General features: G+C 43.1%; 3 protein-coding genes and 5 long non-coding RNA genes across 26 annotated transcripts; 6 read left to right on the top strand and 2 right to left on the bottom strand.

The window, feature by feature from the left end:
• Window positions 1-11,765: 11,765 nt before the first annotated feature.
• On the bottom strand, window positions 11,766-27,886 carry LOC134157931 (uncharacterized). Its single transcript, XR_009962538.1, has 2 exons — window positions 27,669-27,886; window positions 11,766-13,020 (listed from the first exon to the last, which is right to left on the bottom strand). It is a non-coding gene; the product is annotated as an uncharacterized LOC134157931 (long non-coding RNA).
• LOC134157930 (uncharacterized) lies at window positions 27,114-46,302 on the top strand. 2 transcript variants are annotated; one of them, XR_009962537.1, is made up of 4 exons: window positions 27,114-27,548; window positions 44,881-44,998; window positions 45,378-45,448; window positions 46,124-46,302. It is a non-coding gene; the product is annotated as an uncharacterized LOC134157930 (long non-coding RNA). The 2 variants fall into 2 exon arrangements; XR_009962536.1 differs by lacking the exon at window positions 46,124-46,302 and having other exon boundaries at window positions 45,378-45,671.
• Window positions 46,303-108,414: 62,112 nt separating this feature from the next.
• Window positions 108,415-204,382, top strand: TSC22D1 (TSC22 domain family member 1). 13 transcript variants are annotated; one of them, XR_009962529.1, is made up of 5 exons: window positions 109,548-112,414; window positions 144,057-144,118; window positions 146,732-146,957; window positions 147,926-148,117; window positions 149,102-151,224. XR_009962529.1 is itself a non-coding variant. In XM_062607387.1 (4 exons), exons 2-4 carry the CDS (start codon window positions 109,581-109,583, stop codon window positions 203,151-203,153), a joined length of 3,144 nt encoding a protein of 1,047 aa, XP_062463371.1. In that variant the 5' UTR covers window positions 108,415-108,911; window positions 109,548-109,580; the 3' UTR covers window positions 203,154-204,382. The 13 variants fall into 13 exon arrangements, 8 of the variants coding, with proteins under 8 accessions (XP_062463371.1, XP_062463370.1, XP_062463372.1 ...); XR_009962528.1 differs by lacking the exon at window positions 149,102-151,224 and adding an exon at window positions 144,722-144,848 and having other exon boundaries at window positions 147,858-147,950; XM_062607387.1 differs by lacking the exons at window positions 144,057-144,118; window positions 146,732-146,957; window positions 147,926-148,117; window positions 149,102-151,224 and adding exons at window positions 108,415-108,911; window positions 201,780-201,831; window positions 202,896-204,382.
• On the bottom strand, window positions 180,711-440,131 carry LACC1 (laccase domain containing 1). Of its 5 annotated transcripts, none has more exons than XR_009962534.1 (7): window positions 438,795-440,131; window positions 437,365-437,546; window positions 436,731-436,896; window positions 434,638-434,863; window positions 434,023-434,201; window positions 430,068-430,200; window positions 180,782-180,799 (listed from the first exon to the last, which is right to left on the bottom strand). XR_009962534.1 is itself a non-coding variant. In XM_062607396.1 (6 exons), exons 1-5 carry the CDS (start codon window positions 439,360-439,362, stop codon window positions 434,027-434,029), a joined length of 1,317 nt encoding a protein of 438 aa, XP_062463380.1. In that variant the 5' UTR covers window positions 439,363-440,131; the 3' UTR covers window positions 180,711-180,799; window positions 434,023-434,026. The 5 variants fall into 5 exon arrangements, 3 of the variants coding, with proteins under 3 accessions (XP_062463380.1, XP_062463381.1, XP_062463379.1); XR_009962533.1 differs by lacking the exons at window positions 180,782-180,799; window positions 430,068-430,200 and adding exons at window positions 416,962-418,488; window positions 420,950-421,014; XM_062607396.1 differs by lacking the exon at window positions 430,068-430,200 and having other exon boundaries at window positions 180,711-180,799.
• On the top strand, window positions 254,716-257,718 carry LOC134157881 (uncharacterized). Its single transcript, XR_009962507.1, has 3 exons — window positions 254,716-254,779; window positions 256,327-256,409; window positions 257,092-257,718. It is a non-coding gene; the product is annotated as an uncharacterized LOC134157881 (long non-coding RNA).
• On the top strand, window positions 266,306-276,025 carry LOC134157921 (uncharacterized). 2 transcript variants are annotated; one of them, XR_009962525.1, is made up of 5 exons: window positions 266,306-267,516; window positions 267,861-269,064; window positions 270,075-270,179; window positions 272,839-273,021; window positions 273,742-276,025. It is a non-coding gene; the product is annotated as an uncharacterized LOC134157921 (long non-coding RNA). The 2 variants fall into 2 exon arrangements; XR_009962526.1 differs by lacking the exons at window positions 266,306-267,516; window positions 267,861-269,064; window positions 270,075-270,179 and adding an exon at window positions 271,651-272,061.
• LOC134157922 (uncharacterized) lies at window positions 293,997-318,911 on the top strand. The gene is made up of 3 exons (XR_009962527.1): window positions 293,997-295,034; window positions 303,592-303,699; window positions 318,139-318,911. It is a non-coding gene; the product is annotated as an uncharacterized LOC134157922 (long non-coding RNA).
• A 4,854-nt stretch (window positions 440,132-444,985) lies between the features above and the next one.
• On the top strand, window positions 444,986-452,430 carry CCDC122 (coiled-coil domain containing 122). The gene is made up of 4 exons (XM_062607307.1): window positions 444,986-445,541; window positions 447,906-448,304; window positions 449,512-449,628; window positions 452,252-452,430. Exons 1-4 carry the CDS (start codon window positions 445,428-445,430, stop codon window positions 452,423-452,425), a joined length of 804 nt encoding a protein of 267 aa, XP_062463291.1. The 5' UTR covers window positions 444,986-445,427; the 3' UTR covers window positions 452,426-452,430.
• The last annotated feature ends 7,628 nt before the right edge of the window (window positions 452,431-460,058 follow it).

Genomic DNA, 460,058 nt, shown 5'->3' on the forward strand with positions numbered 1-460,058 from the left:
TGTGCATTTGTTTGTGAGAATGCTTCTTGTCAAGGGCAGGTGTTAGTTTGTCACATTGACAGTGAAAACATCCCACGAGAATAATCTGTTACCAAAACCTTCACTTCAGAATCTGTTATTTGTCTTTTAGTCATGGTTAAATCTGGGACATGGTTAAATCTCAGGGACTGCTTTTATTTTATCTTATTTTTGTTCTTTGATGGAAGTCCAGCTTTCTGTTTCACCATCTAAAATGGGGAGACTCACATGGTTTGTCTTTTTTTTTTTGCCTAATAACTGTAATTTCTTTCCTCTACTTCCTTAACTTGTGCCATGCATCTCATTTGTGGTGCACAGAAAACAAGAAATAGTTGAGAAGTCTGTCCCACTGCTTTGCTATTTGTAGCTGTGACTGCATATTGTGTTTGTAATTCGCTATCTAAATTTATGGTATTATATAAATATCAACACCCATGTAGAAGTTGTGTCTCAAGAATACATATGCAGAATAGAAGCAGTAATCATAAACATTTATATTTTCAAGGCAGATGATTCATTCTTCCCATAATGATCCCACGAGCCATCTCAATCTCACTGGCTTGCTTATGGCTCTTAAAGTTTTACCCTGATGAAAATACCAGCAAAGGACTCTAAGCCACAGAGATCTGGCACTTGGGCAGAACCTGATTTCAGAGTGGAGTGGTACTGGTGCTGTTGAAAGCATGGGTAACAGCTGCAGGAAAAGAAATTGTTGTCTTAGGACTGCTACTAAATTGCACTTTTAAACACCCCTTAACATGCTTCTGTCCTTATCAAGTTGATGGCAGAGCTTTTTTTGACTGTACACTCTGACCTTTTGTTTAAAAAAAAAGAAAATAGCCCAAATGCCCTTTAATCTGAATTCTTTATTCTGTTGTCATTATGATGTAAGAATATTAAACTTTCACAAAAAAAAAAAAACAAAAGCTTTGTCCAAAGAAAATCTGTTCTGTTTCATGTAGATAGGAAGAAGTAGGTTTCCTTTGAAGGAGAGCTGTACATGGCATAAATTGGGAGTTTTAACCTAGGACTTGTATACATGCAGAATTGCTATTGCTGTTCTTATGGTGAGTTCTGCCAACTCATCGCAGACATGTAGAGACGTGCTGCAGTGATGTTAAACCCTGAATTGCTGTCTGGTCAACAAGTGGTCTTTCCCTTCTTTTTCTTTTCCTGTTCTTCCAGACCATGGTCAGACCTCACCTTACCCCCTCCTGCTCTTCAAGAATGTGCTTTCTTTGTACTTTGGATTCAGCCTTTGGAAAGGAAAGCTGCCAGAGTGACTCTGGTATGGTCAAATCTGTACAGGCTTCTCTGGTCCCTGTGGCTTTCCTGTTCTGGGTTGAGAGGGGTGGGTTTTGTTGACTCCTTTCTAATAAGATGCCTCCCTGTGTAAGGGAAGCCTGTTTCTGACATGCTGCAGGAGCCAGTGTCTCGATTAAACCTTGTGTAGCTTTTAACTTTCTCATTGTTTTGGTGTGGGGTGGTAGTTTTGTGTTGATTTTTTTTTTTTTTTTTTTTTAAGTTTGTGGTTTTTTTTTTTCTCTAGTGTTATTAGGGAAAAAAATCCTACTTTAGGCTTTGTGACTCACTTCAGATAAAAATATTCCCATAACAACCTTCACACTCCCTAAATCTTATTTTTATCTTTCTTCTTTTCTAACTTAACTACTGAAAATGTAATTGTGGGTGTCTAGTTTCAATTTGGTACCCTTGGGCTTTGGTGGTGTTTTTGTTTTAAATCCATCTCACCTACTGAGCTAGAACAGTTGGGAGAAATCAGGCTTTACTCAGTTGTGGTGGTGCAGCTCAGGCAGTCTAGACTTTGCTGTGAGCAAAGTCACAACTGCTCCTCACATGAGGGTGAGGGAAGCAGGTGTGCATTTCTGATCGGTATGGTATCTTGGTCAGTGAGGAGTTTTGCAGCTGATTTTACATGTTGATGTTTTGATCCTTGCATTGAGAGCACAGGAGAGGTGGTTTGATAGAGATGCTGTCCCTGCTATCTGCTCTGATCCTTTGTGTCAGCTCCTTATGGCTGGGTGTCCCTCTCCTTCCCTTTGTTCCTGTGACCACTAGCCCAAGTCATGTGGTGCAGTCACTATTCAGGAATAACATTCTGCAGTCCTAGCAGATCTTAGATATTTAACTAGGATTGAGCAACAAATAAAAACGCTTCGGGCCAGTTGTTCTGTCAAAAGCAAAAGTCTGTCTGGGCTGCAAGACTGCATTCCCCAAGCTCTCTAGAAGTGGCACTCTAGCATACTGTGGACCTATGTCGTCAAGAAGGGGTACTCTTGAATATCTTTAAAAGCAGCAGGCAACTGGAGAAAGTTCCTGAGGACTGGAAGAAAAGGAAGTATCAGTTCAGGAGGGTCTGGGGACCTGCAGGCTCATCAGCTTCCCCTTGGCCCCAGGGAACGTGGTGGAGCAGATAAGTGTGGAAACTATCTCCAGACATAGTAAGGACAAGAGGGTGATGGGGTTTAGTCTACATGAATTTAGGAAGGAGAAACGCTTGATCAGCTGGACAGGTCTTCTGTAGTGAGATTACTTGTTTGGTGGCTAACAGGAGGGCAGGGGATGTTGCTTATTGTAGCTTTAGCAAGGCTTTTGACACTGTCTCCCATAAAATCCTCCTTGGTGAAGTACGGGCTAGGTAGGTGGATGATGAGGTAGGCTGATCACTAGCTGAAGTGCCAGGCTCCAAGGGTTGTGATCAGTCACCAGCAGGTTGAGGGAGGTGGTCCTTTCCTCTGATCAGCATTAGTGAGGTTCATCTGTAGTGCTGGGTCCAGGCTGGGCTGCCCAGTGCAGGAGAGACATGGACATACTGGAGGGAACCCAGTGCAAGGCCGCAAAGATGCTGAAGGGACTGGAGCACCTTTGAAATGAGGGGAAGAGAAGGCTTAAGGGGATCTTACCCATGTGGATAGATACATGATGGGGGAAGTAAAGAAGGTGGAGCCAGGCTTTTCTCAGTGATGCCCAGGGACAGGAACACAAATCAAAATACAGGAAATTTATTTGAAATATAGGAAGAAACGCTTTAACTGTGAGGTGTCAAACACTGGCACAGGTTGCCCCGAGAGGCAGTGGCATCTCCATCCTTGGGGATATTCAAAACCCAGCAGGACACAGCCCTGAGTAGCCTACTCATGAGCAACAGTTCGGGTGGGTGATCCCCAGAGGTGCCCGCCAGCCTCAGCAGCACTGGGACACTGTGAGCTGAACAGGATCTGTGCTGCTTGAAATCATTTCTTGGTGTAAGGCACCTGCTTTGGAAGCTCTGCTCCTCCTGAAATGACAGAGGGGGCCAGCCCCACAGGCTGCCCGGGCCACACAAGGCTGACAGGCTGCTTCCAGAGCTGAAGAGAAGGTCCAGACTCGGCATCCATAACAACAGATACAACTCCATGGCCTACATTTGTCCATAGCATTTGCCTTTGCGCAACCTTGGACTTAGCTCTGTGTATCAGTTTACAGGGAGGGATGCTAAATCCAGTGCTTTAACTGTCACTGAGATACAGTTTGAGATGCATGAATGAAAAATGCTGTGCAAGTGCTGGGTTTTGCTGTTACTTGGCGAGGTGAAAAAGAGTTGTGGTGTTCTGGGTACTCACTGATGCAGTCTGTGAGTGCTCAATACCTGAAAGAAACTCTCACTCTCCCCCTACTTTTCATCACTCTCTGGCTTATGTTGTGTGACTCCCTTCTGAAAATGTCCTCTAATTTATAAATATATCCTTCAGGCGGCGGCTTTCGTTTGGTAAGACAACTTTCTTGGCATGGTATAGTTCATATACAATCTCCATTGTATATGTAAAGGAAGCTGTGTGTGCTCATGTTTAAAAGCAATACCAGCTCAGTAAAACAAAGCTTGCACACACACTTCACACAGTCCCTAACTGGTCACAGGAGCAGTTGTTGTTTTGGGTGAGGGGAAATCCAGCACGGATTTCAGCTGAACATTTTTTCTTTCAGGTTAACTAATATCATCATCACCAAGATGATATGGACAAGCAATTGGAACAAATGCAGTATATAATCGGAGGAGCACAGGCTGCTTTGCTCAGGGGCTGCATCTTTCACCTGGGAGGCTGGACCTCTGGAAAACTGAATTAAAGAAAGCAAGCCCAAGGATGCTGGAGAGATGCATTGTGATGCTTGGAGCATTCTTGGGCAGGGAGATGTGGGGGTCCAGGTCCTTGGGATGATACCTTCCTAAGCAAGTGCTTTGGCTGACGTGCCTGCTAATTAAAGCTGTCTGCTTCCTCCTCCTCCTCTGCCTGGGCTGGGGAGTCTGGTCCCTGCTCTCTCGTTTGCTGGAGCTGTTAAGTAAATTCAACCTGAATTTGAAAATAGCAATGGGATTACTTAAGCCACATCTCTGGGCAAGTTTGCTGTTGCTAAAACTCCATCCTGCTGTACTTAAATCTAACCCCTCTTCATTTTCATTTGGTTTCTCGGCAGAGAGATTTTTTGATTTGCGAGGGCAAGATGTCAGTGTTGTACCAGGCAACACTGAAGGGAAGGTGACTGCATCACATAGGGATAAAATGTTATTGCAGCTTCCCAAAAGTGGAGGCTGCTTCACAACCTTTCTATTAAAGCTGATTGATTCTGAATTTCAGTGCCTGTCTTATCTTTGGTGCTATTAGGTGATACTGTTGATAGAGGATTTTCTCACAAGAGATAATGAAATTTGCCTGCCCTTGCACCATGGAGAGAAAATATCAACACAGAAAAAAGATTCTTCTTTTGTCCTTTGGTTTCATGGCCAGGAGCACATTTTCCACCTCATTTTCAGATGACCCTTTCCAAGAACCTGCTGTCTGTTTGCCTGTGGGAGGGCTCCCCAGCTTCTGACATTTAAAGTATCTGGGGAATCCCTGGCATAATCAAACAGCTCATGGTTTCGGGGTGAGTGTGAACAATGATGCTCCATCCTGTGAAGCGGAGGAGGTGAAGACATCAGCCCACTGACACTTCTGGGTTGCAAGGCCAAGGCGACATCCCTGTGACCCACTTTGAATTTACCACTTAATTCATCTTCACCAGCACTATAAATAATTCAGCCTGAGGCCGGTCAATGATGATAAATAGGACAATAAACCTCGTACTGCAGTGAAGGCTACAAAGAGAGCAGTGCTTTTTAATTGAGTGTTGCACAGCGACTAGGAAAAGCAGAGAAAACTCACTCAAAGCACTGCACACAAATGTCATTGAGCACAAGTTCATTTCCTGGCTTTAAAGTTTTTGTGAAGTAATTCAGCCCTTAAAAGGACTGTGCTTCACATAATGTTGGAGGCTTGAACCAGAAGCTTACTTGTGATCCCAAAGTCTTTGCACAAACTAATTTAACCTCATGGGACCAGTGTGAAGATCCTGGTTTATAGCTGGTAAGGTCTCTCCTCCATCTACTTCATTCAATCTGTCTGGTAAAACCTGAAGGCTATAGGTGGGAAGGTCGTAGGTTTCTCCATTAAGCCTTGTGTTTAGACCACTGTGCAACACCCGTCTCTCAATTAAAAGACATTTTCTTTGCCCTTGACACCCAGCTAACAGTGCTGGGTGTCCTTACAGCCCAGGTGTGAGGCAAAAGCACAGGAACAATATCAGTGGCTTTGCAGGGGTTGGACCGGGAGCTTGTGCCTGGTTGCTGATCCTGTTCAAGGCTGATTGCCACCAACACCCCTGGTCTCAAGGCAAATACAACCTCCACTGTCCTCTAGGATATCAAGTGAACCTTGAAAACAGGAGTGAGCTGCAGGATAGTAGAAACGGTAGCACATCCCTGGGTTGCCATGAGAGCTCGCTCATGTCTGGGCATGGAAAATAACTAGGTGTGCAGGAGGCTGGGTTTTCTGGCAGTGGAGCAGAGGCACAGCAATTGTCCCTGTGATCCTGGAGATCTGGTTAAAGCTTTCTGGCTCACTAGAGCTGCAGTTGCATCGTCTGAAGAACATCCCACGTGTTACAATTTTCCGCTCCCTGGTGGATTAGGCTCAGAGCCTTAGAGGTTTTATTATATGTGCCTATATTTAGCTTAATTTTTAATGGTCTGCTAGACTGCTCAGTAGTTAGCTAATGAGATCTGGTTCAATAGGTTACTGTGCTACATCCGTGTCCAGTTTGACTTGCAGCTATGAAAAAAAACACTGTGGTACTCCAGCAGCAGACGTGCCTCCGCTCCTTCCCCTGATCCCATCTAAGCCTGGATGGCTTGTGGTCCCAGGGTGGCTCATGGGAATGGCCTGTTTAATTTTATAAGCCTGGGATTTCTGCTTAGGGTCATGGGTGGTGGGGATGTAACCGGAGAAGAGCTGAGATCTGGCACAGATCACTTCTTGACTGTTAATGACTCCAGGGAATATTGATAGAAAAGGCTTCTCCAGCCTGAGTGTTGTGCTCCCCTGAGAGCTGGGATTGCTGAGTAGCCTGAAACCTGATCTGCTTCAGCAGGATCGCGGCCACTGCTAGTGGAGGCATAATGGATCAGGAAGTGGGAGAGAAGGGAAGAGAGGAGGAGATGGTTCAGTCTCCCTAGCCAGCCAGCCCAGCTCTGATAGATGGCTTTGGGAATGCATTGCTCCATTAAGGGTAAGCCAATAAGAGGGTGCTAGCTTATAAATACCCACAATTTCCTGGGAGAAAAGACCCAAGAGACAGATGGGCAACCAGTCATCAGTTTCTGGTCAGGAAGATGCTGTTTAAACCAGCAGGCAATGACAGTATCTAAATATGTGTCTATATCCAGCAGTAAGCACCAAAAGGGTTAACCATAATAAAAACCTAGCTTGTCTTTTTGCCTTTTCATTGGGAATCACTGAAGTAGAGATTATCACTCTGACCAGTGTAGTTGGGCTCCAATCACTTGAAGGTCTCTTTAAATTCAGGCCAGCATCCCCTTGAGACAGCACTGATGTTTTCTTATAGCTCTTTCAAATTTGTATTAAAAGTGCTATACCTGAAGCCATTGTGATCAACTGATGTTTACCATGTTCCAGCTGAGGGAGCTAGGTTGCACCCCACCTGATCTTGGTAAAGTGAGACAGTTCTGCGCATGGGCTTTTTTTTACCTTCATGGTTTTAACTGCACCACCAGAAAAACTTCATTATTGCCTTCAGCTTCATGTAGCAGTAGATCAGAGGAGCATAAATTCAGCAGGCTAACAGGGACAAAGGGTCATGGGAGTGGACCTTGGCAGATAAGATGATGCACAGAGCCTGGTCAGTACCTGGGTAGGTAATATATCACTGCTGCTGCAGAGAGAGAGGCCACCCTCTGCTGCAGCTGAAATGGAAACCCCTGCAGTAACGGAGGTGGGGTTTCTCAGATGAATGGTGGTGGGGTGAGGTAGATACAGGAGGGGGAGTTGTAGGCACTTGCAAGTGCATGGATGGGGAGGCAGTGCCTCTATTTTTTCCACTCAGGTGAGTCTAATCCCGAAAATTGACTCCTGATCTCAACTAGAGATGCTATAAATTCAGTGTTAATCATCAAACAATTTCGTGTCCTCAATGGATAAGCTTTGATCTCCAGCAGTGTAGGACCTGCTCCTCTTTGGGACAGAAAGGCCAAGTATAAGAAGCCAAACCCCTGAAAGAAACCATTACCCTGGTCTTTCTCCTGGACAAAGCAAACACCTTGCACTTTGTCTTTTCTGTGGGACGTGTGCTCACCCTTCATAAATCTTCAGGGGACAATGTGTGACCCTTTTAGTACCCTAACCTGGAATTCCTAATAAACCCACTTTGGCTTTCAAAACACGGATCCTTTTTTTTCCCTGTGAAGGTGATGACCTTACAGTTCCTGCATTTATGGGTTCTCAGAAATAAAGCTGCTGGGTGCTCTGTCAGCACCACTGTAGGCAAGAAGCTCTGATAGGGTGGTGTTGACATAATCTGTAATCAATCACATCATTTGCGAGTGGCTGCATAGCATTTAGGTCATGGCACCAAAACACTGCCTGAAAAATTTAGCCTTGGGTCTCTCTTGTGTTCCCTCTGCAGCAGTGTCTGCCTGTCTGGCAACCCTGCACCCATTCTCCACAGATCTTCAAGCGAGTGCTGGGTCTGTTTTGCAGGTAGGACTCCAGCAGCTCAGGAGATTGTCTTGGAAGCCTTGAGCAATGATGGTGGGGCTTTTTATCTCATTGAGATATCCATTGGCGTAGAGGCAGGAGCACAGAGGTTGGAGAGCAAAACAAATGCTAGCAGGCAGCCAGGAGGGGAAGGGGTTTCAGGGCAGGGTAAGACACTCCTGAGATAAAATGCACTGAACCTGCAAAGCAATCCTTTAGCTCCAGTGGGACCACAGCACGATGTACTCTGCACCAATACCTTTCTCTAGCAGGTCCTGAGAGCAGAGCTGATTCGAGCTATTGCTGAAAGCTCTGAAAAACTCACCCGAGTGCTGAACTAGAAAATTACCCCTCACAGCCCAAATCAAAAATAGTTTTGTATGTGGGAAAGAGTCTTTAGCAGACCCCAGAGGGGCTGTGGATTTTTCCTTTCCCTCTGTTAACATTGCCCAGTGTGGCAAGTGTTCATGCAAGAGCTGCCCGCATGCATCTTCCTCCCTCCTACTCCCATCAGCACTGCAACTGTGTCCAGCATCGTAGCTTCCCACAATAGCAGCTATAACCAACTTTGTAAATCAGGCTCTGTAATTATGGGACCCAATATGGAATAACAGGATGAATATATTGGTCAGCTGCCACTTTGTGGAAAACACGCAAACACACCAAGGGGCCCCAGTAGGTGCTGAAAATAGTTCATACCAAAATCCTGACCATCCTAACAGGCTGCCTTAGTGGTGATTTGTGCTTCTGCTGCCTCCAAATGTAACTGACAATCGGCTCACTCCTCACTCTCTTCTGTTACCTTCTTGAAGTGCAGTGGCAACTGCAACCACACATCTCTTTGCAAACGAGTTTGGAAGTTAAAACAGCAGGCAAGGCTTCGATTTCCCTCACTATCCTCTACAATGGACCTTGCAAAAGTGTCCTTGTAAAAGGCCCTGGTATCCTGCAGAGCACTGGTGCTGGCGCCTGAGAGCTCAAACTTCGTGCTTTCAGGCTTTTAGTCATTGATAGAGAGAGAGATTACACTGTTTCTGGATGTGCTCTATCTTCTGCAGAGAAGTTATTTGTTGCCATGGATATTGCTTTGTCTTGAGAAACACATAACCAAACTGGATTTAAACAGACCCTTGTGGGTCAATATTTCCATAGGAGTAAATGCACATCTTGAGGCTTCCTAGAGTCATTTTATTTGTCCCTGGTGCAGGAAGCATGAAGCACACAGAGCTTCAGCTGGAGAGGTAATGGATGCCCCTTAACTGTAAGAGAAGATGGAATAAATTTTGTAAGCTATTTTGCCCAAACCCAGAAAGGTGAAGGAACCCCTCTGATCTCAGCAGCCACAAAGCTCAGGTAGAAGTTTCTCTATTGTTTATTCTTGACAATTTGAAACGTCTTTTTCTCGCCAGTCCTAACTTCTTTTTTTTTTTAATAAAAAAAGAAGTGCCTTTCAGTCTGGGGTTTCCAAGACGTGTCGTATTGCAGCTCATAAATGGACTTGTGTGCTGGGCGAACAATAGTCGTTACTGTTTAATGCAGAGATTTGATAAAATTTGCTAATGACTGCTGCAGAAAATGGGCAGATCAAGTGGAGAGAAGTTTTCAGTTTCTACCCAGGAGCAAAACTCCCACTCCCTGGCTTATGAATTTCATTAGGTGGAACTAATTAAAGGGATGTTTCTTATTACCAAGATGAGAAGCAATCCAAGAGGAGTCCAGGGAGGTTTGTATGCTGCAGCACAATTGCTCTGCTTTTAAATGCTGTGAAAGCATTGCGTCCTATTTAATCTGACATTCCCTGTGTTTGTTTCTCTTCGTGACTCATAGCACAACACTGGCAGCAGGCCTAGGAAGTAGGTTATGGGATCTGGCGTGGGGACACTGGTGGATTGTATTCCAAGTGTTGTGCTTACATTGCACCACCAGCCATGAGAGCATCCAGCAAACTGTGTTCATACTGCCTAGCAAGCTGGTGGCTTCAAAAGTCAGATGAACAGCTGCAGCAGTGGAACAAGGCAGGCTTGACTTAGCACTTAATTTGCCACGTCTATTAGACCAGCTTGTTTAATATGAAACAATTTTAGCATGTGAATAAAAAAAGGCTCCGCAAAACATGAGCTGCTTCTCCTCGGTGTCGCATTCTGGTTTTAAGCAGTAGGTTGATCCCTCCCAGCCTCTCACAGCTCCCCGGACAGAATCCAAGTCATCAGGCCTGCACAGAAATGGGGTGATCAAGTAATTGTTGACAGAAATTGCATGAGGGCTCTGATTTCACCCACTGATGGGGAGTAAACATATTAATTTTCATACTGATGAGGACTTGATGGCAGGGGGGAAGGTTATGGCAGCTCTGCCTCAGCTCTTCAGCTCTCGGTCTCTCCAGTATAACTCAAGAGCTCAGATCTTTGCTCCCTCTGGCTTAAGCTAATTAAAAGCTAAGGGCATCATGCTGCTCTTGTGGACTCTGAAGCCAAAAACACTAGCAGTATGTCTTGAGGAAGACTGAATTGCTTATCTAGTGCTCTTAATTTGGTCTTCTGCAGCGTAAAGAACCTGCAGCAAAGCAAATGAAGTGTTTAGGAGGGTCCTTTGGCTTTGCATGTAGATTTCATGACCAATAAGGCCAGCAGGGCATAAATGCAGCTGGATGGTAGGTTGTGTCAAACCTTGCTTCTTTAACCTGACCAACCCCTCTCTGTAGAAGGACCAGGGTCAGGATTTAGGTTGTCTGTTTTCACTGATTTTCTCTGAAAGAAGACAGGTGGTTTCTTGCACTCAGTGACAGAAAATGAGTAATATTTGAGAAAAACACCAGGAGAAGTGATCATTTGCAAGCAGAAGAAATAAAAGCATCATTAAAAGATATGTCTGTAGTGCCTACCATAATCACGTTAGTGGTATATTGTGGCACTTTAAATGGTGTGGGCATTTTGCGACACAGATGCCAAAAAGCTGTGTGCATGCTTGTATGTGTTCTGCTGGATACAGAACTAAGACCTCAACTAAGTTAAATTTCATGTGGTTTTGTAAGTTTATGCGGAATTTGTAGAGTGGTAGGTCAAAGGCAAGACGATACAACATTTGTGCTGGCTTACAAATATCTGAATAACAGCATTGATTTTGAATGATTCAGGAGTGATTTTTTAAAATATTAACCTGAATTCAGCTAAGCAATGAAGCAAAAGAAAAACTGTTCCCTATTGTCTGTTCTTGGACTTGTTTTCTCAAGAAAAGAGTTTCTAAAAAGCATGCTTGGCCTTCAGGATGACCATCCTGAGGCCAGTAGGAGCAGTACAAATCCAGATCTTCTGCTGCTGTGCCGCATTCAGTGCCATGAAGGAACAGGAGTTTCCCTGGGAATCCAAGGCATCATTTATCCATCTTCCCAACTCTGCATCTTGTCATGCTCTGACGTGCTCATGGAAAATGTCAGAGAGCACTTAATTCTCCCTGAACTGAAACGTCTCCTTCTTCACTGCTTTCAAACTGTAGGTATGAAACAGCAGTTATTTACTGTTGGTGAACTCACACCAGCTCTTCTGCCCTCTTCCACAGTTAGAGTCTCCTTTGTTTGCAGTTACAGAGTGGAAGATCTCTGGGGCTACATGAATACAGTGCTGGAATACGCAGGAAAAGTGAAATTAAGCAAGCCATCAACAGATTACTTAGGTTTTCAGTTTTATGGTTATTTTGCAGCTTGGAAACAAAGAAGAAAGCCAGGGCCATGCCATCAGCCAGCTGGAGACACACACGGACACTCGCACACTGTCTCCTTTTGACAAGATTTTTTCCAAAGCTCCTCAACAGCTGTCTGGCTTCCCTTTTGCAGAAGAGGATATGGAAGATGGGAGCCATGGCCGAGGCCGTCGGAAGTGCTTGCTGTTGCAGTAGGCTTTCTGCCCAGGCAATGCTAGAAAACAGGTCTCAGGAATGGCTTCATCTGGTGTCAGGGCAGCTGATCCTTCTTTTCCAGGGGGAAAATGATGGAAAACCCATGTTCTTTGGAGACTTCCTCCAAGTTTGTGTTTTTAAATGTATTACATATTTTGATGGTAAGTGTAGTAAAAGGTCAATCTTCTTGCAACTCCTTGGGTCGTAGAGCAGATTAAGCCCCATAGATGTTGTTACTTTGGTTGTCATATGGTCCAAATCAGTTTAGCACTGGTAAAACACTGCATTATCAGTGAAAAGCAACCTCTGCCTCCAGCCAGGGCTGTCAGCTCTTCAGTGTTCACTCTGACTTTCTCTGCAGTAATACTTTCTTCTCCAAGGCTGTAATTTTCTATGAAGAGAAACATTAGATAAAGGTCTGAATTATCAATTATCCTGATAGAAATCGTGTGGCTTCCCATGGTAGGTTGATGTTATTTTTAGAATAACATTTTACCACACACTGAAATAATAAACACCATACACCGATGACTTCCTGTTCTTCTGCAACTTGTGCACATGAAATCCATGAGTTTATCCAAGTCATTGGAGGAGTAATTCCTCATGAGAGGAATTACTTAACTTCTTTCTTACTCTTCCCTCCTCAAACACTGCTTCTCCCACAGGGAAAGGTGGTGTGTCAGCAGGATGCACATTAAAAATGTAAGTGCACTTTCTCCTTGAAGTTTTAGCACAAGGTCAGAAATATCCAAGTGGAATAACCTTATTGCGGGGTTGACAACTGCAGCCTGTCAAAACATCAACCCAAATCCAGCACGGGGCACTTGACTACAAGTAAGACATCTTGATAATGCTTTTTACTCCCCTGCTGGATAGTGTGTTTTAAAAGTATATCTGAATTATCAGGTAATGCCACATATTTCATCCTCTCCACCTCAGTATTGGGCGGCTACACAGGAGGAGCAAAAATCAGTACTCCTGCTTTCCTGAGCTAGAAGCTCTAGCCATCTGCAGTCCCACTGCTCTGTATTAAATAATGCACATATCCGTATGTGTATGTAATTTCTGCATGAGAACAGGATCTCTAGTAGCTAAGCAGTAAGCTCATAAGAAGCTCTGCCTCACCTGAAGGTATAATCCTTTATTTGTGACATCCCAACTAGTTACCACTGGAAAGCATTATGTTCTCATAACAGGACCAGTGGAACCTAAGGGGCTAGGAGGTGGGGTTTTTTTTCCCACAAGTTAAAATGTCTCCAAGACCATTCATTAAAAAAGAAGGAGGCACTTGGGTAAAGCTTTGCCCACAGGAATTCTCCTGAGTAAGTTTGCTCCTGGTACATCTTGATAATGTTTACCTCTGTCTGACTTGGACCTTATTGCAAAGACAAATGGATCAGCTATATAAATTTTAATGTAAGGAAACATCTGAAATAGCAAAAGGCACCCATGGTTTAATCCTGTAGAAGTAATAGTGATGAATGTTATCTGACATACTTTTACTGGTATAATAAAATGAGTGTCTTTTCGCTAAAACTCAAACCAGCTGAAACAGCAGAGACTGAATTTAGCACTGAAACAGCAGAGACTGAATTTAGCCCATCCCCTGCTGAGCCCTGCCACAAGGCACTGGTTTGCCCAGGGAAGGGGTGAGGTACATCTGGTGGCAGCGAGGTGGTGTGTCTCACATTCAGCTCTTCTGTGTGGTGCTGATCTGCAGACCCAACCCTGCAGGACTCCACTGGTAATTCCTGGTCATCCCGGGGACCCTTGGAGTACCTTTTAGTTGAGGAAAGTGCAGTCTCCTCCAGTGACCTGGCCCACTCAGGTCTTGTATTATAAATACAGGCTTGACCTCATGGCCTGACTCTATCCTCAGATGTCTGTGCCTGCAGTGTTGGAATGTAACGCTATACCTCCCCATAGAAGTAGGATAGGGGGAGACTTCTTGGAAACTTCTAGGACAGGCACCAAAAATAAAAGGCATCTGAGTAACAAGTGGAACCACAAGGACACAGAGCTCCTCTGCTTGCTTTTCTGGTTGGTGCTTTTGTGTTATCTTTTCCTCTTCAGGACTTTTGTGGGATGCTATAAATACATAGGGTATGTGCAATTGTTACTGTGGAAATGAGGGTTCCCATGTCCCTGTTCTTGGGACTGAGCACCAAGGTACTGGTGCTGTGATGGGGGGGCTCTGCTGCTGGGCTGCTCTGGGGTACCTCTTCCAGAGGCTCAGGAAAGGGAAAAGAGAAGGTTGGTGTTTTGAGGTTGGTACTGCACGTGGCACAACTGAAGGCACTATAGAAGGGCTGAGAACATTTCTCCTAATTCAGGGTTATAACATATAGCTATTCTGTCTGTCTTCATCCCTCCCCCACCACGGCTTGCATGGAAATCCCAGCGTGCCCACAGCAGTGAATTGCTGGGACAGAGACTCGGCTTGTTCTAAAACATGCAGTGAAACATCATAATGAATTACCCCAAAATACTCCAGCCTGGGAAGTCTTCTGCCCAGAGACCCTCCTACGCGGCCGCATGAAGAGCACACAGGAATTCTCCTGTGCCTGTTTTACTGGGAATGCTACCTGTAGCTGTGAGCAAAACCACAAGATTAGTGATGAAATGCAACCTCTGCTGCTTTTCATGGCAGGGCGCTGCAGCGTTAGATGGTTTCAATTACAGCGCTGGGACCTGGATGGCCTGTGAGGGCATGCCAGGGATGTGCTTCCCTGCGAACGCCATGGGGCAGCTGGTAAAGCTGATCAGGCCCTTTCTCTCCAAATGCTGAGGCACCAATTCTGTCTGGGGCTGGTGCATGCTTCTGACATGAATTTTGCCACTCCAAGCTGGCTCCAGAGTATTCTCTCTGCTTAGATTCTGGTTACTGAGTCCAGGGAAAAGCAAACCAAGCCAGAAACATGACTCAGCCTTCTGCTTGCAAACTGAACCTGGAAGCTGGTACTACCAAGTGGTGGCTATCCATGGGGTGTTGTGACCTTGTGCAACACTTGTAAAGACCTCTTTCAGCTTGGGAGCAAGGACAGGGAGGTTCTGCTCCATGAATAACTCCTCAGCTCAGTGGAACAGGCCAGCCAGTAAAATAAGGCTAAATGAAAAATTATAGGGTGAATTTGGCCTCATAATCACACACAGATAATTTGTTGCTTGAACAGAGTCAGCTGAACATAAACAAGTCTACAATGCGCCTCATTATTGGAGTTATTTTTCTAGCAAGCCCCATGGAGATATGAAGTGGCTTTGCTCTGCAATTCATGATCTAGTTTGCTATTAAATGCATTCAGTTTAATTGTGGCAATGTGTCTCATTTTGGAAGCTTTCTCAGCCACCATGTAAAAATAGCAGAAGACTGCAGAAACCAATTCCCCGGCACAGATGTTCTCCTCCATTTGCTGCGTGCTGCTGGAGCAGACAGGTGTGCTGGGCGAGCCAAGGCTGCAAAGCAGAGTAACGCTGATGGCACTGAGAGGCAGTCTGGGACAAATGGATTTCCTCTATGGCAGCACCACATGGGGTAGGATGTCACAGGTTTTGACTGCCCGGACAGTCACAATGCCCCGTTTGACCTTCATCTGGCTTTGGCTCTCCATCTGTAGTCACAGCAACATACCCGTCCATCTCTGCACTGTTACAGTGCCTAACGTTAATTGCATCTGACTGTTTTATGCACTAATCCTGTGACCTCCCAAAAATGAAATCATGCTGGGCTGCCATATATCAAACTCACATCAGCCTCTTGTTGACTTTGGCCATATGGTGTCAGAGTGATGAAAAAAGAACATTTCTAACCTCAACATGCTGGGTCTTATGGCAGTAACTTAAATCGTTTTTCCATAATTGGGGGTACAAAGCCTTCTCTTTAAATATACCTTTTATTTTAATCTGCATGCTTTAGATTGGGCAGAATCCTAAGAGTAGGTATAGGCCAAAGCTGATTAGGAGCCTTCTGAGCTTGCCTAGCCCAGCGATGTTTGTTTTCATGATAGAATATGGCCACTGTATCCCCAGCCATAAAAGTCTGTACTTGGTACAGCCAAAATAGACCTGCACAGTATTCGAGTGATTTGGTTTGTCACTCACACTGCATGGACCTGAGCTTTCAGCAATTTGAATAGGAGTAAAAAGAGATCATCCAACATTTTCAAGAAGCTATGGTCTTGGTGCTGGCAGATGGCACGTAGCCAAAAGGGGTTAACAGGAATGTGGGTCTGGGAGAATGCAAATGGCAGTGAAATATTTATCCAGCATCTCTCTTTTACCCTTATGGCGATTGCTAGTGGTGCAAGATTGCTGTGCTGCGAGGAATGTACCTGAAACAGCTTCTGGATGTTAAGAAACCTGTGACAGATGATGAAGTTGTGGCTTTAATCACTGCCTTGAGGAGGACAGGTCTCATTCATGAAAGTGCAGAGATATCTGTGGGAGAAGGTGCCCAGAGGTCTTATCTGTACAAGCCAAACGCACATGTGGTTCAGTGGTGACATGTGAACATGGTGACATTTGGCAGTGGAGAGCTTGGGCATGGTGGGACAGATGAGCAGTCTCTTGACCAAAACCTTCTGATTGTGTTCTCTGTGCACGTGAGCAGCTCATCCTGGAGAGCATCCATGCAATTTCACAGCATATATTTCTCAAGGACATGTCCTGTGATGACACATGTCAGCCAGTGTCATCTGTGCCTGAAAAAACACGTCTTTCAAGAGTAAACACTTGGCAGAAACAACAGCACAAGCTCAAATTTAGACAGGAATAATTGATGCTGTGCAGACCCCAACTTGCTGGAAGGGGGCACGCTCTCTGGAAGGCAGGGGGGGAAACATGTTGTTAATTTTACTAGACAACTTCTGCCTTCCCCTCCTTTTCATTTTGTAGTTGCCAGCCTCCCTGGTTGCTCCTAAAATAGAAACATCTGACGCCTTGTTTAACTTCCTCTGGGGGCCTGCGGGGAGCAGGATGGGATAAATCCCCTCTCTGCAGCGTGTCAGTCAGCCTCTTCCAGCCAGCTCTGCTGGGAATTGCATCTCAGTTTGCCACCTGCCCCCAGTTTCACAACGCCCTCCCCATTCTCCTTTTCCTGCCACAACTCTGTGCCAGGTTGGGAACTTCCCTGCCATGGTACCACTGTCACACATCACTCCGACACCTCTCAGGCACACTGCTGTTGAAGGTGCAGAGCTGGTGACAACAGCCACAAAAAGGGGGTACTTGCCACACAGGCAAGGCACTTACACCAGGCAGCAGCGAGAGAAACTTGAAATGGAGAAGGGGTATTTCAGTGTGGTCAAAGCAGAGCTCTCCTTGCATATCAATGAGCCTGTTATTGTTGCCTGCTTGCTCAGAGTTAATCTCCTGTGATATTAGCTTCAAGGAGGATGGCTCAGTGACGTTGCCATGCTACTGAACACGCTGAGCTATCTGCGCTTCTGAAGAGTTCGAACCATTCCCAGCGCTCATGCAGCCATTACAATGATGTAACGATTGGGCTTGTTATTCCTCCTTCCCATGGGGGACCTCCTTTCCCCTTATTACAGATGAGAAACCTGGCTTTATCTTTGTTTTTCTGAAGGAAATACATACAGAAACCTTGCAGGAGGCTCCATGAGACATCCTCATGGAGTGGGAGTTTTGGCTTCTTCCTCTGGGGAAGATGACCCTCAGAGGCATGGAGCCTTCAGTGAAGTGCTTGAGTGCTCTTTATGAGCCCAAAGCAGTAGTACATCATCCCTGGAGGAGACATGCATACAGCTGAGCATAGTGGAGGAGCTCCAGCCCATGGGACTGTAGGTAGGTACGTGCCCACCTCCCCTGTAGTCATGTTGCATTTGCCTCTGCCGCATCCCGTTTGTCCCAGGGACAACCATGGGACAGTTCTGCAAGGAGGATGCTCTGTAGGCGGTCTGGGGGCTGCTTTTCTTTGGAAGAGGTTGTAATGCAGCCATGAAGTCATTGGGCTAAATTCCATCCAAGCCACGTCCTATGTAATTTTCTTGTTCTTGTTAGCCTGCCACCTCAAAAGTTGTCCTGTCTTCTAAAATCCCTAATTACAAAGCAATGGGAAATGTAGTGGAGCATAGAAAATGCCAGTGAGAAACACATGGGGGGGGGGGAATGGGGGTGGTGATGGAAATAAGAAAACTTTCCTGGCAAGAAATCCCCTGAAGTCCAGAGGTACATAAATTTCTCTCCTTGATTTCTCTCTTTTTATTGTTTAACAAGGTTCTCCCAACCTCGTGTTTGGTCTCAATCTGAAAAGTCTGGTCAGGGCTTGGGAATGTAGGCTCCTTGTGCCCATCACTTCTCTGTTTTTTCATGGCTTTGCCACAAGGGCAGAGGAACAGGAGACAAGGATTAAGGTCCAGCCCCAGTTGTATTCCCACCACTTGACTAAGGACCACCCCAGTTTTGCAAGAATTAAGCAGGATCGCTACAGTCTTGGGAGTGCTCGTGCATCATGACAGAGGTCCGTAAAGCACATAGACATACTAGAGCTCAAATGGTTAACAGGCTTCCAACTGCTTAAAAAACAAAGCCACATTAGAAATTTCTATTTTGAAGGGTGTGACAATGGCAGAAGCATGTGACAAGCCCATCCTAGCTCTGCTCCAGGACTGCAAACATAGTGTGGCCATCTGGCACCTGAGAGTAAGAAGTTTAAATTGGATTTTAATAATACATTGCACCATCTGATAACATAAGGACTCAAAGGAAACCCTCTCTGCTTACATCTTGAAGACTGCAGATGCTTTTTGAATCCCAAAGCGTGGAGGAAATCTGTGGTTTCTGTTCAAAAGGGTGACAAGCACTTTGCTCTTGAGAAAAGGAAAAAAAAAAGAGACAATAAAAGTCTTGGGTTTGTCATTTCTGTTTTACAAAGGAAGCGGCAATTAGGTGACAGGTGTGTAAATTCTCCAGCAATACTGCTGAACACAAAATGCACCCTGACTTGAGTCTGTTCTTGGAAATCCTTTACCATCCCATCTCCTAAAAGGAAATGATCACACTAAAGCCATTATTTCCTTCTGAGCTCTGAAAAGGTGGTGTTTTTTTTCCTCATTTGTTTCTCCAGAGAAGCTGGAAGGTTTAGAGATTGAAAACATAATGATGGCTCTTAAAAGAAGCTGACTTTTAAAATTAGAGACTAACATAAGAGACAGGAAAGATGAATGATGGAAGCTATCAAGGTTTGCCACTCCCTCCAAGCTTACTGATATTCTGCATTGAAACTGCCGTAAAAGATTTCCACCTCTGACGTACGCAAATCATCATCTGTAGGTCCCAGTGCAGCATGCATGGCTTGCACAGCTCCCTTCCACTCCTTCCTGGTATTACCTGGGTAAAGGCTTCAAGTCCTAAATACCTGGGGTAAATTATTAATCACATGTGCTGTTTAACTAGCTACCACATAGTTTTCACTTGCCAGCTGAAAACAGCTTTATTTCTTTTCTTCAGGATGAAAAAAACTCTGGGTGCAGCCATGTGGGCTTCTCTGCAGGTTTTACTATGTTTGTTAAAGAAGGCCAAAAAGATTCTCTTCATCTCTGTCCTCTGTACCAGTTGCAAATTGAATTGCTGGGGATGGGGGTGCATGAGCTGTGGAACAAAGTCCATGCTGTCTGAGTGCAGGAGGAGCTTCAGGTGACCCCTGTCCAGACATATGTCCAATGCCATCTTCACTGGTCAGCAGACCTTGGCACTGGATGTGTGCTGAGCAGTTGTGAAATACAGCGATTAGGTTCAGGGTTAAATCCTTCTTATGTTGAGAACCATTGCCCAAAATTTCTGTAGCTGGGCTGGAGAGACATTACCCCTTGCTCCCGCTCTGTCCAGACACTCCAACTCTGCTCTGCACTGTCAGATTTGGCATCACAAAACTCTTCATGCATTTGGTCTGTAAAGTAACCAGCCAGCATCTGAGCTGTCAGGCTGGTGCTCTTCCTGAGCAGTGAAATTCAAAAGGAAACAAAGTTGGAGGTATTGCTTAATGTTCTGGGTCTGGTTGTGCATTATTGGAGTTGGCGTAAGACCCTGAGCCATAATGTAGGTAGCACACACAAATAGATAGAGGAGAGTGAAAACACACCTATTCTTGCTACCATTCATGTCACCTCTCAAAGTCCTTGACAGTCGATCCTGGGAACACGAGGCAGTGGAGAATAGAGGACACCCAAAATATGACTTGCTCGTGGCTTGTTTCTGGCCTCGGTGGGTTGTTTTTTGGTTGCTTTAGTGTTTTCTTTTCAGGAGGTGGGTGGGTTTCTTGTGTTTTTTTTTTCAGGGGAAGATGAATATTTTTCTTCTTTTGGACACTTCCTGTTGTTTTGGTTCCCCTTCTCCCCACCTTGAGCTCTTAACCTTCAGAGTGATTGATATATGTGTGTTTTAAGTGCATCAATCAGAATTTCAATCAGCTGAGCGGGAAGCCTGAGATGACAGCTCCCTCTGCTATGGCTGGTACGTGCAATTGGAGTCTGCTTTGGCTTTCATATTTGTCTGACAATGAAGAGGTGAAAAAAACTCCCTATATATTCAACTTTATGAGGGTTTACAGGCTACATCCCTGTGGCATGATGACTTGGCTGCACTGTGCCCTTACAGATGTTTATAGAAAGGATTCAAAGGGAGTACTAAATTTAAGAACAAACAGGTTGGTAAAGACAGTATCATTATGATTTTGCAAACAAACAAACAAACAAACTGGTATTAGCTAGATTATCCTCTGGGGGTTGTCCATCTGCTATGTACCTAGCACATTGCTGCAGCAACCTACACGCCAACTGAAGTACGGGATGGAGCACCTCTGCCACAATTTTAAGGCTAGCATTCTGGGCCCCTCAAACCAGGAGTTTAGCTTCATCTCCTGATCCCTTTGAAATGCTGCCTGTCCCAGGGCATGCACTCACTCCACAGGGTCTCAGGTCCATCTTCTCCACATGGGCGACATCATTCCTGACAGATGTATGCCCACCTGTCAATGGTGGAGACCTTCAGTGATCAAGAAGCCACAGCTTTCTCACATAATCTTCTCCAGGGCTTCCTTATCTTCAGTTCTAGGAAGCCTTCCAGGCCCTAATGTCCAACTTGACTCCTAATGTGGAGTGCCATCAGAATTGGGACAGAGCACACAGACTGCTGCCCAAACGTCCTCTCAGTCTGACTGTTGAGGTAACACTATGACACTGAGAACTACTCTCCAGCAATGATTTTCTAGCCACTCTTGCAACTACCTCAAATAATTTAATCTAGACCATACTTTTCCAGCTTTGGAAGTCAAGATATGTGACATTTACTGATTCTTCCACTATCTTGTTGTGAAAACAAATTTAGACTAGCCTGACATAACTCGATACAATTAGATGAGCTTGATGTGTGCTAGCTGCTACTAATATCCTTGTTTTCTCCTAGGCACTTACAAAATTGTGTGTGATTTGTTGCAGTGCAGGAGGGTTCATGGAGGTGAAATTGAGCAATGTGAGCTACTGGAGTTAACCCTGAAGTCCTAAATTCCATGGATCCAAACCACTCTCTGCCAGGAGTACCACTGGCAAAGACAGGCTTTAGGTTCTGGGTATTTTGAATTTTCTCTATGATGTTGCAAAATAATGGGATCTTTGATATTTAATTAAAACAGTTATCTTTCTTACCCATGCAGAAATGTGCCATAAGTATTTTGCAGGTAGAATAGGAATGTTTGATAGGAAATGCTCAAGCAGCTCTGAAAGCCGGTGGCAAAGCTAAACTCATGTCCCCTTCAGGCAAAATTAACCCCTTGTAAATGTAGGATCCACGCATGGTTTTGAGGGAGTGGGCAAGAAGGAATCCCATGGCTGCCTCCAGCACAGCTGTGATCCACTGCTGGGGCTTTTAACCCTAAAGGCTTGGTCTGGAAAAAAAATAGGCACTGCTTTCACTGCTTCCCTTATTACTGATCTAAGAATGTGTTTCAGGTCCTGAAGTGTGATAGGAAATACTTTGGATGAGTAAATTGCCCCTCAGCTCTAATGAACAGGTTGCTCCTTTTGCAGCACTTGCAAGCACACAGCATGTTTTGGCTTTTCATTTCTGATGTTTCCCCACGCCAAGCCCAAGCACTCTTACTTTATTTTTAAGTTTTATTCTACAACCTGGTGTGTTTATTCCTATGTAATCTGGAGATCACTGCAACAATACCACGAAAGGGTCTGTGCAACCCCAGCCCAATGACAGGTGCATTCAGCTGCTGCTGAAGCTACATAAGGCATTTAAAAATAAGTAAAACTGCCAAGTTCCAGGGTGAGTCTATTTCCTCAGGATCTAGTGCAACCATAAAGTAGAAAGAAGCTGAACACCCCCCATAGACCCCTACCTCGTGTCAGGGTGTGCTGAACTTTGCCCTTTCTCACATGTGTGCAAGGGGAGCTGCTTTGTGCAGTGGGAAACCTGTGGCTGGTGTTTTCAGAGGAAGGACTGGTTTCTGCTGTGCCAGACACTGGCTTTTGACAAGCCAGGCACTGTCCTCCTGGTATGCCTGCCTCTGCATAAGCCTTCTGGTTTATACTCTGGAGGATGTGTAATGATCACGCCTTAACTATGAAAACAGTTCTGTTCTCACGTCAGAGGCTCCAGCGCCCCAGCACATAGGAGTGCTTGTCCCCTTTGAGCAGCACTGGTTTGTATCAATACAAAAAGGGAAAAACAATTAAAAAGGGCAAGCAAGCCACAGTTTTGCTCCTGTTGTTGCCTAAGCCACTCGATCTGATGCCAAGGAGTGGGGTGTGGAATTTCCATATACACTTTCTGGGTAATTTCTCTTCCTCTTCTCACATCCTCAAGGATTGTTCCTGATTTTTCATAACCACTGTATTAGGGGTTTTTCTTACTCTACTTTTTTCTTGTTGTTGTTTTAATTGTATCAAATAAGATTAAAGAATATAACTGTATGCAATCAAAAGTGATTATTCTTGCAGGTTAATCTGACTAATAAGAGTTTAATTGTATTTCAGGAAACCGTATGCCATTGTGGTGCATTATTTTTGTACCTCTTGGCTTGTGCTATTAAAAGATTGCAGCTGATACAAAATGATATGGGAGGATGCCAACTGGATTCACAGTATTTAATCAGATTGCTTTGGCTTTGAAGTCTCTTCATTGGTTAGTTACAAAACTTCGTATTAATTTTAGGGCATTTCTGCTCACTTCTGAGGGTTCTAATAGCATTAGCTTGAAAGCTCAGAAATTCTTTGGGAAGGAAGAGATATTTCATGTCTGTGTTCTTATTCTGTTTTCCTCTAGTTATTTTTTCCTGAAGTTTCAGCTTGTGTAACTTCTGGATGGATATTGAATACCTTTCGAAAGCATGCAGGAGCAGATCATTTTAAAGGCTGTTGTTCACATATCTGAAATCATCTGAAATTCACAGATTTGAAAGGCTTGACTCCATTTTCATTTGCCGCCCTTTGTACAGCTTTTAAATTTTGAAGATTCTTGTTTGAATAAAAAGCACGCAAGTGGAATAAGCTGTAAAATACTAGTTACGTATTCAGTCCTTCTCCCCCACCGATACACTGGGGTGGAAGAAGCTACTGGGTGGATAACACTTGGGTGGAAGAAAAAAGGCAATTACAAATGCTGGGTACCCCAAGCAGAAGGAGGAATAAATGAGTGATGCTTAACAGAAGCCCAATTGAGTTCATGTTGCTGGAAAAAAACATCTATCAGGAGCGGCATCAGATAACAGAGTACTTTGCCTAGCAAGGTAATTATGGTTCAAACAGTAAATGCATTCAAGGCAAGATGAGATAAACTCTCCCGAAGTATGGTGTAGGCAGCACGGCAGTGTGTGGGGAAGGCGAGGGGCTGGGAGCCCCCACCCTGGTGCCATTGACCTGCTCCCCTTCCCCACCATATCTCCATCACCCTCAGCCTCTCCTGTTCATGGGGCAATGCAGGCAGGAGGCTGGTGGGGCAGAGGCAGTGGATCCCGCTGCATTTCACAGGAAGGTGCCAGGGCCAAGATAATCTCCTAATAAAAATAAAACCAGTGATGTTTTGGACACGGGACAGATGGATGCACCAAATAGGGATGGCCTGGGCCAGATTCCCAAGGGTTTGAGCTTTATCTGAGCCTGTTTGCTCACTTCTTATCGAGTAGGGGTGTATCTGGTGCGTGTGCCAGCGCCAGTCCTGGTTGATTTTGTTTTCAGCTTCTCACTACAGAGAAAAAGGAACTTCTGCTATGTTTAAAGAGCAGGGGTGGGAAGAAAACCCCACTGGCAGCATATGCCTTATGACAGCACTAGCACATTCATTGTGAAAGTGATGGGCAGCTAATGGTGTCAGTGCAGGAGAAAACCCAAACTGTGTGTGTTTGTTTGTTTGTTTCTCTCAAAAGCTCTGGCCTGAGAAGGGGCTGCAAAAACAATCACAGCCTGTGAAATCAGGACAGTATTTAAAACAGAAGAGGTGGGGGGAAAAGAGGTTTTATAAGTAGTGCCAGCTGGATGTGAAATCAATCCAGCTTTTCAAAATAATGAAAATATCTCTTTCCCATTCATTCCGCCTGGCATGTAACACCAGTGCTGCTGCCACATCATCGTTCCGAGTTAGCACGCCAGAAAGCAGGCACCAGCAGAGACCCAGTTGCCACTCAGTCCCCAGAACAGGACACTGTTGTGGGATGGTGTCGCAGATACGGCACCACTGGGAAGGATGCTCCCAGCAGCAACTCCCAGCAGCAGCTACCCAAGCAGGAGAACTCCCTGGATCCAGGGCAGCAGAAGGAGGGGAGTACTCATTAAAAAAAAACACTTAAATTTTGCAATTTGCAGGTCCAGCCACTGAAAACAGAGGGGTGGCTGCAGTGGAGAGGAAAGGGGGCTGATGGCAGTGGCACAACCTTTCCTGTTTAAAATCTTTCATTATTTAAGTCAAGCCTCATTCAATCTAACCTCTCCTTAAAGGCAGGCATTTTAAGTCTGATACACACAAGATGAAAAAAAAATTTTTCCAAAATGTACAGCACAGCACTGAGTCAGGCTCTGTTGGATGGTCTGAACATACTGATTTGCCACAGGAAGAATGCACTTCTTTAGCCTGACCCTTGTTTCCAACCACCTCTCTGTTTGGGATTTACATTACCAGAAGTAAATGCTGCCACAACAATGCGAAAAAGCAACTTTCATTTCTCTGTGCTTTAGACATACACACCTGCCCCCTTTTCTTCACCTAAAGCTAGGAGCTGTGAGGATAAAGAGCTATTTTAATGGATGAGGCACCTTGTTGAGCAAGCAAACCCCAGACCTGGAAGTGTTGAACAGGGAGATATGTTTCACGCTGTGTTTTAGTGCCTACTCAGGGGCTGCTCTGTGATTAAGATGAGCCAGAGGTGCTGGCGAGCCAGAAAAGCACATCTAGGGGAGCACAGCAGCACTGAGGTGCAGGTAGATCACTTCAGTGAACTGGATGGACTTTGCAAGGGAAGGTTCCAGACCTACTTGGACAAGTGACAGAGGGACACTGAAGAGAAAGAGGGACCAAAAACAAATTGGGAAAAGCAGAGAAAGAGGTCTCCATGGGTTGATATAAAGAGGAAGTTGCTGTAAATCAAGCTGAGTTGCTGTAAATCAAGCTGCTGCTCCTGCAAGGGCAACCAGCTCTAAGCATTTTCCGAGGCATAAACAGAAAGCAGACAAGAGGTGCATAAGAAGGCAGTAAGGGAAGAAGCAAGTACAAAAGATGGTCATATAGAACATCAAGTTAAAAAATTCACATAATTCAGTTTTCTATAAGGAGTTGTTAAATACCTGGGGTAAAACCAGGGAAGCTGTTAGGAACTGGGGCATGAAAATTTCAGAGGCTGCACTATGGGTAAAAAAAAGCAGTATGGTCAATGCACCTTATCACATAGACAAGATCATCTCCATCCCAGGACCCTTAAAGGTTCATTCATCAGATTGCATGAAATCATTAATCCGACAGTAACTACTTTTTCTGTAAACCTACTCAGTGAGAGATGCTGACCCAGATTTACAAAATAGGAAATGGTTCCTAGCCAGTTGACCATTGTGGTCTTGATGTTAGGAGAGGCCTGGAATGAAATTTGAAGGACAAATAAAAATTAAAAGGGTGTTCAGGATAAAAAAAATACAATACAACCAACCTGTGTCATTCAGACTAGGTTTATCAGGAGTAGCTCAAGCCAGCCTAGTCTGATAGAGAACCGATAGATGGACAGATAACCAACAGGAAATTGATTTTCTAGGCACCAGGATGATTTTGATGCAGAGATACCTGGAAAATTATCAGGGAAGCTAATGAAGATGGGTAATACTGTAAGAAGTGTAAGACAGGTAAAGATTTGGATCACAGTGAGAAACAGCTTTTATACTTTAGGGAAGCATCAAGCCAGAGGGAACCTCTCAGTGGTGTTATTTACAGATGGGTCTTGGGTTTGCTTTTCTTAAACACTTACATGACTGGTCTTGGCACAGACAAACGGGAGCATCGTGATGAACTTTCTCACTACAGCATAGGATTGGGGCAGTTGTTGGGAAGAACCACTCAACTTTGAAGAGTGTGAGATAAGATGGGTAACAGAACTGCAAAGTGAGGCACAAAAGAAATTTTGTGCTATGCTCTAGGAAATTTGTCCATTGAAAATCATCTGTCCTGGAGTGATCTGAGCACTGGACTTCACTATGGGTAACATGGAGAACAAATGTGAGGTGCCTGTGAAATATACAAAGCAGCCCACATAGGTGTGAAAGCTAGTACGGAGGAAGGATATACTGAACCCTAATGAAGGTGCTGGCAAGCCCTGCCTTATACAACTCCAATTACTCACTTTCAAAAGAGACAAATTTTACCAAAATTAAGTGCAGATAAGGATATAAAACTGGGCTAAGGGTAAAAAAATTACCTGAATGATAGAAGGTGAATCCAAAGCTTTGGCTAGCTTTCCTGAGCAAAACTGTGGCTGAGAGGACCCACGGTTGCTGTCTATCAGAATAATGTCAGTAACCCCAAAGGAGGAATACAAACTATTTAGGCTGGGGAGATGGCTGACACAAAAACAAGTGGGTCCATACTCTCTGCAATTGGCTAAGCCTGGAAACTAGAGGATGTGTCCAGCCTGAGAGCAGTGAGTCTCGGGGACAGCCTTCAGATAGAGGCAAATGCCCAGTGAGCATAAAGATGGAGTCTGAGGAGGGTGAAAAAGGGCTGTAAGCAACAGGGCAAGGCTTGAGGTTATACAGATTAAATTCCCACCCTATCTTTTTCTATTTGAGTAGCCAGTAATCCCTGGATGAGCCTCACAGCAGACTCTGTTTGCTCTGTGCTCTATCAATGTTTATCTCATTTGCAGCAGAAAAAGCAATCCCGGGAAACAGGAAATTCACTCGGAGGAGAAACGCTGCAGTGCCCTCACTCATGAGCTTTGGAGGGCAAATCTGCCTCCGGGTTTCAGCAGACTATTCTTCAGCCACCTTCCATTCATCGTTAGGAACAACAGCTAAATAACTCCTAGCCTGTTTCATAACAGGGATACTAGCCTAAGAGGTAAGACACTTCCTTTCTTTGCTTGAAACATCATGAACTTTCAAACTTGGCAAGGCTCTTTTGAGTTCGATCTAATAATAAACCCAAACCTTCCATTACACAAAAGCAATGAGGCTGAACTTGCCTGAACTTGCTTCAGGGAGCTGAGATCCAAAGCTCTGTCATTCCCTCAAAAGCCATTCTTCTCTTTGCAAGGACAGGATGTTGTTGTAACAAGGCATCCTTGCGATTCGCTCAGCCTCCCTTCCTCGTGATGTAATCCCTCTATAGCGACTCTGGAGGTCCTCCTTCAGCTCCAGTTTTGGGCATACAATGGCTGCCCAAGTAATCCCTGCTCTTTTCTATGAGTGATTTATGGAGACTAGAAGAACATTGAGACACAGCACATTCTCTGTTTTCCAAATGTTGGTGCAGCGAGAGTGGTAATTTTCCTGCCAGTGGGAACCTAAAAGACCTGGTGGGCTTTTCTGGCAGGACTGGATGCCAGTGAAAAGGACGCCAAGCTGCCTGTGGAGCAAGAGGAAGTATAAATGTGTGTTTGCTTTGACTTCCACTGGGAATCACGGAAAAAATATTTTGACTTGATTTTACAGTTCAGTTTTTCATTAGCACAATGGGAGCTCTCAGCCAGTGATCAGAAATGCCCTTGCTTAATTTGCATCGGTTCCTGGTCACTTATTAGGCACAATTGACATTGGGAGAACAAAACCACACTGACTGCATTGAAGACAGAGTGAAATACTTCTTTTCTCATCAATTCTTTCTTGCAGTACTGGCTTTCTTACGGAAGAGAATGGTCTTATGTCATCATGAAGTATTTGTTCTGTGAGTCTGTGCTGTTTGTTCTAGGTATCTAAATTTAAATGACTAACTTAATCACATAATCTCCCTAGGCTGCCTATAAAAACCACTGGAGAGCGAAGGGCTCCTCTAGTGAGCAGTTCAAAGGCTCTTGCTTAAGTGAGCAATCTTTTATTACCATGCCATGCAACATAACAGGTGTTTAGGGTTATACTTTATGCACCCTGCTTGCATGCTCCTGGTCTCCAGGATGATGTGAAAAGCACAAGAAGTTCTCTGTATATCTGGATTTGTTACCCACCATTTTCCAATCACAAAATTACTCCAGTACGAGGGAATGAAATAGTGACTTCCTTCACCTTGTATAAAAACAAACAGGCCACTCAAGTCGGTGTTGAGTTTGAAGCTCAGTAATTTTTACCTATGCAGGAATGGAGATTTATAGTGGAAACCTATCCCTTATATTTGGAGTAGGAAAGTGAATTTGGACTTATACAGATCCAAATCTCATAGAAGTTTGGAAACCCATGATTTAGGAACTGTTACACGAAATTATTCCCAAACCCATTTTGCTCATCATCCTACTTGCACTGGGGACCACTAGCAGAGGTTTTAGTGAGTGCTGAAATGGGTTTGCAAGAGGCAGGCTGTGACATTTGGTCACATCATAATCCTCTACAAGCAGATGCTGGCTGAAGTCAGATCTGACACATGGAAGTTAGTTTCCCTTCTACACATTATCTTAGCATTAAATAATAAAAATACAGGTTTTCTTGCTGCCCACATTATAGTGAGAAGCTGTAGATAGAATATCTGGCCTTTAGAGAAGTATTGTTCAAGGGGAAAAGGTCCAGATGAAATTACTGGGGGTACTCAGAGAGCAGTTACCAGTTGAACACTGTCAAACTAGAAAGATTTCTTGAGCTCGATCCTTAGGGATATGGTCTGGGTTCAGGAATATTCAGTGTTTTCATTAGTAATTTGGATGGAGAAGTAGAGAATCCCTTTGTTAGAGTTTCAGCTAAGAGCAAGAGACACTAGGGAGGAGAGGATTAGCACTCAGGAGATGTCAGTAATTAGAGGAATGGTCTGGAAATAAACAGGATGCAATTCAGTGAAGAGAAGTGCAAATCTGCACCTACACTGAAATAATCAGCTCCACAGGCACACGGTGGGAGAGAGCAGCTCTGCCGAGAGGGAGCTGGGGTTTATGATGATGAAACAATGACTCAGCTGTGGAAGGAAGAAACACCAGACTGGGATGGACAGACAGGGATATCGCATGTTAGGCACACGGGGATAAGCCTTTCAGCTGGATCACTGTGACTAGTTTCTATCATTACACCTCAGAAAGGATGCAGCTGCAGTCCCAAGGAGAGCAAGGCTGCAGAGAGCCTACAGAATGGCACCTATGAGGAGAGAGGCAAGGCTGAAAGACGAAACAATAACAATCTTCAAGTGCAGTTAATCTGCCAAAAAGAGGAAGGTGGTGAACTAGTCTGTGTCCAGAAATTATCCTCTGTGGTTTAACCACGATTTTCTGTGGTTAGAATAAAAGAGAGAGGGAGAGAGAAATTGAGATGGGAGATAAGTTGACTTTACTGCTTTGCTTATGAAGTGCCTTGGGGCATAAAGCACATGATCAAACATAGTCGAGTTACTGCAGCTTAATGAGTTATTGCCTGTTGGCTGAACCATACTAATTAACCATGTGTGTGCTCTTAGCCTGCCTCAATTGCAGATGAAATGGGCTCACTTAAATACTTGTGCTTTGCTTTGCAGGCAAGGTAGGCTGAACATCATTACAGCTTAGCTGATGGAGAGTGACTTCTAAGGGATAGGAACTCGTCCTTAGTGCTCAGTGGTAACCCTGGCACTGTTGTATCTGGGAAGGGATTTGGCAAGGGAGGATGAGAAGAAAACAGACCTAAATATATAAAGTATGTTAATTTGGAGGCTTATGTCAATAGGAAAGTGTTTCCATACAAGTGTAGAGGAAATGTATTAACACCGAGTTTTATAAAAGATCTCAGTAGTTTTTGTTTGGGAAGGCCTGTATTATGGTAATTTTAAAAATACATCATTAAGAATGCTACAGAGTACTGCACACACTTCTCACAACAGTGCACAGCTTTAAATCTCTCCTGTTTTTTTTAGTGTTTTCCAGTAAATTATTCTTTTTGACTCATATCCTCATGCTCCCCTTCAATTGTAGCTCTTAACTATTGGTAATGGCTGGTGTAGTTTCTCCTTTTGATGAGCTATCTTCTTTCTTTTACTGTGAAGAGTAGTAGCTGTTGGAGCTTTACTGGTGCTGGTAAGAATAGAGCATACAGTGCTCCAGGTTTCTTCTGATGTCCCTTCCTGCTTTCCTGCCTCCTTTCCTTCCTGCTTGCCTGCCTGCCTCCCTCTTTCCCTCCCTCCCACGTTTTTCCTTCTTCGTGGTTGTTTTCCACCATTGTTCTTTTGAGAAGTGCTTCCATGTGAAATGGAAGCAGACACTGCTACTTTATTAGTGTGCTGATGTTTTATAGAATCAGATAAATTAACCTGGTGAGGACCTCAGGAAGTTATCTCATTATTTTCTGTGCTCAGGGCAGGATCAAATACAACACCTCCCATTCTGAGTGATGTTTGTCTAACCTGCTTTTGAAACCCTGCAGTGGTGCAAACTCCAGTCCCTCTAGACAACCTTTCCCTGTACTTTCCTATCTTCAACCACTCCATATGATCCAAAATACAGAGCTGACGACAAGTTACACACAGTCTAGCGTAAACCCGCCAAACTACATCCATTTACTGCCATGATCCTTCCAATTTTCTGTAAGAAAGAGAAATGCTAGAAATCTTCATAGAGATTATTTGATAGCATAAATGTTTTGTAATCTAATTGAGTCTAAAGAGGATTGTTTTCCCTTCAGGACATAGATTTTTGCACTGGCAGAGAAACTACAACATACCAGGAGCTATAATGCTACAGCAGTAATTTATGCACTACATTTCTCAAGTGCCTGCAATACGGAAATGGGTTTTCATAGATGTGTTTTATGTATGTGGAAGGAGGTGCTATTATGTACTTATTCAGTGTTAGGCTTCCTTGTTATCCCAGATGCACACTCTAGTCTGAGAATATGTGATTTAGTTGGAGTCGAAATTCAGCCTGGGTCAGGCGAGTCTGTCTACTGCAGCACAGAAATAATTAGCGTCTGTATGAAGTTCCTATCCAGATGTGGATCTGCAATGGGGAAAACGTCTGTGGCTGATTTGAGCTGAGGTTTGTCTTATCTCTAGTTTCACTGCAAAGAAATTTTATCTTAAAACAGTACTCTTGCAGAGTCTTTCCAGCACCGTTAATCCCCCTCTGGTATTACTAAGGAAATATCAGACAATAATGACTCCTTGGAGATCTGAAATGAAACCATCGTACAAGAGGAATGTGAGAACTGCTGAGCAGACTGTATTTCTAGTTATCTGAGAACAACCGTACATCTACAAGTAGCTGAAAATTGTGATGCTACTATGATTCTGTCACATCCTTCAGCAGACCCGTGTGAGGACAGATAGGTTAAAGAACAGACAAACTGTTTCCTCCCCCTGCATGCAGAGGGAACTGAACTTGGCTTGACAGTGAGGGGCAATGCTGGAAAAATGATGATTGGGCTAGGAGGTCATCTTAAAACAGGTGAAAGAAAACCTATTTCATACACAGTGAGTAACAAACTTCTGGGATTTATTCCTGCAGAAGGCTACAGGTACCAGCTAGTTTAAGAAGTGCTTAGATGATAGACAAATTCATGGGCAATGTGGGCTGCCCTTAAAGAGACACTAAAGAGAATAAGCAGGCTGCACTTACTAAACTCCCTACTCAATAAGTCCTACCACTATCAACAGAGGCAGGATATGGGGTGAGATGGGGCGTCAGTCTCACCCCAGTAGCACAAGTCTGATGTTCTTATGAACTGCATCTCCTCCCTATCCTATCTGTCCTTCCCGTGACTCCAGAGCCAAACCTACCTATCACAAGGGTAAAAAGGTTTTTTGCTGGGCTTGCAGTAGTCTAACAGAACTGGAGCTGACTGGTGGGGAAATGGCTACTTGGGGTCATTGGCATGAGGGATAACAGATCCAGACCTATTGACATCATTGTCCAACGACAGTTATAGAGAAAAGCTGGTGGTAACAAAACACAGCCTGGTAATGCCTAGCTATTCCTCAAAATGGGCTGGAATTTTTATCTGGATTCCTCATTCGCTGCTCCAGGAGAAGGGAGAAGGGACAGGCTATCAGACACAAAGCTTGCCTATTTTTGCTTTCAGTGCATTTGGTGGGGACTGGAAATGTGATGTGTTTTCCAAAGCTCACAGCGTCAAACAATTCTCAGTAGTGTCACAAATAACATTGTTTCAGGTCTGGGAGGGATTTATGGACAAGAGAAAAGACCCTTGAAATTGATAACAATAATTCTGCTGCTCAAGCTGAAGGCAACTCTCCAACAGCTGTCAGGGGCTGAGATTTTTTATACCCCCTCTAGCCAAAAGGAGGCAAGACCATCATAATTAGCTACTAATTGAGAAGCCTGCATCTGAAAGGCACAATTTCAGAGAACAAAGAGCCAGAGGGACCCATTTCTAGAGCTAATTAGAATTAATTCATAGCTATAAGTAGAAGGGCTCCCACAGTCCTGGGAGTCTCTCTTGCCCTCTCCTGAAACACTAGTCTAAACATATGCATACCAATCAAAGAAGGCTCAGTGTGACTTGTGTGGCTCTTGCGTAATACAGAAACAGCACCGCTTGTTAAAAATCAGTCTGATTTTCATCTTTTTGCAGCCCTGGGCTATGTCTCCTTTCTGCAGCCTCTGGTACCTGCACTTGGGTATCAATCCTTTGGGGGTACCATAGTGTTTGTCCGTGTGGGGACTCCAGTATGGCAGTGCTCACCCAGGCTTGTGGCAAGCACCCAAGTGGCTTCCCTACCTGCCCTTCCTTCCTTTTGTGCATCTGTTTGCTAACGAACAAAGCGACAACCTCAGCACTTTTTCTACTACTGCAGGAACAGAGCTTTTAGAGACAAAAAGGTCTTCAAAACCTGGCCACGCTTCCCGTGCACCCTCCTGAAGATGGCTCAGGCAGGGCTAACTTCAGTCACCTCCCTGAGCTGCTGCAGTTCATTTGGTTTTCTCTCAACAGGTCCACAGCAGCTGTTCCAACATGAAATGGGGGGGCTCCACCAGAGTCCTCAGTAGCCCTTCAGCTGCTAAGGGTGTGGGCTGCAGCTTCCAGTCTTCATGTGGTCTCATAAAAGCCGTCAAGATCTGATTTTATTCTTTAAGACCTGAAGTTAAAGCCCCCCCCAAACTCTGTAAACATCTCAGTACCAGGTCTACTCACAATATTTGTGTTTTATTTGCAATCACCATATCTCTCTTATTTGTGTTTAGTCAACCTCTCACCAGTCCCAGCACTTCTCATTACTTGAGGACTGAGTCAATGCAAGGGCACTCCAGTGAGAAGATGAACCAGACCATTCGCTTATGCAGCCAATATTTTCAAAATGCCTCCATCTTCAGTTGGCCAACATAAGGTGTTTTTAAAACGAGCTTGATTCTTTTCAGAACATCTTTCTTTGGAAGACTGCAATTAGTTGCAGTTGCTTCAAGCTAAGGATCCAAAAAAGAGCAAGACAGTAATTGATTTGGATAACACATTCTCATTAGTGATGATCTTGTTATGGAGGAGGGGGCCTGCTGAATTCTGCTGTGCTGGCATCCATGTGTAAGGAGTCTAACAAGTCTTAGAATCTTCACAGTTTAATTGTGGGTGTCAGAAGCTGATGCTCCTAAAGCAGACAAATGGCTTAATTTGCAGGAGAGAGGAGTCAGTACTTGTGAGGTGCCTCATTTATGGCTCCAAATATAGCTGCACTTCTATATCTTTAGTTACCCACAACTGAAAATCTGGTGTGTTATACCTCTGGGAACATGTACTGGGGCACATGTGAATGCCATGTTACTGAAGTGGAGACACTCTGAGCTTCCCGAGCACCTTCAGATTTCCTGTTGAAGGAAACTGATTCTCTATAAAAAGATTCTCCCAAGGATTTTCTGCTCACAGATACTCACCCGGACCATTAAACTGCAAGAGTAGACTTTTGGGTTTTTTTCCTATCTGTCTTAGAAACGTACTCCTTTCTGTGAGGTGTATGTTGTATGTTATTATATAGTTCCCATATGAGGGAAGGAGAGTGTCTACCGCTGTCACAAGTGAGGCCAACTCTCTTGCCCTGACTTCATAGCCCACTGCTGAGAGGGGATCCAGGAGCTGTAGTCTGTGCCTGCATTAAGGCTTCAACTGGAACCAAACCTAACTGTAATCCCTCTGCTCCCCTTCCCCTGCTTCCAGGGCCCTTCTGCATAGCAGCTTCAGCTTGAGAGCTGGAACGTCACATTTCCATCTGACCCAGAGGACCAGACCTGCCTCCTCAAACTTCCCAGGAGCCCACTAAAGGTTTATGGATAGCTTGAGCCTCCAGGTGCTGCATGCTAGGTAAAAGCAATTTGGTAGGCAGAGATCTGGTTTGTTACCGGGTTGCCAAACACAGTGATGAGGCAAAATAAGACCCTTAGGTTCCCCTTCGCAGAGCCATCACTTCTGCCTTCCCACCCCATGCCAGTGCAGGCAGTCTGCAACTTATCGCTTCAACGGGGCTTGTGCTGCTACATCCCCAGGTGCTCCTTGTGACAGGAGCCTCCCATCGCTTTAAAGGAGACTTCCACCGATTTCCTTTCCCAAACATCTGGATTCCCTGTGCAGTCTTCAGTAATTTCACACTGCTCCAGTCCTGTGGGCAAATGGGGATAAGGTAGCTTGAGGAGGGCCCAGGTAGCTCACACAGGCCAAACTCCAGAATTTCCTTCTCCTTTACGCATGTGATTCCTGCTGCACTGCCTGCAGTGTTACCTTCAGCTGCTGCTTGAAACACTGAGAAGCAGTCACAGTGGACTCGTGCTTTTCTGTTTGGTCCTGCTGGCTCACGCTTGCTGGATTTATCTGTATCTTCAGTGGCTTGCATTTCTTACATTAGCAAAGCTGAGTGAGGTTGGATAAAAGTCCAGTTTTAAAGACTTCAAAGCTATTTTTATTTAACATCTCACTGACCTAGCCTGTAGCAGAGCAATCAGATGACTACAGAGCCAACTTCTTGTCGGGCATTGTTCTGCTGACCTTAGGCCTCTTCCTCTTGAAGGCATGAAGCATGTTATCAAATGAAAACTCTTCCCATGGGTTGTAAAAGTTTCTTTAACACTTCTCCCCCCCCCCCCCCCCTTATTTTATGCACAAATGAACTGACTCATCACAAATGAATTGACTGATTGGGGTTAGAAGTGGAACCAGAGATACTGAAATACCATTACAATGGTGTTGGGACTGCTCTGTACCTAAGTGATACCATATGTTGGCCTGGTTCTAGCAGTGTTTACAGTGTGACTACATCTGCTCAGTAGGGATCTGTCTGGAAAAACTGTCAGGGTGGAAAAGAATAGCTTAAGAGAGTCTCCCTGAGCAAATGCTGAAAGAACTGCTAAGGGGCAATGCCAGAACCGTCATCTTTGATGGCTTTGTTTCCTAACCAGCCAACCTGCAGAACTGGTTATGACCAGTAAAGGAAGAAGACTGTTCCAAAATGCACTCAGATGTCTTTGCTTCTCGTTACTCGGTCTGTATGCAGTGATGATCATCAGTCCTGGGAATGGCACCCAGCCAGAATGCCAAATACCACTTTGGCAAGGATTGTATGGCAGGGGCTGCGATCTGCAACAGGAGAGAAACTGGAAGTTGACAAGTGGCTCCGAGGTTTGTATCTAAACCCCACCTGTCATATTAGGAAGTGCCTGTAGATTTTAATGCTTACATGGTCCTGCTTTCTGTAGGACAGTCAGAAAAAGTCCTTACACCCAGTCTGAAACCAAAGATGGCAATGACAAAACTCCAATTGCTAGCTTTGGATGTTGGCTTAGCCATCAGCTGGCCACACTTTGGTCTGTTGTGAAGAGAGATAAATCCCGTGAAGTCCTTATAGTCACACACACGAGGAGCATGGCTGATAACTCATTTATATCTCATAATTACTGCAATTATGAAATTCCTACCTTTAAACAGAACTTCTTTTGCACTGTTTCCTAAATATTTCCTTTTGAAGTCCATCATTTACTCCTATTATGAAGCTCAAAATCTCCCAGAATCTGAAAGATATTTGATCCAATCCCGCAACTGCCATTCCACAAGCATGTAAATAAAACAAAGATTCTGTGAATGGGGATCTCAAGCAGTTGTGGGGAGAATAAGGGATTAGTGAAAGATGACTCTGCCATTGTTCTCCTAATTGATAAAAGACAGACCACTGTTATTTTGCATAATGCTGTTACCACAGAAGCCTCAAGCAACTTAACAGAAGATCCTGTGTAATCGAGAACTATTTATGGGTGCTGAAAACGTTCCTGTGAAGTTACTCCACTCCAAGTGCTTAAAAAAAACCAAGGAGCAAAGTGAGTGAGGCAGTATCTCTGCTTCCTCTTTTTAATTGAAAAAAAAATGGCTTTCAGATGAATTCACCTCATCTTTCCTCTGCAAATTGCTTTTCCTGAGCTGCATTTCTTCTCTGAGCTCCTTCCCAGTCATGCCACAGCTTTACAGTGTGCTTTGATGCTCCATCACTCCTGCCTGGTAGGCTGCTCCTCTCCTCCTAAGCCCAGAAGAGCTGGAGAAAATATGAAAGCAGCTCTATGTGATCCCATTCCCACAGCAGTCTTCCACCCAGTGCTTGTTCATCACCTGAACTTGGCATCAGGCAGGTTCATGTTTGTAACAGTGAAAGCAGCCAAGCAAATTGGGTGAGATTACAAAGAACTCAGGGTAGTTTTACAAGGGATACTGATAAATGTACACCTACATTTATTATTATTATTAGCTCTTCTGTTGAATATTGCTGCATATTTAGAAGAAATTCAAAGGAAAACATGCAAAAGGGAGCAGTACGCTTGTATAGTGTATGAGTGTCATCCTAATGCAGAGGTTGTATCTTAGAGGACGAAAAGAAGGTCCTGGCAACCCAAAGGAACCACCTGTAAATTCAAAGGGGCTTAAAACATGGGATTTCAAAGCTCATCTCTGGAGGGTGTCCAACAAATCTTAACAGAGACCTTACTAACTTGGCCTTTCAGGAGCTCCCAAGAAAAACCAACTGCTGAGCCGTAAAGCCTCTCATGGGATTGTGGTGGGATCATGTATGCAACACACTCTGAACAGGGCTGGTCCTATACGAGCTTTGATCAAATGCCACCGTGCAAGCCTCAGGGGGAAATGTGCAGGTTGAGGACCAGTCTGTCCCTTTGAAGTTAAAGTGGTGAATGCTGGTTTAGAGCCATAGCAGCATCTGTCTCAAGTAGGGGAGAAGGAGAAACCATCTACTCAGTGAAACTGGAGCAATGAAGGGCAAGAGCCACCAAAGTGCTTAGGTTATACCACTCTGTATATGATACCAAAGCAAGTTAGACACTGCACTGAATGAGCTCATATGAATGAAGCATGCCTTATTTCCTTCCCAGCTCTACTACATAACTATTTATGTCCTCCCAGGGCTGCTCTAGACACCAAATTTGCCTTTTGTGTGCAACCAAGATGCAGTTTAGGTTGTGTTTTGGGGAAAAGCTCCAGGGAAGTTTTAGGTCCATTCACATCAGATGAAAAATGGCCATTTTTGTACATAAATTATTATCCTTTTCTCCCTTTCAAAAAGCAAGTGTGTAAGCAAACCAACCAGAGGCAAAGGCTGTGGATTTCCTTGCATTCTTTTAGCTGAGACCTCCTGTCCTTTCCCTCTGCCATTGAGGAAAAGAGTGCTGTGCTTCTGGTTGTTTGGCAGCTGCTCACAGGCCTGCATGAGAAGTGATGTGCTGGGGAAATCTGACTTCCAGTGCAACAAGGACCTTCAAGCAAAGGAAAAACTGCCAAATGTGTACAGAGGTGCTAAACAGTCACCAGTGCTCCCCTAAAACTCCAAGGAAAGCATTTGGTATCCTTTAAGTGGACAGCATGAGTAGTTGGGTGACATTAAGAAAAGGAAGCTATAGCTCTTGGAACCAGGGAGCTCTTACTGAGATACACTTTCTAACAGCATCCCACGAGAAAAGCAAAAGCTGTGTGATTTCAGAAGCTTCAAGCTGGACAAGACAAAGACCTAGTGGATGAAACAGAGTCCATCAATTAAAAAAAGTCAATAATCTTGCTCGGGGATGGGGTGAACTGCTGGCCTCATGTCATGTGTCTTTTCCATTCCCCACTCTTGTGATACTTTAAAAAAAGACTGACCCAATCCAGGGATTACACAAAGAATGCACTTCAACAAAGGGAAACGCATGGCCTTTCTGCTCACCCTCCAGTGGCATTCAGGGCCAGAAGAGGGGATGGTCTGAATAGTCAGGATTACATTCCTGGCTGTGTCTAGCAAATGCTATGTGTCATGAGAGGAAAAATAAATGCACCCTTTCATTAGAATATTTTCTCTGTGTTCTCCTGTAAGCCATGTGTCAAATGGAGGCAGTGATAGCCATTGAAGCCATTCCTGCTTAACAGCATATCTGAGATGTTAGTTATTCCTGTGTCTGTGCGAGAACTGGCTAGTCCCAAGTGCAGCTCAGCAATTAGGATATTAATAGTCCTATTATTCTGCACCATCTAGTTCACTTTAAAATTCATGGTGCAGTTAGCTGAGGCTTTTTCAAAGCAGGAAAAGTACAGAGATGCAGGAAGACTGAGTCAGAACAGTGTTTTGAAATGCATCGAGCAACCATTTAATTAAAGAAGGGAGCTCTAATATTGTGTTCCAAACGATTACTTATTTATATGCTCCTCAAATAGTGCTATTTTTAAACCAGATTTTGAAGAGAACACAATTTATATTTTTACATGCAGACAGTCCGGAAGTTAAATGAGCTTCCAGCACAGTGCTGCCCTAGAGCAGTAGGAGAAGAAAAATCTCCGTGCCAGTCCTTCTGGGTCTTCTGCTGCCTCATGGCATCACAAGTGCTAGAGATCAAGACAGGCAGCTCAACTTAGGCAAGCTTGCCAGCTTTTCCCCACTGTCTTTCTGCAGCAGTTCATGGCCTGATGTTGTTAGGACATGGGTTTGGAGGTGCCCAAAAGCCTGGGGAGATTAACAGGAAGAAATGTAGATGTCTGGGGAAGGTGAGGTGGCATTGTGCCTCCTGGTGAGAAAGAGGGTTTTGAACTTCTGAACTGTGGGCCTCTGTGGGTTGAGGTGCAGGCAGGGTTTTTGTCTTACAGTGCTGAAGTGAAATTGAAGGCAAACCCTGCGCCCAAGCAATGAGCTTCATCCTTCACTCCTCTGATGTTTGCTGAATGCACCGGTGTGGAGTGTGAAGTTTTATGCCTGTTTTTCGCTGGTCTGAATAACCACACAAGTTGCAGGGAAACAAAATGTTGGCTCCAACAGATGTTTGAAAACTTCAGTTTTTCTTAAGAGCGGAGCTGAGGAGGGCCTGTGTGGGGAGGAATTAATGTTTGCTGAGTTCCTAAATAAATTTGAGCCCAGCTTCAGAGACTGAAAGCCTGGTGGCTTCTCCCAGTTCCCTCCCTAACAAAGGGCTGGACCCAAGTGCACTGAAGTCAAAGAGAGAGACTGTCATTGACATCAAAGGGTGTTGCATCAGACTCAATGAAGGACAGTCTCAGCCAGGGACCAGCAGAAATAATAGCATGTGATGTACGTGACCAACTGCCACTAACCAACCGCTTAGATTCCAGGCATTAAGTGCTGCAAAGAGCAAACTTGCAAACAATTCATGAAAATGTGCCAAAAAAAATCAAAGAAAAATGTGTAAGGAAACTGCAATGTGTTTGTGGGTATTCTGTGAGCAGAAAAATATGTTGTATTTGTGGAATAAATTAGGCCCTGAGAAGTGTTCTCTCAGCTCGGAGTTGTGGGCAGTCAAGTCAGCTAATCGAGCTAAAGTTTCTTTCCTCTTGCCAAAGGAAGCAGGTAGGTACAGAGACATGGATGAAATGAGTTTGATTTTATTTTTAAAGTGTGAGTTGCCAATTGTATCTCATTTCAATAGTTCTCATCCTTTGGATGATCGCTTTTGCTGCCATCTAGATGCTTTGGTTTATTCTCTCATGAATGCTGACAAGCTTTGGTCTGGTGTTTATCCATATCAGACACTGCAAAGCTCATCCAGCCTCTTATCTCCTTCTGATGAGATTATCGTAATGCCCTGCCATGAGGTTTGCCAGGCTGCTTCTTCTGTCAGGGAATGCCACCACTGTGAGAGCATCACGCACAGGACAAAATCCAGTGCATTTTATTCTGACCATATCATGCCTTTCACTGGCTATAAACAAAAAGGATTAATTAAAAATGGGAATATCTGCAGCTGGGACCCAGATCAATTAGGAAATGAGGTAACACCAAGAGCAGGTATCATCTCTCTAATATGATGAGCAATAGCTGTGTAAACGCAGCATGGTAAAGGTAGGAGGGTCAGGCTCAAAGCCTTGACTCACATTTGGTCCTCTCTAGACAAACATGTTAGGGCTGCCTGGGGACTGCTCTGTGCCTCATTTATGGGCTCTCTCAGGAAATCAAAAGCACCCATTTAACTCTTTCCTGAGAGGATTTGCACTTGGTGACAAGGAACAGGGAGGAGGTGGGACTGTCCATGCCTACAACATAGGATGGTGCTTCTGATGGTGGTTAAAAAGAGTCTGTCAGGAGCCTGTGAGGTACCTATGGTTATTCACACACAGGCAGCCCACACCTCCAATAAGCAATGCAGGATCAGAGACAAAGGAACAAAGCAGTTTTGAGGCATAAACAAGCCATTTCTGGAGAAAGCCACAGAGGATTTTCAGGTAAGGGATCAGACCCTTAGAGACAGGGAGCATTGAGAAAGACAGGACTCTAGGATAAACTTCTTGTTTGCATGTGCATGCTGACAGCCACCGCAGCTGCTTAGTTGCAGGCTTGGGTATGAAGGTTACAGATGTATTCATTAAAAACTGGGGTTTAGTTTGGCTTCTAAGGTAGGATAGCAACAAGAGCCACACAGCTCCAGGGACTGTCCCACTGCTGACCGAGCTGCTGAAAGCTCCAGCTCTCCTTACAGACAGTGGTTATAAATCAGATGGTTATAAATCAGGTGGTCATAAATGCTCTCAGATGCCAACCAATTCTCAATCCCAACAAGCAAGTGCTGCTTTCTATCCAAACATCGCAAAGCACTCTACAAACCTTCACAGACACACTCTCGTAAAGACTATTTTATGTCCAGACACTGAAACAGGCTGGATGACTTCTTCAAGGTCACACAGGAAACCAGCATGGCAGAGGCTGCAGGTTGCTTCAATCCCCAAAGGTAGCACATCTCCTTGCTTCCCCAGACAGTCTCTGTCATTGAGCATCAGTCTTTGTCTTTCAGCTGTTTAATGGACTGCTGCTGCTCTCTGCATGATCAAAATCCTGTTTGATATGGTTCTCTTGCTACTGCTCTTACCTTTGACCAGACCGGTGGGTTCTTTTAAAGTGTGTTCAGCCCTTGGTTTTGCTTTAAGTTCTGTGGGTGTCTTTTGTGCAGCAGATGCTGCTCAAAATTAATTGTTTGCTTTGAAAACACACTCTCATCTAGTGATTTTCAGGTACATCAGTTGTTCCATTAGGGCTCTCACTTCCTACATGCTTCTTGTGAGCACCACATTTTACTTCTCTCACAGCCAATGTTTCTTCACTCTGGTCCCCATCACACAAACTCTTTTCTCATTGCCAAACCAATACCTCACCCTTTTTGTCTGTCACAGACAAAAGGCTACTGAGTGTGGCTCTGAGGCTCATTAAAGTTCACAGCATCACTTGTTTAAATGTGTTTTTTTTTTAATTTACCGCATCAAATGTGCTTAGTGTGCAGTGTTGGCTTGTTGCAATGGTGGGTGTCTGCAAGCTCTGCCATGCTTCTGCTGGTGGCAGGCAGGAAAGTGCTTGGAGAGCCCTTTGGAAGAAAATGGCTTGGCCTGGTGGCAGTGATGGGGATTTTCACATCTCTGCCAAGCCTGGGGATGGTCTCTGCACTGCAAGGCAAGCACCCCTTCTCCACCTCTCTGGAGATGCAGCAGAGAAATGGGAAGAGAGCAGGCCAGTCTGGACTGTGACCCCACTGAGGACCTTTCTACCCAAGGCAGAACTGCTGCAATAAGCACTTGGTCTGAGTACTTGGCTTGGCACCATTACAGGAGTGGATTTACTGCTAGGGATTAAGTGGGCCTTTGCCATTCCTCTCCATTAACACCATCCAGCACATGGGTGGTGTCACAAGATGACACAGGAAGCTCTGCAACTGCCCCCTTTGCAGCAGTATCCAGCTTTGGCATCCTGCTTGTGTACATCTCCAGAGCCACACTGGCCACTCAGTAGTGGATTTAAGCTCTTTGGTCCAGTCTGAAAATGGTGTAAACAGATAGAAAAAATACATACCTACAGAATCAGTGTCATAGAATGGTTTGTGTTGGAAACGACCTTAAAGCTCATCCCATTCCAACCCCCCTGCCATGGGCAGGGACAGCTTCCACTAGACCAGGTTGCTCGAAGCCACATCCAACCTGGCCTTGAACACTGCCAGGAATATTGTCTCAGAGCATCTCTATACATGACAGAGGTTGGGCGAGTCTGCCCTGCAAGGACTGTATTGTGAATCATGGTCTCCCACTTTTCAGCTAATGCACTGTATGATGTCGTCTCAACTTCCCTCCCTCATACCCTGAACTTTCAGTGCAGCAGAAAATGCTTTTGGTCTTGCACTGGCAACAAATCTGCCTTGTACTCTTGCTTCCAGCTCCTGGGAGCTATCCAAGTTATTCTTCAAAAAAGCATGTCATAATACATTTGGTGGTCTCCAAGTCTTGGCTTTGCTTTGCTCTGTGGTTTGCACTACAAGGAAGCCAAAAGCAGAGGGGAAAGGTGGGATATTTCTAGTAATTATGCAACTTAAAATCAGACCTAAAAGGTAAAGAATAACACACATAAGAATGGCATAAACTAGTGTCTCTATCCCTTTATTTCCTTGCACTGTTCCAGAGCAATTTGGCTTCTTGTGTCCTGAGCTTATGCATGTACCTAACATTGCCTGACTGAATTCTCCCTTGGCTTCTGTGTTCTTGTAGCATATCAGCATGCTGGTTCCTTCTGAGTCCTTTTGCCTCTATTTACAGAGAAATACAAAACAACAGTTTTTCCCTTGTGCCTTCATGGTGCAAAGGAAATGCTGCTTCCCACTTCTCCTTGGAATCCATCAAAGTGACTTCCAATGATGAGCAGACCTTTTACTGATGATAATTTGTACTCAGGTAGCTCTTAGCATTTGTGTCCTCAAAGCCTGAGAAAGAGTCCATCTCCCAGGACACCAAACCAGTGCACCTGGAACAGGATGGTGGGAGTTAGCTCTGGAGGTGAGCAGGACTTGTCTGGGGTTTCTCATTCCATTTTTCAGGCATTTGGTTGGGTTTTGTTTAGGTGTTTGTTTACTATTCACCTGCTCTTTCTGATCCACTTTTCACCTTTAAAAGCTCTGCTGTACTTCTCATGGTCATTACTCTGAGAGTTGTTTCTACCTTGTTAGCTTCTGTCCCTGGCTGAGGTGTCTTCCAGGTATATCCCTGAGGCTTTCTTTTGCCTTTATCAAGGTTAAAGATGGGCAGAAAGCTCTGTGTTTAATGGTTTCAAGGAGCTGACACGCAATTACCTAGTTGAAAATGAAGTGTTCTTGATTTTCCTTTTCTGAGAGAGGGTATCTGCCATCTTCAGTCACTGCCCACTGCCAAAGGTAGATTACCTAGTTCTTCGGTGCCTTTGCCATTTTCTTCCTGCCTTTGCTTTGCTCTGCTTTGCTTTACCTGAGGGAAAAGGGCCGTTAGCTTTGTAAGATCTCAAACAAGACAGGTCTCACTTGCTGGGAGCAAGCTATTAAAAGCTATTTGGTGAGCAAAGTTCCAGGCCTTTGCTTAAATGCAGCTCATGCAGGTGGGCTCCCTCAACAGTGCTGGCATCTTTGACTTATCGTGGAATCATGAAAAAAGGAGAAGTCATTCAGTTCCAGTCACAAAGAGCAGCAAATATTGCAAGTCAGAGCCCCCTAATGCTGTTGTGGAGTGCAGATAGCTCCTCCGCCCCAACCAACTCTTCTCAAGCTGTCATCTGTGCAGGTGAGCTTGCAACTGAGGGGTCTGTGACCCTACTCAGCAGCAGCAACTTTAGATGGCTGTAACTGTGATGACTAGGAATGACTTCCTGGTTTCTAGCTCTGCAAATGGAGAATCTGGTCTACAGAATGTGTGGGAGCTGCTGCCCCCCCCCCCCCCTTTTTTTTGACAGAAACCTCCCTCAGAATAAATTGGTTTGGGTTCTGGGAAGGGTTTTTGTAGGCTTTTATTAAATCCAGAGGCTTTTGGAATTTTTTTTGTCATTACAGGCCACAAAGTTGCATTTTCTTCACATTACTGCATCAAGTAAGAAATCTAAAGGCAGCAACTACTATGCAAACACTGCAGCTAATGGCACACATGCAAACAAGCTCTTTCTGGTGAAAGGTGACCACTGGGAAAAGAGAGGAAGAAAAAAACTAAAATGAATGAAATAATGCCAGCAAAAAATCAAAATCTGAGAAGAAGAGCTCCTTCCTTTTTGTTAGGTTTTGGTGCTAAGTTTCTCCTTGTTATGTGCTAAGGTAACCACACCATATAAAGCATATTCATTGTACACATAGTATGTATGTATATAAAGTATGTATCATTGAATTTTGCATGCATTTATTCTAGTAACATTCCTATTTCATGGTTTAACAGTGTTGTGGTAGGAAGCTGGGTTTAATGAGGCTAAGGCTCAAACTTACTCAGGTGACATGAGAAGTCAGAGAGGATGGGTTTCCTGTGCCCTAGGCTAGTTTAATTTCCCTGCTCTCTGTTGCAGATCTGGGAGATCTCGAGCCCTGTGCAAGCACCTAGTGCCTTTGGAGGAGAGGCCAGATGGACAAATAGCAAGTAGGCACTTGCAAGTGTCAGGTGCAGTCTCAGGCTCTGCCACAGGCTTGCCTTGAGTCTTTGGACAAACCTCTTCACTTTCTAGTTTAGTATTTTTCATCTGCTGAAACACGTAAAGCAGCTTACCTGTTTTATTGGAGTGGGGAAACTTGATCAGCTCCTATTTTAAGGGGAACTTGGAACAGTTGATGCTTAACTTTGTTAAAAAGCTATCAAAGACGAACAATTGCTGTAGCCAGCTGCTTGTATTATTATTGATTTGATTTTGCATTTCTAGAGTAATTTATTCTAGAAGGTCTTGGAATTGAAACAACAAACCTTTATGTGGCTCTGTCCCAGGAGATGATAGGCCAGAGATCCTGTATCTGGCTGCACAATACATTTATGTGTATAGATCGCACAGTATTACCTCTCCTTGTACCCTTGCCTGGCTCACATCTCTAGATCATCAGTGTTACAACTGAATAGCTGATGTTATTGCCATTGTGTAGAGCCGATTGCCTGCCATCATCCTGTCAGGCACTTATACCTAGTTCTCCTAATGTAATTTATATTAAGCCAATTTATATTACACAGTGAGTGCCTGGTGGAGAAGGTACCCACAGGAGGCTTGTGTGCTGTTTTCCCTCACTGGTATTTAGATGATCTTCTGACAGGTATTACTTCTCCCCATAGGCGTTGCCTCATTTACATCCCTAGACCATCAAACCTGCAAGAACACAGTTGCTTCAAGAACACCCCCTGTTTTTCAAGAATTACTTTGCTGCCCTCTCTGTGGGATATAGGATAAGCATCTATCACCCAGCCCTCCAGAAGCCCCAAGCAGTGCATTTTAATTTTATTTGGTCTCAGAGCAGTCCTGTCCAGGTATGTTTGCATTTTGGTTCTGGCTGTGTTTGCTTCTCTTTCTCTGTTTAGGTTTTCTCCAGGAAACACGCAATTTGCTCACCTTCTGGAGGTGCCATTCTTTTCACCATCTTCCAGTAACAGACCCAATTCTAATTGGGATTTTTGCCTATGTGAGTTAGTTGACCTTTACATCAGAGGAGTTACACTGGTGGAAAACTAAGCTGACAACAGCTCTTCCAAATCCTGTTAAATTTCTGTTGCTGGAATTCAGCTTTTTCACTTATTTTTGATATATATTTTCATCTTTTAGATCCATATAGTGCTGTGCTAGCTGGGTGCTTTGGGAGCATTAGGAAATGGTCTAGCACACAACCCAAAAATAGATATAAGCCATTTCCAGTCATCTGAAGGGGTTGGGAAGAAATAGGTATCACGGCCATTACATTTACCTGAGAGAGAAACAAGGGTAGATGTTAATATCTGGTGCCTAATATGGAAAGGCAAAGGAAGTATTAATCCCCTCTTTCTCCTTTGTCCCCCATTAAATCTATGCCAGGCTATGATATAAACTTGCATTCACAGACACATTTCTGCCAGGTGAACCTACAAAATCCTTTATAGAGCAAATGTGATGAATCACTGTTCCCTCGTTGCTGTTGTTCCTCGTGCTGAACACGTTCCTCTTCTTCTGCTTTGTCCCTCTGCAGAGGGGTCAGTTAAGGTGCCTACTGAAAGGCACTGCCCATCAAACTGGGTGTAGAGTTTGATGGCCAAAGACATCTGGACGTGACATCCTCATGTGCTGCAGGCTGCAGCGTGGGTCAGCCAGCCCAGGGAGAGGGTTCAGCCATTTATTTTTCTTTTGACCTATTTTCTGAGTGACATTTTATGCTTCCCCTTATTGTTCTTTACCAAGTCAGCACCATGACAGCCTCGGGGCAATGTGCTTTCAATATCCCAAGGGCCAGCACAAGCCCACCGGTGCTGGACACCCTGCCAGATCCCACTGCACTTCACTGATTTCAATAGCCATCAGATTAAATCCTCCTGTTTGCAAATCCTCTTTCCAGAAGGCAGCCTGCACTGCACAGCAGGGGTAAAGAATACCCTGCAAAGTCCAGGCCAGCGCTTAAGCTGAAAATGTACCCTTCATTTTTTTCAGTGGCTTTGATTTTTAGCTCTGTAGAATTTTCCAGGCTTTGGCTCCCAACCTTTCCTAAAGCAATTATGTGACTTTGAAAAAAAAGACAATTCATTTTTTTGCCACTTCTCCAGCTCTGCCAGCTGTTCATGACTTTATAGAGAATCTTGCACTATTTGGTGTCTTGCCTAAAGTTCCATGCGATTAATCAAAGCAGCTCAGCCTTCACTGAAAAATAAATCCCCAGCTCCATCCCTGAGCCCAAAGCTTCAAGCTGGCCACAACATGCACAGGATGCCCTGTCTGCACCTCTCACCAGCTCCAGCCCTGCAAAGTGTAGCCCACCAACATGACCCAAGCCATGGACATGGCCTGACCGGTAGTACTAAGCAACAATTTTCATTGCAGCTGTCTGCAGGGCTCCTGTGAATTAACACAATGCAACATTTACCAGCACAATGTGACATTTACTGGAGGGGCAGTGGGGTGCTAGTCGTCCCCCCTCCACGCATGTTAGCTCCAGCTGGCATGGCACGTGCTCCCGTATCACAAAACATGGTCTTGTAGCTGTGCATCCCCCCATTCAGATCAGGGCCATCGCTGGAATAACAAATAAATAAATAAATGAAAAGTTCAGGAAAGGAAAGATTAAGCTTTTCAAAAGGAAGTAAATTATTGAATGGAAGTATTTCAAGGAAATGATTTTATCGCTCTGAAATTTTATCCGTCCTTTATAAAACAAACAACCTGGGTAACTACTTTTTCAGGCTACGTTTTGCTGGCAGTTTTTATCTGCAGAAAGGATTAGCTTATCCGTGGATGGAACGTGCTGCACACACCCTGTTCCCATGCAGATTCATGCAGCCGGGAGCTGTGTTTCCAGCTCAGCTCTAGGCCATTTTTCTGTAGCTAACTCGGATGACTGCAAAGACCATTAGAACATTTTATAGTTGGAATTTGCAGGAACATACTGTACCCAGAAGGAAAATGATCATTGATAGGGGAAGTGCAAGATCTGTGATCCCTGTAATTATGCAGATGATCCTCTCCAGAGGTCTGTGGTATGTGAGCGGGTCACAATGATGGCTTTCGGCTGCAGCGCTTTAATAGTCCACTGAAATCCAGCTGTTCCTGCTCTCAAATCTACTTGGCTGCAGCCCTGACTGGCACATCAGCATGAGTAGTTTTGTTTCTCACAGTGGACATGCACAACATCCAAAAGACACTGAAGTGATGCTTTCTTAGGGCATTTGTTGTTGCCCTGTTGAGACCCAGCAGAAGTTTGTACCTTGCGGCTCACTGGTGGTAGAGACATCAGGCACGTGGAGATGACTGATTTTTGGAGGGAGATGCCACCATCACCAGCACAGATTGGCAGCATGCAAGGCAGTCGCTTCCTCCAAAAATCTCCAGTCAAAACCTGGCCTAAGGAAGGACCCCTTGACATAGATACCTAGGTATAAAGAAAACCGTCTCTTCTCATAGTAATGTTTCTGCTCAACATGCAACCTGGTGCAAGAGTTGCACATTTCCCAGCATGAAACCAAACTCATTCATGCACTAAGACCTTGGAAGGCTCCACACAAGAAAATCACCCGGTGGTATTTACGTTACAATCTCCTGAAGGGCACTGCAGAAATCAAAAGAATTGGGAACAGAAAGAGGTTCTCCTCAAGGGTTTGAGAGCTGCAGCACTGATTGGCAAAACAGATGGTGCAAAAATGTCTAAGCTTTACTGCTGGTTCTCTGCCTTGCCAGGTGACATCCATCCTCCTCCTATAAATACTCTATGCCCATAAAACCGTGTCCTCACAGGAGAAGCCAAACCATCCTAAGGTTAGAGGGCTGCAAACTTCTAGTGACACCAGGGTGGCTTTCTGTGGGGAATATGATCCCTGTTGATCTTGTGGAAACTATAGCTGTTCCTAACTCTGGTGGTTTATCACAGAGCTGAAAGAAACATCCAGCTGGGTGATGCTTCTGCGTTCAGTAAATGATCCTGCCATTCCCCACGCCTCCCAGATCAGGACCTGGCTGTGCTGTACCCATCTGCAGCAAGATACAGCTCCTTCCCTGTAAAACTTACTCCTCTGGTAGGCAGGACAGGTTGGGAATAAGGAAATGTTGTTCCAGTGTTCCTGATAAGGACCCAGAGGAAGCGTAGAAAAAAGTGCTTTTTGCACAAAGCTGTAAAGGACAACTGTTTCAAATCTGGGAAACCAGCCTGAATCTCTTGACTCTTAGTGCTCTCTCCCTTTTGGCAGTAACCTAACGCAATTCTCTGGTGTCAGGGAGCTGGGACCGCCTATCTCCAGGGCAGAAGATGCAGCCAGGCTGACGCAGAAGGAAACTTTGGTGGCTCCTTCTTGGAATTGCTCATCAGGCTTTTTTCATATGACTTAATGCAGCTGGCTGCAGCATGGAAGTGCCAATGACCACAGGCCTGCGGTTTTGTTAGGGAAAATAGCCTGGACTTTAGCCTTTGATAATATTTTTACCCCAAAAGCTGTGCACCCAAAACCTGCATTATTCCCAGTGCAGGTTGTCTGGGCCTGGTGTGAATTCATGTGTGCAGCTCACTCCACAAGAAAGGCTGTAGGAGGTGAAAATGAGAATTTCAACAGCCAGGCACAGAGAAGGGGTGGCACATCAAGTACTATTTGCTTACTGTCAGGTAGCATTAACAGGAGACAGAAAGTAGAGGACAGAGTCCTTCTGCAGTGCCTAGTCCCAGAATAAAAACTAGATAGATCCTTTCCCAGATGCCGTTATAAAATTGCAACAGGCAGCTTCAAGTCAGGAATGGAGGCTGTTGTGCAAAAGCATGGTTGGAAGACAAATTGCTAAAGGGCTAGGTGAATGTGCGGGCCAGAAACCAGGATTTATAGGCAGGACACAGCCTCTGTGTGTGTTTTATCTTCCCACAGTCCATTTATTCAGGGAAAGGCTTAGCTGAGCTAAACCTGGTGTTGGAAGCCTACGGGATAAAGAGCTGCCCATTCAGGAGTGCCCCAGAGAGATGTAATCCTATGGAAATGCATTTAGTGGGGATGAAACCTTTTCTGGTATCTGGGGGAGGGTGGGGTGGGTCTGGAAAGAAACCACAGGCAAACCACAAAGCAGAGGAAGCTGCAATGGCACAAGGAAGCCTGAGTGAATCGGTGGCACCAAGTTTCACTGCTCAACAGCAAAAGTGTGGGGCTGGGAAGAGGAATGGGGTAGTGCCTGAGGGAGCTGGAAAGCAGTGTGGGAGGGGGGTCCCCTCATATGAGGAGAGGAGGGTTGTCAGTGGTTACCACTGTGCTTTCGGGAAGGAGGAGCAGGTCAGAAAAAGCAGCTTCACTCCCCTTGCCTGCTTGCCAGCTTTAACAGGAAAAGTGTGCTGGCTGCTAATAAATGTTTCACGTTTATGAATCAGCTTTTCTGGCTGCTGTAAACTTCCCTCTAAGCCCAGTGATGGTTGGTGATCCGCCCTTCAAGCTGTCTTGGTTGGGGGTCAGGGTATTTGGAATATCCCAGGGGAAGCATCGCTCCTGCCAGGGAGACGTTGAGGCGCTGACGGAGCATCTGCTTGCACCCCTGGGGATCCTGGCCCAGCAAGACTTTAGCCTCAGGACCTGGGCTCACTCACAAGAACACTGCCCTGATGGATCAGTAGCTCCTCGCCAACACGGGGCTCTCCTTCTGTTGCGCTGCAGATCACAGCGCTCGAAACATTGAAATATATATATGTATATGTATGCATGTATATATGCATGAACATGTAAGAAGTCAAACAAAGCATTACAAATGTGCAGTGAAAAAATAACAGTCTGGCTTCTTTGATTAAACATTTTGATTTACTGGAATAAACAATAGGTTTATTACTCTGTGCTGTGTAACTGTTATTGGAGAACACATCTGGTCTCTGAGTGGAAATGCGCTTTTTGTAACGTCAAAGCATTCTAAAATGTGAGGGAGAAACAACTGTCAAACTGGATCTATATATTAAAAAGAGAAAAAAACAATCAGAAAGGTCAAATAAATTTTGAGTTATAGATACTTAAAGAGGCTGTGGAAGGGCATGGCTCTTGAATATTATTGTGGCCAATCTATGACATTTATAGCTCTTTTCCTGCCTGGCGACTGGAGGCTTCTTCATTTCTGTTGAGCAGCAGCAGCCGCTGTGACACAATACCAAAAGGATTTACTCTTTTTTCCTAAGTTCAGATATGGAGCTGCAGCCATTCGAGATTCAGGCCATGCTGGAGATCACATGGAAAAGTAATGAATTCTGCTAAGTACATGGATAAATGCAGGGAGCAGAGTGTTTGTCTCCAGCTTGGTGCACCTGGAGGGAGGCACAGCTCCTGCTCCTCAGCCCTTACTGCTGGATGTCAAGCCAAGGATTCAGAAATGTTGTCTAAGAAATGTTGTCTCATGGCTGTCAGGACTTATCACCCTCACAAAATGGGGAGAAAACCCAAACAAACTCACAACAAAGTTAAGGAAATTAAAGGGACTGAACAGTGAGACCTCACTTGGGTCTCGTTCAGTTCTTTAAAGACGCATAAAAGGGTCTTCAATATTGGGGGGGGGGGGGGGGGAGTTATCTGCTGCTTGTTTTGCTGCATTAGAAATTCAGATTGCCCTTGTTTTCCCAGGAAGACTCAACTGATGAAGGACCTCCAGCAGCACAGGAGCACTGCAACTACCAGCAATCTTCTTCCTCTGGCCACCAATGGCCATGGTCCTCAGCTCACTGCTCTCCCAGACATCCTTACACATGGACAACACTGAAAAGCCATGTTTTCAATGCTGACCAGCACTTTGCACCACTCAGCCTGCAACATCCTAAAAGGAGGTGAGAAAGGCCGGGCTGGGCAGGGCCTTGAGCTACCTGGTCTAGTGGAAGGTGTCCCTGCCCATGGCAGGGGATTGGAACTGTATGAGCTTTAAGGTCCCTCCCAACCCAAACTGTTATGTGATTCTGTGATTTCTGAAAGCAGTGAGGACACACACTGTGAAATGTCTGGAGACCTCCAATGTAGCAGCCATGAATGAAGGCTTTCCACACAAACAACCTAAATAAAGCTCAGACTGGGTGCAGAATTCACCTTTCTCCTTATAAAAATTTATTTATAAAGCCCTGTTAGCCTGGGAGAAACACGGGACCTCCTAGAGCTGTAGGGCTATGTATGTGCAAGCTGCATTTAAGGGAAGAGATTGATTAATGCTCAAGGCCAGGTAGGACAGAGCCTTGGTGATATGGTTTAGTGTGAGGTGTCCCTGCCCATGGCAGGGGTGTTGGAACTAGATGACCTTAAGGTCCTTTCCAACCCAAACCATTCTATGATTCTATGAATGAACACTGGGAGAAGAGGTTTGTGTCATCTTTAAAAATACACACTCACTTGTTCAGGTACCTCACACAGCAGACAACCACATCATAGAGGAAGAAAGCATCTGTTAAAACTGGTTTTCTCTTACATGAACTGGGCTTTTCAAGCTGCTACACTCATGGCTGTGTGCTACCAAGCAGTATTGTCACATCCAAGTGTGCAAGAAAGCATGAGTCACGTCCCTTTGAAATCAGGAAATGAGCTTTAAAAAGTACCCATTTTCTACAGAAAAGACCCAGAACACCCTGTTGATATATTTTATTTTTCTCTCTGTATATATGGGGGGGGGGGGGTGTGTGTCATGGCTCTGGAAAGAAAGTGAAAATTTTTACAAAAGAATCTAATGTAGTAGTTTAATGTAATCCTCTGACTCCCAATGACAATGCCTTATGGGATCCATTAAGTGACACTTGCACTTAATTTGTGAGTCTTGGTGCCTGGAAACTGGATCCATGATTGTCTTGCAAAAATGCAAACAAATCACAAAGGTCCACAGCAACAAAAGAACTTAATAAAGAAAAGATGTTAATGATACAACTGCTGTATTCTTGTCTTGCCCTGCTTCTTAAACCAGCCTCCATCACCTTCTAGTTTCTTCTAATGAAACTAAAAAGCTAAGGGGCACTTTTTTCCCCTCTTCCTGAAGTCTCCTTTTCTATGTAAAGAAAGTTAACAAAACAACAACATCAACAACATTCATAGCAGAAGAAAACCTTCTTTCCTTGGTGCACAAGGCCTGTTTTTGGGTTCTGCCTACCAGATCTCTTGGTGGTGCGGTAGAGGTGGCATCTCATGTGGAAGGTGCTGTCACCCTGACTTCTCCAGCTCAGCTGCTTCCCTTAAGGGCTCTGGGGACACCGGCTCCTGGAGGGTGTCCAGCGATGCTCTGGGGGGCAATGCCCAGAGCAGAGCTGGGAGGTTGTCATGGGACCCTTCATTCTTCATTCTCACAGAGGTGTCAAACACAGGCAATGAAGTTTTTATCTCTAGGTGAGCAAGTGGGCCTTTCTGGGCATTTCTTGTACAGGTGCATCAGTTCAAGAAAACTGACACGTGCCTGCCTGTCCACTGTTTCTAGATGATTGACGTTAAGAAGCATGATTGACTGTTTTAGTTTCAGTGTGTTAGGGCTTATCACCCCTTATCTTTGGAATGCTAAATGTATATTTTCAGCTATGACAAAAGTTTGGATGGAGAAACACGTTGACATACTTTAAAATATGTGAAATAAAGGAAAAATCAATGCTGAACACTTTCTGAGCCTAACAGAACTGTGTTCTCCCTGGTACTGCATTCAACATGGTCAAACTGCTCCCCAAAACCTGAAAAAAAACCAAATGAAATCAGAATATGTGGAAACTTCTGAATGGAAAAGTAAGGACTGATCCTGAAAATCTCATGGACAAGATTGCTTAACTTGGACAATGAGAAAAGCCCACAGGAGCTGAAGGCATGCCATAGGAGTCTCACATGAAGCCCAGGGTGCAGCTTGATGGCACCTTGCTCCCCACTTTGTCAGCAGCACAGGGGTCGGACGAGCCACTGAGCCAGACCAGCAGAAGACAACTATCCATTACTTGAAGGGTTGTTTCTTGCTGGTGGAAGGGCCAAAAGTGCGTGCTGTGGGGCCAGGAATGCATGGATGCTTGCCCATGGACGAGATGGGAGCATGGGGATGGAGGGTGTAGCAAGACAGTGGCACCCCTGGCTCAAACTGATGAAAGTTGCACCCATGGAGAGCAAAAAGCATGATGCTGGAGCTGTATCCCCACCTCATGTAATGGGTTGCCCTTGGCACTGCACTAAATACATTAAGTGATGATGAATATATGTACTTAAGATTAAATCTATTTCCTAATGGAACTTTTCACTGACAGCCTTTTCTTCTCGTGCTTTTGAACTCCATGTAGCTGAACAACTGCCTCTGGGTGGAACAGCTTCCCAAGTCAAAGTAGCATCATCAGAAGACTGAAGAAAACTCGCATTGTTCAGAAAACAGGTTTTGTGGATAAACCAATGAAACCAGTTTCCATAAAGCTCCCTCAGATTTAGGTCTTGATCTGGGAATTTGGTTTAAAACAGTCGAATTTTCTCCCTGGGAATCCTGTTACAGGTGGTGCAGGGGAAAATACCCACAGTACAAGACTATCCCTTTTTCTTGATGTTACAAAGGCTTCTAAAATCTGTTCCCATGCTAGATGAAGACTTCAGAAGAGTTGAGCTCTCTCTGAAGGTGCCCAATCCAGTACTTTTTTCCAAGCTCACTTTGTCTCAAAGGTAGAATAAATGCTGTTGCAATCTTTAGGCAAGAATCAGCAGCTTCATGATGGGACATTACAGGGATATTTCCCCACACAAAAATCTGAAAGCATGTTGAGGCATCCGAAGCATCTGAAGACATCTTTCCAATGTGAACTTACGGTGCACTATCACCAAATCAAGCCTGGTCATACAGACTGCCGCCCTCTCATCCCCTCCACTTCTCTCTAACCGCAGGTATGTCCAAGAGCTAGTGGTGGCTTCTTGGAGAAACCATGGTGGCAGCCTGGGTCTCCTTTCCAGGAGAGGGCACTGACTGATGGAGGTATGGTGAAAGGTTGTGAGGACAACCCCAGCATGGTCCCAATGACACAGGGTGGCTGCACCAACCTCCTGTCCAGGACATGATATAAAGCAGAAGGAACTGCATCAGGGCTAAGACAGAATGTGAAAAGGCTGGAAAACCAGCTCCCCACTCTGCAGCCCCACTGTGCATCCATGACGCTGGGCACATCTATGCCAGCTGGTCCATCTCTGCATGCAGGGGAGGATGTATTGCCACAATCACCTCTAAGGATTCGCTACGAAGTTTGGGGAAACCATCAAACCAAGCAACCCCTTTCCCAGCTCTCTCATCCATCTGGCCTTCAGCTTCCCCTCTGGAGCAGAGCCAGCTGAAGGGGACAGTCCCACAGCTTTTCTGAGGCCATTCTGGGGAGCACCAGCTGCATCCAGCTGGACCTGCTGACTGAGGATGAATCCTATAGGCTTACTGCAGTGCTTCCTTGGGCACAAATTCTAGTGAAGACAGTGGCAGCTTTGCTGCAGAAAGCTGGAAGCAAGGACAACAGAACAGGATTTTCTCAGAGGCAGTAAGACCTAAAAAAAGGTGATAAAAAGGAGAATGGTAGGGGTTTAACAGCAGGAAGATGAGTGGCTGAGTCAGGCAGGGTTGATGACCACACCTCTGCCTGCAAACTGGGAAACACAAAGAAAATCATTCCTGTGCTACAGAAATACCCAATTATTATCTGCCATCTCGTGTGCCTTCAAGGAGAAACTCCTGTAGAGACCTTTGAAGCTCTTCTAATACAGAAAGTAGGAAGACACTCTGTCAGACTGAACCAAGATGCAGAATGTGATCATATAAATCCCAGGTACTGGAGCACAGCCCAGGCGTTTCTGACTTTGTTGTTTTTCTCCCAGTTCAGCAATTCAGCAGAATCACGTCTGCAGTCCTAGATCTACTGGTTTTGGCAGTGATGGTCCTTGAGCTAATCACTTGTGTAAATACACATTTAAAAACCTAGAGGGGGACTAAGGCGGCTGTAAAAAAATAATTACAATTAACTTCCAGCAATGTATTTCAGGTTTACGAGTTATCATTATTTTTTGGATTCACATAGGCTTTATTGTTAGAGAGGGTAAAACCCGCTAAGCCCTCAGTTCCTGACGCATCTCTTTGGAGCAAGAAGAGAGCAACAGCAATTAACGGGGAGGTCTTCAGCAGTGCCGATGGGCAGGGGCTTGTCTGTGCATTTTAATCTTTTAGCCCCTGAGAGGAATTGGTGAAGAAGGCAGTGCACAGCCCTGCAGGGGTAATTATTGGTAATAGAAACAGGACAGCACCATCACCGCTTCAGCAAAACTATCCCATCCAACACAAGTGGCTCTGGGCTCGTTATCGACCTTCCAGAAACCCTTGATGGTGTTCTCTGGAAGCGGGTTGATGTCATTCCCACAGGACTGCTGCTGTCATTGGCACTGGGAAGAGTTGCAACGGGGATGTAGGTGCAGATGAACTGCGCCAAAAATACCTTTAGTGGTCCAGACCTTTATTTTTCCCCCTTGGAATATCTTTTACATGAAGCATCTCCAGCGAAGAGAAGAGGTCGAGCAAACATTTAGAACTGTTTATTGAATAAAACGAGATTTTAAAAGCCGTATTATTGTTCCAGGACACAATGGTCGTTACTGTTTTTGTTAGTAAGTACCCGTGTGATTTAAAGCTGCTGACAGCACCAGACGCTCACAATGAAATCATCTCTCCCTCCCCTCCCTGCAGTTCAGGCAGACACTCATTTATATGTATGGGTTCAGCCTGTCTGCTGCTGCCGGCCAAAGAGACAGATACTAATGGCATATGTTAATTACAACCCAACAACTTCCTTTCATTCGGGTGTTTATTAACATTCTCACTTCTGCCCATGGAGGAGGCAGCTGGCGAGAGATGCCAAGGCTGTCAGGGGGGTCACATGCGATCTTCAATCTGGGACCACGATGTGCACCAGATTACACCTCTCAGTTGGCCGGTCAAGCTAGCATCCCAGCAGAGACTATTCACTCTCTCTGCTTATAAGGCTGCAGAGAGGCTGGAAAGGAGATGGGAGCTCAGGAGTAAATTCCCAGCTGGGGATGCTAGTCTCTTGACTGCTCCAGGTGTAGCTCTGCTCTGAACCTGGGACTTCCCTGGGAACACTGTTGTGTAACAGGCCCAAGCAGCTGGAAAACAGCTCAATAATTTGGAATTTAGGGGGATCGTAAAGCATCTGGTGCAACTGGTGAATGCGGCCAAACAGGTTTTGCTGGGAATAAGAGGATTTGTCATCTCACATAGAGCCAGGATCTACCTACCTTCCTCTCCAATTCCTGAGCGTAGTCAGAGACAAATATCTCAAAGGCAAATGCAAGAAACATTTAAAGGGACAATTAGGGAGGAATATTTCAGGTGACTTTCCCTTATCTTTTCCTTCACAACTGGTTTGTGACACTGGAAAAAGTAGATTAAAAGTTATTTTTAAGAAAGAAAGGAACCCTGGTTCTCATTTCTAAAGCTCATTGATATTGAGGGCCATCTCTCTCAATGATTTCTTATGGCATGGTGGTCCAAGGCAGTCAGTTAATTCTACATTATAGTTTTTAAAGAACTCTTAATCTCTTTTCTGTTGTGCTTCAATTTCATGCAACTTTATTCATATCACTGTGCTGCCCAGGAGTCATGGCCAGTGCAGCAGGACTGCAGGCAGCTGGGTTTTGCAGATACAAAGAGCAAACCCACCAAGCTCAAGGTATTAAACAAACAAAGTCAGACACAGGACCACAAAGGAGAGCAGGACAAGCAGAGTGTTCTCTGCTGCCTTTGAAAAACCTGTATTAATCAAAAGGCATTTTTAAGAGCAGTTTGTAAGTGGCAGCTGTGTGGCTGGTGGGAAGCTTTGAGGCAGCGTGAAAGAAAACTAGGAGAGTCCCTCTGCTTTTGTTCTCAGGCTGGTTTTGATGTGTGTCAAACCCTGTGCGAGGTACGTCTGAGGACTGGTGGCATTCCTCTCTGCAAGCATCGGGCTGCATTTGGCATATGGGGACATTGCATTGTGCTGCTCTGGTGACTATGAGTTGTTAAGTCCCTGCATATTTCCCCACAGGCTTCACTCATCTGGAAGTAAAGCATAATTAGCAATTTATGTTACTTCACTCTTTAATCCTTCTACGGCTTTTTGTGTGTGTGCTGTTCATTCACAAACATCCAAGCCAAAGTAGTACATCTGCTTTTATTTGTTGAGATGTGCAAAGAATTATAATAGATTAGTAAAACACAACTGTCTTTTACAGTTGGGTGTTTTTTTCTTCTGCATCCTGTTTACCTTCTTGAGGTTTATTATTTTAGCTACTGGTTTGATCTATTTAGTTGCACAACATTCATAAAATGAAACACTAAAAAATAAAGTAGAATAGAATAGAATGCTTTATACCATGTAGGTCCTAACAAAACGGCCAGTCAAGGAAGAGTATTTATTTTTGTGCATAGTTCATTATCAGATTTCAAAGTCTTCCATTTGACCATGAAAGCTCTCATTGAATAATTCAATGCTGCCCAGGAAAGGACCAACAGGGTGAAGGCAGGCCAGGGGATGCTTTGCCATGGCCTACTGCACCTTTTTCCCTAAAGGAGGGGGAGAATGACTCCTCTCCTTCTCTTGCAGGACACAGGAAAAGAGCGTATCCCTGCCTACACAGAGCTGCCCGTGCATTGTTTCTTCTTTGTGCTGACCAGGGCAGAGCTGAACAGGGTTATCCATGGTCTCTAAGGCTCTCCACAGGACTAGAAAAGCCATATCTGGGATGAACACGCCAGAAAAGCAGAATAAACAAGTTTTTTTCCCAGTGTTTGCACCCAGCAAAATCCCCACACAATCACTTGTCACAGAATACCAAACAGCCCTGAAAGCATGTCAGATGAGCAAGGGCACTTGGTTTAGCAGCCTCTATTGAAATAGACTTTGGTTTTTTGTTCAAAGACAAGACATTTAATTTTCTGGTCATACATTGTTCTCACTCCCCATGCTACTGGACTGATGGAACATTTTAGTTATTTATTGAGATGTGGTAAAGCCAAAACCTTTAAATGCTACAGCAACAAGCAGTTCACATGCATTGTACCAGTCCTCTGTATCTATCACATAGAAAGAGACTGTCCACAGGACAGAGGAAAATAATTTCTTTCTTATTAGAGGAAATTTAATCTTCTACTACAAAATGCATGTATCCAGGAGGTATACATGTGGTTAGGTTTTAACAAGAACTTTTAACAGAAAAAGCCTAAATCCTCTGTAATTACTGCAGCACAAGGGCAATAAACCCATCTACAATAAACCCATGGGCAATTGCACATGCAGGGATTGTTTCAATGCTCTGTGTCTTTGACTTTACTTTTATATTAATAGAAATGATACAGTTAGAGTGGGAATGTCTTGGATGGCTCCTGCTGTGTTCTGTAGGAATGTGCCCTATCCTAATGTGTTTCACAGGACACATGGTTGGTAAACCTCAGCCATCACACAGATGTTCTTGCTCGTGTCCCTTGTCTTTAGGTACCTAAATACAAACCACACTAAAGAGTCCCTGTGTGTGTGCATCCACTGAGAAACTATGATGCAGGCTTTTTCCAACCATGTGCTCCCCACCGTTGCAGGTTGTCCTGGGTTCAGCAGTAGCAGTCATGTTTCTCCTTCTTGGTAGCTGGTGCAGTGCAGTGTTTTGACTTTCGGCCTGGGAACAGAGCTGACAGCGATGTTTTGGTTTGGCCAAGGACTTTGTGAGCCTCATGCTCTGCCAGGGAGGAGGGAAGCCAGGAGGAAGCAGAGACAGGACACCTGACCCAAACTGACCAAAGAGGTATTCCATACCACAGCACGTCATGCCCAGGATGTAACTGGGAGTTAGCCAGAATGGCTGGGAGACTGCAGGGTTGGAGGAGGTATGGGTTGGTGCTTGGTCGGGCTGGGGAGCGAGTTATCGGTTGGTTGGTGGTGAGGTGTTGTATTCTCTTCCCTTGCTATTTCCTTTGTGATTGTTATTACTGGTGGTAGCAGCAGTGATTTGTGTTATACCTTAGTTACTAAACTGTTCTTATCTCAACCCGTGGGAGTTGCATTCTTTTCGATTCTCCTCTTCATCCCTCCGGGAGTAGGGGGAGGGCAAGAAAGGGGGGAGTGAGTGAACAAGTTACCAGACTGGGTTTAAACCACGACACAGGTATATCCCCTAACCAGCTCAATATGTGTAAATTCATCAGGAAAAACACATCAAACTGGTAGGCTGAAAGAAGAAATACAAGAGGAATTAGTGAGAGTTTGTTGTTGACCACTGCAGAAGGAAAACACTTGCTGAGGCAAATGTGGCCCATCTTTCCAGCAGAGCCTGGTGACACTCACCAGTCCTCTTCCCAACACTGTGCTGGCCAATGTCCTTGCTGGTCCTAGGGGGAGCCAAGGGCTCCAATCACCAGGAGGTGCTGCTTCTGCAGAAGCCCTCAGGGCAGCTGCCGCACTCTCCATCATGACCCTGAGCTCTCTGACCTTTGAGGCAGGACCTCAGATATTGTCTCCTAACCTCAAAGCCCTAGCACTTTGAAGGCTCATTACTCTTTTCTTTCCTCCTTCCTGCACTGTGTATCAAACAGCCAAAGACTGGAACTGATACAAGGCTGAGTTGTCAGTAAAAACACCTCCCCGAGTCCTAAAGGCATTTGGGATATTTTTCTCCAGGCTGCTAAGCCCCTCCAAAGCACAGTGATTGTACCAGTCTTGAAAATAAAAGCTGTGGACCGGGAAGTCTTGAATCAGGAACAGGAAGCACTGGCTGAACTGATAACTGAAACACTACTTCAAAACTATCTGATGAATATGGCAGGAGAGCATCATGGCTTCTGCAAGGACAGGCTCTCCCATCATCTCTTGTATCACCTCCAACACACAGGAGAACTAATTCAAAACCAGGCTTATTTTCTCAGTAGCATTTTAAAAATGCTCCTCAGAAAACTGGAAAGGCAAGTGGGTAAAACTCATTCATGGATAAAAGTCACTGACAAAAGTGTGAAGCAAGAGTTCACATGCAATATGGCAAAGGCAGCACATGGCTACAGGTGTCTTGGTGGGCAGAGCAGGAGGAGGGGAAGGGAAGAGGAAATATGCTGAAGACACCAATTTTCCCAGGTTAATTGAAACTAGAAAAACCTGTGAGGCACTTCAGAGATAAGGTCAGAATAGTCTGAAAGAGTATAGAGAGAGTAATAAAAAGATTTGAAGAGCGCAAGAGACTGAAAGATGAAATGGCTCTGGCAAGAGTGATGGCAAATATGAAGGAACTTGACAGAATGACTTGAGATAATATAAAACATGTCAGCTGAAGTAAGACAGAGAATTTGAGCTTAATACATGATTTCTTTTTACTTAACACAAGACCAAAGTGACATCAGACAAAAATGAAAGACAATGGATATAAACATCCCCAAAGAAATGCTGCTTTTTCAGAATAACATGCACCTCAATTACCATTTTCATTCTGTCTGTGTACAGGGCCATGTCCATATGTGTGTGACTTCTTGTTTCTCTCATGACACTAACAGCAAATTCTTCACACATAGGAACGATTTTCATAAGGTCGTGTTAGAAGTGATAATTCAGCTGGATTCTGGGAACAAAATCTCATTCAGTTCCAACCCCCTGCCATGAGCAAGGACACCTTTCACTAGACCACGTTGCTTAAAGCCCCATTCAGCCTGGCCTTGAAAACTGCCAGGGATGGGGCAGCCACAGCTTCTCTGGGCAACCTGTGCCAGTGCCTCACCACCCTCACAGGGAAGAACATCCTTAGCAAATGTCTGCAGTCAGGTGGAGATGCAGCACGCATGCTACAAGAAGCAAAATAAATTCCCCTTTTAAAAGGCTCCTCTTTAGACAGTGAAGATACCTGCAAACCTGATGGATGAGACTCCAGCCAAAGCACTGCCCCTGTGCATCACCCTTGAGCCCCAGGAATTCCCACAGGTTAAAGAATCCAAACCCAGGGGGACTGTAGGGTGTTTGAAGGAATGGCTGGCAGCAAGGGGCACAGGGCAGAGCATGTGTGACTCACAGCTGCCAAGTCCTTGCTATCCTGCAAGACTAATTCAAAACCCTCAGTGAAGGTTACAAGGAGTGGAAAAGCTGCCAAGCAGTTAGATCCCAAAGGAAGAGGAAGTGAAAGTGTTACCATTTAGGCTTTCACTATTATGGACAGGGTGCTGGGACATACAGTCTAGATGGAAGAAAGCAAGAAGGACTGCACCAGGTGATCCTTGATGTTCCTTCCAAGCTGGTATGCTGTGATTCTATGATTCTGTGATATTATGATGTTGTTTACCTAACTCATTCAAACTTCCTTTCTTCCCTTTAATAAGTGTATTTCTTGTTACCTGTTTCAGATATTCTTGTTTCAGAATGTTTTGAGATGACTGCCGACTCTCAAACAGAGAGTTTATCATAGAATCATAGAATAGTTAGGGTTGGAAAGGACCTTAAGATCAAGTTCCAACCCCCCTGCCATGGGCGGGGACGCTTTCCACTAAACCATATCACCCAAGGCTCTGTCCAGCCTGGCCTTGAACACTGTGAGGGGTGGAGCATTTTCCACCTCTTTGGGCAACCCATTCCAGTGCCTCACCACCCTCACAGTAAAGAATTTCTTCCTTATATCTAACCTGAACTTCCTCTGTTTAAGTTTTAACCCATTACCCCTTATCCTATCGCTGCAGTCCCTAATGAAGAGTCCCTCCCCAGCATCCCTATAGGCCCCCTTCAGATACTGGAAGGTTGCTATGAGGTCTCCACGCAGCCTTCTCTTCTCCAGGCTCAACAGCCCCAACTTTCCCAGCCTATCTTCATACGGGAGGTGCTCCAGTCCCCTGATCATCCTTGTGGCCCTTCTCTGGACTTGTTCCAACACTTCCATGTCCTTCTTATGTTGAGGACACCAGAACTGCACACAATACTCCAGGTGAGGTATCAGGAGAGCAGAGTAGAGGGGCAGGATCACCTCCTTCGACCTGCTGGTCACGCTCCTTTTGATGCAGCCCAGGATACGGCTGGCTTTCTGGGCTGCGAGTGCACACTGAAGCTGGCTCATGTTCATTTTCTCATGAACCAGCACCCCCAAGTCCTTCTCCGCAGGGCTGCTCTGAATCTCTTCCCTGCCCAACCTGTATCTGTGCCTGGGATTGCTCCGACCCAGGTGTAGGACCTTGCACTTGGCATGGTTAAACTTCATGAAGCTGGCATCAGCCCACCTCACAAGCGTGTCAAGGTCCCTCTGGATGGCATTCCTTCCCTCCAGCGTATCAACTGAACCACACAGCTTGGTGTCATCGGCAAACTTGCTGAGGGCGCACTCAATCCCACTGTCCATGTCAGTGACAAAGATGTTGAACAAGACCGGTCCCAACACCAATCCCTGAGGGACACCACTCGTTACTGGTCTCCAGCCGGACACTGAGCCATTGACCACAACTCTTTGTGTGGGGCCATCCAGCCAGTTCTTTATCCACCGAGTGGTCCATACTGGTTCTCAAGCTGGCTCTTGCTGAGCTCAACCTAGAGTGTTTGTAGAGATGCCCTTACGCTTGAACCCAGCCCTCACTACTGCCCATCAAGTTACATAACTTTTATTTATTCCTTTGGAAATGTTGGACAGACATCCAAGGACAGGCTTTGACTCCATGAGCAGTCACAGTATCTCATTGTGGTCTTGAAGGATCATTCTCAGTCATTCAGCGCTGGGATGACAAATCCATAAACTCCTTGGGGATCTGTTTTTGTAAATATGCAGACATTACTCAGATTATACTAATGTAGTTATGTGTGAAAATTCAGGGGAAAAATATAACCCCACACCACCTTCGTAAGAAAATAAGCTGCAAAGCCAGACATTGCTGCATGTTTTTTTTGCCTGGCTATCAGCACTTTCAAGTTTTCTCTTGTTGGCCCTTGGGAAACAACACATCCTGAGACTATGAGCACCAAGCAGTTCAAAGCAACACCAGTGTTCTCCAGCGTGATGGAAAAAGCAACCTTGCAAAACTTCATTGATATTCTCAATTGACTTAGATGGTCCGTCACATCCTCCCTCTACATCATGCTGCCTTATCCTTGCAGGCGTAAGTATTCATTCCCGGGGACGCCTATATCTCTTGAGCTTGGTGAAGGGTCCCAGATCTCATCCTGCTCACCAGCAAGCCTTTGGAGGATTTTATGTTGCAAGTCCTCTGCTGATGGGCTGTGCACTGGTGCTCATGACCACAGAGCACTGACCACAGGGAGGATGGGTCACTTGCTATTTTCTTAATTAATTCAGGAAACGATACGGTAGCATGCTCCAGAAGTCAGCCCATCTAATGACTGAGGTAAGAAGTCAGCCCAGATCTGTCCCCTCTGCATTCACCTCTGGGTATTTTTACCTGCCCCTTGTAACTCATTTGAGCAAAAGACAGTAAAAAGTCTTGTTGAACCAGCTACTTGTGTTCTCTCTCATGGCAGCTCATCCTGTACATTAGCTCCTTCTGCTATTTTAAATCATCTGACATTCCTTTTGGTCCCACCCATCCTGCATATGCGGAGCTTAAATTCTTGACCTCTACTGGCAGATGACACTTCACTGCCTCTCCCCTCTTACTCAAAGCTTATCTAAACCCACACTTGCTCATTTCTCCGTTGTTTTTTTTCTCTTGGTCATAACACTGTAATTAGAGCTTTGAAGCATACAGAGATGTGATTTCCATGAAAGGCACTATTCAAAATTAAACTGGATCCCAACTCAGGCAGCTTAGCAGCAACATCTGAAGGCAGTAAGCTATTTAGACCCCTCACTTCTTGTCATTATGTTCTAAAACACTCGAAGTCCCCTTCATCTGCTTTTTTCTAAAGGATGAGAGCCAGTTTCTCTAGTTTTTCTGGGTAGGTAGTAACCTCATAGCTCTGTATCATGTTAAATAGACCCTGGAAGAGTTTCCACATTCCTCTTCAGTGTGTATATATTTACTTAAAAGGGTATCATCTGTTACCCAGCCCACACAGTGGATGTATATCTCATATGTTAAAGGACACAATATAAGGCCACAGGGATAAACATGTGTGCTCACCACTTTCTTACTCCTCCAAAGCTGCTTACTGGAAAAGAAAAGACAGGAAAAATTTGTCCTATCGGAGTAGTAGATATCTTTAAATTGGAATACTAATAGAAAAGAAGAAAACATCTTCATAACAGTAACATAGTTAATGACCGTTATTAAATATCAACTGTAACATTAGATATGGGAAGTTTGTAAATACCTTATTTGCATACCAAAGTGGTTGTCTTACAGTCAAAATCTCTCCTCAGAGGAAAAGCAGCTGCTGGTGCCATTTGGCACAATGTAGACCTAAGTTACAGAAGACCTGACATGAGGAATTTGTGCTGTGGCTATTCATGGTTCTGATGTTTTCCATGTAACTATCCATTCGTGGCCTGCCTGGGGAATGGGATGTGTCCCAAACACTGGAGAAAAGCCAGAAAAGGGCCATTTCTTGGTAGCATATTCAAAACAATATTTGCAAAACAAATTCAACACGCATGCAACATATTGGTTCACTCTACCCCTCGCAATACTGACAAACCAGGCACTGTGGCTGTGCTTTGTGAAAGTCCCACTGCCTCTAAGGATGCTCTCCCCGTCCTAAAAGCTCCCAGCATACTGAATGCATGGCTAATCCCATGGGAAGCTTTCTGTATTGTGCTGTTTCAGCAGCCAGCTAGGCAACTGCAAATCAGTTGTGCGGACCCAAGCATTTCCCCGTCCCCCTGGCCTTTGAACAGGGAAGGATGGAAAACAAACGTACAATGAATGAACTTCAGTGCCTTGAATGAGCCCCTGGCTGGACTGGTATAGCTCCGCTGGCCTTGGGGAGAAATGATGCAGAGGAACAACATAAGGAGTTCTCACATTTCAGAGCTGAATTTGGCCCTGTAATTTTGATCTGAGGCAGCACCAGGTTAAGCTATGCAGAACTACATGCAAAATTGAATGCTGTTACCGCAAGGATCAGGGACAAAAAACAGGCCAAGGCTGAAGAAAGTAGCCTGTGTCACAGCAAGGGTTAAAAAAACGATAGGAAGGAGTCTGAATGGAGAGCTGAGATTGCTACATCTGCCCATAGGATAGGAGAGCTGAGTAGAACAACTCATGCTGCTGGCAGAGGCTGTGCCCCTGTTCATCACTACACCCCAGCCTCTCCTTCAGCAGCATCAGTAGCAATCCCTCTGGTTTCCAGGGCTCTGGCACAGGCAAAGTGAAGAGCAGGGTCACAGACCTTGAGCTAGCCCCTTCCGTCCTCCCTCCTTCTGGGCAGCCCTCTCTCTTGGGTTGTGGGTGTGACTGTGCCCGTGCCTAGAGCTGGTGCTGCACTTACTGTTTTACATAAAAGATATTGCCAAGAAGAGCAAGTAAGAGAAGATGTCTGAAGGGGGGAAGAAATGACTTTGTAACTCCAAAGAAGTGCATGCAAATGGAGACAATTGCCAGTGATTACTCGCAGAGCTGTGTCTCCAAGAGCCACCACATTCCTATCCCATGCTGTTTGCTCTTCTCTCCAGGATGACTGCAACCATTATCCAGCAGATATTGTGGAATTTCACTGCCAGCTAGTAAAATTAGCAATAGAAATGAGCTTCCTCTGTAATTACTTCAGAATCCTCAGAGGAGCAGATGTTGAGGCATGTGGGACATACCACAGTATCACAGGATGGCTGTGGGTGGAAGGGACCTCTGGAGATCATCTAGTCCAAGCCTCCTGCTCAGACAGGGTTGGTTGCCCAGGTCCACGTCCAGACTGCAGTCCCAAGCTCCAGCAGCAGGAATAGTTCCTGGGAAGAGCTGGCTTCTCAGAGGGAAGGGGAGAAGACTTCTCAGAAGATGCATCAGCCAGATGGTAAAAAAAATGCCTTCGTGGTTTCTGTATAATGAAGAAGAAAGGGGAGGGAGACTGGGGTTAAAGTGGAAATGAGTTTTGGCAACAAAGAAGTAGGTCCCACAGATGTGAGGCTCCCCCAGGGTAGAACAATAATAGTCTTAACTCCTGTTGGTGCAATTTCATCCATACCCATGCAGCTGTGTTAAGGGTCATGCTTTACAAGGAAAGAGACCAGTGCAGGGAAGCCAGTCCAGTTGCTGTGGCTGGATGGGGACCCAGCACCCATCAGAGCGTGGGGGAGACCCATGTTCATGTTTCTGCACTGTGTCAGGCTTCCTGTAACGTCTTGGGCAAATCTCTCAGCCCGACAGTGCCACAATTCCCCACAGAAACAAGGAGGCAAGAGCTTTTCTCGGGCCCATAGCGCCACACATGATGGGATAAACCTTAAATACCAGGGTGTGGGTGCCAGGCAAGTGGTGGGTATTTAGGTAGACAAGCAAAACCATAAGCAGGTGCTGCAGGGTCACCCTTAATGAAGACACCTCTAGTACCCTCAGAGAAGACCTCCCTGAAGTGTTTCGGCAAATAAATCCTGATTATTTGGGCTTTGTGCAGACAAAGTTATTGTTACCCTAACTTCTTAAGGCACATAAGCATTTAAGCTGCCTTAAATCTTTAAGGTAGCACAATGTAAGCATTAAAGCCAACTTAAATCCTTATTAAGTCTTCTAGGTGCTTAAGGCATTTAAGCCATTTTTAAGTCTTTTGAGAATGACTGCTGATTTCCATGGGAAAGGATGTAATGTTGAAAGACACTTTGCACCCAAGGTCCCCTTACAGTTCACCCTCTCAGACAAGCCAGTGTCTCGTACGTAGCCTTACCAGGGAAGTTCAGAAAAACGTCTAGATTTTCATTTCCTTGTCATTTAGATTTGGTTATGGATTCATAGCAATGCTTGTAAACATGACAGGGATTTGAGAACACATCAACTCATCAGGGTGGTTCATATTGTCCCATACTGTGGCTTTACCACATTGGTCTGTGATATGCACTTCAGAAGACGGTAGAGGAAGTTGAAAATGAGTGAATTCCTTGCACATACAGGGAAAATCACAGCTCACAACTAACTGAAAGCCTTTTGCTCTGACTTTTCAGCAGTGAACTTTGGATTCCAATCAACTTTGGAATGCCCCATCTAAAAACGCAACATTTTTGGCATGCCGTGAAAGCAAGGCTTTATAGTAAAAACTACTTTTGCAATTTTTACTGTATGATTTGCACTCAAGAGGATGTCATAACAAACTGCTGAACATAGTGAATCTTTCTAGGAATAGGGATCCAATCCAGCAATCCCTGTCCTATGTGTACAGTTGAAGAAACCACTTAAACCCTTCAATAAGGGCTATATGTGTGGCACATGCCCTAGATACTGGGTTGTTGGTTGACAGAGTGCTTTTCCATTTACTCCTGCTATAATTCTGACCTTTCATGGTTGCTAACTTCCCTTGCTGGATCATATCCCTTATGCAGGTTAAGAGTGGCTGATGAAGTTCTCCCGTCTGCTTCATTCTGGACTCCCTCCTCCAGGCCCTTAGCTTGTGTTGATATTGCAGGCACCCACTGAAACTGCCCTCCAAAACCAACACAGGGAGGAGACCCCCAGCAAGGGCAAGTGGGATAGACATCTCACTTAAGTGTAGACCACTGTGCTGGGACATAAGCTCCTCTGCTGGAATCCTTTAAGGGCTGAAACACTACAGGGCTCTCAGGGACTAGGGTAAGAGTCCTCCTTCTGTCTCCTAGTGGATCTATTTTTACTAGGTGGATCATCTGGCCAGACCTAGTCACCCTTCATAGTCAAGACGTTTTTAGGAAGCCATTCTCCTGACCTGTTTCACACATCTCTATTAGTAAAAAGGCAGCTGCACCTTGAAACTAGTTCATTGCTCTTCTCTATGAATCCAGACAACTAGTCATATGTAGACATCTACAGTGCATGTGAGCAGGTGAAACCATGCACAGGGGGATTGGACTAGATGATCTTTCGAGGTCCCTTCCAATCTCTAGCATACTGTGATACTGTGATACTTTACACCTAGGTACAGGCCAAGTGCTTTAATTGGCCAAGCTGTACCTTCAGTGTACCTAGAGAAGGGAATGACTTCCTCACCCACATCTTGACATCAGATTGAAGTTTCCTTGTCCTCTATAAAATGTTATTGAGTCATTGGGTTAGAGGAGTTTTTCCTCCTTTCACTTATTCACAAACTGTTAGTGTGTACCATAAAAAGTTTCTGCATGCGTACCTAAGTGGTTTTGAACACTTTCTACATCCCTGCATTTGCACGTGAGAAGTTGCTAACTCCCATTTGCAGATTCTCAGCAGATCTGGGGTTTAGGACTGAATGCCTCCAAGCTGGGGTTTGCAAATGGATGGCAGTGTTTGGAGTCACTGACCGCACTCTCGCCCATGATAATCATCAGCATGTACAAGCTACAGGGAATTGTTAAAATGAAGACTAATTTGACTATAACAAAAGTCTCAACTGTATTTTGTTATAAAGTACCTCATTAGTCTGACATTTTTTGTGACATCCCATTGGTGGTAGACATGAATAGAAAGTTTTTTCCCATCTCACACATGAGCAATAGGCATAAATTCCCATGTCAGCTGAAAACAGGCCTGCTCTCCACACCAGAGCTGTGTATCTGAAGGACCTGAGCCTGTGAAATGCTGAACATCCCCCACTGATGAGAAGAGCCAGGTAATTATTTGCCTCAGCCTCTGGGATAATCTAGCCCAAAAAGGGAATGGAAAGTTCAAGAGCTTATTTAAGAGCTCTGTGCCCAAACTTAGCTCGTGCAAAAGGAATCTGCAGGCTGAGCAAGTGCAGTCTGCTGCACGGCTTGCTCTCATCCTTACCTACCAGCAAGAGTTCAGAAGTATCCCACCCCCAGAAGAGACCACCCCTGACTAAAGGAAATTGCCACACATGGAGTAGCATCAGATGGATGGTGTAAACATGTACTATGCATGCTTGGGTAGGGCAGGCCAGCTCACGGACAGTGGGGCTGGAAATCCATCAGGGAGCACAGGCAGCAAAGGGAAGAGGGGTGGCTGCGCTCCTGCTCATGCAGACCAAGGTGATGCTGATCTCTGCTGCCATGAGGTTTTGCTGGTTCATGGTCACCTTTTGGCCATCAGAACCACCGGGTTCTTCTTTGCAGAGCTGCTTTGCAGCTGGCTGCCCCCAGGATTTGCTGGTGCACAGGGCTATTCCTTCCCAGGGGCAGGGCTTTGCCTTTCCTGTGCTCAACTTCATAATGTTCCTGTTGGACCACCTCTCCAGCCTCCCGAGGTCCCTGTTCTAGAGTTTACTCACTGCTCCCCCTGACTCAGTGCCACCGGTGACCTCACTGATGAGGCAATCTGACCTGTTGTCAAGTCATGCTCCTGAATCAAAACCTGACAAACTCCTCCAGCTGGGCTCTGAACCACTGCCCACCATACTTTGACTCTAATCCAGCCAATTTTCCAACCACCTTATATACCAATCACAATAATTAAAGCAGGCCCTACCAAGCATTAACTGTACAGATGAAGCCACCATGGTCAGGAATTTAAAATCTATCTTCATTTCGTTTTGAACACAGTTATCCTTGTTTCTCCCCCACTATCTGAACCAGCAAAATGATTCAAATTGCTGATCCCATGAGAAACAGTAAATGTCATCAAAGACATCACAGAAACTATTAATTTTGCTCTGTAACAATAATTCCCACTAGTGAGGAGCTATAAATTATATTTAATGGATTACAGATCAAAGGCCCTCAGTATCACCTCGTTTATTACTTGGCCGGAGGAAAGACAATATTCCTGGTACAGCACCACATCTCTGTTTATCTGAATGACCTGAAAGAGAGATTTGTAGTTGTTCCAATGAGTTTCATGAAGAATATACTGTTCCAATGAATTTCATAAAAAATATACTGCTTCACTATTGCAGAGATGGCAACCATGTGCAGTGCACCACTGTTAAATTGCTTATCACCTGCAGAGACAATGACCTCCATTCTGTAGCACCATCTTAATAGCTAAGGCTAGTGATCCTCTGCGATTGCAGTCGGGAGCTCATTCTGTTTGCTAAGCCATTACGGTCATTATTCTAATTACCTATAGAGGCCTATTCTTGTGTGGTGCTGCACAAAGACAAAGGGAATACTGTTTTTTGTCTCCCAAAGTTTGCTCTCTCAATCAAAGAAGGAAAGCATTCAGGCACCCAACAAATTGCGTAAGTTCGGGAGGGTAGAGATTACCCTGTGAATTAGCTGGGGAGCATTCATGAGAAAAATGTCTGGGTGAAAAACTGATGTGTTCCTGTCAATCCCAGCCCCTATATCCTTGAAAAGCAGAGTGTGGGAAGACTGAGCATCTAATAGCCTGGTTCACAGGCAGTAATTCCTTTGGAAGATGGCGACTGATTTGTTTGACATTTAGTCTGGTGTGGACACTATTAGAAGAACCATCAGGTAATTTCTGGGAAGCTAATTTGTTCCTTTCTACTATATGCTGATAATGAACAAAGAGATGCTAAGTGCTCAAATCTCTCAAAAATCCCATATGATCTGGATGCAAATCTCAGGAATCTTTTCTACAGTGTAATGTAAGAATTCATATTCATATAATTCCCTTTTCTATTTCATTAGCAAAGTTTCCTTCTGGCAGCATCCAAAATAAATCTGAGGTCTGGCATAACATATAGAGATGACTCTACAGAGTATTATTTTTTAATTTAATCAATAATATGCCCTTATATGGAAATCTTGTCAGAATATAATTCTATATCCAAGCAAATACATTGCTTCATGCTTCTTTATAAGACTATAGCAGAGCAAAGCTGGGAATGAAAAGGAACTGGGAGGCTTCAGTCCCTATGCAGATGAAGCTCCCAGTGCTAGTTTGGCAGGGCCAGGGAGTCACTGCAACTCTCTTGTTTAGCATAAGCAGCTATTTGGGAATTCTTTTTTTACTCTTTTTTGGGTTGTGGCTGAGATCATGCCAGTCCCCACCAACAGATCAGGTTCACTAGACAGCAGTCTCCTGGCTTGGGTTCAGATAAGGCTGTACTGAATTAGATGGCTTGGCCCAAGAGACTGACCTGTTTACTTCTGTCTGTATGCCTTTCTGTTCCTATAAAGCACTTCAGGCACAGTACTTCTCCCATGTTTATGGTGGCTACCCAGCAATACTCAGCTTTTTTCAGTGCTTCTGCTGCACCCATAGTGAGTACTGACAACAACACATTTGAGAACCCACAGCTGTCTGTCCACGGCAGGACAGCCTTTATCCTGATCTGTTGGAATCAGCACAAAAGCTGAGATGGGTGCTTACTGTGCATAATTATGTGGTGGTTTATATCTATGTCCCTTCCCTTTTTTCTTGTTCCACCCTCTGTTGCTACCCCCCACACATCTAGGTCTTGGGCACAGAGTTAATATTTCCTGTTGCTTTACCCAAGGTGCGTGTTAGACACATAGAGGCACAAGCTCCTTCCTATGTGCAGGAGCCACTTGGGCTAATTAGCTTATGAGAAAATGAGCTAAATGGCTTTCAAGGTCACCTCTATCTGAGAATTGCTTTTGAGCTACACAGAGCTCAAACCTCCCAGCAGACTTCTCCTGCTCTATCCCCTTTCTGCATTTTCCATTGTTTGGTGAGCCCAACGCCCTTGTTATCCTGGATCACAGGCGGTTGACTTCGCTCGTTCTTCAAGCTCAATGGAACGAAAGATTTGGGTCTGGAGTCCCAAGGCATCACTGAAATGCATGTAACAGGGGTGACGAGCACACTGCCTGCTTTGCTGTCTGCTGCAGGTTCATGATCAGTGCTCACTGTGTGTGAAATCAGTTCCTTCTGGAAGTCCAGGCAAGAATTTGGATTTTTCATCTTTTAAAAGCCACTTGTTATTTACCAGTACAAGCATGTCGCAGCATTTCACCTAAAACACAGTATTTTTTTTTTCTCTTCAATAATTTAAGGAGAGGAAATATGCTTATAAGAATAAATTAGTGAGAAAAGAATAAGCCCCAGGTGTAACTTGAACTCAGACTCAGACTATGAGTAGATTTACAGCAGCGCAGGCTGCTTCACTCAAAGCACAGGAGTGTGCTGGCACAACTTGGAGGATGTTTAAAGGCATGCACTGAATGATAAGAAAATCGGCAGTTTACTGACGATGGTTCTGCCAATACATTTATGCAAAACTTGTCCTTTGATTCTCCCAAGGCATGAGCAAATGCATGCAAGCAATGTTGATGATTAGCTACAGGATGTATTGATGACTGTGAGCTCTTATTTTACCAGCAGCATTGCATGCATAGGCAGGCATAAAGTTTAACTATCTTATTAGGGAAGGCCAAAGGGCTGGGATCCACATAGGTGTTTAGGCACTTGCACTGCAGGTAGGTGGCTCTCCCCACCTAACACCAGTCATGTTACCGAGGTGCTTATGCTTGGTGCTTAGTCACTCAGGTCAGTGAGAAAACATAGGTTTTTTTGGGGGGTGCTTCAGGCCTGAGACAACCCTTAGAGCCACACATCTCTGTCAAGTGAGCCTACTTGCTACACCGCATTGGGTGCCTGAAAGCAGCAAGAGCAGGTTTGGTGCTTTGCAAATGAAGATAACCGCTCTCCTGGAGAGTGTGGTCCATAAAGAAGCCCAGAGAGAAACTTTGTGTGAGAGACTGCTTCTGTCAGCAGAGAAACCGTGAAAAACAAAAGATGGTGCTTCACTCTGCAGGAGCGGGGGATAGAGACATCAGTGTAAACCAAACCTGGGAGCTGGACGGCTGTTGAACCTTCATTTCTGCCTTTCAGACTATTTCCATTCCAGTGTTTGAGTGTCTTCCTGAGAATGCTCGAGTGTTTTCTTATGCTGTGAAGAAGCTTCAAGCTATGCCCATTTCTTAGAAAAGCACTGACTCCTGTGCATTGCTTGTGCAGTTTTTCTTTCTGTGAACCACCTGGCTCGGAGAGGAGGAAAAAGGCACATTACCTGTAGGCAGTGCAAAAGAATACTCAGAAGATTTAGCCCTTGATAGAGTGTGTCTGTCCAGTACCTGCAGTTTAATTAGCTTGTTTCTAGAGCTGTGCTAGCCTGTTTTAGAGCACACCAATGCAAATGTTTATTTGCAGCCGCCTGCAATGAGGTTACAAAGCAACTAATGATATAATGTTTTCTCTTGGAATTTATTCTATGAAGATGATTCATGCTGGACAGCTAAATGCCATCAGTGTTGTCTCAGCTTTTACTGACTAAAGTATTTTTCCATATGTGATAGTGGACTGTTCTCATTAATGGCTGAGCTGTAAAATCTTGGTTTCCCTCTTATTTATGATACTGGAAAAGATCCAATGCAGCACAGTACATGTGTAAGTCATTACCCTCCCTCTAAGCTCCCCCCTAAGTATGGAATGTTACTGTATTTTAATATATTACAGAAATAAACAAATGTTATACATGTGGGGGATAAGTATAAATCAGACATGACTCAAAGGGCAAAAGGACTAAACAGAGTTTGCTGGGCCTGAAAATCTCTGGAGCACAAGGGCTATCATTGTGGGGATGCTGTACCACTGCGCAGTGCCCTCCCCTCACTGGTTTAGCCATGTCCAATCCTAGATATTGCCAGGTTTCCAGTTCATGCAAGTTTTTGGGGCTGGTCTTTAAAGGTCTCAGGATGTCTGATGTGGTTTGAGCCCTGTGGTCTGTGCTACAGGCAATGATGCTCCAGTGATGCTGCCCGGTGTGCAGAGCCTTTCCTTCCCATCAGCTGCCCACATCTCCTTAAAGGGCACCACAGCTTCTGTCCTTGAAGCCTCCTGAGAGCCAGATCCAGACTGTGAGCACTCCCATTCCTGCGTCAGTGGCAGCCATTGCCATGGTGTCTGTGTTTCTTCTCACCAGGATACATAAGGTTTGTTGGAGGTTAAATGTACAAACACCCCTGAGACCAGGCACCTCCAGAGTGCCTATAAATTTTAGCTTTCTTCCCTTCTAGCCCTTCAAATCTTACATTTTCACTTGCATTAGTGTCCCAGTTTGCAGAGTAGAGCCATGGTGATGTCCTTTCTGGAGGAGTTGTGGCTTAAATGCCCTTACCCCAGGGAGTGACTGTCCCTTGGCCGTTGGCACTCACCATTGACAGTGCCACCACTGAAAGGGCAGGAGTCTTCTGTAGAGGTCTCAGAGCCCCACAGGACTGTAGTCTGTATATCAGCAGGTGCCATCTGTACTGTCAGGGAAAAGGAGACACTGAAATCTGATGGCACACACAGCTTCCATCCTTCTGCCTGAACTCTTTGACCTCTCACCAAAATAGGGTTGCCTCATCCACCCTACCTGTGGACAATCCCAAGTGTGGCCTGGGCTCACCAGCCTAGCTGTAGGCACCAAATCCACCCCTAAAAATGCTTTGTAGGTAACCTAGCTGCCTAACTGGGGCCATCTGCGATAGCTGGTAGGTGACCATCCAACTGCTGGCTATCACAACTCCTATCCTGCAGGTGCCCAGGATCCCGTTAGGATCAGGCTTCAACTTTGCTGTGGCAATCTCTCCAGCCCAAGCATTTATGCTTTGATCAATTCTCTGTCACACAGGGAGCAAGGAAAAAAACTATTCCTCCTGCAAGAGCATTTTCTTCCCTCTGGATCAATGTGTACAACTTCATCTGACATCAGCGTGAGCTCTGTCACAGATCAAGAGCAGTAAATGGCCTAATGGAAAGAATAATAATGTTATCATGCGTGTGTATGGCTTCTCATCCTTCTTGTGGTTTTAAAGATCTTCCTCTTACTGCACCTGCTGGTCATAATGCTCACCTTCAGCTAATTCACATCTTTTAATTATCTTTTCAAAGGTGCTATCAAAAATCAGGGGAAAAAATGAAAAAGCCCAGAATACACAGATTGCAAGCTGAAATGAGATGCTCTCAAAGTTGAGGCTTTCATTCTTTGAAATATAATAGGTAATATAATAGGCAATATAAGTTAAAAAAAAACAACTGTAACCTTCATTAGAATAATTTAAAAACTGTGAGCCTGAGATTTAATTTCATCCATAAGCTGCAGTGTACTGCTTTACTGACCTCAAGTTGTTTTACACTGTATTTGTCTTTGACCTCTTAGTGCTAAGAGGTACATCTTTATAAGCCACAGGATTATTTGCTAATGCAATGCCTTGTATTTCAAGTGGGAAGAAAGTCTATTTATTGTGGAATTTTATTTTTCAAAGTGCTTCTTACATGGATGTTGCATATTTGTGGGTACGTTTCATCTAATACAATATTAGCATTCATGATGGGGCTGACTGCTTCCTTGATATTCACTTGAAGCTGGATAACAAAGCAGGAAAAAATAAGGGAAAGACAGTATAAACAGAAAAGTCTTGCAACTACGTGATGGTTACTTGTGTAGCAGCAGCACCATTATATCCCAAGAAATTGTTTCTGAGATTTTAATCTAGTTTTGATGTTTAGTGACTTAATGGACACTTAAAATAATTACTGTGATTTTTTCCCGTTGCTTGCATAGCAAAAATGTGCTGGCATTCTCACAGATTTACTGGTCTTGTTCACTTATAGTTCCAGAAGTGGAATTACCAGAAAATAATGTTTAGGATATTGTGCAGTGACCCAAATAGCACACATAGAAGGGATGTGAGTAGAGCTAAATTATTTTTCTATACTTATCTTGGCATCCAGAAAAATATAAATCATTATCTTGTTACTGTAAGTGGTCATTAGGAAGAAATGGAGAGTTTCTTGATAGCATAATTAATAAATTCTTTAAAATGAGGACACCGAAAGACGGTTAACAAATTGTAATGAATTGATTTTCAAGAATATTCTATGTCAGGTATCACTGTATATTTGCATTATGGAAGACTTCCTAAGCAATGAATAAATAATAATAGCCTGTGCACTAGGAACTGCAATAGAAGCATTTGTCTTTAGTTTCAAAATGTACTAGAGAGCTAGGCTGCTCCCCTTCCCTCAGCCGATTCATCTTAGTCTTCAACAGGGAAGCAGAAGTACATCTGTATGTGACACAATAAAATGCAGAAATTGAGCCCATTGACAGAAAATTATTTTAGGGTAATTGCTGTTTGCATTTAGTCTGCTCCTTGGAGATGTGTGGCTCTGACAGGCTCTTTGTTAAGGGCTGGAAAACAAGCATGAAAGGTAGCCGGGCACCACTTCTTGGCAGGCTGGCACAACTCAGATAACAAGAAGGGTTATGGAGACCATACACTGTTTCCTCCTCCATTTTGACTCCTTTAAGCTCCCATTAACAAGCAAACCCAGCTCGTTTCCAGCTTCCAGAGCACTTCTTGTGTCAGGCCCTGAAACAATTTCTTCTGCAGAGGTCAGGACTGAGATTTAGAGAGGTTAAGTGCCTTTCCCAGGACTGGAGGGCAACAGCAATCAGGGCTATGGGGAGTGATGACGAAGATAGGTCACGCAGGAAAACAATTGCAGGTCAGGAAAGGAATCTGGGCCATGGGATGCTCAGACCCCCGCACAGCCAGACGTACACTGACCATGGTAGGAGTGAGAAAGAGGACATTGTTTCTTAAAACTGCTGAGGCCTGAATGTTTATCAACATGGAGCCATCTTCAGATTCCTTCACAACGTGGTTGAGACCAGGGCTTTCCTGGACGTCAGGGGACTGCTTTGAAGGAATTCATAAGAGCAATAAAGACTAATGAGTCTTTGGTAGGCTTTATGGGATAGATGTCAGCAAATCAAAATAATATGAGAAAACCACAGGTACTGCCTTTATCCACAAAACAGAATCATGCAACAAAAAAAAAAGAAAAATCACAGAAAACATGAGAAACGTGAAAAATCACAGAAAATGTGAAACAGAAATACACCATTATCCATATTCCTCTAGAAAATCATGAAAAAATACAAGATCAAAGGTAAAATCAAAAGATTTAAGGCTAGCTGCCTTAAACCATGTTTATACATAATATTTTACATGCATTCTGCTTTCAAAAGTAAATTAGGATTGGAAATTATTCAAAAATTTCCTTGAAATGAGCAAGAACCCTTTGAACAAGGATATAGGTTTAGGAATACCAACACCAGGATGCGGAAATGCACAGAAAACAGTTTCAATGCAGATGAAGAGCTGTAAGGGAAGCTGTTGTAAAGCCCTTCCTTGCAAGTTAGAGTTACGTTGGAAGATACACAGACATCTGGACACTGGGAGTTGCTTTTGTCACACAAGAACCTCAGCCATGAATAGGGGCAACCAGCAAGGGCAGACCAAGGATAAGGAGACTTATGCTGAGCTCCTGGCAAAGAGAAATGAAAAGAATCTCACTGTAAAATCTCTTATTCCTTTTCTATTACATTTTGGTTGCAAGAGAAAGAGTATACATTTAATATATCTTTTAGTATGGCTTTTCCTTTTTTCTCCTAGCATGTCACAAGAATGCTCTTATTTAATGAGCTAAGGTAAGCCTGGGAAATGAGAGTGGAGCCAAGCGCATGGAAGGAAACAAAGGGAACCTGCCAGTAGCTCCTTGAGGCTAGGATTCAATGGAGTTTTCTAACTTATACAGAGTCACAGAGGTTCATCAGTGGCCTGGTTTCACTAGAAGAGTCAGGTGTGTTATATTACCCACAGGGAGTGTACAAGAGCTTCTCTGCAGACACCATGCACATAGTTTGGGGAGAAAGAGGCAACAGAGGAAGATGTCTGCTTACACGAGGATGATGCTTCCCTGACCATCTTTAACCAGTGCACGACTTGAGAAGGATGAAGTGCCCCAGCACAGAAGAGATCCTAAGGAATGGTAAGTGTATTTGCATCTAAGATACACGTGAAATACCACATCCCAGACCTGCTGTTCAAAGAAGCATTGCAGGTCCTGCCTCAGCCCACCTCCTGAGCATGTTTTGCTTTGAGTCTCACGGAAATCAGTTCCCCTTTGATGTGTACTTTCCTACATTTCCAAGAAGCACAAGAACAATACTGAAAGGTTAACCTAAGGTAATGGCACTATAAGCTATAAATTTTAAACTTTGATCTGTAGTCTTTCCATCAGCGTCCGTATAGATGGCTAAATTCCTTTTGATGACTTCAACTGTGTTGCAGCACACCAACGTTTAGAAACTGCGCTCTGATTTATTGCTTGAATTTCTCTGGTTGCAACATAGGGCACAAAGGAGTTTCTACAGCCCTGGCCGGTTCAAGGACTGGTCTGGTCGAAGCAGTCCTGCTACTACCTGTGTCAGGAGAGAACTTTGTCACTGTGTGGCACAGCAGTGATGGGTGGGTGGGAAGGCACGTAGGTGCAGAGAGGATTACTTGGACTGCTGGAGTGTCAGTGTGTAATGCTGAAAACCTTCAGGGGAAAGTAAATGGCAGCAGTGGGGATGCCCCATCACGCTGTGCCTTCACCTTTGTGGTCTGACATCATTCATGAGCAGGTGGGCAGTGGACTGCAGCACATACCACTGACATCACCCAGTCTGCCCATGGGGTCACGTAACATCAAGTCAAAATCACCATGAGCGTTTCCTTTTGCATTGCCTGGCAAAGCACACCCCTTGCTTTCTGTCACTGCAGAGCTCTGACTTTCTAGGTTTGTTGTCTCCTTGAACATCTGCCTTTCAGCTGTTTTTTCCCTAGCTGTATTGTGTTTCATTTTCTGAGTGAATGTCACTGTGCTATATTTCAGCTGGTATGTGCAGGCTTTTTCTATCCCCACTGGTGTTTGTCACACTATTGTCTGTGAATCTTAATAAACCTGAGTGCAGGCTATCAAAGACAAGCACTTGGGCTTTTAGGAAACGCTGAGGTGATGAAAGGGAAGGCGAACACCCTGCCTGCAGCCCTGGAGGTGGGTTCAGACTCCAGTGGCACATGGAGCATTTGAGCTTAAGCCTCATCTGCAAGGATAAAGTTTTCATCTGTTTGAAAAGAACACAGCAGTGACAGTAAGCCCCCCAACCCTGACGGTTTGTATAAATGCACGGCAGTAAAGATGAAAAGCAATACAGATGGAAGAGGAAAAGCCATACCTCTTAAAGCGCCATTGGCATTTGAGAGGCTGCTTTTGCTTTTAATTTGTGAGTTTTGGAAATGAATGCATGCTGGTTGACATTACAAAAGATGACTTGTGCTGAGTGGGCAAGTTTGGTGGTGTGCAGAGGAGCTGAGTGAAGGACAGGTGCTGCCTGAAGGAGGTAGATGCTCAGCCTGGCATTGCTCAAGGCACCCAGTGCTGACCTTTAAACCAGATGTGAGCCCAGGGCGCTGCCTGAGGGTACTGAGATTTTCCTGGCATGCGCTAGGATCTGGGGGGATATTCGGAGGCTGGTTTGGGCATATTCATAGCGGTAGGTTCAGACTGCCCCATAATTACCATGTCTATACATACTTCAGGTTGTTGCCTGTTGAGACAGCCTGGGTCTGGCATCTCCTCCACATGGGAATCCTCTTTTCCCCTTGGAGAGGACTGTTTTACTCAATCCCATTTCAGTGTGCATCTGCATGTCCTGACTGTCCCTTACCCATTATAAACAGTGGGTAAAGGGTGATTTTTAAACCAGCACTGGTGTATCTCTTTTAGAAATACCCCTCCTTCCCTTCTCTCTTCACCTTTCCCATCTCTTTCTTTGCTGGCTTCAGGGTGAATGGTCAAGGGCAAACTTGATTTCACAGACTCAGTATTATTTATGGTAGGCTGGAGAGCAACAGCTTTCTGAAGCAAATATATATGGAAAGTCTCATGGGAAAAGAAAGGAGAGCACACATAGAAAAAAGGAAAGCAAGGGTGAATGAAAAATAAAACACTGGGGGTGATTTCCTTGTGGCTGGTGAGTACTTGTTTAGTTTAGGACAAAAAGTATTGTAAAATGCACTAGCTAGCATGTTCTAACTGCTACCTCTTAACATTCATATTAAGAATATTTTTAATTTCAATATATTATCCTATATTTAAAGGTCTGGCTCAGACGGAAGAGATGGCTAATGAGGAGCGAACATTGCTCTAGCTGGCTAATCTGTGCTAAAATAGTTTTCCTTGTCTGGATTAAGGACATAGGTCCATGACTGCAAGCAGTGCTAGTAGCTGATCAGGTTGCCCCACATCAGCTGATCTGCAGTACTAGTTGAGTGCCTACTCTTAGCTCCTGAAGACATGGAACTCATGTGATTTTCCCAAAGTGAACCTTCACGGAAAATCTGAGCCACAGTTTATGTTAAGGTGTATAAGACAAGCAGTTGCTGTAGCTCTGGTAGGCACTTTTAGCAGAGGATCTGCCTAAGTTTTGCGCCAGAAGTGCGTCTCTTGATTCCGTGAGGCCTTGGATCGCTCATCAGACCTTTGATCCCTTGAGTCACATCACCTACTTGAGGCAGTGCTGATAGGCAGTCTGAATAAAGCCCCTTTCTCTACCTAATCTGACCAGACTGATGTAATGCACGATACGAGCCAGCATCTTCTCAAGATAGGAATCTAGGAGCTGCTTATGTGGCTAAGCCTTATACCAGACACTGCCTGGTAATGTTGACTGGATGGAAGAATTAACTAGAGGAACAGTCAAGGCTCTTTGATTAAGGGATTGCATCAATTGTCATAAGATATGTTTGCAGTAAAGATCTGTGATTCCTGCTAGTAGGTCGGTATCAGTTGTGGCTAAGAACACTATCTTGCCATCTGTTCTTGGCAGGAATTGTACAATTCTTTCTTTCAAGTCACAGATATTATTACACTTACTCAGCCTTTGTCAGCTCAGGACTTGACCATTATAATGCTCCCTGCAGGATGCTGCTTGCTGTGACCATCTGGAAAAAGAAGCTAGATGAGTATGTAGCTGCTTGCTTATTCAGTAGCATTTCATACCGCAAACATCTTACACATCTGCCTTATCAACTGCCCCAACTATTCATTTGTGGGTGTGGTAGGAGGTGTTGCTTTGAATATACACAATGCTGTGCATACACACACAAAACTATGCTAAAGGAACATCAGGCTGCAAAGCGGGGTACACCTGGGAAACATTGGCATGAAAGTGGACAGGGAAATGACTAGTTTAGAGGCTTTGCAATAAGCTTGTGTGTGGGGTTATTAATCAGTTTATCCTCATAGCCTTATTTATGGGAGACAGTGGTTTCATCTTCATTTTGGCTGAATATGATTGCTGAATTCTCCTAAGGCCTCACCCACTTTAAGCGTGTTTCACCCTTTCATAAGCCGTCACACTTCAAACACACTGCAGAGCCATCATCCCTGCAGTCTGGATCCAGCTGAGGGCCAAAGGTCTTTCCTCACTGCCACCATATCTTGATGCTGGTGTCCAGGGTGGCTGTCAGTGCATGAATGGAGGACATGGTGTCTGTCTCTCCAGGCCTTTTGACATTCCTCTGTCTGGTGTCCAGGCTGCACGGAGAAGGAGGTGCTCACGTCAAAGGCAGAGGAGACAAGCACAAAGATGGGAGTTGGTGGGGAAAGTATCTGAGAACCAGGAGCCTTGCAAGTAGAGGAAGGGAGAGAGGAACAGAGACTGTGATTGAAGTGAGGCTTTTTGGGCTCGGGTGCTGCAGACTGCACCAAGGACTGGGAGGAGATTCTGGGTGAAGGATAAGTAGCTCACAGACTGGAAGATAGGAAAGGCTGGAAAAGTTAGGACACCAGGAAAAGAAGCCAAGGGATGAGGAAAGAAAGACTGGGAGAGGCTGGACCATATCCTCCATCATGGTCTTGGACAAAAGCCATCCCGGCACTTCTGTGTTGGTAAGAAACAGCCATGAAACTCACCCACAAACTGTGCTATCATCCTCATCTTCTCGCTGGTCCAAGGATTGGATGGCAACCTATTGCTGCTATCAATTACTCCCTCAGATCAAGTGTCTGAGTCACTTCAAGTCTTGGAGGATCAACCTACCACAGACCACATCTAACCTACTGGCTTTTCAAGGCAGATCTTTCCTGTGGAGACAAGGTAGAAGCTAAAATTAAATTCAGAGTGGAAAATCTTTGAAGCTACTGCCATACTAAGTGTCACATTTTCCTGGGTAGCATTCATGTAAGTTGTAGCAGCAATAAACATGTAGCTCTTCTGTACGCAGCTACAACTGTGTGAGGAAATCACACACTCTATTTGCACAGCCTGTTAGCTGCATAACTGGTCTTTTGTACACAAAATCTGTGATTCAGCAAGTTCTTTAATCACGTGTCCCACTTTAAGTACGTCTCTGAAATTCCGGCCTTATGTCACGTACCTCTGAAAAATTGATTTTTTATAGCAAACGGAGGCTTTTCCTGTCATTTTAGCTCTCTTGTTTGATTTGTCTGAAATTCTGTGCCTGAAGCAAAACATCAAGCAAACATGAAAGTTCATATAAATGATTATGTTTGTCAAACACAATCATTTATATGAACTTTCTTTTCATGGACATTTATCTTTTTATGGTTTAAAGTGACACTACCATTGTTTTCCATTTTCCTGCCTTATTAGCCCACAAGAAAGGACTACCACTGTACTACTCATGGTTTGGGCAGGGTTTTTTACCTCTTTTTGTTTAATGGGAATAAAACTAGACACCAGAAAAAGCCACATTTTATGGGATCTGTCCACCTCTCCGTCTTCCCTTAAGCTCTATAAACTGTATGGGCATACCATACAGCTTCACAAGTTTGTTTGCACTTCTCAAACATGCTACATTGGCATGATCCCACACAGTCTATCATGCACTACATCCAACCACATAGTAAGAATCTGCCCAACTAACAGTTTCATATGTAGTCCATGTGCACACTACATGGCTCGTGATTCAATGCCATCTGCTGAGAAATGGGAAAAGTTATCTGTGTTATTAAAACCTAGCAGTTTTCCTCAGTGTCTAGTGATGATATTTTTGACTAAAGTTATCTGAATTCCATCATGCTTTCTTACTCCTTGTTGTGTAGGAGACAGCTTCATTGATGGATTCCACAGAGATGACTGATTGTACTTGGGTATCAGAGAGCACATTCCCAGGTCTCAGGAAGTTTTTGAAGGCAGGCAGTGCTTGGCTCCCCTGGTGACTCTCAGAGGATGTATATGCCAGTCATGATGGAAAGAAATTATGACCTCTCTTTTTGTCTTCAGAAACTTTAGAGATCTGTCCATGGAAAGCCAATTTGGGAATCAAATAACCTTTGCGTTTTCTAGGCTGCAGCCTGAATAGGCAGCAAAGGAAGAAACCACTGTCAATAAATGCAAAGCTAAAAATAGGCAGACCAAAAGCCTCAGTAGAGCTCTGGAAAAATTCTGAAGGTGGAAGTAAGAGTTATTTATAAGGTTGGGAGTTGAGAGGGGAGAAACAGGTCAGCAGAAGACTATTTACATAGCTTGGGTTCCAGAAATTACTTTCTAGTGCACACAGCACCATTAGGAAGTGTTTCTGTTCAAGTCATGAGTCCTAGCTACATTTGTGCCTGGCCTGCCTGTGCTGTGCCAGGAAGCACGTTTCTGAACATTCCCGGGATGCAAGAGGGACAGGACTTGGGACAGGACTTAGGACAGGACTTTCACAGCAGAGCTTCTTACTTGCAGATATATGCTTTGCAAAAGCAGTTGTTGGGAGTCCAAAAGCAGGTCAAGCTGCCTTCATAGGCACAGTCCTAATTGGTATGTAGGTAGATACAATTATAGATAGATGCATGCAGGGTGGAATCATATTCTTCAACCTGAACTGCAAATAACTGAGTGTTCTAAGTCAGCTAGGGTGCATCCAGACATCTCCATGATAGCAGGTGAGCTTTGAGGATTAGCATTGACTCAGGCCATGTACATTTAAGCAAGTAGTACAGTGCAATAGGAGCAGATTGAAATGCTGCTGAAAACTCAACATATACACTATGCACACTGGTCTTGCTCTAGTCTCATCCCATGAGCACACCAGATATGTCCCTAGGGCACAGCCTTTGGTTTAGTTTCAGCAGCAAGGAATCCTGCTGGTGCCTCTGAGACCACTCTATGGTGCAAACCACAGCATGGAAAGGGAGGATGCCTGGGGGATGCCTTTCAGAAGCACTCTCCCAGTGCAAACAAAGACTCTGATGGAGACACATCCTTAGATTAATAATTTTTATACATCTAAAATAGCTATCATAATACCTATCCTTAGCGTGAGTAGTCCAGTGCAAATGTAAGGTCTGTGAAGAAAACAAGAAGATTGATCTCACACTTTTAAATTCAAAAAATGCATAAGTTTTCACCTCCCATTTCCAAAGGAAAGAGAGGGAAAGTTTATTTCACAAGAGATCATAGTTTTTTTTCTGTTTTTATTCTTACAGGTAACTAAAATATTTGGTTATTTTGCTTGAGGCAAATAACAAGCAAGAACAAATTCTGCATTATGACAACTGTTACAGTTTTATTTAATGAGAAGTCTTGGGCAAGCTTAATAACAGATGGATGGTCCAGCCTAATGTAACATAATAGAATACAAATGACCAGTAAGTGTCTATTTAAATATCTCCTCTTGGGTGTATTTGAAATTGGCTATTTACATTAATTATGAATTTAGTTGCTGGTGAATTTCACAGGGCATTTAATCTAGTTTGCCCTAGAGAATGAAGGACAACAGTTATGCAGGTGCAGTGCCCTGCCTGGTGGTTTGAGTGGACCTCTTGGCAGTGGAAGAACACCTCTGAGAAGCTGCCTGTGCAGAGAAACTTCACAAGGAAATGCTGGGACAACCAGCTTCTTGCCCAGCTCTGGAATGAATTCATCCACAGCATCCCATGGAGGATAACATTTTGGGGCCCTGATTTATGTCTTGTCCTCACAAAATGGGGCTACTGGTACAAGCATGGGACAGTCAGCTGCAGTGTGGCGGTGGGAAGGAGCAGCCAGGGCAGAAGCCACTTAAATCAGCTTTGTTGCTTGAGGAAATGAGTGAGATGAGGTGTGATGAGGTGGGAATGTCTCTTGCTGAGGGTGGAGCTTAAAAAGGAGGGCTAGTCCTTTGGCAGCTAATTTAACAGTCATCTTGCATATCAAAAGGACCCACTGACTTTTGGAGTACCTAGAATAAATAATTGATACCTCATGAAGACAACTATCAAGTCTCAGCTGTCAAGCTGATGGGAATTAGCCTCATTGGAGGGGATGTTTGCAAGGCCAGACCATATGTGGTAGTGATGCTAAGTGATTTGGCTGTGACACAATGCAGAAGTTAACAACATGTCAACATTTTGTTATACCATTTTACTCCCTGCTCTTCATTAAACCCTTTCACTGCCTGAAACGCCATTTCTTCCCAGTCACCACTGCAGCCTGGTTACAAGGCTTGCTGACTGAGAGGGTCTCCCGGTTTTCCTGCTGGAACAAAACAGCTCTCTGGAAAGCATGCAGGCAAGAGGGACCCAGCAAAGGCCATTTCCACTGTGAAGCTCCTTGGATGTTACAGCATTAGGGAGTGAAAAGGCTGGAATTCACTTTTAAGTTAAAGGCTCAGGCTTTTAAGGGGTAGGATCCTGCAAATAGCACCTCAGAAACAGGACGCCTTCCGTGGCACCGACTGGTTTGTGGGTAAGGTCATGTTTTTGGAGGGGAGGACAGGCTGTACAGCCGTTGCACAGGAAAGCCTGTATCACAGAGGCTTTGTTAGCCTGGGACAAATGCTTCACCAAAAGAAAATCCCATTGTGGACTGTTTGGTCAGTCAGTGCCTTGCTGCTCAGGAAATAGGATGTGAGTACAACATAAACCGCAGGGAACTGCTGTGAAACCAGTAAGATGGTGAGGGAGGTTCATCTATGAAATGGCTATGGATCTTGAGCAGAGTCTTCAGTCCCATGCTCTGGATGTACCTGCACGCACCTAAAATTTAGATATGAGATTTTGCCAGACACCTGAGCCAGAAGGAAAACACAGTCCAGTGGCACTACATCCACAGCCCCTTATTTTTATCAGCCAGCTCTGCATCAGAAAAAGGAGAAAAAGTTTTAATTTGTCAGGGAAATTATTACGTTATTAGACCTGGGAACTCCTGAGCATCACAGTGGTGACTGCTGAGACCAAATCTTTTAGGGATACAGGGCAAAAGTACCCCCCACCACCAGGTCAGGGGCTGAAAGCTCGTAGCACCTCCTGCTCACACTTGCAGTGCCTTCCGAACATAACACATTGCTGCAGCACCCAATTCCCAGCTCCAGCCTGCAGCTGGTCCTGAAAAATCCAGCCCAGGTCATGGGCTTCACCTGGGACCAGCTGCGAGCATGCCCCAAAGCCTGGCCCTGCATGCCTTGCATACCTCAAGCCCCCTGCAATCAATGGAGGAGGCGGCTGTGGGGAAACTAGGGTCAAGCCTGTCCCATTAACTACTAATGAACAAGCTGGCAAGGGAGAGGGTGGTTTTTGGCTTCCTCCTGAGCGGAGCTTAGCATAACTAGATAAGGAGCAAAGGTGACAAGGTCACTCCTGCTTTTGGCAGCCCCCTCTTTTCACTGATGCTGGGTCACAGCCTGTGCCAACTGGGGAGCCGGGTGGAGCTGCAGCACTTGCTGGGTGTCAATCAGGGGCAGGGCAGGGAAAGGCCACATACTTGCTCACTCTGTCCCCTGAAGACAGGCTGTGCTGCCCATCACCTTCAAGTACCACTTGGGTAGTGCCTGAAGCTTGGGGAAGAGTTTGAAGAGGCTGATGTTTTGGAAATAGGGAGGTCTGCTTAAAAAATGGTGAACCCAGATGTGCTCTGCAATAGTTAACCCTGTGGAAATCCCCACCTTGCAGTCTGCACTGCTTTTAAATTGCTGGAGCTGATGTTGGAGGGGTGTTAGCAGTGATCTAGATTAATTGATGTTTGGTTGAGATAAGCAAATGTTTGGGAAATTGCCACCTTGTTAGCAAGCAAGACCATTGAAGTTTCTGGGAACCTAAATGCCATCAGTGAGTATACCCTCCCAAAACATGCCTGTATTATTCTCTTAAAAAACCCAAACACTGGGAGATAAAGTGACTCACTGAAAGTCACACAACAGACCCAGGGCCTTGCTTTTGGCATTTAAGCTAGGTGCATACACTGACAGCAGTCTCACTCCACATTCCATTGAACACCCCAAAGGCTGAGCTCTCTGAAGGTGCTTGTCTCTCCCCTTTTATTGCAGAGGGAGCCTTATCTGGGAACAAGGGAGGAATTGAGCCTCTCCTGAGACACTGTCCAATACCCTTATAATGATATTAATCGTCATTCCCAACTGTGCTATTCTGTCTGGGATCAGGATTTAGCCTGTGATGGAGCATGTTTGCATTTCATAATCTGCCTCTGAATTCTAACAATAATCCACCATAACCACTGTAATAGACTCTTCAAATTAAAATGCTGTTTAACAGGAAAATGAAGTTCTAGAAATACATTGCAAAATTAGAATTACCCACAAAATAAAATAATTTTGACATGACATATCTGGCTGTAAATTTGCCTTGCAACAGAAATATTCATAATTACAGTAATTTGCAGCTCAGCCTCTTGCTGTAGTTATATGATCCCGTAATTGCTGAGTTGTCTGCAAAGCGCTAGTTGTGCTAGCTAAACCAGTTTGCTGCTTTAAAGGAGCAGCCTGTGAGCCAGCTCCAGTGCATCCTGAAGCCATGGAAAACTTCCCAGAGACTTCCCAGAAAACTTTCAAGCAACGGGCTGGACCCTGAGCTGCAAGGAAGGGTATTCAGCCTCCTGTTTCTCTAACATCTGTTCAGAAGTGTGTAATACTGGGATGGAGACAGATACTGGTTAAAACTGTAAATCAAACTCTGCTATAAATCTGTGTCTTAACTGAGTATTTCTGGGTTTATACCCAGCTTAAATGAGCATACACCCCCCAGCCCCCAAAACTAAACCCACATATTGACTATTCGCACTCTATTGTAATTAATGACCTTGAGACAATTGGCTGTTTCGGCTGATCACGTATAAAATGGCACAATCCACGGAGGTTTGCTCTTAATAACGCCAGTGAGCAAAGAACTTGCATAGGAAAGGAGAGCCCGAGATTCAGGTACTTGATCCTACAGCAGTATCTGCATTTAATGCTGGGTAAACCACAAAACGAGTCCTAAGATCCTCTGTTCCTAAATCCCGAGACTTTGAAGCCATCCTCAGCCCTTCCTACCATCTTGCTTCCATGCACCTGTGTTGCAGTGGTTTATATTCAGCAAGAACAGAGACTGTACTACCTGTAAAGCTATGGTTTTCTCCTGGGATATGGACAGTGTGGGTTTGAACTCCTCTAGATTGAGGTGCAAAGAGATTTTCCACCTCCTAAGAAAGTCCTCTTACTACCAAGCTGCCAGAGACAAGCTGTGCTGAATAGTCAGTACATGATGCTGGTGGAACCATAAATAACAGTTTGGGGTGTTCTTTATAAAGAATGAGAAACAGGGTGTTTTGGGTTTGTTTGGGTCTTTTTGTTTTGTTTTTTAATAATGAATACTACTATTTCAGCCATTTTTCTTCTGGTATGTAAAATGAATGTTACACTCCATCTGATATTTTATGATACTTGATAGAAAAAGAGAAACTTGCAACAGATAGGTTTTTATATCTATGCCAATGTTACAGCCATACTTGTTCAGCTATCTTTATTGATTGCAGTGTTTGAACGGTAACTCCTCTATTATCTAATGTATGTTAGTAACGATCACCCACTTATGAAGCACTTACTGCAGCCAACAGAATGAGATTTCTTCAATAAAATTCTATGACCAAGGTTGGCCAAGTACCAACTTAATTCAGCTAAGAGACATATGTAGTGAGAACTTTCTGCTGTGCCTGGGAAAGAAGCAGTAACACTATTTTATCTAGGAGCTTAGGAGAGCAAAAAGGCCCAGTGTCATAATGCCTGTTAGCAGCCTGAATCATGCTGCTGAGGGGATGACTGCTTTGAAATGCCCCATCCATCCAGGCTCACATGTTACAGCATTTCATTATGTTCACTGTAACTTAATACCCCCTACAGCGAACAGGCTTCTAGCACATAAAAATGTGAGCAGCTTGCATGGACTTATTGCTATGATGAATCCTGAGTAGCATACCACAGTATTTTATACTACAAGTTTTATGGCAGTTAGTTACAAATGCTAGCATTATTAGAGAAATATATGGCTATTCAGCTTGTGTAAATGGTTTCAAAAGCCTATTTCAGTACATGACCTCTGGAAGGAGAGCTCAGATGCTCGCATTTTGCCTTGCAGCAGGCCAAGCAGGGTAGCTGCCAGTCAGGCTTTGCCCAGTATGTTTTAGAAGTTAGTTCCTCCTTCTGACCTCATCCCACCAGGCTTCTCTCATCACCTGTGTTTAACTAGGTTTCTGTCACCGTAGCATGAATAATGCTGTACATCACTGACCAGGAAGGAGTCCAACTTCAGAGGCCAACACAGCTGGATGTGGGATTTGGGGTTGCTCACCCCCACTCTGCAATGTACCTTCTTATTCCCTGAAGCTGCTTGTCTTCCTCCCCTCTCATCCCTAGCAAGCCCTCACCTCCTCCTTGCCAGCCCCAAGGGTCAGGATTAGGATGCTGCGGGTGGGGAGGAAAAAGAGGAGGTGATATTGTGGTTGCTGCCACACAAGCAGAAATGCAAGCTATGTGGACAACTGCTGCTATTGGGAAGGCCAGCTCCATCCCAGCCAGTCTGTCCCCTGCAACCCAGTGGCCGCTGCACTAGTCCAGTACATGCAGTTCAGCTACAGCAAGCACTGTGCCACTTTCCTTTTAAGAAACAGGCCAGGGGGAAGGGATCTGCAAGCTCTCTTCAACCTGGAAACCACCTTCAACCTGCAAGCCCATGGACAAAATCCTGTGAATAAGCCCAGTGTTTCTTCTGAAAGTAAGGGATTGCACTACAGGTTCCTCTGCCCCATTTCTTTCTTATGATTAACACCCACCATGCCTGCAGTTTTTAACTGCACATATCTTTGTCCTACCTGAAGAGCTGCCAGTACTGATTCCTGGTGTCTAACACAGTGGTTCCTATATAAGGAGATGTTGGTGTCTGCAGAGATGGAGCCAGACCCCACAGACAGGCTCTGCAATGGGTCCCACAGTGAACTGCAGCACATGATACCAAGGATCTGCCTTCTCAGAAGTACTTTTAGCTGTATTCCAAGTGCTGGCTTAAGCTTATGCTTCTCCATGGACAACCAGAAATCACTACATTAAGTTATCTTATCATCTTGTATCATATACTTTATCCCTCTCAAAAAAAAAAAAAAAAGAAAAGAAGAAAATCTACGTGACAAGAGGGTTGTTACATCAGAAAGAACAGCAATAAAAACACCGACTTTGTGGAGTTCCCTGCCCTAGGCTATATGTTTTGTAAAACACTTTTTCAGTCAGTGCCAGGTTGGGATTACTAAATGCGATAACCAGATGCAGATAACCAGCATGTACAACAAGCTGAATAACTGGACAGTGCAAATGACATTGATTATTGTCATACTTTACGCAAGTGATTATTCTGACCTTAACGCTTCCTTAACTTTCAAAGCAGTGCATGGTGGCTTAGCTCAATGTCTTCCTGGCCCCATATTGCTCCCATATTATGGAAGACAATAGGAATTTTATCATTGATTTCAAAGGGAACAAGCTCAGACCAATGGTGTCAACAGCAACTGCACCATAAGGCTATTCTCTGGGAAAAATGAGCTGCCTTATCAGGTTACTTCTGACCACAAAGTACCACAGCACATGTGATGGCACCAAATATTTGCTGTGTGACATCATATGGCTCTGCATGCTTCCTCAGAATTTTCTCAGGAGTATGGCAGTGAGTAGACGCACAGCTGGGCTTGTTTTCAGGTGACTGTTTCCTCTAGATTGAAGCCAAAGTCCAGATTTGTTGGCAGTGACTGTAAAATGTCGGTAGAGCTTATGCTTCTGTGGCCAAAGGTAGATTGAGTCATTCTTTTTAATGAAATGTTCCTTAATTGCCTTTATTCCTTTGAATAGCACAAGTAAATAGAGTATACATAAAGAGATTATAGAAAAGGAGAGTTGCCAGTATAATTATATAATCTTGCAAATCCTAAACCTGAAATCGCCTTTTGTTTGCTGTTTTACAGCCCATCTTTCCTCCCTTCCCTCAATAGCTGACAGAATAGCGTTTGTTTAAAAAGATATGTGACAGAAAACACCATGGGAAAAAATGTATTGTTACATCTCAGCCAACCCGCAGGAAGGCTCAAGCTGGGACTGTCAACACAAACAATCCCAATTCAATGTCTGCTCTTTGCAGCAAAAGAAGGCAGTGCAGAACTACGCAGAAATTAATTAGAGGACTGAAAGGAAAGAACAGGGCAAATTTTCTTTCTTTCTGACCCCAACCCAAACCCAGCTGGCAAATACCTGTCTACTGTACAGGCATACAGTTTCATTTTCTAGTCCCTACCTTGTGAGAGCTATAAACTAGTTTACAGTGAAATATCTACATATTTTAATCCCAAACAAAACTCCTACTGATTTCAGTGGAACTAAGCTTTCATTTGATAAGCTTGTCTTGTTCTATTTCAGCGCTTCAAGAACCAATTTTAGTATTCTTTTTCCAAATCATGCATTTCTTGGTCTGTGTATTTCAAGGCATCATAAACACTGTGAAGATACAGCATGATGATATATATTTCTCAGAGCTGTGGGATGTCATTTTGCTGCTTCCCCCTCACCAGAGACACTCTAGATAAACCAGGAAAAAGACTTCTGCGTACCTCTTCTGGCGTAAAGCAAGACCATTTCTTCCACGGACCTTTCTGATAGGAGATGCACGTTGGGATTGTGGCGCTTCTGAGCTCCTGAAGGTACCCACATGCCTGCCTGCAAATACCTCTTTGTTTGGCTTGGTTCCACCAGAGAATACAAAATTGAGCCTCACCCCATCAGATTAATTCAAATTCATTTTGGATGCTTTGGACACTCTCCAGATAAAAAGCAGCTACTTTTGCTATGGCTAAGCAAAGGCTTACACCTTTGATTACACATTGGAAACATTGCTATGGAAGCAAAGCATTAAAAAAAAAACAACACCCAGGAACTTAAACCATGTTTGATAGCTTCATACACTCATGCTGCCACTTAAACTTTCTTTGAAGCATGACGTAAACCACAGGAGTCTAAACCAGAACTGATGAGCAGCTGCTTTCTGAGGTGTTGTTCTGTTTGGTACCTCAGTCTTCCCACATTGCCATTCCACCCAAGAGCATCAGGGTTTCACTGTGTGCCAGTGAACTTCAGAGTTCACAGAATCCTTTCTTCTAGTAAGCTGCTAAGGAACTCTGCACTAGTTTTGCATGCCTTTAAAAATGGTCAGACATGGGATGTACAGCCAATGCTTCCTGCTCCAGAATGAGACTGCCCTTCCCAGGTGGCATGACCTGCATGGAGAACTGCTGATAGTGTCATAGCAAGGTACACATTGCTTATCACACAGAGAATTACATACAGAGCGTTTTGATAGCCTCCAGATTTGTGGGATTAGCAGGGGCTTTCCATACAGATGTGATGATGTTATGGTAGGTGTGGGGCTTTGGTGTGTCACCTCCCCACCTACCTTATGTCAGTGGTATAAAGTCATCATCACATATGCTATTGTGTTAGTAATGGCTATACAACCACCCTGCACAGCTACTGCAGTGCCTGCTTCCCTGCGGCTGTGTGTCTGTGCAATCTGCCAGACCTATGACTGCAGAGTTTCTATGCAATGCCCTTAGCTCTTCTCTCTTCCTGTTACACTTTTCTCTCCATCCTCATGTCACATCAGGACTGAAAGTTGCACTGTAACCTTTACCCAAACTTGTATAAAGGTGTTTGTGAACTGTATCTTTTTGTCAAATATACTAAAAATCCCATATTGGTCAGCAATAAGTGGAATTGCTGGGGTTTGGAGGAAAAAAAAAAGGTAAAATATGCACTCACAGGTGTTTCAAATCTTCTGGAAACTGGGTTAAAAAAGTAATATATTACACGTAGGGCTTTCACTTTCTACCATGCTGCTGAACAAAAGGAGTAAAATGGTTGCAGTATTTTATTTATAGACGCAGTGCTAGGACAGTGCTGCTGGGCACCTTGCTGGCAAGGTAACTTCTCCATCGTTTCCCTACAGAGATGTTTCTAGCTACTGGACACACTGGAAACAAGAGGCACAGGACTAAATGCTGTCTGTGGCATGTTGCCACCAAACTCTGGATATAGTTATAGCCACCTTATTAATTCACTGAAGGTATTCAAGTGCCTTTCTGAAAGATGGGGTTTTGCATAAGACAGAACGGAGTACTGCTAGGACATGATTTCCTTAGGTCATGGGTTGAGGCAGAAGCTCTAAGATGCCTGGTATTCCCACAAAACTGAATATCCTTGGATTTGTTGCCCACACTCTTCATTTATGCTGTCTTTTCTGCTTCTCAGGTTAGCAGGTAGTCAGCATAAAGTCTGTTGCTTTTGAGCAAGCAGAATCCCTCTCATAGCGCAGAATAGGGTCTGGTTTTGGGTTTGCTTTTTTTTTGCTAAATATGTACTTCTCTTTGCCCACCAGCAATTTAACAACTGATTCTGTGGCTTTCTAAGAAATCACTATCTTAAAGAATAAAATAACAGAGCAGAGAGATTCAAGTCCTGTAAGACTCTTGCAGAGATCTCTGCCAAAGTAGGTCAGTGCGTTTGCACATCAGTTTTAGCAAAACTGCTGGAAGATTCCTGAGAGAGGGAAAAATCTGAAATTGCTTTATTTGTTGCTGGCTTTGCAATCTGCTTGGGCTTATTTAAAGAAGTGGTTAAAAATACACTAAAACAATTCTTATGCAACTGAGACAATAGCAGTCATGGTAAGAAGAGAAGCAACACATAATGATTATATAATTATGCAAAGCTCTAAATGATTCCTTCAGTAGGCTGCAAATGTCTCTGAATTAATTCCAGATGTTTTTCATACCTATCATAATTTTTAGCCTTAAGAATTAACAAATTATGAGAACTTTCAGAAGCCCACATCAACATTCATCATAGTAGAAAAGAAATTAGTTTACCTGGGATTTCCTGAAACAGCAGGAGAATAAACAGGAACTTTCTGGGAAGTTTAGTGAAAGATGTGACAATCACATCCTGATCTGTTATCTTGGAACCACAACGTTTTCAGCATCCTAAATATACATATGACTGGATGTACAGGTTTGGATAAAATATTATTATACTTACACTAACATATTGTGCAAATTCTTTGTGTCCTAATATCCTTTCCTCAAACCAGTATGTTTTCGACAAAGATTCACAAATTTCCTTCTCTTTTCCCAGTCTCCTGGAGCTAAATTTAATTCCTGGGCTTTTTCAGCTTTGCTAAACAGCTATATCTGATAGCCAATTCTAATTTTTGAGCTGTGTTTTCAGCCAAAGAGCTGGATTTAGGGCTCTGGAATGTAAAAACTCAACTATGGCATTTGTATCACATGTGATTGCAAGCCTTTCCTATAAATAGCTGGGGCAGGAGAGCACCTGTGCTTTTTCCTCCCAGCATTTTGATGGGTAGCTTTGTTAGCATCTCTGCAATAGACACTACACTAAATTCAAAAAAGAGGCTGAGTCAGTCCTAAGTAATGGAAAGCATCCAAATTTTCCTTGGCTTTGATTCTAACAGAGAAAGACATCATTTTCTTGTCTCCTTCCAGATTAAACTCCATTCCATTTTCTGCTGCCCTCAATGCACACTCCTGAAAATCCCACAGATGCATTAACATTTAGTCAATGAGATATTTCTAGCAGCTAGACTACTATAATGTTTAGATTCTACAGTAGTTGCAAGGTCTTGATTTTAGCCTGCCTTTGCAGTGCATAAACTGTCTTTGACAGCCAGAACAATACCATCTTGACAGCCTGTAATGTCTTGTACCCTTGCTAGCTGCAGCCTCCTATCTTTAAGCCTGCCACTTTGATCTTTTGTTGTTTCCTGAGACAAAAAAACGAAAATAATCATAATCGCCACCCAAATCATAAAGAACCTGGATTTTCATGAGTCCTCGTAGAAATTCATGATGAATTTTTCCTATTTCAGTGCAGATTGTTTGGAAATACCTCGGAATGTGGGTGAAAACCCAATGTTCACATGTTCTTTCTTCTCCTGGTGCAGGATAAATAAACCACCTGCAGCTCGTAGCATATCCACAATTCAATGTTCAGACACTGGGGGAGCAGGATGAATGGATGGATGGTGTTTCAAGGAAAGCATGAGAAGCAGGTTCAGGCTGTGAAAACATAAACTATATCTATTGAAAAGACCAGATGTGAAACAGATAATGTTGTCAACCTCTTAAACCCTCCTGTTGAAGATTTCATGCTACAGAAAGTACAAGCTATTTTCTTGCCACTTGCAACGTTTGGTTCAGTTGCCTGCAGACTCAGGAAGATTTGCTGCCCAAGTTTACAGCACATCGTATTTTCAAGGTTTCCTTTGCAACTTCAAAACGCAGGAGGATACTTCAGGCTGGAAATGGACTGCAAGAACAGCACAAGCTTTAGACTCTGAAGAGTTCTGGCACTGTTCAGGTCATCCTGACCATTCACTGTGCAGCTCATTCTGACATACTACAATATCTTTAAACCATGTAGGAGCCACCTTGCATATGCTAACATATGCATTAGCTCAGGACAAACTCACCAACCAAGAATTTACCCCATCACTCAAGTGGCTTCTACTAGCTGTGTCAAACTTGAGATTATTCACTGCTGAGTGCCAGAGGTGGTTTAATGGTAGCTGGTAGCTCTTGTACATCCCCGCACCCCCACGTTACTACGCAATGTAGTCAAATGTGTTTGAAAAGCCTGTGTTAGCTTTCAGTGGCCATTCTTTTCATCTTAAAATTCAGTTCAATTGAAGTAATTCAAGGGGGCTGAGCAAATGCAGAGCTTCAGTGGGCCACGTTCCCCACGAAATTACAGGTCACCTTATTTAAACCCCATCAAAACAGCCAAGACTGGTTACAGAGCACACTTCACCAGATTTAACCAGTTTTTGTTTGTTCGCCACATTTCCAGCCTGATTTCCTTAGGAAAGGTTTGTGATTGCAGCCTTTATGCAAGCACATGTACATGCACAAGTGCGGGTGTACATTTGCGTATCTATGAATTCCCCTTCCCATCACTGTCCATCACCTACTAATAACTTCGAAGCTCTCAGCCACTTCTAGCCAAATCTGAGAGCAGAGCAGAGATTTCTAACACGTTTATTTCCTATGGGTCCATATAAATAAGCAGTTAGTTAATGGATAAAAGCTCTATTAGTGTACTGGTAGTCTTGAGGAAAAGGTGCAATTCCTATTAGATACCAAAGTCTGTGTTCACATTCCTATATTAAATTTTCCAGCACCATCTTCTTCCATTAAGGGCAGTAGACAGTGAACAGCCTATGTCGATTACTACTAAATTCTTTTGCCCTCCAAAACAGGGTGGCCGAATGTGAACTACCTGCTGGCAATGGCCTTGGCCAAAGCTCACTCCCAAACTGTATTCAGGAGCCATTTGGGCCACCACTTTGCCAAGCACCATTTGGAAAATTTGATAGTACAGAGGATCAAATTCAAGCAGCCAGAAATGTTCCCTGGGACTATTTAATTTAGTACAGCCACTGGCAATGAAACTCCATAGGAAAGGGGTTAGGAGTGCTCTACCCACACAAGAAAAACTTGAACCAAGGTTGCTACCATATTAAACAATGGAGAATCCAAATATGAAGTGCAAACCCCCAGGAAATAGACTTCATTAAATCTGTTGCTGACAGAATGTCTTGTTTAGCTGATGGCACCTTATTTAGAATTCACTCCCACCAGCAACTCATTTCAGATATGATATAGCAACTCTCAGCCATGGATGCCAGATGCATGAGTTGTTTTTTTTAGCATTCATTTAGCTGTTCATATTTTGTTCTCTGTATTAGCTCCCACTGTGATTGTGGGTTTGTGTTTTTGTTGTTTTTTTTTTTTGAGACACTGTAATTATGTGCACCTTTATCACTTAACTTGTGAATGAGAAGATTTACCTTACTCGCTATTAGTGGTCACGACTGAGAATTCAGATGATGATCTCCAATGCTAAATTACGATGACATTAAAATCTTAGAGTATGAAGTCTGTTACAAAGCAGCTGCAAAGTCTCATCTTCCATATCAAAAAGAGAGATAGAGGACAAATACTAAATATCTGGATGCTGGCTATCTGGAGGACAGCTTTCTGCAAGAATAAACATCTGAAAATTGTAGCAATGCTGAAAAGAAGATTAAGACTCTGATGAGCTGGAAACTTGAATGCCCAGGAGGACTCTGAAAATTGTAAGCTGTAGGCTCCATCTCTTGGGTACCAAAAGATGAAGTCTAACATTCCTGTTGCGGTATTATTTTATCTCCTGTTTGTATTTCAGTGGCATCTAGTGACCCAAATCTAAGACTGAGCCACCCAGCTGAAAAATGAACACACAGGCATTGTGAGTCTGTGATGTGCATACACACTATCCAAGAAGAGAAAGACTCCTGTGAAGGAAACTTGCACATTTTCTTCATCATAAATACACTTGTTCCACAAACAGCAGCAATAATGAAACTTGGCTGCCTACACACTTTCATCACCCATACAGAGCAGGCCTCCTTCCTTCTCATTTCATCAACACTTTTCTTCTCAACAGAACATCCCCCCTCTTCAAGCTCTTTGTCCCCAGGAAGGGACATGGTGCACCTGGCCAGAGCTCACAGGCTGCACTGTGATGCTATAGCCACTGCTGCTGTGGATATGGCCGTGGGGATGCTTCTTGTCCCATGAGAGCAGTGCATTAGGACTTTGTCCTCTCCCAAGCTGTAGAAATGCCTGAACATTAGGGCCAGCGTACATTTGTGAACTCTATCCCAGGCTGAAATAAAAAAACAGGTTCAAAGTTATTGGAGAGAGCCTGACAGACATGCAGATGGAAAGCCATGCAGAATAGTTGTGTAAGCTTTGTTTCCTTAGGAAAGCAGGCTAAAAAAAGAAACAAAATGAAGTATTCACTCATCATTGTCTACAAAAACACTGAAATCAGCTATTTAACACTTTGTAACAAGTGTAATGGCTCAGCAGAGTTACTTATTCTGCTTGAAAAACCTGTTTCTAGGCCTCAGAGGATTAGCTGAGAAGCAGCATAACCTCTCTGTGACCCTACCAGAGAAGGAGCCGGTCTAACTGGAAGTCTGAAAGCAGTGTTTTGAAATTAGTGGCAGCTACACATAGATTTGCTAGAGCTAAGCTTAGCAGAAGTTTTACAGAGAAAGAAAATAATCAAAGCATCAGAAAGGAGAAAGAGTGAGAGAAAAAGAGAAGTGAAAAGCAGGCTAGAAGAAAAATTAAGACAAAAATTCCAAAATCAGCAGAGCAATAAATGCATTTCAGTGTGCTGACGAACATGGTATATAATTTAAATGACAGGCTAAAGGTACACTAGGACAGTCGACAGAAGCTGAACCAATGAAGAAATTTGTAGAATACAGATTTGGTCTTCTTAAACACTTTTTAAATCCATATCAAGTGTCACCGCCTCCAAATGCAGCAGACACCAGAGCAAAGAGGAGCAGGCAGTGTCTGAAACATAAAGCCAGGGCTGAACCCAAAAATCTCTTCTCCTCTACCTGCCAGCATCTGGTTAAGCGAGGTCACGTTTACATAGGCTGCAGCAAGCTGTCCAGTTTTGTGAGAATGAAGACTAAGAACACGGAAAGGAGCTCTTGGCTGCCCAGGCCAGGCTGAACCTGTCTCAGAGCATCCTCGGCTAATGGTACCTGACAGCAGGGAATGCAGAAGTGTCAATTATCAGACACTGAAAGCACCACCAAGCTTCAGTTAGGGGAAAAGAAAAACAACCAAAACTTAAGTCATACAATATATATATTCATATATAAACCCACGTATGTAAATATTTACACATACATGTATATGTTTCTATACATATATTTACCAATACAAATAGTGTAATTTTATTCCCAAGCATAACATTGAGGAATAAAATCACATTCTTTCCTGCACTGGATAATCACGTGTCACTTTAATCCTGGTATCAGGTAAGAGCCTTAAATTATTGATTATTGTCCTCTAACAGAGTATTGTATATATTAATGGTAGGAATAATCTTACAGATGATATAAACCCTTTCTTGATCAGCATAGGATTACTCTCTAAAGGCAATTCTTCAGTATTTTATCCTGGTTAAATTTGAGTGTCCCTATAATTGATTTTACATCCCTTGCTTCAGGCTGCATTTCACTGCCAGTGTTCAATGTATCTTCAAAACTATTTGTTCTGATGTTCAATATAAATATCCTTTTCTTATGCCACTGGCTCACATACCTCATTGTCGGTCCTTACTGGAGAGGCACAAGCTAGATATCTAATTACCCAGGACTCTCCTAGCAGTCAATGGAGAGAAATAAGTAGCTCCAGAGGATGCACAGGTTGTATGTGAAGGTTCCTGTTTTCAACGAGAAATGAGCTGAATCTGGGTCTGAAATTTCATCCCGCTCCTTTAAACAGTAAGAGATTATTATGTTGTGATTTAATGCCTCAACCTGCAGACATTTGCAAAACAAACACATATTATGACGGAAATTCCAGATTTTTTCCAACATCACTTCTATTGCATTTCTCTAGAGTATTTCCAGTTCTCTAATATACTTTTAGTACCACAGCAAGCTTAAATTATTACAATTCTTAGGGCATACCAGCAAAAGCATCTTTACAAATGTCACCAAAGGTGAAAAATGTTACTTTGCATCCATTTTACATTCCAAAATCATATCTAGCTTTGCTTTTTACAAAGTGTGTGAGCTAAGCAAATGTACTTTTTTGGGGAAATATGAAGTCCCCATGTTATTTCCTGGACCTGTCTGGTTTTCACACCACCTCTCTTCTTCATGTCTGTGAACTTCATTTGTATCCCATTAACTTCTTCCTCTATAAACAAAGTAAAACAGCACCGTCTCCCGCAACCTATGCCAACACGGAGCTGTTGGAAGTCCTCTCACTGAGGATTCTTCTTTGACCACCCTCATTAGCTGCTGAGAAGACACCTGTCAATTCAAGAGCAAGTGCTCTGGATGTTTCTGAGCTACATTTCGCATGCATGTTGACCCCGATTTGTCTTTTGTTTCCTACAGATGGTTTAAAAGATGACTGAGTCACTCAGGAGACACCAGGCAAGGGGTGTTAGCTGTGGGAAGCAACTCCTTTGCTGTATTTTGACTCATGGGACATGCACATTAACACACTGCCCCTTATTCAAGTAGGGCTAGTTGATCAGCATAGTCTGAGGTGTGTTTTGACACTATTTCTGCCTTTACTCATTTATTATCTAAGAATTCACTCGGCAGCAAAATGTGGCCAGTAACACAAATGGGTTTTAAACTCGCATCAGTGCTTCCATGCCAAACTACAAATAAAGGTATTAAGACTGAGCAGATTAGAAATAAAGCACTTTCTAATCAACAGAAATGTGCTTTTTATTTACTGTCCTATTTTAAATAGCCAACTTTTTAGTCTCTTACTAGCAATGGATAAAATGCTTTAATGAGTGGTAAAACTGGAAAGGAGGCAGTGTGGCTTGATCCTAAAGCAGTGAACTATTGCAGGCCTGGCTTTTAAGCTAAGACACAAAGCTCTTATTAGGCAAAAAATCATAATCTTTCAAAAAAACAGTGGAGAATACCTGGTCTGGCAGCACAACTTTCTTCTTGATAAGGACTCAACACTATTACTAACTAAAGGTCAACATAACCTGAAGGGTCCATACGACCACACCTTAGCACATACCTCATCTGCCTTCAGAGCCTACAAATATTTACACATTTAATGTTAAGTTTTTAGGGGTTTAGTGACCACAAGTTAATAGTCAAAGGGACTGCTCACATGACTGAAGTTAAGCCTCTGATTATGTGTTTGAACTGTCAGGACTTTGCACACCTTTTGTTCTACTGAAATTGATAAAGGCAGTCTTTTCTGGTGCTTAAGTTAGAAATCCTAAACCTGTTCTCCACTGAATTTTGTCACAAGGACATTTGACTTTTCAAGGCTAGTCAGTGTAAGTGTGCAGAAGCAGAAGTGTCACATACAGTAATTTAAAATGCTGAGATAATCAAAGTGAAGATGACTGAAAAATTATAAAGTAGGGAAGTACACCAAAGACCTCATAGAAGTGAAGGAATTAAATTTACTATTACTGTGAATAAGTCTGTATGACCTTCAGTGAGAAATAATATAATATAGGTGATTTTTATTATTGACGAAAAACATACCAAGTGACTACTCATAAAAATTGCATTTATTTTGGTGCTCATGACCTGTCTATGCTTGCTTTCAGTAAGCAGTTCAATTACACTACAACTAATGCACATAAACCCCATAGTTTCAAGTTTGCTCAAGTACTGTCCAATAGAAAATTCTGGATTTGTGCAGAGAAATATTTACTTCCACAGCGTATATTTTAGATGAGAAGAAACACTGTTGACACAGCTGAAAGAGTGATGAAAATTAGATACACAAGAGTCAGATAATTAAATGAGTTCAAGAAGGATTTCTCTGTACCCTTCATAACTATGGCAGCCTACCTGCCTCCAGTTGCTATGTGATAATATAATAAGAAAAAATATGTGGCTGTGCTAAATACTAATTACCCACAAATTCTGCTCTTCCACAGAATTCTTCATTGAACAAACCCGGTGCTTCAGGGGAGAAAAAAATACTCAAAAATCTCTTTTTACTTATCCCTAGCCTGAGATTTTAAAGATTTTTGCCTCATCACAATAGACACATCAATCCATGATCACTGAAGGAAATTACACATAAATTGCAGAACTTTCACACATAACAGAACTGCCAATGCAGTGTCAGGGGACACAAAATGCATTCTTCAAACATTTTCCTAAGTGTTTTTCTCTAGTGTGGGTAAGTCAAAAGAAAACAACTCAACACAATCTTTGTGACTGAGAACTATAAGGTAAGAGCTCACATTTCCAGTGCTATTAAACAGTCCCGTGCAAATGTTTATTATTAATTCATAAAAACTAAAAGTAGTGTAAAAAACCTGGCTGACCTGCTACTTTGCTCATTGATTTTCCAGAGGTAAAAAAAGGGAGGGTCTTTAACAACTGGACCATTTTTCAATGATTTGATCATCTGGTTTATTTGATCTTCAGCTTGGTTATATATACCATTTGGCTGATTAATCAAAGATCAAACAGTTAACAATCGAAGACCTGTACTATATAAACAATTAAATGAATGATCTCAGATTACAATGGAACTGCATCCAATACTTTCCAGAACTGGGTGCTTCTTTAAGATGCAATTTCATCAGTTGACCACAAACACAAGTGAAAACGGAGAAGTAAAGGAGAGCAAGATGGTAAGTGATAAATTCATGGTGGTCTTTTAGCTGGAAATGCATCAGTCATGCTGGTGGATGATCCACTTTTAACCCTCGATTCAGCAATACAGTGCACATAAGCCTTTTCACGTATAGTTATACAGTTTAAAGTGATGATAAAGCTTCTGTAAGACTTCCATAAAATCTGAACTTAAATGAAATCCCCAATAAAAGAAAAAAAGATTGTCTACTTGGCCACATACCCCAAATGCAGGTATAATGAATACTTTAAAACAACTTTTTCCAGATGATGTAGAAAGATATGATTTCAAGTATATTGGCATTGGAATAGACCTGACTAGTCTAAAAGAAGCTGATTTTGGTTTTTAAAGCTTGCTAGAACTGTCTATTTCTGCAAGCACTTATTTAATAAAAAGTTGTGAGAAAAATTCCCTTTCCAAAAAGTTCAACATAAAAATTAAAATAAGGACTAAAAAATGTCTCAGTAGGTGTTTTGGAATCAGTCAGTAAACCTAATCAACCAACTAACCAGCCAACTAAAAACAAAACAAGAAAGGAAGCTCAAGACTTGACTTGAACTTTCTAAGAAAATGCAGAAGCAGAATTACAACATTTTCAGAGCTGAAAGGTGAGAATTTTCTAATGATTACTTCTCTTAAGAAGGAAGAAAAAAAATCATACACATCTTTGCAAATCAATGTAGAGACTACAGTCAGCAATATTAATGAACACAGAAAAGCTTCCTGTCTAACAATGGCAGCTTCGTATCATAAAAAATTTCTTTTCATTAAAGCTTTCAAAAAATTATTTATGAAGCAGTCACTCAGGGTTTAAAATACATCAGTGTTTTGCCATGATTCTGTCTTGAGTAAAAACCCCACAGTATTCCTGTTTGTTTGCTTTTTAATTACTCTGCACAAAGACATAAACTACTGCATACGCCAGGATGAACACATACAACTGTGTCAGATAGAAAAGGAGCCAAAGAAAGAAAACATTAAAGTACTGTTTCTTCTGGTATCCTTGGAGAAGCTGTGGTGGCAACAATGCTTGTTGTTTCCTGTCTGAAGAAATATTACATATATGGGAGCCAGATCTCTAAATATTTACACTGCAAAGACCTTGTTCTTTTGTGTTAACATGAGTGGTAAGATTTTAAAGTTGATTTTAAATGGTAAGAGTTTAAAGATTTTGAAGAGTTCTTCCAGACACTTACTCTCCCTACCTGGCAGCAAGGGCTGCATCAAGTTCATCTGTGTTTGCTCATTCGGGAGCGATGCATATAGGATATGAAATCCAAGGGGATGCCTCCATACTGGCAACCCTCCAGTAATCTTCAGTCTCCAGCTGAGGTAATAACGGGACTGCAGGACCGCCTGCCCTGTAGTCATGAGCAAGGGCATGAGCAAGTCATCATAACCAAGGTGCTGGATCCACGCAGTGATGACACAAGCACCTCTGGTTCCAGTTGTTGATGGATACAGTTCATTAAAAAACAGCTGGTGGACTTGTGTGGACTATTGGGCAATTCCACTTACTGTCCAAACCTGAAAGTGGTCAATTGTTTTGTGGCTGTATTTTTGAAATATTTAGTGTTTTGTAAATGAGCTATATGATGAAATTTCTTTTCCCACTTTGAACAAAAAATGAATAACACAATTCATAACAATTAAATTATCAATTTCAATGCTTTATGTTTAATTTCATAAACCTTAATGGATGTGAAAAGGAATGAAAGTCTTTGAGAATCCCATTTTCACGCTTAGACTAAGGCTTACAAAAAAATGAAGAAAAGTGCAAGGATATACCTGATGAAAATGACTAAGCAAAGAAAAACAGGTGTAGTGGAAATGTCGGTATTTAAAAACAGCATTAAAAAAATATTTTCAAACATGGCACTTCAGATGTGCTTTTAGTTGAGACCATCACTTGGATCATTAACTAAACAGTGACCACACTATGCAGGTAAGTTAAAACTCATTTACATTTCCTTTCTTTTTTCAGTATCTCCTGTCTAAGAAGAGAACTATATGGGCCCAATTTAAAGAACTGCTTCACATGCTGTAGTGAGAAGTTTATAGCCCAAAAGACTAGTAACTACTCAAAATTAATATAAGTTAGCGTGGGCAAAAGCAAACATTCAACCAATGACAATACTACTGCTTTCTTTTTCAGGCTTGTTGATGTCTATTATGTGCATGCAACGTTTATAGCTCAACCCTGAGTTACTTTTCCACAGATTTTTAAGGTCAGAAACAGATTCATCTGTAGCACACTGCTTTAAAAGTAGCTGGACTTTGTTCAAACATTCAAAAAATCATCTCTGAGCTGCAACTAATCATAGAAGACTTAATTCCTCAAGGAAATTGTTCTGGGAAAGTTATAAGCAGACGTAACAGGAATTTATAATGGAAGTTGGCCTGCAACCTCAGGCTCATCTCAAAAATATTTACACATCTGAGTATCTCATTAAAGACACATATAAAGCCTCAGTGCTGCACCAAGCATCGGGACAGATTGTGGGTAGCTTTGTGATGCTTTCCTGAAATTTGTGAGAGTTACACAAAGGCACCTTCCCACAGGGAGCTCATGTTCATGTAGCATGGTTTTCAAGCTGTTCTGATTATCAGTTTTAAAAATATAGTCTAGCTCTCAGAAAAGGCAGAATCTTATTTAATTACATGTCAATCTTTTCATAGTGTCTGTATACAGGCAGTGTCCTGGAGCCATGGAAGGAGCAAGAGTTGCAAGTCTATCTTTCAGGTACCTGGAGATCTGAGCTGAATGTCTGTGTTCCAGACATAAAAGGAATTAGGCTGCAAAAGCCGTGATTTTCTCAAACCCACCCTGTGCCCACAACAAGTGAGAACTAGGTAAGCTAGGTTAACAGGGAGAGGCAAAATGGGAAAGTGAAATTCAGGTATAGGCACCAAATGCTCCCACTGTGTGTGACCTTGAACCATCACCCTTTTTACAAAATAGAGCTAGAAAAACAGTTTTTATTACCTCAGTGATTAAACACCACACACCAAACATGGGAGACTCAAATCTCTTCTCTGCCTGAAGGAACTAACATTTACATCTCCCATAAGAACTCTCTAATGACTCAGCTAAATGATATAATGCCTTGGACTCTCACAACTCTTCTCCCGTTATAGCTCTAATACTCTTCATGATGTGCTTAAATATGCACTGCAGTAAACACCAAACCCTGATCTTTTTCTCCTGTACCTTGCTGACTGTTCTAACCAGTGAGCTTCACAGTTCACAGAATCAGCCTGAGCCAGTCAAGTTCTGTGAGCATTTTATCGTTCTATGGAAACCAGACAGTTCAAAGCAGTGATTTGAGACCTCCACTCAAGGATGTGTGTTTGGAGACAAGGGCGTGCTGCCAGGCGGTGAGAACATGAGCAGCTTTCTGGCCACTGGTGCACACCAGGATGCTGGAGAAAAAGGGGGAGAGAGCATAAACCTGTACCCCTCTTTGTAAGAATGTGAGATATCCAATTAATTTTGCTCTGAAAGAGCCCCTGGAGAGGGTCTTGTTGATGGGACAGGTGACATAACACTGATGGTGAGAATGTTGGGTTTGTGCAGCCATGAGATACCTGCCTACCTGCTGGGCAGCTGCGTGTGTGCGCCAACAGCTGCAAGGACATGAAGGAAAATCTGGCAGACATGCACCCATCGAGCATCTTCAGAGATCTCATGGTCATTGCTCTGCAATGAGAGGCAGCTCAGTTTGTGACCAGGGAGACCTGGAACAGCCCTGACATGGTGGGTGCATCAAGCTTTGCCATTTGGCTCTGGAGAGGCCCACGCAGTCTCTTGACCTGTGGGATGCTGACACGGAAACAGTGTGGGAAGGTCGATAGGTTTCACCTCAATTCTATTTAGCAACTTGAAAATACCGTTGAACAGCACCATTTTCAGAGCAGCTCTCAGGTGGTTTTCCTCTCATCTGAAGCTGCTTGTCACTCATACGTCTCCCTTGTGAATGCAGATGAACGATTTCACCTGACCCGCCGGGCGTCGTTGCCCCCGCCACCGGAACCACACCTCATGCCCTGCCAGCGGCTGGGGATCGGTGATGCGCAGCGGCCATGTCGGGGCGTGAGGAGTCACCCGCCGCGACCCCCGTCGGCGGACGGGGAAACACAAAGGGGAAGGCAGCTTCCGAGCGAGGCACCCCCGCTTTCCCCGTGCGCGGGGGGAAGGAACGGGCAGGAATATTCTGGACCGAGGGAGGGGAGGAAGAAGAAGGTGATGAACAACTTGAATAAATCTGCAACGGAGCTGAAGCGAGGGGGAGGGAGGCGGCAGCAGGAGGTCATGTGAGGCACAGTCATGCTGCGGGCCCGAAGGAGAGGCAGGGACGGCCGAGGGAAAGGAAGGAAGGAAGGAAGGACGGAAGTAGAGAGGGAGGAAGCCCTGCGCCCGCCCGGCGCCCCCTAACCATCCCGGAGTGCCGCCACACGGGGATAAAACCTCCTTCCCCCTCCACGGGCTCGGCGCCGCTCGGTAATTTCCGCCACGCAAACCGAACCCATTTCCGCCGGCCTCGGCCAGACGGGCTTTATGTCTGCCAGCGGGGCGCGCATGCGCGGCGGCTGCCGCCATCTTACGTTGTCTCTCGCCCGCCCTCCCCTTTAGCGAGCATTCCCCTCCCCCCGCAGCCCGCGCAGCGCCCTCCTCCAGCGCTCCGTGAGGAGACGGGGCCGGGCGGGGGACAGACCCGGCGGCAGGGCGGCCGCCACCGACCCGTGGGGAAGAAAGGACGGGGCAGGCGCACACGCGGGAGGAGGACTGTTCCCAGGCGCGGTGCTGCAGAGGAAGAGCGGGTGCCGCCTGTTATAAAGGGGGAGGAGACGGAGGGGGAAGGAAGAGCGTGCGGAGGGGAGCCTTCTCCAGAGACAGCCAGACACAGAGGGAGGAGAGAGAGGCTGCCTGGCTGGCTCGCCCTTCCTCCCTCCTTTTGATGGACTCTCTTGTTGGGCTGCTGCTGCTGCTGCTTTTCTTTTCTCCTTATTCCGCCTTTCTAATACCCAAAATGATTCAGCTCCATGGCTGCCACTGACGGGGATGTCCCTGCCCGGCTCAGCCTACCGCTGCCGCCCTCCTGTGCGCCAGTCCTGTACGTATCTGCGCTCTTCTACTACTACTACTACAGCAGTGATGGCGAGGGGCGCCGTCTGCCCCGCTGGGCTGCCCTGAGGGTCTGCCGGCTGCCCTCGCCCCGCCGAGGAGAAAGAGGCGGCGGCCCGGTGGCGCCAGCCGCGGCGAGGGCGGTTCTGCCGGCTGCCGGCGAGCCGCGGGGAGGAAGGGGCTCGCCCCCAGGGCCACCGGCATTTCCTCCGGCCCCTGCCCACCCCCGGGAGAGGCGCAGTCGGTGGGCGGGGGCGGTGGCGGCTGAGGAAGGGGGTGGTGGTGGCAATCAAAAGGGGGTGGGGGGGCGAGAGGGAGAAAGAAAGTGAATGGCGGAGGATTGAAAGTGTCACATTCAGAGGCGCTAATCTATAGGCGGCGGAGGACCGGTCCTCGCCCCCTCTCTGTCTCTGAGGGGAGGTGGAGGGGAGGGGGGTGGTTAGCGGCGGTGCCGAGGCGCCTCAGCCCATGCTCTGCGGGAGCCGGGGGGGTTGTGCGTGGTTTCTCTCTGCCCTGCCGTGAGCGCAAAGCTAACTGTGTGTGTGTGTGTGTGTGTGTGTGTGTGTCTGTCTCTCTCCATACCGGGGGATTGCACTCTTAAAATACACCCGATACAATGCACCAGCCTGACTCAGCCGCAGACATTAGTGCTAGGAAGATGGCGCACCCGGCAATGTTTCCTAGAAGGGGTAGCAGCAGTAGCAGCGGCAGCAGCTGCGTTACTGCTCCCACTGCACCAGGTACCGGCGTTGGGAGCGCTGCCCTCTCTGCCGAGGATTATCAGCCACCTTTGCTGGTCCAGCCGCCGCCTCTGTCTCCTGCAGCATCTTCATCAGCGGGTCCACAGCCGACACCCCCTCCTCCACAAAGCCTGAACCTCCTCTCGCAGTCTCAGCTCCAGCCACAGCCTCTTGCACAGACCGGAGCTCAAATGAAAAAGAAAAGTGGCTTCCAAATCACCAGTGTGACCCCTGCTCAAATATCAGCTAGTATGAGCTCTAATAACAGCATAGCTGAGGATACAGAGAGCTACGATGACCTGGATGAGTCCCACACTGAAGATCTGTCATCTTCGGAAATCTTGGATGTTTCTTTATCCAGGGCCACTGACTTGGGAGAACCTGAGAGGAGCTCTTCTGAAGAGACTTTAAATAACTTCCAAGAGGCAGAGACTCCTGGGGCTGTTTCTCCAAACCAGCCTCATCTTCCTCAGCAGCATGCTCCTCTGCCTCATCACCCACAGCAGAGTGTTGTGATCAATGGAAGTGTTCACCCCCATCATGTTCATCATCACCACCATCTTCACCACCACCATCATGGACACCACCATCCGTCACATCCTGGGGTGGGCAGTGCCCCAGTTTCCGGAGGACCACCGCCCAGTCCATCATTTAGAAAACTGTCAACAACTGGAAGCTCTGACAATGTTATATCAACTGCACCAGTTTCTGCTGCATCATCCACTGGTTCTCCGGCATCTGTTGTGTCTAATATCCGCACTACAAGTACTCCTGGCAATTTAGGTGTAAGTCCTGCTACTGGAACTAGTACCTTAAATAATATGGGTAGTGGTAGTTCTAGTGTGGCAGGTGGTGTGATTGGTACTATAAACTTGAGCAACATCACGAGTACTGCTAATGTAAATGCTTTGTCTGGAACTGGCAGCAATGTTAATGTGAATATCTTGAGTGGTGTTGGCAATGGTACGAGTGCTTCCTCTAGTGTCATTAACAATGTTACTAATCCAACTGCAGGAATGGCAGTTGGATCAAGCCAGCAGCAGCCTGCATCTGGCACGTCAAGGTTTAGGGTTGTAAAATTAGATTCTAGTTCTGAACCTTTCAAAAAAGGTAGATGGACATGCACTGAATTCTATGATAAAGAAAACACCGTTGCAGTTTCCGAAGGAGTAGCAGTAAACAAAGCAGTAGAGACAATAAAACAAAACCCGCTTGAAGTGACTTCTGAAAGGGAGAGCACCAGTGGGAGTTCTGTTAGCAGCAATGTAAGCACACTGAGTCACTATACAGAAAGTGTGGGAAGTGGAGAAATGGGAGCACCTCCTGTGGTACAGCAGCAAGCATTTCAAGGTGTGGGTCCACAGCAGATGGATTTTAGCAGTGCTGCTCCTCCGGCAATTCCAGCATCAAGTATACCACAGAGTGTTTCTCAATCACAGCTTGCACAAGTCCAGCTGCATTCTCAAGAAGTAAACTATCCACAGCAGAAGCCAGGGGTCCAGCCTCCTGCACAGGCCAGTCTAACCACTGTTACTGGGGTTCAGCCAGCCCCAGTTAATATACTAGGTGTATCCCCATCTATGGGCCACCAGCAGCCTGGCATTCAAAGTATGGCTCAACAGCAGCTACCATATTCTCAGCCAGCGGCGCCTGTGCAGACTTTGCCGGTTGTGCAGCAGCAGCAGTTGCAGTATGGACAACAGCAGCAGCAGCAGCAGCAACAGACAGTTCCTACACAGATGGCCACAGGTCATGTTAAGTCGATGAACCAAAACTCCGTGACAGGGGCTGTGCCAGACTACATTCAGCATCAGCAGATCCTTCAGACTTCAGCCCCTGCCATGCAGCCTAGTTCTGCAGGAGTAGGAGCAGGGCAACCGGTTCCTGTTGCCCAGGCACAGGGCATGCAGCCTTCAGTACAAGCACATCCAGCCGCTGCCCCAGCTCAGCCTGTTGCACATGCTCCAGCAGCAATACCAGGTGTAGGTACCAGTGGTCAAATGCTGAATGTTGGGCAGCAAGGGAGTGTAGCTGCTGTGGTGCAACCACCATCTGCTGCAAACCAAATTCCACCTCCAGTTATGCCGTCAACGGCTGCTCCTCCATCTTCACAAGTAGTGCAGCCTGTGCAGACAGGAATAATGCAGCAGGGATTACAGGCTAGCGCTTCAGGCCTTCCTCAGCAAATGGTCATTGCTCAGCAAAGCACTTTGTTACCTGTACAGCCACAGGCACAAGGAGTGGAATCTGTTGTCCAAGGGATGACTGGCCAGCAGCTGCCTGCAGTTAGCCCTATACCTTCTGCTAGTACTGTTCCTGCACCAACTCAAGCTGGTTCAGCTGTGCCTCCTGGCATACCTTCTGCTTCTATAGGTTTGGGACAGCCACAGAACATAACACAAGCTTCGGCTGTGCAGAATGGGAATTTGTCTCAAAGTGTTAGTCAGCCTCCCTTGATATCAACAAGTATAGGTATGCCAGTGGCACAGAGTGTGCCACAGCAGATGCCGCTAAGCTCTACCCAGTTCCCTGCACAGTCACTAGTTCAGTCCGTTGTAAGCCAAACTGAAGATGGCAGGCGCCCTACAGAGCCTTCCTTGGTGGGTTTACCTCAAGCTGCCAGTGGTGAGAGTGGTGTTGGAGTGTCGGCCGTTTCGGATGGCGGTAGCAGCAACGTGCCATCCTCTGCTTCCCTCTTTCCACTGAAGGTGCTGCCATTGACGACACCTCTGGTAGATGGTGAGGATGAAAGGTAAGACTGCTTGTAACTTTATTAAAGATAGATTGCCTGATAGCTTGTTTTGCACTAACTTGCAGGTCTCGTTACAGCCATTCTGTGAAATGAAGTAGTGTGATGTTTGTGTCTAATTAGAAATATTATTTCGCAGGTCCCAGCGCATGTAGGTATTCTATTAAAATACTTGTTTTTCTCTTGAGGGGGTGGGTTGTATTGATTATGCTCTGAAACTACTGCGTGGGTAAATTGTGTTTAACAATCTGTGACAGTGTGTGTCTTCCCATTGTATAGAGGAAGACAAAAGAATACTGTGGAATGTGGGTATGATAGTAGTGATTGTAGTTTAGATTATTTATCATATTGAAATAATATTTATTCTTAGGTTTGTTTTTTTTTTTTCTTTTTTTACAAGCCTGGACTTCATCCTGCTTCAGCTTCTCTTTTTCAAGTATTGCCTTTACTCAGGTTGAACCAGTTGTGAGTCTGTGGTGTATGTAGAAACCTTCTCTTTGACAGCCAAGCAACGCTTTAGGCAAATGAGTATGGTGGGAAAAGGGAGGTTCGGCCACACTGTTGTGGCTCTTTAAATTGAACTTGGGGCACTTTTGGTCTTGGTGGTTTTGCTTCAAAGTATTAATCCATTGTGAGAGCCGCTCAGGCCTGTGGAGGAGTAGTGAGCCTTTGAATTTGGTGCGCTGATTCTCTGTAGTCATAGTAAGAAACTGCACATGTTCTCCCACTTGCACTTTTTCAGATAAATGGCCATTGGCTGGTCCTAGTAAGTAGTATGTGCATGTCAATAGTCTTATTTCTTTGACAGTGTTTGCAGAGAAGCTGTGTCAGCTGTGAAAGGTCCTTGCATGTGCAGGCTGAAGTGATCTGAACAGTGGTTCTAGAGTGCAATTCTTTGATGTTAATTATGTGTGGAAATTCCTCACTGTATTGAGAATCTCTTGTGACACGCATTTACAAATGGACAGCAATACTGTGGTGGTTCTCCCTGAGAACTTCATGTCTAAGCAACAGCTACATTAATAGAAGTAACTTTAAGATAAACAGCTTGTCTTGAGAATGTGGGAGAGGACAGAAAAGAAAATCTGAAGACTTGTGGGGGGGGGGGTGGGGGCTGTAGGGTGGAAATAAGGCAGTAAACACCTACATAGGGGGGGAAATGGGATAGCAATGGGAGGTGAAGTGCTTCTTAAGTATCATCTTGGTGCCATATCTTAAATCAGGAGTAATATCAGTGGCCAAAGTTTATTAAAAAAAAACAAACCAAAAGAGGTTGCTGGAAGAGGCTTGATTCTTACTGTTGAAAATACTAATTCTATCAGCAGTATCTGATTATGTTGATCATGAGGTGTTGACTGCCTTAGTGGCTTTCATCATGTCTGTCTAAGATGCCAGAGAGCTATAATGAGTAGCAGCTTGTCTTCCAGAAGTGCTAGGAGACAAGTCCCAACACTGTTTCATTCTGATTGTTTTTTAGTCAATAAGTACATGAAGGTGGTAGAAGACAGATTGAGGTGTTAAAGCCCACAGTATCACCAGTATGCTACTAGCAGTGAATTTTCTCAAATGTTTTTTTCATTTTCCTTCCTTTGATCTTTCTACAGCAGGACATTAATTCTGCTCTTCATGTGTCCTGTTTGTGTTTGGTGGTGTTTTGTGTGTTGCTGTTTTTTTCTAACCAAGCATCCAACCAAAGCTCCTTAAGCTTTCAGGGTTGAGTAAGAGGATCATAAGCTCATTGATACTCATTGTTTTGGAAAATGACATCTAGCATGTGACTGTACCCTGATTTTAAGAGCATATGTTAGCTGTTTGTCACGATTGGTAGTTTTTCCAGAATACTTAAATCCCTCAGGGTAACAATAGCCAGAAATACCTTCTTCCTCTGTTATTTAGCTAGCCAAAGATCATATCCTTTCTTCTCCCATGCGCGTTGTGTCTTTGTGTCATCTCCAGGTAGACTACACTTTTGTTTAGCTGCTGTTGGAAAATCATTTAGATTCTTTACACAGAGCAGGATATGACTCTATTAAATGGAGATCAAAAATAATTGTGGTGTTTTTTTTTTTTTTTGCATGGCAATAGCAGTCAGGTCACTTGTGTCCAATCAGATAATTTACAGCAGCAGTTCTCCCTGTATATGTGTAACATTAAAAACTTAGTGCCATTGCTTCTGTTTCCTGTTCCATGGGATGACAGGGCGAGGTATTAACTGTATTGTGATCTTGACTGGAATTTCTTTTGGTCCGGAGCTTAGACCTCATTGCTCATTAAAGGTAGTGCAAGCTATGCTGTTCTGCTTGGCCTCTGACTTTTCTGGCCATTGGATTTCTCTTAATTAGAGTTCTCTAGAAAGGTTTTTGTTTGTTAGATTATTCCCTCTTCTACAGGAGACAAAGGGTAGTGTATTGTAAAAGTACATAAACATTTAAGAAGCAGGTATATTGTAAACATGTAAAATCCTAATTTCTCTGTCTCATGTGCATACACATGTATACATCACTGAAGATTCATATCAATACATCCCCAGTGATTATAAACCTGGCAAGGGAGAAGGTAGAAGAAAGAAGTAAGTGATGACATAACTGGGCCAGTGAAGAAGCTGTGAAATTCCATATAGTGTGCCTTTGAAAAAGCAGCTGACCCATGTAATGCCTGGTTTAGATTAACTCTCAGCATTCCTTAAACTTGTATATAATTGTGTTTAAAGATGTGCCAGTATGTTTAAGACTTTAGCCTTGTTCAGTTTTTTGTACACCATTTGCAGCTCTTTCTATGCCTGTTATCAGGGCATATCAGCCTTTTAAATATAGACAGTGTGAAGTGTATCCTCTTTGAAAACTGTAACCTTTATTTCCCTGGTGTGAATGATTGCTTTAATATCTCTTTATTTCAAGTCATGGTAAAGATTAACAAAAAAGGAGCTGCTTGGCAGAATGCTGTATGGAAAATTAATTTACAAACTTTATTAAAGGGAGGATACAAATAATACTGTTAGTTTCTCTATTTAAAAAACAAAGAAAAACAACCCAACCAAAAATCAAATGCAGAGAAAACCACCACCCCTAGTTCTCCTGAGTAGTCTTCCCTCAGCTTGTGTGGTATGCCATAAATATTTGTATGTTTGTAGATTCATCCTCCTTTCTAGTATTTCCATCTGCAAAAATGTAGGTCACTTTCTATTTTCTTAGCTTGAATCATGGTATGGACTCATTTTAGTGTGTGATTCTCATATAGTTTCTTGGTTTTGCATTAGTTACCTTGATTTATTAGTTCAGTTATTAAATCATGTCAGTTTTAGATATGATCTTTTGAGCTTAGTATTTCATCTCTAGAAATGTAGAAAAAGTTTTTTTTATGCTTTTGAAACTTAAGTATGGGGAAATACTTATACTGCAGTGAATTCTTTCGTATATTTATAGTTATTCAAAATCAGTTTTATATCTCTCCTAGACTATACTTTATTGTGCTTTGGATGCTTGCAGTAAGATTTTGTATGGACTTGTGTAAGTCTTAAGTTACCCGTGAGGTAAAATCTTAAAAAAATCTACGTATTTTGCAGCATTTATAAAGGCTGCTCTAACTGAATTATTTTAACTTAATCTCAAATGTTGTTTACCATTACTCAAAAGCAGTTTTTGTGAATGAAGGATAACAGAGCTAATAACTGCCTCCCTGTCCTTGACAGCATTTTCCATGGAGTTGCTTTCATTCTTTAGTCTGATGCACAAGCAGGTGGAAAAAAAAAATCTTGCATTTCATCCAACAGTGAAGCAAAAAACAGAAATGAGGAAAAGGTGATGGTGATGCTAAACACAGAAAATCGTCATAAAGATATTCTTTATTATCTGACAATCTCACAATTTTATTTTTCAAGAGAATTTTTTATTAGAAGATCCCTTTACAGCTAAAGGAAGGAAGAGGGGAGGGAACGTTTTCTGTATAGGATGTATGTTTTAGCTTGTTACTAAGTCTGTGGAAGGGCTGGAAGACTAAAACTGAATGTGAGAATTGAAAGACTTGCGAACAGCCTTTGAGAATCTCTAGTAGTAGTAACTAGTATTCTAACTTGTAAAGCAAGAATACAGTCAGGAAACTGGATCAATTTTCATCATGTATGTGAGTAGTAGGAAGGGTGAACAGGTGCAGATGAGATTTTTACAGCTGTAACTGAGTACTTTCCAAAGATCTTAATAAGATGTGGCAAACGTATTAAAGTAGAACTGGAAATTTCAGTTGAATGTTATTTTTGATGTACTTTTTTTTTTTTTCCCCCAAGCTGTTTCAGAGTTTATATGGGCTTTTTGTTTGCTGTAGGTCTTGCTTCTGTATACATGATGAAAAAGGGAGGTACTTCTAGAAGATACTTCAAAAAAAAGGATTTATGGTGGCTTAGCATAGATGGTGGTGTTTCTGGACTTGCATCCTAGGGGCAGTGTTGCTGTTCCTCATTTTTCAGATTTTGAACTTGCTTCAGAGTTATGCCATCAATTTGAAAATTGCATAAGTTGAGTTCAAAAAGTCTCTTCATATCTTCAATTTAGCTATTTATGGAAGTTGAAAACATAGTTACCCTCAGTAACGACAAGTCACATGAATAAAAAGAGCGCTTCGGCAAAGAAAACATGGTTGCTGTTGTGTCATGCTGAGAAGTCCAGCTTCTCATTTCATCTGATGAAATAAAATACCCGCTGTTGGTGGAATCGACTTTCAGCTCTCTGCTCCAAGTAAAGAACAATGTAGAATGTAGAGCCTGTACCTTGTGTATCTGCTGGCCCAGTGTAGGTGCCAATAACTGTTTAGATGGACCTTTTTCTGATGTCTTTTATAGATGAGTTCTGTGCATGCCATGGTGTACCTTGAACTAAGGATTGCTACACTGCTTGTATTGCATTGTTTTTTAAAGACGGGCAGAATTCAGATTTCAGGGGGTTATAAAAGCAGTAATTTAGCACTTAAGGCAGATTGTTGGAGGTGCTGAGAAATGTATCTCTCTAGCTCATAATGTGATTTTCAGAAAATGTTCCTTAGCACTATAGGCTGTGGCTGCTCTTTGGAAATGGTCAGTGTATAAGCAGACTAAATCATCTATGTATGTGTATGTAAAAACAAAAGGTTTAAAAATATTTCATGTTGAAAAGAAATCTTTGTTACCATTTTAAGATTTGCATTCTTTACAGGATAATCTGGAAATCAGAATAATCTGTTTGTTAGTCTGTATATTGGTAGTGAAGTGTTCCAGCCTTTAGAAGTTACTGTGATCTAGATAATGCCACAACAGAGTAATGACTGTAACAGTCAGTGGGAAGCTAGCAAAGTTTTGAGGATGGGAGGGGAAAAGAGTAATACCACCTCTGTCCCTGATAAAAATCCCAACACCCAACCCCCCCTGAAATGTTAATGCATCTTGTTTAAGTGTAGGTAGACATATGAACAGCATACCTGTGCTACAAAACCCCACCTATAATAAAGCTGTGCACTTCACAGAGGTTAATAAAGTAAGTAAGTCTTTTCGGATCTGTCAGCTTAGGAAGTAGATCAAGTTGTAAACAGTAATATTGCTAGTAAAGTCCTTTTAGAAGAAAGGACTACACATACCTGGATATCAGTGTAATAATGGCAAGTGTATCCTTGCTATGACCTTTTGGGGAATAATTTGTGGTCTGGATTTGCAGATTGGTGTAGGTGAAATGTAAAAAAACCAGAAGAGAACGATGTGTCTATTCTCATTGATTTAATGCACTGGTTCTCTTATTGATTAATTTATGAGACTAAAATGTGCTGTATACAATATGTATTGTATTTCAACAAATGACTGAAAAATTTTTTTTGAAGTGGGCCTATACCTTTCATTTACTGCACTCAGGCCACCAAAGGCAATGCTATTAAGGAAGAGCATGCTTTAACAGCAGACTAAGCAGGGACTAAGGGTAAGATTATTCAATAAATTATTTCATGGTAATGATCACCGTAAATAAGGAACTAGTTTATTCTCAATGCGATTGTACCAGAAACCATAGCCTAAAGCTAAGATGGAAGGAGCTCTTGAGTGACTAGAGATACCACTTTATTTCTTGTAGCCTGCTCTAAAGCATTCACAGCTAGGAATTGCATGATGGAAGTGCCGTATAATTATGGTATCAAACTGGAGCACCTGATCATCCTTCTGGCTTTAATGTCTTGCAATACTTTAACTCTTGCTGTGCCTTTAGAATTTGCTAACAAAGATAGTAAATATTCCACACTCAGCTGTGGTGTAGAAACCCTTATCAGCTCATTTTGTGCAAGCCTTCAAGCATCTATAGTGCATTATTGGTCTCTGATGCAGGGTTTGGTTTGTGGTTGCAGTTATATGGAAAAGTCTTCATTTTCCACTGAAGCTGGATAGACTTTCTCAAGAGAGAGATTTAGAGGTTATAAATGTTTGGCAGGCAGGGATTTTAATGATCCCATACGTGCAAATGCTAGAGTATTGCCTGTGATAGTTCAGTGTGAGTTACCTCACGGATTTGTTAGTACCTACTGAATGAGGACTTCTGTCTTGGGTACTGTGTAGAGGTCAAGAATGGTGTTTATAATAGTTCAAATGCAGTATTATGCTTCAATAACTAAATGAAATGTAATTTTTTTTTTTGCTCTTGCAAAGTAAAATATTGAACACTTTTTAAGGTAAAAAAGTCACACTAAACTGGTTCACCATTTTTCTTTGCAATTTCTTTAAATTATTTTGGTGTTATTTTTCATATGTCAGGAATTACTCCTTTTTTTTTATTTTTTTTTCTACTCTACAGTCTTAAGTTAAACTGATGGATCTTGACTTCAGCTAAATTGTTTCACCCTTTTTTTTTTTTTAATAATTCAGTTAGTAATTTTCCAGACTTTTCACTAGTCTTATCATAATATTTTAAGTTAAAATGTACATTCAGCCTAAACATTATTACTGTATATTTAAAATAATGCTGTAGAGATTATTTAAAAAAAACCCACTGCAACAACAAGACCATTTAAATGGGGCTCTATAAAGGCAGGAATATGTTTCAGTCTGAGTGTTGCTCCGTATGTGCTTCATGTATGAAGCCAAACATTCATCACTGAGCTAAGTGTGAAAAACTCGCATGTAGGTATGTCTGTATTTGGGCACTTAGGCCAATGTGTGTTGTCATGTTTTTTTCTTTGTGTTTTTGAGGTGTTTAGTGTTGGTGGAGCTTCATATATTAAGTACCTTTGACAGTCAGGACACGTGTTTTAAGTATCACAGGCATTCAGGCTTGAAGTCATTGTGTCAATTTGTTTCCTCTTGCAGTGCAGGGTTAGGGATGGCCCAGAACAGTTTAAGCTCTGTTCAGCGAGAATGGGTACCGAAACAAACCACTCTGCAATTAGCCTTCCTTGCTGGGGTTGTACAAACTGCAATGGGTACAGAGTAGGAAGAAGTAAAGCGGTTTGAGGTTTTGTTTATTATCAAGGATTAGAAATTCAACACAATTTTTAAGCTGACTGTAATCTTTGAAGAGCAACAAATGTAGGTACTGCTGATGCTTGTTTTTTTTTTTTTTTTTTTAAATGAAACTCTCAGAAAACTGTGCTTCATGTTTAATAAAACTTATGGGGTATCTTGATCAGCTGTTTATATACTTTTGAATAATCCATTCTTTTGAATACAGTGGAGGAGTACAGTTTTATAAATTGCTAAAACAGGCCGCAGAAGATCCTGTAAGTTTAGACATAACAAAGATATGAAAGGGCCCACAGACTGTTTTAGACATAACAAAGATATGGAAGGGTCCACAGCCTGTTAAAACAATAATTTATAGACAGTAGTTTTGGTAAGGTATAGATTTGCTAACAGCTGGAAGTTGGTTGTGAAGTGTTTTATAATGTCCTGCTTAAGTGTGCTAAACCACTTGGCCAGGCAGATTGTTTGAGCTTGTGTGTGATTTAAGTGCTTGTCCAGCCTCCTGTTTATATGTCTTTTTTGGGTGTGTGTGGGGGGTTGTTCTAATTAGCATGGATATCCAGCAGGAACTCTTCAGGGCTCTGATTTCTTCGTGTGTAATCAAGATTCGAACTGCTCCCGCAGTCACTTAAGCAACAGTATCAAAGTACTGGGCTAAGCACTGGGGACAGTACTGAAAGCTGCGGAAAACGTGGATACATGTTCAACCATAGTCTTAATGTCTTGATACATTTAATAGCAGAATTTTTTACCACTACGCTGCAGTGTAGTTGTTCAAGATGAGTTATGCAGGTAAGGTAATTTCAGCTCAGGGTGCTGTTAGTGTATGCTTATTTTTGTTACACTTGGTGCATTCCTGTAAGATTAGAAGATGCAAATCAAATATAAGTTACAGCGTTTGTTTGCGGACACTGTTGATCTTTTATTTGACCCATGAGTCTATAGATTACAGCAGTCCTAGTTACTGATAACAGAGTGTTAATCTTCTTCCATGCTTCTGTATCTAGTCAGTAGTCCTTTTAATTGCATAGTGTTAAGTTTCTGAATTTAGCATCTGTTGAGAGTTGCTTGTGCTTGGTTTAGAAATGGTATTTTTCTTTAAATTGTAAACAAATGTATGGTATAGAAATAACTTCTAAGGTTTTCCCAGTAACTTTGACCTCCCTGTGCAATATAGAGGGATGAAATCCCTGTCAAGATGAGAGAAAACTTAAATGTCTTTTAAGCTTCCTCTGACCTTTGCTTCACCCACCTCCATCACGGTTGTATATAGAAGACAGAAGTAATGTCTGGCAGGCATAACTTGTATATAAGAAACTGCAGAAATCAAGTAATTAAAAATGCAACCATACTAAATTTATATTTCTATGTATTTAGTGCTGTTACAGCTTGTAAGGAAGATGGTGATTAAAAATTAACCTGGTAACTCATGTATGGTTGTTTTCACTTCCTATTGTGACTGCAATTTTGAGATACTTGTCTTTTTAAAAAGGCATGAGCAAAAACTTCTCAGGCAGAATCTAAATTGTGAGTGACTTGTTTGGCATTATATTGCCACTGAGTTGGGGTAAGCATAGTAATAAAAATAACGTCTCGAGATTTCCTGGAAGATTATTTTCAGCTTGGTAATTTTACTGCATATATATGTCAAAGTATCATAATGTGTTTTTGTACCATGTGAAAAGATTCCATATGTCTCTGAGGAAGCTTGTCTGTGGACTATAAACATTTTAATTCTTACCTCTAGGTTGACTCTGAAAGAAGTGGAACGATTTTGTTCCCTCTAGGGTTTCATGAGGCTTCATGCAGCAATGCCTGCCCTATAGAAAAGCACATAAGGCAAAGCAGAACAGCTTAGAATCATAGAATAGTTATGACTGGAAAGGACCTTAAGATCATCTAGTTCCAATACCCCTGACATGGGCAGGGACACCTCACGCTAAACTTGGGAAGTTTCATGATTGTTGTGTGTGTAGAAATTTGTGCATGGTGTTAGTTGTCATTGTCCCTTTGTCACTTGCAGTATGGGGTTCTCAAACTCTGAGTGTTCCTGCAATCTAGCAAGGATTTTGTAGTAAGAATTAAGTTTATATTCAGCATTCTTGTTTGCTTGTTATAAGCTGTAGTGAAAATCTTTACCTGATCTTAACTTGAAATATCTGCTGAACATCTTGGTTAATTTCTTGGTAAATTATTTGGTTTAAAATTCTGAATGCTGCCTATCTATATACGTGTATATGAGAACATACAAGGCTTAGTTCTTAAAAAAAAAAAAAAACCAAAACAAAACAGAAAAAACAAACCTGAAACAACTGAACAGACTTGCTGGTGAGAAAAGGAGCAATTGCTGCTCTTATGGTTTCATTTTCTTGCATTCATGCAAAATAAGATCAAGTAAAAGTAAAATAGAAGGAACCATGAGTTAATGTCTACGTATTTTAAGTACTTGTTAAATAATTTACTGTAGCAGTCAAATGAATTCGAGGTATAAATGTACCTCTTTAATCTGTTGAATGAGGTTATTATGTTAAGAATGGATCAGCATATTGCACTGCCAAGTGTTTCTTTAGTAGGCCTAATATCCTAAATTGGGTGAAATGGCAAGTTACTCATAAATGTTCAGGGACTGGTGCAGGATGTGCATATGCCTGCATGTTCTGTTCTTTCTTTCCAAGTTTGTGATACTCTTTCCAGTTCCATAATTGCTTGTGAAAGGGAGGGGTTCCTAAGCACATACTTGATTGGAGGGAGAGGTGGGAGGAATGAAAGTGAGAAATGTTTATGGTGGTGATTTTGGTTTTCTTCTTTCTTTTTCTGGTGGGGAAAGGGATTTTAATTTTTGAAATGATATCAGGCATGTGTGTGTTAGAGCCAAGTATATGCAGTTCTTGGCAAGACAGCATCTTCTTATTTACGAGCTGGTAGCTAAAAAGGCCTGGTTGTGAACCGGGGCTCTGCTTTTCTGGCTGCTTTATAACAAAGAGCAGAAAAGGCAATCCTAAAGGACTTGCTGTTTGATGTCCATATCATTTCTGAATTGATTTTGAGACGGTGATGCTTTAAAGTAGGCAAAATCTTAAATGTTTTTAGTGGTTTCTGAAAAACCAGAGCAGCAGAGCAAGATAGTCTATCTATTCTTGTAGAGATGTACCCTGTTAATAATGAAGTATACCATCTCTGGAGTACTGCTGCATTGAAAATTGAGTCCCTGTTCTGTCACAAAAGCATGGGTTAATCTCTTTTGTAAGGTTTCACAGACTGCTCTTGGGATGTGTAGATTCTTAGTGCTGCTTGTTTATGCTGGAGCATGGTGAAGTAAATGAGCAGTCTTTTTATTTCATTGGAAATTAACATGTAAATGGAAGATGATGGCTTGCATGAAGATATTTTACAGCTTCCAGAGAGTTCTGTGATCTGTGGAAGAGAGAAAATAAGTAATAACAAGTTATAGCAGGCCGTTGTGGCTAGCAGTACTTATCTTTACTTTTTGCATTTGCCTGACCAGAATCCAGTCTCTGGGAATGCTTAATATGTATATTTACTGTCTACATACTAAAAATATTTAGAACATGCTTTTTAGTGCCTGTGAAGTTACTGGATAAAACTGTTTTCTTGTAAAGTATTACAAGTAGACCTCCAAAGAATTCTGTAAATGATGTTGAAATTGTGTGAAGCATTTGTAGGTATTTCCAAATAGAGTTTTGTCTTGATTTTTACTGATGTGAAATTTAAGAAAGCCATGCAAGCTTCCCTCTTAATACTTCTGAATTGGGGAGATGTTTAAGGATGCTTGCTTATTCCAATCTCAGAACATGATAAACTAAATCATTCTTAATGTTCCAAGAACATCTGTATTTTACAAATATGCAGAATGTCTTACTCATGATTATGTTGCAAGAACAAAAAAAAAAGAAAACAACACTGGGATATCTTCTTAAATAATGGATGTTGTGTTAGATGGATGATCAAGTCAGATCAATGTAACCATGCAGTTATCCAAAATCCCAGATACCCTTTCTTTAGTGCTTCTACATCGGCTTTAAAAATCCTTTTATTTGGTGAATTTACAGTTACTCTATAGAATTCCTTCCTCAGGGTTGCTTTTTGAGTCAGATAGCTCGAACAGAAGTACTTTCTAGGCGCTAGACCTGCTGTCTGGGATGTAAGAAGGGGTCGGTATCTTCTGGTTTAAGCCTGTGGCCTTTGTGGATGCAGACTAACCTTCTTATGCTTTTGTTCCTGTGATTAACTAGACCAGTCATGTAGATTACATTCATCGAATAATACTGCCATGTGGGTTTGCACAATTTTGCTCAGCAGTTGCATGTTTTTCAGCCACTGATTTGTGTTTTCTGCCTCTATTGAAAGAGGCAAGATGCAAAAACAAAGCCCTTACAGAAATTATGAGGTTGCCAGAAAGATCTGCATTTTGCCTCAGAAATAGAGTTAAAAGAAGTAGTTACCACTGGTAGTCTTGTCTGCCTAAAGTGACCACAAAAGAAATGTATCAAACATAATTGCTGGGAAAAGCAGGCTTTTTTTCTTTATAAAAGAAGATCTAGGCATGTCTGAATACTATTTAGTTATGGTGTCTGTCAGTGAATGTGACTAGTTTCTGTAGGATTGTCCTTAAGTGATAAACAAAGGTTGTTTGTAATCTCAAACTGATAAGAAATGGTTTGAAATGCAGTATCTGAAAAGAGATTTGCAATTTTTTTCTGGTGACATAAGCAGCTTTTCTCTCTGTAAGTATATTGATGTGAGTTGAATTAAGATTGCAGAGACATGAAATGTGAAAATTAAGACTCTCTTCAGTTCTGGCTTTTCTGAAAAATAAAAGTCGTGTATAAAACATGCCAATGAACCTTTAGCCAGGATGGCTGTTCTTTGACTTGGCAACTTGATCTTTAAGGGACATACTTGTGTTAATTCGTCTGCATAAGTAATGGATAACAGTAACAGAGCAAGCTGCTGAAGAAGGAAGCTGAATAAAGACCTGTGGAGAACTTGAAAATACTGAATTATTTTTTGGAACAGTTTATAGTGGAGATTCTGAACCTTTAGCTTTCTACGAGAAAGGTATTTGGAAACATATGTACTGTTCTTACCATCCATGCAAATTGTTGGGAAGACATGGAAGAGTTTCTCTCTGTTCCCTCTTGATGACTTATGGCTATAGGCCCACTGCCATAGGAAGAAGTGGCTAGTGGAGAAGCATTTGACCACCTGGAGTGGGTTTTGCAGAGTGGCTAGTATGATACAGTGTTGTTGGGATACTGTAAATCCTTGGAAGTGACTGTTTTAATTTATGCTTAACTGTTGAGGCCAGCATCTTCCAGAAGTATTAGAAGCAATTGGTTGATATTAATTGTAGATTTATGAGGTTAATATTTTATGTGCATGCAGATAGCCTTTTAAGATTTCCTAGTGTATTTGCTTTTCTTGATGTGAACTGTTTGTGTTGTAGCTTCACCATATTACTGTTTCAAAAGTTTGTTCTGCTCCTTTCTGGATAATGTTGGCAAAAAGCTGTGCAAGTGTTGCAGGGTTCTGCTGCTTGAATTAATGCATTGTGTTTCTAAACCTCAGAATGTGTCTTGCAGTATTCCTGCTTTAGCACTGTGTTGTTTGCATTTTTCATTTTTCTGGTTTGGCTTGGCATCTGCCATTCTTTGTCTAACAACTGTTGATGAATTGTAAATCCTTTGGTTCAGGAAAATGAGGCTGGCTGTTGGTGAGTGAGAAGCGGTGAAAGGGGGTAAGAAAAAGGATGGTAATGAGCGATTAAGTTTTTAACTAAGTTTGGGTGCTGCTAATTCCACTTGTCAGACTGTGGGAAGACCTCTGTATGTGTTATTTTCCCTTCTTTATTTTCCTGGAGAGTCAATCTTTCTTATCCAAAAGCCCTTTGTGTTTGAGGCTGGGTTTGCTTGCTTCTAGTGTTTGGTGACAGGAGGAAGTGGAGCCAATGTTAGGGCCAGTGGCTTTCCTTTTTTCTTACTTCACGCATATCTTCAAGTACTGCAAGTTGTCTTTTTCTGGTCACTTTTGCCTTCCTAAGGATTTTCCAATTATACCCGGTATTACTGTGGTGAATTAATATGTTTGAGTTTGGAATCTGTTGCCAGATGTGCCACAATGGTCATTTAGTTTGGTGTGGACAGCAGATACAAAGCCCAGAATGCCCATTTTGTAAATTAAATGAGTACTTTTAACTCGAGACTTTAAAAAACAAAAAGCTGCTGAGTTAAGGCCTGCTGTGTTGCTGGAGCCTTGCCGACAACATCTTAGAATTCAGTTGTGGTGTATTTTTTTATTTTTTAATTTTTTTTTATAAATGACTAAAGATGATCTACAGGGATTACAAGGAATTCAAAGTAATACCTAAATCAAGAAACAAATTTCTAAAACTGAATGGTAAACCTACATCAGACTTCCAATTGAAACAGTGACTCAGAAGGAGCCTAAAGCTGTCATAACACACCCACTTTTTTTGTACTTTAAATTATAAATGAGAACTAGTTCAGAACAAGATCTGGACCTTATATGCCCTCAAATAATTTGGGAACAGGAGGACATGAGTAAAATTGCCTTGGCTGATTTTAAAGCAGGTTTTGTCTATGGAACATATTGCCACAAGATCCTGTGGAGTCCTAGAAATTAGCAGCACTTAAATGTGTATGTGTGTGTGTATGGTTATGTAGGAAATTATACAGAATTATGATAGTACATGAAAAATTAAATGCCTTTTTTCTTCAGCTTTTGTGAGTACTTCTAGTTAAATCAGGGAAAGCAAGTGCATCTTTGAGCTAGATATGCTGTAGCTGCTGCTTTCACCTTTTTTCAGTGACTTGTAGAGTACTTGATGCTGGCAGCTGTTGAAGTGAGGATACTGCGCTGTACCTTCTTCTTCCAAACAGAAATCAACTACAGCTTAAGATTCTTTTTATATAACTTTACTGAAAATAGTATTGAAGTATGAAGGCATGAGAGGAGACTGAGTCAAATGGAAAAACAGGTACAGAAGGTGGCCATACATACCCTTGGGTGTTGCTTGTAGAAATGTGAATGATAGCAATTGATCCATGGCTGCTAAAAGCTAGCTGCAGTGCAGTGATGGGCCATAACTTTATGGAGTAGCAAAAGTTTAGAGGTTTTTGCATCTTTGAAGTAGGGAAAGGTGTAACAACTGCCCTACTCTAGCAAAGCACAGGTCAGAAATTAAGATGTCATGTAAGCAGAAACAGGGTATTTACAGTTTCATTAACAAAAAAAAAAAACAAACACTCGCAATTGTTAGTTTTCAGGAAGCTGTTCTCGTGCTTGAAAAATGTAATGGTCAGCACAGCAATGGCTGAAAACGGCATTTTTGATGCTACAGCACTGGCATTACAGTCCCATTGGCAAACATCCAGCAGGCCTGTAAAAGAAGAAAAATGCTTTAAATGTTAAACAAAGCTTCAAAAGGCAGCTTCTGATGGCTACACCCTCTAGAATTTGTAAATGGTATGCCTATTTAACAAGATATTGGAGAGTGAGCTAAAAGTCCCATCAAGACACACCAGATAGCAACAATTCTTATTGGCAGCACAAAATAATTATGTATAGGAACACATGTAGGGCAGCTAGTTGTGAAGAATAACTGAAGTTGTACAGAGTATAGTGGTAGCTGCACCAGTGAGGTAAAAAGAAATGAACTTCAACAGCTGACTTTTCCTCTTCTCCCTGCTTTGTATTTTCAAATGCTTGGTTGTATGTCAGGATATACTGTAGGCCTTTCTAGGTCAGTTCTTCATAACAACTAAATATATTTACATGTTTGTGATGGAATTGAAGTATGTTGTTTGTCCTTTTGCAGGATACTGCAGGTAGGAGGAGGAGGCAAAGCAGCTTTTTTGCCTGCTTCTGGCGAGAGTCCCCCCTGGTAGTTACATCTTGCCCCAGAGGAGGAGAGATGCCTTCTGTTGTGATATCCTCTCTTAGAATATCTGTGGATAACTCCATTAGCTCTTGCTAATGAATAAATAGGCAAGTAGCAAGCACTTAAAATTGCCATCTTCTCAATTTTACTGCTGCCTGCAAAGGACTTTGGATAAAAGATATAAAAGATTGAAATGCTTCCTGCGTTTCTCCTTCCAATTTTCAGGTAAATGCTGCTATTAAAGTTGCTCTGAATTGTCTTCACAGTAAAAAAACAAACAAAAACAAAACCCCAAAGAAACAAGCAACAAAAAAACCCAAATCCCCCACAAAAACCAAGCAAACAAAAACACCAGAAAGCAACCAACCAACCAACCAAAAAAAACGAGAACAGGATATTTTGGCTCAATTCATGTCTGTGTGAGTACATTTGCAAACAGGGCATTATTAGTTACTGTAAAGAGTGTTGCCAGGACTCCAAGGTCTGACATATTTTCAAAACACTCCCTCATCACAGTACATTAAGTAACACTGATGAGGAATTTCACTTTATGCTACTACTAAATTCTGGAGCATGTTTTTCAGGACTTTCAGATTTCTGCAGTTGGTGGTGTATCTGATGCTCTGCAGATCAGCAAGCACGTCGGAGGTCACTAAACCCTAAAGGAGACAAATAATCTACTTAGGGTATTTTTTCTGACTTTATTTAGAACGTCTGGTTTGTAATATATTGAAAATAGCTTATTTTGTATTTCTGTGTTAATCCATCCAGCAGCAGAATAAAATGTGCATATCTTGTGCAATCTACAAATAAGTGTTTTACTTAATGAGCTTTTCCTTATGGGAAGGACTTAAGTCAAAACCTGGAATAAGACAAGCCCCAGGTACCGTATCTGTCTGTTTCTCTCCTTTATCATGTGGCTGTTGGCTGAACATTAGTGCTGTATTTGATATACAGCAAATACAGGAATCCTATTTCAGAAGCTGGAGGAGTCTGCAGACTTTCCAGGGGTTATACTTGGTCTTTGGAGAGAATGTTTGATTAGATTTTAAAGCAGTGTGATGTGGATTATACAACAATAATGCAATTATGTTGCAGGTTAGGAGTGGAATGGGTAATAAATCAAATGCAGGAAGCCTGTTGATCTTGTTTTAAACATGAGAAGTTTGGCAAAGCTTACTCTTTTTAGTTCTTGAATTAATCACAGTTACTAAGGCCAATAAATTACTTTTAACATTTTCAAGCTATCAGATACAAACTGTCTCATATGTTCCCCATTGGCTGCAACATCAGGTGGTATTGGAGGGTATTATTATGCTTGGCTTAAAATACAAAATTAAAAAAAGAATGTAGTACACTCCAAGTCATTGCACAGCATGTCTAATGTGTAAGACCAGTTAGCGAATGTGGGTTTGCTTAGTGTTAGTGCCTTGGCATGAATTTCTATTTTTAATCCATTTTCTTGTCTGTAACCTGGTTTATGTAGTAAGTTCATCTAGACTTATCTTTCCTTTGCCTTGATGAAGCGTCTTGAATATGAGATTATAAACTGCTGTGTAACAGTAAAATAGAGTTAGCCAAGTGTTCTGTTTATACTTTACTACTATTCAGGAAACTTATTTCTTTCTCGTGCTAGATGTGTTTGAAATTTGCATCATGTTGTGTAGGTGATAGTGTAAAATGCTGTGTTCATGGGAACACAAAGGTGATGAATTAATTGTTCAGTTAGTTTTGAGTATCTTGCACTTCTCTGGGAATGGACACAACATTGTTGAAATTGGAATGAAATACCCGTAAAGGAATAAATGTTAGTGCCTGCCATGTGCCATATCGTCCTCATGTATATAAGAAGAGAACAGACATGAGTATCTTACATTCTTGGAGGATAAACTGTGTGCTAAAAATTGGGGAGGAGGATGCAATCACATGGAAAAACTACTTATGTGTAGCTTTACTCTTTAAGAAAATGTACCTGGCCCTCTCTAATATAACTTTATCTCTGTAAAGCATCCTATCAGAAAGGGGTCTGAAGAAGTTAGTGGCTTTATTGATCTGTGGAGGCTATTTTGCACTTGATCTGTATAATGATAAAGACAGTATATCGCTGAGCAATGCAGGACAGCAGGGCCTTTGAAGATCAGGACTAGAAGCTTAGCTGCAGGGGAAATTTCCTGCACTCATGAAGGTGGTTAAGTAGCCAAAATACAGGACAAAGAAGGGGTGCTGATAATCAAGACTAAAAGGAATATGATCCTATGAAAGAAATATTCTGGTGAGGAATGTTTATGAACAATTGTGGGTGAGGAGAGGCAGGTAGGAAAATAAAGCCAAATCCAGTGACTATAAATATATCTTCTTCCTCCAGATACTAGTGTGTAATAGTATGTATTGGTTTAGCCCTTTATTTTAAGATGCTGTATTTAGTATGTTCAAGTTTGTCTAATTAAGAATGTCAAGCTCCTTTTTCAGAAGCGTTTTGGACACTGTCATTGACTAGGGCTTTTTTGCTGATCTTCTAAGCATTAATATTGTCTTTTCCATATTTATGGTACTGTGCATGTAAGAATTCTATATGTATTGTGCTGCTTCCTGCATGCAACAGTATATGCCCATGATGAGCAATTCAACAGTGTAAGAGGCTAAACAGAACAACCCACGTAATTCTGTAGGACACTGGCTGCTGGGTTGGATAAGTTTATAAATCTAATTAGTCTAATAATGCCAGCAATTTTAATAGGTACCTTTTGTAAAACTGTTATGCAATCTGTGATGATTTCAGTGTGTTTGAAGAATGCAATATTGGTTAATAGGCTGTGGGGATGGATGGAATGGTATTGCTGCTGGATCAGGGCTTTAAGGTAAAGTGTTCCTGCTATGCTGCTTAGTTTTAAACAATTAATAAAAGGAGTTAAGTGTTAACTATTTTGCCTTTGAAAAGAATTGTCACTGCTGTTTATGTTTTGGAAATGATCATGCTTTTGTAATTAGGGGTTTGAGACTAATAGAAGACAGTGATGAAATGGATTGCCAAGCTTCTAGTACTGCTGAGTATTTAGATACTTTGGTTAATTGATGTGGCTTAAATACTTCTTAAAACTGTATACCAAAATGGTATCAAAGTTCTTTTAAGTAAAAAATGAATGATGTAAGCAGAGTGAAGATGAAGACAAAGCTCAGAGGAAGATATAAGGAAGCTAGAAGAGCTTGGTGCATAATTTTTACTGTGTAAATTGCTTTGAAATCAGTGACTCCTGATGTCAGTGCCCTTAAAAAAGCAAAAGAGAACAGGAACACTTGCATGTAATACAGATCTCTGGAAAATTCATTACTTATGTTAGTGATGACTTTTAAAATAGAAACTGCTAAAATTCAGAAGCCAGATACTAAATGGAAAAGTAGAAATTCAGGGATAGTGTTTACTGACAAATGTATTATTCATTGGAATTAGGATGAAATACAAGAATGTTTGCATTGTGTGAAGTTCATATGAAAAAGATGAACTGTTCTAAGGGCTGTAAACCTGATTCAAGATACTGTGTAATGCTGTTTTTCTATTTTGGCTTGGATTATCTGATCCCACATGTTTTTTAAGCTTTTCAGTTGCCACACAAAAGAACCTTACATTGCATTCCAACATCAAAACAAGCTCTTAAACGCTTTTGTTTGTGCTGATAGTTTTCATCCTCTGAAGGTTAATACAATGTTCAAATAATTAGCTGTGTAATAGCCTACTTAATTAAAAAAGTCCCAACACCTGAGGCTGTCCCAGCTGTGGAGGGCAATGGGCAAACAAATCTTTTCTTTAACTCTTTAATTGATACTTGATCATTCTTGTAATCCTAATTAGAACTAGGAAAAGGATTCTTAAAATATTTAGCATTTATGATGTTAAAGTTACTCTGTTCTGTATCTAGGCAGGATTAATTTCAAAGCCTTTGACAAATGGTTATTGTTTCTAGCTATTTGGAACCCGTTTCTCCGTGGAGGGAAAGGATGAGTGACGCGGCCAGGGAAGAATTTTGTGTTGGAATTTACTCCTAGTTGTCTAAAAATTCATTGAGATTTTGTACTGCAACTGCTTATTTATGATCTTTTTTTTCTCTGAATGGCTCTCTAAGGGAACATTAGCAAGAGAGGGAGAAATACGAATTGCCGTAGTTTGAGAGAGTTGACTGTATGAGTTCTTTGAGCATATCTTGCACCAGTGAATCTCCAAAATGGGAATCTGGATATCTTCCCCTTGAAAATTTTGATTTTTCGCAACTTTGACTTTTGTTTGAGTAGTTTCTGAAACTTTTTATATCCTTAAGGTTATCAATAATGTAGCTTTAGCTGAAAGCATACATGTACTTAAGAGTTTTTATTGAAGTCACTGGGATTATTCAGTGTCATGTTACATCTGCTGTTTGCAGTTTATTGTTTCCTTTATCATTAATGTGGCTATTAGTTTATAAAAACTAGAACATACATCTTTGCTTTAAAAATCTCCAAACCTTTGATGTTTAAAGCTTTATTCTATAATACATAATATAGAAATGCAGTATGAAATGCCCATGATAATTTCAAAATCTTTGTCCCAGTTTAAATGAATAACTGGTTTTAAAGGGTCCCAAGTGACTGTAGGAGGAGCATTTTTGTCTCCTTAATTCTACTTGTGGGGCTCAAGTTAATACAGCTCAACACTTAAAACTCAACCAACCTCATGCTAATATTCATGCTTGAAGAGGGTTAAATTATTTACTTTCTTGCTCTTTTGGTTTATTTAGTAGTCTTGGCATGGGATTTCTTCAAATGCAATGTGTCCCAATGCATCCTGATGAAATTCTCTTGAAGTCAATGAAAAAGTACCCCTGAATATCACTTGCTATCTTTTGCTCTTTCTGGAACTGGCTCTTTGAAGCTTCTGTTTCTGTTCACACTTTCCTTTTTCATGTCTCCTGGTGTTTCCTGGGTTAAGTCATACAGAAAGATAAAAGAAAATTCACACATTTTCTGTAGCTGTCTCTTGGCTTTTCTGTTTCAAAGCGAGTAGTTATAAATTAAATACAGTTATTGCACAGATTCAGGGCAGCATCACTTGGAGAAGAATTTGCCATCTTTGCTAAATGCTTTGCAGTCTTGAAACTAAACTTTTAAGTAAGGCAAGCTTTTTATGTGATACTCTAGTTTGTGTATAGATTTTTAGTTAGGAATCAATAACACTGTGCCTGTCAGTGAAGGTAAGGTATATTGCCTGGAAGAGGCTCTCAACAACTAGAGAAAGGTCTCCCCTAAACTGGGAAATACCAAATGGTGATGTGTAAACAGAAAAGTTTACTGATTTGTTTACAGGTGTCAGAATGATATGTTAAATATAGTTACATTAATGGCCTTGTGGCACACTGTGCTTCATTGAATACATGATAGTTCCTGTAAAGAAAAAGCCTGCTTTTCCAAAAATTAGTATAGAGGTCTCTTATATGCAGCTTCTCTTGCCCATAATGAAGTACCATTGCTACCTACCTCTTAAAAAATAAGTAGGAGGAGGGGAAGCTGGTCTGTTAATTCCTAGCCCCTTTTGCTTCTGAGTCTCAGAAGTTTCAGCATTGTATTCCATTTGTAGCTTGTTAGTTCTTCCTGCCAGCTTGCCCTGCTTTGAGCACTGGGGTTGGACTAGGTGGTCTCCAGAGATTCCTTACAACCTCAATTAGCTGGTGATTCTGGGAGAAACTCAATACACTTGTTCTTTTATGTTATATTATTTATGCAGCAAGGAAGCATGGGTTACTTGTTTAGTGATTCTGTTGTTTGGTTTTGGTTTTGTTTTAAGAAACGAACCTAAAATTGGGACCTTTGGCAAAACAGGAACTGAAGGTGGTGCTTCATTAAAACAAGAGATAACATTCTTCCTTCATTGCAGAGCTGAAACTGAAAACCTTAAACATCTTAGGCTGATATGCAGACTGTAAGCCTGACTTGTATTAGTCTTAAGCTTGCACTTAATGGTGTTCTAGAGAAGCAAGATTTAATTTGTTTCTGACACAAACCTGCATTTCTCTTTTTGATTCCTCCCTCCCCCTCATCCCACCAACATTTTTCAAGAAAATTAATGTAGATACTGCTGTGAATTTCAATGGCTGGCTTGTTTGTAACAGCTTGCTTCCTTCCTGATGTCCCTTTACCTTTCTCTGTTTGCTGTCTGCTTCTTTGTTTTCCTCCCTGACCTGTTAGTTCCCTTTATTTGAAAGCTTCAGGTGGGATGTTAAGAAAGGGGAAAAGAAAGGAGGTGAGGTGAATCCACTGTAGTATTTTATCTCTAAGCCCACAGTCCTGGCACTGTTTATTTTCCGTATTTATTGTAATGCGGTTTGACTTAAAAGTAGTGAGTTCTAGGAAGCTATGGATTTTGTGTACCATTTTTGATCTGAAGTGTTGTTATGACGAATATTTATTTCTTAATGAATTTCCAACACTAGTTTGAGAGAGCTTTCTGGAAGGTAATATTTCTAGAAAGGCCACAAGGAAACTTACTGTTTCTTCTGTGATATGTAACTAATGCTTGCCCATTTCACCCTTTATTGCCTTACAGCCATATCATGTCCCCTTTCATGGCTTAGAATCCACAGTGCAGACAGCAAAGCGGCCCTGAGCTTGACCCTTTGGGATTGAGGAATTTTGTATCATGAATTCTTTTTTTGTGAGGTTTCTAAGGAAAAAAGAAAGTCTTGGTTTTGTTCTTTTGTTCTGAATTCCTTTTCACTGGTGCTTGTGGAAGAAAGAAGGTTGAAGTAAGGATCTATAAAGCTTTCCAGAGTATTGCAGGAGAACGTGCTGACCTGTGTTGTCTGTTTGCCAGCTCTTCCCCATTGCTCTGGGCAGCATCCTAGAAGCTTCTGGACAGGCTCTGAAATTCCTTCTAGAGGAAGCAGCAGCTGGGCAGGTGTAGGTCATAACACAGGCGAGAAGCAGTCTGTTGGACTTGTCATATGTATCTTGGTAAGTCTTAAGGGATCACTAGTCCTAGCAAGGTACTTCAGTGCTATTGTTTCCGGATACTCTAGTACTGGAGACTTTCAGTTTATCACTTTCCCTTCTCCATTTTGTGTCTTCTGAACTAGTAGAGAATGTGGCCTGAGTGCATGATGGAGTGAAAATAACATGCTTAGGCTTCGGTTATACTAGTAATTCTGAACTTGTTAGGTTTTTCTGTGGTTTTACTTTGGCCAGTGAGCAGAGCAGGGAGGGTGTATCGGAGCTAAGAAAATGGAATGTGCTTTTGAATCCTTGTTCAGATCTGTTCAAACTATTTTTTTTTCCCCGTTTGTTGAGTTGATTTGAATGACTTTGGTAGATAGCTTGATGCAAAAGGAAGGTGACAGAATTGACAACTGCATGTTCCTCTTCAAGCACCCTGTCTTGAGCCTGATGGTTACTTTTTCATGAACTTCTGTGAAATTTTTTAAAAAAGCTGGGATTCTAAATATTAAGGGAGATAGGAGAGAGCAGGTATCTTGGTTTCCCATGATGCAGTTTTGGGATGTGTTATGCCTTGAGAAATTGCCAGTATTTCAAATGACATCCTGAATGTTATCTTGATGAAAATAAAAGCAAGTCCAAGGGTAAAGTCAGCATGAGAAGTAAACTGGTGATTGTAGCATCTTCATTAAATTACATTACAAATCACACTCAATTTTTTTTTGTTGTTTTTTTGTTGTTGTTGTTTTTTTTTCTGAAGTTGTGAACTATCTGAAAACTGTAGGGAGGTGCTTTTTTAGATACACAGGGTAGGAACTGGCAACAGCTCACCAAAACTGCTTAAAGAATTCTACTGCATTTCTGCTGCAGTCTTAGGTTGGTAACTCCCAAATTCTTCCTTTCAGTTAGCATTTTAGCTAAGGTTTTTTTATGCTGAATTTGTTCTAAGTGAGAATGCACTAGCTTTTATAAATGTGGTTTTCTTTCTATGGAAATATATTAGGTAAACCAAAAATTGGGTGATGCATAGTGAAGGGCACTTGTTCCTCCCCAGCCCCAGAAGATTGGGAAGAGACATTCCCTAACCCCCCCAGCCCCAGTGTAGTTCTCCTATATTCTTGACTCATCTGTTTAATTATATTTTATTGCAGCTTCATGTTCTAATAAAACCTATTTTAGTTTTTGTTGATTCTTTATTTCATGCTGTCTCTTGGATGGTATTTATTCCAGCACCAACTGATCTCACTTCATATTTTTCTAAAACATGCTTGTATTGGTGGTCTCAAAGGAAGAATGCTACTGAAACTCAGCCAAGGATACTTCAAACTGGGTACTCAAACCCATTTGCAGTTGGAGAACACTTTCAAAACATTTGTCCGTGCTTTGGTTGGTTAAAGAGAAAGGCATTTCTAAAATACTGGGTACTTAAAAACTGGGAACTTAATGTTCTTGTCCTGTAGTGCTGTCAATTAAAAGAAGTGTGGGGAAGAACAATTATATCTATTGCAAAATATCCTTGACAGGGCTTAATTTTTTTCTAAACGCTTGAGTGCCAGCTCTGATAGGTAATGTATGCATTGATCATCCAAAATGAAGGTGCATGTTCAGATTTCAAGTTCACATTGCATTGAAATTTGGAGCTGTGAATTCAGCTGATCATGCTCTTTGCAATACAGCACAAGTAAGAACTTATATTGGTTATAAGTTCTGAAGCCTGGAAGTTGTCTTTCTGAGAATCCTCCTACTTTGGTTATTTAAAACTTGATAATGTCATTTTTGCAAAATTTCCATTGTAAATTGTCATGCTTTTCATTTGCTCTAATGTGTGCCTCTGTGTTAGAAAAGCTTTGGTTTAGAATCTGTGATGTCTCTTAACTGTTTTGCACAGTGATGCCAAACATTTTGGTACTGTCTTAACAGCCTAAAGTAGTAAATGGAAGTAATAACAATGTTTTTCCAGCTTTGTGTGTTTAGAAGGATCCATTTTAGCAGCTCTTTTGCCAAGCATAGCCCTCACTGCTTTTAATAAATGTTCACACCAGTAGATGTTGTACAATCTTAGAATGGCTGTTAAATATTTAGCAAAAAAGATGTTGAACAAACTTGCATTTGAACGGTGTTTAAAACAAAACAAAACCCCATATAGGCTTGCGTCAGATCATGAAAGAAAAGCTGAACAGTACTTAAAAATAGCATGGCTGATGCAATAGTGAGGCTAATGTTGAAGCCTAAGCATTATACCCATAACATTGGCTCCAGTCCTGCTAGTGGCTTCATAAATGAAGTGAGTTAATGCTGCAAGAGCATTCAAGTCAGTGGAGTGAACTCCACTGAGTGGTTCTGCTATAGGGGAGTGTAGAATGTAGCAACCATAGAATCATTAGAATAGTTAGGGTTGGAACAGACCTTAAGATCATCTAGTTCCAACCCCCCTGCCACGGGCAGGGACACCTGGCACTAAATCATGTCACCCAAGGCTCCGTCCAACCTGGCCCTGAACACTGCCAGAGATGGAACATTCACAATTTCCTTCAGCAACCCATTCCAGTGCCTCACCACCTGCACAGTGAAGAATTTCTTCCTTCTAGCTAACCTGAACTTCCTCTGTTTCACTTTAAGCCCATCACCCCCAGAAGATTTGACTTTCAAGTCTGTTCCCCTCCACTGCCTGGGTATTTTTGTTTATTATTTAAGAAACAACCAAAGGGTTTTATGAGTACTGGATTTACCAAAAATATTTAAAAGGCGGGGGGGGGGAAGGACAGGACAAACGGATGGATGGCAACACGGGACGGGGTGACTGTGTGTGGCATTTCCAGGGATTTTAATCAGAAGTCTACCTGACTCTGGCAAGGCAGTTATGCTTTTCTTACTGCCATACTGCTCTTGCATTTACCCCCTGTAGTTGAAGTCCTTCTCGTATGTCTTTCCTCTGCCTTCCCTGCTGTAGTTCTCCTTTTGCTTTGTGTCTTTTTGGCTTGCTGGCTGCCTTCAAAAAAACAGGCTGGGCTGCTGTGCTCTCAACTTGAGGTGCGCTACCTGGATCTCTGGTTGTCATCCATCAAGATGAGTAATGTTGGGGCTGCCTCTTGTCCTTGCCATCCCTTGTATTGTGCTTGTGGTGGGAGAAATAGGACCATGCTCATCTACTCCATTGTTGTTACAACACTCACCTGTTCCTTGAGGATTTAAATTGAACAGTGGCTTCAGAAGTAGGTTTGTAGGGAGCATGCAGCAGAAATATTTAATTTGTCATCTTCTTTTAAAGACCTGAACAAAATTGAGCTAGAACTATGTGTAGTGGGCACTAATCTTGTAGAGCCTGAGCTGTATATCACTGCAAACCATTCAAGCATGATAAGTAGAAATTTGCAAGTTTATGGAGTTTAAACTGTGTATGTAAACTAAACTAGTAACTTTTAGTCATCTATCGAACAAAATGACAAATTCTAATAAGTCATGGAGGTGAGTATTGTTACAGTAGCTAAGAGCTGTCCTTTCCCGTAACATGCAGGTTTTTGTGTTTAATGTGGGTTACAATTCTGAAATGGATTAAGCTTGTGTGAATTTGGTTTTCTCATAGTAACCTTCGTTTCTCCCATTGCATTGTGTACTTTATGACTAGGTCATGTGGAGATGGATTACTGATGTCCTTGTCCGTAGTGTCATGTTTTTACTTCAGATTAATTTTGTTGACACTGTATATTTATGCTGCAAATGAACATGTAGTAGTACTTTAAACTTGCCTTAAGATTGATGGAAAACAGTGTAGTCAGATGATACTGACTTCTGTGATTGCTAGCTGCCAAGTAGACTTTTTTTTTTTTTACATTAACATTTAGGGCACTGCTTATAATAACCATTTCCTCTGATTTAAGTGGTAAAGAAGAGGGAAGGGATATGTGTGGTGTTAATGCATGCCGGGGAATTGCTGAGGAAAGAAGACATGAAGTGGTTGTGACAAGAATGTGAAGATTTACGTTTTGTCTCCTTTCCTCATAAAATACTTATGCTTTCTCAATAATGCCTTTTACCACTGTGTATGAAGCTGCAGTTAAAGATTCATCATATGTTTACACATTTTTTTTTAGTCTATACTCAGTATTATTTTGAGCTCTAGATACTGTGGAACTCAAAAATTTACATGGGCCAGTTAATGATTCACTTCCTTAGAGGTCAAGGTTATCATGGTTAAATGATTGGCTCTTTGAGAACAGTCTTGCGATGTATGTGCTCTTAACAGGTACTTAGGTAATTCCCCTGGAGTTGGAGTATATACTTCCCCATGTCCTCTTCCCTCCAGGGTTCTTTGTTCCCACTTTGGAGATAGGAAGCATCTTCCATATAGTTTTGTTAAATGCAGATGTTTCATTGCATGTTTTTGTAATAAACTGCAGTTAAGTACAAAAGCAAATTATTAGTTGACTGTAGTAATGAGAGAGTCCTGATATTTTTCATGCTTTTGGGTTTTCCTACTGCACCCCTTTTTTTGTCTGTGTATTTTAAATGTACAAGAAAGGAAAACAAATAATTAATGAAAATATCGAATTATAATATTAGATACATTGCTGGAAAAGGAAAATTTTGACCAGCATAAACTTGAATATGCTGTATTTCTGAAACCTGCATTCAATTCATATAGAGGGGAGAAATGTTTTGATGCTGTATTGCAGTGTGCCATAGTGTTCACCCAAGTACTTCCTATAGCTTCTCTCCAACAACTTGTAGTTGCCTATGCAAGTACCATTAGAATGCATTTTATTGGGTACCAGACATGATTCTGCTGTCATGCAGGCTGTTTAAATATATACATATGCTTTACTTTATAAAATAGAATGAAAGAACTTGACTGGTAAATGGTTATTCCCTGATGACTTGGAAAAAGAACATTAAAAGATTGGCCAGGCTAGGAAGAGTTGACTATTACAGTAAGTCACAACGCAGAGCATGAAGTTGGCAGTTCTGTCTGCAGAATTTTTCTGTTGGGCTGAAGAAATAAAAGAACAGAAAATTGCATGATGTTCACATGTGAAATTATATACATGAAGTAATAATATAATGCTTGTCTGGCAAAAAAGCAGGAGGAAAAAAAAAGTTATGCAGTAGTAAACTCTGGTCTAGTCTGCAAAATGCTTATGGGGATTTCAGTTATGGAGGTATTAAACTATGAATTAAGAATAATTTTAAACTTGGGGAAATAGCTATTAGAAAGAGTAACTACACTTAAATTCAAGCTTATTCTTTGTTGAATTCTATATAATGTAATTCTTAACTCTGTAGCCTCTAGAGAATGCATTTTGGATATATGCCAACCAGCAGTGAAGGACTTTTAGTTGATCAGGCATTTACATTGAAGTTTTCTTTGGCTGTATCATGCGTGCTCTGCTTTCCTTGTGCATTTCAGTAAACTGGAAGATGGAGTTTGACTTAAGAGTGTGTAAAGCAGTCTTGTAATGCAGGCTTTTTTAGCATGTAGAAGTAATGGCAGCACGGAATGCTTGTGAGGGTGGTTTTTTTTATATATTTCTTTAACCTTTTTTATTTGCAGCTAGAAAGCGATGTGGAAAATACGAGTTTGCATATAATATACAGCTGAAGCCTGAGAAACTTTAATGCAGAACACTCTTGCTTCTGCTGCAGTCTAATTTTAGAGTCTTGCCTTAAAAAGAAAATGTGAAGGAAAGAAAGGAGTGTTGCTGGTCTTTTATAGGGGAGCCAATCTGCCAAATTTGCAGGCAAAGCACTTTATTAAATATAACAACTGTTTTGAGGAAATACTGGCCTCTACGTTTTGGCACAGAACTCTGAGATCAGGTGACTAATTCTGTGCTATAAGGGAGTAGCGTCAAGAGTATCTCCAGTGTGCGTTACTATCAGACTTGCTTCAAATTAAACTGTGTGTGTTGTAGATACTAATCATATACAGAAGTGTTCAGTAGTGATTCAAATATTGTTTTTTTTCCAAGCGGGTTCATAGTATCTTGTATATTTGCCTGAGTTTGTGGGAAGCTCTATTTTATCTGGATTATGTTTATTTTTGTCAATAAAAGTCTTGACTCAAATGAAGGAAAGAGGGTCCTGTGAGGTTCAGTGTATGGTTAAACACTTTACAACCCACATCAGTCAGTGGGGTAAGTTTCTATTTTGGTATGGATGTTTGATGTCTTTTTCCCTGCTCTGGGTAACTTTGTAAAGCAGTAAGCCTAGGCTAGAAATAGAGCTTCACATGTTTGCATATGTATTTTTTTTTTATTTATTACGTAATACTGTTTGCTTTTTCTTGCATGCCACCTAAACCAAGTGCTAATATTTCAACAGATACAGAATGACAGTCAAACACTGCACGCTGGTGTACCTGTGAAGAGGTACTGCCAAAATTAATTGTGTCTTATCCAAAAGCTGCGAGTTCTGGCTGATCAGGTAGGTGTGAAGGTGCTTGCATGGTGAGAAGATATAGGGACAACTCCGTGCAAGCAGTTCTACCTAAGCAGAGCCAAATGATAGATTTCAAATGGCCTTCACATCACCTGACTTGTGAGAGTTTTTATAAAAAGACTTGTAGTGATCTTATTCCAAGTTGAATGACAGTTTTAATTTGATACTGTAAAATATGGCTGAATTTGAGGCACTAGTCCAGTAAGAAAAATCAAGTCAGGAAATCTTCAGAAAGCATGTAATTAACTAATGAACAACAGCATATTGTGTGGTGACAGCCACATGAGATAATCTGGAATACGTTTTTCCATGTACTGTTACCTTCTAGTAGGTTAAAATAAAAAAAGTAATTCTGATCTAAAGCATGATTCTTTTAAAACTTGAATCTGGATCCTGAGAGTCAGACTGTAAGTTGCAGAGGTATCATGGTTTGCTTGCACGTCATTTGCAGGTTTCAAGTCTGAATTAGTTTCTGTATCCACTGTCACTAGTTTGCGTTAAGACAAAAATAAGCTTTAGTTACATAGCACACTTTGTGGTGCTGGAAAGCTGACAGCTTGCAATAGCATTTGACATCCCTTTGTGTCTTGGTGGTAACAGTTACTAGAAAACTCAGTTCAGTTTTAGCTGTAGAGTTCTTATTACTACTGAAAACGAGGAAAGAATCAAGTCTTTTGGTCAGGTTGCATGCTAAATTTGTAAGTTCTAGAGTCAGGGAGTTCACTTAGCAAAAGAAATTGGTATTTGCTATGGAAAATAACGTATTAAGTGCTCAATTCTGAAATGCACATTTTGAGTACTTTCCAAAGCAGAACTTAAAACTGCTGACTTTAAAAAGGCAACCAATTTGCTTAGCTCTTATTTTCCAGTTATCCATGTTGCCCTTCATTAAAATTAATCTTATTAAGTAGATACAAGTAAAATACTGAGTAATATTAAATAGATATAAGTAAAATGAGTAATAATTGCATGAAACAGGCATTTTTACTGTATGAGTTCTCCAGAAAAGTCATTAAGGAGATGGTCAAGGGTCAAAACCTGCAGAAAAAAGCTTTGAGCTACTCTCAAATGAAAATGTAGTTTGGACCTTTATGTCACCCCTGCAAAATCCCCCAAATTACAGGCATCCAGTCTGGTGTGGCTGCTGAACAGTATGGCAGTCACTCCTCTTAACACTGTTTATGTGTGGTATCTCAGCTTCCAGGTTCTGCAGATAAACTGGTTGAAAGACCTTGACCAGAGAAGTGTAGGAATTATGTGAAGATTGAGAACTTGGTAAGAAAAATGATGCTTTAAAAAAAAAATTCAAAAAAAGTTTATGAAAGCTAATTACATGTAAATGCATGGCTTGCCTATTTAATTCAGTCATTAAGAGCCAAAAAGGAAAGTAAAGACACTACAGATTTTATGTAATTTCTTCAAGTAAGTTCAAGGTATACATAAATACTGTAACCTTTGCTATAGTAGACTTAAGGAGGAAAAAAGCAAACAAAAGCAAGCCATTCATATGATGTCTTAAAAACATTGACTTTTTTTAATAGAAAATATTTTTAAATACTAGCTTATGTACTCATTCAACTCTTAAGGTTGAATGAAGGTCTGTCTTTATGGCAGAATTGTATATTGGTGCCAGTAAAGTCTGTTAATGTGATTTAACATGTGGTTTAGTTAGGCCAGAAAAAGGTTTGCTCTCAACTGTACTTGGCACACAAAGCCAACAAGAAACAAAAAGCATGTTAACAAAGACATCCAGAAATATGCTTGTGATGTGAAGTTTTAAAAATGAAAGAATAATTATAACATTATTTAACAAATATACCCATATCTTAAATTTTATAAAATTGATGCATCTATTAATGGGAATTATTTTTACAAGGTAGTGTTTTTTATAATTAACATTCAGTTTCATACCCCATATGTTTTCCTGCTGTTGTGTATGTGCCAAGAAACACTGGCTGTGTTTCTCAAGTGTGCGTTTCTGTGACAGCTACATACAGTTTTGGAATTCTCTGTCATGCTGAGTTCAGAAAAGCCATAGCTGTTTATCACTCCTAGGAAAGGCCTTTCAGGAACTGGTACATATGCCAGTCTCGAGCAGGTATTGTCTGACACCTTGTCTGATAATCTAGACATGTGCCATGGCCCTTTCTGTTTTTTCATAGGCCTTTAAATAAGTTGAGCACAAAACATTCTGGAGAGGGGCCACATGCCAAGTCTGAAATTCAGAAAGATTCCTACCATTCTGTTTCTCTGCAAGTTTAGCTTTTAATGATGGGTTGTATGAAACTTACTCTTTTAACGTCAACACTTTGATCAATGCTTTTGATGCCTTTTCTGCATTTTGGGACTTGATAACATTATCTAGTGTAGCTGTTGAAATCATAGACATGAATGGTTTGGGTTGGAAGGGACCTTAAAGCTCATCCAGTTCCAACCCCCTGCCACAGGCAGGGGCACCTTCCACTGGACCAGGTTGCTCCAAGCCCCTTCCAGCCTGGCCTTGAACATTGCCAGGGATGGGGCAGCCACAGCTTCTCTGGGCAACCTGTGCCAGTGCCTCAACACCTTACCAGACAAGAAATTTTTTCTAATATGAAATGAATGCTCAATGACTTCTTCCCTGCTATCCTGTCAAGTCCTCTCTGCCCTTTCACTCCCCCTTCTCCCTGCTCCCCCCCCCCCCCCCCAAAAAAAAAAAAAAAAAAAGGAAGTTTTGGGAAACTAATATTTTTTTACAGTTTTGGTAGTGTGGAATTTCAAGTCAGCCTTACATCGCTCCTGTTGGTATTGTAATATGCCTGTCATGTTGGTGCTAGTTTGCAGGAAAAAGGTGCTTTACTAAAATTTGTTGTTCTTGTGATATTTATTTTGAATAACAGTTCAACTGAATGCTGGTGCATAGATCCTGCAGTGGGTTTGCAGCCTGCACATGTTTCGAGAGGTGTGACTACTGGCAGCAGGGCAACAGCTATTTAACCTAGAACCAGTTTTACTTTAGGAACTGCAAATATTCCATATTGCTGGTTGCATTTTAAAATAACTGCGTGATGCTTTAAATTTTCAGTTTGGGTTGAGAAACAGTTGCTCTACCTGCTGGTAACCTGAATCTGCTGTGGCAGGTTGCATGTGGTTTCCATGTTCTTTCACTTGGATCCTGCAGCTGTTGGAGCTGCAGTGTTAAAAATAAAAAAAATATTGTTGCTTATGTTCCATACTGCTTACCAATTACATAGATTCAGTATTTACTTATTTTGCTGATGGTGTTATGTAGAATTTACACTTGTTTAAACTTTCCTTTACTGGCTATTGAGCTTCTGCTTACTGATGCAGAAGAACAGGGATCAGTATTCTCACTGGCTTTTGAATTGGTGGTCATGAAACCTGCTATATAGAAAAAGAAGGCAGAAGAAAGCACTATAGGGAGTTTTCCTCCCAACACTTGGGTCACTGTGAAAATACATTGCAAAGATTCCTTTATTTGCCCGAAGGAGATGAGAACATCAATTATAGGATTCCTTACTGTCTTCTGTGTGTTCACAAATAGAGCTACCAGTGCCTTTCCTGACTTCATCTATAGCTGAAGATCATCAACATACATTGTTCTTGTGTCATCACAGCTGTAATTTCTACCTGCTCCAATTAGAAGAATCTCATCATAGCCTGCACTTGAGGTAAATCGGCAAACTCTACAATTCAGTGACTGAGAAGCTGTTGTATATTCAGCTCCTTGAGCTGGGCCAACATGCCATCTCAGTAGAGTGAATCATTTCTGCTGATTGATTGTGAGGCACCAAAAAGCTTCTCCTGTAAGAGGGATTTGAGTACTTTAGAAGGTCTATTCTAGACCGCTTCACTTTTCTAAAGATTTAAAAGAAAGGTAAAGGAGTATCTATTAGCATTACTCATCTCGGAATGCAGAAAAATGTAATTGTTTCAGCCTGAAATACATCTCTATGTAGGAATCAGGCTAGTATTTTTGATAGTTAAAACACAAAAATTACCAACCTCTTTCTTCAGAGTTCAAAACAACTCTTTTTAAGGGAAGAAAGATGTATGAAAGGATAAAAATTAGAAGTAAAGGGTTCTCTCTTGAAAAAGGAGCGATGCTATGATCTTGACGTAAGGGAAGGAATTTAAAACCACGTTATTCCTAACAGGATGTTTCAGATTGATCTTCCAGAAACTGTTTTGTTGTTCAGCTATTTCCATGAGGAAAACGACAATAGACAAAGACATTATGATTTTATTTTTTTTTCCTTGCAATTTGACATTGGATCTTTGTCTGTTCTACTGAACTGCTACATGGAAGGAATAAGACCAAATAACCTCTCATCTACACCCCAGAGACTTCAGTAGGTGATCTGGATACTTTTTCCAGTGAACAGGATCTTATCTTTGCCTGGTAAAAGAGGATTTCTCAAAGGCAGCCTTTGCTATTATAGATCATGGTCCTGGATCATGCTGCTTCATCTGGGGGGGTTGTTTTGCTCAGATACCTCAGATACTTTGTTTTGAGCTGGAAAAGAATATTGACTGGAAGTGTTAGCAGTATCTGTAGGCTTCAACATAATACCTGAAATGAAGCCTATAATGCTGTATATGGCATTGTAGTTATGAATTGTAAGTAACAAATGTTAGTCCATGAGATTCAAGATATTGCAAGTTATTTGATAAAAAGAATCCTCCATTCACATGGAATGTTAAGATGAAATGTGCTTTTAATTATACTCTCACTTTATGATAGTTCCTTAGCCACCAAGTACAGAGCAGTAGAAATTTACCTTGAACATGTTCTGTTTATTATATTTTCTCTTTTTATCTTTTATCCCCTACATTACTAGAAAAGGGGAATATAAAACATCATGCTGGAGACAGCTGTTGGCCAGGTACATTTAAATGTGTGTTGGTCAGTTAATTCTCCAAACAGGAAGATCTTCCTTCACAAAAACATGCATGTGGGGTGAGGAGACAGAACCTGACTCTTAGACCTTTCTTTAACTGTTGAAAGTTGATCTGAATCCAAAAGGCAGTGTTTCGTCAAATTGAAAGGTCTCATGTTGTTGAAAAGTCATGGAATTCCATTAAGACAAATAATCTTATTTCTATAAAATCTTGCTATTTAGAGCAAAACTTCTTACCTTAGATTGAAGCACTGTCACCATACGCAGTGTCCCCAGAGGAACCAAGAAGCGGAATATATTTCTGCATGCCCAAGCAGTTTCTTTGGAAGAAACTTGCTGATTTTTCTGTTTTAATTACTGTGGGATATCAGGTTCTGTCCTTGAAGGCTTTTTCTATCACCTGTTTGGGGAAAAAAAAAAGGAAGTTTTCCTACCTACTACTCTGACAGCAGAAATTAAAAAGAAAGAAATAGTTTAAAAGAAAGAATAGTTTAAAGAAAACTATTATTGCTGTGGTTTTAATGACAATCTAGCTTTTTTCCTCCCAAATGTCTCCTTTTATTATTTGAACCACAAGGAAGGAAAGTTGTTTTTGAGGAGGCAAATGCTGGTAATTAAAGGACATGCAAGATACCCAAGACTGTATTGTTTAGGTGTGTGCTCTAAAGGAGAGGATGAAGAAACCCCATCAAAATTGCCCCTAAATGAATTGAGTGAAATTGCATAATGAGGAACATACCTTTTTGGTTAACTACTGGATCATACTCTAACTGGTGTCTTCAGAGCAATGAAGGCAAAATGATAGTGCCTCATATGATGCATACACCTCAACAGCTACCCTACATGCAAACACTGGCCACTGCTGCTGTTGTGCATAAGGTATTGTAATAGGTAATAATAAGTAAACACATACATGAGAGGCTATGCGTATAATTGTGTTTTGGGTCCAGTGACTTGTAGCTCTTTTTTGTTGCATGTTGGCTCTATGCTACTGATAAAATTTCACATGAATCTATCAGCTTTTGGGATCTGTGAAGAAAATTTCAGCTCTTGGGCATTATATTTTCATTGTTCAGGTAATGACAATTAACTACTAGGATGATCTAGAAAAATGAGGAATATTCCAGAAACTTGATCCAGGAACTTGGGTAGGTTCTTAACTTCCACAGCAATGATAATGTGCCTAGGTTAGGTCAGAGTTGTCACAAGAGCATTAAACTGCTGTTGGTGTTTAATCAATCTGATTTTTTGACTAGAGTAGAAGACCTGAAATTGGAGTAAGGCCTTTACAGAAGAGTTGGGGGTGGGATTAGGAAGTCATTGGTAAGGGAAACATTCAGGTAAGTATGATCATTTCTTCTTAAGGAGATTATGGGGAGAAGTTCACTGCATTCCAATAGATGCCATTTTTAATTCACTTGAGAGGAAGTGAACAGAGGAGAGATTTGAAATTTTTTTTTTTTTTAAAGAAATGAGCACTTAATTCCCCTCCCCACCTACATCTACTTGTAACAAACAGAGAACTTTCTGGACAAAACATCTTAATGATTGCTCTCATCTATTGGTAGATGTCTTAAAAGTCTTGAAAGTTCACAGCTCAACACTTTGTTGTTTGTTTTTTTTGGCATCAAAGCATGAAACAACTGCATGTCTAGTACTCATCTCTTGTCATCCTCCCCTATTGCAGTGACTATGTGTGTGTCTCTGTGTGGCAGGAAATGAGGGAATACAGATCACTATTCAAGAAGTTACCAACTAGCACTTTTCCTTCCCCTCCAGTCTTTCTGCCTCCCTATCCTGGAAGTATGGAGTCCCTGCCTCAGCCTACGGCTTCATTCTTTTTCCAGCTGCCCACAAAAGTAAAGAACCAGTGTGAGAGTTTGAAGAAAGAATCCACTCAGAGGACTGAGTCTCAAGCAAAAGCTCCAGGTTGCAGACTCAGAAAGAAACTTCCTTTGGGGAAGGATCTGCTTCCAGGATTTGCTCGTCTCTTTTTCCTTGGGCAAACAGAGTTCTTGAAGCAAACAACAGGGTTGCAGGTAGGTAGGGCCCCTTTGAACCACCATCCACTCAGGTGTGAAGGATGGACTTTACGCTGTTTCTCTATGCTTTTTTTTCCTGTTTATGTTGTCTTCCACTTCTCTAGGCTGAGAGAGGGAAAGAGTATGAGCAGTTTAATGAGAAAACGTGGGGGAGAGAGAGGAGAAAAACATATCCTGAGCACATGGAAAGAATGCTTTTTATGCCTCTGTATAAGCTTCCTGTCTGTGGGTCATATTTGTACTTCAGTTCTTTGAAGGACTAATGACATCTTTGGCCCTTTTCTAGACAGGAAACAAAGTCAAGAGCAGAAAATGGTGGCTGGGGCCAAGGTAAGGCCAGTGGTTGTACATGGCCCTTAGCCACACAGGTTTCATCTCCTCCCTGTCTCTTCACACCAGTGCTAGGTTTGAATGTGCAAAAAGGTGGAGGCTGCCAAATGGGTTTGAAATCCAACTTGATTCCCAGCACTGCAAAAGTTCCCCAGTTCTAAACATGTTAAATATGTTCTTGCTTCAGTGGAGCCTGTGGCTGGTGGGTTAAGTCCTGTTTCTTTGTCCATATGAATAGACTGAAACACCCTGATTAAAGGGGATGTGCTGCTAACCCACATGATCAGCAATCCCTCTGGCCCAATCCCCCTCAGAGAAGGGGAATCAGTAGAATCAGCTCAGGTAAATTCTGCCTTTCTTGCTTCATTGCTGTGCAGAGCAACAGCCTCTTCCTTGCAAACATTGGTAGCCTGCAGTCAGAGCTTTCTTTCTCCAGCTGTGTCATTGCTGGTACAGGAAGTTTATTCTAAATTTCCTTTTGATTTTTAGCAAAAGGTATCACTTGAAAACTGGCAGTGAGATTCTAACGACATTTTGCCAGTTCCCCTTTCATGCTGAATTGAAGTCATTTGGAACTATGTTACATGCATTATTACTTTGGTGCATCTTGTGACTCTTCTCTCCCTCTTCATTCCCTCCAAATTGCTTCAGGACACCTTCTAACCTTTATACTGCATCACAAGCCTTCAGCAGAAGATCTTGAGAGCCATTTATGTTGCTGGAAGATGACTGGGTTTGGATCTTGGCCTTCCTTAAGCAGGATCTTCTGACAAAAATGGGATTGGGAAAGAAATGACTCCTTTTTCCATCACACAGAGCCGCCCTAGAAATGGAGGCCTAGGCAGAAAATTACTTCCAATGCATCATTCCTTAAGAGATTTGTTTGCCCTTCCACGGTCCTTCTGTTACCATGTCATAAAGATGTCTTTTATAAAACCTAAACCTGGCATCTTCCTATCTGAAGATCCAGTCAATAAATCCAAGTTTAAGAGTGTACAGGTCTAATGCGGTCAGAGCATGCTGTCTGCTACATAGGAGATGCGCTATGGATCTGTGAAACAGGGTTCTCCTGTGGTTCAGTGTTGTGTCTGTAAAGCCTTTTCTGCTTATAGTCCATTTAAATTATTATAAAAAATAAAAAGCTTCTTGTGAAAATGGTATTTAATTAGGCCTCAAACTCTCCAAGTTTACTTAAAAACAAGTGAGCCAAAAATGACATAATGGGCAATATGGGAAGTACTGCATCTTCTGAGGTTTCCTGTGGGTTTGTGTCAAGAGAAGGTATGTTGAAAGTGTTGAGAGCTGTGAAAGAGGGAAAAACTTAGATTTTGCTTTAAGAGTGAAAAGTTATTTGTTAGAAAGCAGAAAGCTTTTAATTTCCCTCCTCTAAGGGATTCTGTACTCAAACGGTCTTGCAAGATCTTAAATAAAAACCTTATGTTTGGCAGTAGTGAGCAACACACACACACATGCCTGTGTACTTTTTGCTCTTTTTGCCATAGGAAATTAGTTTTGAAGAATAGGATTGACTTCTAATGTTCAGATTAGGAAAGGGGAAAGCTTTGTTCTGAAGCTGAGTGTGGGAAGACATGGCAGGAGGTTGACCTGAGCCCACTGGTAGTAGGTAAAGTGCACTTTTGTTTTCGTGTTTTCTGCTTCTGGCAGTTGGAGTAAACTAGTCAGATGCTTGTGCTTGAATCCAATTAATTTCCTAAATCAGTTACCACAAAACATTGTTTTTTAACTAATGCCTAGATCTCTCATTAAATGCACCAGCCTATTTAAATTGTTGAGCAGTCTTAACATAGCCCTGAGGCTACTGCTTCATGGCAGTTGTGACTTCTTACTGTGCGGGAATGCATTGCAGTCTTAGTACATTCTAAAAATAATTGTTCAGATGGTGCTGTTTAAGTACATACTTATGTAGTGAGCCATTTTCACTGGACTTTTTAAAATTTGGGGTCTGTTGGATGGCTTTTTAATACCCTATTTTTATTCCCTGTGAATATCCAACTTCTTTGTCTTGATGCTTCTGTGGTTATCGAGTAAAATGCTAAATTTATAACCTGGTATTTTTAGAAAACTGACGGATGTATGTGTTAAACTATGCAACCACAGTAACACTTGTGAACTTTGAAGTTTAAAGAGAAATCACTTTAATGTATCAAATTCAATACTTTTTTTTAGTATGTAGAAACATGTTTGTGATGACCTTAAAACTGAGTAGTTGTTACAGGTATAGGCATGGATTGTGTGCTGAACATGAGTAACCTAGAAGTTAGAAGCTGGAGATACGCGAGTCTCGGAAATAAATACTGCTGTCTGTGGGAGAGATCTGTGCCAGCAGTGCTTTTAGTTGAAAATACCTGTTTTTCTAATTTCTCCCCTATTGAAAGTCTGGTATCTTTTTTTGCCTTCCTTAAAAGGTGTACTTGCCTCAGCCAGAGCTGTTGATCATTTTGTGCTGTAGAATAAGGTAATTTAAGACCAACAAATACTTAATAGGAGCACTGAGAACTGTTTCTAATGTTATTGTCTCAGTTGCTAAAATGACTTTAACCCCCACATCACAATAAGGAAAAGAACCCCAAACAAGCCAGAAAGCTTGTTGATGTTCTACAGTCAGTATTTTGATACTTCTTGTCTATTACCATTGTGTTAGTGTGTTACTGTCATGCTCGTAGTTCTGCAGCTGGAATCCTGGGTTCTTGATACGTCTTTAGAGCAATAGCTCCTGCCTTTGTGTTATTAAAAAATAAAGATATCTGAAACCATTTTCTTCTTGTTTATATTGTACTTAACGTAATTGTATGAATATTGAGTGACTTTTCTGACTGACTCCAGAATGCCAGGAAACACAATGATTTTAGAGGTTTTTAATCCCCAGTACTAACAGAATTTCATAAAACAGACAGCGTTAATTTTTTTCCTCTTTCTGTTCCTTTTAAGATTCCTTGAGCATTTGAGCTACCTAACTTACTTCATGTAATCCTTTACATCTTCTTGACCAGATGCCAGCTCCTCCAAATTGTTTCATAGCGAGGCAGTAAAATCCTGGCTGTTGACAGCTCCCTTTTTCCTGTCCCAGAAGAGCTATCTTGTTTAACCTGAAAGACTTGCTGTCTTCTTTCCACCTTCTGTCCACCCTCTGTGGCTTATGTTGCAACTCTTTCTCTGTTATGGGATGCCTTGAGAATGAGGAGGTATTCTGATCAGGAATCTGGGGGAAAATCTTGCTAAAGTTGTTCTTCAGGCAGAGCTAAATCTGTCGCTTGTGAGAGATGCTTTGCTAGTTTAGAACAGTTTAAGGGAGGGAGATAGATCAAAAAATGTGTCCCTTTTGTAAACCAGAAAACAATGTTGATTTTGTAAATGAGAAATGAGAACAAAAAGCATAGGTTCTGGGGTGTTTACAGTCCCTTGCTTTTACAGTGAGGAAGACGGGTAACAGTTTTCCGTCAACTTCTGAAAATCAGACTGGTTCCATCAGCAGTGGTGTGTTGTAAGCTGGATTTCATTTCTCCAGTCCTGTTTGCAGGGCATTGGGATTTAACCAGGTAGCACTGACAAAAAGCCTTTTCCAGCTCTTTTTCTTCTTCTTTTTTTTTTTTTTGGGGGGGGGGGGGGTTTGTTTGTTTTATTTTGTGTTTGATTGGAGAAAGACTACTGCCTCGGTTTGCCAGACCTCTATTATTGATCCCTGAAAGAATGAATGGGATTTTAGGTGTTAGTTTAGAAAAGCAGTTTTAATTGAAAACTGGAAAAAGGCATTCTTTTGAAAGCAATGGTAACACATGTTCCAGTTTAATTTCTTGCATGGACTTTATGAAGAATTGGTGCCAACTCCTGAGCCAGGTCCATAAGTTGATTGTCAGCAGCATGAGGTGAGTTGATGTTTCAGGAATTGTTGGGTTTTGCTGCTTAAACTGAGTTTTCTCTAAATGGCATTTACTGATGACAGTGACACTTCTTGATCACTTTTTTTTTTTTAAGACTATAAAATTATTGTTCTAATACTGTTTTGCCCAGAGAAGCTGTGGCTGCCCAATCCCTGGCAGTGTTAGAGGCCAGACTGGATGGGACTTGGAGCAACCTGGTCTAGTGGAAGATGTCCCTGCTTATGGCAGGGGGGTTGGAACTAGATGAGCTTTAAGGTCTCTTCCAACCCAAACCCTTCTGTGATTTTATGAATACAGTCTTGTATTGTTTAGTTTCCTTGATCCACTCTTGCACATGGGTGGCTTTCCTTTTCTTTCTCCTTGCTAGAAACTGATGTTTCTTGCTTTATGGAGGTCAGGAAAATCTGTGGGGTTTAGGCTTCTGTTACGGGACAGTAAGTGAAGAAATCTTTCACAAATGAGTATTAATTTTATGGTGCAAAAGAATTTTATTTGTCCTGGTGGATGGCTGTAAGAGATTGCAGAGGTGCATGTGACTTGAGTAGTTTTCTTCTTAGTAGCTACTTCAGCAATTTCAGCCTTGAAAGAGGTATGTGACCCCCTCTTGCTGAGTTCAGATAAAGATAGCAGTTGTGAAGTAAATAGCATTTGAACAAATAACAAGATGTTTATGATCATAAATATATTTGTGAGCAAAATTGACTGTTGAAGATTGAAATGCGATTTGGATAGGTTTTTTTTGTTTGTTTGTTCTCCCCCAAATTTAGTTTTGTGCTGACTTGGAACTGAGGTTTATTCATCAAGTGGAATTACCTCTTTTGGAGCCCACGTTAAAAGTGTGATAATAATAATGCAGAGATTGCCAGCAAATGTAAACTGCTAATCAAGAGAAGCATTCTTTAGATCTTAGTATCACTTTACATAATCTTTTGAATTACTGGTATGGCATTTGGGAAATTACCTTTCTCACGCTTTGATTTCAGCTTTTTTGGTGAAAAATGAAAAGACTTTTCACACAGTGCTTCAGAGAAGCTGTAGTTTGAAGAGGAGGTATTTTCATAGTCTTAATACTAGTAAAAATATGATGGTGTATTCTTCAGTTTATGTACTCTTTATTACTTTGGTTAAAATTGGTTTAACTCCTAGGCATCATGAGCTTGCAAAACTTTTGTGCTTGTGGTAGGAAACCTTTGTTAAAAGGACAAGGTGAAATACATTGCTCTGTACTCTTTGCATGGAGCTGCAGGAAGAATGGAAAGACTGGACTACCAAAGTCGCTTTGCAGAAATTACTGACATGTAAAAGGTTTTTACCTATTTGTCCAGAGCTTCATTCCTGATAGCTAGGGGAAGGTTAAGGCATAAAATTGGGCAATCTCAGCTCCTTAAGGTAGAACTTTAATTCTGTTCTCATTTGTTATGTTGTCCTACAGTTGTATATCTGGACATTTATGAGTGAGGGGAGGGTATTATGGAAGGCTAGGAAATACTGCTTAATGTGGAGCCTAAGTAGTAGCATGTGAATGTGAAACATGAATCTCTGGAAAATGTTGGAAATTACCTTGAACACATGTAAGCTGTGACTTGGGAAAGTATCCCTGTCATGCAAGTGTTCCAGGGGAATTTTCAGACGGCTCTTGCTGGCGTGTGTTTTAGAACTTTTCAGAATGGTGAAATGTGAAATACTCTAAAACACTCTTCCTGATCTCTGGTAGCACTCTGCATTAGGGGAGACAGCATGAAAAATTAATTTGTGAAATCTGTGAGGAGTGTATAAGCAATGGAGCGATGAAATCGGGTGGCAACATGTAAATGAACAGCTGACTTCAGCACAATTGCGGTGTACAAATGGGATGCTCCTGCATGGCTTCCGGACTACAGAGAAATTGTGGTTGAGCTGGATACCGGAACAGCTCTGGACCTGTAGTTAACAAGCAGCCAGCTAATATTCTTCCTTAACAGGCAGTTAGACTTGACAGAAAATCACTTGTAGCAGTTAAGCTTCATTTCCCTCCCACCCCAATTAGCAATGCCACCAGTAAAGTCTGTACTCCAATAGATCTGTAAGCTGGAGCAGTTAGGTTTTCTGGTGTCTAATAAAGTATAAGCACTGATTTGAAGCTGCTTTGTGCCTTGGTTACTGGCTATGTTTAGCACCTAACGGTGTCTAATATGGTTGAGTTAATGCTGCAGATTTTTTTAAGGGAAAAGTAGGAGTTAGAAGGGCTCCTGGTACTTGTCCGTTAGTATTTTTTAAGAGATTGTGTATCTTTGGAAGCTGTAACCTGCTGGATCTAGTTGAAATTAGAAATGGGTTAAAAAATTGATAAGGGCATCAGAACAGGGACGTTTACGGACAGAACTTCTTTCCTAATAAATTAAGAGTAGTTGTAAATATGAGAATGTGCTGTAATAAACTTCTTAGCTTTTCAAGTGGTAATCTCTTCTCAGTTTTACCTCTACAGTATCCTAGAATGCAACTCATGTTTTTCATACGTTGCTTAACTGATCTCTGATGTTTTTAAAACGGTATTTACAAAGCAGCTGATGAAATGATTAAATTATTTTGAGTATTTTAGGGAACAATAATGCTTTCTTCTGTTACGTATTATGCTGAGGAGTGTTCCAAGAAGTGATTTCTTTTTTGACGTTTTTGTTTTTCATTGTGGGTAATAAATCTTTTAAGTATCTGTTACTTTCTGTTAATGCAAAATGTTAATGATTTTTAGTTGGTTGCTTTGGACACTTTTCCCATATATTCCTGTTAAAGGAGTACATTAGTCAGGTCTCTGTAATTTTTTTTTTAACTAGCTCAAAACTGTTTTTTGAATAAAGCAGTTTTTGCAAATGAGAAAGAGAAACAGTAATACCAGGCTTGTTCAGAGAGTAAGAAAAAAATCAAGGAAACTTTTGTCCCTGTATCACTCCTCATATTGCTCTCAAAAAATACGTATTATTTGGAAGGCTCAAATACAGCAGTCAACCCAGTGCTTCTAATGTGACAGTGCTTTGAAAGCTGCAGGGCATTTTGCTTGTCTCTTCAGGTAATCTTAACACCCAAATTCCTGTTTGTAGTTGAACCTAAGTTACTATTTTGGATGAATTTTCTGCCTCCTTAAAAGACTTAAAAATTGTAGTCTTGGTGACAGCCTAATAATGATCAAAGGGCTGGGCTATTTGCCTGTTCCTTACAACTTTTTCTAAGGGCTTTAACACCATGTATGGATGGATGAGAGAAATCTCAGATCTTCACTTGCCTTTACACTTCAGTGGTGAATGGTTTATATTGCCATGTTGCGTCACCCGGATCTACCATCTGTTTTGTGTCCTTCTTGGAGCACCTACTGTTTCAAAATCTGGCTACTCCGTGATTCAGTGCATTTTATAGAGAGACTCCTTTCTGCCTTTATGTAAATACTGAAGTATATGCAAGGTACTATGACTTGACTAGCTGTTCATATCTGTTTGTTTGTGCAGAGTGCAGGATTAGAGATGGGAGCTATTTGAGAACCATGCTGTGTAAAGCCTTGATTCAGTGAATGGTCTCACCAGTTTGATTGGCATGTGGTACTCAGTTATTCCTGGGAAACTTCTTGGAGCACTTTTTTGTGGATTGCTCTGGAGTAAATCATGTGGTGACTGGCTTTCTGCAAGGCAGGTGTTCTTGTTGCCTGAAGGAACTTTTTTTCTGCTCCAGCTAAAAGCAAGTGCAATAAAAGTGTCAGGCTCCCATATTTCTCTCCCCCTTCTTCACTCCTATGTCGCGCCTTTAATTTGTGGTGCAATGAAGACAGTTTATTTACTTAGCAAACTCCCCCCAGCCTTCACAGAATCCTTGCAGGTTAGATGAAAGCAATGAATTTTCTAGGTTAAAGTGATCTATAATCTGATTTATTAAATATACTAATATTGAAACTTACAGAAGCCTTGACCTGTGTTAAAATACAGGAATTTACCTTTTAATCTAGAATTATAGTGACTGTAATGTGCTATGAATGCTGTTTCTACCTCAACCATCAAATCTAAACTTCATCTTAGTCTGTATGAAATAATGCAGGATGCATTTTCCTCCCCTTTTTCTCTTGATGCTAAGAAGGGGACTTTGCTTATTGAATGAGACCCATGGATGGTATTTCAGCACAAACATTAATTAGCTTGGGTTTCGAGGCATTTTTAAGGTTTTTATCTACACCCCAGATGGACTTGAATTTCCTCATTTGCACCCGAAGCTGGAAATTATTCCCTCAAACTTCCAACTTAAGCAGAGGTGGTCATGCAAGGATTTTAAGACAAAAACCCCACTAAGGCAGAGATTTCGTACCTATAATATAAAGTACAATATAATAGATGATACAGTGTTTATTTTTAACATGACACAAAAATAATTACCTTCAAAGACTGGGGATTCTGCCCTGTTTTGAGTTGGGGTTGTTTTTACCCCACAGATTTGAGCTGTTTTAAAAAGGAGTAATTCATACTTGTGAGTCCTGTGAGGCTTTGCTAGTGAAGGCCTGCTTTTAATAAATACTCTGCCCCTGTTGCCTAGTTCCTGTTCTTAACGTACTGACTTTTTTGTTGTTTTGGCTGGGTTTGTAGTAGTGCTTTTCCTCCTGTAAAGGTAGCAGAAAGATTATTGGTTTAGAAGTTTTTATGCTGGGTTTTTTTTCTCCTCTACTGTGCTGTTAGTGACAACTTCAGCTGTGAGTTTGTGTTAGCGTCTTGCAAAACTTAAGCGTTCTTACAGGTAACGGAACTAAATATATATATTTTTTATATAAAATTTTATGCTTTTGTCTGTAGGAGAAATCAAAATAGTATCTTTCCAACCTGTGTTATCTGTAGGGGGGTTTCCATGTATATACACAAATATGTGTATGTTGGGTTACAAAGGGATCTGTTGTGAAATAGCACTATTTTGTGTTTTTTTTACACAGAAGAATAATTTTGGAGCTGGTGCTGTGTATTACATGACATCTATATTGAAGAGTGAAAAAATAAAGTTATATATTCTGATGTCTTAAAGAGCTGCTTTGTGGCCATAGACGCTCATACTGACCTTTAAAATGAAAGCTAAACCCAAAATAAGCTCAGACTAAAGCAACTAACGTGATTGCCTGCAAAAAGCAGACCAAGATAACAAGTTCTGTGAGGATTCCAGGGAAGGCTGTTCCTCTGGTTGTAAGGAGGTCGGGTTAATGATGCAGATGACTGTTTTTGAAGTGAGGGCATTCAGTGAGAGAGGATATTATTTTCTACAGCTTCAAAGCCTTTAATTACTCTTGGTATCTTTTAAGTGTTCTGTAAGTTAAAAGCATGATTTTGTATGAACTCCAAACTCCCACAGCCTGTAAGAGCCTGTTGGAGTATCAGGTCTATTTTTTTTGTGGAAGTGAAATATATGTTTATATCTGTAGAAATACATATATAGATAGGTCTGTGTATTTCTATAGATAGAAATAGTGTGTTGGTGCAGAATATCACTTTTGCAAACAGCCTTGAGGACTCAAAACTTGAATATCTTGGTTTAATTCCATCAAAGCCAGCATCTGAAAACCTGAATTTCTTCCTTTTGACTTGGAAGTCCATCAAACCCAGCACCTAATAATTAAATAGATAAAAGCATTAAAATAACCTGTCCCCAGCCTTCCAAAACAATATTATTCTACATTTATCTAGTTATTGATGATTTTGCACTAATGTGTAATTGCATGGTTTTGGCCCCATGAGGAGCAGTGACCAGTCAGTGGTGCTCCTCTGTCACTAGATAGGGCTGTAGGAAGCTTTTTTTTTTTTTTTTTTGACATCTATTTTTTTGCCAGGCTGTAGGCTGCTTTTTTGACTTGACCTGAATGTTCTTGGCCTGTAAGGGCAGTAGGTTTAAATGCAGAGCTCAGACTGATTAATAAGGCGTTAAGTCAGTTAATTCTTTCATGTTTAAGTGAAGTATTAACACGGTTTTTAGTGGTCGCTGATTTGCCTTTTGAGTAACAAGAGATGGCTTATGTAACCAGCACAGATTTTTAAAATATTTGTGGTGTTTGGTGGTTTTACTTCTCAATCTTCAAGTGTGAAGTTTAAAGAAATAAGGTGCTGATCTGCTTGTGGTAACTATTACAGTGATGAAGAACTGAAGTTTAAAGAAATAGGTGCTGATCTGCTCATGGTAGCTATTACAGTGATGAAGAGCAGGTATTTTACTAACCTAAAGATGGAGGTTGTAAATTAATATGAAGAGTGTGCAAGCATGGTGCAGGACAAGTATTTGTGAATGTGTTTTTTTTTTTTTTTTCAGAAGGGATTTCCTTGTGTCATAAAACAGCACTAGATATACTTATCAAGGGGTGGCTTTGCCACTCCTATGGCTTAGTACCTGAGTGCTATCTTGGTGAAACATGTAATAAAGTGGGATAGAGCTTGAGGAAGGTGAGCAATTGTGTCCTCTAGAAATGGTAATGAAATAACATGACCTGCAACTTCATTTTTCAGTACTGTCTATACTCAAATATGGTGGACTTGAGCATTTCTCAGTCATGACCATAGCAGCATCAAGACCAAAGGTCCCACTGGAAGAAAAAAAAAAAAAGCCCTGTTTAAATCTTTTTGCTTTAATAGCTGATTTGAATGCTGAGGTTGCTCTCCTACTTTTATGTTGTATTTACCAGAGTATCAACCACAGACTTCTGTTTTGAGGTGCCATCTATAAAAAGATTTTTCACAAAAATATCTTCTAAGAACTCAAGAGGATTCATTAAGACCGCTTTAATTTTGCATTTGTGGGGAAGTCATAAGGAATCTCTATGGCATTAGCAGAGGAACTGTTGGTGCATTGTGGCCTCTCTGGGAGGTGGCTCCTGAATTTTCAGGCGCATTGTCGTTATGAACAGACAGGTGCTATCTTGCTCTGTTACCAGCTCATGGTATCTTATCTTTGAGGAATCTTCGTCTCGATTCATGCTGTGTGAGCTGATGTGCCCCTGAAGAGTACGTCGGTATTTCTGGTATAGTTGCCTGTTGCATTTGTCTTGCAAATTATGGGGTACCTTCTGTCTTTAAAACATGCGTATTTGACATCACTGTTGCTTTGAAGATGACAGCGCATAGGTCACTGCTTTTTTTCCATACACTGTGTTAAGTAGTCCTTAGTAGAGTGCTGTTAGGGTCTGTTCTGACACCTCATTAGGAGGTCTAGGGGCTCTGTTCCTAGGGCATATTAACAGCTGTTGGGTTGTACTAAACCTGTTTGTAACGGCATGTCAGAATAGCTGGTGTAGTTTGGGACATGTGCAGGGAGAAGCAAGATGTAGGCTTCCAGGAGAGGCTATTCATGGGAACTCTTAACAATTGTGTGGGACTTCGTACAATAAACAGAAGTACGCCAGGTTTATCTTGGCACCCCCTCCAGCTGTGTAACTTTTGTGTGAGAGGCCGTTATTCGCATTCCTGGAGGCCAGAACAAGATAGAGAAGTTTATTGCTTGCAGATGGTGCTTCACATGCAGAAGTAAGTCGTGTATCTGTACAAACAGAAATCACTTACAACCAAGCTGTGTAAGATGTTAACTTTTTAACTGTGCTTACATAAATCTGAGGCTGGAATTCTTGTTTTCTACCAATCATTTTTCTAGAGCTTATTTTGATGTTACATAGACCAAATAAAAATTGTTGTTCACGGATTAGTTACAATAAAGGAACCAAAATTTACTGACATAATTTCCTGAAGTCTTGTTGCCTGCCTTTTAAAATAGGACTGATAGTGTGACAATAGGAAATGATCTTTGCTGAGCCATAAAGACTTTTGTTTTCCTTCTGTCATACCTATACTTTGACTGAAGTACTGCACTTGTGATTTTACATGGAAGGAGGATCTGCACAAAGAACAATTAAAATAATGTTGATATAAGTTTAACAGGCACTTGGTGATATTAAGTTAGTCATTTCCTCTGTAACCTGAATCATGAAGTCGTAACAGTTTGGCTGGGAATTTTTAAATTTGTGTTTCTCTGATCAACAAGATTGAAATTGATGTAATTATCTGAAGTCTTTCTGTAATATTTCCTTCTGAGAATTTTAGGCCATATATGGCTGTTGTGTGTATCTAAAGATAACTTCTTGAAAGGCTTCTTTGCATGCCTTCATACTGTTACCACTGCAGTATCCACATTCTAGCAGAATTGGATGTGCCAGGACTTGGTTTTAAATTTGGTCCAGCTTGTTACTTTGCTAATGGAATTAAACCAGTGCAAATTGGACACTATTATATTCTAATACTAAAATTATCCCAGTATATCAGCACATGAGTAGTTCTCCATTGACACTGATGGTGTTTCCTTTCTCTTATTGTTATAGTGAAAAATAATGTGGCTCTTAGATATGATTTTAAAACCTATGACTGTTCCGAGTAAGCATATGCAATGTATTTAAAAGGATCTGTCTGCCTTGTACCACTTCCTCCTGTATTCCGCAGCTCTCCCTGGAAAAACTCAGGGATGTAGTCTCCAGAACACTTTACATTTTAACGTGAAGACAAGGGTTGATACGTAGTCAGTCATCCACAGAGGATTTCAGGCCTGTATGATGCCAGGTACTGTCATTGTATAAATATTAAATGTGTATTGTTTCATAAAACTGTTTACCCTGAGGAAGTGATTATTTAAATTAATTCTTCAACTGGGAACATGTTTTTTACTAATGCAGTGCATGTTAAGTAAAAGTTATAGGGCTGGAGAGGAAGGCAGTTGCGTCCTTTCTTACCAGCCTTGCTCTGTCTGCTTCTAATACTTGTTGTTAGCCATATGCTTTTAAATTAAGAGTGTTGCCTTGGAAGATTTTTTTTTCTCCTTTTTAAGAGGGTAGCAATATTCTTTTGTTTGGCTCCCCACTTCCACTTGGTGGGTATGACATCGTCCTGGCCACTTCTTCCTCCTGCTGCCCCAACCTTTGTAATGTTGACTTTACAAGCAAACTGAAACTTCCCTTCTCATGTTCAACATAGAAAAGATACGTTCTTTGTCCTGGAAACTTCACAGACTTATGCTAACAGGTCAGTGTTTGCACTAAAATGACTTAAATCCATTGTATATCCACTTGTGTGTAATTCTTTGCACTGATGTCTGTGTTGAACTGCAGCGTGCTAACAGTGATGCCACAGCTTCCCCTGTAGTTGTACAGGTGAGGAATCTGTAATGATGAGGGAAGGATCAAACCAAAAAGGCAGTTTATGTTGGGAATGTCTGGTATAACCTAAGCATATAGCTGTGTGGGTGCCATAGACTTCCGGAAGCTCCTGCCTAACTAATATTTGGGTTAATCTCTAGCTGGTAGAGTGTTCACTTCCACACACTTGATAATCAGAATTTTTGTAGTCTCGCACACTATTCCAAATTCCTATCATTCATCTATCTATTTTAAGCATGTCTCTTGTGTAGTACTTCTAAAATGACCCAGTGTTTTGACCTGACGGTAATAGGAATATGCGAGTTCCTCCTGCTGCTGTTCAGCCAGTGTATGGCTGCTTTCACCATTCAACTGAGATGATGCTTCCGAGTGGAAGAATGGGGCATTTAAAGTGATCTGCTGACTCTTGCTGTATATTTGACCTTTCCATAGCGGGGACCAGCAGGGTTTCAGTTTACCATTGCAGTGCTGAGAGCACAACTTCTTTGTTATGTCAGGTTGGATTGCACTGAAATTCTTCACTATAAGGGTGGTGAGACACTGGCACAGGTTGCCCTGAGAAACTGTGCCTGCCACATTCCTAGCAGTGTTCAAGGCTGGATTGGATGGGGCTTTGAGCAACCTGGTCTGTTGTGAGGTGTCCCTGCCCATTGCAGGGGGTTGGAACTGGATGATCTTTAAGGTCCCTTCCAACCCAAACCATTCTATGGTTCTATGAAATTCAGCCGTTAATATCTTGCTCCCTGTATAAACCCTGCGAAAATCTGCTTTGATTGCCCTTTGCTGCCCAGCCATGTCCCCTCACACAGCTTGTCTGGCCAAGCTCACTGCTCTCTTGGAATATGAATTTTTGTGGAATTGTTTGCACAAGGGAATGCACCATTTAACAGTGAAACTTGGGAAGGGGGCATTAGAGTGTTATTCAGTAATAGAAGCTGTTTTGCCAGAATGTAAATTATGTCATTGGGATGAAATAATTTGGAAACACTGAGGTTTTAATTCAAATAAAAATAAACCTCTGCTTTTCAGAGAAAACAGAGATCTGAAAGAACTGTCACCCCACGTGTTAGTAGAGAAAGACACAGTTGTGTTTACTGGGGAAGGTAATATGTGGCAGGCAATGGGAAGGGGCAGGTTTTCAGTTGTAACGTAAGAAATATAGCCCTGGTTCCTCTTTGTCTGTTCCTCTTCTATTTTCTGATTAATTCTTTTTCATCTGTGCATAAACAGATTTGCATCTTTGCAGTTGCTGTAACAGCTAGGAAAGGAAAGACGAGTTCCCTCACCTTCTACGCATAAAATGGTACTTCAGAAATGCCAAATAATGTCTTTAGTTTTACTTCCTCTGCCTTACAGAGCTGCTGTATAATTAAAGCTTCAACTTTCCCATCATGTCCCATACAACCCAAACGTGCCTCAGTCTCTCTGTAGTTCCTAGTCTTTTAGATGCTAATGGTGATGAGTTTTTTTGTACAACGGTTTGGGTAATTTATCAGAAGTTTAAAACAATCTGTTCAGTGTTAGTTAGATGTGTAATTCCATGAAATGTGAACGAAAAGAGTTCAAAATCAGTTGTTTGCTGATAGACAGTGCTTTGTAAATACTGTATGGTTGATAGTCCAGTTGCTTAGCAATGACATTAACAGTCATAAGTGTTTATAAAGCAAATATAATACGATATGGTCAACAAGGTATGTGGTGTTTTTTGTATTACTTAAGTGTCCTGATAACCGTTGGAAAACTTTTATTAGAATTACACATGAGCAAGCACCTGACACTTAAGAGCAACAACTTGAGTAAGTAAATCTGATAAATGATGTGCTTGTGTTTTTTAATCTTAAACACCACAACCTAAAACAAGTGGTGAACATGATGACTTTCCAAACACATTAGCTTTGAACTTTGAAATGTTATTTTCAAGGCTTTGATAAATACTCTTGGAATTGACTTTGGATGTTCAGCCGGGAAGTATGAAGGGCGGTAGGTTATGTGATGAAAAGGCTTGTCTCCATACGCACAGCAAAGCCCTGAGGCACAGCAGCATGTGGGGGAACCCGAGTAACCTTATCACAGAAACAAGCCCCCTGACCTGGCTCCTGCCAGGGCTGTCACTGGAGATCGTCTGTCTCTGGGGACCTGGGGCCAGGCACTGGATGAGTAAATGGAAAGGCTCTGCTGGGTCAGCCTGCAGGTTGGGCTAGTAGAGTCACTGTGAGGCGCAGTAAAGAATATTCTGGGATTGTATGCAACTTGGCATGGGATGCCTGGGGGGGACCAAGGTTGGGGAAAGGGTGATGTTTTGGAAAAAACAATTGTAGGGAAAACAGAAGGGCAAAGGGATAAAGTGAGCTGGTTGTGTGTAATCAGGTGGCTGAACAGTATGTTTGTCTGACCGTGCCCTGTCCTTATCAATGCAGTCTGGCCTGTCTCCTTATTAAACTATGTTTCTAATAGCTTTCTGGGGGAAGGGGCTACCTCCTATGCATGCCTATGGGGGCCTTGGTGCCAGCAACTCGAATCAGACCATGGGTGACAAGGGCCCATGTGGCTGTGTCAAGTGCAGGTGCATGTGTTGATATGTGATCATTAGGGGCTATGAAGTGGGACCAGCCTGCTTAGAGACTTGGGAGTGGCAGAGGAGTCCTGGCAAAATGTGCATACATCTGCATGAGACAGCTGGAGGGGCTGGCTACTGGGGGGATTGGGAGTCTGGGCTAACTGCTTGGGAGACTCCAGAGCCTGGCCAAGCCCCCATTTGTGTGTGTATCTGTGCATGAAGTAACCAGAGGCAAGAGGCTCTTGGGGACCAGCTGGGTAGACTAAGAGTCCAAGGCCAGATCATAGAGGGATCTGTGGAGTGAGTGTGTCTACATGTTTTCAAGGTTTTCTGGCTATCAGCAACCAGACTGGGACCATAGGGGCTTGTGTGGCAGCTGGGGAGACTGAGAGTCTGAGGACAGCTGCCAGGGAGACTGAGAGTGAGCCCAGGGCATCCATACTGTCTGTGTCAGTGCACATACATATATATTCTAATGGACTTTTTACCTGATCAGAGAGGAGCAGGGGGAGGCTGTTGGTGCTGCTTGCATTTACCGAAGTGCTGAGTTTGCGTTGACATGTGTGGCCAGCCATGTATGCGTACGCTGTGCCTGCGTGTCTATGTGCGTGACTATAGGGAACATGTGCTTAGCCTTAGAACTGGACTGGATCTTGGGCCAGGGACTTAGGGCTGTGTCACTGCTGCTGCATTTGGCAGCTACTAATAAAGGGAGGTGGGTCTGAGAAAAGATGCTGAGACTCTTTGAAAAATCTCTCCTTATTAACATCATCTCAGATGTTCAGTTTGAGCTTTAATGAGGAGATCTACTTTGGGTGATAGTAAATCCAGTTTTCAAATATACTGTGCTGATGAAAAGAATAAGAATCAAGTAGTATAAGGGAGTCATGGGGAACTATTTAATGTGAAGAACTACAGATGCTGTGGCTTGAATAAATTCAGAAGTCTGATTGCACAATTTATAACTTTTTATCTTCCAAATTATTTATATTCAATTTGGTTTAAAATAAAATGTTAAGTGGGCATACTGTTTGACAGCATTGTTTCCTTGCTAGCCCTCTACTAATGGGGTTTTCAGACTGTTGGTAGCGTATTGTCATTTATTTATTATTGTTACACTTCTTTTTTCAGACTACCTAAGCAAAATTCAAGGTCCTAACACTGACCTTGGAGCCTTCTCCCTGCATGTGTCCCCTAAAGAACAACCCAGTGTCTCCAGTTTCTGGGATAGTCCTCTGATTTAGTGGGGGTTGCAAATTGTATTAAACCCGTAACAAGTTTCTCTGTAATGACATAAAACCCCCCTCACATGAACAAAAGTCAGTGTTCTTTAATAATAATATTGTCTAATCTACAAGTGATAGTTTTTAAAAAAGCATTTTGCTTTGGTCAGTTCTCTCAGCCACCTATTTGGCTGAAGGACAGAACCACCAGACAAAAGAAAAGAAAACAAAACAGGAGAAGAGGAAAGCTACTTGCAGTAAGCATGTGAGTAAATGATGCTGTTGTGCTCTGTAGAGCCTTGCTGCAAGGCTGTTTCAAAATGTCACAGGCGCTGCGTAAATAGGTTGCTTTTATATTCAGCTATATTCTCGTACCCAGTACAGATAACACGTATCACCTTTTTATTTCATTTTTCAGTTATGGTCAGGCCTTTGGAGAAGCTCACATTAGACACTCAGCATCACTTCAAAGTCTCATCTATTTTAAAGCAACTGATGTAGGGGGAAAATGAGGAATGGTTTGCTTCATGTGTATTTACTGCTAAAAAATCTGAATGACTTGTGCTATTTGAGGAATGGTATGCAGCTTAGTAGCTGAAGACTGATGTAACATGTTAGGAAAGAGAGTTAAAGGTCCCCGGTATCTTAATGTGCAATGTGGAATAAATAAGTCAATGCAATATATAAAAGCTGAGGAAGTTAGTGAATCTGGAAAGAACTGATTTCATTTAAACTCTGTAGGGTGGAATGCCTGCCTCATGAAGATGGGAGAAAGGTCCTCTGCTAAATTTAAGATTAAAACTCAGAATGAGTTTCTGAAACTAGAAGAGAAGTGCCTCATCTTTAGGGGAAGAAGAAAGAGATTAATTTCAGCAGAGGAGCCTTTTGGAAAGAATGTGTTATGTAAACCAAGTTTCCAGGGAGTCTGTAGACAAAACAGACTTTAAGTCTTGATAATGCAAAATGACTGGTGTCCTAGTGCAATTATTGGAGTGTGTATGTATTATCAGTAAACTGGTATAAAGGATTAGTTGAGTCTTTGAAAAAATCTTTTTGTGAGTGTTTAGACAGATTGTGTCAGCCTTTTGTGACACCAGTGTATTGGAAACAAGGTTTTTGTGCTTCACAGGACTTGTGAAGTTCTTGGTCTTGTGTTTGAATATGAGTCAGATCTTTGAGAGCTGGAGTGGGAAGATCTCAATTCTGGACAGTAATGAACTGATGAAATAATTCTGATACCTGATTTGGGTTTCTGTTGTTTGCTGAGGATCTTAGTGGGCACGTGTCCTTTCAGTCTTTGTATGTTTATCCACTATGGATACACAGTGTGCTTTTTATTTCTGTATTGTTTCCTGCCTTGCTTAGCAGGTGACTTGCTGAGATGACTCCTGCTCATTGTTGGCAGTTGAAGACTGGGGCTCCATTTTAGGATTAAATCTTTGATTCAGAAGTCATTAGCTTCATCCTCTTTGACCACTAAGTGCTGAAATAAATGTTTTCCATTTTATATTCTGTTATCTTCTGCAAGATATGACTTGACTTCTAAAGCATGTTAGTATTTAATCATAGTAGAAGAAGGGTTGGTTCCTTACCTGAATACTCAGATATGGACTTTTTTTTTTTTTGTCTATGTAGTGTCTGCTTACTGATTACTCACTTTAAAATGCCAAACATTGAAGTATGGGAACAATTGTCTGTGATGATTCTGGATTCAGTTTCATAATATTTTCCCTTTTACTTGTTAACATACTTGCATGCCTATTCCTGCCTTCCCTGATCTTATAAAAGCTATTGGTTCTTTCCTATTCTTGCTTGCCAAGAAGTCTTAAGCTAAATTAGTTGATGAAAATGTCTCTGTTCTGCTGATGCTGAGTCAGAAGTGTTTATTTAAAGATGACGAATTTAGTAATCATCAAGCCATGTTTAAATCATCAGGAATGCTAATTATAGATAGGCTAACCTATATTTCTGAAATACTTAAATGACTTAAAGCCCAAATCCTTCTTGCTTAAGTTAATAAATGCATTGGTTTCACTTGGAAATAGGGGACACTGTAATTCAAAAAAGACAAAACATGAAACTTGTAGCCTATGATATGTGGGGAGAGAAACTGAATGAGATTCTCACTCTTTTATATGCTCTTTAGGATGAGAAATGAATACAAATCTTGGAGGTTCTTTATATTGCATGCATAATGGACTGTTGTGCTGATGATGCTTTCCTGTGCTTTTATATATGTTATTTATTGTTCAGCCTTTCTGACTGCTTTTTTCTTTAATTCTCATGTTTCTTGTTGGTATTCTTATTAGCTAATATTTGAGGGTTGTACTGCTGGTTATGACTATATTGTGTTCAAGAGTCAATCTGAGGAAAAACAAGTCTTTAATTTGGCTTAACAATTTAATCAACACTGTTTCCAGTCAGTGAAACAGTGCTATGGTGGATGCTATAGTGATAGCAACCATCACTAGCTAGAGTATCTTGCCATTGAAAGCTAATTTGGAGACACAGCTGTTTTAGAGACGAATGAAAAGTATTCTGTGTGCAGACAGTTACTGAAGTCAAGCTTGAGTTTAAATTGTGATTGTTTTAATTTTTGTCCATTACATGAGGAAATAGGTTGTTGTGTCTGCCCTTTGTTAATCTGGAACTTCCGTTTTCTTAATGGTTGTGAAATTTAATGGTCTTGCATACTGGTGTGAAGCAGTGCTGTTACATTGCAAATAGAACCCTCTTGTATTTGCAGACACCAGAATGCCATCGTTACTGGTTTTGCTTTTGAAATTAATGGGGACCTGTGTACTTCCTAATAAGAAACTATGAAAAAAGGGGAAGAATATTGATGTCTGACTAATTTATGTGAACAATCTGTCCAGTTTGCATAATCTGCTTTCAGAAACAGATCACTAATTCTAGAGAAAGTCCTGTTTAATTACAGTCAGTTGAAAAATGATTCAGTGCAGCTTTATAGTATGAAAGCATTTGAACTTAATGGATCCTTACATGTTGAGCTAACTGGTGAAAAAATTAATACAGAGCAGGCAAGTGCAATTACTCCGAAGTTAGTGTATAAGATGAGTGTTTATGAGCGTTTTTACATAAAATTTTAAGTAGAAATAATGCATGTGTTGTGCTCTACTGATAGAAACAAGGCCTTAAGTATACTTTATTTTTTAAAGTTGAATGTAAAATAAAAGTATGTGATTCACTCTAGATAAAATGGCTGTGTTTTATGGGCTGAGGAAATTGCTGCCATGGCTTTAAATTGCTATTCCAGTAACTATAAGATTACAGTGGCTTCAGAAGATGTAGTATAGATGGCATGCGAGATCAAATAATGCTGATTTTACAAAATTGGTATTTCCCACAAATTGTCTTGGGAAATTTTGTGCTGTTAATGGGGGTAACTTCAGTGTAGCACTCTTGCTGATGAAAGGCAGGCTTACTCAATCACCATGGACAGTGTTGTATGCATTGCCACACCTCTCCTTTCCCTGCTAACTTGCCCCTTCAAGTTTAGTTTTAACATGGATACATATGAAAGTAAGACTGTCTTAAGATGTTTCAAGCTTCTGAGAGCTTTGGGAAAGAAATGGGTTTGATTAGTGACTCCTTCGGAAAGAATGGGTTTATCAGAAGTTTTCTTTAAATCCTCCGCAAGAGTCAAATATATCAAATACACACGCATTTTCTGATACCAAGTGTAAGTAAGCCTTCTCTTTTAATGTTGGGAAAGGAGTGGGATTTTTATCTTGAGGATGGGAAAAACCCAACTCCCGGCACCTATTATCTAACTCTCTTCAGTGAGTTCCGGTTGTGTCAAATCAACCATGGGTTGGTTTTTTTGCTGTGACCTGAATCTCTCAAAACTCTGTGACAGCAGGGGATTGTCACCTCATTAAACTTTTGTGTGGCTTTGGAGCCAGGACAGTTGGTGTTTGAGAACAAATGAGTCTGAGCATCAGAAGAATGTTTTGTGCCTGTGTAGAGTCCCAGTTTATAACTGCCAAGTTTAGGCAACTGCTTATCTTTGGGCTATTCTTAACCTCAGCAAACATGTATTGCAAACATTTATAGCATGTCTGTAACCTTGCTGTTAGAGCTCAGTCTGGACTACAGCTTCTACCAGGGGAAAAAAAGGCAGGATTCCATTGTAACTTTGTGACCAAGTTGTTGAAACAGTAGAAACTTTAACTAGTAGAAGCTATAGAATAAAGACATTGGGTAAGCATGTGGTTACTACTGGAAGTCAGTGCAGGCCGGAGTGCCTATGACTTGGAAAGTAACTGGCTCTTAATAGACTTGAGAAATACTTAAAATTGTAGTTGTGTGACACAGCTGTTTTGAGAATAATGTTAAATGAGATGGTATAGGGTTAAGATACATCTCCATCTATATGGGCTTAATGCTTTGTGTACCTTGCTGTTTCTGTGGTTTTTCTCTGAACCATAGACATCTGTAATGTTCATTTCTCCATCTCTTAAATTCAGTTTTGCATTTCTTAATGTCAAAGTTTCTTTTCTTCTTCTTTATTTTGCTTTTAAGTTCTAGGGAACGATTGTAGGGAGCAGTTCCCACCAAGTTACTAATCAAATATGTTTCCTTTCACTTTAACACACTCTTAATGGTAGTTTAATTCGCGCAGCATTGGTCTAAGTGCTTGGACTGAAACAGTAGCTCAAAGTGATACTTTATGAAGGAAATAGTCCCAATGTTACACAAGTGTTGAACTTTGTAGAAGTGGCCATCTGAGTGTTCCAGAAAAGCACCTAAGTGTATAAAGCTCATCCAGATTCATAGGCAGATCTTTAACATAAATACCAAGCTATTCTAATTTTTTGCCAGCCTTTTTTTTAGTATTAGCAATAGCTGTCTGTTAAACAGGCTTGGCATTTTTAAAATGGATTCTACTTAGTCTGAAGTCTGCAGTCTTAAGAGCATTAACATTTTGGATCACTCTTAGTGGTTTTTTTTTAGATAGGATCTCTCTTGCCAGTTTAAATACAGCCTTCTTTCAATGCTGTCTGCACCCCAGATCATGACATCATACGTTATTACAACACAGTTTGTTACCGTTGCTTTTAAATGCATAATTGAATCTTATTATCATGATCTGGTGGTACAGTTACACTGTGTGGAGTTTGTGAGGTTTCTGGGTGCTTTGGAGCTACAGCCTAGTCATGGTTACATTTGCAAGGCAAGCATGCAGGGTTTTGTCTGGGACAGTGCTACAAACCCAGTTGCCTTCAGCGTGTTTGAGGTAGCTAGTCTCTTTTCACTGTCACTTTTTGATTCCCTCCCCACTCAGCACCGATGTTCAAATTTAATTTGGGCATTTCCAGAAAGGTTTCATGTGCTCTCCTCAGCTGCTGCCTTGTTTACACTCGCCAGTGGAAGACTGAGGGAATGTGACTTTCCTCCTTAAAAACATCCAGGAGGGAGAAGAGTTATTTATGCTTAATATTTTTCAGGCTGGACTGATCTCTTAGCTTAAACTGTTGCAAGCAAATGTGTACAATGTAATAGAGGCTGCTGCTATTGGAGAGCTGAGATGCTGGTTTGGCCTCCAACCCGGAGTGCAGAAGCCAAATAGCTGAAGTAAGTTTTAAAATACAGCTTAATATAAGGTATGTTCTGAGCAATTGCTTGCTGTACGTTTGTAACAGTGCTTTTGATGAGCAATATGTTTTTTCTGTATTCTCATATCCTAGGGATGCAATATTCTGGGACCCAATTGCTGGTTCTTCTGATGTTCTGTGCTTTTCCTTTCTGCTGTTTCAGGAAATAACTTGTGCTGGTTCAGTTGAGGGTGGGGGATCACAGGTGCATGGCCTTTGCTGATCTGAATTGCAAAGTCCACATGAAGTGCACTGTTTTTGTGTACTGCTCCTCAGCATTCCCGAGGCTGAGTCTTCCAGGCAGCATCTTCCAGCCTGCAGTGGTCTGTCAGGGCAGTAGTGCTCATGAACATGGAGCTCCGTCTGTTCTTGTTCAATTGCTTCAGAAAGCAACCTGATGTAATTTTGAAGCTAGCCCTCATTTCAGCAGGAGGTTGGTCTAGATGAAAGCCAGAGAAGATCCCTTTTAATCTATTCTGTTAGTCTGTGGTTGGTAGCACATGTATCATACTTCACTAAGTGGTTTCGAAGGCTTCCATTTTTAGCTACTTTTCTTGATGGCTTTTTTTCTTTTTACTGGACCTGCTGTGTTGTTACTTGTTCCCATATGTTGAAGGTATAAACTTACGTATCTCTAAGTGTATAACCTATAGCAAAAGACATTTGGTCAGTTAAGAATACTTGCCCTTCAGTATTCTTCATCCTGTGCATCTCGGTCAAGGTCCATTTTCAGGGAGTTCTCTCATAATTTCATGCAGAGTAGACAGTAGAAAACTGCTGCTTACGGAAGTAACCAGGAAAACTAAGGCAATTCACTGAAGTAACAGTATATAACATTGCTTTGATAATTAAAAATATAAATATGCTTTTGATCAGGTAACTCATGGAGTCTACGTGCAGTATTGAAACTACAGTAGCAGACAAAAGTCTAGCTTGGCACAGTAACAAAAGATTCAGATTCTTGTGTCAAATCCTGTTACGACAGTTGATTCATTACTAAATTTGGAAGGGTAGACTGCATGAGCAGCCCATTTTTCATCGAGTTCACAATCTTGTAGGCACATCTTTCTGCAGAATACTGTGTTCCAGTGCGTGTGTAGGTAAGTCAGTGAGGGGGAAGGTGAGGTGGAGGAGTGCAAAAGAAATCGAGGCTTAATCCCTTATTTGTGATGACCTCTCCCATGTCTTCAGTAACTTGGATTTCTGAGCATGTGGGTCTTTGGAAGGAGCAAGTGGGAGTGATTGTTTGAGGTGATCTCTCGATGATGCCTTGTTGGAGGAGCATTCATGCTTCTGGGCTAAGTAAACTAACAATGGTTTCCATTAATGCTTGACCTGGCAATGTGTAAGTTCTGCCTCTTCAGAGGGAAGGCCAATGTTGCTAACAAAACAGTGCTGACATCACTTTTATGCTAGTGATGCTTTTGGCAGTTGAAGAATAGGCCTTTGCCATGTTGGCTGATGCTCTGTTAAAACAAACAAACAGAAAAAAAACAGGAAGGGAAAAACCAGAAATCAGTACCTTCAAGTGTTTTAGTGTTAATAAAAAGGGAAAACACTGAATTACATATTCACCATCACTGACAGTGACTGCATGGTGGAGTATACTGTTTTTTTAATCTTCCTATTTTTTTTTTTTGTAAAGAAACATCTAAAAAAATAAGATGTAATTTTAAAAAGTATATTCTAGCAGTAAAAAGTCCTGGACATTGACTCTAAAATCTGTGTGTTCTGACCTACCAGCCTCACTTTTGTATGCACATGCGTACAGACATACTTGTGTGTGTTTTCTTACGCTAGGTGCAGCAAGGAATTGTTTTTTCCTCATAGTATTCCTGGGAATAGTGGCAGCATTCAGGTGCACAGCGTCTTGCTGCTTTAGTGTTTGCTCAAAGGTGAGGGCCAGTGAGCAGACTTGGTCTGGGTTGGGGGTAGAGTGCGATGACCCTTTGGCATCTCTGACTGAAACAACACTTTGGATTGTTTTTCCCCTGTTGCATGCAGTGAGGCTGGCACAAAGGATAAGGCTCTTAAAGCTTCAGTGTCATGGGCATGTGTTTGTTGTGGGTAAACTGATGACCTCCTAGTAATGGGAAGTAGTAAATTTAGGGAAGCTTTCAGCAGGACACTGGAGGTAATCTAGTAATCCAGGTAATGCAAGGATTACTTAATCTGAGAAGTTACATTAGCTTTGCAGTGGGGAGAGGAAAAGAACTTTTAAATCTATTGGCAATTCAGTGTTTTGAAAGGAAGGGAAAAAAGAGTATTTCAACTTATGGAGGCATAAAGAGACACCTTTCTCATCAGGTGTAAATGTTCTGGTGTGGCCCCAGTGACTTGCTCCTCTTGTCTGTGGCTTTGTTGCTGAGGAGAAGGCTGAGGGAAGGGAGGGTGTTGTTTTAGCTTCTCTTGAGTTGGCACATGTGGTGCACTGCAGTCTATATGCCGTGGAGGTTAACTCTCCCAAGAAAAACATGGTGTGCTCCCAGTCTGATTGAGATCACTGTCTGCCCTCACTCTCAAGCAGGCTCCAGCCCTCAAAGCAGAGCTGGCTTCCCGTACGCAGAGCATGGGGCAGGTTTATCTGGGCTTCTCCTGCACACACACAGCCTTCAATATTTACTCAGAGGAAAAACCAGCACAGGTTTTGTCCCTGAGCAATTCTGGGACCTGAAAGCGTGGTGAGTGACTGAGGGATGCCCTGGGGAGGGGGCTGCTGGTGCGGCTGGTACTGCATCCTGGGGACAGTCTTTTCTGAGGCAGTCAGTGAGAGGAGATGCCGGTGGGAATGCAGCCCGGGCAAAGGGTTTGTCACGTTTTCTCTAGGACTGTGACATTCCTCTAGGCACATTCTTCGTGCACTGACTTTGTGGTGAAATACAGTTAAAAAGGGGAGGATGCCCGGTCTCTGGCAGTGTTCAGAGCCAGGCTGGATGGGGCTTTGAGCAGCCTGGTCTAGCAGAAGGTGGCCCTGCCCATGGCGGGGGGTTGGAACTATATGAGCTTTAGGATCACTCCCAACCCAAACCATTCTGTGTTACAAAGCCAGGCAGGAGGTGTGTGGCCCAGGTCTGGGGGTTGCACAGCAGCTGGGGACAGCTGCCAGCAGGTCCAGGTTTCCTGTCTCTGGGCTGTGCTCTGTTTTCATTTGAAAACCTGCTTTTTCGCTGCAACTCGGGTTTGGTCTGCAGCACCTATGAGTGCCATTGCTGGGCTGGGATTGGTCTCATTTATATACTCAGCCTCTGTGTAACTGCGAGGCATTTCTGTGTCTGTGCTCTCAGCCATTACCTGTGTAAATGCAGGCACCACTGTCCTGTTTTTCACGCTCCCTTCAGGGAGGTGAATGAGGTGTATCGTGACCTGCTGTATCCCGTGCATGCGGTGTATTTTCCCAGCAGCAGGTGTCGAGTGGCGGTCGGAGCGCTGCGGAGCGCGGGGGACCTTGCCGCAGCGCTCCGGCCACACCGGCAGTGCTGCGGCGGCCGGGCCCGCAGCTACCCCTAGCGGCCGCGGCTGGGCTGCGGGCTGGGCTCCGCTCGTAGGGGCCGCCAGGTGGCGCGCTTGCCCCGCGCCGCTGCACCCAAGCAGCCGGTCCCGGCGGGCGTCACGGTTTGGCCTCGGGCTCTCCGGCTTCTGCCCGGTTAACGTGGGCCCGGTGAATAGCCCTGTGCGGCTGCTGCGGCGCGGGGGTGGAGGAAGGGGGGTAGCGTCCTCGGGGGGTATGAGAAGCTGTCGGTAACTCGGGGGTTTCCTTAGCGGAGGCTTAATCTCGGGAGTGCAGCTGCAGCAGAATGTGGTATCGGAGAAAAGGGCTGGCCAAGGGGAAGGAGGTCAGTCCTCCCCTCCTTGGAAAACAGTGATGTGCTTCAGTGTTGACAGCAAAGAGTGAACAAAGTGGGCAGAACAGGAGATTGGATATCGGGAAATATTTCTTCACCAAAAGGCTGCTCAGGCGTAGGAGCAGGCTGCTGAGGGAAGTGGTGGAGTCACCATCCCTGGCAGTGCTCACAAACCGTGTAGATGAGGCCCACAGTGACATGGTTTAGTGCTGGACTTGGCAGTGCTGGGCTAACAGTTGGACTTGATGATCTTAAAGGTCTTTTCCAACCTAGCTGATTCTGTGAATTGTCACAATTCATGGTCTTGGAATTCTCCCATGAGATGTTCACGTTCTGAGCTATTGATCTGGGGGAGTCACTGTAAGGAAAGGCAGAAAAAAACCTCAAACTGCCAGAGCTGTGTATGTACAGCTGAGGCTGTGGTGTCAGTGATGTGCATTGGAGCAGATCTTGCTCAGGTATGGTACTCTCAAGGCATCCTTCATGTTGTTAAATAACTCTCAAATTGTAGGTCTCTTGGGAGAAAAACAGTGAGTGATCTATACCTGTACTTTATATCTTTCCTGCAGTGAGACTGGGTACTTCCTGGTTACACAAATGCTGTGCACTGCTGATTTCTATTTCTGTGTGCAATGTGCTGTATGGGAAGGTTAAAAATACAGGTGACCTCATTGTTTTCCTCAAATATCATGTACGTGGTCAAAGCATAGTTTTTTGTTCTTTTTTAAAAGAAGCTGCATTGCTATTTTAGGTGCCTGTTTCTGGTGAAGTTATCAATGGTGTTTTCACCTTGCTGTAAGTCGGTGCAGAAGTAAAATCAGGAAAAGTTGGCTTTGTGCGTTTAGAGCAATGTGTGTATCAAAAATGGATAATTTGTCTTTCAAGGTTGTTGCATGGAAATGTGTGAGTATTCTATAGGCAACCCTATGCATACAATAAGGATCTTGAATAAAAAGCAGCCACCTAATTGGTGAACAGAGTCTGAAGTTGGCGTGAGAAACCGCTTGCTTTAAAACTGAAATCATGCTGTGTGGAATAATTGTTAATTCTAGTAAAAACTTGTTTTTATGCTTGGACAGCAATTTGAGACTGAAAACTATCTAATTTTCTCTTAATTCAGGCTGGCAAGAAAATAGAGGCACATGATAAAACACAACTAAGATGATAACATTTGTTTCTTCCAGTACCTTTTGCTGTGCGATTGAATAAAGGTTCAGGTTTTTAAAAAGCATAACCCAGCTATTCCTCTGGAGAGCAGTGGGAGCTGCTGGATTTTGAGCACTTCTTTCCAGCTGTTGAACTAAATGTAAAAATATCTGAACCGAGAATGTTTTTAGTGTTAGTCTGTGCAGTTTAGGATAATATATAATGTTTTTTTTTCTCCTGTTTTTTTTTTTTTTCCCCATGTAACCTTTGGCTTTATTAAAAGTGCCAGATAGATCTGTTTTTATATGCTGTAGATCTCAGCTTTCCTCACAGTGTGGTGTGCTAGAAGAAACATTTTAATCCGTGCTCTGCAGTAACAGCTGTAGCTCAGATGAATTATGCATGCTTGGTATCTTTTGCCTTTGCCCTCTGCACGTCTTACACTTCCTTTATGTTTGGAATTTCATTGCCAACTCTGTCTTCAGGAGGGAGAAGAGAATCCCTGGAAGGTTATTATGTGCCAGTTCACTAAATCAAATGGAAAAGTACCAGGAAGGGCAGAGAAAGTGACACAGGAGAGGTGGGGAAGGAGAAGTGATGGTCTCAGAAGCCAGGAGAGGGGAAACACAGGAACAGGAAAGTTGATAGCAAGTTCCTTAAGAGTAAGAGCCTCAGCTTGAGTAACCTTATGAAGTCAGCATTCCATTAGGTGCTGTGCCTAATGGCTTTTAGCTACCAGAATTCTTAGTCCACTGAATTAATTGTTTTTGTGTTTGTGTGTGTGAATGTTTTGTTTATTTGTTATGAGCTTCCCTTTTAGAGGTTGGCTTATGCTTGCCACTGGGAAAACTGCTTTATAAGAGGGGAGGGTGTACATATAAAGGCTAACCTTAGTGCAGGAGAGTCATTGTGTTGGGCTGTTTCTGTGATAAGTGGAGATAAAGGCAGGGACAGTGGGCCTTAGGCTGGGTGCTGTCCTCTAAACATCTAACCTTGCCTATGCTAAAGTGATCTTTGAGTTTGATATCAATAAGGGTTCCTTTGAATGGACCAGACACTGTCACAGGTGACAAATCCATGACTTAACCATAGTTTGTTTGGGTTGTTTTGTTGTTTTTTTTTTTTTTAGTAAAATAATTGGATAGTGCTGTATCTGTGTCAATACCTTGCTCCTAGGTGTAAATGATTCTGTCACTTCTGAAGTAACCTTGAAGTAACAGGTTTAATGTTAATTGTACTTGCTATTGGGTATCTCTTAATATGATAGCTTTGTTTATGATTTAGATCTTTTTTTTTTTCTCTCCTTTCTGCCTGGCTGCTTATCTTCTTTGGAATGTGGTACTTCAACTGTTCTGATAAACTTCTGACACAGGTAAATATCAGTCTGTTTGTATTTACTGAGCATGCCCTCTGCTTGGCAGTTTGCTGTGAGTCTTGAATCAGACGTGCCACACGCTTACCTGTGGACTGGGGAAGGGAAATCCTACTGCCACAGTGGGCATCATTAGAAAAAATGATTAGCCAGGAAAATGGCCTGAATATTTTCTTCCTTACCTGCTTTTCTTATTCCTTCCCTTAACAACAACAAAATATCCAGATAGAAAATAACAGCAAAACCCCATGTTTGCTCTTTGGTGGTAACACTTCTGTCTGGTGTTTCCTGGAAGACCTTATGCTGATAGTGGAGTTGGCATGTTGTGTGTAAGAAAGGGGAAAGCAGCCTAGAGTGAAAAATGCTTATCTATTCTCAATTTTCCCCCTCTGCCAGTCAGTTATTTCTGCCTTCGCTTTTATGTGTTGTTCACATGGTGTAGCAGGTAATAGTTTTTCATTTTCCATCAGATCAAGTGCAAAGGAGAAGGCAAGAACATGTGGGCAGGATGAAGTAGGAGAACCTTTCGCAGCAGTTAGTTGGAGCCCATTGTGAAATACAATAGTGGAGTGAGAGGAAAAGATGTTATTTAACTTGTCTTGTTAGCTGTGTTTCTGCCTTTTAATAAAACATGGAAAGTTCAGCCTTTGTCAACTGAAAGCCTGTTGCCATGAATGCCTGAGTAGATTGCTTACATCTTTGGACTTGGATCAGCATGTGTGTACCAGTAGGGATCACTGCAGATGTTTAATGGGTTATTGAACTGTTCACTGAAGGAGAAAGTAATAAATGTTGAGTTTTTTCCAGGCACAGTGGAAACAAGAACTCTTAAGTTCTTACGACATGATAAATTTATATTCAGAAGCCAGAAGTACAGACACTTTTTGGAATAAGCTTAGACCCCATCATCCTTAACACTTCTGATGCATTTTTCAGTGAAAAATATGAAGTGTTAGCCATTATTAACCGGAGCTGAAGTGCAGGTAGGTCAAGAGACTAGCTTTATGTCCACCTATCTGCCTGCCCCACTGAAAATGACTGCTCTTGCGCCCTTCGTCTCTTCACCTCTGTGCTCTGAAGAGTGGAAATAGCATCGTATTGCGTAGGGCTCACTCAGAGTGCTGCTGTCTTAAAAATTCTTGCTTGCTTGCAATGACCGAATCAGTTGATTGTAGAAAGATAGGTGTTAGCTGGATTTTGCTTTTAACTGCTGCACCTTTTAACCCACCTCCACTGAAGGGAGCTGCTGTGCTGGTTGAACCAAGGGCTGCTGGATATGGAACTGCAGTGCTGCTGGCAGGAGAGAGAGGCTTTTGTGCCTGGCTACAGAATACAGGGCAGCTCATGGCTGTATGAGTTATTTTGGGATGAGCTACCTTTGCATTGTCACCATAGCCCTTTCCCATGGGGTAAGCTGAGCCGCATAAAGATCTTGGCTAACATTACCGTTTTACTTGTGGTACCTTAGGTTAAAGTATTTCTCTAGTACATTATATTTGGAGCATGAGCTAACAAGAGAGTCATCATAGGCCAGGTGGTTTTGTTCACGTACACAGGGGAGAGAGAGTCTGAAACTTACGATTTTGTTTTCCCCCACTGTACCAAAACCTGTCATCGAAAGACAGTGACGTGATGGCATGGGGTTATGAATCAAAGTGCAGGTCTGCCAAGGGAAATTGCAGGGCTTTGGCAGCTGCTTGCTATAGATTCAGTTTCTTAAGCTTTCCCTTCTTATAGGTCTCTTTTTCTAGAAAATTCTGATATTTTCAGAAATGCTCTTTTTGTTGTTCAGATGTACTAAATGTACCAAAATAACCCCATCTGTTGTTACCTTTCTTTTGGGTATTTTTAGCCCATAATTCCTTTATCCTCTTCATTCCCTCATGCGGTGCCTGACCCTTCTCTTTTTTAATGCCTTGCTCTCCTTGCTATTTTGCTTGTCCTGGCTACTTTTTTTTGCCCTGTTCCTTCCCTGCTTCCAATTGCCTTTTTTTCCTAGTCTTTCCTTCTCATTGTTACATCTTTCTTTAGTTCACGGATGTATTTTTCTAGTTTCCAAATCTGGAGTTAGATGGTTTTCCTAGAATGCTGTTAATATTTAATTTAATGATAAATACATTTCTCAGTCTCAGTAAAAGTGTGTAAAAAAAATTATCCCTCTTCCTCTGTGAGATGCAGTAGTACTCTTCCAAACCGCTGATTTTGGTCTCCCAAATAACCTCCATTGCTTCAAGTTAAGTGATCAGCGCAATTCAAGTTCAAGAAAATGACTGATAATTACTGACTGATAATGGTTATGGAACTGAAGTCCCAATTTCTGTTTTAAGAGGGGCATTTCAGCACATCTGCAATGTTGTGATATTCTGTGCTCCTTACTAATACAGGAAAAAATGAAAATATAGTCAGTAGGTCTCAGAAGAAAATGCTTTGTCAGAAGTAGCTAATTCCAGAATTGCTTGCTGTTTTTACATAGCCAGGTAAGAAAACTGAAGGTTGTGACTTTCAGTTTTTTTCTGAAATAAACATTGCCAAATGCAATCAATCAAGGAGAATACCAAAATAGATCCAGGTAAGAGCTGCGTGACAGTTGAATGTTAACAGTAAAAAAGAATCGAGTATGGGATTAGTGCTGTCTTCCAGTGGCTGCTCAAGGAACTAACTGCTTAAAGTTTAGGGTATTGTTGATACTTGAAGTACTTGAACTAATGTGCTTGAATCATTTATGGTGGGCCACTGATAGGATTCATTACAGGAAAAACCCTGTAGTATCAGTGGCTCAAAATGGTAAGGTATTCAGTTTGCTGCCTGGGGTTGATACTCTTTGCCTGTCAAATCTCTAAGTACTTCTGTATATTCACAGAAATCAGTATATTTGAGCAGGTTTCACAGCAAACAAAAATTATTTGTATGAAAACAGTGCATAGAGTACTTGTCAGACCCCAAAGATTCAGTTTCAGCAGCAAGTTACCCCCTTCTTCCTTCTGCATGCACAGTGCCTGCCTTGTGAGAGGTCCTGCTGCAGCACCTCTAGTCATGGTGGTCCAGGAGCTGAATGCTTGGGCCCAGTGGAGTGGCCTTCCCATTTGTAGCAGTGGGTTCTTGGGGGGCTTTATTCTGGTTTAGACATCAGAAAATGGCTTTTTAGCTAGATCTCGCCTTGCAGAGTGTATGGCCTAATTGAAGAAGAGAATCAGGATGGCCAAGTTTTGCTTACTCCATGGAAGGAATATTGGGCATGGCAGAGAAACCCAGTCTCTGGTCTCTGTAGCTTGTTTTAGAGCGTTGAAGGTCACATTACAAGTTCTGTGCTCATGGTACTGTAAGGGGTTGGTTACTCCTGTATGAATTTGTGCTTGTGTGGCATCGCAGATATGATGCTGCATTGTTTTACTTGCCTCCTTTTTGAAACAGGTTGATTATGAAGAGTAAGCCTGTCCTGGGTTCAGCAGTAGCAGTCATTTTTCTCCTTCTTAGTAGCTGGTGCAGTGCTGTGTTTTTGACTTGCAGCCTGGGAACAACGCTGATAACACCGATGTTTTTAGTTGCTGCCCAGTAATGTTTACTCTGACCAAAGACTTTCTGAGTCCCATGCTCTGCCAGGGAGGAGGGGAAGCTGGGATGAAGCAGAAACAGGACACCTGACCCAAACTAGCCAAAGAGGTATTCCATACCACAGCACATCATGCCCGCTATATAAGCTAAGAGGATTTACCTGGAAGGTTGTCCTGGGTTCAGCAGTAGCAGTCATGTTTTTCCTTTGTGTTAGCTGGTGCAGTGCTGTGTTTTGACTTCCAGCCTGAGAACAGTGTTGGTGAAGCCGATGTTTTCAGTTGTTGCTAAGTGATGTTTACCCTGACCAAGGACTTTGTGAGGCTCATGCTCTGCCAGGGAGGAGGGGAAGCTGTGAGGAAGCAGAGATGGGGCGCCTGACCCAGGCTAGCCAAGGAGGTATTCCATACCACAGCATGTCATGGCCGGGGTGAGGGGTGACTGGGAGTTACCCGGAAGGACACGGGCTTCCGGGTGGAACTCGTTTTCTCGGCAGGTGGTATCGTATTCTCTTCCCTTGTTATTTTCCCTTATCATTGTTGTAGTTGATAGTAGCGGTGGTGATTTGTGTTGTACATTGGTTGCTGGACTGTTCTTGTCTCAACCCGTAGGAGTTGCACTCTTTCGATCCTCCTCCCCGTTCCTCTGGGAGCGGGGAAGCGGAGAGCCCCGGTGGAGGGGGGACACGGAACTCAATTGTTGTCAGCTTGGCACCACTCACTGGGAGTGAGTGAACAAGTTACCTGACTGGGTTTAAACCACGACAAAGGTCCAGATCACTGCTCAGTTGGACTGGGTATCGGTTGGCGGGTGGCAAGTGGTGGTATTCTCTTCCCTTGTTATTTTCCTTATCATTATTATTACTGGTGGTAGCAGCAGTGATTTGTGTTATACCTTAGTTACTGGACTGTTCTTATCTCAACCCGTGGGAGTTACATTCTTTTGATTCTCCTCCCCATCCCTCTGGGAGTAGGGGGAGGAAGGAGGGGAGTGAGAGAGCGGCTGCGTGGTTCTGAGTTACTGGCTGACTGGGCTTTAACCACAACAAAGCCTCACAGAGCCCAAAGGCTTTGGGGCCTGAACTGCTGCTTGAGTGCAGGATGCAGTCTGGAATCTGAAAGAAAGGAAAAAATGTGGGGGAAGAGAGTTGTAGAGTTACAAATTCTGCCTATCTTGATAATGGTTTAGAACTACACTGCTGTAAATTTCTAACTTATTTCTCTAGTATGGATGCCACCAAATGCCCAAGGAATGTCAGCTGCAGTTTAGTCTCATATATTTCCTGTATTACTAAGGAGTTTCAGGTACCCAAGAATAGCTGGGTTCCTGTTAGCCCACACCTAGTGATGAGTCTCAGTTTAGAGGTTGGGCAGGATACAGATTTGTTCTAGAATTGGCCTGTAAAGGTTTTGGATGGTCCTCCTCAATAGGAAGGCTTGTGAGTCCTGCTTTGTGTTTCGGTTCTCTGTTGGAATTCATTTACCCTTAACTGTGAGGCTTCATTTCATAGACTATATGACTGGTGACTTCATAGTACTCAAGTATTCTCTTGCATGCATAGGTTAAAAAAACCCCAACACAACCAAACACGTGTGTGTGTAGGTTCATTCCCCTCCATTCTAGCTGAATGCCTGTAAATCCTTCATTATTAATTCTGTATTCAGCTACTGTAAAATAAATTGACAATCCCTTGCAGCAAAAAAAATGCTGAGCTGCTGTTATTGTGCTGTGTCAGGCCATGGTAATCAGGCTCCTTGTTAATCAGAGGTTCTGCTGGCTTGGGTTTCACAGTTCCTACAGTCAAGGAAAGGAGCACATGCTTTAAGCTAGCATAGAACAGCCAGGATACAGAGATGCCTTATGTGTAGAAGAGATACTAGGCTTGCTTCTATAAGCTTAATCTGATTTTATTTATCTCCACAGTACAAAAAGCAGCAACCAGTAAACATTTTAATTGGCTGTTCATACCCATGCCCAAAATTACTTCTCTACTTATTCTTCCTCCCCCCCCCCCGACTTACTGAATTTTTAACGTGTTTCTTTGTCCTGATACTAACATGGTTCCATGTCTTGAAAACATTTGTTCTCCTGTATGATTAAATGATAGAAGTTCAGTGACTTCTGGTTAGTGAAATGTAAAACACTTGCTTGCAGATGGTTCACTGTGGTTGATGGAGAAGATTGACTCCCTGGAGCTGAACTTTCATGCTTGTGGTGGCTTCCAGGTGTTCCTAATGTGTTCTTATATCAGGTCTGGTCTTGAGATTTAGATTCATATCTGTTTAGCAGCCAGGGTGGTTGATGCTTCATATTTGATTGTTTGGAAACTTTATCTTCCCTGGGTAGTTAACTTGGAATTAAACACACAGTTTTTCAGAGTCTCAGAACAATGTGAGGCGATTTCTTTAAAAGAAAAGTAGACCAGTTCTTGGAAGAAAAGCCTCTAGTTACTAAATACTAAGTTATTCCTTGTGCAGGAGTTCCTCAGCTGCTGCTGCTGGTTGCTCACAGGTAGGAGGATACTGCAGGGAAGTTGCATTTATCTGCCTGCCTTTTTGGGTTCTCCTTCCAGCCTCTGCTGCTGGCCATGCCTAGAGGTGGCTCCCGAGCTAAATGGCTGTTTCAGACCCAGGAGGATCTCTCCATATATAGTTTGTTGATCTTTCACACAGGGAGAATGTGTTTTTTGGCAGTATTACATTGTGGTACTGAGATGAAAATCAAAATTAAGTGTAAAATAGGCTTGTTCTGTGCAGCTGTAATGCTGCTCTTTGTGTAACTGAAACACCTTGCTTATCACTTAGTGATGACTATGAAGAATGTATGAGAATATTCCTCAGATGTTCAATTAGGATGTTTATAGCTAAAGATGCATTTTGTTTGGCTTTTTTAGTGGCTTAATGATGGACTGGAATAAAGCTATCTTCTCAAACTGCACCTCATTACAGCTGGTCAAAATATGAGAATAGCAAAGGTACAGCAGTGATTTCTGCTGCTAGCATTTGGGAATGAGATACTTCCCAACCTGGCATCCACACACTTGTCTTTCACTTCAGTGCTTTGGTTTTCATTATGGTGCAGATGTCTTTGTACAGCTTTTTGTTCTTTTTATCTTTCTTTGTTGTCAGATTTATTTCCTTTGGTAATCCAGCATGCATTGCTTCATTGAGGAGTTCTAGTAAGTATTTTCTCAAATCAGAGTTGGGTTTTGTGCACTGCTGTTCTTGACTCGCAGCCTTGCAAAGCACTTTCTACCAAAGTACTCTACAAAGATTGATCTAAGATGGGACAGTGGGGTGGGACCAAAGCATTAAAAACCCCATCAGTTGTTATGCAAATGGTATATGGGACATCTCCCATAATAATAAGCACTGCAACTCCACATAAATGTTTGCTGATTTTGACCCCCTAAAGCAAGAGTCTTGAAGTCTGTGCTGTAATCTCAACTAAACTTTGGAAATCCTGGGTACCACTGTCTTACACAAATCTGTGATCACTATTGTAGTAATTTTTTTACCCCTTAAATTATAGAACCACAGAACAGTTTAGGTTGGAAGGGACCTTAAAGGTCATCCAGTTCCAGCCCCCTGCTATGGGCAGGGAGGGACACCTTCCAGTAGACCAGGTTGCTCAAAGCCCTGTCCAATCTGGCTTAAATATCTAAGGATTGCATGTTTGTAACTGTAAAGCTTCTAGAAGAGCTTGAATGTTTGTTGGGTGTATTTTCAGCTTTATCAAGCACTCACATGCACATCAGAATTTTAAATTTATTCTTAGCTCATTACACCACATCAAGTTTGACACTGTTACCACAGGGCTGCTTATGTCGTCTGAAAATTGGCTTGTGCTTTATTTTCTGCCTTTTTTTATGGTAAAGTCTGGATTACTCAAGCTGTTTCTTAAGTCCTCTATAGCATGTGGAAAGCGAACCTGCTAAATGTTTACCCTGTGAAGGTATGGCAGTGATGTGTGACATGCTGAGGAATTTGGGCTCTAGTGCTGCACTTTATTCAGGCTGACATAAACAGTAAATTCTGCTGGCTGAATGCCAGATTCATTCACTTACCAGGTTAAATCTAAACATGGGCTGATGTATTCTATGTTTTTCTTCAAAGCAAAACTGTCAAGGAGTACTACAAATATCTTGAAATACGCTCCCTCCTCCCATTTGGGCATAAGAGCTTGGGGCAAGGGAGAACCTAGGTACCCTGATGCTCTCATGTGTGAAATCCTGTTGCTTTTTGTTTCATTAAATGCTAGAACTTAACCCGTATCTGACATCCTAGTGTGCCCACAGTGATAATTCATCTGTGCACAATCTGTCTCTTTATATAAGAGACAGAATGGTTCAGGACAAAGGAAGGAAAGAATAGCTTGGTGCTGAATTCTTGAATGTGACGAAAGAGGATCTGGTACTCCAGGCATTTTTCAGTTGCAGCTAGAGGCTGTTTTTCAAAGCAGTAAAAATGTTTGGTTTAGTTAATCCAGTTGATTTACAATTTCTTTGTGGTTTCTGTTACCTGAGTAATACTTCTAATTACTTGATTGCACTGTAACCAGAGTTGTCAAGTTTATGGGAATGCTTATGAGAAATACAATGTAGTTCTTGGAATACTTGCCTCTGGAGCAGTTAGGTTTTAACATTTAATTTGGTTTCAGTCTGGTAACTAACGAAGCAAATCCTTTGCTGTTTTTCATGAAGGTGATAAATGGAACTGGTAAGATTCCTCTGAGGCACAGACCCCCCCCCCCCCAAATAAAAAGATGATGAACTGGAATTGGAAGCTTTTAGATCAGTGACACAGAAACCAGTTTTATGTGTTATAACTGGAGAATTAGCATCAAATGAAGCCTGTGAATGTTGCATTACTGTAAAGTCACCAGAACTGGGGCTGAAGCATCGGGAAACGTGATTAGTGTCACCAGAGGTGGAGCTAAGGCTTCTCTTTGTGGGCCTAACATTGTACTTGCTTCTCTAAAGAATGAAGCAGCTGAATATATTCAGTAGTCCTGCATCATACATATTTTATTTTATATATATATGTATCATAAAATATATATATATATATATATATATATATATTTTATATATATATGTATCATTTAATGATTGTTCTAGCTATAAAGGAAACCCAGTATTGAGTCAGAGCAGTGCTGGAGTTGAGCGATGTATTGGTCAGATGTGCATAACTTCCTGAACCTTGTTCTTAACTGTCTTGACACAGCTTTAGTGTGATGGAGCTCCTGTTCAGAGGTCTTGGAATAGGAAAGGAGAAAGTAAAGACTGTCCATGGGAATGTTTAACATCATTGCTTTCATCCGTTTCTCACTCCAGTGTGTACTCATTATCCTAGGTATCCTGGAAAACATGCCAGTGCATGTACTGTATGCACAACAGTTATAGAGAAAGATTGTCTTCTTAGCTGATGTCAGCCATGCAGCTTTACAGAGGAGGGGATACAGGCAAGAAGGATGTTACAGTTACAAGGTTAGGAGAAGAGCAGTTTACAATCTGAAGCCATAAGCTCTGTTGGTGCAGTTCTGTGGGATACAGGCTCAGCTAAGCCTGGCTGCTACAAGTCATCAGTGTAGTTTATACAACAGCCTAAGGGAGGCTGTAGGAGATGCGCTACGTAAGATACTACAGTGGGATTCATTAGGGATTATTATTGTGCTAAGTCTCTGACTATGAAAGGGTATGTTAGGATGCAACTTGAATTATAATTTCTGCTTTCTGGAATTGAGCATTTCTCCAGTCAGCTTGGTGTTTCAGCTCTTTAGAGTTAGTAAGATTCCTTGCTATAAGCAATATTTCATCTTGAATATTCAAGTTATTTAGTAATACTGTGTCAGACTTCATCTTAATAGCTGTTGATTGTTATTACTGTTAATCCTTTTGTTCCTAGGTTATTATTCCTTGAAAGCCTGTTGTGAAAGTCCGCTTCCTTCCACAAGTCATTCCTCTCCCTCTTTTATATGTGGTTGTACCACGTTAGTCTCCCCTTGAAGCTTTCAAGAGTACCTTTGCTTTCAGAGCAAGCACCCATCTCACACAGCTGTTAGACCTGTCTCTCCCTTTTCCAAGTTCCAAGATCCTGGAGCACATCTGAGTGGTCCCATGTCCATGGCTTTTCAGTGGGTGTGAGAGGAAGACACTCAAATGAGCCCTGGCTGTTACCTGTTTCCATGCTGTGCTGAGGGAGGTGGACTTGAGGTTATGAGAGAAACACTTACTATAAAGTGTAACTTGTTTGCTTCAGTCTCCCTGGTGTGCTTTAAAAGGAGCAGGATGCTCTGTCCTGCAAGCCAGGTGTACCAGACTCTGAGAAACCCCTGTAGTAATACTGGGCACTGCTTTGCAGTTAGTAACTCTGATGCCCAGTTTAAACTATCTGAGTGCCCTCTTTGCTCTGGGAGTGGGGAGCTAATCCCATTCTGGTATTAGTTATCTAACATATCTGGGATTAGTCATATCTGGGGTGCACCCATCACCCTAGAAAGAAAAGAAATAAAGAATTAATGCTTTTTTTTTGTTTATTTCTTCCTTTCTACCTCCTAACCAAAATGCTTACTCCCTTTGCTGGTTCTAATAAGTAGGGTTGGGTTTATCCCTCCCTCACACCAGACTGTTTTCTTGTTATCATGTAGTACCTGCGTCTGCTGCCATTAGTCACCTCTCCAATGCCTTGTCAACGGCAAGGTACGATAAATGCAGCTAAATAGTAGATAGCCATGCTCTGAGCCAACTTGTTTGGCGTTTCCATTTGTCAAGTTTCCTATATAGTCTTACGAGGCAAATCAACTTGAGGAAACACATCTGATACCGATTTAGCAGTCAGAAGTAAGGCTGAGTGGCATTTGCTAGGTTTGGTGTCTGGTTTTGTCTCTGTATTTCTGTAGTCAGTCTGATGGAAGACCGTAACATCAATGCCTGTGCTCTCTTGGGTTTGTTGTGGGGGTTCCTGTAGAGATGCTGCAAGTAGTCTGCAATTTCCATGGTGAGGGGATGTCTCCAGCTTGCATGTAGACTAAGGAAGTGAATCTTGCTCACTTCTCCACAGTGTACTGTGGGCAGTCACCTTTTGTTCGCACTGAAAAGTGTTCACCATGATAGAGGAAGGAACATGTTTACATTGAAGCAGTGCTGCGTAATGGTACCTATGCAGGTAGGCTCCTAGTTATATGGTATGGATCTACTACAAGGCACCAAAAATTCCATATGGTGATCTTTGTTCCTTTGAGAAAGGATAAGCAATATTTGTTTGAATTTTGGTTTGATACATGAGAAGATATCTGGTCTGCAAAAGACTGACCAGATGCATGTCTATCTCATCACTGGTTCTTTTTAAAATAGCAGTCAGGGATAGGATTTGCCTTTGTAAAATATTTCTTGGCAAACTGGGTATGGTTGATTTTGTGTCTAATTACAGTTGCTATTAAGCACTAGAACTTTGATTTGAGAAACAGTACAGCTAAGCTGCCTTTCTCTAAGCAGAATTAGCTACCTGTAGCAATTACTGTGTGCTTTACAAAAAGTGGGAGCAGGCTGAATCAGTTGGTGAATTTGGCACAGCTGAAAGAAGTTGCATTTGTCTGAGATCTGAAAACCTAATCGTGAAGACTTTAATCTCTCTTGATGCTTTATGTAACAGCACACCATGTGATCGCAGGATCTGTAGTGTCGTCACTCTTCGCCCTTCTTGTTTTTGTTGATCATGACCAACCACTATTAAACTCGTCAAACTTTGAATAGAAGCAAGTGGGTAATCTTTAACGGGTGAGGCTTTGTGATTCTTGAATGTGCTGCAGAGTTCAGGACCCGTGGTTAAGAGTGGAATGCTAATGCTAATCTCACTGCTGCTGAGGATCGAGAGGTATTTCTTCCGACCCTCCATCTCAGGGGATCTAATCACAGGTACTAAATAGATACATCAATGAAAGTGACACTTCTCCAGAAACAAGGCTCTGACCGAATAGCCATGAAAGTGTTATTCTTGGAACTGGAGCAACATCTAAAGAGGTATTTATAAAGGTTTTAGTTTTTAGATGCTTGATTTACTTGCCTTCTTTTTTTTTAATGGTTTCTTAAACTATTTTTGTATGAGCAAGCCCTTAAAAATACTTCTCCTAAACCAAGGTGCTTGGCATTTGTTAAAGCTATTTCAAACTGTTTCAAACTGGAAGTATCGTGCTGGTTGAGAGTACTGTGTCATATGGAGTGGTTTACTTATTCACTAAAAAAACTTCATGTCTTGAAATAAGTTTACTACAGTATTTAATTCATATTATAAAACATTTACTGCTACAGTACTTTTTTTTCAGTAAGATGTTACTCCTTATATTCCAAGTCTGAGGTGACATAATGCTAAACAAAGAAGAGAATTTTAACATGGATTGAAACCTAGCAAACAAATTTGTATTCATTCAAATATCTTTCCTACATAATATACACTATATTCTGTCTTGTCAGGTGCCTAAAGAGAACCTTGGTAAATCAGTCTTGCTAAATGTTGGCAGAGGCATTGAAATACACCTTAGTCCTTTGCAAGTTACATTTATTAACCTTCTTTTCCATAGAAACAGTTAAATACAAAATGCATGGGTTTGAGCTGGTTCCTTTCTAGTGTTTCAAAGAAATACTGAGGAGCTCGGTGAATGGGAAGAATTATTTTACTGAGTTAAAATATATGACAGTGAGGGAGAAAATGCCCTGATTCTTCATGTTGCAGAGTTGCTGTTTTTCTGTGTAACAAAGGCAAATACCCTTCTATGGGAGGAGCACAGAATGTGTTCTGCATAACTTCTGATCTCTGAACTGGTGCTTTTGTTACGGCACACCCTTCAAATCCCAAAACCTTGCTCTTACATGATAAGTTCTGACAAATACCAGTTAATACATTCCACTTACTACTCTTGTCATGTTGTATTTGTGGTATTGCCTGTGGAGGATAGCTTTCCTCTCTGAATGGTGCCTCTTTTAAAGAATATGAACTTACACGTTGAAAAGCTTTAAAAATTTAAAACCCCTGGTTTTTAGTTTCTGAAAACGTGCTTGAACTTTCAGATAAATGTTAAAAATTATACTAAATTAATTCATCTGAATGCCTGAGGAACCAGTGTAATGGAAACCTTTTATAATAGCAGTTGAAATATAATAACAAAAGGTATGTTATGCTTGAGCAGTGTGTGTACACAGCAATGACTTGTGTCATTCTATATTACTGAAAAAGAAAGGTAATATTGAGAAGATTGTTTCTTACCACAAACCAGTCTGTTCCACAAAGTGTATAATGAAAAAAAAGTGTGATGGAGTAGATACGTAATTTTCTTTAACCTTTCTGCATTATGAACAGGTTTTGCTGTAGTGGATTTTTACTGATGCACATAGCAGCGTGTTGTAGCACCTCTAGTCATAAACCACAATCTGCATCTGTTTACATTATACAGAAAATTGGGGTGATTTCTCCTGTATTCCTACTCACCAAGCCGCTTCCTGTTTACTTCTCATTTCCTTTGGTTTTCTTCTAGTTTCTCTTGCAGAGGTGCTGGTTTTGTCCTAGTTGTTTTTCTGTGAATTAAGGCTTACTGTCATGTCACCATACATTGCATTCAAAGGACAAACTTTAACCTCTCTTGCAGCTATTCTTGGCTAGTTGCATGTGGTTGTATTTTTCTTTTCCGGAACTGATTCTCCTGACCGCATGGGCCAAATCCAGTGAAGCATTTGGCTGTCTCTGGGTTAGACACAGAATCTCTTTTGAGTGTGCAGTTGTGTGCAGCATTCTGAAGGAAATAAGAGTGATTCCCAGGTCAGGCATCTGATTTAAATCTGTCGGGATACTGACACAGTTGTTGGATCTTTTCCTTACTTGCAGCCTTGGTCAAGGGCAGTTGACAGTACACTGAGAAGAGCTGTTTGTCTTAATAAAATAAAACACTTTATACTTTTTCCATTTTAAGTTTGGCTGCCAGAATGAAGTCCAAGATCTAGAGTTTAGGCTCTGGAGCTCTGCCAGGGTGCTTTGGAAAAGTTATCCCTAATGCTTTGTGCTATGGGAACCTGTCTAGCACCAGGCAGCTGGAAATGGTGATCATATGGGTGTCCAGGAGCATGTGCTTTTCTTGTAGGGTGGACCACAGGCAGGTGGCTTTGTCGGCTTGAGACCTGGTGTATATCAGCACCTCTCCATATTCTTACTGAATATCCAGTTTTATGGCAACATCCTTATTTCTTTTTGGAACTTACTTGGAAACGCAGAAGATGTAAGCCTGGAGGGGCAGAAGAAACCACATCAGAAGGTGTTTGGTTATGGCATCAGTTGTAAGAAAGCAGCAGTAGGTGCACCTGCTAATTCTTGGGATGGCTACAGTGGGCTGTACTTAGTTAAAATATGTGAACAATACTGAAGGCAGTGAGCAATCCTGAACAACACTCTCTTGTGCTGTTATATCTAGGTCATCCCTATCTGACCTCCAGTAACTTCAGTTTGTTTAAAGTATACCTTAGTGAAGGGCATCCAGGCTCTACCTGAATAGAAAACCCCACTGTATTTGAGCTAGTCCTTACTGTTTTAAAAAGGCATCCTTAGGCAAATACTAAATAAAGGTACTCTAATATGAACAAATAAACCAAAATCTGTCAGCCCCTGACACCTGGTATTTTCCCATTTAAAGGTATTTTTTTACTCAAGTCATGTCTCAGTGCTTTCAAGGATTTCAAAGATCCTGTCAAGTACCTTGACATCTTTCAGTCTATCAGTATCCAAGTAAATTCCCCCATCCCCAATCTCTGAATTGATTCAGTGGTTCTTTTCTACCCAGTTCAGTTTATTAGCAGCTTGTTCTGAATTGCTGAGTTCTTCACAAATAGGGCTGAAAAACTGGTTTGGGCAAACTAATTAAAGGCAGGAGCCTATCTGAGTTGCAGCAGTGCTACCCTGTGACTCAAACATTCACTTACAAATATTTTTGTTTATAGCTGCCATGATTGCTTGTACTTGAACTGCTGATTGATGTTGCTGTCTGCCTGCCTGCCCGCCCGGGGCCTCTAGCAATTAGCAGTAGTAGCTGGGAAGAGACAGAGAGGAATTCCCCTGTTCTGTATCTTGTGTGGGAGCAGGTGATGCCTTCCTTGATGGGAGGCTGCCTCGAGTGGTTTTTGGAAGAGGTGATTTGTCCTCTGCGCTAGGTGGGACTGGCAGCAGTGGTTCCCTGGCTCCACTGGAGAGGCTTCCTATCCTGTCCTGCTTGCAGCAGGGGTTTTCTCCCCTTCCTATCACTTGACAGCAGTGTGGCAGCTCACGGTGTTGACGCTGTAGAAGAGTGGTCACTGGGCAATCTGGGCTAACACCCTATGTGAGCATGAGGAAATACACCTGCGATATGTTTTTGACTCTCATGTGTCACTAAGTAGGTTACTCATCTCAGGCTTCCGATACTGGAGTTGGTTGGTTTTTTTTTTTGTGGGGGATTTGTTTTGTTTTGAGGCTTGCTTTTTTTTTTTTTTTTTTTTAGCCACAAAGGTTCAAGGAGTCATCTTAATGACAGATGTTTTAGAGGATGAGGTAGTTGTTTTCAAGAAGTGTTAGGTGCATGACACAGTGAATACATGAAATCAGACCTTGTTTTGTATAAAAGACACTTGGAACAGTTAATGAAACCTATTTTAGGTGGATATCCACCAGAAAACAGGCATCAGCAGTATTAGGGAGTGGACAGGACTGCTTCATAAACAGAATGCCACTCATAAGTTTAACCAACTCTGCATGAAGACGATTAGATACTGGATAGGTATGAAATAATATGCTGTAATCTTTCCTTCGCATGTTGTGCATTAAAAGATTAAGTTTATATATTCTGCTGTTTGCAGAATGTCTGGCTCAAGGGTGGCTAAATGTTAGTGGTGGCTGCACCGTGTGGCCACCACGGAGCCAATAGTCTCAAGATCTCTGTAAGCCAGAAGATGAAGCCACATGGAGCATGAGGGTTTCCTGCTGCCTGCGGTTCCTTTAGAGGAGCAATAGGGTACTGAGGAAGGCTGAATCCCACCTGAAGGAGAACTAGGACTTCAGAATAGATGTGCCTTCTGTAAATGATGTGGATCTGTGCCAGCCATTTGCAGTCTCTGACCCAGAAGTTGCTCCAGGGACACGTTCAAAATATGCTGAGCTGGCGCACATCTGCGTTCTGACTGTTCTCTTTGGTTTGCAGCGTGGCAGGATTGCAGGAACAAGGTGTTGTGCTGCCTCTCTAAAGCCATAAAGCACAGTCAGGCCAGATTAAAGCATCTATTTATCTGTCTCTAGGTAATGTTAAAATCATTTTTAAGCACACCTCATTTCATAGTATTAGGTAGTTTCCCAGGTACTTTGCGTTCTATTTCAAATCAGTATTTCTCTACAATTGCTTCCTTCAGCATGAGAGTGTGAATGCTTTGGGTGGAGATAATTCTGTTGGGATTTCTGCATTTGTGAGTCAGCAGGATTTGTGTCTCTTTAAGTGACTGACTCTGTCCCTGGATTAAGAAGCCTAGGAGTACTTTCCTACTCCAGAGTCTAGCTGTACCTGCTTCTCAGTGCTGTACTGAGTTAAAACACAAGTATTCATCAGATTCCTCTCATATCCTCAGTAAGTGAAGGGGAAGCACAGGCTGGGCAGGAAGCAGTCCAGCAAAGGCCCAACTTGGTGATTGACAAAGGGGAGCAAGACTTTGGGATACACTGACTGTATGATAAATCTGGTAAATCAGGTCACATTCTTAAGGGGTTTCTGGATATTGCCCCCATGCTTCCCAAATAGGTGGAGGCGATTTCTGTAATTCCTGTAAATGCAAGCTTCTGTTCAGAAGGGAATGACTTTAAATACATTGGCGTGAATTCAGCCTGTTAAAATACACTTCTGCTTGGATGGGACAGCAGGTCTTGAATTTTCTCTCAATTTTTTTGGGAAGTCACCAAATGATGATCAGCTGTGAGTTGAGGCACAACTGCAGTGGCGTGTTTGACCACTTAGAAATTAGGAAATAGGGTATTACAGATTTGTGTCATATGCACACATTAGAGTCGGGGGAGTTAATCTACGAGTCATTCATCTACTTATTCATTGATACTGCTAATACCTTTGAAGCCATTTGCCAGTGATTGCAAAGAGACTGAAATTGTAGAAGTTTCAATGGACAACTGGGTAGAGAGAGGTCTTAGTGTATTTGCTGAGGAAGAAAAGTGGCACTGAACTCTCACCTTATTGTCTCTTCTCTACTACAGTTGTAAACTAGCTGCAGTGTCGTGTCAGGAGGTTGTTATTATTTAACAGTATGGCCTTAAAAATGGCTCTGTACAACAGGGTAGTAGTGAGTGATCTGCCACGTCAGAAGCCGAGCAGTGGTGGATCTTCGTCCTCTTTCATGTCAGATTGTATTCCACTTCCCAGGTGCTCTGTTCCCATGCTGTGGTCTTACCTTACCTTTTGTTTCTGTACTTTTTTTGTTTGATCATCGTTGACTGTTTTTATTATTTCCTATAGAACCTGGAGTAAGGAATTTCATTCCAAACTTCCTGACGACCATATGACAACGCTGGTTAATTGCAGGGATTTTGGCTTTGTTCCTAGCGACTCTGAGTTGGCTTCTAGTGTGAAATACTTCTGTGGGAAATACAGGCTTAATTTCAAGTGTTGCATCAAAAAGTGGCCGTCAAAGGGAAAATGATACTCTGTGAGAAGTGTAGGCCAGCTGTTACACCATATAAATTATTCCTTAGTAAGTGTGACTAAATTATTAACTGATCCAAGATTTTCAAGTATAGTTTCAAGGGGAACAATTAGAAAAAGGGGAGGAGGTAGGAAAAGAGAAAAGAAAGGATTAAGTAGTTAAAGTGTAAGGGGTGTAGGCTTTGCAGGTGGCTGGAGACAGGGGAAATGGAGTGATTTACAGTCTTCCACTTCCCACTTCCACAGCTATCACCAGTCAGTAACTGGTGACTTGGTGTGACTTTTCTGCAGCCTTAAGGAAATACAAGACATTAAAAGTTTAAAAAAAAAAAAAAAAAAAAAAGGAAAAAAGTCAAAGATGACCCTTCTCAGTTCCAGGTTAAACTGGGTGGGTTTTAATTTGATGACTAAATCCCACTGTGTGCCATCAAGGCAGGGTGGGGTGGATGGGTGTCAGCCATTGTCCCAGAGACCCTCCTGGGTCAGAGATGCTGTTTAATATAGAGAACTTCAGCTTTCCAAACATGTCACTGTGCCAAACCACTTCCTGTATTTGCTGTGTCTCTTTTGTTATGTTAGGTGCAACTTGAAATGCTCCAGTGACTTTCTTTCCTCCCCTCTTCTTCTTTTGGAGTATGTGGTTGAAAAGTCTGTTGTAGTTAGAACAAGTGGGATTAAATGCTGGTGTAAGTGGTTTTTACCTCGATGTGTTTGTTCTCCTTGGCTTTAAGAAAAGCATTGCATGTGAAAGCTACGCTTAAGACCAGGGAATTCAACCTCTTTTTCAGTTAAATCTAAAATTATTTAAACCAAATTTCACATAAAGGAAGAATTACTTTCAGCTCCATGCTACGGGTAGTGAAACTTAGATTGTAACATTTTATTCCTTTTCTACATATGCTGCTTTATGGCACTAAACGTTTCTTTTCTCCCCTTCCATCCTGGGGATGGTGTCAGCATGCAGAGTGACATTGTGGGCAGAAAGAAAATCAATTCCTGGCTCAGATGTCTCACTTAAAACTTTCAGGATGCTAACATGGTTGGTGGATCTTTTCCCACTTGCAGACCTTGGTCAAGGGCAGTTTATGGGATACTGAGGAGGGCTTTCACTTCCAATATTGTTAAATTTTTCACTCACTTTAATCTTGGATATGAACTTAGCAATGCCTGTTATTTCCAAACTACATGTCACTGCGAATTTATAGCTCCTTAAATTTAGGTGGTGTAGCATCTGGTTGCAGTTTCAGGTTTTTAGTTAAGATAGACCTTGCCTGACTTTGAGGAGACTTTGAAACTTGATGGATGCGCACAAAACAGGGTACTGCATCCCAGCTGCATTGCTAGATGGTCAACTGTGGGTAGTCTCAGGAAAGGGGGTGTCACATACAGCTGTTCTGATGCTTGGAGAGGGGTAAGATGTCTCATATTTGCTTGTAGAGTTCTCTTTGGTAGAGAATGGGTTATCTGTCTGTATTGAGGTACTTGATGTTATATAAACCTTATGTTTTATTCTGTCAACATTAAAACTGGTAGAATCATTATAAATCTCATTAAATTGTTTTTAATGGGGTTGACTTAGAAATTTGTTACCTGTAAAAGAGATGGGATATCCTCAGAGGAGCTAGTGAGAACTGCTCCTTGTTTGTCTTTTGATCTTACATGGTTATCTTCTTGCTTTAAAATGCAGCCTTCTATCTTCTGTGCAGAACGCACAGCATGATACTTCTTGTGATCAGAGATACTGTCAGGTTATTTCCAGAGCCCCAGCAGGGTGTATGTATTCTTTCCACTGAATGTTTGTTTAGTTATGCTTGCACATCTGGAAAAAAAAAACCCCAAATACATTTACAAATATAGCACTTCATTTCACTAACATCTTCTATAGCTTTCCCTTTTATCTGCTTTTCACAGAACTAAACCCAATTCCTAGCAGAGCAAATTATAGATGCAAATAACTTCACTGTGAGGGAGGAAAAGTGCACATTTAGGGGAACTGATAGAGTAATATCTGGTAGCAAGAGCTTCTTCAATTTAGCAGAGGTATGTAAATTGAAATCTGCAGAATGCAAACTAGAAATGAAATACATGTTAGCATTTGGAGCTGAGCAATAAGGTCTCAATTGTTTCTTTAAATCAAGATCCCAGCTACAGGCTTCGGGCTGGAAAAGGAAGTTGGCTGAGATTCTGTGGTTTTTATTAAGACTATCTGAATGTGAATTTTCAGTCCCTAATCTGTTAAAAACCAAAATTACTTACTTACTGTAGGGAAAACCATTCATTGGGCAGCTTCTCAGCCTATCCTGTACCTTTACTGAGATAAAGAAATTAAAGCCTATTGAAATAAATAATCCTTTAGTCCTTGATGTCAGCTGCAGCCAGTTTCTTCTTCAGGTTGTTAGCTGGGAGCAATTTTGCATGAGTTTGATACTGGGGGAAGACGTTGCTGTCAACACACCAACAGTTTTACATTTATTAATTTTAAGGCATTTTTAGATGCGAAGTGAAATGTAAAGTCAGATGTCATTTATGATCTTAATTACTGTAATCTTGAGTAAATAACAGATGATTATCTGTTAACCTCTTTATTACTCTTATTTTGTAGTTGAAATCTGCAGTTGGAGTTCACAGGATCTGAGCATGTCTGTAGTGCCAGATGAAACCATGCTGTGACAGAAATTGCCATTTCTGATACAGCGTCTGGTGTGGTCTCTTTGCAACATAGTCAAAAGACGAGATGTATTTTAAGTTCAGGAGATGCTTGTCTAGGACTTCTAAAGCTGACATCTAAAGGGCACGTACATTGACAAGGTACTTGAAAGATTATTTAAGTAAAATAATTTAGCAGGCACACAGAAATGTGCCAATTCAGACTTGAGACAAAACGATTCTGTGCTGCAGCTTACCTCATTATGTGCTTAAGATAAAAGGCATTTTTTCCAAGTACTTAGCATAATTAAATTGAGACAAGAGGGAAATATTTAGTGGGAGAAACAGTGTTTAAGAACTGAAGCACTACAAAAGGTGAAGCCTTCTAAAAAGCCTTTGACTTCAGCAGTTAATTTATGTGAGGATCAAAGATGATGGTGGGCTGCTTGCTCAGCAGTACATTGTATTCTGCCTTGCATGTTTCTCACTAACGCATCTTGAGTCTTTCTTTATTACGTCATGCAGTTTGTCAACACGTAGATGTGTGTGATCCAGGGGTTCTCAACCGATGTCCCTCATCTCCTGTCCAGGGCTGACAGGGGTATGAAGTGGTCCAGGCTAGTGCAGAGCCAGAAGGCTTTACAGAAGTGAGGAATTCTGCAGTTTCTCTCACTTCTTCTACTAGGAATGCAAAATTGTAAGCTTTTGCAGGAGTCTAATATTGTGTAGTACCTGTTAATGAGGTGTTAAGAGAGATGGTTAGAAGGTTTTGAGTAACACAGTAGTCATCCTGAGTCCCTTCTAGTGCTGTAAGGGACTAGGCATAATCTGAAGTGCTTGTGGAATGTCTTGGTGAAGAAGGCAGGAGGGAAGACAAATCGATGAGCAAGCAAGCGGAAAGGGACTTTGGAGGGTTATTTTCTTTATATCTTCCATAGCTTGTTTGATTTCACAAATAATATATATTTTTAAAAGCAACAGCAAAACCCCAACTTTTAAATGTGGAGTTCAGTCTCTGTCCTTATCAGACAGAGGATGGGCTGTGGAGGTGAGAACACCAGAGATTAGTGGTGGTTCTCCCCCCCCCCCCCCCAATTTTAAGGATGAAAAACATGGGGTTTATTTGCTAGACTGGAAAGCTCAGAGCTTTCTCAGCCATAAAGGGACACTTCTGGTTTGCTTTTTTGTGGGGTGGGCAAAGCAGCATGCACATTAACATGCAGTCCTACTTACGCAGCTGACAGCTTTCTGTTGAATCACAGCTCTGCTTGTAGGCATCTAAAAATAAATGCAGAAATTTGCTGAAAGCTCACTGAAGCTAATGGAGGATGGTTAACAGAGTTTAGTGGGAATTGGATTTAGGATGATACCTGTATCTCTTAATGAAGATACATTAATATAGATTAAAGAGGGCAGTGTTATTTACTGTTAATTTTGTCTGAGAATCATAGCATTTTTGTCATAAGTGGAATGATGGCGTTTAATAATTACCAGTCGTTATGGCAGCAGCAACAGTCATCTTGGAATGCATCCATGACTTTATTTTTACATGTACCAATTAAAATATGTACAAATATCTGTCCTGCAACAGCAGAGCAGGCATTCCAGTCCCTGTCAGGCATGTGAGTGTGCTATCTTCAAGGGAGTTACTTTATAAGGACTTGATTAGCAAGGATAGGACTTGGTTTTCACACCTACTCTGCCCTGTTCTGTTCTAAGAGCTTCAAGGGATGGAGATTGCCCCTGAGTTTATGTCCAGCTGCAGTTTTGTTAATTGTCCTGAGTAACTGCCATGGGGAGGAGTCATTTGAGACTGCTGATTTTCCAGCCCAACCCTTCATAAAACATTAATTTAGATCAAGTCTAGGGCAAGAGTTGATACAGATTCCAGTACAGATGATGTGCTTTTGGAGCTGTTTTAACAGCTCACTTAGTCACTGAATACAATGGCTTCTTCTCTATAACTATCTGGAAGGAGAATGGAGTGAGGAGGTCACTGGTCTCTTCTCCCTAGTAACAAGTGATAGGACAAGAGGTAATGGCTGCAAGCTGCGTCAGGGAAGGTTTAGATTGGATATTGGGAAAAATCTCTTCACTGAGAGGGTGCTCAGGCATTGGAACAGGCTGCCAGGGGCAGTGGTGGAATCACCGTTCCTGGAAGCATTCACATACTGTGTAGATGAGATCCTTAATGACATGGTTTGGTGGTGGACTTGGGGGTGCTGGGGTAATGGTTGGACTTTTGATGATGTTAAAGGTCTTTTGCAACGTAACTCATTCTGTGAGTACCATTGTGTGTATTAAGTAACCCCTGCAAAGAAAGGGGTTAGTTGAACTATATGGTTATGGGTGTTGGTCTGTTGGGAGGCAGGAAGCTGGAGCCTGATGTGTATACTTTAATGTATTGCTTTTAGTATTTAATGTATTGCTTCTAGTTTACTTGCTATTAAGTTTTCAAGTCAATACAGACAAGGGTTTTGTTTTAAAAACTCGCTTTAACTTTCAGCCTGTGAGGTGCTGTCCTGTGCAACTTCCCCAGGTACCATCAACCCAAGGATGAGAGTTGTGTCCTTGTGGGATGTGCATTGTATGTACTGTCAGGAGAGCGACTGGGAGGAGCTCATTTCTTAAATGTGACCTCTTGTGAATAGGATTAGTTTGTACTACTCTGCTGGCATTACTGAATGAAGGAATAGTAGGCTAGGACAACATAAATAAACTAAGACGGATGATGCAGGTACGCAAATGGTAAATTTAGCTTTAAGATGATTATCCTGTGCCTTCTGGCTTTCCTGCTTCGCTGGGAGCAGCACCTGTGACATGTCTGTCGCTGGTAGTTCTGGAGAAGTCTGCTATAGAAAACCAGTTGTTTTTTACTTTATTTTCGTGCTGTTAAGTCGCATAATGCCTCATAACGTGCAGATCTAGAAATAGTGTTCTTTCTTGTGGCAGTGTTTTGTGGTGGTCTAATTCAGCCCTGGGTTGTATCCTAACCTGTTACTGGTAGGGAGGATTGCTGGGACAGGCTGTGACCGTAGTGTCTACGTTCAGGACACTTGAGAGTGTACATCTATTGAGAATTACACCACAGCTGGGTGGCAGAAGTATGTTCCCTAAATTAAGTGCCATAGGGTACAACCTAAAAATGAGTGAATAGGCCTTTTCCCTATTATTGTGGAAGAATATCAGCTGGGTTATTAGAAAGCTGCAGGTTTGTGCTGTGTGCCCTTTTTGTGGATGAGCTGATGGATGAATGTTGTTTTCATAAATGGTTTTACGGCCTAAATAAGGCTCGTGTAAGTGATAAAGAGGGATTGCTGCTGCTGCTGCTTGATCAGGTCTGTAGGAGTATCAGAGCAGTTAGCTACAGCGCGCATCAGTGTGCGCATCCGTGTGCTCATCCTGCTGTGGCTGCCGAAGCGGGCAGGGCTTCAGGCTGTGGGTTTATTCCGCGGGGCTGCAATTTGCGGTGGCAGGGGCCGGTGTCCCGGCCTGCCGTGTCTCTCGGCAGCCGGCACCAATAGGTGGCGGTGTCGGCGCGGCGACGGGCGGCCCCTCGGCGGCGCGGCCCGCTCTCCCGGTGGCGGAGTCTGGCAGCCCGCCGGGCCGTGCTGGGCTTCCCCGCCGCTCCGAGCCCTTGCAGTGGCAGTGGTTGTGTTATATCGCCTAATCCTTGCCCGGCCCCGCGGGTGGAGATCGGCTCGGTGAGCGCTCGGCACCCGCGGGTTGGGGCGGGCGGGGTGCTGCCGGCCCGGGGTGCTGCGCGGCGGGTGGGGTGGGGGTGGAGGGGGGCAAGCTCCTAATGAGATGCGGCGGAGCGGGGGAACGGGGCGTGGCCACAGCGGCGGCGCAGCCAATGGGCGGCGGCGGCGGCGCATAAATTATGGGGGGGGCCGGGATGTCCAGGTTTTGTGCGGCGCGGCGGAGCGCTGACCTCGGAGCTGGCCGCGCGCAGCCCGGCGCCCCGCAGGGTCCCGTCGCCCGCCGCCCGCGTACAGACACGGGGAGACCGCATTTCTCCGGGGAGCGTTTCTGGCCGCGGTTGCATGAATGCCCAATGTTGTAGACCAGTGGCAATGGATCTAGGAGTTTATCAACTAAGACACTTCTCAATTTCTTTCTTATCGTCCTTGCTGGGTACCGACAACTCGTCCCTGAGGCTCGACAGTAGGTAAATAAGTGGTGTGTCCGAGGGGCTCCGCCGGTGGATGCCGGGCGGCCTCCTTTGTCCGGAGGAGCCGCAGCAGCGACGGGAGCACCGGGCGCCCGCCCGCCTCCCTTCGGCTGCCCGACGGGTCTGCCCTCCCCGGCGCGGAGCGCTTCTGCGGCAGCTCGCGGTTAAGCTCCATCTTTGTGGTTTGCTGGGGCAGGGGGAGATGTCGGGATACGTGACCCGGCTGCGGGCGGGGGGCTCGGGGCGGCTTCACAGGTTGCTTTGCTGCATTGGAGCATCCCATCCCGGTGGGGCAGCGTGAGGATGGCTTTCCCAGCCAGCTGGCTGCCAATGCCCGCGTCTCTCGGCTCGTAAATAATTCAGCCGCTGCTAATGTTGATTTTTTTTTTTTTTTTTTTTTTTCCTCTTTCTTTCTCTCTTGCAGCTCCTCTGGTGCAAGCGTGGTAGCGATCGACAACAAAATTGAGCAGGCGATGGTACGTACCGATTGAAGCATAACGCCTTGTTCGTGTCCAAAGCAGTAAACAATATGGGGATGCGGGGGGGGCTGGGGGTTAACCCGTGCGCGGACGCCGTTTTATAACGGGGCCGGGCAGGGAGTAGGAGGCACGGGTTCGGTTTGGGGGGGGGGGGGGTGCCTGTGGTGGCTATTTTATTGATGAAAGGCTTCCCGCGGGGAGGAAAGCGCACGTTCCCCATCGATGCCGGGGCGCAATGACGGCATCGCTTCTGGCTCCTGCCTCCCGAAGCGATCGATCCCGGCCCCGTGCGGTGGCGGGGGAAGGGCGCTACCGGGCAGAACGTGGCAGCTGTTTGGTGGTTAACCCCCACCCCCCCCCCGTCCCGGTTCCCAAGAAGGGATGTTTGGGGGGGGGCTTCTTATTTGATTTCCCAACTCCCCTGCAGGCGCATCCCGCGCGCTGCAGCCGGGGCACCCGCTGCCGGCGCGGGCACCGGGACCGGGGTCGGGCCCGTCCGCCCTTTGTTAGCGGCGCGGAGCCGGGAGCCGCTCTCACGGGAGCCTCTGCCCGCTGTTGCTAGGCAAACTCCGAGCCTTTAACTCCCGGCTATAAATAACTCGGGAGCTCATTGGCCGCGGCGCGCTCTGACGTCACCCGCGGCCGCGCGCGGCCGGCGGGAGGGAGGGAAATGCGGCAACCTGCGCTGAGAACTGGCTGCAGCCGGTGCGCGGGGGGCGGGGCTCTGCCCGCGCGGCGCCGCACGTGTGCGGGATCTGACACGCACACACGCACACACACACACACAGAACCACACACACACACAAAAAACCACACACACACAACCACACACACACCGGGCGCTTGTGGTGCCCGGCCCGGCCCTGTGTGCAGCAGGGATGCTGGCCATGGGGATGGCCCGCGGGGGTGAGCGGGGCGCTTGTGGCTATCACCGGGATGCACTCCCCTGGCCAGGCAGAGCTGAGACCACACCACTGCTCTGCCATGCTGGATCCGCTGGGTGCGAGCCCGGGCCTGGCGCTGCGCTGCTTTCCTAACGCACGGTCTCCTCTGCGTTTCAGGATCTGGTAAAGAGTCACTTGATGTATGCGGTAAGGGAGGAAGTGGAAGTCCTCAAAGAGCAAATCAAAGAGCTGATAGAGAAGAACTCCCAGCTGGAGCAAGAAAACACTCTGCTAAAAACACTCGCCAGCCCGGAGCAGCTTGCCCAGTTCCAAGCGCAGCTGCAGACTGGTTCCCCGCCTTCCTCTTCCCAGTCACAAGGGACAACACAGCAGCCTGCTCAGCCGGCATCACAGGGGTCAGGGCCTTCAGCATAGTTCAGGATGTCATTGCCATCGTGATCGCTGGCCTCTGGACTGCCCAGAGCAAGAAGGACTAGCGGGAATCCGCCACAGCCACCCTTCATCCATTTCAATGCACATTGCAACCCAGACTGAGGACTCCATGCCCTGCACACATCAGGAGAGGCTTCTACCCCCGTATTACGCACTCATCTGTCTCTCTTTTCCCTCCCTTTCCCCCTTTGGCTTGAAGGAGTCTTTGTTCTTAGGTTGATTGAATAACATAAACTTCTTCCAGAGAATTAGCACAAGTACACTGGGGACTTGAGCAGCTTCTGCAGATGGCTGAGAAACGAAGCTGCATGCCTGGGTTTTTTGTTTTGTTTTTTGTTTTGTTTTCTTTTAAAATCTTCTGCTCATCCAGTGACATAACTGATACAAGTGCTTTTCCAGCTTGGAAATATGGAGAAATAGACTGGAGTAAAAAGAGATGGCTCAATCCCCCATAGTGCGCTGGGGTTCCAAAGCGAGGACTGGTGCATAGGATCTAAGAGGAAGAGGGAGAAAGGTAAATTCAGTGTTTTAACACTTAAATTGTCACCTGAAACCTTAAGTGCAAATACTTGCACAGTTTTCTGAAGCAGTGGACAGGTGCATAAAGCTGTATTATATATATAGAAAGCAGGTAGGTGACGTACAGTTGGGTCATAGGGTAATTACAATGAAGGTTATTTGCCTACTGTATATTTGTGTATTTAGTGTAATTACTTTGTAAAATAGAAAACTGTAACTATTTAGTTTGTACAGATTGAAGTTTAGTTGTTTCAATGGCTGATCTGAAGAAGTTTGGAAAGTCTCTCTTTTTCTTTTTTTTTTTTTATGCTACTTAAATAAGAATGCACCTACGCAACTGTGCAGAATTTGGCAGATTTATGCTGTTTGTGTAACTTCTGAAGTTCCCTGGCTGCTGATTATCTTGAAGTAAATCTTTGTTCATTGTAGTTTGGTTCAGGACAGGAAAAACCACTCCAAAAATATCAAACCCTGCTAGCAAAGAATTTAAAAGAAAAAAATATATATATGTAAAAAAAAAACCAAAAAGACCCGAAAAAAAGGAATTGGGTTTCCCAGTATGGATTTTTTGCATATGATCTGTATAGTAGTATGCATATGTTTTTGTGCATGTTCTCTAAACAGTTGTAACACGTCATTGTATTTAACTGTTGCACTTGTTGACTTTCAATAAAGCATACAATGTTGATAAATCACTGTTTGTATATTGTACTAATGTTACCTGCAATCACTTCCAGCATGTTGTAGTGCAGTTTTTACATGAGCAGTGAGGTCAGGAAGCAGAGCGAGACCCTGCCCATTGGCTTTAGTGCCAGCTGAAAACACAGCTTCTGCTTTCCAGTTTCATAAAATCATAGTGAGTGTGAAGGCAAATGGAGGAGGCAGGAATAAGGGCCCTGACTAAGCAAAGCTTCTTGTTCTGGTCCAGTCCTGCATCATCAGAACTGTTGGGTGCCTTCTGTGTATTAGCACATCAGCAGAAGCACAGACATCTGCTGTATGATGAGCCATGAAGGTATAAATCTCATGCAGCAGTTGTTTCCTAGCGGCAAACTGTGCCCTTGCTTGGGCATGGGTCACTCCATGTGGGCAGCAGCTCCAGCACCCTCAATTTGGGGTGTTGAAAGCAGGGAGCACTGCTGCTTCCCCAGCAGGTCAGTCTCAGACTTCCAGTGGTGAGACCAGACTGCAATCTTGGGTATCCCAAGACTCACCCACACAGCTCTTGCTTTGATCATTCCATACGTATTTTGTGAGTTGGAATCATGTGAACTTGGCATGTAGTATTAATGCTGCTTTCTGAGACTGTTGAGGAAGGTTGCCAGTTCTGAGTGAAGACGAAACCTTCCCTTCAGTTTGAAAAAACAGTACTTCTTTCCTCCTTAGTAATGGTGATTAAAATACAACTGAGTCTAAACCTACAAATTTCTGGGTGAATGACTAGATTTCTAGTGTGATTGACATGGTACAACCAGGGGATTGAAGGAATTTGCAGTTTTACAGTGGGCTGTGTTTGTGTTGATGATGTGACTCTTGGATGCTCAGAGAATTGGCAGTAAGATGCAATGGTTAATAGTGGGGCAGTACTTTGACTGTGAAAGCTGTCTCCTAAAATTTGAATACAAGGAATTAATTTGACTTAAATTGTAAGGGTTAATTACAAAGTTTTTCATGGGGTTTTGCATGACCACTCACTCCATGTGAGGATCAGGAGGTAGAAATTTTGTGCACCTTCATAGCATGATACAATCACAAAATGGTTTGGGTTGGATGGGACCTTTAAGAACATCCGGTTCCAACCCCTTGCCATGGGCAGAGGCACCTTCCACTAGACCAGGTTGCTCAAAGCCCCGTCCAACCTGGCCTTTAATCTTCATTACCGAGAGTAATCGGGTGTAGCAGAGGAAAGGAAAGGCTGAAGGTTCAAAGGCAGAACAGATCACCTTCTTGTGGGATTTAGAGCTAGCTTCTTGCTCTTGGGTACACATCACGCAGCCATTCAGGCACTGCTTGGCTGTATCGCAGCACAAGTAGCTGCGTTACTGTTACTGTGATTAGTATATCAAAGTGCATGCGTGCGTGTCTCTGTGGGAGTGTGAACTTTAATTTGTAGTTTGTGTTCTTGTATAATTTAAGAGGATTCTTAATGAGGAAACACCAGGGAGAAATGCGACATGGTTTTTTGTTGGTGGTTTTTTTTTTATTTTTCATGGATTACGCTAAAATTAGAAATTGATGATAGCCTTTGTGGCAGAACAGCACTTGAATTATTGGGGTCTGACAAAAGGAATGCTAATTTTGGTGCTTTTTAAATGGCTTGATTGTCTCCAGTTGCCTTTATATTCTGAATGTCTCTTTAGCACTTCCAGGCCATAACACTGAGTATATAAAAAAGTCAATCTTAACATGCAGATCAGCTTTTCACCCGCTTCCTTACCAAAATCCACAAAGAATTATTTTTGTTTAAAAGAGCAGATTGCCCTCTGGGTTGATTCCTTTTGTTTTGTTTGAAGAGCAGCCTGTGCATATTCTAAATCTAAGATTTACTTATTTTTAACTGTTATTTAGTAGAGTATCTGAAGTCTGAAGGTTTTTGGATAGGTAACACATGAATAATTTTAGTACACTGCTTCAATGTTGGCAAATTCAATCGTTTAGGTAGTAAATAGTTTTATAACCATGGAGTTGGGTTTTGGAGCTGTTCATTAATTGCTGAAGTTAGGGAGAGCAATGTTTTGTTGCTGAGATGATTTTAGCAATAGATTTGTCAAAACTGCACCCTCTTCTCCATGAAACTGATTCAAATTGACTAAAATTGCTCTTGAGACCCAACCAAAGAGTAGATGTTCCAGTCAGTTGTGTTGTAACACTTCTGGAATGAATTGTTTTGATTTTTTGCTTTTGTTCTAGAACAAATTATTTTTCGGAGCACTTTTAAATCAAGTGTCATCAATAGGAGTGAGTGTTGCCTTTTTTCACCAGGGTTTTTCTTTGTACAAACTCTGAGATGCTCAGGTTTTCATTCACAGTGAGAATTGATTTAAATGTAATCTGCCTTCTATATGTCAGGCTTTTTATTCTTTGGATATCTCCAGTAACTCTTCAGGTTATATTCAAAAGGGCTTTTGTTTAACCTATAATTTTTGGCAAATAATTCTAAGGCAGGTTCAGATTGTGCAGTTTCTGGGTGCTCTGTAAATACTTGGGTGTGCTGGTTTTGGCTGGTGTAGAGTTAAATTTTCTTCACAGTAGCTGGTATGAGGCTGTGTTTTGGATTTGTGTAGAAAACAGTGTTGATAACACAGGGATGTTTTCGTTATTGCTGAGCAGTGCTTACAAAGAGCCAAGGCCTTTTCTGCTCCTTACAACACCCCACCAGTGCGTAGGCACAAGGAACTGGGAGAGAACTCAGCTGGGCCAGCTGACCCCAACTGACCAGAGGGATATCCCACACCATATGGCATCATGTTCAGCATGTAAAGCTGGGGGAGGAAGGAAAGTGGGAATGTCAGGAGTGATGGTGTTTGTCTTCCCAAGTAACTGCTATGTGCGATGGAGCCCTGCTTTCCTGGGGATGGCTGAACACCTGCCTCACCATGGGAAGTGATGAATGACTTCTTTGTTTTGCTTTGTTTGTGTGTGTGGTGTTTGCTTTACCTGTTAAACTTCCTTTGTATCGGCCCATGAGTTTTCTCACTTCTCTGATTCTCTCCCCATCCCACTGTGGAGGAGTGTGGGGCTTAGCTGCTGGCTGGAGTTAAACTACAACAGTCCTTGGTGCCCCACATGGTGCTTGAAGGGCTTGAGATAATGACAGATTTGATTGGAATGTGCTAAGTTGAATTTACAGCTGAAACTGCTGTTTAGCCATTAATTGTCAGGCTTGCCATGGGACTTGCTTGCCTTACTGTGTATTAGGGTCTAGTGCTTGTTTGTGGCTGCTTTTTGCTTTTGCTGCTTATCGTCTGACTGTGCTGTGCCTGGGAACAGTCTGATAACAGCAATGGCCGTGCGCCTGGGCTGGAAGGTGGCCAGGGCATCGCTGCCGCTTCTGTGCTGCAGAACTGGACAGGCTGGAACTCCAGTGTGAGCTTCGAGTCAAAGGGTCTGTGACCTGTGGGTGAGTCTATGCAGGAGCAGGACACCTCAAAGTCTCTGTGGCTGTGGATAAGCCCATGACACAGCAGGTACATCTCAAAGTATCTGGGGCCCTGGTTATGTCTGTGCTGCAGCAGTTACACCTCTGAAAGAGTTGTGGCCCATGGGTAAGTCCATGCTGGAGAAAGCATACCTGAAAGCATCTGTGGGTGAGTCCATGCTGCAGCAGGTACATTTTGAAGCATCAGTGGCTGTGCATGAGGTCATACCTCAAAATATATGTCCATGGATAAGGCCACAACACAGCAGGTAAGTCCTTTGAGGGAATGCAGCCCTGGGTAAGGCTACGCTGGAGCAGGTATATCTCTGAAGCTATTGTGGTCCATGGATAAGGCCTACTCTGGAACAAGTGACCTCAAAGCAGCTATGGCTGTGGGTAACTCTCTGCTGCAGCAGGTATATCCCTGGAGAGACATAGATGAGAGAGTTCATAGATAAGGCTCCTCGTGGAGCAGGTACACCCCTAAGGGACCCCAGTCTGTGGGTAAGTCCAAGCCAGAGCAGTAATAGAGAGAGAAGTTCACTGCAATGTTAAAACCTTCGGTAACCCATGATTTGAGTTGCATGTTATAGGAATTACTGTAGCAGGAATCACCTGAACCAACTGAGGACAGTCCTTACAAGAAGCAGCCCAAGTGCAGCAGTGACCTGACCAGAGCTGGCTTTGGTGCCCAGAAGCACCACACAACATACAATCATTCCTGTCCTGAGTGACCACCATAACAGATTGAGCCCAAAGTCATGGAATACATGGACTCAGTGGATATTTTGCAGGTATTTCACAGGGGTGGTCCATGGACTAATGTCATACTCGGTGTGTAAAGCTGGGGGAAGAAAGAAGGGGAAGACCTTCAGAATTATGGTGTTTGTCTTCCCAAGTACCTGTTAAACATGATGGAGCCCTGCTTTCCTGGGGATGGCTGAACACCTGCCGGACCATGGGAAGTGGTGAATGACTTCCTTGTTTTGCTTTGCTTGTGCATGGCTTTTGCTGTATCTCAGCCCACGTGTTTTCTCACTGTTCCAGTTCTCTCCCCATCCCACTGTGGAGGAGTGAGCAAGCGGCTGGGTAAAGCTTAGTTGCTGGCTGGGCTTAAACCACAACAGTGGGGAAGAGAAATGTGCTTCAGTTAACATGCCTGAAAACTGGAGAGAGCCCAGGCAAAACCTCCCAGCAGCAGTGGAGTAAATGCAGTGCCTTAGAGATGCCTGTCCCTAATTCTTATGGAATAAATCCATGCCTGGGAGGCAACTTCCTGTCTTTCAACTGGAGAGAGAACCCAGCAACGCTATTTGGGAAGTACCACCCTTGATTCCTTTAGCTACAGTGAATGTATTTATCTCAATACAAAGCATTTTAATTATTATTTATTCCTTGTCAGGTGAAATAGCAGTACTCGAGCTTGCTGACTGAAGGCTTAGCCTAGCATGTGCCATTTGCAAAACCTCTTGAGTATCTCGAATACTTTAGTAACAATTCACATCCTACAGACGCTGCGTTAGCTCTTGCTGTTCTCTCAATCTGTGATTGTGCATTTTATCTTTCTAGAGAGGTTTTCTAAACTGGCTGAACCTGAAACAAGTTACAGATCCAAGTGGGAAGTCAGCCCAATTCCAGCTGCTGCTCGTCAGTGGAACTTCATATGTATGAAACTAAATGGAGGCTGGTTCCTGGAGGGAGCTCCCGGGAAGTCTGGCATGAGTTTAGGCATTTGCAATGCTTGTTTGAGGATACTCTAGAAACACCTGCCACTGGCCTGATCCTTTCCTGCCACGAGTAAGCAGCCTCTCCTGACTGCACTCGGTATGTGCTGAGCTAGGCCAACAAACAGCGTGGTTTGAAAACCCCATGGCAAGTAGTTTCCAAGCAGATACCGGCAACTGCCCTCCTGAATCGGGGTCCAGTTTCCAACAGGAGCAAGGCCAAGCTCAACAATGAAGTTAAAAGCCATGAATAAACTGACTTCCTTACATTGTAAATGAGTTGGGAAAGGGTAACAGTTCGAAAGGGAGAGCGAGCAAAGTTTCACTGATTTTCCTTGAAGCTGAGTTCCGGGTGGTGGTTGTTCATTGAGGTGCCCCCAGGAGAGTTGTACTGTGCCAAGAGGCAAGAGATTTGGGTAGGACATAGCCAAGGGGGTTCCAAAGTGTAGCACAATGGGAATCTGGTACAGCATAACAGCCAGCTGAGGAAAGGGAAAGCAGTCCTCAGAAACCTCGTTCCTGAGCTAAGCCAGGGTCTTAGATCATCTTAAAGCTTAACTTTGGTTCTTCAGCTGTGCTGGGTGGGGGTGGTTTTCAGTGATGTGCATGTGGTGATGTGTGTTGGATGTGGTTCAAGTCATCATGAGAAAGTGGCTACAGGCAAAAAGAAAAAGGCAGAGAAGGACATAACACTCCAGTTCTCTGATTTACAGTCTTCTGGTTTGGGTGGATTGAGAGCTTTGTGAAGGTCTCCTCCTTTGGAGGGCTAAAAGCACCGTAAAACTGTGAGAAGTTGAGAGGTGGCGAGTGCGAGCTCAAGGTAAATCCACCTGAATCTGGGAAGTGACAAGAAAGCAGCAAATAAAATTTGTCAGCCTTTAACAGAGTCAAGAACAAACCCCTGCGGCCTTCAGAAAGGAAAGCAGATCTGTTGTTCATCAGGGAGCATGGGAAGGGAGGGAAATGAGGTTGCTTGTGGATTACTTAAATTGCTGTCAGCTGCTTTCCAGTCCAGCATACATTCAGGATCACTGGGAGCTGGGTGTCTAAGCTCTCACATCTTCCCCAAAATCTTGCTTAAAGCATCCGCCTGCATCATGCTCCCTGTGCAGGCCCCAGTAAATGGTCGTTCCTCCTTCCATTAGTTTTATTACTGAGAACCAGCCTGTTCTGCCTCTCTGCGGCTGCTACAGCCAAAGCTTTGCTACCAGATAGCCATCAGAAAAGACATCTGCAATTCAATTAGATATGTGCTTAAACTCACGATCTCTGCGCAGCCGGCCGCTTCTGGAACAGAGTGCTCTCCATGCTGGGGCTGCAGCCTGCGGGGCTCTGCCCTGGCACCCTCCTGCCCTGCTGGAGCCCGAAATGAGCACCAGCTCCTCATAAGAGGCTGGAGGGTTTTATTTCTCCTTCCTTGCAAAGCAGGGGTGAACCCGGAAACTTGGCACCACTCAGGAGCCACACAGTCTCCTTTATAACATAGGGAAGGTGGGTGCTGCACAGTAGTGTATTTGTGCCTTGGGAGGTGAGGTGATCCAGGGGTAAATTATTGCACCTTCTGTATGGGCATGAAAGCACAATGGATTGATAGGGATGTCTATACCAAAAGAGGATCTTTATTTTCACAGACTTCCTTCAGTCTCCAGTGCTGTAAGCACATATTCTCTGGTGTCAACTGCTCAAGGGTCACTGTTCTTACTTGCAGTAGCCTTATAGGGTGATTGACGTGAGATCCAAACACTTTCTGGGCAGGCCAGACCACCAGCTTCTGTGAGGAACAGCTGTTTCAAAGTATTTTCATGACCCTAGAGGTAAAGGTGACCTCCAAGTAATGTCAGGCTGGTCCCTGACACATGCCACAACCTTGTGCCAGAAGGATGTTATACAGTGCTCCGGTGGTCGTGCAAAATCTCCAGTGAAAGCAGTCAGAAGGGAGGTTTGTGTGGGCTGCTTTGCAAAAAGGATGCAGTTGACAAAAACACCAAACCCGAAGAGAAGTGAAGGTGAGTGCAGGGAGTGGATGTGGCTTGCAGCTCACCACAAGCTCCTGTGCCTTCAGGGAGCAGCAGCTTCTAGCTGATAGGCAGATTTAATGCTGAGATGGGATGGGAGGAAAGTAGATGGGGATCAGGATGATGAACCTGAGTATGGCCCCACTGAGCTGGGGTGCTGTGTGGGTCCATACTGCAAGTGTAGGATTTAGCAAAGCCTTGCTAAGCACCCTGCAGCCATGGGCTTTCTTCATTTGCCGTTCACAAGGGATCCACACCAACAGTGACAATGAAAGCACTCAGGTCTGTCAGGGGACGTGAGAAGAGGATGGAAGTGTAAATATTCTTAGGCAGCAGAGGAAAAAGTCTCATCTTCATCAGCGTTAACTTTAAATCCAGTCAGCAGTGGTTGTGGATCAAGTTCAGTCTTGCTCTTAATGAACAGCAGCTCCCATTTAATGCGTTCATGTGGAGGATCTGAGCCAGGACAGCTTGTTTGCTCAGAACACAATTACTCCTATTTACTACTTAAGTGCCATAAATGCACTTGGGCTTTCTAAGGAGCAGCAGTAGCTGTATTGCCAGGGCGTGTGGAGAAAACCGGAGCAGCTCCAACCAATGACAGGCCACAAGTCAGAGCTGTGGGTGCTTGGGTAGGTCTAGAGTAGAGGGAGATGATGGGAGAGGCCATATTCTGATGTGACCTGTTGCGTGCCAATGTAAATGTAAGACCTAGACAGTGATTCTACCCCAGCCCTGGGCTGCTTTGGCAGCCTTGGCAGCCAGCAAGGTCTGGGAGCAGATACCATCCTCAGTGTCTGCAGTGCTTATAGTTGCTCCTGGATGTTCTGGGTTTTGGTAAACAGATGTATGTGCACAACCTGGCAGCTCATTACCCTTTGAGCTCCTGCCTGATCAAGTGGGTGCTGCAGCACCCAGGGCATAAGTAGGAAACACACCTCTTAGTGAAGGGCCTGGCATGAAAATACTGCACCCAGTACTGGAACACGGCTCACCAACTTGTCCCTTAAAAGCCATTGCTAAAGCACTGACCCTCAAAATATGGTTATGTTCTTAGAGGTAGGGGGTTCTGTAAGAGATCAAGCCTGTTGCTGGGGTTGTGGGACCTCCTAGTGTGAGCAGGACTGTATTTTAGCAGTGGCTATTCTTACTGATCTATCCAGTGTAAGTTCTATGATACTGGTGTTGCTACAGTGATGCTTTCTGCTCGGTATAAATTGAGCAGCTTGTTACCCATCCATAATGGCTGTGCCAGGGCTGTTGGTGAGGGCTGACCCAGCCCCTGTGACTGGCTGTGGCCAGCAGCAGACACATAGGATTAGGTGTGGAGCTGTCCTTGTCTCTGAGCATCTTCTTGCCTTCCAGCAGCCAACACCTTAGGGACTCTGGAGGCTGCAGCTGACACCCACGTTTCAGAGTTGCTCTTGGATGTGTCCCCCAGGGCTGTGCTTAAATTCACTTCCATCCTTTCGCTCACTCTGTAAAAGCAACTGTTCCTCAGTTGTCCCTTTCTAGCCTGTCTCCCCAGTCCTCATGCTTGCTCCCATGGTAGCAGCAGGCCTGGCCCAGCACTGGCCTCTGCCTGTGGTGTTAGCCCACAGGCATCACTTCAGACATGGAATCTGGATGTATTGCCTGGCACTCAGCATGACCTCTTCAGCAAGTCCTTGGCTTTGAAGCTTCAGGTAGGCTTGTATATCTAACGTGGTGTCCTCTGCAGACCGCGTTTCCTCACCTTCTCCACCCTCGCTGCCTACTTGGATACTTAGGTAATTGTCTGCTATCACAAAAGGAGAGGACTTTGGGTATTGCTACCCCTTGTTAGCATTGATTTTGTGTGCTTTTCATTAGACATGACATCATTAAATGGCTCACTGTGGTTTCTGTGCAGTTTTGCTTTGTTTTTTTACAATGAGGATGTCATCTTGCTGAGGCCAACCCAGCTAAGGGAAGCACATCTACCCTTTTGAGATGCTGCGTATGGGAACTCACAGACATCGCTTTCCTTTTTAAACAGAGGGAAAAGAAAAACAACCTTTACTTTTGGTCTAAATTGTCACAAAACTCTACTTACTATGCTTAATTTTAAAGTTTCCCAATAAGGCTGCTTGGCAGTGTTAGTACAGACATAGGTATGCATCAGCTATGAGCTGTTAGAAGCAAACCCAGGATCCACCTTCAGTATTGCTAATTTCTGATGGCCTTGTTGTAATGCCAGATAGATTTGATGTACCCATTAAAACCTGAGCTCCTGAAATCATGCTGCTCCTATGAGACTTACACTTTCTATTAAGAATGAGTCAGCTTCCAGCCTTCAGTTTCTGAGGCAAAGAGCAAAAATATCAGCAAGAATTTAGAAATCAGAAAAGAAATAATAGAAAAAATATCCTAAATTATCTCTTAAGATGAAATGACACATTTGGGCCTCACTTAGGAGGCTTTTGGATGCTTTGACAGCTCTGAAATTGTGTTGGAGCCAACTTGTTCTTGTGCTCTGACAGCACAAGCTGCCTTTGGTGTTACAGTGCCCTGATCCTTCAACAAATTAATTAAGGTTCTGAGGTTAAACAGAAACATGGGATTAATCTTCCTGGTTCACAAAATGGAACTGAATTTTTTCTTGACATGTGACATTTTGATGATAGTTCAGCATATGTTGGGTCTTTAATCTTAAATAACCTTTTATTGATTTCTCCATCAAGGAGCATTTTTGTGCCCACAGGATTTTGTCTGAAAACTCATATTATATGCAAATAACCAAGCTGGAAGACTAATTGCTTTGGGAGAGGGAATAAAGGATGGCATTGGTCTGGATCATCAAAAGCAATTCAATCTGTTAATTCCTTAAGGCAAGAATAAAGATTGCAACCTTGCCTGCAAAAACAGAGAAAGCAAATGGCTGCTCACTTTTAGCTGTGCAAACAGGTGAGGAGAAGCAGCTTTCACACTGGGTACACAGCGCCGCAACTCTACCGAGCCTCTCAAAGTTAAGAGAGTGCTTCCAAAGCAATAGTGTTCATCATTCACCCCAATAGATGCTCTGGAGTGCTTTCATTAGAGCATCTACAACCCGGGAACTGTGTGGCTGTCCTGGGTTTAGCAGTAGCAGTCAAACCCAGGACAGTGGCACCGACTGCTCTGTAGTAAATGGCTTCCTTGGAGAAGAGACTCTCACAGACTGTGCCAAGGCAACCAGGGCTGGTGCCCTTCAATGCCTGGTGGTACGGTCCCCTTCGGCCACCAGTGTTTTCTCACGGTGGTTCCAGTGATGAGGGTAGGCCTGAGGAATGGGAGCCCTCCAATAGCAAGCTTCCTAAAGCTCAGATTGAGTTTTACAATGAAGGGTCAAGAGACAGTACTGACTATTGTGTTCTCTGGAAACCACTGGCTAAATCATCTAGACTGAAACATAGCAAGATCTGTTTCCAACACAAATAACCAACCACAGTAACAATCCCATCTCCAATCCCCTACGTGTGCTGCTGTCTCTGCAGAACTGTATCAAGAGTGTAGCAAAGGAGAGAGCTGTTCTTTGGGAAGTTAGAAGTTCAACCCTTTTCTCCCCCAGCCCCTGTGAAACTATATCTACCCTGAGCCTGCTGGGGGATTTATTCTGAGTGTCCTGAAACATGTGGACAGGGAGGTTTCCAAGGGGGCAATTCCTTCGACAGCTGTATTCTGCTGTCAGCCAAACAATTAAGCAAAACACTGCAGACCTATAATTACACGTTAAGGCATTTCTCACGTACCACGCGAGTCTGTCAGCTGCTAACGAAGGGCTGGATGCGGATGGAACTGCTCCATTGGGAAGACAGCTCTGTAGGCAGCCTGGGTCCTTGGCCCATGCAAAGAGAGAGAGACACAATATGGAGTATGTTGTTGCTCTAGCAGATGCATCCTGACAAGGTTAAAGCAAAGTGCTTCTCTGGAGCAGGTATTTATGAGGGGTTTCCTGCACTGTTTACTCAGTGGGGGCAAGGTGCTTCAAAGAGGGGCAGCAGGGAAATAGATCAATCCTTTTGGTGATGTCTTGGGTGCTGGGGGAGGCACGAACACCTATCAAAAACGTGCTTAAGGAACTGGTGAGGCAAAACCAGCTATAAGAAGGGCTATGCAGATGCTCAGGGGGCTGGAGCACCTCACCTATGGAGACAGACTGAGAAAGCTAGGGTTGCTCAGCCTGGACAAGAGAAGGCTCCGGGAGACCTTACAGCAGCTTCCGATACTTAAAAGGGGCCTACAGGAAACTTGGAGAGGGACTTTTTACGAGGGAAAGTAGTGATAGGACAAGGGGAAATGGCTTTAAACTGAAAGAGAGGAGAGTTCATTAGACGTTAGGAAAAAATTCTTTCCTGTAAGGGTGGTGCAGCACTGGCACAGGTTGCTCAGAGAAGATGTGGCTGTCGCATCCCTGGCAGTACTCAAGGCCAGGCTGGATGGGGCTTGGAGCAACCTGGTCTAGTGGAAGGTGTCCCTGCCCATGGCAGGGGGTTGGAACTGAATGCGCTTTAAGGTTCCTTCCAACCCAAAGCATCCGTGATTCTATGAAATTACAGGTTTGGGACCTGAACTGTTAGTGTACATTGCACCTCAGCCTGGTACTCTGCTGATCTTCACATTCTTCCTGCTGGTAAAGGGTGGGTATTTACTGCCCGCTCTACAGGCAGTACCTGCATGATAGTAACTGCCCAGTGCAGCCAAGTGAGCTGTCAAATGCTGTGACTGAAGGCTATGCCACACTTCTCCAAAGGGCTCTGCTGTGACCCATAAGCTGTGTTTTTACTGGTATGCATCACCCCTGCCCCCTTTGTTAGCCCAAATCAAAGTCCTTCACTGAGATGAATGGGCATGGCTGATGGAGTGTCCTGCAGCAGGACAGGCTCACAGTGCCACGTGGCATTCATCTGTTCCAGGCCACCGGGTGGTCCTTGTGCTCGACCAGAGGGGAGATTTCTGTAAGTGTTTCTGACTTCTTGGCCAACAGCTGTTGTATTTAGGATACAGCTCCATAGTATTTTCATCTGGGAGGAGATGGGCTCTTTGGGAGTTGTGGTTGTCACTTCCTGGTCGTTTCCCTCTCTTAGCAAGGAGGGAAGCCCTCAGGCATGCTGTGTTGTGTGGCCACCTGGGTTGTCCTCAACGTGGGGAGTGGAGGAATGGGCACAAGCCAATTGCTAAACCTGTGGGGTACTAAAGCATTGCAGGTGGTAGGAAAGGCTTTGATTTTTGCTTGGAGAGGGCAAAAAAGCAGAAGATGCGCTAGCAGACAACAAGCAATAATCATAGAATCATAGAATACCTCAAGTTGGAAGGGATCCATAATGATCATCGAGTCCAACTCCCTGCTCCTCACAGAACTACCTAAAACTAAACCATATGACAAAGAGCACTGTCCAGGCACTCCTTGCACTCTGACAGGCTTGGTGCCATGACCGCTTCCCTCAGGAGCCTGCTCCCGTAGCTGTCCATACCTATATTTATCTTATAGAAAGTGATTTGCAAAACTGCAACTTGTAATTTTACATGTGTCTGAACCTGTAGTGTATAGAAACATGGGACCATGAGGTTGTCTCTGCTACATCCTACAGACTGCCGTGACATACAACTGTGTTGAATGTTAGTTTCTTGGTGATTTATGTTTCCATCAAAACTGAAAAGCAGCTACTTCTGAATGTGTGAAAAAGGGGACATCGGGTAGAAAGGTATCAGAGAGCTTGTTAATAAGCAATAAACAACCTGTGGAAAACAGGTTCTCTTCTTATAGGGAAGAAACTCCAAAATTCTCAACTTTCCAGGATAATCCAACTTTGCCTTGTGCTGACACAGCCTGAATGCAGTCTTTCGGGAAGAAAAGCATGAAAGCTGTGAATTTTGGGGAGGCCTAGTGAATGAAACACTTGCCTTTTATTCCTGTTGGTTGGTTTGCAATGCCCAGCCCACACCTCTAGCCTCCCAGGCTCTGGATTTCTGACCTTTTCTCTCAATAATGATTTATTGCATGTTAAAATACTTACCGCTGGGTTGAAATGACAAATGTATGCAATCCTATGTCTTTTGTTTCTAAACAACCTGTGTTTAAAAGAGAAGAAGATAAGTTAAGGCTGGGTTGTTTCCTGAGTAGCCTTTGCTCCACTGATGCTGGGAAGTCATTCTCAGGACAGGGACACCCTCTGACCTGAAGCACCAGGGGAGGAAAGCAGACCTAAATGTGAAGTGGTGTCTGTTTGTGCTGTGCATACTGACACAAACCCCGGTGTGCAGTGGCCTGCGCTGTGCTCAGACGTGTTCTGTGTGTTGATGCTGCAGCAGCATGTGGCTCCACTGCTACAGACAACCCTGTGTGCTGGAATGCCGGCAGACCAGCGCTGCCTGTGGTCTGCTCCTGACCTTGGGCAGTGTGATACAGTCCTTCAGCCACAGACTGGTCAAAGGCATGCTTTGAAATGAAGTTACCCGGGCAGCCAAATGCTTTATCTTGGAAGGGTGAGTGCTGTGGTTCCAATGGCACATGCCCCACATGGGAGATGATCATCTGCACCACCACAGTAAATGCTATCACTGCATTGGGCTGCAGGCAAGGACACAGACTAGGCTCAGGCAGACCTGAGACTCGTTATCTCCTGAGCTGGGATTCATCTCACGTCATTTTAGGGATGTTGTGATATGGATGTAGAATGACTGAACCTTTAAGGGACCTGTGGAGTCATCTGATCCAACTCCTCCCTCGAAGCAGGGCTAATTTTGTCATTAAAGCAAGGCACTCAGGGCTGTGTCCAGTTGGTTTTTGGAAACCTCCAAGGATTAAAATCCCACAGCCCCTCTGGGCAACCTCTTCCAGTTTTTGCAATGGTTTTTTTTTTCCCCCAATACCCAATCATACCTTTCTTTGGTTCAACTTTTGTCTGCCTTCTACAACAGTCGTCCTTGATTCCTTTATAATCATTGTAGAGGACCACACTTTGAGCCCATGAAGTTTCTAACCTCTTTCAGGGTCAGATAAATTGCAAGTTTCAGATGAGGAGTGCCCATCTTGTGCATGCTGCTGCCCTTCGGCTACCTGTTATTCTGGGCTGTGGACCCCCCCTCCAGCTGCCATGCCCATTGGAGACAGCTTACCCTTTCTCAACTGTGGCTGTCCACATGGAAAGCTTTTCTTGACAAAGCAGTAGACCCACTTTTAGGGGAAGGAAGAGGGGCTGGTTGTCTTCATCAGCTCCACCTGCGGCTCCCGTGTTCACGGACTACACACTCATGTCCAGCCTCTCTTTGGTGCCCGTGGACTTAGCATAGATGGCTATGGCAGAGCCCTTCTCCTCATCATGCAAATTAAGACAAAAATGACAGAGTTGTTTTGTTTTCACTAGCATGTAGCTGCAGTCTTTGTGTTATTGGAAAGCTGGTGCTCTCCATAGAGGAATCCTGTATCCCAGGGTAAAAGGCATATATACGTATGGGGGGTTGGTGGGAGCGATGGGGAGCAGCATGTTTGAGAAACACAGATGAAATAATCCTCAAGCAATTACTGTATTTAGGAATGACAGAAAAGACAGCAGGTGATTCTTTTGTTCTCTGACAGGGACCATCATCTTTTGTATATGGAAAAGGTGCCTTTTATGTCGAGTCAATGAGAATTGTTTCAATGGGGTGTTTTTGACAAGATACTGATTTGTTGAAATGAAAAGGTTTACAGAAAATGGTCAAAAAAATCCACAAAAAGGTCACAGTTCTGTTGAGGGAAACCAGGACAGGAGTGCTTTGAACTCATAAATTGTTCATTTTTTAAAGACCTTGGCATTTCACACTGATATTTCTGATGTTATATGTTCTGTAGAGGTTTTTTTAACATTATGGCTGACATGTCGTGAAATCATCATGGCGCATAATAACATCTTATCATTTCTAGCTCAGATTGTTGCCTGTTTGTTGTAGGGAAATAGTTTGGCACCTGATCAAAGTGTCTCCTGCCTGTCTTGTAAAAAAAATAATGTCAAACTTCAATACAACACAGACAGGAGACACTTTGATCTAGAAAAGAAAATATGTTGGTGCTTACTAAGTGGCAGATGGTTTTAATAGCTTTAAAATGAAACAGAATAAAAAGTAGTGAGATATTCTTATATCATGTGCAGCACTAATGAAATGCCATGAAATCATATGAAAAAAACCTTAAATGACAAAACACAGAGAAAAAGTGAAGCAAAAGTAGGGAAGAGCATCTCTGGAGAGTGACTTGGTTTTGGTGGGAGGCTTTCCTTTGCCATTGGCTTTTGACCAGGCTGGGTTTGCTGAGTGCTGGGCCTGCCCCGTGTGCTGCTGCTGGGATGGAAGCATGGAACCGGCAGGGTTGTGATCTGGGAACAGCAGTTGTTGAAACAGAGGGATGAGGTTGACCAGTCCAACAAGGATGGTCCTTGCATTGTTGCCATTGGGTTATTTAATGTCCAAAAATATCCATATGAGCAAGAGCGTATTTTTGGTGAATACATTTCTTGAATAAAAAACAAAACGTGAAAAAACTGCCTGGTCTGGAGCATAAGCTTGAGGTGGTTACTGTGGTACCTGGGATCTGTTCTAGGAATTGGCTGCTGAGCACCTTATGTGACTCAAACCATCAGGCACCAGCTATTTGGGATGCAGGAGCCAACGTTGCACTGTTGTGCGTAAGCATTAGTTTGTAGTAATAATAACATTTTTTAAAGTTCCAGCATCAAAGAGAACTGTATGATAGTACACACACAGTGTAAGGCATCCAGAAACAAACACACACACAGTCATCACACAAATATACCCTGGGAGAGCAGAGGGAAGTCAGCAGAACAGCTCTGGGCCAGCTTACCAATATGGTTAAAAGCAAAAACGTCCTTCTCTGTTGCAGCAGCTTGCTGTTAGGTTGGTTGGTAAAAGTGCATTGAGGGTTCCCATTCCCTTCCCATAACTCATCTTGCCCTATTTTAACTGTTGTCTAATAATGTGAAACCATCACTGCTGATACAGCAACAACTGAGCTTGTGGGTACCTGTATCCATGCGTTGGCAGCTGCTGGTGGTGGGGCATCATACAGGGCTCCCAGCCGCACAGGCAGCTCCCACAGGGGAGGGCAGCTGACTGCAGGCCTTCCTGGGTCAGACCATGGTGATTCCCCAGAAGACACAAGGCGGCCAGAAATGCGTTTGCATTTATGCCACCATAAGTGTCCAAGCCTGTAATACAGCTGCTGCATCAGGATAGGCAACTGTGACACAGAGTGGCTGTGCTCCCTGAATGTCGCTGCAGGCCTGATCTTGCAATCCTCCTGTGTGCCAAGATCACAGAATCAGACATGTTTGGGTTGGAAGGGTCCTTAAAAAGCATCCATTTCCAACCCCCTCCCATGGGCAGGGACACCTTCCACTAGACCAGGTTACTCCAAGCCCCATCCAACCTGACCTTGAACACTGCCAGGGATGGGGCAGCCACAGCTTCTCTGGGCAACCTGTGCCAGTGCCTCACCACCCTCAAAGGAAAGAACTATTATTCCTTCTGAATCTCCCCTCTTTCAATTAAAAGCCATTCCCCCTTGTCCTGTCACTGCAGGCCTCTGTAATAAGTCCCTCTCCAGGTTTCTTGCATCCACTTTTAGCCACTGGAAGCTGCGCTAAGATCTCCCTGGAGCCTTCTCTTCTCCAGGCTGAACAAGCCCAGCTCTCTCAGCCTGTCTCCAGAGCAAAGGTGCTCAAGATGCTGGATATCTACACACCTTACCCATCCGCGGGGTAAGATGGGTACCATCTGCAGGACGGAGGCAGCACAGTCTGCCTTGTGCCCTGAAAACTTTTCACCACAGCATTCCTTATATGTGGCTTTGTTTGGTATTGCCTATAATATTAGGAAATAAAAACAAAGAAAAGAGGGAGGCAGTGGGACATTGAAAGGGAATGATGTGCAGGTGGGGCAACAGGCTTCGCTGGTGGCTTTGGAGGTGTACCATCACACAGAGCAGATGCTGGTAACTTCATGACAAACCTAAATCATGAGGAGGGCTGGAAGGCACGCAGACCCCATGTCCTGACGGCTGTGTCACAAGGATCACAATCACTTTTTACTGGAAAAGCCCACGGGAAGGTGAGGAGGTGCACAGATACTGGAGGCGTGGTGCAGTGGTGCTCTTCTCTCATGTGTCTCTGTCTGCAGGGTGAAGCAGCCAATGCCCCTGCCACCTCCAGCTGGTTAAGGGGGTCATCTGGGGGCGATGGAAGCAGCTTTCCACTGTGCTCTTCATAACACATCTCAAAGGGTTACTGTAGGAGCAAGCACAGGGAAAGATTTCAAGCCCTAAGTGAGCCAAGAAGCCGAAATAGTAGGAAGCTGCACTGAAAAGAAGAAGGAAAGAAAAAGAAAGGGAGGTTTAAATGGCTCCAAGCCTGCTGAGGGGCATAAAGAAGGAGAAAACCGCTGCAGGCATGAATCCCATCCAGCTGCTTTCCACAGACCCAGCATGGCAAATTTGTCTCGGGAAATAAAGCAGAGAAAAGGAGTGAGACAGACATGGAGGGAGGATTTCAGCCTCCAGTGAGGCTGGAGGGCTGAGCTCACCTCTACACACAGGCCTCTGGGCAGTGCCAGATTTTGGGTGCTCCCAGAGACACACAGGGGGTATGTGGATGGGGTTGGATAGTGAAATGTCCCCTGGGCATCAGCAAAAGCAATTCCATCAGCTCTGCCCCCAACCCAGTAAGGGTGAAATAGGGAGAAGGTGCAAGTGGGTGAAGGCTGCTTGGTCTGCCTCCTGCAGCACCCAAACATCCTTCTGCAAGCATCTCGAGAAGAATGCTCTCAACCTGTGGTGCAGAACATGCTGCAAGATCTGTGAATCTCTGCCTTGTGTAACAGAGGATTGGGGGGAAATAAATATGGAAAGAGGGAAGTCACTGTGTCCTTCAACCAGCACCAGTTCATGGAAATATGCTTCAGTGTCCCACTGCTGTGCAGGCAGAGTAGGACACCTTCAGCAGCAGTAATATTGTGCATTCACAGGATGCCTTTCCCTCCTGGACACTTTGCAAACCTGAGTGGGATATACAGGTTTTAGTTGTAGGTATGTAACAATCAGCTAGAGCGGAACAGGCCACCTCCTTCCCAGTAGGAAGGAGGAGACACCTCCCTCCTGACCTGGATTATGTTGCCTCTGGATGAGACACATTGCCCTCATAGTGAAGGCAGTACCTGGGCTGTCACTGAGGCAGGGATGCTGCACATCAGGACGTCCTGGATGAGGGACACCACTCACACCATCACTGTGAGATGCCATTCCGTCTCCCATCCCCTCTGTAGCCCTGGCCACCAGGTAGCTCCAGCCAAGCAGCACCCAGCCTGGATGCTGTTGGCTTCTACTATCTGTAGAAGCTAATGAATGAAGGAGGAGGGAAAGAATGACTCTATATCCTCATGTCCAAGACAGAACAGGCCTTGCTCTGTCTAGGAGATGAAGTAGCTATTGAGAAGATGCCCTTTCAGATGTGACACAGAGTGTCATGCATCCCCATTAGGGAAGGTTTCCAGTCACATGTGGTGAGAAGACAACACCATTGCATCCTGCAATCACACCCTGGCTGGGACCATTTTGCTGTGAGGACCTTGCCAAAGAGGTTTGATGGGAAAAAGCTATGAAGTTAATGAAGCTGTAGAGGCCAACCTGAGATGCAGTTTGTGGTTTTGACCTTCAGTGTTTAGGAGAGACATAAAAAACCTAGCTTTAAGACATAAAATATATCTAAGCACTACTTAGGTAATGTGCATGTAACTTCTGGGATCGCTAAGGGTCCTCCCTGGGAAGAAGTGAATGGGGAGAGGATGGGAACAGCTTTAGTGACAGGTACCAGTACAGAAGTGAAGGAAGGCTGTTGCTGTGCTCTTGGAGATGGCAGGCAAGGAGCAATGGTCTGAAGCTGAAGGAGGAGCAGGGTTCAAATTAGACTTGGACATAAGGGCTGAGCAACTGAGAAAAGTCACCCATTGAGGTGGAGCTGCCTGGGCTCGCATGGAGCTCAAGAAGCCATTCGGGAACAGCTTCTGCCAGGAGGAAGCGTTTGTCTAAACACAGTCCTGCTGGCGATCTTATACAAGAACAAAGCCAGAGCTTCTGAGAGCTAGAACTAAACCCGGTCATTTCATTGCTGTGTGCTCAAGATGGGTCTCTAGATACTGAAGCTAATACTGTTTCTCAGGCGAAATCTCCATGCAATTTGCTGATGGCTGAGTGCAAATGAGCACCAGTTGTTCAATACTACAAATGTTTTTGCTCAGAAATCAATCTGTCAATCGAGGAGATCATTTACTGCTAGAAACATTATGTCACCTGAACCTAGGAGACGAAGCTGCCTGGTCAGCTGTGAGCTGTTGACTTGATGCTTCAGCTCCAGTGCTCACTGCCTCCTCCTCCTCTGCCTCCCAGTACTCCAGGGCTGATTTTGTGCCATTTATTCCTACAGGGCTGGTTCAATGTGATGAACATGTAGTGAGAGAGCGCAGGAGGCAACATTTGTGCTGTCTGCCTGAGGATGCCTGCAAGGGCTGGGTGCCTTGTCTCAGCAAGGAACAACTATGGAGGCCATCATAATGCACCAGATGTGTCTAAGCAGTTGTTTATCTTTTTTATTTTAGATTTTTCTTTAATCTTTTCCTTCTTGGTTAAACATCAGAGAGTCAAAAAGCCACAGAGACACAGGTGCGGCTGTTGTTAAAGATCAGGACTAAGTACCAAACCCAGCTGGGACAGGCTCTGTTAAAAAGCCCCTGCAAGGAGGGGGCTTTAGAAAATGGTTTGTACCAGCACCCCTGTATAAAAACATCATGTTGGGATGTACTCAACATCACCTCTGGATCATGTGAAAATCAAATACCTTCAAAATGCACTTCAAGACTTGTGAAAGCTTGAGCGGGCTTGAAAGGCCTCTAGGTGCCAACAGAGCACGGTGCAGCACAGGTATCAGATGTTTGCAGTCCACCAGGACCTCCCATCCCCGCCTTGTTTGTCACAGGTAGAAGTCTGTAATAAGCTTGTAACCCAAAACTGAGCCACAAGGGCATATTTTGTCACCGGGGCTCACCCAAAGGTCTTCCCTTGGGAGTTACTAAAGCTACTTCGGACAGCAGCAGGGACAGCCGCTATCCTCACACACCAGACGCCAAACTGCAGCCCATGAGAACAGACCCCAGCCACCCCCCATGCTGCTGGGTGTCCCAGGTTCTGAGCAAGTTTCCCACCACCTTTCACATCCAGACACATTTTCTAGCAAGACTTAGCAGCCATTAAATAAAGCAAACTGAAATTTGGGGAAGGAAGGTAGCGCACTGCTGTGTTTCCCAGAGCTTTTTCATAAGCCACAAACACAGGTTTCAGGAGGAACCACACCAGGCTGGTGACTGCCTTCCACTTTCCAGTTCAGCCCCCTGCTTCCCATCCCTGCCCACCCTTCAGAAGCACGTTCATACCTGCTCTGCAGACAATAAACCCAGAGACAGCCAGCACCTGGGTCCTGCAGGAGATTTCTCCCCCTGTGGCCTTGACAATAAGGGTGGGGAGAGGGGAAAGAGGAGATTTTGGTTGTTGGTGCTTGGCTGTTTTGCCCTGCTAGCTCATGTAAAAACAGCTGTGGAAAGACAAGATAAAGAACTCTGCGGTTTCAGCTTCTAACCTCAAACAGCAAACACTCCTCAAAAACAGTTTACTGTGTGGACACATTGCTTCGAAGAAAGAATAAGGAGCCCAACCGAAAAGAACACAGCATAGTAACTGGCAAATAGTATTTAGTCACAGAGGAGCTGTAAATAAAATAGAGGATGCTCTGAGATCTGAAAGCTTCAACAAGCCAATTGCATCTCTTCCCAGGAGGTTTTGTCCTCTTTTTCTCTTGTTGAGATGTCCCACTCTATTGACAGAGGCACCTCCTCCCGAAATCCCATTAAAAGAGATGCTTTTCAGCATGTGCCAGGCATATCCTTATGTGAAATGTGCTAAGATGTTGCAATTCCTATTCAATTTACTCAGAGTCAGTACAATGAAGCAGTGCAATGCAGGGCTCGGGGGCTGGGGAAGAACATGGCAAGGAGAAGTTAATTAATCTACAGTAATTTTGGACTGCTGAGTTTCATTTTTGTGTGTACCACTAGCACGGTACTCATGGAACAGGTTGAAGATTTGCAAGCAAAAAGGAAGAATTAAGTACTGATATGTTAACTATAGCACTTACAGCTTCGGAGAAAAAACAGATGTTTTCTAAATGTAGATGTTGCCAGGACTGAAGTAACAGCTGACACGTACTGATAACTACTCATTAGACTTGTTCAGTGAGTAGAGCTTAGCAGCAGCAGAGTAAAAGCTGTGTAACAGGCTGACTGCTTCCCCCGCTCTAAGGAACTTCTGCTTCAGCTTCCCTTTTTCCTTCCTTTTACTTTCCATTATTAATCTCAGTGCTGCTAGTGTCTGCCAGCAGCCCCCATGTCGTCCCGTCTCCCCCCCCTGCCCTGGGAACACACCCCATAGAAGTCCTGAGGCAGGTCCCTGCTGGTGCTGGGGGGGAGCTTTGGCAGCCTCCCTGGCTATGCTCCATCTGTATGGCAGCCACTGAGCAAAGGGGAAGTTCAGAGCAATCAACCCGAGTGGTCCCGTCCACACCAGTCCCTGTCCCACCCAGGGCCATGCACCTGCTCGGTGCCAAGCATGACAACCGAGCTTCAAACACAATTTTGGGGCAGAAAGTGCAAAATCCTGCCAACTGGCACAACACAACTCAGTGGGAACGTCCCCAGGGGGTGAGACCTGGGGCTGCACGAGGCTGTGGGCAGAGGAGGCATTGGAGAACCTGAGGCTGTTTGTGCTGCAAGCAGTAACTCCTGCTGTTAGTAACTGGTGCTCCAAGCACAAACACTGCTTCGCACATCAACAAGTGTCAGGAGTGAAAGAAAGCAACAGATTGGCTTGATTGAAAGTGAACATGAACAAAATACAATCCAACCAAACCCTCACTTCTTGTTACCAGGAAGGCACTGGGCTATAGAAATGCTGTGCTTGAAATTGCCTTCTAACAGCTGAGTTGCATCTCATCTTTGGAAGGAAAGCAAATCCACCAGATTTTCGCAAGGACTGGAAAACATTGAGATGTAATACCTTTAAAGTTCATCTTCAGAGACGTGAGTGTGATTCAACACTAAACCTGGACTGTGGCCAAACATAGCTGAAGAGGAGTCGCACTGAGAAGGTGGAGTGGGTTGCTCTGCCCAGCCACCCAAAACTCATGGCTACGGGTCTTCCTCCTCCCCCTTGGGACGCCAGGAAATCACCCCATCCCTTCCTGCAGAAGCTGCAGTGCTGGGATGCAGGGAAGGGAGTCCATCTACGCTTCACCCTCCACCAATCTCCTTTTCTTGGTGTATTTAGACCAAGCAAGAGCTGTAAATGAGTTTTAAATAAAGGCAGGCTAGGCTTAAATTAAAAGCTCTCTTTTGTAAGGCAGCTTGTGCCTATTGTCAGCTTCATCAGCCCAGGCATCCGTGGGTGGGCAGCGTTGGTGGCGGGGTGGGCCCAGCACCAGTGGAGCGGTGCTGGAGTTGGCACCGGGGCACAGCCACCACGGCTGTGCAGGGGACGTGTGGGCTCCCTTTGGCTGCAAAGCCACCGCTCCCCTGGGCCATCCGCATGCAGAGACCTGTGTAGCACTCCCACATGCGGTTGCTCTTTGCAGGGTGGGGTCTGGCACTTCCTCTGCTGGTGTCACGTTTGAGTGAACAGGCAGGGTTTTCCCCTCTTTGGAGGGCGTTGCAAGGGAAAAAGAAACCCTGCCTGCTCTGGGGCACCATACCTGAGGTGTCTCCCCAAGAGCCCCACTAATGCCCCCCATGCCCTGCACCACCCCAGCATCAGCTTACTGGGGCTGGCCTACCTTTCCTCTCTTATGGGTGGGGGTTTCACTTTGCTTCTTGCTTGTCGTCATTTGTTTAGCCATCATTGGTTTCTTAGTTCATATATATTAATTAATTGTAAGTATATAACACGTTATCATTACAGACATGTTATATATGTTTGATATGTATAATTCTATCAGACATACTTTTTTTTATAGAGGGTGTGGTGCAGCTGGGGCTGCTGATGCCCACTGCTCTGGTCCCCCAGGGTGTGCACACCCTCATGAGCCCCCTTGCTCACCACAGGCTGTGGTACTGAGATACAAGTGGGACTCCCTGGGAGGTGGGAACATCTGCCCAGAGAAGGCTCAAGTGTCCCCCGAACCCTATCCTCAATATGTCCCCACTGTGTCATCCCATGAATCCTGCCACCATGCCCCACCATGCCTGGCCCCTACACCTCTGCATCCCCATCTGTCCCACCACACCCCCATGTGTCCCTTTTCACCCTCATGTGTCTCCCATGTACCCCCTATGTGTCCCACCTGTCCTTCTGCATGTTTGTGAGTGTCCCTATGTGACATGAGTGCCCCCCCGACACTACGTGTCCCACCAAGCCCTGCATGCCCCCAGTGCTCTCCAATTCAGGTCCCACCATGCTTCTATGCCTGTCCCCTACACACCACCTTGGTGTCCCCCACCAGCTCTCCCTGCTGCCCCATCCCTTGCTGTCCCTGGGGCAGGGAGGCTGCTGACACCTCGGTTCAATGTGCTGCCAAGCCCTGAGGTGGCACTTTCCGCTTGTGGGAGATACAGCTCCCACAGCAGCAAGGATGCCACCCAAGGTGAAAGCAAAGCCCCATTTCCTCTTGTGGCTTACGTTGTCACCCTCTGATGAGCACTGTTTCTTTCAAGCCCATAGGAGTATGGCCTTTCTTAGGGTGAGCAGTCCAGGTCTGAAACATGAGTGTTTTGGTATAACTTGCCTGCTTGTGACATACCAAGCAGTTCCCACAATGATAGTGCAGGCGGCTCTCCGGCTCCTTTGGTCTGGGGCTGTCTCAGCTTTCAGGATACAATATGTCCCCAGGGATTATTTCAAGCTGCAGCAGGGAAAACACATGGCAAACTGTCCAGCTGCTTGCAGTAGGCCTGCAACAAGACCTGTATCGTAAGTATGGCTATGTGTGGCAAAAGAGAGGGTACCTCCTAGCATAGCGCATACATGGCATATACATGGCCAGGTGACTCCTGACAATGTAGGTTGTTATTAACAACCAGAAATCAATAAACCTATTGCTACATGCTTTTTAAGCCAACTTATGACTGACAAACAACATCATGGACCTTTCCAAGGCCAGTATTGCAGTGTTTGCTTTGGGTATCCTCATTTTGTACCCCATTGTTACAGGCTGGAAAGAAATTCACTCGTTGACCAGGACTATGCTGTCTTCATGAAAGGCGGGGGGGGGGGGGGAGCCTCATTTTCTTCTTATTTGCACATCTATCTTCCCATTTTACTGGCCATGGAGAGAGAGGAAGCCTGTGTCTGTGACACTGAGTGGTGCCAAGACCTCCTGCCCTGCATGTGTACTGAGATAACACCATGGCCAAAGGAGAAGGCTCGGCTGAATGGGTTAGACTGGCTTTGCATCCGGCCCAGTGTCAGATGGTTTGGAAGGAGGGAGGACAGGGCTTGTGTTGCTTCTCCTGCCAGCCTCTGAGGTGTCTGTTCCCTTCCCTGAGTGCTGCCAAGGGCTGAGCTTGTGCCTTGGTGGACACTGAACACAAGACCCAGCTCCTGACCAGCGGTGGTCTGTGCAGAGCCCGCTTGAATCTAGGACTCTCTTTTCCCTCTCGATAGACCCAGTTTTGCAGTTGTATGTGTTGAATTTCAGCTGCCCTTTGACCACTCACCCTGTCTGCAGTTCTCACAGCATGTCCTTGTCCTCAGATAACTTATCAGTGGCAAACTCTCTTGCCTCACTCTTCACCCCTTTTCCAGGCCATTTACGAAGGCACTGAGCAGCTGAGGTCCCTATGCAGACCCGCATGGAAGGTCACTGCTATCATACCACTGTTCTGAGAACTGGCTGGCTGCTCCTGACCTCCATTTCCTGTTTTTCAGCCCATTATCTATAGATAGTAGGTACCACTTTCTTACGCCTGGGCAGTTGTGTTTTCTGAGGAGCTCTCTCTGCAGCATCACTTTGTCCTGAGCTAATGGAGCTGTTGTGCCTGCATGAAAGGGTGTGCTGGTCCCAGATTGCCTGTAGCTTGGGATGGCTGTACATGTGCCTACAGGTCCAGAGTGACCCCACTGCTCTGGTGTCTTTGGTAGAAGCATGTGTGTTTTGGGTTCCCTGGGGTCAGGGGAAGAGAAGGCAGCTCTGGACCCTCCAAAGGGCTGATCTCTGTCTATCATCTAGGGTGGATACTCATCATCTGGGGATGAACAGCAGATAGCAACAATCTCTGCTCAGCACAAGTCTATAAATACATGTGGTGTATTGGGTGTATGCACATGTGCTACTGGGACCAGTATAGTTTCTAAACAAGCCCAGGTGATTTTGCAGCTGGGACAGAGGTCAGAGCACGTGCTTTTAGCACACGTTTTTCTCATGTGGTGATGAATCAAGTTCGAGGCCTTTGTTGACTCTTGCTGTGATGGGCTCCTCCTGGTTGCCATTAAATACCTAAGGGTATATAACCAGCACCTGCACTGAGTTGCCCCTCACTAGCAGCACCTGAGAAGTACTTATAGCATGTGGTAGCTTGAACCAGATGGGCACAACTCATTTCTCTTTCCTCAGATCTGGATGACAAAAAAAAAAACATGAAATGTCATCAATTCTCTCATTGTTTCATTTCATGATAATTTTCTCCCCCCTCCCCTCTCCACCCCACTGAGGGACATTTTGGCAGTTTGTGAACATCCCCCTATTCACATTCATTGAGTGTTACTGCAGGCATTTCTTTCATGTGACAGCTTGAAAAAGCAATGTGAAAGCTTTCCTTCTTGTCTTTTTGGCCTTTCCCTCCATCATCTGACCCTCACGAATACTCTCCAGCAAACAGTTTGCCTTTCTTGCATAGTAAGATCTGGAAATAATTGCGTGCCCCAGCACTTATTTCCATCAGTGAATAAGCTTGTGGTCTTTGCTCCACAGTTCATTTTCTTAACTCAGAAATGTGCCTTTATTATTTATTTTCACCACTGCATATATTCCGTTTATCCCCACAGTTCACTGTCGCCAATAAAGTAGGAAAATAAGGGATAATCACCACTTAAATGCTTTCAAACCGGTGCCATGTGTGGGGAAAAAAATCCCAAACCAAGGAAGAAGTCTTAGCATCCTCTAAAGAATGTGCACTGAATGTGCAATAGCCAAAGTCCCCATTTGTTCTGATGGATCATATGAAAACTTGAGGTCCTGACAATCTGAGAAGCCATGTTTTGATTCCTTGCATCCCCAACCACAGATCAAAGGTTGGCTCAGATCAGCAGATCGGTTGTAATGGTTCTTGCTGATCATGTGTTTGTATTTGGTATAGCAGGCTCTGGGAGCAGCAAATGTCATAATCTTGTGTCATTGTATAGCTGCAAGGAGATCACTGATAAGTAACAATAATATGCACACACATAACGAATAGAGGCAGCAGCCGAACAGGAGAATAATTGCTGTCTTGGTGGATCTTATTAACTTAAATGGGGCAGAAACAATTTCTGGGGGTGGTTGCCACCTTTTTAATTTCCTGAAGATACCAAAGGCCAGTGTACATCTTTCAAAATATGTGCCCTGAGAAATGCACTTCATATGACAGGGGCTGAGGATACATGTGTGCTTTTCTTTGGCTACAGAGAACTAAACTGGCCCCATTTGATTTGGACATCACCATGACCTGGTCCCCACCAAAGCACCCATTTCCTCACCGAGCATTGCTCCTGTGCATGAAGTGACCCAAACCCAGCTGCTCTGAATGTCCTTCCTAAATGTGAGTGCTATTTTATTGTATTGGGATGGCTTTGAGGTCCAGCTTGCACCACGGGGAGGTTGCTCCTACGTTCTGCCATTTTCAAAGCTGGGGGTCTCTGGTGCAGCTGCCCCACTTTCACCCCTCCAAGCAGATCTCCTCCTGATTTTACTATAAACCAAAGGAGCTCCACAATGCAGCTGAGTGCTCAAACCATTTCTCTAGCTCCAGCATTAGGCAAAAGCCAACCTGCGATACCTACTTGGTTGCCCATCCATGGTCTTTCTAAACAAGAAATTATTCCAACAGAAAAATCTAGGCAAGCTTTGGCCAGATTCAGCTACACATGTGAGCTGCTTTTTGCCGTTTTACTTATGCAAAGCAGCAGTAAACCCAAGTTAAATACCTACTTGTTTATTAGATTTAACTGCATTTTATAGTTTGGGAGTGATCTAAAGGAAATCTAACCTGAGTACATGCGTTCTGTAGAAATAAATGTAAAATCTTAGTTACAGGGAAATTTATGAGACTTTTCCTAGGATTTTGCATGCACTTGCTTGGGAATCCTATCTGAGATTCATTGTCGAGCCACCATCTTTAGCTTCATCTCTACAATCATAGAATCACAGAATCAACTAGTTTGGAAAAGCCCTTTAAGATCATCAAGTCCAACTGTTACCCCAGCACCGCCAAGTCCAGAAAGTGCCAGAACTCAGTTAATCACAGCTGAAGCTCATTGAGTTGACAACTGCCAAGGAGGAGGCACTCCAAGGCAGGTTCTCATCTCTGTGGGCTGGTATTAGTGGGAAGTCAGAGGAGTCATTCTCAGTACATACTGCTTTAATTAAACTTAGTGCGATCCTCAGTTAGTAGAAATTAGCAAAGAGGGGAATTCCTTGCTGCTGAACTGTGGAGAAATGTATGCAGCAGTAGGATTCCCAGGTCCCTTGCTCCTCTAATGAGGTGCACTGCATGGGCTGGGTCCCTTCGGTGCAAATGTGGGATAATCAGCACGGTCTGGAATTGCACTCCAGGGACAGCCAGTTCATCATGCTCCCGCGCCGCGGCTTGAGTCTTCTCCTGTTCCAAGTTAATAATAAACACAAGCCAGCTAAGTGATATACGTGACACGTTTATTACCGTGTCCTTTAGAAGCAATTTCCTTTCTGCTCTGTTTTCTCACAGACAGTGTAATTACCAAGTTAAAGAGAACAGAAAAAAATAGAATGAAAAAGTTTCCAGATTTGATCTTTCCCAGATGAAATGGCAAAATTAATGAACCAGTGTGTACTCTTCAGAGGTGTAAGGAGATATTCCTTAGGGTTAAGAGCTGCATTTCAGCAAGTCTTCAAGTGAAGTGACACAGTGAAATCAACTCCATATAGGTACAGCTTAGCAACAGGAGTTTTTTAAATGATTATACTCAAGCTATTTGTTTGTGCCTACATGGAAGACAGGCATTGTGACATTCCCAGCTATGCTTTGCAAAACAAACCCAGCCACTGTTCCTCACATAACAGATTGCTCAGTTCCCTACAGAAAAGAAATAAAAATAATTTGAGGCAAAATCCTAAGGCTGTTAGAGCAGGCAAACACTTCTTTCATCAGAGCTAGGATTTCACTAGCATAATGCTTTGTCTTGGGTTGTGGAGGAGGCAACATCTTGTGCTTTGTGTTGCATGTTCCATGTGGTCAAGAGGTGATTCTGCCTCTCTACTCTGCTCTTGTGATAGCCCAGTCTGCACAGTTCTGTAGCCCGCAACATAAGAAGGACATGGACCTGTTTGGGTGAGTCCAGAGGAGGGCCACAAAGGTGATCAAGAGGCTGGAGCACCTCTCCTGTGAAAACAGCCTGAGAGAGCTGTTCAGCCGGGAGAAGAGTCAGGGGTGACCTTAAAGCAACGTCTTGTCCCTCAAGGGGTCCTACAGGAAGGCTGGAGTGGGACTTTTTACAAGGGCATGTAGTGATGGGAGAAGGGATGGAGAATGGCTTGAAGCTGGCAGAGGGGAGATTCAGAAGAGCTATTAGAAGTCCTTTACTATGAGGGTGTTCAGTCACTGGCACAGGTTGCCCAGAGAAGCTGTGGCTGCCTCATCCCTGGCAGTGTTCAGGGCCAGGCTGGATGGGGCTTGGAGCAACCTGGTCTAGTGGAAGGTGTCCCTGCCCATGGCATGGGGTTGAAACTAAGTGATTTTTAAGGTCCCTTCCAACTCAAACCATTCTATGGTTCTTGTCCATTCTGTAGTTCCATCACCAGGGAGCCTCTTTGACTAGGGACCAGAAAATAGTCCTCCTATCGCAAACTGTTCACCAGCTCATGCCCTAAACTGTCCAAAAAGTTGCATAAACCAGAATGCTGTGAGGGCTGTGAATGAGGGCATGCAGGGAGTGAAGCATGGGGGAAAAAGGCTGTTGGATTTCTCTGTACCAATGTGCCCAGTGAGAAATAGTTTCCATGCATGCTTTCAACCTCTTCTGCTTGGGATGAAATGACAGAGCCCTAAGGCACAATCACTACAATGGGCTCTATGTAAGATGCTACTTATAAGCATTTGTCAAACTGCAGTAAGCACAGGACAGTGTGGCAACGTGTCCTCATTCAGCTGCACTTCCCATGGGCGATGGATCATGCTGGGAACTGGGCAGGCCGCTGCTCGATTCTGGCTCAAGGAAGCAATCTAAGGTGCTTGTGTTTTAACCTCTGCAGTTCCAAGATTTGGCTTCTGAGATCTTCAGAGGGCCTGCATGAAGTGTCTCTGCCCATGGGCATCACAAGCAGGAACGCTGTCCAGGTGGCAGGACCTGGGTGCTAAATTGTCCCCTGGAAAGTGCTCTGGCTCAAGGTTTGGAAACTTCCAGGGCATGCTGCAAAACCTGCAGTTATGCAGGAGTCTGCTGCTCTGTATTAGCTTCCAAGAAGCGTGGTACAGTGGTAGAAAACCAGGGCGGCAGGGACAGCCAGCATGGGTGGAGCAGTGGCAGACAAAACGTGTGGTGCTGCAAAGTCCCCCTAGGCTCACTCTTCTCTAGTATTGCCAGACTAAAGCACCCCAAGGGCATCTCCAGACCAAGCACAGAGGGGAATCCTTGGAAGGGCTCTTCCCTGTGTGGGAGGTCTCTGGAGCTGGTTATCAGGAGTTGCAGTTCAGTGGGGGCTGGTCTTGAAAGCCACCTCTGCCAGGGCAGTCACTGGGAGCCCTCCACAGCTGGAAAACCTGGGTTTGTGACTGTTCATGGCCAAACCAACATGAATGGGTCTGGTGCCACAGCACAGTTTCTGCTTCTTGCTAGGCAGCCGTCATGAGATTGTCTTGAATGGGGATGTTTACTACAGCCAACGTGAGAAATGGGTACCCTCGGGTTTGTGATGCTGGGATATCCCTGTGCTGTGGGTTGAACATAAAGCAGTAATTAAGTTTAATTATTCAGAGGCAGAAATTATGGTTCAGACTTCAGCTGGTGTAAGTCAGCACGACTCTGCTGGGGTCAATGGAACAAACCTAGCTTGTGCCAGCACAGGCTCTGGATTGGTGCCTGTCATTGTGCGCAGTCACAAACACTGCTGAGTGCCCTGCAATTAGAATGAAAGATTAATAAAATCATATTTCGCATTGTCCTCAGCACATACAGGCCATTTGGAACAGCTCAGCAGCCATGTATTACCAGTGGTTCTGACCCATGTTGCTTTCAAGACCCACTGGTGTGTATAGAAATTAATATGGCTGCATGACGAAAAGTATTATCCTCTGCATTATTCAGTAATTTAGCCTTACAGCTAAGCAATTCCCTTCATTTTGCCTTATAGTTTTTATTCTGATTCACACACAGCACGTTCAACTGCTTCATAAGCTGAGCTGTTCTCTAGGCAGTGTTCTTGGGAATTTAGGAGCCCTGTAGGGGTTTGCCTAAGTGCTGTCCTTGACACGAGTCGGACCCAGGTGTGTCAGAGGAAGCATCTCTTCAGTTCTTCATCTCCTCCTGCAGTTCCTCCATAATTCCTTTTTACTAACAATCGCTCTGAGGCGATGATCCGTTACTATTTATACAGTGGTCACTTGGCAAAATGAAGCCCACTCATTTCCTTTTACAATGTTTGACACCAACACAGTGAAAGACTCAAAATACATGTTTTTAAATATTGAAAAAGCCTCTCAAGACTATGTATTTGCTGATAATATGCCCCTTTTTCCCTAAATAAGAAAATACATTTTTCTAAAATGCAGCTATTTGCTACCTATGGTGTAGACTCCCTTTCCAAAATTGTAATTGAATTTTCTCAGGTCCTATCTCAAACTTACTTGATGTGATGATGCTTAGGATATTATTGCCTGTAAAACAGTAATAGCAGATTTGCTATTTAATAATATCGCATTTCTGATTTGCAACAGAAGTAACTTTATGGTCCAGCTGAACACTGGAGCTGAAAATAAAAGCAGATTAAATTTTATTTCTGGGAGTGCAATAGCCTTTATTCTTGCAATTACTGACCCACGTCTTGGCAGATTAGAGTTAATTACTGAAACAGATAAGCTGTTTTTGCTTTCGCTGTTACAACTGGGGTGATACTAGATCAGAACGACATGGTACATGCTCACTGCACTTGGACAGACATATTCTCGAGCGAAAATTGACAGAACAATTTCAGCAGACGTAAAACCTTTTCCTGAATTTGCACAAGGCCTGAGATGCTGCTGCTGCAGAGCGAGCTTTGCAGTGTTTTCTGTGAAGACAGATCAGCAGAACTGAGGTTGTGGTGTTGTTTTAGAGATCACGAATGCATCAATCCTCTAATGTGATAGTGCTTCCATTTCATGTCCATGGCACACCCAGGGTGGCTCGCTGTGCATTTCCTCATAGAGAAGGAGCCTTACTTGGCTAGCTGGATGACAACAGAAACCTTAATAGGAACACTTTGGATCTGCTAAAGGAGTGTCAAGTACCTGCAGATGATCCCTGTTTGATTTCTCCTAAGCTAGAAAAAGCTTCTCAACAAAGGGGTTTCCAAAGAGCTACTGCTGATTCAGTCTTGGTTCCTGGCCTTGGCTGGGATTAGGTGTCATCCCCTTCATTGAAGAGAGCATCTTCATAGCTCAGACTGGCAGAACTTGGGATCTTGGGAAGCAAGCTCACCTGTGGTACCTACATCAGACATATCTCAAAGGTAGCTCTGATTTCTCCTGGAGCAAGACATTCTACGTCTTGCTAGTTAGGATATTTATTTATTGTTTAGGCCACTGGGTCTGTATTGCATGATAGGATTAATGCCTAGACCTCAAGAAGGTTTTCTCTTGGTCTTAAAAACCCCAATGTCTCTCTGTTGATCCAAGGACAGTGGCAGAAAAAAGGACTGTCTAAAAGGGAATCAGAGCTGCTGGCCGTGCTGATCTGTCCCTCTTCCCTCCCCTTTCTCTCTTTATTGACTACTAGGAAGTCATGTAGGCATTAGTCTTAACCATTAACCTGTTTCTACTCCTCACAGCATCCTAACTCAGTGCTCTGCTTTTGTGCCCCTCTCTCTCTGATTTTGCACATCATTATTCCCTGGTAATCACACATTCAACTTAATTTCCTTGTTACACCTACAAAAACTTTCCTGTTGGGAGCAGGACGTACGGAGAGTTTCATTCCCTGCTGCAGCCCCTGGTTTAGCTTCTAGACAAGAGGAGACAAAGCTTTGCTCAGCCCCTGTACAACAGCAGGGCACTGGGCTGGGAAAGGAGGGAGGGCGGTGGGCAGCCTGTGGTCCCCCTCTGCTATGGGCTTGTTGTCAAAAGTGTGGGTCATTTAATCTCAGCGCTCTGCTTTGGCCCAACTTTGTAAAACCTTTGCTGTTACAGGTGGGCTGTGCTTTCCAAATGTATCTAACTATTCTCATGCTGTTGAGCTTGGCTTCCCTCCTGTCTTCATTTAAATCCCCCTTAAACACTCATTCCTTCCAAGAGGCCTATAAATGCTAACCTATGTCAAGATAATGTCATTATCACTACCATCGATGGAGTAACTCATCAAGTGCTGAAATAAATCACTTCCCCTGGGGATTACTGCCTAAAAGCCAAATGTAATCACTAAAGCCTGGGTTTGACAAGGTTGTCACAGATAGAATTCATTTACTAATGAGTTGCAGCCTAAAGTCCACGTCAGTAATGTGTCTGTGGTTTAAATGAAACATTACAGAGACCTTCTTCTTAGCATTTGTTGCTTGTTAGATATGCTGTTTGTCAGATAAGTCTTCCCACTAGATGGGAGGGGTTTCTTCTTCCTCTTCCCCCAGCTGAACAACAGGTTTCTGAGCACCGTGCTGCCAAACACTGTTTTCTAGAATAACTTTTGGCCCTTTGGAATAATGTACTTCTTGGGCCTAAATCAACATACCAGCTACACTATCGCCTGTCCATGGAGGAGTACTGCCTTTTGCAGCAGCTCTTATAAAGTAGTTCCTCCTGACAACTGCTGAGAGAAAAATAAAGGTGCTATCTGTTCACCATGCTATCAGGAGAAAACTTGAATCATCGATAAGGATGGTTTCTAAGCAACCAAATGCAGTCTACAACTGTAATAACAGCACTTTGAAAGTAAAGCACTTAGTCTGGTACACGCGAAGCCCCACTCTCCAATTAATGGCAAATTCATATCAGCTGTATTGTCTGGCAGACACACATTAACAGGGCTGAAGTGGTTCTAAAACAACACTTCAGGAGGTAGAACAAAACTCAGAAGCATTCAGACCTCCTAAAGATTGTTTTAAAGAGGGTTTGCAGAATATGTCCTAAAGATTTCAAAAGAAAATAACAGTTCTTACCTTTTCTACCTGATAGGATATTCCAGTGAATTGTGTCTCTGTTCAAGGATAGCTCCTAAAAGCTATGGAAAATATATTAATTGCCATAGGTTTTTGAATATTGTGCCTAACATCCCCCATAGAAAATTGACCTAAGTACCATCAAGCATTGTGTTTATTACAGTGTAGGGTCTGTATAAAGAAAACATGCTCTTTGTAATAGAACCATATACTGTGTCCTTCTCTGCTCTACTGAAATGTAAGAAAAGGTCAAAATAGGACCAAATATTATCTTTTTCAGTAGGTAATATGGAAACCTGTAAAAAATACCTTTCCCTGCTGCAGTCCATTGCCTAAATCCATCATTCCTCAGCTGTACTCCCTGCCATGCATCTTTTCTTGTCTGCTTCTCCATCTTACTGCTGGGAGATGGTGACTTGTCCTTAGAAGCCCCATCGTGGTCATGTTGCTGGGAGCCGGGCGCTGCCACTATGGGGCACTTGGAAACAGGAAGCTGGGGTTTCAGCCAGGGTAGAAGGCATCCTTGGTGGTTAGGGACCAGCTGGGAGGGGTAGTGGGGAGCCTAATGGAAGCCTGCTCCCTGATTCACTCATGTGTGGCACTGAAAGGGTCACAAACCCTGTGGTCCATGTGGGAACAAGGGCCAGAACTTCAAAAAAGCGGATGTTTGCTGGGGGAAACACAGGCACTGTGGCCACCCAGGAGCCTGAGCAGCTCACAAAGAGCTTTTCATGCTGCAGTTTGGGTCCTTTTAAGTGGCATGCTAAGATCTCCCCATAATTTCTCTTGGACTAGCTGCGGCCTGTAAAATGGGGGTGGAAACATTACCTCTGCCCTTGCTTTGTCTGATTGGTCTAGTTAGTGTCTAGCACAGATAGTGCTGAACACCACTGAAACACAAGTAATACCAAATTACTAGCAAGACCAAGCTAGAGGAGTTGTAGAAGCTCAAGGATACAGCAAACAAAAGGAAATCTGTGTCCAGGAACTTGGCAAGGAAAAGGCTGTGAATGTGAGTATTAGTTGCAGGCTTCTTTATGCTAAAGTACGTTTGACAAATATTATAAATATGGAATAGTATGATGGGGTCTGTCCACATGTAAAACCCCTTCTGGCAAGCTTGATGTATTTGGTTTTGGGAATATGCCCTCCATTTCTTCAAATGCATGCAAGAGCAGGTCTCTCCTCCACTTGCTCTCAGGGAAGGACAATTGAGCAGAAGCCTCTCCACAGGGCACCCTTTGGGGAGTAACCGCATGGAAATGATACATATAGCCATGAGTGCCATGCAGGAAGTTATGGGAGAGAGGCTTCCCTTTCACAGCAAGAATGATGCTGTCTTTAGTGGCACCACCATTAGCAGCATAGAGTCAGAGCACACAGATGTTCAAAAGAAACATTTTGGATGCCTGCAGGGACTCTCAGCTGATCCCAAAGAGTTGTCCAGAATGATGAGAAAAACTAAAACAAAGAAAGGCAAGGATGTGGATTTCCCCTTCCCCCAGATACATGTATTTCTCATACTGCTTGATTAAAGAACATATTTTGGTTTCAAAACCAAGATGAATCCTGTGAGCATTGAGGATGGTTCAGGGCCTGGAAGGAAGGAGTCCAGTGTTTGTGCTTGTGTAGAGATTATTTCACGTCTCTTATTTCTTGGCATATTTCTCATGGGTATATGAAGAAGGGAAGCTGTTTAATATTACCTGTGAGAAGCAGGGAACAAGGAACACAGAGAAGCCCATCCACATTCAATCCATGAATCTAAGGGCAATGAATTCTTCAGCTGAAACTAAAGAATGAGCTTGTGAGCATGACTTTCCCATTGACAGAGCAGGGGACTGCTGTGCCTCCTCTGCAGATAAAAGTGGGTCATAAAAACCAGCCCAGAGGTGAGTTTTGGTTCTGGGTGACCCCTGCTTTGTGCTAGGAGGAACTCTTGAAGTGAGAGTAGCTTGGTACATCAGGCAATGTTGGATGCCCTGGAGGCATATGGAAGGGCTGCAGGAGAGGCTGGGATGGGAGACCCATCATGGAGCCATCTCTGCCATCCCAGACCCATCACAGCCATGCAAAGCTGTGCAAAGTAGTGGGTAGGTAATATTATGACCCACCTGCCTATGCTGTGTCATCCATAGAGGTGTTCTCATGGCACAGGACCAAAACACTGAATAGCAGCTGGGTTGTGGAGAGGGCGTAAGGAGTGGAAAGGCCTCTCCCCTACACCCCCATCACAGGTATCCATTTTATCAATTACCTGTAAGGAAACAATTCAAAAGTGCAGACGTAAGAGATCTCGGGGCTCTCCGCAGCTCTTGCAAAAGCAGAGTTAAAAAGCCCAGAACATCCTTCTCGGAGCAGCTTCAGACATTTCTCTCCTTTTAAAAAATTCTGTGTCAGCTCCTCAGCTGTACTTGCATATGGGGTACATATGGAGGAGAAAAAAAAGCAATGACTGGCGCCAAATGGGGCCTGCCGCAGCTTTTAACAGTCCTCTCTGCTTGCTATTAAAATGTAGCTTTGCCGAGGGAGAACGCTGCTTTATTGCTGCAAAAATACTCCTGAAAGGCATGGCCCTTGGAGCACAGTAGGGAAATGCACTGTGAAGCAGGCAGCTCTGGGGCGGCACTGGCTGAGAGCAGCAGCCAGGTCAGGCTGTCCCAGAGACACCCAGTACTGCTGACCCTCGTGGTGGGGACTCAGCGCCCTGAGGAGATGCTGGGTAGGTGGCTGGGGTAGTTACAGGAAAAAGCAGCAGTGATGTTGCAGCATGGTGTGCCCTGCTCGGGCTGCCCCAGGTGATGACCCAATGGATGGGACCATGACAAGCCCACCCGTCTGTCCGCCACGTTTCCTACCACCATGCTTCCATGGGTAGGTAGCTCTCCTCCATCTCACCTGGGCGTTAGCGAACACATCTCTCCAGCTCTGGCTGGAGAAGGTGTGTTCTCACTCACGTGTTCTCTCCTCTTCACATCCCCACAGTCCTGGCCTCATTTCTGTGCTCCCGCCTGCATGGATCAAAAGGTAACGTACATGCCTGTTTGCATCCCACCACCGCTGGGACCAGCTGGTCCTCTCACTGTCCTGTATTTTGCATGACACTGCCTGGACGGGTCAGCCCTGGCAGGGGCTTCTCTCCCCATCGGCCCTGGCAGGGGTCAGGAGAAGTGGAGGCTGAGACGTGGAGGGTGACACAGCAGTGGGGCTTGGGAAACCCGCCCGTTCTGATGCTGTGGCAGGCTGCCGCAGTGCCGCTGGCCCTGGGAAGTGGCGGGCAGTTCCTTTGAAGCCGCCTGCCCCCATCTGCCTGCCAGCTGCCCTCCCCACTGTCGCTGCCCACAAAGGCATCGTGGGAGGGAGGCGGGGTGGGAGCGATGCTGGGTGATGCTCAGTGCTTGGAGGGACAGTGAGCTGCTCACGGCAGGGATGGGAGATGTGCTGCCCATGCAGCGATGGAGGGAGGGGTCTTGGAGTGGTGGTTGTGAGCTGTGGCCTAGGCCCTTCGGGTCATCCTCTGCTCTTCCACAGCACCTTGTAGTCACGGAGCAGCAAGCCAAAATCTATTTCTGTTTAAGGCAAATTGCACTTCAGTGAGATACCAAATACTGGCACAGACTTACAGAGAGGATGTTTGGCTTGGAGCTGCATGAGGGCAGGGCTAGTTATAGTATGAACCTGATGCAAGTTCATACTATATCATAGAATCAAGAATGGTTTGGGTTGGAAAGGACCTTAAGATCATCCAGTTCCAACCCACTGCCATGGCTCATTTTTCAAGAGGTGTTTTCTTGCCTGAACTGAAATGTGCTTGTTTTCATGAGCTGTACGCATCTCACCCACCTGACAGCATCCTCAGAGATCTGTGACAGCTGTATTGCCTCTTAAAACATAACAGGAAGCTGTGAAATGCTCCCTTATCAAAGCTCTGCCTTTTGGCTGCACTGCATCTGCGATCATTATCCATTTTAAGGCTTCTTGCATGACACTGCAGAGGTTTCTTTTCCAAACAGGATGCAGAATAGATGGAAAATGGTGCACTGCTTTGGTTTTGTTTATTCTTTTCTTGTCTTCTATTTAGTTTCAGCATGTATATTTTTGCATTCTCTGTTTCGAAAGTATACACTCCCACTTATGCAGTAGACAGCCTTTACCATTAATATCTGCTCACATTATCTCTCTATACCCAAGTAAGACTTGTATTCATCTTTTCCTGTAGGAGCCCATTGGTGAAGAGCTGAACTTTTTAGTAGTTCAGTTCTAGCCAGCTAAGACAATTTTTATGAAGTTATTTAAAAAGATGGAAAGTGAAATTAGGTTTCATTAGGAGAGTACTTAGTGGCAAAATATTAACAGGTGGTGTGATTAGTTAAAAAAAAAAAAAGGAAAGAAAATAATGAACTTCAGAAAATCTATTGGCCAGAATTGCTATGTTTTCAGAATATTTTGCCCACACTTAAGGTTATCTTTTATCAGAACAGTCTCTGGGAAACCAAGAAATCATATATTCTGTCCCTCCATCCATGCTGACATTTCTGTGGCAACCACAGGCAGAGGTGAAAAATACTGGGTTGGAGTGGAAAGGCATGAGTGGCTGCTCTCAGGGTATAAGAACACAGGTGTTAAAGTGCCCTCCACTGCCAACCCAAACAAAGGGTCGTCTGCTCTTAATTTTCCTTTGAGTTACAAGGGTGTCGCTTCCAACTACAATAAGATATCTTTCCATAAAGTTTAGTTTAGGAATCAAGATTACTTTTTTAAAATGGAAAAATTAACAAGTCTGGGGATTTCTGGACTCATGTGCTTTGGCAAATGAGGTTGGTTTTAATGGCATTAGCACTGAGTGGACAAATGGGACTAATTTGCAGTATAGTGGATTCCAAAGATGTAAAAAAATTGCTGGTGATAAAGATTTATGAGTACCGTGTTCGCGCTGATGAAGTGCCTGCTTGTTGCTACTTACAATTTAATACCAGTTCCCCTTGGATTATTATTTTTTTTTTAAATTCTGTGGCCTTTTTTGGGACAGAAGAGAGCAGAAGGATTTAGAAGATAGGAGTGGGGTCAGGCTCTGCACATGCTAAAGAAACAGTAAACTGTCTGAGGTCACAGACATTGTTAAATCATGCTCAAAATGCCTAGTACTTTTGTCCCAGCTGTTATCATCAAGCAGATGTTTGGCTGCTTGTTAAACATGGAGATAAAGCTGAGCTGGCGTGGTGAGGATTGTTGCTGCTTCTGCCTGGGGCCTGCGCCAGTGGCAGATGCTTCAGATCTCAGCCATGATGCTTTCCTCCCCAGCAAGATGCACAGTGCATGTGGAGGTACATGGGAAGGGGTGGCTGAGACCCAGAGGACAGTGGGAATGATCTGACTCCACTCTCTCCTGCTGCCTTCAGGGGAAAGATTCATAGAATCATAGAATATTTTGGGTTGGAAGGGACCTTTGAAGAGCATCCAAGAACAAGTCCTGTTCATCCTGAACATGTCCCCTGCGATGGGCAGGGGCATCTTCAACTAGATCAGGTTGCCCAGAACCACATCCAGCCTGGACTTGAATGTCTCCAGGGACGGTGCATCCACCACCTCTCTAGGCAAGCTGTGCCACTATTTTACAACCCTCACTGTAAAAAACTTCTTCCTCACATCCAGCCTGAATCTCTCCTCTTTTAGTTGAAAACCATTACCCCTCATACTATCACAACAGTCCCTGCTAAAAAGACTCTCCTCATCCTTCTTATAGGCCCCTTTTAAGCACTGAAAAGCCGCAGTAAGTTCTCCCCTGAGCCTTCTCTTCTCCAGGCTGAACAAGCTTCTCGGCCTGTCTCCATATGGATGTGCTTCAGATTTCTGATCATCTTCATGGCTCTCCTCTGGACTTGCTTCAACAGATCAATGCCCCTCTTGTGCTGGGGACCCCAGTTGAACACAGAAAGAAGAGGAAAGAATGTGGGGATTCCTAAGGCAATGCATGACTTCTGCTGCTGGATGCTTGGTGGTGTTTCCAGGCAGCCCAGGAGGGAAACAGATAAGAAGGGAACAGCGACTCATCTCTTTGACCCATCCATGCCTTTACAGGACACGTGCACTTTCTGTCTCCCATGCAGCAGACAGGGCAGAGCAGCTCTGGGATAGACTTGGACAGTTCTGAGCTCTTCATAATGTCCACTGATGTCAAAGGGAGTTTTGATTCAAAATGTTTTTAAGCAGTTGCAACTTTGGTGCGGTTTTTTTTTTGTACACTGAAGTGGCAGTGCTCTGGGAAAGGTTTGGTGGGCTCTCAGCTCCTCTAAATACATTTCCGTCAGTATCTAGTGCTGGGAAATAGCTATGGCTAGCTCTTGCTTCAAGCAGCATCTTAGACCTGGTGGGAGCAAAACACTTCTCTGGGCCATTCTACTTCCAGAAACTCCTGTTGTGCACTGTTGGATATGATGATGAGTTGTTTAGGGGGGATTTCTGCGGATCCTGAAATATTCTGACCTTGATGGTAGCCTTGTTCCTGTATCGATGATGAATATAATTCCTGGGATCTGGTGTAAAGTGGCAATTCCAAATTGATGACATTTCTTTAGGCTTATCCAAATACACAGCAAAAATAAACCCACAAGAAATGTCAGAAGAAGAATTGACTGGGCAAGTAAAGCTCTATTACTCTATGTAGTATTCCCTTTGAAATACGGGTTTGCAGTTTCATACTGTACCATAAACAGCAGATAACTCATGTACCCTTCTGAAGGCTAATTCACTAGTGCAACTTTGCGTTACATGCCTTGTGTTCAGCCTTTATAAAAACCTGATGTAACCTTAATTGTTTTCTGCCTCCTGCATTTCTTGTTTTTCTTCTCTCTTCTTTTTACACTTAATGATTCTTGACATTACTTATTTGGGAGGTTACATAAACAAACTAAGAAACAACTGCAGCAGTTCTTTAAACATCAACCCCAGCAAAATTAATGTAACATCATCATTTATTTGTATTAGGTGGTGATTTCCCTGCTTCAGTGACCAGAAGATCCTTATGTAGTATCTATCTGGTGAAATAAAGTCCAGGAGGAAAGAAGCTAGCAAAGGAGGCAGAGACAAAAATGAAGAAAGAAAGAACCATTGTCTTTTTCCATTTAACTGTAAGCACCTTCTACCACCACACCTGCTCCATGGCTCCCACACTTGGTGAGCTGATTTGAGCCGTTCTGTTAGGTGTATTTACATATTTGAGGCTACACATCCAAACTCTAGGTCTGGATTCATCTGGAGCATCCAAGCTAAACAGGCAGCTGACTGATTTCCCTAGTCTTTCAAAACTGTCCATCTCCAGATGTTCACATGTTAGGCAAGTTAGATCTCCATCTTTAAAAATAGACTAAGGCTAGTTTTGCAAAATTTTGACCCCAAACCATCTGTCTTTATTGAAAAGTCAGTCAATCCAAGCAACCTTACCAGGGAAACGACCTCCAAGTCACCATCCCAAAAGGAACTGGGCAGAGAAAATATTTCTGTCCTTTACCTAGCAAAAAAGATTTGAAGATAGTTTGGAAAAGCGTCTTTAAGTCACATTGCAAAGGTGTTTTGTACCAATGAAGGTGGCAGTGAGTGCTCAGTGAGATTGTCAGATGCAAACAGGTAATGCATTTCCATCAGGATCAATAGGAGCTGGCAATGCAATACTTTCAAGGAGTCCGCTAAGTAGAATCTCTTTTTTCCAAGCTGGCCAACAAATGCTCCAGAATCTGAATCTCCCTGAAAATCCCATTCCACAGGAATTGCTCTTCAAAATGGTTTTTGGGACCCTAAGTAATTCTCCAGAATGCCTTTTTGAAAAAATGTTATTGTAGATCCTCTTAAATGGTGCTTGTGACCACAGTATAGTGGAGAGGGGTTGTGATACCCAAGAAAATTTGATTATCAATTTGTTGAGCATGTTCCTAGGCAGATCAAGTGCAAAGAGTAATTTTATTTAGCTTGAAGTATCTGGTAAACATAAAGAGAAAAAGGGCTCTGTAGTTGGACAGGTCTTATCTCAGTATCTTTATTTACATTTTCAAAGAACACTGACGCAATTGAGCTACCAAAAGAACTGCTTTCCATCAGCCTGGGAACAGAACAAATTAGTCCTTAATAGTGTTGTGTGAAAACTATGGCAAATGTTATGTAAAACTGTGCAAACATAATGTTTGCTTTCTAGTTCCAGGTCATTTAGTGGGCAAAAAGAGAGACATTTTGTGTGAAATAGCCATGAAACGGTTTGCTCTTATATAAGGATAGGAACTGCTAGATCAAACTAATGGTGACATGCTGAAAACCAGATGCTTCAAAGCAAAATTCAAGACATCCCAGTGTGGATAATTATGAAATAGTCTGACCATAGGGGAAATTTCTGCATAAACGACTTTAGTCCTCAAAGACTACATGTTTACATTGCTTTTGAAAAGGTTTTAGTCTGATTTCCCACAGACATGGAATTTATGCAACCAATGCACTGCCTGGCTGTGCAAATCTCTGACTCTCTCCTTTCCTCCCTGCCTACTTTCTTGCCTCCAGCAACCTCTGAACACATCCAATCTCTGCTGTGTGGAGCATGGGAAAGAAGGTCTCACAAATAGTTAAGTTCCTACAGGTTTCATGAATAAAAGCTGCTCCCCAGAGAGGAGCGACAGGTAATCATGCCAGCTCAGGATGAGCTTACACCTCATTAGAAACCAGAGAAACCACATGGGAGAGCATCTTTTAAGGTTTCCAGCTGTGGGAAAAGCTTAAACCATGGCTCTCCATCAACATGAGATGCAAATCCTAGGTAGCCACTGTCACTAATGGCACTATCTCTTTTCCCTATTGATTATAACTTTGTATATCCTCAGGATCTAATATAAATGCTTAGTTCTTTGTGACTGAACGTGTTTTTAGCTTTAACAACATCCAGGGGCAATGAGTGCTAGTTAAGTAACGTGCAGATAGAGCACTTCCTTTTGGTACCAGGAATCTACAGATTTCTTTGTAGCTCTTCCCATAAAGCAGCTGGGCTTAATTAGTGCATGATGCTCTTTATGGGCCAGCAGGCTAATTTGTAAATTAATTAGAAGTAAGTTGAAGGCAGTCTCTTCCCTCTTGGGCATGCTAAAATTAATTGTCTCAAAGTGTCAAAGCCTTGTTTCTGCTGTACTGGGCTGTTTGACCCTTCTCTGGAGTCAAATCCAGTTTAGAAGATTTATCTTATTCTTAATCTCAGACCAGGACAGGGACACCCCATTGCACACATCCTTTTCACACTGAGCTGCTGCAGAGTCCTCAGGATGGAGATACCTAGTTTCTCCAAAGCTCTGTCATCTTCTCAAGGACCTGGGCCAAAGTGAGCTGCCACATACCAATCCTTTCCCCTTGCACTGCCAAATGCTGCACCTTGTACTGCTTCTTCATAACCTTCAAAGCAGCATGAATAAAATGAAGCCTCCTAGGAGAAGATCTGTGGTCCCTGCTGTTGTGCTCACATTGACTTGGATGGTGTTTGGATATTGAACAAAAGTTATGATAGGAAGTTCTAAGGTGAAAAGGTGGGCTCCCTAAAGTAGAAAGAAAAGGACCTTTCCAACTCTAACCATTCTATGATACTACGATTCTATATGTATGTATTTCCCACAAAATTCAGCAGCTGTTATAACATTGCTAATGGGGAAATTTATTCATAGATATTTTGGCAACTTCTCGAGGTAGTCTCATTTCAATTGCAAATGCACAGCTCTCTACTTTACATTAACGTTTGTGCAAGGATGGTATTGTTCCAAGGAGCAGTATTGGGAAGGCACTTGGACACACCCACCTGTGGGTTGCTTGCTCCTAAAATAGAATAAGCAAAATGAAATTAAGCTCTATTTCATTTGGAAGCCCAAATGATTTATGAGTCAACCTGTCAGGGACAGTCAGGGCTGGCAAACAATATGTCATGTCTCAGGCAGTGGATTATACAGTTCAACTGCTTCACTGCAAACTGCAAATATGCAGGAAAACTTTGTGCTGGAATCTGTTTGGGCAAGATGTTAATAGAGCAAGTTCAGAAATTCACAGTGTATATACATTTTTCCCACAGTGAGCTGAGCCATGTGCTCATTCAGTTTTCTTGGAGATGTGTCTCTTATTCACATGGAAGAAGAGGCGCTAAAAGGACATGGAGGCCTGGTGTCCTGAGAGAAGAGGAGCAGCAAGACCTGTATTTTTGACAGGACCACCTACTTTGATGTAATATCATGCTTCTCTGAACATCCATATCAGCATGTTATTTTCTATACGTTTTCTTTGGACCTTGGACATTTATGTCCATGCATGCAATTTACTTTATGTTTCAGTCTTCTCTTCCATGTCTACCACACACCCTCATTTCCACACTCCCACATAATCTACTAGAAGGGTGTTTTTTTGGCATTTGGGAGGGGTGTTAACAAGGATCAGATGCTGCCATCACTTACGAAAGAGCTAGGTTTCTTTTGCCAGCTGTGGTATGTGCTGGTAAAAAAATAAACCCATCAGTGTGGACATTACAGTGAAGTTCTTGTATTTAGCAGGTGAAAAGTCAGTACTTGACCTGTAGTGAGATTTGCTCATGGAAAACCCTTGGAAGCTGTTTTTAGCAGCAGGGCATTAGTCACCCTTGGAAGGCTGCTGGCTGCTCAGCACTTCTGGCTCACACTGTGCCATGCCGTGCTGCGTTTAAGGATTGCTTTGGATGCTGCACAGTGTTAACAACAACTCCCACTTTGCCTCAGGTGTTGAGTTTAAGCACATGGTTGCCGGTTATTTTAGGAAAACATGAGCTCACATTCCAGACAGCTTTCCCTCCGGTCAGAAGACCTGGGTTGTGGTCCTTCCCTGTGCTGAGGGGCCAGGAGCGATAATGACCTGTATCTGCAAGGAGACACTTGGATTTCTGCTGAATCAGTTTGGGATGTAGGGTGGTGGAAAGACAATGCAAGGGTGACAGAGGGCTGAGAAAGGGATGTTTTCTTTTTCAGATAGAGACCAGGCAAACAGGAGAAAGTTGAGCAGTGAGGTCATGGAGAGAGGTCTGAGGAGTGGAATCTATTAGAGCATCAAAAGCAGTGGATTGAGTCATGCTGTGCTAAGACAACTCTTAAAAAAAAAAAATTAACAAAGAGAAAATACAGGTGATGAAGGAAGAAGTCAGTTTGATAGGCTGGACTGCCCACAGGGACGCTGCCTTGGAGCAATGACTCTCATTGGGAAGAAGCAAGGCAACTACTGCCCAATGGACGGTCACCCAACCCCTCCAATCTTCAGTTCTGCCCCATCTCCAGCACCGTTGAACCAACTGAGGAGGGAACTCTCGCACAGCACCCCAAAGGAGTGTCAGATTTGGCTGGCAAGGTGGAAGAGGGGAAGGAAAGCCCTGGTGAGGATGGCCCCATGCTGGCTGTGCAGGCATGAACATGTGCTTTGGCAGGAATTAACGGAGATTCAACCATGTCCCTTCTCCTGGACCAGCCAGGCCTTTCCTTCCTCTGCAGCTGAGACAGGGATTTGCAGAGAATAAAAGCTGCTAACACACAGTGTCACTGCTTTATAAGGAAATGTCTTGAAATAACGCATACTTAGAGCTTTTAATGACATCTTTACAGTATGGGAGTCTAGGAGTGAGTGGACCTTGAATCAGATAAATGAAGCTGTGAGCTCTTTTTCTGATGGGGAATACCCTTACAGCCATCCCTGGGGGCAACCAGGAGGATTTGGAAATTCAGTTCTAGATGTGACTCGAATAAGCAAACATGAAGGTGTTAGAAGAGACACAGCACTTAGTTTAGACATCTTGCGTTGAAACACTGTGATGTTTTGCTTGGAGAATTTTCAGGACCAGGGTACCCCTCATTCAAAATACCTAGAAAAATAAAACATGAGAAGTAAAACAGAAAATAAAACCCAGGCTGAACAGAGTTTTGTTTGATTACGAAGCTGTTGGGAGATGAAAGTGGTTGTTTCAGCAGGTAAATTATTCCTTCAGTTTTACTGCTTAAAGGCCCTCCTGAGTTGCTCTAAAGGTACAATGGGGTCTTAAATTTTGCCAGGGAATCCTCCTGGTGCAGGGGAACCCCTGGGTGGCCCCAAGCCAAGGAGGTTGCTTAAGAGAGGGTACAGGTGTTTAGGCAGGCATGTCTCTCAGTGAAGGGCTGAAAGCATGATGCAGCTGAGAAACTCTCTCCCCTGTTTCCATTTTGTGGCTCCTGCAATAATCTTTCAAAGGAGCCTTATAAACCTCTAAGTAGTGGGTTTTTTTTAAACATTGCTGTTATGGTAATAGTTCGGTACTGCTTCCTTTGTTATGTGTTAATGGAGCCCTCCTCTAAAGTCTGCTAATAAAAGAAACGTAAATCTCAGTGTGAAAGTCCTTGTAAAGTTACAAATCAAACACATTTGTGCTGATTTTCCTGATAAGCAGGACACTGGAGTGGCTTTGCATCAGGGGTTAGTGTCAGACCTTAACCAGGGAGCTTATGGCAGCCGCAGCGCTGCTACTGATACATTTGGTGACTCCTCCTCTATGTATGAGGCAAGAACTGTAAAGGAGTACTTTACACAGTGAAAAGTCTCTTAAATGGGAGGGGAAGGGAAGGGATGGGGAAACTTCAGACAAATTAGGAATAATAGAGAATATAACATCTGGAATTTGGATAGAATGATTCATAATCTGTAATACGCTTTGATCATCTCTTTAATATAACTTTTGAATCAAACTATGGAATATATTCATATAGAACTATTTCCCTGCAAGTGAAGTCCAGGCTTGTTCACAGGGTTATGGAAAACTCTTATTTCAGCTACACTCTTCAATTGTATATATTGCCATAAATAAAATAGGAAAAGAGGGATGTGTCTGATTTTCCCACATCGGCCAGCGTGTCACCATACATACTGTGTAGGCAGCCCACTCCTCAAAGCACTGGACTACTGCTATCATAGTAAGGGGGTGATGAGTGCATGTGGATAATGGTAGAGTCTGGGCATTTTTGGAAAAAGCTATGGTTTAGATAGCATCCTGAGAAGCCTCCCAGCTTTGTATTTCCTGAGGTTTTTTGTGAGCAATTGTTTATCAGGGAAGTAAATGAAAGCAAAAAACATGAATGGGAAGTTTAAGCTGATTTCTGGAGGAAAAGTGCAGTGGAAAGGTAGGAGGGCTAGTTCTGACAGACCCAGCAAATGTAAAGATGAAGCCAGCTATTCCTTTCCTATTGCCAAGACACTGTGCCTTTATAAACAGAAAGAGCGAGGGTCTCTGTAACCTCACTGAGTCATGAAGAGCTGAAGGTTCGGCTCACCTAACCTTGCCTTTAATGTGCTTCTGTGCAAAAGCAAGGACTATCCCCTGTGATCATGGTGGAGATTGGCTCCTGCTTAGCCACTGAGTACTCACAGAAAATATGATGTTTCAAAATAACTTTTCAAGACAGATAGGATCTTGCTCCAGAGATCCTCCAAGCTTCTGAAGGCTGGCAGGCTTCCATATGGTGTTCACGTGGGAGCAGGTAAAATGAGGGTGGTCTCAGCTTTAGTATTCATAGGTGGGAGATCAGTTTTGACCCCAGATGATCTTCCAGACCCTCAGGAAAGCTTAAAGTAGGTGGGTTTATGCTGGTGTTCTGGGATGATGGGACTTGAGTCTGGCCCTTCTTTTTGCATAGAATCGTCAAATCATAGAATAGTTAGGGTTGGAAAGGACCTTAAGATCATCAAGTTCCAGCCCCCCTTGCCAGGGCAGGGACACCTTCCACTAAACCATATCACCCAAGGCTCTGTCCAGCCTGGCCTTGAACACTGTGAGGGATGGAGCATTTTCCACTTCTTTGGGCAACCGGTTCCAGTGCCTCACCACCCTTACAGTAAAGAATTTCTTCCTTATACCTAACCTGAACCTCCTCTGTTTAAGTTTTAACCCATTACCCCTTATCCTATCGCTGCAGTCCCTAATGAAGAGTCCTTCCTCAGCTTCCTTGTAGGCCCCCTTCAGATACTGGAAGGCTGTTACGAGGTCTCCATGCAGCCTTCTCTTCTCCAGGCTGAACAGCCACAACTTTCTCAGCCTGTCTTCATACAGGAGGTGCTCCAGTCCCTGATCATCCTCATGGTCCTCCTCTGGACTTGTTCCAACAGTTCCATGTCCTTTTTATGTTGAGGACACCAGAACTGCACACAATGCTGCAAGTAAGGTCTCACAAGAGCAGAGTAGAGGGGCAGGATCACCTCCTCTGACCTGCTGGTCATGCTTGTTTTGATGCAGCCCAGGATACGGTTGGCTTTCAGGGCTACAAGCGCACACTGAAGCCGGCTCATGTTCATTTTCTCATCAACAAACACCCCCAAGTCCTTCTCCACAGGGCTGCTGTGAATCTCTTCTCTGCCCAACCTGTAGCTGTGCCTGGGATTGCTCCGACCCGGGTGTAGGACCTTGCACTCAGCATGGTTAAACTTCATGAGGTTGGCATCAGCCCACCTCACAAGTGTGTCAAGTTCCCTCTGGATGACATTCCTTCCCTCCAGGGTGTCAACCGAACCACACAGCTTGGTGTCATCGGCAAACTTGCTGAGGGCGCACTCAATCCCACTGTCCATGTCAGCGACAAAGATGTTGAACAAGACCGGTCCCAACACCGATCCCTGAGGGACACCACTCATTACTGGTCTCCAGCTGGACATTGAGCCATTGACCACAACTCTTTGCGTGTGGCCATCCAGCCAGTTCTTTATCGACTGAGTGGTCCATCCATCAAATTGATGTCTCTCCAATTTAGAGACAAGGATGTCATGTGGGACAGGGTTGAACACTTTGCACAAGTCCAGGTAGATGACATCAACTGCTCTACCCCTGTCCATCAGTTCTACAGTGCCATCATAGAAGCCCACCAAATTGGTCAGGCAGGATTTCCCCTTAGTGAAGCCATGCTGGCTGTCACCCAGCACCTTGTTGATTTTCATGTGCCTTAGCATGCCTTCCAGGAGAATCTGCTCCAAGATCTTGTCAGGCACAGAGGTGACACTGACTGTCTGCACATCCTGCATCAGGCAGATGTGGCAGCCCTGGGGATCTATTTTGTGTGTTTGGGTATGATGAGGCATACATTCCCAAGGACTAGCCAGGCAAAGCCAGCTGGCCACTTGGAGCTGTATTCAGGACCAAATCCAACCCATCGGTCCTTGTTTGAGCCATGCTGGTGAAGCTGGTATGTGGTCATGGACCTGTTGCCTCACTGAGAGGGAAAGGATGTGCCCATCTGGACCACAAAATGAGCTGCTGGAAGCAAAATCCCCTTCCTACATATGTTTTACTTTTTGTAGGGTAGCAGAAGGAAGTAGAAAGCTTTCCAAAATGGGAAAGTTTAAAAAAAATATTTTAATAGTTGAAGAAAGGCAGAAAAGGTAAGAGAGAGACCTCGAATGGATCTTTACTTTCATTGCAGTGGTCCAAGTGCAAAGGCAGTATCCTTATACATACCCACCTGGTTTCTACCACAGGATACAGCAGAGCCGGCAGGTTTCCACCAGGAGGCTTAGATTGTGTTAAAGCAGCATTTTCTCATGGAAAATATTTTCTGTTGGAACATTTTTGGCTAACTTTCGGTATGAATGTGAAAGGCTCTGACAGAAATGCTACAGTTACTTCATCCATTAAAAGCACAGAGGCTCTGGAGAGGCGAGAGGGGACTGAAGGCACAGCCCCGGCCTTTCTGTGGTGATGCTGAGCATGGGCTGCTCTGTCTGCAGCTACTGCCAACCCTAAACCCTGCCAAGGTGAAAGCCCTGGGGGCTTGAAACAGCAAGGCACTTGGCTGAGCAGGAATGGCAGTGTCTACACACGCAGGGCTCACCCCCAGTGGCAAGTCATTTGTGTTATGACTTTCAACCACATTTAAATCCGATTGATGGAGTGGCTGGAGATGCTGATGGGATTAGAGCTCAGCAGGATGATGAAGCACTCGGGATTTGCCCTCATGCCGATCCCTGAAACACACCAAAAGGGAGTGGCTGTCTCTGATTTACAAGCTGCAAGAACCCGTTTCTTCCAAGACATGGGTCCAACCCAAACACAGTCTGCAGCCAGAGCTTGGTTTGACTTCCTTTTGACCATACCCAGTGTCTTGTGCCTGGTTTCAGGCACTGGGTTGTCACCACAGCAGACCCAAAGGCGTCAAGGGGCTGGTGGGTGTTCAGTCCTGCTTCCCATGAGGTGACCTTCTGGATGTCAGTGCTGTGGACACCTCATTTCTCCCCACTGATCAGATGGCACTGAAGTAATTCCTCTCAGGGCTGGCTGGCTCAGAGGGGATTATGGGCTGGGGTCTGTAGCAGGTATAAATCAGCCAGTGTTCACTGGCACCAGTGGAGCAAGGTGGATTTGCACCAGCTATGAAATTTCATTTATTGCACTTAAATTATTTTTCCCTATGTGAAAACAGGAAAATTAAAGTAAACAATTTCTACACCATCTGATTGCTTTGTTTACAGGAATGGTGCCTCTAAATGCTCCAGCCCAAAGGACCAGTGCTGTTAATGGAGTAAATTTTAAGTACAACACAGCAGTTATCCAAATGGCTGTCCTCACTCTCAAGTGAGCCTTAGATTTTAAGCCCTGAAAGAGCAGCTTGACACCCTGTGACCTGCCTGGTAATGTTCCTAATCTACCTCTTTATAAATGCACGCTCCCAGGAGGAGCAAAGAGGTGGTGGGGAGGGATGGTGAGTGCAGCAGGGAGGATCTCGCAGCCTTGGGTTGTGCTTGCGGGAAGTGGATGAAGGTGGTCACAAGCTAAGTGGATTAAGCCCAGGGAACGTCAGTTCAAAAACAGGAGCTGCAGACTGACATAAAGATCTTGGGAAGCGGGAGGATTTGCCGGTGACTGGTGCCAGGCCCCTGAAGGAAATGAGGGAGGGTCTGGTCTCTCCAGCATTTCCTATGCTGGCTGCAGGCATGGGCTGGAGATGCCCGGGGGGATCCTCTGCCTGGCTCAGAGCCCTGCAGCTTGCATGCATCTGCAAGAGGCAGCTGGTGGAGCAAAACCAAAGCAGGGTCCTCCAGGGGTGGCTGCAAAGGGAGGGTGCTCCTTGCCTGCCCCTCACCCTTGCCCATTCCCAACACCAGACCATCCTCCAGAACAATGGCAGAACCTCGAGTTAAAAATAAGATTGAGACACATTAATTAAAAAAAAAAAAAAAAAGGAAAAGAGAAAAAGAATGCTAATAAAATAACCATTAAAATAAGGGACAGTTAAAAACAGGATTTAAAAATTAAAGCAATAAGAATTAACATCCCATTCTTGTGCCTTCTCAGACTTTTTATTCCTTCTTTTCTTGATGCAGAGGCTAATGTTCTTCAGGACAGCAGCTGGTTTTGTGTCTTGTACATTGAAAGAACATCTCCAGGGCCTTACTAGTCACAGCAATGCCCAGGCTAATGACACTTCTTACTCCTTAATAATATCTGTCATTTTTTGAGTGTTCTTTTTGCACTTTGCCCCACTTGTTTTCCTCACACATACTGCTGTTAAGTGTATCCTTAAAAAGTAGTTGCCCTTACAATTCGAAGCATCTGTTGACTGCATGTTTGCTAACTCAAAAGGAGCTAAATGGGCTTTTGACCAAATGTTAAAGAAATTATTGCTTTTTGGTCCACTTTTAATCGTGTTAATGGTTTTAAGTTTGAAGCTAGTAAAATGCACAAATTAAAGCTCTACATGAGGGGTAATGACTCTTTCAAACTCTTAATGTTATTATGATAATAAGCATATCTTGATTTATTTTTTCTTTCCTAGATTTAAGTCTGCAAAAAAAGCCCTATTGGGTTTCACGTGCATAAGATCCCTGCTATATAACGGCAGCTATGCTCTCACATCTGTTTTCCGGCCCCCAAGAAAGGTTTGCTTTTTCTTTCTGTCCTAATACTGCGGGAGTTAACAGCTTAGGGATGGAAACAGGTCTGAAAGTCTCCAGGAAGATAATGCTTGGGAAGACAGGTTTAAGCTAAATAAGAAAGCAGATTTCATCAGCCTTCTTGGAAACAACCTGACTTGTGATCTGTTTCTAAATATGGCCTTTGTGTTTTCCATGTACAGGAAGTGATGAAAATGGCAGCAGTAATCCCCAGTGAATTTGGACACGCACATCAGGGGCTGAATGCCTTTGTTTGTTATATGGCCACGGTAGGTAAGTTGGGTGTTGTAAACATGACTCATGACAAGTTTAATTAAGACAACAAACATGGGAAATGTAGCAGAAGGTCACGCAACTTTCTTTACAGGTTTGGCAACTGAAGATTTTTCTGAGAGATTCGAATGTGCTGCACCAGCACAGATATAAATACAGGTTTTATACTGGTTTTCTCTTTCCCTAAATGATCTTTACCTTTTTTTGGATGGTGCTTAAATAGCCCAAATAGAAAAAAAAACCTGACCTTATGCATTAGCTGTGAACATATGATAAACTCCTGTAGTCAGTTTGGTTCTGCCCCAAGAATGACAAATTTACTCCTGGATGAATCAGAATGAATGTATCAGACCCTCAAATACCCACCTGTCAATGCAGAGCTTCCCTGTTCTTAGACTTTCAAATGCACATTTGTTGTTCCAATAAGCACACTCACTGATGGAGCAATTTGTTCCAGACTTGTTACCTGAGCTTTGCCTCTTTTCAGGCATTGTGTGGAGCTTCAGATTTTGGTTCAGACCAAAGTTTCTTCCCAAACCATATGGTGAACAAAACAGACCTTTATGAGCTGATACCTACAGGCACAGTGTTCTTGAGAAGATGGTGGTGATACCACCTCTGCAGAGAGGACGTTAAATCCAGGCACTGGTCACTGACTTAATATTTTGTATATGGCAGGCACTTTTGGGAACTTCCTACACATTTGGAGATCTCAGTAATGCAAAGCTGCAGCATGCCTTACAAATAACATAGCACAGTATGCCAGGGATGAACTCCATCCACTTTAACATTAGCCACACGAAAGCTAAGCATCCCGTTAAGTTAATCAGCTAGGCAGTTCCTACAGTCAGCTGAGAAAAAGAGTTGGGTAGGACTAACCAAAAGGGTTGATCCCCTGCCCGCAGTACATGAGACAACTCCACAGGTGCCATTTCTCAACAGTGAAGCTAGACAAGGGAGCCCTGGTGATTAGCTGAGTCTGATGACCTAACTTTCAGATGGCTAAAATTACATTAAATGAATCCCGGCCTCAGACACAGGAGTACTTGTGCTAAAACACTCCATCACAGGAGGTCTTGTAAAAGCACACTTCTTCAAGTCTCTAGACAGGTTTATACAGAATATTTGAAAAGTCTATTATCAAATAAAATCCTCTTGAGGGTTTTGAAGTCCAAGAGGAGCAGATTTGCACTGGTGTGGGCAAAACCCCCCAGCATGTGAAACTGTTTAGCAGGGCAGGAGCTTTTCAAAATGTAAGATATTTAGGTTAACACAGACTCATGATTTCCCCTAGAACTTTGCTCTTAAATCCTTCAGAAGCATTTGAAAACTCCTCATCCAAATTACAAAAATAGGCATTAAATTTATCAAATCAGGAAATTGAAATTTGGATTCTGAAAAGAGTTTAAGTCCCACGACTTGCAGAGTCTATCCCAGGATTTTAAAATGCACCTAGGTTAAAATTTCCGAAGTCACAAATAATGCCAATATGTCCTTGAAAATCTACCCTTTAGTATCTACCCTTTCTCATCCCCTTCAATTCAGAGCAGGAAAACCACCAAGTAGTTACAATTTCAGATTATCTGCTGTTCTCTGGGATTAAAACATCCCATTTCCGTAAAGCAGATGTATGTGTTTGAGTGAAGGTTTTGCATAGTTTACTGTCTAAAATTCATGATTTGGATTGTTCTTCTTATGTGTATGGATGAATTTATCAGAGGTTTCCCTATTAAATCACCACCCTTTTATTTTATTTTATTTATTCTATTTTATATGCATTTTACTAATAATTATGAAACTAGATCAGTCTGATTTTCTCATCAAAACACTTTCTCACGCAACCCCAGCATTCATATTAAGCATGTTTACAGACCAGAAATGCATGCACATGCCCAGTGTGAATTTCTGGAGACATTAATGATGGGCAATTATCACCAGATTCTTCAAGAGCCTCTGTGCTCTGTTTTCCAGGGAAGAGTCTGGAAAGCCCATTTATTTACAGGGACAGGAAAACATTGCAAACATTTTGAATGAAGTGCAAAACTCCAGTAAATACATAAGGACTCCAAAAACCAGTAATGGGGAAAGGCTCTTTCTCCAATACCAGCATAGGCAGTCATGCGCAAGAGGGAATGCTCCCAGCCACTGCAAAATGATGGCACATTGCAGTAATATCCTCCTGTCACCTCTGTTGCAAGCTGTTGTGTTTGGGAATGCTGCAGTTGAATTAAACACCACTCTCAAACAGATTAACCCAGGCACAACTTCAGCCCTGTGTAAGTCCCTTGGCTGAGCTGGTGACAGCAGGGTACTGCGTGGTGCTCAGTATGAACGTCATGTCATGAAATTACCAAATTGTGGACCTGGACCGTTCTGTGGAAGGCTCAGTCTGTTGTTGGCTTGGGTTGCACTGCAGTGAGCTCAGCATCCTGCAGGGTCCTGTGCAAGCAGCCTGGCTGTGCAAGTGGACCAATTAGCATTGACTCACTAGTTTAACCGAATGTCCTACACGTTCCTGTCAAAGCTCCTTCAAAACCAGAGCTAAAGGGCAGATGAGCACTGTAGTGAAGGGGGAAGTATCATGTTTTTTTACACCAGATTTGAGAGAAATCCTATTCATAGTCCTTCTGGGACCATACTGGCTTCTGAAATAGATTTCTTCTTGAGAGCTGAACCAAGGATGCAAGCTGGAATGACATGACTTTTGTGAAATCTGCATTCACAAAGGACAGAAGGGAGAAATCTGTATAACCACAACAAAATAGGTTTTTTTGGGGGTTTTTTGGTTTTTGTTTTTTTTTGGGTGGGGAGAGGACTTTTAAAGATAAGACTGAATTCTGGATCATCAGAATAAGCAGGTCTTAACGTCAGAATAGTGACACCGGTAGCTCTGGACACATTGGTTTGCTCCCCTGTGCAACTTAGTCAGTGTGGAATGGTAATAACTGATGAAGAAAGGACTCTGAGACTCCAACTGAGTCAGCTGGGGCAAAACTCACCTTTTAGATAAGGAAATTTTACTGGAGTAAGAACTCAACATAGACTGGAAAATCTGGTCATGAAATCCTCAGCTAAGCTGATAAGAAGCCAAAATCCTTCAGACAGACAAGTAAAATAGGATTTCCAACCTCCTTAGTTATTCACATACTACTAATGAGCTCTGGCACCTGTGGCAGAATTGTTAAAAGAGTATTGATCTCCTGCAAAATTTGGTGTGTAATAGAGATTTTCAGACACAGAGAGAATAAAGAATCCTCCTCCCTTGTTATTTCCCAGTGGGCTGATCAATTGTGGAATGCTGGAAATGCAGATGGCATTTCCATTTCTCGTTTTCATCCATCAAGTGGTTATTTGATGGCCCACCCGATCAGCTTGACTGGTTTGGTTTTGTTTTTTTCCCTTTTCATAAGTAATGTTATTGAATGTTGATGTTTGACACAATCATATGTTATAAAGTAAAGGTTTAATGAAGGGAACTGGTTATAAACAGTCTCTTTCTCTTGAGTAAAATGAAAGCAATTTCTTTTTGGTTAGTTTTATGAATAGCCAGTGCTGTCAAACATATTTAGATTTTAGTGCACATTTTTCCTTCTCTTTGAAACCCTGCTGCCTCCTCTACTGACAGTGTTACAACCCGTGTCTGCGGGCAGGACTGTGAATCAGTTTTCCGATGAGAACAGCCATGAGCACACCAGTACCACTTTACCCAACAGGAGCTGGATGTGTGTGATGGCACATTCAGCTATGGCAGGGAGCAAGCCACAGGGTACATTTAAAATCCAGCATTTCTACCTGACCCCATCAGGGTCAGACCCTCCCAGGAGAATCCCTTGGGCTGATCTTATGCGCATCTCACAAGAAAAATAAGTTGTGTTGTCCTCAGGGAAAACTGCTGCTGCCTTTTGCTGAGGACTGCTCATGCCATTACAATCTGGAGCAGGGAACTGGGGTCAGCAAGCTTGTGTTGCACACCCAACCTCTCCATCTCCTTTGGAAAACCTACCCAGATATGTCAAAGCAATAAACATCTATAAAAATATCCATCCCTACATAATCCTTGGAGACTTCTGAGTCCAGATCAGGGTTTGAGTAGTAAAGACAAAGCATAAGATCATGCACTGAGGAAGAAAACAAGATATTGAATAGCTGTTCATTAATCAACTGCTGGGAACAGAGAGAGGGGTACAATGGTAAAAAATAGCATGCAGTTCTCAAAATTAAAGGCTGTTTCAGGGTGCATATGTACAGAGGGAGGTGGGGGAATGAAGAAATATTACACAAGCAGCCTTAATTTACACATGCCTTACTTCTGCAGAGCTCATCTTAGTAATTCTGTAGCTGCTCTATGGATACAAGGTTTGGTTTTTTTTTCCTATTACATAGAGTGGTTTGCTGCCTTTCAGTTCCCTGTACTTTTCCGGCTTTATAAGATGTGGAATATTTGTGACTGCCTTGTGCTGCAATGATGTGATCACAGAGCTCTTTTCAGCTCTGTGGAAGAAATGAAAGGTTGCGCTCACTGCAAGCAGTTGCTAAGAAAGAAAGAAAGAAACCCTATTTTGAGCTGTTCCACAGAAGCACATACTGGCTTGATTGGTTATTGATTCCAGTTTTATTGTGGAGAAAGCACATTTTTAGCCATAAACATATGCAGCCACATGTTGAGCTGCAAGTGTGAAAACTGCATCAACTGTAAGACTCTCCTGCAGCCTGTGCTGAGCCTGAGCGTTCAAAAAGCTGAGGACCCCCATTTCTCACTCTAACGAATGGCACCAGTCTCTTGAGTCTCTTTTCTTGGCTCCCTCAGCTATATTGAACTTTGCATTCAATTCAGTTAGGAGTCGGTTGTGACTTGGATCTCACAGGCTGTCCCTAGACTGGGAAATTAAACAAAGCCTTGGTCTACTTTGGACGCTGGAGCGTGACTGTCTATTCTGTAGGACTGTTAGACTGGTCCAGCAGTTGGAAGTGGTGGAGGCTGCATGAATTATCACCCTCCCAGAGAACGCCTAGACAAGAGTGTGCAGGAATTTAAGGGGATGTTACAGGCTTTTCTGTGCAGGATGCCTTCTGTGCCAGACAGCGTACATGGGCATGTTCAGTGTACTGGAAACCCATAGGTATGCACAAACATATGTGTGTATGGATAGTTAGATATATAGATCTAGATAGAGATAGAGACAGAAACAGAAATAGAGATAAACACAGGTAGCCATATTTACCAGATACATACAGGTAGGTAATGCCTTGCAATCTGTTTGGATTTCGGTGCCATACATGAAGGAGCAAACTCATATATTTTGCCTCAGAGCACACAGAAAGAAGGGATGTATGGCCTGCAGAGTTTTGGTTCTGCTTTTACCCCAGCTAAGCCAAAATGGAGATTTTGTGGCAACGCACTGTTAGGCAGGGGCAGGAACAATATAGGCAGGGAACAGGAATGCCTGCAGACACTGGGCTTTTGGGGTACTCTTTCTTCAGAGCTGTGCCAGTTCAATCATTAATTGAGAATAAATAACAACAAAGTACCTCCCTGAATCAGTGTTTGGAGGAACAGAGCCCAGGGTCAGCCACATTTAAAAAGAAGAGCTTTTCCCTTGAAGAAAGCCAGAGTCTGTGAAAATGAACAAGGAAAATGACTTGGAAACTGTTAGCTATTTCCTGAAGGCTTTTCCCATTCCTTCTCATGCAAGTCAACACGTATTTTGCCTGGATGAGAGTGGGTATTCCTTTATTTTTTTCAGAAGTGCTGGAGATACCTTATTTTCCTTTTGTGGGAAGGTTCCAGACAGACCCTGCGAAGTTTCTCCATTTCTTGGCCACAAAGAACTGAAATATGGTCACTCGTGTGAGCTGCAAAAGCCATCTGCTTGGGTTAGTTTTCAGAGAAGGGTTGAGGCAGACATCCCACAACAACAGGAGAAAAGGAAGGAGTCCTCTCAGTGTCTGTTGGCACTGGCCTACTGTTGAGACAGTTGTTTCTGAAATTCCTCCTTACTTGTGTTGCTAATTATATTTTAGGGAAAGTGAATGCAGGTCCTCAACATCTGTGTGTGTGCATGCGTTGTTACATCCGTCTGTCCAGAACAGCTGGGTACCTCAAGCAATCCTGCTGGTACTGGCTGATCCATGTTGAAATCTCCTTTTGGATTGATTTCAAGTAGGAGTTGCAGACCTCAGTTTATGCTGAGCTGCTGATCTAGATGTTATCATTTGTTATCAGCAGGATTCTGGTCAAAGTCTGTGATGAGCTGCATAACTGCAGACCCAGATTTTCCTTCTGTGGATGGCAGTAAAAAGGGCAGGTTGTTGACAGAAACTTGCCTGGAATATGGACAAAGTGCACATCTGGATCCATATCCCCTCCAGCTTAAACCAGCTCAATTTCTCATTCCCATTTCCCTAAATATTTGATCTTCCTCTCTGGTCCAGTGAATATTTAATTGTGTATACAAAGTCAAACAGCACCAACAAAGAGAGATTTGGAGCCACTCCCCCTCATCACAGCACATGGCTGTGTAATGACTGATGGAGACTTCAGAGACATGTCAAGCCTCTGCTCTGACTCAAACGGCAGGAGGGTTTAAGCTTGGGCTTTCTCCACACCTCTGTTGTAGGGTCCAAGCAAAGGGAGATATTTTCTTGGTCTTGCCTTGGGCTTTCAGTCCCACCAGCTGCAGTTTGGCTGGTTTTGATGGCTGTGTCTATGTTTCTGAGCAGGGAACTGAATCTGACCTCCCAGGAAATTGGCTGGTTTGGAGCCTGCTATTCCCTTGGATAGTAGATTTGGCTTGGAGAGAGATGGCTGGAGGGACAAAAGCAGAGCTGGGAACTAAGCAGTATTGCTGGGGTCCAAGACGTCTGCTCCTTCCTAGTCCTAGGAAGGCCTAGAAATGTACCTAGTGTGCCCATCTTCCCCAAGGTCTCATACAGACAGAGCCTGGTGTCTTGGCTGAGGACTGAGGATTCACTAGGCAGCATTGGGATGAGGAGGAGCAGGGCATTGCAATGTTAGCATGGTCTGGCGTGATTGTTCCCTGGTGACTGGCCCTGGTACCATCTTAGTTAATACTAGACTCAAACACATCTGTGTTCCAGGGTCCTCTTATTCTTGATGAAGCAAGGGAATAAATTTCATATAAAAGTACAATGCCATTCAGTAATGAGCTGAAACAATTTGCTTGCACCATGCTGGTCACCATAAATAAAGGAATTTGTCTCTTTGAAATGTACCATAACTCTGTTTTCTCAAGTGCTTCTTTTCTGACACTTCAAACAAAGGCTCAAAATGGGGAGAACAGGATCAAACTTAGTGTTTCATGTTTCTTACCTCTTCACTAGCAGAAAACATGTTTTCAAAAGCAAGCCAAGGCCACATCAAAAACATATCATCCCATGTCCATTTCTGCTTAATGAGGCATCTTCATGTACATCAGTTAGCACAAACACGTAGTCATCCATCCTTTCACTAACCAGTCAACCACAAAAATATAACTGACATTTAAATGGTGCAGGAGGAAACACCAGGCTGGAGATAGGGCCAGTAATTCCACAGTATAATAAGAAGGCTCTCAAACAAACACCATGTGAATTGATTGAGGCTGAACTGGAAGATACAGGTTTTGCTAAGGTTAATAACAGCTGACAGCTTGACCTATTCTTGCAGTTTACGATACCAGCATCAGTCCTAGGCTCTCCTTGTCTCTTCTCTCTGTCTAGAGCTTAATGATGGTGATGACAACGTTGAGTGTTTATGGGTAAGAATCAGGGGAAAAGCCAACAAGGCAGATATCATGGTGGGAGTCTGTCATAAGCCACCCAGCCAGGATAACGAGGCAGAAGAAATATTCTATAAGTAGCTGGGAGAAATCTCACAATTGCTAGCACTTGTTCTCATAGGGAGACTTCAACTTACCAGCTCTCTGCTGGAAACACAACACAGCAAAGGAGAAATGGTTTAGGAGGTTCCTGGTGTGTGTGGAAGATAACTTCCTGAGACAGGTGGTGAGTGAGCTACACTAGAGAAGGTGTCCTGCTGGACCTGTTTTTGTGAACAGAGAGGGACTTGTGGGTGATGTGGTGGCTGGAAGCTGTCTTGGGCATAGCCATCATGAAATTATAGAGTTTTCAAGTACCAAATGCAGAAAGTGATGATGAATTGAACTGGTGGCTATTCTCAAGTGGTGTTCCCCAGGGCTCAGTACTGGGACCAGTTCTGTTTAGCATTTTTATCAATGATCTGGATGAAGGTATTGAGTGCACCTTCAGTAAGTCTGCGGATGACACCAGGTTGGCTGGGAGTATTGATCTGCTGGAGGGTAGGAAGGCTCTGCAGAGGGATCTGGATGACGGATCAATGGGCTGTGGCTAATGGTATGAAGTTCAACAAGGCAAAGTGCCGAGTCCTGCATTTGGACCACAACAACCCCATGCAATGCTACAGGCTGGGAAAGAGCAGCTGGAAAAGGACCTGGGGGTGGTGATTGACAGCTGAACATGAGCCAGCTTGTGCCCAGGTGACCAAGAAAGTCAATGGCATCCTGTCCTGTGTCAGCAATAGTGTGGCCAGCAGGGCCAGGGCAGTGATCATCCCCCTGTACTGGCAGTGGTGAGGCTGCATCTCGAGTCCTGTGTTCAGTTCTGGGCCCCTCCTTACAAGAGAGACACAGAGATGTTGGACTGTGTCCAAAGAAGAGCAATGAAGCTGGTGAAGGGTCTGGAGAACAAGTCTGATGAGGAACAGCTGAGGGAACTGGGGCTGTTTAGTCTAGAAACTCAGAGGAGATCTTATCACTTTCTATGACTACTTTAAAGGAGGTGTTGGCCTTTTGTCCCCAGTAATAAGCAATAGAACAGGAGGAAATGGCCTCAAGTTGTTCCAGTGGAGGTTTAGATTGGAAATTAGAAAAAAATTTCTTCCCTGAAAGGGTTGTCAGGCACTGAACAGTGCCATCATTCCTGGAGGTACTTAAAAGACAATGTAGATGTGGCACTTCAGGACATGGTTTAGTGGTGGACTTGGCCATACTACGTTAATGGTTGGATTTAATGATCTTAAGGGTCCTTTTCAACCTAATTATTCTATGATTCCATAATCCTAAATTCCCAGTGCTGGATTTACCCTCTGCACAGGGTTGAGAAGTCCCACTTTTTGCAGGTTGCCCCTCAGTCCCAGCAGGCTCTCCAGGGTCCCTCACCCGTGCTGTGGGAAGCAGAGGGTGAATGCTGACTGCTGTGCTAATGGGGTGTGAGTGTGTAACGAGGTTTGTCATGTGGATATTATAGCTTGTGAATGTGTTTACCAGCTGCTTCCATGACCGGGAGTTAGATTCTGTCTACAGGGGTCCATTAGGAGACTTTTCATACTGTATTTATTCTTGGGGAAAAGACATTGAAATAACATGACCCCAAACTGACTAACAAACCTCAAAACTGCAGAGTTAATTATCACAGGGAAAAGGCACTCTCTGCTCAGTGCCTGCCTGGTAACGACACTTTCTTGTTCTTCTGTATATTTTAATCTAATGTTTCCATGCAGGTAGCATAAGGCCACAGGCAAAAACATTTCACAAGTACCCACTGACTCCAGACGCACCAGGTCTCTGTGGATTTCACAGTTGTTATCACTGACTGTTACCACCTTGCAGCTTAATGAGACTCCAGCAAGAGCAGCTTGAAGTCTCAGGTGATGTGTGTGATTGCAATACATTTTTTAAGGCCACATCCTGAGCTGTGGGTAGAATTGAAGGCGCACATCAATTCTGTGAGGTGGAACCTTAAAGTGATCCTTATGGTCATGGCCTCTGTAGGAGCCACCAGACAGTCTGACTGGAGAGGAAGAGGCAGGCTGAGGGTAGCGTCTCATATGGACACCATGCCTTTTTAATGGCCCTCTTCATCTAGGACAAGATGTGCACCAGGATAAACATACAAAGTGGTGTCAGAGCTCCAAAGCTGAAGCAGAAATAGGGTTTTGGTCCTAAAATGGACCTGAGCATAGTCATGGGAGGCTGATTATGTAAGGAAAATGCTGATGTTGGGAATCTCATCTGTTTGGGTTGTAGTTTCCAAAACACAGTAACAACTACAGTTAATAGGATCAGCAGTGGTGTTGGGAAGGCGTGGAAAGCTTGGGTGCTATGAGTGGGATTCATTATACCACTCATTGGATGGTGAAGTCTGAGATTCTCCTCACCACCCACGGAGAGCAAGGTTCTCTGGCTGACTTTATCTTAGGACGTGATGGCTTTCCCTCTGGAGCTACCTCTTTCTCCTTCTCAATTAGAAAAATATCCTGGAAACAACTTGCTCTGGTCTGGACTATGTTTCCCATAAACGTATAAGTGAGATCAGATGATTCTTACTACCCATGGCAAGGAAACATGCAAAGTGAGCTACAAATAAGAGCAATGGATGCTAGTCCTTGGCTTGTACTAGTTAATCCTCCCATGGAGCTGATTTTGGCTTTCCAAATTGCAGCAGAAATGCAACTGGTAAACAGCTGCAGTGATTTTTCTTTAGTACTTTGCACCAGGTTGTACTGAGCACAGCAACATGCTGATGTTAAGGGATATTCTGAGTGATTTCTAGAGATATTTTTTACTCTTGAAGACCAGTAGGAAGACAGTTTAATCCCTCTCCTATAATGACTTGCTTCCTCCACTTGTATACAAAACTTGAGTTGGCTTTCTTCTCTTTGAGCATGCTCTCCCTGTAGTCTGTATCATGAAAATACAAAGGCAGTAGTACAGGTCTTCATGCTTTTGCTGTCCTGCCTCTTTTCTTAATACTTTCAGAACTATTTCAGCTTCATGCTTGTCCCTGCATTCTTACTCTTATCTGGGACCTCTACCAGCTGCTTGCAACCATATCCTGATGCCATCTGGGATGCTTAGGCTGCAGCAATAGGATGACATTCATAATAATGAACTTCTGTTTCTGCCTTTTTTTCTGGAGATGAAAGCACTAAGCAACTTCTCTGTGGGCTCTCAGGTTCTTGCAGGCACATGCTACTAACAGGCTGACTCCCAAAGGCAAAGATCTTTTCCTGCTCCCATGGATTGCTATGAGATGTGTGTGCACTCTGCACTTCAGATTAACAAAGTAGGTATTTGCTTGCACCCTCTGTGCCCACATGAGAAGAGCTGATTACAGAAATCAGCTCTTACAAGTCTCAACTGTGTACTGGTGGCTCCTGCAACTGCATCAGGCTTTGCATTTATGATGGGCTAAGAGAATAGTTGTATTTTAGTCAGACTCTCTACAAACCTGAAGAAAAACAAAGCTGAACATCTCCTCCCAATGTTACCAATTGGTCCTATTGTACAGTGGTTTTGTCAGCAAGATATTTAAGACCTTAATCCCTTTCAGCTATTAGAGGGAAGTCTAAGACAGTGTGAGACTGGAAACATGAGTGATTTTCACTTGGATTTTCATCTTTTCTCTAGTGCTGTAACCTGACAATGGTGTTTCACAATGTGCTATTCCATTCACTGCAGCCTGCTTAAAATGAGGAAGGTGGAGGAGTAAGAAGAAAAGACTCCTTTAAATCTGTAGAGAAGCATTGGTGGCTGTAAGAGCTATTTAAAGAAGAAGTAAAGCCACTTTAGCTTGTTGATCTATTTCTGCACTGTAATTTATGCTGCCATTCACGCAGTGTCAGAAAGCTATTGTAAAACGTTGTATAAACCCACCCTGTAGGCTTGAGGGGCTCTAGTCCATGGGTCTGCCAACACTAGCATACTGGTGATAGGATAATAGCAGGTTTCATTCCTAAAAGTTCTTTATTTTTGGGGGGCAGGTGGGGGGGGTGTTAATGTACAAGAGTAAGAATTTTAATGAGTCCCAATAGACCACCCACTTAGCTATTAGCAATAGGCAAGCTACAGCGTATGCATCCTGGTAGAGGTGAGTTTTGAGGAGAGATGTGAAATATAAGCTAGCAGCTTTCACAAATGATTTGTGGAAGGCACTCCATGAAATACCACAGCATTGAGATATCTCAGAAGAAAGCCCAGCCTGGGAAATTGCTTTGGAGTAGCAGCTGGGGGAAAGATAACATTTCTTTGAGCACTGCCACTCTCATGAGAAGGGAAACTAGACTAAAGATGTTTCAGGAGGATAATGTGTACTGTGAGCAACAGGGGAATAGACAGGACAATGACATAAAGGAAAGATGCTGAGGACAGGATCCGTCTCAACTAACATTAAACATTTAGTCATCTTGGCTCTTTGTGGTCAGTGGAGTACGATACTTTGAAGGCATGATTCATCTGACCTATTTTGGGCTCTAACCTACCTAGGATGAGGGTAATTACCCTTTAGACATGCCTGTTTCTTCCTACTGATTCCGAGGGGATCTTCAGACACATAGAAGTGGTACAGACCACTTCTATTTTAGACATGCCAAAGGAGGTGAGACAAATCCTCCTTTGCACGTGTACTGGAACTGTGAGAGAGGGTATGCATGGCGCATGGCCACACAGCATCATCCAAATCTGGGACAGCATCCAGTCACCATCCGTCCTTGTCTCTGAGAGAGACAAGGAACCAGAAAGACAGAGGATGGAAACCAAGAAAGGAAGAGGTGGGGAAGAGGACAGGAAGATTTGCTTCAGCCATGCTATGCTTCAGCTTCCACCGAAAGCAGCTGTAAGTAGTGTGGGAGACAGGCTGAGCAGAATAACACAAGGAAATAGAAACAAAAAAATGAGTTTTAAAAAATTTTGCTAAGATGTGAGCTTCTTCATGAGCAACTGATATTATTATAACTATCAACCAAAACAAGAATAATGACATTTTCTCATTACTGTTTTTTTCTGAAATTGCATTCCAAAATCTTTATGGACAATCTTAAATTTGCTGATATGTATATTTTACATTGAAAATCAGGGGGTTTTGCATAGGCAAAAAATAAAAAAGGAGGATTTTGTGATGACTGCAGCACAAATTTCCGTGAATGGTTCTTTAAGCTGCATTGCCAGAAATGTCATGAATCTGCTCAGAACTCCAAGGAAGGGAAGTGGTTTGAAATTCCTAACACTGCTTTTTCAGCCAGAATAGCCATTTTGGGTGTATTTCACATGAAGCACAGCTTCAGGGATTGATATGTCTTCATTCTGGGCCCTGTATTGTGCCAAGGAAATTCTCAGTGTTTAACAAATAATAATAGAAATAAGCTGTGTAAGCATATGTGAATCTTCGCTTTATAATTTTATGTGTAGAACAATGAACTCATAGACATATAGGAAATAGAGCAGATGGTAAAATGCATGTTGGACTAAACTCATGTTGGAGACTAAGTCTTATGGACAATAAAAGCACAAAATCTGGACAATCCCCTCCAGCCATGCACATGAAGTACCCCTTGCGAACAGACAGATCAAAACAGATTAAGAGGCCACCTTTGATTTGTTGTTTACTCCTATTACTGGAAGTTGTGGTACTGTGATCTGTCATTCCCTATGTGGGCATTCAATGGTGTTTGTGCTAGAAGAGCCCTCAGCTGGGTTACTGTGAGGTGGGTACCCAGCAACGTTATTCCAATTTTGAACAGTGAAATTGCACCCATTTCAGAGGTGTTTCATCTGCTGTGAAACTGGCTCAAGAAGGTGGCTCTGGGTAAGGTTTTGTAGCTGAATCCTGCTTTTTTTCTCCTCCAGATGTCTTTGTTGATGGAGATGGATGAATCCTAGTCCATACTCCTGTTTCAAAGCACGGGTTTCTCTCAGTGACTAGGGACAAGGGCATCCCTGCACAAAAGCAAGGTAAGAAGATCAGGCATAACCATAGAACCACAGAATCATAGAATAATTAGGGTTGGAAAGGACCTTAAGATCACCAAGTTCAACCCCCCCTGCCATGGGCAGGGACACCTCACACTAAACCATATCACCCAAGGCCTCGTCCAACCTGATCTTGAACACTGGCCAGGGATGGAGCATTCACAACCTCCCTGGCAACCTATTCCAGTGCCTTACCACCCTAACAGGAAAGAATTTCCTCCTTATATCCAATCTAGACTGCCTGAGTGCAAAACTGCTACCAGAGGAGGAAAACTGAGAAATGGAGTCATGCCAGACTGCAGGAAAGTTTTTCTCTGTATACTAGCAAAACAAAGACCAGCATAACCTTACAACAGCAATGCACACAAACAGAAACTCTTCACAACATATTCCTTGCCAGAAAGTTTGTAGGTAAACAAAAACTGCACATCCCAGGTCTGTTAAAAGACTAAGCTGAGCCGAAAGATTCCTTCATTTATATCAGTGCAAATATTATGAGCACAAATGTGGCCAGTTAGTAGCCCTTCATTGATGTGCTGTATTAGATTCATACCTGCTTCAGGAAAAAATTATCTTCTGCTGTCATGTCAGTTTTTATTCTCCTTTCTTTTTGCTACAGGATGCCTGATGGGCTATCCTGGAGTGTTAAATACAAGTCATTACTGTGCTTTATTAAATGTGCTTCTCTACATTGGGCAGATTATGTGCTTCAAAGACCAAAGGCACTCACTTCTATCCACTGGCAGCTTCCATTTTCATCAATGGTAGTGGCTTCAGAGCAGCTATCTGAGATTTAATGTCAGAATTTAGGGAGGAAAATGCTAGAGAAAATTCATTTTGCTTTACTTTCAAAGTCATATCCATTTTTTTTTTGCTTTTATTGTTGGTAATAGATTTTCTTCTGTAGTAATGATGGTATAAAGTAATTATAGTACAGGGAAGACCATTTGAAAATGGGAGAATTGGCAATGAAAATTTTGTATTGGGATGCTGAAATCTCAATGCTGAGATGCATTGAAGTAATGAGATCTAGGGCTTGGGTGGCTGTTTTTTGTTGGTTTTGAATTGTGGTTTGTTTAGGGCTTCTGTTTGTTTATTTGTTGTTTTTTTTTTAAGATCAGTTTATCTGTTTAGTAGGCTAATATGTTAGTTTAAAGCACAAACCCCTCGAATAAAGGGTCTAGATCCTGTCTTTTCCCTTCACCCAAGTGCATACCTTGGAAAAATGCCTTTGCACCCCTATTTTCTCAAAGGTAAACCAGAGACAACCATGTCTGCTTACGTGATAGTGTTGTTCAGGTCATACTATTTATAACCTGCGCCATATAAGAGCACATCTCACTCCCTATTTAAATTACACCAGTATCAGAAATTGCAGCTTGCTCTGAAGTAAGCTACACAGAGGTTTTCACTGGTGGAAGCCAGTAGGAAGTAGGGACAGAGGGAGGAGGTGGGAGGTACTGATTGAGCAGAAACTGTCTTTGTCATCTCTGGAACTTGCCTTACTGATAACTGGAGGGGGATTTTCCTAATAGAAAACCTGTGAGCTATATGAGGAGGATAATCCACTTGACCCTTGCCCTCTGCTAAGCCTTCAAGCCATCATGACATTTCATTTCTCACCAGCTGCAAGGCCACTTATTGGAATTCATTTTGATTGCAATGCAAAGCCAACATTGCTCAGCCCAGGAGGAAGACCAGAAGGGGGATGTCAGAGCAGGGCACGTGAGCAGGGACATAGTGATCATATTTGGAGAGGGTGAGAGCTGGTGGCAGCGAGGATGATAAACAGGGTGTGTTTATGCAAGTGACCTTATTTATATCAGCATGCCAAGGAAGGACCAAATGTACTGCACTGAAGGAAGTGAGTCCACACGCATATGGGAGCGGGTCCAGCACTACGTGGCTGGTGCAAGCCCAGGCGCTGCTTTGCAGGGTGGCAGCTTGGGGTTTCAAGGGCAGCTGCCATCCTCAGTGCTGGGGTTTTGGAGCTCTGTCCACTGCAGGCTGTGCTGCAATGTGCTGCGTGGCTATCAAGCACTGGTGGGAAGGGAGTTCTGCTCTGGCACTCACCACCCCTCCGACAGGACCCACAGCCTCCACGGTGCTGAACAGACCCCTGAGGGCGATGCATTCAAAATCCTAATCTGTTAGTTCAACATTTGGCTGCTGAAAGGCTCATGGACCAATCTGGCATTATTATTTTTTAATACTGTATTTGTTATTCTCTGAGTATTTTGGGTGGATAATTACCCAGTGTGTACTGTGTACTGCAGAATCCAGGAATATTTGCTTTGGCTTTTCTTCCTTGTTAGTTAGGGTGTGCGGTTGCTGGCCTAGATCTCATGGCATTGTTTCTGACTATGTAAATGAAATTTTTATACAAGCAAATAATGAATACAGACCAGAGAATAAGGCACATCCTGTGGCAATTTCACACAGGCAATTTTTCTTGCTAAAATCCATGAGGGGATCAGCAGTTGTGATTATTCACACATGTCCTTAATGGCTGTCCACATATCACTGATACAGGTTAACAGGCACCTAATAACCAGAGCTGACCGAGTTTGGTGGGTGCCTTGAATCACCTCTCTTTTTGTTTGTGTTTCCGTTCCCTCTCCTCCTTTCTGTTTGACTACAGAGGCACTCCTAAGGAGGAGAAAGAAAACCTTCATTTGAAACCGCAGGAAACCAAAGGCTGGGTGTAACCAGCTTCAAATCCAGACAAGCTTCAGCGTATAACTTCATGTGCTACTGTTTTCATCATTTAGCATATCACATGGATGGGTGGCACTGTAAAATGCACAGAGGATCACTGTCAGAGGTATGGTAATGTGTGTACACACATGTACACCTATCAGCGTATGCTTACTTTACACTGCAGCCGGTTCAGCTGTGGTACCAGCAGCAGTCCAGCTGTGGTGAAGAAAACTCAGCCTGAATGTTTCCTCAGCTCCCCAGATGGGCTTTAACCCCCTGTGCCAAGACACAGTTTGTCACAGCTCAAATGGCACTTGAGCTGCCTGTTTTAAAGAGTTTATCCACATTATGGGTAGGGCTTTGAGCAACCCGGTCTAGTGGAAGGTGTCCTTGCTCATGGCAGGGGGGTTGGAACTGGATGGCCTTTAAGATCCCTTCCCATCCAAACCATTCTATGATTCTCAAATCATTTGGCAGTCAGAAAAATTCTTAAACTCCTCCCCAAAGCTAAAAATTCAGCTTTTTCCAACTATTTGAATAAGATTTTGTGAGTGCGTTAACACATTCATAACTTCAAGAGATCAAACCCTCAGCATTAAGTGTCACGAATGTTATATCCAAGCTCCATGTGTGATCATGATACTCACACAGCAGCTGTTACTAAAGAGTTAGCAATCCATTATGTCTCATCCCATAAACAGATTGCTGACAAATCTTCCTGATGGTCTTTTAAAAGTAAAAACGATCAAATACAAGAAAAAGTATTTTGAATGCCTCTGAAAATAATCTTGGTAAAACACTGAGAAACACAAATTCCACTGATGTGAGATTTTACTATTTGCAGGTGCTTTCACTGCCTGTGCAGGTCCAGACCTAAACTTGGGGATACGATGGGGATATGGTGTAAGAGGACATGGGTGGAGGTGAAGAGGTGGGGATGGATGCACTTTGCAAGTCACCAAGCTCACTTCCTCTGAGAAAGTGGAAAACCTTTTCTGACAAAGAGGTTTCCATGGGGTTTGAAGGCAAGGTGCAGCTCTGCTGGCCAGCCATGTGTTAAGGGACCTCTGGTAGGAGAATATCTCCTGCTGTGATCCCACCTAATCTTGGGAAGCAATGCAAGCCAGCTGTGGTGTTGCCTCTGCAAGGTGCCTTGCCAGCCAATATGCTCCCTTTCCAACACTGTACCCCATATCTGAGATTAGGGAGGACCGATGTTGATGTGAGCCCCCAGATGTCACAAGCTGCCAGTTGCTCAGAAGCCCCTGCTCTGAATGGTGGTTAAAAATACGGCCCCATCTTCCATGCAATGCCTAATCTTGATTAAAACACTTCCAGGGCTGGGCAGCCTGGGCTGCATCCTTTGGTCAATGCTGTCAGTGGCTCTTGCATTCCCTAATCCCTGTTAATATCACTGCTTGTCAAAGCAGATTTGTGTCTTTCCTGGAAGACGGCTGCCTATTTAGTACCAGCTGGGGGAGAAAGAGATGCCTTATCAGCCGGTGCCGGGAACAGCGAGTGGCAGACAAGAAAGGCATCCTGTTTTCTGGGGAGAAGGTGCGGGAGGTGGGTGAGCGTCTGGCTTCTACTATTAACTCTGGCTGTAAGCACGGCTCCTGCCCTGTCAGGATGAGACATAATCCTCTATTCTAACCACACACAACCCATGAACCTCTCGTGGCAGTGTTTGTGGCAGAGGCACGAGCTTTTGTATCCTGGCCAAACTGGAGGACAGATTATGCTCTGTTGACCTATATTCCCCTAAGTCATTTTCAGTTAGTGCAGTAGTTACCCCTTCTGTTTGCACTGTTAAATTTCTCCCTGCCACAATGCTGAGCTGAGACTGAAGTGTCCATGCTATCTAGGGGAATTTTGCTGGCTCCTCTGAGGAGACAGGGAAACACCTCCCTAAAACAAGCCCCACGTATTCTCATATGCACTTGGAATGCCTGTCCAATTTCTACAGGGAAGCATGAGACCTGCTCTGGGTGATGGAGGGAAGAATCTGGTCCCCAGCCTTGCTGTCTTTTGGTTGATTCCCTGGGGGCAGGAAACCAAAGCCAGCCTCTGGGGGGGTTCACCTGGGGCCATCTGACCAGATGGCACAGACAGCTGTCTGTGACCTGCCAGGACTGCAGAAATTCAAGCTGGCTTCTGGCCAAAGAAGGGAAGGACTGGCAGAGGCAGTAGGAGGAAGACCTACAAAGGAGAACAAGGGACGGTGTTGTGACTGGGGACTGCAGCTTCTGTGAAAGGTTGGCCACCCTTCCCCACCCCTCAGCAGCTGGGAGAAGAGAGGGAGACGTGATGTTTTGGAAAGGAATAGAGAACGTGCCTTCCTTCATGAGCAAGTTGGGAAAGGAGAAGGTGCCTTCATGGGGCAGGAATGAGGACTCACCCTGGCCTCCACTAGCCACTTGCCAAGTGATTTGGGATTACTGACCCCCAGCTCAGTGCAGGGCTTGGGGTGCCTATCATGGCACATCAGGTGAGCCACAGCAGTGCTGATCCTCTGTTTGAAACAGCCCCAGAGGTCCTGGTGGGCAATATGGGTAGCAATGCTGCACTAGGCAGAAGACCACCAGCAGGTTGAGGGAGGTGATGTTCCCCTTCTCAGCACTGGTGAGGCACATCTGGAGTGCTGGGTCCAGTGCTAGCCTGCCCAGTGCAGGACAGACATGGACACACTGGAGTGAGTCCAGCAAAGGGCCATGAAGATGACAGGGGACTGAAGCATCTTTGGTATGAGGAGAGGCTGTGACTGTTCCTGGGAGGTTCAGTGTGGTCTTGCCAATGTATATAAATACCTGATGGTATTGATATACAAACTTTCCCTCCTGCCAGTCTGGCTTTCCTGTGATTTGTAATACCCTTGCATCTGATGGTTGGGGTTTTTTTTCTGTCTTCTTTTTTTTGGGTGGTTTTACATTACTTATTTTTTTCACATTTATCATACAATTGCAGATGCAAAACACTCATGTATGGGCCTGTCACCATAGAGTGAAGGTGCACAAAGTCCCAGGCTTCCTTTCCTAACTCTCGTTACTGTTTCATTCCTCTTCTGATGTGAAATGCAGGAAGCTGATGTCAGTTATTCCTTCAGCAAGTAGGGACGTTGTATTTTTAAGTAAGAGAAATATATTGAGGCTAGTACCCATTGCTAATATCAGGGAATTGATCTATAGTACCAATTTATGCTCATTTTTAAAACAGTCCCATACAACGGCACAGCTATTATTCTAGCAAAGCTTTCCACATTATCTTCTTACTATGGGCTTATAAACTTCCTTGACACATGAAAGCACCTCTCTGTCTAGTCCTTGTCATTATGTTAAGATGAGACAGTTCTTAAAACTATCTTCTGCTGTGAAATTCTTCTGGGTATAAAAATCAAAAAGTTGTTTTGATTGTAGTTGAATTAATGCAATTGAAAACACAAACTATTTCTTACCTGTGTTTTCTTCATCCTTTCTTTTCCTGCTTTTGTTGAAGGCTTAAAGGAATAAATTCCCTCAAAGGTTCCCTCAAAGCCCTCTTCCCAGGGTTCTATTTTCTCCTTTTCCCATATTTTCCTTCGATTTTGAAAAGGTTGGAGAGAAATTTTCCTCTATCTCCTCCTTAAGCATTAGTCCTTTCTCCTTTTTGTGTGGAAGTTACTTAGATAACCTGGGGAAGAAGCAAACTTTAGTTTTGAAAGAAGAATTTGAGAAGAAAATTTGAAGTTTTGATTACATGAAATTAAAATCTATTTTTAGTTCAAAATTTCTCAGTTACTCAAAATTAAAGCTTTTCCAATAAACATTTGGTAAACACCTCATTTTGTGGACAGGGACAACTTTCAACTGAATGTCTTTGACAGTTCTAATTATATTTATTCTCTTTCTTCCTTTCTGGTAAATCAGTATTGTCAGTCAGATGTAGTTATAAATGTTTCTGTCTTTTTCCTTCTCACCAGAATCAGCACACTCCTGCAGGAAACCAAGAGAACCTCTGTTCATGAAATAACAACATTTTGATTCATCCATATGAAAATAATAAATGCATTTTGATCCATTTACTGTGAGGATGGTGAGGCACTGGCACAGGCTGCCCAGAGAAGTGGTAAATGCTCCATCCCTGGCAGTGTTGAAGGCCAGGTTGGACAGAGCCTCGGGTGACGTGGCCTAGGGTGAGGCACCCCTGACCATGGTAGTGGGGTTAGAACTAAATGATCTTAAGGTCCTTTCCAACCCAAACAATTCTATGAGTCTATGATTCTATGTACAACTTCACTATTAGAGGATTGGTGCACAAGGCAGATCAGGGCTAAAGAAGATGCTGAGTTTCAGGAAGTCTGGGAGTAAAGCTAATCCATCTGCAAAGATCCCAGGTCAAGGCACCATTTCCAGAGCTGAGGCTGAGGCCTGGAGGCAACAGGGGACTGACTTTGGGTGAAGCAATCCCTTACCTGAGCCCTGCTGCAGGGAGTGGCAGAAGACGCCATGACCAGCAGTGGTGATGCAGTGTTGGCTGGCTCGGAGAGTCATGTCTCACCTTCCAGGGGTGGCTTAGAGCTCCCTCCCTCCTGCCCCCAAATCTCATCCACTTTCCTACAGCCATTAGGGCTTCTTTTTTCAGATCTCCCTCCCTGCCTACCTCCTTCTCCTACCTGAATCTATGTCCTTTACACAGCATGGCTCGCAGCTCTCTTATCTACATACCTGCATACTTCCCAGGATTCCATGTGCTGTAGAAATGTCAAGAGCAAATCATGCCCTGTGACTTCTCATCCTTTGCAGCATCACCTGTGCGTTCAAACTCCAGCTGGCTCACTTGTCCCTAGCTCAGTCTGAAGAAGAAGGTTAGGCATGGCTTGTGCAGGATTTTACCCCTGGGAGGAGTTTATGGCACTGAGAACTGCCTATGGAGCTAGCACAAGGACCTCTACATGACAGCTGCCGCTTCAGCTAGACTATGGCTGTAATTTGCCTGTCTACTCTCTGCAAGACCTGCAAAGAGCCAACCTGACCAGGACCACTGGAGCAAGAAAACAGGGTTTGATGACAATTCATGCAGTCTACCCATTGGATTTAACTATTAACCTCCCCTGAACAAAGCACTGGGAGATCCAGACCTTCACCCAAACAGTCGCATGTCCATGTCCAAGGATCCTCAGATCTGTGCCAACACCAGCACCTTGCATGGGATGAACATGTTTTGCTGATGAGTCAGAGCAAAGATAAGAAGCTGGATCCCTGCCAGGATGATGGTTCACGCACTTGCTTGATAAGGTACCATTTGCTGGTCCTGGATACCTTTCCTGGAAAGCGATGATTAACTGCTGGGTGAAGGACATGTTGTCTTGACTTCTCCCATTTCTATTTTCCTTTTAAGCAGAAAACTGTAGAGGCTGGTGTCAGCCCTGCTGCAATGGTACTGTGAATCTGGGTGGGTGTTCCTGGCTTTGCTGCTGCCTCACAGGTGCATATTGTTATCTGTCATGGAGCCAGGCTGGACCATGGTGGAGCTCATGGACAGCACTGAGACAAGCAAAACTTTCTCAGGCCTCAGTCACCATGCCATGAGCATGGCACATCACTTCTGGGCCTTCATCCATGCCACACAACTGGAGGATGTGGGCTGCTCATTTCTAAAGCACTTTGGTTCCAGGTACTGGTATTTGCACAAGAGAAACGCAGTTCGGAGAGGCCTTTCCTTAAGACTGGCATCCTGAACAGAACATAGGTGTAGGACCAGGCTTGCTCGCAGAGACCAAGGGGCCATTCACACGCATTTGGATGTCTACATTTGTCTGAGCTTCTGTTGCGGCTAATGAGCACCTGGGGCTTCATCCAGCTGCACAAATATCATACCATCCACGATGGTCCTGAGTTTTTGAAGTGGCTGGTGATATGACCAGATCCAAGGGGCACCTGTGCCTGTGGCTGAATGAAGCCCTGGTCAGTTCTGGTGGACCTTTGCCAGGGTCATTGTAAGGGGGTGTCTGTCTCTGCATGCTCTGCTTTCCCAGGTTTGGGAAATGGGAGACACATCTACCACATAACTTTGGGATCCAGGCCCTTTGACACAGACACTCATTCCTCACCACTCTGCCCTGTCACCCAAAGGCACCCTGAACCCTGTGCAGGTGTGTCTGTGGCTGTGGGTGCAGCACTCATTAGCTCCAGCAGACATTACTCACCCGGGCACTGCACCAGCACGCTAATGAGGTGATATGGCTGTTGTGGACGTGGCTTGTGCCTGGCCAGCTCGGGATAGCAGCACAAGGAGTGTCTGTTAGTGGATCCATGTGCTGACAGGTTCCTTGTGCAGAATCCCAGGAGAAACTGTGGTCCCGGGCATCTTGTGAGGAGGGGAAGCTGCTGGATGAGCCCACAGTCCGGTGCAGGTGGGATGTGTGTGGCTCGGGCATGTTGACCTGAAAAGTTATGAACATCTATTGCTGATCAAGCAGATGTCTGTCTCTGCTGTGGCCTGAGCCCAGATCACAGTTCTCAGCCTGGTCAACTCCTGTCACCCCGTTATTAGGGAGGTCATCTCTGCCTGAGTCAGTGGCACATCCTGTAACAAGTTCCCAGCACCTGTGTTATCATGATGCCTGTGACATGGAGCTCTTTTTCTGTCTCCTGCCATTAGCCTCATTTGCTGCAGGTTTGGGGAGAGACGGACTGCAACCCAATGTCAAGCACTGGTCAGAGGGAGGCAGAAGTTTGCACCAGGGTTCTGTTGGGTCACTTAGGGTGACTGAGCTGTATTACATGTGCCAGTTCACTTAGCGAGTTCTTGAGAATCACTTCTGTCACTATACCTTTCCTGGCTGGTGCCCATGCAGAAGTGGAGAGGCAGCTAATGTAATTAGCAAGGCTTAATGAGAGACAGCACTGTTGGCCTGCACAGTTAGAGGGGCCATTGGGTCCTGTTCGGGTCAGGGCAGAACCCACTCTGTTATCAGCCAGCTGCCTTTAAAACTGGGTGAGATTCTATCTTTTGGTTTCAGGTTAAATGAAAAAAGCTGTAATTCAGCTTTGCATGGAGAGCTTTTCATTAAGCTCCAAGAAAAGCTAACCTACCTGGGATCTCCCCCGTGCAAGCTCTGAATGGTGCCATGGGCAATATTAGGACATAAGGACTACACTGTGAAGGTTTCTAAATTATCATTGTTGTTGATTCATATACATTGAATATTTTTATGCTCAGAAGCCTCTTGAGCTCTGTGGCAACAAATGTAAATGTAGTAATAAAACTGTATAAAACGTGTATCATCCTCCTTCCTTCTTCATGATGAAGAACTATCCATCATATTTGAGAAGTCTTTGCAGCCTGGTGAAGTTCCCACTGACTGGAAAAAGTAAACATTAGCCCCATATTTAAAAAGAACAAAAAGGAAAAATGGAGGAACAAGAGGCCAGTCAGTCTCACCTCTATGCCCAGCAAGATCGTGGAGCAGATCCTTCTGGAAGCTATGCTAAGGCACATGGAAAATAAGGAGGTGATTGATGACAACCAACATGGCTTCACTAAGGGCAAATTGTGCCTGAAAAATTTGGTGGCCTTCTATGGTGCATATATAGTGTTGGTGTTCAAGGGAAGAATCATAGAATGGTTTTGGTCAGAAGGGACCTTAAAGCTCACCTAGTTCCAACCCCCTGCCATGGGCAGGGACAGTCTCAGCAAGTTTGCCGATGACACCAAGCTGTGTGGTTCGGTTGACACCCTGGAGGGAAGGAATGCCATCCAGAGGGACCTTGACACGCTTGTGAGGTGGGCTGATGCCAACCTCATGAAGTTTAACCATGCCAAGTGCAAGGTCCTACACCTGGGTTGGAGCAATCCCAGGCACAGCTACAGGTTGGGCAGAGAAGAGATTCAGAGCAGCCCTGTGGAGAAGGACTTGGGGGTGCTGGTCGATGAGGAGCTCAACATGAGCCGGCAGTGTGTTCTTGCAGCCCAGAAAGCCAACCGTATGGTGCACTGCATAAAAAGAAGTATATCTGTAATGTAGCTGTCGTTTCTCAAATCTCTGACAATAGTTTTTGTAACAAGCAATAAACTAGTATTTTTTTGTTAATCACTAACCCTTACTTGCAATGAAAAACAAATCAACTCCATTTACACTGACTGTTTACATCAGAAGGTGATAAAGTACATGATGAAGAAGCAGGATATATTTTTTTTTAATTTATATTCAAGGTGATTTTAAATTAGCTGTTTCAAACCACATTGCTTAAAACTCATTTGTGAGAGCCAATGGCACCTCCAAGCAATCATGCCTCTCGCCCTGGTGCCTAAATCCATAATGTTGCTTCATGAGACAAAGTCTTCAGCATCCATGCTGACCCGAGGTGCTCCTTATGCATAATATCTGCATTTGCCCTGTTCCTGTGCATGGCACTGCAGTCCTCTGGCTCCTTGGTGCACTTTGTTTGCCAGGGTGAACTGAACTAAGGAATTGATCTGGCTTAAACAAACATCTGCCAAAACCCTCCCCCCTCCTCTTTTTTTAAAGCCGGATCAATTTCCCAGTCTGGTTTTGGTGCTAATAAAGCTGATGGGGAACAAAAAAAGCTGGAGGAAGAGGGGTGAAAAGGTGAGTCAGTAAGGAAAATCTCATCCTGCTGCTGTGGACTCTGTCTTATGAGACTGCACAGCCTGAGCCACGTAGCATCAGGCACCACACTGGGAAAGGTCACCCCAAACCTTTCAGCTTAGTTGAGTTCTGCTTCAGCGCAAGTGAGCTCCTGGAGGCATGTCAGGCAGTAGCAGGGAAGATGCAGTGGGTGCCAGGGAAAGAATGAAGGACTGTTGGAAGAAGAACTGCTTTAGATGAGAATAAATTGGGAGCAGCCTAAACAGCTGCCTTTTTAGTACATGCACCTGTATGCTGAAGAACGTGCATGTGATTCAGGGAAGGGTGATCGATGCAGACTGTTGTACTGCCAGGCACAGCATTACAGGCATGTCACTTGATGGAGTAAAGACTTACTTTTTTTGCTTCAACAAACTGTAATTTTATATATATGCATATGTATTAATATGGGGCAAGCCAGACGTGGCCATAACCACCCTTTTCACATGCTCTTTGTGAAGAAATCTACCTTGAACTGCACATGAAACCTTGCCTCTAGGAATCCTCTCTGTACAGGCAAGCAGCTCACAGCCCATGACTCAAAACCATCAGCAGATGCATTGTTATTCCCCCAGATGCTTTTCTGCCTCCCACGGGTATAAAAAAGCTACTCACTTGTTGTCTCTCCCTTTCCACCTCACCCGTTTTTTAATAGGTCAACATAGAAGCATGTTTACTTCCTTGTCATTTTTGGACTTAAATATATTGTTTCGGGCTTAAAATTTTCTAATCAGCCAGTGGGACAGAGCGGAAGAGCTTTGCAAAGTACAATGCACAGCTAAACTGAATGATGACCCTTTAGCTTAGGCACGTGAATTCGGAGACCCAGCACTGCCATTTGCAAGTTTGTTTTTTTCTTTCCTCCATATGTTCAGGCTTTAGGCACATTCAGTAAATAAGACTTCTTGTACAAGCTCAGATGTTCCTCTATGCGCAAGTATAATTGAGATACTCGTTATTGGGATAAACTCCTAGAAAGAGAGTGGGGAGGGAGAGGAGATCATTCCTCCTTAGCAAAGGGAGCATCGTTCAAGTCAGGCAGAGAAACTGAATGCTCCTAATTAATAGGAGGAATTTATCCTACTTATAGAAACTACCAAAATACAGCTCAGGGCTTTATCTCATCCTTGGTGATTTGGACTCTTCTGAATTTTGTCTGAGCCTGCTTTAGTCATCCATGGCCCTTTGGTGATTTTCAGCTCTTTGAAAATGCTCACTTTAAATAACTTTACCTGCTTTGTCCAAGGCATCCCTCCCTGCATGGCACACAGCCAGCTCCTGAGCTGCTTCAGAGGTGGGCTTGAGAGAATCCCCAGGTCTGCCCTCTGTGTGTGGCTGAGGGTCTGTACATGTTACCATGCTACACAAAGAAACAGGTTGTGGACATATATTTTTTATGTAGGGGCATCTGGAGAATATGACACGCAAGGGACCGATCACTTTGTGAGTTTCTTATATTACCTTGGCTGCTATATTATGCAAGAGAGGCAGAGTGTCCTCACATTATTATTGTAATTAAACAGTATTGTGCTTTTAATTTGCACAGTTCCTTCCTCAGCATTGTTTGATACAAATAGATGATAAGAGACTGGGTATTGTGAGTTATTAAATGACGTATTATTTACTCACCATATGCCTCAGAGCCAGAGCAATAAGCAAGGCTGCTTTGTCCAAGGTATCCCTCCCTGCACACACGACTAAACGGTTCATATTTGATCTCTCTTTGCCTCATGAGGTCTCACTTCAGTTTGGACTTACTGCTTACTGTCCTCTTTGCCCCTATCCCCAGCTCCCTCTGTGTTTGAAGGATTCTGGAAAAAAGAAGAAGTTTGTTCTGCCTTCTGCATTACCTCTTGCATTTGTATGGAGTGGATGCTCTGGTCTGTTTTTAATTTCCAGGATTCTATAGTGCTTTTGAGTCCAAGGTGCTAAATGTAGATCTAACCCATAATAGCCAGCCTTTTTCTCATTTCTGCCTTACGATGTTATTTTTCTGCTTTTATCATTTAAGCCTAATGGATTTACATTATTAGGATCTCTCCAGTATGTACAACGTGGTTATGAACAAGACGAGGAACTCAAAAGTTTCCCGGAACATTTGTCTGGATAAAAACATCAACATAGAGATTTTTTGCTGGCTCTGCAGGAAGAGGGCTGGTGCACTGCAGGGCAGCACCTTCCCTCTCCCCTTCCTTCTGCAAACCTGTGTATGCCCTCTGGGCAGGGTGAACACATCCAGCACACAGCCTAGAAAAATGACACTCTGGACAAAAATCAGCAGACAGCATGAAAAGCTCTGGCTCAGGCATCTCCTGTTGGCAGACTTCTACCAAAATTATTTCTGGATAAGCCAGTACATCTGTAGTCAGAGCAAACTATTCCTCTTTCTTCCTATTCCTAACACAGTCATGCCCAAAAAATAGAAGTCAGGAAAATGTTTGGGGAAACTATTAAGGAGCATGAAAGGAAAAGAGTATCCAGACAAATATGGAGCTGTTTGAGACAAATATGAAATCATGTGCAATAAACAGCTTGGATTTATAAGGGCTAAAGCAAGCCAAGCACAAGTGATGTGTTTTTGGGACAGAACAGCCCAAGCCAGCCAAGGATAGGAATGTGGTGGATATAAAGGAACAGGCCCACAGAAAACACAAGGACTACTTGACACAATTTTAGAGCGATACCCATGCTTTACCAAGCCTAATTGATACCAGTGACCCAAGCCAGTAGCTGCTGAGGAGTGGGATATTCAGGTGCCTTGGTCATGTCACTTCATCTCTGTCTAAGTATCTTTGTCCCTGGCTATACAAGAGGGATATGAGGGAGGTCCTCTGTGTGATCAGGGCTTGAGATTGTTGATTCCTTGTTGAGCTTCATTGGGGTTAGGGTGTCTCTGTGCAAGAGTCCAAGCAGCACATCTGAAGACCCACTGCAAGGCACGGACATTGACAACTGACCTCCATAGAAGAAATAGAGGCTGGGCACTACATGAATAACTGCCCTGGGCACAATGAAGTGAACTGCTCTTTACTTGAAGAAGCTCACCATATTTACCTTGAATATTGAAGTGCTATCCAAAAAGGGGCTGAGAAGCATGGTAGCGTGCCACAGAAGTCAATGTTTGAACATTTCTTGTTTCCAGGTGCCTCTCAAGGGTAGTATGTAATGGTTTTGTGAAAGGCGGGTCCTCAGTACTACCCCTGGTCAAGGTCCTTCCAGTGGTTCACTCTGCATTACTGACAGTTCACCTTAGGTCTGCTTTGGAAAGAACAAGCTAGTTTTCTCTGAAACTTCAGGTATAGCTATGAGGATTGTTCACTCCAGGCATTGCTTCCAGGAGGCATTAAGGATGATACACCAAGCCTGGCTGCCCTACAGACCCTTCCAGCACTAAGCTGGCACTCTGTGTATCTTGAAATACGACATTATGTCCATAAGCCATGCTCAACTGTGGCAGAGGGAGACTGCAAGGAAGCTATCTGGCTTACTCGCACTCTGCTGCTGGAAACATTGATGCTCGTGGTGCTGTCCAGAAGACCAGAGGAGAAATCCACTGCTACTGGAACTCACAGTGGCTCCATAGGTCTAGGTTGCTGCCAGAGGAACAGATGGCCCATGAACAGTTCAGGGCTAACTACTGTACCCATCCAGAGAGTGGACTGCACAAAACAGGACCAAGCTGGCCCCAGCTGCATCCTGGCAAAAGAAAAAATCTATGCAGAATGTGTATTTACCGTGAGTGTGCTGATGACCATGTACCTCAGTGGGTGGGGAAGCTCAGATATGAGAAGTCCAGTTAGGCTTAATTTTTCCTAGCAAGAAGTGCCAGAGCACACTGATGCACATGGCCAAAAGTGCTGCAATCTGGTAAAAAGGGGTTCTTCCACATTGCACCAGACTGTCCTGGAACCATTTAGTCCTGTCTTTCTGTGTCCTGCTTCTGCAGTTTTGTGCTGTTCCTACTATGGCAAAAATTAAGCGCACGTATTCAGAGACTGATCATTTGAAATGCATTCGGAGCAGTGCAAGGGCTGGCAGTTAACAAAAGAAAACAAAACAAACAGAAAAAGAAGGAAAAGAAAAAGGCAGAAGGTGGGGTGAGAACATGGGAAAGAAATTAAAACGATATGAGGTTCTATGGGTACCTGTATACAGCGGCTGGAGCCAGACTACGTCAGGTAGCCTCAAACGAGGTGGAAGCTGCGCGAGTATTTGTAAACTGAAAATGGTCAGGATACGAGCCTGAACAGTGTGCCATGTTTATTCATACCACAAATTATGGACACAGACCTTAATACTTTTTTGGCCTGGTCCAGCTTGCACTCTTCCAGGCAGTGTATAACAGGCTTAGCAGATGGTTAACACAGTCCCAACACTGGTCTGGGCTTGAAAGAGCTCAACCTGAGGAGCACTTGAATCTGTTTTGTATCATCCCAACCACTAAAACCTGACTGACAAAGCCTTAAATAAGATCATCTTTTAGCTCTTCTTGCCTTGCCCTCCTCCTGGCTAATAATGCCTCTTTTGAGGCCAGCTATGAATTATCTGCCAGAGGGAAATCCTTAAAATCTGTATGCTGAAGTAGCTGGCCTTATGTTCTCCATTAGGCAGGATTTATTCCTCCCATGTCCAACATTACACCAGCAGAAGTTGGATTAGATTTGTATTTCTCAGCTAAACAATGACTAAAGGAAGCATGATAGCCATCTACAAGTATTTGATGGGTGTAAACTCCAGTGAGGAAAAGGAATTGTTTAGTGTGGTTACAGGACTTTTATGGCCAAGAGCGATTAGAGTAAATTGAACAAAGCAAAGCATAAACTGAATACCCTTCGTAATACCTAGCAGGCTGCAAGGGCAGCTCCCGAGGGATGCAGCAGGAGCAGCGATGTCTGGGTCAGCTGGAACATCGTTGCAGGGAGCAGAGCAGTATTTACGTTACTGACTGTAGAAAGAGGCCCACAAACGGCGCGTCTGCTCTGGCCACCGCACCCACAGCCACGTTGCCTGGCACCTACGTGAGTGCATGCCCAGCCCAATAAGGAGGGAAAAAGGGTTTCAGGGTGGTTCAACCCCTGCCTGCACCTGACTCTTCCCCTTAGCCTGGTGGTGTAACACATTACCCTAAACAACACATTTTCCTGCTGCAGACAGTGGTTCTGATCTCTGGACGGTTAAGGGAGAAGTTATGCTTATACTTTCTGTAATGAGCCAAGAATAAGCTTTCCTTAGTACTTCAGAAGGCTGGGTCTTGAGCCTCAGTTATCTTAAGCTTGCTACTAACCTTGGGTTATCACATACCTACAGTGATGCCATCAGCATTCCCTTCAGGTTACACCTTTGTTGGCTGTCAGGTTGTGGTATGGGAGAGGGACTTTTTCAAGGGCATGTAGTGATAGGACAAGGACGAATGACTTTAAACTGACAGAGGAGAAATTTAGATTAGACATTAGGAAAAAATTCTTCCCTGTGAGGGTGTTGCGGCGCTGGCACAGCTTGCCCAGAAGAGCTGTGGCTGCCCCATCCCTGGCAGTGTTCAAGGCCAGGTTGGATGGGGCTTGGAGCAACCTGGTCTAGTGGAAGGTGTCCCTGCCCGTGGGAGGAGGGTTGGAACTGGATGGGCTTTAAGGTCCCTTCCAAACCAAACTATTCTGTGATTGTGTGATTCTGTGATGACTGACTCTCTACCAGAAGGGAAACAGGGAGTGCACGGTTCCTCTGAAAATATACCTGTGGCCCCTTATTCACTGAAGAGAAAAATGAACTCACTCTCTCACATGGGTGAAGCAGCATGTCCCATAATCCCAGCTACACCTATGTAAACCTACTTGCTCTTTTTGTCTGAAAACCAGAGTGTGCAATCCCATCTGACAGTTTCTGATGGAGAACATGAGCTGACTTGAGCACTGAGAACAGGTATCAGTGGCTCAAGCATTGCTGTGTCTTTCAAAATCCTGCGGTCTCTCAGGGAAAAAGAAATAAGGGGATACGTGATGTTTGATGAGTCAGGATGTGTTCCCCTGGCTTTCCTGTTTCTCTGCCTAATTACACAGACACAGTAGCAAAGATATTAGATAAGCCAGGTAAGGTTTGTTGTGGATGTCCTGGTCGTCTAGGAGACAAGAGCTTTATTTACCTGACATGACTTGTAGGCAAGGGTAGGACAAGACATACCCTGTTTTCAAAACAGCATATTGCTTCCAAATTGCAGGTTCTGTTCTGAAACACGGCTTATCTCCTCCTTTAATTGGTGCGGTTGTTGGTGTATCATTAAATCCCACTTAGCACAAGTGTGAGAAGCCTGCTGTTAAAGGCTGTCAGCAGAAAGGCAAAGAGGACTTAAGCATCCTCTCATGGTGCTTTCAAAGAAGGTCATGATCTGTTCATAAAAGGTCAGGAAGGGAGATTGGAATTCAAAAGCCTTAAAAAACAGACCACATCATCTCAAGTTTTCTTTTACTTTTCAGATGTTTTGTGTACCCCTTGCTGCTGTCTCTCTTCTATTTCTCCTCAGGAGCGATTTGTCTATTTTTGCATTTACTGAGACTCCTCTCTTTATATAGAGGCAGAGCTAATAGACATCTGTGTACGTGGGATAGCCTAGCAGTTTTATCACTGCCTCCCCTGCGTGTCCACCACGTAAATGCTAACACTACCTGGCTAGGTGTGAACATTATGCTTCAGAGCAGGCATGGCACTATTGCAGAGTCCCTGTAACATTTATACATTCTCCCTCCCAACCTGGCTGACTGCAAATGTCTCAGCTAATAACATACTTCCTGGTTTTTAATCATGGGCACAGAGTACCAATCTTGGTGTCTTCATTAAAAATGGCATGCTAGTAAAGATGCCATTTTAAAAAGGACAGTTTCCCATGCTAGCCCAGAATTTTCTTCATGTAAAGGCTAGCAGGTAGTCATGCTTTTGATGATGTTTAGAAAAAAATTCATTCTCCTTCCCAGGTACCTGCTGTCTTTTCAGATCCGAATATTCAGATTATCATAATCAGTGGGTGTTCCTAAAGCCCTTGATGAATCCATGTTAAGACTATGCTACAAGAAGCTACAACTTCAGTGTGGCCTAGGCTGGCCTGAAAACTAGGGGTGTTTAGCTCTGCATGAAAGCCCATTCTACTGGGATTTTCAGCCTTGGCTTTGCAAACTCAGGAGATTCAGAGCTCATGAACTGGATTTGAAGAACAGCTGAGTACCAACCTGAGCAACTCTAAGCACTGACCCCATCAGAGAAGGCTCAACTGTACTTCAAAAGCCATTGAAGCTTTCAAAAGTCTCTTTAACAATAGCACTCTATTTAAAAATTAAGTTATTGTGCCCTCCTTCCTGTGTTTTGTGGGGTACAACCCTAGTAATCCTAACACAAAACCTCTGGGAGAGTAGACAACTGTAGAGTCTTCAGTGTCAGTCTTTATATGTTATGGATAGTGTCCACAGTATTCACAGCAGCTTGACAGATCATGGTGTTTGTAAATCATGTTGTTTTTTTCAAAGGCACTCATTGCAGGTTGCTCCATGCATCAGCTTCTCCTCAGACTGACTCACAGGAGTGCCTTCTCTTTTTCTTGCTGTTGTGTCCTCATATAGAGGTCAGGATGCAGCCAAAGAGGTAGCTTTGCTGGACAGAAAGTCCCAACAGATGTTTTTAGCATTTAATTAGGCTTTCATTTCAAGAGTACATCACCTATAAGGTATCTGGGGGCATGTCTACCAGAATTGCCACCTGGCCATTTCCCAGCTATGGAGCACACCTTATGGCAGTCACCTGTAATGACCTTTCTGGGCAGATCTGAGCTTGTCCTGCCTGAGCAAGCATCAGAAGCACTGCAGAAGGAGTGTGGCTTGGGAATCCCCAGTTTCTGCAGCATGGCCTTGTTGGCCTGACGTCAGGGCAGCTCTCTGCCTGTGCTAATAAACTTAACCACAGGCCAGGATTTATGAGTTCAGGCCCTGTTGCAGAGTCACAGAAATCCTTTCTATCCAGATCCAAATTAGTGATGCTGGTTGTATCTCATCTGTGCCAACTCAGGTGTCTGCACAGAGCTCCTGTGAGATGGACATGGCGTATCTTGGAGTTTTTAATGCCTGAATCCACCTTTCAGTCCTTGAGGGAGGAAAGTACCTTGTTCCCATTTTAAAAGAGAGAAGGTCAGGTTCAAAAATGCCCCCCAAAGCGCATCCACAAAACCCTAGGCAGCATGACAACACCTAAGCCAAACCAACTCCCTTCCTTGCTTTAAACACTATTTATTTGGTTTACCTAATGATGCAACCTGCATGAGTTGTCCCAGGCACTCCTCTTTTCCCAGGACAGGGACTCCCCTGCTATGGCACAGCCACTCCCCAGCTTGATTGCTGTCTCTCAGCAGCTCTGTGAGCCTTGCCTTCTTACCCAGAGAGCAGTTAGCACATCAGGAAGGCATCAGCCCTGAATTCAGACTGTGGTGCTTAGGGATAGAGACATGTTCTTGGGATGGGGGTGAACCAGAAGCTGGTTTCCTCCCCATGGGGTGCAGAGCACAAAGGTGACAGGTAGAGTTACCTCTTCTTTCTGGCTGATTTCTTCACGCATCCTATCCTATCCTGGAGTACTGTGTCCAACTCAGGAGCGTAGGATCTGTTGGAGAGAGTCCAAAGGAGGGCCACAAAAATGATCACAAAAGAGCACCTCTCCTATGGAAACAGGTTGAGAGAGTTGGGCTTGTTCAGCCTGGAGAAGGCTCAGGGGAGAACTTATTGTGGCTTTTCAGTGCTTAAAATGGGCCTATAAGAAAGATGGGGAGAGACTTCTTATCAGGGACTGTTGTGATAGTATGAGGGGTAATGGTTTTAAACTAAAAGTGGGGAGATTCAGGCTGGATGTGAGGAAAAAATTCTTTACAATGAGGGTGGTGAAACACTGGCACATGTTGCTCAGAGGGATGGTGGATGCACCATCCCTGGAGACACTCAAGGCCAGGCTGGATGTGGTTCTGGGCAACCTGATCTAGTTGAAGATGTCCCTGCTCATTGCAGGGGGATTGAACCAGGTGATCTTTGAAGGACCCTTCCATCCCAAACTATTCTGTATTCTATTATTCGGCTTTGCCCTTCTCTGCATCAGGAATTGTAAGCAGTCATGCTGCACGGTGACTAACCCCATTACTGGTTTTCTTTACATGGCTGTTTTGGTGCCTCAGTACAAGAGAGACATCTGTAAAGTGGAGGAGATTCAGAGAACAACAATAATAAAAAGCAAAATACTGTTGGAAATATCTGTAAGGCAGCAATTTAGAGCCCAGCTATTAGCGTGCTGGGACAGACCTCAAGTGAAACAAAAATTAATTAACTTGTTAAATATCTCTGAAGCAGGCATGTAAAAAGTATTATTGTCTGTACATAGATAGCCTGTGTAAACAGCCTTTTCCACTTGGGGCTATGTCTTTTGTAATTATGTATTATTTGCAAGAAGAAATCAGAGCGTGAGGAGTGAATATGTTTCAAATATGTCCAAACCCTGACCAGGCAAAAGCTGTGATTTTAGCTCATTTCAGGGAGAGGAGAACAAGCCCATTCATTGTGTTTATTCTCTTTGAGCTCTTTGCAACAATTGTACTTTTCACTGGAAGTGACTCACCTGGCAAAGAAGATAAGAAACCCAGAAGAACAAAAATATAGTGCTGGAAACTATCCTCTGAATTTGAGGATTACAGTCCCTCTGAAACCATAATCATATTCAGACCCTTCGGGCTTCCCTAATTACTGAGAGGAAGAACTATCATTCTTCTCTAAATGTGGTGTCAGCATTTGTTAGGAGCAAATTATCTGCAAACCTTCTCATGACCTATAAACCTGCAATTTGATATGCCTCACCCAATTTTTATTCTGTAACAAGTGATTTTTTTCATAGATTGTTATAGTGGAGACTCTTTAATCTACCAGGCAACATGTAATAGATCCCATGGCTGGAGGCTGAAGCTAGCTATGTTTCAGCTAGCAAAAAGGTGCACATCTTAACAGTGACTAATTAAGCACTGAAATAACTCCTGAGGGGATATGATGAATTCTCTACTTCTTGAAGTCTCTGAACTTTGTCTTTCCAGGCCTCATGCTACACCTGAAATACAAACTGTGGTCTTGGTACAGCAATTACAGGGAGGGGCAGTGTTACGGTATTTCTCAGTGTCGATGAGAAGACGTTTTCCACATCAAAACTCCCATTTTTTCTTTTTTCTTTTTAATGCACATAATTAAATTAATTCCTTCTTCCAGTGTCAACCAGTCTACTTCAGCAGAAACCAAGAGGCCACCGCCAACTTATACCAGCAAATAAAGCCAAACTTTTGAAAACATGTATCAGCTATGTTTGCAGATGCCTACTGGGGTACAGAGTAGCACTTTCAGTCTCACTGCTGCCTGTTCCTCATTTTTTAGCAATGGCTTTCTTTCACTGTCAATCCTTCCATCTCAGGAACAATACATTGCTATTGAAATGTTTAATGAGTCACTTCTAAATATCCCACAGGAACAACAGGACATTTATCTCATGCTGCAGAGCTGTATTTTAAAAATAACTATCTTAAAAAAAAAAAAAGTAAAGCAACAACTCAAAAAAACCCAACTATTTTCTCCTTCCTACTTTACAGAAGACTTTCTCTCTGCCTTTCCTTTTTCGTTTCTCATGCACTCTTCACCCGCTGGGTTATGCTGAGGTGACTACGAGGACGCCCAGGCTGAGACTGTCTGTTTGCATTCTTCCGTCGATTTGGGTTGGCTCCTGTTCCCTTGTGTGGGCTTGGCAATGTGAAAAAGTGACCTTGTGGCAAACTTGGGTGTGACCTTATAAAACAGCAACAGCTCCCAGCATGAATGCTGGGTGTCCTACTCTTACTTCATGGAAAATGTGAGGCAGCTTATCCCATGTCCACCGACAAACTGTTTTACATTTATCTTAGGGTGGGAGTGTGAGTCTACAGAGTTATCCTAGCATGGCTAATGCACAGAGTTGCCACATCCTGGCTGTCCTGCTGGAAGCTCTTCTTGCTTTGCTGATGGTGTTATGCTGGAGCCAGATCGTTGCCATACACCTTGGTGCTTCTGTGGCTGCAGGACCAGAGCAGCACCATTCATTTCTGCTGCTGCTGTGGCTTTCTGACTTCCTTGCTCCATCTGCTCCTTCAGCTCTGAAGAGGCAAAAAGAGCTTGGAGCTGCTCTTCAAAATTTTATCATAACCTGATACTGATGCTACTCAAAACATGTAAGAAGTAGTTAAGAAGGTAACTGTTGGGCGCTGCAGCTCTTCGCACCATGAGCACAGCTATCAGAAGATGTGTATGGATTCAAACATCTCAGTTTTGGAATCAAAACAAAGCGCTGTTTTCCTAAGGATGACATTCAGTACAAGGGTGTTGAAACCTGAGTCAGAGGTTCTTGCAAGTGTCCTGACACACCAAGGAAAATTACAGAGCCTGCAGCACTGAATGTGAGCCAGAGACAGCTCTGCGTGACCCTGGGTGCTCCTCTGAACTGGGAGATACTTGCATTACTTGGGTCTGCCTGGACTCAAAACAGCACAAAGCATTGGCCTACATTGACAGTTAATTGTGGGCCCAAGCCTCCTTGCAAGGCTGGATTCACCCTCTGTTTGCACCACCAACAGCTAAGCCACTCCAGGCTGAGCCCTACAGCTCTGCAGTGGTGGCGTTGGCTTTTCAACACAATGGTCAGGTGAGGCTGGCCTTATGTCTTTGGCATAGAGAGACCTTCCAAGCTTGGAAAGCTAGGTTGGGGGTGAGGGAGGAAGACATATATATTTCTGACAAATCAGGATAGTTGAGGACCTACCATGTTAGGCCGTATTCAGGACTAATAACTGCGCTGTCTGGTTTTATTTGTTATCAGTAAGAAACTTTTCCTCTGCTATATGAGGTGTTAAGTGTAATACATATGTGTTTGCCTTACTAGTGATGAAATAGTTATGTTATTGGGGTTTTTCATTCAGGCTCTGGTGCTCCTGACAGCCTGTGGTTGTGACACAAACGCCAGAGCAGGCTGCCCCACGTCGATATTCCACACAAAGAGTTGCTTTGACTTGCTCCTTCCCAGTCCCCAATGCACGCACATGCGCTGCTTCACTCCTCATTGGAGCAGAGGAATGGAGATAGAGCAGCTGTGAAATACACCTGCCCTCCATCTGCAGCACTGCTCGATTACATGCCTTTAACTTGGCGATATAGAATAGTTATGCTGTAATATAAATACATTTCTCTCCCCAGCCCATGACTCTGGATCAATCAGCAGATTGAAACAGCAGGAGGGAAATGAAGTAGTAATGTAGGGTGAAAAATAAAGAGTTGAGAGTGTGATCAGCCAACTAAACACCACTAGCGCATGCTCAGTGGGCCTACAGCTGCAGTGGGCTGTGACCATATCTATTAATAGGCCATGCAGAGCACTTTGTAGTCCTAAGAACAATGCTCTTCAGATGTTCAAGCTCTTGTTCCTACTCTGTAACTTCAATAAGTCCATTGTGGTGCCCTGTTACAGTAGCTGACTCATCAGAAATGATGAAAAGTCTTACTCTAGTCTCCTCCGACTAGAAGACAGAAATCCTGCTCCTCATTTCTAGAATGAAGAGACTATAAGAAAGAAATAATGCTGAGACTGTAAACTCAGCCCTAATGTGGGCAGGAGGTCGCCCCTAGAGCATCTGTCTTGCTCCAGGCTTGATGACGGACACGAGGGGAAAGGATTGGGGTGGAAGGAAGACGGCTTGGTTTGTTGTTTCTGTGGAAAAGGACCTGCTGCATCCCAGGCCCAGGGGACCAGGCTCTTACATGCTTGTAGCTGGACTGAGTGTGCCCCAGGCCCTGTGGGCCGTCACCTTCACAGTCTACAAACTGTCTGTCATTTTAGGATCATATACCTCCTGCAAAGCAGCATGCACACCTACACAAGAAACCGTATCCCTAGACCCTGTCTATGGTGACAAGCAGGCACATCTAAAGTACAAGTTATTTCCTTTTAAAGACATTTCAACTTAAGGAAGATGATTTCTACCTCTCACTCAAGAGACACAGTATAGGGGAACTGGGCAGGTCAGATGTTTAGCAGGTTTAGAAAAGCTAACCTTGTACATCAGGGCACTAGGGACCTGTTACTCTGTGAAGATGTCCATAACACCCTTGGGCTGCTCCAGTCCCTTTCCCCTGCTGGTCTGTGGCTGGAGTCAAAAGTGAGTGCTGCAGCTCTGTGATTAATTCTCATCTTCCCCATGACTGAGGAAGGAACTTGGGGTCCCCAGGGGCAGTGGTTGTTTACTGCAGGACACAGCCCCGGAGGACTGGAGCCTGGTGAATGTCTGCAGTGCTGTCTGAAACTCAGGGGTGAAACCGTGCTTGGTGGGAAAGAGCAGCAGCTCTGCGGGAGAGAAATGCTCGAGGGAGAGGGTGTACCCAGGGAACAGCAGAGGAAGCATGTGTGAGGCAGCAGCTGCAGAAACAGGCAGCAGGGAGGTGGTAAGTGCTTGGGAACGAACACTGGAAACGAGAAAAGGCAAAACACGGTGATGGAAGGAGGGGTGAAATGAGGGCTGTCAGTGGAAACGGCCAGGGGACAGTCACTCCTGCATGGGGACAGGGGCACTCTGGTTAGCACTGTCAGGGTGCTTCAGCCACCACAGCCGCTGCAGGCTGGGAAAGCCTGAGTGCAGCCACTGGGGCTTGATGGGGCACGTCTCCAACTCAGAGTGGGACTGCCATCTCAGCCACTGTGGGCTTGTCTGTGTAAATGTAGTTATTTAATTGAATTACCTAAGCCAGGAGCTGAGTCACCCCAGAGGAGCATCGGTAAGCTTTTTACACCTTGCAAGGTCTCCTCTCAGGCCACCAGCAGTGGCAGGGCAGGCTGGTTGGGACACTGCACTGTAGGCTTGCCAGCCCTGCCTGAGGCTCCTTCCCCCAGTCAATGGAGCAGCCAGGGGAGCAGCCTACCTACAATGACGCAGCGCATAGAAGAGAAGAGCCACCTTCCCAAGGTGCATGTTCCCCTCCTCAGACTGTAGGAAGAGCCTGAAGCAAAGACAGCCTTTTGTTTAGGGATCTCAGCCAAAAAGGTCAAAGTCTGAGACAATGAATCTGGATATCCATGTAGATACATGGTACATACAGCAAAGTTAGCATTGTGTAGCAGAGTGAGAGTAGGCGAGTCATCTTGGAGATCACCAGAGCTGACTCTATGGTTTTCTGCACAATAAGCACCACTTCTTGCGTAATTTGAAATGCATATGACGTGGGAGCTGGTGTGTTGGCTCCGTATATTGCACATTTCAGTTGTCTGGAACAACTAGCTCTCAGTATTAGTTTTAAGATAAAGCTGGTGTGAGGTAGTGAATGACAAAATATTGCTGGAAAACGATCAAGCACTGAGAAGCACATGTTAAAAAATTCCTTCAGTGTATTGATTGTACATTACAGTTTAGAGATAAGCAGATTTTCCAGGAACCCAAATAAACCAGCATCCAGGGCCTTACTCATAAGGTGTATCTGAAAGTCAACAATACTGAATGTTTGTATGCTATTCACCAACTTCTTAGTTGGTGAAAAGCTTGGTAATTTCTGTTTCCAGGACTAGACATACTATTTTGGCACATTCTGTCGAGTTCTTCTGACAAATCGAACACAGGTATACTCTAGCCATTTTGGACTGCAAAAACATTTCTGAAGGCAGCCGCAAGGCTGCCTAATACCAAGTCAAAATGAGACTTCAAGGCAAGATTTTTTGTCCTCTCCTCTCCTTGCAGCTGACAATGCCAGTAAACAGCACATTCCCAGTATACTGGTGTCTTTGTGGTCTGTCCCCTGTGTTTCCTCACACAGATGAGTTCCCAAGGCAGAAGGGCAAAGCCTGCATCATGCAGCAGCCAAGGAACCTGTGTCTTTCCCAGCCAAAGCCCCACAACAGCCCTCTGTGCCCATGAACAGGCACCTCTGTCCCACTAAGTGACCCATGAAGGGTCTTTCAGACCCAATAACTGATGCAGACGGATGTGCATGGCCCAAAAATATGCTGCCTCCTGCCACATGACCTAATACAGTGGTGGATACCTCTGCTGCATTCCAGAAGCTAGCAGTGCAGGGGGATTAGAAGTACTTAAACCTACATGTGTGATCAATGACTTGTGTGACAGTAGGTGGGTGAGAAGAACATAATGAAGTAAGCAGCAAGCCTGGAAATACCATGGAAAAAATATGGGGATTGGAGTGTGGTAGAGGATTTCAGTTTGCCATGTTTCACCTGTGTATCACATTCTCTTCAATCCTTTCCTTCACTTATTAATTGCTGGGATAATGCAAGTGAGAAAGCATCCAGACCCATCCAGTCTGTTTTGCAGGACACATAGGCTCTGTGTTTTTTAAATGAAACCACTGTAGCAGTTTTAATGCAGAGAGCATCACAGGAAAATGTTTTATGTTGTGGATTCACTTTCCTATTGGGACCTGTATTAATAATACCTATGTCCAGTTGTTAATAATACCTATGTCCAATGAATGCTTTGTTTAAATCTATATTGAAAACTTGTTTTTACAATGGCATTCTTCTGTTTAATAGGATTTGACACGTTGGCTCTGGTGTAGCAGGCAAGTTGTTTATATAAAGCCTTGAAATGCATTTCTGAATGGTGCTATTTAAATACTGCATGCACAGAATTTTACTATTTTATTGTGCAACTATAGAAGGCTTCCTGTTCTATACCATAATACAACTTGTTATTTTTCCAGCACACACATTATACTGCATTCAACTTCTGCACAAGGTAGAAGAACTCAAATTAAATTTACAAGCACACCTGAGCAAAGCTAGTTGTGCTTGATCCGGCTCTGGCCGGATCATGTTTCCATGATTAAATAATGATGGCTATTATAACACATTGCAAGAAAATGCAGCTATAAATCCCTCTCAGTTTATTTCCAATGCTTCGTTGTACCATAGAAACTCTGCTGTGCTTTCTAGTAAGCAATAGGCTAGACATGGGACTGGGTCACCCTGAGCAGATGTGTTAGATACTAACTCTGAGAAGATAAGAGTAACAATGCTGCTCTCCCATGAGTTTCCCCCTGAAGGACCTTCCCATGCTACACAAACATTAATAAATCGATCTTCACTGAATCCCACAGCAGTTTATTAACTGAGGAAATTGGTTCGCAGAAAGATTTAGCAGTTTGCTCAAGGCCAGCAAGTAGATCCACAGCAAGGAGAAAGAGCTGGGGGATTGTGTTGGAGACCATCTTTTATTGCTGTTTAATGTTTAACCTTGACATTTAACGTGGTGTGCTGAAGGCGCGACAACGCTAGGTGTTCACATCGTCAGAAGTGAATGGACACTGGTTTTGGAGACTAAAAGACAGCATGCCTCCAGTGAAGCAAGTCCTTGCTGAGCATGTCGGTCACCTTGGGGACTCACTGGGGTAGTAGCTCCCGTGGGGGTGAGGGACCATCTCCTGCCTGCTTGTGGGGCTGCTTTGGGATGGGGATGAGAGGTTTGTGGCTCCACTGCTATCCTGACTGGAACCCGTCGCTGGGTCTCTCAGGGGTCTAGGCGGAGCTCTTGGGGTCTATGTGTACCCAACTTAAAGAGCAGAGTCATCTGCTCTCTTAGGTGCTTTTCCCACAGTCATCCAGGTCACACTGCAGCTTGCAGATAGCTTTCCTTTTGGTGAAAACAAGGGTGACAGGGCTATAGCGGTTGCTGCTACATACCCAGCCCTGAGCTGTCTACAAGACATGGCCAGGGCATATGTCTGGGGACACCAGAGCAGCTCAACCCTCTCTCAAGTTCAAGGTTTTTACAGGTAGCTCTGACAGTTTAGCATTTTAGTAAGATTTCTTATTTTCCAGTCATTTACAGTTTTGCCAGGATTTGACCATTGGAGTAAATTTTTCCAATCCAGGTGTTTGCCTCAGGCTGAATTAGCTCAGATGGGGGTTGGCGGGGAGAATTTCATTTAGAGCTGTTTCTCATGACCAGGACTCAGGCTGAGGGAAAAGGCTATCTAAAAAAATGTTGTGACTTACCCTTTGAAACTCTCCAGTGCTATGTGGATGAAAAGATAGTTGTGTAAGGGAAAGGAAAACAGAGCAGACAAGGAATTGGGGTCTATGGGGACAATTCAGGTTGATATCTATTGTGGGGAGAGAGGTGGAGGACCTGGATGTGGTGAACCAGCACAGGCAGTCTACCATGACTAAAACTGGGAGGATGAGTTCAAAATCCACAGGTTTTATGGAATGGGATGGAATTGCTGAGATTGGCAGAAGTTTACAGTGGGGGAAGTCCTAAGGGGTGAGGCAGAAGTGGGTTAGGACAAGGGTGACCATTTAAAGTTCTGCACGGAGGAGAAGACACTAGTCCACAGCCTGGACTGAGTCTGTTCCTACATTTCCCAGTCCATTGCTGTCAGTGTTGTTGTATGAAATCGCTGCTGACAGCATGTTTCCTCTCTCATGTACTGTTAGAGCAGGCTCTCACTCTACAGGTGTGGTCCTTTAGCTGCCTCGGCAAATCTTAACACCGTGATGTTTACCTTACTGATAAGTCATGTGGATGTCATGCAACCTTACTTAACTCCCTTTAATTTTGTTTTTAATTGCACTTGGGGTTTCTTCATGTATCCAAAATCCTTTAGTCTCATGCTGTGCACTAAAAGGACATGTCTCAGCTGGCAAGCACCTATTCAATACATTATTTTCCAGTATATTCCTGATTTATACTATGCTCTTTGAATCCTGGAATACATTTTCCTTATGGGACTTTCTGTGGTGCTCACATCTGTAGTACAAGAGTTCCCCAACTATTAGTAGCTTCATTTTAGCAAAACTTCTTTGTGATGAGATATCAAGGTATTGTCATTTGGCAAATGGGCAGCTAAGTCAGCACTGCAGCTGCCCAGTTTAAATCCACTGGGACTTGATTTTTCAGAGCTCTTACTATAGGATATGATGCTGTGAATTACCTAAGCATTGCTCTCCCTGTCTCAGCTGAGTCTGAGAGCTCAGCACTTCTGCAAACTAAACCACTGGGCTTGGAATTCAGGCACCTAGAAAGTAAAAAAGACACAACTAGAGCCCGTCTATGAAAAGCTCAGCTGAACAGTGTTTCCAAGCCCTCTGGAACAAAGGAGGGGATAGGATCCAAGGATGTAATTTTGTACTTTCTCTTCCCTGCAGTCCCATTCCTCATTTACTTCTAGCTTTTGTAATAACATGAAGTAGAGATGCTGCCATAGCCACAGAGGAGGTCTAATTTGCGTACTGAAGGAAGGAGCCGTGTGGAAAAACAGTGTCTGAGCAGATAGTACAAACCATGTATGTATAATGCATGTAGGCATGGGAGATGAATTAACGTAGCAAAAGTAATTTCAGATTAACATTTTCTAACATTAGTGTGCTTGTTCTGCCAAGATTATTCATTTTCCGTCAAAGCGGGTCTCTGATTTGTTTTGGAATAAAGTGTAGTTATTCTAATTCTGTGTAGGAGATAGCCAGTTTTATCTTTCTTACAGAGTATTTTTTCAAGTGGTAGGGTGCCCTTCTCTTGACATTCCTCATCAAGTTGTGTTCAGTGTTTGAAGATGATAAATGTGCATCAAGCTCAGCATTTCTACCACCACCTACCTGCTTTGGCTCTTGTTTCATTAAAATTTCAGCAATGTGCTGGTTCATGGCAGATAACCTCCTCTCCCTCTCCGGAGAGCCTGTGAGTGTGTGTGTAGGGGGTGAGTGAACGGGTGCATTTCTCATCTCTCCGGCACTTATTACATTCCTCTTTCTCTACCTCCTCTGCAGCAATAAATCAATGCTACTTGTTATTGTCTACTCCTTGGGCAGCGTTTCAGGGGCAGAAGCAGGCTTTTCTGGCTATAATATTGTAGGTTTTATCAAAAGCTAAAACAGAAGTAAAAAGCTAAAGTAAATCAAAGACTTATTCTTGCAGATTCTGAGAGGAAGGACTCTACTGTGGTCATAATAACTACATCATCCGTCAAGACAGGCATGCTTTGCCCATGCAGGCTTCAGTTACCAGTCCCAGCCCTATGCTGCCTGCACAGGCAGGAATGGGGAGTGTGTCAGTGGGGTGGTGTTTCTGCTTCCATTATGGGAAGGACAATTTAGGGTTTCTGGTGCTCCTGGCTTTCCTGCCTGGAGGCATCCTCAGGGCTGGGATGCTGGATGCGCCTTTCCTGTGCATGTGCTGAAATGAGTGTGCACTCTTTGCCCTTCTTCAGAGAGTTAATAGCAAATGAAGCCCTAAAGATATGTTGTGGAAGGAGTAAAATACAGCCTGATTATTGTTTACTCTGACAAGAGCAGAGAAACATACAGTGGTGCCTGTGGAGAAACTGTAGATGTGGTGCTTAGGAGCATGGCTTAGTGGTGGATTTGGCAGTGCTAAGTTAACAGTTGGACTTGATGATCTTAAAGGTCCTTTCCAACATAAATGATTCAGTGATTCTATGATTCTAAATAAAGAGGAACATCACAGCGGGTCTGTGGCTTGTAGCAACTCCCTGGAGTAACTGCCCAGAAGGCCTCTGCCTTCTTGTTTGTTGCCTGCTTTCTAATCACAACAGACTGTTTTCGTCCACACAGGCTTCCTGATTTTCTACAGGAAAAAAAGGCCTTCCCACATACCTGGCCCAACAAGAAGGGATTAGATGTTCTTGCTCTCCACTAAGGACACCTTAAAGAGATGGGGTGGAGAAATAGTGAGAGAACAAAGTGGTGCGGTGGAGGAGAGGGTGAGAATGCAAACAAGAGCCTTCTGGAATAGAGGTGTTTTGCTGATCCAAGCCCAGAAGCACAAAAAAAAAGTATAAATACCTGGCACATATGCTTAGGCATCCAGGACCAAATTAAACAGGCAGGTTTAAAGCTGGGGTTGCATCTGGGTTTTCTTCATCCTTAACTCCTTCCAGTGTTATCTAGGGTAGCTCATCTGGCAACCCTCATGCTGAAGTTACTGAAGGATGTTTGCAGGCAGGTTCTCAGAGTCTGAAGTGCAATAAAAGGCCCCCTGACATATTAGCATGTTTTTCTTGTGGCTTTGTAGACACATCTTATGTTTTCATTTTTCTGCAGTGGCAAAAGGGGGAGAGTTGAGGGGTCCCCCCAAGCAAGAAATGTACTTATCCACTCAGTTTGTCAGCAACAGCACTGCTAAAAGCATGCACACACATGCACCTCTTTCTCTATGTCTTCCCTAAACTTTGCCTAGTTTTTTTTTATTAAAATGGCTGCCTCGAGCTACTGATGAACATGAGCCTGTAACATGAGATGTGCAGTGTATAAAAAAACCCACTAACTTTTATACAAGCTCAGATTCCTTCTCCTGCTCTGATTTTCACTGTTTGTTATTGGAAGGCTTCCCCAGCTCCCTACCCTTGTTTTCAAGGGGACATACACAGGTCACACTGCATTTTTCTGGCCCTGCAGGGAAGATGATGCGCTTGCATCAGGCTGCATTTGGGTATAGCCCTCTCTGCCATGTTGCTGACTGTGAGGACAAGCACACAGCTCATGCAGTGGAGGCAAGCCTGACATGCAGAGACGATCCATCTCTTTGATGAGGCTTTTTGAGGCTCCAAAATATGTGTGATGGCAAGCAGATAAAAAAGTATTACATGCATAAAGGGGAAGGGATTTTTATCTGTTTGCTCGTTTGCTCTCCTTTCCTAAAAGTAGGAAAGCTTTTTAGGAAAGTTGACTTGTGTGCGTGGACTTGTGTTGTGATAAACATCAGATGGGTTTACATATACAGCACAGCCTTTGAGGGACAGGTCTGGTTCAAGAGCTCTCCTTGCTCCATGGCATGGTGGAGGGGGACAACCTGGTACAGAAATGGGGGGAGAGTAGCTTGGGAACAACTGGCATTAGCTTTGGGTTTTGAGGAAGCTGTGGCCACCGCTGAGAAGGTGAGGTCTTGTAGTGCAGCTCTGACCTCCTCTGGCTGCTGCATCTGGGGGTTTCCAGGTGTCCACATCCCCGAAACTCACCTGATTTGGGGAGCTGGTGGTTTCTCTTCCCCCCAGGCACTGCACTGTAACTCAGAACCACTGAGACAAGTGACTGTTTAAGACAAAGTGAATTGTCCATAGCCTTGCTGTCTTTCTGCATCTCATTTTTCCACAACTCTCTCACTTGCTGATTATAATTGCCCTTTAATTGCTTGTACAATTTCAATTACATAACAAGTAAGCTATACAGTAGCTGCCAAAAGTATCTGTTAAGTTCTCCTTTTTTTTCTTTATTATTTATAATTGAGTTTAAATATTTTCACAACTGTGATTGCCATAGTCCTGACAGAGAGGTGAGGTCAGTCAACAAATGAACTTACTCTGCATTCTGTCTGCTTACTCGGGGCACAAGTTCACCAGTTTGCTCTGTAGAGATTGTTATTTAGATCTGGTAATGCTGACCAAACATCCTTAATGTGGACAAAAGGATTTCATGGTTTATGCAGTCAAATGCTGTAGGGATATCCAGCAGTGTGAAAGCAGGCAACAGCCAAGAGCAAATCCATCACTGTCACTAGTGCTGTTTCCATTTTACATGCCAGCTAGATGTCGAACTGGAAGAAGTCCAGGATCTTTGCAGGGTTCAGAGGGAGATAGGACCAGCCCTTCTCAAGCGCTTTTATCATGTTCAAGGAGGGTGAGATCAGATAATGGGTTACAGTGAGAGAATTTGCTTGCATAAAGCAACAATATAGTCCTAATAATAAGCTTTAGGTGGAGTTTAAATGTCTCTTCTGGAAGAAAGCATGAGTGATCTCATGTGGGGTTGCTTTGATTTCTTTTTTTCTTCCTGGACAGAATAGAAAGGGGCAACTGAAATGGAGAGTCTCATCGGAGGCTCTCCCATACTCCTGTTGTGTAGAATAGTTGAACTGTGAGGCAGAGAGTATTGACTTATTGGTCAATGAGGAGCCTGTATGGAGCCTTCTTTCTTGAAATGGGATTGCATTGTGCAGGGCCCCTACATATGGTTCAAATTCGGTACTTCCTCTGTATCTGACAGAGTTCTTCCAGCAAGAATACATCTGAGGAACCGCTACTGCACCTACCATGAAAGCATGGAGAAGAAAACCTCACCCTGTGGGGTCTGTTCACCATTCTTTCTCCCATGGTGACTCTTTGTGCTTTTATTTGTGCTTTCAACACAGGTCTGAGTTTGCTCTCATAAGCAGACTTGTCTATCACTCATGGTATGAGCCTCAAGGCCAGCTCTGGCAGGTCACCTTGTTTGGATACTTGTTGAATTTATATACTCCATGAGGTCAGTTAAGTTGCTCACACATAGATACCAAGAGCCATCTGAGATGCCATGAGATAGCTGAGGTACCCATGCTGGCCTGAGAGATATGGCAGAACACCTATAGGAGGCACATGTCCACCTGAAGAGGCAACTGGAGGCCAACCATACTATTGCAGGATAACTCCAATCAATGTCCAGTGAGTTGGAAACAGTAGCATACACTTGGTGTCTGCAGGTTAGCCTGGTGTGTAAGCGTCCAACGTAGTCAACTGAAATCTCAGTCAGTGCAGTCAGCAGTGACTGAAGAGCTATTCTGGGAACCAAATGCTGAGGTACAACTCAGTTGCTTAAATATAGGTATCAATTTTCTTTTGAGATATCCTCTTATGTTTGAAGTATTCACACAGGACTGGCAGATATGATTTGACCTAATAGGAGATTAATAGTCTCCAGAAGGAACAGCTAGGCATCACGTAGGTTAAAAAGCCAACCAGCACCTATGTTTTGCAAACAAATCTAAAGACGAGCACATGCTCTGTGGACTGAACAACAGCTGATTCAGGTTTAAAACCAGCCCAACTGCAAACACCTCAAACTTGGCTCTTCCTGTGTTAGCTATGATGAGGTTTCAGCACATGGCATGAATGAAAAGCATGTGAGTCTTAATGCTTGTGAGTTAACGTGTTGCCAAGTTCATTCTTCACTGTGTAGACATACAATTCCCAATTAGCCTATGCCAACCATTGACCAATAGGCTGGCCTTGCAAGAGCTCTGAGTAAGCAGTGTGTATCATGTGAACACAAACATGGCAGGAAGTGGGCCAGATACAAACCTCACTGGAATGGTGAATTGTGTCTAGGCATTAATCTGTCTTTAAATTCAGTATTTCTATTGGACATAATTATTACCATTGGCATAAACAGTGAGCTATCCCCCTTGCTCAAGCCTGCTGTAAGTCTGACTTTTTCATGTCTGCTCTTAATTGTTGCCAGGGTTCCCTGTAGTAGCATAAGCCTGTTTAATATTACATGGTATGAGAAAATTAAATGATCAATATCAGGTTAAGAGCACTTAGTTGTTCTTTCTTTGCATTTGTAATTGTTGGCGTGACAAGGAAATAATTACTGTGCTGAGTTTATTGTCCTCTATTGGTGATTTTGTTCCGGTATGGACATGTCTGATTTAAATTGTCTATAATATTGTTGTCTTGGAAGGAAATAGAAAGGAAAGGGGAAGGGAAAGGAAGTAGGAGAAATTAAAGGCTGATCTAAGATTAACATAATGTTTACTCTGGCTCTTGGCAAGGTCTTTTTGTAAAAGGAGACTCCCAAAGCAAAAATCATCTAAAGTGGATTTGTTTAAAGTGACATTGTCAACTTAAATGTCACACTTCGGGATTTTTTTTTTTACTCCATGTTGTTATAAGTAACGCCTAAACCAATTATACCCCGCTAATGTGATTGGAACACCTCAGATTATTACAGCTGACAGACTAGAGGAAAAGTACTTCTCTGTATTTTTGGCTTGTTTTTATTGCAGTTGGTAGCACTCTGTCCATGATCACCAACTCATATGGAAAGCTTACACACAAAAAGAGCCGTGTAAATTTGGGCCATGCCCAAATCTTCTGTAGTTTCTTATTGACATGAAAGAATCAACAGCTGATTTTTTTATTTTTTCAATTTCACCACTTCCCTATCTGTGCATTAGGGCTCTTTCCCGCTGTTTATATAGCTTTTTGATAGAGTAACAGGAGAGAAAAAGAACACCATCAATGGGTTTAGAAAAAAGATTTTTAAAACTAGCAGGGGAAGTAGAAAAACAGAAATCCCCATCAGTCCTCTTCAGGGAGCAGGTACCCTCAGGGTCCTTGCTTTCTGCCACACAGAGACAAGCCAGTCCCTAATGAAAAGATGCCAGCTCCATCCAGAAGCCGGTGGGAGTGGGCTGAAAAAGAGATCCCTCTAACTGAGATACTTACAAGTCACCGGTGTCAGCATTAAGACATCCTGAGAGGGGAGAATCGTAACTGGTTACTCACTGCCTTTGTTTAGCTGCCTTTGGAGGTTTCAAGGGACCTGAAGAAAAAGACACTGTGGCACGTGCCAACTGTTGACTCTATCAAATAATAAAGCAATCCCAGTGGGTATTAAGAAGCTTGGAATCATCCTAATGAGTCTGGCAAAATCTCATTAGGATGAACAGCAGGTGATGACAAAATATTTGCTCTGTATGCAAATGAGTTGTTTCTTTCTCCATCTACACATGGTTGCATGAGTGCTCATTTTGAGCACTCAGGAGCTGTCAGATAATTACTTGCTGGAGTAAAGCACTGCATCAGGTAGTTGTATTTCAAATGCATCAGTGTCAAAAATGGGAAAAATGCTGGAAAAGAGCTTTGCTTTTAAGGTGAGAGCCCTCTTCTATCACCAAACTCTCAGCCTCCTTTCTGCGCAACAGTTTTTCTGGGCATCCAGGCAATCCAGCTGTCTTTCTCTTCTAAGCAAGGGAATATGGGCTGCAGGTTGTCAAAACTTCTTCAAGAGCTGTGAGCATAGAAAGCATGGTGGAAAGTGGAGGGGGGTGGGAGGTGTGCTGTATAATGAAAACAAGAGAAAACATGGCAGTTCCTGTTGTCAGAGGCAGGTTACCTGCACAGACCTGCACCTGATCTATCCTTCTAGTTCAAAACAACTCTACTAATCAAACAGGAAATATCCAGCTGCGGGCTCAGATACTGCTGTTTGTATAGTAAATCACTGCTTTGCCCCCTTCTGCTGCTTGAACATCAGGCTGTGTAGGCCCTGATATTGTTCAGATCCTGAAGGTGTTTCTGGCATAGCATGCTTCTGTTCTCTCCAGCATACCATTAATAATACTCCATACTTTTGTTTTTAATCATGTTGGTATTTATTTGTTGCTGCAGTCCTTTTCCTACTCCTCATACATGTCAGAGGCAAAATTCTTGCATGGAAGAGATTAAAGTCCCCAAGAGCCGCATTCTTCTGTGTGTGCTGGGGGAGAGGAGGGCAGGGGAGTCAAGTCAAAGGACATTCCAGATTAAATAACCCACACCAGGCAAACACAAGTGTTCCTGCAGATCTCTTCAGTGCCTGGCAGTCAAATACCTCCGCTATACTTTCCCCATGTAATTATGGTCTGCTCTCAAAAAAGGAGTCGGGAATGCATTTGAAGCCTCCCTTCTAAAAACACCCATAGGATCCCCAGGGCCATGCAAAACTGCCAACTCTGAAAGGCAAAGGACTATGTGTATGAGGACCCTGTGCTCCCACCATATTCATTGTCTTTTATCTGGAGACGGTTTGCTACAGGCTCTCCATCAGAGGGTGAGTTTAGTAAGCTGATTATGGGAGAGAGCTGTTTGCTTTCTTGCTAATGTCCAGCACAGATGGGCTGAAACAATACTACAGAGCACGAATTTCCTCCCTCACCATCCAGCAACCTGCAGCCCAAATAAAGGGACAAAAAATAATAGCATTAGATGCAGCTTTGTTTTCCAAGCATGTTAAAGTGAGTTATTATCTGATTTTCATAATAGTGATTATTTTAAATTATTGATAATGCTATTAAAAGCTAATAATATTAGGGGCTTTTTAGTCTGTAGATCTTTATCAGAAGTGCTTTTCAACCAAGCACTTTGCCAGGTAATGTCAATATCATAATTTCTTTCTTTGTAAGTCTGGGAAGTCTTGAAAGGTCACCAAATAGGTCAGCAAGACAACTGAGAAGCCATGCCTAGTCCTCCTGATTCCCAGATCAACACCTTCTGAGTACAGGGGTGCTGTGGCTCACTTCATTGTTGCTGTGGACTGGGACATGCAGAGCTGTGAAAGCTCCTTCTGTGGCTGGAGGTTTTTAAGAATAAGCTGGACAAATATCACCTGGGGTAGCATGGAGTGTATTTGACTCTCTGATCACGAGGTCTAGCAGCATAACCTCTTGATATCCAGACCTCTAGCCTAGGACTTGATGACTGATGTATCCTACATGGTATGTATCTTAAATTTAATAACTGTGTTAAATTGACGTCTGTAGTCCAAGTGCTGCCAAAATGACAGTGGGCCAAGAATTACAGTAAGTGTTAAAATGCAGGCTCGGCAGGGTTTGTGGGGCAGCGAGGCTTGTTCTCATGGGTGGGTTATGCATGCCAAGGTAGCATGTTCCAACTCAAACCAACGGCATCACACAGGGCCTGCAGCCTTCTGGTTCTGCTTAGCAGGTCTTGTTGACCACCAAAAAGTGATGGAAATCCCAAGCTCTCAAAAAAAAGCAGCAGCTCTTAAGCAACTTAATTTTAGGTGTTTTTCCCTGGTTTGTTTTTTTGCTTTTTTGCTACTCAATTAACCAAGCTACCTGAGTGCTTGTTTAGTGAGACTGATTACAATAAGAAGACTGTGGACAGCAATGGCAGTGACTCATCTGAAGCTAGAAATGTCGTCTGATCTTAGGGGTGGCCAGTATCGGCTGACCCATGGTCATGTACATGGTGATCACAGATACATGATGCACTGAAAAAAACCCTGTGGACCTCTTCCAACTGCAGTATGGATAAGAATGCACCAGGCTTGGTTCCCTCTACCCAAAACAGCCCTCCACCACTCCCAACAGCCTTTGTGTCTTCACACTCATGCTCTAACAGCAAACATCCAGGCATGTAGTGTATGTTTGTAGGCATTCTGTAAAGATATTACTTAGGTGAACTGAGGGACAGCTATCAGGGTATCATCTCACAGACTTCCTACTGAAAAAGACAACAAGCACAAACAGGCGTTTCTCTCAGGATCACAGGAAGGCCACATGGGCTTCAGAGTTGATACAAAACCAAGCAGTACAGACAGGAGAGCCCAAGCCCTAAGCACTATAGGCAGGAGCTAGTATATGCTGCTTGGCCTTGGTAGCAGTCCTTGCGTTCTCTTTTTTAGGAGTAGAACTGTAGTCTGATGGAGACTATGAGGACATCTTACTCATGCAGAGGCATCTAGTGCTATCTAAGATACCAAAACATAACCTGTATGGCTTTCATTTGTTCCTTCCAAAGGGAAAAGTTTCATGTAAGACCTCTAGTATCTGGGAGGCTGCACAGATTTCTTGGATACCTTAGAGATATGGAATGGCACTAGAAATCTCTGTTTAAAGAACAAGACCCCCTGAAAGTCCGTGCTGGAAGGTGGTCCAGTTGCTCAAGCTCTCATTTGAGTTTTTGCAGCCTGAACTGAGCTCTATGCTTTTGTTGCTGAGTGAGTTTGCAGTTAACAATAACGAGCACATAACTGCTGCAGTCTCAGAGGTGTCTGTCTACAGGTGTCAGGCATACCCTGAACAAGTGATAAATACCTCTGGCTAGTCTTGTTGCTCCTCTAGGCCAATAGTAGTACTGCTCACTTGTGAATTACTTTGAGACTTAAAGTATTGTTAACACACTGGTCAAATTAAAAAGAGACTGTAGGTGGGCATCCCTCTGTCCTGAGTTTGGACAGAATAGAGAGGTCCTATGCATTTACGTCTTTCTGCTCACAAAAGGTATTCTTGTTAAAGCTGGGAGAGGAAAAAACTACACTTTATTTTCCTTATCCTCTCACCTCTGAGACCCTAGAGCACTTCACTTTTCTGTTCCTTTTCCTCCAGTCCCAGCCACAGCCTGCAACTTCTTGACCTACTGTTCTCATCCCCATCTGCCCTTTCCAGTATGTTTTCAGCTCATGTCTCAGAGTTTGTTAAATTCTACTTTTGCTGTTACACTCCCTCCCAAAACTCTGTAACTTTATTCTTCCATTCAATTCCTACTATTTCTGTCTACCCCCTCCAACTGTGCCTGTCCCAGACCCTCAAAGTTAGACTCTTCATATGTTTTGCAGCCCCCTGACATCCATCCCTCTATCTCCACATTGTACCTATCCTTGAAAGACTCCATTGTTTCTCTCTCCCCTTGGCCAAAGTAGGCAAGTGTCACTTTTCCCCTTTACCTGGTTTTCCTGGGGATAGAAGTCTACCTGGCCAGGTCTACTGCAAAAGAGAACATGTCTGGGTAAAAAGGGGTGACCTTAATCTGGGATTGAGGATCATGGAATCACAGAATAGTTTGGGATGGTAGGGACCTTAAAGATCACCTAATTCCAATCCACTTGCCACAGGAAGCGACACCTTCCACTAGACCAGGTTGCTCCAAGCCCCATCCAACCTGGCTTGCACACTGCCAGGGGTGGGGCAGCCACAGCTTCTCTGGGCAACTTGTGCCAGTGCCTCACCACCCTCATAAGGAAAAATATTTTTCCTAATACCTAATCTAAAACTACCCTCTTGCAGCTTAAAGCCAGTTAGTGCTGTATCAAGATTTAGTTTTCATTGTGTGTTTAGATAAGCTCTAGGATATCTGGACTGTGCTGGAGCATCTCCACAGTTGCCTTTCTGTGGACAAATTGCACTGTTGTCAACCACCTGGTGTCTTTTGGTAGCAAACTGTAGGTCACCAGTCACTCCAGAGTAGGCAAGAAAAAGATCTTTAGAAGAGAACAGCAGCTGAAGGGATGAACACAAGAACTGGGTTTTTTTAACCTTTTTTTTCTGTCAGCTCTCAGCGTTATGCCAAGTTTGGTCTTGAAATGCCTGACTGGCAAATGTCCTTTCACTTTTACTTTAAGTAGCTCAGAAGGCAGATCATTCTTCTTTCCTGTTTTTCTCCTTTCTCTTCCTCTTTGCATAATAAATCAAAGTGGTAACCACTGGCTTGCATAAGTATTTTTGTGGACTCTGGAACCAAGATTCATCCTGTCTTTCAGCCTGTGCTGAGGCACTTCTTAAGTCAGTAGTCTGATTGCCTTTAGATGCCCCCACTAATCATTGGAAGAGGACGAGTACTTTTGGGAGCTCTGGGAGCACTTCACCTTGGGCTGAAACACCCTTTAGATGTGTTGATATCACTCTTCTCCCAGACCCAAATCTACCGGAGGCCAAACACACAAGATGCATTTTACTGCATGATGCTTCCCCCCTACCCAAGATCTTTCTCCTCAGCAGGTCCAGAACTCTCAGTGAGGCTGGACTTCATGTGCCTTCACACCCTATAAACGTCAGTACTTTCTGGGACGTCCACTTTGCAGGTGCTTGGGATTTTTGGAGGCAGCTGTATATTTGTTACCAAGGACAAACAAAGAGGAATTCAGGGACCTGGAGGCAGTGCTATCCCTGTGAAGGTGGTCAAGTGCACAAGTTTTTTGCCTCAAGATGTGCATGTCCACTTCTCCCTTAGGACAAACTTTGCTCAGCAGCCATTGGACACTGTTTACTTCTTCCTGGACAATAAAGCATCAGAGATGCCTTTGAAGCCATTGACTTCAATATAACTTAATGAAAGTTTGAGCCTCCACCTTGATGTGGAGTTAAAACGCTCCTGCTTGAGCTGAGGGAATATTTAAGAGTTATTTTTACCCACAAATTTCCACTGTTTCCAGAGAAGTCATAAAATTAGTTTGCTGTATACTTGGTAAGCTTACACAATCGCACAATTCTTAGCAAAATTAGGAACAATAACTACTTACCAGGTTGTGCCCTGTAAGGGAACAGTATAACACCAGATCTTGTATAGTTTAAACTTATGCGAACTTCAGCAAGATTTTTCTTCCATTAATTATAGAAGAACAAAGCATCTACTCTTTCATATTAAAAAAATCACCTCTTCCTGGAATCTCAGTTCTAAGGTGTTTTTTTACTGTGAAAAAAAAGCTTCATGGTAATGATAGCAGAATATCAGATTACTGACTCTGTGTAACAGTGCTCTGTTTGGCTTCTGTCTACTTAACAACATTTAGTGAAAAACTGAATGCCTTCCAGAGACACCTTTAATTCACAAGTTGAGAATGTTTATGCCTCTCAAGTGGTCAAATTAAATTGTATCGAATGAACGGTATGGGCTTGATCTAGGTTCTAAGGCCCCGCTTAAATTGTTATGTGTTCATGAAGCAATTAAAGCTGAATAAACATTGCCAAAAGAATTTCAGAGAGGATCAGTTCAAATGTTTAACGAAACTAATTTCTGCCAAGGTTGGTTTCTGTGGGCATTTGTTTGATCTGGCAGAAATGCTTAAGCATTTAACCAAAGTCTGATTGCAAGTCGTATTTTGTTCTGTCAGGAAGAGTAAACGATGATTTTGTCTCCCATGATCACTTAGAACTGAACAGTTCCTTATCACATCTCTTGGCTAGAAGGTGCCCAGAGCCAAGCTAGGAACGACACACTGATTAGGACATGGTGGTTAGCATGTAGGTACTCAAGAAGGCATTGAGTTAGTTATGGTACGTTATTTGGCTGGGTCTTAAATATATTAATTTTGTATGCATCAACTGTTTTTATAGACCACAATAGCCTAGGCTCAAACACCTCAACTTTAGGCTTCACAAACTGGGCATGACTGGGGTCATGGCATTTCTAGGTGAACCCTTTGGCATTATACCTGGTTTTGAGGTCAACAAGGATAAGGCAGTCTTCCGAGCTGGTCTGATGAACTGATTCATCTCTCTACACAAACCCCATCTTCACTCCACTCTCCAAAGTTTTCAGGAAAGCCTTGAGGATATGAGGTAAGAGTATGGGAGAATTTAAATGGAAAAATGGAAAGGACTGGCTGTGGTGAGGTTATCCAATCCCTTCAGAGTAAATAGCCTTCAGCCTATACTCACTGAAAGTATAAACCTGAGATACAATATTAAAGTATATCAAGCTTAGAGTATTTTGTTTAATCCTTCTTCAAATATGAATACTTTTTCCTAAGGTATGCTGTGAGATACTATCAATGAATGCAGCTAGTAATCAGTATCTCAAGCTGCCTAGAGAGGTGCTCTGTCAGAGATTTGGCTATGATCACCTGAGGAATTCAGCTGGAAACACTTCTTTCATTACCTGGCATCAAAGCTGCTCATACAGAAGGTTTCCAATTCTGGCATTTGCTCATCACTTTTGCCTATAAGATCTTAGGAGCCTAAACCAAGTGGCCTTCCAATGGTGGACATGAGCTCTAGGTAAAGCCCAATAATTTATTAACATTTGATCCTTTCAGCCATGGAACAGAACAGATCTTTTCTTCATGCTTTTGATCAGGAATAGCTTAAGGTTGGCTAGGTCAAACTACATGGCCTCTACTTGGACTGCTGTGGTCATGGGATAATGCTGTAACTTCTGTGGGACTACTTGGGGATGTTATTATCTTCGTCTATTTAATAGTGTCTGTATTTTAACAGATACTGCCTGTATATGTCTGGAGGGACACCTGCTAAGCATAAACAATAAATATTGATCCTCCTGTCTCTTCCCTGAGCACACCTGCCAATCCATCACTAATCGTCAGCTGTGAGATCTGATACTCTTCTTTGGCATCAAACTTAACTATCACAGAAGGAAACTACTCCAACTGGTGATCTTTGCACTGTACTTAACAACATTGGGAAGTAATCATGGCTAATTGTTATGGCTGTAATTTCAAACCTGACGGCTGGCAGAGACTCAGAGGTCTCAGTCACATTTGCTGAATGTCTCCCTAATACGTTCCACCAGACAGTTTATGGCAGCACCCTCCAAAACCTTGCCCTTTGACTCCTTGCATTTCTCCAATACTCATGTAGTTGCTGCCAAAGCTGTTCTCCTCTACAGTAGTTATTTTCACAGTGTAATATCTTGGAGGCCCAGCTGGCAAATGTTGCCTTCACGCAGGCTGGATTAGATCTATGTAGAGAAGGGTTGACAGTGTAAAGATTTTAGGAGCATCTAGAGTCAGTGAATAAACACCAGCTATAAAAAAAAGAACAGGTGCCATCTGCTCCCACTCAAATAACTCCTGTTGACTTCAATGGGAGTGTGATGATTTTCACAGCCAGTATATTTGGTTTGGAAATACTTTCTTTAGTATTAACAATAACACAAAATGACGACCCCCAGAAGTCTAAGGGGGTTAAGAGAACTAAGCACTGATGATGGATCATGGATACATTCCCATGAAAGTCAGCAGAGTAGATCAGTTGGCATTTAAGAACTGTTTGTATATCCCAGCAGTAGGTGCCTGAGCTAAGATGAGGGAGGTAGCATTTTCTAAATGGCTTTGGTGCTATGGAATCAGTTGTTCTCATCACAGAATCCAGTGTGGAGAAAGTGCTACTAAGGCAATTGCTTCTAACAGAAACCCATGTGCCAGGGGTGTGTGTAAACAGTTGTGCCTCTCCTTTCCAAAGGTGTCGCCCTTGGGAAATGCAGCACTCCAAGAAAGACTGCTTTTTCTTCCTGGGTTGCCATCTTCCCTGGAAATAAGCAGGTAACCTCATCCTGTAAGGCTCTCCCTCCAGCAGGAGCACATAGCCAACTTCAGAAAGCCCTGTACCACCTCTGAAAAGGACAAACACTGAAGCAAGGAAAACAATTCTGATTGGGCAGTGCATGTCAGAAGATCTGCCTTCTATGACACCAAAGTCAGAAAAGAGCAAAATGCTTGACCAGGCTTCTAATGTCTGGGTAGATGAAGGACAACACCATGAAATAAAACCACTGGAAGCTCCAGGACAGTGGATAAAATCTGACCAAAGGGGACCATGAAGGAGTGCTAGTTTGTTTTGCAAGGACTGATGCAGTTAACATTGGCACTTGAACTGGAATTGCCCTGGAAGATGTGAAATTGCTGCTCATTTTGTTAGCAAAGCTATGGAACCATGTAGTCACTGCCATATATCATATCCTATTCTTTTCTGATTTAGCACATTTTATGATTCAACAGGGCTGTGACCTTGAGTGTAGAAGCCAAGCTGAGAACCAGGTGCAGCTAAGGGTTCAACATACCACTGAAGAATTTCACACAGAGACTATAGCCATGATAGCTCTTCCAGCTTCTTTGGTCTGTGCACTACATGAGCTCAGGTTGCCTCTACACTTGCCCAACTGCATTCAGGGCACAGGCACCTGATCAGGTTATGGTGCCTGAATCATCACTTCACAGCTCCCTGGTCCCAGGGAAGCTGCTGTAGCTGTGTCTGCACTCTCAGTGCCTGAGGCATGAGTGAGGTAATTCAACAGCAGAAGAGGCTGAAGATAAGGCTTAGGCACTTCATCATGTGTCTGAACCTTTTACACTAAAACCTGCATAACGGCAGGTAACATATACCTCCCTTCAGGCAGTCTTGTTGATGCCGATACTCTAAAGTCAATGGATTGTACGTGAGGGCAGAAGAGGTTAAACTGGTGTAACTAACCCAGCACAATAAGAGCACTCACAGGAGAATTCAGAAAGGTGCATTTTCCTTTAGTTAAGGTGTCATCTAGGCGATCAGACTAACTGATCTAATGACCTTTTCTTACAGTCCATGGCTATTACATGAATATCCATCTCTAATTCTGCCTTTTATCTCTCCAGCCTGCAAAACACACTTTGCCTGCTCACTGGGCTGGTGTAAGCAAACCTGATGGCCTCTACTGACTGTGGCTGAACTGTAGTCAACCCCCAGAGTTGCCTAAAACTCCTGAGTTAAAGCTTAAAAGCTACCTCTTATAGAGGTAGCAAAGCTCTTTTCTCTGGCTTATTTCATTGCCTTATACCTCTACTGCCATTCCTTCCTTCCAGACTCAGTCCCAGGCATCACTATTAAAGGATGCTTAAAGTAAGAGGGTTTGTATTTCAGAATGACACAACATACAGGACTGGGGCAGTCTGAATTTGTGATTGTTTTCACAGGCTTAGGAGCATCTGTAATGAACAAGATGCTGAAAGGAAAACACATCAACAATAAGCGCTTGAGATTTATGTTTTGTTTTTTTTTTACGGGAGAAAATGAGGAAGAAAGGAAAAACTCTGGATATTTACATCTCACCTGGCTTTATTCAGCATCTTTGCATGGCTGTAAAGAGCAAAGCACAGTTCACTCCCATGTTGGACCAACTAGGCTGGGCTTTGCCAGTGAAATTGAAAAAGACCAGAAGACTTCAAGATAAATAAGACAGCAGGAAAAAGTAATGAAGGAATTAAACCGACCTTCTATAGAAATGGGTGAGACAGGGTAAACAGGGAGAGATCTTGTTTTCCTTTCATCCTGGAAAGAATAACATTTCTTCCTTTCTAGTTCAGCACAGTTGACTGATTTGGAAACAAATCTGTTTTCTCTGGAAAGATTTATTTGCCCAACAGACTTTTTTTTTTTTACTTCTTTTTTTGGCAAAAAGCAATAGGTTGAAAGAACAAGGCTTGTCTTGTTAGCAGGTTTAAAGGGCTCCGTAATTAACTGGTACATTTGGAGGCATAGCATGCAGGATACTTGCTGCAACCTACTTTATTGCAGTGTCACAAGGAAGTGCTGTGAAATGGGCAAGAGTTTTAAAGAACGCTGTTTATTTCTCAGGCAGTATCAGATAGCAGGATTATTCAGTTATGAGGTTAAGCCAGAGCATTTGCTGAGGTAAGGACACTCTGGTGTGACCTATGAGAATGCACTTTCATCTGTGACATGCTTTCTCTCTCCCTCCCTTCCTTTCCCTCTTTCTGTCTTTTTTAAGCTGAAAACAAAGCATCGCTTATTTAGTCTGGGGACAGCATGCAGTTTTTCACATCAGTCCTTTGCAATACATAGTAGGTGCCTTCAAAACACAGACTGACATCCTGTGACTTGGGGAAGTCAGTTGCAAGGGTCATTTATCCCTGAAGTCATCTCCTTTTGGTGCATGATCTATAATAATGTTATTCTCAGCCAAACCTCTCTTACTTCCTTACCCTTTTTCCTCCTTTTTTGTTTTGTTTTTAATTTGGTGTGATACTGTAGGCAATTGCTGGCTTGGAGCAAAACTTTAAAATGTTGGTGACTCAAAATAGGACTGTAATTCCACACTGCAGTGATTTAAGTCCTGGTGACTTGACCTTGTGAAGTCCTAAAGATCTGCAGCTTACAGTAACTGTAAATAATGTGCAGAATTGCTCAGCGCTCCTGGAATACAGCTACTGTTAGCCCGTTCCTTGAATGTGGAAGCCAAAATAGAGGCATCCCTATTTGGAAATGCAAAGCTAGCAAGGCTCTTCAAGTGCCAAACAGACCCCTGTGTGAGGGAGGACAGTCTCTTCAAACATGTTTCTGGAGATGCAGAAGATAAACATTTATCTTTCAAAATGATGCCTCTCATGTCTCAAGGGCAACCTAAACACTGAAATCTCTTCTGACTCCTACATAAGGCCAGATTTGCCACTGCTAACAATACTGAGAAGTATTCGCCAATTTGGCAATTAACTTCTCCATTCTTGGGTGCACTGAACATTATATCCAACTTTGGATACATAAAACATTTCCTAACTTTGTACAGAACCCTTCAAATTGAGGGCAAGACTTGGCCCTAAATAACAGTGTATATTTATTGCTATATTCCTTTTGTTTCTTCCCCACCAAATACTATCTACCTTTAGACTCTGACCTGCTTTTGTCAAGTATTAACAAGCATCTTTGTGTAGGGAAACATCACAAGCATCTGGGTGTATGGGTGTATATGGCACCAGGATTGCACAGTACTTGGATCTGAATGAGATCTGTAAGAAAATTTGATTCTCCTTCTCATTTAAATGCCAGGCCATCAATTTTTAGTTTAATCCAGAGCCCAAGGGAACAACCTGGGAGGAAAATTGTGACTTGCTGAATCACTGCCTCTTCCTGACCTCCCTGCTGCCTTGGAGAAGCACAGAGGTATCTGCAGCAGTTCAGTTTCTCTAACAGCATCTTTTTGTGGTTGCATCAGTGCTAACACTTTAAGACCACAGTGTTGTCTTTTCCCCAGCTCCTCATGTGAGACCAGTGTCAGAAATGCCCTGTCTGCTGCCACTGGCACAGGAGACCCAGGCATGCAACTCAGTGAGCAAGGGAGGAAGAGAAGGCTGCAAACCAGTATGATTTACATTCACAGTCTCTTCCTTATGAAGAAGAGAAGTGCAGAGGGAAAGGATTATATTGAAAAGATCAAAGTGGATAGAGAGGAATGGGTTAACAGGCATGCCTTTCAAAAGAAATAATTCTCCTGACATCTCAAGGGATGGGTGAAGGGCATATTGCCTTGTCAGTTAAATGCAGCCATTAGTTTCAAGCCCATACTAATTAGCCAGCTTACAAAAACATGCTGCTCAGCATTTCTAAATGCAGACTACAGCCTCTGCCACTCCTCAGCATGGATATATTTGTCCACATCCTCTCAATGTGACACGCTGGTACAGAGGTGGTTTGGTTAGTAGTTAAAAGAGAACCTAGGATTAAATGAGGCCTCATGCAGTATTTTTCTCACTTGCTACATCCAGGTCAGCCCAGGACAAGCCACTGACTGAATAAGGAGTGGGAAGCCTGCTGTGTATTGGGATCCCACTTGCACACAGAGGAAACTGCAGCAGTGCCAAGACCCAAGTCACTTCCTGGTGACTGCACTGGCTCACACCTGCCTAAGCAAAAGTCATGGTCCCTCATCTCCACACAACTTGACTGCAGCAGAGTGGAGGAGGGCAAAGCTTGCTTTTGCCCTGTACTGAAAAAAACATGTGTGGTATTGCCCCAAGGACCTGGGAAAATAACCCACAGTGCAAAACGGATGAGAGAAGGAGCCTACTTAGCTCCAGATGGCTTTTGAAAGTGTTCATTTGCCCTCCTGGTCCTTCACTTCCCACATTGTAATTCAGGGCTGCTAAACGATCACTAAATTGAAGGTGGCCTGGAAGTCTTGAGTCACTTGTATTGCTTGGGTACAGCAGTGATATGTGACTGGGGGTGTTTATACATGTATAGTTTCAGCTTGATAGCAGTATCTCAATTAAAGTGTTTAGCTACACCCATTTCTTCCCCAGTAAGCAGATAGTAAAACTGCCTGTACAGAAATGCATAAAGATGTGACTCCAGAGTCATTATCTGCTGCAGAGGAGTTCAGAGGCCAGATATTGCTTCAGCCATGGAGTTTTTCCATGGAGAGAGTGGGGGCTATAGCTGTGGACTACTGCTAGGAGAGCAGCAGGGCTCTCTTCTACCCTGACTACACCACATCCTTTGGCTGAGTGGGCACACCTGGCCTTCATCCAGCAAAGAGTCCAACCCTCGCTCTGCCATGTGCCTTTGGCACACAAGTTTTTTAGGACAGAGAATATGTCTTATTGCCTGCTCAGGTGTTTTGTTAGTTTTTGGTTTTGCTTTTTTTACCACCCCAAACACAGGTATTGGGTGGTTTGAGCTCAGAAATCTCCCACAAATATACATGGAGCCCCATGGCAGGGGATGGGATTTGCTGCTACTGCATGCAAATGGAAGTCATATTAGGGAAAGGAGCAGGAGATATTTGCAATGCACTTCTCTTGGTCCATCCCTATGCTTGGGGCTTTTCCAGTATCCCCTGGTCAATCTGTTGTTTGCTTAATTTTTAATAGCAGGGTTGTCTGCGCATTGATTTTACATGTTGACACAAAGGGCCCCCCTCTGTCAGAAAAAAACCTAGTAGTTGCTGGTGTAGTGTCAGTACCTTTGTGTTGGAGCAGGAGGTTGGAGACAGGTTCCTCACTGGTTTGGGGCACTCTCTGAGTGACAAGGCTTCCTGGGGCCATGTCCTACTGCTAACAGACTGCAGCAAATGGGATGAGATCAAACTTTATATCCTGAAGGTTATCCATCTTCTGCCTGAAAACCTTCACCATGCCTGGGGCAAGGGTGCATCTGCTCTGCCAGGCCATTCCCCAGTTCAGAGCTGCTGACCTTCCACGTGTCTAGCGCGCACGCACATACCAGAGTGCCATCTGCAGCCCCAGGCTCAGTTAGTGTAGGCTTTCTCTTGATCCTGATCTTTATTCTGGGATATAGAATTGGCTACAGAGCCCACAGCATCTCCCACAGTGCAGCCAAGATACATGCAGACATTGTTGCTTGCTCCTGAGGTGCTGTGCTCAGTCATGGGTGCACCTCCCAGGATGGCAAGCTGGGCTTCCTGGCAGGGCTTTCCTGCCATGCCCCTTGACACCATCTGGCTCTTTTGGAGACAGAGCATGCTGCTCTCCCCAGTTTTCTTTTGCCAGTCTGTGTAAGCATGGTTGTAAAGGGCAAATCCCTGGGGGATGTAAAGCAGAGCCATCTGACTTACTGTCTCATGAATGTAGTCCATAACTTTACACCAGAAGTTTACAATCTCTTTTCGTGTATAAAAAGTTTCCTGTCATGGATTTACATCTACTCCATTGCTCTGATTTGCATGGAAACACTTGGTGTAATCTCTTCAGAGATAAATAAGTTAAATGATGCCATTATTTTCTGGATATTTACAGATGTCATCCTGCTGTGCTCCCGTGCCTGGATCCAAGATGGCCTGAATCTTTGATTTCCATTTCTGAAAGCTCTGGAGGAGAGAATGAAGATGTCAGTGTAGGAAGGGCAGGAGAGCAGGCAACATGATCAAGCGCTGTCTTCATACACAAGCATGAGTGCTCTGGACAAGCAGCAGATGACGGGACACCCCGCCTATTTCCTTTGCCAGGCAAGTGTTTAGTCTAGGCTCCTGCCCCAGGATGCAGAAGGGTGGGAAAGGAAGATGCCATGGTGCTCAGATGGGCACAAAGAGCAGAACCTGGACCCCAGCCACAGGGTGGTAAATATTCACTGTGAAAAGTCTCCTGAGCATAGCTATGGTCCTGAAAGCTTAGTAAGTAGAGTGCTCCATCAGTGGTTAGCTGAATGGCCTAGGAGATGGCCTAGGAGCATAAAGGTCATTCAGAGAGATCATCTTTTTGAGGGGTGCTGGAAAAGGGAGCATTTCTGGTTCTGTGACCAAAGTGCCATGCTACATTGAATGCCCTGAGACCAGATGTCTTCATTACAAGATATCAATAAAAGTAGTTTGAAAACAGATCTGATTTGCTACAGGAGCATAAGAAACAGATACCTTGATCTCTCTTTAAGAGTAAATGTATGTATAAGCTCCTGATACAAGTTTCTGGAATAAACTATTGGCAACCTTTTGTTGTTTCTCATTTAAATGCAGCTACAGGTAAATAAATGCCATAAATATATAAAAGAGAAACCAGTGGGACAAGGTGAAAAACAGTAAATCATTGTAATGAGGTAAAGTATGACATCCTTGCTGTGAACAGTAAAGGAAAGGAAAGGAAGGGGAGGGGAGGGAAAAGAAGTCATCTGCCAAAGTCACCTAACCTAGCTGAGATGCCAAAGGTAGGAGCTTCCATATTACCTATAATGCAAAGAAGTGAGAGAGGAACATCTGAACAGCATATCAGAGATCTGAATCACCCCCTGGAGAATCACTGAAGGAAAGGGCCTTGCTCTGAGGGAGGTGGATGTATGGGGCTAAATACTACTTGGCAGTGTTGCTTTCTGTCTGGAAATCACACAGCTGGATCTGCAGAGAAAGCAATTGGGCATTGTAGTGATCAGGGTTGCGACTATTATGCAGGTTTTCCTTCTGTGTGCAAATCCCTCACCAGGTGGTCAGTGTCATCTGTGATGCCTGGGCCAGCAAGGTGAAACCTGGCTTGACACCTTCCTTTGGACAACTGGAAGCTGCTCAAGTGGTGTGAGGATGAAAATACTGCCTCAGTATCGCTGATTTGCCTTCTACTGAACAGATGAAGGTTTACTGATGATAGGAGTACTTGAGGGGGCTGAGGACACGCTGAATATAAAATATTAAATATTAAACTGCATTAATTGTAAAAATGGGCATTTTTAAGAAAATAGAGACAACATTTGCTACTTTCCTAACAACTGATTGGTGAAATGTCTGATTGTCTCTTGGGGAGCACAAGTTTAAATTTATGGGATCTCTGCAGCTCTGTATTCCATTTTCCTTCAGAGACCCAAAGCAAGCTCGGAGGTCACTATGTTGGATACCATAGAAAAGTAGAAGCTCTTTAACACTGAAGAAGCTAGTAGTCTAAACAACCAGAATTCAATAAAGTGTGTCACCTTATTTCACAGATGGGGGCTTTAGTTGCAGAGAGATTTTAAGTGACATGTCAGAGGCACAAGCAATCACAGACCCAGGGTTCAAGGAAAAAGATAGGGTCCTACTGTATAGCAATATGAATCATTTGGGCACACATGGAGGTGTGTATTTGAAAACTGGAATGTTGTGAACTCCAAGAATGAAAAAAACCTTAATAAACACCATCTTGAGTTTTCTGGAGCAAAAAGATCCTGCTATTGCTTCTGTGTTGCTGGAGAGATTAGTGGGGTATTTATTACCTTTTACATTCATGCTCTGGCTTCAGTGTCCTGGTTTATAATGCCAAACCTGGGTAGTTTCATTGCTCCATGTCAGCCAGGAGGAAAGGGACGCAGGACAATAACAGGCATAAGCAGTTAGAGTGGTTACATGCACGTAAGTAACAGTCTGGGAAATGGTGAGAGCTGCTCTAGCCAGTTAGAAGTATTAGACCAACCCTCTATTTAAGCTATAGAGAAGGTTTGTAAGCTGTCCAGGTTTTCAGGCTTTGGGGTTGGGTTTTCCTCCCCTCCTTCACATTAACAGCTTGCTAGGAACTAGACAGCCACAAACTTACAGAAATGCTTTTCATCATCTTCCTGTGAATAGAGAGTATTTGGCAAACAACAGGAGCAAATCCAGAAAGCTGGCTTCCAGCTCCTGTATATCTAAGCCCCCATTTACATCCCAGCTCAGTGGGAAAGACCTTTCCCATTTCAAGCCAAACCGAGACTTGTGTGCCAGAGCTGCGAGCAGCATGAGGTAGGAAGTAGCACCATCAGATCAGAAAGATGTTTGCCTGTGCTGTGCCGGCAGTGTGGGACATGGTGGGATTGCAGCTGCAAGGGGTGCCACGGGAAAAGGGATGTTTCCCAACCTCCTCTGCAAAGCCTTGGGAGCGGATGTATCCCCTTCCTCCCCCGTGGTGCTGTTTAACAAATGAAGAAGCTGGGGCTGGTTTAGCTTCTCTTTCTGCCAGCTGCACTGTCTCTGGGGTGCAAGGGTTGCCAGCAGCTTAGCAATGGCAGTTCCCATGCCCTTGGAGAATGGGCAGCCAAAAGGAGCATGAGGCATGGGTCAGGACATGGGATTCTTCCCCTGTACTCGGCACTGGTGGGACCACACCTCAAATAGTGTGTTCATTTCTGGACACCTCGCTGCAAGAGAGACAGTGAGGTGCTGGAGTGCATCCAAAGAAGAGTAATGAAGCTGGTGAAGGCCTAGAGGACAAGTCTGATGAGGAACGGCTGAGAGATCTGGGGACTGGGGGTCTAGAGAAAAGGGGGCTGAGGAGGCTCTCTACCACTGCCTGAAAGGAGGTTGTAGTGAGGTGGGGATTGTCTCTTCTCCCAGGTAACAAGTGATAGGACAAGAGGAAATGGAAAAAAGAAAAGTTGAGGATGTTTAGATTGGATGTTAGAAAAAAATTCTTTACCAAAAGGACTGTCAAGCATTGGAACAGGCTGCCCAAGGAAGTGATTGGGTCACCATCCCTGGAGGTATTTAAAAGACATGTAGATGAGGTGCTTAGAGACATGGTTTAGATGTGGAGTTGGCAGTGTTAGGTTAACAGATGTCTTGATGATTTTAAAGGTCTTTTCCAACTTAAATGATTCTGTGATTCTATGACTTCTTGTGTTTTATGGATCTGCTCTGGGCACTTGGTGTTTGGAAAGCATCCACCCTTTCCTGCTGCTCCTACAGTCCCAAAGAGGCACATTGATTACCTGTGAGTGACAAGGGATGTCCCGTTGCCGGCCATGGCTAGGCGGATACTACCAGAGACACCAGCTGTCTCAAAGGTGCTACTTTAATGCATGATGACACAAAAGGAAGGAATTGATTCTGCAGATGAAATGCAAAGCTATTTTGACCTTTTAGAAAACACAAGACACTTAAAGAAGCAAACAGACCCCACCTGCAAAACTAATTTGCCAACATATCTGTGCAATATTTTGTGAAAACTATGCGGTCTGTGCTGCCCAGCACTCATCAGTGTGCATTTCTGACTTCCTTAAGAGCACAGCTACCTCATCTCTGGGTAATTAAGTAGTAGGAAGCACAAACTAAGCCTAAACAAACACTCTTTACACTAAAAAGGAAAGTTATTGTGTAGCCTTTCAGGATACAGTTTTCTGTTATATGCAATGACTCTAATGTCTATTAATTATTTCTAAATGGTTTAAGCATTATTTGCCTTTGGGTAAATTCTTTCTCTATAGTGTAATCTAACCTGTGGGAGGGTTAAAAAGAAACAACAGTGTTTTGCCAGGTCACCTCGCCAAACATAACAGATTCTTTTAATCATTATCACCTTCACCATCACACACCATGCTGAAGGACCTGGAAAAGGTTAGCAGTATGGTTTCCCGGACTCCATCCCACATGTCAGTGACTCACTAGGTTTAAAGAGCATACGTGTGTGGGCCTTTTGGGCATCACCAATCCTGCTATTGACAGCAAGAAGTGAGCATTTACAGCTGTTTAAGTATTGTCAAGGCCATTGTCACAAAGTAAAAAGTTTGGTGAGATTTTACTTTGAGAAGCTACAAAAAAAGTCTCATGAACATGGAAACCCAAACATATCTACTCACATAGAGCAGTCAGTTTTGTTTTAAAGAGGAGAAATAGTGCTATGTTGTGTGAGTCTGTATGGTCTACTACTCTGCGTGTCAAAACCCAAACTTTTATAATCAAATGTCCTTCCATTAGCTGAATTCCGAAGCATGACTGCTGAAAAAGAGTGTTAGAAGTATCATTAAAAACGAAGTAGCTTAGGAATATGTTTTTTTTTCCTATTACTACACTTTCTTTAGCAACCACACACTCACAGGAGATGCCATTCCCTTTGGCAGGACAGAGTTATGGGAGAACACAATGCAGAAAAACAAAGAAATCCTGCAATCCAAAAACTGGCTTCAGAACAAGAAGATAAGTCTTCTCATGGTTACACAGACGAAAACAAACCAAATTTGATTTCTAGGTACCCAGTACCTTCATGATCCTCTCATACAGCTCAGGCAGACAGGATCAGTGTAGTAAACGTTACCTAGCCTACTGCAGAGGGGAGAGTCCCTGTTTACTCCTGTTGGTGTTTATCAGCCCTATGCCATGGAGTGCCGCTTAGGCCAGCATTTCAAAAACCAGAATAGTGTCTTTCAGCCTCCTTAAACCAAAAGGGCTTCCACATTTTCAAGGGAATTTCTCTTGAAACACTGAAGCCACAAGGGTTCCCTTATGTGGATGTAAAGCACCAAGCACATCTGTCAGCACTCAATAAATTCAAATTAACAATAGGTCCTCAAAGGGCTACGTACTGCTTCCAAGATACCTCAACATGTGGGCAGGAAAATGGTTTCCCCACAAATAATGAAGTATGTTCTTGCTTAAATGAAGTTGTTTTCTTCTATGAAAGACTGATTTTACAGCTTAATGTGTGCACCCAGCAGGCAAGTCTGTCCAGCAAAAATGCCCTGGTGCAGTTTTTACAGCTTATAGCAATACTAGCAGTCACACAGGAAAATACAAACAGGCTTCATATTTTGCCTCCTCTACCCAGTACCACTTGAGCAAGGAGGACTGCAGAGACCTGAGTCATCTTTGACTCATCTGCTGGGTCCTGAGATGGGATTCACCCCCAGCAGCAATCCATCTACATTGTTCAGACACACGCTCCTGAATGGGAAGGGCAACCACTTGGCCAGTTGTCTGGTGGTTGCTCAGGGAATGACACATTGATTCATCACTTCATCCAGTTTGCCTGCCTCAGCCAACTCCCTAGCTAGTCCTCCCATCTCCTTCCACCTCTCCTGAGGCTGCTTCATACCCCCTTCTCAGAGGGTTTTCTGCTGCCAGTCCTGGCAGGGTGCATTGTTACAGCGGTGCTTGAACCTGCCCAGGTCTATGAGTTTGGGCAAAGGTGGGTTTGACTCTACACACAGCAGAAACAGTTCCTATTTCTACTTACCTAGCTTCAGACCTCTGTGCAGGAGATCATACCCAAGAAGATGTGATGTGAAGGAGTGTGTCCCTGGGATCTTTACAGCTCACTAACTTAAGAGGTTTTGTTGATTGTTTTATGTGGATAAGCTTGACTGGACTGTTCCAAGGATGTGTATGCCCTGATGCATAAGGACAAAGCAACAGTCCAGCCTAAGGGCATGCTTCCCTCCCCTTTGTTCCAGCCAGTCCAAGGCTTTTGTTTCCCTCAGGGCAATGCTTCCTCTTGGCAGTGTGGTTACTGCAACAGGGCAACACACACAGTATTTCCATGTCACCTTCTGAGTCTCAGGAGGCAGTTAAAGCATGCTTGCTGGGTCAGTATCCTTGTATGTTTCTCAGCTCATGTTTCCAGGTGTGTCTCCTGGCCAAATCCCAGCTCATCACAAGGATATGACTCAGCAAAGGTGTTTCCATGGAAAGAAGCTGAGCATATGCTAGAAGGGGGTTAGGATGTGTTCAAAAGGTCTTCTCGTCTTGGTGACTAGAGTGAACAAGAAGTGTGAGATGTCTCTTACATGCTTACCCCATCGGGTAGACATCTAATGTGTCTTGAAGGCCCCTGAGGAAAATGGGAATGGAAATGCTGTCTTTTCTTCCTGTCATCAAGTTTCTATTGTCACAGAAAAAGTACTCATTAAGTCTTCATTGGGATAGTACAGGGACACAGACAATATCTAAGACACCTAGTAAGAGTGTTGTGTGGGGCCAGGGTAAACTATCCATATCCAAATGGTTGTAACTGAAGTCCATGGAGATAAATCTGAGATGTTGTCCCACCTGGTTTTGGCACTACTACCCCTTTAGCTGTGGCAGTATGTTGCTTGGGGTAGGTTACAGAAGCTACTGGAGATGAAAATGTTACTTGCTTTTGTGGATCAGGTCAGGAAGGATATCAGGGCCTGGCAGAGCATTGGAACCTACCTAGGAATTTGCATGAGGCTGAGGAAACAGGAACGAGATGAGAAGAGCTGCTGCTTGCAGTGGTTCCTGGGTTGGGAGTGGGAAAAAGGTTGAGACATCAGTCACCTTATCTTCTGAGTCCCAGGGAGCCATTCTGCCTCAGAGCTGTAGCTTTTACTACAGCTCTGGTAACATCTCACCTCCTGTGCTTACCTTAGACCAGGATTTCTCAGGAAAAAACAGACACTTCTCCAATCTACCTACAAGCTTGTTCAAATGGCAGCTCTTTGGAATGTAGGAATGGGATGTGACTCATAGCTACAGAAAGAGAAAACTCTGTTCTGCGAATAAGAGAATTACCTGGCAGATGTGTATTTTCAAGCGTCTCTTGGATCAAGAAGTAGGAGCAACAGACACATCTGAATGTTTTTTGACTCTTTCACTGGCTCTGTACCCTCTCCTGAACTTCAACTGCTGTTAACCTCAGCAGGAGTTTTCTCTGTGAGCTCTGCAGAATTAAGCAACTTCACTAAAAGTCAAACAGGGCCATGACCCCAACAACAACCTTCCCCAGGGCTACAGAACTACATCACTAAATGCTAACCTTACCCCTCTGCCCTTGTCCTGCCCCAGGATGAGCTGGGATTCCTACCCTGTGATTCATCACATTTGGATACTTATCTACTTGTGGGAAACAGGTCCTGGAGAGCCATGTAACCCATCACCCTGCTCCTTAGCTATTACTGCAGTGCAACATGTGTCTCAAGCTTGATCTTCGTATCAACTGAAATAGAGTGTCTGCCATCTAGCTAATGTACTTCAGACATTCACTATCTTTTCCTTCAGCAATCTTACCCTAACAGCTAACCTTTGCTGCAATTTTAGTACATTGATTCTCATCTTACACTCTGTGGTCAAAGAGAGCAAATTATTCCCCCAGTTTGGCAAAAGTCATTCACCTAATGATAGTCATAAGACAGTTCTTGTGTCTCCTTTCAACTTCTTCCATGTTCCACTCCCTATGAGGGAATTAGTTGACCTTCTGAGTTTTTGAGAGGTGGATCCAGCACCTCCTTGCAACTAGGACCTGGTGAGATAGGAGCAAGAGGAGGTCGTCCCTTGGCAGTGCCAGCAGTGCACCACAGGACTGAGCAAACCCAGCTCAGGGTGGAATGACTGCAGCTTCAGTATTTCACAGAGCAGGTGTGCTCTGGGCTGTTTTAAGAATCAGGATGTTTGTCAAACCTCAGCTGGAGGAATGCTCTGCATATAGGGAGTGGCATGGAAGAAGTCATGAAGTCCAGGCATGAATCAAAAATGGGCTGAAAGACAAAGGGAAATTAAACAATTGAAGTGGGAGCGGTGTTGAGCCCTGATGCCTGCAGCCCTGCTGCAGCCCACCAAGGCATGAAGGCAGGATCCATGTCGTCTGTTGCTGTATGTCTACAACACAACTACTTACAACTGAGTTAATCACTCTTGAATCCCTGCTGAGTCAATGAAAAGGAGTATATGGCACATTTGAAATGTCTACTTACAGATGAGAAGTCCACCTTTAGTTTTGCTTCATTATTCCTGCTGATGCTGAGATACCTAGGATGTCTAGCTGCAAATGTCTTTATTTGTTCAGAGGAATCTGGTCTAGAGAGTTTTCCTTTGGGTGAGAAAGCTTTGATGTCATTCTTAAAACGCTTCTTTCCACCTTCCTTGTTCTTTATGAAAAAGAAGGATGTTTATCCTGCACCTTTTCTCATTCCAAGCTCCTCAGGTGTCCGTGTCATGTGTGACCAATCTTCTGATGGATGTCTGAAAACATCCACCACAAAACCGAAAACCCTGGGCTGCATCACCCATGAGCATAGATACGGGTGTATGGAATGAGGAGGGTATGAGCACGCTGTACCCATGTGTCTTGTCCATCCTATGATGGCAGCCCCTCCTCCAAAGGTCCATCCCCATTTTCTCTCAGAAAAACCTTAAGCTGAGCTGTGGCTATCTTAAAAGCTGCAGCTGATGAAGGGCCATGACAGCCAATATCATTGAGAGATGGTGATATGAGAGATCTCGATAGCTCCTGTGTACTGTGATAACCCAGACTGTTGCCATGCTATCAAGATTCTTGGAGTTACAACATAGAGAACTGCTTAAGAGGGGTTTTACAGGGGAAAGTAGGAAGGGAGTGGAGAAGTGAGGAGCAGGAGGAAGAAAGGGAAAGGGGGAGAAGGGCCCAGCTGGAGCAACGAGAGGGGCTGGAGTGACTAGCCGCCATCTCCTGCTCATCATCCACCTCAGAAGATGTTTCACAAATAACTTTTGAGATGGTTTAGGCCTCCTATCCTATCCTATCCTAGCCTAACCTAGCCTAGCCTAGCCTAGCCTAGCCTAGCCTAGCCTAGCCTACCCTAGGGTTGCAAGGGCAAACAGCACATTTTCCAGTGTTTCATCCAGGCCCATGTTTACCACTCGTCCTCTGGGACACTCATCATCTCCCCTGGGAGCTTAGTTGGCAGTCTAGCAGCTTCTGGGCAATTAAGCTGTAATTTTCAATTTCATGCTATTACTTCAGGATTCTCCTCTTGACCTGTCCTTAGCAACTCTCTCCTGACCTGGTGTTTTCTCTCTGCTAACTCCTCAGCTATAGCTATCGCAATCCTTGCAAGGACCAGACACTGTTTTAAAAACATGTCCTGAGGATCTCAGAGGTGTTTACTCCTTTCTGCTAAATTGCAGGCTTGTGGAGAATGTGACGTGTAACTTACAGTTCAGAGGCAGGGCATTTCCCACACTATAAAAGAGTGGACCGCAGCCACAGAAGTTGAAACGTCACTTAAAAACACTGCTATTTGAGAGGGAGGATTGCTCATTGCTGTTAAAAAGTACAAAAACACAATGCTATTCAAAAAAGCCAAAAAAAGAAAACCAAACTCTCCTGGCAATTTGTATATGTTTCAAGATGCTGATAGTTTTTAAAACCCTTTTTAGATTCAAGGGTCTCTGTGCCAAACTAAGATCCAGCAGTAAAAACAAACAGATAATGAAATAAGCACTGTGATGACAAAAAATGGGAATTGTTGCAATAATGTACTTTTCCAGGAAAATTAACCATAACATCAGTGCTGGTGAATCACGGGAGTTTTCTGAACCATAGCGTCTCCTGCTGATAAACATGATTTTGAAATCTTACGGTGTCATTATTTCCACATTAATGTTGGCAGTAGCTATGTAAAGGTTTTCTGGCACAGAAAGAAATTTCTCCTAAAAATCCTCACTTGGATTTTTTAATGCTTCCTAGAGAATTACATTAGATGAATGAGAATTATCTTCCAAAATTATTTACAAGTCTTCAGAAGTCTTGTCCCAGCTTCATCATGTGCAAGTATTTGTAAGCTACGAAGCTGTTCTGGAGAAATATGAAGCATAAGTGCTCTTGTGAGGAGAGGACAGACCCATAATTCTGATTCCTAGGTGGAGAGGGAAACTCTGCACAGTGTATTGCCTTTCAGTATCAAGCCGTGAATATCAAGTAGAAGAGGTTTAAGTCTAACAGACATATTCAAATCTTCCTCAATCAAACTTCTAGTGGACTTACGTGTCTTATGTGTCAGAGTAGGCTGGGTGATATGTTCAACTCCTCTAAACCAGGGGACTACCACTAAACAATGATGCCACTCAGAAGTACGCTACCCTGTGGGCATCAGGGCAGAGGCTCTGACTTGTTTGGGGAACAGGGTTGGAGATTTGTCACAAATTATTCACATGGTATCTGACTGTGATGCAAATCCAGGCTGGGCTGGCATCAGCTGCAGGATGTTACCATCACGATGTGGTGGCCTTCATGGAGGGGGTTGTAGTGATCTGAGATCCCCAGCTCAGTTTTTGCCTACACACGCTGTCACAGCTGGTGATAGGTAGCATTCCTCCAGGCAATTACAGTGGAAAAGATGGGATAGACATGAAGGATTAACTGTTCTCACTCAGCCTTTGACGTGTTCCTTCTGGATCACAGCTTTTGGCACATCTGTGCTTCTATGAGCAGTGAAAGAACTCTGCTAATGTGATAGCCATCATGAGCTGTGCCTGTGATCACACACACATAAACAGAAGCACATTCACTGATACAGGATGATTTTCTCTGTCAGCAGCAACACATTTCCAGTGGGGTCTCAAGGACCCCATTGCCACTACAGCGTAAATCCTTGCCATTAGTCACTGGGTGAAGCATGATGTTACCACACCAGTGTTTCATAGACCTGACTCTGGTTTTTTTCACAAGGATTCAAACCTCAGTTAATCTTTTACACTCCTGGGCTGAAGATCCCTACATAAAGAGTTTTTTGCTTTAGTGTCTTGCTGGATCTGAGACTAAAAGTGTGAATGGGTCACATCAGCCTAAAAATACAGGTGGTAGAAACTTTCAGGTTCTTGTCACTGAGTTATTTCTTCTTACTGTGGTACTGTTATTCACAGTAGTCACAGCAAGAGTCACCCAGGCACAAAATCCACATACAGTGTCAAACAGGAGCAGAGGGAAGGTGCATCAAGACCCAGCCAAGACATAAAGATGTGCCTGCCATCTGCAAAGGGTGGGGATGAGAGATGGCTGTCTCTCTGCACTGAGTGCAAAGGAACCTATTGAATTAATTTAGATAATACAGTAATGCTTGACAGCTGAAGCTAAATAAGTCGAATCCCACCTGTGAAGCATACATGGGTAAGATAAATATGAAAATAGCCTCATGGTTGATAATGATATAATGATATCCAGTAATTAAAAGAGGAAATTCAGCAAATTCAGACTAGAGGTAAGGAATGTTTTTAACCAGAGATAATTAACCATTGGAAACACTTATCCAGGCTTGTGCTTGATTCTTCCATCACTGGCAATTTCCAAATCAAGATTGGATTGGTTTTCGGAAAAATGTTCTTTGCTTCAAGCAAGAGTGACTTCAGGAAGTTCACTTGCTTGTGCCTGATACAGCTTAGGCTGGAAGTTACTGCAAGTTAGGTAGAGCAGGCCTGGAGGATCAAATGGAGGAAGTATCTGGGTTGCAGATATACTCTTTTTCTGCATATGTAATTGGTATTACATCTTTGCAATGCCAGGAATCAGCTCTATTGTATACCCCAGCATATAAATCCAGTCAAGACTCACTTAGGGCAATTTCCTTCAGGGCTTGTGTCAGGACATTGCTGAAATATGATATTAGCTTGAGCTTCAGTTTCTAATGGCAGCTTAAATGCTCCCAAACACCAGCTTAGTTTCACTTTAATTGTATAATGATGATCTTATGAACATACCTTGCAATCATTTTCTTGCATAACAGAGGAGCATAATGGTGTCTGATGGCACAGACTCAGTGTCTTCCTTGCATTCCCATATTGCAGGAGGAATCTAGGGGGACCTGCGTATGGGAATGTATTCAGAAGTGTTTTGCTTCTTATTTCAGTATTTCTTCATATCTCATTAAGAATATAAAAGAATTCTTATGAACAAAGTCAGCATAATAGCTCCCTCTGTACAACTGCTGTTCTTTTAACCCTATCATTCCCAGTTGTGTGCTGGAAGGCATTGGAAAGAAATAAGCAGCTGTCAAAGTAAGGCTTGTTTAGGCTGGTATTTGCTAAGGGAGAGGAGGATCAAAAACCTTAGAGCATAACAGCTAAACAAACCACAAACAAAGGCTTAAATCCTCTTTCTAGTTTCTTACTGAAAGGTAGCTCCTCAGAGATTGTAGCTAATCATATGGCTAAATCAGTAACCGCTGCTACTGGTAGTCATTAGTTCATTATAGGATATTCCCTATGTTAGCTAACATTCAACTCACTCCAGGATATGCATCTCAATTCAAGATTTAAATTGACACCAGAGTTTACAATGCAAAATAAAGTTTATTAGTAGAGTTATTATGGCTGTGATGATCCAAACCCACAGACAATGTTTATAGAGAGTAGTCACATCTTTTGTTAAGACAATTTTCATTTGGAAAGACTTGTTTGGCTTAAATGCCTTTCTTTTGGTCTGAAATAGAATGAGGTTTAGTTACGCTTAGGGTACTTAGCTTGTGTACTGTAACAGCTAAATTTGGGTCATACTTTATTGAGCACACCATGTACACACAACTCCTACCGCCACAGCTCTGGGAGTATCAGCCAACAACCTTCATTATGTAAAATGGAGACTAGTGAGCCTACAAACACCACACATATTCTGCTGTTACTTGTATGGCAAAGTGTTCCTGAACAGTTGGTCAAAGCTCAGAGCCCATTTAGCTGGAAACTAACAACTCTCCTACATTTTACTGAGCAGAGAACTGCTATTCCAAGAAGCATCAGAAAAATCCCCTATTTTTAAAGTAAATAAACCAAAAACAGCTATGTAAATAAGTGGAGTTAATAATTAAAGCCAAGTAACACCAGAAACCTTAAAGAATAACAGTTACCCCAGGGAGAGAGGCTTTGCTGTACTTGAAAGAACACAGTCTATAAGCAGCAGGGCATCCAAGACTGGTTTTGTGCTATGTTTCACTCTTTCTCCAAAATCTCTGGACTTCTTCATGAAGTTCATTGTTTAGTAATGCCCCACATAATAGTGCAGCCATCTGAAAATTTCCAGTATCACATTTAAGACCTAGCTCCTGAAAACAGCTAAACATGTGTGTTGCTTACTGATACAAGACTCATTGACCTAGATCTGCAGAACGAGAGGATGCATCCAATCCATCCTGTCAGAAACTGTGCTGTACCCTGTCAGTATACCCAGGCTGCAGACAGCAGTTGTTTGAAGCAATTTTAACCAACTTCCTCATGTTTTTGTATCACTGTATCACTTACAACACAGCCGAATCTTGGATCAATTGAAATGTAAGGGCTTTATTCCAGAAAAAATATTACTCTTCTCCTGCTGTGAGCAATTCCTGAGAACAAAGCAATTGGAAAGACTGCAACCTCAAGCACGGAGAGATTAGTCAGGGATTGGTGCCACAGCCTGGACAAGTGTTTAGTCATCCTGACACAGCGCCTTGACCAATAAGTTCCAGCCTTGTTTGCTGTCCTCACTGAGGAGGACAGAAATATATGAGAATCTAAAGTTCTGTGGTAGACATCTGAGTCAAGCACTTACCACACGGCTGTTACACCCACTGGTGTTTGGTTTACTCAAACTTAATAACTCTTCAGTATATTACATGGATGACAGAAATGCTGTAACTTCAGCTGGATTAGCAAAGCAGAATATTGCTATAAAGCAGTGGACTGTAATCCTTCCAGCGGGCATGGTGGTCTTTTCCTCTGTCCCTTCATAGTGTAGGTTTGTGGGTCTCTGCCCACAGGAGTTATTCGGACAGAATATGTGATCGTCCCTGGCCAGGTCTTCATAATAATTTCCTTTTCCATCAGAAAGATTGACTAGTAAGGGATTTACTTTCTACTTGAACTAACCATTCTGGTTTCCCATTTTTCCTAAGCTCGGGAAAATCTCTCAGGGTTTTACAGAGATATCATGCTATTTACCAAACTATCAAGACTTTTTTTGCCTGAAAGCTTTGAAAAGTGAATGATATGAAATTGCACCCTCTTGGAAAATCAGTCTGACTTCACTTTGTTTGGACCTCCAGCAATGTGTAACTTTAACCCAGCCCTTTCCTTGCACACCTGCTTTTATGGATGCTGTTGCAACCAGTGCAGATACGGCTTACAGGAAGCTTGGAAGGTCCTGAAGCTGCCCCTGATTCATGAACATTATTCTGCACAGGCAACAAATACAGAAGCCTCCTTTATCAATTTCATCTAAGAAAAGGCAGGAAAAAGTCACTCTGAGTACCCCTAATAGGAATATCTTAAGGGAAAAAGAACCTCTATTTTGGTTGCTAGACTTCATAGTGTGTATGTACATGTATTCATGTGTTTGTCTACGTAATTATGTCTCTTTCTAATATAACATATATATCCTGTAGTATATCACCACAGACTTTTTTATTATTATTATATTAGGCTAACACTGAGTAGAAGACAGTTTCTGGCAGAAACTACAACCTAAAAAAGGCAAGAAAGATAAAGAAGAAAGAAGCATGGTTACTTATATTGAAATAAAGCATGGAAAGATTGCCCACTTGTTTCCAGGCCATCTACAATAACTGCCTGACTCAGGTGCTTCAGTGATTACAGCACTTAAGCTCAAAAAAGGAATGAATTTCCAGGGAGCCAGCTCCCTGCTCGTTATACTGCCAGTGGAGACAGGTAGTAGGGGGTATGAGCAATGGGTAACGTCACTTGCCAAAACAAGAATAAAGAAATGAATGATGATTACTGTGTCTTTACCAAAAACTTGACTTCATGCCTTGGAGGTTCTATTTCTGTGGCTGCTGAGTCTGTTAGTTTGGCAGAAAAAGGGAAACAAAATGCAAGTCGAGTGATCCAGCTCTGGCATGCTGTCAGGGAAGCGTCATGAGCATGGGCTGGGAGATCTTTCATACAGACATCAGCATATGAACAATTTCCAGACGGGCTCCTCCAGAGCCTGACAGAGTGGTTATAGCAAAGAGGAGCAGATCAGAACACAGAATACAGACAGCTCTGATCCACCAGTCACTAGCAGCCTCATTAACAATGTCTCATGAAGGGCCATGAAGATGATGAAGGGACTGGAACATCTCTCATACCAGGAAGGGCTGAGTTAGCTAGGACTCCTCAGACCACAGGAAAGAAGGCTCAAGGAGGATCTTATCCATATGCATAAATACCTGACAGTGGAGTAAGGAAGTCAGGGCTATGCTGTCCTTAGTAGTGTTGAGTGACAGGACAAGAGGTGATGGGCATAAACCAAAATACAGGAAACTCTTGTGGATAATAAGCTCTTTTACTATGGAGATAGTTGATCACTGGTTGTCCAGAGAGGTTGTGGCATCTCCAGCTTTGGAGATATTCAAACCTGACTTGACATAGCCCTGAGAAACCTGCTGTAGCTGACTCTGCTCTCAGCAGAGGTCTCTGCCAACCTCAGGTATTATCCTGTGATCCCATGAAATGGAACCAGACTCTATATTTGCTACCACACCTCCACAAAGGGGAGAGTCCCCCTTTCCGTGGTGGTTGGTGGAAGATGATCATTTAGGGGGTACCTGCCAAGAGGTCTGCCAACTTCTCTACCTCCCACAGGGCAGAAGCCCAGTCTGCTCTCCAGGCTGTCTGTGCAATGTAGCAGCCACAACATGCTTTGTCTACATTATCCCACCCAGAAGTTATACAAACAGGTCCATAAACCAGCTGCCCAAGTGACTGAGATAAGGTTTCCCCCATAGTAGTGTTGGCTAAGGGCAATGTAGAAGAAAAAAGGCCCTCCCATCCCACTTGCAGTGCTTTTGGGCACAAGAGCAGCCCAAAGGAGGCATTAAGAAGTGCAGTAGCAATGTCACAGCTTCACTCCTGCTTACAGCATTGCCATTGTTGCCTTTCACTAGCTCCTCTGAAACACAAACAATTTAAATAAGGCATAGAGAAGAAGGGTCAGTGCCCTCAGTCAGCTAATTAATGGTGCTCTGAATGCAGTGGAGACTATCAAAAGGCAGCAGGGACACGGAAGGAAGGAAGGAAGTGCCCTTCTAGAGATGTTACAAATGGCCTTACACGCAAACAAATGCCTGTGTTCTGGAATGGCAAAAAGCAGTTTGTTAGAAACAACTGTATATCAATGGGGGCATGCTGCAGAACGTGTCTTGCTTAGGTTTCCTAAACTGCTGCTTTGATGCAATTTGCTGCTTTTCCTGCTTTGCAATTTTCCATTCTGTACCTTGTTCAGCGAGGGGGGATTAGTGAGAAGCGCCTGTAGTCAGCTAAACTGCCTTTCTGGCAGAGTCTCATGAGGAAACCGTGGGGATCAGTAAACAGAGCTCAAAGTGCGGGTGGCCATGAGCTGCCTTTTCTCCCTCTGCATCTGTAAAGGAAGTAAGAAGTGCAGCAGTCAGCCCTGTCAGACAGGGGAGATATTTCACAGGAAATAATGAATGGCTTCAGGCTCATAATTCTCTTGCAGAAAACCGTGCCCAGTTATCTTGAAAAATGGACACTTCAGGCTGATTTGTCTCTTTCAAACACTGAGGTATAACACATGCATAAAAGCATAGAACACAGACTGAAAAAGCTTATGCCTTGTTTTTTAGCGTAATTATATATGCTGTTTATTTTGGAGGATAGTGGATGATAGAAAGTTCAAGGTCTCTGAAGCAACAGGTGTAAGATTTCTTTTTGGTGGCGGGCAGTTGCCAGCATAATCCAGAGCAAAGAAGTCCCTCTCTGTATGTTCATCTGGAAGGACATAAAGCAGCACAGTCCATGACACAGACTGTAGTGTGAGGGTTCTATCTTTCACTACCATAGAAGATGCCTGCTCAGCATGTTCCACATCACCTCTTGCACCCACTGACTCCTCTGCAGCTGCAGACCAGGGCACAGGCACATCTCCTGCTGTGCCCCACCAGGAGAGCTCCCAAGGAGGGATGACATGGCAGCAAAACCATTGCTGGTGGCATCCGGGAAGAGCTGCCAATTGGCAGAATAGGCAGGAAGAAGGTGTTATTACAGCGTGTCTGCTGTGTATGACTGAAAGCTTCCCGGGATGCTGGCAGCACCTGTAGGATGAGGAAGAGGAGCTCTGTGTCTCCAAGGAGGGTGAGCCTACAGTCTCGTGGCTGAGGGAGGCCAAACGTGACTCCAGAGACAGCCATGCTGCTAAGGAGGACTTTCTATTTTGGGTAATGTGCGTCAGAACAAGACCCATGTGCGTGGTGAGCAACAGGAGCTGAGCATGTGAATCGCCACCAGTGACCGTGGTGTGGGGCCAATCCCAAGGGGCTGAGGTCTGTCCTTGCTGAGTGATCACATGTTTTGGGATAGTCAGGAGCAGGTGCATGTTACTGGGAACACTGGGATGGTCATTTCCCCACCCATGACCTTAATGCCTGTCTGGTGACCTGTCATTACAGCATCCCAGTGACAGATGTGATGACACACCCCACCTCATCGTGGTGGTCCATCCCTGCCAGTCCTCTAGCCCTGCCATTCTTGCACCTCAGAAGTTATTACAGGACAGAGGGCAGAAAGCCTAAATATCTCATGCCACGTGATGAGGACAGTCAGGACATCAGCTTAGCTAAGGCCTGTTGTTCAACAGGCAGACAGGTGTTGTTCACAGCAGACCCAGTAGCTGACAGCCTCAGCTGGGAAAAGGGCAGCTGGGGAGGCCAGCATGTGAGATATAACACCTTAGCTCTTCATTGCCTGTCTTCCTCAGGGCTATGCACACTGATCCTGGTTTGAAAACCCTGCTTTTACGCACGGCAGGTTGCAGAGGTACAGCAGCCGGAAGAAAACTAGGTCCTCATCATTTTATGCTGATGCCTTATAACAGATGACTTTCAGTCACTGGTTACCCAGAGATGTTGTGGCTGCCCCATCCCTAGAAGTGTTCAAGGCTAGATTGGATGGGCTCTGAGCAAGTTACTCTAGTGGGAGGTGTCCCTGCTCACAGCAAGGGGGTTGGAACTGGATGGTCTTTAAGGTCCCTTCCAACCCAAACCATTCTGTGATTCTATAAGTCACGCTCCTGGTCTGTGTTCTACTGGATACTTACTCAGACCATGTTGCCTTCTCCTTGGGCTCTTCCTGTGGACATAGCTGGAGTCATTTGCAGATGTAGACAACAGAGAACAGCACAACCCAGTCCTGCACCAGCACTCTTACCCTTGCAGGATCTCTCTGACCGGGTTGTAGGACTAGCCCACGACCACCTGTCTGCCTATTCTTAAACAGTGTTTTCCTTTGGATTGATGTAGCAGTCACCACATACTTCTCTGCATTTTGGTTCTACTGACTTTTTAAAAATTCATTTGATTCACTGATTTTATTAAATGTTTTGAGAACCCACCATTTCATGGCTCCCTTGATTTTCAGCCTGTTTGATTTAGTCCTTTCAATCACTTCTGTATCTTACCTTATGGCTTTCAGGAGTAGTATCCCACTATATCTATTTTCCTATGTATTTAGCTCTACTACCCCACTCAAATGATTTTTATCTCTAACCACTTACTGCCACTTTCTTCTTTATTCTCCTATCTCTTCTGCAGATTTCCAGGAAGAAGTTATCCTTAGACCCATGTTAAAGGGGAAGGATTCCATAGGGCTTTGTAAGGTGCTGTCCTAAATCATGTCTATTCAGTAATTTCCTTAACAAAATAGATAAGCCTAGAAAGGTCATACACTACATTTTGAGATCAAAGTGATGGAACATATTATTAAAGAAAGAGTTACTTCTTTCTTTAAAATTCAAAATTACATTAGCAAATTGAAGAAATTGTCTGAAAAGTCCAAATAGTATTCAGCAGATACAAAAGGTGCTGCACTCAGGAAGAATAATCAACTATATGATATAGTTGGTATAGTTAGAGAGTAATGTATGAATGTAACGGTGGATCACAAGCTGATCATGGGTCAGGAACATCATGTTGCTACGAAAAAGCGCGGCATAATACTGAAATCAGTTGAGAAGAATATAGCCTCCATGAAATAATCCTACTGAAGCTCCCTGGTAAGGCATCAACTGTCACACTTCAGCATTATATTTTAAGAAATCCTAGAGAAGAACGCAGGGAAATAGGCTGAATCATCTTCAAACTCTTCTGAAAAGAAGATACGATCAGTCTGTTCACATCCATCTGTGAAAGAATGGGGAGATTCAACACTAGCTGTGAGAAACATATTAATGAAGAGGAGGGTGAACAAGTGGAGGGTCTGGAAAAGTCCTGGAGCATCTGCTGCTGGAGATCTTTAAGAATGGATCAGGCATGCATCTGGGAGAAATAACCTTGACATGGAGGGTCCTGCTGTGGGCAGAGGAATAACCTCCTTCACTTCTTGAGTCCCCTTCCAGCTCTAAGGTCTGCTTTCTGCCTGGACATGAGCCTGCATCCTCTGCTCTTACCTATATCCTGCATGTCTCCCACAGCCTGACCTCAGCCCAGTCTCACCCATCCCTTTGCAGGAGCATGCTTGCCAGCTTCTAGCATATTGCTGAAGTCGACCTTCAGTGTTCTGCCTCTTTCTCTTGTCACTTTCCCTCTCGCCTTCTTGCCTTTTCCCCTTTCTTTCCACTTGCACTTTCCCTCTTCCCACACGCTGCAGTCCTCCATCCTGCCCCAGACCTGACACCCAGCCTTGCCACACTCTGCAGGCAGAACATCCAGGGAATGGGGAATATTACCTCTCATGACAAAGCTGGCGCCAAACAGATGGGTCGGGAATGTCTACCCCAGGTCTCTGAGTCATTGCTCCAGACTGTTTGCCCATTCTCCCCTGCTTTGGTTACATTTGGTGAAGACTTGGCAGCACTTTTTCCCAGTTCCCTAGATCATTTCTTTGCTTGTTTTTGAAAAGGACTTTGCTCCTGCAGCCCTTGAGCTTGATGACCAGGCCAGATGGTCTGAGTGTTTTAACCCAATCTCTATTCTATTTATCTCATCTTTTAGGATTTTCCCTGTGATATTTGTTTACACTTCCCACACGTGCCTTCAACCCAGCCCAAACCCCAAAGACTTCCAATTCTCAGAAGTGTTTTTGAGCACACAACATGAAAGGATGGGGATTAAAATTAAGCCAAATGGGCAAACATGTCCATAAAAGGAGAGCACAGTGGGCCAAGACCATGTGTAGTCTTGCAAATCCACCCTGGGATTTCAATTCCAGTAACAAACTCATCTGAGATTTGCTCTCACAGTTTACACCCTCCCCTGAAAACAAGCCGATGGAGAGCATGATGCAGCAGTTACCATAGCAGCCAGCACCAGAAGAATCCATTAAGTGATCACAGTCCCATCTCAAAGTGAATTACCAGGCTGCAGGTGAACTTTTGTACCTCGAAAGATGTCTCTTGGGGAAAACATGTTGTTGTGTGTGGTGGAACAGGAGAATGCCCATTGGTTGCACCGACTTGCAGCTACATTGTTATCCTTAATTATGTCTGTGCTGGTTTTAAAAGTACTGCACACGCTTTTCCTTTTTCCTGTCAGGTGGTTTTTGTGCTGTTTTTATTTTTCCTGAAAGGCGAGACAGAGCGCCCCAGTCAATAGCGACTAATGAAATGTGCTTCAGGCCTCTCTGTGTTCTGCCACAATTAGATTGTCAGCCATCCCAGGAGAGATGCTATTATGTATGTGGGTGTGGAAAATGTTCTATCACTGTTAATCGTTCCTATTATAGTAGCAGGTAGCACTCCAAACATATCAACACCTCTTTATGGTGTCTGTTTTTCACACATAGAACGTTGGAAGTCAACTTGTATGCTCATGCATAAGAAATATGTAAATGGAGCCAGAAGGTGGAAAGAGGATGGATCCTGGCAAGATCCTAGGAGCACAGCACACTGTACCTTCACAAACACAGGCCCTTAGATAGCCAGAGGCATGTACTGCCAGTGGCTGGGAGGAGCTGGTCCTGCACACAAATTCCTGATCCAGACCTTGCATAATCCCTCCTATTTGTACCGTACTTCTGTCTTATTCATCACAGCAAGTGCTGACAGGCATGCAAGCACCTTTTTAGAAGCAAAGTGCAGCTGCAGATATTGACATTTTGACCCACAAAGGCTTGCAGTAGCAGAAGACCCAGGTTAAATTAGCGAGTGGTTTTTTAACCCAACCTTGATGCCCTTCCAGAAAGTCACTTGAAGCCTTTAAGTCCCTCCACATTGTGACTATCGTAATAGCCACATGAAGAGCTATTAAGAACTTCCTGTGAAGGAAGGTACTGAGAAAACTGCAATGTCTGGGAAAAGCAAAACAAAAAATGAACAAACCCCAGCCTTCCAGAGAACTCAAATTGAGCTTGACCTTCAAAAGGTATCGTTTGCTTCCTGTTTGCTGCCAAAGTACAATGAGGTTTATATTCGGGCCCCACCTTTCAGTGTCTGGGTCTAAAAATATAACAATGAACTTGTGACACAAAGGCCCTGTCTCCTGGAGAAGCAGATTTTACATCTAGCTGGAAAGCACAAATTCTCCCCTCTTCGAGGCAGAGCAAATTCTGAGGGGGTGGATGGCTTTTTTTTTTTGTTTTTTTTTTTTTTTTTTTGTGTCTTTCTATCTTTAGTTCGCCAGACTTGGGAGGATTTCATCAGGATTAGGCCAGACTTACACAGCTGTTTGTTTTACGTGATCGTGACTAGAACCATTTTAAGGCACTTGTCACTATGGTTACCTCCTCGATGCTGTTCTCCAAGGCGTCTGAGCCAACACAAGGCTGAGAGGGAACGTGGGGCTACCTGAGTGGGAACATGCATCAATGTCTAACTTGCAAGTCTTTTTATTTCCTTGAAAGTGTTGAGTCTCAGCTCCATGGATAAGAAAAGTTTGTGAAGGCTTACTTTTAGTCTATGTTCAAATGCCACCATTCGACCATCAATGACTACCTGGTGTTCTTCAGACAGCTCTTGCTTTCATATAAGAAAAACCTTGGACAACAGTGTGGGCAATGTGGTGGTATGGGGACAAAATGACATTCTGTGAGACAATTCAATGCTCTAATTTTAATTTCATCTGAAAAATTAAACCTAATGCTGCTTCTTACTGAACTTTCATTCCTTCTGTGAAGCCCACCACTCACGTCTAGTGGGAATTAGACCAGACATATTCTCAGTTTCTCAGCAATAGACTGACTGATGTTTGCATGACTATGGCTCACTTGTTTCATCTTCTCTTTACAGAGTTCAATGCTTTGTTCTCTTCCTGTTTTTTTCTGGAAGCATTTCTGCTTCTCCCTCTCCCTGTTTAAGTTTCTGTTATTCCTAAAGCAATTACATTCTTAGTGGTTATCAAATAGTCGTGTGAGGTCTTGCTGATTCAGTGGAGCCCCTCAGAAAATGCGGAAATAGGCTGGTTATTTTCTTATTACATTTGTATAAGAACCAGAGTCTCTTTCAAACCTCATCTAAGTCCATGGATCATTCGGGAAATGCCTGAACATGGGCCATCCTTTTGCATGCACAAGAGCATCTATACACCAGCCAGCTCTCCTAAAAGGAGGTCCTGGTTGATTCCCCAGACCATTGTACAAGAGGCTGTGAGAGACAGAGCACTTTCAGCTGCCAAAGGGTCACACCATGGAAACCTAAAGGCCCTTATCTGTGAAAGGACAGAGTGACTTACCAACTCTGTCGCTTTCCATCCAGTATATGGATAGAAATAACACCACCAGAACAGCAGTAGGGATTTTTCATGGTGCTTATTTGCAGTATGGCTGGTGTTAGTCATTGCTTACTCCAGCAGGTGCAAAATGTTCCCATCAGGTTCATACATCTTACTGAGATGAAAGTTTAAGGCCTGAAAAAAGATCTGCCAAAGCCAGCATTTGTGTGAGAGACAGAAATGTGAATATCAGAGGGAATTATTTTGATCAGCTTTATGTGTCAAAACTAGCTGATTCCCAGAGCCAATTTCTCAGAACAGTCTGGAGTCCTTTCTAGCCAGCATGGGTACGTCAGTACTACTGAGACTGTGATAGTCTGCCTTGCTTCAGAATGTCCCAGCAGCAGTGTGAAGGGCATAGTCTCAGTGACAGCTTGCACATGTCCAGTCACATCACAAAGCTTTTCTGAAGCATGGATTAAATAAGGATCCTCTCTGTCCCAAAAGGTCTCACAAAGATGCACTAACTCCTAATAGGTCTAGACATCATCAGAGTTAGTTGTCTCAATATGCCAGTACCTTGTGCTCCCCACTGGGACCTAGGGGTCAGGAGCCCATCAAAGACAAGGTGGTAATGGCTTGGCCTCTCTCACCTCCCCCAAATTAGTGGTTACGTGTGGCAAAGGAGAACTGTCCAGAGAAAGGGAAACACAGTCTGTATCAGGGATGAGCATGCAGCAGGAGCCCCTGTGCAGGGCTATCTCACCATGATGCCCTAGGCCGTGGGGTGCTGCTTTCTCTGTTTGGGGCCATGAAAGGTGATGAGGACCAACGGGCAGGGATTGATGTCAAAGGTGTTCTTTGGTGTGGTTAAACTGAGGACAGTCACAAGGGGCACTGTTGTAACACAGCTCTCCGATATTTGCATGCATGCAAAATCGGATTCACTTCTCTGCCCCGAACTGCTATGAACTCTGCATTAGTTTTCTTGTGGCTCTTTAAAGAACAGTGAACTTATGGTAATTACAAAACTGCTGTGTTGAACACGAGCTCATCAATTTTTCTCTTTTCTACTTCAGTCCTCCCATTCTCTTTCTCAGAAATGCCAAAGCTCTTTAAAACAGAAAAGCCAATCGTCTGTAAAATGCAGTATGTGACTAGAGTGCAAGAGCAACTGCATTTGCTGGTAAATAAAGTACCAATAAAAAAACAATCAGTAGGTATTGTGCGCTTATATAAAGGGGTCTTGCAGCATGTTTGGACAGCTGCTGCTATTAAAATTTTTGCCAAGGAGATTTAAAAAAAGCTACTTTATAACTGCCATTTTCACAAATATACAAATACTTTAATGCCAAACTGAAACCTTCTTGGAGCTACCTTTATAGTTATTTTCAAAATATTGTAAACTTTTGAATAACATGATCTGTTTTTACCCTATATATCTGCCCTGAAATGATACAGAAAGTAAATATATTAGTAATATACTTCTTAGTATATTACTAAGATACATGCACGTCTATGCTTGTGTGTACATCTATCCAAGAATGTTGTTTCAGGGTTTCTTCCCTATCTTGGAGATTATATTGAATAAAATATTTAAATCTCAGAGGGTTTTTTTTAGAATTTATAATAAAATTACAAAACTCAGAACTGCAGAGGTAGATGAAGAATATTTGCTGCTAAACTGAGTTCAGGATGGACTTAATTACCTGTTACTGAACAGCACCGGGTGGACTGGGGACATATTCATTCTAAGAAAAATTTCTTCAAGATGTGCCCTGCTCTTGCTTCATGAAATGTAGACTTAATTCCCTTAGAAACCTAGGGGCCTCAGCACTGGTGGTAGAGGCGGAGGGTGAAGGAAGACATGCCCCCAGGCTTTTTTCCATTGTGTCACTCAAGTGATTCCCTAAGGGAACAAAGTTTATTCTTACATTTTCCAAATGCTAATAAATAATGCTCTTTCTGTTTTCCTTGAGAGTCTTTGTTACCAGTTACAGTGCCAGAATATAGGGCAAGGGACCCGGAGTGGGAGGATATGAGACTCCAGCTAGGGGCATTTGAAAGTATATTGCTTTAACTCTTTGCATGCTGAAAAAGAGATGTTATAGCATCCTGGGTTTGGCTCCAGATTGCAATAGATGAGGCTGCCTCTTTTTGTATTGCAAGGATTTTTCTCCTAACTCCAACCTGAATATCTAGTTGGAGCAAAAACTTTTTTTATTCCCAGGTATAACTATAGTCCAACATTTTTTTCCCACAGCAAGATAATGCAGAATGCCCACAAGAAACCCAAGCACAGTTTGAGATGACTCCTGGGGCAGGAAGGTTGCTTTATACCATCCAGTATCCAGTACTGACATGCTGTTCCCAGGCAGGAACATTGTTGACAGGAAGATGTTTATTGATCATGTTAGAGCAGCTTTGGAAACCAAAAATGTATGACATGTTTGCTGTCAAAATGTCATGCTGAAGCAGTCTGACCACAGGACCAGGCACCAAGTGATCCAGGTAGGGGCCCTCTCTGGGCTCTGGCACTCATCTTCTGCCTACACTTCGATCAAGTTATTTGCAGAGTCTCACCCAGTTTCATCAGATGTAGAATTTGCAGTGTGTGCTAACAGCTATCAGTCCTCTTCAGAGGGGCTCAGAAGTTTTGTTCAACCTCTTGTGTGGAAAACACTATGAACAGGAGGATAAAGGGCTGGAACATATTTTTGAAAGCATATAATCAAGGTGATTTAGATTTGATTCTGAAGAGAAACTTCTTTTGGCAGTATTCTACTTACTTGAGCTATAAATAGCCATTCAGGCTGCAAAATACTCTTCATAAGATATACCCCTGATTTGGCCTGAGTGAGAAACAAAATGTGGTCTTCAGAATGGAAGAGAATAAAATAAAATGTTCCCTCAATGGAGCTGACATTACTTTGGCCCTGGATGGTGTTTTCTGCTTTATGACCCACGAAGCTAGCTTACCATGTGGTCAAAATTACATTAAACATTTCTGCAGTCCTGGTGCATGCAGTAGGATGTTCTTCTTCCAAGGGAAGTAGCTCATCCTTTAGAGCTGTTTGTATTGCTATCACCATGGCAACCAGAAAAGATGAAAGTCAGAACCCAACCCCACCCCACCCCCCCAAAAAAAAACGTTAGCTGTGGTATGGATGGGCAGTCAAATTGTAAAACCATGCACAGACTTTTAAAGGAAATGACTGTTCTGTATTAAACAGACCTAACAGAATCCCTAGTGCCATAGCCTAAAAATAGCACCCCCAGCGTCATTAAGTGCAACGGCTTTCATAAACCTCTGTTAAAGCAAACATCAGGAATGGAGAATTCTCCCTCTGACAGGGGTGATGTTTTTCCATCCTGCTTCTCAGGGGATTGCGTCCCACAGCACAGACTGCTTCCAAGAAGGAGCATTTGTGGTCCTGGTTTTGACATGGGTTTTATGAAATACAGCTACGAACAGCTGTGACACTTGTTCTTCCTGAGCTGGGCAATGAAAGTGAGACATCAAATAAGCCCTAAAATTGGATCCCTGAATACAGCACTTTGGATCCTATTCCAGTAGACTTGATTGGGACTCATTGTCTAAACCAGTTTGGAAGAAGATCTTTGGTCAGGCAGGGTTCTCGTGTCATCCCACATGGAGAGTATCTTTGTCCTGCTGCCCAAATTGGGAAAACAAACTGGTAGAATTCTATAAAGGGATTTTCAATAGAAGGGATAAGCCTGTATCTTCCACAGAATAGGACAAAAGTCTGATTTTTAAAAGGTAGCTAGAAAAGCTTCAAATTTCCCACAGCAATATTCCATTAAGGCATGGCTTGGCCTTAGATTTGAACTATAAGTTTCTGTTTAAAATTAAATGAACTGTCTCAAAAGGGTGCCTCTTCACTTGTTCCCAGGTTCTACCACCAATGAGTCTATCAGAAATGGTGATCTGAAGGCAGTTCTCAAATCTAGTTGCAAACCCCGGGGTAGACAAACCTTACCTCTTTCGGCATTGTATTTGAGTTAAGAAGACTTGTTTAAAACACTTAAAATATTGCTTCATCTCTTAAAAGGAAGCCTTTGTACAACAGGCTCCTTTACTATTACACAGAATAAATTCAGCAAGATCTTCCAGGTCCTCCTCTTTACTTATTTATTGTAGGCTAATAGAGTTCTTTTTCCCTTGATGAACATAGTGATTAGATAGATAAAGCTCAACACCACTGAGTCAGATGAGGACTCGCTTGTTAAACATTAACAAGCACCCAGCCTTTTCAAGTGTCTGCTACAGATATACCTGGGGCAGGCTTCATGGTTTGCTTTTGTACTTTTTTTGCATGCTATATTAAGCAAGCACACCTATGCATGTTTACTAGGGTAAGGATCCTTTGGAGAGTCAGCTTTTCTTTCTAACAAAGGCAGCCACTGGTTTCATGGTCTTACCATCTTTTGCAGCCTACTTTTGCCTTCACATGCTTCACATGCTTCTGTCCACTTTCAGAGGTGCTTTGAACCTCTGGAGTGCAGCTTATCTCCCGTTCTCTGTTTGCAGATGACATTGCAGGACATTTTTAAAATGAAAATGGAGTACAGACAGACCCATATTTACTCTTCCAGAAAGGAGCTCGGGTAAATCTGACATTCATTGGGGAACTCTGTAGAGGCAAAATAGAAGCTTGGCATTCCTGTGGCTGCAGTTGCCTCCAAAGAATGAGTAGTTTCCAATCTGAGGCAGTACTCAAGGCCAGGTTGGACAGGGCTTTGAGCAACCTGGTCTAGAGGAAGGTGTCCCTGCCCATGTCAGGGGGTTGGAACTGGGTGGTCTTTAGGTCCTTTCCAACCCAAACCATTCTATGATTTCTATGATTTCTATTTTTTCTATGATAGAAAGATACTTGGATCCTTGGGAGACTGTTACCACACCTTTTTCACTGGCAATGTCATTCCCACCAGTTTGTCTGCTTCCCATGGATCTAGCTGTGGATGTGGAGGAGAGGTGGCCCAAGTGGCTATGCAAAACATCATCATTACAAAACCTGCAGAGTGGAGAAGAGAAAACGGGGCCTTTTGTGATCTTGGTTTGCAAAGCTTGGAGAAGCCTCTGGCTGCATGAAGGGTGAATGGAGGATGTGTCTGGACAGACAACTGAAGATGGTCACTTGCTCCTACCCAAGCTAGCTAATACACATCCACTCCAGGTTGGTGGACATTTACATACATATTAATGTGCCAGTAAGCTCACTAGGAGCACTAGTCCATACACTCTGGATTAGGGAAAGAGTCAATACTCAACTATCTGCACCATTTCTGTGGACATAACTTTAGACAGTGCCAGTTTTTAAGGAGATTTTGTCCATAATCCTCACTCTTCACAGAGAGTACTTTCAGGTACCTTCCATGAATGAGGAATGCTCCCTTTTCTTCCCCCTCCTGTCCTGAACGCATCCACCACAGTGGGCAGGAAGAGTCACTCAGGCACCCACTCTCTATCTCTAATGCCAATTTACACTATATGCAATGCCTACCATGTAACCTGCTGGTCCTTGCATTTGGTGCTGTGCCTAGCACACAGGACTTGTGAACCTGTTGCAGCTTCTAGGTGGGGATGTGCTGGTTTTCAAATGTAAGGTGTTGACTAAGGGGCTGGATACACTCAAAACTCCCATAGCCTTGCATAGCCTAACACCTAAGGCCAGCTTCACCTACATGCATCCACAGATCCAGTAACAGGTTGCAGAAAAAAGGCTTCATTTGAAATCCAGTTAATGTTGTTCCTCTGGTTACTCCCCTACGGACCCTTGTGTGTGTCCTCCCACAGTACAGAAGCTTTGGTCTCCAAACACAACTAATAAAAACAGACACAGTAAGAGAGAAACAAATTGTGCCTGAGTAACTGAAAGCTTAATGGAAGCACAAATGAGGCAAAAGTCACTATACATGCATTTATTTTCACTAGTTCTCATATTTACAGGACATCCAGCAAAATGTAATTTGATAGTAAGCCCAGCTAGTTACAGTATCCAAGGAGAGTGAAAATCCCCTCAAATTGGATGAAACTTGATGCTGCCAGAGCACTGCTGAATCCCCTCCAGTGTATATCCAAATCACATTCCTCTTTTACTCTGCTGAGTGCTGCCCAAAGAATCAACAGTAAATCAAGTAACCTGCAATATACTTTTTTATAATGCATCTATAAATTTCATGGAACTATGGATTTCTTCTTATGAAATTTAATTTGAGCCACTTGGGGAAACATTTCCATATTGAAAGGAACTCCTGGCTTTCATTGCACTTATACTTTGCTTTTACTGAATTGCAAATGCTTAGATTTAAAGGGACATAGCCAAGGTAAAGCCTGCCTGCTTGAAAGCCATTGGACCCATTTCCACTTGGCAGGAAAAAACAGGCAGCTGCTGTGCTGAGCAATCTCATCTCCGCCAACCACTTGAGGATGGGCAAGTGAACATGGGCTTATGAGTAATGCTGGCTTTTATGCCTCCCGGATTGCTATGTCACAGGGAGGACAAGGTAAGAGCCTGCCCATCATTTCCAGCAAGGCTGACTCATGGAGAGAGGTGCTGCCAACTTCCCTCAGGTACAAGGAGCACCCAGCACCGATCAGGCACTGTTAGGTGCTTAAACAAAATGTAGACATAGAAGGTGACTATAATAACAGAAAAGGACATCAGGAGTTTGGAAATGTGGGAAGAATAAAATGAGAAAGAGACAGTGGTTAGAAAACGTTTGTATATAGTTTGAACAACAAAGCTGACCTCTTGCTGTGTCTATCTTTATGGTTCACACAGACGTGTCATATCACACAGCCTTCTGAGAGAAAAGGTAGCGTGCCACAAGTTACTTGAAGCACCCACTAAGGCCTGAGGTTGCTGCTGCTGTTGCACACCTGTGGCAAAGGCTTTGTTGAGCTTGTCACTCTGCCTGGTACCTCCTCTGCAAGCAGAGCCACTGCAGAGAGTCACTGTTTCACGTAAGAGCATTTAAACATCACTATACCCAGGTGTAAATTGAGGAACCTTGGGGGACACACTGACCTGAGTTGGCTTCCCAGCTCTGAGAACAGTAAGCATTGACTCCACTGGTGTCACTGAATCAGAGCCTACAGGAACCTGGGACAAAGAATAGGGAGAGCAGGGGAGAGCCATTCCATGGGCTGGACAGGAGACCTCCATTTCTGTCATTGCACAGCGATCAAACCAGCCACACTCAGTTGCTCACAGATGCATGAGCAAAGCCAGGAAAATTATTGCTGTCCAGCTAGGCTTTTGCAGAGAAACCTGCGTGAATCCCCTGCATCACACTTTTCTACATCAAGGTCTAAGAAACAGGACATCAGCAGGAAACGTATTGGAAAAAAGACGACTAAAGTAATACAGCAACCCCCCTCACTGAGTTTTGCAAGAACTGGTTAGGGTCCAGTCTCCTACGAGATTTTTGAGTGAGTTTGCTGAAGCCACAACAGTATCATGACCAAGAGAGTTGCCTCCAGCCTTTTATCCTGTTCTTAACACATGTACCCACCCCATTCAAATCAAGTTCCTAGTGCCATGCTCTCTAGTTTTCCACCACTCTCCCACACTCCTGGTATCTTTAATGTTGCACATTTTTTCAGCACCAGTTACTGGTTTTGTAGCAGCTGCCTACATGGGTATGTTTATCTCAGGAAATAGGTGAGCTGCCTTCATGGACATCCTAGAAATGGTTTTCTATATCATCAGTGATAAATCTCCCACAGTCTGGGAACACCCAGCCCAAAAATGTCTTGAGATCCTTTCCAGATCCCGGTTTCCATGGAATAATGGCATGCATCCACATACCCGAAAATATGTCCAGCTACTTATATGGTCTTTTTGTTGTTCCAAGGAAGGCTTGAATATTTTTATTCTATACACTCTTTGCATTTCCAATATTTTATTATTGCTTTTTAAAAAATCTACTTTAAAAAGGAGAAATAAGGTTCCTATGAAGCAGATATGGGATTGCCAGTACAACCTTGGTTTGGAGCAGTTTTGGAAATACGGAATTATTTGCTAAGTAAAAGAATTTTACTGTTATATGATACACTAAATATTTCTTTAAGAAAACCTTTAATCAAGAAAGTGTATTGTTTCAGGGTGGAATTGGTTTGTGGGCTAAATCATTGTGTATGTTAACTAGAGTTTAAAGTGTCAAAGGTCTGAAACACACAGGCCATCATTTACAACTGATAAAACTGGCGTATAGTTTGCTCTGGGTCATAAATTATCCTCCTACCCACCTACCATCTGCACATCTATTGCTTACATGCCAGTTAAATATTATTTGAAAGTATTGCATCATAAATAAAAATAAAATAAATAAAATTAAAAATGGGTGAAATGTGATGAATTGAAATTGGCTTCTCAGTTCTAAATCTTAACAGGAGTTTAAAAGGGTTTTAGCAAATGATTGGATATAACCTTGTTTCTCAGTCTTCTGCAGAACGACATGTTTTCTCACAGGAGTGGGAATCACAGGTCATCTTCAAATGAAGGGAACCACTTAGCTAATTTGGTGCCTTTCCACTTCTAACAATATTTATGTCAGCAGCAGGACAGGTGATTGAAAAACATCTCAGAGCCGATTGCATTGATTAACATAACACAGTCATAGGCACCTGGGCCAGGACAGAGGAGCTGGTCCTCTGCAAATCAATGCTGAGGTTACTAGGAGGTATAAGGAGCTTAGGATCAGCCCGTAAACTCCATGGGAGTTTGCTTTATCACACAGGAAGTCTGTTTCTAAATTGTATGAAAACAAGCCCTGAGGATATTTGGTTTTGTTCCTCCCCTTTCCACAGTGTAAGTGGTTTCTGCGCATGTGTTCTTGACGGGTTTGGATACAGGGGTGTTGTGTTTACAAGTGGACTGTTTCCCTCAACCACTTTTCTAGCAGGCATGCTACAGCACCCTGCACAGCTCCTGATTTTTGTATGGTAATAAAATTCACATGTAGCTGACTTCAGAGAAGTCCTGTATGTCTTTTCACCTTGCCACTCTCCCAGGACTCCAATGGAGGCAGCTCCCTCAGTGTTTAAAGAACTGACAAGAACAATGTTCCAGGCAAAAATTCTCTCAGGGCCGACACTATTGCCTTTGCAAAAGACAGGTTTTAGGCAGCTGTGCCTCTGCCTGCACTTCCAGCGTGCTATGATCTGCATGCACAGTTTGGGTTAATGCTGGAGAGGGATTGCAGATCATTTGTGAAGTGACTGCTTCCCCACAGACGTGCCAGTCAGTGTTTCAGAGCTTCTCCTCATAGCATGTGAATTGTCATCTCAGAGAATGATTCAGGTTGGAAGGAGCCCCAAGAGATCAGCAAAGCAGGGTCAGCAATGAATTCAGACCAGAAATTAAACCACCTGATTCTTTTGCCAGTCATCATGAGATCAGACCACTCTGGGGCTTCCTGCCGCACAGGGGTACGGCTGTGCGAGTGCTTGTGGGAAAGAGGAGACGGGAAGGAGATACTGTCCATTTTAGGAACAGAGATAAGAAACATTTCAGGCAGTTGAGACCAAAAGGCTGTAAGGGAGGAAGGAAAGGAACAGAGAAATTCATCTTGGTCGTTTGAGATAAGAGTCATGGTTTCAGAAAACACAATTTTTATTTATTCTTCAGAGCCTTAACACTATGATATATTGCCTAAATCTTTTGACTTTTTATTGCGTGCAGTCATTTGCACTCATTTGACAAAGCAGTGAAGAAAAGCTATGCTGCTGCTTGCATAGTCTTGTACTCATGTCCAGGGTAGATACAAATGGGAATCACACCAGGTACAAAAAGAAGAGGAGTCAGCTCATGCTTAGTCAATTCTGCATAATACAAACTTGCCTTGAGGGAAATCTTCCAGACAGGCAGATTAAGCCTGCCTAAGGATCGCATACATCTTTAGCCACCACCAAAAAAGAGATTGCATCTTTCCATGGGCTCCTTTCTTTAAGCAGAAGTCACTAACTGCTTTGATCTACCTCCACAGTTATTAGATTCTACTCTACTCAGGCCCAATCTGCCAGGTTGCTAGCTAAGTTAATGCTCTCAGGATAAACACTGATTCAAAAAATCTAGTATTTTGAAAGATCGTAAGCATTTGCAGAAATACAACTTTGCCACTTGCACTTGCCCAGATCCAGTTTAGGGACATCATTAAAATAATTACACCCCTTTAAGATGCTCTTTTATGCAAATGTAGGAGCTTAAAATGCCTTCAAAAATCAAGCAAATTTTATTGCCTAATCTCTTTGAGTGCCTTCATTAGGTTTGGCCTCCAATGACTGTGATTGGTAGTGCCCCAATTTTCTGTCCCCATACCTTTTTGGGTTAGACAGTAAAGATGAGGAACTGATGCCAGAGTTTCACTTCATAACATCCCTAATTCCTGTTTAGTCCCATTTTAGTGGGAGTTATATGTGTCTAAGGATCTGGGCCACGAACCTTCAAGGTCAGGGCTCCAAGGCTCACTTGCACAGGCAGGACTTCCTGTGATGCTCAAATGTTTCTGCACTGGTAAGGAGCTTCTAAGTAAATTTTTGATGATTTTTGGCCATCTTCATAGCCAGTAGGCAGAGTGCCACCAGCAAATAATTATCTGTTTCGCACAATTAAGTTCTTTATATAGACAGACAGAGTTTTGTGAGCTGTCAGAATAATAACTCCTGGGAGAATGGAAACAGGGACATGGAAACACTTGTACAGCATTTGAGAAGACTCTAACTGCGAATTACTTTTGGGTGAAGAGAAAAATCAATAGGCACATAAACAGCAACAGACAGAGAAGATACACAGTTCACTGAAGTTTACAGTTCTTCTGGAAAAGTAAGTGAGTCTTGCATAACAGCTCTGGGTTTGCACACAGCAGTCCACTGCATTGTTATTTCCCATGCGTTGTGGCAGGTATATCAACCCTGAATGCACCAGAGCTTTACAGCATGTGAGCCACCAACTCAGAGCTTGCCATCCTACCCAGCTTCTTCATTCAGTGGGACAGCTGCTCAGCTCATTGTTGGCAACGGTTCCCCTTTTGTCACAGCTGAAATGTTAACAACGACAAAGGTTTTTCAGATAAATTTGGGAGCATTTTTTGTTTTGAGGTGTGCAGAATTTCTGTGTAATGATCCCTCTAGAACACCAGTTTTGAACTCTCAAGAGACTTGTGTCCTGTTCCTTGTCACCTGTGCCAAGGAGAGTATGTATTTTCCCCACTGCACAGAGGCATTTTGTAATTTAGTTCTCTCTTCTTTGGCAATCCCACCGCAAATGGACAGAGACTCACAAGGAGTGGCATGTTAGTTTGCAAGACCCCAGAGTTTGCTCCTGTGTACTTAAGTGCTTCCTCCTATTGGAATATCCATCTGTAATTTCCAATGTCCTTCCACCTCAAACAGGTTTGCCAGATAGAAAAAAATTATCCACATTGATTTGTATAAGATAGACCAGCCACAAAGGAACAAATAACTGTACAAGGTCACTTACAAAGCTTTTACTCAGACAGAAAGAAAACCTTGATTTCTCAGTCTCTGTTTAAATTGGCCAGTGGGATAGTGTGTGGGATACTGTGGGATAGTATTCCCTTGGAAATGCTGATGAGAGACTTTTTCAGCGTATGCCAGAGCTTTTGTCCAGCCCACACACTCACTGGGGATGTGAGACCCTGGAAGACGTGGGTGCACATGCCCGTGTCTCATTTCAACATGGAGTGGGAGCACACACCTCAGAAATGCTCTAGGGTACACCAGTATAGATAGCAATTGAATTCCTTGCCAATAACATTCCTTCTCCCACTCATTTCTGTCAGGACCAGCATCCCAAACTTGACATGAATATATATATATATAATGGTTTAATTTTGTATTGAACAAAAGATACACAGTGGTGCTTGTCTGATTCCTATGGCTACAGACTCAAGGGTTAATGTATAACCACTATATTCCTGAAGTATTTAAGTTGCTATTTCCCTTCACTTTGCCAAGGTAATGAGGTGTTTGATGAAGGGAGTTCAGCTGCAGACCTGCAAATGTACATTCTGTAGGCTAGAGAGAAACCACAACAGGCTCTTGCGTTTAATATTCTGATAAATTGGGCACTTCTGCACCTTACATCAGGCAGTGACACAATGCAGCCTTGTTAATCCAAATAGAAAGTGCTCCTTCAGCAATGGAGTCTAGGTCTGTTTCAGCAGAATTAGATTTGCATCACTAATTCAAAACACCATAAAAATCCAAAGGATGTTCTGCAAGTAGAGGCTATCTGCTCATCTTTTCAGATAAGTGAAGCATAAAGCTTCAACCATGTGAGGAGGTAATGGAACAAGCTGATGCCAGCAGGCAGAGCTGGTTAGTTAGATTAAAAGAGCATATCTGGTGATGATTGTCTTCTGTTTTTTTTTGAGAAACCCATCAAGAAGTGTATTAAAACAGCTCAGAATCACTGATGGATTTTATCTACCGCCTGGTCTCATGCTGCTGATAACTCCAAGATCATCATTCTTTTTCAAGACTTTGAGCAATGTAATTAATGTTTCTTGGAAATAAATCAATACTTGAGATCACCTCTGAATAGCACGCTGGCCAGACAATCTGCCTTCCTTATTGAGACATGGCTCCGAGTCACTGGTGTCAGAGTTTACGCTCTCACCTTTTTGCTACTGTGTTTTCTTTGTGGGGGAGGTTTTCTTGTCACAGTAAAAGCTTCAGACCTCTTTCAAGGGCCACTCCAGAGAACTGCAGTGATCGACTCTGATTTCATTAACCCTTGCAGCAGGTCCGGGCGGGAGATGGGCTGCAGCAGACTGACTGCAGTTTCAACTCTCACCTTCAGGAGCAGTTCATCACACTTTGCCTCTCCTTCATCCTTTATTCCCAGTAGAATACACACAAAATAAGAATGCAATAGACTCTCAAATAGTGGTACTCAGTGGCAAAGGGAAAGGCACTCCGTGGGGTGTCAGGGGGGTACTACCCCAAGGCAACAATGCCTCTGCTTTTAGTTGCCCCTGGTAACACCTCTTTTTCAGGCACTAGGATGGGCAGGCATTTCAGTAAATATAATTTGCCTTTTTTTAAACATGATTAATTCAGAACCTGGCAAAGCTTAGGTAAATTCTCTAGAGGCTTGAAACTGTTTAGTCTGAGTTTTCAGGGAAATGGAATTGCACTTTTGAGCAGTTAGGTCATAGGTAAGCCCTAGGAATCTTACTTCTGTTTTGAAATGATGCTGAAATAGGAGGATTTACTGAAGTCTCAAAAGCCTTGAGGTTGGTTAAAAAAAAAAAAATAGAGACCACAGATGCCTTGATACTCAGCTATTTTATCTATGTGCTTCTTGACCCTTTTCTCTGCAGCGAGGGACAGAAAGGGACAAAACCCTGATGCTTTCTGTTTCATTTCTTTGTGAAGAACCCCCAGTGAAGACCACCCACCAGAGAGAGATGAAAACATTGTGCCATATGTGCAGCTCCAAGCCCAGCTCCGTCCCATGCTGGCACTTGGACGTCTCAACCTCTGGATGCACCAGCTTCTGAGGAGCTCATCCTGGCAGCAACAGGAGCCTCTCTGCCCTTTCGTATTTTTGATTTGGAGGAACCCCATGGATATTTTCCCACTAACAGCTGATGATGATGTTAGCAAGGGTGTCTTCTGCAGTGGTGTGGTGAGGAAGTAGAGCACGGTATTAATGAGGTTGCATTATGTTTAGAGACACAAAGGGAAAGGAGGGGTTCACACAGATACTCAACATCAGAGTTAAACATCCAGTGTAATGAAATTCTCTGGCTGGTCTTTGCCAGACCAAGCTGAGCTGTTTCAGCTGGGACAGATTGGATCTGAAATGTGTCTTCAGGCAGAATGGGGGAAAAATAATCATCCTGATGACATAATTGAGGAAAATCACGGTCACAAGCCTGGATGGTGATCGCTGCCAGACAGAGGTCACCTACAATATTTCTTGGCCACATCCACCAGAGTTCTGCAGGGAATTGATTCTCTCTGCAGTGCACGCAGGAAAGAAGGCTAAAACATCTACATATTTAGGGTTAAGCAGTCTGTTTTGTCATATGCATGGTCCTATGACAGTCTTGAAAGAAACAAAACTGATGAAATTCTGGTGTAATTGATGGGTTGGGAATGTACTAGACTCTTGATGCGGTTCTTGTCCTTGCATGATTCATCAACTCTTCTCAACACCTGGTGCAATTGCCTAAATTTGGCATGTCATTTAAAAACCACCATGGCTGTAGAGAGTGAGAGATCTCCAGAAGGCATCCTCCCTTGTCACCTTCCACCATTAACCACAGCAGGGGCTTTGTGCCATTTTGCCTGGTTTTCATGTCCCACTGTGGTGTAAGTCTTGGGCTTAGGGTCTTTTCCTCATCCTCTTACTGTGGCACGGTGAATTGTAGCAGGCAGGTAGAGGTATCTGACTGTTTTAAAGCCCTGACAGTGAAAGATGTAATCTACTCTCGCTGCTATGGCACCTAACAGTGAATGCAACAGCTCAGCACAGAGCTGCCTCCTGAAAAAATGCATCTCTTCTCTTGTGGCAAAGGATATTTGAAGAGCTGGTGCGCATGAATTGGGATTTTTCTGTTAAATACAGCATCAAAGTTTTTTTTTAGAAACAAAATGTATCCAAACAGTACATGAAATTGAAGTTGATAATTAGCAAGTCAGTCCCAGTGAGGAGCTCATAACTGCTTTGACCTTCAGGCTTTGTGCAAGGGCTGAGAGGGGAAGCCCCACTCTCCAGCTGTGCAGCACAACAGAGCCCACATGGTTTAACCTGAGGAAATGGCAATGCAGCGAGCTAAGCCCTGGCGAAATAATGAAATTGCAGATCAAAGGTAGTGCATAGAAGAGATTGGTCCTAAGCTGCCTGACAGAAAATTAACGTGAAGAACTAATTCCCTCAGAGATGCTGATAGTCTTGTCAGCAGAGCCTCAGCATTCCATTCAGTGTCTGTAAGGGCTGCCATAGGTGAGGTGAGGTTTCTGAAATCTTGTTTGGTTGGAAAGGCAGCACTGATCTTTCACAATCTTAACTTCAGAGCCCTAGGAGGACAGATCCTTTTTGAGTCACTACTGCCATGTGATAATTCTCTAAAGAGTTATTACTTCTCTCCGTATGTCACCGCTATGTTGTAGCCCTGACCCACAGCCCTGAAGTCAGTTGACAGCCTTCCTGAGGACTTCTGCTCTGTCTTCTGGTGAGGGATGGAAACCCCGAATGAAGGAAGGTCTTTACAGTATGATTCAAAGAATTACAGAATTTAGGACTAAGAGGAACCACTGCTTATGTAGTTGAGCCACATCTAGGTAGGCACCAGTTCACCCATATACGCTGACACCGGTGTCATGGACCTGCACTCCTCTCAAGTGTCTTTTCCCATTTTGTGTCGCAACCAGATGGAAGCACCTTTTACTGACCTCATGTAATTGCATATTCTAGTACAGGCAATTCCCAGTTCTTTCTTTGCTAAACTTTCAACCTCTCGTTCGCAGGCAATTTTCCCAGCGCTTGAGTACTTTTTATTGCTTTTCTTCATTGTCTCCTCCCTTATGACATCCATGCTGAAGTTGTGACTAACAGCACCAGATATATTTCTACAGGGGTGAACCATGCTCCTTACTCATCACCTGCCTGTTTATACAAGCAAGAATTACGTTTTTAGCTCTCCTAACCATGCATCTGCAATGGAAGTTCATCACTGCTTTCAGGAGACTGCCCTCCATTTCTTAGGTGGGGCCTGTGTTTCTTGTATCTAAATTCTGCCAAGTTTTGCTCTTGGCTTCTATTCTAATGCTTTTTGTTTGAAGAAGCCTGGTGTACCAGGACACCCAGATCTCTGCAGCTAAGTCTCCTGTGATTTACCATTACACCAAACCTTGTGCCAGCCATTAATTTAATCTGTAGTGATTTCATAGCTATTTCTGGCCTGATCTCAAGAATCTCAATTTAAGGTATAAAACCTGAAAACATTCTTTGTCATTTTCTTCTATGAAGTTACCCAGGAACAGCTAACACAAATTCTCACACTGACCTTTGGTAGCAAATGTTCTAGGATGGTTTTATGATGACATACCATGAAGTCAGACAGTCTGCAAAGCCAGCCAAGGTGGATTTTTTTGTCCCGAAGTGTCATATCGGGGTATGATGGGTGATCAAGAGAAAAAGAAAAGGGCAAAAGCCTGAGTGGGAACCAGCCAAGCCCAGTGTAGCTAGCATGCCTAGGATGTACTGTAAGGTGCATTCCTCCTGCAATGCAATGCATAGGAGAGTCAGGGGCACTTTTAAAGTAACTGTCACTGCAGTTACAAATATGATGTGTCACTCCACAGTTATGACTTACCATTAGGCAGCCAAGTCATGGTTGGCATCTGGGACATACAATCATTTAGAAAACAGAGATGAGACAAGAGTGACAGACTATTGCCAGGCAGTGCCAGCAGCAGTTACTGGGATGTGTGTGTGAAGGATATAACCCGAGTCGTGTGAAGGATATAATCTGAATCATGTGAAGAAAACTGGGGTTAGAAAAACTACTGCTGGTTGAACAGATATAATATACTGTAAAGCATCCTGGTCACCTGCTGTAACTAAGCTAAAAAAGTATAAATCTAATTGTAGCTAATTGAGATATTGCACCTGAAATTTCACCAGTGTCTTCTACAATGGCATATTTTCTTTCCTATTTTTATTGTACATATTGATATTTTTAAGATCATATTCATCACGTTTGCCTTTTTCATGGCTTTTTCACTTCAGTGGCTTCTAGTCAGCTGGCCTTTCAGCCATTTATTTCAGAAAAGCTCTCAGCTGTCAGCAGAAACTCTTGTTATTAGAACTTAAGTACCCTTGAACCACAACCTGTTTTATTCAGATACGCTGAATTCCCTCTGCGATGGCAATAGATACTTAAATCACCAGCCATATCAGAGAGAATGCCTCCCTTACAATGTCTCTAGTTTCAATACTAGCCCCGTTTATGTCTTACCTTTATCTCATTCTCTGTAACATGTCTTCTGCTAATTCCCTTCCCCAGCTCACCTAATAACTGCCCGTGTAGGCCTCTCTCAAATGCTTCACTTAAGTTTAGAAAGGTATTATTTACTTAATTTCCTCTGTCTCAGAAAGTGAATTATCCTATCAAGGAAAGGTCAGTTTAGTCTGGTATGATGCATTTGTCTCATTTACATGTTATCCACATCTTTTTATTTCGTTCTAAGGGCCTGTGGTTGATTGAGATCAGATTAACAAGCCTGTGGTTTCCCATGTCATGTTTCGCATGTTCTCCGTTTCTGCAATATCACCTGTAACCTGAGAATTTTATTGAAAAACTGCTTCCAGTTCTTTCAAAGTCCTTTGATGGAGGCTATCTCTTCATCATTTCATAAGCACATGATCTCTGTGTAGAAGGCCTCATTTGCATTAACCACTGCCTTCCTCTCCATGTTCTTGGAAAGGGGCAACACATTCACTTAGATTCTGGAAACAAAGTTGCAGTATCTTTAATGTTCACTCCATAATGCTCAGCTTCCTTACTTCTTCAGTTTATTATACAGCCATTGAAGGTTTCATCCTTTTCTCACAAACTTTGAAGCCTGTAGCTCACTTGGACATTGCAGAATCTTTTTAGAGTTTACTTGCTTCCATTTCTCTGGTTTTCTTTCTGTGTTCCCTCATTTGTTTGGGGTTTTCTTTTCCCCTAGGATTCTTTATCCCTGGGTTATTCATCCAGTTATGTTTGCAGCCCTTCTCTACTTGTTTTTCTTTCTTAGAATAGAAGTTTAAGATATTTTCTGTAGTTGGTTCTAATTCTCACAAGCACATTTGAATCCTGATACCAGCTGTCATTGCTAGTTAGTTCCCTCAATTCATCAAAGCTTCCTCTTTTGGAATAAATAAATAAATTTTAAAATATTACTTACCAGCCTACCTTTGCCTATACTGCCATTTAATTGAAATATATCTGACTTATAATGCATCACAAATATTTGCCATGACCAGCTGTGCTGTAATTACCCAAGATCCTGTGCAACAGATCCATTCCTGCTTTCTTCTGTCTTCCTTCTCTCCTCATTCACTCCTCCATAGAAATACCATCTCACTGGAAGTATCTGATTTCAACAGCAGACATTCTTTACCCAGTTAATAGATGCTCTGAACCACCCCCTCAACTCCCTCCATCCTAAGCTAAGCATATATGCTGACATTCAGCTCCAGGCACAGGTTATTTAGATGCCTTCAACATCCATGTGTACATGGGAGTTGGGTGTCAGAACTCCTACTGTTGCCAATACAACAGCTCCTGTTGCTCATTAATACCGCCAGTGGAGTCTGCAGACCTATTCGGAGGACAGGTGTAGATGCCTGGTGTAGGTGACCTGAATAGCTCTGCACTCTTCCACTCTGATTCTATTGAAGTGTAGGCATCCAATGTCATTGGGACACCCTTGAGGATGCCATCTACCTTTTAGATGCTTTTCCAGAAAGGTGTGGGTCTCTTGTAGGTCCAGTGTCATATCTGCAAGCTTAGTGCAGGTGTCTTAGATGACGTCTGGCAGCATAAACAGTACCAGACACCTAAGCAACTGAATCAAGCTCTGACTTTCCATTAAATATATAAGGAGCTTTGTCACCTCGTGCTCATGAAGACACCTACACTCATATGCCTAAACTTTAATGTCAAGAGTCTAGAGAAGACTTCCATCTCCTATTAAGAATCTTGGATTCAGACGATAATTCCCCACTGGGTAGAAACAACTCAAAAAGAAACTTTGCTAAACAATGCAGAGCAGGATTATACAAAGTATAATAATTTCCAGCAAAGGCACACATACTTTACTTACTGAGTACTCTGATTTCTTTGGATTATGATCAAGAACAGAAAGATTCCCTTTTTCTTTGCCTCTCCTGTCCTGAATCTCCAGTGAGAGTTTTATCAGAGGGAAAGTTCTATATGAACCCCTTACTGGAGTACATTACCAGCTAGGGTCAACATATCAACTGAAAATCACAATAGTACAGAAAGATGTGCTGGCCTGACTGGTCATTTGTGTGTTGGCATTCGAAAAGAGATGTGGAAAGATCATCTGAGTATTGATGATGCACTTCATGCAAGCTCCAGGTGCTCTGGCCTCACCCCGTGGTAGTATGGTGGGTTCTGTGTCTAAGTAATACTACAGCATGTAGCCGATCCTGTGTTAACTTCAGCCAGCCCTGATGTGATTCTCCAAGTCTATGCTGACAAGAGTTCCCCCCAGATATCCTGACATAGAAAAAGCATAAGGGTAAGACTGGAAGTGACTTTCCTACCCATAATTTTGAGCAGACCAAGAGAGGAAAGCAAGGCAAAGGATGACACAGCAATGGAAAAAGTAATGTCAATAGTAGGACAAATACCCAGCCGAGAGATGAAGAGTACAAGTATTTATGAGAACAGTGGGTAAAACAGTTAGTTAGTGAAATGAGCTTGCTGAGTCCTGCTCAGGAGTTGGATGTGGTGATAAGACATTCTTTTATAAGAAGGGTCTACTAGAGTTTAGCTAGTTCAGTGTAATGTCTTGAAAAGGGTTATAACTCATGTCCATGCATTTCAAGACAGCGAGGAGGAGGAGGGGGCAAACGTGAAAAATAAAGACAGAGAAAGGAACTACTATGGAGAATTCTGGCATAAGAACAAGTAAATCAATAAAATGCAGACTGGGAATTAAAGAGATATTCTTGCTTATTACAGCTGTGAAGGTCTTCAGATGAGAATGGTGGACTCCAGAAAACCCTACTGACTTCGCAAAACAGAGCTTGACCAAATCAGGAAAGGGAGGGTAGGATGTGTGGCAGAAGACTTGCTTTTAACAACCGTTTCTTTACTTTAGAGTGCATTTTATAAGCCCCTACATCTAGACAGCATGGAGGTGAAACAAAGCTTTTTCTCTTGCCTGCTTTGCGCACAGATGCAGCATAGCCTGACTAGGCTGGCAACTAGCTGTGCTTCTGGCACCGTCCCTCTCACTGACAGAGTGAAAAAAAATCACGAACAGCATCACTGACAACACATCAGACCAAGGACTAATGTTTATTTGCTTTTTCCATTTACAGTACTCAATAAGGAATGTTAATGGAAAGTTGTTTAAGCTCAACAGGCGAAAGCTAAAGTCATGAATAAGAGGTCTTGGAACATTTTTGTTTGAAATTTCCTTTTCGTTCCTCTCACCCCTTCCACCCTTCCCCTTCTTTCCTATTAAACTGAAGACAATTTCCCTAATAAAGTCCAAGGCTTTTAAACCCAGCCTAATATTCCTGATTGCTATCTATCCCTGAACAAACAAAACACTTCATACCTTCTGCTGGAGGCACAGAATTCTCTTATTTGCAGGCCAGAGTCATAGCAACATTTGAAACACTGTTTTGCACAAAGCCAACGAAAGCTGAAAACTGTGAGAACTGGGCTGCTCAATACCAACCTTTTATCAGGAACTGGAGTGGGTGATAATGAAACCTGACATATCGCGTTGCTTTCCTTGATCAGGGGCTGCTTTACCTGACTGCAGGGATGTAAAAAGAGGAACCCAACAAAGGTGAAATGGAACCTGTCCATAAACCCAGGGACTGATCCTGCAAAACCTTGGGTAGCTCCTAGGTGCTTTATACAGAATCAGGCCTTAAATGCCACTGCCAATGACAAAGAGATACCCACTCAGGCAGATCAACAGGAGCCCTGAGCAATGCAGCAAACTTGTCCCATGAGTAGCAATGGCAATGTGACTAACAGATACAATATGGACAATGTGCTGCTGAGGAAGACTGCTGTTTCTCATCAGGTATTGCCCTGACACCAAATGCTCCCCTAGAGATGAACCTCCTTTTCATGTGCTGCGGGAAAATGTCCTAGAGGGAGGGGTTGATACCCTGGACTGACATCGGGGTGATCCGGCCAGACCAAAACCCTCCCTTTGAACCTGTGGCAGCCCTGAGTTTGCTCCCTCCCTAATGTGCATGCTGCAGCCCATTGAAGAAAACAGAAAAACTAGAAGAGAGCCAAAGCTCCTCATTGAAATGTCTCATTTGGCCTCTTAAATTGAAACAAAACAGAAAAAAATACACACTGAGATGCGGGAGTTTGATGTGTCCTTCTAGCCACACGTTTCTAATGTATTTTATAACAGCCACAACAAAATGCAATTACTCAGTGTAGGCAGGTGTGCTTCCGGGTGGCTCAGTGAAAGTCCAGATGGGGCCATACAGACCAAGGCTGAGGTGACGGCCTCTCTCCACCTTCCCATTTGCACTGTTGCTCCCTGTCACTGTGTGTTGCCACTGAGATGGACTGGTGCAGGCAGCCAGGGATGCTTGCTGAAATTAGGCATGAAGGGCAGGACCTCCCCTAGGACACGGCTTATCTTCTTGGCTCTATTTGAAGACTTGGGCATTGCCTTTTACTTCAGTATTTAGGTGCTGCTTTAACTAACATGCTTCCTGATTAATTTTTTAGCCAATAAAATCTCATGCATTTTCCTATTAACTAGGCAATGGAAATTGAGTTACAGTCAGACATTCACCTTCTAATGAGAGCTGTGCCTTCACGTGTAACTTGGCATTATGCAGCCGTTGTGCACCTCTGCCTTTTTAAAAATTCATTTGGACGTATCTTTCAGCATCTGAATTCCAGTCAGTTCAGGGTAATAATAATTGTTCATTTCATTGATTTCTGCTGAATTCTTACTTAGAGTAAATAACAAGGTAGCTTTGTGTCATGGATTCAGACTGAGACTTCAGCTCTAACAGTGATTGAAAGCCCCCATGGGGATGTAGAGAAGTCAGAGACAACAGCACATCAATTTCGAAGCCCTGCACTTCATCTACTGCTGACAAAAGAAAAGGTTAATTATCTAAACGTAAAGCAACCGTATGCTGGTGCAGGAGGGTGAACTGGGAGGAGGGCTGTGGAACAGACATAAGGTTGTGATCTACAGCATTAGAAGACTGAGCCTGAATAAGGAACTGTCCGGTATAACCTGCCACCCACAGGCAAATGGAATTGCATGGCTGAAAACTCTTGACCAAAATAGATAGACTACAGCATGTCTTTTAATAAGCCTTTTCTGGTTCTGACATTGAAACCAACAGGTGCCCGGGGCTGCAACACAGTGAGTAACAGTTACTCTAAGGCTGTGCACGTTTAAATGACTTATCTCACCACAGCAAACCTGAGATGCAAGGACTGAGATCAGATCTGAGCTTCTTCAGTGTTTTTGCTGCCTTTTAAGCAGGGAAGGCCAGTTACTTTTTGCATATTTGGATTTGAAACCTCGTCTCCAAAGTGCTGTTGTGTTTAGGGTTTTACCCTCCACGAGCACAAAAGGTCTAGAGAGTTGAGGAATGGGGGTGAGGTTCACCACTGCAGACTCACAGGCAGGCAGCCAGTGTGTTTCAGCGTTTGGGAGGACCACTGTACTAGAGAAAAACTCTGTAACCACCAGCATTTCTGCTGTGGGAATCCAAACAGACAAGGGAACATAAGAAGAGCAAGGAAGAAACTACACTCCTCCACTTTGCCCTCCTCATTTTGAAGGCTTGCCAGGCAGCCAAGGACCTCACAAGTAGGCTCCAGCTACATATTTATGGCAGAGGTGAAAGCAGCAACTCCTCCAGCCTGTGATAGCAGCTAAAAGAGTACAAGGCATATGGAGTCAATCCCACTGAGTGAAAAGAAAATCACCAATAAGACCAATGGGTCTTTAACATAGACCTTAAGTACAAATTAGAATCTGGAACATGCACTTCCTAATGTTATTTTTTTTTAAGTCATTCCTTCAGTTGAGCCAAAATTTCAAGGCTCCATTAATATTTTGATTTTTATAGCAGCTGAACTCGTCAAAGGTCATTGCAGGTGTTCCCTGCATTCTACTCATCACCCTCTGAGGAAGGGGAAAATGCCATCGCTGAATAAATAAAGGACAGGAGGTACTAGGATGTGAAAATTACTCAGTTAATTGCACATGGACATGTTTGGCAGATTTCTCAGCTCCTGTCTCTGAGCAGGTCCCTCAATCATACAACATCTGCATTAAAGAAGCTGCACTGTAAAAAGCAAAAAAATTATAAAACAACCTACAACAAAAGGACATATTTGGATCAGGTTTTCAGGTCACGGTACTAAATACTGCCACTAACAGTATTAGATTTACATAGCTTCAGTCGCACTTAGCTAAAAACGGATCCCATTATGTTCTTCATATTTTTGGTCAGGGCAAATACACATGGGCATAGGTGGGTGCTCCAGAATTCTGATGGGGTCACAAGAAAAGGTCTGAGGGAGGGGATGGCTCCCTCTCATGTCACTCCTCCGGCTGCCCTCATAGCACAGGAGGCTATACCCACTGTTGCTGTGAAGAAATCAGTGGGTAATGCAGTCAAGTGTCACTTTGATACATGCCTATGTAGGCAGTCTTGCTCCACTGAACACAGGATGGAAGTTCTCTTTCTGCCATGCATATGTTTTAAGTTTAAAACACCTGTAAGCTGGCTTTCTGAACAAGGACTGCTCACTCATCTGGGAACATGATGAACGCCACACTCATTCATTCAGGATCAAATATACCATAACTGGTGTGATGGCCTGACCTTAGTTGATTGTCAAATGCTCACCCAGCTGCTCTCTCACTCCCTGTCCTCACCAGGATGGGGAAAACATAAGATGTAGAAAACTCAGGGGTTGAGATAAAGGCAGTTTAATGAAAAAAAGCAAAGTTTGTATGTGGAAGCAAAGGAAAAACAAAGTAGATGTATGCTAGTATTTCCTATCAGCAGGTGATGTCCAGACACTTCCTGGGAACCAGGGCTTCAGTTGCTGAAGCAGTTGCTTCAGAAGACAAGTGCCTCAATAACAAATCATCCTCCTCCCCTCAATTTTCTCTTACCTTCATTGTGAAGCACAATGTCACATGGTATGGGATATCCCCTTGGTCAGCAGGGGTGAGCTGTCTCGGCTGTGTTACCTCCCAACCTCTTGCCCATCCCCAGCCTACTGGCCCTTTGATAGGGTGCTGGAGATACAGTGGTGGGTGCACATGAGTGTTCGTTATCCCCTAGCAACAAGTTCAATGCACAGCACTATATCGGGATTCTACAGGGAAAGTTAACCCCATCCCAGGCAGACCCACTACCTGGGTTTCATGTGGTACAGCTTCGTCTGACACATGTTGATGTGTCCCAGCCAAAAGAGATGGAAAGGAACTAAGATTAATTTGAAGTTTCTGCTGTCTGGGATCAAGATGTCAGTGTAATATCACACAAACTCACAAGTATGAACAGTTGCATTTTTTTCCAAGGCATTTCCACATGAGCTGTACGTACTTCTGATGTCTGTAAATGAGAGTACTTTTATTTAGAGACATTTAGAGACTTAGGAAGTCATGCCCACCTTAAAGGTGTTGTCATACACTTGATGAGCTAAACCATGGCAGCATGCAGAGCTGTTATCTGTAAAATTGCTGCAGAGAAAGGAAATCAGCCAAACTTGCACTTTTACATGATTGTTCATTTCATTGCAGTCTTGTTACTTGAAATGCAAAGTTATTTGCTAACATATGTCTGTTACTAAAATCCGGGGGGTATGGACACTCTCACTGTTTTGCTGCAGAGCTATGTGCTTTCTCAATTAATACAGGACATTGGAAAGCTTTTCTTCCAAACAAATCCTCCTCCATCTCATTCCTAAAGGCACAGCCTCTGCGATTATGTGAGGAAGACCTCTTTTTCCACCTAAACCCCACAGAAATTAATTTCAGCACATGGCTGGGCCACCAGTGTGTAAGGTTAAGGATTGAAACAGCCATGTAGTAGGGAATGGTTTGCTGTTTGCCAGGTGCCTCAGACACATTCTCATCATCCTTAACAGTAGCCTAACACATACCTGACACTTGTGCTTATTTACAGAGCCTAAATGCAAACATGACCCTGAAAGGACATAGAGATAGGGGAAGAAGACAAAAGGACAAGCAGTCATTTGCTTATCTGAAGATCAGCTCCAAGTTTTCTTTCATTCCCAGGTAATGAGCCATACTTAAGGATCTACTTCTTACTTAAGCTTCACGTCTTTAATACTCGTTCCTGACAGAAAACCTCAGTTCATTTGCTTCCCCTTCCCTGGGGTCCCCTGGGCTTCTCTTCAAGTCACTCTTCACTCCTGGGATTATCTGTATTAATTTATTCGGGAAGCATTTTCCACACTCCTGCCCCAAGGCTACTGTCTGCCTTCAACTCTTCAGGGATGCTGATGGCTTTTTTGGTGGGCAGGAGCTGCCCTCTGCTATCCTGGTAGCAATCAGATATTGCTGATAATGAGTTGGCTGAACTACCAGCAAGTCATTAACCTTTGATAGGATAAAATGCTTTCCCACCTGGTGAAGTCATACTCCAGTCTCATATTGCAATCTGTTCAATAAATAAGGCATTACCTGCAACACACACACTGACAATCATACTTTATATAAAGAGAACATTAACAGCTTAAATGGCTAAGTCTCCTTACCAGTCCTATATGCGACAATAATTGTTATTTTGGGTTGTTAATGGCGATCCATGATGAAACTGGTCTCATGTAAGTCAGGAAATTTAGGGGCTTTTTGAGTCTAGCACCCTTCTCCCTTCTGGAAGTCATTAGCATCTGTCTGTGTACTGGTTGAGCATCAGCTGACATCAGAGTTGCATGTTCCTAAAAAAGTTTCATTTTCTTTGGGGAAACTATTGATTTAAATGCCACTGGGACCCATCGAGAGCTTACTGAATGATGGTTAACCTTTGCTTTAGAGGCATGGCTGCTGATCTAATACTCTTTAGCTAGAAGTGAGAGTAAATCTGCAACATCTTGGGGCCACTTGAGCTGCTCATATGTAGTGATATCTGTGGTGTTTGCAGTGATGATGAAGAAGAGTGGTAACATGAGGAGAAAGATCCCTTTTTTGCTCTGTATAGTTTAACTAGACTTGCTTTATTTGGTGTATGGTGAGAACTGAAGTTATAAACACAACAGTCCATATGCTTGAACCATGTGAGCTAAATGTGTACACGCATGGGAGTGTGGGTTCCTCTCACCCAAATGTGGTCATTTAAAGTCAGGTGCTGGCTCCTTCCTTGTCAACATCTAAGACAAGGCCTGGCAGAGAATGATTCAGTCTGCTGCTCCTAGATACTATGCCATGATGGGATGAACTGCCTTTTGGGGGATCCCTGTGGGTTGTAGAAAGGGTTTTACTGGCAATGTTAGAGAGACAACTACTCACAGAGACGTGTGTCTCTTGCCCGTTTTGTGAGATACCAAAAGGAGGGATCATAACCCAACATGTCATGCCTGCTAAAATGGCCAGATTTTTTTTACAGAGGATTTCATTAACTGTATCCCTCCATTTTTATTCTATTTCTAGTTATTTTTATCTATTTATTTTTATATTTATTTCATTCTTTTCATGAGTTCTGAGACCAGTGTTGTTCGCCACAGGTTTGCCCGAAAAATAAAAGGTTCCCGGAACAGCACTTCTGCTGCATGACAAAGCATTTGCAAAGGGAAAAGCCCCATGAGTATGCACCCTCCCAGGTGTTCTGGTGCTTGTTGGCCGTGCCAGCTGCTCAGGGTTACGTGCTGTAGCTACTGAGAGCAGCAAGGCAGGGATTTTCCAGAGAGCTACCAGGGAATTACATGTCTGGATTCCTTTTGCATTCCACAGGCTCTCGGCTGCTGAATTGTGCCCCAGGTTCATTTTCCCGTTCAGCTCTGGTACTGGAGAAATGCTATGTTGAGAGAATATACCCACTTGCCAGCTAGCAGGAGGGTGCCAACAGCATTAGCAGGGTTTATCAGACAGACGGCCATGGCACTAGCGCAGAACTATCTCAGGAATCTCAACATTGTTACCACAAACCTATCTTGAGTTTTGATTTTGAAAATATGCTCTACTTACTCAGGAGAAACATCAGATAAATTATGCAGTCCTGCCTCTCCCAGGAGTAAGCCAACAGCTACAATAGCTAAAGGAACCTCTTAGCTGTATTTTTCACATTTCAACATGGTAATAGCTTAACGCTGAAATTCACAATTGAAGAGAGTAGGGGAAATAAACGAAAAAGCCTCCTGAGGGTCTGTTGATTTATAAGGCCTGTTAAGTAAAGAAAGCAAAGGCATCAAGTGCTATGCATACCCTTTGGTAGCTACAGGCACTTTTAGGAGGCTCCTAAAGCACCGTGTCTTCCCTCACCTCTCATAAGCTCCAGTAGCCTGCTGGGGCAGCGTTCAGCAGCAAGCTGAATTGAGGGCACTTGTGGGCTGTTGTTCTGCCTGATGCGTGCGAGTTTGAATCAGATAACCTCTCAGACAAGAAGACCCCAAATAATACAGTTTGAGGTAGCAGCCGAGGCTCTGTAGCTGGGGCTTGTCTTTGAAATGTTAGGAAGAAACGTGCAGCATCTGCACGGCTGTGTTTTACATTTGCTATTCAGGAACAAAACGCATTAAGAGCAGGGGAATGTAAACGCAGGCAGGAGAGCCAAAATGCGCTTCAGACGTAGCTGGTTTTCTCCATCAACTCCTATAAAACTCACTGGTCACCCTGGAGATAAAATCCTATACCGTAGATATCAGAAATCAGGTGAGACAAGTCCCACACCGCCTGTTCATGGGCAATTTGACATATAAGCAAAGGTCAGCTTGAAGCTGGTAACTGAAAACTGACAATTCAAAATCAATGAAAGCTGAGGATAAAAAGGAACCAGGCTCCTGCTACTTTTGGCTTGATCTTGAAAAAGTATTTCTTAGCTTTTATCATGTAAATGAAGCCTGTGCTAATCAATCACAAGTATATATTAAAAAAATGAAACTCAATGAGTGGTGAATTGACCATGTTTTCTTATAGAATGAATGATAGAGTGCTTTGGGTTGGAAGGGATCTTTAAAGGTTACCTAGTCCAGTCCCCCTGAAATAAGCAAGAGCATCTTGCACTGGATCAGGTTGTTCAGTCCCTCATCCAACTTGGCTTTGAATGTTCCAGGAAGGGGGCATAAATAGACTCGGGTAAGTACAATAGCAACTTCCATCAAATATTTGCTCAAATTTTATCATGTCTTTAGTTAGGCCACACTCATACTCTGTTCTGTTTGTCATTCCCATGTTCTTCTGTCCCAGAAACTATAAAGGGATTATCAATTTTATTTTTTTCATAGAGTTTACCTGAAAAAGACAGGATAGAAATGGCCTGGGAGCTTATAGCATTATCTAAACTATAGGGGTAATGGTAGCAAGCAAATGCTACAAAATTGGAAATAGCTGCTACCAGACATACTCACATAATTCATATTCATGCACCTAACTCATATTTTAATTGAGTTAAAACCCAGTAGATGTTGTGCTCAGAGCTCATCTTTTCCTGAGCAACGCAACAAATTATTTCTTTGCAAATTAACAGGAGACACTAAATTCTAGAATGTAAGGTTGCTTTTATTCATTCATAGTTATTTACACTCTGAATATTTTATAGTATTTTGACTATTATAAAATAAGTTATTTTCTAAATAACTGTTTCTAAAAAAGTGTTTGTTTTGCACATAAAATGTCACAAAATTAGCAGTAATATGTTAACAACCTCATGAAAGAACCTGAAATTAAGTTAAAATAAAGTTAAATTCACTTGGAAATCAAGTGAATTCACTTGGAAATCAAGTGAATTGGGTAAGGAATTTTTAAATGGTTATTCAAAATTTTCCTAAACTCTGCATTTCTCCAATCAGTGGGGGGGCATCTTTAATGAAATTTTCTTTTTGTGAGATTTTTACAAAAACAGAGTTGTTTTTTTTTTTTTTTTCTGAATCAGAACAAAAAAGTTAAGATTTGACCCTCCCCCAACCCTGGATTGGAAATCCTGGCTGTGCAGCAGAAGATACACTTAAAAATACTTTGTGATGTTGTCAGCATTGTGTTATTCACTGCCTGTCCTCTGGGAGAGGTAGTGTTATACACTGACATCTGTCCTTGTTTTGCACTCTGTGTGTGGAAAACATCTGTATGCCTCCCCTACTAAGTCTACAGAAACAGAGACACAACTGAGGTCCATGCACCAGCTCTGCAGACTCTGGATCCTACCAGAAAAGAGCATGTAACCCAATCCCCTTTCATTTCTGAGGGAAAAAAAAAGAAATCCAACAGTCTGGAAATTTGATTTGCCTCGAATCGGCCATAAAACATTAAAAAGCACAAGCTTCTTAATTTACACAGTCTCAAAACTGTAGGCATTTCTAATATCATTTCTACCCTCTATTCAGTGGTGACAAGTCCTGAGGGGGTAAAGGAGTAGCATGAGGCAGTGCCTGTTGGCACACTCTCTAGCCTAATTATCACTTAATCAGCTCTAGCAGTGTCAAAAAAGAAACACAGAAATGTCAATCCATTTTCACCTCTTGACTCCCCTGTGCTCTAGAAGGCCCCCTTGTTTTAAGCATTTTAAAAAAATCCATATTTGTGGGACTCTAAGCTTTTTCTTCTTACTATTTTTCATCTTTTTCTACTACTAGTTTTCATCCTTCAAAACTTTACACGTTCCCAAGGAGCAACCTGTTAAAGCCCAGTGCTGCTTCTAAGACATTTCCCAGACTGTTTACCTCTTGACTGGCACAAAATGGGAACCTTGAACATGATGAGCATTGAAGATAACAGAGCAGAGTAAACATGATTTGTTTTGAGAGAAAGTGGAGAGAAAATGGATTTGGATCTGCAGGATCATAAGAGTGATGAAGAAAACAGAAAGCCATGCTTAGCCTGGTGTAGTGACAGGACAAGGGGTAACAGGTTAAAACTTAAACAGGGTGTCGTGGTTTAAACCCAGTCAGGTAATTCGTTCGCTCTCTTCCCCCCTTTTTCTTGCCCTCCCCCTGCTCTCGGAGGGACGGAGAGGAGAATCGAAAAGAATGCAACTCCCACGGGTTGAGATAAGAACAGTTTAGTAACTAAGGTATAACACAAATCACTACTGCTACCACCAATGATAATAATGATAAAGGAAATAACAAGGGAAGAGAATACAACACCTCACCACCAGCCGACCAATAACTCGCCCCCCCAGCCCGACCAAGCTCTGACCGATACCTCCTCCAACCCTGCAGTCTCCCAGCCCTTCCGGCTAACTCCCAGTTACCTCCTGGGCATGACGTGCTGTGGTATGGAATACCTCTTTGGTCAGTTTGGGTCAGGTGTCCTGTCTCTGCTTCCTCCTGGCTTCCCCTCCTCCCTGGCAGAGCATGAGGCTCACAAAGTCCTTGGCCAAACCAAAACATCGCTTGTTATCAGCTCTGTTCCCAAGCTGAAAGTCAAAACACTGCACTGCACCAGCTACCAAGAAGGGGAAAAATGACTGCTACTGCTGAACCCAGGACACAGGGGAAGTTTAGGTTGGATATAAGAAGGAAATTCTTTCCTGTTAGGGTGGTGAGGCACTGGAATGGGTTGCCCAGGGAGGCTGTGAATGCTCCATCCTTGGCAGTGTTCAAGGCCAGGTTGGACAAGGCCTTGGGTGATATGATTTAGCGTAAGGTGTCCCTGCCCACGGCAGGGGGGTTGGAACTAGATGACCTTAAGGTCCTTTCCAACCCTAACGATTCTATGATTCTATGCAACTTCATCACAGCCCAAATCCTCTGGCTTTGAGGAAAGTCATACTTGCTGATATACCTTAAGTTTATGGAGTGCTCATTGCACTGTGCTGTGTAGATGCCACTTGGTCACTCCAAAAGGAGATATGACCATCTTTCCATCCCTTGTGGTGTACGGGCCCACAGGTGATGGCCACATGACTGACTTAAGAGAGTGATTATGCAGCTGTAGCAATTGGTTTTGTATCTAACACTCACCTGCTACACTTCACCTCAGTACCAGTGGCAATGGGCCCTGCAATCAGAGGGACCCTGAAGAGCTTTCCAGCCATGTACATGCAGTTGCAGAGTATGATTTGCTAACAGGGAAGCTGGAGATTTACTTGTGGTGCAAGTGCAAATCTAGTGTTACAAAATACTTTTTGGAAGGTAAATTCAACTAGCACCTTCCAGAGCCTCCAAGCGCCATAAAGCACCAGGTTCTTCCCCCAGAAATGTGTGTGCTGCCCAGTTCTGCTGCCAGCTCCTGGAAGACAGAATTCAGCTTCTTTCCACTAATATTACCCACATCTGGGCAGCATTTGAGTCCCATGTCTTAGTACGCTTCAACTGCTGGGATTTCTCCAGGGTTGAGAAGTGCAGTTGAGGTGGGATTTCTGTGTTTGATGAGAGAATTAGTAACACCTTACAGTGTTACCCATACTGGGTTACCCATATGATTACCCATACAGCCTCCCATTTCCAGGACATGGGAATTTTTCCTTCCGTGGCTATTGCTGGAGCTTAAACATACAGTCATCACTTTAAATCCTCAAAAGGAAGCCATTGTTTATTGCAGACTATCTCTGTGCCTGGGACAACAGCAAAAGCAGAAGATGAGTCATCAACACCTTCTATAGTGTCTCTCTATAACAATTTGTCATGGACAGAAACAAAGGAAAGACTGCAAGTTTTCCAGATATCTCTTGAATATGCTAGATTTTTCCTGGTTTCCAGAGGCATTTTCCAAAGAGTGCTCGATAGACGCTGCCTGGGTGTGTTAGTGAAAGGCAGACGTTGCTCAGTCTAAATAAATCTTCATCATCAAGCTCCTCAGAACCTTAGCATCAAGCCCCTGTGATTATGCCTGCAGTGGAGAGGGGTGTGGAGAGGGGAAAGACATGTGGTAACTTGTTTCAGTGGCTGGCAATCAGCTTTCCAGAAGATAATACATGCAATCGTTGCCAGGCAAGTTAGACCTGAGGGAAAGAGTTTATTTTCCAGAACTTAATTTTGTTTCTTTACAGCAATTGACTGCAACACTCTGTGTGGTGTGGAAATCAGTATTGCAAGGCAGGAAGCTAACATCACTGTTTTAATCACTGTACTTTTAAGACTAAGACTCTAGCAGAAGGACATAACCTGTCATCCTGAAGAGCCAGGATGAAGCACAGTTGCTGGTCAGACACTGGCTTCTCGCCCTGAGCCATACAGATGGCTGGTCAGGTCTCCTGCCAGCACACGGGTGGAAGAAGGGACTGTCCTGCTCTGCTTTACTCCCACTGTTTCCCAAAGAAGTAATGACATTGGTGGTTGCTGATCCAATGATCCTCATTAGACCCTGAGCAAAGCAGACCTGAAACCCTAGTTTCTGTGCAAAAATGATTACTATGGAATTGCAAGTTCCAATTACCAAAAAGGAGAAATCAGAACTTCTGTGGGTTTACTGAAGAGCTACAGACATAGCCATATGAGCCAGAAAAGCTCTAAAATGAGATGGAAAATAAAGCCATAAAACTCACTCAGAAGAAAACTCTTTACTAAGCCTTTTCAGTTACTTCGTAGGTCTGCCTTGCGAGTGTTTGGGTGACTGGAATAGCACCCACCAGATCCATTAATTGCATCATACACAGGTGCTTGCTTGAAGCCAACATTTCACCATGCAAAGGAACATTTTTGTGTTCAAGGTTCAATTCCAGCAGCTACTCACGTGTACCAGCAGCTGCTCTGTGTCTGCAGGTACTCCCTGTTTTCACCCAAACAAGTTTTTGCATGTGCATTCCTTGTGCCTGTTTATGAAAATGACGTTTGTAAATATTTACTTTATATTTTAATAACTTTTATTAGCACCCCTCAAGAAGGTGTTACTACTGCAGCAACTGGCTCAACACTGGCAAATACTTCGGTTGAGATTTAACATATTTCTCTGCAGTGAATGCCAGCTTGAACTGTTCCTGCCCCTTCTTCTTGAAGTATCTGTGTCAATACTATTATCACCTATCATTTTCTTTTCATCTGTAGCCAAGTGAGTATCTTTAATTAGACACAAGTAATGTGGATTTTGCCCTACATGGTGGCCTGAAATTGGATCACACCTTAACAACTTTGACATTCTTATCATTGTATTGTAATTATCATTCATGCCTGGATCTGGAAATTGGTGCTGCTAGAGCTTAGATGACTTCTTAGGTAGGTCAGGTAGTAATAACAATAATAAAATCTTTTGTCAGCTCAGCCACTGTAAAAAAACCCACAACCTTCCTGAAGTTATATAGAAGTGTAATGGCCTTAGCAGTCAAGCCACTGACTCAAAGTCTATTTCGTTGTGTCTTTAGATGAGATGCTCCCAGCTTGTCAATTCGTCTTTCCTGGTGGATCAGTGAAACACAGGGGGATCCATATTTTCCTGGGGTTTCTTTCAGAGTAACAAATGGCTAGGCCAGCTCCAGCTATGCCAGATGGTGTTGCACAAGGACATTCATCCATTGCTAGTTACCAGTTGCCCTGCACAGCCCTGCCACCTTGCAGGGCATGTCTGAAACAATTACACATTGATAGCTTGTTTGTGGAGAGCTGCAACCAGGCACAGCTTCATCCCACAGGCCATTGCATGTGTTTCACTAAGCATCCAGGTGGGAAGCATCCAGAGCACTCAGTGCTTAGTTCATAGCAATGACTGACTACATCTGATGGTCTCTGGGTTGTACGCAGGGTTTGTATTCACAAGTTAGGGAAAACACAGACAGATGTCATTGCTCTTCTTCCTTAAGAGACTTCAGGTCAAGTCTTGTGTGTTTCCTATGAAATGTCAGTGGTGTTCTGCTAAAGCCATCAACACCAACCTGTCCTTGATTGGACTTTGTCTTCTTGATGACATGAAACCTTTGGTGAGCTGAGCAGCAGAGGGGGAAATTCACACATAATGTGTAGATTTTATTATATTGATACCAACTCCCATTTGAAGTCCATATGGATTTGTGGGATAATTCATTTCAATCCACTGCATAAGGTACTTGTGAGAGCTTCTGCAACACAACTGTTGCCTCCTTGGAAGCCGATTCATCCACCGCCTTGTGGTGGGTCTAAGGCTTCCCAATCAGATTAATTTCTAGCCTCAAGATACTGTATCTACAAGCTTGCCTTAGTGTAGAGGGACTTTTATTAAACACTTTTACTACTTTAAGTAACCAGAGATTAGTCCTCTTTGGGGTATTCTGTGATGGTGACTGTTCACTGAAACAGGTTGATGTACAATGCTGAAGGTTATTTGCAAGGCTTGAGGATTACTGTGGTGCTGTTTCTGAGAGGGATGATACCCTTAAGAGTCTGTTCCTGGTTTTGGTTTAGTTGTTCTGCTATTTTAAATAATGCCAATGGCTCCCAGGGGACAGGACGGACTTAGTTCTCCCTGTTATTCATTGCCACTGATAAATACCAAATGGTAAACAGCAGCTAGACTGGAAGATACCCTGCCTTCCTCCAGTCTTTGAGATCCCCAGAGAATGCCACCACTGCCCACTAAAGCAGAAATACCAGTCATTGCCAAATAGAGTTTATTCCAGGCATCTTGGGCTTCCTGGTATAAATGCAGAGCAGCTGGACCAAGAGCAGCGGGTTCCTTACAGTGAGCCTGCTGGGGAGGGAACGTGTCCCTGTGAGGAAGCTCAATGATGGCTGATGTTGATCCTGGAAAGTCATTAAGAACCAGCTAGTGCTGTGGTTACACAGCCAGAGGAGAGTTCAGGGCTGCGTGCTGCAATGGGTAAAGAGAAACAAGTCGATCTGCAAGGAACACATGACTGTACACCATATTTGGTGACTCAGATTAATTCCTAGAAAGAAAAAAAAGAAAAAAAAACCCTATTGACATGACTCCTTAATTAGGCTGCTTTTGCTTTCCTCATGCAGAAGGCAATTAATCCAGTGCTGGGGAAGGCTGTTTTGATGTCTCTATAAGAAATCAGAGCGAGCAAAGGCAAGCTGCCCTCTCCCCTGTCTGCCTGCGGAGCCTCAGCACTGTTCCCCTGATGCTGGAAATAAACTCAGCGCTTGCAGGAGCCGAGCTGCCTGCAGACATTGTTGGCTGCACTTGATTTGTTTGCTGGCTTGCAGGCAATCCGGCTGAGCCCATCCACCTGCCAGGCTGTGGGGGCTCAGTGTGCCGTGTCAGCCTTGCTGTGCTACCTGCCAGCACCATCCTCCCACTCTCCTGGCAGAGCAGATGCTGTCAAAGAGGATGCTGAGGCTCCTGCAGCCCTGCTGCTACGCTGCTGAGGCTCTCCAGCATGGCCAGAAGCATGACTTACCTCTAACTCCCCATGGTAATCATGGGGCTTGGACACTGACTGCTTGTCTTGAGAATGGAGAAATAAAAACACTGGAGGCAGGATCCCTGCTTCACACTTCCTACCAGCCCACACACCACCCTCCCCAGCTCCAGGAGATAACATCACCCTGGGATAACAGCCACTCCTGCGGACAGGGAGTGACCAGGGACAGGTGTGCTTGCCTCTGCGCATGTGGCTGTGCATGTGTGTTGGTTTTTTTGTTGCTCCAAACTCAAGTGTCAAATATGACAGCTTCTTCTGTTCCACTTACCTATGGAAGTCCCTCAGGTAGTACCTGTGACAAGATCAAGATCAAAGGATTCATACAATATGTTATTATATATTATAAATGTTATTTTCCGTAATTAATTAAATACTCCCAGCTCTGCAAACGAAGCTGAAGGAGCAGCCTCAGTTATTTTGCAGCTGTTGCTGCAGTCTGGCACTTCATCAGCTCTTTCACAGTGAAACCAGTGTCCAATGCTGTTTGGGATTTCATCTCATAGACGATCAGCCAGTTGTTCTCCCATGGTGAAAAGGGAAGAGGGACAAAGACAGAACTGTGTAGTTTCATCAGACCAGACTGATGTCTGCCTTGGGCTCCTCTGCAGAGCAGCATCACCTGGAAATCTGATATTGGGGTTATCTGAGCAAAATCTTCTGTGCTACGAGTTGATAATGGATTTGAAGCATTACCTTGGCCTCTGAAAGGCAGAACAAGAAGTTCTGTAATCATCTGATAGGGGCTGCAAAATATTCAATGTATTTACTTATTATTAATGAGTCAGAGAAAACAAGGCTGGAAGAGAACTTGAGAGGTTACCTGGTCCATCTACCTGCCTGTTCCACAGTTGACCAATAGAGTCAGATACTGACCTAATCCGTTCTGCACATCTGCCACCTCCTGCTCTGGCACTATGATGGAGGCTACACAATTTTCCCTAAAAATCTATTCCAAGGCCCCACTATCATCTTTACCATGAGAAAGCTTTCCCTTGTACCTGGGCAAAACCTCTCTTTTGATAAGTCCCTTCCATTTTGTCTTGTCCTCCAAGGACATGGAGAATAAGTAATGCTTATTCTATTTGAGAAATGGTAGTACGCCGTACCACCACCCCCCCCCCACGACCACCTTGGTCGTTTCTTCCATAGACTAAACTATCCCAGAGACTTCCCTCACAGATATCAGTGCAAAAAGCAGCAAAGTCTTAACAATAGTTTTAGTCCCACTAAAGGGAACCTTTGAATCTCTGCAAGTGGCCAGTGAATTATCCAACAGAGGAATTCCCAACCTGGCAAGCAAAAGTAACTAAACACATCACTTCCACACACTTGCTGATATCCACCACTGTTTGGCTCCACATAAACCCGAAACCCAAAGTGAAACTCAGCCCCTCAGACCTCACAGAAAGCTTGCACAGATGTATGCAAATCCACTGGCTTTGTGCTGCTTCGCTTAGCAGCAGTGGGATGTGGGTGTGATGGTTGGCTAGGAAAGGTGAGGGAACAGCAGCTGCTTTGCACCTGGATGGGGAAAGGCTATCCTTCCTGAGCCTGTCATTTGAGTTGCCTGGGGCCAGCTGGCAGGGATGGGATGGGAAAAGGTCTGAAGGGCAAGGATGTAGCAATGTGAGGAACATTCAACTGGAAAATCATAGCAAGAGCTGCAAGATCCCTGTGCAGACCATTAGATTGCAAAAGAAAGTCAGGACTGCCCTTGTTTCCTAACTTAGCTGTGGTCCTTAGCTAGATGAAGAGCTTTGTTTCACTGCTTTCTACAGTGTGTATGCTGTCCATGGTGCCTTTTTGCTCCTACCCCTGCTCTGAAGTGGCGATGAAGCCATGGTGCACCATGCCAAGGACTGTGACAACTCTTGGTACTTCCCTCTCTTGCCCTTCTTGACAGTGCAGACTCAGTGTTTCGTAAGGGCTTGAGAGAAACCAGGAATGAAGCAAAACAGTCCTGCTGCCAAGTCAGTGGAAGCAAAGCCAAAAACTGATATAACATTCAAGCGTACTAAATGGCACCATTAAAATGCCCTTCTTTACTTTATCCCAAGATCCAGGAGCTGCAAGACATTGTCTGGAATTTGAGAAAAGCACTTTTGAAGAAAGAGTGCAAGAAACTAATAGAATACTAATTCACAATTACAGATAGGGATCAGACCTATCTTCAGCTTTGAAAGGGTCAGGACATCTCCTGAACACTGACATGATCCAAGGAATCCTGGGGCTCAGGACACATGGCGAACTACTTGCAGGACTGTCTCCTTGTCTTTTAAATGGTTCCAGGATAAGGTTGTTAGACTGGCATTTACTCTCTCCCTTATCCTGAATACACGAGAGAAGAATTGAGTTAACCTTAAAGTATCTGCCACCAGTTCAAATAGAAAGTCCTTTTACTATCTACATTTTGCAGCTCTTATAGAATCATAGAATCGTTAGGGTTGGAAAGGACCTTAAGATCATCTAGTTCCAACCCGACTGGCGTGGGCAGGGAAACCTAACGCTAAACCATATCACTCAAGGCCTCGTCCAACCTGGCCTTGAACACTGCCAGGGATGGAGCATTCATAACCTCCCTGGGCAACCCATTCCAGTGCCTCACCACCCTAACAGGAAAGAATTTCCTTCTTATATCCAACCTAAACTTCCCCTGTTTAAGTTTTAACCCGTTACCCCTTGTCCTGTCACTACAGTCTCTAATGAACAGTCCCTCTCCAGCATCCCTATAGGCCCCCTTCAGATACTGGAAGGCTGCTATGAGGTCTCCACGCAGCCTTCTCTTCTCCAGGCTGAACAGCTCCAACTTTCTCAGCCTGTCTTCATACAGGAGGTGCTCCAGCCCCTGATCATCCTCATGGCCCTTCTCTGGACTTGTTCCAACAGTTCCATGTCCTTTTTATGTTGAGGACACCAGAACTGCACACAATACTCCAAGTGAGGTCTCACAAGAGCAGAGTAGAGGGGCAGGATCACCTCCTTCGACCTGCTGGTCACACTGCTTTTGATGCAGCCCAGGATACGGCTGGCTTTCTGGGCTGCAAGTGCACACTGAAGTCAGCTCATGTTCATTTTCTCATCGACCAACACCCTCAAGTCCTTCTCCACAGGGCTGCTCTGAATCTCTTCTCTGCCCAACCTGTAGCTGTGCCTGGGATTGCTCCCACCCAGCGGTAGGACCTTGCACTCAGCATGGTTAAACCTCATGAGGTTGGCAGAAGCCCACCTCACAAGTGTGTCAAGGTCCCTCTGGATGACATTCCTTCCCTCCAGCGTATCAACCGAACCACACAGCTTGGTGTCATCGGCAAACTTGCTGAGGGCGCACTCAATCCCACTGTCCATGTCAACAACAAAGATGTTAAACAGGACCGGTCCCAACACCGATCCCTGAGGGACACCACTTGTTACTGGTCTCCAGCTGGACATTGAGCCATTGACCACAACTCTTTGCGTGCGGCCACCCACCGAATGGTCCATCCATCAAATTGATGTCTCTCCAATTTAGAGACAAGGATGTCGTGTGGGACAGTGTCGAGCACTTTGCACAAGTCCAGGTAGATGACATCAACTGCTTTACCCCTGTCCATCAGTTCTGTAGCCCCATCATAGAAGGCCACCAAATTGATCAGGCAGGATTTCCCCTTAGTGAAGCCATGCTGGCTGTCACCAAGCACCTTGTTGATTTTCATGTGCCTTAGCATGCCTTCCAGGAGAATCTGCTCCAAGATTTTGCCAGGCACAGAGGTGAGACTGACTGGTCTGTAATTCCCCAGGTCATCCATTTTCCCCTTCTTGAAAATGGGGGTTATATTTCCCTTTTTCCAGTCATCGGGAACTTCACCTGACTGCCATGATTTCTCAAATATGATGGCCAGCGGCTTCGCAACTTCATTCACCAGCTCCTTCAGGACCCACGGATGGATCTCATCAGGACCCATGGACTTGTGCACGTTCAGATTTTTAAGATGGTCTCAAACCAGTTCCTCTCCTACAGTGGGCCCAAGGTCTTCATTCTCACAGTCCCTGCATCTGCCTTCCAAGACTTGGGTGGTTTGGTCAGAGCCTTTGCCAGTGAAGACCGAGGCAAAGAAGTCATTCAGAACCTCAGCCTTCTCCAAATCCTGTGTAGCCAGTTGTCCCGAGAGCTTCCTGAGGGGGCCTACGTTATCCATAGTCTGTTTTTTATTTGCTATGTACCTGTAGAATCCCTTCCTGTTATCTTTAATACCTCTAGCTAAGTTTAATTCTAACTGGGCCTTAGCTTTCCTAACTTGGTCCCCAGCTTCTCGGACAATATCCCTGTACTCTTTCCATGCCACCTGTCCTTGCTTCCACTTATTATAAGCCTCTTTTTTCAATTGAATTTTCCTCAGGAGTTCCTTATCCATCCAAGGAGGTCTCCTGGCCCTCCTGCTGCACTTCCTTCTGGTTGGGATGCAACACTCCTGAGCTTGTAGCAGGTGATCCTTGAATATCAACCAACAGTCTTGGGCCCCCCTGCCCTCTAGGGCTGTACCCCATGGAACCTTCCGAAGCAGGTTCCTGAAGAGGCCAAAGTCTGCTCTTTTGCAGTCCAGGGCAGTGAGCTTGCTGCACGCTCTTCTCACTGTCCTGAGGATCTCAAATTCGAGCATCTCATGATCGCTGCATTCAAGGCTGCCCTGGAGCGTCACATTTTCAACGAGCCCTTCCCTGTTGGTGAGCACGAGGTCAAGCATGGGCACCTCTCCTTGTCGGCTCCTCTATTACTTGCAGAAGGAAGTTGTCTTCCACACAATCGAGGAACCTCCTGGATTGCTTGTGCCGGGCCGTACCGTCCTTCCAACAGATGTCAGGGTGGTTGAAGTCACCCATGAGAACAAGGGCCTGTGAGCGTGAGGCTTTTCCTATCTGTCTATGGAGTGCTTCATCCGCAGGTTCTCCTTGATCAGGCGGTCTGTAACAGATCCCCACAGTAATGTCTCCCATAGCTGTTCTCCCTTTAACCCTGACCCACAAACTCTCTGTTGACTGCTCACCTGTCCCCAGACAGAGTTCCATACTCTCCAGCCTACCCCTAACATAAAGGGCAACTCCCCCTCCCCGCCTGCCAGGCCTGTGTTTCCTAAAGAGCCTGTAACCTTCCATTCCGACACTCCAGTCATAGGAGCCATCCCATCATGTTTCTGTGATACCTATGATATCATACCCCTGTAGATGTGCCCACATCTCTAATTCCTCTTGTTTGTTCCCCATGCTATGGGTGTTTGTATAGAGGCATCTGAGCCGAGCTCCAAATGAAGCCGGCTCATTGGCTGGAGCAGCTGGGATATCTCTACATTGCTCTGAGCATTTATTATAGGTGCTGGCAACTGACTGGGTGTGTTGGGATGGAATGATGCCCCCCTCCCCCAACACATCTAGTTTAAAGCCTCCTTGACCAGCCTTGCAAGCCTCCTACCAAAACTGCTCTGAGCAGCTCCACCAGCCCCCAGTAGACCTGGCCTACAAGCTTGGGTCCCATGTTCAAGACACCCAAACCCCTATGACACCACCCTTTTAACCATTTATTAACCTGGCCAATCCTCCTAGCTCTTTTTAGGTCCTCCCCTGTACCCTGGAGAATTGATGAAAAGACCACCTGAGCTCCAGAGCCCCTAACCACCTCCCCCAGGGCTCTGTACTCCTTCTTTATGTTCCCCAGGCTACTACTATCTACATCCCTAGCACCCACATGTATCACCAGGAGTGGGTAATAGTCAGTGGGACTTACTAGAGCAGGCAGCCTCTCTGCCACATCCCTGATCCGTGCCCCTTGTAGGCAACACACCTCCCTTGAGATGGGGTCTTGCCAGCAGACGAGTGCTTCTGTCCCTTTCAGTGTAGAGTCCCCTACTACTACAACCCGCCGCTTTTTCCTAGCGGCACCAGTAGAGTTTTTCTTTACCAGTGCATCAGCCGGCTGTTTCTGGCTCGAGTGCGCTTCCTCATTAGCCCCCTCCAGGGCAGCAAAGCAGTTCTGCGTGGGGACAGGGGATTTAGGGGGAAGCCCCTCGCTTTTGGTTGTCCTTTTCCTTCTTTTTTTCGTTGTTTTTTTTTTTGTCACTAATTCCCAGCTTCCCAGCTTAACAGCATCCTTCTTTCCTTCATGAGGTAGAGGTGAAGCTTGAGGCCCCTGCACAGTTTGGGCCTGGAGCAAGCAGCCCTGCTTCCTCTCAGCTTCCCTGACATCTCACAGTCTATTAACAGCATCCCGCAGCTCAGCCCCTGCTGCAGGAGGACCTCCACCAGGGAGCACCGAGTGCAGCCCTGCCCGTTGTGCACCCTCCCCTCACCAGACCAGCGCAGGCACTCTCCTCTCTACACCCCGAGCTCTGCACTGCAGCCTCCCCTCTCACCGGCTCTGTCTGGGTGCCTACGCTGCCACCGCCGGGGCAGCCAGAGCAGAGCTCCCAGACCGGGCCCTGATCACACGACGAGCGCTCACCATCCCGCTCGAACTGCCGCTCGAACTGCCTCGACCCGCTCTGCTCGCCGCCCTCCTGGCCACTCGCGCTCCCTGGGGCAGGTTTTTACCCAGTCAGGGCTGGTGCTGCTCCTCCTGGCTCCGCCCCCTGTGAGTCAGCTGCTCGCTCTCGTCAGCTGAGCTGCCGGCTCCCGGCCAGGTCCTGTCGAGGACTCGAGGCTCCCTCGGTGGCTCTCGCCGCTCTGAGCTGAGGCTCCTGGACGCTGATCTCCCCCCGCTCCGGTGTTGAAGGCGTCCTCTCTCGAGCTACTCACCCCAGCAATTACCTAAGCATTATATCTAACACAGCTAGGACAAAACTTGCACTGGGGAAGTCATGTGCTCAGCAGAAGTCCTTGCTGATGAGCAGCTTACAAGCATTCGATTTCTTTCAGAGCCATGACCACTTGTGACCTTTTCTCCGTGTGACTTTAGGTTATGCAGGGTTCTGAGATAAAAAAATCTGTTCTACCAGAGAAGCTCCAGATGGAGGCTGTTTGCTTTCACCTTCCTCTGAATGTCCTATCAGGCAATTTGCTGCTGCTCAAAATCCAGACAAACAAGATAACCACACAGACAAATCCTGTTTGTGCTGTTGGGCTTCTTCACTAAATATAGCTGGGTGGAGGAGCCCTGACCGATAACACAGTGGAGTCCTCTGCTTATCTGCACCACGACCTTGGAACGTGCAGGGGCAATAAGGTATTTGCCTTAAGTTGTTCCACCAGACTCAGATTTTAGGGGTATAAAAGGTGAGCAAACAGTCAAAAACATTCATGTGCTCCTCCTGCAGTCTACAGAAAGGAGGGACTCCACAAGGGTGATTCGTACCACCTCTCCTAGGCACCTCCTTATGGACGGGGTTACTCACTCTTGGCGGTGGCAGGGAAACATTCCATCTCCTGCTGGCTGCTGGATGATAGAGCCATGCTCTTTCACTACAGGTTCTCATCTCACTCCATTTTAAACCTGGAACCACTATAAAAGGCTTGTTTTCACAGGGGTCTTCCAGCTGCTTAACACAAACCCTCTGTCAACTGAATGGTGAAGCTAGGTTTACAGCAGCCTGGCTCCAGCTGAGCAGGCTGTCCAGCCTGACCTGGGAAAGCAATTCACACTAGTGTAGCATTGTCCAAGTGGGCCAAATTCTCCACCACTCTGCTTTTCATAGCCTTTTTTCCATGGCATGCAGCGTTCCCTTGGGAAGCTCATTGTGTTGGTGTCTCAAGAAGTCTGGGCATGCGCATGAGCTTGTGTTGGCTTTGTAATCCCTCAGTGGCTCAAATCCTCAATAGAGACCAGTAGCATAGGAGGGGGTTGCGTGGCTTTTTGATGGGTGGGTTTTTTTTGCTTTGTTGGTTTGGTGATTTGGGGTTTTGTTTGGTGTTTTTTTTTGACTTGCACTCTATACTTTGGCTCAGTCCCAGCAAGCGGAAAGCCAACTAGAGGTGGCTGAATTTTCAAGCCTCTTTGTTTCTCCTCCAGGGAATATTTCCATGTAATCCCAAAGCCACACAAACAGACCAACTATGCAAGAATGCAAATCCTGTTCAGGGCTAAGCAAGGCTCTTTCTGTAACGTCATCTCTGAGAGATCTTGGAAGAGATTGCTGCAATGGCCAGATTTTTGTCTTTTAACAAATATACCGTATCTTAGCTCCATTTCCTCCTTTGCTTATCACTATTTTGTTAGCTTGAAGATAACTTCCAGGAGATCTGCTCTCACCTTAAAGTCTGATCAAAGCAAATTCCCTGTTTTTTGAAGGAGTTCTAGGGGAAAAGGGTGGGTGTCCTTTTGTCTGGTAACAGTTTATTTTAATCTGACTGTTTTCTCCTTTTGTAATCCACGAGCACTCATGTTTTCAGAAGGCTTGCCAGTTATGATAGGTTTCCTTGACGTTACTGTAACAGAAAAGGCTAAACACAGCTGTCTGGTGCCTGCGATCCTTAGGAGTCCTGCAGGACCCAAGTCAGTAAAAATAAACTGAACTTTAGACATACTCAAGCCAAGGACTTTTTCAGCCAAACCCTTTGTACATAGGCAAAAAGTCAAAGTAGATATAGGGGGGGGAGCAAATTCGTGTCTGGGGTCACTCCAGTAGCTTCACTGGCACTCTGCTCAGGATTCATTTGCTGCAATTTGTCCTCTGCAGAAATCCTTGTGCTTGGAACAGGCAGTACATAAATCAGAAACCAAGGCTCAGCTCCTCAACTTTTATGTTAATGAAAATGAATAGAGAAGGACAACTAACAGACATAGCATGCATCTAAGAGTCAATATAATTCTGCATTTGATGAGTTTTCATTAACTGCTGGAGCCAAAACAAACATTTCAGGGTAATACGTGCCAAAACACTTTGAAAGCACATGAAGATGGATGCTTGTGAGAAGAATACAGACACCATCCTGTATCATCTTTGATTTTCAGTCCACATTTTGATTATTCATCCAATTTTTAGAGTAGGAGGATTCAGCACAGCTGAGTAGTAGGATGAAAGGGCATCCCAGACATTGATTATTATCCCAGCACGACACCAAAGGAAAGTGTGTCCAAACCTCCAGCAAGTCCCACTTATCCTCATAGCTAGGTTATAGTGGGCTGGTTTTGTTTGTCTGCAGCATTTAGGTTTAATTTGCAGCACAGGAGGAGAGACTTTCCTCCAGATGGTAGTTCAGAAGAGGAGCTTAACTTAGATTCTCTATAGTTGTATCTATATACTGTTTGTGGGCACACTTCCAAGTTCCTCATCTGGAGGCACTCCAGACATGTCCTAGTCCAGGTGCTCAACAAACTCTGAGCTTTTCTGTTGCCCAGCTTTCCACAGAGACAACCCAAACCAGATGGCCTGCTGCGAGCAGTTCCCAAAGGAAGGAGGTGGGTGTGTCTAAGTAGGACATACCATTGTGTGCACCCATGGACAGGTCTGGCCTCTGGGCTGGTCTCTGGAATAGCCTCTCCTCCTCCAGCAGGGAAAGGGATTCTGAGGACACTGTGGTAATGGCAGATGATGCAAATACCCACCCTGTGCTCCCCCTTGGCACAAGTGTAAATGACCATCTGAAACCCTGCAAGGGGGCCTTAGAATAAAGGCCCTGCATGAAAAGGGGGGACACAGCTGCAGGAAACCATTGCAACACAGTGACATATCAGGTAATGAACTCAAAGGCATTGAAGAAGGACAAATGGAACTCAGAGACATTAAAGAAGGACAAATGATGAATTAGGAAATTTTTAGGAACTCTTCCAAGCACCAGGCTCTTGTTTTATTTGCAAATGTGTCACATCATAAGAAAGAGGCATGGTTCTGTAATGTTTCTCCTGGAGAAACTGGAATTAAATGTTATTCTTAGGAATAGTATATGCAGGTGTTCACCAGATATTAACAAATGTTTCACTATTAATTGCATGAGAAGCAGTTTCTATAGCAAACACTTCATCTTCTGATTCATACAGCACTTTTCCTCATGCCTCTATATCTTTTAAAAAATGAATGCGTCAGTAATGCAAAAAACATACTATGCACTACTTTTAAAAATGGATATTCTCCCAAAATAGGAACACATATTGTACATGCATTTCTCCTGAAAACCCCTAGATGACTTAAAATCATAGAATCATTTAGGTTGGAAAAGACCTTTAAGATCATCAAGTCCAACCACTACCCCAGCACTGCCAAGTCCAGCACTAAACCATGTCAAAAGATTTGGGTTAGTCTCAATCAGGGAACAGACGTAAAACCATGTGATTTAGGTGGTCCCTAGAGGCCTTCGTTTGTAAACCAGTGAACACTTACAGTAATAATCTGAGCAAAACCTGGGAGAAATATGCAGGATTATGTTCCCACGCACCTGCCAGTGAGTCACCCTGAACACCACAAACAGGACTGATTGAATTCATCATAGGAACTGGTCCCTGTGTACAGCTCTTGGCAATCTCTCATCGTAAACAGTAGACCAAATTGATGCCAGACCTGTAAATCCACGAAACATGTACTCACATATACTATCCCTTCTCAGAAGTGGAAGTCATATTCATAATAAATATTGGGATTTGGGAGGAAATTTAGATCTATCTTCATTGCTATTGTGTTACTCTTTAATGCCAGGTGAGTTCAGCTGAAAGTATCGTGGCAATATTTTAAAGAGGTACACTGTTTGTGAAAAGCATTTCTTCATTAAAAATGTATTAAAAAACACTGGAGTCTGAGGAGCATATCAGTGTTATAGTAGGCAGTTCAGGTGGACTTTCCTAAGACTGATCTTGCTCCTGTGTAAAGTGTGCCTCAGTAAACACCAGCTGTTTGGTTTTTTGTTGTTGTTTTGGGGTTTTTTTGAATTGCTGTGCCCACATTGAAAAAATATGCTGAAGAATATTGCTGTGTAAGCAGTGCTCTTCTGTAGGAACAGATTTATTCTCTAGTGTGGTGAAAAAAAATCAAAGCTTGACAATACTCCTCCGTGTTCAAAGACATGTCTTTAATCGATAGATTTATCTGATTCACTGCTACTTTGACACCACTGAAACCAGAGGAGCTGCATCAATGTGTTCCTAAACATAAATATGAGTAAATAGAGCATCTGCAGCTACTCCAGATACGCTGAAATGACAAGAGCTAGCAATCCTCATGCTTCAGGGTACATAATCTGATAACCAGCTGGGGTCAGGGAGAAATATCCCCCATTGGTATAATATTGACTAATTGGATTCGTTACAAGCCTTTTATGTCTTTCTCTAAAAAATCTTACATTAGCCACTAGATGGACCAGCAGCCTGTTCTGGCATTGCAATTCCTGCATATCTAATCCACAGAACAGTTGGCAATGAGCGGTGCAGCTTCTGTAAGTACCACTGAATCAGCAGCACACCAGCTGGAAGGGACTCTGCATGCATCCCCATGGCAGCAGTGAGCTCTCCAGATGAGGCCTTAAGGAGGTGGGGAAGAGGAGGCGTTTTGCCATGGTGAACGCATTTATAGAATATTTGATTTAAAGACATCTGATTTATGTGATTTATCTGATTTATAGTGTCTGAAGTACACGTCATCTGACCTGACATAAACAGAAGGGTGAGGAAATTAGAATAGAGTAGAATAGAATAGAGATGAATAGAATATCATAGGATAGAATATAACAGAACAGACTAGACTGGAGTGGAATGGAACAGAACAGAACGGGACAGCATAATGTAAAGCATAGCATCAAACATATCTGAAGGTTGTGTACAGGAATAAAAATCCTAAAACTAGAGATGAACCAGTGCTGGGTAATCAGGTGCCAACCTACCTTGTTTGTTTGCACCACAGAGAAGGAGAACAGATGGGTGGGCTGGAATGAAATACAAAATAAAAAGCAGACGTCCGTGGTCAACTTTATGCAAAGAACAATAAAACCCCTCATTATATTACAGAATGCCAAAGTATGTTAGTACTTCTCTAACGGCAGCAAAAGCTGCATCTGGTTGTTAGCCACAAGGTGCTTGGGTGATTACCAGTGAAAGGGAGCAGAGGGCCGTATGTGCTGTAATTAGGAAAGCTGCTCAGAAAGCAATTTCACTGCTGAGTTCCATACTATCAGAAACAGAGATTCTCCCAGACAGTAAAAATGAGAAGAAAGACAGATTTCTGCTCCCCAGCCTGATGAGTCACAGGTCAAAGAGTATTTTCCATCCAAGGCTATTCTTGCTAATACATCACACTTCAATGACACTTGAGGCTCAAAACAGAGCAATCTTGTTTGTCTGGCTGCTTGCCAGGGTAGCTGGAGACTTGTGGACTGTGCACTGACAATGGCTTATTCGATTAAAAGCAACTGTACTTCCCTTCTGTCCCCAGGAGAACAGAAGGTTACAAAGCAGCATCTTCGTGTCTCTTTATATGGAAAACACTAGTACTCAGACAGCAATAAATATAGTGCACTTGGTTTCCCTTTACACTTATCATCACCAGTGAACATATCAACTGGAATGAGTTTAGCTACTCAAAGAAGTTCCCAGTAGATAAGCATATCTGTCATGAATCATATATACAGGCTGTCCCCATAACCAGTGAAATAAACACTGTTGCCTCTGTTTGTCTCTGAGGAGCAATTCTATTGGTAGATGTCTCACCACTGCAATGCACAGCAATATTCAGGTAGCTGAGGTAGCCCAGAGAGGTCAGAGTTCTTCTAAAATATCATGTTTTCCTCATCTGAACTATTTCCTCATATTTCAGAAGTTTTGAGGAAATCCTTTTGGCAAAATGAGATCCTGGTCTTGTTTATGCTAAAGTCCATTTCTCATCTGCTAGAAGATGGTCAGCAGGTGAGGGTGGCTCACAAGCAGCTCAGACATACCTCCCAAGCTGAGCATGCTCCATAGAAATACCTTCACCCTGTGATGGGGCTGCTGGGTCTTCTGCATGCCCTATGGTGAAGAGAGCCAGAAATGCAACATCTGTCTCTTACCTGCATAACCCCTAATGTTTCAAAAAGCAAATGGAACCCCTACCAGCCCTTTCCCTTCCTGTTGACTCCCCAAGAAATGTATTAGGCAACCCGTGGCTCTTGGGCATTCTTAGATTTTTGGTATTCAGATCATAACAAGGTGAGGCATCCCCAACAAACTGATTGGGATAAACTGGCCTTTGTACAACTGGGACTCAGACCCTAAGCAATACCTTTATTTTTGCTGGCATGGGCTATGAGCATCGGGGAGAGTCAGAGGGGAAGGACTTGGACTTTCATTCACAACACAGCTTTTGAAACCACCTCTGTAACCTGCTTTCCTTCAGGTCAGCCTCAAGATAACACCTGAGCAATAGTGATCCCCAGGCAACGTTACCAACACGTTGTAGATAGAAGGGGCAGCCATGGCATTCATCCTGAGGCAGATCCATGCAGGTGGGCTACAGAGCACATATGATGCTGACTACCATCATATGTGGAGGTGAAAGGGCTGCCACAGCAGGTCTGCAACCCTCTAGGAGGTTCCCCGACTAGTGACTGATGGGCAAAGGAGGTGGCACAGAGACAGTAGCACACAGCACATGTGGCTGATGTTGGCAGGAATGTGTAAATACTGACTCATCAGCTTTCATTGCTTTTCAGTTTGTTTTGGGAGGGTGTTTGCCAGGCTGAGAGCATGGGAGATCCCAATTCCACATTTCTCTATGCGGACTGGGAACCAGCAAGGTGTTGGCTCATTTGGCTTCACTCCTGAGCAACTCCACACAAACTGGGGACCACCAGAAGAGGAAAGGAAAGGGACCACCAGAAGAGAGGTATAGTTCACAGTTTTCCAGGGTGTCAAAGCTGACACTGCTGCATTTTACCGTGTTTCACCCTATTTCTGATTCAAAGGGGTATTCTGTTTCAGAAAGCCTTAGTTCTCAGGCACGGGAAAGTGAAGTTTGAGGCTTTTGAAAAAAAGAAAAAGTGTAGTTAAAATGACTCTGGTACAATACAGCCCTTAATTCTGGAGAGGAAAGGAGAGGACAATGAATTTATAATCTGTTTTTTAGTGAGGTGTAAATTTACCACCCAGACTCCCACCCATTACACCACAGACAGGAAACCAGCCGGTGAAGGGGCAGTGAATTTGTTGTTCCTCCTTGCACAATGGCTGTGTGTGTTATTTATTTCACAGGCCTAACCATGACTGGTATGATTTTTAAGTTTTGCCTCTTGCCCTTTCATGTGTTCAGATCGGCTATGCATTTCATCAGCCTCCTGCCCACCAGCAGTCATAAAACATGAGCCCGTGTGGGAAAGCAGAGACGTAGAAAGAGTCTCTTACGAAACAGTGGCTGGGATTGTTCCAGACACCTCCGGCCAGCTGCTCTCCAGGCAGCAGCTTTGTGATACAAGGGACAGTAAACATCAGCTTTGGAAAGTCACATGGCTGAGCCTTTTTGGCTTGAGGCCCACAGAACAAGTTCTCCTGACTACTGAGGCATGGCTTGGAGAATAAAAGAAGGGCTCTTTAGTGCTGATATCTTTGGATAATGCCATGCAATGTAGCTGGAATTGGTCCAGGATATTCCTACCTGCTTTGTATCGTGGGCTATAAAGCAAATCCAAACACATCACCCCTTTCCTGGTGTTCAGTTTTCATTAAAGCACCTCCTGCTATTAATTCTGCCCTTTCCAACCTTGAGCAATGCAATGTCACCATGCTGCTGCATTGCCTGTGGTACCTAGAAATAGGTGCCACACTGGTGGAGTGGCAGAGATGACAAAATTATCTTTTTTCCAGTCTGCAGTGCAGAAACTGTACCCATCTGCATAAATTCCACCTACAGAAATTCTGCATCTGCTTTCCTCCTGATTGTCTCTAATGTCAGCTTGGTCAGAAGAAGGTACGTTCACATGCAAGGTGCTTTATATGGATGAAGCAGGATTCTGTTCCGTTCTTGAGGGCCTTACAGTCAAACTACAGGAAAGGCATAGATGGCAGAGGGGTTGAAACTAGATGATCTTAAGGTCCATTCCAACCCTAATCATTATATGATTCTATGACTCTATGGAGACAAAAAGGTGATCTGCTCCTATTTACAGAGAAAGTAAATAGGCTGAGATTCTTCAGTCTGGAAAAGAGAATGAGGTGAAATCTAAAGTCATGCAGCTTTCCAGATAGGTCAGAAAGTGTGGAATTGCTCACTGCAGGGGAGGAGCAGGGGACACGGAATTAAATGAACAGGCAGAACATTTCAAGCAAACTAAAGGGAACACGCTTTCACACAGTCCATAATTCAGCAAGGAGACTCACTGCCATAAATTTTTTGATGCCATAAATTCACCACCATAAACTTTTGGAATGCCAAAAGTACAAACAGGTCAGTGAATGAGAGTGTGAGCATTGGGCCTGAAAAGATAAGGTAGACTCACTGGGTGTGGAGAATAGCTCCAGAAGTCCCTAACACACAGATTTTATTAGAGGTTAGGTAGGTGCCTCTCCTTGTGCTGTTTCCTTTATTCCTTTTCATCAGCTGCTACCAATAACTGTCAAAGACATGATACTGTCTTGATGGGCTTTTTATTTGACTCAGTGCAGCCACTCTTATGTGATTTAATGGACAAGCTCTTCTTTGGAATAATTCCAATGTCTTCAATGAATTTGAAGCAGAAATTATTTCCTACATAAGCATTAAAAATGTATAAAAGTATACAGCAGTATTTTATTAAATTGTCACCACAAACACTGTCAAATAAGGGCTGAAACTCTCAGATATCCTGATGATGGGATGAGGATATACTACTGCCGCTTGGGATCTGAGGGTTTTTAAATACCTGGCAAGATGGAGCAGATGAGCTGTAAAGGGCACACCCCTGTAGCAACTATGGGAAACCCCTGGAAGCACCAGCACAAGGGCTGCATACCACTAAATGACCAGGGCCATCTGAGTCAGGTCCCAGCCCCTGAGGCAGCTCCCTTGCTCTCTGTTTATTTAGAAGAGGGAGGACCTAGGAGGGCTTCTGGTTCCAGGTGAGTTCCAAGCTGTGCCCCGCTTTCTGATGGGGCACAGGTTCCCACATCCTTCTCCCTTTCTTTACTTCCCCATCCCAGTTTCCAATGAAAGAAAATCTTGAGCATGAGGTTCCCAGAAGATATTGTGCCTCTCCTCACCAGCCTTTCTTCCACCCAGCCTCTAACTGTCACAGATACCATAAACTTTGGGCAGGTGCTGTCTTGTCCCTTTTCATTGATACTGCAAACAGAGGCCCAGGTGTAATTTGGATCTCTTACCTGACCTGAAGAACAATAACCTCCTGTCTATCTCAAAAGTGTCTCCACCCTCTCTTATGATAAGAGGTATAATCATCCTCTACAACCACAGGAAGAAACCACCCACCAGAGGATAAGGGTGACACATGCACTGCTGTTCCTTTTTTGTCCCTCACTGCCTAGAAGTGTTCAAGGCCAGGCTGAATGGGGCTTTTGAGCAACCTGGCCCAGTAGAAGGTGTCCCTGCCCATGGCAGAGGGTTGGAACTGGATGATCTTTAAGGTCCCTTCCAACCCAAACCATTCTGTGATTCTATGCGAAGATGAAGGTCCTGCCCTCAGGTGTGCTTCAGCATGGGGAGACCGTGCAGCCCTGGGTGCCTGCACTGCAGTGTGGATGGCAGCCATGGGAACTCCTTGGCCATCAAGACCTTGCTGCCAGCTCTCCTGCTTTCAACCCATCCTGAGAAAGTGATCTAGCAAAGCACAGCAGAGATGCTAAACGCTGCAGTATCATCTGCTAGAAAGAGCTATTTGTCAAGGCTAATGCAGTCTATAAGCAGAGCATTTAGCAGTATCCTGTACAATTTATAAAGAATAAGCCCAGTTCTCCATCTGTTTCCTGAAAATTAATTGGAGAGTCCTTCCTCCTAGCTACTCTCCTCCTTTAGAAAGAAGTCTTAAGATTGTAGGGAAAACCTTTGCAAAGCTAGAGCAGCAATTAAGCCAGGGCATCTGATCTCACCTTGACTTGATCTTTCACAGTAGCCAATATTTGGCACTGGTAAAAGGGACTGTGTCTTGAGAGCCACAAATGGCCTGGCTCAGAAGAGACAGCAGCTTCTGCTTTCGCTTCCTGAAACCAGGGACTCCAAAAGGGCAAAGAAGGTTGATGGAATAATTAAAAATAAAGATGGGCTGAACTTTTACTGGGAAGGAACTGGGAATGCCTTTCTCGCTTCTGCCCACCCTCAGTTGCATGGCAATGGAGCATCTTTCTGTACGGCCACAAAATCCAGAATGCATTGGTACTGAGCATTGCTAGCACCCAGCAAAGCTGATCCTCTGGGTTATATCCTAGAAACCAGTTGCAAGACTATTCTGTCTTCCATGTAGTTTCATATCCCCTAGAAATCCATGAGACCTGATTAAACAGACCCCCAGGATTCTCTCTTCAAAGGATATTTCATAAAATGAAACCAATTTCTACTGGGAGACAGAACCATCGCAAAGAATCAATGGTTCTTTGGACTCTTGGGATGTCTGATTTCATGTACAGCAGTGTAGACATCTGTACTAATCTCTTTACTATTATTGAAGGATTGAAGTTTAATTCTTGTCCACAGATAGTAATGATAAGCCTGTTCTGTGGCTCATTGTGTCAGTAAAAAAATTTCCATTGATGTTAATGGACTTTGTCCCAGTATTAGGAAAGGGTATTTAGTAGAAAGAGATTGTCCAGTATGCAACTATCCATCCATCTCTTACCCACACAATTACTGTAACGATCATCCCTCGGAGATTCCAGCTGTGACACTATTCCTTCCTGCCTTCTGAGACTTGATTTACATTCAAGAGTTTGAGACTTTCACCTGTCTGCCTTGCTTTCCTCTGGATGTAGTTTTAAAATACACTTTAGCTTATCCTGCAGCCTAGTTTTTCACAGGATAAAATCTTCTTTTGTTGAATTATTATATCAACCAGATGCTCCTTTCAATATGCTGATGCTCATTCAGTATCTGAATGGAGCTGAGCCAAACTGAATGATTCCAGGAGTGTGTTAGCGCTTACAGAACAACTCCAACGGAGAGATTAATCATTAGATGGGCCCTTACAGTTGGGAGATTAATGGTGGTGCTTCAAAATGTTGTTTTTTTTTTTTTTTTTGCCCATCATGTTCCCACTAGTAATGTCAGAAAGTGCCAGCACACACCAGCATTATCTACCAGTGAGAATTTCTGTCATGCCAAGAAGGCCATTTTAAAATGAAAAATACTGCTGGTGTTATCTCCTGTAGCCAGAGCTTGCACTTGCACAGGGAGTTTGAGGCTGTGTGTAAGCTATTGCTAATCCTTTGGTAGCTCCTGGTCACATCTATGCTGTTGCTCTGTTTCCAGCTAAGTGTCATGACAAAAATCTGGTTGTGGTTATAAAGAACAACTTCCCCACTTCCTGAAGCCCTGTAAACTCACGTGTAAATTACGTGTTCTGAAACTCCCTGGTAATTCTGCTGTCAGCTCCTGAGCCAGCTCTCTCCTGTACAATTGAGTAAGCCTGGCAAACACACCTTGGCTAATGAGTGTGAAGATGGGGCTAGGAGTGTGCTCTTTCTGGACTTCCTCACCCTGTGAATGGGAGGACAATGAAGAAAAGAGTGACTTTGAGAAGCAGTTATGCCTTTGGAAGGGTGGGAAGTCCTCCATGCAGGACTAAGCTAGTCTGGACAACTACCCAGGGTGGCAGAATTGAAGGAAGGGAGCAAAATTTATGTTACATAGCTTTTGTTTTGCTTACCCAGCTGTAGAGGTATGCTGGAGGGTGGACAGAGAGCTATGTCTGTTCTGAGCTGCCATCAGTTTGTGGCACATCTGTTGGATTGATTGGATGGTGTTTGATGCACTTCTGTTCGGTGGCATCTTTGCTTGTTCTTTATTGCACACGCCAGCATTTGGAGTGCTTCCTCAATAGACGCACCATCACATTTGTCACAGGGAGCAGCATCAAGTTATTGGTCCTACTTCCAAGAGAAGGGGAGCCAAACTTTGTCATTTTAACTGGCACTGTACCTTGGAAAATAAGCATAGAAATGTCCACAGGGAGAGTAAGAGCAATTATATATGCAATTATGTATTTGGATTTCATATACACACACAAATTTATTTTACTTGCCTTAGATATATAAACATACATGTCAGGAAATACCAACTACATTTATAAACTCATGCATACGCACAAATCCATTTTCACTCATACACATACATACATGCAGGTATGTATGTGCTTATATACATACACAACCTCCCAATGAATATCATGGTTCTGTCTTGATCTGTTTCAAGGCAGAGGCGAAGTTTCTAACCTGAAACAGTTGCAGATAGATGGTATCCCCTACTGTGGAACTGATTACTTCTAATGGTTTTGGTTTAGCTGTAGGATGGCTCCATTCTAAGATACATAGCTCTAAAAGAAACTAAAAATGCATACTTTTTCTTTCTTTGTTTTAAGCCTGTTTTCTTTCTTTGCCCTTCTGTCAAGTTCAGGGCTTCAGAATATGTTCACTATCTCCTGGGCTCCTTTTGTGGGATGCTAGTTCTGCAATTTGTCTAGGTAACAAATCGGTTTGCTTTGCAGGTTTGTAGCTTGAATCAGAACTGCTAGTGGGAAACTCAGCTGAATAAAATGAAGGAGACCCTCCAGGCACCGCATGAATTTATAGCACAGATTGCCAGTGCCACTTAGGAAACTGAATGACATCAAACACTAATCCATCTATGTCTGCAGGATGCTATGGAATCCAACATGGCCAAAAATGGACATACCAGTCTTTCTTAAATGTGACTTACATTTCTCATACATCAACAGAAGGATACAGACTGGTTCTTTCAAGGCATTATGAGACATATATATGTGCTTGCATATGTTTACTGCATATATGCATTTCTGTAGTCAAGTTACTGTAGGCATGCTTTTTTCTTAATGCAGATTGCTTTGAAATGTTCTCCGAATACATTTAGTAATGCATATTCTTATACAATGAAATTCTGTGTGAAAGAGCCATTGGTGACTGTCCCTTGCAAACCAAAAGGCAGTGAATGTGGTGAAAGCTGTACATGTTTCTATGATCCCAGTCAGTAGATTTATGATTTAATAAACAGCACAGGAAAAAAAAAAATCTTCTAAGAAAACCCCTCCAGGCCTGCCTATCTGCTGAGAGCACCTAATTGCTCCAGAGCTCAATGAGAAGTCACAGTTTAATAAACTCCACCTGGTGTTGTCTCACCAGGGCTGTTTTGTACATCTCTATTGCCCAGGGTGTCTGAGGTTGATTTTATTGTTCTGAGTCTTTTTATTATGCTCAAGATAAATGAGAGATGGAAAATTCTAATTTGCTGTGACCCTGTTTTGTGAAAGGGCCTTGGGACAAGCGAAAACACAAATGAGGCTCATAGTCCTATGTTTTAAACTGTTTATTGTCACTGCAGGGTCTAGTCTCAGCTCTGCAAAGCTTTACCTGTATATTTAAACATATGTTTAGGACCATTTGTTTTATCCGAGTGTAACCAGGTATTTAAATCTATATCTACATGTAAGAGTTCATCTCAATGAAGTCGCAAAGCAAGATATTGTAACTTGAGTTTTCATAGCAAGTCAGAATGAAGCTGTAGCACAGTTCTAAACAATACGCAAATTGTGACGTACATTACAGCTAATGTCATAGGAGGAAGGGAACATTTCTGGCACAGGGAAAAGATTGACACTGACAGCTAATAGGTGAAAAAGCTCCTAAATCACATAAAAAACTCCTAAATCACACAAAAATTGAAGCTGTCACCATGCTAAAAACTCTAGGAAAAAAAAACCTCAAAACCCCAACTCTCCATCTGTCTAGCCATCGTCAGAAAATGAGGTAAATGTGTGAAACCAAAGAGGAGTATAAATTCACCCCAATTGTTCCCAGATGCTTCAAGCAGGGAAGAGGAGGAGATTAAATCAGCTGCATTGAGAGAGGGAGAATCCAATGCATCCAGAGCAGAACAAAAGTAAATTGAAGCCCACATTAGTGGTACTAAAAATGGACAGTCTTTTCTCAAGGAGAACTTGATCTGAGTATAAGTAAAATGAGTTCTCTGTTAGATTTGATTTAAGAGGAGAAGGAAAAACCTCATGGATAGACCACAGGAACAAAAACCCTGATTTAATTTTAACAAATTACAGTGAATGAATGCTGCAGATGGATGAATGACAGGGAGGTCTAAGTGGGTAAGAGGTTAGTGTAGATTCCAGAAAAAAACCTGCCTTTTCAGCCATTTCACTATACCTAACACAGTGCCTGCTGCTTGTTGAGCCATTTGTTTTTCTCTTCTTTGTAAGCTTTGTATTTATGCTGATTCAAAATCAAGTTTTGCTTATACAGATGCTACACAATCTGAAAAGGTAGAACTATGAGAAATGTGACTGAGGTAATCATTTGCTTCTTCAGCCAAAAGTCTCCCAAAGATGTGTTGGATATCCGATTGCTTCAGATGTTTACTACACCGGACACAGAACAGACAGCTGTGTATGAGCTTGCCCTGGCAAAAGAGTGGAGTGGGTAACCTCATCTACCCTTTCAGTCCCTGAGCTTTGATGATTCATATTTTGCAAGGGCAACTTCGCTTATAAATAAGAGCAGGTTTAGCAAGTGAAACCAGTTAGTCTTTAAACACAAAATAAAAGCACACCTCCTTACAAAAGGAAGAGCTTGAATCCAAACAGCAAACTCCTCTTGCTGTGAAGTGTTTTCCAGAGTTTAATTTCACATGTAGGACCAGTAGCACTCCCAGCAGGAAGGCAGAATGAGTCATGGGGGGATGTCGGGAATGGGATGAGAAAGCATTGCAAAAGTACTCATAACACAAATCGCTTATCATTCTGTTCTTTGTTCTTCTAAAAGAGATGACTTTGGCACTGTAACCCGTTCCAAGGAAACAGAAAAACCAGGAGCGTGCTAGACTGAAGGCTAATCGCACCAGCACCATCCTGAAAGGCAGCAAAATTGCTTCTTATTCAATGCAAGATAAAGGAGAAAAAATAATATATTTAGAAAGTGGGACTGCTTCTTTGTTGCCCTGCTTCTGTGTGGGCTGATTTACTGATGAGAGAAAAAAAACATCACTCTGGTTTGACAGAGTTCCTACCTGTTTTCAGAGTCCTTTGCACTATTCTACATGACAAAGTGTAGAGCAAAGGCATTCACGTATCTTGGCAACAACAGAAACTAAATAAACACCCTCCATCCAGTTTATCTCCAGTTTGGTGCTGACTTGTCATTCATAACACTGCCAGTTCAGCCCAGAGAAAAGCAGCCACTGAGGAGGACGGGGTTTTGCTTGACTCCATCTCAGGGCAAAAGCACACAATCCTCAAAACAGCTTACACTGGCTGCCATTTCACATGGGCTTTTATTCCTGAAACCTACTTGCTCAAGTGAGTTCACCTACCCTTGTGGAGCAAAAAAGCCTGAAACTCTTCCCACCACATTTCTCTGGATTGGATGGTTGAAATGGTGTCTTTGAGCAATGGCAGAATAGTTGGAGAGGGAGTAGCTACAAGGATCAGTTCCAGCTGCTTATATTTAGATTTTTGGTGTTCCTAAGGATTGATGTCTTTTTTTTCCCCCACTTTTTCTTTTCTTTTTTTTTTTTTCTTTTTGTGGGTAAAAAAAAAAAATAGACACATATGTTTGGTAAAAAGTGCCTGTTTTAAACAAGACGCCATGTACCAAATACAGATTCACAAATCACAAAGTCCAACAATCCTCCCCAGTGTTACCTCAGTGCAGATCCTGGTAAACACATAGCATAGTATCTGATTAACTTCTTCAGGGAAAGGGAGAGTGATTTTCTTACTGATGTGGTAGGCAATTCAGCTTGTTGTGAATCAATGAAATCAGGGCAAAGACAATCTATACCAGCATGGTTTATCCTCCTCCTTCGGTAATGTGTATTCCTCACCTGATTTTGCTGCTCCCCATGAAGCAATTACTTCAGACCAGAATCTTCTCTGATTCAGAGTAAACAGCACCCTGCCAAGCTGTGGGAAACACGGAGCTGTCTCATCATGGTGGACATCAGTCAGTTCACTTCATCTATACCATCACAGCCCAGTGTTCTGTTCCTCAGGCAGAGAGCAGTCAACCACAGGAGCAGTGCAAAAGCCCAAGGGGCCCTTTCTTCCCCTCCTCACCCCTATGGCAGTCATCCACCCCAGGGCAGAGTGGGGGAGAGATGCTTCCCCCATGATCCAGTGACATTTAAAGCCAGCCCATGCTGGGAAAAGTGGCTGCACTCCCTGGGGACCTGAGAACAGAGGCCAACAGTAAACGCACATGTTCGAACAAATGTGTTCAAATAGACATTGTCTTGGCCCTAAAATGTGCAAACTCACAACACTCTCATGACATTTGGGTTTTTTCATTTAATTTGGGTATCTATCTCCAAAACAGGTGCCATGAACTTTTGTTGCTCAATGCTTTCCCCACTGTGCATGGGGGGAGTTGCCCAAAGGCATTTCCCTTTGCTTTTGCCTGTCCACAGCAAGTTCCTGAGGAATTGAGAGAAACAAAAGCCCTTCGGCTGGTGGGCTTGGCGCTGAGCGTATCACCTGCTTGGGAAATGTCTGTCACATGTGGGGACCTTCTGCTTTCCCAGGAGGTCAGAGAAAAGGAAGAGCAGGTCCCTGGTATTGTGCTCCATAACAACTCAGGGCATCTGGAGATGGAGGAATAAAGGGATATGGGTATGGATATGCATATGGGATATGGAGAGCAGAACAGGAAGACAGTACTGGAAAATGGGTCCATATTTATAGACATACCCCACGACACTAGGATCTCACCACTTCATGTAGCACTGGGAGACATAGGAACATCCATATCCTAGATTTAGGTCTGCTTATTGCACTTCTAGTGTTGGATTTGGTTTATTTAAATTATAGCATGCATATGTAAGCCAATCACACTAAGCTCCCTTTATAGTTAATGGACAGGAAGGGGAACTTCTAAGCCATTGTTCACCTGATCTCTTGTAAATGATTTCTGCAGGCTGAGACAAATTGACCTTTCAGTGTCTTTCAGCTATGGTGATTACTTTCTAATCCTCACAAGGTAAAATGTTTCATAGACCTGCAGTGAATGCCCAATAAATTCAATCTCCTAGAATGTATCCCAGTAAAGAGAAGATAATTTTTACTTTATTAGACAGCTTCTTTCACAAAGCAACATTTTTTAGACAATCCATTGAACATAGTATCTTACATCATAAATTAGCATTGAAGGAGCCTGCTGGCAGTGTCATGTGTCTACAAATGAGATCCATACTTCAATATCCTGCCCAAATGCCTGTCCACATTGCTGTCCCTGCCCAAAAGCACCAGGGGCGGTGAACTCTGCTTACCAAAGTGGCTGAATGTGCTTATCCATTAACCTGCCACCCCTTCCACCTCAAAATCTGACTTGCTACATATCTGAACTTCAGGAAGCTGAGGTGGCATTGCAGCCCATCTCATCTGGTTGGCACACAGGGTCACAGGATGGTGAGGAGCTCCTGATGTTCCTTACGGATCATGTGCACCCTAGGAGGGCTCCTTTGAAGAGAGTGCTGTCAGGACAACAGTGCAGTGCCTGGACAACCTGCCTTACCTACCCCAGGTGTCAGAAGATCAGAGGATCCCCTGACCTGCACGGTACATCATGGAATGGGAGAGACACCACTGCTCTGCATTGTAAATCCATTAAGCTAAGGTGGATAGGGAGGGAGCCAGGTGGGACCTTCATGCTAAAAACACACATGACCTGGCAGGTCTGAGGGCTGCAGCTGATGGTTTCAGGGAGGAGTCATGTTTAATGCATCTAAGCTGGAAAGACAGGTTAGTCATGCATATGGCCTAAAGCAAGGAAGAGGCAAAGATGAAAGCTGGGGAATCCCAAAGAAAGGAGAGGTGCAAGTACACACACCCCAATAAAGAAAAGCCTGAACTTCACTTTGGGAAGGGCAGCTTGTGCTGGTGTAAGAAGTACACAAAGAACTGAACATCCATGGGTGCTGCATTTACCTTTTCCCCCCATTTTAACAGTGCACATGTTTTTAGTTGCTTAACTGGGGGAGCGGCTGCTCACATCTAATATAGCATAACACAGGGGTGAGCATGGCTGTGGCAAACAGCCTTCCCTCTCTTATCCTCAGTGCTTTTGTCCTTGTGCATATGTGTCCAAGGCACATCCCACATATTTTTATCCTGGGAGGTTAGAAGTGCTGGTTCACAAACTGAGCAGATGGCACACGGGCCCATAAGGCATGCAACTGATCTGCTGAATGATGTTTAATAATCAAGTAAATATTATTACCTTTTCTACTGGGTGGGCCACAGATCCATGGAAAGCTTGGTGGCTATTGGTGATATGCTGGTTCAAACATTTGGAAACCACTCCTCTAGGAGTCCTTTCCAGGCAGTTGTGGGAGAAGTTGTCTGTCCTCTGTGAGAGAGAACAAGCAGGAATGTCCTCACCCAAGTGATCAGAAAGGGAAATGAGTTCAACTAAGCAGAGCTCTGGCTCTAACTTACACCTAGTCATGTAAATTAATCTTAACTTCCATTACAGACATACAAGTAAGAGGGTGAGTACACTGTCACCTGTGGTACTTTTCTGGTTCCTTTCTTTTACACAGCACTGCATACAAGACTGTCTGAGATCATGAAACTGCTGACTTTGCCTTAGTGTAACTGCCTGACAGAAGGTAGTAAGTACTAAGGAGCTCATGCACAGCAATATGTCATTTAGGAAAAACTTATTATTTTATGTTGCTCTATCATAGCACAGTTTTGTTTTCTACACTAGTGTGTAGAAAAGACAAACACTATCTACACTAGTGTGTAGATAGACAAACAAACCAAGAAGACATTGAGGGTTTGGGCCTGTCTCTGTAGTGAAGACCTGTCCTACTCAAGCAGAAACACTGTCCCAGTCACAGAGGATCAGGAAAGCCAGCTACAGGCTCCCTGAATTTCTGTATGAAGCAATCACAGTTACAGGACTCATAATTGAGTTTACTGCTCTTAACTCTTTGCTCTTTATTACAATCTTGGCTAATGCAGTCTTACCTTAGAATAAAACCCTGCTTCTGGTAAAACTGGGGTGTTAACATAATTATTCATTGTCTGTGTGTTGCGTTTTGCCAGTGCTAAAGAGCAGATGTTGATAGTGAAATCCAAAGAGTTTATTATGAACAAAAATAATTAGCTTCCTGTTCTGTAGGAACAAGTCTGTTGTCCACCAGTCTAATTAGAACATCAGTCAGTCTTGTGTCATGTTGTAACCAGATCTCTGAAATGTTATTTTTTAAGGTTTGAAGGCCTGACAATAAGGCAGCTCATCTGGATATCACATGAAAAGCCTGACTGCTTTCATTTATGCCTGTACCACCTTATACACTGAAGGGTCATTATACAGCTAAGATGCTGCTGTAATTATTTTTGTCCTCGTTACTACTCTATGCTATAATTATAGCAACTTTTTATTTCTGTAAGGTCTACAAGCTCCTCTGTACGTAGACAGGAAAAAGAATAAATCTAAAATCCAAGGAAACCTGAAGCTGAAGTCAAAAGCAACAAAAGCAGATAGAGTCCAGTTTAGAAAAGATATGAATCAACTGTAGAGACATCAAGTAGACCAAAGAGAATGACCAAACATCTGAGAAGAGACATGGTAACTGTTTTCCAGCACATGAAAGACTGCTGCAAATAATGAAGGAATTAATCTTTTCTCCAGTATTCATGTTAGATAGGGCAAGATTTAGCATGCAGCAGCAAAGATTTAGTTGAAACATGAAGAAAAAACCTTCTAATTGCAAGGACAGTGAAGCAGGGGTATAGACTTTCTAGGAAGGCTGCAGATAAAGTTTTCTCTGAGGAAGTTACACATCTGCCATCATTGTGGATCCTGCTGTGTGATTAGATGACCCTAGAAGGTTCCTTCTGCTTCATGACTGTATGGGATAGCTGGGCAGGCTGTTAAGGCAGTGAAATAGATATATTCCAAGATGGTGGGTGAGGGTCAGAAGAACAGTAGAATTGTCTAGGGTCACTGGGGCAGGAGCTGGCAGGAGGTTGTAGTCATGATATGTCAGGAGAGATTGACAGCAAAGGCCCACAGGACCTTCTGTAGGACCCAATTTGGGGCTTGAGGGAGTGTTTCTAAAATGCAGTTTTAAAGAATCTGTGTTGTAAAAGAATTTGAGTCCACAGGCTATGTTTGAAGAGCAGGCCTTTATCTGACCATGGTGCAAATACACATAAGGTGTTGGTTGATGAGAAAATGAACATGAGCAGGCAGTGTGCACTTGCAGCCCAGAAAGCCAACCGTATCCTGGGTTGCATCAAAACAAGCGTGACCAGCAGGTTGAAGGAGGTGATCCTGCCCCTCTACTCTGCTCTTGTGAGACCTCACCTGGAGTGTTGTGTGCAGTTCTGGTGTCCTCAATATAAAAAGGACATAGAACTGTTGGAACAAGTCCAGAGGAGGGCCACGAGGATGATGAGGGGACTGGAGCACCTCCTGAATGAAGACAGGTTGAGAAAGTTGGGGCTGTTCAGCCTGGAGAAGAGAAGGCTGCGTGGACACCTCACAGCAGCCTTCCAGTATCTGAAGGGGCCTATAGGGATGCTGGGGAAGGACTCTTCATTAGGGACTATAGTGACAGGACAAGGGGTAATGAGTTAAACAGGGGAAGTTTAGATTGGATATAAGGAGGAAATTCTTTCCTGTTAGGGTGGTGAGGCACTGGAATGGGTTGCCCAGGGTGGTTGCGAATACTCCATCCCTGCAGTGTTCAAGACCAGGCTGGACAAGGCCTTGGGTGATACGGTTTAGTGTGAGGTGTCCCTGCCAATGGCAGGAGGGTTGGAACTTGATGATCTTAAGGTCCTTTCCAGTCCTAACTATTCTATGATTCTATGAAGCTAGGCACTGCCAGAGATGGTCGACATCCAATTTCTTCAATACAAGGCTGCTGAAAACCAGTCACCCTCATGAAAAACTTTATCTGGAAAGCAGAATGGGTAATGGATAATGGTGACTTATTTTTCTAAACAGCTCCCTGCTCACACAGGAATTTTTATAGCTGGCAAATAAAAAGCCTAAAATACCCAAGACAGGCTCTGCCGCTGCAAAACATGCCATGCAAAGTATGGAGGAGGGGAGGGGGTCAGGCACTCGAATATTTTGACATGTAGCTCTCTCTCCAGAGAGCTGCCAGCTCCTGATCTGAAACATCACCAAATCTTTTACTACATCTGCTCAGAAAGGCAGGGCAAAAGGGCGGGGATAAGTTCATACAAATCTCTCCCCCGGTCTGTGTTGTGCAATGCTAGTTTCTGTTCCTCTTCTGCAATAATAAGCTGCAACTGCTGCTTCAGGGATTCTACAAAGGGTGCAGTTTATGTAATATCCATTTAGAAATGACAAAGCTTTCCTTTCTTGGCCTTTCATGTAGTAGTCCACCCACATGCAGGCGGTGCACACAAGTGACGTGTCACCCAGGGGCTGAGACTTGCTGCAGAAATTGATAGTAAGCTGTTGTTATTCTAATTATGTGGCTGTCTTCCTTAATTAAAGCTATGCCACAGGTCATTTACCCCGGTGAAGAGTCCACGAACATTAATCCTGGCAGTGTTTTGGAATCAGAGAGTTCCCATTAGCATAGGATTGGCTGTGAGGGAAGTATAATCATCTGAAACCCTTTACAAAGGAATGTAAATCAGCATCCATGCCTCCCATGTACTATTGACATAGTGAATTATTTTACTGGCTAGAAATGAAAATGAGCACAGAGCAATGACATTCATATTTGCAGCTCAGGCTGTACTCTGTTTGCACTGGGGATTTGTGTGTGTGTGCCTGTTCAAAGCCAGAAACTCCAGTTATTATCTCTGATGGCTCACCAGCTCTTAAAGCTTGTGCTCCTCCCCATGCAAAGTACTGCAATCTGATTACTCTGAAGTTATGACTGAGAATAAAAAATAGACTTTATAATGCCTTATTAATCTTGGTGTGCTTCACTCAGAAGCATGGAGTCCCATATTAGGAGTGGATTTAGGCTGGGGAATGGCTTCTGAAAACCCCTTATAATAACAGGAATATCTCTCCAACTTCTCTAATCAAGCCGTGTTCGACCTTTGGTCCCAAACCATGGTTCCGGATACATCTTTGGTTTTGTAAAGATTGAAACAGGCCTCAAGAAGAGAAAAAAATGCCTGCTTTTTATCAAGTACCTCAGCGCTGATTCCACACATCATCCAGAACATCACCCATAGGTAATCAAAAAACATCTCTCCAAGGAGACAAGCTGACAGTGACCACCCATGCTAGAGCCATGCTAGAGCTGAAGAAAGGGACACCACACCCAGGAACAGAAACCAGATGTTCTGACCAGTGGTCCCCTATTCCATCTATCCCACGCCAATGCTTTTGCATTACGCGATTATAGAAGCATAGAAATATTAGATGCAGTTTTACAATAGGAATTGTTCTTCTAAATAGTCAAGTTCTTCTTCACTTGCAATAAGTACTTCCCTGGCATAGTTCCCATCCTGTTCAAAAGCCAGGCAATGGTCATGGCTAATAGCCAGCCGTGGCCAACAGTACCATGGCTATAATTTTGGAAATTGCTCTGGATGGTAAAATACAGTCAGGACATTGAGCTGTGATATAAATTAATGTAATATTTCACTGGCATGTATTAAGAGGCTGTATTACTTTACGTGGATTTAGTCAGAATAGCTCCTGAAGTGGAAAAGTTAGGGAGTGGAAGGATAAGTCTTGTTTCCCTCAGAATTAAAGAAACTGGTTCTTTAAGGTGACCCTTCTGGCAGTACTTACTGGAAGAAGGAAAAAAACCCAAACAAGCTCAGAGTAGGAAACTCTACATTAAAAAAGAGCAAGGATAGATATTGATTGTAAGAGTTACATTTAGATAAGGATAAAATGGTTTGAAGTAAGTCAATTTCATTTCTATTTAATTTCTATTATGATATTGACAGGTTTCCCAGCAGCACAGTATCCAAGTAGTTCACAGCATAGAGGTGTTATTACCAACATCATGATTTTGCAGATGAGCAAGTGAAAGCCCAAATTCTCAAAGCTATTAAGGTACACAGATAAGGTATCTTGACAAAGTGACTCGCATTATGGTGGGTCAGGAAATCAAATTCAGGTTTCTCACTCCCTCAGCAGCACTCAGATGACTGGTCCAAGGGCTGCTTTCAGTGGGATGGTTTTGCTTTTGTTACAATATAAACTAATTTTAACCAAAACCATATGGTGTTACTGGGTCCCATCCTGTATGGATTTAAGAACCGTTCAATCTGAGGAAAGTAACATGTATTCTTCTGAACATTCCAAGTGATCTCATGTGTGTGCATTTGTTAACAACTCACAACTAATTTCTTTTCTTGAGTATAACTCTGCTTTTAGCAGCCATTTGCTCCTGTTCTGCAGTCATCACCACATAGTCATTCAAGACCAGCACATTGGCATCAGAATTATTCAATTTTCAGGGTGAGAGGACAATGAAGGTTGTGGACACTTGCAGAGAGCATCTGAATGACATGATAGAAGGCCTGGAGCTGACAAAGGGTCTCCTTACTCAGCCAAGAGTTGCTTCCCATGGTTCTAAGATATTTAATCAGTTTTCTGGTTTTTGCTGGGGAAAAAAAGTTGGGACACCAGTTAACAAACGATGAAGACCAGGTCACAGAGTAGTTTTGGGAAGCAAACATTCAAACACTCCCCACTGCTGTCTATAATTGAACTTCTGCTCCTGGTTGGACATCAAAAAACTTGTAAGACAAAAAGTTTTGTCTGAATGATGAGAAATCACACTGACTTTATGTCCTGGGTTCCGCAGTAGCAGTCATGTTTTTCCTTTGTGTTAACTGGTGCAGTGCAGTGTTTTGACTTTCAGCTCGGGAACAGAGCTGATAACAAGGATATTTTGGTTTGGCCAAGGACTTTGTGAGGCTCATGCTCTGCCAGGGAGGAGGGGAGGCTGTGAGGAAGCAGAGACGGGGCGCCTGACCCGGGCTGGCCGGGGAGGTATTCCATACCACAGCACATCATGCCCGGGGTGAGGGGTGACTGGGAGTTACCCGGAAGGACAGGGGCTTCCGGGTGGGACTCGTTTTCTCGGCCGGTGGTATCGTATTCTCTTCCCTTGTTATTTTCCCTTAACATTGTTGTAGCTGATAGTAGCGGTGGTGATTTGTTGCTGGACTGTTTTTGTCTCAACCCGTAGGAGTTGCACTCTCTCGATCCTCCTCCCCGTTCCTCCGGGAGCGGGGAAGGGGAGAGCCCCGGTGCGGGGAGGCGCGGGGGGAGACGGACACGGACCTCGATTGTTGTCAGCTCGGCACCACTCACTGGGAGTGAGTGAACAAGCTACCTGACTGGGTTTAAACCACGACACTTTAGTAGCATGCTAATGTGACTGTGGTGTTAGTAGGCAGCAGTTCATGGTTTCAGTCTATGGAGTTAACAAATGTGGCAAAGTTGTGGCAGCAGGACCTTCAGCAAAAAGGGAGCACCTAAGTCAAACAGACATGTACAAGTCCATAGGATAATATACGATTCATCAAATGGGGCTGAGAGGTGGCCAGTGTCACTGCAAGTTCTTTTCTTTTTATCTTTCAGAGGTCATGGTAATCAGGGGACTCTCCTGGTGATTGTAAAAAGACAAGTGATACAAATATGTTCTTGAAGGAAGTCAAGAAGGAACATCCTGGGAGTTACAAGTCAGTTGGTCTCATCTGTCAATCCCTGAAAAGGTTATGGAGAACATTTCCAGGCACACAAAAGGACAAGGTGATTTGGAACAGCCAGCATGGACTTACCAAAGGCAGATCATGCTTCACTCATCCAATTTTCCTCTATGATGAGACGATTGGCTCAGGGGACAATGGCAGAACAATGGATGTTGGCTTTAGAAAGACTTTTGACACAGTATCCTATAGCATCTTTACAACAAGGACAATAAGGTGGGCTAAAATTTGGCTGGATGTTTGGGTTCAAAGGCTTGTGAAGAGTCATCCAAACTCCAGCTGGCAGAGAAGTCATGGAACAGCAGTGCCCCTCTGGGCTAGACAGGAGTGTTTAATGTCTTTATCAATGACCTGAATGATAGGATGGAGTGCACTCTCAGCAGATTCATCAGAGAAGGATGGAGGTGATTGTTGGACAGCAGGGTGAATATGAGCCAACAGTGTGCCCTTTCTGCAAAGACAGCCAGCTACATACTGGGGCTGTCAACAGAAGTGTAGTTACCAGGTCAGCGGCAGTGGTCACTGCCCTCTGTTGAGCCTGTTGAGACCACAGCTAGAGTATTGTCTCCAGTTTTGAGACTGAGACCAGAAGAGGGCAAACAAGATGGTCAGGGAGCTGGAGCACATGGCATATGGCAGAAGGCTGAGATTTGTTGTGGGGAAGTGACTGTTATGGTTGGCTACAGCTGCCTAAGAGGAAGGTATAGAGAAGACTTAGAGCTGCACATAACCAGGAAAAGGACACGCTGAGACATGTTATGTTCTGATTATATGCCAGGGAAAAGAAAGTAATTCTGAGGGTGGTAAAATATTGTCATAGGTGTCCCATGTGGTATCTCCTGCTTGGAAACACTCAAAACTGGACTGGACACAGCTCTGAGCAAGCTGATGTAGCCGATGCTGCTTTGAGCAGTGGGTTGGACTAGATGACCTGCTGAGGTCCCTTTCAACCTAAATTATCCCATGATTGTACAATTCCAGGTGAGCCTTGAAATGACTTGCATTGGGCTTTTGAGAAGATAGCAAGTCATAACCTGAAAATTTAAGAAGACAGAAAATCCTTTTCTACTATTACTGCTATGTTTCAGCCACAGTATTAGGAGTGTGCTCTTCCTCCCCTCTCAAATTGCCTTCTCAGCTGTAATATGTGAAAGAAACAATGACTGTGCAGAAATCAGAGGTAACTGAGTTTTACTTTATTTACATTAAAGCTCCTGCTGAAAAGCAGATGTTCATTTTAGTGTGCTTTATTAGACATGCTGCCTATGCTCTTGTCAATTAGCACCACTTGTCATTACCTCCAGGGAGGGTCCTCAGGACACATCCAGCTTTTTATGAAGTGCTGGCACAGTCCCTAATATATCCTCAAATGGGCCCTCCAGTCATGATAGAAACTCGCATGCAAAGGAAATCCTAAACACCACAGTGCACATAAAGGACTTCCTCTCCCAAGTAATTTTGGACAGACAGCTATGTCATTCCCTTGCCCTCTATTTGCATCTGAGAGGAAGCCCTTGAGATGTGGGATACAAGGGCAGAAGGGACAAATATATCTTTACCAGCAAGCTGCTAGGATGTGGGAGGTGATTCCACACCTTCCCCATGGACAGCTGGAGCATGATGGGGCCAGGGAGCTCTTGCAGTCACTCCCCAGCTCTTGCACCAGGATCCCTGTGCAAGTAAAGCATTTGCAGGCAGTTGCTGTTTTCATACCAGCATCATGGTCCTTGCTTTCATAGTGCTCAGACCACAGAGGAAAAAAGGCAGCTGTTTTCCTAAGCCAGGGGTGTTCATATGCACAGGGCTGTTTCAGAGACAGTGTGGTGTGTCACAGGGAGGGATGTCCCCTCTGAGACATCAGGCTCAAGGCTGGTCAGAAGTTAGATGAGGCTTCTTTTGGCTTGCTGGGGGGGGCGGGGGCTGCTCCTGGAAGCTCTGTGGGGCACGAGAGGCCATGTGGGAAGGGGCTGTGTCTCCTTCCATGTGCAAACACAGCCCTCATCACCGCAGCCTTGTCTGCAATGGGCCACCTGGTTCTGCAGCCTTGGCAAAGCCACCGGTGATGGGCCATTCTGCAGGTCTGGACATCAGCTCCCCTCAGCAGCTGCCTGGTTTGCCTGTGCCCTACAATGATTGCAGAAGAAAATGCCCGGGACCAAGAGGGAAAGCATCCAAACCCAAGATGACACAGCTCATTTAGGCTTGGCAGGACAACTGTTAGGGATCAGCCCTTCTGGATTCAAAGCCAGTGAAAGGGTGCAACTGGCTAAAGGACTCTCTGCTGCCTGGTTTTCTTTAGAAAAGCCTTGTTTGTTGTGCCACCAGTCCTGGCGCAAGGGCCTTTGAGGGAAGAAAAGCAGAGCTACAGGAATTTGACTGGTCTGGAGAAGAGAGGGAAAGCAGGACACAGTCCATTTTGTTTTGTTTTGTTTTTGCTTAAAGCACGTAAGACAGAGAAAACAATGTACATTATTATACAGCAGGGATGTGCAGCCATCGTCTCCTATACGTGCCCATGGGGTATCCATCCAGCTCGTGACTGCTAGGGTCAGCCTGGCCCTGTCCACCTTTAACTTGCTGAAACACGGAGCAAAAACTATTAAAACATTGCAGTTGATCTTCGTGCAAGGTCTCCACAGAGTATGTTATGCTAGTGAATTCAATGGGTACGCTGTATAACATTGAGAAGCTGGGCCCGGGGGTGTCCCCAGGATGATGTAGCTCTGAGTCCTTCCTCCAAGCTCTGTCTAACTTACAGGTATTGATTACTGGTGGGTGTGTGTCATATATCAAGCCATCCAGCAACAAAACCTACTCATTCCTCAGGCTTATTCTAGCTCTGGCTGTCAACAACAGAACTATCTTTTTCAAATGTATGTAAAATAAACCCATTTTTTTTTACAAAGGAACTGTCAAATCCTCTTCCCTCTTGCTCAAAGGACTAACAGTCCTTTGTTTAAAAAGGCACCAGTGATGAGCTGGACTGCAGGAGCAATCCTGCTCTCTGAAATGGCAAAGCTCTGTACCCAACCGACTGCTCCAAAACGTACACACAGGGAAACGAATACAGAAATTGCACTTCTGGGCTGGGAAAGGTGGAGGAGGGAAGTGGCTAAGCCAGGCAGAGCAGACAGAGTGGCCACATGCAAACTGGTAAATCTGGAAGACTCCCAGTTCTTGAAGCCAGACTCACACATGGTGACCAGGGTGAGATGGAGGGGCACCCCTGCAGTCATTTCTGTCACCACAGACTCCTCTGGAAAGGAGAGGTGGTGTCCTGCAGGTGGGTCCCTTGGCTGCACGATGTGGGGTCAGGACACTGGCATGTCTACCTACACAGCTTCAAGTACCCCCACACCAGCCTCTGCAGTGCTTAGATCAGGACTGGGAGGGCTCTTGGGATGATTTGCGGTCATAAAATGAAGGAGCTGAACTAATGGAAACTACAGATCCCGTTTCTGTTTGACAGGATTTGAAATGTTTCTTTTTTACCAGTTTATTTTTATATCCTTCCTAAGACTTATTAAATTAACTTAAAAACATAACTGCTGCTCATCAAATACCCACATTTCCATGTTAGAAAACCAGTCATAATTTTCAGAAAGTTAAAATAGACATGATGTAGAGATCTACCTGTATAAAGCCATTTGCTAGAAATATTGCTCATAGAATGGCAAACGGCAAACACTGAATTATTTTAGAGTTGAAAATTTTGTCTGGCAAGTTTCATCTCAAAAAAAGAAAATAAAAGAAAAAAACCCAAGGAACTAAAGACAGTGCTGTTGAGAACATTTTAATACTGAATCATTTGAACATCTGGAGGCACAAATGTCATTTCAAAAATGAAAATGATCCATCCCTGGCAGTGTTCAAGGCCAGGTTGGATGGTGCTTTGAGCTACCTGGTCTAGTGGAAGGTGCCCCTGGGGGGTTGGAACTGGATGATCTTTAAGGTCTCTTCCAACTCAAACCAGTCTGTGATTCTGTGAAAACAAGATAGGATGGGAAAAAAAACAAAACAAACCAAGCAACAAACCAAACCAAACAAACGAAAAAAACCCCAACAAAACAAAAAACCACTTCCTACCAAATCCAAATGCTGTAAATCATGGAATCATAGAATACTCCTGTGAATGATGAAATACTCCTTGGGACTGGAGCCGTTTGGACACTTGTGTTTGGGCTCTTGGCAGTGCTTTATCAATCCCCCTTTCACAAGCACCAGTGATGCACGCACTCGTGTTTCGCAGACCTCTGTGTGCCCCTCGAATTCACAGCCCTTTGGCTTTCGTGGCTGAACTTGGGGGGGAAAGCTGTTTTCATGTGTGCGCATCCCCCGTCGGGGCGGTGGAAGCAGCCGGCCCGGGCGGGCCCCGCGTCGCCGGGCGGACGGTGCCGCTCAGCGGTGCAGCGCCGGCACTGCAGGCTCGGCGGGGGGACTCCGGTAGCTCCGGACAAAGGGAACGGGAACGGCCGGCGAGGAAATGATGGTGCTATCTCCGCACAGGGGTTTTAGCACGGCCAGGCGCAAGGGATGCATCCGAGCACAGTGCCAAGGGTTTCATTTGGCACAACAGGGGCTCAGCATGAGCCCAAGCTGAGACTGTAGCATCTGAACATCCAGGACTGAAAGGGCTCATGTGGGACTCCGTGAACAGTCAACCAAAAAATACCCTATAGAGCAGTAAGTACCTCGTGTTACAGAGAATCCCAGCTGCCTAAGAGCTGGGTGAAACTAAATGAAAATTATTCTCCTTTATTTTTATCTTGCCAGATGATACAAGGATTCGGTATGAGGATGTTTATAAGAAGCTTAGCTTTGTAAACTGGGGACTAGCAGACCCTTGTGTTTTGCTGCAGCTGTTATTTGTGGGCAAAAGAAAACAGTGCACACTTAGAATTTGCTTAGTAAGACAGACAGAATCCTAGAATCCTAGAATGGTTTGGTTCGGAAGGGACCTTAAAAATAATCTAGTTCCAACCCCTCTGCCATTGACAGGGACGCCTTGCAGTAGACCAGGTTGCTCAAAGCCCTATCCAGCCTGGCACTGAATGCCTCCAAGGATGGGGAATTTTCATCCAATCTGGCTGTGAACATTTCCAGTGGATATTTAAGGAGTCATTTCAGTAAAAGACAGAGAGGCTGGAGACAGGAGGGTGCACCTAGCTCAATGCTCCATTCCCAGCTTGCCTAGAGGGCCAGGACAAGTAAGTCCCCCTCTCCAGCCCCTTGTGTCCCTTACCTGTCTCTGCTGTGTCCCTTCTGCTATACCTGACATGCTGGAACAGTGCGTAGCAGAGAGGGACATCCATCTAGGCGCCGACAATCCTCAGATGATAATAGGAATAACGCTAACAGATGGCAGGTCTGAAGGGGAGCCTCTGCCACTGATGAAGGCTGGCGGACAAACATCCCTGATCTGGCAGCTGGAACAACGGTAGCGCAAATGAAACATGAACAATTTCCTCCCTGCCAGCAAAGAAAATAGCTGCAGGGAAAACCCAGGGAGAATAATTGTCAACCTCTGCTAGGTATCATGGGAACAGAGGACATTCAGTAATCTCAGAGTAAACAGCAGCTTCTTATTTTTAATACAGAATAAAACCCCAAGAACCTAAGAGCAGGCACTGTACAATTGCTGAATTAGCTGCTCCAGCACCCACCCCCTCCTGACCTTTCACTGAAAATCACTGAAGTGAGGCATGCAGGAGTTTTACTGTAACCAAAATGGGCTCATAATAGAGGGGGAATCTCTTGTCATGGAACAATGCAGATAGGACAAACACTTCACATTCTTCCTGCTGCTGTCTTTTCAGAAGATGCTGATCATTAGAGCAGTGAAATTCCTCCCAGCTCCAGCCCCTCTCTTGGGACTCAGGTGGTCTCTCTTTATGTCTTCAGATGCCTTTTTTTTTAGACACAATTAAAATATGCTGCAGCCTTATAATATGTACTACAAGCCTGCCAGTGTGCTCCTAAAAACTTTTGGTAGCAGCAAGCAGGGTATTCACAATCACGTACATGGGTTACCTCTGCTGATATCCAGAGCTAGAGAAGCCCTGCAAACCTCAATGAAGTCAAAATCCTGTAAATATTTGCTGGTAATTCATAATAATATACCCATGACTGGTGCAATTTAATTCAATGACACTATTCCTCTCAGAAGGAATTGTGTTAGACGAGCAGAATAGCTGTACTCAGTCTTTTCAGCAGCTAATGAGGGATACAAAGGGAATAATAAAAGAATAGGGTAGATATGCCTCTCTGATGTGTTTTCCCAGTTTCTAGTAACGTCCCATGCCACTGGCACAGAACCTGGCTTTTTGGCTCCTGATATAGGGAATGTTGTTTTACCTCCTGAGGAATTCAGCAGATAACTCTTGTCATCCCAGCAGGTACCAGGGCTCCCTCCAAGCAGGGGTCTCAAACTCAGCTATGACCATTTTATGCCATGGGCTCTACTTATACTTGCAGATTAGCCTGTTTAAGAGGTTTCTCAGAAATACAGTGTCTGTATGTGGATGGTGCAGCAAATATATAGCTACCAGCTTTCCTGTCTGTAGTAATCCACTGAGCAACACGCCTTTGGTTCTGGTATAAGACAACTGATGAATACAAAACGGCCATGAGCACACATGCTGTAATGAACACAGCTGCTGTTCAAAACCAAATCAACAAACAAACAAAAAAACTCAACAAGATATTTCTATACCCAGGGCTTCGAGCGCAACCACTTTTCATACCCCACAGCTTGGTGCAGGCACAGATGGAGATTTGCTAATGGTATACCTGCTTAGCCCTTATCAGCCCTTTTCTTTTCCTTTCTCTTCCTTGATCCTCACTCCCCATCACCTCTGCCAGTAAAATCCTGCTCTCATTTCTTGACATGGAAGCAGAAATAGGAAGCACTTTCCTCTGCTAGATTACTCACACCCAGGAGCCCCACTCCAAAATGAATTCTCCAGCCAGTATCTCTCATCCAACCTCAGCAGTGGAAAAAACCCAGGAGGGAGACATGAAACACAGGTGATCCTTCTAAACACCTTTTCTCCCTCAACCGGACTGGGGCAGGAGAGAGAGCAAAAGTATCTGCATATTCCTGTAATAGAAAATAATAACTGGAAAGCCTCTGGCAGTTCTCAGAGAAAGACTGAATATATTCTTCCAGGAAGGTTGGTTGAACACTACTGCAGCTTCATAACCCTCCATTTCTGTACACAGGGCCTTCAAACTGTTAAGGTCTTAGGAGAGAGCAGAGAGGTGGGGAGCAGAGGGGGTCTGGCTTGTGATGTGAGCAGCAGCCAGGCTGCCCAGGACTTTGGCACATCTCCTCCCTGTGATGGGGAGGATTTGGTTTCCATAGCAGCAACGGCGTGATTTCCACCCCCACCCCTCCTTCCTCCCCAGAACTTGTAATCCACAATTGCATGGGAGTTGTATTTCACCCCAAGGCTTTCATTTTCTTGCTGCACGATTTTGCCGTGCTCCAGCAGGTCTGCCTCTGGGGATGCCGTGCAAGCATCGCTGTGCCTCCCCTCTCCCTCTTAATAACACTCTACAAAAGACACAGTGTTCCCTGTCCCCAACTGACTCGTCTTCGCCAAGGTCCCCCTTTTCCTCGCTTGTCTCCAGCAATCAGCTCACGCATGCCTGGCTTTCCATAACAGAGCAGAGCTGTGTGCAAGTGCCAGGCGCCTGCACAAAGCCAGAGCACTGCCTGCGGAGGAAATGTCAATACAGGAACACCAGGCTATTTACAAACCCCCTCTTCATCCTGTGATGGAGATGCATGTAGCTGTGAAAGCAGTCATACCTGCATATAATACCCTTTGATTTTCCACACATGAAATGTAGGGAGCCTCTTGTTTCTCTTGTTGCAGAGAAGGACTTCTTTTTTTGTCTCTTTCCTAGCACAAGAGAGAGGAAAACATACTCAGAAATAGGCTGCTGTAACTGCAAACCACACCAACTATTCTGGGGACTCGTAGGAGGATCTGGAAAGCAAAGCAAATTCATTTTTGCAGCTGATCTGTCTTCAAAACAAGTGCTCCTTTAGTTTTACACATTTGACATTTGTCCGCTTCAGAACCAATGAACCAAACTCTGTTCTTATTAATAGCATAAAATGTTTTCTCCTTCAGCTCATAGTCCACACAGAGAAGAGTCCGGTTTCCCCAAGATATGGGTACAGGGCATGTTGTGCATTTGTGGTGATGCTACCTGTGCTCTGGGAGACTCCAACCCACGTATCTGGGGGACATGCACCCCCAGGAGTCCTGCTGGCAGGCAGGATGGGGAAGCTGGGGCTTAGTGCCAGGTGGACACAGTGCCCAGGTTTTAGATCACAGCTGGCACTAGTCCTAACAACATGGAGGCTGCCAGGCTGAGCTAAGGGGTATGCTTTTCAGTTTGGGCTAACCATGTAGAGAGCAAAGGATACAGAGCCCAGCACAGAATGGTGCCTTGGCTTCTCATGGAGGTCTCAAGCCCATCCACCAAGCAAGTGCATGGTTTGGCATCCACCCATGCTCCAATGCCGGTCAAGACTATTTCTGCTGCTCCTACCAGTTTGTTCTGGCACTTTGGGCAAGTTAACTTCTCTCTCTTCACCTAGGAGAGAAAGAGTTCACTTATTGGTGTAAAGATGCTTTTTTCACCACTCAGATGTGTTATTTATAGTCATTAATGTTTCTAAGCACTTTGAGAGAAGTGGTTTTATCATTACTTTTAGTAATAACATTGGACTGATTATGGAAGATCCCCAAAGGCTGCAATAAGGAATCAAGACCTCCTCATGGCAAGCAGTACTGAGAAAAATTTGACCACAAAAATCTCATTAATTTCCATACATCACTGGCTTCTCCAGTCACCTTGGAAGAGCCTTTTGCTGAAGCTCAACACCTGTTCTGGCTCAGAAAGATGGTGGTAAACATCACATCTTAATTAAAACTGTGTGTACGGTTGTGGGAGGCATACCAGTACCTCCTAGAAAAAAAAAAGGATCTTAATGGCTTTGCTCCCAGGTGCTGATAAGAAATGTCTGTTACTTGTGTTGGTGAATACCGAGTCTCCTGTCTGTCAAAACGGTGTTCAGAGGAAAGGCAGTAAAAGGACTTTGCCCGTTCTTGGCAGCGTATCCCTTGGCTGCAGAAAATAACCTTAGCTTTCACAACCAGCTCAGTAAGAAAACCCAGCATTTCAGAGGTAACAGACGTAAGTCAGACATTCAGCATGGTATTTGTTAGGTATTCACGCTCTACCCTTCTTTTCATTACACTGGAAATATCTCTTTACATATAATGACTTTTTTCAACCATACACAAATCAGGGTGATCCTTCTATATTCTTAATCAGGCTCACAAACTGACAATGATGCAAATATTTTTCATTCGCAGTTTCCCTTTCTTGCAGACATGGTACTAACAGTGACCATCTCATTTGAATATGAGCATAACAGCTTCAAGAACCTGTCTGCAGCATTCAACCCTCACTTGAGCACTGCAACTTTCCTGAGGAATCGAATTTCATGAGAGCTCTGTTCTAAAACTTATTTTGTTTGATTGTGACTGAACCCAAAGTGAAAACTCCTCAGAGGATGTACCAGTTCACTCAGATTGTTAAATCAGTTTTAGTTGAATTAATACCATAAGGGGACTTTTGCAAAGCCCTTCAGGATCTATCATGATATAGATACAAAAAAAAAAATGAATATTCAGAATATCTAAGTGAGAATACAAATTTCACTGAGCATTTGTTGAAGGCTTCCATGGTTCCCACATCCCACCACGTTCCTCTGAGGTAAAGCAGCCTGTGAGCTCTGGATCCCCTTTGCAAAAAGAATTTCTCAGGAGGTAAAGTAGGTGTTGCTCCTCTTATCTAAATGCAGTTGTCTACCATGTAGTTGTCCATCTCTAAGCTAGGTGGCTTAGACGCCTTTTCTGGGTGCAACTTCTTGGACATAAATAGCTTAGGATGAAAATGAGTGGCAGTCAGGTTCTCTCTAATGACTATAAAGGAGATCTTGGTTGACTAAATCAAGTAGAAATATCAATGTTTCCTCTGTCTGAAGTCAAAGAGTCACAGATTGGATGTAAGGAGGAAATTCTTTCCTGTTAGGGTGGTGAGGCACTAGAATAGTTTGCCCAGGGTGGTTGTGAATGCTCCATCCCTGGCAGTGTTCAAGACAATGTTGGACGAGGCCTTGGGTGATATGGTTTAGTGTGAGGTGTCCCTGCCCATGGCAGGGGGGTTGGAACTGGATGATCTTAAGGTCCTTTCCAACCCTAACTATTCTATGATTCTATGAATTACTTAGGCTAGTCTGGAGGTCCAAAGCCCTACTCAAAGCAGGACTAACTTCGAAGTTAGATCAGGTTACTGTGGTCCTTGTCCAGACGAGTTTTGAAATATCCATGGCTGGAGATATCATTGCCTCTCTGGGCAACACCCTTATTGGGAAGGAAAAAAAATCCTTACATAAGTTCCCTTCATATAAGTGCTAACTGCTGCTCCTTGTTCCTTCACTGTGCAGCATGAGATTTCTTTCACTCCAGGTTAGTCTTTCTCTGTAATCCTCCATTAGGGAGGGCTATAAAGGAGGGAGTATATCCTGTCCTTGGTTCCCTGGTCATGGGGCAACAACCATCTGTGTATGCTTTGGTAACTCAGCAATCCCCTAGACATTTCAGATTAAGTACTGCATGTTCAAATGCTGGGATTTCCCAGGAAAGCTTTTTTCTCCATCAGAAAATTTATATCCAGCACTAGTGCTGAAGTGGGAAGATTTACGCTAGGCCACTAATTCATTTTCTATTTTGGGTTTATCCTTCCTTTGATAGCTGAGCTGGATTTACACCTCTTGGGGTAATCTGATGTTGGTACAAGCATGTGTTTTGCTGTTGGAAGCATAGCACAAAGGCTGTCCCACAATCCAGGATATAGTTCTTTCCTTGTAGGTCTTTCAGTTTATATAAAGCACAAGCATAACTGAGTACAAAGCAGAGAGAAAGAGCAGATAGGTCACAACTGCATGGCTATGTAACTGTGTAATGAATCCTGTGAATGTACTTACATTTTAAGTTATATCTTGCTTTGATTAATTCAATTTCTTTTCTTCTTATACCAGTTTTGTGATACCTGTTGTTATAAATAAAATAAAAAAATAAAAATGATTTAAAACTCATCCTGTTTTATTCCTGTTTCTGTTAGGTGACAGTACTGTAAGTCAGCTTTACAAAGCAAATAAAGTTGATATTCAACCAAGTTTTGTGTTGTTATGGATGGTATTGAAATGCTGAGCATAATTAAGAGTTCATTCTGGAGCCACTGTGCCTTTGCTGAAGGCAAATGAATGATGGCATAGCCTCACATTCAGGAAAGTCCACAACTGCAAAAATGAAGTGGATAGAATTAATCAAAAAAGCAGAAGCTCGGTGATTTGTGTCCTCATGAAAACCTAGGCAGATCATGTCACAGGGGGTTATTTTAAGAAGAAAATAGGAGATGCATAAATATGCAAATGAGCAATCCAAGAATGAGCAAGCGGGAGAAATATTATTGCTATTTGTCTGTCTAGCCTGATACATATATTAACAAAACCAAGTTCAGAGTCATGCATGGCTCTTGTGTGCACTTATAAACACAGATGCATAGTTGAAAGTGTGTGCCTATGCATGTAAATAAGTGATAAAAATATGGATGGAAGCATATGCATTCAAATGAGTTGGCACTTCTGTTCAAAGAGCAGAGAAATCTGTATGTTCCATGACTTCCTTTGAATTCCAATAAATCTTTTTTCCTGGACTTGTCTGTGTATTCTCAAGCACTGAACAAACTCTTCTGAGATACTGGAGACCTTCAACTTCACATTTTCTGCCAATAATTCTATGCTCCCCCTCAAAACATTTCCCATGAACTCAAAATATCTCTCATGAAAATAGTCTTACCACCTTCCACATTCTTCCACAAAAGTACTAATGTTTGTTTTCATTCATGCTTAATTTAACCCTTCTATAAACTGATGAAATTAAAGGTTTTCCAGGTCCATCTCACAGAGCAGCTTTCAAAATCCAGGTCGAGTTCCCACTGTAGAGGCTTCAATTGTACCATCAGCATCACCAGTGAACAATAATATCATCTTAGTTTTACCAGATATACTGAAAAATACAGTTGGATACTAGATAATGGAGAATGAAGACTGCAGTGCACATCATTAAAGTAAGAAATAACAACAGGGAGGCTATGGGAGATTTCTTTGTGATCACTTGCTGGAAAAAATAAGCACTTGAAAATGTTAAGGAAATGTAACAGAGTCATGTGCTAGAGTTTGCAGTAAGAAAAGCTCAGAACCACTGGCAAAGCTCAACTCCGAATAAAACATGGTAATTGTTAGTGTCAGTTCTGCAGGCCAAATCGTGAATGCAGGCATGTTCAGGGACACTGAAGGACTAATTGGTTAATTTGTCTTAACAGATAAGAATATTGAGGACACCGTAAAACAAAAATGGAAGAAACGTCAGTGTTCTTTGCTCTCAAACAAAGAATTACATTGATTTAGAAGTTAAATATTGATCTAGACATGCAGGTGTTAGGAAACAAAGGAAGCTTCTTTCATTAAACTAACAATATGAAGCAATTTCCCAAGTAGTTCCAGTGCAGCACTCCTATAATAGAACTGATAAATCAGGGTACACTTTCATCAGAATCTCATCTTTAATAGTCATGTCAGCCTGTGAATCCTCCTGGATAATCCTTGAGTGCTTAAGATTGTCCAAGTTATCTCTGTTTCCAACAGGTCACTAGCCAGACTCAGTAGGATAAAAATGTGGCTTCCGCCTTTTAGTCCTTTTAGTTCATTTTGCAGCTTCTCCTCCTCTCGACCTTTTACAAGTCCCTCATGGCCATCAGTCTAATTAGGTCTCCCATGGGAAGTGATGAACTCCAATCTTAAGCCAACACACCAAAGAACTTCAGTTTATACGTCCTTTATGGCAGCTGAAAGGTCAGAGTTTGCTGACTTAATTATAAAGCTTTGAGGTAAACTACCAGCCTTTAGTTCAATATAGTTCCATTTTTTCCCATTTAGTAAAAATACTGCCACATTTGCACCACCTACCCAAGAAGTCTGACTGAGTTGCTGTGTTTCCTGCAGGAGGAGGCAGCACTGGGCAAGCTGGGGTGCCTTAAGAGAGTGTATGCTGCCCTCCAAGTTTAACCAGAATACATTTTACCCCCAACACTTTTTGGATTAGGTGTACTACTAGTGCTCTCTTCCACTTCTTCTTAGTAAGATGAGGCTTTGCACGGAGGGAGAAAGGAGATGGCCCTTTGCATTCTGTGGTCTTTATGCTTTGTGCAAACCCACACTGGAACAAGGCAGAGCACTGCCCTTCTCCTGTGAGGTCCTCAGACCACCACTAGGCTTTGGCTAACAATGCTTCCATACTCCTCCTGTTTTTACAGGAGGTAGATGCACTCTCTATAAAAAGTGAATTTTCTACTCAAAGTTATTTGGGACTATTCACTTCAACACTCTCTTTGGTAATGGTTTTACCTTTTATATTCTTGTTTTCACAAGTTTTTATTCATTTTTTGTTGGCACTTATTCTCCCATCGAGAGGATTTTGACCATAACTATGCTTCCAGTTCCAAGCAGTTATGCATGGGGAAAGGTAACTCTCACTCCTCCAAACGAAGGGCTAATCTGATGAATCACAGCTGACCAGTAAATCTGAAACACAAACAATGACCTCCACAAAACATTTGTTTGTACTTATGTCCTCAAAGCTGAAAACTTTAACTACTGTCCAACTCAAAACACACCTATGAAAACTGCAATCTGCAAACAGGAGAAAAAAAATGCTACAACAATTTCAAATTGTTCCCTCTGCTCATTTCATAAATAAATGAGAATAAAAATGCTGTTTCCCACAGTGGATAAGGCAGGAAGTAGGAAACAGGCCAAAATTTCCTGAGATGGTCTGTAGAAACTGCATACTCCAACAGAATTTGAGAACAAAATGGTCAAAGTTGGTTTTGCCAAAGCGGTAACTCAGAATGTATTTACTACATTACTGCAACAACTGATTTTTATTGAAACAAAGGGCCTTACCTATGCCTGGAAATTTTGACTCCTTACAGAAGAAATATTTTATAGCATGCTTCCTGCTAGACCAAAAATGTGTTGACATTCCTATTCCTTAAAAAAGTGTGCACTTCACACAACAGGCCTTCCAATAGCAGCCAGAGCCAGTCTTAAAATATGACAGGGCATTACATCATAGCTCCCAGAACAACTCTGTGACCCACAACTTAAAGAAAAGGGGTTGCTTTTTCATTGCAGATGTTGTGCTTTTGGGGCTCCCTATATGACCCCAAACTCAGCTGCAGTTGCCACCCAAACATATCTTAGTCAAAGCCATGGGATTTTTGTTCTTTGGATGTCTCCTAGAAATCTCCCCCTCTCCTTCCCCAGCTTTGAGAACATCTGGTATGAGTGTCACAGCTCCAAAATTTTGGGATGGTGCTTTCAGGGCCTGAAAGTTTGGCACAGCCCTACAGGTCTCTTGGTCTACAGATTTTACTGTCTAGAAGAGGATGCCTTCAGATCTTTGTGCTATGTCTTCATAGTTGACCATCTTGTCAGCTATGTTCATAGCACTACTGTCCCAAATAGTGGCATTACCCACACAGAATAATAAAACCACAGTAAATTCACAGATTAGAAGTTTCTCTTCATGCTTTCTTATGAGAAGTGCGGTAATAACAGGATATTCAACTGATCACTCCAAATACTGAAGGATCTACTTGTACCAATATGTCTGAGCCTCCCTCCAGGGGCTAGGTAGGATCAAGGGTATCAGAAATAACTATTGCGCCAAAAGAAATAGTACTCATGATGCTCAGTAAATTCCCATTGGGCAGACTGGAGCAAAATATACAGTAGGTAGTGTGCAAAAAAGTCTTCTTTGACCTATTCCATGTGTTTCTAGCAGAACCCAAAATAATAGGCTTATTCCTCTTCATGATCTGTCTCTCCCCAGCACCACAGCCTTGCTCAGAGTCTTAGATGGCTGCCATACAAGTAAGGAGTAGTTTCACCATATTTAGCACCCTCATCCTGTCTGCCCACCCAGGACTGACCAGGAGGTCAATCTGCCTTGTCCACTGTGAAATTATTTCTGCTGTAATAATTAGTATGGTTGAGAGTAGAAATGCTAATGTAAGTATTCACACAGAAGAGTGCTGCTCCCTTTCAGCCAAGCTGCTCAGATGGGGCCCCATAGCAGCAGGGAGCTTGGACTTCTAAGCAAGAAGTTTGGGATTTGCTCCATAACAAACAAGACAAGATTCTTCAAAAATTTGAAACTCTCAGCTCTTGAGCCAAACATACCTCATGCCATTTATTCTCACAGCTAGCTTCAGAGAAATATTATGATAGAAAATCTTCCAAGTCTGCAGAGTTGGGCTGTTAGCCAAGCTGAGTGAAATTTCAAAAAGCAGCTTCTCTTCCATAGTGTCAGTTCAGAAATACATCTGCAGTGGGCGAGGGCAGATTTGCCCCTCACTGGAATTATTCTGGACTCAGCGAGGTCCCAGAGTCCTGCATGTACATAACATATGTAGTGGTTATCTGCCTCCACACAATTAACTTTGGTGCTCCCACTGTTTTCATAGATTTCAAGATTGTGAGTACATGATATGCCTATAGCAGGGTTTAAATTAGGAATAAAGAGAGAGGAGAACTGGAACATGTCCATAATCATTCAATACTTCAACCTTTACAGGTTCTGGAGAAACATCCTGACCACACAAATAACCTTGATAGCTTTAGCAACTGTGGCAAATAACTACACATAGGATTATGCTTGGCAGCACTACTCAGACAATATGGTAGGGGGCCATGTTTCCACATGGATAAACTCTTGCACTAGATCTTTAATGAGCAGGTGTAGAAATGTCTTCATCATCATGGTGCTGTCTTTTTCTGTCTCTTCTATCCAACAGTGCCTCACCATGGGTATCTGTTTCAGGCTAGCTGCATCGCAAAGGAGATTTCTGTTCCCTGCTTCGGTTTGCTTATAACAGCCTCCAAGACAGATGCAGAGACAAGGAATGACTGGCTGTTTTTTCAGTCTCAGATATTGGCTCAGTAGAAAATGGTTCATCATTAGCCTGAGCACTCTTTAACTCATTTGCTAAAAGGAATGTGGCTGTATCCCCCCTTTCTGGTATCATTCATTACAGCGGGCAAACAACCTCAGCAAAAACCTCACTCTTCTTTCAGCCTTAGCCCAGTTTACTGGGGATAAATCATTACATACAAAAGCACTCAGTCCTATGGTGGATATAATTTAAGGGATGAATATTCAGTTTCACACATTGTTAAACCTTCCCCCCACCCACACCCCACAAAAGCTGTGGAATTATTTTTGCGTTTTAGTTTCCTTGTGTCAGTTTTCCAACATCAGATTTTTTTTTTTTTAAGTTTTTGCTTGGGTTAAAAATGTTTTCCTACCATAAATCTTGTGTCAGCCTCAAGTATACCAACTATTTTTCACTTTCTGTTTTGAGCCTCCATCATGAAGTTTGCTTATGGAACATTGTGATGGATTGTGATTTACAGCTAGGAAGCCTAAAACAGATCCTAATCGAAGTGCAATAGACTATGACTCTTGAAAAGGAGGGAATTGAGGGACATCAACATTATTTAGTTAAGGCTGCTTCAAGCTTCGTTTGTACCAAGAAGCACAACTTTGTGAGCCTACCAGAAAAATGGTCCCTCTACAAAGTTCAAATGTCACTCTCCTTTTAAAAGAGCATGTAAGTGAAAACTGATTATCACCAAATGGCCATTAACAGGGCAGAATTTAGAGAACTAAGAGCTGGACAGATCATTTTAGGAAAGACTAGTGGAGCTAAATGTTGCATGTAGAACTTAGCTAACTTAGCTAAACATTTACTGAAGGGAACATAACAATCTACAATCTACAGAGGAAATATTTACTGAAGAAATAAGAGGATTAGCTCATGCAGATAGATATACATAAATAGAAAGATGAGCCTGGTGGAAGACAGACTCTCTTTTCAGCATGAATTGAGATTTCAATATTTGTTTTAATTTGTGATGGCACTTCTTCAGTTTTAAATGCTTTATTTCAGATTGCTCTTAATATTCAAAACAGGAAATGAGGAGTTGTCCCAAAAGACAGATTGAAACATGTCATCACAAAAATGTTGAAACTAGCCATTAGCTTGGTCTGAATCCTTACCCTTTCTCCTATGAGAACATTTTAGCTCAAGCAGCCTGATTTTCCCATGTTATGGTGCCTGCCTTTTCTGACAGACTTTATGTTAAATAGTCACACAAAAATAATGAAGAGAAGTCAGCCGCGTTTTGCATTTCCTGGCCAATGCATATGCAGTCAAGTCTCTTCTTAAGGAGACATTCTTAAAGGAAATTACAGCAATATAATTGTACAATGGACAAGACTCTAAAACCTGACCCATGTTGCTCTGATGAAGACGTGCTAGATAAGAAGAGCATGCAAAGTTATCTTTAACTTCCCCAGTTTGAGAAAAGCAAAAAAAAAAAAAAATGCTACTGACTTATAGTCCCTAAAATCTCAAGCAAATGAAGGGCTGCTCAGGAAATTTTTCTCCCCATATCTCGACGTTGTGATGTGATATTTTATCATAATGTCATTTGTGGCAGCATCAGATAGGCTGAAGAAATGATACCATCAAGTCTACGCTTGTTTTTCTGCCATAGCTAGCATGGAGTTATGTGACCTAGGAAGTTTCAGTGCTTGGGGAACTTAAGGATCAAAGTTGCATGGTAATTGAGGGAACTGAGAAAGATCTAAGCATCAAATATAGCAACAAACATCCACAAGCCTAAAGAAGCCTCTCTAACGAGCATCTTGCTCTGTTCAACTTTCATGTTCTGAAAGCTTTTTGAGGGAATGATATGAAGAAGACAGACAGCAGAAAGTCAGAACAAAATTGCCTGCATAACCCCATTTTATTTAATGCTAATTTTATGAAGCACTTACTAAAAGCACCTATTAAAACCAGCCAAAAGGGTTTGAGCCACCTGTCACAACTTTATTGTCACAACTGAGTTTTCCGTGATTCATTCTTGTGCAGGAAAATCAAGCTTACAGCTTTCAAACAAAGAAAACCAAAGCAGAACCAATACATTTTCCTTTAGAAGCAATGTATGTTTGAATATTCCCTTAGGGTAGAGCTCAGTGCCTCAAAGAGAAATGCTCAGATATTTATTTCAGATAGGCAGGGTTTTCTATAGTTGCCATTGATAAAATCCCTTTGAACTGAAACATCTGACCAGAATTATGAATTGCTGCCTAAAATATTTGCATCACATGAGTAAGTGATAGTTAAGTTATAGATCTTGAAATGCAAACATTGCTTTCAGCCTCCTTATAAAATGCTTGTTTGATTTTAGGGTATGTAGACCTCAAATTTTTAAGCTGCAATAATTTATTTCAGATGTTTAGGCCTTCACTATGTGTAGAAGAGGAAACACCAGAAAAACAAATGGAGTAGTTAGTAAGTTGTGAATTATATTTGAACAAGAAGAAACGAACCCTTAGAGAAAATCAACTGTGAAAATGAACTCTCATATTTTAGTCATATATTGATTTTGGTCTCAGATCTCTTTTCTGTTGCAGGAATCAAATGGAAATCCATGCTGTGTCCTTGCTCCCATGACTGCCAGAATTCAGGTTGCCCTAGAGATATAATGCCATGTTTGCAGGAGGGGAAGAGAGACCTCAGCCCTGCTGTCCTCCAGGGACCATGCTCCAGAAATTCTTCTGTGGGCCTCTTTTGACCCCTGAGAGCTCATAGACAAAGAGAGCCAGCCAAGCATTTGTAATGCGAGATGCTACTGTAAATTAAATGATTACTAATGAAAGATCAGAGGGATCACTTAAAAAAGCTAGCTTCCTGTTTCTCTGCATGCCTTTGGGAAATCCATAATCATGCTTTTTAGCAGCACAGCCACAGGCACTGTGTATTAAAAGCAAGCAGAGAAGCAAACTCTCTTAGTCTTATAAAAAGGTGTGGCACTGAATAAATATTATCAACATCCTGGATACAAGAATATACCCAATTAGGACAGTTCTTAAATCTATATACATTTCTATCTGAATCATTCATCTGGAAAGATGGGATAGTGACTACTGGAAATGGAAAGTAGAACAAGTTAGCCTTACAAGCAGGGCTTGCTATCAGTCTTTAGAGGTATGTAAATCCCTCAGCAGGTCAATACATTATTTCCTCTGTTACATATAGGATTTACTGGTCCCATCAGTGCACTGTCCTATTATATTGTTGCACAAGAGGCTGGAGTTCAGGGAGGGCTTTGGTACTTTGATGAAAAGCTTCACACACATGACATCAAGGGGAGTAGCACACCGAACCCACTCTGAGCCTCAGGACAAGTATGTGTAGTTTGTCTCCCTCTTTGCATCACCCAGCAGCAAATTAAGCATGGAGTGGAAATGAGGACAGCAGTGAGGGAACCCAGGAATATTGACTTCTTTGCTGTGTAGCCTGGAAACTTAAGAGCTCTTGCAGAAATCTGTAAAATGGGAATGGGTTGAAGGATACTGATAAAGATCCTGTGCTGAGGACAAAAAGTTTTACATGGCTGAAAAAAAAAAAAAGGCACATGCATACAAAAGCAAGCAACAGTGGTGCTGGTCTGTGCAGAATGGCAACTGTTTCCTCCAACAACACAAGTTTTGTTAGGGCAATTGTGAGTGGTGCTGGACAGAAAAAGCAATGCACAGGAGATAAACATGAGGAAAATAAGACTGAAAGCAAAGACAAACACTCTGCAGACTTGGTTACTGCTGGGGAAAGGAAACACCTTCTTGTAATTGAATGCTTGCAATTTGGGAGGAATGATACACTTTCTGTGTGTTGAGACGCGTCCAGATGTTTTACTGAAGGTCTGTGCCCACAGCTTCTGAGTTTGCAGCTGCTCAGAAATGCAGACATCAACCACAGAACTCAGGCTAATAACAACTGTCCAGCCCCCAGTCTGTTTCCTCAGGTTGTCAGTAGGGAAAGACTAGCAGTCACCAATGGACCAAACCTTTACAAATACATTAAAAACATTTTTCATCTCACCCCCTTAATATTTTTCACCTGTGCAATACCTGTAGCAGTAAGTGCCACAGTTTGGATGAACATTTCACTAATTATCTCAGGCTTTAATCTATGCCTCTGAAGTTGCACACTGCTTCCCCAAGCACTGGAACCAGAAGTCTGTGTTGGAGCTGCCCTGTTTTACTGCAATAGTGAATAAAGCTTTTCTCAGATGTGTTTTGGTACGCTACATTCAATTATATAAATGTAAATAAAGAGACCTGTATTCAGAATTTACAATAGTAACAAATGTTAACTGCACAGTGATAGTTATCAAAAGCAAAACTCAATGTGATCAGGTCTTGTAGTTGCCTCAGGGCATACCACTATCATAATTTATATTGTTATTTAATAAAAATATAGGGCAAATGCATCTTATAAGTTTACAGGCAAGGTTAATAAATGGGATCTGATCATTAGGTAGGTACAGCTGAAAAATTTATGAAGCATTTAAGAGCTTCCCTAGAGGTGGTGAATCAGGGCTGGTCTGCTCTGCTTGGCTCCTTCAGTGAATGAAAAATGAATAAATAGGATTGTGAAACAGCCTTGTCTCCTTTTTATCATGCCCTTTTTCTAAACTTTTTTTTTTTTTTTAATATGAGAATTAAAATGCCTTGTAGAGAGGAATTCTGAAAGAAAGTCTGTATGATATACAGCCTAGCCTGTTTAGGGACTGAACATTATTATTATTTTCTCATTGGTCCTGGAGTTCTCTACCACAGTAATCCATGTACAAAAGGCTGCTTCCTGTCTTGACAGCTTTACAGTCTAGGTAATTCATTATAAAAGAAATAATGAACAACGATTGTGGTAACAATTGTCTTCTAAATGTAAAGCCTTAGGTGTTTCTGCCCATTCTGACATGCTGTCCAGCTTGCACAGTGCTACCACAACCTGTAAGAGGTATTTTTCTAAACAGAAAGTCACTGCTGTCATTCTTGAGCAGGCATGAACAAATCAGGGCTTACAATCAGTACCATGTTACTGTGACTTAACATACTGTTGAGCATTTGAATTGTAGTAGCATGGCTGCAAGGTCTTTCTACTTGCTGCAAAGTTAAATGCATTAGTTTAAAACCATCCTTGAGGTGAGATGGGCTAACAGCAGGCACATGGGCAGCTAAGGTCACAGAGGTGATCCAAGGACTGGGAAGCCTGCCATATGAGGAAAGGCTTAGAGAATTGGGTTCGTTCAGCCTTGACAAAATAACACTCAGGGGAGACCTAATCACCATGTTCCAGTATTTAAAGGGTGGCTACAAAGAAGATGAAGACACCCTTTTTACAAGGAGTCATACAGAAAAGACAAAGGGCAGTGGGCACAAGTTACTCCCAGGGAGATTCTGGTTGGACACAAGAGGAAAATTTTTCACAATAACAACAACCAGCCATTAGAATATTCTCACCCAGGAAGTGGCACTTCCCCAAAGCTGGACAATTTTAAGATTCAGCAGGAAAGGATGCTGTGACATCTTGTCTAGACTGTGCTTTTGCCAAGATAGGTTGAACCAGATGATCCTTCAGGTCTCTTCAAACCTGGCATTCTGTGGTTCTATGATGCTTTAGCTGTCAAGCAGTCCTTGCAAAACTGAGTAACTCAGCTACTTTTGATGGCATGCTCTTAATCAACAAGGGAAGAGGGCTAAGCAAATAGCACTGACGGATGAGCTTTGGCAGAACTTCAGGTGCAGGGACTGAAGATTATGTGGGGCTACTGCCCCCACAGCAGAAACAGCAGAAAAAGACACCTTACTCACTTCACTGTTACATCCATCAGTGCTCATAAAGTGGTTCACACTTAGATACCAACCAGTGCAAAGGGACAGAATTAAAAGATGAAGGTAGGCTGTTAGTTTTTTTTTTTCACCTACTGAAGCAAGATAATTCTGTCAATGTCCATACAATTTTATTATCCTATATTTGGAATAAGTCAGTAATATGCATCATACATATACATACCACATACACCATCAAGTAGTGTGCAGTAATGTGGCTTGGCGGCATTAAGTTGAGGAGTGTGAGTGTTGCCCCTCCTGGAGCGTGAACCTCCAGTTTGAACCCAGCTATGAACATCACCACAGTGATACAAAAGAAACTGAGAACTATGAAAGCAACAACGAGGTTTTTAAGTGGTAACTGAAAATGTAAGAATTTTTACTGTCAAGGACTGCAGTGCTACAGCAGAAGAGGAATCATATTTCTAAAGGAGAGTTGAAAGAAGTTTTGTTTTGGCAGGTGGTTACAGTCAGAAGGTAACATACTCGGAACCAGGCTCTCTTCTGGGGAAATACCATTCACAGGTAAAAGTTATTTAAAATGTCTGTTCTCTTAGAGGACAAGGAAAGATACAATTTGGTCAGCTCTAAATTACAGCCCAACAAGATGAAAAATAGATTATGCTTCAAGCATTGATGCCAGAATAACTCGGCAGATGTTGATACAGGCAAAAGTAGTAGCATATGCTGTGCAGCGCTTTTCAAAATGGGTGGTTTGAAAACCTCTACGTGCAGTGCAGCCAGGGCTTGAAGTGCAGCGTGAGCCAGCACTGACCCCTAGTGGACATAGAAGTCTAGAACTGAGCAAGATCGTTGAATTCAAAATAGAAAATACGTCATGCGGACAGTTATCCCAAGGCTTGTGCTTGGCAACCTTGCAAGTTACAGTTAGCATTGGTTTACTGTTAGGAATCTCTCACTGTCTATGTATGAGGAACTATCACATCTACTGTAACATCCAGAGGAAATTTTTTTGTGGTCAAAAGAAAACAGTGCACACTTAGAATTTGCTTAGTAAAACAGGCAGAATCATAGAATGGTTTGGGTTGGAAGGAATCTTAAAGATCATCCAGTTCCAACCCCTCTACCATGGGAAGGGACACCTTCCACTAGACCAGGTAGCTCAAAGCACCATCCAACCTGGCCTTGAACACTGCCAGGGATGAAGTCCTTCAGGCTGAGTTCAAGCAACACCAGGGTAATTTCTTATGATGGGACATTTTTATCAATTTAGTAACTCCAAAGCTGTAGCATTACAGCAGTATGAAGCTTTGCCTTAGCTTTTCAGCTCCCAGAAAACAGCTGCTTGGTCAGGAAAATTAACTGAAGTTAAATCCACTCCCCTTTTTAGATATTAAATAACTTGGCATTGTTAAAACTGTCTCGATAGACTTTAGCAGAGCACCAATAGTTTAAATGAAAAAATCCTAAGGAAACATGAACATACATGCCGTATAATAGTAAGAGTCTTAGTCCTAGTTTTTCTACAATCAAAAAATACAAAATAGTAGGGGTTAATTTTTTTCAATATCTCCCCCTCCCCCAGTATCTCCTTGCTTCTCACTTTCAAGTTATTTTCCGTAGGAAAAATAATATAAGTGTTTTGGATGTCTTCTTTAAACTAATCCAAAGGAAAAAAAAAACACACACACCCCCCCCAAACAAACAAACAAACAAACAAAACAAAACAAGCCCAGGCACATAATTCCATAATAATCTTCTGCTGAAACTACTGAAGTTGGGTATTCTCTAACAGTTAATGTGCAATATAGGCTTCCCTTCCTGTATCAGTAATGTTATGCTTCTTTCAGTATGTCATAGTTCTGTCACTTTTTTCAGGCTCTCACCTGAAAGCTAGTGAAGACTGGGTTTTTGTGCTTCCACCACACAAGTCAGTGAGATTTCTGGGGAATATTTGGTCAAGGAGGCTCAAAAAAATTGGAACTTGCATCTGGCCTTGCAGAAGAGCTTTGCCCTTGTTTCCTTTGCACCCTGTCTCAGACAAGAATTATTGCCCCCACACCTCAGACATTTATTCTTGCCTTAGAATGGCAGGGAAGAGAAGAAGCAGGAGAATTTTAAGACCCATTATTCCTCATTGCAGGTCTGGGAAAGGAAAAAAGAAGAACTATGAGAAGAGAGAGATGCCAGACAATGCACCAGACTTTTCTAAATACTATTCAAGAGTTACCATCTCAGTCTTTGATTGATATGAAGCCAATCTGTGTCCCAAAGTTAGTCCCATCACGAAAGTGAGAGTAAAATTTATCAGGGTGGCATGCAGTACAGAAAGTGATATTTTGGTTCTGGTCTGTGACAGAATCATCTTGGATGTTCTCAGGAGGAATCCCACCCCTCTCAAGAAGAACCCTTGACGGAAGAAAGACAAACAGAAAATATTTTTTGTACATTGTCACATTCCTTAAGACACTGTCATTCAGACAGCACTTCAAGTACCAATTGAACAAACTGTGCTAATATTGTGATTGGCCTTTCATTTTTTTTTTTTTGTATTTTTTCCACTATTAGACTAGAATAATTGATTTTCTTCAGCCAATAAAACACATTAATTCAGATATTTGTCTATAATCCATAAACTAACAGTAAAAAAGCAAAATAATGGTTGAAAACCAGCAAAAGAGAGCAGATACCATTCATTCACAAGTATCATTTGTTGATCTGCAAAATACTAGGGAGTACTTTAAGATGGTGAGGACCCTCACCATAATAGTGCTGGATAATACAACATCAAAATAGTTATTGATAACTAATGTGGAATTAGTCTTTGTTCATGCAGTAGGCTTACCGTGTTGCTCTTCTAATATCAATATAAGGATTTGCAGAGTCAAATTGTCTCACACACTTTGGATCAATTCTGTGGAATTCTGTCGCTGACTCGTGAGGAAGTTTATAGCAGCAAGGTCCTACAGACGGGCCCAGCACCACAAGGATATCTTTCAAGATACAGCCATATGCAGATACCATAGCATTTACTGTGGCCATAGAAACTCCTAACAATGTGCCTTTCCATCCTGTGAGAAATGAGAGGTTGAGGAAAAAATTGTATAAATTGTCTCTTTAATTTTATAGTATTGAAAATATATGCTATTATTAAAGGTAGAAACCAATAGATGTCTTTGCATCTGAAATAAATATATCTAACAACAAATAATTATTTTTTAAAAAACTACAACACATTAACTGCTGATATAATTTAGTGGAGACGGAAACTAGAGAGAAGAATTTAGATTAGGATTCCAGAATTCCATTTTCCCAGTGTCCTGGTTTGGGCTATTAGAAAGTAATTTACAGTTCTTCTGTGCTTGAAACATTTTAATGGGAATATGACAACAGAAATATGTTACAGTCAGAAGCTTATTCTTATGGTGATAGGGTGAAAATGGTTTTAGTGTTATTTTAGAGAAAAAAACCCAAGAGGCTTAAGCTAGAGATAGTTTGGCATAGACAGAAGACAGCCCAGCTTTGCACTATGGTACTGTTTGGGATAGAAGAAAGCCCAGCTTTGAGTTCTGGTATCTCAGTTTGATTCCCAGGAAGCTTTGCATTGCACAGGGAGTGTGTCATAACGAAGGATAGCATATGCTAATTACTTTTCCTCTGCTTTTCCACATCCAAAGTGGCCTTATACCTAATTGTCTTTGATTTGTATACATAGCAACGTGTTCAAGTTAAACATGAACTGAGGTGGGGTTGGAAAGGCAGGAAAGGACTTAAGATAATTGGAAGCCTGGCAAGGACTGTAATGTGGGAATGGAGGCCAAAACTTGAGAGATGCAAGACAGGAATTCAGGCTAGATGTGGGAGGTATGCTTGGAGAAGGCCATGGTGTGGGCTGGGGAAACAATGTAGTGTGTCAGGGACTAGGCAAATGAAGAGGCAGCAGAGAAAGGAGCAACTACAGACTACAGTATTTAACAATAATGAGGTTTGAACACTTGCAAAGTAAAACTTAAAACTTTCAAGAGCAGATAAAATTCTTTTCATCCCTTCTCCCCATTAAAAACTACAAAAGCCCCTCTCCTCCCAGACACAGGCCACAATCCAGTCCTCTCACCTTTTCTAACCTAAGCTTGCTAGGCAACAGGTGGGACACACCCCCCACCCCCACCCCCCCCCGGCTTTACTGAAGTCAAAGTTTTGATCATCTAATGATGATGGCTCACAAGTTTGAATTTAATTTGGCTGATTTACTGAATGCATGAAGAATTGTATGAATTAGGTGGTATTCACAAATTCTAGGCAGAGATGAAGCTTCCTGCCATATCAAGGGGTGTACTGGCATCAAAGCTGAGGAGAAACTCTCAGCTGTGCAGTCTCCTTCACCTTATAAATACAGACTCTTTTTATGAAATGAAATAGCCCCAACAGGAAAATCTCCCCATAGGATATGTGTTCTCGCCCAACAGCTGGGACATCTTCTGAAATCAGACATAGCCCCAGGTTGTGCTAACCATCTTTGCTTTAGTTATACTCTCATTAGGTTTTACAGACAAGAATTTATTCTGATCCAAAATGATTATTGGGGGCATTTGCTTTAGAGCCATTTTTTATGTAGGAAGTAAGATAGGTCACAAAGAAAATTAGTTGGTTTTGGCTACTGCACCAGAAAAATAAATGTATAAATATATAAAAAATAATTATTACAGTTATAAAATACTTTAAAAATGCATAGCTTGGGAAACAAACTATTGTCAAGTCTAATCTTGTTTTGGCAGGGTCCAGGTTTAGCAGGTCAGGGTCTACACTGCTATGTGATCTTGTATTTATTCGTTCTCACTCAGTGCTCCTTTCACTGCTGATTTGTATTCCTTAGTCCATAACTCCCTTTCTTCCAGTGGTCTCCCAGTTATTTTGATCTCTGTGATTTAAAATTCCTACCAGAATGAGCAGCACCGCAGGCTTTTCTGACAGGATCAGCGAAGAGCACAGGTATGCAATCAGCACCTGGAGCTGCTATTGTAACACCTTTCTGATTCGTAACTATTCCATCATAGCTGTCAGGTTCGGTCTTTCCCATAACGCACACAGCATTAGCATGATCAACCTGTCAAGGCAAAACCAGAACATGGATAGTGATATGTCAGCAAAAAGACCCACTCTGCAGTTCTGACTAATGCAAAGATTTTTCTTTGGCATGAGACATTTCTGCACCAACAGATTATGTGTGGAAATCAAGCACTCCTTTGTTCAAATGTCATGCAGCTCTATATAGGAGCGATACATTTTTCTTTCAAGAGAAAAACTGCTCTGATCATTTATCTGATTTTTCTAGTCTGTGGTAAGATAAATGTTAGAATGTACTTGGAAGAAACAGTGCTGCTTCTCCATATAGTGCCAAATGGCTGATGTTTGGATGGCTATTCCCACAGAAACTGCCAGCGTAGATATTTTAGTTGTCCTGCTTCTCACGAGTTCTTGCTGACAAAGATAAGAATAATGCCTACAGTTTCAGCCAGTGATACATGAAGGAAGATATGATCTATTTACAGAAATCCATTGTTTGATAAGATACCTTGACTCTGTGAAAAGTCTCTGGGTTAAATCCTGCAGCATTAGCTAGCCGGCGAAGATTTTCTTTAACAACAACTTGTGGGTCCCTCCGCTTGGAACTGCTGAAGAGATTGCAGGAGCTTAGAGTTGGTATGTAGGAGATCCCACCTGCCCTTGTGGTAAATCCATGTAGGAAGATATCATCTGGCAAGGGAAAAAGGACAACAAAAAATTACTTTCAACACAAGACCACTCTAGATATGGGTTTATACTGAACAGACCTGAAATCAGCCAGTTGAGCATTGCATTACGTTGTATTTAGGTATGGCATTTAAATTTAAGGATTCTAAGTTTCCTTTTTGCTCATAACCATAATCCTCTGAGCCCAGATTAGAGGGGTTTGAGCAAGAAGGAATCCTGGCAGATTTAGCCTGACTTTTTGCAGAGTTGTAGTGCAAAACCCTAGAGAAGGGGTAACTCACTAAGGAAAATGAGAGATTTTTTAAAAAATGTTCTAAGGTGGAATCTCCCAACTTTTTTGGCAAATGAAGTACTAGTCCTCAAGACTTCACAGAATCTCAAGCTTCTTTCTAAGGCACAGTAAAACCAGCAAGAATTTCTAGTATTATTGAAAAATCCTGTTTTTACCATGTGGATTATTTAGTGTGGCTTCATGTACCAAACGCAAACCCTGATGTGCAGAGTGATGGCGAGGTGGGGATTTGTGTGTCCAATTTGAACACAGAATATAGTCCCACAACTGGTATTTTTGCTATCTTAACAGCTGACAAGTGACATAACTAGAGTTAAGATTAAAAATCTCTTACGTAGTATGATCCTTTCAAAGTCACAGTGAAAACCTTGAAGCACAATGAAGGCAGAGACGCTTTTAGGTAACTCATGTTCCTTTCATGCTCTGGATGATTTCAGACATATTTCTGGGGAAAGACAGTTCCAAATTTTTGCAGTAGCAAACCTCAGCTTTCCCCTGATTACTCTAAAGTATGAGACCTGAAAATCACACCACTTCAGAGACATACTGCAGTAAAAAGTCATACCATGGCAGGGACACTGAGACACCAGTCTGATTAACAAAGCATGCTTGAGGCTGCAGACCAGGAGAAACTCATGTCCAGCCTTTCCAGAAGATGATGGCAGCTCTCTAAAGTGTCTAATTCTCACACAGAAGGAAGGAGATTTTACTGTCTGTAGTAACGCTCTCACTAAACCTGAACCTCTCTTTCCTCTGATCATGCCCCAGGCCTTGCCAGTCTTCTGCTGTATCTCTATTGACACTTCCCCCTCTTACAGGCAAGATATACTATTACAACATCACCTACAGTTATCTGCTGCCTGAAGACAATTCCAAATCTTACCCATTTTGCAATTCCCTTGAAGAAGTATGCTTGGAAACTAGGCTCTCTAGAATCTGTTAACTGGGATCCACTTTACCTGGGATGAGAGAAGATCTGAGAATGGTGAGCTCCCCTTTGAGGCTCGGCAGGCTTTCCAAGTACATCTGAATCTCGCTTTGGATGAGTGCCATGTCCTGTATAGGAAGTGTTTGACTTTCACTCTGAGTTTTAGCTATCTTCAGGTTTTCGCAATCATACGCCATCTGTAAATCCTCAAATTCAAACTGGTAGACTGCTGTAAAAAGATGATCTATATATATTCTCATTAAGTCTTTTCTTAAGGTAGGTAGAATAACTTTAATAATGCTTAGGTTTTTTTCATCCAGGCTTTGTTTGATGGTGTACAAAGCAGCAGCTGTATTCGGGGCTTGTACCATCTCCAGTCTTTTCTTCAGACTCTGAAAACCACTCAGAGCTGGAAGCAAGGACTCTTTTGCACCATCCCATTCACTTCCTTGCCTCTGGCAACACATGACATAAACAAATGGAGCAGGGATGGAAGAACATTTCTCAATAGTTTCCACTGTGTTACATAGCAGTTCTTGGATGTTGTTCTGCAAGTTGGCTGGTAGGCTGAACAGATCTACCAGTACTGCTTCCACCATACTGCAGAATACTTTAAGATTCTCACAACTGTCAAGTAGTCAGTAACAAAACATGAAAAACAAAGAAAAAGGCAAGACATCATCATTAGTCCAACCCAGAATTATGTTATTAAGGCAAATCATTCAGTGATACTGTATAGAGAAGATAGCACAGCAGTAATTACTGTCTTAGGATTTCCTCACTGCATCAAAAGAAAGTGCAGCAAGAGAAAAGTAGCGGAAATGGGAATTACTATGTATGTATTAAGGTATTTAGATATTTCCCTTCCGCCCTTCCTAATTCAGGCTTTTTCCAGGTCTGGGATGATACATAATATTAGATTTATTGAAACAATTAATCCACATTAGCCTAATGGGTCTTCTTGACCTCTGACTGTTGGGCCCTCCTCAAGTTCCCATGAGAGGAACCATATACAGAGGTCCCTCAGCTTGCTGGGACTAGAGAAGCTTCTGTAACAATTTTTTTGGAGGCATTTTACACACTTATGGCTGAGGTGGAGCCTATGTCTGCTACCCCTCCTGGTAACAGGGGCTGTGGGCTGTGAGTGAAAGGACATCTTTCCCACAGGGCTTGACAAGACTCTTTTAACTTCCCCCTTTTCTGATATCAAAAGTATTGACTTGCTAATTTCTGACTTCTGTGTGGTGCGGCATATGATTGGTATAGTTTTTTTCAACATGCAAACATGAAGTCAGCACAGGTTACTGAAACTTTACTCACTAATGCAAGAAGTATACATAACTACATGAAAATAATATAACATGCATACATTGAATATTACATACACTATATATAATATGCATATATAATATGCATGATATATGCCTAATATGCATATATAATGAAAATAATATAATGTGCTCAACTTCCTGCCTCAGTATTTTCATTACGCTAGCTGCACTCTCTATTCCAAAATCAAGACATGTTAAGCTTATCCAAAATAATTCCATAGTTCAGGGCTTTTCTTGTGGCCCATAGTGTAATTCCAGTTTTGGTGGAACTTTTTCTCTTTTCTGAACTTTGTTGATCCAAGCCCAGCTAGGCCTGCCTGTGGAAACTCATCCATCTCTTCCTCTCTCTGTCACTATGAGAGCCTATTTTACATATACTTTCACAAGTGTTTTATAATATTTTCTCCAATAATTTTTCAGTTTCCAGTGCAAGCCTCCAGAGTTCTAGAACAAAAGCCTAGATCTCTCTGCTTTGGGAAGCTTGAACAGAAAACTTGTATTTCATGACTAAGCACAGTGCTTGATCTAGAAGGAATACATGCAGATTTATTACCAGTTGTAAGACCCCATAAATATTTAAGAGTATTTAACACCACAATTTTTTTGTACAGTAGCAAATTGTGCACGAATACTGATTTCTTTGCGGGAAGATTAATATCTTTGCAACAACAAAGGGCTCAAGAATCTTTTAAGCCTTTGAAATCATGCTCTGCTACCAGAGATAACCACACCAGAGAATGCCTGCCTGCATTATGTTCCTGTTCCAAGTCCTCATTTGCCTGTAACTACATACATGGTCTGGCCTCCCACCACTTCATTACCCTGCAAAAGTACTGCTTCTGTGTGTACTTGAGGCCTACTGCTATGGTGGACTTGCTGTCCTTCTTGGCATTTTATGGCTGACAATGGATTCCCAGTTTCTACACTCAAATGAGAGATCAAAGACCTTTCAGGTTTTAATGGATTTTTTATTCAGAGTAGGTTTTACAGAAAACATTCTCTATTTTCTTAATTATTCTTTCCCCTAGACTGGAAGAAAAATATTCCTGAATGATGTTTTGCTTTCTGCAAGTTGAACACTTACAGAGATAAATTAGTGACTATCAAAACAGGTGAACTGAAAGTATCAAAATGTGACAGCAGATAAAAGCATCTGCCAAGGATTTTATGTTTCCTGATTTTGCTCAGAGTACAATTTACATACGGCTGATTGATAATAGATTTTAGAGACAAGAGCTTGCTATGAAAACATTGTCAAAACAGACTCATGTCAAAGACCAGGTTGGATGAGGCCTTGGGTGATATGTTTTAGTGTAAGGTGTCCCTGCCCATGGCAGGGGGGTTGGAACTGGATGATCTTAAGGTCCTTTCCAACCCTAACCTATGATTCTATGATTCTATGACTGTGACTTGGGAAATCAGGGTATTTCCTTCCCTACCCTGACACTCTCTGTGGGAGACCTGTATGAGTATGACATGATCCCTACCTAGGCATAGCTACTAGCCCCAGCAAAGACAGTACAACAGAGGGCTGTAGTAGACAAACAGATTATTCCTCCACTTCAGATATGTCAATAGTGGAAAGGAAGTATATTTCATTGCTGTCCTCATACTTGCCCAGAAAAGTACCACCAAAGAAAGGGTGGAAGGAAAGTGTTTGCAGAGGGAGAGGCAATTGCTTCTGTTATTGAGCTGTGTGTGTATTGCAAAAAGTCCACCGGAGCAATTATTGGGATGTACACAAAGAAACAATGGGACTGATTCACCTTTCAGTTTTGCATCACAGAGTTCTAGTGAGGTCAGTGGTGTCAGAAGTAAAACTGCTTACACTCATAATAAAACTGTTTGACTGCTTTCTAAGTTCCCCAACAAACCACTCCTCAAAGCAGAGGCTTGCCAGGCACAGCAGTGTTTTAGCTTATGAGAAATGCATTCACAGTTATTCAGGTTTAAAGTAACATGCTCTACAGTCCCAGTGTTCCATGGGAAGTCTCACTGCACGTACCCACATCAGAAATGATTATGTGCATTTGCTCATTTCAGTACACAATGCAAAACAAATACTTGCACAAACTTGAAGCCAAGACCACCCATTAGCTGTTTCACTCACTCCCTGAAACTCTGTCAGTACAAATATTTGAAGGGTAAAAAGATTCTCTTGCACAGACATCAAGAAAAAGAAAATAAAAAAAATTATAGTTAATGAGAAGAGAGAAGTGAGGAAGGCAACAATAGTGAAAAGGAGAAAAGCAAAGTGAATATGGAAAAGAAACAATGAAAGAAATAAAACCAGGCTGCAGAGAAGAGACAGCCCAGGACAGAAAAAAGATCCAAAAAGTGACTTTCAAATACCCTGGAAATCTAATTCTAAAATCTTCCCGCTGGTCACAAGACTGCTGGCAATTTCCTGCACCTCTGAATCCTATTGTTACCTTACAGATACTCAGAAGAACAAGAAATAATTCACATCTGCCAGAGACAGATGCCCAGAGAAAGAAAAGAGATCATTAAAGCAGACCAAATGTGCAGGGATAAGAGCACATTTGTAACAAAATTTCAGCAAACACAAAAAAATGGGAGGAAAAAGAAATAAGTAAAAATGTCTTAAACAGGATTAAAATTAAACGTTCAGCCTCTCTTAACTTAGATGTATTTAGGCAAGGTTGAAGAAACAGAACTGGGTACTTACAATGAAAATACTGAAGTACATGCAGTTTTCATAAACAAACTCAAAGTTTACAACACAGGAATTTACTTACGCAGGAGCACAATCCTCTTAAACTCTTGAAAGATCTCATCTGATATAAGCACACACCACCAGCTTTATATATCACACTTCTCACTGTCAGTCTTGATTTGTACAAGATGGAAATTCCTATTCTAGGTAAGATTGTAGTGGGAACCTGTATTTCTGCTTTATGACAAGACCCTCCTTTGCTGCTGTCAGTATCAACAGGAAATAACAGACTGTACTGAAAGGCACCATTATGATTAAGTGCCTGGGCAGTGTTAAACCCGGAAGCATCATTAACCCTGCCATGTAACTCACTGCCGTCATCATACATTCCAATGCATCAGCTTTGCACAATCTCAAACAGATTCAGAAACATACAGCATAGCAAAACAGAGTGAGAACACAAAGAAGTTAAACTTCTGCAGACTGAGTTTCCTTTTCTGAGCTGTAACCGCATGCTCCAGTGCAGAATTTGGCAGTCAGTCAAGAAAAAGCATATTCAGAAGGAAGAATCCTGATAAAGAGGCTACGAGGCCAGTGTTCAGGGACACAGGCCCAAACCAGGGATTCCAGTTCCCCCTGGGAGCAGCCACAAATTCTGCAGGCTTCTGAAAAAAAAGTCTGAATGCTTTGACAGGCCAATGGTCAAAGGGCAAGGGGGGCGGGGGGGTTGAGGGATTTATATGAGGCTTTGTCTAAGAATCCAATGATAATAAGTACATCTTCGCAGCTGTGATAAAATCGTAGTCATGACAGATAAGTATATGACAACTGAAGAAAGGGAGAAGAAAATAAAAGGCGTTGGTTTTTTTTTTTCCATTAACAGAGGATAATACATAAAATGTGATTTTCTGTGAATTGCCGTTCTCCGTCTCCTCTTCCTGCAGCAAACCTACATTTCTGCCAGGTCCAAAACACACCTTGGCACTCCCCCTTCTCCTCCTGCTTTCCCTTCCACCAGTCACTGGGCAGAGGGATGAGAGCTAAATCCTCCTGGCTGCTCCTCGCAAAGGGAAGAGATGTCAGTGTCCTGTCCTTCCCCACACAGGCACCTATTTTGATGAAACTTGCAGAAATCACTTCTTTTTGAGGCTTTCCATGCCACTGTCTAACACGGCTGAAGTAGATCTTTAAAAATTAACAGGGGGACTTGATGAAGAGAGACCAACACAATCATTTTCTTCCCTTCAACCAGGCTAAAGAAGCAAAAATATTACTGGGGTTATTTTTGGTGCAGAATGCTGAGAAAGGGTAAGGAAAAGGTCAGAAAATATCCATCATACAGAACAGTATTGAAACGTCTCCAGCTGAAGTAGTATACTCAGCTCCTGTCATTTCAAAACAGGGATGAAATAAACAGATTGTATGCAGAGATTATATCAAATACTAGCAAATTATGACAGAAAATGCAGTTAATACAATGAATTAGGTATCTTCGGGAACTTGGAAGCTAAATGACGCTAAGCAAAACTGCCTCAGCCACAGAGAGAGCCAGGCTGCTCTGCCGCTACAGGCCCCGCTGCGGCGCACCCACCCGTTCCTGACAGGGTGAGCTCTTCCTTCCGTTGTTTTCCCGTCTCCTACCACGAACGACCCCTTCCTCCCGCACCTCTCCCGCCTCTCGGCGCCATTGGCAGCCGCTAACATCCGAGCTCCCCTCACGCCGCATCCGCAGTCGCTGCTGTCCTCCGACACTCCCTCAGCCCCCAACGGCCCGCAGTGGGGGAGGCCCTTGGCAGACGCTCCCTGGCCGGCGGCGGGAGGGCTCTGAGGCGGGGCGGCTGTGGCTGTGAGCGGGAGGCCGGCGCTGCTTACCTTCATCGCCCTCCTCGCCACGCTGCAGAACGAGGTGGCCTTGTCGTGCCGGAGCGCCTGGCGCTGCAGTGTCCGCGTTTCCGTCAGGATTAGCAACCTTCAGGCAGAGTCTGTGGGCCATCTGAGCACCGTTTAATATATTGGCCCTGAAGATGTACTTGTGCCGACTCAGTGCATTTTCTTGAGAGTTGGCTGTCACTTTGTATACTATTACAGATTTTATTTTTATATTAATAAAGAATTTCTTAATTATTCTATCCAAAAAAGATTAAAGAATAATGCTAAATATTTTCTTATCCCTGGGGAGCGTCTCTACAATGATACTAGTTTGTGACTTTCCATGTGAGAGCTTTCTCGATTTGTTGTTTATCATAAGGATAGTTTAATAATACAGCAGGCAGTTGCAGTATGGTAGCCCCAATAGTTTAAATATTCGGGCTAAATGTGAGAGCATGCTCTCATGCTTTTAAGATGCTCTTAAGGTGCTTTAAAAAGCTATGGCTGTACTCACAAACTGAGAATCTGTCCTGAAGACAAGCCAGAAGAACATTGCAATTGTTATTTTTATAAAATTCGGCAAGAAATTTCTAATTCTCAACCACTGCCTTAGAGCAGCTGCCCATTAGTAACCTGTTCTTGTTAATAAAAAACGAACCAAATGAAGTAATGTATTGGTCTGGTATTCCATAGAAAAGCCCTTCATTTTATTCTCTTTCATTAACAGGAATTAAATAAATGAAGATAAAACAATTCACTTTTTTCATGTCCTGCACTTTTGCCTAAAATGGCCAAGCAAAATTCTCCTTCACTAATTGAAGTTGTAAAACAAGTTGCAGAGCAGCAGCATTCCCAGGTGATAGAGACAGAAAAAGCCAAAACAGTTCTTTTCCAATTACAGGTAATAAACCTTGCTTAGAGTAGCCTAATTAATTTCATTTTTTTCATTAAATGAGGAAGTGTTTGTATGAAAAAAGAATCTGAAGGCATTTTGTTGTTCTTTTTTCTCGGTGTTTGCGTTTAAATGTAAGGCAGCTATTCTGTTCCCGTGTGTGGTATTTAGGCCTAGCCAAAGCTCTGTATGTCTGATGTTAGTAGCAAAGTTGCAACACAAGTAAGATTTCATTATTGCAGCTTTTAACAGAAGCTTTATTTTACATTTGGAAAAAAATAAAACCAAAATGAAGCAACACCCGCAAAAACACTGAGCAACACCTACAAAGCAAACCCAGAGAAACTCAGTACAAAGCTAGGGCTTTTTGAAATTTTTATTGTGATTTCCTAAGAAATTAAGGGGGGGGGGGGGGAATGATATTAAAAGCAGGTGGGTGTGGGTTTTTTTTGGCAGATTTTCACCAGACTTTGCTATTTTTTCTTAGCATACTTCTAATACAAAATACTTTTTTCTGTGCATTTGAAGTAAGCATCTTAGATAGTCATTAAATACTGGTTTTATTTAGTAGTATTTTGTAGATCACTGGATACATGTAGGTTTTGTGGAGACTGTAATCATTTCTATTCTAATCTCTCACAGAATCAATTAAGCTTTCAATTATTTAACCTTTGAGATCAAATTTTCATTGAGAAACGTACCTTTAAGTCCGAAGGAAGACCCAATAGTATTCAGGCATTTTTGAGCATGAGAATGCAGATGGAAATAGTAGAGTCCCAATTATAACACCTGTAAATAGCCTTCCAACTGAAACACTTGATGTTTGGAATTTTGCATGAAGATACAGCTTCTCTGAAGGAGCAACGAAAACTGCTTAGGATTGTCAATTGACTGGCCACACTTCGCAAGAAGCTTTCTCCTAAGTATATACCATCCTCTGATACAGTATGATGATGCTGAAACAGCTTAGTTATGATCAAACAATTTAAACAAAGGTATCCTCAGAAAAAATCCCACAGGACTTTAGAGGCCAGGTAATTTAGCTCATTTATGTGCTTTGTCTTCCACAGACTTCTTTCAAAAAAGCCCAAACCCTAGGAAATTCCATACAAACAACAAAGTTAAATAATTAGCAACTTAAAGTCAAAATGCAGAACTGTTTTTTTTTTATCTTTATACCTATTTTGTTGTGTGCATGCCATGGAAGACATGCAAAACAGTAATTTCCTTTCCAAAACTGAAGATCTTTGCTATTAACATCTTTCTCTTTCCTGTCCACAGTAAATAGTAGCTGGCAGTGATTGAAATACTGCTAAAATTATAGCCCAAGATTTCCAAATTAAAAGTTACACAGAAACTTTTTGTTCTCAACAGTTAATAATGTCTTAATCTGTTCAAGACATTGAGTAAGAGATTTCACAGCACTCATAATGGTTCCATTAGGGAGAAGATAATAGGTGACATAAATCAAGATGCTAATTCTCTCATTTAATGCACTACTGTTGGCTCTCATGTTGGGTGGGATTCATTCTAGCTATCTTACATCACCTACAGGTCAGATACTAAGCCTGTGTTAGTCATCTAGGCTCCCTTGGTACTCATCAAAGAGGGAAAAAACTTTTCTGAGGGAGCAGTTGAAGCCTCCCATCTCAGATGTACTTGTAAATGTGGCACTTAGAGACATGGTTTAGTGGTGGACTTGGCAGTGTTAGGTTAACAGTTGGACTTGATGATCTTAAAGGTCTCTTCCAACCTAAATGATTTTATGAGTCTATGATTTCTTATGATAGGTTCAAGTACTGCTTCCTGGAGTCGTTCAGTTCTCATCAGTGAGAAGATACAGAGGCATTTTTAGGACTAGATGCATATTTCTTGGAGGGGAGGGAGAAGGGGGAGGATGGATAAAACTAGCTGTGATTAATCCAACAATAAAGTATTACTGTGACAAAGGTGGGATTAAAAACTTCAGCAGAACAGGCTAGGAAGCTCCATCACCCCAAACACCCATCTGTGTGCTTGTTTGGTTTTGTTGGTAATTTTTTGACATGGTTAGTTACTTTTGGTTGATTAGAACTTAATCAGATTTCAGCTATAAACAAGCATCAGGACTGAGTTTGATCTGTCACGTCCTATGTATTTTGCAAATACAAGAAATTCAGATTAATTTCTAGGGTACTTTATTTCATATTTCAACTCAATCTAAGGGGAGAAATCTAAGACAATATTCTTGCATTGTGCCTCTAAGGTGACGATTTTAGGAGATGGAATTCTGTCTTCCATTCAAGCCATGTTAAACAAGTGGAAAAGAAGACTGTTTAAAATAAATATGAATTATAGTGTTTAACTAAAAAAAGAAACTGAAATATGTTACAGGCAAAGTTCCAGGAACTAGAAAAAGAAATGGGTTCTATTCTGTTAGAAACAAGGACAACAGAAAGAGAAATATATCTGCGAGATGATGCCATAGAAATGACAAAACACCACTGTGAAAATCTGGAGGCTGAAGTTAGAGCCCTATATTCTGAAAATTTAAAGCTGAGGCTTGATGCAGAAACAGTACAAGAAGAGTTTGAGATGGCATTTGCAAGAAATAATGAATATCGGGAAAAAATAAAGGCTCATAAACATCTCTTTTGGGAGATGGAAAGTAAAATGCCGGTTATGATTGAGCTTGCTAAAAAAAAAGCTGTTATTCAAGAATTAAAGTCAAAGAAAGAGGAGTTAATGCATGATCTCCAGAATCCAGAAGGATCTGTTATAAAACAAGTGCAGGTACTATATTTCCTCTTCTATTCTTTTCCTTTATCATGAAATAATTTTGGCATAGTTTAACTAATATTATTTTGTCTAATATATTTATGCTTCATGAGGCACTGACTGGGGAGACTATAGATAGTTTAAAATGCTACATTATTTAAAGAATGTTTGACATGTATGCAGTAAAAAAAATCATAAGCTATTGTTACCTGTATATTGTTGTGAAAGGTTCATTCTATGTGATCAAATGAACTCAGCTATGAAAAAAATTACAGAGCTGTAAACTATAAACTATATGATTAACCTGTATGATTGCCAAACTATTTGTGGTCTTTTTGGGATTGTTGGGTAAACTTAAATGGGTACTTTTTAGAATTCTGTGGAACGTTGCCACGTTGTTCCATTTTTCTTGCAAGAGCACAGTATTTTACTGTTGGTGTCAGGTAACAAACTACAGTTGAGCTGTTTGCCAACAGATGGTAGATTTGGTGAGATGGAAACAGAAAGAAGGAGAGAAGGAAAAGATATTTGGTTTGGTATTCTAGGCGTACACTGTTGTTTTTACTTGACCCTAACAGCAATAGTTATTAAAAACTACCATGTAAGAATCTTTCAACATAAAACTTTATCATTACGTGAACAAAACCAATTATGAAGTTGGAATGGAGTCACAAATTAAAACTCTGATGCATAATGCAAACAAGTTGCATTACTGAAGATTGGGTGTTACTCTTCTCATGTAAATTGCTGAAAATTTAGTTGTACAAGCAAATCTTTAAATAATGATTAAATAGAAATTCATTAACATTGTACTTCCCCATGAGAAAGAAAAATCTATCTCAAATATTACATGATTATGTTAAATATTCTTTGATTTTCCAATAAATTACATTTTAAACAAAATTAAGACAGCCAAAATGAGTTCAAATTCCTGTATCGTTGTAGTTGTTTGAATATTTCAGATCAAGGGTGTATCTTCCTAATTATGTGTACCTTTGTAAGCCATGTTATGAATTGTTTTAATTATTATTTTCAATTTCAATTTGTAATTTATTAATTTAATTATTATTAATTATGTTAATGTGAAACTGTTTATTATACATCTTTATCTCATCTATATTAATGAAGCAAGACTGTTAAAATGTGACATTTTACATTAGTTTAATAGATGCACTGCAACTTTTTAAGGAAGGGATTTCTGTATCTTGACTTATATCTGCAGGAAGAAATTATGCTTTTACAAAGAGAAATCATGACATTGAAAGAGTTCATCAGTAATAAAACAGATTTACTCGACAAAGAGAGAAAAACACATGCTAAGCTTAGAAAAGAAATTGAGGTGAGTCATTTGAGTAAAAGATAATTACATTCTGTTCATCTGACAGAATTTAGGTAGAGCAAATGAATTTTGAAGTATTTATGCACTGTTGCTGGCCATGCATTATTCAAGTACATACAATAACCATGCTGTCTTAAATTCTTTATACTGGTAGTCTTTCTAAAATTCAGAACTCAATTGCTATCATGAGAAAAATTGATGTTAAGAACCTTTTTTATTGAGTCTTAAAGAAGGAATTCAGCTGTGAACTTCTGAAATGATGTCTTGAAAAGAAAGAGGTCACTGAATGATGGTAAAGCAAAATGCACAGGTTTTTATTTCTGTAATACTTTTGAAATACTTTAAATTCCACTGCTGGCTTGATTATTTATTACTTGTCTCATGGTTCCTGTTAACTCATCAATGAGAGAATCAATTGCACCAAGAAAATGGACTTCCCATGAATCAACCTAATTTGAGCTGAGATTAAATGAAGGATAATGCAGCAGCTTCTAATTAGCTGCCAAAATAAAATTCTGATAAATAGTTTAAACCTTCTTTTTTTAAATAATTGAACCATGTTTTATATTTTGTTCCTTACTGAAATACTTTGTACGTCTAGATAGTTTTCAGTTTGGAAGTTTCACATCATTCATGTGGTAAATTCAAACAAATGCCACAAAATTTAATGAGTGAAGCTTGAAAATATAGAGATTAACTGATGTCAGGTTAGTTCTAGTGCCCATTGTAAAATGTAGGAGGTAAAAGGAATTGTTTTTCATGTGATAGGGAACAGCAGAGAATTTTTACAAGTTAAAGCAAAGCACAGCCACTTTAGGTCTGTGCTATTCAGCATATGAGAAAATATTTTATTATCAAGGCAATATCCTCCTAAGAAAGTTCTCTACATCAAAAGTGAAATTAGACAGCCTAAAAATAATGTTCTGTTACCAAATTTAATTAAACAGTGAAGGTTAACCTGTTCTTCAGTTGTTTGGATTATACGATCTTTTTGTCTCGAAGCAGGTTTACAAATTGAATCTTTCATGGGATTATTTTCTATTAAGTACTTTCTGGAAAGCAATCTGATTTTTAATATAAAAACTGACAGTCAACAGTCAGAGACCTTAATACCCAGCAGTCATCAGCAGGACTACGGAAAGAATACTCAAGATAGATAAGCATAGAAATAGAGTGAGATACTAGACACATGGATAAGGTTCCGTTGAGCTGCAGTGGTGGGTTTCAGCTGCAGACTTCTGACACCTAAATTTGGTTGGTTGATAAGAGGTGACTATACATGAGTCAGACAGATACCCAGAATTGCCTATGGTGAGACACTGGCACAGGTTGCCCAGAGAAGCTGTGGCTTCCACAGTCTTCAAGGACAGGTTGGACGGCCTTTGAGAAACCTGGTCTGGTGGAAGGTGTCCCTGCCCATGGCAGGGGAGCTGGAACTAGATGATCTTTAAGGTATCTTCCAGCCCAAACCATTCTACCATTCTATGATTCAGTGATTCTATGATTCTATGTCTTTTTAAGCATATTAGTACTCCCTGCCTCAGCAGATGTTGCAGACAGTTCTCAATAATGATGCTAGAAACACATTTCTAAAAAAAGTAGGTAATATTGATCATAATGTTTCAGTGTCATACAACCCCTAGTGATGTTCACATCCTGCAAGCGCTCATTTGGATGAGTGAATCTGACAGCTTCTCTGAAAAAGTTGTGGAGGATTATAGTGGAGAGCCAGGCAACATGAAGGAAGACAACCCATCTCCAGTGTAGTTTATAAAACATGAGTTAGGGAGTTGCAGAAGTCACCGGCAATGTTGTAGTTCTGATGAAGCTAGAGGCCATCATGTGTATGTTAAATACAGTTTAACAATGTTACAATAAGCAGACATAAGAATAATTATACACTGCCGCTCATACACCATTCCAGCTAGTGTAAGTAAGCCCAAATTTTCACTGAGTGGATGCCCATTGTTTCCATTTTATTATGATGTTTCATGCTTTTACATTTCAGAATGCAAATCATCAGAGGGTTGTCTGCAGCCATTCTTCTCCACATAAGGCAGCAGTGAAGGCAAAATTGATACAGTGCTTAATTGCCACAGTATTGCCTTTCTAAGAAAAACTAGGTTTCTAAATGCGGTGCAACAGTGAAGGTGTTACTACAGCCATCTAGGTTACCTCACTTGTATTCTAATTTATACCCAAACACACTTGTCAAATAATGAATATTTCTTCCTTTCTCACCTCTAACCCCGGAGCCTGAAATTTTCCATGAAGAAATTTTGCCACAGCTGTGAGGTGCTGACTCTTTGGGTGGGATTTACTTTGTTAAATTTTGGACATCTGCAGAGCAGACACCCACATCGAACTCCCCACTTAAGCTCTTAGCAGGACAGAGCTTTTCTTCCCTTAGCGGGAGGGGCATGATTAATATTGTCTTAAAGCAGATATCTGCAATAACTCAGATGAATGGGTTTCTAGATGTCTGTATCTCCTCAGTAGCTGTAAAGTGAACATGGAATGACTTGGTCAAATGTCAGAATCTACACTTGGGTGAGCTGGACTCACCTCTGTAAGTAGTTTCACTTGAGTAAATTTTGGAGTGAACTTTATTCCATTTTATTAGGTACAGAATAAAAGATATGATGCTATTCTGAAACGTTTGCATTGCCAGCTGAACAAACTCCATTCAAATAAAAGACTATGGCACTGGAACATTCAGCAGCTGGAAAAGAGGGCAGCAGAACTAAGGAAGTGTCTTGGAGTACAAAGTGTCTTGGCGTTACAAAGTAGCATGTAAAACAAAGCTACAATGTGGGTAATCTTTTCCCAACAGAGGAGGGTTGAGGAGTTTTCTCTCTCTTTTTTTTTTTTTTAATACTAAACCTATTAAGTAGTCTGGTAGCTGAGCCAGGGCTCAGTGATTTATTTCTCTTTAAAGTTTTTCTCCCTTTCATTCTGTGACCTGAACTAAGTTGCACCCAATTTGTAGTGCTTTGCAATAGCTTTGCTTTTTATTTTTGACTGTAGCCAGAGGCTCTTCAGGAAGAAAATTATTAACATTTCCAGGTGCTTTCAAAATATGTACCAATTTTATCTCAAAAGTCATTTGAAGTCAACCAAATAAGATTTAAGGACTTCCTTTGTATTTGTTATGCTCTCTGAAGATTGAGATCTCCATTTTTTTTCCTACAGAGAAATTAGTATCTGTGTATATTTGCATTCTTGAGATACCAAAAGTATCTTTTATCCACATCCCTTATTATTGCAGCTTACTAAGGAACTCTGAAAGCTCTGATGGCCTGTATTCTGCTGTGTAGGAACTTCAGGCAGATGATGGATCTGCCAGGATGTCCTAACGTGGGGGACAAGGAGGACATAGGCTGTCCCACTATAAAAGGCTTAGGAACAAGTATGCTCAAAACTGGGTTTCAAATAATCTGACTTCAACAGGTCTAATACATGATAGCAAAGTGGAATGAGTAAGTAAAGAGAATACTACATTTGGTCTGCCTTTAAAAGGGAACAGCTCACTGTCTAGAAATAAGAATGAATTAATTATTGATGATTGATTACAGAGGAACTTACTGTGTTTTAACTTACTGGATTTTAAATAATACTAGACATCTGACATCTAAGTGCTTAATGTTCAGTAAGGTGAGTCTTAACAGAAATGATGACCTGTTAAAAGTGCTTGTTAAAATGGAAATGAACAATAGGCTTTTTTCTTTGCTTTCTTTTCATGATGTGCTTGGCATCTGGGGAATTTACAGTACTTTCTCTGTTCTTACAGGTAGCAGCTCTGACTGAACATAACCTGTAACATTTATCTGTTCTATGGAAGTAGCTTTTTATTTCAGGTGTTGCTTTGAATAATTTAGATTTATCTTTACTCCTGAATATAAAATGAAGATTTAAACAAATTGAGCATTTACTGTGGAAAATGTTAAACTGCCTATAAACTGTTAGCTGAGAAAAGCAAAGTTTATAATGCAATACTGTTATTACTTGTGTTAGAACATTCGTATATTCATGTATATTTACATTCCCCTTAGTATGTTATTTCACTTAATATAAAGTTATTTTAAACAATACGCTGACTCATGAAGGCTCTCTCTCAACTTCGCTAGACTCTCAAGTTTGGTTTTTGCTTGGTCTTCTTCCTTTGCAACATTATCAACCAGGCTACTTCTGTTAAAACAATAATATAGAAATTAAAACCACAATATGCTCTGCTATAGTAACAATAATGTGATACAAATAATTTTCTGGGTTAAAATTTTTCTAACCTGATTTTCTTTTGAAAGAACACAAAGGCATCTTAAAATTAATAACAGAACATTGCTTCTTATCAAGTATATAGTTCATAACTGTAACATTACTACTGTTTATCCACACACACATCAAAACAACTTGCATTTTGTGCATGTGTATCGTTTAGAAAGTGATCCAGACTTGAAAATTCAGAGAATTTACTGTTATTGGTAGTTTCAGTGATTAACTGCTCTTCTTTTCTTTTGCATAATTTCTGATTTCAATTTATTCAGTCATCCACTGAATTGAGTGTACTTTATATTTCTCCATAAAAATACTTATGCACTGTCTTCTCGCTGAATTGAATGGATCAACCCTTCCAAAGTTATTGACTGTCATGTCTGACTGAGAGCTTTAGCTTACTGTATCCTCCCAAAAGTGGTACAACATCCAAAATTCTCTGGGCATTAAAACTGCCCTTATATGTGCCTTTTACTACTGATAATGTCTTGGTTTTGTATTTAATTTCTAATTATTTCTGAAGCAGAACAATTGATGCAATAAAATACATTTCGTATCAGCTGCACAAATTACTTCAACCAAATTTATGCTGATACTTATTACCATGGTTATAATATCACAGTTTAACTTTGCACTTTTTATTACCAGTTGAAAACAACTCTAGCAAACAATCCAAATCTTCTGGTGTAGCAAAAATATCACACCTTTATTTTTCTTTTTGACTGATGGAGTTGTTCACCATTACTTCTCTGGGCATTAGGGCAGTTTCTATGCATCAACACATGTACAGCACAATTCACTCATAACAAACAAGTACCTTGGACCTACATTTTCCTTGTTCCTTTTCATAAATCTCAGTAAGTCTCAGTATCTTACATTACTTTTATGGGTCTTTTTACATGTCTTGAAATAGCTGAATATAATTCAGTAAAGGTGAGTACAAATAGGTGTACGTAATACTCCTGTCAGTGCTAGGGGAAATGTTCTCTTCTACACAGAGGCCCCCATCACTGTCTCAGTTCAGTGACACAACTACAGTCTCTCATCCCAGACAAACATATGATCTGTGTGTTTAACTCAACTACCTTAGCACATGAGTTGATTCATCTCTAACCTTTGAAGCTTTGATTGTCTTCAGTCTCCACCAAACTTGTAGAAGTTTAGTCACTGGGTACACCTGAAATCTGTATTTGTCTGTTTGATGTGGTAAACACCACATTTTACAGGATCAAATACATTTTGCACTCTCCTGATTAAACACAACTTCATATTGTACAGTATTTACATATTTTCCCAGGTGCAGCATTTAAAATTTAACATTCATTATTTAACAAATAATAAATACAGGAAAGGCATAAACATTTTACTACTGAATTGGGCTTAATTGGGAGAAAACGTTGTTGGGGAAAAAACTCAGCCAAAACAAGGAAGTGTAAATTACTGCCTTCTCTAAACTATCACCATTCCGTACAGCACATGAAAAAAAAAAATGTATGTAGCTTCTTATAAAAATGTCTAATTCCAGCAAATCCTGGCAACCTGCTGAGGCTGATTTTTCTTGGTACAATGTTGAACAGTAATAGGTTGATTTCAGGGCATTTTATTTTCCTTAGCAAGCAAGCAAGCACAGACAGTAGGAGAATGATTTATGATTTTGGGGAAATAACTCAGTGAATGCACTTTGTGCTCATATTACACGAGGCTCACACAGCTCCCAGAGGAGAAGCTGCCAAACCCTTATCAGTCTTTCTGAGGATGGGTGTGGGGCTAAGGGAGGAACTTCTGCCTTCAGGACTCTGCAGGCCGTGGGAAGAAGAGACTGCCTATGCTGAACAGCAAAGCACGTAAGCAAATAAGATTGGAAAAACTTATCAACCAACCAGTCCTACCCACTGCTTAACACAAGTTTGGAGCACAGGAAACTGGATTTGTTCCAGCAGTATAGTATGAGTAAGAACATACTGGGGAAAATCCACACTTGACAGGGAAACAATAGAGCCATTGGATTACATCATGTGATGCTTCAAATGTACTTGTGGGTGCTGAAGGGAAGGATTTCCCCTTGCTGTAAGCTGATGTTCCACATGAAGTCCTTTCACATGACCCAAACCCCTCAGATGCTGCAGGAGAGGAAATGTGTCAGATAATAGAGACATACTTGCTAAGACCCTGCTCTCACCAACGCTACCTGCAATACACAACAGAGGAGGGAAGGTGGGCTGGGGCTAGGCACCAGCGTTATGGTGCTTTGCCTCTGCTGCAGTTTGCTTTGGCCCTGGAAATTCAGTTGCAGGAATCCATATACGTGAGTGTGACAGCAAGTAGTGCATGCTATTCTACTATGGTTCATGCATGATGCTTCAGAGGAAGAAGAAATCATGGCCAGACCATGCATCAATGGTATCTCATCCTGCTGAGGGTGAAAAAAAACCCCACTTTCAGAACCCTTACCCATTTTTCTGAGGTGCATTAATATAGCGTTGTCAATTAATTATTAGATCCTTTGTTGAAATGGAGCTGCAACATGTAGCCCTGCATCATGTCGAGGCAGTGACTTCTTGAAGAATTCCAAGCAATACTGAAATATTTTTCTTTTAATTGCCTGCTTTGCAGGAGGCTAACACTTTTTCAGGGTCAGGGTTAAGGCCGTGCAATGAACTGCCTCAGAAATGTGGACTGAGCAAAACCAATTCACAGCCTACTTAAAGTACTACACTCAGTTCTTTCACTTGGCTTTTTCTAACATTTACAGGAAGCAACATGTAGCAATTTAGCAAAATGAAACCCACAGACTGTAAAGGATAAAGCAAGACAAACAAAATCTCTACCCCCCAAAAGAAAGATAATTGCCCTGCATGTTCCCCATCTGGATTAAAGCAGACAGAAGAAACAGTTTCATCATATCCATAAATACAATGCTGGTTGAATATGATTGCTACAATAATGCTCTGTGTTGAACAGAGATTTCTCCTGTTAGGAAATTACATGAGTGTTTCTACATTTTGCAGTAGCTTCTTAATTTAACAAAGCCTAGTTTTACATAATTCAATGTAATTCTACATTTTTGCAAGAGGAGCAAGCTTCTTAATCTCTCATTTGATTATAAATACTGTATACCATACATTCTATACTTATTGAATAAATGTCACATAAAAGCTTCAGTGTTATCCTATATTCTACACCATATATTAATTAGCAGAATATGCCACTTGCAGTGTTTTCCACGAAATCACGAAGACTTCTCTGAACTGGAACTAGCGTCGACAGTTTGACATGCAGTTGTTTTTTAGCCCCACTGGCAATAAAGTCTACTAGTTCCCTCTAGTGGTGAAATGTCTTTCTACATGGTAGAGGTACCTTTTATACTTGTTTCGATTTGAAGATCAATACTTATCGTGAGAATAGTTAGTATTTCTACAGAATATGATGAACAATCCTATTTTATTTCTAAAAAAAAGGCAGGTTGAAAAGGAAACGCTGCCTATTTTCTTACAACTGTGAATGACAACTCGATGATTCAATTTATTTATCCTTAATTATTGATCTGTTTTTAAAAGAGAAAGAATTTGGAAAATTTCCTCCCACCTTTTATTCTAATCTGAGTTATAATTAAAAGTCCAGTACAACTATAAGGACTTTGATTTTTTTTTCTTAAAAATACTTACAAAAATGTTTTTTTTTAATGAACTAAAAGCCGTACTTTATATAGGGTCATAGAATGGTTTGGTTTGGAAGGGACCTTAAAGATCATCTAGTTCCAACCCTCCTGCCATGAGCAGGGACACTTTCCATACAACCTGGCTTTGAACATTTCCAGGGATGGGCCAGCCACAACTTCTCTGGGCAACCTGTGCCAGTGCCTCAACATCCTCACCCTCTTCCTAATATGAAACTCCCCTCTGTACACTTGAAGCTATTCCCCTTTGTCCTATCACTACATGCCCTTATAAAAAGTCCCTCTCCAGGTTTATTGTAGTCTCACTTTAGGTACTGGCTCTTAGTACTTTTTATGTACTAAGGTCTCCCCAGGTCTCTTTGGAGCTTTCTCTTCTCCAGGCTGAACAACTGCAACTCTCTACTTACTTCTCCTTAGGTCACTTTTTTCTTAGTAAGAACTATTCTGTTCAAGGTCATTAGCTCTAGTGAACCAGAGTAGGCTTTTAGCTAAAGATTTCCTCTTTCTTGGTGGAGTACTCTTTGCTTTTTAAGCATCTTTTTAGTTTCTGGCATAGAACTCCCATTTTTCATTTGCTTTTTTCTATCTATCTGCTTCACTCACAGTTTTTTTCAACAAGGGGAAATTAACCAAGATGGCCAGGGGGATTGGAACTAGATGATCTTAAGATCCTTTCCAACCCTAACTATTCTATGATTCTATCAGTAAGCTGCAGCATCAGCTACTGTGCAGGTGATTCACCTTGCCTGCCTTGGACATCTATTTAGAAGTTAGTAACTCACATTCTGATGGTGTCTTGCCCTTTGCATTTGGCCATGGAGGGGATCTGGATGGGAAGACTGGAATAGGATTTCCTTCTCGATGGGAAGGGAAAAGCCTTCTAAACAACTAACATGAAGTGAGACAAAACATCCTAGGGCTCTGAGAGAGGTGGCATGATTCGCTTTCTAGCAGTGCCTATTTCTCTCTGCTGCCTGCAGAAGGAGTCCAGGGCAACTAGTTTTAAACACACGGCAGGTGATTAAAATGACATGACATAAATCCCACCTATCATCTCCAGTTATCCCTCACTAACTCCAGGCCAGGAATTAATACAGCTCTATCCATTGTAGTGAGACCATAATTGAGTTACCCTGTACTGAGAGCAGTAATACTTTCTGTGTTAAGGGATCACAAGGAATAATTTTAGAAACTCTAATAAGTTGTGTGACCTCCATGCTACATTTCTGAAACTGAATTCTCCCATGGCAAAACTATTGCTCCCTCACAATCTGCCTCTCACTGCAGACAAGCCAAAAGAAAATATTCTGGTTTGGTTTCATGTTCTATAAAGACTCTCCCTCCTTCACACTCTTCTGTATTCTCTTATTGTCTTTTGTGCTTTAGCACACTGACAATTAGTTTCTGATTTACAGGGATATGGAGACCAGCTAGCAGTGTCTTTGTATTTCTACCACTACACCATTCACTATTTCACCTCTTCACCTAAACAATTTTTATCTAAAGATCTTTAGCATCTGAGTCATGCCATGTGAACTCTCTCACCAGTTGCCAATAATACTCACAGTGGTGAGAATTTCCAGTTTCTTCTATGTAAACTCAACATTTAAAAATACTGCCTAATGACCAGAAAAATGCTGAGGATGAAAATGAGGGTGAGTTTGGAAATGTAGGTAATAAACTTTGACAAGGATAGCAGAGGAGTGGGAATAGGAGACAGACACAGACTGCCATGAGTGAAAATAAAAGAAATTGGGAAAGGAGATCAGTGACAAAGTTTATTTTATATTACAGAACCTGCAGTGGAACGTGAGGTTCCTAAAAGTGAAGAACCCTCCATGGTCAGCAGATAATCTCATCATGCTCCAGCAGCTGGTGAATGACAGTCTACGTTACTGTCAACATCCATGAATGCATGTGAAAGAGACCTGTGTAAAAGATCTAAAGTACTGATCCTGATATTGACTCTGAGTACCAGTCAAGTCTCACAGGGTTCCTTTTTTAAACTAATTTTCTGACAGAGTTATGAGGTTTGTTTGATGCTCAGTATCCATTAGAACAGTGTCCTCCATAGAAGGAAGTGGCTATATGGCTGTGTGGATGAGGACAGGAGTGCACCATGGTCTGGTCCATTCCCTCTCTGGGTTGCAGCTGTTAAAGAGAGGAAAAGAATGCACACAGCAGACACCCTGACTCACCATGGGCAGCACTGCCCAGGGCTCTGCCAGCATCAGTGACTTAACTTTGTGTCAGTGCTTTTTGTAGAAGGCATTTTAAATCTGGTGTGTTGAGATAGGAGTGCGCCATGCCTTGTTGACATGGGCAAGCCCTGCTCACGGCTCTGCAGGGTAGATGATTTATTTTTGTGTGAGTGTCCTTTGCAGAAGGTGTTTAAACTCTGTTGCTGTAGCTGCGTAGAGGGGTGCACGATGGTTGCCCCATTCCCTGTCTGCACTTGCAGCTGAAATGGCAGAAGGAAGGA

The sequence above is a fragment of the Pezoporus occidentalis genome, unplaced genomic scaffold (genome assembly GCF_034315485.1).
Source record: "Pezoporus occidentalis ecotype Australia unplaced genomic scaffold, CSIRO_AGI_Poc_V1 ctg122, whole genome shotgun sequence".
NCBI lineage: Eukaryota > Metazoa > Chordata > Aves > Psittaciformes > Psittacidae > Pezoporus > Pezoporus occidentalis.

Bases quoted from the DNA above. Each gene is read 5' to 3' on its own strand.
- CCDC122 (XM_062607307.1), top strand. From the start codon at position 445,428: ATGGCCAAGCAAAATTCTCCTTCACTAATTGAAGTTGTAAAACAAGTT. The intron at 448,305-449,511 runs GTACTATATTTC...TTATATCTGCAG, and splicing joins CTGTTATAAAACAAGTGCAG to GAAGAAATTATGCTTTTACA. The intron at 449,629-452,251 runs GTGAGTCATTTG...CCATTTTATTAG, and splicing joins AGCTTAGAAAAGAAATTGAG to GTACAGAATAAAAGATATGA.
- TSC22D1 (XM_062607386.1), top strand. From the start codon at position 109,539: ATGCACCAGCCTGACTCAGCCGCAGACATTAGTGCTAGGAAGATGGCG. The intron at 112,415-201,779 runs GTAAGACTGCTT...TCTCTCTTGCAG, and splicing joins GTAGATGGTGAGGATGAAAG to CTCCTCTGGTGCAAGCGTGG. The intron at 201,832-202,895 runs GTACGTACCGAT...TCTGCGTTTCAG, and splicing joins ACAAAATTGAGCAGGCGATG to GATCTGGTAAAGAGTCACTT.
- LACC1 (XM_062607396.1), bottom strand. From the start codon at position 439,362: ATGGTGGAAGCAGTACTGGTAGATCTGTTCAGCCTACCAGCCAACTTG. The intron at 437,547-438,794 runs GTAAAGTGGATC...TTCCCTTGCCAG, and splicing joins CAGATCTTCTCTCATCCCAG to ATGATATCTTCCTACATGGA. The intron at 436,897-437,364 runs GTATCTTATCAA...TTGCCTTGACAG, and splicing joins AGACTTTTCACAGAGTCAAG to GTTGATCATGCTAATGCTGT.